At 47.5% G+C, this 468,689-nt stretch overlaps 1 protein-coding gene, 1 long non-coding RNA gene and 3 pseudogenes across 3 annotated transcripts; 2 read left to right on the forward strand and 3 right to left on the reverse strand.

Moving 5' to 3' along the window:
- Positions 1-34,591: 34,591 nt before the first annotated feature.
- LOC134944020 (5S ribosomal RNA) lies at positions 34,592-34,710 on the reverse strand (annotated as a pseudogene).
- Positions 34,711-37,175: 2,465 nt separating this feature from the next.
- Positions 37,176-37,294, forward strand: LOC134944028 (5S ribosomal RNA; annotated as a pseudogene).
- Positions 37,295-66,770: 29,476 nt separating this feature from the next.
- Positions 66,771-253,637, reverse strand: LARP1B (La ribonucleoprotein 1B). Of its 2 annotated transcripts, none has more exons than XM_063920328.1 (19): positions 252,847-253,637; positions 167,132-167,178; positions 137,212-137,262; positions 135,468-135,612; positions 135,027-135,167; positions 129,558-129,683; positions 128,954-129,095; positions 128,672-128,816; positions 127,813-127,987; positions 127,399-127,571; positions 104,203-104,562; positions 88,800-88,926; positions 88,131-88,261; positions 87,812-87,918; positions 85,309-85,466; positions 80,755-80,899; positions 79,543-79,652; positions 79,344-79,471; positions 66,771-68,540 (listed from the first exon to the last, which is right to left on the reverse strand). In XM_063920328.1, the coding sequence occupies exons 1-19, from the start codon at positions 253,127-253,129 to the stop codon at positions 68,367-68,369; spliced, it is 2,868 nt and encodes a 955-aa protein (XP_063776398.1). In that variant the 5' UTR covers positions 253,130-253,637; the 3' UTR covers positions 66,771-68,366. The 2 variants fall into 2 exon arrangements, with proteins under 2 accessions (XP_063776398.1, XP_063776397.1); XM_063920327.1 differs by having other exon boundaries at positions 85,309-85,469.
- A 46-nt stretch (positions 253,638-253,683) lies between these two features.
- LOC134917971 (uncharacterized) lies at positions 253,684-353,595 on the forward strand. The gene is made up of 4 exons (XR_010177435.1): positions 253,684-253,852; positions 278,046-278,170; positions 346,322-346,390; positions 353,273-353,595. It is a non-coding gene; the product is annotated as an uncharacterized LOC134917971 (long non-coding RNA).
- Positions 353,596-426,043: 72,448 nt separating this feature from the next.
- LOC134933160 (5S ribosomal RNA) lies at positions 426,044-426,162 on the reverse strand (annotated as a pseudogene).
- Positions 426,163-468,689: the final 42,527 nt, after the last annotated feature.

The raw sequence follows: 468,689 nt of genomic DNA on the forward strand, positions 1-468,689 counted from the left end.
TCTTAGATTTTTTTATTTTCAGTGAGTCCTGCTGGCAACAGGCTCACTGCAGCGAGGGACTAAGGGGAGAAGAAGCGAACTCGCCTGCTTGCAGCCGGATTGGGCTTCTTAGGCTACTGGACACCATTAGCTCCAGAGGGATCGACCGCAGGCCCAGCCTTGATGTTCGGTCCCGGAGCCGCGCCGCCGTCCCCCTTACAGAGCCAGAAGCAAGAAGATGGTCCGGAAAATCGGCGGCATGAAGACTCTGTCTTCACCAAGGTAGCGCACAGCACTGCAGCTGTGCGCCATTGCTCCTCTCACACACTTCACACTGCGGTCACTGAGGGTGCAGGGCGCTGGGGGGGGGCGCCCTGAGGCAGCAATAAAAACACCTTGGCTGGCTAAAATACCTCAATATATAGCCCCAGGGGCTATATATGAGGTAAATACCCCTGCCAGAATTCCATAAAAAGCGGGAGAATAGGCCGCAAAAAAAGGGGCGGAGCCTATCTCCTCAGCACACTGGCGCCATTTTTCCCTCACAGCTCCTGCTGGAAGGAAGCTCCCTGGCTCTTCCCTGCAATCTACAGTACCAGTAAGAGGGAAAAGAGAGGGGGGGCATTAAATTTGGCAGTATATATATTTTATTGAAAAGCAGCTATTAGGGACATAACTCAGTTAGTCCCTGTATATATATATAGCGCTCTGGTGTGTGCTGGCATACTCTTACTCTGTCCCCCCAAAGGGCTTTTTGTGGGTCCTGTCCTCTGTTTGAGCATTCCCTGTGTGTGGAGTGTGTCGGTACGGCTGTGTCGACATGTTTGAGGAGGATAATGATGTGGAGGGGGAGCAGATGCCTTTAGCAGGGATGTCACCCCCTGGGGGGCAGACACCTGAGTGGATGAGTTTATGGCAGGAAATGAGTGCACGTATAGACTCCTTACATAAAAAATTTGACGACATGCCGACTGTGGGACAGCCGAGTCTTCAGCTCGTGCCTGTCCAGGTGTCTCAAAAGTCATCAGGGGCTCTGAAACGCCCGCTATCTCAGATGGCACAAGTAGATGTCGACACGGATACTGACACCAGTGTCGACGACGATGAGTCAAATTTAATGCCCGTTAAGGCCATTCACTGCATGATTGAGGCAATGAAAGAGGTGTTAAATATTTCTGATTTACATCCAGGTACCACAAAAAAGGGTATTATGTTTGGGGAGAAAAAACTACCTGTAGTTTTTCCCCCGTCAGATGAATTAAATGAAGTGTGTGAAGAAGTGTGGGCTTCCCCTGATAAGAAATTGGTAATTCCTAAGAAGATACTAATGGCGTTCCCTTTCCCGCCAGAGGATAGGTTACGTTGGGAAACACCCCCTAGGGTGGATAAAGCGCTCACACGTTTGTCTAAAAAGGTGGCACTACCGTCCCAGGATACGGCCGCCCTTAAGGAACCTGCTGATAGAAAGCAGGAGGCGATCCTGAAGTCTGTATACACACACTCAGGCATTATACTTAGACCAGCTATTGCGTCAGCATGGATGTGCAGTGCTGCCGCTGCGTGGTCAGATAAACTGTCAGAAAATATTGACACATTAGACAGAGACACGATTCTGCTAACAATTGACCATATCAAAGACTCAGTCTTATACATGAGAGATGCACAGAGGGAAATCTGCCGGCTGGCATCTAAAGTAAGTGCATTATCCATTTCTGCTAGGAGATGCTTATGGACTCGCCAGTGGACTGGAGATGCAGATTCCAAAAGGCACATGGAAGTTTTGCCTTATAAAGGGGAGGAATTATTTGGGGATGGTCTCTCCGACCTAGTTTCCACAGCAACGTCTGGGAAGTCAGCATTTTTACCCCATGTCCCCTCACAGCCTAAGAAGGCGCCATTTTATCAGGTTCAGTCCTTTCGGACCCAGAAAAACAAGCGGGGAAAAGGAGGGTCTTTTCTGTCTAGAGGCAGAGGTAGGGGAAAAAGGCTGCAGCAAACAGCAGGTTCCCAGGAACAAAAGTCCTCCCCCGCTTCCTCTTCCAAGTCCGCCGCATGACAGTGGGGCTCCACAAGCGGAGCCAGGTACGGTGGGGGCCTGCCTCATGAATTTCAGCGATCAGTGGGCTCGCTCACAGGTGGATCCCTGGATCCTTCAAATAGTATCTCAGGGATACAAGCTGGAATTCGAGGCGGCTCCACCCCACCGGTTCCTAAAATCTGCCTTGCCGATTGCTCCCTCAGACAGGGAGGCGGTGCTAGCAGCGATTCACAAGCTGTATTCCCAGCAGGTGATAATCAGGGTACCCCTACTTCAACAAGGCCGGGGTTACTATTCCACACTATTTGTGGTGCCGAAACCGGACGGTTCGGTGAGACCCATTTTAAATTTGAAATCCTTGAACACATACATAAAAAAATTCAAGTTCAAGATGGAATCGCTCAGGGCGGTTATTGCATGCCTGGACGAGGGCGATTACATGGTATCCCTGGACATCAAGGATGCTTACCTGCATGTCCCCATTTACCATCCTCACCAGGAGTACCTCAGATTTGTGGTACAGGATTGCCATTACCAATTCCAGACGCTGCCGTTTGGACTCTCCACGGCACCGAGGGTATTTACCAAGGTTATGGCGGAAATGATGATACTCCTTCGAAAAAAGGGAGTTTTAATTATCCCATACTTGGACGATCTCCTAATAAAGGCACGATCCAAGGAACAGTTGTTAGTGGGAGTAGCACTATCTCAGGAAGTGCTGCGCCAGCACGGCTGGATTCTGAATATCCCAAAGTCACAGCTGGTCCCCACGACACGTCTAATGTTCCTGGGAATGATTCTGGACACAGTCCAGAAAAAAGTGTTTCTCCCGGAGGAGAAAGCCAGGGAGTTGTCTTCTCTAGTCAGAGACCTCCTAAAACCAAAACAGGTATCGGTGCATCACTGCACGCGGGTCCTGGGAAAGATGGTAGCTTCTTACGAAGCAATTCCATTCGGCAGGTTCCATGCCAGAATTTTTCAGTGGGACCTGTTGGACAAGTGGTCCGGATCGCATCTTCAGATGCATCGCTTGATAACCCTGTCCCCAAGAACCAGGGTGTCTCTTCTGTGGTGGCTGCAGAGTGCTCATCTTCTGGAGGGCCGCAGATTCGGCATACAGGACTGGGTCCTGGTGACCACGGATGCCAGCCTACGAGGATGGGGGGCAGTCACAAAGGGAAGAAACTTCCAAGGACTATGGTCAAGTCAGGAGACTGCCCTTCACATAAATATTCTGGAACTAAGGGCCACTTACAATGCCCTAAGTCAAGCAAAATCCCTGCTCCTACACCAGCCGGTGCTGATCCAGTCAGACAACATCACGGCAGTCGCCCATGTGAATCGACAGGGCGGCACAAGAAGCAGGATGGCAATGGCAGAAGCCACAAGAATTCTCCGATGGGCGGAGAATCATGTACTAGCACTGTCAACAGTGTTCATCCTGGGAGTGGACAACTGGGAAGCAGACTTTCTCAGCAGGCACGACCTCCACCCGGGAGAGTGGGGACTTCATCCAGATGTCTTCCAAATGATTGTAAATCAATGGGGTCGTCCACAGGTGGACATGATGGCGTCCCGCCTAAACAAAAAACTAGAGAGGTATTGCGCCAGGTCAAGAGACCCTCAGGCGATAGCTGTGGACGCTCTAGTGACACCGTGGGTGTACCAGTCAGTTTGTGTTCCCTCCTCTACCTCTCATACCAAAGGTATTGAGAATAATAAGAAAGCGAGGAGTAAACACAATTCTCGTGGTTCCGGATTGGCCAAGAAGAGCGTGGTACCCGGAACTTCAAGAGATGATCTCAGAGGACCCGTGGTCTCTGCCGCTCAGACAAGACCTGCTACAGCAGGGGCCCTGTCTGTTCCAAGACTTACCGCGGCTGCGTTTGACGGCATGGCGGTTGAACGCCGGATCCTGAAGGAAAAGGGCATTCCGGAGGAAGTCATTCCTACGCTTATTAAAGCCAGGAAAGAGGTCACAGCAACTCATTATCACCGCATATGGCGGAAGTATGTTGCATGGTGTGAGGCCGAAAAGGCCCCAACGGAGGAATTTCAACTAGGTCGATTTCTGCATTTCCTGCAAGCAGGAGTAAATATGGGCCTAAAACTGGGCTCCATTAAGGTACAGATCTCGGCTCTGTCGATTTTCTTTCAAAAAGAACTAGCTTCAGTACCTGAAGTTCAGACATTTGTTAAAGGAGTGCTGCATATTCAGCCCCCGTTTGTGCCCCCTGTGGCACCTTGGGATCTCAACGTGGTGTTGAGTTTCTTAAAATCACATTGGTTTGAACCACTAAAAACCGTGGATCTGAAATATCTCACGTGGAAGGTGGTTATGTTATTGGCCTTGGCTTCTGCCAGGCGAGTATCAGAATTGGCGGCTTTGTCCTGTAAAAGCCCTTATCTGATTTTCCATATGGATATGGCAGAATTGAGGACTCGTCCCCAGTTTCTCCCAAAGGTGGTGTCAGCGTTTCACCTGAACCAGCCTATTGTGGTGCCTGCGGCTACTAGGGACTTGGAGGACTCCAAGTTGCTAGACGTTGTCAGGGCACTGAAAATATGTTTCCAGAACGGCTAGAGTCAGAAAATCTGACTCGCTGTTTATCCTATATGCACCCAACAAGCTGGGTGCTCCTGCTTCTAAGCAGACTATTGCTCGTTGGATTTGTAATACAATTCAGCTTGCACATTCTGTGGCAGGCCTGCCACAGCCAAAATCTGTCAATGCCCATTCCACAAGGAAGGTGGACTCATCTTGGGCGGCTGCCCAAGGGGTCTCGGCTTTACAACTTTGCCGAGCTGCTACTTGGTCAGGGGCAAACACATTTGCAAAATTCTATAAATTTGATACCCTGGCTGAGGAGGACCTGGAGTTCTCTCATTCGGTGTTGCAGAGTCATCCGCACTCTCCCGCCCGTTTGGGAGCTTTGGTATAATCCCCATGGTCCTTACGGAGTTCCCAGCATCCACTAGGACGTCAGAGAAAATAAGAATTTACTCACCGGTAATTCTATTTCTCGTAGTCCGTAGTGGATGCTGGGCGCCCATCCCAAGTGCGGTTTATCTGCAATACTTGTACATAGTTACTGTTAACTAAATCGGGTTATTGTTGAGCCATCTGTTGAGAGGCTCTGTTGTTTCATACTGTTAACTGGGTTTCATATCACGAGTTGTACGGTGTGATTGGTGTGGCTGGTATGAGTCTTACCCGGGATTCAAAATCCTTCCTTATTGTGTACGCTCGTCCGGGCACAGTATCCTAACTGAGGCTTGGAGGAGGGTCATAGTGGGAGGAGCCAGTGCACACCAGGTAGTCTAAGATCTTTCTAGAGTGCCCAGCCTCCTTCGGAGCCCGCTATTCCCCATGGTCCTTACGGAGTTCCCAGCATCCACTACGGACTACGAGAAATAGAATTACCGGTGAGTAAATTCTTATTTTTTTTTGCGGGGAGTTTGAGACACAGCGTCGGGTTCCCCTTTGGAGGAAGAGGAGGCTGCCGGAGGGGATGGCTTAGTGTCAGCCAGGTTCTCTTCGCTCCACCACTGTATGTATGAATCCATGTCTGAGGGGCATGTATCATCGTGCCGTATATGTAATAAGCTTCGAGGTATTGCGAAGTATACATTAAATCCTTCTCATCCCGTATTAAGGGTCTGTAAATGGGCCAACAAACACTACCGAGCTCTTTTCGGCTTCTTGTTTCAACAAATGGGGTGCACATTTAGTTGATGATACATGGAGGGGGAACATACGTGAGTGCTAGTATATGTGGATATCACCTGTCGACTATGTGCCATTAACTGGAGGTTGAAGAGATGAAGATAAGACACATATATAAAAATACATTCACATAAACATTTTGGGTAGGGCTGACGTCTTTTCCAGTTGGATGTATCTGGGCAGAGGGGGAGACAAAGAAAAACGGGTGAAAGAAACAGGCCATGAAATTCATTTGCAATCCTTATCATAACGCTGTCTCTATGGATGGATCGTAGATTAACTCTGCTGCTATAACAGCGCCCTCGCTCCTTAGACTCATCAAATTTGTGCCGTGCTTGCGCCGCGTTAGAATTTGAACACACCTAAATATCGAACCAATAATTATGATGACTCCCAGGATACAAAAGGAGAAACTTCCCCACACTCATAATGACATTTTGAGCCCACTCTCCTAAACCTGAGAACCATTTGGTGGGTTCAACCATGAGACCCAGCTGGTCAGTTCATTACTCACAGTCGCTAAGGTACGGTTGTGCTTCCTCCTGAACTCCCACTTCAACTGCAAGATATCGTCCATCTTCTGATCGATGAACTCCGTTGGGTCGTCAGTGCTGTTTGTAATATATGTACAGCACTTCACACCATATTGAGTTGCCAGAGTAACACAGTACCCACCTGTCACGGCTGTGAAATAATTAAGGACCATCCTGTGCTGAATCAGTTCCTTTTTGTAGGCTTGTAACTTCCTTTCTGTGTACCTGAAGGTGTCATCATACATCTCAGTGATATCTATCAAGTTCGCTAGCGCATGGATGTACCTATAATTTATAGTTCCTCTGACAGTACGGGTAATGTCTAATGCGAGAAGGAACTGAATCCCGGTGGATTTGTGGATCAAATCAGAGGCTGCGTGCTCTGCCCTATCTATGAGGTGTCTCATGATGTGTTCATAGTGAGTATGAGTATAAGGAGCCTGAGCACTGCGGTGAACGTCTTTCATTTTATCATGGGTTATGGTCATGACCACTGGTAGTACTCTCCCAATATAACACAATCCCTCTGAGCTCGGGGCAAGCCACTTGTACGCCTTCCTCCCACATATGAAACAGGCATCATCTGGGAGAACATAGGGGACAAAATATAACATCACCATATTACAAATTTTCCAAGTAAAGAAACCAATCCCTAGTTCTCCCATCTGCTCAGTACAAGTATCGGACTGGATGATATGGGCACAATACCCTGACGATACTTTTCCAACCCACGTGGTCTTGCTTCCACGGGTATACCTATATCGAAAATACCTCCCACTGTTGGCTATTTGGCGTACAAGTTCAGCAGACAATATCCCTTCACAGTGCCTCCGAGCTCCATGACTACCAGAGAGCTTACAGATACCAGCTTTTACTCGAGTGATGTGCTGCTCCTGAGATCCTACAAATTTGTACTCGCCATCAGAACCCATTCCAATCCCTGCTCAACCTCTCTGGGACCCTCACCAAAACAAACTGTCCTGATCAAAAATAGAATTACTAGTAGAACCCGAAACGCAGTCTCTTGTGATACATCCATTTCGTTAGGGGAAAGAAGGAAAATAAGAAGGAAAAAAGAAAGGAAAATGCAGGGGGAGGTGAAAAAAGAAAATGGTGCGACAACCGTTCTAGATCTTGTTGCTCTCTGTGCTCAGATGCCCTTCAACAGTCCTGCCTCTCAACTTTCCCGGAACAAACACTCTAGTGTCTCTTTGCTTTGCTCTTTGAACACACAGTTCACTTTCAACTCACAGTTACCAAACTACTTTGTCACGAGTTCTCTCCGGGTCAGCGACCTTCTTGCAGTGGGATGAGTGGACCCAAGTTTCTCTTTTGGTGACCTTCAATGCTGTCATGCTGGTTAACAAGACTTGATATGGTCCTTCCCACCTGTCTGAGGCAACCTGAGCGTAAGAAATTTCAAATCATCACATAATCCCCAGGTTCAATGTCATGACAATTACTATTCGGTAGGTCAGGAATCACCAGCTTTAAATTTCTTTGTTGATTTCTCAGCTGCTGGCTCATCCCAACCAAATATTTCACAGTCACTTCATTATTACATTTCAAATCATCCTGGGGGTCTATCATTACATGAGGTTGTCGACCAAAAAGAATTTCAAAGGGTGATAAGTTAAGTGGAAACTTGGGAGTGGTTCTGATGCTGTACAACACTAGTGACAGAGCTTCTGGCCACAACAATCCAGTTTCAGCCATTACTCTACTCAGCTTGTTCCCATCAGTTTGCACATGACCTGAAAGACTTCACCTGTAAAATGGGTACCCCTATCACTTTCACTTACTCTAGGGATACCATATCTACACACAAATTCCTGCACAATTTTCTTTGCAGTGAACGTAGCAGTATTTGTGGTAACAGGGAACGCTTCTACCCAATTGGAAAATACATCAATACAAACTAACACATATTTCAAATTCCTACAGGGTGGTAACTGTATGAAGTCGATTTGTATTACATGAAAAGGTCCGTCTGTAGGAGGGATATGGAATGGCTCTGTTGGTATTGTCTTTCCAATATTCTTCCTCAAGCAAGTAAAACATGTCATTGCTCTCTTACCTGCATGAGAATAGAATCCTGGCGCACACCAGTAGGCTCTCATCAGCCTGCACATACCCTCTTTGCCTAGATGAGTCAGACCGTGTGCCACCTCAGCTAGACTTGGAAGGTATGCTCTGGGGGCTACTGGCTTACCGTGCCCACCTGTCTACAGTCCTGAGGACTCCTGGCCATACCCCTTTGTCCTCCAGACTGCCTTTTCCTGTAGAGAACACAAATTTTGCATTTTAATTTACTATCGTGTGTTATCAGTTGTGTGAAGTAAACCGTGTCTGGATGAGAGAAGAGAGAGGAAAAAATAGTAAATAAAAAAAAGAAAATGTCAGGTTTGGAAATGTCAGGTTTGGCATTCACCAGCAGGCTGTCACACCATCATGCATATCGGTGTCTGTACACAGTCTCCCTTCACCAGTATTCTCATTCTCCACCCTTTGTGCATGACCAGGCACACTGCATTAATACTGGTGTCCTTATGCTGGTGAGATATACTGCATTTGGGCAGAGCTCTGAAGGACCGATTAGGCATGTGGCGTTTGAACTGTGATCGGGTCCATGTATTGTACCCTCCTGTCGGTGAATGTAAGAAATGAGGAGGAAACTTTGAAGGAAAATCACACAGAGGTAAGTAAAAGATAAGTTTGTAGAGGCAAAGAGGACAACTGGATTGGGCACTATGGGGAAGTGATTCTCTACTGTCTATACCCCTAAAAAAAATTCTATGTGTCATATCTCTACTGGGACTATCCCAGCCATCAATCCAGTGTCCTGTCCATCCTAAATTCATAGGGAACCCGGTGTCTGTGAGATAATTTTCTTTTTCATCCACTAGGGGTCACTGGAGTACTCTAGGGATATGGACGGTTCCACAGGAACTAGGCACTGAATAAATTAAAATTTGAGAATACTTCCCCCCCTCCATATCCCAGAGTACCTCAGTGGTTTTTCGGTGCTCACCGAGCAACTAGGCCTGTGGCGTTTCTCCACAATTATTGGATTTAGTTTTGATTTTTCAATGTCCCACATCCCTTCCCCCCTTCCAGAAACGCGAGGGTCCTGGATAGTGGAAGCTGCTGAAGCAGCTGTGGGTGTCTGACCTCTCTGAAAGAGCTCCCTCACCACCACGTGCAGGACTAAAACCTGCAGTAAAGGCTGGATGGAACTTACAGAGAAGCCCCGTCATAGCCCTCACCACAGGGTCCAGGTATGTTGAACGGGGCGGGCAGCTCACGCTGCCGCCCCGCTGTGTGGGATACTGTGTGTGTGTGGCCGCCGGCCGCTGCCTTCAGCCGCCCGCCGCCGCTTCCAGCGCCGCTGTTTATGCTGTGTCCCCTGCCGCTCTGAGCCGCGCCGGCCACATTGATTTATGCATAGGCCGCTCCACGGCTCTATGCAGCGCGCTCCCCGGCCCTCGATGCCGCTTCCGGCTCCCTCTCCACCATAGCCCGGCTCCGTGTATAGAGAACGGTACACGGAGCACGGGGGGGGGCACACAAATGAGAGTTTTTGTAAAAGGCAGGCTCCATAGCCTAGCGAGTAACTTTGCTGCCACAGTGATGTTCCCTGCACACAGAAATGTCAGGGTCACTGGATAAAATCTCATGTTCAACTTTTGTTGATAAAAGAAGTATGTTTCTAGAATACAGCAGCGCTGCATATGTGTTACAATAGGCTATTAAGTCTTTGTTAAACAGGATACATGTTATGTGCAGGTTTGAATGCAACATAGTATGTTTATTAAATCTGCTTACGTAATTATAAGTCTGCACTTTGTGTTATACTGTGAGCATGAGGACATATTTAACCATGCTTCCTGTTGTTTTTCCTGTTGTATTTCCAGAATTTCATGTATTACATCTCCACTCCATTGAAGGCTCAGGGGTGTTAAGGGGAATTTGGGATCGGGCATATTGCTGGCGTGCACTGCACTTGGCCAGATATATATTTATAGAGACACCTTAGTGCTATTTACTGAGTCGCGCAAGTTGTATTTTGTATTGTCTGTCTGCATAATGAGTAAGACACCAGCAAAGACTAAAAAGCAGTTTCCCTACCATGTCTGTAACAGTGTATTACATGGATCTACACTCACTTCTCTTACTATTATTTTTATCATAACTGTTTATAATGATATTATTCCAAAGACTGCAAATCTGAATCATGGCTGTGGTCAGCCAAATACTGGCTTTGTTCACTGTTGTAAAGTAAGATGTGTTATACAATTGGTCAGCACATGGTGATTATAAAACAGTATCTGTGGAGCACTGCAAGCATTGTGAGTTCAGGCTCACCTGCAGCAGCTTTGCTTAATTCACTTAGCCACACCACAATTGGATACGCCCTATCTCATCTGATCTTGGAAGCTAAGCAGTGTTGGGCCTGGTTAGCCACCTGGGAATACAAGGTGCTGTAGGTATTTTTAAATCTACAGCCACGCCACACTGGATACGAGACCCATTAACTAAGCTGCGGTTAAGCAGCAGACTTCTCAGGTTTTTAAGCCTGTGAGTGGTCACATTTAGTTTCAGACTTCTAAGAATTATTATACCTCTGAATCAGGATATATCTGGATATATGTATATGGGTATATAATATATATGTGTATGTGTGTATGTATGCATATATGAAATATATATATATTTATAAGGTCTGAGTATGTGTGAATATACATTGTTGTATGTGTGTGTGTATGTGTATGTATATATATATATATATAATATGCTGACATTAAAAATCTATTTTGCAATAAGCAAGACTACAGTGGCGCAGTTGGTCAGCACACAGTGCTTATTAAACAGTATCTGTTGAGCACTGCAAACATTGTGAGTTCAGGCCTCACCTCCCCAGATCCCCAGTGGCCTAATGGATAGGACACTGCCCTCCTAAACCAGGGATTGTGGGTTCAGGTACCATCTGGATTGCAAGGCACTACAGCAACCATTTAATCACCAGAGTTGATGTTTAAACAGCAGCTTTGCTTATTATTTTTACAGGTGGCTCTGTAGCCAAGTGGTTAGGCTTCCCGCCCACAGTGAACATTGTGATTGCATGGACACTGGTTCAGATCCTGGTTTAACAGGTGTAATATATAAAAAATAAATAAAAAAAAAACATGGTAGGACACCATTTTTAACGTTACTTCCTGGGTCTTTGCTGGAGGTTGCTGCCCTACAACACTCAGCCTCTGGGGGAGCGGGGTGTTGTTAGGAATTTAATTTATTAATTGTTTTTGACAGCATGTCTCTACAGGAAGATTCACTATTGCTGGAAACCACATGCACGATAATGCAGGTTTATACACAGATTACTTCCGTGGTGTACTTACTGGTCGGGGTACATGATCACTAAGTCTAATGCATAATCAAACAAGCAGCTTCGCTGCAGAGTCGGTCACACAGTGTGTCTGACAAATTCGACTGCACAGACAGACCCTTACCGGTCCTCTTTGGGGGGAATGCGGGCGCATGTACTGCCTGAGAGGGAAAAATTTACTGTTTTAGCTAGATTGTTGCTGTCGATTCGCCGCCAGCCCTTATAGCACCAGGCCAGTACGTCAGGTTCTCAGCGAAGGCTGAACAATTTCCAATGAGAGACAATTGCAATTATTGGGGGTTTAACTACCTATCGGAGTGTACCCTACACAGCAGTAGGGCTGTTGCTTCGCCCTGCTTTGGTAAGGGTTTAAGGTAACAAGGCTGTAGTGGCAGGGTGCTCCAGTTCAGGTTTGCCCTAAATAAAGACCACCTTACACTTCTTGCTGCCTACAGCTTCTGTGAAGTTGGCAGTTGGTTCTTGTGTTTCAGCTTCGCTAGTGGCGCACAACGTCCACTTTGGCTACGTTCTAAACGAGAACAGATCGCAGACCAAGTGGGGGGGGGGAATCTGATTTCCTACCATTGTCTACGCGAATTCCTGAATGATTCCGTCTCAACGATTTCAATTCCTAGGTATGATTCTCGATACGGTAAATCAAAGAATTTACCTACCCGAACAGAAGTACAGGTCATTCGTCATCTGGTACAATTAGTGCTCAAGCCTCGCACAGTCTCGGTTCATTTGTACATTCGCCTATTAGACACAATGGTGGCGGCTTTCGAAGCGCTTCAGTACGGAAGACTTCACTCACGTCCTTTTTAACTGGATGTGCTCGCAATGGTTGGCTGTGGCCTAACGAGTACAGTGTCTGCCTGCAATGCATGCCAAAAACAATGGTCGGACTCGCTTCTGCAGATTCACCGCAGGGTGAGGTGATCTCCAAGGGCCAGGGTGTCTCTACTGTGGTGGCTCAAAGTACAGAATCTAACCGCAGGGAAACGGTTCGGCGCCTGGAATTGGATAATTCTCACGGCGGACGCGAGTCTCAGAGGTTGGGGAGCTGTAGTTCAAAATTTTCAGCTCCAGGGTCTCTGGGCGGATCACGAAAGAGTGCTGTCTATAAATGTCCTGGAACTAAACAAGGAGGAACGAAAAGCCGCATGGCAATGCGGGAAGTAGCTCGAGTCCTCAATTGGGTCGAGGTGATTTTGTTGGCAGTATTCATTCCGGGAGTGGACAACTGGGAGGCGGATTATCTCAGCTGCCGGGATTTTTATCCAGGATGTGCATTAAATACAGAAGTGTTTCACATGCTGGTCCAGAAGTAGGGTTACCCGCAAGTAGACCTGATGGCATCTCGCCACAATTATCAAACGCCCCAGTACGTGTCCAGAACGAGAGATCCAAAGGCAGTGGCGGTGGATGCTCTCACAATCACGTGGCCATACAGTCTCGTGTATCTGTTTCCACCGTTTTCCGCTGCTCCCTCTGTTGCTAAAATGGATCAAAAGAGAGTCCGTCACAGTCATACTAGTGGCGCCTCATTGGCCTCGGAGAGCTTGGTTTTCGGATCTCCGCGGTCTACTCGCGGACGTTCCTTGGCCGCTTCCACTGTGTCCGGACCTGTTACAACAGGGTCCGTTCTTTTTCTCTGATTTAGCGCGGCTGCGTTTGACGGAGTGGCTGTTGAGACAGCCCTCTTAAAAAGAGAGGGCATTCCAGAATAGGTTATACCAACCATGTTACGAGCTAGGAAGCCGGTTACGGCAGCTCATTATTACAGAATTTGGCGTGCCTATATAGGTTGGTGTGAAGTTCGGAAGTTTCCGACATCATCTTTCAAGTTATCCCGTCTTTTGTTATGTCTACAGATGGGGTTAGATGGAGGTCGGCATTTATCCACACTAAAGGTGCAGATATCTGCGTTGTCAATTTATTTTCAAAGAAGATTGGCTCTATTACCGTCGGTACACACCTTTATGCAGGGTGTCCTCAAAGTACAGCCTCCATTTCACTCCACTTACTGCGCCATGGGACTTGAATCTGGTTTTAGATTTCATATAGTCTTTTTGTTTCGAACCCTTACAACAAGTGGATATTAAGTTTCTCACTTGGGAAACAATTTCTCTCCTAGCCTTAGCTTTGGCAGGGCGGGTTTCAGTTTTTGGTGCCTTGTCATGCAAGCCACCGTATTTAGTGTTTCATAATGACAGAGCGGAACTTTAGACGAATCCCGCTTTCCTGCCAAAAGTAGGGTCCTCTTTTCACATCAATCATCCAATAGTAGTTCCTGTGTTAACAGGAGATTCTGGAATTTTGGTTGTGGTACGCGCATTACGCGTTTATGTATTCCGAACGTCTACAGTTCCTAAGACGGATACGTTGTTATTCTCTATGATGCGGCCAAGATGGGTTGGCCACCTTCTAAGCAGACCTTATCCAGATGGATAAAACTGACCATACGTCAGGCTTACCCTCATGTTAGGTTACAGCCGCCTACATCAGTAACAGCTCATTCCACACGTTCTCCGGGAATGTCATGGGCAGCTGGTCGTGGAGTTCTACGACACAGCTTTGCAGTGCGGCTACATGGTCTTCAATGCACATGTTTGTGCGCTTTTACAGGTTTGATACTTTTGCGGCATCAGCATCTAGCTTTGGCCGTCTAGTGTTACAGGTGCCAAACAGCTCTCCCGCCCAGGGGGGAAACTTTGGTACATCCCTAGAGTACTCCAGTGACCCCTAGTGGATGAAAAAGAAAATAGGATTTTGGTACTTACCAGGTAAATCCTTTTCTTTGAATCCATAGGGGGCACTGGACGCCCACCCAGAGCAGTTTTACCTGGCTTGTGGTAAGTTCAGGGGATCTTATGGTAACACACTCTCACCGACTGGTTCAAATTAGCAAGTTTATCGGGTTGGTGTCAACTGATAGTTGTCAGTAACGTTATGTGTCAACTTTATTGTTGTCCGTTTGTTATATGTAATTCTCCATTAACCTCTATAGCTCCTGTTCGGCTCAGTAAAAAAACACTGAGGTACTCTGGGATATGGAGGGGGGGGAAGTACTCTCAAATTTTAATTTATTTAGTGCCTAGTTCCTGTGGAACCGTCCATATCCCTAGAGTACTCCAGTGCCCCCTATGGATTCAAAGAAAAGGATTTACCTGGTAAGTACCAAAATCCTATTTTCTCTACCTGTGATGGACATGCATCTAGAACAGTAGAATGCGACATTAGCCTTTGAGGGGTGTCTAGTATATCTTGTACTTCTTGAGCATGGTTTACAGGTATATCCAAGAATACACCCTCAGGAGTACAATATATGACACACTGCATTTTACACAATAAATCTCTGCCGAGTAGATTAGTCGGAGCCGATGCAGCCAGCAGAAAAGAATGTTTGGTTTGCAAGGGCCCTATCGTAATCTCTGCAGGTCTACTCAAAGGGTATTGTTGCATCGTTCCTGTTACTCCCATTGCCCGAATCTGTGTTTTCTATATGGCTCGTGATTCCTTACTATATGTCCCTTGATCCCGTCTATGTGTTTAATAATGTGGCTTGTTTTCTCTGTCTAGGGGTCTATATTGACTATGTGTTCTACTACTCCTACAGTCTCTGGCAAAATGCCCTTTATTTCTACAAATGTAACATATTATTGGTCTTTTCTTACTACCCGGGTTTTGGCGTTTAGGCTGAGGCTTTGCTGCAAGAGCCTGTAAACTTATTGTCATCAGTTTATCCTCCTGTTGTTTCCTGTGCCTAGCAACATTCTCGTGGTGTTCCATTGCGCACTCTCTAAGACAAGCTACTGTGACCCCTCTCCAATTAGGCAAAGATGTTTGTACCCTGTCCCTTACTGCCTTATTGAGTCCGTCCATTAGCACAGAGACAGCCATCTCCCTGTAATTCGCATTGTTCCCTGTATCTGATATCCCAATGTATCTATCCATTATTTGCAGGGCCCGATGAAAATATTCAGATGCCATTTCATTTTCCCTCTGTTTTATGGAGAAAATTCTTCTCCACTTAACAGTAATGGGGAAATACAACTCTAGTTGCATGTTAATTTGTTCCACATTCTCCTGATTGTGTTTGTTAGTCATAGGACCATCCGACTCTAATCTACAATCAGTGATACATTTTTGGGTGTCAATATTAGGGGGTAGGCATGCTTTTAAAAATATCCGCCAATCTTTGTTAGCTGGTTCATGAGGACCGAAGCCATCTGGTCGGGTGATGGCTTTGGGGCGAGCCTGGTGTCCTATCACCGCTATATAGATGACATTTTTTCTGTCTGGCGTGGCGACGCAGTCTCCCTGAATGTTTTTTGTGAGGGCCTTAATTCCAATAATAGGAACATTACATTGTCTTTCACCATAGATCAACGACTGACTTCCTTGATATAACAGTTTACATAGATGATGGCAGGATCAATATCAAGACGTACTCGAAACCCACAGATTCGGGCACCTATATTCCAACTGATAGCTGTCACCATCAGAGTTGGCTCAAATCTATACCTGTGGGCCAACTAAAAAGGCTAAAGAGGAATTGCAGTGATAATGCCACCTTTAAAGAACAAGCCAGTGTCTTATCCCAAAAATTTGAAATCTGGTTATAAAAGTGCAAATTTAGCTAAGGTCATGGAAGATATTAGCTTAGTGGAACGTCAGGATCTCCTAAAGGTTAATAATACGGAAAGGGAGAAGGATAAGAAATATGAATGGGCGTTCATAACAGAGTACACCACACATCATAAATCTATAGAAAAAATCCTTAACAGACATTGGAACCTTGTGAGAAATGACCCTGTCATTGGTCCACTTGTTCCCGCTAAACCTGTGCAAATATATCGCAAGGCTCCAAATTTGAGGTCCAAGTTAGTTTCAAGTGCCCATCACACTAAAGCCTCCGCGGCTGGAATAGTCTCAAAAAGCTTCTTCAGGTGTGGGAGTTGCATGGGCTGCAGAAATATAAAAAGCGGGGGCAGTAGTAAAATTGAAAAAATCCTCATCAATGGGAAAACTGTAGAAATAAAGGATTTTATTACCTGCGATACAAAGAACATAGTGTATGCCATTACGTGCAAATGTAATTTAACATATATCGGACGCACATCAACACCTTTTAAAACGCGGCTAGGTGAGCATATTGGGAATATCAAAAAAGGGTTGGAGACCCACTCCCTTTCTGCTCATTTCAAATCAGAACATGGGTGCCGTACTTCAGATATCAGTAGTTTCTGTGGACTGAGACACATCAGAGGTACACAGCGTAATAACAATACGGCTGTCTGTCTGGCAAAAATGGAGATGAGCTGTATTTTTAACTATAATACTCTGCATCCTGCAGGCTTGAATAATGATTTCGAGCTAAAATGGTTTATGTAAATGTACAATGATGTGTACGATGGATATTAATACATCATTGTGAATTTGGATTATGAATTTGAGATGTTTTTAAGCTCTACTTTTTGCTGATTTTAGGGCATGTCAAATAATATGATTTCTATATTATATGCAATCCTTTCCCCGCTGGGGAGTCTACTAGTGCACTTTATATTCATCTTTGAGCCTTGTTTATGTTTATTTTTAGTGCATGCGAATCAATATGGTTTTTAAGTCATATGTAATCTCTATTCATTTGGGAGCTCACTAGTGCACTTTATATTTATTTTGTAGGCGCACTATATATCTTTTATTTATTAATTCCGGGACTCTTTACATCATAGTATGCTGCCTCTATTGGAAAACTACACATCCCATGGATCCTTTCACCGGGATTACATCACTTCCGGGTTTGACACTTTCCTGCCTGAATATAGGCAATCGGACTCCAGTGGACTACATTTCCCACATGCCCGGGACCGGATGTTGCATCGAGGATGTATGTCCATTTTATAGTACACAGAAACTCCAATTCCCAGAATGCCCGGGACCCGTAATTTCCGGCCGACGTGAATGTTTTTATTATAGTTTTGCTTATTCAGTGTCTCCACAGGATTGTAATAGATGTTTATAAGAATGTGAATGAGAGTAACACTGTGTTCTATTTGTTGTGAAAACGGCAAATAGGATAAATACCACATAATAATAACCAATTCTAACTAACTAAATTATGACGTCACTTCCTGTTGAATTTCTATTGGGCACATGCCCTTTAAATATCAAGCAACTGCCACACTCCATTATGTCTTGATAAAGGCCCAGGCCAGGGCTGAAACATGTTGACAACAGGAGTGTGAGTAGTTATTTACCTATTGGATGTTTCAAACAAAAACTTTTCTGCTGCTTTGGAACTTTTAACCCGTTTGCCGATTTTTGCTGCTATTTTTCTATTTTGTTTATTTTATGGATGGACTCCATTTTAAGTGTTCATGTTTGTGATTTTTATTTAATTTGTGTAACCCCCTGCTTCCACTTGAGGAGTGAGTTTCTTTGGGGAGCCAACATTAACACTTTATGAACACAGTCTGGGAAACGGAACTGAAAGATACCTTTATGGGAGTATCCTCACACCGAGCACTGTGAGTTGGGGTTCGCTTGAGTGGACCAATATTTCACTCCTTTCCATACTAAAGATACCTTGATGTGTTTAACACCCACCTTGTGAGTGTGAGTTCTTGGGTACGCTTCATTTATATATATATATATTTCCATCCTAAAACATCATGCCGGGCGTAGTTCAAGTGGGCGAGGCCATGGCATTGGGCAAAGAAACCTTGATGGGCCTATAGCTTCTTAATCAAAGTGTGAGTGGGGTACGCTCCTAAACCACCTCTTGATCATATAAAAAATACACTAACTGTGGATACATAAAAGGAATCTACTACACATTGGTCTTTATTTTTTTTTCCCTTACATGTTACTATACTCTGGAGAAATTCCATCAGAACATTCGCTTTGAGGACTCCATTAGAGGAACCTTCATTAAGGGACGTTATGGTGATTTTTATTTGTCTATAATTTTGTGTTAAAGTGCTGTGGTTATAAACACAGATCTCTGATTTTGTGGTGGTTCATGAGCATTACCCAGATCTCTGATAAACTTCTGACATCTGGCTAAATGCTTCCAGGGATCAGGGAATTCTAAAATGATTGACCGCAGCTCAGCTCTGGACCATGGGCAATACATTGCATTATCCCTGGTGAGGATTATTCCCTAACTATCGGTTCCCCCATTGGGAGTTACTATTTCCAAGACAGGATGTAATCCTACCATTCCGTTCCTAATCTGTTTGCTGTAAGGTGTTGTCTCTGTGCAATGACCCGTCTCACACTTACCGGTAGCTGTGACCTCACCAGTTCTTTCAGTGGGGAACACTGTTACTGCTCTAACTGGATGGACAGGCCCCACCTGAGTTTCCTGCAAGGCGACTGCCTGAATGAGAGCTGCGATTTGGCTGGATCCTTCATCTTCCTGTGACCTATAACCTTGAAAAGACTTCAAAACAGGATAGATCTTGCAAAAATTAGGGTTAATACATTCCTCTTGCATTATACGATCATTCATAGATATATCATTGACTGTAGCCATCTCTTCCCTCTCGACCTGTGTTGATAATGGTGTTTGTGTCCTCATTCCTGCTAGGTTTGGAACCTGCTTTGCGAGTTTGTTCCCTTTGCATTTCCCCCTCTTGTTGCCATAAATTTAAACAATCGTTATGTCTAATCCTTTGTTTTCTGGATTTAAGAAGACATATTTTACTGCTTTCATTCTACAGTACCTCTGGTTCAAAGCTGCCCACCCTAGGGAATGGTACCCTATCTTTGTCAGTCATACGTACCCATTCATTGCATAAAACTTCCGTGTGTGAACCATATTTTTCACACATGATAAACCTTGCTGACCCTTTCGGCCGCAATTCTGACTTTCTCGGTCCTAACTCTTCTGCCTGAACCCTGCACAAACGTCTCTCACTTGAGCAACTGGCTCCCATATTTGTGGGTCTTTTTAATAACTAAAAAAAATTCCCACAAACACCAAAATACTCAATGTAAGTAGACGGTGGAAGTATCTCCGAGCGCCTTCCAGTCGCCCACGTTGGGCGGTACTACCATACACTGTCGATAGCGAAGGCGATGTACCCAACTTAGGGCTCCTATCAGACCTTACAGCACCGTAATTTCTTTCGGTGGAAGTTCTGTTGGAATATTTTCCTGAGAGAGGCAGCGAAAAATTCCTTTTCGGTATCTTTCAACTGGAATTGTTTGTAGGGTGAAAAACAGAGAAATTAGATAACTATCCTTCACCCTTTCCAGTGGAAGCCCACCAGGGAGATTTCCAGACGTTATCAAAGAAAAACCCCTTTGTCTATACAATCACGTCTGCGTATGCTCTTCCACAGCGCATATGACACCATGGTATCACGTTGTGCTGTGCAGAACACACGGACATGCGATCCAATAGCACAGCCTATAGATACTAGTTATCTATATGCCCTACGATTGCTGTAGACCACTTAGCCTAGACCACTCCAGATCACTTAGTTGTATGGGACACCTAGACCACTTCAGATCACTTAGACCACTTCAGTTCCTAATCACGCAAGGTAGCGAACCCTACGCCACCGGGCCTCTACTAACCCAGTGTTACCACTCCAGCCACTTTGTTACTGGGTTCAGCTCCACTCACTCCTGCTTTCACTCATTCAAATATACTTTGTTTTTCTGTACAGAAAATTTTCACTCGTTCTGATTGGCAGCTTTACCCCCAGAGGCAATACAGTTTAAACAAAAGTTTTATACTAATCTGCTTTAGAAACCGGGTAGTTGTGTGCTATTGTAGCATGGCTACTGTCCCACCTTTTAACTAAACGACACTATTGTGTAATTTGCACTTAGCACCCGCACTCTTACGTACTTTGCGTAAACACGCGACCGTGCGTGTCTTTTACGCTGCGTGCGCAGTCCTGTACTTTGTCCGAGACACGTGTACAAAACCGTACGTCCGCAATTCAACAAACCACACAGTCTCTATAAATGTGAGCAATACTAACTATAATCGCTCACTTAACACAACACCCATTTTTTTTTCTGTATAAACCTTTAACGATCGGGCCAGACTTGCATGTTGTGCTTTATATTTACTTCCTTAAATCAGGATTTTGGTACTTACCGATAAATCCCTTTCTCCGATTCCACAGGGGCCACTGGAGCGTAGTTACAATGGGGAAATAGTAGGCAGTAATTGGGAGCTGGCACTTTAAAACTCTCACACCGTGGCTAGCTCCTCCCCTACTATCTCCCCTCCAAGCCAGTCTACGTAAAACTGTGCCCGAGGAGAGCTGGAATAAACAAACCTTAAGGTAGAGGAGGTTAATGACGCCCTGTAAACCAGGATAACACAAACTAAACCTGGAACAGAACCTAACAAACAACAGGCTAGCCTGATCTCAACAAGCAGTCATATGGTGATCTGCAAATCGTTAAGCAAAAAACAAGGAGTAACAGCGCTGGGCGGGCGTCCAGTGGCCCCTGTGGAATCGGAGAAAGGGATTTATCTGTAAGTACCAAAATCCTGATTTCTCCTTCATCCACTAGGGGCCACTGGAGCGTAGTTACAATGGGGACGTCCCAGAGCTCCCAAAACGGGTAGGAGAGCGCTGAGAGTCCTGTAAAACCGCTCGGCCAAACTGTGATGCAGAGGCCGCAACAGTATCAAACTTGTAGAATTTGACAAAACGAATGTCGGTCCGATCAAGTAACCGCCCGACAAAGTATTCATGGAGACCCCACGGGCAGCCGTCCACGAAGGTCCCACAACGTTTGTAAAGTGTGCTGAAATGGAAAACGGAGGCTTCCGAGCAACCGCCAAGAAGACTGTCTGATGGTATCCAACGGCCCAGCGTCTGCTGGGACCCCGGCTATTTATTACGGGAGCATCCTACAGAAGAAGGAAGAAAACATTTCGTCGAATAGCCTAAGATCTCTGTAGAGAGAGTCGGCGAGCCCAGACAACCCTCAAAGAGGGCTGAAAAGACTAGTGTCAGATATATAGGAAAAAACGGACATCCCCTCTGGAAGAAACGACCGCTGAGTCTGAAGCTCACCCGGGGGAGTTGCCAATAGAGTACTCCCTGAAAGAGAGCCCGAACTTATGGCCGGCAGGCTAATCTCTTTTGGAAGAAAACCGAAAGGGCAGAGACCTAAATTTCAGGTCAATGTATGTTGAAGCGCAGCCGAGCAAAACTTCCCAGCGAAACCAAAGATGACGGCTGAATGGTAACTGAAAGAAGGGGAAAACCCCTGTTATCCTCACTATGCCCCATAAAGTTTTCCAAAAGTGGCAAAAGCGAGAAGAGGTAACAGACTTCTGAAATCGGGGCCCAGTAGGCATTACCGAACTAGGGAACTCCTCCCTTCTGAGGTCTCGTGAATAGTCACAAGGTTAAACGAAACCAGTTTAAGATTGAACAAAGAAAAGGACCCTGTTGAAGTAGACAGACTAGTCGAGGTAGGAGCCAAGGTTCCTCTACTGACAACAGGTGCAGGCTGGAAATTTAAGTCATGCGTGGCCCCACCGGAGCCACCGAGAGGACTAGCGCGCACTCTCCCCTCCTGTGTTACCGAAAGTGAGGTATAAATAGAAAAGGAGGCAGGATAGACTAACCAGAAACTCCAAGGAGCCCTGAGGGCATCCTCGGCTACTGCCGCCAGAGCTCACGTCTTAAAGAGTCAGTCAGAACGCCCTGAGGACGATCCGAAATCTCCGCCAACAGCGGACCAGCTGACAAAACTCCGGGGAATGTCCCCTCACCCGGGAGTTGCAGGCGACCACTCATGGCGTCGCAACTTGACTGAAGAAAGAGAGTACCTGGTGCCGAGGAAGGAAAAATCCTCTGACGGACCGTGTTGAGAAACGTTTACGAGGAGCATAATTGGATCCGTGTCGAACCAGAAGCTCCTGGATCCTCAGGATATTCAGAAGCCACCTAATCTGCAGAGTGGGATACTAGTAGTAGATTGTCCAATTAGGGAACAAACGTCACTTCCTGCCCCTGAAAAAGAGTTATTCTGTGATCTTCCTGAACCCTGTGGGAGCGGAAGAGAGACCGAATGGAAAGTACTGGCAGTGAAAATGAGTATCCTGTAATGCGAATCTGAGAAAAGTCTGATGAGGAAGCCCAACGGAAATCCGTGAACAGGCATCGCTGAAGACAAGGGACGCGTAAAAACCTCCTTTCTTGTTCAAAAATAGCAATCACAGACTGAAAAGATTCTAAGGCCAGAATAGGCCTGGCCGAGCCATCTAGCTTCGGCCCGTGAAATGAAAACAAAGGCCTGAGAACTGTCCCGGTTGAAAACAGGGATCAACACCCTTTGCGGTTAGAAGCATATGGAGCGCCGCCTGCAGTATGACTGCTCTTGTCATTGTCGACCGGCCGACCCACGCCGAGGGACCCCGGAGACGGTTTTATTCCAAAATCTAGTCCGTAACCACCCAAGCCTTCTCAGTCCTCCCAGTAGGACCACCTGCATACGCCGACCCTGGGACCCTCCAGGTGGTAAGGAAGGTGTAACCTGTAGTGGGTGTGTTGGATGACCTAAAATCAGACTGGACCGAGGATGCTGAACCTCTGCTTCAGCCTGTTACCATGAGATCCCTTGGTGACGGAGATACCGCCCATGTGGAGTCAAAAACCTGAAACTGCACAGAAAGATCTAAAGGAAAGACCGGTAAAGGTCCGTCTTGGAGCTGGGGCAGCAGTAGGAGAAAGAAAAGTGGACTTACCTCCAATGGTTCAAGAAACCCTGCAGAAAGTTCCTTCCCCTGAACCAGGCATTCCCAACCGCGGTCCTCAAGGCACACCAACAGTGCAGGTTTTAGTGATATCCAAGCTTCAGCACAGATGGTTAAATCAAAATAACTGAGATACTAATTAAGTCACCTGTGCTAAAGCCTGGATATCACTAAAACCTGCACTGTTGGTGTGCCTTGAGGACCGTGGTTGGGAAACACTGCCCTGAACCCTCTGCCCCGTAGGATTTCATGTTCACCACTCACTGTCGCAGCCCCAGAGGTCTTTTGGTTAAGACATTCCAAGCGAAAATGCAGGTTCCGAGTCTGCAGTCGTGGAGACCTCAAAATAACCTAAAGCCGAATCGTGATTCTGATCTGTCCCAAAGTATCAGTTGATCCTGATGCGGATTATCCTGTAGCCTAGAGGAAAATTGTTCCACAACCTACCTGCTCAGGACATGGTAGAACCCCGCTGCCGAATATGTGTCTTCGATGGATCCCTGAGCAAGGTTGCCTCAGGGAAACGGCAGCTTGTTGGGCCGGCGATACATCGAGGGGTATACCCTGGAGAGGTTCTGATACCCTTTCCTGCCGTCTGCGGGGAAAGGATAGAAAAACAAACATTGTTTGATACCTGAAATTGTGTATTCGGGTGTCTGCAGGCCGCCTACCGGAGCCTGCCGAGTTCAACCGAAACTGGACCAGTCGCTGTCATTTCGTCCTCGGCGTCGAACCTGGCAGTTCCTTTACCTGCTGTATCAGACGAACTGCTGTATAATATACCTGGATATTCTGAGACACTGGTTCAGACTCCACCGAAAACAGACATCATCAGTATCCTGGACATCTCTCGCCTCCTTCCATAGAGGCCTATCCACTGCCAATCCGTGTACCATGGAAGGTTAGCAAGGTTCTTTTTGAAACCTGGAGAAGGGAAATGACTTACAAGGTCTCTGTTAACAGTGACATTACCTGCATAATCTGAGCTGTTCAAACAGATGCATCCTGCAGGTGCGTGGAGGGCTAAGCAGATGGCTTCACCTCGTACTTCACACCTAAGAGGGAATTCTTTGACTATCCCAGGTGAGACAAACGAAAAGCGAAAAGGTGGGTTAAATAGACACCGCCCTATGTAAGGTCTGCACTATAACGTGTAGTGACCGACACGATTCAAATAAACTTTCTGGAGCAGCGGAGACCTGAACCAGTGCTGTGGGACAGGAGTCTTAGCCATAGGCCATAGGAGCTTCCCTTAAAGTTTTTTTTATTTTTTTTTAATTGAGATTGAAACCCTGGTGTTCAGATACCCGCTACAAGCGTACTGAGCCGCAGCGCTATCTGTCTGATGCCACACACATTCCCCAAATTACAAATAGCATTAGTAACTAGTGACACCAAGGAATATTAAAGGTAAGGCAACCCCCTGTCCTAATTTAGGTGCACCAGATGTTTCTCGGAGGTTCCGCTGGCTTTTCAAAATGGTGGCCAGCCTGCGAGAAAAGATGGGGGAAAATGTTATGTGGCAAGGTGGGTTATTTTGTTATTATAAAACATTGCGGAAGTGGTTTGTTTTATTCCCTATGTCTGGTAATGCATATATATATATATATATATATATATACACACACACACACATATACACACATATATATATATGCACATATACACACATATATATATATATATACACACACACACACACACACACACACACACACACACAGTGAACCCAACAGAGTAGATAAATGCTGTCTATGTGTGAACCTTCCAAAAGGGTATATAAATAGCAGGGTAGATAAATACTTGTACCCTAGATTTTAATCATTAATGAGCTGAGCACCAGCTCCTGTAATAGAGCAGGTTCCTGATCTACAGCCTCTCTGAAATGACACCCCTGCAGGACGGAATGGCAGCCAGCATATGCAGAGGAAAAAACTTAAACCCCACTGAGACAGCAGAGAGACAATGAGTGCTGCGATCCGCCACCGGGGAGCCCGTTGAGTAAAGCGGGAATCAGCTTCATACCTTTTAAAAGTAAAATATGCTCCTTGAACAGCCAGGCAGAGGAAAGGAGCTTGCCGCGGTCTGGGGAGCAGAGGACTTGTGCTGCAGCGGTCCAGGGGCTTGTGCTGCAGCGGCCGGAGAGCGCAGAGCCGCCGTATGGAGCGGGAGTTAGCTCCGCCCCCCCGATTCGGCGCCAAGTTTGAAAACCCGCTGCAGTGTACAGTAAGCGGGAAGCGCCTTGTATCCCTCCCGGCCGCCTGTATGCTGCGGCCGGGGGGTTCAATCACAGTATATCCCCCCCCCGGCCACCTGTATGCTGCGGCCGGGGCGCTTTCAATTTCAAATGAAACCCGCAGAAGATGTAAAAATAAGCGGGAAGTGTATCACTCGGCTGCCTTATGCTGCGGCCGGGAGCGGAGAGTGCTGAGCCCGCTTACAGAGCGGGCTGTAGCTCCGTTCAAAATAATAATTGCGCCTCTGAAACCCGCCATCCTGTCTCTGACTGGGGAGTATAGGGGGGGGGTCCAACCACCACATTGCACAATTAAATCACTAAAACTGACAGTGTACAATCATACATCAGTCTGGAGGGGGGGAGATTGTACTCACCGCTGTCCAGATGTAGTCCCGACACGCGCCGCACTCAGCGGTGTTGATTTATACTCTGCTCGACAGAGCGACCCCGACACGCGCCGCACGCAGCGGTGTCCGGTCACTTTTGAGACTTACCGCTGCCGTGCTGCCGGAATCTTCTGCTGGATGGAGTGGTCCCGACACGCGCCGCACGCAGCGGTGTCCGCCAACTCAGGAGAGCTCAGTGTCTCCCTCAGCCGGGACCCATCCCGAGCCGCACGCAGCTGCGATGGGACCCCGCCGGCAGCTCCCGCGGTGCAGACTGGCAGTGGCAGAGCTGCCAGTCCGTGCGTGTGTGTGAAGAAAAATAAAATAATAAAGAAAAAAGAAAAAATTTCTTCAGCTAAACCCAAGTGAACCAGCTCACCTCGGGCACTAAACTAAGACTGGCTTGGAGGGGAGATAGTAGGGGAGGAGCTAGCCACGGTGTGAGAGTTTTAAAGTGCCAGCTCCCAATTACTGCCTACTATTTCCCCATTGTAACTACGCTCCAGTGGCCCCTAGTGGATGAAGGAGAAACACTGTTATTTCAGTTTTAACTATATAACAACAAATGTATGCGGTTTCACACAGATCTAAATGAATCTAGCAATCTGAATCTTGCGGCAACAATGTGAGAGGGTATGCAAAGTATGGGTGCCCTTTGTGTACGCCCAAAAAAAATCACAGATTTTTAAATAGCTTTTTTCCTGTGTTTTACGGGTTCTACCAGCACCTCTGCAGACCATACAGAGCAGACGCCATCTAATCAGCACACAAGTAGGGTTTTCAGTGTATCCATCGACCAAGAAAAGGTTATGTAGGATAACCTTCCGCCCTTTGCTGATAGATTAAGTCTGCTATGACCTGTTAGGCTGTGAGCATGTGGAAACTGGACGAAGCATCACAATTGTAAACGCTGGTTTACTTACAGGACTAAAAAGCATTTACCTTAAACACATTTGATACACTTTAATATTGAGCAGCTGCGGCCGCGGTAATTAACCTTTCACCTTTATGTTATTCACAAACCTTACGTACACAAAGTCGCACAGTGTACGCACTCTGCGTACGTACGCCTAAAGGGCGTAGTGACTACACAGTTTGCGTACACAGGCCTATACGCTGTTAGCACAATGCAGCAGCCCAAGTGGCTGAAAATACACTCTAATACCTTAGCAGGGAAAGGAAACACGACACCAGTTTGTATTTAAAATGCCGGGTTCCGACACCACAACATATTATTACTGAAGGGGTTACAATAACAAAGCAATACAATACAATAGAATAATGGCTACAGTCAATGGTACATACTTGTTTGTTTTTTTCGCCTGCGCTACCCAGTCTGGTCCTCAGTCATCTGGATAGATAACCTTTAGAGTCTGTGATAGTGACCTGGCATGCAGCTGGCTCTTTATACAGTAGATCAAAACATAATACAATAGACACTGTGTGCTCTTCTTCCATTGGTTCGGGGGTGGGACATATCCTGTGCACCGGGGATCATTGGTCAGCTCAAGAAGTGGGCGATGGCTAAGACTTGAGATGTGATTTCTGTTGTTTGCATCTGAGTTCCCGCCCCATGACCAGTTAAACCCATCACATTAATCATACATAAATCTGGTATTATTAATAACTTAATGTGGTAATATATGATAATATTCTTATTGCCACCAGATTAATGTTTACGTGACTGAACAATATGATCCCACACATGATATGATTATCTATTTCTCTGATGTCCTAGTGGATGCTGGGAACTCCGTAAGGACCATGGGGAATAGCGGCTCCGCAGGAGACAGGGCACATCTAAAGAAAGCTTTAGGATCACCTGGTGTGCACTGGCTCCTCCCCCTATGACCCTCCTCCAAGCCTCAGTTAGATTTTCTGTGCCCGACGAGAAGGGTGCACACTAGGGGCTCTCCTGAGCTCTTTGTGAAAGTTTTAGTTTAGGTTTATTATTTTCAGTGAGACCTGCTGGCAACAGGCTCACTGCATCGAGGGACTAAGGGGAGAAGAAGCGAACTCACCTGCGTGCAGAGTGGATTGGGCTTCTTAGGCTACTGGACATTAGCTCCAGAGGGACGATCACAGGTTCAGCCTGGATGGGTCACCGGAGCCGCGCCGCCGGCCCCCTTACAGAGCCAGAAGAGCGAAGAGGTCCGGAAAAATCGGCGGCAGAAGACTTTCCTGTCTTCAGATAAAGGTAGGCGCACAGCACCGCAGCTGTGCGCCATTGCTCTCAGCACACTTCACACTCCGGTCACTGAGGGTGCAGGGCGCTGGGGGGGCAGCGCCCTGAGACGCAATAAATCGATAGAAAACCTTTTATGGCTAAAATAAATGCATCACATATAACTCCTGGGCTATATGGATGCATTTAACCCCTGCCAAAACATACAAGAAAACGGATGATAAGGACGCCGAGAAAGGGGCGGAGCCTATCTCCTCAGCACACTGGCGCCATTTTCCCTCACAGCTCAGTTGGAGGGAAGCTCCCTGGCTCTCCCCTGCAGTCACTACACTACAGAAAGGGGTTAAAAAAGAGAGGGGGGCACAAATTAGGCGCAGTATAAACAATACAGCAGCTATAAAGGGAAAAACACTTATATAAGGTTATCCCTGTATATATATAGCGCTCTGGTGTGTGCTGGCAAACTCTCCCTCTGTCTCCCCAAAGGGCTAGTGGGGTCCTGTCCTCTATCAGAGCATTCCCTGTGTGTGTGCTGTGTGTCGGTACGTTTGTGTCGACATGTATGAGGAGAAAAATGATGAGGAGACGGAGTAGAGTGTCTGTAATAGTGTTGTCACCCCCTGGGGGGTCGACACCTAAGTGGATGTACTGTTGAAATTGCGTGACAGTGTCAGCTTTGTATAAAAGACAGTGGTTGACATGAGACAGCCGGCTACTCAGCTTGTGCATGTCCAGACGTCTCATACAGGGGCTCTAAAGCGCCCGTTACCTCAGATACAGACGCCGACACGGATACTGACTCCTGTGTCGACGGTGAAGAGACAACCGTGATTTCCAATAGGGCCACACATTGCATGATTGAAGCAATGGAAAAAGTTTACACTCTTCTGATAATATAAATACCACCAAAAAAAGGGGTATTATGTTTGGTGAGGAAAAACTTCCTGTAGTTTTCCTGAATCTGAGAAATAAAATGAGGTGTGTGATGATGCGTGGGTTTCCCCCCGATAACAATTGATAATTTCTAAAAAGTTATTGGCAGTATACCTTTTCCCGCCAGAGGTTAGGGTGCGTTGGGAAACACCCCCTAGGGGGGATAAGGCGCTCACACGCTTGTAAGAACAAGGGCTCTACCCTCTCTGGAGATGGCCGCCCTTAGGGATCCTGCTGATAGAAAGCAGGAGGGTATCCTAAAATGTATTTACACACATACTGGTGTTATACTGCGACCAGCAATCGCCTCAGCCTGGATGTGCAGTGCTGGGTTGGCGTGGTCGGATTCCCTGACTGGAAATTTGATATCCTAGATAAGGACAGTATATTATTGCCTATAGAGCAATTAAAAGATGCATTTCTATATATGCATGATGCACAGCGGAATATTTGCCGACTGGCATCAAGTATAAGTGCGTTGTCCAATTATACCAGTAAACTGGTCAGGTGATGCGGATTCCAAACGGCATTTGGAAGTATTGCCTTAACAAAAAAGGGGATGTACCCCAGGTCGCCTCTCAAAATAAGACGCCGTATTATCAGGCGCAGTCCTGGTTGGCAAGCGGACAAAAGGGTTCCTCTTTTCTGCTCGTGACAGAGGGAGAGGAAAATGGCTGCAGAGATCAGCCAGTTCCAAGGAACAGAAACTCTTTTCCGCCTCTGCCAAGCCCTCAGTATGACGCTAGGGCTTTACAAGTTCAGGCACGGTGGGGTCCCGTTCTCAATGAATTTCAGTGCGCAGTGGGCTCACTCGCAAGTAGACCCCTGGATCCTTCAGGTAATATTTCAGGGGTACAAATTGGAATTCGAGACGTATCCCCCTCGCCGTTTCCAAAGGTCTGTTTTACCGACGTCTCCCGCTGACAGGGAGGCAGTTTTGGAAACCATTCACAAGCTGTATTCCCAGCAGGTGATAATCAAGATACCCCTCCTGCAACAGGGAACGGGGTATTATTCCACACTATTGTGGTACCGAAGCCAGACGGCTCGGTGAGACCGATTTTAAAATCTAAAATCTTTGAACACTTGCATACAGAGGTTCAAATTCAAAATTGAGTCACTCAGAGCAGTGATTGCAAACCTGGAAGAAGGGGACTACATTATGTCTCAGGACATCAAGGATGCTTACCTTCATGTCAAAATTTACCCTTCTCACCAAGGGTATTTCAGGTTATGGTACAGAACTGTCACTATCAGTTCGGACGCTGCCGTAGGGATGGTCCACGGCACCCCGGGTCTTTACCAAGGTAATGGCCGAAATGATATCCCTTCGAAGGAAGGAAATTTTAGTTATCCCTTACTTGGACGATTCCCTGATAAGGGTAAGATCCAGGGAACACTTGGAAGTCGGTGTAGCACTATCTCAGGTAGTGTTGCGGCAGCACGATTGGATTCTCAATATTCCAAAATCGCAGCTGGTTCCGACGACTTGTCTTCTGTTCCTAGGGATGATCCTGGACACAGTCCAGAAAGAAGGTGTTTCTCCCGGAGGAGAAAGCCAGGGAGTTATCCGAGCTAGTCAGGAACCTCCTAAAACCGAACCAAGTCTCAGTGCATCAATGCACAAGGGTTCTGGGTAAAAATGGTGGCTTCCTACGAAGCAATCCCATTCGGCAGATTCCACGCAAGACTTTCCAGTGGAACCTACTGGACAAATGGTCCGGGTCGCATCTTCAGATGCTTCAGCGGATAACCCTGTCACCGGGGACAAGGGTATCCCTCCTGTGGTGGTTGCAGAGTGCTCATCTTCTAGAGGGCCGCAGATTCGGCATTCGGGACTGGGTCCTGGTGGCCACGGATGCCAGCCTGCGAGGCTGGGGAGCAGTCACACAGGGAAGGAATTTCCAGGGCTTATGGTCAAGCCTGGAGACATCTCTTCATATAAACATTCTGGAACTAAGGGCCATTTACAATGCCCTAAGTCAAGCAAAACCCCTGCTTCAGGGTCAGGCGGTATTGATCCAATCGGACAACATCACGTCAGTCGCCAACGTAAACAGACAGGGCGGCACGGGAAGCAGGGGGGCAATGGCAGAAGCTGCAAGGATTCTTCGCTGGGCGGAAGATCATGTGATAGCACTGTCAGCAGTGTTCATTCCGGGAGTGGACAACTGGGAAGCAGACTTCCTCAGCAGACACGATCTACACCCGGGAGAGTGGGGACTTCATCCAGAAGTCTTCCACATGATTGTGAACCGTTGGGAAAAACCAAAGGTGGATATGATGGCGTCCCGCCTCAACAAAAAACTGGACAGGTATTGCGCCAGGTCAAGAGACCCTCAGGCAATAGCTGTGGACGCTCTGGTAACACCGTGGGTGTTCCAGTCAGTGTATGTGTTCCCTCCTCTGCCTCTCATACCAAAAGTACTGAGAATTATACGGCAAAGGGGAGTAAGAACGATACTCGTGGCTCCGGATTGGCCAAGAAGAACTTGGTATCCGGAACTTCAAGAGATGCTCATGGACGAACCGTGGCCTCTACCTCTAAGAAAGGACCTGCTCCAGCAGGGGCCTTGTTTGTTCCAAGACTTACCGCGGCTGCGTTTGACGGCTTGGTGGTTGAACGCCGGATCCTGAAGGAAAAAGGCATTCCAGATGAAGTCATCCCTACCCTGGTCAAGGCCAGGAAGGACGTAACCGCAAAACATTATCACCGCATTTGGCGAAAATATGTTGCGTGGTGGGAGGCCACGAAGGCCCCTACAGAGAAATTTCAACTGGGTCGTTTCCTCCATTTCCTGCAAACAGGACTGTCTATGGGGCTAAAATTAGGGTCCATTAAGGTTCAATTTTCGGCCCTGTCGATTTTCTTCCAAAAGGAACTGGCTTCAGTGCCTGAAGTTCAGACATTTGTAAAAGGGGTACTGCATATACAGCCTCCTTTTGTGCCTCCAGTGGCACCTTGGGATCTCAATGTTGTGTTGAGTTTCCTAAAGTCACATTGGTTTGAACCACTCACCACTGTGGACTTAAAATATCTCACATGGAAGGTGACGATGCTGTTAGCCCTGGCTTCAGCCAGGCGTGTGTCAGAATTGGCGGCTTTATCATATAAAAGCCCTTATTTAATATTTCATTCTGACAGGGCAGAATTGAGGACTTGTACTCAATTTCTACCTAAGGTGGTTTCTGCATTTCACATGAAGCAACCTATTGTGGTACCTGCGGCTACTAAGGACTTGGAGGATTCCAAGTTGCTTGACGTGGTCAGGGCCCTGTAAATATATGTTTCCAGGACGGCTGGAGTCAGAAAATATGACTCGCTGTTTATCCTGTATGCACCCAACAAACTGGGTGCTCCTGCTTCTAAGCAGACGATTGCTCGTTGGATTTGTAGTACAATTCAGCTTGCACATTCTGTGGCAGGCCTGCCACAGCCAAAAATCTTAAAATGCCCACTCCACAAGGAAGGTGGGCTCATCTTGGGCAGCTGCCCGAGGGGTCTCGGCTTTACAACTTTGCCGAGCAGTTACTTGGTCAGGAGCAAATACGTTTGTAAAATTCTACAAATTTGATACCCTGGCTGAGGAGGACCTGGAGTTCTCTCATTCGGTGCTGCAGAGTCATCCGCACTCTCCCGCCCGTTTGGGAGCTTTGGTATAATCCCCATGGTCCTTACGGAGTTCCCAGCATCCACTAGGACGTCAGAGAAAATAAGAATTTACTTACCGATAATTCTATTTCTCGTAGTCCGTAGTGGATGCTGGGCGCCCATCCCAAGTGCGGATTGTCTGCAATACTGGTACATAATTATTGTTACCAAAAAATTCGGGTTATTGTTGTAGTGAGCCATCTTTTATAGAGGCTTCTCTATTATCATGCTGTTAACTGGGTTCAGATCACAAGTTGTACAGTGTGATTGGTGTGGCTGGTATGAGTCTTACCCGGGATTCAAAATCCTTCCTTATTGTGTACGCTCGTCCGGGCACAGTATCCTAACTGAGGCTTGGAGGAGGGTCATAGGGGGAGGAGCCAGTGCACACCAGGTGATCCTAAAGCTTTCTTTAGATGTGCCCTGTCTCCTGCGGAGCCGCTATTCCCCATGGTCCTTACGGAGTTCCCAGCATCCACTACGGACTACGAGAAATAGAATTATCGGTAAGTAAATTCTTATTTTCCATCCTCAAGCTATACATATATCCACATATACTCATATATATATATATATATATATATATGTATATATACACACACACACACACACACACACACACACACACACACCTGCTATTACAATTTGTTAGGAATTTTATATATATATATATATATATATATATACAAATATATACATCTCCAAGAGTTTAGACTGTGAATGTTAATACCTCAGATGTCTAAATGTCTGGTTTGTCTGGGTATTGTCTCTTTGTTTGTCTTGTCATCAGGTAAGACAATGACAATCCAGTACTTATTGCTTTCAATAGAAACTAGGCTACCCTAGGATAATAGGAGTGAACAAAGGTATTTGCCTTCTTCATAGAATTTCAAAGCTTTGTGTAAATAAGGCCATTGTATTTTAGTCTCTGGGAGTTTAATTTATGTGTGACCGATCTTCATGCTATTTAGAAGAGGAAGCAGACAGTGGGGGATTTATGCAATATATGGATTAGATTTATGATATGTCTTTGTGGCTTTTCCATGCGAGTACAAATTCCACTGTAATTACTCATACCACGCTCTAATGCGCAGGACCGACCATACGCAAATTGCGAACATGTGCACGCACAGCCGAATACGTAGGCACACGGAGGCCATCTGTGCAGTGTTTGTACGTAATGTGTGTGTTGTAATATTTTCTGACTTCGACACAGCAAAGCTCATCAAAAACACAGATACCTTTTTAAGTGTCATACATTGTTTTACCTGATATTTCATCTTCCTATCTATGACACTTAAAAGTTATCTATGTAAGTTTTTGATTAACTTAAAAGATGACTGCTGTGAATCTAATTACCAGTATTGAGATAACTGAATCAATAATAGCTGCACTGATTCTGTTGCCTCACTGTGCAGTACAGTGAACAGTGAGGTGAGAGGAGCAGAAATGGATAAATCCTGAGGGAAATCTATAGATAAGGAGAAAGAAAAAGAAAAAAAGAGACCTTTGTTGGGAGCACTCCCACTTGGAAACAATAATGATTTGAGTAATAAGCAATGATATGAAAAATAAAGTAATTAAAATGTAACCTTTAATTGTATTATATTAAAATATTGGTACACCAATTGTGTTAAATCACTCTTAAGTGGCTAATCAATGTGAGCCACCTGGTAAAGCTAAATTGTGAAAATATTGATGAAAGTACAAGGCATTTATTTGGCAGGCCCAGAATACTTGGATATATGGAGTAGGTACTATAACCAAATTAGTGCCGTCAAAAAAACCTACAACACCTGGTATTCCTTAGTGGTCCACCACCTAAGTACTGACCAGGCCCAACACCGTATTGCTTCCAAGATCAGACGAGATTGGGCATGCGCGGTGTGGTATGGTAGTAGATCAGCATTGATATGGCAATTTCTACCACTGATATATAGATGGTAGAGAGTTATTGGTAAGCACCTTGTTACCAAGTTAACCGAGTAATCTCTAAAGAGACAATATATGTTTAACCATCATTGCACCAGAATGTATCCCAAATCTGTAGGTATACGTAGGTTTAAATCATGTGGTCAATAATTTCTCGGCCCGCAGGAAATGCCTGTATGTTTCATTATGTGCTGTGCAGCACCTTTGAGGATGGGTTTATGCTACGGATAAGGCAGATATAGACCACTGTTATACTGATAACATGCCGCAATATTTGTGTATGATCCAAAGAGAAATCGTCTCTTTTGTTAATTGGATCACCCTATTGAAGGGAAAAAGAAGGTTATTGTGAAATTGTAAGCTCAAAGGTTTATAAATATAACTCCTATTATGCCATGATCGAAAATGCAGGACAAAGAATGATATAGAAATTGTTAGGAGAAAGAAAACAAACTTGGAAAGTATGCAAGATGTATAATAATCTCAATTATCCAATTAATGGCTAATTAGTACCATGGTGCCTAACAAAGTATAAGCGTTGTCTTTGAAACAGAAAAATTTGCCACAATAACTCATATAGCATGTATCCACAGTGTGTCTATAATGTATCTGTCTAACATGTCATAGACAGACAGAAATTGCCACAATAAACCCAAAGAGGGGACATATAAATGATCCCCCAAAAGAGCATATGCTAGGTGATTTTTACAATGTGTTTAGCTATGGTATGCACAATAGCTTTATAATCCAGTAAAAACCTGCATATGAATAGGTGCTGATGCGCTATATTGTGATAATTGGCATAACATTTGCCAAAGAGACCAATGCACACTGATTCTTAAATGTGTATGTGCAAGTAGGTTTGACGGGAGATAGTGTAGCAGATGGGACAAAGTAGTACTTATGTTTGCCCGCTCTCAGTGCACCGCTGGCCGCTGAGCTCCAGCGTCAATGTAGTTTGTCTAATCTCCTCTCCTACTAACAGGAGATCGATAGGCAAGTAGGGACAAAAAAAGATACTTAAGTGTTTATCTGCTCGTAGCGCGCCGCTGATCGCCGGGCTCTGGCGTCTGTGCTGCTTATCTGACCTCCTCTCCTGCCGGTCTCTGGTCATGTGAGCGCACTCATCATGACCATCCTGTTCACCTCCCAACGTACGTTTCACAGATTAGCTTGTTCACGGGTAGTGTGAACATGTGGTGTCAGGATCTGGCTGGACACCACATGTTCACACTACCCGTGAACAAGCTAATCTGTGAAACGTACGTTGGGAGGTGAACAGGATGGTCATGATGAGTGCGCTCACATGACCAGAGACCGGCAGGAGAGGAGGTCAGATAAGCAGCACAGACGCCAGAGCCCGGCGATCAGCGGCGCGCTACGAGCAGATAAACACTTAAGTATCTTTTTTTGTCCCTACTTGCCTATCGATCTCCTGTTAGTAGGAGAGGAGATTAGACAAACTACATTGACGCTGGAGCTCAGCGGCCAGCGGTGCACTGAGAGCGGGCAAACATAAGTACTACTTTGTCCCATCTGCTACACTATCTCCCGTCAAACCTACTTGCACATACACATTTAAGAATCAGTGTGCATTGGTCTCTTTGGCAAATGTTATGCCAATTATCACAATATAGCGCATCAGCACCTATTCATATGCAGGTTTTTACTGGATTATAAAGCTATTGTGCATACCATAGCTAAACACATTGTAAAAATCACCTAGCATATGCTCTTTTGGGGGATCATTTATATGTCCCCTCTTTGGGTTTATTGTGGCAATTTCTGTCTGTCTATGACATGTTAGACAGATACATTATAGACACACTGTGGATACATGCTATATGAGTTATTGTGGCAAATTTTTCTGTTTCAAAGACAACGCTTATACTTTGTTAGGCACCATGGTACTAATTAGCCATTAATTGGATAATTGAGATTGTTATACATCTTGCATACTTTCCAAGTTTGTTTTCTTTCTCCTAACAATTTTGTCCTGCATTTTCGATCATGGCATAATAGGAGTTATATTTATAAACCTTTGAGCTTACAATTTCACAATAACCTTCTTTTTCCCTTCAATAGGGTGATCCAATTAACAAAAGAGACGATTTCTCTTTGGATCATACACAAATATTGCGGCATGTTATCAGTATAACAGTGGTCTATATCTGCCTTATCCGTAGCATAAACCCATCCTCAAAGGTGCTGCACAGCACATAATGAAACATACAGGCATTTCCTGCGTGCCGAGAAATTATTGACCACATGATTTAAACCTACGTATACCTACAGATTTGGGATACATTCTGGTGCAATGATGGTTAAACATATATTGTCTCTTTAGAGATTACTCGGTTAACTTGGTAACAAGGTGCTTACCAATAACTCTCTACCATCTATATATCAGTGGTAGAAATTGCCATATCAATGCTGATCTACTACCATACCACACCGCGCATGCCCAATCTCGTCTGATCTTGGAAGCAATACGGTGTTGGGCCTGGTCAGTACTTAGGTGGTGGACCACTAAGGAATACCAGGTGTTGTAGGTTTTTTTGACGGCACTAATTTGGTTATAGTACCTACTCCATATATCCAAGTATTCTGGGCCTGCCAAATAAATGCCTTGTACTTTCATCAATATTTTCACAATTTAGCTTTACCAGGTGGCTCACATTGATTAGCCACTTAAGAGTGATTTAACACAATTGGTGTACCAATATTTTAATATAATACAATTAAAGGTTACATTTTAATTACTTTATTTTTCATATCATTGCTTATTACTCAAATCATTATTGTTTCCAAGTGGGAGTGCTCCCAACAAAGGTCTCTTTTTTTCTTTTTCTTTCTCCTTTACTACATATGCATTGGACCTATGGGAGCACCATCGACAATCACTGTTTATATCTACAAAAAATTATTTTACTGGTAGATGGTGATAAATTCCAGAATTCTTTTCTGACTGGTCGATTATCTTGGAAACCTCTTGCAATTATACTCTAAAATATAAACCACTCAGTCCTGTGCGGCATCCTTAAATCTAACTTCATACGGAAATCTATAGATTGAAACGATCATTGGGCTATTAGAGGATGCTGTACATTTTTTAATGTAGCTGCTGTTTTCAACTGTGCTATTTGATCGGTCCTATGAGACTCCATGGTAGGTGAAGTCTATACAATTTTTATGGCACTAGTGCCACATGATATGCACTTTTTGATGTGTCATGTCTCCTACCCACTAAAGTGTGTGTGTGTGTGTGTGTGTGTGTGTGTGTGTACGTATGTATTTGTGTGTATATACATATATGTGTGTATATATATATATATATATATATATAACCACACAGAGGCGGCACTTGGATATAAAGCAGAGCAACAGCAGGATTCAAACCTAATGTTCCGTTGCTCTGTTTTATATCAGAGTGCCGCCTCTGTGTGGACTTGTGTTGGGCCTCTGCCTGAGGTAACCTAGGAGGGCACCGGAGCCTGTTGTTGCTTTATTGGGAGTGCTGCTTCCCTGTTCTATGTATGTATATATGAGTTTTAGGTAGGCATGGAATAAATGCTGTAAGTAAGAATGCTGTCTGGACACGTATAACTTATTGCTGTCATGGGTAAGAGGATTGATTTTTCCGAGTTGCAAAAAGAAATGATTATTGGCTTTGGGGCCAAGGGTGGCAGTATTTTGGAAAAAGCGCATTTTGTGAACTGTTCGCGTACTGCTGTGCTGAAGGTGTATCGTGACTGGACAAATGGCACCATTGCAAATAACTGATGTGGAAACCATGGAGCACCACATGCCATTGATGTAAGAGGTGAACATTGGCTACGAAGGTGGGTGAGGGCCAACCGACACGCTACAGTGGAAGAGCTAACCGTTATACTGAACCTGAGGGCTACCAGACGTATGTCTAAAATGACAGTTCAGTGAACCCTCCTGCGGTTGAGTCACACATGGCGGTTACTATGGCTATTAGCTGGTAGTCATAATAATGTGACTTGACCATGTATGTGCCAAAGTGTGATCTGACCTGCATTGGCTGGAATCCCCTATGATGTTTGTATGGAGTAGGAATAGTCCTTGGGAACTGGAAGCAATTGGCAAGGCAGCCACATACAGGAACCGATGACGGGTTGGGCACATTTCTCACCAACAATGCAGGCGACGCTCGCCCCCAGGCCCATATGCAGTTATTCCTTATCCTTGCCATTCCCGTGACTATCAGATGCAGGATGAAATAGGGGGAGGTCCTGGGGTAGGAGGCTGCTGTCTGTGAGGAGAGCAGGGTCCATGGATGTTGTAGATTTCAGTGCGGAGCGGGTATGCAACACCTGCCGAGACGCAGAGCACACCAGACCCAGGCAGTCTCCCCTATTCAGTAAGTGGTGTCTGTGTCAGTAAGTTTATCGTTGTGGTGACTGTGCCAGTAAGGGGTATTGTCCGTAAGAGTGTCTGTGTCAGTAAGTGGTGTCTGTGTCATGTCTGTTAGTATATATGTATGTGTCAGTGGTATCTGTGTCAAGTGTGTCAGTAAGAGTTTCCATCAATAAGATGTGTCAGTAAGGGCGTCTGTATCAGTAAGTGGAATCTGTGTCAGTAAGTGGTATCAGTCAGTAAAGGGGGTGTGTGCGTGTCAGTAAGTGGTGTCTATCAATAAGTGTGTGTGTGTGTATTAGTAAGTGTTTGTGTCAGCAATTGTGTCTCTGTCAGTAAGGGGTGTCTGTCAGCGAGTATGTTTGTGCCAATAAGTGTGTGTGTGTCAGAATGATGTGTCAGTAAGGGGTTTGTTAGTAAGTGGTATCGGTCAGTAAATGTCTGTCAGTAAGAGGTGTGCGTTAGCACAGGCGTCACTCACCTCTTTTGTACCTGGTGGTGGGGGGGGTGGCTTCGTGGAAGGGGCATGGCTTCGTGGGGTGAACCGTGGGAGGGACGTGGCTTCATGGCCAAGCGCCCCGACCCGCATCTTCGTCACTCCGGGGGTCCGGGAGTTGCGGCCTGCCCCGGAAACTGGTGTGTCTGCAGTGCCACCTCCTACATGGTGACAGAAATCAGGTTGCTGGACGTAATGTTACAGTGCAGCACCTGGCTCCTGTCACTGAGCAGGAGCCTGCACTTTGGTGTCACCCTTCGGTGGATGACACCCTGGCCGCACCTACCTTGTGATGCCACTGTGCGTCAGTAAGTGTATCTTAGGAGGCCTCAGTTCCATCTGCTGTTTTACCCTAATCTCTGCTTTCTTTTTGTCCCTGCTATCCTTTCCCCATCTGCTCTGTATTCCCCCATCTTTTCTAACTTTCTGCTCTGTTTTGTCCCATCGTTGCTAATGAGATACACGTGTTACAAGCTTATTTATTTTCTGTCCTTGCACCTTTATAGCCTCCCTCCAGGGACCGTCACCCTTTCACCCTGTCCATGATTCCAGGTATCATCATCCGTACACTCTGTCCTTTCATCAAGAGACCCTCACCCCCTTTACCTTGTCCCTTCATCCAGAGACCTGCTCACACCCATAGCTGTATCCAGTCAAGCAATCTCCTAGACTGCTTATGCCTCAAACATCTGCTCCTGTCCTCTCACTCCCGTCTCCTCAGAGTCATCTGCTCTCAGTCCAACCCTGCACTGCTCTGTGTCCTATCCCACGGCTGTGATGTTATCTGTATTTTATGGTGCTCGTTGGGAGATCTCTGTATAACATGGCATTCATTGCAGTGTTATTTGTAGTGTATGGTGGTCATATGGATGAACTCTGTATTATAATTTGGTCACTGTAACGCTGGTCGTACACTTGTGCAATGCCCCGCGACGCGACATCGTGGGGCATCACACCGGCAGTTCAGGTGTGATCAAATCGCACCTGAACTGCCAAAGTGGTTACCATGCGATAGATCACATGGTAATTACGTGATGGGCACGTCACCGCCGAGTGGGAGCGGCCGCCGGCCGCTCCTGGCGGATGCCCATCACACATCGCAGTGCGATATATCTCATGTGGGTTTAAAACCACATGCGATTGCACTGCGATGCAAGAAATATTATGTGCAGCACATATCTTGAGACGCGATATTTCGACCGGCGTGCCCGCGCTGCACGGCGAAAGGTACCTTAAATGTGTATACAATCCTTCGATTTCTCTCACAGATGTGGTCGAAATCGAAGGATAGTACCGATAATCTCACAAGTGTATGGGCACCATAACTCTAGCTTAATGTGGCAGTCACTGTGATGCTCTCTGTATTATATAACGTTTACTGCAATGCTTTCTGGATAATATGGCAGTAACTGAAGCTCTGTATTATATGGTTGTCAAAGTCAGAAAAATATCACGATGCACACTGCCATATTTGCACCTCATATGTGTCCCTGCTGCGCATGCGTGCGCTCTCCCGTGCGTGCGCATACTCGCTGTTGCGGGCACCCGCAGGCGCACGGTATGCGCATTTACGGTAGAGATTGTATGCGTCTAGCGGGCGACTCTTTCGTTACATATTTCCACTATATAATGTATTTTGTAGATCATGGTCCCTTTGATAGATTCTGAAAGTTTGGTTAATGTAGCATGTTCATGAACAGAGAAATCCCTCTTTGTTTGATACGAAGGGTCAGACAGGAGTAATACTGTGGTGTTTAGTATCCATCGGAAGAGTATTTAATTAGCAATATTCCGGTGTTGGTTTGAAGCGGATTAATCGCTCGTGCGAATAGTTATGGACATAAGAAGTTTATGTCCATTTACTATTATTTGCACTTACTTATCCATGCGGCGGGAAACCTAGTTTCCCACCCACCTGAGCAGTTGGAAATCGTCACAGCCCACCTGTATGAATCAACCTATGACCTTTTGTTATAATGCGAGGAGGAATTCCTGTGTCCAATGAACAATGAGATTGTAGGGACCATTGAATTGTATTGTGTGTGGGGCATAAATAGACAAGCCGATCACATCCAGCTCACTCTTCAACGGTTCTCATTGCTGAAAATCGGGAGCTGGATGTCCAGAGGCGCATGCGATCGTTCCCCTTGTGCGTAAGTTTTCTCCGCAATCATATTGTCTTTCTTGTTATTATGGGCCATATCTCTCTCTCTCTCTCTTCTCTTTCTCTCGTATTCTCTTAAACGTAATAGTATTGTATTGTATTTCATGTGTAGTTACCTGGTTAGTTAGTCTATGTTATATTGTAGTGTGTGACTTGTAATTGTATTATTCTTTTTCAAGTATAACATTCATATTAGGCGTTAGACCCTAAGCACGGTATTTGTGTATTTCTTATAGTGTTAAGTATTCTCAGAGCGTCGGTGACGCTCGAACAGCTTTTAAGTTAATAAGGTTACACGGTGTTGCATCTACACTCAATCTCTGCACCAAGGTTTACTGCATAATACACTGTTTTATGGTATAGTTACAAAGGTTTAACATTGTGAGCGTCTGCGCCGCTGGTGATCTCCTCGTGGTCTCGAGCGTTCGCATCGCTATAGCAAATCATTACGTTAGTTGGCAGCCAATAGTGTGCCTGCCTGTGATCTCTTGGCCGTGAGCGAACGTGACGCTTGAGCGTCTCGACCTCGGCTAAGCAATTGCTACGCAACGTGCGTACCCTTACGGTACTCCATACGTCAATAGCGTACAGTGTTCTTAGGCCTCTTAAAGGGTTTTAAATAAGATAAATATTTAGCTTTATCAATTGGCGGCTCGTCCTGTCCTTCACATATCTCTGCTAGGTAATTTCAGCAGACATTATCCAGCAGCAAAGGGCGGGAGGTCATATTCCTCGTAGTGCTGTTTGGATAAGTGTCTGCTTCGCTTAGTAAAGGGTGCTGAAGGAATCCGGAACCGGAGGTAAGAACAAAACGCTAGTGTCTTTTAAAACTGTTTATTTCTATCTTGCGTACGCACGCACATATCTGCATTTCTTTTCATTCGTGTATTTTCATATATCACTCTCCTGTTTGCCATTTTATAATTGATAAAACGTGCTAAGAGAGATTTGTCGCTATTTCATAGTTAAAGTGTAAATGTAATATATAAAGGGATAAAGTGTAAAACCCACACGCAACTCTACCTAAGGTATAAGGAGAGATTGGTGTGTTGCGCGGTAGACGATCGAGGATCATCTACATTGATAAACGTGTTAGTTGTGTTACGGTGGATATTTGCTTTGCGTACACGTGTCTCTAACAAAGGGTGAGACTCGCGTACGCAACTCAAAGGCCGACGCACGCAGCGTAAATTACGCAACGGAGCCTCCGGGTACGCCCACGTAACTCAAAATCACACGATAGTGTTATTGCAACAGGCGGAAAGGTGGCAACGTGGTAAGTAGCGCAAGTCTATTTTAGTGTCCGAAATTTAGATTAACAGATCCTTCTCCAAATTCACAACACATCTGGTTTAAAGAAAATTTCTGCGCAGAAATAGAAATAGAAACAAAAAGTGTACATGTGATGAGTGAGTGTTTTTAAGTTTATACAATTTTTGAGGTTGAACCACAAGAAGTCGAGTTCTCGCAGGAGTACATACATGTAAGTGACGTGCATGGTGGCTAGGGAGGCATCTCTGGTTAAACATAAAATTTGAGCAGTAGAGTATAGTAGACCAGGAGGTCATACTACAGACCAGGAGGTCCAGGTACAGCAGACTAAGAAGTCTGCCATAAATAAGAGAAAAGGGCACAACCCAGGGGGTTGGTGCAAAACCCATATAGGCCAATAAAGCTCTGGCTGAAGGAATTCGCAGCCGAAATTTTCGATTCCACTGGTCGCTCAGCACATAAGATTAGTTGCTTATGTGCTGAACGATTGTACCGCACGTAATTGTGTACATTAGTTAATCTGACCAGTACCATTTGTGTACGAACCCGGTCATAAAACTATTTGTACACTCTGATGTGATTTGTGTAATTTTTTATTTTCTGAAGGGAAGTTCGCTGGTCACTCAGGAATTGTCCAACAACCAATAGTTACTGGAAAGAGTAAGTGTTCTGCGGATATCCCTCGCATGTTCCAGTAAATAGAGGTTCATAGGGGCCCTGGGTCGAGTATGCCAGCGCTAAGGCAGTGTGTGGGTCGTATTGGTCGGCGTGGGCGAGTGAGTGGGGTACTCGGTAAACCGCCACCGTCAGCCTATCGTGAACATTTTGGTTTTTGTAAGGGTTCGCTGAAGACCCTGATTGAAGGTCAGAGGTGGTGAAAGCAACGCCTGCAAGTTATGGGGGCCAATTGTTCAGGAAGGGGGCGATCAACCTCGGTTCGGGTTGATTCAGTAAACCGACCAGTCGGGTCGGCAAGGTACGTAATGTGTGAAAAATATGGTTCACATACAGAGGTTTTATGTGATGAATGGGAGAGAATGACAGTGCATGACGGGGAGAAATTCCCAAGAGTAGGTAGCTTTAGCCCAGAAGTGTTGCAAAATTTAAGGAGGAGGATATGTCTCATTAAATCAACAAAGAGACGAATCCAACATTATGATTATTTGCAGTTATGGCAACAGGAGGGTGAAATACAGAGAGGATTGGCTCTGGCGGCGGGATCTAATCCTATCAAGAAATTGATAGCGACGGCCCCGCCGCCACCATACATATCAGGAGAGAAATTGGTTGCGGAGAATGACGCATTAGGGTGTAACAAACAAACACTTAGCAACTGTGTAAATGTTAATAAGTTAACTAATGCAAGTATTAACCCGTGCAAGTTGTACCCTGTTTTGAACTTTCCCCAGGAGTGTGATCAAGAGGACGAATCGGCAACAATATCAGCGCTCTCTCTAGCAGCCACCATAGCAGAGACAACAGTAGGCACGGCTCCACCCTTGAGATTAGTAACAAAAGCCCCTAGCGGAGGGATAGGTGAGGTCGTATCTACAGGTAAGTACGGCACCATACACTACGCTGAAACCATTTCACCACAGGCTGTAGAACCTACACAGAGTGATGTTAGTAAACTTAATCCTGTTAGGGTAATAGCAGTGCCAAATGGGAAAACTGACACGACAGGAATCACACCTGTTAGGAACATTGCCATGTACAGCCCATTTTCCCGAATGGAATTAAGAACCATAGTGTCAGAATTCCCTGACCCTAGGAAAGACTTAGTTGCTAGCCAGAAATACATCAGAGACCTAGGGAACACTTTAGAGCCCAATAACAAAGACTGGCAGGTATTGCTGAGGGCATGTTTACCCTCCAATGTCGACGCAGCTCAATTTTTGGCTGACTGTGGATTAGATCAGGATGTACCTCTTACAGATGTGTACAACAAAGATAATGTAAAAATAATAAGTTTACAGTTAAAGGAGTATTTTCCAGCGGTAGTTAAGTGGAACAAGATTTTCTCCATTAGACAGAAAGAGTCAGAAACTGCTGCAGAATATTTTCACAGGGCATTACTAGAAATGGCAAAATACACAGGTATAGAGGACATTAAAACAAACATAAACCATCGAGAAGTAGCAGTATCTGTACTAATGGATGGTTTAAAAGAGACATTAAAGACAAAGGTACAGACCACGCAACCATGTTGGCGAGGTCTGTCGGTGGCTACTTTGAGAGAGGCTGCAATTGATCACGACCGGAATATCACCCGACACAGGGAGTCACAAGGTGATAAGTTAATGGCCGTAAGTATACAGGCCCTGACCACAAGGCAGCCTTTGTATAAATCACCAAACCCTGTGGGTAAGTCAAATGTGGTAACTTGTTTTTCATGTCATAGACAGGGACACATGGCATGAGACTGTAGAGTGAAAAATTCACAAAACTCATATCAACCCCCTAGACAACGACACGACACACGACATTGGGAGCAGGGTCCGCAGAAACGGAGTTATGAGCCACATGCATGGGAAACAAAAAGATACCCCCCGAACAGAGACTGGCAAACTCCTGGCAGTTCCCATTTAGCCCCTTCACAAGTAGTTGCTGCCAGCGGGATTCAGGGAGGTCACCATACCCAATAGGGGTGTGGCCATACCTGGAATCTGCAGCCAGTAAAATTGATTGCAAATCTTGGAAGTGAACCCGAAATTGCAATCAATGTGGCTGGTAAATCATTAAACTTTCTTGTAGACACAGGGGCGGCCAAATCAGTGATAAATTCGACAGTGGGCATGAGAACCACTGGTAAGACAATTCCAGCCATAGGGGTAACGGGAGTAGTCCAGCACTACCCTGTTAGCAAACCAGCCGAGATTACAGTAGGGCCTTTACATACCAAGCATTCCTTTTTGCTGGCTGCATCGGCACCGACTAATCTCCTGGGAAGAGACTTATTGTGTAAAATGGGGTGCATCATTTATTGTACTCCTGAAGGTGTATTCTTGGACATACCTGAGAATCACGCTCAGGAAGTGCAAGACATGTTAGACTCCCCATCAAAATTAATGTCACATACCATTATGACAAATAGGACTCCATCCCAAGTAGAAGAAATGACATCCCAGATACCAGAGTCACTTTGGACTAAAGACGGACAAGACACTGGATTGATGGCAAACGTAGCTCCAGTAGTTGTACAAGTAAAAGATGGTAGGATAGCTCCAAAAATCCCACAGTACCCTCTGAAGCCAGAGGTGGAGTTAGGAGTTTACCCAGTAATAGAGCGCTTGCTACAACAGGGCATCCTGGTAAGAACGTCCAGCACTGCCAATAGTCCCATCTTCCCTGTGAAAAAGAGTGGGGGGAGGGGTTACCGGCTAGTGCAGGATCTAAGGGGGATTAACAAAATAGTTGAGAGTCAGTTCCCCGTAGTGCCAAATCCAGCTGTCATCCTTATGCAAATCCCTCCCACTGCGAAATTTTTCACTGTTATTGACCTCTGCTCCGCTTTCTTTTCGGTACCCCTGCACCCTGACAGCCAATATTTGTTTGCATTCACATACAGAGGAGTCCAATACACATGGACTCGATTACCACAAGGTTTCATAGACAGTCCAAGTATATTTTCCCAGGCTTTGCATGATTGTTTACAGTCTTTCCAACCAGAGAGTGGATCAGTATTAATACAGTACGTGGATGATCTACTACTGTGTTCTGATTCATTGGAAGCATCCCTGAAGGATACAAAACAGCTCCTGTTTCATCTTTCAGACACAGGACACAAGGTTTCCAAAGACAAGTTGCAATTATGCCAAACTAAGGTAAAATATTTGGGACACTGTCTAACACAAGGACTGAGACACCTGACCGCTGATAGAATTCAAGCAATTAGAGACATGACTCTGCCACAAACCCAGCAACAAATCAGAACATTTTTAGGAATGTGTGGGTATTGCCGTAACTGGATCCCAGGATTTTCCATTCTAGCATTACCTTTGCAGGAGATGGTCTCCTCAAACAAACCTGATCGGATTTCGCATACAAACGAGTCCGAGATGGCATTTGAGAGACTTAAACAGTGCCTAACGCAGGCACCAGCATTAGGTATGCCAGACTATGGGAAACCCTTTGAGCTGTACGGAACAGAAAGTGCTGGTTGCGCGGCAGGCGTCTTAACCCAAAAGCACGGGGATGCCAGCAGGCCAGTAGCATACTACAGCGCTCAGCTAGACACGGTAGCGCGATCCCTCCCCACATGCTTGCGAAGCGTTGCTGCGATAGCATTGCTAGTAACGAAAAGCGAAGATGTAGTGCTAGGTCACAACCTCACAATTCATACACCACATGCAGTGTCAGCCTTGCTAAATTCTGCCCAAACCAGGCACGTCTCATCAGCGCGGTTTACAAGATGGGAATTGGCACTAATGGCCCCCGTAAACATCACCATAAGGAGATGCAGTGCATTAAATCCTGCAACATATCTCCCAGGTGTGCCTGGACAGGCACAAAGGGTGGAGGATGAGAGTGGTGGGGAAGGAGAATTTAATACAAAGGAGGACACACATGATTGTATGGAATATTTGACCCAAAATTTTACAGCAAGGCCTGACATCAGTGACAACCCACTGGAAGATGTAGATCTAACTTTCTACACGGACGGTAGTTGTCACAGACAGTCAGACTCGGGAGACTTGTGTACTGGATACGCAGTCGTAGATGACCAAGGCACCATAGAAGCGGAACCGCTAGGCCCACCTCACTCAGCCCAGGTTGCTGAACTGGTCGCCCTAACCAGAGCATGTGAATTGGCTAAGGGCAAATCAGCCAATATCTACACCGATTCTAGATACGCATTCGGGGTAGTCCATGATTTCGGAGCCCTATGGCGCCTCAGAAATTTCATGACGGCAGCTGGTACACCGGTAGCGCATGCAGCTCACATCAAAAGGCTTCTAACAGCGATACAGGAACCCGACAGAGTGGCTGTTATCAAGTGTAAAGCACACACATATAGTCAAGATCCAGTATCACTTGGTAACAGCCGAGCAGACGAAGCTGCTAAGTTAGCAGCCGGTACCCCCAGACAGACAGACACCACACAACTGATGGTATTTAATACCATCAACACACAGAAGTTGTGTGAGATGCAAAATTTGTGTTCCACACAGGAAAAGGCAGTCTGGAAGGCAAAGGGATATGGCCAGGAGTCCTCAGGACTCTGGACGGACGGACAAGGTAAACCGGTGGCCCCCAGAGCATATCTCCCATGTTTAGCTGAGGCAGCTCACGGGCTGACTCATCTGGGCAAGGAAGGGATGTGCAAGTTGGTAAGAGCATATTGGTGCGCCCCAGGATTTTCATCTCATGCAAGTAAGAGAGCAATGTCATGCCTTACATGCTTGAGAAAGAATATCGGAAAGGCAATACCAACAGAACCATCTCATATCCCACCTACAGGCGGTCCTTTTCAGGTAATACAGATTGACTTTATTCAATTACCCCCTTGTCGAAATTTGAAATATGTACTTGTTTGTATAGATGTATTCTCAAATTGGGTCGAAGCATTTCCTGCGGCCACAAATACCGCTATGTTTACTGCTAAGAAAATTGTGCAGGAATTTGTATGTAGATATGGTATCCCTAGAATAATTGAAAGTGACAGGGGTACCCATTTTACAGGTGATGTCTTTCAAGGAATGTGTAAGTTGATGGGAATTGATAGCAAGCTGCACACTCCATACCGTCCACAGGCGAGTGCGAAGGTGGAAAGAGTGAACAGCACTATTAAAAATAAACTGAGCAAAGTTATGGCAGAAACAGGATTGACATGGCCAGAAGCTCTACCCATTGTACTGTACAGCATCAGAACCACTCCCAGGTCCCCTCTTAATCTGTCTCCCTTTGAAATCTTGTTTGGTCGACAACCGCATGTTATGATTAACCCTCAGGATGATTTGAAGTGTAACAATGAAGTGACTGTAAAGTACTTGATTAACATGAGTAAACAGCTAAGGAATCAAAATGATAATTTGAAGTTGGTGATTCCTGATTTACCAGATAGTAATTGTCATGACATTGAACCTGGGGATTATGTAATGATACGGAATTTTCTACGCTCAGGTTGCCTTATTGACAGATGGGAAGGACCATACCAAGTCTTATTGACTAGCACTACAGCATTGAAAGTTGCAGAGAGAGAGACTTGGGTTCATTCGTCCCATTGTAAGAAGGTTGCTGATCCAGAGAGGTCCCGTGATAAGGAACAGACGGTAGAGGAAGTTGTATCACTGGAGTGTCTGTTCCAGGAGGGCACCTGAGCATCGAGAATCACAAGATCAAAAGCAGTTGTCGATTCCCTGTTCCCTTTTATTGTTTTTCTCCACTTCCCATCCCCCCTCCCTCAAATTATTTTTCCCCCTTCTCATTCTTCTTCGTTTCCTCCTATAAGATGGACTTGCCCCAAGAGACTGTGATCCGGATTTTCCTGTTGACCATGATGTTGACCAGAGCAGTCTGTTCCGGCGAGAGTACCATGGAGGTCGAGAGAGGTTCTGGAATGGGTTCTGATGACAGAGATGGAGGCGTAGTTTTCCGAGAACAACATAATCAACAAGCAAAGGCGAGTATCAGAAAACGATCCGATAGCATTGACCATAGAAGGAATTGTGAAGGATTGTTAGCTGAAGAAAACTGTATCTGTAGGCTCTGTGACAATGTAGTTGAGGATGGGTGCATCAAGAAATGCCAATCCAGTTTTAATATCCACATGGACCGGCATCCCTTGAGTGACTATCACTCCTTAGTGGGTAGTGTGTTAAATCAAACAGATTGTTGGGTATGCTCTCAAGTACCTCAAGGTCATAGCAAATCAGGACTAGTACCATTTCCTTTAACGATAGGGGAGGTACTTGAGCTAAGTGGTGGGAGGCCGGTGGACAGGAGGTTTAATATCTCCAGTCCTCCTAGTTTGAAGCTCCACCAATATCATGTGGATAGATCCCTCATATGTTTTAACATTTCCAATCCCCGAAAGCCGGGAAATTGGGAAGTGTCATGGAGTAACCAAACCATGACCTTTTCATATAGAGCAGATAGAATGCCGACAGATACAGAGCTTATACGCCACATAGCCAGTAGAGGAAAATCTTTCCGATATAGGTATACCCTAGGAAATAGGATTACGAGAGTTGGAGAGGTATCACCAGGATACTGTGCACATATCGTACAAGCTGATACGTGTACTAGACAGATGGGAGAATTAGGGTTAGGAGATTTCACATGGAAGATGTGTAATATGGTTATGTCCTACTCCGTCCCATATGTTCTCCCCGATGATGCATATTTCATATGCGGGAGGAAGGCGTATAAGTGGCTTGCCCCAAACTCTGAAGGATTGTGTTATATTGGAAAAGTACTGCCTGAAGTAATGACTGTATCACATGCCAAAATGAAAGATATACACCGTGTTGCCCAAGCTCCTTATACTCATACCCATTACGAGCACGTAGTTAAACGGCACCTGATAGAAAGAACAGAGCATCCGGCCTCTGACATGATCCATGAATCCACCGGGATTCAGTTTCTAATCGCGTTAGATATCACTCGCACCGCTAGAGGAGTGTTGAATTATAAATACATATCTGCGCTCGCAAATTTGTTAGACAATATCACAGAAATGTATGATGACACATTTAGGTATACTGGAAGAGAACTTCAAGCTTATAAAACAGAACTGGTTCAGCATAGAATGATTCTCAATTATCTCACGGCAGTAACAGGTGGATATTGTGTCACACTGGCAACGCAGTATGGCGTGAAATGTTGCACATATATTACAAATAGTACCGAGGACCCGGTCGAGGTCATAGACCAAAAGATGGACGATATTCTCCAATTGAAGTGGGAATTTCGCAGGAGACACAATCTCACCCTTGCTGCTGTGAGTAATGAGCTGACTGGTTGGGTGTCATGGTTGAACCCGCGAAATTGGTTCTCTGGTTTAGGAGAATGGGCTCAAGGAGTCATAATGGATGTTGGGAAGTTTCTCCTATGTATCTTAGGTGTTATCATAACGATTGGCTTGATATTTAGATGCGGTCAGGCTTTAACGAAGTGTAAACGAAGTACCAGGGTGAAGAGTTTAAGGAGTGAGGAAATTGTAATTCCAATGGATTTGATTTATGACCCAACTGTAGAAACAATGATGTGATGAAAATGCGATTTCTACGGTCCGTTTCTTTCACCTGTTCTTCCGTTTTCTCCAAGGTAAAAAGACCCACTTGGACGAGGAATTTGATGATCCTGTATACAGACAACTGATGGATTAAAGAAGAAGTTTTGACAACCTTATACACAGATATTTGATGAACTTTGCCATAGACCCCCAGTTTCCCTAGAAATTTTAAAATTACGCTAGCCCAACACTTTTGTAAGTCTATGGACATTGACAAAGCTTTTTGCCCACACGCCTTTTGGCAAAAGCACAAAGAAGACTGCATTCAACAGACACCGAACAAGACTTCAACCGACAAATGTTCATTTACCTGACATAGAATACCACTGCATTTACCGTAATTATGTCTTTTCTTCATCTCTACAACCTTCAGGTAATTACACACATAGTCGATAGGGAATACAGGCACAGATATCAGCAATCACATATTCCCCCATTCATGTATCATCAACTAAAATGTGCTCCCCATTTTGTTACAACCACAGCCGAAAAGAGCTCGGTAAAGTTTGACAGCCCATCCACAGACCCGTACCACGGGATAAGAAGGAATTCAAATGTATACTTCGCAATGCCTCGAAGCTTGATTTAAAACACGTACGGCACGATGATACATGACCCCCAAACACGGATTCATACACACATGCTTCTGCTATCTCACTAGGTCATACCCTTTTCCTACCTTCTCCTCTCCTCCCCTACCCAACCATGTAAATGTATTAACCCCTGACATATATTTTTCTCTTTTTGAAATGTTTTAGGAAGTGGCAGTTATTGCTGACTGCCAAAGGGTGGACTGTCAAAGTCAGAAAAATATCACGATGCACACTGCCATATTTGCACCTCATATGTGTCCCTGCTGCGCATGCGTGCGCTCTCCCGTGCGTGCGCATACTCGCTGTTGCGGGCACCCGCAGGCGCACGGTATGCGCATTTACGGTAGAGATTGTATGCGTCTAGCGGGCGACTCTTTCGTTACATATTTCCACTATATAATGTATTTTGTAGATCATGGTCCCTTTGATAGATTCTGAAAGTTTGGTTAATGTAGCATGTTCATGAACAGAGAAATCCCTCTTTGTTTGATACGAAGGGTCAGACAGGAGTAATACTGTGGTGTTTAGTATCCATCGGAAGAGTATTTAATTAGCAATATTCCGGTGTTGGTTTGAAGCGGATTAATCGCTCGTGCGAATAGTTATGGACATAAGAAGTTTATGTCCATTTACTATTATTTGCACTTACTTATCCATGCGGCGGGAAACCTAGTTTCCCACCCACCTGAGCAGTTGGAAATCGTCACAGCCCACCTGTATGAATCAACCTATGACCTTTTGTTATAATGCGAGGAGGAATTCCTGTGTCCAATGAACAATGAGATTGTAGGGACCATTGAATTGTATTGTGTGTGGGGCATAAATAGACAAGCCGATCACATCCAGCTCACTCTTCAACGGTTCTCATTGCTGAAAATCGGAAGCTGGATGTCCAGAGGCGCATGCGATCGTTCCCCTTGTGCGTAAGTTTTCTCCGCAATCATATTGTCTTTCTTGTTATTATGGGCCATATCTCTCTCTCTCTCTCTCTTCTCTTTCTCTCGTATTCTCTTAAACGTAATAGTATTGTATTGTATTTCATGTGTAGTTACCTGGTTAGTTAGTCTATGTTATATTGTAGTGTGTGACTTGTAATTGTATTATTCTTTTTCAAGTATAACATTCATATTAGGCGTTAGACCCTAAGCACGGTATTTGTGTATTTCTTATAGTGTTAAGTATTCTCAGAGCGTCGGTGACGCTCGAACAGCTTTTAAGTTAATAAGGTTACACGGTGTTGCATCTACACTCAATCTCTGCACCAAGGTTTACTGCATAATACACTGTTTTATGGTATAGTTACAAAGGTTTAACATTGTGAGCGTCTGCGCCGCTGGTGATCTCCTCGTGGTCTCGAGCGTTCGCATCGCTATAGCAAATCATTACGTTAGTCGGCAGCCAATAGTGTGCCTGCCTGTGATCTCTTGGCCGTGAGCGAACGTGACGCTTGAGCGTCTCGACCTCGGCTAAGCGATTGCTACGCAACGTGCGTACCCTTACGGTACTCCATACGTCAATAGCGTACAGTGTTCTTAGGCCTCTTAAAGGGTTTTAAATAAGATAAATATTTAGCTTTATCATGGTGGTCACAAACCTTTTTTTCTTGATATAGCTCCACTATTAAATGGTTGAAGGTAGGCACTAGCTCTGACCTCCATGGATATAGCCACCCCCATAACACAGGCCACACCCCTTATGTAGACCACAGCCACATCACACTATTCACGCCATCTGTCGAGGCACACAATAGGCCCAGCTCCATTATGTGGACTTTAATCTGCTATAACCAGCGCACGCTGCCTCAATCCTCCTTTCTGGCTCTCTTACCATAAGGAGGCGTAAGTGTAAATTGCACCTTAAACTACATTTGGATGGATGCCTAAAGAAAGAACAAAACAAAGAAGAACTCTGTTAAAGATCAGACATTGTACTTGGTGAAAGATGAATCCATAGTATATATTGGTAATTGCATCTTGTTAGCAGAGGGAGTGGAAGGGGCGTTCCACATTTAAGCAATTTCAGATGTAGTCACTATAACAATATGTCCTAAAACATATCAGTCATGTGAAGGGATGTGGTAGATGCCATGTCACAGAAAGGCATTAGATTACACCCCATAACTCTTAGTCAAAGTGCCTCTCACTTAACAGTGGTTTTATTTATTGCTAGCCTGTCATTGATGCCAAATGTCATCTAATTTAATCAGCTAGCGTAGTTGGTCTGTTCTAAGTGAATCGTATAATTCAGAGTCATACAGGGAATGAATAGAAGAACAATCAACCTGAAAACATGGCGTCAGGAGGACTACACTCAGCTCACTTCTGTGAGTTTGGTTACCCCCATCTCAAGCACCCGCTCCGTGCACTGTCTGGACACGTCTTTCTTGGATATTACCAAATTACTACTTTGATTTTGGAGTTTATTGACTACTCATTTCTGTCTCATATTGTGAGTATTTTACATTTCACTGCTTTCAAACCCCTTCCCCAACTCCCCCATTTTATATTCACCCATACTGGTAAGAATTACCAATCTATATTGCATCTACTTCCCACACTGCTCACTCAGGTTCCCCCTCCCTCACCAGTCTTATTGTACCGGGCCTACCCACCATACAGTGGTTGTAGATTCCCTCATACCCACTGTACATTTTAGTAGGTTTATGCTTCGGCACCTCAGTACCAAAAAGCCATCTTTTTTTATAGTACTTACTATTTATTAAATTAGTCTGCTTACGGTCATATCTACTCATGGTGACTATACTTTTCTCTCTCCTTCACATACACCCATTCCCAGATCCTACTCCCCTGACATCAAACCTCTCATTCACCAATGCTCTTCCGTCCCTCCCCTTGTCATGCTCCCTCTGGCTTACAGGTCAGTTTGCAACAAGCTGACCCCCATCCGTGACTTTATTTCCAACTCCCTAATCCTCCATGCTTTTATGCCTGTCCAGCTGCTTATCCTCCCTCATCCCCAAACCAGGCGGTTGTCATAGAGGAAGAGGTCCCCCAACCGCACCTGTCCAGACTAAGTTGTCTCCTTCTATGACCAGGCCTCCACTTCTCTGGTGCCTCAACTGTTACTATGAACCTTTCATGGACCACTTCCCAACCTTAGCACTCTTCTCTGGCGCTCTCTTGTCAACTTCCTTCCTTTCAGGTTTATTCTCTCATTCTAAAGCTCAATTCACTTGCTGAACAATCTTACTTCAAAACGACCATCTACTCCCACACCTCCTACCCTTTCTAACTTAAATTCAGACTCTACCAAAATAGATGCCATCTGCCATGACACCTTACAACTCCCTCCTACTATGACTGCCAACCTTGTTCTCCTTTAGTACGGTCTCTGAGGCAGAGATCCACGTTCTCTCCATATTCCCCCATTCCCTCTGATCTCCTTCAATCCCACCCACCTAAAGTATGCTCCCACACTGCCCACCGAGTCAACTTATCTCAATCTTCTGGCAAGTTTCCTTAATTTTTTAAGCTGTCCTTGGTCTGCCCAATTCTTCAGAAATGCTCTTTTGACCTCTCCTCCCTTGCCAACTACCATCCCATCTCTCTTATCCTCTTTGTACACCACAAGCTTGAGTATGGAGGAAGCCACTTCACCTCATTTCTCTCCTCACAGTCCTTCCTAGACCCTTTTGGTCTCTTCATTCCACTGAAACTGCCTTAAACACAGTCACCGATAATATAATCATGGCCAAATCCAAAGGCCAGTTCTCTATCCTTATATTCTCCTGGTTTCCCTCCTACTTGTTAAGCAGCTCCTTCAGTATCTACATTCACCTACATCTCCCCTCAGCTTTTCCTTCCCATTGAAGTCCCTCAGGTTCTGCCCTTAAACTCACCAAGGGAATATATGTAAAATGGTAATAGAAAGAGGCTCTCAGTTCCTTTAGACTTTGCTATCACCGTTATGCTGACAATACCTAAATGTACCACTTTTCTCAGGACCTCTCACCCTTTGTGTAACCCCCTGTATGTTACCCATCTCATTCTGGATGGCACAACACTTCCTGAAGTCAGATATTTCTAAAAGAAAAAAAAAAGGATTTTTTTTACTCACTGTAAACCTTTTCCTTAGAGTCCATCTGGGGGATGCGGTTTCATTACCTCTGGGTCAGATTGTGGGCTATGGAGTTTGGCACCAAAACTAACTTCTATCCCCAGCAGGAGGTTGGGGATAGAGGAGGTTGGGGGCTCAGACTACATTTAGCATAGCCGCATGGAGTAAAAACACAAGGAAAAATTCTATTTCCTCTTTCATCCATCTGGGGGATGCTGCTTCTTTTCCTCTGGGAATTCACAAAGCAAGCTAAGAAGGTAGGGGTGGAGATACGTCTGGCAGGGTCGCATGCAGAATTGTCCGGTAAGTGCGTCCTCCATACCAAACAAACAGGAAACTGTAGAATTTGGGAAAGATGTGCACAGACGACCATTCCCAAGGAAGCACCAATAGCATGAGTTGAATGAGCCCACAGTGGGGTTGGAACAGGCAAATTGGAAGACAAATAAGCCTGATGAATGGCATACTGATGTGTCCTCTTACATCTTTGCTCTACAAGTCGCGTTACACATAACGCGTGAGTGCCATACGACTCTAGCACCAAGTGTTTTTTTTTGCATTTTTCCCGCAAAAATGCATCTTCAACGTAAAGTAATATAATAAGACGCACAAACAGCTTCTGCTGATTAAACGGATATGCAGCATGCTTATATTCTGTGTGTTACTGCGACTGTATTTGCATAATAAATGCTATGCTACAGTGTTTTCATGGATGCAGATAGAGCCGCAATTACACACACACAATATAGGCATGCTACAAATCAGTTTAATCAGCAGTAGATGCTTGTACTTCATATCACATTAATTTGCGTCTAAGACGCATTTTCGTAGAAACAAATGCAAAAACTACGCTCTGCACTACAGAGTCCCGCCACGGCATGGCGTGACTTCAAGAGCTGTTTAGCGTGACTGCAGCAAAGATGTAAGAGGACACATCTGTAAATGACCCAACGAGCAATGGTGTTTTTAGAGACCGGAAAACCCAGTTTTGGAGAACCTATAAGAACCAAAAGATTTTCCGTACATCTAAGAGGAGCCGTAGAAGTCAGATAAATGTTTAAAGCATGGACAACATCTAATAAGGCCAGAGAAACGGAATCCGGAGAAGAGGAGGCTGGAGACAATGCTGGAAGAACAATGTCTTCATTGAGGTGGAACGGGGACACAGCCTTAGGGAGAAAGAAAGGTTTTGTCCGTAGAATCACCCTATCCGAATAAAAAATGACCTACGGAGGTTTGCAAGATAATGCCGCCAACTCAAGAGACCATCTGAGCGGATGAAATTACCAAGAGAAACACCACCTTTAAAGTATGGAACCACAGGACAATGCAATCAAGAGGATCAAAAGGAAGCTTCTGAAAAGCTGTCACGACCAAATTCAAGTGTCAAGGAGGGACATAGGGAGGCTGTATATGCAGATCTCCCTGAAGGAAACACTAAACAACGTAATGTTGGCTAACTTCCTATGGAAATGGATAGATACAGTGTAAATCTGTCTCTTAAGAGAAGAAAGGAGACCTTTTGTGAAACCGTTTTGGAGAAGGGACAACAGACGCAATTAATGAAAAACCTCAGCTGAAAGGTTCTTATGTTCGCACCAAGAAATGTACAATCTCCAAATTCAGTGATAAATTTTAGAAGTTACCGTTTTAGGAGACGGAGACAAACCTTTCGCCTTTAGGATGCTGGTTTTAAGTGCCATGCCATCTAAGCCAGTCGAGACAAATCATGGTGGCGACATGGACCTTAAAGTGGTAGAGCTGGTAGAGGAGGCCGTCGGTAAGGGGCCGTGGCCAACATGCTCTGAAGCAGGACATACCAGTGCCGACAAAGCCAATCTGAATCAAGTAGGATGACTGAAGAGCCTTGCGTCGAATGCATTGAAGCACACATAGCCAGAGGTGGAAACAAGCACCTGAGATGAAACTGGCAATGGGCTGCCAATCCACAAGAGCTGCATGAGGTTCCCTGGAGTGAGCGCCGTACCAAGGAAGCGTCTTTTTCAGATGAGACACTGTGAGATTGATGTCGAGCCTGCCCCACATGGAGGCCATAGTCAGAAACACCTCCTGCTTAAGTTCCATTCCCCGGGATGAACAGTGGGTTGACTGAGGAAATCCGCTTTCCAGTTATCCACCCCGAGTATGTATACGGCCAAAATGGCCAACGGAGTATGTGAGAGACCTCTCATGGCTCTCCAAGCTCAGAGTCTCACCCTGATTGTTGATAAAGGGCACCGCAGTTGCATTGTTAATTAGATGCGGACTGGATGACCCTGTAGTAAATGTAACATCTAGACTTTGGACCACAGTCCTTTAAAGTGTAGATGTTAAAACACAGCACCCCATCCCCTGTGACTGGCATCTGTGGTAACAATGTTCCAGGTCCCGCTGGTCAAATTCGGAATGTGAAGCCACCACTAAAGAGACAGATGGAACAGTCTGCCCATCCTCAAGTCGGTCTGGGACTTACACCACAGATTGTAGTGTCCGAGCATGGAACCTGGAAAATGGAACTGCCTCGAACGCCACCACCATTTTGCAGAGTAATTGCATGCAACAGAGGACTGACACCTTTGGTAGCTGCAGGAGAGTACGCATTCTAGACTGGATATTCTGAACGTTGCCATGGGGAAGGAAAGCCCGCTGACACGTGGTGTCTAACAGAAGGCAAAGAAACACCATCCTCTGCAAAGGAAGGAATCTGGATTTGGGGGAAGTTCACCAGCCACCCAAAGGACTAAAGGGTGTCTAAGGGTCAGCTGCAGTTGTTGACAAAAAAGGGTGTTAGACGGAGCTTTTATCAACAAATTGTCTAAATATGGAATTATGTTGACCATATCTCTTCTCATCAAATCAATCATGTGAGCCATTATTTTTGTGAACAACTTGGGGGGCCATGAACAGACCAAAGGGAAGGGCCTGAAATTGAAAATGCCAGGGTCCCACAGCAAAGCGCAGAAGGGGAGGATGTCCCTTCCAGATGGGAACATGGAGGTAGGCGTTTTTGATGTCTATGGAAGCCAAAAAAAATCACTGGTTTCCATGGCATTGATGACTGAGCAGATTGACTCCATTTTGAAACTTTCCAAGTAAAGGTAAGAATTCAACAAACTTAGGGGGTAATTCTGAGTTGATCGCAGCAGGAACTTTGTTAGCATTTGGGCAAAACCATGTGCACTGCAGGGGAGGCAGATATAACATGTGCAGAGAGAGATTTGGGTGTGGCGAGTTCAATCTGCAATCTAAATTGCAGTGTAAAAATAAAGCAGCCAGTATTTACCCTGCACAGAAACAAAATAACCCATCCAAATCTAACTCTCTCTGCAAATGTTATATCTGCTCCCCCTGCAGTGCACATGGTTTTGCCCAACTGATAAAATTTCCTGCTGCGATCAACTTGGAATTACGCCCTTAAGCTGAGGATTGGATGGAAGAAACCATCTGGTATGCCCACTAAAAAAAAAAAGACTGGTGTAAAAGCAGAGACCCTGTTGATGGGAAGGAATTGGGTCAATTACTCCTAAGTCAGAAAGGGAAGAGACTGCCTGAAAAAGAGCCTGGCTCCTGGAAGGATCCTGAGAAAGTGAAGTGACGAAGAACCTGTTTGGCATGTGTTCCTCGAGATTCAGAATATATCCCCAAGATGTGACTCAGCTCTCCCAACGATCCAGGCTTGAATGGAGCAAAATGTCCCAGAAGACTAAGTGGGCCCCCACTACTTGGGGACAGACCGCATGACTCTGAGTGTCATGCGCAAGGGTTATCAGTAGTCTTTGGTCCAAGAAGATGGGTTTCCTGGGCACCATGGCCACGGAAGGCTCCTCTATGGGGAAAACAGGAAGTACCCTGAAAAAAAGAGCCCCTATGATAGGTCTGAAAGGACTGGAGCCTGGCAGGTTTAGACTTAGGCACCGAGACTGGGAGGTAAGGATTTTTGCCTTCAATGGCGCTGATCCAAAAAGAAACTGCACTCCAAAGGGCAACCGCCTCCAAAGTATGTTTTCCCCGGAATCAGCTGCCACAGCCAAGGTAATGCATTATTGACATAGAACAGAGCTTCAGTAAGCTGTTTCGTCAAAGAGATAATCTAAGAAAGATCATCAGACTGAATACCAGACGCACTCCGTGTCATCCAATCGTCAATTGCGGATGACAATTGTGGATGTGGAGGCATAGCACAATCAGAGTGAACACTGATTTGAGAACCGCTTCACCTTTTCTATCTGCATAATCCTTCAAGGTAATGAACTGCACAGTAGGAATAACGATCGCCTTTGCTAACCGCGTGATGGGTGCATACACTTTTGGCGTGACCTCCTACCGTTTTGTATTATCAGCAAAAGGATAAAGACATTTCAGTTGTCCGGGATCCTGAACATTAGCACCAAGTTTGAGCCAAGCCTCATGTAACACTTCTCCAAAATGGGAGAAAGGTGGGGAAAAAGCAATATGCTTCTCTTATCGTTTGAAAAGAGAAGCTGAGCTTGATTCAGCCACTGTAGCATCTTTGAGTTGCAGTGTCTGGCGAACAGTATCAAATAAAAGCCCGACTCCAGAACCTGTAGAATCATCTTCTCATCCAGAAATATCCTCCCAGTAAGGATCGAAGTCACCATCATTCAGAGAAAAATCATTCACGTTTGGGTAATCACCATGAGATGCAAGAGAGGGAGGCACAGATCGATGCTTAGTGGCGGTAGACCCTAAAGATGCAACCATTCTATTTAAGGAAGTAAATAATAGGATTTTAATGACCTACCGGTAAATCCTTTTCTCATAGTCCATAAGGGATATTGGGGAATCTAGTAAGATGGGTATAGACGGGGTCCAAAGGAGCCAGTGCACTTTAAAATTCTTAAACTGGATGTGCTGGCTCCTCCCCTCTATGCACCCTTTCACAGGCAGTTATAGGTAAAAATGTGCCTGAAGGAGAAAGGACATATATGAGAGAAGGAAATATAATAACAGAGTGGTGAGATTTACATACCAGCACACCACTAACAATAACAAGGAGCAACGGCTGGTAACAACAACAACAACAACAACAACAACAGCAACAGCTGAACAGGTAACCACATAAGAACCTGCAGAAAAGTCAATGCACTGAGGCGGACACCCAATATCCCTTATGGATTACGGAAAAAGGATTTACCGGTAGGTAATTAAAATCCTATTTTCTCTAGCATCCATAAGGGTTATTGGGGAATAAAGTACAATGGGGACGTCCCAAAGCTTCCAGAACGGGCGGGAGCGTGTGGAGACTGCTGCAGCACCGCTTGCCCAAACTGGGTATTCTCTTTGGCCAGGGTATCAAACTTGTAAAACTTCACAAAAAAGTGTTCTTCCCCGACCAGGTAGCAGCTCAGCAAAGTTATAAGGCCAAGACTCCACGGACAGCTGCCCAGGTAGAGCCCACTGATCTCGTAGAGTGGGCCTTCGGAGACTTAGGAACAGGTAAGGCTGCCGACACATAGGCTTGTTGAATAGTAAACCGAATTCAACAAGCAATGGCCTGCTTTGAAGCAGAACAACCCTTTTTCTGTGCATCATATAGCACAAACAAAGAATCTGTCTTTCTGATCCGAGCCGTTCTCTTGACATAGATCTTCAAGGCTTGCACAGCATCCAATGCTTCCGGAGGATAAGCACCAGAACTGGACGGAATCACAATAGGCTGATTCAAGTGAAACGCAGAGACAACCTTCGGCAGGAACTACTGCCTAATCCGGAGCTCCGCTCTGTCCCCGTAAAAGACCAAGTATGGACTTTTACACGTCAAGTCCCCCAATTCTGAGACACGTCGAGCAGAAGCCAGGGCCAGTAACATCACCATTTTCCACGTGAGGTACTTGTCTTCCACAGTCATCAGAGGTACAAACCAGGAAGACTGTATAAAATATAACACTACATTCAGAATCCAGGGTGCCGTAGGATGCACAAAAGGAGGTTGGATGTGGAGTACCCCTTGCAAGAATGTCTGAACTTCTGGCAACACTGCCTATTTCTTCTGAAAGACTTTAATGGAACCCAGACGTAAGCCTTTATCCACACCAGCCTGCAGGAAACGTCCCAAGTGAAACTCAGCAGGCGGATACGTGCGCTCCTCGCACTAAGAGACATATCTTCTCAAGATATGATGATAGTGTTTTGATGTTACCACTTTTCTTGCCTGTACCATGGTAGCAATAACCTTTTTGGAAAGGCCCTTGTGAGCTAGGATGTTCCGCTCAACCGCCATGCTGTCAAACGAAGTCGGCGTAAGTCCGGGTAGACGAACGGTCCTTGTCGAAGAAGATCGCTTCGTAGTGGCAGAGGTCTTCGATGGACATGTGTTTTAAGAGGGTCACCATAGTGACCAAGGGCATATTCCCCAAGAGGCCCCCTGAATTTGAGTGACCCAGGAATGAATGGCATGGGTCATCCAGCAACCCGCAATAACCGGCCTTTGTGATACACCTGCTGCCATGTAAATAGATTTGAGTGTAGTCTCTATTTTTCTATCCCCAGGATCCTTCATGGTAAAGGAGCCCGGGGCAGGCAGCACCGCCTTTTTGGACAGGCGAGAGACTGACACATCAACTTCCTGGGGGTTCCTCCCAAAATTTCCTACCTTCAGGAGCAAATGGGAAAGTGTGCAAAAATGTTTTGGACACTAGGAATTTACTAAGATGGGAGTTCTATTTAAGATGGGATGTTGCCCATAGCAACAAGATTCCAGGTATTATCTTCTAGAAGGTGCTAGATAAATGAGAAGTAGACACTGATTGGTTGCTATGGGCAACATCCCATCTTAAATAGAACTCCCATTTTAGTAAATTTACCCCTTGGAATTTTTTGTCTGGATTTTTCCAGGCCAGCTTGAATATATTTAACTCTGCAGAATCATGGAAAGTGACATTAAGCTTGTTTTGTTTAAAGAAAAATGACTGCTGTGACGCCACGTCCTCTAGAGGGAGCTTTAACACGTCCCATATAGCCAGAATAGTGCTGCACTCCGGAGGAATAAGCAGACGCTGAGCTAGAAATTTGATCAAATTTCTGCCTCAGCATCTGCTTATTCCTCTGGAGTGCCACACTATTGTTTGTATACAAGCGTGCGGGGATCTTCAACACAGCCGTACATCTTGGTCAATGGAATAAAGGGTTCCGGTATGAATGGTCGACCATGTTATGGTCGACAGTCATTAGGTCGACCACTATTGGTCGATATTGGCATGGTCGACATGGACAAATGGGGGCGACACATGAAAGGTCGACACATGAAAAGGTCGACATGAGGGTTTTTTAAAACTTTTTTGGTGTCGTTTTCTGCGTAAAGTGACAGGGAACCCCAATTAGTGCACCGCGTCCCCTCGCATGGCTCGCCATGCTGCGCTCGGCACAGATTACCGTTCCCAATCATAGTCCACGTGGATCGTCAAGTATGGAAAAGTTCCCAAAAAGAAAAAAAAAACTTGAAAAACTCATGTCGACCTTTCATGTGCCGACCATGTCAATGTTGACTAATAGTGGTCGACCTAATGATTGTCAACCATAACATGGTCGACCATCCAAACGGATACCAAAATGAAGACACCCAACCGACTTTTCAAACATTTGAATCTAAAGGCCCATACACACTTGACGATGCACACGTCGTTAACGACCGTCGTTAACGACTTCCCTTGAACAGCTGAGCAAACGACATGAGCATACACAGTACCAACGACCAAAGACCATAGACCATTCATCGTTGAAGCACCCAAGCTGAACAGTTTATTAAAATAATGAGCTGGGAACAGGGCTGGTGAACAGTGGCTTGGTCGTTGGTCTTTCGTCGTTCACACCATACACATTCAACGACGTCTCTGGTCGGTAACGACCATAGTGGAAATTGAGCATACATGCTCCACAGATAAGCGAGGGTCGTTAACGTCCCACGGGGCCGCGCATCGGTGGTCGTCGGATGCATACACACTTGACGATATAATGAGCGACGTCGTTGATGAGGGCTGAAATGAACGACGTCGTTCATTTTATCGTCAAGTGTGTATGGGCCTTAACCCTTAGTATTTATTTATTTAGTACCAGTTATTTATATAGCGCACACATATTCTGCAGCGCTTAACAGAAAATATTTGGCCAGTCACATCAGTCCCTGCCCCAGTGGAGCTTACAATCTATAGTCCTTACCACATGTACATGCACATACATACACACTAGGGTTAATTTTTGTTGGGGACCAATTAACCTACTAGTATATTTTTGGATTGTGGAAGGAAACCTGAGTACCCGGAAGAAACTCACGCATGCACGGGGAGAATATACAAACTCCACACAGCCATGGTGGGAATCGAACCCATGACCGGAGTGCTGTGAGGCTGTAATGCTAACCATTACACCATCCGTACTGCCCTCTAGTTAAATAAAGTTACAAACACAGGCACACTTATGCTGGGTACACACTAGATGATACGCTCCAGGAGTGATATCGTCGATGTTTCACCTTGACATCCCTGGCAAACGTGGTAGTGCATACACAAGATACTTGGAACATTAGGGTACATTTTGTAAAGTGCCATTTGCATTATGGTTTTCCCAAAAATACTATATCTTCTTTCTTAAGGAATTGAACACAATCACAGTGCTGGTTGATAAATTATACTTTATTTTTTTATAAAATCGCCATTATATAATTTTTTTATTGATAGAGGGCCCCACAAACCTTAATCCGGCCCTGCGTAGTATGAATGAAAAAAGATGGCCACCGACAATCACCTGGTGTGTGTGTGTGTGTGTAAGTAGTGTCCACAGATAATATACACAATGCTATCAACAGAAGTATGTGAAAGCCAAAGTAGTGAATACTGAAACACAGGTAGGATGTTTTAAATCAGTGGTTCTCAACCTCGGTCCTGAAGTACCCCAACAGTTCATGTTTTTCAGGTCACCTAGCAGTTGTACAGGTGTATTCATTGCTCACCGACACATTATAAAAGACCCACAGGTGGAGCAAATTATTTCACTTGCAATCCTGTGAGGAGACCTGGAAAACATGAACTGTTGGGGGTACTGTAATGGTTAGCATTACTGCCTCACAGCACTAAGGTCATGGGTTAACTATGTTGGAGTTTGTATATTCTCCCCATACTAGCGTGGGTTTCCTCTGGGTACTCCCGTTTCCTCCCACAATCCAAAAATATACTGGTAGCTTAATTGGCTTCTGACAAAATGAACCCTAGTATGACTGTGTGCGCGTATAACTGTGCTAGGGAATATAGATTGTAAGCTCCACTGGGGCAGGGACTGAGGTGAATGGCCAAGTATTCTCTGTAAAGCGCTGCGGAATATGTGTGCGCCACATAAATAACTGGTAATAGATAAATATATATATATATATATAGTACCAGTCAAAAGTTTGGACACACTTTCTCATTCATTTGAATGAGAAAGTAAATATATATATATATATATATATATATATATATATATATATATATACACACACACACACACACACACACACACACACTGCGGAGGGCACCTGGTCAGTTCTCCTTTGGGACAGCTTTTGAGTGTCAGATCGGTTGGTGTGTGTGTGTATATATATATATATATATATATATATATGTGTGTGTATATATATATATATATATATATATATATATACACACATACACACACACATAATACATATATATCTCTATCTCCTTTGTGAAAAGACAAAGCTGGTGGACAAAGTACAGATGTCTGTAGTAGTCCCAATATACTTGCTATTCTGTAGCCACAGTGTGCAGAGGATGACAGGAAGCGGTCCCCCAGCATGCTGTGCTGATTGAGAGCTGTAAAATGACACCAGTACATACAGATCCCACCTACAGAGTTGTTTGGGGGTGAGACTAAGCGGCGCTGGTAGCTGGGAGCAAGATAATGGCACAAGAGGTGTAAGAAAATGCCGGCCCACGGAAAACCTGAGGGCGGTGCTTATGTGGTGCCTGGAGGCTGACATAATGGTGCCAGGATCAAAGCCAATGTGGGGGCAGAGCCAAGTGATGCCAGCAAGCGTAGATCAGTTACAGCGATCTCCCAAGGGTCCTGCTGCCGCTGTCAGCCAAGTCTGTAACCTGCTTCCCGCCTGCTGCAGACAGGAGCACCAAAGCAGCCAGCACAGCAGGGATCCGGGGAAGCCAGGCATAGTAGAGCCGCACGCATTACGGCAAAAGAGTGCACAAAGTGGAGCAAGCATAAGAAGGGTCACAGCCCAGAGCTACCTAGGTGACATTGGCTATTCCTACCTGGCCCAGCGCCTCCTCCGTTTCTGTGAGCCGGCGAGAGGGGGAGACCCAGAGACCTAAGCGGTGTAGTAACTCCCCAGAGGAGTCAGATATAGAGTTCACAGAAGCCCTCTAGCCTAACTACTCTCACTCTCCTTGTGTTTGTCGCCTGTAAACAGGGTCTAAACACAGAGTCCAAAAGCAGCAAATAAAGAAAATAAACCTAACTAAAAGGTGCAAAAGAATTGTGCCTTCACTCGACGGCACAAAAACTAGACTGAGGTGCTGCTGGTGGTGGAGGGAAATAGTAGCGGGGGTTGGGGAGAGATAATGATGCAACATCACACAGATGGATGAAAGAGGAACAATTATCTTTTCCCTGATACAGAGATAAGAATTTATGGTATTATATTAGCCAATCCTGTGCAATTGCTCTCCGATTCTTTCCAATGATAACTTTGGAGGTGGTGGAATAATCGAAACAGCTTGAAAACCTGATGCCTGTGTGTGTGCGTGTAGGCTCTTACACAACCAGGACAGAAAACACCAACAAGTTGCATAGAAATATATATTTTATTTCATATAAAAACCAAAAAAAGGTAAATGCTATAATATCACACATTTCCACAAATATAATTGTAAAGCAATAGCATATTAAATTGTATTCTACTTTATATACACCGGTATAATAGAAATAAATTACTTTTGCATTATTTTTGGGATACAGTTTAATTATACAGTTTAATGAGAAATAATCAGCAGATAACACTCTGAGAGCTCACAGTTTTTGTGTAACTTTAGCACTCCAAAAATACTAAATGTCCATCAATCCAATATCAAACCTGGAATATTACTGCTATTGGTTAAAAAAGGACTACTCATAATGACTTGGTGTTGGGTATGGGATGCTGGCGGGCAGGTTTCCCGGCCGCTAGAATGCCAGCAAGGGGGTGAGCACAACGCTGGAACGCTGAGGACTCAGTGGATCGCCACAGGTTCTATTTTCACGCTATGGGTGTAATGGACAATAGCCCCTGTTAGCCGGGATTCAGGCTGGCAGTATTGTCAGTGGTCAGGATTCTGGTGTCTGTATCCTGACCGCCAGAATCCAGACTACCGGCAATGTAACTACATCCCATGGCTGGTGCTTAATGCTTTATGTAGCACATTTTTAAACACTCCGGATTTTTGTAAAGACGATGGACATCATAAATGAAAGCAGTGGAGTTCAGGGGACAAAAATCTGTATAATGTAAAAAAAAATTAAAAAAATTATATTGACCACTGGTCAAGGTTGAAACAATGGATCACAATTTGCATGTGAAGGAAATACTTGTCTTCCTATTGGTAAAATCATTATTATAAAGACAAAATATACACATAATCGAGAAATCTGCTGCACATAAAATATCAGCTATAAATAACTTCTGTGAAAAGTAGAATCAACAACGCTTTATAGCCAAAATACATATCCGCAAATAATTCTAATGGCAAAGAGAGATCAACAAGCATAATATGAAATAAGGACAATTTATAAGACTATTAAAAAGAGTAATAAAATAGTTCTCAATGAAAGTGTTACTTTGAATAGCATCCCACATAAATCATTGTTTCATTAATTAAGTATGCAGATATCCAGCAACAGAAGAAAACACAACTCCTATTTCTACATGTATCTACATATTGAAATGTCAGGATGAGAGATCGCTGCCATTTCCCAAAGCCTTTGTTTAAAATAGTTAATGTCATATGCAAAAAAAAGTTTTCTTTTGTCATTTTTACAATTATACACACAAGCTGGTATTTAATGTAGATGAAAACGTACTTTTATGGCTAGTTTAAAAAGGTTTTAAAGCACCTGTTAGAGAGATAAAGCATCCACGCTGCCTGCACAGTCACAAGGAGTGCAACTTCTGAAACCCAGCTTCATATTAAAATCACTTTCTTGTATTTCAAACAAATCAATACATCATATCAGAACTGAAATACATATTTAAAACTTCATTGTGATAACAGAAATAATGCATTGCTGGTCTTTACCCAGTCATTCAGTCTTCACCCATGGTGCCATAATTTAAAACACTCCTGTATTACGTGTTATCCTGGGCAAATGTCAGAAGACCTGCCCATAATCAGTGTAGATGGCATTATTATCCAAGCTGCTGAGTGTTTACTTTAGTGCGGCCATGAGCATGGCTGGCAGCTGATTGTTTAGTTGTAAGACTGGTCTTGGAGGAGCCAGAGCGGTGTTTCCGATGGCCAGTATCTGCATCTGCGGAATTCGATGGATGTCTGCGCCGCCCGCATTCTTCAGCTATAGGAGGCTGTAATGCAGGCACATCAGATACATGAGGCATCACATGTAGATTACACAGCACATCAATTTAGAATGGAGGTGAATGTTCTATATAACACCGTAGAAAAACAATGTCAGAGCTGAAATGGCCTGAAAACAATACAGCAAAGGGCTACCCGACAAATTACTGGGATCCAATGCTTGTGTTATGGGCAGCGTAATCTATAAAGGATCACACTGTATAATGTAGTGCTACATACTCATCATATAATTCTGCTAAAGCTTCTTCGTAGGGCATTGTATCTCCTAGCATAATTACTCTGTTCTCCTGTTCTAGCATCCATGCTGAAAATAAGATGAGCAGTGTGATGATGTTATATAATAGGCAGGGACATGGCCCACTAAGGAACATTTGAGATAACTTTCCTAATAGCTTTTTTGTACAAGAAAATGGTGTAATGACCGTTATTATAAAGCATGGGTTCCCAACCACGGTACTCAACTAACGGCACACAAACACTCCATGTTTTAAGGCTTTTCCAACACTTTTATAATGCCGGAATGCTGATACAGGAATCCCGACAGTCGACATCCTGAACACAAGTATGCCAGGGACTCCTATTGTAGGTTTTGACCGTGGGGAAAAGGGGGGAGATTATAAGGTTAGGCTGCGGAGGGAGGGTTAGGCTTCAGGGAGGGTTGGAGGGATGCTAAGCATTGGGATGCCGGTGTTGGTCTTATGACTGAGACCTGGCCCCCTCTGCGTTGTCTGTGGGGAACTCACTGTGTGACAAACAGAACTGCAAGGGATTATCTCAGAGGAAGATAATCTGATGTTCCTCTCTCTATAGAACTGGAAATGTTGTGCATAGTGGGCGAAGTAGCAGAGCAGAGAAAGAAAAGGCAGGCCCCAAAGTTCTAGCTACACAATATCTCCAGTCCTGTGACCTAACTTTATAGCATTTTATTCTATTAACAAGTTTAACGGTGTTTAATAGAAGACTAGCTAAATACCCATGCTTTGCTATGGAATTTCAAGTATTTCCATGCGTATGACTTTCATTTTGAAGGACTTCCTGGTAAACTTAGACCACCCATCCCCCAGCAAGGTAGCATGCAGTAGCACCTGGAGGGAGCAGCCCAGAGACGGAGGGGACGCCCGCAGCTTGGAACCTCCCGGGATCACCCCCTCCCCAAGCCGGGCACAGCAGCCAGCGCAGGGTACACCGGCAGGGAGACATCTGCGTTACCAAGAAGTGGTGCCACCGTGCCCCCCGGTGTCAGTGGCCTGTACAGTGACAGTAGTAGTTATAACGGCGGTTGTGCGGGGGGTGGTCACAGGGAGCAGTGACCCTGATGCGATTTATCATCGCTGTCGCTATGTAGCCGGGGATGGAGCCGCATCACTCTGCTGCAGATCAGTTGGTGGAAAGCGAGTAGCAGAGCGCAAGGAGGATGTTAAACATGGAGAGCGTGGACCGGTTGGATCTGTGTGATAGTCTGTTGACGTGGCTAAGTGTGGAAGCAGTAGTAGCAAGGCTGCCCCACCCCCAGGCTCTGCACACACTGCCGACTGCTGTCATTGTGTTATCACTTGAGCCGGGTGTAGTCTATGCAGGAGCTGTTCCCCCAGGGGTCACTGTGTAATGGGCCTTGTCGGCATAATTTGATACTAATGTCGGTCATTTTGGACATTTTATTTTTCGCCCCTTCTCACCCCCCATGTTGATGGGGGCTGAACTTGGACTTAAATGGCATTGGAAGTGTCACTATTCATCTCCGCGACACCGAAAACTATGGATTTTTACATGTCACCCCCATCCCCTAGGGGAGCTAGGGGTGTCTTACCCCCACAGTATTTTTTCCCCCCCAGATTGTAAGGGATATGTGCACCAAGTTTGGTGTAAATTGCTCCAGGCATTCCAGAGTTATGCTGGAACATACACATATACATCCATCCATATATATATATATATATATATATATATATATATATATATAAATAATCATCTGTTTTGTTGATCTTATACATATTATCTATTTCCATCCACGTCTTTTTGTATAGTAAGGTTCACCCAAGTGTTGCTTTACCATTATCATTATTGGATAGTGCCACACACAGTATGATATCAGCACAATTAGTTGTCAAAGCAAAAGTGTATCTGGCCAGCTTTACTCTTAACCACTTAACTAACGATTTTTCTCCACAAAAAAACGGTCCAAAATTGTCGTTTTTTTTTTTTTTAATGAGTGAATTAGGTGAAGAACATGAATTTAACCTTATCCAAAATGATTTTAGTAAGAAAAAAAAGTTTATATATATGCACAAAATTAATTAGAGGGTGCTCCGTTCACTCCAACAATTAAACCAGCATGTCATACAGATAATCCATTAGCTTTGTAAAGATTTTTTTTTAATTAAAAATATATACACCTAGTTCACAGATAAAAAAGGCGAACCCTTTCCACATACATATAGATTTTAACATATATTCATGTCAAATTGGTTTTGGAGAGGTATCGCTCTTTACAACCCTGACGCGTTTCATCCTGAAAGGACTTCTTCAGAGGGGTAATCTGTACAGTTAATGGTGGACCTTTCCACAGTTCATTTTGGGATCAATACAACACAATTGTGTGTCCCAATATAATAACCTCCACTTTGAGTGAGCGTCCAATGTTCTCTAATGTAAGGTATTAGAGTCCTATGACGTGCAGTGTTCTCCTCCCAAACTGCAATATCTAAATATATATATATATTTTTTTTTATTTTTTTTCATGCTTCTTTTTAATTTCCCCCCTGCCTGAAACGTCGGTCAGGAAGATCTGTAACATCGCAACGTTACTTTTTACTCCCAAGACAGCTGCCAGCTACACAGGAGGGGTCTGGGGGTGGCTGTTTTACACTTTCACAGCGGCTGCCATTGTCTGCAGCCACTGGGTGGGGGTTCCTGCCGTGCTGACTGATCAGCAATAATCGGCAGCACAGCAACACTGAGGGGAGGGTGCAGGGAGGCAGAGGGACCTTCCGGTCCCTCAAAGAGCAGCAGCGGAGGGAAGTTTCCCTCTCTCTATCTGACTGGTCGCATCCTGTGCGACCTGGTCAGATAAAACACTTGCTGGTCTGGTCGAATCTGATGCGACCATGCCAGGCAAGTGGTTAATGCTTTTATATGCAGTTACAGGATTAGGGCCCAAATGTATTAAGTCTTAACAAGAGATAAAGTGGAGATGGATAATGAGAGATAAAGTACCAGCCTATTAGCTTCCTAACTGCCAGTTTGGGTTTGAAAAATAGGAATTTAATACCTACCAGTAATTACTTTTCTCCTAGTCCGTAGGGGATACTGGGATGGTTTTCGTACCATGGGGTATAGATGGGGTCCATTGGAGCCACGGCACTTTCAAAATTCTTCAGTGTGCTGGCTACTCCCCTCTATGCCCCTCCTGCAAACTCAGTCTAGGAAAACTGTGCCCGAGAGATGGACATACTTTTAGAGGAGGAAAATAGATAAGAAAAAGTGGTGAGTTAACGAACCAACACACAATCATGACAAGAGGATAGCCACGCTAACCACAACTTGAAACTAGGGACAGAAACAGCAGACCCAACCGAGAAACACAACAATGATGCTTGCAGGAAATTAAACGACGCACAGAGGCGGGCGCTCAGTATCCCCTACGGACTAGGAGAAAAGGAATTACCGGTCGGCATCAAATTCCTATTTTCTGTAACCTAGGGGATACTGGGATGTCCCAAAGCTCCCAGACCGGGTGAGAGAGTGCCGAGACCCCTGCAAAACCGAGCGACCAAACTGAAGGTCCTCAGTAGCCAAGGTATCGGACTTGTAAAACTTTAGAAATGTGTTCGAACCAGACCAAGTAGCCGCACGGCATAACTGCAAGCTGAGACACCACGGGCAGCCGCCCAGGAGGAACCCACCAATCTTGCGATCTTGTGGAGTGGGCCTGAACAGAATTCGGCAGCGGCAAGGATGCCGAAGAGTAAGCCTGTTGGATGATCAGCTGGATCCAACAAGCAGTAGACTGCTTTGAAGCAGGACATCCGATCTTTGTAGAGTAATAGAGAACAAAAAGGGAATCAGATTTCCGGTGACAAGCTGTTCTCCTGACAGGCTTGAACCACGTCCAAAGATTTTGAAGAAACCGATGTATCAGACAATACAGGAACCACAACTGGCTGGTTGATTTGAAATGCAGAAACGACCTCACACAGAAACTGCGGGCGAGTTCTGAGCTCCGCTCTATCCTCGTGAAACACCATTAAGGGCTCTTACAGGATAACGCCCCCAATTCAGAGAGACACCTCGCTGAGGCCACGGCCTTCCAAGTCAAATATTTCAGGTCCACCCGGTGCAAAGGTTCAAACCAATCTGATTGCAGAAAGGTCAGAACCAGATTGAGGTACAAAGGGAGGCTGAACACGAAGGACACCTTTCAGGAACGTCTGGACTTCCGGAATAACAGCCAGCTGCCTCTGGAAGAAAATAGACAGGGCAGAGATCTGAACCTTAATGGAGCCTAAACGAAGGCCCATATCCACACCTGCTTGCGGGAATAGCAGGAACCTGCCCAGATGAAACTCAGCAGTCGAGTACTGTTGACCTTCACACCAGGAGACGTGGTAATGCCTAGAATATGACCACCTTCCAAGCCTGGACCATAGTTGAGATAACCTTGGTGGGAAGCCCTTTTGGGCTAATATCTCCCTTTCAACCACCATGACGTCAAACATAGCCCCCGTAAGTCTGGATAGACGAATGACCCTTGCAGTAGAAGATTTTTCTGAAGTGGCAGAGGCCAGGGCCAGGAGGTCCGCATACCAGGCCCGGCAATGCCAATCTGGGGCAATCAGAATTGCCTGAATGCTTTCCCTTTTTAGTCTTTTTAGGACCGAGGGAACGAGAGGAATCGGACAGAACAGATAGACGAACTGGTAAACCAACGGTGTCGTCAAAGCGTCCACTGCTGCAGCCTGTGGATCCCTCATCTTTGAGTAGTAGCGACGCAGCTTCTTGTTGAGTCTCGAAGCCATCATGTCGATCAGAGGGCAGCCCCACCATTGAACCAACAGTTGGAACCCCACTTCCCCGGGTGCAGCTCGTGTCTGCTGAGGAAGTTTGCTTCCCAGTTGTCCACTCCTGGAATGAAGATGGCCGACATGGCCCTTGCGTTGCGTTCTGCCCAGATGACTATCCTGGACACCTCTCGTATTGCAGCCCTGCTTCTTGTTCCTCCCTGTTTGTTTAGGTACGCCACCGCCGTGGCATTGTCTGACTGGACCTGTATGGCCTGATGTTGGAGGAGAGAAGCAGCTTGTAGAAGGGCATTGTAAATTGCTCTGAGTTTCAGAATGTTTATTGGAAGAGAGGCCTCCTGAGGTGACCACCTTCCTTGAAACCGAGCCCCCTGGGTCACCGCACCACGACTGCAGAGGCTCGCATCCGTTATTAATAGAATCCAGGTCTGAATTCTGAAATGTCGACCCTCCATGAGGTGGGAGGTCTGCAACCACCATAACAGGGAAATCCATGCTCTTGGTGACAGGGATATCCTCTAGTGCATGTGCAGGTGAGACCCCGACCATTTATTCAGCATATTTAGCTGGAACGGACGTGCATGGAACCTTCCGTACTGAATTGCCTCGTATGAGGCTACCATCTTGCCCAGCAGGCGGATGCAAAGATGCACCAAGATTTTTGGAGGTTTCAGAACGGAGCGTACCCTTGACGGAATAGTCAAAGCCTTGTCCATAGGAAGGAACACCTTCTTAAACACCGTGCCCAGGATCATCTCCAAGAACTGAAGCCTCTGCGAAGGTTCCAGGTGTGAGTTCTGCAGATTGAGGATCCACCCATAATCCGTCAGTAGCCGTGTAGTCAGGGCGATGCTTTCCAACAACCGAGCCTCGGATACTGCTTTTATGAGAAGATCGTACAAGTATGGATCGATGTTCACACCCATCACGCGAAGATGTAGCATCATCTCCGCCATCACCTTTGTGAACACCCTTGATGCTGTGGAGAGACCAAAGGGCAAGGCCCAAAACTGGAAGTGAGTATCCTGCAGTGCATACCTGAGGTAAGCCTGAGGAGGTGGCCACATCGGGATGTGATGGTACGCATCCTTGATATCTAGGGATACCAGGAATTCCCCCTCACCTAGGCCGGAAATCACCACACTCAGGGATTCCATCTTGAACACCCTTCGGTAAGGGTTCAGGGATTTGAGGTTCAAGATTGGTTGGACCAAACCGTCGGTTTCAGTACCACGAACAGGCTGGAACTAAAACTCTTGTTTCTGAGTAGAGGGGAACTGGAACAATAACCTGCGTTTGTTACAGTCGGTGGCTGGCCTCCAGCAAAGCGACTCTGGACACCGGTGAAGCTGGTAAGCCTGACTTGAAGAATCTGTGAGGAGGGAGCTGTTTAAACTCCAACCAGTAACCTTTGGAAATTAGGTCTCTCACCCATGGATCCCGGCAGGAATCCGCCTTAATATGGCAGAAATACTTGAGGCGAGCACCCACCTGAAATTCTCCTTGAATCAGCGGCCGCTCGTCTGCGTGGCTTACCTTAATTTACCTGAGCTGCATCAGAGGCACCTCTGGGTCTGCCCCTAAATCTGGCCACACGAAAGGACTGGAGAGAGGGGCCGGGATACGCACGTCTAGCTGGAGGAACCGCAGACGGCAAAAAGGTGGACTTACCGGCAGTTGCTTGTGAAATCCACTTGTTTAGTTCCTCACCAAACAAAGCTTCCCCCAGAGAGGGGAGGGTAGCCACAGAGCCATGCGCACCGACACAGCCATAGAGCATTAGTTGAGTATGCCGATCTCCTTTATAGCCTCACTCATGAAGTTAGCCGAATCCTGAATATGTTGCAGGAGTATCAGAAGCTCATACTGAGGCATGGTGTCAAAACCCTCTATTACATTACCGGTCCATTTAATAAGGGCCCTTGTGATCCAACCACAAGCAATCGTGGGTCTCTGAGCGACACCCACTGCAGTGTAAATGGATTTGAGTGTAGTCTCGATCTTATGATCTGCAGGGTCTTTTAAGGAGATAACCCCAGGTACAGGCAGCCCAATTTTCCGTGACAGTCTGGACACTGAAGTATCCACCGCAGGAGGAGTCTCCCACACCTTCCTATCCTCAGGGAGAAAAGGGAAGGAAGGCAACAACCTTTTTGGGGGTTTGAAACTTTTTGTCAGGATTAACCCACGATTCTTTAAAAAGCGTGTTTAATTCCTTTGAGACAGGGAATGTAGCATGAGACTTAAGGCCAGTACTCACGGCCCGATGCTGGAGAGATGTGTGCTGAGCGAACCGCTCAGCACACATCGCTCCCGGCGCTCAGCACAGTGTGATCTGTGCTGAGCGTGCGGGGGGAGACGGGGGGGGCGCTCACTTCACCCAGCGGGTGAAGTGAGCGACCCTCTAGATTGGCTGCGCATCGCTATCGCTGTTAGGGCTACACACGGAGCGATCTTGCTGAAAATCTAAGCAATCTAGTCAGATTGCTTAGATTATCGCTCCGTGTGTACCCCCCTTTAGGTTTTACATTGAAAAACAATTCCTCATCAGGTTCTGTCTCCTTATCAGGGATATTCAGGACATCTCTAATAGAATAGATAAGAGCTTCCACTCCCTGACACAGAGCTCTGTCTCCCTTATCCCCCTCAACCTCCCCCTCTTCCAAATCTGGCTCGTCATTATCAGAGTCAGACTGGAGCTCATGGAGCAGCGTGGGTTTTTGGTACACTCACACAGGAACAGGTTAATAACACAGAAAACCAGACAGCACCTGCAAGGATGGAGACAGAGAGGGAGAAGCCAGCAAACATTGCCTCTAAGCTAAAGCAGTGCTTTGCTGGACAGTAGCTATAACCTTAGATTAAGGAAAATATCTGTATCACACATATATATATATATATATATATATATATATATATACACAAACCCAGCCAAATCTCATCCTAACCCTCTGTTCCACGCTCTCTATGTACCTCGTCTGTGTCACCCCTGTCTGTCTACCACTCACCTTTAGAATATAAGCTCTCACGAGTAGGGCCCTCTTCGCTCATGTGCTTATCCTTTCTCTTACTTCAATAATCTTCAACTGCAGCAGTCTTCTGCCACTTGATACTTATTTCAGTGTTATCTGCTGATGTAGCTATGTTTATTTACCCTGTACTTGTCCTATATTGTCTTCAACTGCAAGTTGCTGTTTTTCTGTTGTGAGTATTTATGTACTCTGTAATTGGGCGCTGCAGAACCCTTGTGGCGTCATATAAATAAAGGATAATAAAAAAAAAAATATATATATATATATATATATATATATTATATAAAAACACTGCTCAAAAAAATAAAGGGAACACTTAAATAACACATCCTAGATCTGAATGAATGAAATATTCTTATTAAATACTTTGTTCTTTACATAGTTGAATGTGCGGACAACAAAATCACACAAAAATTATCAATGGAAATCAAATTTGTTAACCCATGGAGGTCTGGATTTGGAGTCACCCTCAAAATTAAAGTGGAAAAACACACTACAGGCTGATCCAACTTTGATGTAATGTCCTTAAAACAAGTCAAAATGAGGCTCAGTAGTGTGTGTGGCCTCCACATGCCTGTATGACCTCCCTACAACGCCTGGGCATGCTCCTGATGAGGTGGCGGATGGTCTCCTGAGGGATCTCCTCCCAGACCTGGACTAAAGCATCCGCCAACTCCTGGACAGTCTGTGGTACAACGTGGCATTGGTGGATGGAGCGAGACATGATGTCCCAGATGTGCTCAATTGGATTCAGGTCTGGGGAACGGGCGGGCCAGTCCATAGCATCAATGCCTTCGTCTTGCAGGAACTGCTGACACACTCCAGCCACATGAGGTCTAGCATTGTCTTGCATTAGGAGGAACCCAGGGCCAACCGCACCAGCATATGGTCTCACAAGGGGTCTGAGGATCTCATCTCGGTACCTAATGGCAGTCAGGCTACCTCTGGCGAGCACATGGAGGGCTGTGCGGCCCCCCAAAGAAATGCCACCCCACACCATTACTGACCCACTGCCAAACCGGTCATGCTGGAGGATGTTGCAGGCAGCAGAACGTTCTCCTTGGCGTCTCCAGACTCTGTCACATGTGCTCAGTGAGAACCTGCTTTCATCTGTGAAGAGCACAGGGCGCCAGTGGCGAATTTGCCAATCTTGGTGTTCTCTGGCAAATGCCAAACGTCCTGCACGATGTTGGGCTGTAAGCACAACCCCCACCTGTGGGCGTCGGGCCATCATACCACCCTCATGGAGTCTGTTTCTGATCGTTTGAGTAGACACATGCACATTTGTGGCTTGCTGGAGGTCATTTTGCAGGGCTCTGGCAGTGCTCCTCCTGTTCCTCCTTGCACAAAGGCGGAGGTAGCGGTCCTGCTGCTGAGTTGTTGCCCTCCTACGGCCTCCTCCACGTCTCCTGATGTACTGGCCTGTCTCCTGGTAGCGCCTCCATGCTCTGGACACTACGCTGACAGACACAGCAAACCTTCTTGCCACAGCTCGCATTGATGTGCCATCCTGGATGAGCTGCACTACCTGAGCCACTTGTGTGGGTTGTAGGGAGGTCATATAGGCACGTGGAGGCCACACACACTACTGAGCCTCATTTTGACTTGTTTTAAGGACATTACATCAAAGTTGGATCAGCCTGTAGTGTGTTTTTCCACTTTAATTTTGAGGGTGACTCCAAATCCAGACCTCCATGGGTTAATAAAAATTATCAATGGAAATCAAATTTGTGTGATTTTTTTGTCAGCACATTCAACTATGTAAAGAACAAAGTATTTAATAAGAATATTTCATTCAGATCTAGGATGTAATATTTTAGTGTTCCCTTTATTTTTTTGAGCAGTTATAAATATATATATATAGCTCCCCCCCTTCTACAAACCCACTTGGTACCAATTGTAGGTGCAGTGGAGGGTCCTTGGAGGAGTAGCGCTTTCCGCATACAGCCAGCAGTGTGATGCAGCAGGAAATGGCGCCTAGAGCTGCTGGTCCCGCACTCCGGGAAGTCCCACCCCCTCAATGGCGCGCAGTGTTCCCTATAATGTTTATACTGGAAAATGTCACTAAAGTGTAGAAAACTGGGTTAAAACCCCTTTTCTATGATAGCGCCAGTGTGGGTACCTGCAGCGGGCAACGCAGCCCCCACAGCGCCGCGTGCCCACCGCTCCCTTATGCCGCCAGTTGAACCGGGGACCCGCTAACCGGGACCCCGGTTTAGTACTCACCACTCTAGCGTCTTCAGCTCTGTTAGGGGTGGCGGCATGCTTTTGGAGTGCGCGCACACCCGGGGGGTATGCAAAACACCACCTCAGGAGCTATGTCCTGTCAGTGGGGATCCGGACCATTAACCCTTCAAGTGGTTGGTCCGCTCCCCTCCCACGATGTAGGCAGACTAGTGCCAACCAGTGCTGCCTGAAAATAATAAACTAACAAAGATTGAAGATAACTCTCTGGAGCTCCAGAGAATGCACACGGCTCCTTGGGCACATTTTTCTAAACTGAGTCTGCAGGAGGGGCATAGAGGGGAGGAGCCGGCACACTGAAGAATTTTTAAAGTGCTATAGCTCCAATGGACCCCATCTATACACCATGGAACTAAGACCATCCCAGTATCCCCTAGGACGTTAGAGAAATTACAGTTAGGAGCTGGTTGGCTGGTACTTTATCACTCTTTATCATTCTATACTTTGTCTCGTTAAGGCTTAATACATTTGAACATATGTCACTTATCTTGCTTACATCAACTCTGAAGTCTTCCAGTCTCTTGAATTTGCTCAGGTGGTTCTGTAATGTAGGGTCTACAGCCAAACTTTTGACTTGTGAATATTTAAGATAGGCCCAAAATTTCTCCAGTCCATACAGCTGACCTATACAAGACAACAGGTTTAGAACATAACCTCAGATCGATAGATCAGTTTCATATGTAATAAATTATTACCAGTTTGATAATCTTTCAGAGTTTCTCCTTGAAAATCCTTGAAGACTTCTGGCCTGAATTTCTTTTCCAATCCATAGCTGTAAAACCTGAACAGGCACTCCAGACCGTATCTGTTGGATGGAAATAGGCGCAGGAGAAAATTATGCCAATATAAATGCAGGATATACAGATGTTCAGTAACAGTGCAGCACAAGGCTCCAGCTCCTCTATCTTACATAGCCACTAGCGTCATAATGCATTGGAAACTCATCTGAACCACGGAATAATTAGCACGTGCAAAACAATGTGAAAGATAAATCTTTGTACCAAATAAATGCATTTAAAATGAAATCTATACAACTTAACTTGAATTATCATTAACACTTCTGGCATTATGTGCACTACAAGTACAGTGAGAGAGGAGACACAAAGCTTACATATGCCTCTGTCTTGGACAAAATAACTTCCTGCTTTGTCATACTGTAGCTGCATGCTATAATCACATATACAGTAATACATACCAAATGCTTACATAAACACAAGTACGTGTTTCGAGCGCAAGAGAGTCCCTTGCGGGGTCACTGCACTCACCACGATGCGCTCGCCACGCTGTGGGGCACGGTGGCGCGCTACAATATATAGGAGATGGGGTGTCATGGACACCCCAAGAGGGAAAATAGTTGTCGGTACGCCGCCTGTAAGGATCCCGGCGCCGGTAGCTGATCGCCATGATCCAGACAGCCGGCATATCAAATGCCTCCCCTTCCTATATCACAAGTTACATAAAAGTCTGTCAACGCTAACAGTGTTTATCTGTAGGGTGTTCTTTTGCATTGTTATATACTTATGCTATTGAGCTAGTAGACATTTTTTATTGAAGAGATTTTTTTTAATTTAAAAATCACACAACTAAGTATGTTCTACTAAAGGAATCCTGAGGTCTCACCACTGGTAGCTATCATGCTGGAACCATTACTTTCATGGCCGAGAGCAGGAGGCTTGGACAGTGCTGAGAAATTGGACTGAAGGGATTTACTTTTTAAAATGGTTATTCTACAGTGAGATTATCCTTTAAAAGTCACTGCACTTGATTATATCCGGCCTGCACTGGACATGCCACAAAAGTGCGAGCAATCTTTGTAAATGGCACATGGTGGAGCTTGTGGACTATGTGGTTGGTCTGCATTTAGGCCATCTCCTATGTGAGGTGCTAATGATTACAGCATTGGGTACCTGTAGTTCTCTTTGGCCTCTTCTACAGCAAGCTGTTTAAACTCCTCATACATTTTCTTGTTGAAATGATCTCTGAGGAAAAAGGACCAGAAACGGAACAGTGTGTTCATCTCCGGAGACTGACCAATCCCCAATCGTTTTCTCTCTAACAAAAATAAGAAAAACAAAAGCCAGATATAATGCACAACCACAGTGCCACATTTCCTAAATGTAATTCCCATGTGTAGAAGTTACATATTGCTCTCACTGACAGATATGTTTATGCAGCTCATCTTGGAAAACTTTCCCCACAAGTAAGGTGACATGTAACACTTTTACCAACATTAATGTGATAAGCTACATACAGAGAGGCCACAGACAAAGTGAGTATCTCATCTACACTAAAGCTGGCCATACACCAGATTGTTCAATCTGGCTGGTTGGAACAAAAATCTGGTAATGCATGGGAGCAAATGACAACTGACATTCACTACAAAATGCCAGAAAACTGACAAAAATTATCCCACAAATAGGATTAAATTCATTTCATTTAATCCTATTGTCTAAACGAACGTTTTTATCAGTTTTCTGGCATTTCAGACCAAATGGTCAATTGCCATTTGCGACCATCCATTACCAGATTTTCGTTCCAACCAGCCAGATTAAACAATAAATCTTTCTGGACAGGGTACAAACTAATTTAGAGATGTTTGTCTGTCACCTCTTGGCCTTTCATATGTTTGGAACCAAAGCTGGATTAGTGGTGGGAGACCACATGGGGTGTGACTATGGGCGGAAAGTACTAAAGCTATATGTATCAAGCTCTGGAAAGCAGAGCTGCAAACATCCTGGAGCTTGTAACAGATCGGCAACGTCTTCTATAGATGGTGTTGCCCATAGAATCCTTTGGGCTTCTTTCTACATAAATCCCCCCTAGCGATACATTAGGACCCCTCCCAGTGTTCCCCGAGCTTGCGCAAGCGCAATAGGACTCAGGGTCATAAACCCAAAAGTCCTCCCATTGCAATGTACAGCTATTATAGGAAGAGCAGTCTGTTGTGTAAATAGTCACAACTATTTATGCATAAGGCATTAATAAACACCACTATGCATACAGTAAGTGGTGAGAGGCATCCCATACAAGATGCAATACTTGATACATCCCGCCCTATGTATGTATGAATGTGTGTACAGTGTGTGTGTATACCCCCTCAAGCACCCAGTTTTGGTGTGACTGTCCTGCATTTCAGGGGGACAGGGAGGGAACTCTAATCTGTGCGAGGCCAAGGAAGAGACTTACACACATTCAATGTGCGCACAAAAGGGTTATAAGAGAAGACCCTCATATCCCAAATCTGTTTATTAGACATGAATACGGATGCACAGAGGCACTCAGGTAGGAGATGGGGGGTAAGGAGAGAAATAAAATGAATATAGTGTTTCAGTTTTCACACGAATTACAGCCTTTAAGGTCTTTATGTCCTTTTAGAGAAAAGAAAAACATAAAAATATTTAGGGGCAGATTTAACGACTGATATACTTGTTACTAATCTTAAATGGTGTTCCAGCCAATCAGCTACAGTCATTTTTGAAACACACGACAAGAGCTGATTGGTTGATAATAAGAATATAATTTGTGGAATCTACCCCTAAAATTATTTCAGAAATAGTATCTTACAGCTATATTTACAGAGAAGACACGCTCTTAATTTGTATAACAAAGAAAAAATAACCACTTCTGTACTGCACTATTTCATTGGCTTTTTATTCTTGCATTGCACAATTAGAGAAAATTCAAGTAACAAGCCCATAAATCATTTGTATACAGCAATGCTGTATGAGCTAAACCTATAGCTAAAAATATAGGGGGTCAATCAATAGCGGCCCGCAATACAGTTTGGCGTTGGTGGCAAACTGCATGCGCAGCGGCCGCACAGTGGCTGCGCAGACATACACACTGTGGTCGCACCCCCCGAGGGTTTCAACTGCAATGTGATTGACAGTGGCAGGTGTTGTGGGGGTGGCGCCAGGAACACGGGGGCAGGTCAGCAGCTTTTTCAGGGCGGCTGCGTGCCCTGATGAAAAAAAAATGCCCGCTGACGGCCTGACAGCCAGGGGTCAACTTTACTTCTGATGCTAACTGCGGACGCATCGTGAGGAGCCCTTACATATGCTGGGAGGCCTTGCCCTGTGCTGGGCGGCCCCTAGCATATGCAGAGATGAACGCAGATCTAGCTGCGTATGAAGCGATCTGCGTTCATCTCTAATTAATCTACATAGTTTACATAAAGATGGAAAAGTCAATGGATGGATTAACAAGATGCAGCAGCTCCAGTAGCTAAACAGATGTACAGAGACCTCTTATATCCCATAGTGCAAAAGTTACATCATGCCATATCACTCATGCCTCATATTCAGTGCGCAGAGTTGTACTCATCTATACGCCTGCATCACAGCTACCCTGACACTTGCGTTTAAAACCGTCCTCAGTATCAGTGCGCACTTGTTTCTGACGCGTATCTGGTTAATAAGATCTGCCTTAAAACAGATGTACTGCTGCGTACACACAACTTTGCATAGCCCACAGTCACCAGTGCCCATGTGAGGACGCCCAGTTACTACCCAATCATTGCACAGACACAAGTGGAAGTCTGACTGAATTGCATAGGACTCAGATGCGTGTGAACCAGATCATGTGCTGTGCGAATAAAGAGACTTCCATTCAACTCTGCATCAGCCCCTATGTGTACAACAATAGGACATGAAGTAAAGAGAAAGGTGCCTCTGAATTCCAGTACACAACTCTAGGATGAAGATGTCTGTGTTAAACATAGATAAAAAAAAACAACAACTGTGCTTACACCATGGGGAATGGGCAGTACTTTACTATACTCACAACACAAGCCTGATATGCTCTGTTTGCCCAACTAGTTTCTCCTTATGGCTTAATCAAGGGCTTGATTTCTATTGCAGTGTAACACAAGTGACATGATTGATCAGATCCATAGGAATCTAATACTTCTAGTGCTTTATCATCAAAATAAACGGTCATTTATTGTGATTCATTCATATGATAAAGAATATAAAAAGGTTTACAGTGTTTATTTGTATACATAGAGAAGAAAAGAACAGTGAGATGCTGCGGTACACATTTGATTATAATGATAAAATAAAAACTCAAAAACAATGGCCAGTGAAATACAAAAAAAGAAATAAATAAGAAAAGTTAATATGAAAAAATAAATAAGAAAATAAAGAAGAAAAGTCCGGAACAAAAGGATTCGAAGAAATGTAGTGATCGGATGATGCTCCTTCAGGTTCTACTCTCTCTTGGCTCTTCTATCATTATTTTCATTCCTTTACTATGAATATTTTAGAAATGTGCATCCTCATATATTCTCAGGAGTGTCCTTGCTGCAAAGGCACTAATACGATAAAATCACACGCCCCCTTGGTAACAATTCTAGGAGTAAATCTGTTGTCTCCTAAATGTTGAGTTAATTCCATAGCCTCAGTTATCTTCAGGATTATTATTTAACTAGACTCTAAATAGAGCCTCTAGAAACAATCTGTAGTGTGTATGTCGAGGTTTGTTTGTTTTGTTTATCTGGGAAAAATTCCCATGATTAGTATAATTCTGTGAATTACAGTTTTATGGTATACAAGTATAATCTATCATTATATTTCTGTTCTTTTCCTCAGCCAGTTAATTTAGTTAGCCAGTGGTGATGCTATGTACAATTATTCTGTTACAACAAGAGTGACTGTTACAGAAAATCAAATTTAATAAGATTTTCCTCTACCCTAAGGCCTCCATATATCTGTAGCCTCAATTCCGACGGATCACAGATCATTGCTGGCAACTGGTCGGTGATCTGTTGGGGAAAATTAAACATGTTAAAAATTCCTGATTCCCGAGACGGATTGGGGAATTGTGATTTTTAAAGCATGTTTAATATTCACCAACTTGCAGCAATAATTGCTGATGTATGGGGGCCATTAGCTCCATTGAACTAGCGACCCGTGGACCAAATCTGACAGACACAATGTAAACAGAAAAACAGCTATATGTAAGAGCCCCTAGTGGGTACAGCTAGGGGCAAAGGCAACGTTAGTAAAATATTCCCATAGGTGGTAGTGCAACTTTAAAGGATTTAAACTTTTAACCTTGAATTAGGGAGAAATGTGGAATGTTCGTAATTCATAACAGCTCATATCATCATTAATACTCTCAGTCTACAGATATATTCATATACATCTATCATCTGTGCGCTATACATAATGTGTGAGGGCTGGGCATTTTTTTTATGCCACCTTTTCCATTAAAATGCGTCTTATTGCTAAGAGGATGCACAAGCAGATACAGCACACAGAATATAGCCATGCTGAATATCATTTTAATCAGCATTAGCTGATTGTGTGCCATATTAGCATCATTGTGCAATAAGACGGCATGGCACGACTAGAAGGGCTGTTTAACGCAAAAGGTGGTTAGATGTATGTGGACACATCTGCATATTGAAGAGACTACTTCAATAGGTCATCCTCAACCCAAGTAATATATTATGGACTTACCATTTAAGCACCTTCGCCTATATTTATGGTACACTTGCTGCGTAAATCCATTTTCTTTTAATAATTCATGAGAAGGATGATGAAATTTAGGTAGAGAATGAGGGGTACATCCGTAGCTCCCTACAAGTGGGGTGCTATCCGAAGGAGAAGCATTAGAACTGCTGAAATAGAAGCAACCGCATTAGATACTCCTACAATAGGTTAGTGTTTTTATGTTCTGCCCAAGAAATAACCTATGAAACCATGTGTAGTCTAAACCTAATTTTTCATTGTTTTGTGATTCTTATTATTCCGTTATACATTCAACGAGACATTATGATGGTTAATTAGTACCAATTTTATGGTAACTTTATTACAATGCAAAATGACCTGTAGAGCACAGAAGCAGAAACAAAAAACACACACTGTAAAAAGTAGAAACAGGTACACAAATTATGATTTTGGTACTAAGCGATAAATCAGTTTCTCTGATTCCACAAAGGGCACTGGCGATACATTACACTGGGGTATAGACTGTGGTCAGTGGGAGCTGGCACTTATTTAGAAGTATGAAGGCTGTATCATAATAAGATGCCAGTGCCAAACACTGCGCAGAGCTAATTGGGAGGTTCAAAATGATGTTCTCAAAATGAGTCCAAAGAGCAAAAATCACTTTGGAGCATATTAATATGTCCATTAGGTGTAATGAGGATACTACCGCAGTGTGGGAGACATTGCTTATACATCTTGGTGCTGAATAACAATAGGTCAGACATGACATTTGCAAGCAGACATCAACTCTGTATTACACCAGGTAAGCTGGAGACCAAGCATGTTGAGCTTACGTTAGTTCTGTGATCTACATAAGGAAGTAGAATGACTGCTAGTGATCTACACATATTGGGATCCTTATGAGAACTATATACAGTAGACCACAAAGAGATAGAAGTGTACAAAGACAAAAAGATAAGCTCCACATATGTAGTTCATTGGAGTACACAAGAAAGGATTAGTAACAAATGTCAGGAGCACTACATATGAATCCGACTTTTATAAGTAAGACCCATAGGGGGTCATTCCGAGTTGATCACTAGCTGCCGTTGTTCGCTGTGTAGCGATCAGTGAAAAAAAACGGCTAATCTGCGCATGCGTATGCACCACAATGCGCACACGCGTCGTACGGGTACGAAGTCCTTTGTGGTTTTGCACTGGTTCTAGCGACGATTCCAATCGCACAGCCGAACGCAAGGAGATTGACAGGAAGTAGGAATTTCTGGGTGGCAACTGACAGTTTTCTGGGAGTGTTTGGAAAAACGCAGGCATGGCCGGGCGTTTGCTGGGCGGGTATCGGACGTCATTACCGTGTCACTCGTCGCAGAAATCATCGCACAGAATAAGTAACAACAGCGCTGGTCTTGTTCTGCACAAAATGTGTTTCCTGCCGCGCGGCTGCACAGGCGTTCGCACTTCTGCAAAGCGAAAATACACTCCCCCGTGGGCGGCAACTATGCGTTTGCACGGCTGCTAAAAGTAGCTAGCAAGCGATCAACTCGGAATGAGGGCCATAGAGCCTGCACTACTAGCTGCGGGAGACTATGCACATTGTACTCTACTTTCACATCATCCCAATGAAGGAGTATATACTATAGTTCGCATGTTCCAAAAATATAAAATAATAGTAATAACAAGCTGAGGCACTCAATACCCCGCTTTCTACAACTCACTGATTGCCTTGCTACAGATGGAAGTTTTTGTATCCATCGCTCTAACAAGTTTGTTGTCATGACTTTTTAAGTATAATATAGCATCCTATTTTTTTTTTTATTAATATTATGCAAGTCTATTGTACACTAGTCAATCTCATTTGGCTATAACTAATGTTACATAAAGAAGTTATAACCATTTTTTTTTTTTTTCAAGAGTCTCTGGGTGGTATTCAATTTTTTTAACCCCCCTCCACACCCGTTCTGTTTCTGCTAATGGGCATGGTATAATAATTTCCGCTCACTACCCCAGGAGTAACGAGGGCGTCCAACCCTTTATGCAGCTAAACCCGATTACTATGCGCGATAATGGGGAACACTTTAGAAAGGAGATTGGGTGTAATATGTCATTTGAATACCGCCCCCTGTGTTTTTTAAAAGAATACATATGACCTATGAGGCGGTTATTAAATCTGCTTGGAGAGCTCACCGATCAGTAGACATGCATATCAGAGCCTTCTCATAAAAAGTTTACAATACAGTACCCTGAGATATGACATCACCGAGAGTAGACTAAAATGTAATCTACAGAACAGATTGATGGAATTACTGGGGTCCAAATGATGGTGCTGTGTATGCTACTCATCCACTGCAGCACATAGACTGAACAAATCTCGCTAATGATAAAGCCATACCATCTTACATTTACTCTTTAAGCAACCAGTCAAATAGTTCATGGGCTACATTCAATTAATATATTCAAATAGGTAATCTTCTACTTATCAGTCATTACGACACTGGGAATGGTAGTAACATTTTACCTAACGGATGATGTCCGTGGCCTGTGCTCCCTGGAATCCATTACCCAACCAACATGATATTCAAGAGGTGGATTTGAGCTGTGCCGAGTTTTTTTCTTTCTTGGGGTCTACAATATAATATATTACATAGTCAATTATGTGACACAATGTGCCAATTTAGGTAGACAGACCCTGATTTATATAAATCACACAAACTAGTCTAGAGTTGACCATCATCCTTTAAGTCATGAGGTACGGTAATAGTGCAATGAGCAATAAATTGTGTGTAAAAATTCTATTTTAATATGTAAGATTAAAAGAACAGTGCTCATACACTCACCTGAGCATCAATAGATTTGGCTTCTTTCACTACAGGATAAAACCTTGGTGTTTTGGTGGGATTTTGCAGGCGTGGTGTACGTGGAGTTTTGGGTATTTTAGAAGGACAGGAGACTGGCGACTCAAGAACATCTGTGAGTAGGGAGCTGCATTTAGATATTAGGTACTTCAAAAGTACACAAGCAAAACAAATAGGTTCATAATACATTGCTTGTAACCCAATCAAACAAGTGTTCTGCCACAGATTTGTGTTACTGTATTTTGGGGCCACAAACTCTACCAGCTCTTAGTGGGTATTGTTCAAAGTATTCAGTCGGTTAAGTCATATTAGTAAACAAGACATAAAAGGACAACAGAGTTTTGTCCATGTAGGACTGTAAAACAGACCATTAACCACTAAATATCAACCAACCAGTGTCCCAAATAACCATTTTATGTGTAGTTAAGTACTTACTGTACATACAGAAACAGGTAACACCATGCAATATGAGGTTTAGCTAGTATGTAATCACAACCCTAAATTCTCTTTTTAATGCCAGTTGTATTCAAAACAAAAATTTACCATCTGCAACGAAAGTGGCATATGGGAGAAAGCCCTTACATAAAAGCTGAAATGCACAAATAAGTGTACCAAGTAAGTATTCCTTTTACTGTATAAATGGTTAAATACCTTGAGGGAAAGTGGGTATATTTGGCGGGGACTGTCCAAGATTTGGTTCCATTGGTGCTTCTGGTGCAAGATTGTCATACTCTTCTTTACTAATGAAATTCAGTTTCTTGAAGTTTTCTATTTCTTGCTGAATTTGAGGGACAATAATAGTAAAATATTTGTATGTACAATCTGTACTCCACATATTGCTAATTCAAATGAGAGAGTTATTATTCATAGCCAGGGACATTAAACAAGTCTATAAAAGACCTGGATTATGAGAAGAGGTATAGGGAAACCTGCCAAGTCTTTGGGGTATATGCAATTCCGGGCGAATTGCGGCTTTTTTTCGCCCGTTTTTAAATTCAACACAATTCGATCGACGAATCCCGGACGGCGGGTGCCGGAATTCGACATATTCAATAAAAAACGGATTCGACAGTCCCGCTGTCGAAAAACGGACCAATTGACAGATAAGTGCGTCCTGGATTCGACTTTTCGGACAGCACATAAATGGTTAAAAAACCCTAAAAAAAATTGCGTGGTGTCCCCCCTCATAAGCATAACCAGCCTCTGGCTCTTTGAGCCGGTCCTGGTTGTAAAAATACGGGGGAAAAATTGACAGGGGATCCCCCGTATTTTTAGTACCAGCACCGGGCTCTGCGTCCAGTCCTGGTGCAAAAAATACGGGGGACAAAAAGCGTAGGGGTCCCCCCGTATTTTTAACACCAGCACCGGGTTCCACTAGCTGGAGAGATAATGCCACAGCCGGGGGACACTTTTATACCGGTCCCTGCGGCCGTGGCATTAAATCCCCAACTAGTCACCCCTGGCCGGGGTACCCTGGAGGAGTGGGGACCCTTTAAATCAAGGGGTCCCCCCCCTCCAGCCACCCAAGGGCCAGGGGTCAAGCCCGAGGCTGTCCCCCCCATCCAAGGGCTGCGGATGGGGGGCTGATAGCCTTGTGTAACATAAAAGAATATTGTTTTTTCAGCCGCTGACCGCGAGTGACCTCACCGCTGACCGCAAAGTTCCCACCATTGAAGATAATGGAGAGGCTGTGCGATGCGCTGTCTGACAGCTCAGACGCGCATAGGCAATCAGGAGAGTGCCACGACGTGGCGCTCCCTGATTGGCTGAAGGGACCCCTCTGTGACAGGAGTTACGGGGGGTCTCAGCATTCGGGGAAAGGGGTCCCATGTGTAAACATGGGACCCCTTTCAGTGCGTGGATTGGGTATGCGGTTTGTTTTTTTGCCAAGTACGCGGATTACAAAAAAAGAACAGGACACACTGGATGTAGGCGAGTATAATTTTATTTTCAGGTACACCAGGATTCTACTTGGAAAAGAGGACAGAGGTCGGCGTGTGAACATAGGTAAGTATGTGTGTGTCGGCATGTATGTAATAAAGTTTTACTTTCACGGTGTGCGTGTCCTGTTTTTATTTGGGTATTTTTTTTGCAGAAGAACTACAGGTACCAGCGGGCCCGTTTTACCCCCCGCATGCTGGTACTTGTGGTTCTCCAAGTACCAGCTTGCGGGGGAGGCTTGCTGGGACTTGTAGTTCTTCTGCAAAAAACAATATTCTTTGATTTTACACAAAGCTATCAGCCCCCCATCCGCAGCCCATGGATGGGGGGGGGACAGCCTCGGGCTTCACCCCTGGCCCTTGGGTGGCTGGAGGGGGGAGGATCCCTTGATTTAAGGGGTCCCCACTCCTCCGGGGTACCCCGGCCAGGGGTGACTAGTTGGGGATTTAATGCCACGGCCGCAGGGACCGGTATAAAAGTGTCCCCCGGCTGTGGCATTATCTCTCCAGCTAGTGCAGCCCGATGCTGGTGTTAAAAATACGGGGGACCCCTACATCTTTTGTCCCCTGTATTTTTTGCACCAGGACCGGACGCAGAGCCCGGTGCTGGTTCTAAAAATATGGGGGATCCCCTGTCAATTTCCCCCCCGTATTTTTACAACCAGGACCGGCTCAAAGAGCCCGAGGCTGGTTATGCTTAGGAGGGGGGACCCCACGTAATTTTTTTTTCTGGATTTTAACCCATTCCCACCCCTTCCCACTGAAAACCATGCTCTCTCTATTTTGGTCAGTTAAAAAATATATATTATTTAAAAAAATATATAAATAATAGTTGTGTCTCCTAATAGACAAACCAAGTACCTAATCTCTTCTAATATAAATAGATATGCTATTAGAAATAAAAAAACACACAAGAAAAAACATGTTTTAAAATTTTTGTGAGGCGGAATGAAATTGACGAAATTACTGTCGAAAAGCACTGTTGTCGAATCAACATTCTTCAATTGAATATACTTTTGTCGAAAAGCCGCATTTTTACCATTGCAGACATGTCGAATTTGACAACTGTCGAATTTTAAAAAGTAGAATCTGAAAAGTCAGTTTTTTTGTTGAAAAGTACTGTATTGCATTGTCGAATATTTTTTTTGTGTCGAAAATGCCCCGTTTTTCGACATTTGCGGCAATTCGACCGCAATTGCATATACCCCTGTGTGTTTTGGTCTATTCTTTGAAAAAAATAAAAAAAATTAAGCTGGGTCTCGATTGGGGGACACCACTTGCCCCATTCAATAAAATGAGTCTGCATTAAACTAAAAAGGTGTAAAGAACAATTATCTACTTACTATTTGCAGGAAAATGAAACAGTAGAAGTTAATGATAAAGACAATTCTGATGGTAGTCTTTTAAGAATAGACCAAGATAGGTGGCTTTTTGCATTTTACTTTGTTCAAGTGAAAGGTTTCATTCCAGTTCAAAGGTAAGTATGGCCATCAATGGCAAAGATCCAATGGTTCTCAGCCATCAATGGGGGGTAATTCTGAGTTGATTGCAGCAGGAATTTTGTTAGCAGTTGGGCAAAACCATGTGCACTGCAGGGGAGGCAGATATAACATGTGCAGAGAAAGTTAGATTTGGGTGGGTTATATTGTTTCTGTGCAGGGTAAATACTGGCTGCTTTATTTTTACACTGCAATTTAGATTGCAGATTGAACACACCACACCCAAATCTAACTCTCTCTGCACATGTTATATTTGCCTCCCCTGCAGTGCACATGGTTTTGCCCAACTGCTAACAAAGTTCCTGCTGTGATCAACTCAGAATTACCCCCAATGTCATCCTGTTAACTATGTGTTTTATTCCCCCGACGGAGGGGCACATGGCTTAGCTGCATACCCTAGCCTACCTTGCACATCTCAGTGCTAAGCCCTGCCATGCTCCCAGCAGGATCCCTAGTTTAAGGCTACAAAGCAAGCACCAATAAACAAGAATAAGCGCTGGAAAACTGGATAGGAAATTTCTCACAATTTTAATAATGTGATATGAAAAATTGATAATGTTAATTACTGTTGCAACAGATGATTAAAAAGAAATATGTATATTAAAATTAGGGCATAGCATAGCACTGCAAAGATTTAAAAAGTCCCATATACTTTATAGTATGTATATAGTTAGCCGGTACTCAAATGAGACAGTTAATCCTAAAGGTTTTTTGCCACAGTCCAGGAACAATAATAGCGAATGGAAAAGTGAAAACTGCAGTTGGAATGACCTTACGTAGCTAGGTTCAAGACGCTGCTTGGTCCAATTTGTAGCTCAGGTCCAATGGTGCAGATGTCCAAATCGCTGATGAGATAGGTTCCTATATCCGACTTCTAGGCGTTAGTATTGGGATGAAGAATCAGAGTCCAGCTAGTCCGACGCGTTTCGCTGTTTAGCACAGCTTTATCAAGGTGATTGTAATGCAGTGACTGGGTGCCCTTTATATAGCAGTGCTAACAGCCCATACAGAACAGGTGTGACAGATTAAGAACATTTAGATAATGTTAAAAATGAAATTCTATCCAGTTTCCATAAATAGTGACAGACACTAGGACTAAGATAACAATAATTCGTAAGGTTTTTATTAATATAAAACCTATTTTAAATGAATTCAATGATTGTGAAAAAAGGTTCCCGATCACGTGATCGCGGAACCATTTCCTGTATCTGGAACGCAAACTTGTTCCAGTTTCCTGTGTGTGGAACGCAAAAACACACCCATTGGTTGGCGTCCCGACACGTGACCGGAATCAGGCCAAGCCACCGGCAAGTACGGTGCCCTGTAACCAGGCGACGGACCGCACGAAGAGACCCGTTCCGGTCACGCTCACCAAGAGCGCCAAAGGTTTTACTTGATAATTCCATTTTTCCATATATACAAAGCAAGCACATTTGGTTACCTAAACAAATAAAAAACATATAGGCTAGTATTAATGGAGACTCCAAAATCATTTTTACAGCTGTAATATTACATAACAATGGTCCATATCTGCTCTAAACAAGTTATATAGTAAACTTAGAGAAGAAAAGGGAAAGATAGGTAGAAGGGGAGAGCCGTGTGTGTCACTTACACGGGTAGCACCGGAAACGGCAGGAGTAAGCAGAGGATCAATTAACAACTTGGGGAAATCCGTAAATACCTACGTGCTTTGTGATATTTGATGCGTTTCAGTTTTCCATAACCCTGGTAGGTGACCCAACTGTGGGGTAAATTTACTAAGGTGGGAGGTTTTTTTAGAACTAGTGATGTTGCCCATAGCTACCGATCAGATTCTACTTAACATTTATTGACGCTGTTTCTAGAAAAGAATAAGATAGAATCTGATTGGTTGCTATAGGCAACATCATCAGTTCTAAAAAAAAACTCCCACCTTAGTAAATTTACCCCTGTGCGTTAATTTTAACTTTTGTCTTCCTCCTGGTTGTAAAATGTTCTGGTTGAATCACTATAAGTGTAATTATTGTTTATTAAAATGCTTGTTTTTATGTTACAATGCTGCACTGGATTGTTTTTCCCATTTCACTTTGTATATGGTGGTCCACAGCGGAGCTTGTATGGGAACCATTTAAAACAGGATTTTAAGGCTGGTTTATATGGAAAGACGAAACCACCTTCGGAAGAAATTGTTGGCGAGTTCTCAACTCTGCCCTGTCTTCATGGAAGATCAGGTAAACGGCTCTTGTGAGACAAGGCCCCCAACTCAGACACCCGCCCTGCGGATGCCAAGGCCAATAGCATGACCACTTTCCAAGTGAGAAACTTCAATTCTATCTCCTGTAGAGGTTCAAACCAATCAGATTGAAGGAATTGCAACACCACATTAAAGGTCCCATGGTGCCACCGGAGGCACAAATGGAGGTTGGATGTGCAGCACCCCTTTCACAAACGTCTGAACTTCTGGAAGAGGCCAATTGATTTTGAAAGAAAACCGATAAAGCCGAAATCTGGACCGTGATTTAAGCCAATCTTAGGCCCGCATCCACACCCGCCTGCAGAAAATGGAGAAAACGTCCCAAGTGAAACTCTTCCGTAGGAGCCTTCTTGGATTCACACCAAGACACATATTTTCTCCAAATACGGTGGTAATGACTAGACGTTACTCCTTTCCTGGCCTGAATAAGAGTGGGGATGACTTCTTTGGGAATACCCTTACGGGCTAGGATCCGGCGCTCAACAGCCATGTCGTCAAACGTAGCCTCGGTAAGTCTTGATACACGCACGGCCCATACAGCAGCAGGTCCTCGCGAAGAGGAAGAGGATCTTCTACGAGCAACTCCTGAAGATCTGGATACCACGCCCTCCTTGGCCAGTCTGGGACAATGAGGATCGCTCGAACCCTTGTTCTTCTTATGAGCTTGAGAACTTTTGGTATCAGTGGAAGTGGAAGGAAGACATACACCGACCGAAACACCCACTGTGACACCAGTGCATCCACTGCTATTGCTTGAGGGTCTCTCGACCAGGAACAATATCTCTGAAGCTTCTTGTTGTGACGAGATGCCATCATGTCTACTTGAGGAACACCCCAAAGACGTGTCACCTCTGCGAAGACTTCTTTGTGGAGGCTCCACTCTCCTGGATGGACATAATGTCTGCTGAGGAAGTCTGCTTTCCAGTTGTCCACTCCCGGAATGAAAATTGCAGACAGAGCTCTTGCATGTCTTTCTGCCCAGAGGAGGATCTTTGTCACCTCTGCCATTGCCTCTCTGCCTTTCGGTCCGCCCTGACGGTTTATGTACGCGACTCCTGTTACATTGTCCGACGGGATCTGCACGGGTTAATCTTGAAGAAGATGCCCTGCTTGTAGAAGGCCGTTGTAAATGGCTCTCAATTCCAGAACATTTATGTGAAGACAGGATTCCTGACTTGACCGTTTTCCTTGGAAGCTTTTTCCCTGTGTGACTGCTCCCCAGCCTCGGAGACTTGCATCCGTGGTTACTAGGACCCAGTCCTGAATCCCGAACCTGCGTCCCTCTAATAGGCGAGAACTGTGCATCCACCACAGGAGCGAAATCCTGGCTTTGGAGGACAGGATTATCTTCTGGTGCATGTGTAGGTGGGATCCGGACCACTGGTCCAACAGGTCCCAGTGGAATACTCTGGCATGGAATCGGCCAAACTGTATGGCCTCGTAGGCCGCTAAAATCTTTCCCAACAACCAAATGCATTGATGGATCGACACTCTTGTTGGCTTCAAAATCTGTTTGACCATTCTCTGGATTTCCAGAGCCTTTTCTACCGGAAGAAATACCCTCTGTACTTCTGTGTCCAGTATCATCCCCAGAAAGGACAATCTTGTCGTCGGTTCCAACTGCGACTTCGGAAAATTCATGATCCAACCGTGTTGTTGGAGTACTGACAGGGAGAGTGCAATGTTCTGTACCAACCGTTCCCTGGATCTCGCTTTTATCAGGCGATCGTCCAGGTAAGGATTATATTGACTCCTTGTTGTTGAAGGAGGACCATCATCTCTGCCATCACCTTGGTGAATACCCTCGGTGACATGGAGAGTCCGAATGGCAACGTCTGGAACAGGTAATGGCAATCCTGTACTGCGAATCTCAGATAAGCTTGATGAGGAGGATAAATGGGAACATGCAAGTAAGCATCTTTTATGTCTACTGACACCATGAAGTCCCCTTCCTCCAGACTGGAAATCACTGCCCTCAGAGATTCCATTTTGAACTTGAATCTTTTCAGGTAAAGATTCTGAGATTTCAGGTTTAAAATTGGTCTGACCTAGCCGTCCGGCTTCGGAACTACGAAGAGGCTTGAATAAAAACCTTCTCCCTGTTGTGACAAGGGTACCAGGACAATGACCTGATCCTGACATAATTTTTGAATTGCAGCTGTTACTACTTCTCTGTCCAGAAGAGAAGCTGGCAAGGTTGATTTGAAAAATCGGCATGGGGGGACGTCTTGAAACTCCAGTTTGTATCCATGGGACACTATTTGCAAGACCCATGGGTCCAGGCCAGATTGAACCCAGAGCTGACTGAAAAGTTTCAGACGTGCTCCCACCCGAACGGACTGCCGCACGGGAGCCCCAGCGTCATGTTGCAGATTTGGCAGAAGCAGGGGTTGATTTCTGCTCATGCGTTCCTGGAGACGCTGTGGACTTTTTTCCTCTTCCCCTCCCTCTACCTGCAAAGAAAGGGGAACCTTTACCCTTTTTGTATTTGTTGGGCCGAAAGGACTGCATCTGAGAGTGATGTGTCTTTTTTGCCGGCGCAGGAGCATAAGGCAAGAATGTCGACTTACCTGCGGTAGCCGCAGAGACTAAAGCATCCAGCCCATCTCCAAACAAGGCCTCACCTTTATACGGGAGAGCCTCCATATTTCTTTTGGAATCTGCGTCAGCATTCCATTGGCGAATCCACAACACCCTCCGAGCTGAGACTGCCATAGTAGCGGCTTTTGAACCCAAGAGCCCAATATCTTTCATGGCTTCTAGCATGTATGCAGCAGCGTCTTTAATATGACCTAAGGTTAGGAGTATCTCGTCTCTATCGTGTCAATTTCAGATGACAAGTTGTCTGACCATTTTTCGATAGCACTACTCACCCACGCACAGCAATGGTGGGCCTGAGTAGCGTACCATTGGCAACATAAATAGATTTCAATGTAGTCTCCAACTTGCGGTCTGCCGGCTCCTTTAGTGAAGCCGTCCCAGGTGCAGGGAGAGTCACCTTTTTAGTTAAACGTGACAAGGCACTGTCTAGAACAGGGGGTGACTCCCATATTTTCCTGTCCTCTGCCGGGAAGGGATAAGCAAACTGAATTCTTTTGGGAATCTGAAATTTATTTTCAGGGTTTGCCCAAACTCCCTCAAAGAGAGTATTTAGCTCGTGAGAAGGAGGAAAAGTAACGTTAATTTTCTTAAAAATAAGCCTTCTCCTGAGGTAAAGGAGGGGTTTCCGTAACTTCTAAGACCTCCTTTATAGCAACAATCATATATTGAATGCTTTTTGCCAATTTAGGATCTATTCCCCTGGAATCACTAGTGTCGACACGGGAATCAGAGTCCGTGTCGGTATCAGTTTGTACTATTTGTACAAATGGCCTCTTATGTGACCCAGAGGGATCCCCTGTGGATGACAAGGCAGAACTATGAAAAATCACATCTTCCACTGATTTGCATGAGACTCAGACTTATCCAATCTCTTACTGATATGATTCACACTATCACGTAATTCTTTCACCCAGGCTCGTGGTGTGCCGGCAGCGCCACCACATTACAACTCTGTGTCCCTAAAATGGCTCCCTCAGGGGAAGAGCTCCCTGCCTCAGACATGTCACACACGTGCACAACCACACCACAGACACTCCGGGACTTATAGGGGACAGACCCACAGTAAAATATGTCAGAAGGACACAGAAAGGATTTGCCAGCTCACAACCCAGCGCTAGTGATAAAAACCCTGTGCAACACAAAACTGCCCACAGACCTGTAGCGCTTTTATAATGATAAATTCACAATACAGCACCAATTTATACTGTGCCCTCCCGTTTTGCACCCTGATACTTGTTCAGAAGTGGAGGAGGACCAGCATTCTTCTCTACAGCTCGCTTGAAGAGAAAATGGCGCTGAGCAGTGTGCTGGCTGACTGAGGAGGAAGCCCCGCCCCCGCAATGGCGTGTTTCTCCTCAGCAATTTCAATACTAATTTTTATACTGGCGGGGGGTAGGACTGTGCCTCAGCAACTTATGTCCCCTTATTAGCCAGTTTTTATTAGGTTTCATGCTGCCCAGGGCGCGCCCTCCCCCCCCCCGCTGTGCCTGTGTTGAAGGGTAGCATGACGCGCAGCGTTCCCGCCCGGTACCTTTTAGCCGTCATGATGACTGAAGATCCTCTTCTGTACACTCACCTGTCTTCTGACTTCTGGCTCTGTAAGGGGGGTGACGGCGTGCTGTGAGAGTGAGCGCATAGCCGCAGCTAGCGTTCAGTACCATTCAGGAGCTAATGGTGTCCTGTCAGCCAGAAGCAGTGCCATGAAACTATTCAGGAAGTTGGTTCCTACTTCTGCCCCCTAAGTCCACGAAACAGGGAGACTGTTGCCAGCAGTCCTCCCTGAAAATAAAAAACCTAACAAAGTCTTTCAGAGAAACTCAGTAGAGCTCCCCTGGAGTGCATCCAGTCTGCCTGGGCACATTTTCTAAACTGAGGTCGGAAGGAGGGGCATAGGGGGAGGAGCTAGTTCACACCCTTGAAAAGTCTTAAAGTGCTAAAGGCTCCTGCAGAACAGTCTATACCCCATGGTACTGAAGTGGACCCCAGCATCCTCTAGGACGTATGAGAAAGGAAGATAACAAAACCTATCAATGGGCCTTATGGTCTTTGACATAAAATAAGGGTATTTAATCCACACAGAATATATTGGTGTGGTGAACTGTGTCTGAATATCATCTTCAATTTGCACTTTTAGGAAGAAGAAATATTTTTTGCTATTTTAACACAAGGGTATAGTGTGTGGTATAGTAGATCAACATGCATTAGGTCTACAGTTAAAAGATCAACCCCCTTATGGTCGACAGGCTCAAGGTCGACATATGAAAGGTCAACACTGGAAAAGGTTGACATTTGCAAAAGCTCGACATGACAATGGTCGATACACGTTTTGTGTATTTTTTGGGGTTAGTGTGGATAGTTTTTCATCTGGGTCCATTATTTGTAGAAACGCGTCCCCTCGCAGGCTCACTTCGGCCACGGTGTCTTACTTTGATCACCACAAGGTAACTAAAGGGATTTGTGACATGGATAATCAAGGAAGGAAAGAGTCCAAAAACCATGAAAAAAAAAACCCAAAACATGTCGACCATATTAATTATTTATTAACAGTTTCTTATATAGCGCAGCATATTCCGTTGCGCTTTACAATTAGAACAACAGTAATAGAACAAAACTGGGTAAAAACAGACAGACAGACATAGAGGTAGGAAGGGACCATATGAACCTACCAACCTTTTCCAGTGTCGGATCCCGTATATTTGTGTGTTTTATTGGTAATACAATATCGTCTATTTTTATTGTACTATCGTCCAGTTATGAATTTCTGATCAAAGAGGATTGATTGTTCACAATGCTGAAAGAGTAGTGTATATATATATATATATATATATATATATATATATATATATATATATATATTTTTTTTTTTTTTTTTCTTACATATTAAAGTGAGGATAGGTAACTAGACAATCTAAAGCACAATTTGTTCGTGAAATGGATCACGAAATGGAGGTGTTCCATCTGGAAAGTGGATACACGCATATGTATATTCAAGGATTTGACTTTCAAAATTGGATGGAAGGATAAATTCAGTTTCTGAACCAGCAAGAGAGATTGGAAAAAAGTAGTATCCTTTCTGGGCCTTTGGGGCTATGATTCCTGACTATAGTAATGACCAAATGGATACCCCTTCAGGTCCATGCACCTGACCTCTTGGAAGAGGTGTGGTGAAGAAGCATTAAGTGGAGGTCCAGTGTGTTCTATAATATTGTCTCTTACACCCACTGATCCAAACTAGAAGCTATCCACAGAGTCCAAAACTACCAGAGAGAGGACCATTGTTTGGGACCAGATCAGATGATGTCGTTCATTCCACCTGGAATCAGATGTTGAAAGGGCCTGGAGTGGAATTGGGCATATTCTACCATGTCAAAGGTGAAGACTAGTGTGACCAATCCCGGGCCATTTTTTCAATCTCAAGAATCGGGATAATTTTTTTTTTTTTTTAATCACACCCAGGATTCCCGAGATACCAGAGATTGGTTTGCTGAGAGGAGGTGAGGTGCGAGGCAGTGGAGGCAGTGATGTCCGGCCGGTTGCGCAGTGTGACCTCTGACTTCACGTCATGCTGCACAGTGCGCACAGCCGGTGGCAGGGGGAGTTGAGCAGGGGGAGTAGGACAGCGTCTGAGCAACCTGAGACGCTCAGCGCTGCTCAGCATTAAAAAACAAAACAAAGGGGCTGGCTAATCCTGTAATCACTGGGTTTGGATTTTTCAATCCCGAGATTGAATCCCAGACAATTTTTGGGCAAAATCCTGGGTTCCCGCCGATCCCGATATCGGGATTGGACACCATAGTGGAGACCATGGACCCCAGAACCTGCATTGCTGTGTGAATGGATACTCTGCGACTGCGAAGCAACTTGCGCTTTCGTGTTTGCAGTGCAGAAATTCTGTATACTGGTAGGAAAATCCGTTGTACGTGAGAATCCAGGAGAGCTCCCAGATGCAACATCAGCCGAAAAGGAGTCAAGGAGGACTTTTTCCAGTTCAGTAGCCAGCCGTGTGTTTGCAGAAAGGCAATGGTTATCTGAAGATGACAGTGAAGGACCTCTGGAGAGTGTGCCAGAATCAGCAAGTCATCCAGGTATGGGAGTATTCTGACACCCTGATGATGAAGCTGGGACGCCATAACAGCAATGATTTTGGTAGAGACCCGAGGAGCACTAGAAAGATCAAAAGACAGTCCCTGAAAATGGAAATGTTGCTGAAGGACAGCAAACCGGAGAAACCATTGATTAGAGGGCGTAATAGGTACATGCAAGTAGGCATCCTGAACTTTCAGAAACACCATAAAGTCCCTGGGCTCCATTGCTAGGACAATGGAGTGGAGCATTTCCAAACAAAACCTGGGTACTCGGATAAACCTGTTCAGGGACTTGAGATTTAGAATAAGTTGATGGGACCCATTGGGTTTCTGAACCAAGAAAAGGGTACAAACACTTCCTTCGCTGTGCCAAAGGTACAGGGATTACAACCTCTGAGTGCAGCAGAGACTGCAAGGATTTCTGGAGGGCATTAACAAAGGAACTGCTGGGGGGGCACCTCAGAAAAGTGAGAGCGTACCAGTGAGAAACCACTTTTCGGTAGAGGGTTTGCTGTCAACTTTTTTGCTGGATGTCTGGTAGCCCAAGTCTGTTTAGCACATGGTTTAGAGGCCTTTGTGGAAGTAGACTGCCGAGGGAAGGACTGTCCTTTAGCTTTAGCTTGGGGTCGAAAGGACCGAAATGAAGACGTCCTAGGATTCAGGGTAGTAGCTGAGGGCAAGAAAGCAGATTTAGAAGCTATTAGAGTAGCCACTATTTCATCAAATTCTGCGTCAAACAGAATGTCCACAGCGAAGGGCAGGGATTCAAGAGACTTCTTGGAGTCAGCATCCGCCTTGCACGAGCGTAGCCAGATTACCCGGCGGATGACCACAGAGGTAGCGGATGACTTGGTAGCCAGACCAGTATCTAAAGCTGCTTCACCTAAGTAGGAGGCTGCTTCCCTGATATGGGAGATATGGGACAGCTGTTCCCTGGTAACATCAGAGGGGAGGATGTCTTCCATGGCCACCGCCCAGCCCTCAATAGACTTAGCCACCCAAGCCAAGGTTACAGCTCCTACAGTAAAAGAAGGGATTTTTGTTAAAAGTGTGCGCTGTTAAAAACAGGGTTTGCAGCAGAAAAATACAGAGGGGGTGTTCATCCAACACCCCAGGGAATACAAAGTAAAAATGTAGAACAATGTGTTTATTCCTGTGCTTCCCTGTTTAGACATGTAAAGAGTAATACACCATTGTGATAACTGAATTTCATATGGGTGCACACAACATGAACTACATACACAAATAGAAGAAAAAAATACAGAGCTTTTTAATTTATGGTTGAATAATCCAGCATCTCTTTCGGATGCCTCCTAGATGTAAATAAGAACATATGCCGTTCCTTTAGATGGAGACTCTGAAACAATATATGTGCTTCTCTCACATATGCATTTTTCAGCAATAGAGGGACAAGTACAAGAAATAGCAATAACAGTGTAGTAGTTTTCGCAAAACAAGTGGGTTTAATATAGGTTGCACTTACAAGACATACAGTTAAAATTCACATGTAAAAACATCCTCATTGGCAAACACAGGAACATTGCATCTATCTCACGGAGTCCCACAGAGGTTCAGAGTGGTAATCAGCATCTACACCTCCGGAATCTGCAGTCACTTCTCCAAGGTGATAATACAGGGCCAGCGGATGTCCAAAAAATGGGAAGTCACAAAGGCCACACTTGACGCGTTTCGGACCTCACCAGGTCCTTCATCAGAAGTGTAAGAAAGAATGCCACATCAAATATTTCTGTGGCATAGAACAAGTCCTATCAAAAACTAGGACTAGGGACTTAGAACAAAGATTGTCCAAAGCTGAGAGTTGGATTTATCAATTAAAGACCTTAATTCCTAAAGGCCTTAATAGTGGGTTGCTTCTTGACTTAATGTTCTTTTTTATTTAATCATTTTTAATACTTGTTATATTTTGTATTTAGTGTATTCTGAAAGGTTGCACATTATTTTATAATGTTGTATTTTTTTGTGTTGTGTGTGTATATATAATGTATCCTGTCACTTTAAGAGGCTCAGCTGTCTGTGTGAAATGGTGGTGGTATATTGTAATATGTAAGTATTAAGGGCCCCATACACTAGAACGATAATGCCCGATTTAATCCAATGTCGGGCATTTGGGCCGATATATCGAGTGAAATCGGGCATTTTGGATGTGTTTCTGATCTGATGCGTGTTCCCGTGAGGGTCGGAACGGCTACCTTAGATCGTTAGTGCTGCACTCGTGATATGTCTGTTCCCGCAGGCATGGCTGGGATCGCATAATATTATATTGCATGCAAAATGTACCAAATCGTATGGAATCGTATGGAACCAGTCCCGGGAAGCTCCCGGGAGAGCTCAAGGGAAATCGCCTCCGACTACAGCCTCAGACATATTGCTGTAGTGTATGGGGGCCTTTAGTCAAAACTTTTATCGACAATACAGTTTCTATGTGTTTTGCACGGTCCAATTGATTTAAATTATTCAATATTCAGCATAGGACTTAAAAACGGACTTAAGACCGGAACTTGTAAGGTGGAACGCACCCGTGGCGCGCAGGCCGGCGCCGGGATGCGCACCGACTTCCGTGTAACGTTACTTCCGTTTTGAATGTAGGAAGTGAAATGAACTCGTGGACCTCTATACACATGTATCTAGGGTTAGAAGAACAGAATGGATAGGTATAACAGACAGAAGAAAGTCAGACAGCAGAGCTAGCACAAGTCACATACAATGCATATAAAATATACAGTTGCAATGGGCACTTAAATCAACTGCTCGGACCTCAGTGGCTGGTCAGGATTAGTGCTGTATAACCTGGCCCTTGGGAGAGGTATATAGGGAGACTAGACCCAGCGTTCCCATAGACCTGCAGCTTCAGCACTGTTAATAAAATGGCTGCTGAGTGTCTCATCGTGGGAAGAGGGTGAAGGAGGAGCAGCCCAGAGGAGGGAGGCCGCTGTGGAATCGCACTCTGAGCTGGGGGAGGGGCCGACGGGGGAGAGCTGACCTCCCCTTGCTGATGTTAACCTCCGGGGTTACTGGCCTCTACAAAGTACCACAGCGTCAGTGTTTTATGCCCTGGTGGACTAGTGGGGACAGACAGGAGGTGCTCATGTGGGTGCCGGTCCGTCTGTCTCCGCAGCCAGAGAAAAGACTGCAATAAAAGTGGAGAACCGCCATACCTGTCTCTCCCTTCTCAGACTGCAGCCTATGGGTCTCAAGGGAGCATGCTAGCTGGGCTCTGTGGAGCTCGCTCACAGGTGTTGCGGCACTGGCGGAGGTTGGAGGTGGAGCAGCAGCGCTTGCGTCCTTAGAAGTGACTAGCGCTGCTTGTTCCAAGTATAAAGAAGGAAATAAAAGAAATCATAAAAGAAAAAAACATTTGGGGCTGCTTAAAAACAGCTCCACTGTTAAAAGGTGCATCCGGCTCCTGCCTGCACCAAAACAAAACTGCCTAGCCTTGGCTGGGGGTGGAGTATAGGGGAGGAGGGATCGGAGCATCCAGGGAACTCAAAAGCTTTAACTGTTTGGTGCCCAGTCCTCTCAAAACACCTACATCCCAAGATATTCCCTGTGGAGAATATGGACCCTTATGAAAAACACAGGTTTTTAAATTTTGGGCTATATAGCGTAATGTGAGATGTTCCCGCTACCCCAGTAGGTCATATGCATCTCTCTTTAAGGTAAACAGGTGTTCCATACCTTCGTTATGATATGATCCTGTTCACCTTCTTCCATCCAGAGGTCCTGCTCATAATAGTATAAGCCATCATTGATAACTTTGGCAAGTTCAGAAGTAATTTTGGCTCGAGACACATGATTTCCTGTGCGATCACCTCCAGGATGTTTTTTTGGATGAGGAGGGGTCTGCATTACAATAAGAATTTTGTTAAGATCTTGATCATCTATTTCATAATCCGAGTCATCCTCAGACCAGTCTGTGAAGTTGTTCTTGCGACCCTGCAAATGCTGAATCTCTTCATCAAACATAAAATCTAATTCTTCTTGCTCAACTTCTTGGGCTGCTTCAGATTTGGCTGTAATTTGAGAAAGTTCCACTTCCTGCAAGTGAAAGAAACAGAAAATATTATATCGTAGTTCCACTATTATTAACCTAAGTGCCATGGATTCTACAAGAACAACGGGCCAAATGTAACAGAGTGCGAGTTTGCAAAATGTACGAGTTTAGCGCTAAACTCAACTGATGTAATCAGGTGCGGAAACATGCAAACTTGCATGTTTCCTGCAGTCCCAAAACTCGCAATGGAAAAAATAAGAATTTACTTACCGATAATTCTATTTCTCGTAGTTCGTAGTGGATGCTGAGGACTCCGTAAGGACCATGGGGAATAGCGGCTCCGCAGGAGACTGGGCACAAAAGTAAAGCTTTAGAACTACCTGGTGTGCACTGGCTCCTCCCCCTATGACCCTCCTCCAAGCCTCAGTTAGGATACTGTGCCCGGACGAGCGTACACAATAAGGAAGGATTTTTAATCCCGGGTAAGACTCATACCAGCCACACCAATCACACCGTACAACTCGTGATCTAAACCCAGTTAACAGCATGATAACAGAGGAGTCTCTAAAAAAGATGGCTCACTACAGCAATAACCCGATTTTTTGGTAACAATAACTATGTACCAGTATTGCAGACAATCCGCACTTGGGATGGGCGCCCAGCATCCACTACGGACTACGAGAAATAGAATTATCGGTAACTAAATTCTTGTTTTCTCTAACGTCCTAATTGGATGCTGGGGACTCCGTAAGGACCATGGGGATTATACCAAAGCTCCCAAACGGGCGGGAGAGTGCGGATGACTCTGCAGCACCAAATGAGAGAACTCCAGGTCCTCCTCAGCCAGGGTATCAATTTTGTAGAATTTTACAAACGTATTTGCTCCTGACCAAGTAGCTGCTCGGCAAAGTTGTAAAGCCGAGACCCCTCGGGCAGCCGCCCAAGATGAGCCCATCTTCCTTGTGGAGTGGGCATTTACAGATTTTTGGTTGTGGCAGGCCTGCCACAGAATGTGCAAGCTGAATTGTACTACAAATCCAACGAGCAATAGTCTGCTTAGAAGCAGGAGCACCCAGCTTGTTGGGTGCATACAGGATAAACAGCGAGTCAGATTTTCTGACTCCAGCCGTCCTGAAAACATATATTTTCAGGGCCCTGATAACGTCTAGCAACTTGGAGTCCTCCAAGTCCCTAGTAGCCGCAGGCACCACAATAGGTTGGTTCAGGTGAAACGCTGAAACCACCTTAGGGAGAAACTGAGGACGAGTCCTCAATTCCGCCCTGTCCGAATGGAAAATCAGATAAGGGCTTTTACAGGATAAAGCCGCCAATTCTGACACGCGCCTGGCCCAGGCCAGGGCCAACAGCATGACCACTTTCCATGTGAGATATTTTAACTCCACAGATTTAAGTGGTTCAAACCAATGTGACTTTTGGAACCCAAAAACTACATTGAGATCTCAAGGTGCCACTGGAGGCACAAAAGGAGGCTGTATATGCAGTACCCCTTTTACAACGTCTGAACTTCAGGGACTGAAGCTAGTTCTTTTTGGAAGAAAATTGACAGGGCCGAAATTTGAACCTTAATGGACCCCAATTTCAGGCCCATAGACACTCCTGTTTGCAGGAAATGTAGGAATCGACCCAGTTGAATTTCCTCCGTCGGGCCTTACTGGCCTCGCACCACGCAACATATTTTCGCCAAATGCGGTGATAATGTTTTGCGGTTACATCCTTCCTGGCTTTGATCAGGATAGGGATGACTTCATCCGGAATGCCTTTTTTCCTTCAGGATCCGGCGTTCAACCGCCATGCCGTCAAACGCAGCCGCGGTAAGTCTTGGAACAGACAGGGTCCTTGCTGGAGCAGGTCCCTTCTTAGAGGTAGAGGCCACGGATCCTCCGTGAGCATCTCTTGAAGTTCCGGTTACCAAGTCCTTCTTGGCCAATCCGGAGCCACGAATATAGTGCTTACTCCTCTCCATCTTATCAATCTCAGTACCTTGGGTATGAGAGGCAGATGAGGGAACACATACACTGACTGGTACACCCACGGTGTTACCAGAGCGTCTACAGCTATTGCCTGAGGGTCCCTTGACCTGGCGCAATACCTGTCGGGTTTTTCCCAACGGTTTATAATCATGTGGAAGACTTCTGGGTGAAGTCCCCACTCTCCCGGGTGGAGGTCGTGTCTGCTGAGGAAGTCTGCTTCCCAGTTGTCCACTCCCGGAATTGCTGACAGTGCTATCACATGATTTTCCGCCCAGCGAAGAATCCTTGCAGCTTCTGCCATTGCCCTCCTGCTTCTTGTGCCACCCTGTCTGTTTACGTGGGTGACTGCCGTGATGTTGTCCGACTGGATCAACACCGGCTGACCTTGAAGCAGAGGTCTTGCTAAGCTCAGAGCATTGTAAATGGCCCTTAGCTTCAGGATATTTATGTGAAGTGATGTCTCCAGGCTTGACCATAAGCCCTGGAAATTCCTTCCCTGTGTGACTGCTCCCCAGCCTCGCAGGCTGGCATCCGTGGTCACCAGGACCCAGTCCTGAATGCCGAATCTGCGGCCCTCTAGAAGATGAGCACTCTGCAACCAACACAGGAGGGACACCCTTGTTCTTGGTGACAGGGTTATCCGCTGATGCATCTGAAGATGCGACCCGGACCATTTGTCCAGCAGGTCCCACTGGAAAGTTCTTGCGTGGAATCTGCCGAATGGGATTGCTTCGTAGGAAGCCACCATTTTACCCAGAACCCTTGTGCATTGATGCACTGAGACTTGGCTCGGTTTTAGGAGGTTCCTGACTAGCTCGGATAACTCCCTGGCTTTCTCCTCCGGGAGAAACCCCTTTTTCTGGACTGTGTCCAGGATCATCCCTAGGAACAGAAGACGAGTCGTCAGAACCAGCTGCGATTTTGGAATATTGAGAATCCAATCGTGCTGCCGCAACACTACCTGAGATAGTGCTACACCGACCTCCAACTGTTCCCTGGATCTTACCCTTATCAGGGAATCGTCCAAGTAAGGGATAACTAAAATTCCCTTCCTTCGAAGGAATATCATCATTTCGGCCATTACCTTGGTAAAGACCCGGGGTGCCGTGGACCATCCATACGGCAGCGTCTGAACTGATAGTGACCGTTCTGTACCATAAACCTGAGGTACCCTTGGTGAGAAGGGTAAATTTGGACATGAAGGTAAGCATCCTCGATGTCCCGAGACATCATGTAGTCCCCTTCTTCCAGGTTCGCAATCACTGCTCTGAGTGACTCAATCTTGAATTTGAACCTCTGTATGTAAGTGTTCAAAGATTTTAGATTTAGAATCGGTCTCACCGAACCGTCCGGCTTCGGTACCACAACAGTGTGGAGTAATACCCCGTTCCCTGTTGCAGGAGGGGTACCTTGATTATCACCTGCTGGGAATACAGCTTGTGAATGGCTTCCAAAACTGTCTCCCTGTCAGAAGGAGACATCGGTAAAGCCGACTTTAGGAAACGGCGAGGGGGAGACGTCTCAAATTCCAATTTGTACCCCTGAGATATCACCTGAAGGATCCAGGGGTCTACTTGCGAGTGAGCCCACTGCGCGCTGAAATTCATTGAGACGGGCCCCCCACCGTGCCTGATTCTGCTTGTAAAGCCCCAGCGTCATACTGAGGGCTTGGCAGAGGCGGGAAAGGGTTTCTGTTCCTGGGAACTGGCTGATTTCTGCAGCCTTTTTCCTCTCCCTCTGTCACGGGGCAGAAATGAGGAACCTTTTGCCCGCTTGTCCACGAAAAGACTGCGCCTGATAATACGGCGTCTTCTCATGTTGCTTCCAAATGCCGTTTGAAATCCGCATCACCTGACCACTGTCATGTCCATAACCCTCTACTGGTAGAAATGGACAACGCACTTAGACTTGATGCCAGTCGGCAAATATTCCGCTGTGCATCACGCATATATAGAAATGCATCTTTTAAATGCTCTATAGGCAAAAATATACTGTCCCTATCTAGGGTATCAATATTTTCAGTCAGGGAATCCGACCACGCCAACCCAGCACTGCACATCCAGGCTGAGGCGATTGCTGGTCGCAGTATAACACCAGTATGTGTGTAAATACATTTTAGGATACCCTCCTGCTTGCTATCAGCAGGATCCTTAAGGGCGGCCATCTCAGGAGAGGGTAGAGCCCTTACAAGCGTGTGAGCGCTTTATCCACCCTAGGGGGTGTTTCCCAACGCACCCTAACCTCTGGCGGGAAAGGATATAATGCCAATAACATTTTAGAAATTATCAGTTGTTATCGGGGGAAACCCACGCATCATCACACACCTCATTTAATTTCTCAGATTCAGGAAAACTACAGGTAGTTTTTCCTCACCGAACATAATACCCCTTTTTGGTGGTACTCGTATTATCAGAAATGTGTAAAACATTTTTCATTGCCTCCATCATGTAACGTGTGGCCCTACTGGAAGTCACATTTGTCTCTTCACCGTCGACACTGGAGTCAGTATCCGTGTCGGCGTCTATATCTGCCATCTGAGGTAACGGGCGCTTTAGAGCCCCTGACGGCCTATGAGACGTCTGGACAGGCACAAGCTGAGTAGCCGGCTGTCTCATGTCAACCACTGTCTTTTATACAGAGCTGACACTGTCACGTAATTCCTTCCAACAGTTCATCCACTCAGGTGTCGACCCCCTAGGGGGTGACATCACTATTACAGGCAATCTGCTCCGTCTCCACATCATTTTTCTCCTCATACATGTCGACACAAACGTACCGACATACAGCACACACACAGGGAATGCTCTGATAGAGGACAGGACCCCACTAGCCCTTTGGGGAGACAGAGGGAGAGTTTGCCAGCACACACCAGAGCGCTATATATATACAGGGATAACCTTATAGAAGTGTTTTTCCCCTTACAGCTGCTGTATTTTTAATACTGCGCCTAATTAGTGCCCCCCTCTCTTTTTTAACCCTTTCTGTAGTGTAGTGACTGCAGGGGAGAGCCAGAGAGCTTCCCTCCAACGGAGCTGTGAGGGAAAATGGCGCCAGTGTGCTGAGGAGATAGGCTCCGCCCCCTTATCGGCGGCCTTATCTCCCGTTTTTCTATGTATTCTGGCAGGGGTTAAATGCATCCATATAGCCCAGGAGCTATATGTGATGCATTTTTTGCCATCCAAGGTGTTTTTATTGAGTCTCAGGGCCCCCCCCCCCCAGCGCCCTGCACCCTCAGTGACCGGAGTGTGAAGTGTGCTGAGAGCAATGGCGCACAGCTGCAGTGCTGTGCGCTACCTTGTTGAAGACAGGACGTCTTCTGCCGCCGATTTTCCGGACCTCTTCTGTCTTCTGGCTCTGTAAGGGGGCCGGCGGCGCGGCTCTGGGACCCATCCATGGCTGGGCCTGTGATCGTCCCTCTGGAGCTAATGTCCAGTAGCCTAAGAAGCCCAATCCACTCTGCACGCAGGTGAGTTCGCTTCTTCTCCCCTTAGTCCCTCGATGCAGTGAGCCTGTTGCCAGCAGGTCTCACTGAAAATAAAAAAAAATAAAACTAAACTTTTCACTAAGCAGCTCAGGAGAGCCACCTAGTGTGCACCCTTCTCGTTCGGGCACAAAATCTTAACTGAGGCTTGGAGGAGGGTCATAGGGGGAGGAGCCAGTGCACACCAGGTAGTTCTAAAGCTTTACTTTTGTGCCCAGTCTCCTGCGGAGCCGCTATTCCCCATGGTCCTTACGGAGTCCCCAGCATCCACTTAGGACGTTAGAGAAACTTGCATCCAGATGTTTTGCAAACATACAACTTAGGCAATGTAATAGTATGCGAGTTTACAAAAAATTACCAAAATCTCACCAATAAATGTACTAGTTTCTGGCTGGTGAGATTGACAGGAGCAGGCACAGACCAGTGTGTAAAGTGTTAAAAAAAAGTAAAAAACAAAACAAAAAAAAGACGTACAGGCTGCCCCCAAAAGTATAACCAGCCCCAGGCTCTTGGACCGGTCCTGGTTCCAAAAATACAGGGGGAAAAAAGATGTACGGGTTTCCCCTGTATTTTTGGAACCAACACCACTAGCCAGGGAGGTAATGCCGCAGCCGGGGGAGACTTTTATACAGGTCCCTGCAGCATCAACCTGCCCCAACTAGTTCCCCAGGCGAGTGGGGACCCCTATAATAAAGGGGTCGCTCCCCTCCAGGCACCCAAGGGCCAGGGATGAAGCCTAGGGCTATGGAGAACCACAAGTACCAGCATGCGAGGCATTAAAGGGCCCGCTGGTGCCTGTAGTTCCACAACAAAATAAATAATAAGAATTTACTTACCGATAATTCTATTTCTCGGAGTCCGTAGTGGATGCTGGGGTTCCTGAAAGGACCATGGGGAATAGCGGCTCCGCAGGAGACAGGGCACAAAAGTAAAGCTTTCCGATCAGGTGGTGTGCACTGGCTCCTCCCCCTATGACCCTCCTCCAGACTCCAGTTAGATACTGTGCCCGGACGAGCGTACACAATAAGGGAGGAATTTTGAATCCCGGGTAAGACTCATACCAGCCACACCAATCACACTGTACAACCTGTGATCTGAACCCAGTTAACAGTATGATAACAGGGGAGCCTCTGAAAAGATGGCTCACAATAACAATAACCCGATTTAGTTAGCAATAACTATGTACAAGTATTGCAGATAATCCGCACTTGGGATGGGCGCCCAGCATCCACTACGGACTCCGAGAAATAGAATTATCGGTAAGTAAATTCTTATTTTCTCTATCGTCCTAGTGGATGCTGGGGTTCCTGAAAGGACCATGGGGATTATACCAAAGCTCCCAAACGGGCGGGAGAGTGCGGATGACTCTGCAGCACCGAATGAGAGAACTCCAGGTCCTCTTTTGCCAGGGTATCAAATTTGTAGAATTTTACAAACGTGTTCTCCCCCGACCACGTAGCTGCTCGGCAGAGTTGTAATGCCGAGACCCCTCGGGCAGCCGCCCAAGATGAGCCCACCGTCCTTGTGGAATGGGCTTTAACAGATTTAGGCTGTGGCAGGCCTGCCACAGAATGTGCAAGTTGAATTGTGCTACCAATCCAACGAGCAATCGACTGCTTAAAAGCAGGAGCACCCAGCTTGTTGGGTGCATACAGGATAAACAGCAAGTCAGATTTCCTGACTCCAGCCGACCTGGAAACTATATTTTCAGGGCCCTGACAACATCCAGCAACTTGGAGTCCTCCAAGTCCCTAGTAGCCGCAGGTACCACAATAAGCTGGTTCAGGTGAAACGCTGACACCACCTTAAGGAGAAACTGGGGACGAGTCCGCAGCTTTGCTCTGTCCGAATGGACAATCAGATATGGCTATGTGAGTCAAAGCCGTCAAATCTGACACTCGCCTGGCCGCGGCCAGGACCAACAGCATGGCCACTTTCCATGTGAGATATATCAAATCCACAGATTTGAGTTGTTTTAAACCAATGTGATTTTAGGAATCCCAAAACTACGTTGAGATCTCCCAGTGCCACTGGAGACATCAAAAGGGGGTTGTATATGCAGTACTCCCTTAACAAACTTCTGGACTTCAGGAACTGAAGCCAATTTCTTTTCTGGAAGAAAATCGACAAGTCGAAATTTGAACCTTAATGGACCCCAATTTGAGACCCATAGACACTCCTGTTTGCAGGAAATGTAGGAATTAACCTAGTTGAAATTCTTCCGTGGAGCCTTCCTGGCCTCACACCATGGAACATATTTTCACCTAAGCGGTGATAATGTTGTGCGGTCACCTCCTTCCTGGCTCTGACCAGGGTAGGGATGACCTCTTCCGGAATGCCTTTTTCCCTTAGGATCCGGCGTTCACCCGCCCTGGCGTCAACGCAGCTGCGGTAAATCTTGGAACAGACATGATTCTTGCTGAATCAAGACCCTTCTTAGTATCTCTTGAAGTTCCGGGTACCAAGTCCTTCTTGGCCAAACCGGAGCCACGAGTATAGTTCTTACTCCTCTCCTTCCTATCATTCTCAATACACTGGGTATGAAAGGCAGAGGATGGAACACATACACCGACTGGTACACCCACGGTGTTACCAGAGCGTCCCAGCTATTGCCTGAGTGTCTCTTGACCTGGCGCTTCATGTGGGACGCCATCATGACCACCTTTGGTCTTTCCCAACGGTTTACAATCATGTGGAAACTTCCAGATTAAGTTCCCACTTTTCCGGGTGGATTTCATACATGCTGAGGAAATCTTCCCAGTTGTCCACTCCCGGAATGAACACTGCTGACAGTGTTATCACATGATTTTTCGCCCAGCGAAAAATCCTTGCTATCATTGCCCTCCTGCTTCTTGTGTCGCCCCGTCTGTTAACGTGGGCGACTGGTATGATGATGTCCTACTGGATCAGCACCGGTTGACTTTGAAGCAGAGGTCTTCCTAGGCTCAGAGCATTGTAAATTGCCCTTAGCTCCAGTATATTCATGTGGAGAGAAGTCTCCAGACTTTACCACACTACCTTGGAAATTTCTTCCCTGTGTGACTGCTCCCCAGCCTCTCAGGCTGGCATCCGTGGTCACCAGAACACAGTCCTGAATGCTGAACGTGCTGCCCTCTAGAAGATGAGCACTCTGCAGCCCCCACAGAAGAGACACCCTTGTCCTTGGAGACAGGATTATCCGCTGATGCATCTGAAGATGCGATCCGGACCATTCTTCCCGCAAATCCCCCTAAAAAATTTTTTTGCGTGAGATCTGCCGAATGGAATCGCTTTGTAAGAAGCCACCATTTTTCCCAGGACTCCTGTGCATTGATGCACTGATACCTGGTCTGGTTTTAGGAGGTTTCTGACTAGTTCGGATAACTCCCTGGCTTTCTCCTCCAGGAGAAAACCTTTTTCTGGACTATGCCCAGAATTATTCCTAGGAACAGCAGACGTATCGTCGGAAAACGGCTGCGATATTTGGAATATTTAAAATCCACTCGTGCTGTCGTAGAACTACTTTAGATAGTGCTCTTCCGACGTCCAACTGTTCTCTTGAACTTGCCCTTTTCAGGATATCGTCCAAGTAAGGGATAATTAAGATGCCTTTTTTCTTTGAAGAATCATCTTTTCGGCCATTACCCTGGTAAAGGCCCGGGGTGCCGTGGATACTTCAACGGCAGCGCCTGAAACTGATATTGACAGTTCTGTACCACGAACCAGAGGTATCCTTGTTGAGAAGGACAAATTTGGACATGGAGGTAATCCTTGATGTCCAGGGACACCATATAGTCCCCTTTTTGGTTCGCTATCACTGCTCTGAGTGACTCCATCTTGATTTGAACCTTTTTATGTAAGTGTTCAAAGATTTCAGATTTAGACTACGTCTCACCAAGCCGTCTGGCTTCAGTACCACAATATAGTGTGGAAGACTAATACCCTTTTCCTTGTTGTAGGAGGGGTACTTTGATTATCACCTGCTGGAAATACAGCTTGTGAATCTTTTCCAATACTGCCTCCCTGTCGGAGGAAGCCGTTGGTAAAGCAGACTTCAGGAACCTGCGAGGAAAAGATGTCTCGACTCTCCAATCTGTACCCCTGGGATAATACTTGTACGATCTAGGGGTCAACTTGCGAGTGATCCCACTGCACGCTGAGACTCTTGAGACTACCCCCCCCACCTCACCTGAGTCCGCTTGCACGGCCCCAGCGTCATGCTGAGGACTTGGCAAACGTGGTGGAGGGCTTCCTTTCCTGGGAAGGGGCTGCCCGCTGCAGTCTACTTCCCTTACCTCTATGTCTGGGCAGATATGACTGGCCTTTTGCCCGTTTGCCTCATGGAAACGGAAGGATTGAGGCTGAAAAGACGGTGTCTTTTTCTGCTGAGATGTAACTTGGGGTAAAAAGGTTGGATTTCCCAGCTGTTGCCGTGGTCCCCAGGTCCGATGGACCGACCCCAACTAACTCCTTCCCTTTATACGGCAATACTTCCATGTGCCGTATGGGATCTGTATCACCTGACCACTGTCGTGTCCATGACATCTTCTGGGAGATATGGACAACGCACTTATCTTGATGCCAGAGTGCAAATATCCCTCTGTGCATCTCGCGTACATATATATAGAATGCATCCTATTAAATGCTCTATATCAATAATATATTTTCAGTCAGGGAATCTGACCAAGCCAACCCAGCACTGCATCTCCAGGCTGATGGCGATCGCTGGTCGCAGTATAACCACCGTATGTGTGTATATACTTTTTAGGATATTTTTCCAGCTTCCTATCAGCTGGCTCCTTGAGGGCGGCCGTATCTGGAGACGGTAACGCCACTTGATAAGCGTGTGAGCGTCTTATCCACCCTAAGGGGTGTTTCCCAACGCGCCCTAACTTCTGGCGGGAAAGGGTATAACGCCAATATTTGCTATCGGGGTAACCCCACGCTTCATCACACCCTTCATTTTATTTTATCTGATTTAGGAAAAACTACAGGTAGTTTTTTCACTCCCACATAATACCCTTTTTTGTGGTACTTGTAGTATCAGAAATATGTAACACCTCCTTCATTGCCCTTAACGTGTGGCCCTAATGAGAAATACGTTTGTTTATTCACCGTCGACACTGGATTCAGTGTCCGTGTCTGTGTCGACCGACTGAGGTAAATGGGCGTTTTTAAAGCCCCTGACGGTGTTTCTGAGACGCCTGGACCGGTACTAATTGTTTGTCGGCCGTCTCATGTCGTCAACCGACCTTGCAGCGTGTTGACCTTCTCACGTAATTCTCTCAATAAGCCACCCATTTCGGTGTCGACTCCCTAGAGAGTGACATCCCCATTACAGGCAATTGCTCCGCCTCCTCCAACATCGTCCTCATACATGTCGACACACACGTACCGACACACAGCACACACACCGGGAATGCTCTGACAGAGGACAGGACCCACTAGCCCTTTGGAGAGACAGAGGGAGAGTTTGCCAGCACACACCAAAAACGCTATAATATATATAGGGACAACCTTATATAAGTGTTTCTCCCTTATAGCATCTTTATATATATACTAATATCGCCAATTTATGCCCCCCCTCTCTGTTTTAACCCTGTTTCTGTAGTGCAGTGCAGGGGAGAGCCTGGGAGCCTTCTCTCCAGCCTTTCTGTGAGAGAAAATGGCGCTGTGTGCTGAGGAGATAGGCCCCGCCCCTTTTCCGGCGGGCTCGTCTCCCGCTCTTCAACGGATTATGGCAGGGGTTAAATATCTCCATATAGCCTCTGGGGGCTATATGTGAGGTATTTTTAGCCAATATATAGGTTTTCATTTGCCTCCCAGGGCGCCCCCCCCCAGCGCCCTGCACCCTCAGTGACTGCGTGTGAAGTGTGCTGAGAGGAAAATGGCGCACAGCTGCAGTGCTGTGCGCTACCTTTAGAAGACTGCAAGAGTCTTCTGCCGCCGATTCTGGACCTCTTCTTACTTCAGCATCTGCAAGGGGGCCGGCGGCGCGGCTCCGGTGACCATCCAGGCTGTACCTGTGATCGTCCCTCTGGAGCTGATGTCCAGTAGCCAAGAAGCCAATCCATCCTGCACGCAGGTGAGTTCACTTCTTCTCCCCTCAGTCCCTCGTTGCAGTGATCCTGTTGCCAGCAGGACTCACTGTAAAATAAAAAACCTAAGCTAAACTTTTTCTAAGCAGCTCTTTAGGAGAGCCACCTAGATTGCACCCTTCTCGGCCGGGCACAAAAATCTAACTGGAGTCTGGAGGAGGGTCATAGGGGGAGGAGCCAGTGCACACCACCTGATCGGAAAGCTTTACTTTTGTGCCCTGTCTCCTGCGGAGCCGCTATTCCCCATGGTCCTTTCAGGAACCCCAGCATCCACTAGGACGATAGAGAAATTCAAATAAAGACATTACACAGACAACGTGACAGTATAACTTTAATAAATCACTCTTGCACACTCACAATTATGCATACTTACCTACATCCCATACTGCCATTTAAGTCTACTTGTCCAGTAGAATCCATAGGGTACCTGTAAAAAAATAAATTAAAAAATCCTATACTCACCTACTCCGCTGTAGATCGGTCCTCTTCATTCCATGTAAGTATCCAGGGGTTAAAAAATACATTTAAAAAAAACACGTAAAAAACCCAGTCCACTCAACTTAAGGGGATCCATGTGTACACATAGATCCCCTTTCCCCGAATGCCGGGACCACTCTTGTGGGTGACCTCAATTAACCTTGCGGTCTACCGCAGACTGCAGGTTCCCACCATATACGATAATGGGGTTTCTTCCTTTATTATTGCCTATGCGCTCCGCTTGATTGGCTGTGCACTCCCAGCCTGCCATTCAGGAGAGCGCTATGACGTGGTGCTCCCTGATTGGCTGGCAGATCCCCAAGTGACAGGAGTCACAAGAGGTCCCAGCTTTCGGGGAAAGGGGATCCATGGTGTACACATGGATCCCCTTAAGTTATGTGTACCGGGTTTTTTGCATTTTTTTATTTTTTAACCCCTGGATGCTTACATGAAACAAAGCGGACCGATCTACACCGGAGTACTGTAGGTGAGTATAGGAGTTATTTATTTTTTACAGGTGCCTATGGACAAGGGTACATGAATGGCGGCGTGGGGTGTGTGTAAGTGTGTGTATATATGTGAGTGTGCAAGAGTGATTTATTAAAGTTATGCTGTCATGGTGTCTGTGTAATGTTTATTTTAATATTTCTTTTGTTGTGGAACTACAGGTACCAGCGGGCCCTTTAATGCCTTGCATGCTGGTACTTGTGGTTCTCCAAGTACCAGCATGCAGGGTAGGTTTGCTGGGACTTGTAGTCCACAGCAAGAGACTATTTCTTTCTTTCTTTTTTTTTACACAAAAAAGCTATTAAGTTGCCACCCACAGCCCATCCTTGGCCCTTGGGTGCCCTGAGGGGGGCAGACCCCTTTATTATAGGGATCCCCAATTCCCAGGGAACCACGGCCAGGGGTGACTAGTTGGGGGGAGTTTGATGCTGCAGATGCAGGGACCTGTATAAAAGTGTCCCCCGGTTGCGTCATTACCTCTTTGGTTATTGAAGCCCGAACCCGATTCCAAAAATACGGGGGTCCCCTACGGCTTTACCCCCCTTCTCCCCTCATTTTTAGAACCAGGATGGTCCAAGAGCCCGGTGCTGGTTGTTAACATACAGGGAACCCCTACACATTTTTTTTTCCTGTATATTAGAAGAGCCCGGGGATGGTTATGCCTTTGGAAGGGTACCTGCCTTTTTTTTTTTTTTTTTTTAACTTTTCTAACTATTTCTTTACTTTTCTTGACGGAAACATGCACGGATCTCAGTGATCTGTGCATGCTTCTGTCAAAATCGTACAATGTAATGAAACGGACATTACATTGTGCAAGTTTAACTATTAGTCTCCGGTCTGTTTTTCGCCAGACCTTGCATGCAGGTAGAGTTTTTTTTACTAAAACTCACACTGCATTACATTTGCGAGTTGTGGCATCAATTCGCACCTTGTCAAAGTGCGAGAAGGTGTGAGTTGGAATGTGCCTAAAAACCTCGCACCCATGTTTTCAGTAGTCACATACTCCAGGTTTTCCAAATAACATGTTACAAAACAAAAGAACAGCATCAATTTTCCATAAATTTCTCAGATAGTCCTGCCAGGAGAACAGAACACACACACATCAACAGGTCCTATCTGAGTCCTGAAGAAATTTATGCTGAAACAGTGGTTACCTAAAAACGAATTGGTTGTAAGTCATCATTAAACACACCCCTAAGGAAGTTGCTTGAGACAAAACGCGTTGCATGGATATTGCAAATGTGACATGGAGTGGGTTTTGACTTGGAGTCCAAGAGCTCAACCTCTGAAGGGGGAGGACAACAAGTTTAATTACATCTAACCCATTAAGGCCACTTTGCATATGTAAGGCTGTCTTATAGATTTTATCGATGTATTAAAACATTTATAAGTGAACTATACAGAAGCTGATCGTTTGTGTTCCTGGGTGAACACTGGTATGACGGCCTTGCTGCAGAACTAAGAAGATTCCATTCTCAAACCCAGTGGTCGGGATCCATGCTGTCGAAAATAGGATTTTGGCTACCTACCGGTAAATCCTTTTCTCGTAGTCCGTAGAGGATGCTGGGGTCCATATTAGTACCATGGGGTATAGACGGGTCCACCAGGAGCCATTGGCACTTTAAGAGTTTAATAGTGTGGGCTGGCTCCTCCCTCTATGCCCCTCCTACCAGACTCAGTCTAGAAACTGTGCCCGAGGAGATGACATACTTCGAGAGAAGGAATTACACAGATAGTGGCGAGATTCATACCAGCTCACACAACAGGCAAACCGGCTAATATGCCGGAACAACTCAGCAACAGCTGAAACAGTAAATAACGCAGAACTTACCTAGGAACCAGGCAGTACTGAACTATAAAACCAATACAGGAAAACGCAGTGCTGGGCGGGCACCCAGCATCCTCTATGGACTACGAGAAAAGGATTTACCGGTAGGTAACCAAAATCCTATTTTCTCTTACGTCCTAGAGGATGCTGGGGTCCATATTAGTACCATGGGGATGTACCAAAGCTCCCAGTACGGGAGGGAGAGCGCGGAGGCTCCTGCAATACTGCTTGACCAAACTTGAGGTCATCAGAGGCCAAAGTATTGAACTTGTAAAACTTGGCAAACGTATTCGACCCAGACCAAGTAGCTGCTCGGCAGAGTTGTACAGCCGAGACACCCCGGGCAGCCGCCCAGGAAGAGCCCACTTTACAAGTAGAGTGGGCCTTTACAGATCTTGGACATGGCAATCCTCCCGTGGAATAAGCATGCTGGATAGTGAACCTGATCCAGCTTGAAATCGACTGCTTAGAAGCAGGACACCCAATTTTCTTGGGATCATAGAGGACAAACAGAGTCACTTTTCCTATGACGAGCCATCCTCTTCACATAAATCTTCAAAGTCCTCACTACATCTAAGGCCTTTGAAGCAATTGAGGAGTCAGTAGCCACTGGCACCACAATAGGTTGGTTGATATGGAAAGCCGATACAACCTTAGGCAGGAACTGTGGACGAGTCCTAAGTTCCGCCCTGTTTTCATGGAAGATCAGATAGGGGCTTTTACAAGATAAAGCCCCCAATTCTGACACGCGTCGTGCAGAAGCCAAGCCCAACAGAGTGACCGCCTTCCACGTGAGAAACTTGAGATCAGCCTCCTGTAGAGGCTCAAACCAAGCAGATTGCAGGAACTGCAACACCACATCAAGATCCCAGGGTGCCGTTGGCGTCACAAATGGAGGCTGGATGTGCAGAACCCCTTTCAAATAGGTCTGAACCTCCGGGAGGACAGCCAATTGTTTTTGGAAGAAGATGGACAAAGCAGAGATCTGGACCTTGATGGAGCCCAATCTCAGTCCCATATCCACCGCTGCTTGCAGGAAAAGGAGAAAACGTCAAAGTTGAAACTCCACCGCAAGAAACTTCTTGGACTCACACCAAGAAACATATATATTTTTCCAAATGCGATGGTAATGTTTAGACGTTACCCCCTTCCTAACCTGTATCAGGGTAGGAATGACCTCACTCGGGATACCCTTCCGAGCTAAGATCTGGCGTTCAGCCGCCATGCCGTCAAACGTAGCCATGGTAAGTCTTGATAAACGAACGGTCCCTGCAGTAGCAGATCCTCCCAAAGAGGCAACGGCCTTGGATCTTCCAGCAAAAGATCCAGTAGATCTGTGTACCAAGCCCTCCTTGGCCAGTCCGGAGCAATGAGAATTGACAGAACCTTTGTTCTTCTTGCCAGTTGAAGAACCTTCGGTATTAGAGGAAGTGGAGGGAACACATACACTGACATGAACACCCATGGTGTTACCAGTGCGTCCGCCGCCACTGCCTGTGGGTCTCTCGACCTGGAACAGTACCTCCGCAGCTTCTTGTTGAGGTGGGAGAACATCATGTCTATGTGAGGAACCCCCCACCAACCGGTTACCTCCTCGAGCACCTACGGATGGAGGCCCCACTCTCCTGGATGGAGATCGTGTCTGCTGAGGAAGTCTGCTTCCCAGTTGTCTACACCCGGAATGAAGATTGCTGATATCACCACTGCGTGCCTTTCTGCCCAGAGGAGGACTTTTGACACCTCTGACATGGCAGCCCTGCTCTTCGTTCCGCCTTGTCGGTTTATGTAAGCCACTGTGGTCACTTTGTTCAACTGCACCTGAACAGCCCAATCCTGTAGAAGGTGTGCTTCTTGCAGAAGGCTGTAGTACACGGCTCTTAGCTCCAGAATGTTTATCGGAAGAAGGGATTCTTGATCCGACCACCATCCTTGGAAGCTTTCCCCCTGAGCGACTGCTCCCCAACCTCTTAGACTTGCATCTGTGGTTAGAAGGATCCAGTCCTGAACTGCGAACCTTCAGCCTTCCAGAAGGTGAGGCAGTTGTATCCACCAGAGGATCGAAATCCTGGCTTTCGGAGACAGACGGATCCTCTGGTGCATGTGTAGGTGATATCCCGACCACTGGTCCAAGAGATCCAGCTGAAAGGATCGAGCATGAAACCTTCCGTATTGTAGAGCCTCGTAGGAGGCAACCATCTTCCCCAGAAGGCGAATGCACTGATGAACAGAGACCCGGGTAGGCTTTAAGACATTCCGGACCATTGATTGAATCACCAATGCTTTCTCCACCGGCAGAAACACCCTCTGCACTTCCGTGTCTAGGATCATTCCCAGGAAAGACAGCCTCCTTGTCGGCTCCAGATGAGACTTTGGAAGGTTTAGGATCCAACTGTGCTCCTTGAGCAGATGTGTCGTGAGAGCAACGGATCGCAACAACTTCTCCCTGGACGACGCCTTGATCAGGAGATCGTCCAGATACGGAATTATGTTCACCCCCTGCTTGCGCAGGAGAACCATCATCTCCTCCATCACCTTGGTGAAGACCCTCGGTACTGTGGAGAGGCCAAACGGCAGTGCCTGAAACTGATAGTGATCGTCCAACAGTGCAAACCGAAGATATGCCTGATGCGGAGACCAGATGGGAATGTGGAGGTACGCATCCTTGATGTCCAGGGACACCAGGAACTTCCCCTCCGTCAGACCTGAGATGACAGCTCTCAGAGACTCCATTTTGAATTTGAACTCCCTGAGGTAGGGGTTCAAAGATTTTAAGTTCAGAATTGGCTGTACCGAACCATCCGGCTTCGGTACCACGAAAAGGTTCGAGTAGTAACCTTTGTTCCACTGGTGAGGTGGAACTGGAACAATGACCCTGGACACCACCAATTTTTGGATAGCTTCCAGAAGAATTGTTCTGTCTCCCAGCAGAGCTGGCAAGCCTGACTAGAAGAAACGGTGAGGCGGGAGATCTTGAAACTCCAGCCTGCACCCTCTGGACACTATATCCAGTACCCAGGGGTCCCGGCCCGACGACACCCAGACGTGGCTGAAATGCCGGAGTCTTGCCCGACCTGACCTTCCTCCAGGCCTAGCTGTCCACCGTCATGCGAAGGAATTTAGGGTATCAGAAGCAGGCTTCTGGTTCTGGGAGCCAGCGGAAGCAGGCTCCTTTCCTTTAGCACGACCACTTCTGAAGAAGGTGTTCGAAGGCTTGTTCTTTCTAGGCCTCGCGGGCCGAAAGGATTGTGACGTGGCTGGTGTAAAAGTCTTCTTCGTAGCCGGTGAAGCTGAGGGGAGAAAAGGAGACTTACCCGCTGTAGCCGTGGCAATCCACGCATCTAGCGCCTCTCCAAAGAGAGCCTGACCTGTATAAGGTAGACCCTCCACACTTTTTCTGAATTCCGCGTCCTCAGACCATTGACGCAGCCAGAGACCCCTGCGAGCCGAGACAGACATGGAGGAGATCCCCGCAGCCATGGAGCCCAGGTCCTTCATGGAATCTACCAGGAACTCTGCAGAATCCTGAATATTACGTACAAATAAATCAACGTCACCTTTATCCAGCGTAGTCGATTCCTCCTGCAGAGTGATTGACCACCTGGCAATTGCTTTTGCAATCCAAGCACAGGCTATAGTAGGCCGCAATAAAGCCCCTGAAACCGTGTAAATGGATATTAGCGTAGCATCCACCTTTCGATCTGCCGGGTCTTTCAATGCGGTGGATCCCGGGACTGGCAACACCACCTGTTTGGACAGCCTAGAGACAGAGGCATCGACTATCGGCGGGGACTCCCATTTTTTCCTATCTTCCTCTGGGAAGGGAAAAGCAACCAAGACCCTCTTAAGGATCTGGAATTTCTTTTCTGGATTTTCCCAGGCTTTTTTAAAGATAGCATTTAATTCTTTGGATGCCGGGAAGGTGAGGGGGGCCTCTACCTGCTCAGGAGCTGTGTCAGTTTTGTGTAACACATCCCTTACAGCTTCAATCATCAACTGCACCCCCTTAGCAAGTGATGCCGTCCCACTCAACACATCCCGTCACAGTCTGCAGTGTCAGAATCGGTGTCCGTGACATCCTGTATAAGTTTGGCAAGTGCACGTTTGTGAGAATGTACCGTAGGGGACCCCGAGGAAGCAGTATCAGACAGTACAACCATAGAGGATTGCAGAACTTGAGTGGCATGCTCAGTCCTAGCAACCCTATCAGAAATCTGAGAAATAGTCTCCCTCAGAGAAACTAACCATTCTGGCTCTCTAGCTGGGATCTGCGCTACAACAGCGCAATCCTGATTACATGGTATGGAGTCTTCCTGGGAAGATAAATCCTCTGCAGCATATGAAACAGTGTCCCTAGACATGTTGTCACATACACACCAAACACCCCACAAACACACAGGGTACTGGGTAGACAGAGTTTCCTCCCCAACAATGGCAGAGAGACACAGAGATTGGAGCCAACCCACACACAGCGCTATTATAGGTATAGGGAGACCCTAACTAGCGCTGACTGTGTCCCTTAATAAGTGACACAGCCTTTAAACAGCCTCCCCTCCCTTCTACAACCCCCTGGTACCGTACTGATAGCTGGAGGTGCTCTGGAGGGACCTGTTCATCCACTGGCAGTGTGCTGCAGGCAGGAAAATAGCGCTGAACGCTGCTGGGTCCGCTCTGAGAAGCTCTGCCCCCTTAATGGCTCTGTCTTCCCGCTACTGTGAGATTATACTAGCCTGAGGATTTGTTTGCTGGCTGAGATCCGCGGACCCCGACAGGCTGGAAATGGTCAGTGTCAGTGACGTGCGGTGAGGTCACTGGTTGGGGAGGCACTGGCAGCTAACAAGCCCTCCCCCCCCCCCCCCCCCCCACTGAAAAAAAAAAAAAAGTGTGGTCCTCCAACACATCAGTAAAACCAGCACTAGGCAGAACCAGCCAGGGGGAGTAATGCCATAGCAGGGGAGACACTCAGTGTGGTGTCCCCCTGCCATATCATTAATCTGCCCCCCCCAGCCAGTCAGCCCAGGGTTGGAATTCCTCGGAAAGTGGGAACCCCAAAAAATAAAAATGGGGTCCCCCCCTCCCGAGCAATAACCAGCACTGGGCTGATAGCCCAGTGCTATGCCCCGCACCCCTGGTGGCGGTGGGTGCGGGGTTCATTGTGTGTTAATATTGTTCTTTACAGGTGGCCTACAGGTCCCAGCAAGCCTGCCCCAGCATGCTGGCACTTGGAGAACCACAAGTGCCAGCATGCCCGGACATAAAGGGCCTGCTGGCACCTGTACTCCACCTGCAAAGAACAGTAATATTGTTCTTTACAGGTAGCCTACAGGTCCCAGCAAGCCTGCCCCAGCATGCTGGCACTTGGAGAACCACAAGTGCCAGCATGCCCGGACATAAAGGGCCCGCTGGCACCTGTAGTTCACCTGTAAAGAAAATATTAAAATAAAACACCACACAAAAATAAGCTTTATTAAACTGGGTCTTCACCTGGGGGCGGCGGCCTTTAAGCTCTTTTGCGTGGCCGCCGCCTTCCCAGGGCTTCCGGCGTCTTCACCTGGGGGGCGCCACCCCCCCCAGGGCTTCCAGCGTCTTCACCTGGTGGGCGGCGGCTGCTAAGCTCTTTTGCATAGCCGCCGCCCAGCCAGGACTTCCGGCGTCTTCTTTCTTCAGGAGCTCTTCACTGCTCCTCCTCCGCCGTTGGACTGACTCTCCTCCGCCTCGCGCTGACTTATATAAGTCAGCCAGAGGGGGCGGGGCGATGACGCGGCGAGCCGTGATTGGCTCGCGGCGGCCATCTTGAATTTCAAAAATGACGCTGAGGCGCCATTTTTAAAACTGGAACCGCTCCGCTGTCAAACTCTGCAGATAAAGGTACATTTCCGCCGCCGCAACCCGCCACCCGCACCACCGCCGCATCCCGCCGCCCGCACCATCGCCGCATCCAGCCGCCCGCACCTCCTCCGCCAGCGTCGCCGACACAGTGATTGACAGCGGATCCAGTGACGGATCCGCTGGCCAATCACTGTGGCCTCACTGACAGGGACGTGCTTTCATAGGTTGAAAGCACTCCCTGTAGGAAAGCGGCACCTCTAATGGTGCCGCTTTCCCATATATTTTCAATGGGCTTTTACAGCCCATGGCTAGTCCCCGCCCGTGCCCGCCCCCGCTCCCCATACTTTCCCCAGTGACAACGGGAGGCACCACGATCGGTGCCTCCCAAACACATACAGAGGGGAGCAATGTAAAGAATAATATTAAGAAGATACATATGACACAGAATATGTGTCATATGCATCTTCTTTGTATTAACTTAATCATTAATGACAGGGGAGGCACCGCCTCCCCTGACTGCACGTCCCTGGTCAGTGTAGGGTTATGTGCTGGCTCAGGGCGCCCCTTACAGCGCCGCACTGCAGTACCGCTGAGCCGTCCGGGAGCGCAGTTAATACCGCGCTCCTACCCATAAAGCCCTCCTCTTCACAATGACCCCCCGCTTGTAAGGGGGGACAGTGACTCGCTCACCACTTTCAGCTCTGCAAGGAGTGGCGGCTGGCTGCCGGGGTGAGCGTTCCCCTGTGGCGAGGCGCGATCTGTCCCCTCTGGAGCTCAATGTCCAGTCAGCGGAGTCAGTGGCTCAGACCCCGCAGGGCGGACACTGCTCCCCCCCTCAGTCCCTCGATGCAAGCAGGCTGTTGCCAGCAGCCTCCTGTAAAAAAACAAACTCTAAGATAAACTTTTACCAGGAAAGCTCTGTAGAGCTCCCCTAGCTGTGACCGGCTCCTCCGGGCACATTTTCTAAACTGAGTCTGGTAGGAGGGGCATAGAGGGAGGAGCCAGCCCACACTATTAAACTCTTAAAGTGCCAATGGCTCCTGGTGGACCCGTCTATACCCCATGGTACTAATATGGACCCCATCATCCTCTAGGTCAGGACGTAAGAGAAATACCGAAATCCCACCAGCCGGACTACAGACGCCAGAACACAGACACCCGGCATGTGTGTGTGGGTAAAAGGGGTTAGGCATAGCCCCCTCCTGGGGGTATAGGGGTAGGCGGTGTGTGGGGGGAGGTGGCTAGGGTTAGGCTGCGGAGAGGGGGGTGTTAGGTACCATCGGAGGACGTTAGGGTTAGGCACACAAAGGGGGAATGTTAGGTTTAGACTGCGGAAAGGGAGGGTTAGGAGGTAGGGTAAAGGGGATAGCATACTTACCTCGCCCCTGTCGGATTTTAAACAACGGGATACCAGCATTGGTATTGTGACTGTGAAATCGTTTGACTGTTTACATCACGGGTCTTCAACCTGTGGCCTTCCAGCTGCTGTGAAACTACACATCCCAGCATGCCCTGCCACAGTTTTGCTATTAAGGTATGCTAAAACTGAGGCAGGGCATGCTGAAATGTGTAGTGTCACAGCAGCTGGAGGGCCGCAGGTAGAAGACCGATGGTTTACATCCATACAGTATTAATAATATTATATAGTTTAGCGCTGAAGCTTTGTACTTGCTTTCATTTTGACAATTTAATAGTAGTTTACAAGTCTGCCAATTTGACTCTATTGACAATGAATCAGAAGTGGTTATAAACATGTGAAAATGTTTTAGTGTCCTCAGAAAGCTAATTCCTAGGTAATGTCAATGAGTTTGACAACATTAGTCAGTGGAGTATTTTAAAATTCATACCTACGTTGAGCAAGTTAAGAAAATAATCCTAATGACTTTCCCCAACACAGGACCTGGCAATAGCCTGAAATGTCTCAATTTCACATGGTGTTCCAGGAACTAGCACAATGCATGTAAATCACCAATTGCCTGCTGCCAGGAACTGATGCATTAGAGCAGTGCCAGGTAGGAACGCTGTACCTGTAATTAAATCAACTGCATGGAACCAGAAACTAGCACCTCTTTAAATGCAGGCAGTAGGCGATGTTCAATATAGTGACTGCTGCAAATACACGTTACTTGAGGACTCATCTAGAGTCCCTACAGATCCATAATTTAAATACAACTGTTTTGCCTTAATTATAGGTGTTCCTCTCCCAAGCTTGTGGAAAGCATATGATCAGCACTTCTCTACTTGCAATAATCCTATTGTTTAATCTAAAACCTTTGACACTCCCCAAGAGTTCAGTGGTCCTGCATTCTGCGGACATTTACAACTCCCTATTGTGATATCATTTGCCAGTATGGTCTTATCCAGTGACTATCTATATTACCATCTGTTAACATAAAATGATTTTTTTATAGAACAGGTCATGATAATATAAAATAATGTAGACTATGAACAACTTTAAATCCCTCCCTAAAGGTAGACTGTATTCTGGAGGCCACCCTACAGTACAAGAGATTATTTTATCATCTCCACATCTAGCCCTTTGGAGGCACTCTGTTCAGCCATCACTGGAGGCTGGAATCCTGGGATCTGTTTTTTTAAACTATAGTGAGTATGATTTTATTTCTGAATCCTAATTTAGTTGGTAATAATTAACAACCAAGGCAGATGATTCAATATTAATTAATGATATGTACCTTCGGTTTTACAGGGGATACTCTCTGCCTTCTTTTAACTTCAATCCATGGCTCAGAATCCAGCGCCGGTAAACTTGTGGACAAGCCTCTGGACATGGCTTGTAAATTGCTTGGTTCTTTACTTCCATCCTCAAATACAGAACTTCCTTTCCTTGGAGAATTAGGAGCAGATCCTAAGAATGTGGAGATTAGAAATTACAGAAATAATATGGAACTAAATGATATTTATGTTAGCACAATACCTATAAAATTGGCCTGTTTATTCCACGGTGAAAAGAAGCATAAGTTCTACAAATGATCTAAAACATAACAGTCATCTCCAGTTATTTCATGCGGACTGGATTCATGATAATAACAGGTTCAAATGTCCCAAGATGTATTAGTGCTGTAAAAAGCTAAATATAAATACAGTACCAGCATGATACACATTCAGTTTTCCAGGTATGAATTCCGGGCAGTTGATCAATCTAGTAAAGTCCGTGCGTTTCAGCTCCTGAGCTGGGGCAGGGGCTATGGGCCATATTTCTGGATCAATTTTTCTTCTTATTTTTTTATCTACTATTTCTACTTCTGCACTGTCCTTTAAAGCCTGAAAAACACATACCAATATAATTAGTGAAACATAAGTAATGTTAGACAAGAGAATAATAGTAAAAAAATCATATTTTTCTGGGTGCTAGATACATATTTCAGTGATCATATTCCTAAAGTCTTCTAGAGTTATTAAATGTTTAAATTCTCTCTCTCCTATGAATTATTTGCATGACCAATGTCTCCACATTTTTTTCTTTGCAATCTGTTTTCTGTCCTTTAAGAACTTACTTGAATTCACTTACGTCGGTTTGCAACTTTTTAATTACAGCTCAGAGAATCACTTCAGTGAGAACTTAGGGGTCTATTTACTAAGCCTTGGGCGGAGATAAAGTAGACGGAGATAAAGTCCCAGGCAATCAGCTGCTTATTTTTTGGGGGGGTCCTTGTCAGAAATGCAAAAGAAGCCAGATGCAACAGTGGGGCAGATGTATTAAGCCTGGAGAAGAGATAAAGAAGTGATAAAGCAGTGATAAGTGCAAGGTGATAATGCACCAGCCAATCAGCTCCTGTCATTTTTCAAATCCGTACTGACTGGCTGGTGTGATATCACCTTGCTCTTATCACTGGTTTATCACTTTTTTATCCCTTCTCCAGGATAATACATCTGCCCCTCTGTTTCTTAAAGAAAAAATACTGTAATATATCAATATGGTGTACATCAGTGACCAGTAGACGTTACCTCACAAATCAGACTGAGGTCGGTAGTCAGAGACTGCACTCGATGAAAGCTAGCAATCAGGGAAAGGGGTAAAAACCCATGCACATCCATTTTCCTTCTGAGAAAAAAATCTCTTTCCAGATTTTCCAAACTGAAGTAATATTCGCTAAAAGGGTGTAAAGAAATACAAAAGATTGCAAAGGTTGTACACTGTACATACTCTATAGTCGTAATTTGCTGCTATAGCATGGAGGCCACAGCTGTAGACTCCATAACATAGCTCACAGTAATAATTATGCTTACATCTGCCGTTTAAGGTATTTCTTCAGTAGCTTTTCTTCCACAGGATATACCTGCATCCCAGTGCCATTGTCATAACAATACATCATATTGGTACTACTTTCAGCAAGCTTAGTCTGGTAGGATTCATGAATACCATACTGATCTTTTATAAAAGAAAGAAAGAAATTACAGTTTTATGGGTGGGTGGAAGGGGAGGGACACCCCAAAACCAAAGATTTCATAGTTTCCCTGGGCAGAGCACGTGCACCAGCCTATTGGATGAACCCTATTATATCCTGGTACATTCTGCACTTAATAATAAGAGATCCACATGCACATGAGCCTAGTTTAGCAATTTGAAAGAGGAGATGCTCAAGTACATGAGCGGAAACAGTTACAGATGATGCATTGTCTTAATATTTACTATGTAAAAAAAATGGAAATAATTTTCTGAAAATGTAGAAAGAATCAGCTGTGACACTTTTAAGGGGCAAATTAAATGAATAATAACCACTCCCAACACAACCTATAATTGCTTCCAAGACTGGCAAGACTCAGAGGTAACAGAAGTGCTCTACAACAAGCTACTGGTGGAGTAACACACAGGGTAGTCAAATAATCATACTGTGAGAGTGTCCTCTTCCTCGGCCTCGTCCTCTGCCTCTGGAGTGGCCTCTAGAGAAACCTCGTATACCGCTGGACTCACTTCTTGTGCTTGAGACTTCCTCCCGATCACCGTCTCGTCTCCAACCTGTGCAAAACACGAGACACTAAAAGCTAGAAAAACATAAAAACTCTCTCATTGAAATTTTAAACCATACAACACTTTTAAACAGGCTCTCAAGGCCCACTTCTAAATCAAACCCAGCTGTCTCTCATCCTAAACCTATGTTCCATGCTCACTGTCTACCCCATCTCTGTCACTCCTTTCTCTCTGCCCCTCCCATCTAGAACGCAAGCTCTCAAGAGCTGGGGCTACGTAGACTATCATCTACTCCGTGCTTCCTACAATGCCACCTAACCCTTGCTGTTGACCACCCTGCTGCTTATTTCACTGTTATGACCGCTGAGGCAGGAATGTTTATATACCATGTGCTTGTCCTGCATTCCCTTGTACTGTAAGTCACGTTTTTCTTGTTAGGTTCATTTGTTAATGTACTTTGTTAGGGTATAGCTAGTCTTACTAGGAGGAAACAGCTCTTCCGTTTGGGCACTATCATCCATTTAGTGTTACCATCAGTCTAGTCATAAAAAAATAAAATTAAAAAAATATAATGCAAGAGTTAATGCAACTAATATAGCAATTGGTACTCAAACTACTGACGTGTTCGGATGTTGCGCCATAGGTGACTCACGTGCTGGGGGAACTAGGGGCACAGTGACAACTGAGATACATGCTGACATTTTAGGTCTAGGGTTGAACAAATTTTGATGAACATTATGTTAGTTTTACTGGTGCATTACTGAAGTTAGATGAAAAGGTAGTGAGCCACAAATTGCAATTATGATGAATCTATTAATCTCATTAAAAAAATAACAACAAATGACATTCATTAACATAGGATATAAATCTGCCTTTTCCAATATAAAGTGTCACAAGTATCTTTAAAGTGCTTTCAAGCAGCTTCTAACGAAAATGAATTTATTGTAAATCATTAGATTGTTGCACAACTAACTAATTCAACCTGGGATTCATTTAATTGTAATACATAAGTATCAGCTAGAAATATTAATGTAACATAGCAACAATGGTCATACAACATAAAAGAGAGAAACAAAACCCATCTTACCATCCAGACACATCCATAACAGAACAAGCCTGGACAAAGTAATATGACACGACTTATGAAACTACTGCCATACAGAACTAGTTGCCCACCCTAAATGTGAAACCTGTTGTGCCGCTGCTTGCTGCACCAAAATAAAAATATTAAATAACAAACTGGGATATTTTCACTATGGCTGCATGCAGCATTTATAAAATGTATTAGCGCTAGTGTAAGAGGAACCTGGAGCTTCCATTGCTTACAAGATGCAGGTAAACTATTCATGTACGTCCTGGATTCCCATGGGCAACACTGGTAATAAATGCCCTATGTGGAGGAAGTAAGAACACTGAATGGGTGACATCATGGCATTTGGTGCTTTAGGTACCCCCGAAACCATAGCACCCTAAGGTTACTGTCCAGGTTTGCCAGTAGTAGTGTGCAAGTTTGAGAGACAGGCATACCCCAAAATATTACATCATTTTTATATACTTTGTATAAACAATTATTCTACCCTTGCAATTAGAGGAAAGTTACATAGCTATCAATCTGGCACTGTTCTATGAGCTACAATATAATTTGCTCTCGTGCCCTCCAACTAGGCCTTACAGCCTATGCAAACAGGGTGACTTACTGACGGCGGCACTCAGGAGACTGAAATAATTGTGCAAATCTTGGTGCAGTCTAATACATTATATCAACGTTTCGGGGTACGGTGACCCAGTCATTAGGACACACAAACGTTTCGGGGTACGGTGACCCAGTCATTAGGACACACACGAGGTGTGTTTCCTTATGACGGGGTCACCATACCCCGTAACGTTGAGACTAGCATCCGCTGTTAGAAGGACCCAGTGTCTTGGATAAGGAAAGGTCGACCCTTGCCTACATGAGCATAATCGAGAGACAGACGTACCTCCCTGGCAGGAACATGTGGTGAGGCAAATGGCTGAGGAGGCACTGGCTAGTACCACAGCCTAATTTACACACAATATATGAGGCCATGTGGGTATTTTACACAGGTGCAGCAGTATGCAGTATATACACTGTTGGAAATTTTCCGAGTTTTGATCAGAGATGTTCGGAAAAGGTAGGCAGGGGAGTCACTGCCTCACCAATCAGACTTTTTACTCCAGAGTTTTGACTATAACAATGATTAAAATAATACAAAGATACTTAAAATATATTTTTTGTTTTTCAGATATTTTATATAGTCAAAACTTTTGTTTATACTTTAGAATGACAGGAAAGGCCCTGCTTTACATCACCCAACGTCACTGCTTCCTGGAGAGAATCATTGTCTGGGCTTTGAGTCCCAGAGAGGAGTGGTTCCACCTTCGAAGGAGTTCCAGCTGTAGTGGCCTGGAATGGAACTGCATGTATACAAACCATGTCCAAGCAGGAGGCCAGCTTGCCCAGCACCCGCATACAGACGTGTATCAAGACCCTGCGACATTTGATAAAGTCCCGTACAAAGGATTGAAGAGTTTAATTTGTCCCTGGGTAGGAAGGCCCTTTGCACACGGAAGACCAAGAGAGCCCCAAAATGAATCACTGACTGAGATAAGGTAAGACTGAGTTAAGACTGGACTTGCACAAATGAATGAGCCAGCCGTGAGACTTGAGCAAGACCAGTGTCATCGAAGAGCGTCCTGGGACTGTGCCATCAACAGGAGGTCATCCAGGCATGGTAAAATTCGGATTCCCTGTAGACGAAAGTAGGCAGTGATCACTGCCATCATATTGGTGAAAACTCGGGGCTGTCGAGAGACCGAATGGCAAGGCCCGAAATTGATAATGGTTGTGTTTGACTGCAAAACGAAGGAACCTCTGATGATCATCCTGAATGTGAACAAGCAGGTAGGCATCCTGAATGTCCAGTGAGGCCATGTAATCCCCAGTTCCAAGGTCTACATGATGGATTGGAGTGACTCCATCCGAAACCTGGGGACCTTGACTTACAGGTTTAGCTGCTTGAGGTTGAGGATGGGACAGAAGGAACAGTCTGGCTTTTGTACTAAAAATAGATTAGAGTAAAACCCCTGTACCTATTTGAGAAGGCGGAACCGTGATGATTACGTTTGCTGACAGAAGGAACCTGATGGAATTTTGAAGAGTGGCAGACTTGCGTGGACTGGAAAGCATGTGATGAACTGCACCAGAGAGCGATCCTGGAAGGTGGAGTACCCTCGGGACACAATGCCCCTGACCCACGAGTCTGTTGTCTCCAGCCACCGGTCGAGTAAGTGGATAAGATGCCCGCCCACGTGTTGAGATCCCAGGTGTGGAATGACCCAGTCATGCCGCAGATTTGTCTGTATGTTTAGGGGCCTGTTGGCGAACTGACCAGGACTGTTGGACTTTAACAGCTTTACCGGAAGAAGGGTGGACTCTGGCAGAAGGCTAACCTTTTGCCTTTCCTTATGGCTGAAAGGAAAAGTGTTTTGTCTTGTCTTAGGAGCTGCTGAGGTCAGGAATGCCGTTTTGGAAGTAACCATTGTAGCCAATATCTTGTCCAGCTCTGGACCGAAGAGGATATCCCCCAAAAAGGTAAGGACCTCTAGTGCCTTTTGGACTATCAGCATTCCAAGTGCGCAGGCGTGTCAGAAAAAAAACGCAGGCGTGGCTGGGCGGGTGTATGACGTCAAATCCGGACACGAATAGGCTGAAGTGATCGCAAGCGCTGAGTAGGTTCAGAGCTACTCAGAAACTGCACAAACTGTTTTTGCAGAGCTCGGCTACACAAGCATTCGCACTTCTGCTTAGCTAAAATACACTCCCCAGTGGGCGGCGGCATAGCGTTTGCACGGCTGCTAAAACTAGCTAGCGAGCGATCAACTCGGAATGACCCCCATGATCCCCCATGGAGAGGAGATCAAAACGACAGCCACCCGATCTGAGGCCCTCGTCCAAGGAGTCCGCCCAGCTGCCAATGGCCTTGGATACCCTTGCCGAGGCCAAGGCTGGACGCACAATCGCACCAGCATTAGGACGATAGCCTTTAGGTACTGTTTAATTTCCTGTCAGTGGGGTTCTTACGGGTAGCCATGTTAGTAAAGTGGTAGATTTAATCAACTGTGCAATGTGAACAACTACTGGAAGTGGGTTGTCACACTTCTTTCGGGGTCTCCCTGTGGAAGAGGGTAGAAAGAAGAGATATGCCTGGAGGCCAAAAACGTTTTATTAGGGTGAGACCCATCCTGTGCAAGGAGTTCTGCCATCAGTGTAGATGGTGGGAAGATGGATGGGTCCTTCTTTTTATGTTTAAAGAGGGGTGCTTCTGAAGCTACCACCTGATCCGCATCCTTAATCTTTAAGAAAGATCTCACCTTAACTAAAGTGTCAATTCTGTTCTGTGTCATGTGATCTTCCTGAATAGAGGAGGAGTCAACATCAGAAGCCTGAGATGCAATCTCCTCGTCAGGTAATTCCTCCGACTGTGAACTCTCAGAAGTAAGTATAGCGGTTCCCTGCCTGAACATAGTGCGTTTGGCTCTAGGACCCAGTAAGTGTTGTAAGAAACTGGAAACCTGGACCAAACCTTGCACTGAACTTGACAAACCCTGAACCCAGGCTAGCTGTCAGAGTCATTGCAGTAGAATGATGAGAGGTTTGCTGCAGTACCCCAGTAGAGGCTGCAAGGAATGGTGGAAGCTGGGAAGCTGCTTGCTGTGAGGCTAATTCCCACATATCCAGGGACAGTGAGACTACCGCAAAGCAACTTTCACATTTGGCAGGCAGTGTGACCCTGCACAGAGCAGGTGTGGCTGGTGTCAGTGGCTGGGTAGTCAGTGCACAAGCCGCCAGTGGAGTCTGTTGGATCAGCCGGCTGTAGTGCTAGCAAAGTTACCGCCAGCAGGCTCTGTTGAAAATGAAAGTAAAAGAAAATAAATCTAAGATCAAAGTTAACTGGGGCTGTAAACTGTGCCCTGTGCCTTGAAGCACAAAGGAAAAACTGGCTTCAGGGGGGTGTAGGCAGGGTATGGGGGAGGTAGAGCCTGAGCTGCACCCACACAAAGGTCAACTCCTTAGTGCCAGTCGCCTAAGCTCCACCCACTGTCCCAGGGTCCACCAGGGAATAAAAGAAAAACAGGAATTACTGTTTTTTCCTAATTTCACTGCATAAAAATTATCGATGGTAGGGGAGGAAGAAGGGGGTGGGAAATAAAATAAAATCAGGGTTTTTTTTTTTACTTCTGTACAGTCCTATTTCAATTTGGTATTCATCACTTAATAACGATAAGATTATTATAATTTAGTATTAGTTTTTTTAGATTTTTCCTATGTCCTCATCATGTGCTTGATACCCTTTGACATACTGTACTTACTATACATAGAACGTCCTCGTTTGCCGTTACTAGATCTATTAATTTCAGGTGGAGCCTGCAAGTCCATATGAGAGCTGGTATTTTCCTGTGTATCTGCTTTCTTGACCTCCAAATGTAGGGGAACCCATTTTTGTTTGGCAACTACAAAACAAAGAGTAAACCAGTTAGTCCCAAACACACACCAAAACATTCACAATATAAAACACCTTATAGATTAAGTTGCATACAATCGTATTATTTACCCACATTAAAGTTTAATATTTAATGGATTATGTTTGTGTATGGAGGCATCTCACAAATAGGAGTGACCTAGGATACACATCATACACTTTAGAGTGTAACCTCATTCTGAAAAACATCCAATTGACCAATAAATAAAGTACTAAACGTGCAGGAAGACATCCATGCTGAATTTCCACTTCTTAATGTGAGTACTCATACCTCTTTTCTTTGCAGCACCAGCAGTCTGCACGTCCAGCTCATGATTCTCTTTGCTTTCATGGTCATGCTTCCACACGGACTTGTCAAGGGGAAACTTAATAGCTGGCGTGGTTTTATTTGGAAGATTGGAGAAAATCTGTTGGCACTATAATAAGTAAGAATACAGACTTTAACAGTATAGCATTTACATTATAAAAATATATTTTGTAGTTTCCTCAATTGAGATCAAGAGTAGTCCCATATTACTAGCTGATGAGTCTTCTTTGAGTGCAGCATAACGTAACACTCAAATGTGTGATTTAATTCTGTGTATCAGTCATGTTGCACACTGTATTAGAATTATAATCAGATTATATTATTAGCATGGAAGGTAGGAACTGCTCATTAAACCAAGCTGTATGTAATTATGTAACAGCATGGGTAGTCATTCTAGTTCCAGATACACAAAGAATTACCATTCTTTCTGTATCTGGAACAAGAATTACTACCTAAACTTGGTGTTGTGGACAGGTATCAACGAGGTATGAAGTATTTAGTGACCTACAAGACCTATTTGGTTGGATTTAAGAATACTTGCCATAGATATGCCTTTGGCATACATTACATAGTTAATGTAATGCTAAAATGTCCTAATTTTCCACCTAAAATCTTTAGGGGTATATTCAATTAAAGTCGAAAGCTGCCGTCTGTCGAAAAGACTTTTTAAGGTCGAATCGTGATTCGATCTATTCAATATATCCCAAAATTTTTCAACAAGTCGATGAATTCGACTTGTCGAAAAGCACGTGGCTCGGCGGAATAGCTGTCGATCCACGTGCTTGTGTCGAAAACGGGGCCAAAACAGACAGGTTTTGGCCCCCTTTTCGACCATCTCAGTCCGACATAAAAAAATGTCGGACTGAGATGAGGGATTAGAGCAGGAGAGGGGGGAGAGCCACAGGGAGACGGAGGACAGCCGCGGGCACATAGGGGAGATCAGCGCTACAGTACAGCGCTGCAGCAGGATGTCACACAGCCGCGCCACTCACGGCAGCTTCCACCCGGCTCCAGCAAGTGAGGTCACGCATGCTGGAGTCGGGTGGACACTGCCGTGAGGTCAGGCGGCTGTGTGACATCCTCCTGCAGCGCTACTGTAGCGCTGATCTCCTCTGTCTGCCGGCGGCTGTCCCTTTGGTCTCCCTGCAGCTGCCCCCCTCTCCTCCTCTGGGTCCCTCATCTCAATTCGACTTGAAAAAGTCGAAATGAAATGAGATGAGATTTGAATAGGGGTTGTCGGATCCAGTCCGACAAATGCATGTCGGAATGGACCCGACGCTAATTGAATATACCCCTTAAACTCCCAATGATTCTTTTTTTCAGAATTTAAACTCGTGTTGAACTCCATTTTCAGGATAATTAAAGGTTCCTCTACACTCTACAGGGTTTATATTTTGGAGATAAAAGGAGTGTGCGGCGGATTTTACAAAAAGAACAAACTTGAAATCATTTGAGTAAACACCCCATTTAAAATTATGGGAATCCTATCTGTTCCAGCAGTAACAAGTAGAAAAAAAGCTGTCATAAAAATGTGGAACTTCTTTAGATTCATATTATAAAACGGATATGTAGATATCAGTTCATAATAAAGACGTTCTTGCTCAGTTTCTGGAAGCACAGAATAAAACAGGGTGTACTAACTGCAAACATTACACAGACTTAATTTATCAGACTTATGGTGGATCTCTCATTTTGATAGTAAACTTACAGCATGGTTGGCAGTTTCACTCGGTGTTGGCCAGTTTGTGAAGTCACTAGCCTAGGAAGAATACACAATACAAGTTTATGTTCATTCTATTTATCAGTCATTAAAATTGCATACAGAATTAACATTCCATACATAACCTACATACATAAGTATACTGGCACATGTGCAATTTCTGTTTGCTCTGTCCCCCTTGGTAGGAAAGGTGCCAGCACAGATGCTGAAGACTCTGGCACTGTGCTGGAGTCTTTTGTGAATGCTAAATATTTCCAGAGAAGTACAGCGGGTGACTGCAAGGTATGTATATTCAATGTGTATGGTGTGCAGTGTACACCCACCCTTGATATGGGCCCTGCACCAATTATAGATGCAGTACTGGGTAATGGACTTGGTATACCATTCCCATGGAACATCCCTCTCAATCGTCACCCAACTTGAAAGCCCTGACCATCCTTATCTCCGAGGTAGATGCAGACCAACCAACTGGTCAAGTTGCAACAGGAGATAATGGGAAAATGACTGGTCTGTCTCCAGTGTAGGAATAAAACTTACCCAACTAATGAATATGACCTGATTTAGCTGGACCAAGATCCTTGGTGGGATAGGTTACAAGCAGGATATACATTAATCCAAATAGCATGGCCTACATATGAAGTATATCTGAATTTTACCATACGGATACATCGGCCCCATCTAAACATTTACTAGATTAAAGTCTTTCCCTCACTCTAGCAATCTGATAATGTACTATTAGCTACACATAGGGGTATATGCAATTGCGGTCGAATTCCCGAAATTGTCGAATTTCGGGAATTTTTCGCCATAAAAAAAAAATCGTCAATGCAATTCAGTGCTTTCCGTCAAAAAAACGGACTTTCAAAATTCGACTTTTTGAAATTCGACTTTTGTCAAATTCGACTTTTCTGCAATGATACAAGTGCTGCAATTCGACCAAAGTGTATTCAATTCAAGTTTGGAAATTCGACAACAGTGCTTTTAGACAGTAAATTCGTCATTTTCAATCCGCCACACTTTGGAGGGTGAAACCAATAAAAAAAATTGAAAACATGTTTTTTTTTGTGTTTTTTTTTTTGGGTAATAGCATATCTATTTATATTAGAAGGGATTAGGTACTTGGTTTGTCTTTTTTGGAGGCACAAGTATTATTTATATATTTTTTAAAATATTTTTTTATTTTTTTTATAGCTGGAACGTAAAAAACAAAGAAAAAAATGGCGTGGGGTCCCCCCTCCAAAGCATAACCAGCCTCGGGCTCTTCGAGCTGGTCCTGGTTCTAAAAATGCGGGGAAAAATTTGACAGGGGATCCCCCGTATTTTTAAAACCAGCACCGTGCTCTGCGCCTGGTGCTGGTGCAAAAAATACGGGGGACAAAAAGAGTAGGGGTCCCCCGTATTTTTTACACCAGCATCGGGCTCCACTAGCTGGACAGATAATGCCACAGCCGGGGGTCACTTTTATACAGTGCCCTGCGGCCGTGGCATTAAATATCCAACTTGTCACCCCTGGCCGGGGTACCCTGGGGGAGTGGGGACCCCTTCAATCAAGGGGTCCCCCCCCCCCCCCCAGCCACCCAAGGGCCAGGGGTGAAGCCCGAGGCTGTCCCCCCCATCCAAGGGCTGCGGATGGGAGGCTGATAGCCTTGAGAAAAATGTCAGAATATTGTTTTTTTCCAGTAGTACTACAAGTCCCAGCAAGCCTCCCCCGCAAGCTGGTACTTGGAGAACCACAAGTACCAGCATGCGGGAGAAAAACGGGCCCGCTGGTACCTGTAGTACTACTGGGGAAAAAAATACCCAAATAAAAACAGGACACACACACCGTGACAAGTACAACTTTATTACATACTGCCGACACACACATACTTACCTATGTTGACACGCCGACTGCCACAGTCTCCGACGATCCGAGGGTACCTGTGAAAAAATTATACTCACCTTCCAGCGTCCAGAGATACATCCACGTCCAGAGTATAATCCAGGTACTTGGCAAAATAAAAAAACGCAAAAACCCGTGCCAGCGGACTGAAAGGGGTCCCATGTTGACACATGAGACCCCTTTCCCCGAATGCAGAGACCTCTCCGTGACAGCTGTCACTGAAAGGTCTCTTCAGCCAATCAGCGAGTGCAACGTCCTTGCACTCTGCTGATTGGCTCTGCGCGTCTGAGCTCAGACAGCGCATCGCAAAGCCTCTCCATTATATTCAATGGTGGGAACTTTGCGGCTAGCGGTGGGGTCACCCGCCGGTCAGCGGCTGACCGCGGGTAACCCCCCCGCTGACGGCAAAGTTCCCACCATTGCAAGTAATGGAGAGAGCTGTGCGATGCGCTGTCACAGCACAGACAGCGCACAGCCAATCAGGTGAGCGCCACGTAGTAGCGCTTCCTGATTGGCTGAAGGGACCTCAGTGACAGGAGTCACGTGGGGTCCCGGCACATTCGGGGAAAGGGGTCTCATGTGTCAATATGGGACCCCTTTCAGTCCGGCATGGTCGGGTATGCGGTTTTTTTTTTTTAACAAGTACGTGGATTATACTCTGGACGCAGTGGCGTAACTACTGCCCCCGCAGTCCTCGCGGTGGCTTGGGGGCGAGGGGCTGCGGGGGCGCCACTTGCTTAGAACAGACTGACATGCGTCCGCATGTCAATCTGCGGTCTCCTCTCCCTCCCTGCTGTGTTGGAGGGACACGGAGCGCACATCGCGCGTCTCTCCTGTGTCCCTCCCTGGCTCTCCCCCGGCCGGTCTAAGGAAGTGCCGTTCGTGAGCTCTGATTGGCTCACGAACCGGCACTTCCTTTATTAGACCAGCGGGGGAGAGCCAGGGAGGGACACAGGAGAGACGCGCGATGTGCGCTCCGTGTCCCTCCAACACATGGGATGGGGGGGGCGGGGGAGCAGGCACTGGGGGCATATACCTGGCACTGTGGGGGGCAGATCTGGCACTGGAGGCATATACCTGGCACTGTGGGGGGAAGATCTGGCACTGGGGGCATATACCTGGCACTGTGGGGGGCAGATCTGGCACTGGAGGTATATACCTGGCACTGTGGGGGGCAGATCTGGCACTGGGGGCATATACCTGGCACTGTGGGGGGAAGATCTGGCACTGGGGGCATATACCTGGCACTGTGGGGGGCAGATCTGGCACTGGGGGCATATACCTGGCACTGTGGGGGGAAGATCTGGCACTGGGGGCATATACCTGGCACTGTGGGGGGAAGATCTGGCACTGTGGGGGCAGATCTGGCACTGGGGGCATATACCTGGCACTGTGGGGGCAGATCTGGCACTGGGGGCATATACCTGGCACTGTGGGGGCAGATCTGGCACTGGGGGCATATACCTGGCACTGTGGGGGCAGATCTGGCACTGGGGGCATATACCTGGCACTGTGGGGGGCAGATCTGGCACTGGGGGTATATACCTGGCACTGTGGGGGGAAGATCTGGCACTGGGAGCATATACCTGGCACTGTGGGGGCAGATCTGGCACTGGGGGCATATACCTGGCACTGTGGGGGTAGATCTGGCACTGGGGGCATATACCTGGCACTGTGGGGGGCAGATCTGGCACTGGGGGGCATATACCTGGCACTGTGGGGGCAGATCTGGCACTGGGGGCATATACCTGGCACTGTGGGGGCAGATCTGGCACTGGGGGCATATACCTGGCACTGTGGGGGCAGATCTGGCACTGGGGGCATATACCTGGCACTGTGGGGGGAAGATCTGGCACTGGGAGCATATACCTGGCACTGTGGGGGCAGATCTGGCACTGGGGGCATATACCTGGCACTGTGGGGGTAGATCTGGCACTGGGGGCATATACCTGGCACTGTGGGGGGCAGATCTGGCACTGGGGGCATATACCTGGCACTGTGGGGGCAGATCTGGCACTGGGGGCATATACCTGGCACTGTGGGGGCAGATCTGGCACTGGGGGCATATACCTGGCACTGTGGGGGCAGATCTGGCACTGGGGGCATATACCTGGCACTGTGGGGGGAAGATCTGGCACTGGGAGCATATACCTGGCACTGTGGGGGCAGATCTGGCACTGGGGGCATATACCTGGCACTGTGGGGGTAGATCTGGCACTGGGGGCATATACCTGGCACTGTGGGGGGCAGATCTGGCACTGGGGGCATATACCTGGCACTGTGGGGGCAGATCTGGCACTGGGGGCATATACCTGGCACTGTGGGGGCAGATCTGGCACTGGGGGCATATACCTGGCACTGTGGGGGGAAGATCTGGCACTGGGGGCATATACCTGGCACTGTGGGGGCAGATCTGGCACTAGGGGCATATACCTGGCACTGTGGGGGCAGATCTGGCACTGGGGGCATATACCTGGCACTGTGGGGGGGAGATCTGGCACTGGAGGCATATACCTGGCACTGTGGGGGAATATCTGGCACTGGGGGCATATACCTGGCACTGTGGGGGAATATTTGGCACTGGGGGGAGCAGTCACTGAGGGGGCATATGTGGCACTGTGGGGGAATATTTGGCACTGGGGGGAGCAGGCACTGAGGGGGCATATGTGGCACTGGGGGGGGGGGTATATGTGGCACTGGGGGCATGTACCTGGCACTGTGGGGGAATATCTGGCACTAGGGGCATATACCTCGCACTGTGGGGGAATATCTGGCACTGGGGGCATATGTGGCACTGGGAGCATGGCCCTAGCAACAAGCACTACCCCCTAGCAACGAGCATGACACCCAGTGCATGAAACCCCTGGCAACGAGCATGACACCCTGAGCATGAAAACCCCTGGCACCGTGCATGGAACCAAGAGCATGAAACCCCTGGCAACGAGCAGGTAATTTAAAAGTAATTAGAAGCCTTACTGTAGAACTTAATGTGTAATGGGCATTACGGTGTGTGGCATAATGTATCACGGACATTGCGGTGTGTGTCATAATGTATCAGGCATTACGGTGTGTTGTATACTATATCACGGGCATTGTGGTATGTGGTATAATGTCTCAGGATCATTGTGGTGTGTGCCATACTGTGTCACAGATATTGTATGTGCTATAATGTATCAGGGGCATTGCAGTGTGTAGCATAATGTATAACGGGCATTGCGATTCCTGTCATAATGTGTCACAGGCATTACGGTGTGGGGCATTACAGTGTGTGCATATTGTGTCATGTGCATTATTGTGTGTGGAATAATGTCTAAGGGCCATTGCAGTATGTGGAATAATGTATACTGGGCATTACTATAAGGAGGAAAAATGACAAATAATGTAAGGGGCATGAATCAGGATTATTTTTCTTTCCTGTGGTGGCCAACGTCTGGGCGTGCAGGTTGCAAAACTGGGGTATAAGGTAGTCTTTTCCTGCAATGCCACGCCCTCCACGCAAAGCCACGCCCATTTTTTTTTTTTTTACAAAGCCACACCCCCTTTTTGCCGAAGCGCGCCTGTGGCGCGCGCATTTTTCTACCTTTGCTAGTGCCAATTACGGGGGGTATGGGGGGGGGGGGGGGCGCCGAAGGATTTTTTGGCTTGGGGGAGAAAAATTTCTAGTTACGCCACTGTCTGGACGTGGATGTATCTCTGGACGCTGGAAGGTGAGTATAATTTTTACAGGTACCCTCGGATCGTCGGAGACTGTGGCAGTCGGCGTGTCAACATAGGTAAGTATGTGTGTGTCGGCAGTATGTAATAAAGTTGTACTTGTCACGGTGTGTGTCCTGTTTTTATTTGGGTATTTTTTTCCCAGTAGTACTACAGGTACCAGCGGGCCCGTTTTTCTCCCGCATGCTGGTACTTGTGGTTCTCCAAGTACCAGCTTGCGGGGGAGGCTTGCTGGGACTTGTAGTACTACTGGAAAAACAATATTCTGACATTTTTCTCAAGGCTATCAGCCTCCCATCCGCAGCCTTTGGATGGGGGGGACAGCCTCGGGCTTCACCCCTGGCCCTTGGGTGGCTGGGGGGGGGGGGACCCCTTGATTGAAGGGTGACCCCCGGCTGTGGCATTATCTGTCCAGCTAGTGGAGCCCGATGCTGGTGTAAAAAATACGGGGGACCCCTACTCTTTTTGTCCCCCGTATTTTTTGCACCAGCACCTGGTGCAGAGCCCGGTGCTGGTTTTAAAAATACGGGGGATCCCCTGTCAATTTTCCCCCCGAATTTTTAGAACCAGGACCAGCTCGAAGAGCCCGAGGCTGGTTATGCTTTGGAGGGGGTACCCCACGCCATTTTTTCCCGGGTTTTTCCCGTTTTTTAAATTCGCGACAAAATCCGGCAAATCGGACGTTTTTCGCCCGCGGGAATGTCGAATCCGTTTTTCATTGAATATGGTGAATTCCGGCAGCCACCTGCCGGAATTCACCTGTCGAATTGTGTCGAATTAAAAAAACGGCGATAATTTGCAGCGATTCGCCCGCAATTGCATATACCCCATAATTATCATTAATATAATTAACAAATTCTTATCGCTACCACCTAAATTGCATTTTTTTATTTAAAAAGACTTGTAGATGATCATCTAGATAAGATTTGGGTCACTGACATCATCATCAACACACAGAGCCTTCCCTGGGCTCCAAATCAAAACCACCCAAGACCATTCAAACTTTGGCAAGACAAGAAACCAAGGGTAAAACATATCAAATTGTATTACCTTATCACTGGTGCAACTGCATTTTCAATCATTTGCATGTTTGTTTGTTTTTTAAATAGAGGCAAACTGCTGTTAAAGTTATTTGTTTTTGTTACAGTGCAAATACATTTACAATAGTCTTACTTTAGCACTTTCCAATGGCCGCTACAGCACAGCTGCTAACAAAACTAAACAGGGTGGTCTTATTCTGTTTTACAGCAGCGCTGAGCGCAGGGCCGGTGCAAGGTAATTTGGCAACCTAGGCAAAACTTATGTCGCCCCCCATCCCCGTCCCCCCACTCACACACCCTTAGGTGAAAAAGTGTGGAGGTGATAGATCTGTGTCAGGGTTCAGCTCCACCTCACTATACTGGCACTGCGCGGTGACCTGTGATTGTCCAGCCGGTTGGCTTGTTCCTGTGTATGGTCAGTGAATGTGGGGACGTGTGGGGGAGCGGTAGTGTATCTGCAGAGTGCAGTGTGCACAGTGGGCGCTGCTGCTGTCTCGGCTTCCAGGCGCATCGCAGGCGACCATGGTGGACAGTGTGTACCAGACCCGCTCCCTGGGGGTGGCGGTTGAGGGGCTCTCGGATCACTATGCAGATGTCCGAGCAGCTCTGGTCTGGCATTACTACATCGGTGAAACAAAGTCGCACCGATGAGTATTGCTTGTGGATCTTGTCCCTGCTGCAGAGGCATGGCTGCCAGACCATGCTGGATGTCGCCTGTGGCACAGGGTTAGCTCAGTGGGGAAGTGTGACTTGTATCCAGGGGAGAGGACGGCTTCCCCATCACTGCTACAGACTGGTAGTCCGGACCATCTGTGCAGTGTACACACTAGTGATAGCCCGATCCCATAACACACAGGGCTTTCGCTAATATCAATGATCGTCCAATCACACTGATAGCATGGTCCATCCTATAACACAGTGATTTTCAACCATTTTCAACTCGCGGCACACCGAACAGGATTTTTAAATTGCCAAGGCACACCATCAGTTTCCCACAACCACTACGGGGGGAAGGGTCAACACACATTGGCCTAAACAGGAACAAAACACATATTGGCCCCCTCAGCAATTTAAACACATTGGCCCCCACAGTAATTGCAGCACACATTGGCCCCCACAGTAGTTGCAGAAAATATTGGCCCCCATGGTAATTGCAGCACATAATGGCCCCCCACTGTAATTGCAGGACACATTGGCCCGCATGTTAAATGCAGAACATACTGGCCCCCACATTAGTTACACCACACATTGGCCACCACAGTAACAATAAATAAAAATTTACAGGAACCTACTGTACTTGAGTAGGTTAGTTCTGTAGCTGTGGAGGAGGCAGGAGCGAGGACACAGGAGCAGCGTTGCAGCCAACGGTGAGGAGCGAGGACACAGGAGCAGCACTTGGCCGGCAGGTGACGTGGAGGAGCACTTGGGCGGGCAGGTGACGTGGACGAGCACTTGGGCGGGCAGGTGACGTGGAGGAGCACGCTGAGTCACGCTGCTGCTCCATACAGGTCACGGGCCAGGCTGCGTCTGGGCTACCCGGAAGAGCCCAGCGCCGCCCGAGCCCGACATCGGACATTATGGTTTCAAGTGAGGCAGCGGCAGGGTTATGCAGCGGCAGCGGGCATCTCTGACGGCACATCTCAGAACCGCTCGTGCCGCGGCACAGCGGTTGAAAAACGCTGCTATAACATAATGAGTGGTCACACATTTCTCTTCACTGCCACTAGGTACAAAATGCTCTGTTTCTGGACTTCCCTCTTAATTTATGATTTCCATCTCCTGTGTTGAACTAGTTAAATGATAAGAAAGCTGTTTCTTCACAGGTGATGGCAATAATAAATTAAGAGGGAAGTCCAGAAACACAGCATTTTGTACCTAGTGGGGCGGGTCATGTTGGAGGGTATATATATATATATATATATATATATATATGGAGCATACATCGGTGGCACTCTCGGCGCATAAAGGAAGAAGGTAGACACAGCTGGTTGTGATCTTTTTTTTTTTGTTATCAACGTTTCAATGTCTATTATAACATTTCCATCAGGATAAGTGCTTACCGTTACAAACTCACCTAAATACCCCTGTCTCTGTAGTCCATGGCGCCAAAGTCCCGACACGTTCCGTTCAAACTTGACGTCATCACAGTGCGCCGGCTACGGCGTCATGGAGTACCCGGACTGGAGCACCTCTATTACAATAAAACAAACAGTATATAATAAACAAAGTGCAAAGTGATTGTGCAAGATCCGTGCTAATATTTGCATTACTACCCCACAACGTCATCAAATATAATACTATTGCACTAAAGGCAGAAAGAAGTAACAAACAAAACAAGCTCTATCGCAGAGCTACTTATGTCTACCTTCTTCCTTTATGCGCCGAGAGTGCCGCCGATGTATGCACCTTATCTAAGGAACCGGCTTTTCCCGTCTTCCTCGGAGGGCACCGGTCATCAAACCACTTAACCATACAGGACAACGGAGTGCCGTAAACAGCTTACTATATATATATATATATATATATATATATATATATATATATATATATATATATATATATATTATTATTTTTTTTGCCAAGTAACTTCATTAAAGCCAAATAAGGTTAGTAAGCAGCCCCAGTATATTACAATACCCCACCACACAAAATAATCTACACAACACTCCAGAAAAAAATACTACACCCCTCTACCCATCTCACCCCCCACATAATTTATTAGTATACAACCCTCTACAATACATTATTACACGCCCCCAATCTACCTCCCCTACCAGTTAATATAAATATACAACCACACAGATATATTACACCCCTCAACCTATTCCTCTCCCCAGATAATAGATCTATAAACCCGCTGATAAATTACTATACCCCCCAAACACCTCACCCCCCCAGATACATTACACCCCTCAACCCACCTCACCCCCCAAGCAATATAAAAGTGTACACCCTCCACTTCACCCACATAACATAAATAAGTACACAGCCCCCGTCAGGTACTTACCTCTGTTTGCAGCATTGCAGGAGGCTCTGTGTTCCCTCACACATCAGCTGCAGCAGCATCCAGACAAGGACCCAGGAAGTACAGGCCATGCAGTGCAGGAGGTGGCTGGGACTCCTTAATACAGGCTAGGAAATGGGACCTTCTGCCTGCAGGGGACACCATTCTGTGCACAGCAGGAGAGAGGGTAGGGGGGGAAGGAGGGGGGTAAACTTAGGACAAGCTGTGTGCAGAGTAGGAGAGAGGGAGGGCTAACTTGCTGATCAGAGCAGATGGGGGGGGGGGGGGACTCGAGGGGGGGGGGGACTCGAGTCGGGACATGCTGTGTGCAGAGCAGGAGAGAGGACTTGCGGTACAGACTGCAGAGCTGAAGCAAGGATTGAGGAAGGGGGCGGGGAGAGGGAACATCACTCATCGCCTGCAGGGGAGGACAGATCGTGCGCTGTGCAGAGGCAGAGCCTCTGTCAAATGTGGAGCAGTGCGGCGCCTGGCCAGTAGAAGCAGGGGAGGAGGAGATCTGAAGGGCTGATCACATACCCCTGCCGCCAGACCACTGTGTTTCTATTTTCACACAGGGGGACAACGCCACTATAAAGAGAAGCAGGGGAGGTAAGTGGAGTGATCGTGCTCCCTGTGCTCTTCTCCAGCCGGAACGCCTCCTTCTTTGGGGCCTGTTGTATATTGTAATCAATGAGCGTGACTCACAACTAATACTGCTGATGCCATTGGCGGCTACTGGCCGCCCCTTCAGGTCCTCCGCCCATAGGCAGCTGCCTAAAGCTGCCTAATGGTAGCGCCGGCCCTGGCTGAGCGACAATGTTCTGCAGTGAGCCACACAGTAAAAATATGGCTGGGAGATTAAAAAGCTTAGGGGCCTATTTGTCATTCAATATATTCATATCCTGGCAAATATTAAGTATCACCCTAATGTATGAAGGAGGGTCTGCAGCAGATATTGGAGATATCCCTCCATTTGAGAAAGCAGCATAGGTTTCTATGGGGTTTGAGAAGCTGTCAGATTTACCAAGCTCTAGAATGCAAAAGTCGCGTAAGCCGATCAAGCCTATTGGCTGTCTTCTGCAATAATCACCAGGAGAAGGTTCCCCAAGAACCCTTCCCAGCAATGGCCACTGCACGTGCAGGGTCAGCAGGCAACTCGGAGCCACTATTAATTTCTTAGTGCCGCAAGTAGAAATTACAATAATGTGATCTAATAAAGGATCACTAATACGTATGCCTGTTATCCACCTTTAGCATATAAAAATCTATGCAATGATTACATCAACAGTCACACATTTATGAAAACAGTCCAACATAGATATATGATAGCAATACTTTATTGATGAGCTGATAACTTATGTGTGTAATTGTGTCCCTTTTACAAAGGCTTAATTCAAATGCAACAAATGAGATTTAGACTAGACCATACTTTCCAATGTCCTTTTGAACAAGCCTTGTATCATCATCATTATATTTGGGGTGCAGTCAGGGGTGTAGAGAGGGTGGCTCCAGTGGAGCGCAAGCTCCGGGCACCGAAAAAGTTAGAAGGACACGTTGCCACCCCCATTCCCATGGGCCACTGTACTGGCAGCCAGAGAGCAGGAGACGGAGGAGAAGCAGAGGGGGCGCACACTGACTCGCAGACTAGGTAGAGAACAGGTAAGGCCAGAGACGACAGCCGGCACATGCCAGAGTTCTTCCCACCCTCTTTATAGTGCTGTGAGGCAGTAATGCTAACCATTACACCGTCCATACTGCCTTGCCCCTATATGTTGTTGCAAGCCTTCGGCCTGCACTGATCCTATATTAAAACATGGGGGACACCCAAAGGGAACTTTCGACCGGAGCTCCACATGGTTTAGAACTGGCCGTTTCACCAATTTAGGATTTTTAAATATTGTTTCTTTTCAAATGTAACATGCCACCACATGTTGGCTAGGCCCACAATTCAGTACAGGGGAGGGGGGTGCCAAAACATACCCTTTCTCCGGTCACCATGGCGCCTAGCTACACCTCTGGATGCAGTCAGCATACCAGCATTCAAAATACTGATGCCGGAATCCTGACACCAGTGAGAATACAGACACCAGGATCCCGACATCAATCACAATGCCAGCGCCGGAATCCTGACTGTCGGCATCCCGAACTTAAGTATGCCCAGGCTGGGAAGGGTTAGCCTGCGGAAGGTGCAGGTGGTGGTATGGGGGATTTAGGCACCACCCGGGGAGGTTGTTAGGGTTAGGCTGCAGGGGTTGGAAGCTTAGGGTTCGGCTGTGGAGAAGGAGGGATAGAGGGGTATGAGGGTTGGGTCAGCATAGTTACCTAGTAGGTGTCTGGATCCTGCGCGTCGGGATGACACTGTCGGTATTCTGACCGCTGGCATGCCAAGTGCTGGGATCCTGATACCAACCATATCTCTGTTTACATTTTTATTGTTTGACTACAGTTCTGCATACAGATAGATCTACAGCCTTTATCCTTTCTTCTTCCACCATCATCGTGTCACAGAATATGCTTTCCTGCTCAAGCAGCAAACATGCAGGGAAGATTGGGAGATAAACTTTGATGGGATCAGTATACGTACATTTCTTAACATATCAGGGATTAACAAATACGAAAGAGTGAACAATATTATAAAGGGAAGAGACTATACTATTCACAACTTAAAAACACACAGCCAACTACTCTTCTTCCAGTACATTTCCTTGAAGTGATACTCAGCCTATAATATTTTGCAATAGCCCAACATTTCTTCACAACAGCTGAGACTTAATCTGTTAGACCCTTTATTCTTAATATCTTGGGATGACTTTCCATATGAGTTTTTCTATTTGCCGCATTGGTTAAAGCTTGCAATTCAGTGACTTCAGTCACTTTTTCCCCATCAGTTGGCTTTCCCTTCTAAAAAAAGAGGACATATGGACATTTCCAGGATACTGGTTCAGCATACTGCTTTCACTTCTTGAGATGAGGCATACAGGCAGTTTACCCTTGTTGAATGCCTTACTTCTTGAGTGTGGACTATCATACATCGTGCCCAGTTCTTCATTGAACTCAGTCGTGTGTTTAGATTAGGTGGATTTTTTTTTTCCTTTACTGAAGTCTAGGGACGACTTTGAGAACTTTATTGGGTAGATTTAGTAAGGGGTGGTTTGTCAAATTTCCCTATTAGCAGCTTTGACCAACAGTTTTACAACTGCAGTAGGGGTAAATGCTGAACAAGCCTGATTGAACATTTACTCTTATTGCAGTTTCAAATCTATTGGTCAAAGCCAGTAATGAACAGAATTGCTGTTGTGGACAGTTCCCTTTTCAGATCCTGGGTCTAGGATTCTGTGTCCTTTGGAATGCACTCTGTAACCAACACCTCCACTGCTCTGTTTTGTAACTCTCTGCAATTTTCTTCAGGAATAAACAAATGTTTTGCATCCAAAACTGTTAATATGCTTTACACAGTCTGTTCGCATGCATCCGTTTAGTTCCTCCTTTCAGCTAGCCCATTATGCTCCGGTGGAATGGTCTTTTGATGATCCATGTCATGTTGTCTTAATAAATTCTTTCCTTTGCCATGAGAATAGATTTTGCTTCATTTCTCCAAAACTTAAATCTTTGTTCTTCATTACAGATTTTTATATGTAAAAGTCACTGTATAGGTTTCTTCCTGGTGCAATTTCATAGCACGCATCACTGTGTTTGACATCAAGTGGTCTACATTATGTCAGAATTGTTGAAGCACTTGCGACTTTTATGCAACAATCACGCCTCATAATTGCAGAGCAATCTAATAGTATACGTTGCCAGGTCCAGCTTTTACACAATCTGTATGCTTTTCAAACTCCTGTAAGCCACATATGAAAGCAATTATTGCATCTGTGTACAATTAGTCTCACCTGCTTTTTTGTGGTGTGGAGAAGATACAGTTGTTCATCTACTTTGGTTATGACCTCTCTTCTATTCAGGATAGTACACTTGTTAAATTGTAATTTGATAAACGAGTCCTTAAGCCACCATGTGCCCTACAGACAGGTGTCTACCTTCCAAGTTAGAGCAACAAAACACAACATGTTCCCAATTTTTTTTTTTTTTGCAAGTCAAGTTTTGTACAGTAGTTTCTGTCACTCGTCATGTGACTTGTTGCACGCACATCAATTCAACAGCAATGGGATATATACGACCTCCCATTGGTGTGTGAGTGCTATTTTAACTTTCTCGGTTATTCTGTTTTTAATGCTGAGCAATCTTCAATTGTCCTTGTTTCTTGTATTTAAAACATGCTCTCATTACCTTATTGTACAACATAATATATGCAGCTTTTATGGCCACTCCAGTGTAACTTTCCATGTTGTTAGGTAGGAGTTCATTTGTACCCTGATATTCTATATCTCTGGTTTTCACAAGGTCTTCAGCATTGTTCCCAGGGTGCTAATCTACCATATATGTGTCAGGTAGATTGCATCTCTTTACGCCCTTTGAAATACAGTGTTGATTTACTCACATACACTCTGCAGATTTCACTGGAAGATTCTTCTGTTGGGCCCATAACCTGTTGCAGAATATGCTTCTCTGTTCAACCATCAAACACGCAGGGAAATATTGTGGTATAAACTTTACTGTGACCAGTACATGTAAACTTCATAAAATAATAGCTTGAAACTTTTCAATGTGCTGTAAAAATAATAAATGTATGAATATTAAAAGTGCATAGTGTGATCTAATTCATAATCCAGAGAAAACAGTGAATAGATCAAAACAACATTTACAAGTTAGAGAAGACTCCTGTGCGGTCTCATGAAAAAACAACACAGCTGTACAGTACAGTACAGTACAGTACAGTACAGCAGTTCTAAAAAGAACAGAAAAAATAAGATCTGGTAAAACTTACCCTTGTTAACGCTTTCTTTGAGGTCCATAGGATCCACAGGGATGACATTGGGGTGTAGATAGTTGGAGGGACCAAGCACCAAACAGTTAAGATTTTGATATCCCAAGATGCTCTGGTCCTTCCCACCCAATACCCCGACCCCAGCCCAGGCTATCCAGTTTTGTGAACAAGCCCAAGTCAGGAGCAGGATAGGAGAGAAAGAGGACTGGTATACACAAGAAACACTCTCACACAATGAGAAGGGAACCAGTGACCAAGAGAAGTAACCCATAAAAGCCAGGTGCGTCAGGGTGGGCACCCTGTGGCTCCTATGGACCTCAAAGAAAAAAGTTAATAAGTGTAAGTTTTACCATAACTCTTATTTCCTTCTAGGGTCCATAGGCATCCACAGGGGTGACAGTTGATAAGGAAGGGGACGCTGCTAAGCAGCGAGGAAAATCTGGCATCCAAAGGAAGCATCCTAAGAGGCATAGGTATCAAAGGCATAGAACCTAAAAAAGCTGTGGACAGAAGACCACATGGTCACCTTGAACAGTTGTTCAGCAGAGTTGAGCATTGTTTTAATCACAGAGTGGGAGAAACCACTGGACTTTAGGACGGATGGATGACTCCAGAGCCACGCCGTCAAAAACAGGCGAGCTAGGTCCGGGTGCAAACAAGGACCTTGACACAACACATCCAGTCGCAGAGGAAGTGTAAAGGGAGCATTTATGGAGAGAATCTGTAGATTGGTGAACCAATGGCATCTGTGCCAGGGTGGCACTATTAACATCATTCTGCCTCCTTCCTGCTTGAACTTGTGAAGAATCCTGGGAAGGAGGAAGACTGGAGTGAAGAGATTCCCCAGATGGAACTTTCACTTCACTGCCAGGGTGTCCAGGAAGGCTGCTACGGGGTCTCTTGTCCTGGACCCGTACACTAAAACCTTGTGGTTGTGTCGTGAGGCCATGAGGTAGGCCCCATTTGTACACCAGGAGCTGGAAGCCCACTCTCCGCCTTGCACGGAGCCTGAACAAATGTACAATAGGGCCTCCAGCACAATATTTTAACATTTTCAATCATTTTAATATTTCGCCATCTTAAACTTTTTTGTGGGGGACTGATGTAATTTTAATTAATTCTGTAATAAATTATATTTTATTGTCTTATTGTAAAGGCAAATAAGGTGTTAGCATGCATTAAAAATAAGATTTTACTCACCGGTAAATCTATTTCTCGTAGTCCGTAGTGGATGCTGGGAACTCCGTAAGGACCATGGGGAATAGCGGCTCCGCAGGAGACTGGGCACAACTAAAGAAAGCTTTAGGACTACCTGGTGTGCACTGGCTCCTCCCACTATGACCCTCCTCCAGACCTCAGTTAGGATACTGTGCCCGGAAGAGCTGACACAATAAGGAAGGATTTTGAATCCCGGGTAAGACTCATACAAGCCACACCAATCACACTGTATAACTCGTGATGCTATACCCAGTTAACAGTATGAATAACAACTGAGCCTCACCAACAGATGGCTCATAACAATAACCCTTTAGTTAAGCAATAACTATATACAAGTTTTGCAGACAATCCGCACTTGGGATGGGCGCCCAGCATCCACTACGGACTACGAGAAATAGATTTACCGGTGAGTAAAATCTTATTTTCTCTGACGTCCTAGTGGATGCTGGGAACTCCGTAAGGACCATGGGGATTATACCAAAGCTCCCAAACGGGCGGGAGAGTGCGGATGACTCTGCAGCACCGAATGAGCAAACTCAAGGTCCTCCTTAGCCAGGGTATCAAACTTGTAGAATCTTGCAAAAGTGTTTGAACCCGACCAAGTAGCAGCTCGCCAAAGTTGTAAAGCCGAGACCCCTCGGGCAGCCGCCCAAGAGCAGCCCACTTTCCTCGTGGAATGGGCCTTTACAGATTTAGGATGCGGCAGTCCAGCCGCAGAATGTGCAAGTTGAATCGTGCTACAGATCCAGCGAGCAATAGTCTGCTTAGAAGCAGGAGCACCCAGCTTGTTGGGTGCATACAGGATAAATAGCGAGTCAGTTTTTCTGACTCCAGCCGTCCTGGAAACATATATTTTCAGGGCCCTGACTACGTCCAGCAACAACTTGGAGTCCTTCAAGTCCCGAGTAGCCGCAGGCACCACAATAGGTTGGTTCACATGAAAAGCTGATACCACCTTAGGAAGGAATTGGGAACGCGTCCTCAATTCCGCCCTATCCACATGAAAAATCAGATAAGGGCATTTGCATGACAAAGCCGCCAATTCTGATACACGCCTGGCCAAGGCCAACAGCATGACCACTTTCCACGTGAGGTATTTTAGCTCCACGGTTTTAAGTGGCTCAAACCAATGCGACTTCAGAAAATCCAACACCACGTTGAGATCCCACGGTGCCACTGGAGGCACAAACGGGGGCTGAATATGCAGCACTCCCTTAACAAAAGTATGAACTTCAGGCGGTGAAGCCAGTTCTTTTTGGAAGAAAATGGACAGAGCCGAAATCTGGACCTTAATGGAACCCAATTTTAGGCCCATAGACACTCCTGACTGTAGGAAGTGCAGAAAACGACCCAGTTGAAAATCCTCCGTTGGAGCCTGTCTGGCCTCACACCAAGCAACATATTTTCGCCAAATACGGTGATAATGTGTTACGGTCACATCTTTCCTCGTCTTAATCAGCGTAGGAATGACTTCCTCCGGAATGCCTTTTTCCTTTAGGATCCGGTGTTCAACCGCCATGCCGTCAAACGCAGCCGCGGTAAGTCTTGGAACAGACAGGGTCCCTGCTGCAGCAGGTCCTGTCTGAGCGGCAGAGGCCATGGGTCCTCTGAGATCATTTCTTGAAGTTCTGGGTACCAAGATCTTCTTGGCCAATCCGGAACTACGAGTATAGTTCGTACTCCTCTCTTTCTTATTATCTCAGTACCTTGGGTATGAGAGGCAGAGGAGGGAACACATACACCGACTGGTACACCCACGGTGTTACCAGAGCGTCCACAGCTATCGCCTGAGGGTCCCTTGACCTGGCGCAATATCTTTTTAGCTTTTTGTTGAGGCGGGACGCCATCATGTCCACCTGTGGCCTTTCCCACTGGTGTACAATCATTTGGAAGACTTCTGGATGAAGTCCCCACTCTCCCGGGTGGAGGTCGTGCCTGCTGAGGAAGTCTGCTTCCCAGTTGTCCACTCCCGGAATGAACACTGCTGACAGTGCTAACACGTGATTCTCCGCCCAACGGAGAATCCTTGTGGCTTCTGCCATCGCCATCCTGCTTCTTGTGCCGCCCTGTCGGTTTACATGGGCGACCGCCGTGATGTTGTCTGACTGAATCAGTACCGGCTGGTGTTGAAGCAGGGGCCTTGCCTGACTTAGGGCATTGTAAATGGCCCTTAGTTCCAGAATATTTATGTGTAGGGCAGTCTCCTGACTTGACCATAGTCCTTGGAAATTTCTTCCCTGAGTGACTGCCCCCCAGCCTCGAAGGCTGGCATCCGTGGTCACTAGGACCCAGTCCTGTATGCCGAATCTGCGGCCCTCTAGAAGATGAGCACTCTGCAGCCACCACAGTAGAGACACCCTGGCCCTTGGGGACAAGGTTATCAGCCGATGCATCTGAAGATGCGATCCGGACCACTTGTCCAGCAGATCCCACTGAAAGATCCTTGCATGGAACCTGCCGAATGGAATTGCTTCGTAAGAAGCTACCATCTTTCCCAGGACTCGCGTGCAGTGATGCACCGACACCTGTTTTGGTTTTAGGAGGTCTCTTACAAGAGATGACAACTCCCAGGCCTTCTCCTCCGGGAGAAACACTTTTTTCTGTTCTGTGTTTTTCGAAGGAGTATCATCATTTCTGCCATTACCTTGGTAAATACCCTCGGAGCCGTGGATAGACCAAACGGCAACGTCTGGAATTGGTAATGACAGTCCTGTACCACAAATCTGAGGTACTCCTGGTGAGGAGGGCAAATGGGGACATGCAGGTAAGCATCCTTGATGTCCAGTGATACCATGTAATCCCCCTCGTCCAAGCTTGCAATAACTGCTCTGAGCGATTCCATTTTGAACTTGAACCTTCTTATGTAAGTGTTCAGTGATTTTAGATTTAAAATGGGTCTCACCGAACAGTCCGCTTTCGGTACCACAAACAACGTGGAATAATAACCCCTTCCCTGTTGCAGGAGGGGTACCTTGATTATCGCCTGCTGAGAGTACAGCTTGTGAATTGCCTCCAGCACTGCCTCCCTGTCTAGGGGAGTTGTTGGCAAAGCTGATTTGAGGAAACGGCGAGGGGGGGGACGTCTCGAATTCCAGCTTGTAACCCTGAGATACCACTTGTAGAATCCAGGGATCTACCTGTGAGCGAGCCCACTGGTCGCTGAAGTTCCGGAGACGGGCCCCCACCGCACCTGGCTCCGCTTGTGGAGCCCCAGCGTCGTGCGGTGGACTTAGAGGAAACGGGAGAGTGCTTTTGCTCCTGGGAACTGGCTGTATGGTGCAGCTTTTCCCCCCTGCCTCTGGGCAGAAAGGACGCGCCTTTAACCCGCTTGCCTTTCTGTGGCCGAAAGGACTGTACCTGATAATACGGTGCTTTCTTTGGCTGTGAGGGAACATGGGGTAAAAATGTCGACTTTCCAGCAGTTGCTGTGGAGACAAGGTCCGAGAGACCCTCCCCAAACAATTCCTCACCTTTGTAAGGCAAAACCTCCATGTGCCATTTAGAATCTGCATCACCTGTCCATTGCCGGGTCCACAATACCCTCCTGGCAGATATGGACATTGCATTTACTCTAGATGCCAGCCGGCAAATATCCCTCTGGGCATCTCTCATATATAAGAGTGCATCCTTAATATGCTCTATGTTTAGCAATATAGTGTCCCTGTCCAGGGTATCAATGTTATCAGACAGGGAATCTGACCACGCGGCTGCAGCACTGCACATCCATGCTGAAGCAATAGCCGGTCGCAGTATAAAACCTGAGTGTGTATACACAGACTTCAGGATAACCTCCTGCTCTATCTGCAGGCTCCTTTAGGGCGGCCGTATCCGGAGACGGTAGTGCCACCTTTTTTGACAAGCGTGTGAGCGCTTTATCCACCCTAGGGGATGTCTCCCAACGTGACCTATCCTCTGGCGGGAAAGGGTACGCCATTAGTAATCTTTTAGAAATCACTAGTTTCTTATCGGGGGAAGCCCACGCTTCATCACACACTTCATTCAACTCATCAGATGGGGGAAAAACCACTGGTTGCTTTTTCTCCCCAAACATAATAACCTATTATCACATCACATTTATAGGCACCTGCTCCGCCTCCACATAAGCCTCCACATCAAACATGTCGACACAGCCGTACTGACACACTGCATACACACACAGGGAATGCTCTGACTGAGGACAGGACCCCACAAAGCCCTTTGGGGAGACAGAGAGAGAGTATGCCAGCACACACCAGAGCGCTATATAATGCCGGGATTTACACTACTCACAGTGATTTACCTTATAGCTGCTTATTACACAGAATTGCGCCTAAATTTAGTGCCCCCCCTCTCTTTTTTACCCTTATGTAGTCAAACTGCAGGGGAGAGCCTGGGAGCGATCCTTCCTGCGGAGCTGTGAGAGGAAATGGCGCCAGTGTGCTGAGGGAGATAGCCCCGCCCCTTTTTCGGCGGACTTCTCCTGCTTTTATTAAATTAATGTGGCAGGGGTATTTTACACATATATAGCCTAGTAAGCTACATTATGTGTGTTTGCCACCTGTAAGGTACTCAAATTGCTGCCCAGGGCGCCCCCCCCCAGCGCCCTGCACCCATAGTGACCGGAGTGTGTGGTGTGCACAGGGAGCAATGGCGCACAGCTGCAGTGCTGTGCGCTACCTTAATGAAGACAGGAGTCTTCAGCCGCTGATTTTGAGGAAGATCTTCTTGCTTCTGGCTCTGCAAGGACCGGACGATCATGGACGGGCCCAGTGTTCGATCCGTCTGGAGCTAATGGTGTCCAGTAGCCTAAGAAGCCCAAGCTAGCTGCAAGCAGGTAGGTTCGCTTCTCTCCCCTAAGTCCCTCGTAGCAGTGAGTCTGTTGCCAGCAGATCTCACTGAAAATAAAAAACCTAAAATATACTTTCTTTTTCTAGGTGCTCAGGAGAGCCCCTAGTGTGCATCCAGCTCAGCCGGGCACAAAATTCTAACTGAGGTCTGGAGGAGGGTCATAGTGGGAGGAGCCAGTGCACACCAGGTAGTCCTAAAGCTTTCTTTAGTTGTGCCCAGTCTCCTGCGGAGCCGCTATTCCCCATGGTCCTTACGGAGTTCCCAGCATCCACTAGGACGTCAGAGAAAGGGGAATTGAGACAAGGGATGAGAGTGTAATCCTGCCACTGTACAAATCATTGGTACAGTCGCATCTTGAGTATTGTGTACAGTTCTGGGCACCACACTATAAAAAAGACATATTAGAACTTGAAAAGGTTCAGAGGCGAGCTACCAAATTAATTAAGCGGTTGGAGACACTGGACTATGAGGAGAAGCTTTCTAGGTTAGATATGTTTAAATTAGAAATGAGACGACTAAGAGAAGATATGATTAATATTTACAAATATATAAAGGGGCAATGGGGGTCATTCTGACCCGCTCGCTGCTGTTTGTCGCAGCCAAGTGAACGAGTCTCTACTGCGCATGCGCCGTAATGCGCTGGCGCATGCCAGACGGCCGAAGGCCGTCGCAGGGCTGCGATCGCCTCTGCCTGATTGACAGGCAGAAGCAGTCGTTGGGCGGGAGGGGGCGGAACGGCGGCGTTTGGCCGCCGTTTCATGGGAGTGGTCCGGCCAACACAGGCGTGGCCGGACAGAATGGGGGATGAGCCGTAGCGGCTGTGTGACGCCACACGCAGCCACTGCAGGCCGGTGAGCGATGAGTAGCTCCTGGCCCGCACGCTAAAGCTGCGCTTGCTGGGAGCTACTCTTGAAGTGCAAAGGCATCACCGCTGTGCGATGCCTTTGCACTTCTGCAGGGGGGAGGAGGGGGGCCGGCACTGACATGCGGGGTGGACTAGCCCTGTGCTGGGCGTCCCCCCGCACGTCAGTGTGAATGATCGTAGCTGTGCTAAATTTAGCACAGCTACAATCAACTCGGAATGACCCCCAATATGCAGAGCTATAATGTGAGATGTTTACTAAGAGACTTGACGAGAGGAAATTTTGGACTCAGGAAGGGATTCTTCACTGTAAGGGCAATACGAATATGGAATACACTGCCAGAGAAGGTTGTAATGGCAGACTCAGTCAATACGTTTGAAAATGGGTTAGACAAATTCCTAACGGAAAAAGATATATGAGGATAAAGCCTTTTAACCTAAATAGAATAGGGAATGCAATATAATTCAGGTTGAACTTGATGGACTATTACTATTTTTTTCAACCTCACCAACTATGTTACTATGTATATTCAATGGTGCACTACAAAACTAACTGTTTCTTTTGTAAACTATTTAGTCTTTTGGTAGATGGTAGCACACCACCTATCTGAATACTATTTGTGTTACCATCTTTGATTGGTTGGTTGGTTGGTTTGTCGATACGAACCGGTGCGTTTTCTCTTAAATAGGAGAGCTGCTATAGCGATTTGAAAATATGCTGGTTGTGAGTTTTTGACAGATTTTTGAAAACTTCACATAGCCATAATTTGGAAATGGCATCAGATATTTAAATAAAATTTTGTATTTTTCTTAGACATATATATCTATCTATATATATATATATATATATATATATATATATCTCCTATATATTAGCCCAAGTCTGTGACTCTGTGCTGGCCGTAACGCTGGGTGGAGTCACAAACCTGGGTGGAGTCACCTGCATCTGGACGGAGATACAAAGCCAGCAGCACATTCAGGTACACTGACCTAGATCATGCCCAGTGGTAGCACCATACACTGTTCCGGCCACGATCATCAGGGAGAGGAACAGAGGCATGGGTACTTTAAAGCAGCAGCCGCACCTTCTCCACGGTAGCACACCCCACGCCAGGCAACGCACCCGCATGTATCACGTGGGGAGGGGGGGGGGGGGGATCGTGCTGGCAGCCAGGCGGCCCATAAGATGTTCAGTGTGGTGGCACACGGAACACCCACTCACCGATCCCCCTTGCTGTTCGGACGGAGCCCGCTCCGTCTGTCACACCATCCTCCTTTACAGTACACCACACCGCCGGGAACACGAGCGGGACACGAGCGCCAGACCCACAACACACTCCCCTATCGCTATCGCGGCCTGAACTGACACAGGACGGCTCACGGCACATTGCTGCAGAGCCGGAGCGCCCTCTCTCAGCAGCCAAATCATTACAACAGGTAGGCAGCTAGCGCACAAGTGCCCGCACATGCTACAGTCCCACCAACACATCTGACCCCCTCACCAACCACCCCACCCTCTTCTCCACAGCCAGAAACACTCCACCCAGCCCTCCACCAAGCCCACCACGCACACTCTACTACAGCACTGCTGCTGCAGCTCCAGCAGATTGTGTGTGTGTGTAGTGTCGTGTGTCCAGTGTGTGCATGGGGTATGTGTATAGTCTATCCTGTGTGAATGGTATGGTGTAAATACAGTGCCCCACCCCCGAGACCCCCGCACCTGCACCACCCGCAACACCCTTGGACCCCCTCACCCATCCGCCGCAACCCTGCACCTGCTCCTTCCCAAACCGCGGCCGCTTCGGACTCCCTACCCTGCCCGCGGAACACCCACCCCACCCCCCCATCCGCCCCTCCCCCACCCTCAACACCCCCTACCCCACCCGCCACTCCCCCAACCACAGCACCTACTAGGTGACTAATCATGCCCTGCGTGCGATGTTCACGCCATCGCAACGGCCTAAGGCCCCTTAACCATCACGCGCCCTTTGTCCGTGCAATTTTTAAGCAATCACAAAATTATAATTGCTGGTAATACTCCATATAATAAAAATGTTGCACACCCAAAGGGCGTGCAAGGGTTAAGGGGGCGTAGCCCCTTCCGACGGTGTGAAGAGCGCCCGTAGGGCGCGATGAGCCACCTAGTATATATATATATATATATATATACTCTCCATATACCAAATTTGAACAAAATCTAAGCTGTTGAGGAAAAATTTTACTAAAAAGTGTGTTGATTTGACACAGAATGACCCTACAGTGTCCTGAGGGGATAATCCCGCTGAACAGGACTTGCATGTGACCAGCATAGGAGCAACAGCCTCCTTGTTACCTTTGCCTTTGGTAGACATAGCAGTAGTAACAGTACAGCGCACTATAACACAATAATGAGTGTGTACCAATATAGCAACGTGACAGACTTCACAAACACTTGTAAATGTGAAGTAACGTGAACCGCTATACACCTGTATCCTAGGGTTACAGAAATAGAAGGCATAGGCATAAGCTCACAGCAAACTAGTCACATACAATGCAGATATAAATATACAACTGCAATGGGCACTGAAATCAACTACTCAGACCACAGTGGCTGGTAGGATTTAGTGCTGTATAACCTGGCTCTTGGGAGAGGTATACAGGCAGATTGAACCCAGCGCTCCCGGAGACCTGCATCATCAGCTCTGAATATGAAAATGGGCGCTGAGCATCTCTGAGCGGGGAATAGGGTGAAGGAGGAGCAGCTCAGAGGCGGCAAGCCACTGTGGAATCGCGCTCAGAGCTGGGGAAGGGGCTGCCGGGGGTGAGCTGACCACCCCTATGCTGACGTTAACCTCCAGGGGCCAGTGGCCTTCTAACAAGTGTTTATATTACCCTGGTGGACTAGTGGGGTCCGGACAGACTGGGGCTCACATAAGCACATAAGGACGTAAGCATCAAAGACGCAAGTCCCCACAAGCAGTGACCGCGCTAAGCAAAAAATGTGTGGTTCCCGGGTACCGCTCAATTAAAAAAATAGGGGTCCTACTCCATTATTTCTGGGTCCCATCACGTATTCTGGGGTGTGACGGAAGGCAAGCAGATGGTTAGCCGCAGCCAGTACTTGGGGGTTTGGAGGGGGTAAGGGTAGATAGAAGTTTGGGCAGTGCTGGGGCTAGGTAGGGGACAAACAGTTGGGGCCGTGCTGGGGGCAAATAGGGGGTTAGGGCAGGTGATAAGAACTCTACAGTGTCATTACACATGGTGTATATAACGAGTTTTATGGTAAGAACTTACCTTTGTTAAAACTCTTTCTGCGAGGTACACTGGGCTCCACAAGGATAGACATTGGGGTGTAGAGTAGGATCTTGATCCGAAGCACCAATAAACTCAAAAGCTTTGACCTTCTTCCCAAGATGCATAGCGCCGCCTCCTATATCACCCCGCCTCCGTGCACAGGTTGCAAGTTGCCACAAACACCACACTCTCCCGACAGGAGAAGTGTCAGCGGCTAATGCCATACCAACCCAAAGAAGCTAAGTGCGTCAGGGTGGGCGCCTTGTGGAGCCCAGTGTACCTCGCAGAAAGAGTTTTAACAAAGGAAAGTTCTTACCATAAACCTCCTTTTCTGCTGCGGGGTACACTGGGCTCCACAAGGACAGAAATTGGGGATGTCCTAAAGCAGTTCCTTATGGGAGGGGATGCACTGTAGCGGGCACAAGAACCCGGCGTCCAAAGGAAGCATCCTGGTAAGCGGCAGTATCGAAGGCATAGAACCTTATGAACGTGTTCACTGAGGACCACGTAGCCGCCTTGCACAATTGTTCAAGGGCCACACCACGGTGGGCCGCCCAAGAAGGTCCCACGGACCGAGTAGAATGGGCCATAATGTGAGCAGGAGCTGACAGACCAGCCTTCACATAAGCATGTGTAATCACCATTCTAATCCATCTGGCCATAGTTTGAATGACCGCCTCGGAAAACCCTCTAGCCCTCAAGACGGAAGCTTCAAGAGCCACGCCGTCAAAGACAGCCGGGCCAGGTCCTGGTAGACACAGGGGCCCTGAACGAGGAGGTCTGGGCGTTGTGGAAGTAGAATTGGACTCTCTGACGATAGGCCCTGCAGGTCTGAGAACCAGTGCCGTCTGGGCCACGCTGGAGCTATGAGAAGCAGAATTCCTCTTTCTTGCTTGAACTTCCGAATTACCCTGGGCAGGAGTGACACCGGAGGGAACACGTACGGCAGTCGAAATCTCCACGGCACCGCCAGCGCATCCACGAATGCTGCTTGAGGATCCCTCGTCCTTGCTCCGAACCTCGTGATTGTGTCGAGACGCCATCAGATCTACGTCTGGAAGGCCCCTTTTTTCCACTAGGAGTTGAAACACTTCTGGATGGAGGCGCCACACTCCGGCGTGTACGTCCTGACGACTTATAAAGTCCACTTCCCAATTCAGGACTCCCGGAATGAATATTGTCGATATGGCCGGTAGATGGCGTTCCGCCCAATGTAGAATCCGTGAGACTTCCTTCAATGCCAAACGGCTTCGAATGCCGCCTTGATGATTTATGTAAGCCACTGTGGTGGCGTTGTCCGACTGTACTTGAACAGGACGGTTCTGAATTAAATGCTGGGCCAGGTTCAACGCATTGAAGACCGCCCGCAATTCCAGAATGTTGATCGAGAGGAGAGATTCCTCCTTGGTCGACCGACCCTGAAGGGAGTGTTGCTCCAGCACCGCTCCCCAACCTCTGAGACTGGCATCTGTCGTCAAAAGGACCCAGTCGGATATCCAGAAGGGACGGCCCCTGCACAATCGCTGGTCCCGGAGCCACCAGTGCAGCGACAGACGGACCTCCGGAGTCAATGAGATCATGTGAGACCTGATCCGGTGAGGCAGGCCGTCCCACTTGGCTAGAATCAGCCTCTGGAGGGGGCAAGAATGGAATTGAGCATACTCCACCACGTCGAACGCTGAGACTATGAGACCCAGCACCTGCATTGCCGAATGTATCGACACTTGCGGATGAGAAAGGAAGCAAAACGAATCCTGTCCTGAAGCTTCAGGACTTTCTCCTGAGAAAAGAACAACCGCTGGTTGTGAGTGTCCAATAGCGCTCCCAGGTGCACCATGCTCTGAGCAGGGACCAGGGAGGATTTCTTCCAGTTGATGAGCCACCCGTGGGCTTGTAGAAACCCGACAGTCATATCCAGAGGACGTAGGAGAAGTTCTGGGGAATTTGCCAGGATTAACAAATCGTCCAGATACGGCAGGATCCTGACCACTTGACGGCGGAGTACCACCGTCATCACCGCCATAACTTTGGTGAAGACTCGTGGAGCCGTAGTTAAACCAAAAGGTAACGCCTAAAACTGGTAATGGAGGTTGCCAATCGCAAACCTCAGGTATTGCTGATGTGACACTGCTATAGGAATATGCAGGTAAGCATCCTGTATGTCCAGGGAGACCATGTAATTCCCAGGTTCCAAGGCCAGAACTATAGAGCGAAGGGTTTCCATACGGAACTTGGAAACTTTCACAAACCTGTTCAATGCCTTGAGATTGAGGACCCGTTCGGTTTCGGGACTAGAAACAGCAGAAAATAGTACCCCCGGCCCCTCTGAGCAAGAGGCACCTGTACTACGACTCCTGTATCCAGGAGGGTCTGTACCACCGAATGTAGAGTGTTTGCCTTTGTCTAATCCAATGGGACGTCTGTCAGGCAAAATCGATGAGGGGGATGGTTTTTGAAGGCTATGGCGTAACCTCGAGTGACGACTTCCCGTACCCAGGCATCTGAAGTGGTCTTCAACCATTCCTGGGTATACCCTAGAAGCCGGCCCCCCACCCTGGGATCCCCCAGGGGGAGGCCCTCCCCGTCATGCGGCAGGCTTATCCATCTTGGACGCTGGCTGACGGGCATCCCAGGCTCTTTTGGGCTTCGGCTTACCAGGTTTGGAAGTGCGGGCCTGCTTGTTGTACGCCTGAACTTTTGCTTTACCTGAAGGACGAAAGGATCGAAAGGAAGTACCTTTAGCCTTCGACACAGAAGGAGCGGTACTTGGCAGACAGGCAGTTTTGGAAGTAGCCAAGTCAGCCACTATCTTATTTAAGTCTTCCCCAAACAGAATATCTCCCTTGAAAGGGAGTACCTCCAGGGTTTTTCTAGAGTCCAGATCCACAGACCAGGATCTCAGCCACAATATCCGGCGAGCCAGGACTGATGTAGTAGAGGCCTTGGCTGCTAGAATACCGGCATCAGAAGCCGACCTCTTTAATATAGTGAGAAGCTGTGACAATATATGACAAGCATTGTCTAGCATGGTCAGAAGAGATTTCAGCTTCCAACTCTAGGGCCCATGCTTCAATAGTCCCTGCAGCCCATGTTGCTGCAATAGTGGGCCTTTGTGCAGCACACGTGAGGGTGTAAATCGCTTTCAGACAACCCTCCACACGTTTATCCGTAGGCTCTTTTAGAGACGTGACGGTAGTGACAGGTAGAGCTGAGGAAACCACCATCCTAGCCACATGTGAGTCTATTGGAGGAGGCGTTTCCCAATTTTTAGACAGCTCTGGTGCGAGGGGATAGCGAGCCAGCATCTTCTTTTGAGGCACAAACTTCTTTCCCGGGTTTCCCAGGGTTCCTGACGTATATACACTAGGTGGTCAGAGTGAAGTAAAACTTGTTTAACCACCTTCTGACGCTTGAACCTATCTGGTTTTTTAGGAGGGACGGATGGCTCGGGATCATCCATAATCTGTAAAATAAACTTAATAGCCTCCAAAAGATCAGGAACATCCACATGTGAACTACCCTCCCCATCAGCAGTATCTGTGTCAGAATCTGTGGGGTTAGTGTAAGCGCCATCTTCATCAGACGAGGTGTCAGTGACAGCAGTGGATTGTGAGGAGATAAGAGCTCGCTTAGAGGACCCCTTGGTCTTAAGCGAGCGAGGGTCAGTCTTTTTAGCAGTCAAGGACTGGTTCAACTTCTTCAATTGAGCAGACAAATTATCCGCCCACGGCGGGTTAGCTGCGGGGACCACATACGGTTGCACTGGCATGCTCCGGAAGGCGGCGCCCCGGGCAAAAGTCCTGCTTGCCTGTGGCAAGATCCGCTACTGAATAGATATATGGCTGCAGATTCAAAGAATAAATGGGATGCATAATAATTTAATAGTACACATATTACTATTGCATTAGTGCTTATCAGTTTCCATTTTTCATCTTTATAAGATATTCTGAGGTTTACATACCGCTTTTATATAACAACATTACTATTGCATTCAGAAAAAATATTCTCTTTAGATTATGCTTTCCATTATTATTATTATTTTTTTATCTGCCCACTTGTCCTTTACCCTTATGTTCTACATTATGCCCTCCCTGCACAGCCCACATCTTGTTCCCTTTCCCCATCCCACACTGAACTCCCTTTCCTCCATTGTGATCACCTTCCCCTTCACATTCTACATTATGCTGATGCCTCTATTCCCCCATCACCCCCTGTAGTTACTTACATTACAACGCCAGAAGAATTTCCAGGCTGCCATCTTTCTGCTCCTTTAGGTCTTACAGCCTGAGGCAGGGGGCAGGCTCCTCTTTGACTCCTCTGCTTTACTTTTCATGCAGGGAATGGTCACGGGACTCTGAGCGTGATGTCAGACGCCATGCACATCTGGACGTTCCACAGTGATGGCTGGCAACATCAGAGAAGGAGGGGCTAGATGGAAGGGGAACGTCTCCTCTCTGGCCTTACCGCCTCCATCCCTCGTCACTGTCAGGGATGCCCATACAGTAAATATTATAGACAAGCGGGCACCACCCTTTGAACTAGGTCACCATGGAAAAAAAAACTGCTAGGCCACCTATGCCTTGCACAGGGTTTTGCAGCCGACAGATTGTGGCTCCTTATTGCATCTCATGCTCACACATCCCTATGCTTTAAATTTTAGAGTAATAAGCAGAATTATTTGGGAGTGCAGTTTTAAAACGATAATCTCCGGTCTTTTATCATAGATTAAAATTACTAGCACACAATAACGTAAAAAGTGAAACTAATTTACTCAATGTTCACAAACTGACAGAACTGCTCAAAGGCTGCTCAACAGCATCCAAGTATCGTTGATCTCTATAACCAGACCACTTAAGAGATGTTCACCATGCATGCTGCAGACAAGTGCCATGTATACATACCCAAAATAACTACCCAAATGTTAGCATAAAAATAGCATGCAGTCCATAAAACGTGTTTACACAGCTGAAACCTGTCTCTGCTTATTTCAGTGTTAATATGGAGATTGTATTTGCAGTTATTTGTTTTTACATTTATAATCTGGATTTGATTTCCAGTTAATACAGCGTTCCGTATCAATACCATATGTCACTTTCACTCCACATCATTTATTTTTTGTTATAACATAACATAATTAATTATGTTCTATCAAATTATATTAATATATACAGTATATAAAAAAAAAAGTAAAAAAAAGATAAACTACCTTCTTAGGAGTAGGTTTTCCGGCTCGCACAATCTTTGCAGAGAAACCTGAAATCAACATATTAGATGTAAAAAACAAACAAACCCCAAAACATACGTATAAAACTTGTAGAGATTAACAATATATTTGTGGGCACAGTACATGTCATATTGCTCTTTTATGAACTAATCATTTAAAAAAAAAATAAAAAAAAATTCCCCCATGACGTGCACCCTCTCAAATTGTGAACATTTTAGAATTCTCTGATTTCCTGCACAAATGTGGCCTTAAAATACGTTCAGATCTTCATCTAAAACACGGATTTAAACAATGGAGATTTGAGGCCCTTCGAAAACAAAAAAAGGAGAGTTATGGTAGACTTACCATTGTTAACTCTCTTTATGCGAGGTACATTGGGTTCCACAGGGAAACATCGGGCATTTCCTAAAGCAGTTCCTCAAGAGGGACGATGCGCCTTAGCGGATGTGAGAATCCAGCCTCCAAAGGAAGGGTCCTGGGAGGCGAAGGTATCAAAGGCATAGAACCTAAGAAACTTGTTCACGGAGGACTACGTAGCTGCCTTGCACAATTGTTCTGCGGACGCGCCACGGCGGGCCGCCCAAGAAGGTCCAATAGACCGGATAGAATGGGCCTTAATTGCAGCAGGAGCTGGAAGTCCATCCTGCGCACAGGCATGTCCAATCACCATTCTAATCCATCTGGCCAAGGTTTGCTTATCGCAGGCCAGCCACGTTTGTGGAATCCAAACAGGACAAATAGGGCATCAGACCGTCTAATAGAGGCAGTCCTGTCCACATAGACACAGAGAGCTCTAACCACATCTAAAGACCGTTCTTTAGCCGACAAGCCCAAAGAGATAAAGGCCGACCCAACAATCTCTTGGATCAGATGACACCACCTTAAGCAAGTGATAAAGATGGAAGCCATATTTGTTCATAGGACTCCATTTTATAATTGACATCTTACAAACGGTTTCAAATTGATTTTCAGCTTAGAACTGTCAAAGTCAGAAAAATATCACTATGCACACTGCCATATTTGCACCTCATATGTGTCCCTGCTGCGCGTGCGTGCGCTCTCCCGTGCGTGCGCATACTCGCTGTTGCGGGCACCCGCAGGCGCACGGTATGCGCATTTACGGTAGAGATTGTATGCGTCTAGCGGGCGACTCTTTCGTTACATATTTTCACCATATAATGTATTTTGTAGATTATGGTCCCTTTGATAGAATCTGAAAGTATGGTTAATGTAGAATGTTCATGTACAGAGAAATCCCTCTTTGTTTGATACGAAGGGTCAGACAGGAGTAATACAATGGTGTTTAGTATCCATCGGAAAAGTATTTAATTAGCAATATTCCGGTGTTGGTTTGAAGCGAATTAATCGCTCGTGCGAATAGTTATGGACATAAGAAGTTTATGTCCATTTACTATTATTTGCACTAACTTATCCATGCGGCGGGAAACCTAGTTTCCCACCCACCTGAGCAGTTGGAAATTGTCACAGCCCACCTGTATGAATCAACCTATGACCTTTAGTTATAGTGCGAGGAGGAATTCCTGTGTCCAATGAACAATGAGATTGTAGGGACCATTGAATTGTATTGTGTGTGGGGCATAAATAGACAAGCCGATCACATCCAGCTCTCACTCTTCAACGGTTCTCATTGCTGATAATCGGGAGCTGGATGTCCAGAGGCGCATGCGATCGTTCCCCTTTGTGCGTAAGTTTTTCTCCGCAATCATATTGTCTTCCTTGTTATTCTGAGCCAGATCTCTCCATATCTCTCTCTCTCTCTCTCTCTCTTCTCCTCTATCTCTCTTATTTTCCCTTAAAACGTAATTGTATTGTATTGTATTTCCTGTGTAGTTATCTGGTTAGTTAGTCTATGTTATATTGTAGTGTGTGACTTGTATTGTATTATTCTTTTTGCAAGTAATAACATTCATATAAGGCGTTGGACCCTAAGGTCAGGTATCTGTGTATTTCTTATAGTGTTAAGCATTTTCAGAGCGTCGGTGACGCTCGAACAGCTTTTAAGATAATCAGGCTACACAAGGTTGCATCTACACTCTATCATTACACTAAGGGTTTGCTGCATAATACATTGTTTATGGTTTAGATATAAAGGTTTAACATTGTGAGCGTCAGCGCCGCTGGTGATCTCCTCGTGGTCCCGAGCGTCCGCTACGCTATAGCGAATCATTACGTTAGTCGGCAGCCAATAGCGTGCCTGCCTGTGATCTCTTGGCCGTGAGCGAACGTGACGCTTGAGCGTCTCGAACACGGCTAAGCGATTGTTACGCAACGTGCGTACCCTTACGGTACTCCATACGTAAATAGCGTACAGTGTTCTTAGACCTCATAAAGGGTTTTATATAAGATAAATATTTAGCTTTATCAGAACTGACGCAGGAAAGAGTGTAGACCTGTACTCTGTTTGAACTCATATTGTGAAGCTGTGACCTTTATCTAAGATAAACTCCTTGCACAAATATATTATCAGCAGCTAAATGTGAAGGCTGCAAAGGCATTTATCAGTTTGCGGTATAACAGGAACGGAAGCAGACCCAGACATATGTAGATTATGAGTTTAACAAAAGTCCACTGTTGTCACACGTAAAACCGCAAACTGGAATTATAGCGTTGCTAAGAAGATAGTTTATTAACCAATAGGATAAGAAAAGTATGTTAACCAATAGAATTAAAGAGATCATTAACCAATAGGATTATGTTTTGTGTAAGGAAGCTACGCCACTGTATGCAAATATGTACCTCTTTATAATGTAATGTTTTCAGGAAATAAAGCAGCTCTGCACTATTATTCCTCACTGAATACACGTGTGGCTAGTTATTACAAAGGTTATTTTGTTGACTGGTCACTGGCTGCAGCCGTGTATGAACCTGATGCTGACTGACTGAATGCGTGCTTGAACTTGGTTAAGCAAAGGGTGCCCTTTCCTGGGTTCACCTTTATCATATGGAGGTCCGAATCCGAGATCCCACATCACCTGTTGTACAGCGGACGACTGGGCGGACGGGTCCTGGACGGAGACTCAAAACCCATGCATGGTACGTAGAGATAATTCTCTGTAGACTCTCATTCCTTCTACCTGTCCACTCGGTTCCGCTGGGAGACAGAGATTCGGGATTGCGTGCGCAAACGTCACTCAGTAAACAGGATTTCCTCATTTTCATTCTATCTCTTGCTTATATGTGCTTATATATGTTACAAAGGCGTATGAATCAATGAATGTAAGTGTGAATTTATCCTGAGTATTTAGAGTGTGCATACATAATCAACTGACGGGTTATTAAACCGGATGGTGCTGCAGCCGCCTTCAGTGGTGGTAGTGGCTCCTGGGACCTGTGAACTTGATTTGTATACCTCAAATAACAGGCGATTGGAGTGGCGTAGTTAAAACGTCCAATGAGTCTGGTCAGGTGTTTTGGTGCGGTAGCGATCCTACACGCATACTCAGGTGACCCATGTGGCATCTGAGGGCTAGAACACTGTCTTGTTTGTCTTATAAAGAGAACTAAAACGTAGGTTAAGTTTGTGTTACTGCAGTCTATATGTGTAGAATATTGTAAAAAGACTCTAGAAATAAGTCAGAGTTATGAAACAAACATGTCCCCTTTGTAAGTGTGTAGTACTCTTAGTAAAGGCACACCACGATCAGAAATTTTATTTACATTATATTTGTAATCCAGGAGAATCTCCCCTATTTTCTGAATCTTGGGAAGAAGGATTTGACATTTTTGCACCAGTTTGTTGCCATTTCATTCCTACAGTAAGAGACATTGGAAGGAAGTGGTCTGATATACTGTCTGAATTAAAAGATTCAGAGCAGTATATTGTACACAATATAAGAGTCTAAATTGTACTCACAGTAGAATATCATTGCATCTGACTTGCATATATTGCTAGCACCTCAACAAAACACGTCCTGTCGTTTTAAAAATTATAGCGTACAGAGTTAAGAAAAAAAAAAATCAGGAACGGAAGCCGTTTAAAACTTTTTTTTCTCTCTCTTCCGTGAGCTGTAACCACAGACTGCTGCAAGCAGTGAATGCACGTTAAATGTCCTGTCAGGATTGTGTCTGCATAGCAATCATACATAAGTTAGGGGAGGGACATCCATTTGTTTTAAAAGCAGTAGTGTACTTTGCAGAAGAAGGGGTTTGGGAAAATAGAAATAAACCCAGATGATGTGTTCATATTAATGGGATGTCATTTCATTCCAAAAGATAGTGACATAGGTAAAAATTGGTTACAGATCACCTCTGTTCCGGGCAATTTTCCTCACAGTTATATCTCTGAGGATCCGTTAGATCCAGGCTACTGATATTTTCCGGATATTGAATACTTACTGGCCATAAGTATTGGGAAATACAAATACTTATCCTTCGGATGAAGCACCTCGGAGTGCCATGGACATTATGAAGAATGTACATGGTGAGCAATGCTTGAAGGGTATGAGACGATTGTTTCAATGGGCAAAAGTGACTACAAATGGCACTAGACCCGGTTAGGTTGAAACAAATTAGAGTAACCTATGGGAGATATGTGAAGGATAATAATCTGGAACAGAGTCTTGATTTGTGGATTAAAACAGGTAAATTACTTCGGCATAAGAAAAAGTTAGAAGAGTTAGGACAAACTCAAGAACAAATGGCTCTAATTAATATGGATGATTTTAAAGATGCAGACATATCTGGACAGGAAACAATGATACATAGAGGTCCCAAGAAAACCAAAGGGTATCCTTACTGGGCATGTCCAAATTGTAGACATTGTAACCCACCAGATGATACACTATGTCCAATTAGTCAAGCACCTTGGTCCTATAAATGTAAGCCCTGTAAAGAACCAAATGTTAGGAAATCTGTTAAATCTAAAAAGTTAATCAGTAAATGGTTGCCAGTGTTAAAACAATAAAAGACCTACTAATTATACCTGAAGATGTGCATGCCCCAGACGAATATATTGGTAAACTAAAAATTGTACAGCATGTAATGTCAAGAGACCAAAAATGTCTCCTAAATTTTTTTTATGTATGGTCTCAAGCTTGGCATCTGCACCTCCAGTGTATAATTTACTTAAGGATTTGGTCCCTGCAAACTATATCCGGTGTGCACATAAGATGCTGTCACACCTGGTGTAGCTGCTGACGGACCTAATCCAGCGCGCCAAAAGTTGCGCTGAACCACTGCATAATATAAAAAAAAAATTCAGAACTGTTAACATAACAGTTACAAAACTCCCTGATGTTAAACAACAATTTATGAAGTTCATTAGATATGTAAGAAAATTAAAAATAATTTAAACCTAAAAATAGAATCCAAAAAGGGTTATGAGTTTTCTGGATCCTGCTTAGTGATGGACAATTGGACTCAGGTGGCATGGAAATGCAAACATAAAACCAGCTGGTGGTAATCTATTCTTTACTCCTATTTGCCTTTCCATGTGGGCTGGTCTGGTCCGTCATTAGGTAAAACTGGGGTCCAAAAGTCTCAGTTTCAGGCTGCTTTTGTCAAAGTCTCAGTTTCAGGCTGCTTTTGTCTCTGAAACTGCATGCTTATCAAATTGTGTAAAGAGATTATTCATAAATTGTAGTCAGTGTGTTTGCCCATTTCTGTCATTTTGTGCCACAAAATAGAAAAATATATAGTCGGTAAAATACATTAATAAATATGTATTGAATCAGTGGCTACAAATGACTTGTAGACTTCAGAGGAAGTGTGTGATATAATGTATTATGTATGTATGTATTATGTAATAGTTTATCATTAAACTCCAGCTAACCCCTGTTCGGAGTTGGGAGAGTGCTGGCTCACTCTCAGTGTTTTATTTGTGTGTGTAAAATAGTATTCTCTTAATATAAAGTTTTGGATAAGTATAATGAAATGTGTTGTGGCCAAATGAATATTGCCCCAGCCAATAGCAAAAGGCTGTCATAAAACTAAAAATATAACATGTATTTGTATTAAAAAGATCTCCACAGTAAAATTAATATCTCTGTGTCTAAAACAGTAACAGTTCATAGGTAAATAATTAGGAACATGTTACAGATGTAAGAAAATATTTTCTTTAATGTACAGCTCGTTACTGTTCCAGTTACAGTGTGTAATGAAATGTCAGAGAATCAGGAAGTGTTTGGGTAATTATTACAAGGGGTGGGGCCAAGTGATGAGGTAAACTAGGTATAAGAAGTGGGCAGAACTGTAGTCATAGTCCATACCCCTAAGATAGAAGTCTGCCCTCATGATACAATTACATTTACATGGTATAAAATCAAGATTGTAACTGTAAACTGTAACAATGCATAAATGATACCTCTGAAAGATGTTAGGTGAACATACATTAACATTGCATCACTGTTGATGCTTGGCATATAACAGTAAAGGAGGGAGGTTTATTTTAGAAATATCTCTGACGCACCTTACAACAGCTTAAGTCATTTCTAGAATTAATCACCTATTGTACAAAATACATTCCAAGGGCATCACAGAAAACTAAGTTTTATATGATGCCATCAAAAGAACAACAAGTGTAAAGTATTTTTAAATAAAACCCAAATGTCAAGCCTTATTGCTATTCATATATTAAAAAAATGTAGGGTACATAGAAATAAGTTATAATATGCACAAAACAAAGTACACTGCATTTCTGCTTATAGTAAGTATATCACTACAAAAAGGAGAAAAATTATTTCAGAAGTTAAACCTCCTCAAACATTTAAACAACTCATATCCTTTTAGGACTAATCACTTATTGCAGAGAGTGAATTGTAGGCGCATCACAGAAACTACAAGTGTTATATGATGCCCTAAAGGGACAAAATGCACAAGGTGCATTACTCATGACACAAGAACAGCTAGATGCTTTTTGTCAGTTAAAAACAGACATAATATCAGCACCAGCATTAAGACTTCCTGATTATGCAAGGCCTTTCAATTTGTTTTGTTGTGAAATTTCAGGCCATGCGCAAGGAATATTAACTCCGGTACATTGTGACAAGCAGCGACCCCTAGCGTATTATTCAGTACAGTTAGACCCAGTCATATGGGCAGCACCAACATGTGTCAAGTCAGTAGCAGCAGCGTTATTGTTAGACAAAGCTGCTGATATTGTTCTGGGTCATCCCTTAACTGTACAGGTGCCTCACTCAGTGACTGAAATTCTGAACCAAGCGCAGACTAAACATTTATCTGCTGCTAGACTAACCAAATATGAAGTAGCATTGCTTACACCATCCAATGTCACTATCAAACGTTGTACTTCTTTGAACCCAGCTACATTATTGCCGCTGGTTTCAAAAGAGGGGAATGGTGCAAGTGATGATGAAATGACAGTGACAGGCACAGAAAACCAATCAAATTTTTCAATTTCTATACATGATCAAGAACATGATTGTATAGAGTTAATGAATCTTGAAACCGCAAGTACACCAGAAATACAGGAACATCCATGCAGATTTACATTTATTTGTGGATGGCTCCAGGTACTATGTGGATGGGGAACCGCATACAGGTTTTGCAGTTACCACAGAAACAGACATCTTAATACAGGAACCCTTGCCATCAGGTAGTTCAGCACAGGAGGCAGAACTTAGGGCACTGATGGCAGCCTGTATTTATGCTGAAGGTCAAACAGTTAACGTTTATACAGACTCAAGGTACTGCTTTGGTATTGCCCATGACTATGCAGTTATCTGGAAGAGCAGAGATTTTATAGGTTCTTCAGGAAAACCAATAAAACATGCAGACTGTATTAGGGCATTATTTGCTGCCTTTCAATTGCCAAAGAAATTAGCAGTTATAAAGGTCAAAGCACACACTAAAGAGGATACTGCAGAGGTCAGAGGAAACGCTCTAGCTGATCAGGCTGCAAAAGCTGCAGCAGTCCAGCCTCTGCCAGACACTCAGGTGATGTTAACTGTCACACCAGAGTCATTAGACTTACAGTTATTGTGCAAATTACAAGCACAGGCCTCAGACAAGGAGAAAAAGGATTGGGAAAAATTAGGTGGGCGAATACACGGTGACAGATGGATGGTGGAGAAAAGTATCTGTTTACCACGCTCACTTTACCCAGTCTTAGCACAAATATTGCATGGAAAAACTCACCAATCCAGAGATGCAATGGTGAGGATTCTAAACCAGCATTGGGTAGCACCAGGTTTCACACAAGCAGCACAGGCTTATTTTGCAGGGTGTGTAACTTGTGCTCTACACAACCCAGGAAAGGTTGTGAAGGTACCAGCAAAAAGTACCCCACAAACTTGCTACCCCTTTCAGAGATTACAAATAGACTTTATCCAGTTACCTAAATGTTCTGGGTATGAAAATGTACTTGTGTGCAAAGACCTATTCTCAAATTGGATTGAAGCTTGGCCTTGTAGAGCAGCAAACGCCAAAAACAGGTGCAAAGAAGCTAATGCAAAAAGTAATATGTAGATATGGAGTACCTTAAGTTATTAAAAGCAACAGAGGTACCCATTTCACAGGAAAAGTATTAGGCAAAATTCTGTCAAATTTAGGTGTTACGCAGGCCTTTTACACTCCCTATAGGCAAAGTAGTAAACATGTAGAAAAACTTGTTACTTTAAAACTAAAGCTATAAAAATAAGTTACAGAAACAGGCAAAACATGGCTAGAAGGTTTACCCATTGCTTTGTTCTCACAAATACTTAAAGTGAAAAACATGGGTTAATACCATATGAAATCTTATTTTGGTATTGTTGCTAGGACAGTATGCTATTTTCCACAGCAACTGCAACATAAACATGGTAACTTAACTTATTATGTAATGCATATACAACAGCAACTAACCAAATTGCATGGCAAAGTTTTTGATTCTATTCCCAGATTCCAATTGTTCCCAAGACTCACGTGAACTAAAGCAAGGTGATTGGGTGGTCAATAAGAAAAAGAAAGTCTCTTGAACCCAGATTCAAAGGACCATTTTAAGTTCTGTTGACTACCGCCACTTCAGTCACGTTGAGTGGAAGAGACTCATGAATAGACGCATCTCATTGCAAGAAAGTGACAAAGGAAGTATTATCCAATCACGATACACAATTAGAATGTACAGATATCATCTCATAAGCGCCAGACCAGACATGGGTCTGTGGGCATGTATAATGTGTTATTCAGTTCTTATTGTTGGCATGGTTATCCTTATATGGTCATTAATACTTGATCCATACTATTATGAGGAGTCACGTGACAGGGCCATAGATGGTAACCATACCAAGGGTAATGACACAAAGGGAAATATAAATGAATCAGGAATCCTCCCTATTTTATCAGAAATGTCTACTGTTATGCCTTCACCAAATACTCCAGTAAATGCATATAAACCTAGAAGACGCAGATCAGTAGATACAATAAGGAACAACTGTAAGAAAATGACAGCAGTAGAAGAGTGTATTTGTAGGTATTGCGGGCCTAATTCAGAGGCAACATGCGAAGAGTGGTGCAAGGGTGACCCCTCGCACACGGTACATACACACCCTCTCGATACCTACCATACATTACTGGGTAAAGGTGCAAACCTCACAGATTGTTGGATTTGCAGTCATGTCCCAAGAGGACAAGGAAATGTAGGATTTGTCCCAGTGCCAGTCACATATGACATGGTCAAAAATCGTGGTTGTGGAAAACACACTGCACCCCCTTATGATATGACCAAAGCTCCAGCTTTAATAGTAAAAAGTTATAATTTTACTACAGAACAACAGGTAGTGTATATAAATAAATCTGTAGGAGAAGAAACAGCCAAACGATGGGCAGGATGGGAACCTGATGAAGGGACTGATCTTACTGGAATAAAATTCTTGGGGGCCACCACAGGCTGTACACACATATTAGATATAGATAATCCAAAATACTTTTGGGCCATAATAGCAAAAATGGTAGGGGTAAATGTCTCTGAAGCATGGGACCGATTTCAGGAAAGGATAATAGGAGAGGAATATCCTTGTGACCTCTTGAACGAAGCAATAATATATGCATTGTGGGATGAGCCATACACTTTACCTAGTGGGATCTATTACATCTGTGGTAGACGGGCTTATAAATGGTTATCGTACAATGCTTTTGGAATATGTTTTATAGGTACACTCATTCCTGATGTAGTTACATTAGATCATGAGAATATGAAAGAACAATTTACATCCGAGGTAACACCCCCAGGCCAAAAGTTGACCAAACGTGAAGTCAAGACAATAAGCAAGAAATATAAGCATCTCTTTACCCTAAGTCAGGCATGTCCAAACTGCGGCCCTCCAGCTGTTGAGAAACTACACATCCCAGCATGCCCTGACACAACTTTAGCATTCTCTGACAGCAAAACGGTGTCAGGGCATGCTGGGATATGTAGTTTCACAACAGCTGGAGGGCCGCAGTTTGGACATGCCTGCCCTAAGTCAGTGGTTTCCAAACTTTTTTGAATCACGGCGCCCTAGAATATCAGAATTTTTTTCATGGCACCCCTAAGCCCAAAATTTCTTATTGAGAAATTTAGAAAGAAATATTACATTAAGTAGATCGCGTTTATATGTCATCCTTAGGGTCAGTTGTGTGGTGAATGACAAGATATGCTTCTGTTTGGCCACATATTTTATGACTGGCAGCCACCAGCACTGGTTTTGCCTATTATATTGACCATGAATAATTTGAATTGGTCCTGGACCACCAACCCTGGGCACCCCTGCAAGTGTCCCGAGGCACCCCAGGGAGCCACGGCACACAGTTTGGGAACCTCTGCCCTAAGTACAGATTACAAACTAGGATTGGATTTTGGAAACATAATTACATTTGGCACGTGGGGATCCACTGCAAATCAGAAAATGATCCAGGCCTTGGGGGATATAATTGATAATATCACTGAAATATTTGATAGTACCTTTAGGTATATTGGACATGAGCTCCAATCGGTCCGAACAGAACTTATTCAGCACCGCATGATTCTTGATTACCTTACAGCAGCTTCTGCAGGCTATTGTGTCACATTACAAACTGTATATGGAGTTAAGTGTTGTACTTATATAACTAATGATACTAACCCAGAAGATATTATTGATGAAAAGATGAATGAAGTAATACAGTTGAAAAATCAGTTCGCTATTGACTATAACTACACCAGTGTAATTCCAGACTCATACTTTTCTTGGCTTTCATGGTTAAATCCAAACAACTGGTTCCAGGGCATAGGAGGATGGATAGCAGGAATATTGTCCATTATTGCCAAAATGCTTGCTTTGCTATTAGTAATCTATATTTTTGTAAGGATTATTATGTGGATAATACAAAAGATACTTACACAAAGATCTTTTTCTGTCCGAGGTATTTCCGAAACTGAAAAATCACAACCGATTTATCTGGAACTTCTGGGAGACACCACCCTATACAACTCCACTTCATTCTACTGTGATACCTGCCACACCAGATACACAGAAGCTTCCAGCTGTCCCTATTGCTATGATGATGTGATCTAAAGGAACATTGCTGTCACAATATGAAGTTATAAACATTTTCAAGGACTATGAACATTATAATAATCTCATCTTGAGAAACCGCTTCTCTTTTGTGAACTTTCTCTTGTGGTTAGGAATAAGAGGATAGGGAACATTGGTTCTACCCGAGCATAGGGATGTTGAATGGACTAGCCCATGCCTGGAGTGCCCTTATGGTACACCAGTCGTGAAAGTAGGTGTCCCTATAGAATCAATGACCAGGTAAAGGAAGGGTAAAATAAAATTAGAATCAAAGAGGGGAAGTTGATAAAGATGGAAGCCATATTTGTTCATAGGACTCCATTTTATAATTGACATCTTACAAACTGTTTCAAATTGATTTTCAACTTAGAACTGACGCAGGAAAGAGTGTAGACCTGTACTCTGTTTGAACTCATATTGTGAAGCTGTGACCTTTATCTAAGATAAACTCCTTGCACAAATATATTATCAGCAGCTAAATGTGAAGGCTGCAAAGGCATTTATCAGTTTGCGGTATAACAGGAACGGAAGCAGACCCAGACATATGTAGATTATGAGTTTAACAAAAGTCCACTGTTGTCACGCGTAAAACCGCAAACTGGAATTATAGCGTTGCTAAGAAGATAGTTTATTAACCAATAGGATAAGAAAAGTATGTTAACCAATAGAATTAAAGAGATCATTAACCAATAGGATTATGTTTGTGTAAGGAAGCTATGCCACTGTATGCAAATATGTACCTCTTTATAATGTAATGTTTTCAGGAAATAAAGCAGCTCTGCACTACACTGAATACACGTGTGGCTAGTTATTACAAAGGTTATTTTGTTGACTGGTCACTGGCTGCAGCCGTGTATGAACCTGATGCTGACTGACTGAATGCGTGCTTGAACTTGGTTAAGCAAAGGGTGCCCTTTCCTGGGTTCACCTTTATCACAAGTAACCGGACCTTATTCGAAAAACCGCCCTGTCATGGTGGAAAATCAGAAAGGGCGGATGACAGGACAAATCGTCTAAGTCTGAGACCCTTCTTGCGGAGGCATGAGCCAGCAAAAACAGGACCTTGGCCGTGAGCCATTTGAGGTTCACCGATTTAAGAGGGAGACTCTTGAAGGGCTTTCAATACAATAGACAGGGCTCATGGAGCCACTGGAGGGACATAAGGAGGGGGAATACGTAGAACACCCTGAGTGAATGTATGAACATCAGGTACAGAGGCAATCTTGCGCTGAAACCACACCGACAAGGTAGAAATGTGAACATTGAGAGAGGCCAGACACAGACCTAAGTCTAAGCCTCTTTGTAGAAAATACAGAATTTTGGACGTTCTGAATCTATAATAATAATAATAATTCTTATCAGCAAACCAGGTGAAATAAGAATGCCAAACCCTGTAATAAATCCGGGCAGAGGCCGGTTTGCGGGCCTTCAGCATAGTCTGAATGACCACCTCAGTAAATCCTTTGGCCCTCAGGAGTGATGCTTCAAGAGCCACGCCATCAAAGCCAGTCTGGCCAGGTCCGGGTAGACACAAGGGCCCTGTACAAGGAGGTCTTGACGCTGAGGAAGTAGAAGGGGATGCTCTGTGAATAGACCCTGCAGGTCTGAAAATAAATGCCGTCTGGGCCATGATGGAGCAACTACAATTAGTATTCCTCCTTCTTGCTTGAATTTCCACAGTACTCTGGGCAGGAGTGACACCGGAGGGAATATGCAAGGCAGCTGAAAGTTCCACGGAACTGCCAGTGCATCCACGAACGCTGCCTGAGGATCCCTGGTCCTTGATCCAAAGACTGGAACCTTGTGATTGTGTCGTGTTGCCATGAGGTCAACGTTTGGCAGACCCCATCTGTCTACCAGGAGTTGGAAGACTTCGGGATGAAGTCTCCACTCTCCGGAGTGAACGTCCTGGCAACTGAGGAAATCCACTTCCCATTTCAGGACGCCTGGAATGAACACTGCCGTTATAGCTGGCAGATGGCGTTCCGCCCAACATAGGTTTTTGGACACCTCCAACATTGCCATGTGGCTTCGAGTGCCACCTTTATGGTTTATGTAAGCCACTGTGGTGGTGCTGTCTGATTGTACCTGAAAAGGCCTGTTCTATATCAGAAGTAGGGAGAGGGACAGTGCATTGAACACTGCCCTCAGCTCCAGAATATTGATCGGAAGTAGTGTTTCTTCCTTGGTCCAATGACCTTGAAATGAGTGGTGCTCCAACACCGCACCCCATCCCCGCAGACTGGCGTCCGTTGTCAGTAAGACCCAGTTTGGGATCCAGAAGGGACGGCCCCTGCTCAATTGCTGGACAGCGACAGACGAGGATCCGGAGTCAAAGAGACCATTTGGAATCTCATCCAATGACGTAAGCCATCCCACTCGGAGAGGATCAACCGTTGCAGAGGACGAGAGTGAAATTGAGCGTACTCCACCATGTCGAAGGACGACACCATCAGGCCAAGTACTTGCATTGCTGAGTGTATCGACACTCTGGGGCGATGAAGGAAGCGCCTTATCCTGTCCTGAAGTTTCAGGACTTTGTCTGGAGATAGGAACAGTCTCTGGCTGTGAGTATCCAAGAGTGCCCCTAGGTGCACCATGCTCTGTGCTAGGACCAGCAGGCACTTTTTCCAATTTATTAGCCACCTGTGAGCCTGCAGGAAAGTCACTGTCAGTTGTAGATAACTGAGGAGGACTTCATGTGAACTTGCCAGAATCATTAAGTCGTCCAAATACAGGAGGATTCTGATTCCCTGGTGATGGAGTTGGGCCATAATCACGGCCATGACCTTGGTGAAGATCTGAGGAGCCATAGCCAGTCCAAATGCCAGATCCTGGAAATGGTAGTGAAGGTTGCCAATAGTAAACCGCAGGAACTGCTGATGCGAGAGGGCAATAGGAATATGCAGATATGCATCCTGTATATCCAGGAACACCATATAGTCTATGGGTTCCATAGCCAGCACTATTGAGCGCAGTGTTTCCATATGAAACTTGGACACTCTCACAAACTTGTTCAAAGATTTGAGGCTGAGTATAGGTCGGTAGGACCCATTGGGTTTCGAGACCAGAAACAGGGTTGAGTAATAACCTCTGCCCCTCTCGGGGTGAGGAACCGGCACAACCACTCCCATGCTCAGGAGGGAACTTACAACCGTTTGTAGACCCTGCGCTTTCAACGGATCCGATGGGAGAGCAGTTGTGCAGAACTGGTGAGGGGGACGTCTCTTGAATGAGACAGCGTACCCATGAGAGAAAACTTACAGTACCCAAGCATCTGAAGTGGTCGTGAGCCAGACCTGGGTGGACTGTAAAGTCTCCCAGGGGGAGGTCTGCCAGTCATGCAGCACGCTTGTGATGTTTGGCAGCAGGCTGACAGGCTGCCCAAGACTGCTTTGCCTTGGGCTTGGAGGTTTTGGAAACAAGTCATTGTCTAGGGTATGTCTAACCTTTCGCTTTCCCTCGAGGCCTAAAGGAACGAGAAGTGGTACTTTTTGCCTTCTGAGGATTAGTAGTGGTTAGAAAAGCTGTCTTAGAAGCTGCCAGTTCAGACATAATTTTATTTAGGTCTTCCCCAAAGAAAATGTCCCCAGTGAAGGGGAGGACTTCCAAAGTCTTCTTGGAGTCCAAGTCCACTTTCCACGACCTCAACCACAGTATGCGGAGTGCCAGGACAGATGTAGCCGACTTGGCTGCCAATACTCCCGCCTCAGAAGACACTTCTTGAATGTAATAAGAAGCAGTGGTAATATGAGACAGGTATTGTCTGGCATTTTCAGAGATATCCTCGGGCAGCTCTTCCTCTAATGCCTGAACCCACGCTTCAATACCTTTTATAGCCCAGGAGGCAGCTATAGTGGGTCTATGAATAGCCCCTGCAAGCCAATATACAAATTTCAGGCATCCCTCAACACGCTTATCTATCGGCTCCCTCATTGAGGAAGAGTGAATGACATCACTAGGCGGGTGACATGAGTATCCACTGGTGGCAGAGTCTTCCATTTGTTAGACAACTTTGCAGAGAGAGGGTAGCGAGCCAAGGCCCAGTTGGGAATAGGGAATTTAGGGATTAGACCAGGGTTCCCGTGTGATGTCCACTAGATCACAGGTTCTCAAACTCGGTCCTCAGGACCCCACACAGTGCATGTTTTGCAGGTCTCCTCACAAAATCGCAAGTGAAATAATGCTCCCCCTCCTCTTCAGATGAGACATCAGAGAGGTTTGTAGACTGAGGAGGAAGCAGCCCACTTAGGGGAAGCAGGGGCATGGGAGTGATCATAGGTAGATTTCTGCCTAACTAGGGACTGGTTTAGTTGTTGCAGTTAGTTAGACAAAATTTCCGGCCAAGGCGGATTAACCATGGGCACAACTTGTGGGGGTAATGGCACAGGCGGCCCCATAGGGGGCACAAGGCGCTCCACTAGAGTACCCAGCAGGGTAGTGAATGCTGCCCATGGAGGCTCCTAAGTGCAGAGGCTGTGAACTGACTGGGAGGTGCATGGAAGAGTACAGAGACCCTTATGCAATAATTCCCCCCTCTGATAAATCCGCGGAGCATGCTCTGCATGATGCAGGAGCTTCCGCAGATTTGCTGTCCTTTTTTCCCAGACATTGCACAATGTAAACAATTGGACTTACACAGTACGATGAAATAGCCAGACAAATACAATAACCTGTGGAATACAATGACAGGGTATTATGTAACTGTAACACAGGAGTAATATACTTATATAGGTATATAGATAGACTCTGTGCACAACTATATTGTTTGACCCAAACGCACCTAGCCCAGGGTACAGAATATAGTGACAGTAATATCTGCAAAACACTGAAAGTGAAACCACACAGCAGATAGATAAAGGCACACAGTCACAAGCAATGCAGAAATAATATACAATAATGCTGCACTGGACTTATATACATATAAAATCACAGAGCGGTCTCAAACTGGGGGATATAGCAGCATACTCGTAGAATATACTCTGAAATGTACACCTTTTTCTCAACTAACGCTGTCTCTAAGACATGTAGGATACTTAAGTGAATATAAAGGCACAGCACTGTACACAGGCGGCTTTACATGGGAGACCTTGCCTAGCAATCCCGGAGACCTGCTGCTGCTATACTGTTAAGATGGTGCCCAGAGTCTCTGTGAGGGAGTGAGAGAGTGAGGCAGCTCCAGGGTGGGAAATCTGCAGGAGATGGCGCCGAGGGCTGGCGGAGGGGCAACAGGTCAAGCGCCGCCTTCGCTATGCTGGTCTTCCTCCCAAGGTACTATGGAGCCCTATTAAAATAGGATTTTGGTTACCTACCGGTAAATCCTTTCCTCGTAGTCCGTAGAGGATGCTGAGGTCCATATTAGTACCATGGGGTATAGACGGGTCCAGCAGGAGCCATTGGCACTTTAAGAGTTTAATAGTGTGGGCTGGCTCCTCCCTCTATGCCCCTCCTACCAGACTCAGTCTAGAAACTGTGCCCAAGGAGACAACATACTTCGAGAGGAGGAATTACACAGATAGTGCTCACACAAACATGCGAATCCGGCCAACATGCCTGAACAACTCAGCAACAGCTGAAACATAAATAACGCAGAACTTACCTAGGAACCAGGTAACACTGAACCATAAACCCAAGGCAGGAAAACGAAGCGCTGGGCAGGCGCCCAGCATCCTCTACAGACTACGAGAAAAGGATTTACCGGTAGGTAATTAAAATCCTATTCTCTCTTACATCCTAGAGGATGCTGGGGTCCATGTTAGTATCATGGGGATGTACCAAAGCTCCCAGGACGGGAGGGAGAGCGCGGAGGTTCCTGCAATACTGCCTGACCAAATTTGAAGTCATCAGAGGCCAGAGTATCGAACTTGTAAAACTTGGCAAACGTGTTTGAACCAGACCAAGTAGCAGCTCGGCACAGCTGTAAGGCCGAGACACCCGGGGCAGCCGCCCAGGAAGAACCCACTTTATGAGTAGAGTGGGCCTTAACCGATTTCGGACACGGCAATCCTGCCGTAGAATACGCATGCTGGATAGTGAACCTGATCCAGCGCGAAATCGACTGTTAGAAGTAGGACACCCAATTTTCTTGGGATCGCAGAGGACAAATAGAGAGTCAGATTTTCTATGATGAGCCGTCCTCTTCACATAGATCTTCAAAGCCCGTACAACATCCAAGGCCTTTGAAGCAATTGAGGAGTCAGTAGCCACTGGCACCACAATAGGTTGGTTGATATGGAAAGCCGATACAACCTTAGGCAGGAACTGTGGACGAGTCCTAAGTTCCGCCCTGTCTTCATGGAAGATCAGATAAGGACTTTTGCAAGATAAAGCCCCCAATTCCGACACGCGTCGAGCAGAAGCCAAGCCCAACAGAGTGACCACCTTCCACGTGAGAAACTTGATGTCAGCCTCCAGTAGAGGATCAAACCATGCTGACTGTAGGAACTGCAACACCACATATAGATCCTAGGGTGCCGTGGGCGCCACAAAGGGAAGCTGGATGTGCAGAACCCCTTTCATAAAGGTCTGAACCTCAGGGAGGACAGCCAATTGTTTTTGAAAGAAGATGGACAAAGCAGAGATTTGGACCTTGATGGATCCCAATCTCAGGCCCATATCCACACCTGCCTGCAGGAAAAAGAGAAAACGTCCAAGTTGAAACTCCACCGCAGGAAACTTCCTGGCTTCACACCAAGAAACATATTTCTTCCAAATACGGTGGTAATGTTTAGACGTCACCCCCTTCCTAGCCTGAATCAGGGTAGGAATGACCTCACTCGGAATACCTTTCCGAGCTAAGATCTGGCGTTCAACCGCCATGCCGTCAAACGTAGCCGTGGTAAGTCTTGATAGGCGAACAGCCCCTGCAGCAGCATATCCTCCCGAAGAGGTAAGGTAGTGTTCCTTCTAGGCTGTTTCAGCAGGGTGCTGCACCCTGCCCATTTTTGAAATGTGAAAAAGCACCCTGCCCTTTTTCAGTGCACCCTGCAGGACCATAAATTGCCCCCTTGTATACAGAATGCAACAGTCAGAGTGCATGTTACAATGTTGTTGTCTACTCTTTGCCCACCTCTGAAATTGGAACAGAATTTCTATCCTTTAGCCAACTGGATGGCAGAGGAGGCACTGTAAATGACACAGCATTCTGATAAAGAGGGAAAGAACAGTGTAAGCAGTGAGCATGTACTGCTTACAGTATTTCCCTAGTAGAAAAGACTTATTTTTTTCCCTATATATTTTAACCCATTGTTTAAAACTTTTCTGTTTTATAACACATAGAAGACTGGACATATACAGTATGTTTCTCAGTACAGATGTCAGGTTTCTTATATGTATGCATGGGTATATGATTTACTAAGGGCAAAATGTATGTACAAAAACTATAAAAATATGCGCTATGCTTTGTGCGCAAAGCGTCACATCAAAAATGTGCCCTTCAAAATAAAAATGTGCCCTCTTCAATGCTCAGCACTCTGCCCTAAAAAAATCCTAGAGTGAACACTAGTAAGGGCCTTGGATCTTCCAGCAGAAGATCCAGTAGATACGTATACCAAGCCCTCCTTGGCCAGTCCGGAGCAATGAGGATTGCCAGAACCTTTGTTCTTCTTACCAGCTGAAGGACCTTTGGAGGGAATACATACACTGACGGGTACACCCACGGTGTTACCAGTGCGTCCATCGCCACTGCCTGCGGGTCCCTCGACCTGGAACAGTACCTCCCCAGCTTCTTGTTGAGGCGGGAGGCCATCACGTCTATGTGAGGAACCCCCCACCAACCGTTTACCTCCTCGAACACCTCCGGATGGAGGCCCCACTCCCCTGAATGGAGATGGTGTCTGCTGAGGAAGTCTGCTTCCCAGTTGTCTACTCCCGGAATGAAGATTGCAGACTTTGCTACAGCGTGCCTTTCTGCCCAGAGGAGGATTCTTGACACCTCTGACATGGCAGCCCTGCTCTTCGTTCCGCCTTGTCGGTTTATGTAGGCCACTGTGGTCACGTTGCCCGACTGCACCTGAACAGCCCAATCCTGTAGAAGGTGTGCTGCTTGCAGAAGGGCGTTGTACACGGCCCTTAGCTCCAGGATGTTTACTGGGAGAAGAGATTCTTGATTCGACCACCTTCCTTGGAAGGTTTCCCCTAGAGCGACTGCTCCCCAGCCTCTTAGACTTGCATCCATGGTTAAAAGGATCCAGTCCTGAATACTGAACCTTCGGCCTTCAAAAAGGTGAGGAAGTTGCAGTCACCAGAGGAGTGAAATCCTGGCTTTCGGAGACAGGCGTATCCTCTTGTGCATGTGTAGGTGAGAGCCCGACCACTGGTCCAATAGGTCCAACTGAAAAGGACGAGCATGAAACCTGCCATACTGCAGAGCCTCGTAGGCGGCAGCCATCTTCCCAGAAGGCATATGCATTGATGAACCGATACCCGGGCAGGCCTTAGGACATCCCGGACCATTGCTTGAATCACCAACGCTTTCTCCACCGGGAGAAATACCCTCTGCACTTCCGTGTCGAGGATCATTCCCAGGAAAGACAGCCGCCTTGTCGGTTCCAGATGAGACTTTGGAAGGTTTAGGATCCAACCGTGCATCCTGAGCAGTTGTGTCGTGAGCGCGATGGACCGCAACAACCTCTCCCTGGATGACGCCTTGATCAGATCGTCCAGATATGGAATTATGTTCACCCCCTGTTTGCGGAGGAGAACCATCATCTCCGCCATCACCTTGGTGAAGATCCTCGGTGCTGTGGAGAGGCCAAACTGCAGCGCCTGGAACTGATAGTGATCGTCCATCAAAGCAAACCGGAGATATGCTTGATGCAGCGCCCAAATAGGAATGTGGAGGTAAGCATCCTTGATGTCCAGAGACACCAGGAACTCCCCCTCCATCAGTCCTGAGATGACAGCTCTCAGAGATTCCATCTTGAATTTGAACTCCTTGAGATAAGGGTTCAAAGACTAAGTTTAGAATAGGCCGTACCGAACCATCCGGTTTTGGTACCACAAAAAGGTTCGAATAATAACCCTTGTTCCACTGCTGAAGTGGGACTGGAACAATGACCTCTGACACCACCAATTTTCTGATGGCCTCCAGAAGAATTGTCCTGTCTGCTAGGGGAATCTTTAAACTCCAGTCTGTACCCCCTGGACACTATACCCAGTACCCAGGGGTCCAGACCCGACGACACCCCCGGGGTGTCGTCGGGTCTGGACCCCACCTGACTGGGGTCTTGCCCCCACCTGACCTTCCTCCAGGCCGAGCTGTCCACCGTCATGCGGAGGACTTAGGGGTATCAGAAGCGGGCTTCTGGGTCTGGGAACCTGCGGAAGCAGGTTTCTTTCCTTTGGCACGACCACCTCTGAAGAAGGTGTTTGAAGGCTTATTTTTTTCTAGGCCTTGTGGGCTGAAAGGACTGTGAAGTGGTAGAGGACAAAGGCTTCTTCCTAGCCGGTGCCGCTGAGGGGAGAAAAGGAGACTTACCCGCGGTAGCCGTGGCAATCCATGCATCCAGCGCCTCCCCAAAGAGAGCCTGACCTTTGTATGGCAGGCCCTCCACACACTTCCTGGATTCCGTGACCGCAGACTAGTTGCGCAGCCAGAGACCTCTGCGAGTCGAGACGGACATGGAGGAGATCCCCGCAGCCATGGAACCCAGGTCCTTCATGGAATCCACCAGGAACCCTGCAGAATCCTGAATATTACGTAAAACTAAATCAATGTCACCTTTGTCCAGCGTAGTCGATTCCTCCTGCAGAATGATTGACCACCTGACAATAGCTTTAGCAATCCAAGCACAGGCTATAGTAGGCCAAATATAGCCCCTGAAGCCGTGTAAATGGATTTCAGTGTAGCATCCACCTTTGCGTTCTGCAGGGTCCTTTAACGCGGTACATCCCAGGACTTGTAATACCACCTGTTTGGACAGCATGGAGACAGAGGTGTCGACTCTCGGCGGGGACTCCCATCTCTTCCTATCTTCCTCAGGGAAGGGAAAAGCCACCAAGACCCTCTTGGGAATCTGGAATTTCTTTTCCGGAGTTTCCCATGCCTTTTCATAGATAGCATTCAATTCTTTGGATGCCGGGAAGGTCAGGGGGGGCTTCTTATGATCTGTAAAGAAGGCCTCCTCCCCCGGAGCTGTGTCTGAAATGTGTAAAACATCCCTAACAGCCTCGATCATCAACTGCACCCCATTGGCAAGTGATGCCGTCCCCCACAACACATCCCCGTCACCGTCTGCAGCGTCAGAGTCGTGTCCATGTCATCCTGCATAATTGCAAGTGCGCGTTTTTGAGAATGTACCGCAGGGGACCCCGGGGAGGCAGGATCAGACCATACCACCATAGAGGACCTGAGTGGCATGCTCAGTCCTAGCAACTCTATCAGAAATCTGAGAAATAGTCCCCCTCAGAGAGACTAACCATTCTGGCTCTCTAGCTGGGATCTGCGCTAAAACAGTTCAATCCTGATTACATGAAATGGAATCTTCCTGGGAAGAAAAATCCTCTGCAGCATATGAAACAGTGTCCCTAGACATGTTGTCACACACACTCAAACACCCCACAAACACACAGGGTATTATGTAGACAGAGTTTCCACCCCCCACCCCCCAAGAATGGCAGAGACACACAGATTGAAGCCAACCCACACACAGCGCTATTAAAAGGTATAGGGAGTCCCCAACCAGCTTAATAGGTGACACAGCCTGTTTACAGCCTCCCCCCCCCCCCCTTCTACAACCCCCTTGGTACCGTACAGATAGCTGGAGATTGCTCTGGAGGGACCTGGATCCACTTGGTAGTGAGTGCAGGCAGGAAAAATGGCGCTGAACGCTGCTGGGTCCGCTCTGAGAAGCTCCGCCCCCTCAATGGCGCTGTCTTCCCGCTCACTGAAAGATTATACTGGCCGGAGGAGTTGTGCTGGCCTGGATTCGCAGACCCCGACAGACTTGCAGTGGACAGTGTAGGGTCCGGCGCTGGCCCAGGGCACCCTCCCGGCGCCGCACCGCAGTACCTCTGAGCCATCCAGGAGCGCGGTTAAGACCGCGCTCCTTACCCTCTGGCCGCCTTCTTCCCACTGTCCCCCTGCTTGCAAGGGGGGACAGTGACTCACTCGCCACATCTTCAGCTCCCTGAGGGGGTGGCGGCCGGCTGCCGGGGCGAGCGTTCCCCTGCAGCGGGGCGCGATCAGACCCCTCTGGAGCTTAACGTCCAGTCAGCGGGAGCAGTGGCTCAAGACCCCGCAGGGCGGACACTGCTCCCCCCCCCCCCCCTCAGTCCCTCGCTGCAGGGAGGCTGTCGCCAGCAGCCTCCCTGTAAAATAAAAAACTCTGAAAAGACAGAAAAAAACTTTTTTACTAAGAGAACTCTGTAGAGCTCCCCTAGCTGTGACCGGCTCCTCCGGGCACATTTTCTAAACTGAGTCTGGTAGGAGGGGCATAGAGGGAGGAGCCAGCCCACACTCTTAAAGTGCCAATGGCTCCTGGTGGACCCTTCTATATCCCATGGTACTATGGACCCCAGCATCCTCTAGGACATAAGAGAAAAAAATCCTGTTCCTCTAAAACCTTGGTGCCCCCTCAAATCCGGCACTCGGGGCGCACGCCTCCTTAGCGCCACCCCCCCTCCCCCCCCCCCCCAGTTGCAGCCCTGATAAAACTCATGGGCAACAAAGAAATACACATGCTCAGATTATACAAAATGATAAAAAAAACAGAAAGAAACATAGCAATAGTTACTGTGTTCAAATGGCCATGTCACTGAGAGACAAACAATAATACAAAGCATACACAATTTGTGCACCAAGTGAGCTATAACAATGAGCAAGTCATTATGAGATTCATGGGCAATAGAACAGAAGCACAATGGAGCTAATTCAATCGTTTTACCCCGTGGCTACCACCAGGGGCACAGAACAGAGCAATTAGATTGCTCCTGGATGATGAGCAATATCTGCAAGAAAAGGGCAGTGGTGAGAATTCGAACCAGCACAACCAGAACAAGAGGAAAGCCATGCTAACCGAACTTGCAAACAGGGACAGCAACAACTGAACCAAACAAGATTACTTAACCAAGTAACAGAGCAAGAAGAATGAAGCACCGGGTGGGCGCCTAGTATCCCCTACGGACTGCGAGAAATTAATTTACCGGTAGGTAATTAAAATCCTATTTTGTCTTACGTCCTAGGGGATACTGGGAATCCAATTAGTACCATGAGGAAGTACCAAAGCTCCCAAACCAGGTGGGAGAGTGCTGAGGTTCCTGCAGAACTGATCGACCAAACTGAAGGTCCTCAGAGGCCAAGGTATTGAACTTGTAAAACTTAGCAAATGTGTTTGAACCCAACCAAGTAGCTGCTCGGCAGAGCTGTAAAGCCGAGACACCCTGGGCAGCTGCCAAAGAAGAACCCACTGAACTAGTAGAGTGGGCTTGAATAGATTTCGGAATCGGCAAACCTGCCGTGGAATACGCATGCTGGATAGTGAGCCTGATCCAGAGTGCAATTGACTGCTTCGAAGCAGGATACCCAATCTTATTGGGATCATAAAGAACAAACAGCGAGTCCAATTTCCTATTATGAGCTGTTCTCTTCACATAGACCTTCAAAGCTCTTACAACATCCAGACTTTGAAGCAGCAGAGTAGTCTGTAACAACCGGAACCACAATAGGTTGGTTGATGTGAAACGCGGACACCACCTTAGGAAGAAATTGCTGACAAGTCCTGAGTACAGCTCTGTCCTCATGGAAATTTAAGTAGGGGCTCTTGTAAGACAACGCCCCCAACTCCGACACACGTCTTGCTGAAGCCAAGGCCAACAGTGTGACGGTCATCCACATAAGGTACTTTACGTCTACCTGCTGCAATGGTTCAAACCAGTCCGATTGAAGGAACTGCAGTACCAAATTGAGATCCCAAGGTGCCATAGGAGGCACAAAGGGAGGTTGTAAGTGCAGAACACCTTTCAAGAATGTCTGGACTTCAGGGGGAGAGGCCAATTGTGAAAGAAAATAGACAAAGCCGAAATCTGAACTTTAATGGAGCCTAGGCGTAGGCCCACATCTGCTCCCGACTGCAGAAAAAGCAGGAAACGTCCCAGATGAAATTCCACCACAGAATATTGGAGGTCAGTCCGAGTTGATCGCTAGATAAATATGTTTGCAGCGCAGCGATTAAGTGAAAAAACGGCACTTAGGGGGTAATTCCAAGTTGATCGCAGCAGGAAATTTTTTAGCACTTGGGAAAAACCATGTGCACTGCAGGGGGGGCAGATATAACATGTGCAGAGAGAGATAGATTTGGGTGTGGTGAGTTCATTCTGCAATCTAAATTGCAGTGTAAAAATAAAGCAGCCAGTATTTACCCTGCACAGAAACAAAATAACCCACCCAAATCTAACTCTCTCTGCAAATGTTATATCTGCCCCCCCCCCCTGCAGTGCACATGGTTTTGCCCAACTGCTAAAAAATTTCCTGCTACGATCAACTTGGAATTACCCCCTTAATGCGCACGCGCGACGTACTTTCACAACAGCTGATGTAGTTTTACACAAGATCTAGCAATGCTTTTCATTCGCAATGTCCGTCGCAGAGTGACTGACATGAACTGGGCGTTTCTGGGTGTCAACTGACCGGTTTCATGGAGTGTTTGGAAAACGTAGGCGTGCCAGGAAAAACGCAGGCGTGGCTGGGCGAATGCAGGGCGTGTTTGTGACGTCAAATCCGGAGCTGAACAGTCTGAAGTGATCGCAAGCGCTGAGTAGGTCTGGAGCTACTCTGAAACTGCACAATTTTTTTTTGTAGCCGCTCTGCGATCCTTTCGTTCGCACTTCTGCTAAGCTCAAATACACTCCGAGTGGGAGGCGGCACAGCGTTTGCACGGCTGCTAAAACCTGCTAGCGAGCGAACAACTCGGAATGACCCCCATTGTCTGCTCTCACACCAAGAGACATATTTTTTCCAGATACGATGGTAATGATTAGACGTTACCCCCTTTCTAGCTTAGATCGTAGTTAGGATGACCTTGTCAGGAATCCCTCTGCTGGCTAGAATCAACCGCAACTTCCATGCCGTTAAACATAGCCGTGGTAAGTCTTGATAGACGAACGGGGCCTGCTGCAGAAGATCCTCTCGAAGAGGCAGAGGCCACGGATCTTCAATCAGCATCTCGAGAAGATCCGCAGACCAGGCCCTTCATGGCCAGTCTGGAGCAATTAGGTGTAAATGTTGATTTACTTACAGGACTAAAAGCAATACTTTAAACACACTTAATACACTTTAAAATCGAGCCGCTGCGGCCGCTGTATTTAACCTTTTACCCAATTACTGGTTACACACCTTACGTACACATATTCGTACCTTGTACGCACTCTGCGTGCGTACGCCAAAAGGGTGTAGTGACTACACAGTTTGCGTACACAGGCCTACACGCTGTTAGCACAATGCAGCAGCCTGAGTGGCTGTAAATACACTTTAAACCTTAGCAAGGAAATGGGACACGACACCAATTGTAATTCAAAAACTATGTTGAGGTCCAACCCACAACGGTTATCTTTACTAGCAGGGGGTTACAACAATATTACAATACAATTAGAGAAAACGGCTACAGTCAATGGTACATACGTTTGGTTTCGCCTGCGTTTCCCGGCACGGTCCTCAGTCATTAAGGTAGATGACCTTCAGAGTCTGTGAGAGTGACCTGGCCTGCAGCTGGCTATTTATACATTTGTCAAAAACCTAACACAATGGAAACTGTAATCTCTTTGTCCATTGGACACAGGGATGGTCATTTACAGTACAGGAGAAGTCATAGGTCAGTTTGAATAGGTGGGCGATGTCTGTTCCAGGTGCAGTTGCAGATGTTCTCTTCTGGGTTCCCGCCGCATATCAAGTGTACAGTAAATACAGTTAATATTTATATTCTGTTCCTGCGCGTAACTATTCTAAGGAGCGTGTGATCTTCTTCAAACTAACACCGGAATATTGCTCTTAAAATACCCTACAGCTGGATACCAAACACCACCTTATAACCTAGTTCTGTCCCCTCCTATCCTGTAAAGGTGAATCCCTTTGTTCTTATACCATTTAAACAAGTGTAACTCGCTGGTGTGGTGCAGGGAGACTATGTGTACATTGTGCACTATTTGGATTAAATGTGTAATATGTTTTTATGGCTTTTCCATGCGATTACAAACACTACCGTAATTACTCATACCACGCACTAATACGCAGGACCGCGGGAGCGACCATACGCAAATTGTGAATATGCGCATGCACGGCAAAACAAGTACGCCCACGGAGGCCATCTGTGTGTAGTTCGTACGTGACGTGTGTACTGCAATATTTTTCGACTTCGATAGTGGATTGCTTGAACCTTTTCCCTTTTTATTCTTTTTAGAATTCTTGGGATCAGAGGAATGGGCTGAAACAAGTACACCAGCTGGTAAACACACGGATTTGTAATGGCGTCCCTCGACCTGGAACAATACAGCTTGAGCTTTTTGTTGAGACGAGAGGATATCATGTCGATTTGTGGATAACCCCACCGATGTGATAACCACCGGAACACCTCTGGGTGGAGGCCCCATTTCCCCGGGTGCAGGTCGTGTCTGCTGAGGAAGACGCTTCCCAGTTGTCTAATCCCAGAAAGAAGATCGCAGGCAACGCCACGGCATGTTTTTCCGCCCAGAGGAGAATTCTTGACACCTCTGACATTGCGGATCTACTTTTCGTTCCGCCCTGTGGTTTATGGGGGTAATTCCAAGTTGATCGCAGCAGGAAATTTGTTAGCAGTTGGGCAAAACCATGTGCACTGCAGGGGAGGCAGATATAACATGTGCAGAGAGAGTTAGATTTGGGTGGGTTATTTTGTTTCTGTTCAGGGTAAATACTGGCTGCTTTATTTTTACACTGCAAATTAGATTGCAGATTGAATACACCACACCTAAATCTAACTCTCTCTGCAAATGTTATATCTGCCTCCAACTGCAGTGCACATGGTTTTGCCCAGTTGCTAAAAAATGTCCTGCTGCGATCAACTTGGAATTACCCCCTATGTACGTTACCGCCGTCACTTTGTCCAACTGGATCTGAATAGCCAGATTCTGAAAAAAAGATGAGGCCTGCAGAAGGGCGTTGTAGATAGCCCTGAGTTCCAGGATGTCTATTGGAAGGACGACTTCCTGACTTGACCATCTTCCCTGAAACTGTACCCCCTGGGTGACTGCTCCCCAACCTCTGAGGCTTGCGTCTGTGGTTAGCAGAATCCAATTCTGAATCCTGAACCTCCGACCCTCGACTACGAGAGAAGTCTGTAGCAACCACAGGAGGGAGATACTGGCTTTTGGTGACAGACGAATCCTCTGTTCCATGTGTAGATGCGATCCGGTCCATTTGTACAACCGATCCAGCTGGAAGGGCCTTGCATGAAACCTTCCGTACTGAATTGCTTTGTAAGAAGCCACCATCTTCCGCAAAAGGCGTATGCAGAGATGCACTGAGATTCGGTTCGGCATCAAGGCGGCCCGAAGCATCGACTGGATTACCATTGCCTTTTCCAAGGGAAGGAACACTTTCTGAGACTCTGTGTCCAGTATCATTCCCAGGAAATGAAGCCTCTGCGTTGGTTCTAGGTGAGATTTTGGTAGGTTCAGAATCCACCCATAATCCAGGAGTAGTCTGGTTGAGAGGGCCACGTTCTCCAACAGCTGTTTCCTGGACGGTGCCTTTATCAAAAGATTGTCCAGGTACGGAACTATGTTCACTCCCTGTCTGCGGAGCAACATCATCATCTCTGCCATCCCTTTGGTGAACACCCTCGGTGCCGTGGAGAGACCAAATGGCAGGGCCTGTAACTGGTAGTGACAGTCCTGCAGTGCAAACCACAGATAAGCCTGATGAGGCGGCCAGATCGGAATGTGAAGGTACGCATCCTTGACATCCAGAGACGCCAGGAATTTCCCCTTCTCCAGACCTGAGATCACTGCTCTCAGCGACTCCATCTTGAATTTGAACACTCTTAAGTACGGGTTCAAGGACTTAAGGTTCAGAATCGGTCTTCTCGGTTTCGGTACTACAAACAAGCTGGAAGAGTAACCCTTGTTTTGTAGATGAGGTGAAACTGGAACAATGACCTAGGTCTGTAATAGTTTTTGAATGGTGCTGTGTAAGTTTACTCTTGCCTCTTATGAAACTGGTAAGCCTGATTTGAAGAATCTGTGAGGTGGGAGCTCCTGGAACTCCAGTCTGTAGCCCTGGGATATAAGGTCTATGACCCAGGGATCCTAGCACAATCCTGTCCAGATGTGACTGAAGAATTTTAGCCGGGTCACCACCCTCCTGTCTTCCAGGCATCGTGGTCCACTGTCATGCGGAAGGTTTTGAGGAAGCAGAGCCTGAGCCCTGTTCTTGTGAACCAGCAGTCGCTGGTTTGCGTGGATTACCTCTAGCACCTCTGGCAGCGGTAGAGGAACCACTGGCCTTGCCCCTAAACTTTGCAGTCCGAAAGGACTGTAGATTGGGTCCTGAGTAGGCCTTCCTAGCTGGCGGAGCTGCAGTAGCTCAGGCGGGTGTGGTATGGTATGCCCGCGGCCGGGCTCCCGGCGACCAGCATACCGGCGCCGGAAGCCCGACCGCCAGCTTACCGACAGCGTGGGGAGCGCAAATGAGCCCCTTGCGGGCTCGCTATGCGCGCCACGCTATCTATTCTCCCTCCAGGGGGGTCGTGGACCCCCACGAGGGAGAAAAACTGTTGGTATGCCGGCTTTTGGGATTCCGGCGCCAGTATACTGTGCGCCGGGATCCCGACAGTCGGCAACCTGAAGACCACCAGCTCAGGAGATCCATTTGTCGAGTTCATCACCAAATAAGGCCTCTCCTGTGAAAGGCAGGCCTTCCAACTCCTTTCCTGGAGTCCGCATCAGCGTAGCCATAGTCTTCTGCGTGCCGACACTGCCATAGCTGTAATGCGTGCATTAAGCAACCCTATTTCTTTTATGGCTTCCACCATAAAGTTCACAGAGTCTTGTATATGTTGCAGGAGCAAAACAATTTCCTCTTGAGGTAAGGTGTCTAAACCCTCAATTAAATTAAGTGACCATTTAGCAATGGCTCTTGTAATCCACCCACATGCTATAGTGGGTATCTAGGCCACCCCTGCAGCAATATACAAAGATTTGAGTGTAGTCTCAATCTTGCGATCAGCAGCATCTTTTAGGGAGGCATAAACTGACACACAATCTCAATAATGACAATATCACACTGATAGGTACTTATTTAAGCGAGGAAGTAGTCTGTGACCGATTAAAACATTTAAAGATTAATAAATCACCAGGGCCCGATGGTATTCATCCAAGGGTTCTAATGGAGCTTCACTCTGAACTGGCAAAACCGCTATCTTTGATCTTTGAGGATTCAGTTATATCAGGTATGGTTCCCAAAGACTGGCGTATAGCGGAAGTAGTGCCTATATTCAAAAGGGGAAGTAAAGCTGAACCAGGTAATTATAGACCAGTTAGTCTTACATCTATAGTGGGGAAAGTATTGGAAGGTATTCTAAGAGATAGTATTCAGAAGTTCCTTGAAACCAATAAGGTCATTAAAAGGAATCAACATGGGTTTATGAAGGACAGATCCTGTCAAACCAACTTACTTGGCCTTTATGAAACAGTAAGCGCAAACCTAGATCAGGGTAAAGACGTGGATGTAATCTTTTTAGACTTTGCCAAAGCGTTCGATACTGTACCACACGAGACTTATATACAAGCTACAAGAATCAGGGCTAGGAAGCACAATATGCACTTGGGTCAAAAACTGGTTAGATAATAGGAAGCAGCGTGTTGTGGTTAATGGATCTTTTTCAACTTGGACTGAAGTGCTAAGTGGTGTGCCGCAAGGCTCAGTATTAGGACCGCTATTGTTCAATATTTTCATTAACGACCTAACAGAAGGTCTAGAGAGAATGGTGTCAATTTTTGCATTTGATACCAAATTGTGTAAGGCTATAAATACAGAGGAGGATGCCGAGTCTCTTCAGAACGACTTAGTTAAATTAGAAGCATGGGCAGGCAAATGGAGAATGCGCTTCAACACAAACAAGTGTAAGGTAATGCACTGTGGTAACAAGAACAAAAATTACACCTACCTACTAAATGGGGTAAAATTAGGGGATTCTGTACTGGAAAAGGACTTAGGTGTCCTCATAGATAGCAAGCTAAGCAGTAGTACCCAAAGTAGGACTGCAGCAAAGAAGGCTAATAAGATATTAGCATGCATAAAATAAGAATTTACTCACCGGTAATTCTATTTCTCGTAGTCCGTAGTGGATGCTGGGAACTCCGTAAGGACCATGGGGAATAGCGGGCTCCGAAGGAGGCTGGGCACTCTAGAAAGATCTTAGACTACCTGGTGTGCACTGGCTCCTCCCACTATGACCCTCCTCCAAGCCTCAGTTAGGACACCGTGCCCGGACGAGCGTACACAATAAGGAAGGATTTTGAATCCCGGGTAAGACTCATACCAGCCACACCAATCACACCGTATAACTCGTGATATGAAACCCAGTTAACAGTATGAAACAACCGAGCCTCTCAACAGATGGCTCAACAATAACCCGATTTAGTTAACAATAACTACGTACAAGTATTGCAGATACACCGCACTTGGGACGGGCGCCCAGCATCCACTACGGACTACGAGAAATACAATTACCGGTGAGTAAATTCTTATTTTCTCTGACGTCCTAGTGGATGCTGGGAACTCCGTAAGGACCATGGGGATTATACCAAAGCTCCCAAACGGGCGGGAGAGTGCGGATGACTCTGCAACACCGAATGAGAGAACTCCAGGTCCTTCTCAGCCAGGGTATCAAATTTATAGAATTTTGCAAACGTGTTTGCCCCTGACCAAGTAGCAGCTCGGCAAAACTGTAAAGCCGAGACCCCTCGGGCAGCCGCCCAAGATGAGCCCACCTTCCTTGTGGAATGGGCATTGACAGATTTTGGCTGTGGCAGGCCTGCCACAGAATGTGCAAGCTGAATTGTACTACAAATCCAACGAGCAATAGTCTGCTTAGAAGCAGGAGCACCCAGCTTGTTGGGTGCATATAGGATAAACAGCGAGTCAGATTTTCTGACTCCAGCCGTCCTGGAAACATATATTTTCAGGGCCCTGACCACGTCTAACAACTTGGAGTCCTCCAAGTCCCTAGTAGCCGCAGGCACCACAATAGGCTGGTTCAGGTGAAACGCTGACACCACCTTAGGGAGAAACTGGGGACGAGTCCTCAATTCTGCCCTATCCATATGGAAAATCAGATAAGGGCTTTTACAGGACAAAGCCGCCAATTCTGATACTCGCCTGGCCGAAGCCAAGGCAAATAACATGACCACCTTCCACGTGAGATATTTCAGATCCACGGTTTTTAGTGGCTCACACCAATGTGATTTTAAGAAACTCAACACCACGTTGAGATCCCAAGGTGCCACAGGGGGCACAAACGGGGGCTGAATATGCAGCACTCCCTTTACAAAAGTCTGATCTTCAGGTACTGAAGCTAGTTCTTTTTGAAAGAAAATCGACAGAGCCGAGATCTGTACCTTAATGGAGCCCAGTTTTAGGCCCATATTCACTCCTGCTTGCAGGAAATGCAGAAATCGACCTAGTTGAAATTCCTCTGTTGGGGCCTTTTCGGCCTCACACCATGCAACATACTTCCGCCATATGCGGTGATAATGATTTGCTGTAATTCCTCCGGAATGCCCTTTTCCTTCAGGATCCGGCGTTCAACCGCCATGCCGTCAAACGCAGCCGCGGTAAGTTTTGGAACAGACAGGGCCCCTGCTGCCGCAGGTCCTGTCTGAGCCGCAGAGGCCATGGGTCCTCTGATATAATTTTTTGAAGTTCTGGGTACCAAGCTCTTCTTGGCCAATCCGGAACCACGAGTATCGTTCTTACGCCTCGCCTTCTTATTATTATTCTCAATACCTTTGGTATGAGGGGCAGAGGAGGGAACACATAAAACGACTGGTACACCCACGGTGTTACCAGAGCGTCCACAACTATCGCCTGAGGGTCCCTTGACCTGGCGCAATATCTTTTATAGCTTTTTGTTGAGGCGGGACGCCATCATGTCCACCTGTGGCCTTTCCCAAAGGTGTACAATCCTTTGGAAGACTTCTGGATGAAGTCCCCACTCTCCCGGGTGGAGGTCGTGTCTGCTGAGAAGATCAGCTTCCCAGTTGTCCACTCCGGGAATGAACACGGTTGACAGTGCTAACACATGATTTTCCGTCCATCGGAGAATCCTTGTGGCTTTTGCCATCGCCATCCTGCTTCTTGTGTCGCCCTGTTGGTTTACATGGGCGACCGCCGTGATGTTGTCTGATTGGATCAGTACCGGCTGGTTTTGAAGCAGAGGCCTTGCCTGTGTAGAGAAGTCACCTGACTTGACCAAAGTCCTTGGAATTTTCTTCCCTGTGTGACTGCCCCCAGCCTCAAAGGCTGGCCTCCATGGTCACTAGGACCTAGTCCAGTATGTCGAACCTGCGGCCCTCCTTAAGATGGGCACTCTGCAGCCACCATTTTAGAGATACCCTGGTCCTTGGAGACAGGGTTATCAGCCGATGCATTTGAAGATGCGATCCGGACCACTTGTCCAACAGGTCCCACTGAAAAGTTCTTGCATGGAACCTGCCGAATGGGATTGCTTCGTAGGAAGCTACCCTTTTTCCCAGGATTCGCGTGCAATGATGCACCGATACCTGTTTTGGCTTCAGGAGGTCTCTGACTAGAGATGATAGCTCCTTGGCTTTCTCCTCCCGGAGAAACACTTATTTCTGGTGTCCAGAACCATCCCCAGGAACAGTAGACGTGTCATAGGAACCAGCTGTGACTTTGGACTGTTTAGAATCCAACTCTGCTGTTGTAGCACTTTCCAAAATAGTGCTACCCCGACTAGCAATTGCTCCTTGGACCTCGCCCTTATAAGGAGATTGTCCAAGTACGGGATAATTAAAACTCCCTTTTTTCGAAGGAGTATCATCATTTCGGCCATTACCCCGGTAAACACCCTCGGTGCCTTGTACAGTCCTGTCTGGACTTGGTAATGGTAATCCTGTACCACAAATCTGAGGTACATCTGGCGAGGATGGTAAATGGGGACATGCAGGTAAGCATCCTTGATGTCCTGGGATACCATGTAATCCCCCTCGTCCAGGCTTGCAGTAACCGCCCCGAGCGATTCCATCTTGAACTTGAATTTTTTTATGTATGTGTTCAAGGATTTTAATATAAATGGGTCACACCGAACCATGCGGTTTCGGTACCCCAACCCGTGTAGAATAGTAACCCCGTCCTTGTTGAAGTAGGGGCACTTGAGTATTACCTGTTGGGAATACTGCTTATTAATTGCCTTTAGTACAGCCTCCCTGCCTGAGGGAGTTGTCGGCAAGCCATAATCTAGGAAACAGCTGGGGGGAGATATCTCGAATTCCAGCTTGTACCCCTGACATACTTCTTGAAAGAAACAGGGATCCACCTGTGAGCGAGCCCACTTATCGCTGAAATTTTTTAGACGGCCCCCCACCGTACCTGGCTACACCTGTGGAGCCCCCGCGTCATGCTGTGGGCTCAGAGGAAGCGAGAGAAGAATTTTGAATCTGGGAGCAGGCTGACTGGTGCAGCTTTTTCCCTCTTCCCTTGTCTCTGTACAGAAGGGAAGCGCCTTTGACCCGCTTGCTTTTCTGAAGCCGAAAGGACTGTACCTGATACAGTGCTTTCTTAGTCTGTGAGGAAACCTGAGGTAAAAATATTTCTTCCCAGCTGTGGCTGTGGATACGAGGTCCCAGAGACCATCCCCAAATAATTCCTCACCCTTATAAGGCAGAATCTTTTTAAAGTCAGCATCACCTGTCCCGTGACAGGTCTCTAATACCCTCCTGACAGAATGGACATTACATTCATTTTGGATGCCAGCCGGCAAAATATCCCTCTGTGCATCCCTCATATATAAGACGACGTCTTTAATATGTTCTCATGTTTGACAGGGTCACCGACCACGCTGCAGCAGCACGATCTGCAGGTCTCCGTCTAGTACCTGAGTGTGTAAATACAGACTTCAGGATATCCTCCTGTCTTTTATCAACAGGTACCTTCAAAGTGGCCGTTCCTAAAACGGCAGTGCCACCTTTTTTGACAACCGTGTGAGCGCCTTATCCACCCTAGGGGATATCTCCCAGCGTAACTTATCCTCCTGGCGGGAAAGGGTACGCCATCAGTAACTTTTTAGATATTACCATGTTCTAAACGGGGGAACCCACGCTTTTCACACACTTCATTTATTCATCTGATGGGGGTACAAAACACTGCCTGTTTTTTCTCCCCAAACCTAACAACCCATTTTTAGAGGTGCTTGGGTTAATGTCAGAAATGTGTAACACATTTTTTATTGCCGGGATCAAGTCACGGATGTTCCTAGTGGATTGTGTATATGTCTCAACCTTGTCGACACTGGAGTCAGACTCTGTGTCGACATCTGTGTCTGCCATCTGAGAGAGCGGGCGCTTTTTGAGCCCCTGATGGCCTTTGAGACGCCTGGGCAGGCGCGGGCTGAGAAGCCGGCTGTCCCACAGCTGTTACGTCATCCACCCTTTTATGTAAGGAGTTGACACTGTCGGTTAATACCTTTCACCTATCCATCCACTCTGGTGTCGGCCCCACAGGGGGCTACATCACATATATCGGCCTCTGCTCCGTCACCATATAAGCCTCCTCATTCAACATGTCGACACAGCCGTACCGACACACCGCAGACACACAGGGAATGCTCTAAACGAGGACAGGACCCACAAAAGCCCTTTGGGGAGACAGAGTGAGAGTATGCCAGCACACACCAGAGCGCTATATAATGCAGGGACTAACTGAGTTATGTCCCCTATAGCTGCTTTTTTTATATAATGTATACTGCGCCTAAATTAAATGCCCCCCCTCTCTTTTTTAACCCTTTTTGTTGTAAACTGCAGGGGAGAGCTAGGGAGCTTCCCTCCATCGGAGCTGTGAGGGAAAATGGCGCCAGTGTGCTTAGGGGAGATAGCTCCGCCCCTTTTCCGCGGCCAATTCTCCCGCTTTTTTATGGAATCTGGCAGGGGTATTTACCTCATATATAGCCCCTGGGGCTATATATTGAGGTATTTTTGCCAGCCAAGGTGTTTTTATTGCTGCCTCAGGGTGCCCCCCCCCCAGCGCCCTGCACCCTCAGTGACCGGAGTGTGAAGTGTGAGAGGAACAATGGCGCACAGCTGCAGTGCTGTGCGCTACCTTGGTGAAGACTGAGTCTTCATGCCGCCGATTTTCCGGACCATCTTCTTGCTTCTGGCTCTGTAAGGGGGACGGCGGCGCGGCTCCGGGACCGAACACCAAGGACTGGGCCTGCGGTCGATCCCTCTGGAGCTAATGGTGTCCAGTAGCCTAAGAAGCCCAATCCGGCTGCAAGCAGGCGAGTTCGCTTCTTCTCCCCTTAGTCCCTCGCTGCAGTGAGCCTGTTGCCAGCAGGTCTCACTGAAAAAAAAAAAAAACCTAAGTCTATTTCTTTCTAAGAGCTCAGGAGAGCCCCTAGTGTGCATCCAACCTCGGCCGGGCACGAAATCTAACTGAGGCTTGGAGGAGGGTCATAGTGGGAGGAGCCAGTGCACACCAGGTAGTCTAAGATCTTTCTAGAGTGCCCAGCCTCCTTCGGAGCCCGCTATTCCCCATGGTCCTTACGGAGTTCCCAGCATCCACTAGGACGTCAGAGAAAACGGGGTATTGATGCTAGGGACGAGAGTATTATACTCCCGTTATATAAATCACTAGTGAGGCCACACCTTGAATACTGTGTACAGTTCTGGGCACCGTACTACAAAAAGGATATCCTGGAGCTTGAAAAGGTACAGAGGAGGGCGACCAAACTAATTAAGGGCATGGAGACGATGGAATACAAGGAAAGGCTTGAAAGACTAGGCATGTTTACATTGGAAAAGCGGAGACTAAGAGGGGATATGATCAACATCTACAAATATATAAGGGGACAATACACAGAGCTTGCGCGGGACCTGTTTTTGGTTAGATCAACACAGAGGACTCGTGGACACTCGCTCAGGTTAGAGGAAAGGAGATTCCGCACAATACGGCGTAAAGGCTTTTTCACGGTAAGGACAATACGTGTTTGGAATTCCCTGCCCGAGGGAGTTGTAATGGCGGAATCTGTCAACACCTTTAAGAATGGGTTAGATAAATTCCTATTGGATAAGGATATCCAGGGGTATGGTGCATAGTCATGCATTATAGTTACTATAAATAGGGATAAAATGCAATGGCTGACAGCAGCATCAGTCAGAAATTTTAGTCAAATCATCATGCATAGGACACCACAAATAGGTTGAACTCGATGGACAATTGTCTTTTTTCAACCTCAGATACTATGTTACTATGTTACTATGTAAGCTCCCTTTAGAAACTTCACGCCAGCAGCAATGTGGCGATCATGCAAGCCATCAACCCTGATGGTTGAACTTCGGCAGGTCCCTGGGGCCACAATGCATGCTAATGTGATCCTCTCCTTTTGAGGAATGCAGGGGGATCACTATTGTAGTTCTAGCCCTCTGAAAAAAGAAGATGGTGGCAGATAATATTCAGGTCCCTGCTAAAACGCAGCCATGCTTGACGCGCCACCCACCATTAGTCACTATCTACCTATTTTACCGGGTTTAGTATGGTATGCTGGCGGTCCGCTCCCGGCGACCAGCACACTGGCGCCAGAATCCCGACCGTCGGCATACCGACAGCTAGGCCAGCGCAAATGAGCCCCTTGCGTGCTCGCCGGCGCGCTACGCGCACCACGCTATCTATTTTCCCTCCAGGGGGGGTCGTGGACCCCCAAGAGGGAGAAGAATTGTCGGCATGTCGGCGGACGGGATTCCGGCGCCAGTATGCTGGTCGTCGGGAGCCCGGCCGCCGGAAAAGTGAAGACCACCCTATTTTACCTAGAGGTAAGAAAAATGACTATGAAAAAGAAAGAGCTTCATTATATACCTTGCCAACAACTGTTTTAAAACTGCCTCGCCGAATTGAATAGCTCGGGGATCTCCTTCCCGGCGCTATTAACAGCGTGCTGAACTGAATCGACCCCATAATCAGAAGGTCAACATTCAGAGGGGTATATTCAATTGTTTGAAAAGTCAGTTGGGGGTCTGTTTTTCTAATAGACAGGAAAAATCGGACACCCACCCAACTTATCAAACATTTGAATTCCCCCTAGAATGTCAATACGGTTATAATGTTGACAATGAACATGTCGATATTCACAATGTTGACATGGACATATTGTCAACATTGTATAAATAGGATTTTGAATACCTACCAGTAAATCCTTTTCTCGTAGTCCATAAGGGATACTGGGGACAGAATTAGTACGATGGGGTATAGACGGGTCCAAAAGAGCCAGTGCACTTCAAATTTCTTCCACTGGGTGTGCTGACTCCTCCCCTCTATGCCCCATCAGTTACAGGTAAAACAGTGCCCGAAGGAGAATTACATACTTGAGAGAAGGAACATAACAATAACAACAACAACAACAGGTGTGGTGAGATTTACACACCAGCACACCAATACGTAACTTAGCCAGCAAAGTCTGGCAACAGTAACAGCAACAGCTGAATAGGTAACACATAACAGAGAACCTGCAGAAAGTCACTGCATAGAGGCGGGTGCCCAATATCCCTTATGGACTACGAGAAAAGGATTCACCGGTAGGTATTCAAAATCTTATTTTCTCTAGCATCCATAAGGGATACTGGGGACAGAATTAGTACGATGGGGATGTCCCAAAGCTTCCAGAACCGCCGGGAACGCGCGGAGACAACTGCAGCACCGCCTAACCAAACTGGGTATCCTCTTTGGCCAGGGTATCAAACTTGTAGAAGTTCACAAAGGTGTTCGTCCCCGACCAGGTAGCAGCTCAGCATAGTTGCAGGGCCGAGACTCCACGGGCAGACGCCCAGGAACAACCTACCGATCTAGTAGATTGGGCCTTCAGAGACTGTGGAACCGGTAAGGCTGCCGACACATAGGCTTGTTGTATAGTAAGCCTAATCCAACGAGCAATGGACTGCTTTGAAGCAGGGCAACCCTTTTTCTGCGCACCATACAGCACGAACAAGGAATCCATCTTTCTGATCCGAGCCGTCCTCTTGACATAGATTTTCAAGGCTCGCACTGTATCCAATGCCTCCGGAAGAGCAGAAGTGTCAGAACCGGATGGAATCACAATAGGTTGATTCAAGTGAAACGCAGAGACCACCTTCGGCAGGAACCGCTGTCTAGTCCTGAGCTCCACTCTGTCCTCGTAAAAGACCAAGTACGGACTTTTGCACGACAAGGCCTCCAATTCTGAGACACGCCTAGCAGAAGCCAGGGCCAGTAACATCACCGTTTTCCACGTGAGGTACTTATATTCTACCGTCGTCAGAGGTTCAAACCAGGAGAACTGTAGAAAGCGTAACACTACATCCAGATCCCAAGGTGCCATAGGCACAGAAGGAGGTTGTATGTGAAGCACCCCTTGCAAGAAGGTCTGAACTTCCGGCAAGAGAGCCACCTTCTTCTGAAAGAAGATGGAAAGAGCTGAAATCTGGACCTTAGTGGATCCCAGACGCAAGCCTTTATCCACTCCAGCCTGCAGAAAACGGAGGAACCTTCTCAAGTGGAATTCCGCAGAGGAATATTTGCATTCCTCGCACCACGAGACATATCTCCGCCAGATATGATGATAGTGTTTTGACGTTACAGGTTTTCTGGCTTGCACCATAGTGACAATGACCTTTTTGGAAAGCCCTTTGTGAGCTAGGATGTTCCACTCAACTTACATGCCGTCAAACGAAACCGCCGTAAGTCCGGGTAGACGAACGGTCCTTGTTGAAGAAGATCCCTTCTTAGTGGTAGAGGCCAAGGGTCCTTTACAGACAAGTCCAGGAGAGCCGTGTACCACGCTCTTCGGGGCCAATACAGGGCAATCAAGATTGCTTCCACTCTTTGATGTCTGATCCGCTTGAGCACCCTTGGGATCAGAGGAATCGGAGGAAACAGGTAGACCACCTGGTAAGGCCAAGGCGAAGTCAGCGCATCCACTGCGCTCGCCTAAGGGCCCCTGGTTCGTGAGCAATAGCAGCGAAGCTTCTTGGTGAGACGAAAGGTCATCAAGTCGATCGGTGGGCAACCCCACCTGTTGATGATCAGCTGGAACACCTGAGGGTGTAGTCCCCACTCCCCCGGGTGGAGGTCGTGGCGACTTAGGAAGTCCGCCTCCCAGTTGTCCACTCCCGGAATGAAGATTGCGGACAGCTCTCTTGCATTTCTTTCTGCCCAGAGGAGTATTCTTGACACTTCTCGCATGCAGGCCCTGCTTTTTGTCCCTCCTTGTCGATTGATGTACGCCACCGCCGTGGCGTTGTCTGACTGCACCTGGATCGCCCGATCCCGTAGTAGATGAGGCGACTGAAGCAGAGCATTGTGGATAGCCCGAAGTTCCAGAATGTTGATTAGAGGTAGGCCCTCTTGGGTAGACCATCTGCCTTGGAACTGCACCACTTGGGTGACAGCTCCCCATCCTCTTAGACTCGCATCAGTCGTGAGGAGGATCCAATCCTGAATCCCGAAGCTTCGGCCTTCCAGGAGGTTGGAAGACTAGCCACCACAGGAGTGAAATCCTGGCCTGGGGTGACAGTTGAATCATCCGGTGCATCTGGAGATGGGAACCGGAACACTTGTTCAGGATGTCTAATTGGAAGGGTCTGGAATGGAACCTTCCATACTGTATCGCCTCGTAGGAGGCCACCATCTTTCCCAATAATTTTATGCAAATATGAATGAAGACTCGAGCAGGTCTGAGTACCATGCAAACCATTTCCTGGAGTGTTCTCGCTTTTTGCACTAGGAGGAACAACACTCTCTGTGCTACAGTATCCAGTAGCATTCCCAGAAACAGGAGTCTCTGAGACGGTTCCAGGTGGGACTTCTGCAGATTGAGGATCCACCCGTGGTGAGACAGAAGTTGGATAGTGCGATCTATATGGAGCAACAGAAGCTCCCTGGAACTCGCTTTTATCAGGAGATCATCCAGGTATGGAATTACATTGACCCCCTGGACCCTGAGCTGAAACGTGATTTCTGCCATCACCTTCATGAACACCCTCGGAGCTGTAGACAGGCCGAAGGTTAATGCCTGAAACTGGTAGTGATCGTTCAGTAGGGCAAACCTCAGATAGGCCTGATGAGGAGGCCAAATTGGGATATGTAGGTAAGCGTCCTTGATATCCAGGGACACTAGGAATTCCTGTTGTTCCAGGCCTGAGATCACCGCTCTCAAAGATTCCATCTTGAATTTGAAAACCTTCAGGTAAGGATTCAAGGACTTCAGATTCAGAAGAGGTCTCACAGACCAGTCTGGTTTTGGTACGACCCTGTCCTTGTTGTAGTAGGGGTACTGGAACAATGACCTGGGACTGGACAAACCTGTTTATGGCCAGTAGTAGCGTACCATGCATACTTTCCAAAGCTGGTAAGCCTGATTTGAAAATAAGATTTTACTCACCGGTAAATCTATTTCTCGTAGTCCGTAGTGGATGCTGGGAACTCCGTAAGGACCATGGGGAATAGCGGCTCCGCAGGAGACTGGGCACAACTAAAGAAAGCTTTAGGTCACCTGGTGTGCACTGGCTCCTCCCACTATGACCCTCCTCCAAGCCTCAGTTAGGACACTGTGCCCGGACGAGCTGACATAATAAGGAAGGATTTTGAATCCCGGGTAAGACTCATACCAGCCACACCAATCACACCGTATAACTCGTGATACTATACCCAGTTAACAGTATGAATATAACTGAGCCTCTCAACAGATGGCTCAACAATAACCCTTTAGTTAGGCAATAACTATATACAAGTATTGCAGACAATCCGCACTTGGGATGGGCGCCCAGCATCCACTACGGACTACGAGAAATAGATTTACCGGTGAGGAAAATCTTATTTTCTCTGACGTGCTAGTGGATGCTGGGAACTCCGTAAGGACCATGGGGATTATACCAAAGCTCCCAAACGGGCGGGAGAGTGCGGATGACTCTGCAGCACCGAATGAGAGAACTCCAGGTCCTCCTCAACCAGGGTATCAATTTTGTAGAATTTAGCAAACGTGTTTGCCCCTGACCAAGTTGCAGCTCGGCAAAGTTGGAAAGCCGAGACCCCTCGGGCAGCTGCCCAAGATGAGCCCACCTTCCTTGTGGAATGGGCTTTTACAGATTTTGGCTGCGGTAGTCCAGCCGCAGAATGCGCCAGCTGAATTGTGCTACAAACCCAGCGAGCAATAGTCTGCTTAGAAGCAGGAGCACCCAGTTTGCTGGGTGCATACAGGATAAACAGCGAGTCAGTTCTCCTGACTCTAGCCGTCCTGGAAACATAATTTTTCAAGGCCCTGACTACGTCCAGTAACCTGGAATCCTCCAAGTCCCTAGTAGCCGCAGGCACTACAATAGGTTGGTTCAAGTGAAAAGCTGATACCACCTTAGGGAGAAACTGGGGACGAGTCCTCAATTCTGCCCTATCCATATGGAAAATCAGATAAGGACTTTTATATGACAAAGCCGCCAATTCTGATACACGCCTGGCCGAAGCCAAGGCCAATAACATGACCTCTTTCCGCGTGAGATATTTTAGATCCACGGTTTTTAGTGGCTCACACCAATGTGATTTTAAGAAACTCAACACCACGTTGAGAACCCAAGGTGCCACTGGAGGCACAACCGGGGGCTGAATATGCAGCACTCCTTTTACAATGTCTGAACTTCAGGTACTAAAGCTAGTTCTTTCTGGAAGAAAATCGACAGAGCCGAGATCTGTACCTTAATGGAGCCTAATTTTAGGCCCATAGACACTCCTGCTTGTAGGAAATGCAGAAATCGACCTAGTTGAAATTCCTCTGTTGGGGCCTTTTTTGGCCTCACACCAAGCAACATATTTTCGCCATATGCGGTGATAATGTTTTGCAGTTACATCTTTCCTGGCTTGAATCAGCGTAGGAATGACTTCCTCCGGAATGCCCTTTTCCTTTAGGATCCGGCGTTCAACCGCCATGCCGTCAAAACGTAGCCGCGGTAAGTCTTGGAACAGACAGGGCCCCTGCTGCCGCAGGTCCTGTCTGAGCGGCAGAGGCCATGGGTCCTCTGATATAATTTCTTGAAGTTCTGGGTACCAAGCTCTTCTTGGCCAATCCGTCACCACGAGTATCGTTCTTACTCCTCGCCTTCCTATTATTCTCAGTACCTTTTGTATGAGAGGCAGAGGGGGGAACACATAAAACGACTGGTACACCCACGGTGTTACCAGAGCGTCCACAGCTATCGCCTGATGGTCCCTTGACCTGGCGCAATATCTTTTATAGCTTTTTGTTGAGGCGGGACGCCATCATGTCCACCTGTGGCCTTTCCCAATGGTGTACAATCCTTTGGAAGACTTCTGGATGAAATCCCCACTCTCCCGGGTGGAGGTCGTGTCTGCTGAGAAGATCTTCTTCCCAGTCGTCCACTCCGGGAATGAACACTGCTGACAGTGTTAACACATGATTTTCCGCCCATCGGAGAATCCTTGTGGCTTCTGCCATCGCCATCCTGCTTCTTGTGCCGCCCCGTTGGTTTACATGGGCGACTGCCGTGATGTTGTCTGATTGGATCAGTACCGGCTGGTTTTGAAGCAGAGGCCTTGCCTGACTCAGGGCATTGTAAATGGCCCTCAGTTCCAGAATATTTATGTGTAGGGAAGTCACCTGACTTGACCAAAGTCCCTGGAAGTTTCTTCCCTGTGTGACTGCCCCCCAGCCTCAAAGGCTGGCATCCATGGTCACTAGGACCTAGTCCTGTATGCCGAACCTGCGGCCCTCTTGAAGATGGGCACTCTGCAGTCACCACAGTAGAGATACCCTGGTCCTTGAAGACAGGGTTATCAGCCGATGCATCTGAAGATGTGATCCGGACCACTTGTCCAACAGGTCCCACTGAAAAGTTCTTGCATGGAACCTACCGAATGGGATTGCTTCGTAGGAAGCTACCATTTTTCCCAGGACTCGCTTGCAATGATGCACCGATACCTGTTTTGGCTTCAGGAGGTCTCTGACTAGAGATGACAGCTCCTTGGCTTTCTCCTCCGAGAGAAACACTTATTTCTGTTCTGTGTCCAGAACCATCCCCAGGAACAGTAGACGTGTCGTAGGGACCAGCTGTGACTTTGGACTGTTTAGAATCCAACCGTGCTGTTGTAGCACTTTCCAAAATAGTGCTACCCCGACTAGCAACTGCTCCTTGGACCTTGCCCTTATAAGGAGATTGTCCAAGGACGGGATAATTAAAACTCCCTTTTTTCGAAGGAGTATCATCATTTTGGCCATTACCTTGGTAAACACCCTCGGTGCCATGTACAGTCCAAACGGCAGTGTCTGGACTTGGTAATGGTAATCCTGTACCACAAATCTGAGGTACTCCTGGCGAGGATGGTAAATGGGGACATGCAGGTAAGCATCCTTGATGTCCCGGTATCCCATGTAATCCCCCTCGTCCAGGCTTGCAATAACCGCCCTGAGCGATTCCATCTTGAACTTGAATTTTTTTATGTATGTGTTCAAGGATTTTAAATATAAAATGGGTCACACCGAACCATGCGGTTTCGGTACCCCAAACCGTGTGGAATAGTAACCCCATCCTTGTTGAAGTAGGGGCACCTTGAGTATTACCTGCTGGGAATACAGCTTATTAATTGCCTCTAGCGCAGCCTCCCTGCCTGAGGGAGTTGTCGGCAAGGCAGATTTGAGGAAACGGCGGGGGGGGAGACATCTCGAATTCCAGCTTGTACCCCTGACATACTTCTTGAAAGAAACAGGGATCCACCTGTGAGCGAGCCCACTGATCGCTGAAATTTTTGAGACGGCCCCCCATCGTACCTGGCTACACCTGTGGAGCCCCCGCGTCATGCTGTGGACTCAGAGGAAGCGAGAGAAGAATTTTGATTCTGGGAACAGGCTGACTGGTGCAGCTTTTTCCCTCTTCCCATGTCTCTGTACAGAAAGGAAGCGCCTTTGACCCGCTTGCTTTTCTGAAGCCGAAAGGACTGTACCTAATACAGTGCTTTCTTAGTCTGTGAGGAAACCTGAGGTAAAAATATTTCTTCCCAGCTGTTGCTGTGGATACGAGGTCCCAGAGACCATCCCCAAATAATTCCTCACCCTTATAAGGCAGAATCTCTATGCGCCTTTTAAAGTCAGCATCACCTGTCCAGTGACAGGTCTCTAATACCCTCCTGACAGAATGGACATTACATTCATTTTGGATGCCAGCCGGCAAAATATCCCTCTGTGCATCCCTCATAATAAGAATTTACTTACCGATAAATCTATTTCTCGTAGTCCGTAGTGGATGCTGGGACTCCGTCAGGACCATGGGGATTAGCGGCTCCGCAGGAGACTGGGCACAAAAGTAAAAGCTTTAAGACTACCTGGTGTGCACTGGCTCCTCCCCCTATGACCGTCCTCCAAGCCTCAGTTAGGATACTGTGCCCGGACGAGCGTACACAATAAGGAAGGATTTTTGAATCCCGGGTAAGACTCATACCAGCCACACCAATCACACCATATAACTTGTGATCTAAACCCAGTTAACAGCGTGATAACATGAGGAGCCTCCAGAACAGATGGCTCACTACAACAAAACCCGAATTTTTGGCAACAATAACTATGTACAAGTATTGCAGACAATCCGCACTTGGGATGGGCGCCCAGCATCCACTACGGACTACGAGAAATAGAATTATCGGTAAGTAAATTCTTATTTTCTCTGACGTCCTTGTGGATGCTGGGACTCCGTCAGGACCATGGGGATTATACCAAAGCTTCCAAACGGGCGGGAGAGTGCGGATGACTCTGCAGCACCGAATGAGAGAACTCCAGGTCCTCCTTAGCCAGTGTATCAAATTTGTAGAATTTTACAAACGTGTTTTCCCCTGACCACGTAGCTGCTCGGCAAAGTTGTAAAGCCGAGACCCCTCGGGCAGCCGCCCAAGATGAGCCCACCTTCCTGGTGGAATGGGCATTTACAGATTTTGGCTGTAGCAGGCCTGCCACAGAATGTGCAAGCTGAATTGTACTACAAATCCAACGAGCAATAGTCTGCTTAGAAGCAGGAGCACCCAGCTTGTTGGGTGCATACAAGATAAACAGCGAGTCAGATTTCCTGACTCCAGCCGTCCTGGAAACATATATTTTCAGGGCCCTGACTACATCCAGCAACTTGGAGTCCTCCAAGTCCCCAGTAGCCGCAGGCACCACAATAGGTTGGTTTAGGTGAAACGCTGAAACCACCTTAGGAAGAAATTGAGGACGAGTCCTCAATTCCGCCCTATCCGAATGAAATATCAGGTAAGGGCTTTTATAGGATAAAGCCGCCAATTCTGATACGCGCCTGGCTGAAGCCAGGGCACACAGCATGGCCACTTTCCATGTGAGATATTTTAAATCCACTGTGGCAAGTGGTTCGAACCAATGTGATTTTAGGAAACCCAAAACTACATTGAGATCCCAGGGTGCCACTGGAGGCACAAAGGGAGGCTGTATATGCAGTACCCCCTTGACAAAAGTCTGGACTTCAGGAACTGAAGCCAATTCTTTTTGGAAGAAAATCGACAAGGCCGAAATTTGAACCTTAATGGACCCTAATTTTAGGCCCATGGACAGTCCTGTTTGCAGGAAATGCAGGAAACGACCTAGTTGAAATTCCTCTGTCGCGGCCTTCCTAGCCTCGCACCACGCAACATATTTTCGCCAAATACGGTGATAATGTTGTGCGGTTACATCCTTCCTGGCTTTGATCAGGGTAGGGATGACTTCATCTGGAATGCCTTTTTCCTTCAGGATCCGGCGTTCAACCGCCATGCCGTCAAACGCAGCCGCGGTAAGTCTTGGAACAGACAGGGTCCTTGCTGGAGCAAGTCCCTTCTTAGAGGTAGAGGCCACGGGTCCTCCGTGAGCATCTCTTGAAGTTCCGGGTACCAAGTCCTTCTTGGCCAATCCGGAGCCACGAGTATAGTTCTTACTCCTCTCCATCTTATAATCCTCAGTACCTTGGGTATGAGAGGCAGAGGAGGGAACACATACACTGACTGGTACACCCACGGTGTTACCAGCGCGTCCACCGCTATTGCCTGAGGGTCCCTTGACCTGGCGCAATATCTGTCTAGTTTTTTGTTGAGGCGGGACGCCATCATGTCCACCTTTGGTTTTTCCCAACGGTTTACAATCAATTGGAAGACTTCTGGATGAAGTCCCCACTCTCCCGGGTGGAGATCGTGTCTGCTGAGAAAGTCTGCTTCCCAGTTGTCCACTCCGGGAATGAACACTGCTGACAGTGCTATCACATGATTTTCCGCCCAGCGAAGAATCCTTGCAGTTTCTGCCATCGCTCTCCTGCTTCTTGTGCCGCCCTGTCTGTTTACGTGGGCGACTGCCGTGATGTTGTCCGACTGGATCAACACCGGCTGACCCTGAAGCAGAGGCCTTGCTTGACTTAGGGCATTGTAAATGGCCCTTAGTTCCAGGATATTTATGTGCAATGACGTTTCCATGCTTGACCACAAGCCCTGGAAATTTCTTCCCTGTGTGACTGCTCCCCAGCCTCTCAGGCTGGCATCCGTGGTCACCAGGACCCAGTCCTGAATGCCGAATCTGCGGCCCTCTAGAAGATGAGCACTCTGTAACCACCACAGGAGAGACACCCTTGTCCTTGGAGACAGGGTTATCCGCTGATGCATCTGAAGATGCGATCCGGACCATTTGTCCAGCAGATCCCACTGAAAAGTTCTTGCGTGGAATCTGCCGAATGGAATCGCTTCGTAAGAAGCCACCATTTTGCCCAGGACCCTTGTGCATTGATGCACTGACACTTGGCCTGGTTTTAGGAGGTTCCTGACTAGCTCGGATAACTCCCTGGCTTTCTCCTCCGGGAGAAACACCTTTTTCTGAACTGTGTCCAGAATCATCCCTAGGAACAGCAGACGTGTCGTCGGAATCAGCTGCGATTTTGGGATATTTAGAATCCACCCGTGCTGTCGTAACACTACTTGAGATAGTGCTACTCCGACCACTAGCTGTTCCTTGGACCTTGCCCTTATCAGGAGATCGTCCAAGTAAGGGATAATTAAGACGCCTTTTCTTCGAAGAAGTATCATCATTTCGGCCATTACCTTGGTAAAGACCCGGGGTGCCGTGGACAATCCAAACGGCAGCGTCTGAAACTGATAATGACAGTTCTGAACCACAAACCTGAGGTACCCTTGGTAAGAAGGGCAAATTGGGACATGGAGGTAAGCATCCTTGATGTCCAGAGACACCATATAGTCCCCTTCTTCCAGGTTCGCTATCACTGCTCTGAGTGACTCCATCTTGAATTTGAACCTTTGTATGTAAGTGTTCAAGGATTTCAGATTTAAAATCGGTCTCACCGAGCCGTCCGGCTTCGGTACCACAAAGAGCGTGGAATAATACCCCTTTCCCTGTTGCAGGAGGGATACCTTGATTAACACCTGCTGGGAATACAGCTTGTGAATGGCTTCCAATACCGCCTCCCTGTCGGAGGGAGACGTTGGTAAAGCAGACTTCAGGAACCGGCGAGGGGGAGACGTCTCGAACTCCAATTTGTCCCCCTGTGATACTACCTGAAGGATCCAGGGGTCCACTTGCGAGTGAGCCCACTGCGCGCTGAAATTCTTGAGACGGCCCCCCACTGTGCCTGAGTCCGCTTGTAAGGCCCCAGCGTCATGCTGAGGACTTGGCAGAAGCGGGGGAGGGCTTCTGTTCCTGGGAAGAGGCTGCCTGATGCAGTCTTTTTCCCCTTCCTCTGCCCCGGGGCAGAAATGAGGAGCCTTTTGCCCGCTTGCCCTTATGGGGACGAAAGGACTGATCCTGAAAAGACGGCGTCTTTTTCTGCTGAGAGGCGACCTGGGGTAAAAAGGTGGATTTCCCAGCAGTTGCCGTGGCCACCAGGTCCGATAGACCGACCCCAAATAACTCCTCCCCTTTATAAGGCAATACTTCCATATGCCTTTTAGAATCCGCATCACCTGACCACTGTCGCGTCCATAACCCTCTTCTGGCAGAAATGGACAGCGCACTTACTCTTGATGCCAGAGTGCAAATATCCCTCTGTGCATCTCGCATATATAGAAATGCATCTTTTAAATGCTCTATAGTCAATAATATACTGTCCCTATACAGGGTATCAATATTTTCAGTCAGGGAATCCGACCAAGCCACCCCAGCGCTGCACATCCAGGCTGAGGCGATTGCTGGTCGCAGTATAACACCAGTATGTGTGTATATACTTTTTAGGATATTTTCCAGTTTCCTATCACCTGGTTCCTTGAGGGCGGCCGTATCCGGGGACGGTAGTGCTACCTGTTTAGACAAGCGTGTGAACGCTTTATCCACCCTAGGGGGTGTTTCCCACCGCGCCCTAACCTCTGGCGGGAAAGGGTATAATGCCAATAATTTTTTAGAAATTATCAGTTTTTTATCGGGGGAAACCCACGCTTCATCACACACCTCGTTTAATTCATCTGATTCAGGAAAAACTACGGGTAGTTTTTTCACACCCCACATAATACCCTTTTTTGTGGTACTTGTAGTATCAGAAATGTTCAAAACCTCCTTCATTGCCGTGATCATGTAACGTGTGGCCCTACTGGAAGTCACGTTTGTCTCCTCACCGTCGACACTGGAGTCAGTGTCCGTGTCTGGGTCCGTGTCGACCATCTGAGGTAACGGGCGCTTTAGAGCCCCTGACGGTGTCTGAGACGCCTGGACAGGCACTAGCTGATTTGCCGGCTGTCTCATGTCGTCAACAGTCTTTTGTAAAGTGCTGACGCTGTCACGTAATTCCTTCCATAAGACCATCCAGTCAGGTGTCGACTCCCTAGGGGGTGACATCACTATTACCGGCAATTGCTCTGCCTCCACACCATTTTCCTCCTCATACATGTCGACACAAACGTACCGACACACAGCACACACACACCGGGAATGCTCTGATAGAGGACAGGAGCCCACTAGCCCTTTGGGGAGACAGAGGGAGAGTTTGCCAGCACACACCAGAGCGCTATATATAATATATATATATAGGGACAACCTTATATAAGTGTTTCTCCCTTATATAGCTGCTGTATTGATTAATCTGCCAATTTAGTGCCCCCCCTCTCTTGTTTTACCCTGTTTCTGTAGTGCAGGACTGCAGGGGAGAGTCAGGGAGACGTCCTTCCAGCGGAGCTGTGAGGGAAAATGGCGCTCGTGTGCTGAGGAGATAGGCTCCGCCCCCTTCTCGGCGGCCTTTCTCCCGCTTTTTTAAGGAAAACTGGCAGGGGTTAAATTCATCCATATAGCCCAGGAGCTATATGTGATGCATTTTTCGCCATCCAAGGTGTTTTTATTGCGTCTCAGGGCGCCCCCCCCCAGCGCCCTGCACCCTCAGTGACCGGAGTGTGAAGTGTGCTGAGAGCAATGGCGCACAGCTGCAGTGCTGTGCGCTACCTTGTTGAAGACAGGACGTCTTCTGCCGCCGATTTTCCGGACCTCTTCTGTCTTCTGGCTCTGTAAGGGGGCCGGCGGCGCGGCTCTGGGACCTATCCATGGCTGGGCCTGTGATCGGTCCCTCTGGAGCTAATGTCCAGTAGCCTAAGAAGCCCAATCCACTCTGCACGCAGGTGAGTTCGCTTCTTCTCCCCTTAGTCCCTCGATGCAGTGAGCCTGTTGCCAGCAGGACTCACTGAAAATAAAAAACCTAAACTTAAACTTTTCACTAAGCAGCTCAGGAGAGCCACCTAGTGTGCACCCTTCTCGTTCGGGCACAAAAATCTAACTGAGGCTTGGAGGAGGGTCATAGGGTGAGGAGCCAGTGCACACCAGGTAGTCTTAAAGCTTTTACTTTTGTGCCCAGTCTCCTGCGGAGCCGCTAATCCCCATGGTCCTGACGGAGTCCCAGCATCCACAAGGACGTCAGAGAAATATAAGACGACGTCTTTAATATGTTCTTATGTTTGACAGGGTCACCGACCACGCTGCAGCAGCACGATCTGCAGGTCTCTGGGAGGTGTCTGTTGCTAGTTCCACTAGAAGTAGGAACATTTTAAATTCCCTTCAGGGAGCATCCCTCCACCAATTGGTGAGGGAGCCCACTCGGAAAGACGCAATATTAGACTTAATACTTACAAATGGAGACAGATTATCGGACTTAAAAGTGGGTGAAAACCTGGGATCCAGTGATCATCAAGCAGTATGGTTCAGCATTAAGACAGAGACTGACTTGTCCCATACAAAAACAAAGGTGTTGGATTTTAGGAAGGCTGATTTTGTAGGGATGGGAAAATGTGTAAGTGATTCTTTGGCAGAGTGGAGGAACTTGGAAACAGTGCAGGAGAGGTGGGAAACATTCAAATGTGCAATATTGAAGGCAACAGACCTTTGTATCAAAACTGTTAGGAAAAACACAAGGAAAAGGAAGCCAGTGTGGTTTGCAAAAGAAGTAGCAAATATTGTGAGAGCAAAAAAGATGGCTTTTAGGAAATATAAGCAGACACAAAATAATGAAGACAAAAAGATATATCTTGTTAGACAGAAGGAGACAAAGAAGGTAATCAGATGTGCAAAGGCACAAGCTGAGGAGAAAATGGCCCAGTCAGTGGGTAAAGGAGGCAAAACTTTTTTTAGGTATATAAGCGAAAAGAGAAAAACAAAAGGCGGAATTATAAAACTAAAGACGGACACTGGGAGTCTTGTTGAAGGAGACAATTTAATAGCAGATCATCTTAATGATTATTTTTGCTCAGTATTTACTACTGAAAGAGAGGGGAAGGGGCCACAGTTAAGTTGCAGGGATATTCAGGAAAATGAAACAAGTACATTTACAGAGGAGAAGGTCCTAACAGAACTCTCAAAGCTGAAAGTGGACAAATCTATGGGGCCAGATGGGATACATCCAAGGATACTAAAAGAACTTAAAGAGGTGCTGGTAGCACCATTGACAGAACTATTCAACCAGTCATTAGCTACAGGAGAAATTCCAGGGGACTGGAAAAGAGCAAACGTAGTCCCACTGCACAAAAGTGGAAGCAAGGAAGAGGCAAACAACTACAGACCAGTGAGTCTTACATCAGTAGTAGGGAAATTGATGGAAACACTCTTAAAAGAAAGAGTTGTAGATTATCTCAAATCCGGCAATTTACTGGATCCCAAACAGCATGGATTCACTGGGGGGAGATCATGTCAAACAAATCTTATTGACTTTTTTGATTGTGTGACTAAAGTGATGGATAAAGGTGGAGCCATGGATATAGCTTATCTAGACTTTAGTAAGGCTTTTGACACAGTTCCACATCGCAGACTGCTAAATAAACTTGAAAGTTTGGGATTGGATATTAGGATTATTGAATGGATAAGATCTTGGTTGAAGGATAGAAAACAGAGAGTTGTGGTAAATGGAGTGCATTCACAGGAGGGAAATGTTACCAGTGGAGTACCCCAGGGATCTGTACTTGGACCAGTGCTTTTTAATATCTTTATTGGTGACATTGCAAATGGCATTAAAGGGAAAGTATGCCTTTTTGCAGATGACACAAAGGTATGCAACAGGGTAGACACACCAGGTGGGGTAAAACAAATGATTGAGGATCTAGGTAGACTAGAGGAATGGTCAAGAGTCTGGCAATTACAGTTTAATGCCAAAAAATGCAAAATCATGCACTTGGGTCTCAAAAATCCTAAAGCTAAATACAGTATTAATGGCACTATACTGGAAACTACTGAGGAGGAAAGGGATCTAGGAGTCACTATTTCAGATGACTTAAAAGCAGGTAAGCAATGTAACAAGGCAATGAGGAAGGCTAGTCAGATGCTTGGCTGCATTGGGAGAGGAATCAGCAGCAGAAAGAAAGAAGTAATAATGCCACTGTATAGGTCATTGGTACGGCCTCATCTAGAATACTGTATTCAGTTCTGGAGGCCATATCTTCAAAAGGATATTAATACATTAGAAACTGTACAAAGGAGGGCAACTAAAATGGTGCATGGCCTACATCACAAAACATACCCAGAAAGACTAAGAAATCTCAATATGTATAGTTTGGAGCAGAGAAGGGAAAGGGGGGACATGATAGAAACTTTCAAATATATTAAGGGTTTTAACAAAGTCCAGGAGGGAAACATTCTCCAAATGAAGAGAAGCAATAGGACACGAGGACATGCACTGAGACTGGAGGGGGGGAGGTTCAGGGGAAATTTGCGGAAAAATTATTTCACAGAAAGGGTAGTGGACAAGTGGAATAGCCTCCCATCAGAGGTGGTAGAGGCTAAGACAGTAGAGCAATTTAAACATGCATGGGATAGACATAAGGATATCCTTACAAAGAAATAAGGATCAAATAAGGTTAGTGATAAAAAATAATATAAAAAAAAAAAAAGGGGCAGACTAGATGGGCCAAGTGGTTCTTATCTGCCGACAAATTCTATGTTTCTATGTTAGTACCTGAGTGTGTAAATACAGACTTCAGGATAGCCTCCTGCTTTTTATCAACAGGTACCTTCAAAGTGGCCGTTCCTAAAACGGCAGTGCCACCTTTTTTGACAACCGTGTGAGCGCCTTATCCACCCTAGGGGATATCTCCCAGCGTAACTTATCCTCTGGCGGGAAAGGGTACGCCATCAGTAACTTTTTAGAAATTACCAGTTTCTTATCGGGGGGAACCCACGCTTTTCACACACTTCATTCATTCATCTGATGGGGGAACAAAACACTGCCTGCTTTTTCTCCCCAACATAAAAACCCATTTTTAGAGGGTTAATGTCAGAAATGTATAACACTTTTTTTTTTATTGCCGGGATCAAGTCACGGATGTTCCTAGTGTATTGTGTATATGTCTCAACCTTGTCGACACTGGAGTCAGACTCCGTGTCGACATCTGTGTCTGCCATCTGAGTGAGCGGGCGTTTTTGAGCCCCTGATGGCCTTTGAGACGCCTGGGCAGGCGCGGACTGAGAAGCCGGCTGTCCCACAGCTGTTACGTCATCCACCCTTTTATGTAAGGAGTTGACACTGTCGGTTTATACCTTTCACCTAACCATCCACTCTGGTGTCGGCCCCACAGGGGGCGAGATCACATTTATCGGCATCTGCTCCGTCATCATATAAGCCTCCTCATTAAACATGTCGACACAGCCGTACCGACACACCGCACACACACAGGGAATGCTCTGACTGAGGACAGGACCCCACAAAGCCCTTTGGGGAGACAGAGAGAGAGTATGCCAGCACACACCAGAGCGCTATATAATGTGGGGATTAACACTATAACTGAGTGAAATTTCCCCAATAGCTGCTTGTATATATAATATTGCGCCTAAATTTAGTGCCCCCCCTCTCTTTTTAACCCTTTGAGCCTGAAAACTACAGGGGAGAGCCTGGGGAGCTTTCTTCCAGCTGCACTGTGAAGAGAAAATGGCGCCAGTGTGTCTGAGGGAGATAGCTCCGCCCCTTTTTCGCTGACTTTTCTCCCGCTTTTTTCTGGATTCTGGCAGGGGTATTTACCACATATATAGCCTCTGGGGCTATATATTGTGGTATTTTTGCCAGCCAAGGTGTTTTTATTGCTGCTCAGGGCGCCCCCCCCCCCCCCATGCGCCCTGCACCCTCAGTGACCGGAGTGTGAAGTGTGTATGAGGAGCAATGGCGCACAGCTGCAGTGCTGTGCGCTACCTTGGTGAAGACTGATGTCTTCTGCCGCCGATTTTCCGGACCTCTTCTTGCTTCTGGCTCTGTAAGGGGGACGGCGGCGCGGCTCCGGGACCGAACACCAAGGCTGGGCCTGCGGTCGATCCCTCTGGAGCTAATGGTGTCCAGTAGCCTAAGAAGCCCAAGCTGGCTGCAAGCAAGCAGGTTCGCTTCTTCTCCCCTTAGTCCCTCGCTGCAGTGAGCCTGTTGCCAGCAGGTCTCACTGAAAATAAAAAACCTAATTCTATACTTTCTTTCTAGAAGCTCAGGAGAGCCCCTAGTGTGCATCCAACCTCGGCCGGGCACAAAATCTAACTGAGGCTTGGAGGAGGGTCATAGTGGGAGGAGCCAGTGCACACCAGGTGACCTAAAGCTTTCTTTAGTTGTGCCCAGTCTCCTGCGGAGCCGCTATTCCCCATGGTCCTTACGGAGTTCCCAGCATCCACTAGGACGTCAGAGAAAAACCGTTTGGGAGGAGTACCGTCGAACTCCAGCTTGTAACCCTGAGAGGTAAGGTCCCTCACCCAAGCATCTTGGCAGGAACCGTCCCAGATGTGGCTGCAGTGACTTAACCGAGCTCCCACCACGAGATCTCCTCAGGGTGGGCGGGCACCGTCATGCTGACGTCTTTGCAGGAGCAGAAATGGTGTTCTGGTCCTGAGATCCAGCAACGGCTGGTTTCTTAGGTTTTCCTCTGGAGCCTCTAGCTGCATTGGAGGCCCCTCTGGCCCTAGATCAAAATCTGGAGGACCGAAAGGACCGAGTAGACGTCCCGGATAGGTACGTCTAGCAGGTGGAGCCCCCGAAGGGAGAAACGTGGATTTTCCAGCAGTAGCTTTGGAAATCCATGCGTCCAATTCACCTCCAAAGAGCCATTCACCTGTGAAGGGAAGACATTCCACATTACGTTTGAAGTCAGCATCAGCAATCCACTGACGTAACCATATGGCTCTGCGTGCAGACACAGCCATAGCCGTGGTCCTGGCATTAATATTGCCAATCTCTTTAAGGGAGTCACAGAGGTCTCTTGCTGTGTCCTGAATGTGAGTCAGGTGAGTAACAGTATTAACTAAGGTCATACCACCCGAGAGACCTTCCTTAATTTGATTAGCCCAGGAATGAATTGCACGTGTCATCCAGCAACCTGCAATGACTGGCCTTTGAGCAACACCTGCAGCAATGTAAATAGATTTTAGAGTGGTCTTAATTTTCCTATCTGCCGGGTCCTTTACTGTAAAGGAGCCCAGAGCAGGGAGTACTGCCTGTTTAGAAAGGTGAGAGACTGAGAAGTCTAGTGCAGGAGATTCTTCCCAGAATTTTTTGCCATCAGGGGCAAAGGGGAATGTACGCAAAAACTGTTTGGACACCTGAAACTTTTTATCTGGATTCTTCCAGGTAATTTTAAATAAGTTATCTAATTCCTTGGAATCAGGAAATGTGACTGCCATTTTATCTTGTGGGAGGAAAAAGGACTGCTGATTAGTAGCATCCCCCAGGGGGAGCTTTAACAAATCCCTAATAAACAATACGAGGGGCTCAATAACCTGGGTGAGGCTGGGATCACCCCCATCATCCTGTATATCATCATCAGTATCTAAAAGTAGTGCAGGTAAAGCACGTTTATGTGCACCCTTAGTAGACAAGGGGGTGGGGGATGTTTAGCAGTGAGACTTGCCACTGCTTGTTGCAGTTACTGAGTCTTATTGGCATTTGCAGTGAGTTGAGATGACAGATCAGATATCATAGTTTTCATAGCCCCCAACCAGGAGGGCTCTGGACTCTCCCCCACATTATCAGCATTTAGAGATGGCTGACTACACTGCTCACGTGATATGGAGTCAGATGAACTAGGAGAGAATCTAGCATTACATACACTGCGTGACTTCTGTTTTACCATTGTGAATCAGAAAAAAACAGTACAATATACATACAACACAGCTTAACAGTAGAAAAGCATTGTGACACTATGGCCATATCGACATTCTGGATGTCAACATACAGACCACGCCAATATTGTGTACACCTTTTTAAGTGAGCAAAGGTGGCTAAGGTTTTGACAGTCAGGGGAGACAAAACATATATGCTTAAAAACAGGGGGGGGGGGGTTATTCATTGTAGGGGGAATTCAATCATCTTTTCAGGGATGTAGCTCCTGGGTTAAGTGTCCAGAACTATTAATTTGGCTGTGCTGTAAACTTGTGATTACCATCCTCAGGTGAGAGAACAAATTATTATTTAGTAACAGCAATAGAACAAAACTGTGTAATAACAGATGGACATACAGAAAGGATGGCCCTGCTTTCAAAACATCCACACTATCTAGTGCCGTGTGCGGTAACAACACTGCATCTGGCGCTTAAGCCGGAAAAATAAGAATTTACTTACCGATAATTCTATTTCTCGTAGTCCGTAGTGGATGCTGGGGACTCCGTAAGGACCATGGGGAATAGCGGCTCCGCAGGAGACAGGGCACAAAAGTAAAAGCTTTAGGATCAGGTGGTGTGCACTGGCTCCTCCCCCTATGACCCTCCTCCAAGCCTCAGTTAGGATACTGTGCCCGGACGAGCGTACACAATAAGGAAGGATTTTGAATCCCGGGTAAGACTCATACCAGCCACACCAATCACACCGTACAACCTGTGATCTGAACCCAGTTAACAGCATGATAACAGCGGAGCCTCTGAAAAGATGGCTCACAACAATAATAACCCGATTTTTGTAACAATAACTATGTACAAGTATTGCAGACAATCCGCACTTGGGATGGGCGCCCAGCATCCACTACGGACTACGAGAAATAGAATTATCGGTAAGTAAATTCTTATTTTCTCTGACGTCCTAAGTGGATGCTGGGGACTCCGTAAGGACCATGGGGATTATACCAAAGCTCCCAAACGGGCGGGAGAGTGCGGATGACTCTGCAGCACCGAATGAGAGAACTCCAGGTCCTCCTCAGCCAGGGTATCAAATTTGTAAAATTTTGCAAACGTGTTTGCCCCTGACCAAGTAGCAGCTCGGCAAAGTTGTAAAGCCGAGACCCCTCGGGCAGCCGCCCAAGATGAGCCCACCTTCCTTGTGGAATGGGCATTTACATATTTTGGCTGTGGCAGGCCTGCCACAGAATGTGCAAGCTGAATTGTACTACACATCCAACTAGCAATCGTCTGCTTAGAAGCAAGAGCACCCAGTTTGTTGAGTGCATACAGGATAACAGCAAGTCAGTTTTCCTGACTCCAGCCGTCCTGGAAATATATATTTTCAGGGCCCTGACAACATCTAGCAACTTGGAGTCCTCCAAGTCCCTAGTAGCCGCAGGTACCACAATAAGCTGGTTCAGGTGAAACGCTGACACCACCTTAGGGAGAAACTGGGGACGAGTCCGCAGCTCTGCCCTGTCCGAAAGGACAATCAGATATGGGCTTTTGTGAGACAAAGCCGCCAATTCTGACACTCGCCTGGCCGAGGCCAGGGCCAACAGCATGGTCACTTTCCATGTGAGATATTTCAAATCCACAGATTTGAGCGGTTTAAACCAATGTGATTTGAGGAATCCCAGAACTACGTTGAGATCCCACAGTGCCACTGGAGGCACAAAAGGGGTTGTATATGCAGTACTCCCCTGACAAACTTCTGGACTTCAGGAACTGAAGCCAATTCTTTCTGGAAGAAAATCGACAGGGCCGAAATTTGAACCTTAATGGACCCAAATTTGAGGCCCATAGACACTCCTGTTTGCAGGAAATGCAGGAATCGACCGAGTTGAAATTCCTCCGTGGGGGCCTTCCTGGCCTCACACCATGCAACATATTTTCTCCAAATGCGGTGATAATGTTGTGGGGTCACCTCCTTCCTGGCTCTGACCAGGGTAGGGATGACCTCTTCTGGAATGCCTTTTTCCCCTTAGGATCCGGCGTTCAACCGCCATGCCGTCAAACGCAGCCGCGGTAAGTCTTGGAACAGACATGATCCTTGCTGAAGCAAGTCCCTTCTTAGTATCCCTTGAAGTTCCAGGTACCAAGTCCTTCTTGGCCAATCCGGAGCCACGAGTATAGTTCTTACTCCTCTCCGTCTTATAATTCTCAGTACCTTGGGTATGAGAGGCAGAGGAGGGAACACATACACCGATTGGTACACCCACGGTGTTACCAGAGCGTCCCAGCTATTGCCTGAGGGTCTCTTGACCTGGCGCAATACCTGTCCAGTTTTTTTGTTCAGACGGGACGCCATCATGTCCACCTTTGGTCTTTCCCAACGGTTCACAATCATGTGGAAGACTTCCAGATGAAGTCCCCACTCTCCCGGGTGGAGGTCGTGCCTGCTGAGGAAGTCTGCTTCCCAGTTGTCCACTCCCGGAATGAACACCGCTGACAGAGTTATCACATGATTTTTCGCCCAGCGAAGAATCCTTGCTGCCATTGCCCTCCTGCTTCTTGTGCCGCCCTGTCTGTTTACGTGGGCGACTGCCGTGATGTTGTCCGACTGGATCAGCACCGGTTGACTTTGAAGCAGAGGTCTTCCTAGGCTCAGAGCATTGTAAATTGCCCTTAGCTCCAGTATATTTATGTGGAGAGAAGTCTCCAGACTTGACCACACTCCTTGGAAATTTCTTCCCTGTGTGACTGCTCCCCAGCCTCTCAGGCTGGCATCCGTGGTCACCAGGACCCAGTCCTGAATGCCGAAACTGCTGCCCTCTAGTAGATGAGCACTCTGCAGCCACCACAGAAGAGACACCCTTGTCCTTGGAGACAGGATTATCCGCTGATGCATCTGAAGATGCGATCCGGACAATTCGTCCAGCAGATCCCACTGAAAAATTCTTGCGTGAAATCTGCCGAATGGAATCGCTTCGTAAGAAGCCACCATTTTTCCCAGGACTCTTGTGCATTGATGCACTGACACTTGGCCTGGTTCTAGGAGGTTCCTAACTAGCTCGGATAACTCCCTGGCTTTCTCCTCCGGGAGAAACACCTTTTTCTGGACTGTGTCCAGAATCATCCCTAGGAACAGCAGACGTGTCGTTGGAATCAGCTGCGATTTTGGAATATTTAGAATCCACCCGTGCTGTCGTAGAACTACTTGAGATAGTGCTACTCCGACCTCCAACTGTTCTCTGGACCTTGCCCTTATCAGGAGATCGTCCAAGTAAGGGATAATTAAGACGCCTTTTCTTTGAAGAAGAATCATCATTTCGGCCATTACCTTGGTAAAGACCCGGGGTGCCGTGGACAATCCAAACGGCAGCGTCTGAAACTGATAGTGACAGTTCTGTACCACGAACCTGAGGTACCCTTGGTGAGAAGGGCAAATTGGGACATGGAGGTAAGCATCCTTGATGTCCAGGAACACCATATAGTCCCCTTCTTCCAGGTTCGCTATCACTGCTCTGAGTGACTCCATCTTGATTTGAACCTTTTTATGTAAGTGTTCAAAGATTTCAGATTTAGAATAGGTCTCACCGAGCCGTCTGGCTTCAGTACCACAAATAGTGTGGAATAATACCCCTTTCCTTGTTGTAGGAGGGGTACTTTGATTATCACCTGCTGGGAATACAGCTTGTGAATTGTTTCCAATACTGCCTCCCTGTCGGAGGGAGATGTTGGTAAAGCAGATTTCAGGAACCTGCGAGGGGGAGACGTCTCGAATTTCCAATCTGTACCCCTGGGATACTACATTGTAGGATCCAGGGGTCCACTTGCGAGAGTGAGCCCACTGCGCGCTGAAACTCTTGAGACGACCCCCCCCACCGCACCTGAGTCCGCTTGTACGGCCCCAGCGTCATGCTGAGGACTTGGCAGAAGCGGTGGAGGGCTTCTGTTCCTGGGAAGGGGCTGCCTGCTGCAGTCTTCTTCCCTTTCCTCTACCCCTGGGCAGATATGACTGGCCTTTTGCCCGCTTGCCCTTATGGGGACGAAAGGACTGAGGCTGAAAAGACGGTGTCTTTTTCTGCTGAGATGTGACTTGGGGTAAAAAAGGTGGATTTTCCAGCTGTTGCCGTGGCCACCAGGTCCGATGGACCGACCCCAAATAACTCCTCCCCTTTATACGGCAATACTTCCATGTGCCGTTTGGAATCCGCATCACCTGACCACTGTCGTGTCCATAAACATCTTCTGGCAGACATGGACATCGCACTTACTCTTGATACCAGAGTGCAAATATCCCTCTGTGCATCTCGCATATATAGAAATGCATCCTTTAAATGCTCTATAGTCAATAAAATACTGTCCCTGTCAAGGGTATCAATATTTTCAGTCAGGGAATCCGACCAAGCCACCCCAGCGCTGCACATCCAGGCTGAGGCGATCGCTGGTCGCAGTATAACACCAGTATGTGTGTATATACTTTTTAGGATATTTTCCAGCCTCCTATCAGCTGGCTCCTTGAGGGCGGCCGTATCTGGAGACGGTAACGCCACTTGTTTTGATAAGCGTGTGAGCGCCTTATCCACCCTAGGGGGTGTTTCCCAACGCGCCCTAACTTCTGGCGGGAAAGGGTATAACGCCAATAATTTTCTATCGGGGAAACCCCACGCATCATCACACACTTCATTTAATTTATCTGATTCAGGAAAAACTACAGGTAGTTTTTTCACACCCCACATAATACCCTTTTTTGTGGTACTTGTAGTATCAGAAATATGTAACACCTCCTTCATTGCCCTTAACATGTAACGTGTGGCCCTAATGGAAAATACGTTTGTTTTTTTTTCACCGTCGACACTGGAGTCAGTGTCTGTGTCTGTGTCGACCGACTGAGGTAATGGGCGTTTTAAAGCCCCTGACGGTGTTTGAGACGCCTGGACAGGTACTAATTGGTTTGCCGGCCGTCTCATGTCGTCAACCGACCTTGCAGCGTGTTGACATTATCACGTAATTCCCTAAATAAGCCATTCATTCCGGTGTCGACTCCCTAGAGAGTGACATCACCATTACAGGCAATTGCTCCGCCTCCTCACCAACATCGTCCTCATACATGTCGACACACACGTACCGACACACAGCACACACACAGGGAATGCTCTGATAGAGGACAGGACCCCACTAGCCCTTTGGGGAGGCAGAGGGAGAGTTTGCCAGCACACACCAAAACGCTATAATTTTACAGGGACAACCTTATATAAGTGTTTTTCCTTATAGCATCTTAATATGTAATAATATCGCCACAAAAATGCCCCCCCTCTCTGTTTTAACCCTGTTTCTGTAGTGCAGTGCAGGGGAGAGCCTGGGAGCCTTCCCACCAGCAGTTCTGTGAGGGAAAATGGCGCTGTGTGCTGAGGAGAATAGGCCCCGCCCCCTTTTCGGCGGGCTTCTTCTCCCGTTTTTCTGACAACCTGGCAGGGGTTAAATACATCCATATAGCCCCAGAGGCTATATGTGATGTATATTTAGCCAGCATAGGTACTTTCATTGCTGCCCAGGGCGCCCCCCCCAGCGCCCTGCACCCTCAGTGACCGTTGGTGTGAAGTGTGCTGAGAGCAATGGCGCACAGCTGCAGTGCTGTGCGCTACCTTAAGAAGGGAAGTCTTCAGCCGCCGATTTCTGGACCTCTTCTCTCTTCAGCATCTGCAAGGGGGTCGGCGGCGCGGCTCCGGTGACCCATCCAGGCTGTACCTGTGATCGTCCCTCTGGAGCTAGTGTCCAGTAGCCCAAGAAGCCAATCCATCCTGCACGCAGGTGAGTTCACTTCTTCTCCCCTAAGTCCCTCGTTGCAGTGAGCCTGTTGCCAGCAGGACTCACTGAAAATAAAAAACCTAATAAAACTTTTACTCTAAGCAGCTCTTTAGGAGAGCCACCTAGATTGCACCCTTCTCGGCCGGGCACAAAAACCTAACTGAGGCTTGGAGGAGGGTCATAGGGGGAGGAGCCAGTGCACACCACCTGATCCTAAAGCTTTTACTTTTGTGCCCTGTCTCCTGCGGAGCCGCTATTCCCCATGGTCCTTACGGAGTCCCCAGCATCCACTTAGGACGTCAGAGAAATGCAGTTTACCACAACTAAGCCACGGGCATCAGATGCAGTAAACAGCATCTCCCGACTTAAGTGCTGAGCACGATGCAGACAACTGAATAGCTCCAGGAACTTAACTCAGGAGCAACATCCCCGCAAAGAGAATTTAATCCCCTATTATGTATATATTTTTTCTTAAGAACGAACAAAAGAAGCCACTAATATACTGAATTATAAGGGTAATAACCAGCAGAAAAATAGCTTTCCAATATTTTAAAGTATTGTCTTGTTAGAAAATGGCCGACTTCAAAAGTATTACAAAATAAAGAAGTGTCTGGTCAGAGTTGTAAGAACAGACTTCTAGGTAGACCTTATGTTGCTTCACGTGATGGATTCAGCTGTCTGTTAAAGTTCTGTAAATACACTCAGAGCTACAGAACTAGTCATCTAGGTAAAATGCATTCATTTCAATAGGAGAGCATATTTAAAATGTAAAAAAACAACCCACCACATTATTATATCTGGTAAGATGACAACTATGGAAGCTTCCTTCTCCTGCATACAAGCACAAACTTGCAACATGTGAAAGACATACTTAGAAATTGAGTGTACAGTAGGTGGAAAAAAACCAATGCATCTTATTTTTTGCATTAACATCCCACAAAAATGAAGAAAATCACAAGTTCCAATTTACTAAATAGAACACAATTATTAGAATCTGAGCAAGTTTAAGGTTTTCTAGTGTGATTTTAGCGACATTTTTAGATCAACATTGTGAAACCATGTTGGTGACACTAATACATTGGGTGGTCTTCTGTTTGCCGGCGGTCGGGCTCCCGGCGCTCAGTATACCGGCGCCGGGAGCCCGACAGCCGGCATACCGACACTTATTTTCCCTCGTGGGGGTCCACGACCCCCATAGAGGGAGAATAAAATAGTGTGGCGCGCGTAGCGCGCCACCGTGCCCGTAGCGTGGCGAGCGCAGCGAGCCCGCAAGGGGCTCATTTGCGCTCGCCAAGCTGTCGGTAAGCCGGCGGTCGGGCTCCCGGCGCCGGGATGCTGGTCGCCGGGAGCCCGACCGCCGGCCAGCCGTAGTGAACCCTAATACATTAACTACTTTCCTGGCATGGTCAGATGCGACCATGCCAAGCTGGGTTTTCCCCAACATGGTTTGCGCCAGATGCAACAGTGTCAGGTAGCCCACTGGTGACTGCTGGAAGATAATCTACCGGCAGCTGACAAGTTAAGTACATCCGTCTGGCCCCTATTATCACTCAGGTCCTCCCCCCAGTCTCCTCTTCCTCACTGGGTACACCATAGAAGGGCAATCTTTCAGTAGCCTGAGCTCAGAACTGCTGGGGCTGCCCACCATTCATTCCCACACCGACTCAAAACTGTAATAGGTGTACCTAATACCCCTTTTCCACTAGCTCTTAGAAACACGAGTAAATGCGCGGGGGAGCGCATTTACCCGTGTTTTTCCCTAGTGGAAAAGGGTCCCCCGGCAAATTCCCGGATCAAGTGATCCGGGAATCCTACCCTGGTAGCTAGCCGGGTTGAACACGTGTTCAACCCGGCTAGCTGTCAAGTGTGAACGGGAGCCGTGTCGCGTTCACAGTGTATGGGAGGGTGACGCTGGGAGATCATGTGATCTCCCAGCACCGCCCCTGCCGCGTCACTAGCCGTGTAACCAACCCGGCAATTGCCGGGTTGGTGAGCGCTGTCTTTAGGGGGCTGTAGCACGGGTCGCCACCATGTCAGGCGACACGGCTGTGACCTGTGCTACAGTAGTGGAAAAGGGGTAATAACTGAAGCCACTTCTCCCCCTCTCCAAGGCAGCAGTGATGGGTGATCCCACGGCCTACTGCTGGCTGTTCTTCTTGCAGGACTGTGAAGTCCTGCAAAATGTGTAAAAGGTTAGCAGTTTTCATGTTTATAGTGTTTAAAAAAAAAAAAAAAATAAGAATTTACTTACCGATAATTCTATTTCTCATAGTCCGTAGTGGATGCTGGGGACTCCGTCAGGACCATGGGGAATAGCGGGCTCCGCAGGAGACAGGGCACATCTAAAAAAGCTTTTAGGTCACATGGTGCGTACTGGCTCCTCCCCCTATGACCCTCCTCCAAGCCTCAGTTAGGTACTGTGCCCGGACGAGCGTACACAATAAGGAAGGATCTTGAATCCCGGGTAAGACTCATACCAGCCACACCAATCACACCATACAACTTGTGATCTGAACCCAGTTAACAGTATGATAACAAAACGAAGTAGCCTCTAAAAAGATGGCTCACAACAATAATAACCCGATTTTTGTAACAATAACTATGTACAAGTATTGCAGACAATCCGCACTTGGGATGGGCGCCCAGCATCCACTACGGACTATGAGAAATAGAATTATCGGTAAGTAAATTCTTATTTTCTCTAACGTCCTAGTGGATGCTGGGGACTCCGTCAGGACCATGGGGATTATACCAAAGCTCCCAAACGGGCGGGAGAGTGCGGATGACTCTGCAGCACCGAATGAGAAAACTCCAGGTCCTCTGTAGCCAGAGTATCAAATTTGTAAAATTTTACAAACGTGTTCTCCCCTGACCACGTAGCTGCTCGGCAAAGTTGTAATGCCGAGACTCCTCGGGCAGCCGCCCAAGATGAGCCCACCTTCCTTGTGGAGTGGGCCTTTACAGATTTAGGCTGTGGCACGCCTGCCACAGAATGTGCAAGTTGGATTGTGCTACAGATCCAACGTGCAATCGTCTGTTTAGACGCAGGAGCACCCATCTTGTTGGGTGCATACAATGTAAACAACGAGTCAGTTTTTCTGACTCCAGCTGTCCTTGAAATATATATTTTTAATGCTCTGACAACGTCCAGTAACTTGGAGTCCTCCAAGTCGCTAGTAGCCGCAGGCACCACAATAGGCTGGTTTAAGTGAAATGCCGAAACCACCTTAGGGAGAAATTGAGGACGCGTCCTCAATTCTGCCCTGTCCGAATGGAATATCAGATATGGGCTCTTGTATGACAAAGCTGCCAACTCTGAAACTCTCCTGGCAGAAGCCAGGGCCAACAGCATGGTTACCTTCCATGTAAGGTATTTTAATTCTACCGATTTTAACGGCTCAAACCAATGAGATTTGAGAAAATTTAGAACCACGTTCAAATCCCACGGTGCCACTGGAGGCACTATTGGGGGTTGTATATGTAGTACACCTTTGACAAAAGTTTGTACTTCAGGCACTGACGCCAATTCCTTCTGGAAGAAAATTGATAAGGCCGAAATTTGAACTTTAATAGACCCCAATTTTAGGCCCATAGACAATCCTGCTTGCAGGAAATGTAAGAATCGACCCAATTGAAATTCTTCCGTTGGAGCCTTCTTGGCCTCACACCACGCAACATATTTTCGCCAAATGCGGTGATAATGTTGTACAGTCACTTCCTTCCTAGCCTTAATCAAGGTAGGAATAACTTCCTCTGGAATGCCCTTTTCTTTTAGAATCCGGCGTTCAACCGCCATGCCGTCAAACGCAGACGCGGTAAGTCTTGGAACATACAAGGTCCCTGCTGAAGCAGATCCCTTCTCAGAGGTAGAGGCCACGGATCCTCCGTGAGCATCTCTTGAAGTTCCGGATACCAAGTTCTCCTTGGCCAGTCCGGAGCCACCAGTATCGTTCTTACTCCTCTTTTCCGTATAATTCTCAGCACCTTTGGTATGAGAGGCAGAGGAGGGAACACATACACTGATTGGTACACCCACGGTGTTACCAGAGCGTCCACAGCTATTGCCTGAGGGTCTCTTGACCTGGCGCAATACCTGTCCAATTTTTTGTTGAGACGAGACGCCATCATGTCTACCTTTGGTTTTTCCCAACGGTTCACAATCATGTGGAAAACTTCTGGATGAAGTCCCCACTCTCCCGGGTGAAGGTCGTGTCTGCTGAGGAAATCTGCTTCCCAGTTGTCCACTCCCGGGATGAACACTGCTGACAGTGCTATGACATGATTCTCCGCCCAGCGCAGAATCCTTGCCGCTTCTGCCATTGCACTCCTGCTTCTCGTGCCGCCTTGTCGGTTTACGTGGGCGACTGCCGTGATGTTGTCGGACTGGATCAACACCGGCTGACCCTGAAGCAGCGGTTTTGCCAGACTTAGAGCATTGTAGATCGCTCTTAGCTCCAGTATATTTATGTGAAGAGACGTCTCCAGGCTTGACCACACGCCCTGGAAGTTTCTTCCCTTTGTGACTGCTCCCCAACCTCGTAGGCTGGCATCCGTAGTCACCAGGACCCAGTCCTGTATGCCGAATCTGCGGCCCACTAGCAGATGGGCAGTTTGCAGCCACCACAGGAGAGACAACCTTGTTCTTGGTGACAGTGCTATTCGCTGATGCATGTGCAGATGCGATCCGGACCATTTGTCCAGCAGATCCCACTGAAATGTCCGTGCATGGAATCTGCCGAATGGAATCGCTTCGTACGAAGCCACCATCTTTCCCAGGACTCTTGTGCATTGATGTACTGACACCGTTCCTGGTTTTAGGAGGTTCCTGACAAGTTCGGATAACTCCCTTGCTTTTTCCTCCGGGAGAAACACCTTTTTCTGAACCGTGTCCAGAATCATTCCCAGGAACAGCAGACGAGTTGTCGGGGTCAATTGAGATTTTGGAAGATTCAGAATCCACCCGTGTTGCTGGAGCACTACCTGGGTTAGTGCTACACCGACTTCCAGCTGTTCTCTGGACTTTGCCCTTATCAGGAGATCGTCCAAGTAAGGGATAATTAATACGCCTTTTCTTCGTAGAAGAACCATCATTTCGGTCATTACCTTGGTAAAGACCCGAGGGGCCGTAGACAAACCAAACGGCATCGTTTGAAACTGATAATGACAGTCTTGTATCACGAACCTGAGATACCCTTGGTGTGAGGGGTAAATTGGGACATGCAGATAAGCATCCTTTATGTCCAGGGACACCAAGAAGTCCCCGTCTTCCAGATTCGCTATCACTGCTCTGAGTGACTCCATTTTGAACTTGAATTTCTGTATGTACAGGTTCAAGGATTTCAGATTTAGAATAGGTCTTACCGAACCGTCCGGCTTCGGTACCACAAATAGTGTGGAATAATACCCCTTTCCCTGTTGTAGGAGGGGTACCTTGACTATCACCTGCTGAGAATACAGCTTGTGAATGGCTTCCAAAACCGACGTCCTTTCTGAGGGAGACGTTGGTAAAGCAGACTTTAGGAACCGGCGAGGTGGAAACCTTTCGAACTCCAGCATGTAACCCTGAGATATTATCTGCAGGACCCACGGGTCCACTTGTGAGTGAGCCCATTGATTGCTGAAAATCTTGAGTCGACCCCCCACCGTTCCTGGGTCCGCTTGTAAAGCCCCAGCGTCATGCTGATGGCTTTGTAGAAGCCGGGGCGGGCTTCTGTTCCTGGGCAGGGGCTGCGTGCTGCCCTTTCTTACCCTTTCCTCTGCCTCTCGGCAGATAAGACTGTCCTTTTGGTCGCTTTTTATAGGAGCGAAAGGACTGCGGCTGAAAAGACGGTGTCTTTTTCTGTTGTGAAGGGGTCTGAGGTAAAAATAAGAATTTACTTACCGATAATTCTATTTCTCGGAGTCCGTAGTGGATGCTGGGGTTCCTGAAAGGACCATGGGGAATAGCGGCTCCGCAGGAGACAGGGCACAAAAAAGTAAAGCTTTACTAGGTCAGGTGGTGTGCACTGGCTCCTCCCCCTATGACCCTCCTCCAGACTCCAGTTAGGTACTGTGCCCGGACGAGCATACAAAATAAGGGAGGCATTTTGAATCCCGGGTAAGACTCATACCAGCCACACCAATCACACCGTACAACTTGTGATCTAAACCCAGTTAACAGTATGATAACAGAAAGGGCCTCTTAAAGATGGCTCCTTAACAATAACCCGAATTAGTTAACAATAACTATGTACAAGTATTGCAGATAATCCGCACTTGGGATGGGCGCCCAGCATCCACTACGGACTCCGAGAAATAGAATTATCGGTAAGTAAATTCTTATTTTCTCTATCGTCCTAAGTGGATGCTGGGGTTCCTGAAAGGACCATGGGGATTATACCAAAGCTCCCAAACGGGCGGGAGAGTGCGGATGACTCTGCAGCACCGAATGAGAGAACTCCAGGTCCTCCTTTGCCAGGGTATCAAATTTGTAAAATTTTACAAACGTGTTCTCCCCCGACCACGTAGCTGCTCGGCAGAGTTGTAATGCCGAGACCCCTCGGGCAGCCGCCCAAGATGAGCCCACCTTCCTTGTGGAGTGGGCTTTTACAGTTTTAGGCTGTGGCAGGCCTGCCACAGAATGTGCAAGTTGAATTGTGTTACAAATCCAACGAGCAATCGACTGCTTAGAAGCAGGTGCGCCCAACTTGTTGGGTGCATACAATATAAACAGCGAGTCAGATTTTCTGACTCCAGCCGTCCTTGAAATGTATATTTTTAAGGCTCTGACAACGTCCAACAACTTGGAGTCCTCCAAGTCGCTAGTGGCCGCAGGCACCACAATAGGTTGGTTCAGATGAAATGCTGATACCACTTTAGGGAGAAAATGCGGACGAGTCCGCAGTTCTGCCCTATCCGAATGGAAGATTAGATAAGGACTTTTATAAGATAAAGCCGCCAATTCAGATACTCTCCTGGCAGAGGCCAGGGCTAGTAACATAGTCACTTTCAATGTGAGATATTTCAAATCCACCTTTTTCAATGGTTCAAACCAATGGGATTTGAGGAAATCTAAAACTACATTTAGATCCCACGGTGCCACCGGAGGCACCACAGGAGGCTGTATATGCAGTACTCCCTTGACAAAAGTCTGGACCTCAGGGACAGAGGCCAATTCTTTTTGGAAGAATATTGACAGGGCCGAAATTTGAACCTTAATGGATCCCAATTTGAGACCCATAGATAATCCTGATTGCAGGAAATGTAGGAAACGACCCAGTTGGAATTCCTCCGTCGGAACACTCCGATCCTCGCACCACGCTACATATTTTCGCCAAATGCGGTGATAATGTTTCACGGTGACTTCCTTCCGTGCCTTAATCAAGGTAGGAATGACTTCTTCTGGAATGCCTTTCCCTTTTAGGATCTGGCGTTCAACCGCCATGCCGTCAAACGCAGCCGCGGTAAGTCTTGAAAAAGACAGGGACCCTGCTGTAGCAGGTCCCTTCTCAGAGGTAGAGGCCACGGTTCGTCCGTGAGCATCTCTTGAAGTTCCGGATACCAAGTCCTTCTCGGCCAATCCGGAACCACTAGTATTGTTCTTACTCTTCTTTGCCGTATGATCTTCAATACCTTTGGTATGAGCGGCAGAGGAGGAAACACATACACTGACTGGTACACCCAAAGAGTTACCAGTGCGTCCACAGCTATTGCCTGTGGATCTCTTGACCTGGCGCAATATTTGTCCAGTTTCTTGTTGAGGCGAGACGCCATCATGTCTACAATTGGTCTTTCCCAACGGTCTATTAACATGTTGAAGACTTCTGGATGTAGACCCCACTCTCCCGGATGAAGATCGTGTCTGCTGAGGAAGTCTGCTTCCCAGTTGTCCACGCCCGGGATGAACACTGCTGACAGTGCTATCACGTGATTCTCCGCCCAGCGAAGAATCTTGGCAGCTTCTGCCATTGCACTCCTGCTTCTTGTGCCGCCCTGCCTGTTTACATGGGCGACCGCCGTGATGTTGTCCGACTGAATCAACACCGGCTTTCCTTTCAGGAGAAGTTCCGCCTGGCTTAGAGCATTGTAGATTGCTCTTAGTTCCAGAATGTTTATGTGAAGAGACTTTTCCAGACTCGTCCATACTCCCTGGAATTTTCTTCCTTGTGTGACTGCTCCCCAGCCTCTCAGGCTGGCGTCCGTGGTCACCAGGATCCAATCCTGAATGCCGAATCTGCGGCCTTCTAATAGGTGAGCCTTCTGCAACCACCACAGAAGTGACACCCTTGTCTTTGGTGACAGGGTTATTCGCAGGTGCATCTGCAGATGCGACCCTGACCATTTGTCCAACAGATCCCTTTGGAATATTCTTGCATGGAATCTGCCGAATGGAATTGCTTCGTAAGAAGCCACCATTTTTCCCAGGACTCTTGTGCATTGATGTACTGACACCTTTCCTGGTTTTAGGAGGTTCCTGACCAGATCGGATAACTCCTTGGCTTTTTCCTCTGGAAGGAAAACCTTTTTCTGAACCGTGTCCAGAATCATTCCTAGGAACAGCAGACGAGTTGTCGGGATTAAATGGGATTTTGGAATATTCAGAATCCACCCGTGTTGTCTTAGCACCTCTTGAGATAGTGCTAAAGCTGTCTCCAGCTGTTCTCTGGACCTTGCCCTTATTAGGAGATCGTCCAAGTATGGGATAACTAATACGCCTTTTCTTCGAAGAAGAATCATCATCTCGGCCATTACCTTGGTAAAGACCCGAGGCGCCGTGGACAATCCGAACGGCAGCGTCTGAAACTGATAGTGACAGTTTTGAACAATGAACCTGAGGTACCCCTGGTGTGCGGGGTAAATCGGAACGTGTAGATACGCATCCTTGATGTCCAAGGATACCATAAAGTCCCCTTCTTCCAGGTTCGCTATCACTGCTCTGAGTGACTCCATCTTGAACTTGAACTTTTTTATGTAGAGGTTCAAGGACTTCAGATTTAGAATAGGCCTTACCGAGCCATCCGGCTTCGGTACCACAAATAGAGTGGAATAATACCCCTTTCCTTGTTGTAATAGGGGTACTTTGACTATCACCTGCTGAGCGTACAGCTTGTGAATGGCTTCCAACACCCTCTCCCTTTCGGAAGAGACGGTTGGTAAAGCAGACTTCAGGAAACGATGAGGAGGATCCGTCTCTAATTCCAACCTGTACCCCTGAGATATTATCTGCAGGATCCAGGGGTCTACCTGCGAGTGAGCCCACTGCGCGCTGTAATTTTTGAGACGGCCGCCCACTGTCCCCGAGTCCGCTTGAGAGGCCCCAGCGTCATGCTGAGGTTTTTGCAGGAGCCGGGGAGGGCTTCTGTTCCTGGGAAGGAGCTGCCTGTTGGTGTCTCTTCCCTCTTCCTCTGCCTCGTGGCAGGTACGACAAACCCTTTGCTCTCTTATTTTTGTAGGAGCGAAAAGGCTGCGGTTGAAAGGTCGGTGCCTTTCTCTGTTGGGGAGTGACTTTTCTGGCTGAAATGGACATAGCACTCACCCGAGATGCCAGTGTGCAAATATCCCTCTGTGCATCACGCATATAGATAAATGCATCCTTTATTTGTTCTAACGACAGTAAAACATTGTCCCTATCTAGGGTATCAATATTTTCAATCAGGGATTCTGACCAAACTACTCCAGCACTGCACATCCAGGCAGTTGCTATAGCTGGTCGTAGTATAACACCTGCATGTGTGTATATATTCTTTTGAATAACTTCCATCTTTCTATCTGATGGATCCTTAAGTGCGGCCGTCTCAGGAGAGGGTAACGCCACTTGTTTAGATAAGCGTGTGAGCGCCTTGTCCACCTTAGGGGGTGTTTCCCAGCGCGCCCTAACCTCTGGCGGGAAAGGGTATAATGCCAATAACTTTTTTGAAATTATCAACTTTTTATCAGGAGCAACCCACGCTTCATCACACACGTCATTTAATTCTTCTGATTCAGGAAAAACTGTTTGTAGTTTTTTCACACCATACATAATACCCTGTTTTACGGTATCTGTAGTATCAGCTAAATGTAACGTCTCCTTCATTGCCAAAATCATATAACGTGTGGCCCTACTGGAAAATACGTTTGAATTTCTACCGTCGTCACTGGAGTCAGTGCCTGTGTCTGGGTCTGTGTCGACCGACTGAGGCAAAGGGCGTTTTACAGCCCCTGACGGTGTTTGAGGCGCCTGGACAGGCATTAATTGATTGTCCGGCCGCCTCATGTCCTCAACTGACTGTTTAAGGGAAGATAAACCATCACGTAATTCCACAAATAAAGGCATCCATTCTGGTGTCGACCCCCTGGGGGGTGACATCTGCATATTTGGCAATTGCTCCGCCTCCACACCAATATCGTCCTCATACATGTCGACACCCCGTACCGACACACACCGCAAACTCACAGGGAATGCTCTAATGAAGACAGGACCCACTAGCCCTTTTGGGGAGACAGAGGGAGAGTCTGCCAGCACACACCACAAAGCGCTATATATACAAGGGATATCCTTATATTAAGTGCTCCCTTATAGCTGCTTTAATATATAATATATATATATATAGCCATTAATGTGCCCCCCCTCTCTGTTTTACCCTGTTTCTGTAGTGCAGTGCAGGGGAGAGACCTGGGAGCCGTCCTGACCAGCGGAGCTGTGACAGAAAATGGCGCCGTGTGCTGAGGAGATAGGCCCCGCCCCTTTTTCGGCGGGTTCTTCTCCCGCTATTTTTCCAGTCAGGCAGGGGTTAAATATCTCCATATAGCCCCTATGGGCTATATGTGAGGTATTTTTAGCCTTGTATAAGGTTTATATTTGCCTCTCAGAGCGCCCCCCCCCAGCGCTCTGCACCCTCAGTGACTGCCCAGTGAAGTGTGCTGAGAGGAAAATGGCGCACAGCTGCAGTGCTGTGCGCTACCTTATGAAGACTGAGGAGTCTTCAGCCGCCGGTTTCCGGACCTCTTCACGCTTCAGCATCTGCAAGGGGGTCGGCGGCGCGGCTCCGGGACCGGACTCCACGGCTGGGCCTGTGTTCGATCCCTCTGGAGCTAATGGTGTCCAGTAGCCAAGCAGCAAATCCACTCTGCATGCAGGTGAGTTTACTACTTTCCCCCTAAGTCCCACGTTGCAGTGATCCTGTTGCCAGCAGGACTCACTGTAAAGAAGAAAAAAAAAAAAAAAACCTAAACTAAACTTTCTCTAAGCAGCTCTTTAGGAGAGCCACCTAGATTGCACCCTTCTCGTTCGGGCACAAAATCTAACTGGAGTCTGGAGGAGGGTCATAGGGGGAGGAGCCAGTGCACACCACCTGACCTAGTAAAGCTTTACTTTTTTGTGCCCTGTCTCCTGCGGAGCCGCTATTCCCCATGGTCCTTTCAGGAACCCCAGCATCCACTTAGGACGATAGAGAAAAGGTGGATTTGCCGGCAGTTGCCGTGGTCACCAGGTCCGAAAGACCGACCCCAAACAATTCCTCTCCTTTATATGGCAATACTTCCATATGCCTCTTGGAATCCGCATCACCTGACCACTGTCGCGTCCATAAACTTCTTCTAGCAGATATGGACATCGCGCTTACTCTTGATGCTAGAGTACAAACATCCCTCTGAGCATCTCGCATATAAAGAAAAGCATCCTTTAATTGCTCTAGAGTCAATAAAATACTGTCCCTATCCAGGGTCTCAATATTTTCAGTCAGAGAATCCAACCACACTACCCCAGCACTGCACATCCAGGCTGAGGCTATTGCCGGTCGCAGTATAACACCCGTATGTGTGTATATACTCTTCAGTGTAGTTTCCAGCCTCCTATCTGCTGGATCCTTGAGGGCGGCCGTATCAGGAGACGGCAACGCCACTTGCTTTGATAAACGTGTGAGCGCCTTATCCACCTTAGGGGGTGATTCCCAGCGCGCCCTAACCTCTGGTGGGAAAGGGTATAATGCCAACAACTTCTTTGAAATTAGCATTTTTCTATCGGGGGTAACCCACGCTTCATCACACACATCATTCAATTCCTCTGATTCTGGGAAAAATACAGGTAGTTTTTTTACCCCCCACATAATACCCCTTTTTGAGGTACCAGTAGTATCAGAGAGCTGCAAAGCCTCCTTCATTGCCGTGATCATATAACGTGTGGCCCTACTGGAAAATACGTTTACTTCCTCACCGTCGACACTAGATTCATCTGTGTCGGTACCGGTGTCGACTGACTGAGGTAAGGGACGTTTTACAGCCCCTGACGGTGTCTGAGATGCCTGAACCGGTACTAACTGGTTTGCCGGGCGTCTCATTTCGTCAACTGACTTTTGTAATGTGCTGACATTATCACGTAATTCCATAACCAAAGCCATCCATTCCGGTGTCGACTCCCTAGGGGGTGACATTACCATCATCGGCAATTGCTCTGCCTCCACACCAACTTCGTCCTCATACATGTCGACACACACGTACCGACACACACAGCAGCCACACAGTGAATGCTCTATTGAAGACAGGACCCTCCTAGCCCTTTGGGGAGACAGAGGGAGAGTTTGCCAGCACACACCAAAAGCGCTATACAGTATATAACAACCCTAGAAGGTGTTGTTTTTATATATGCGCTCTCAATATATATTTATATCGCCAATTTATGCCCCCCCTCTCTTTGTTACCCTGTTTCTGTAGTGCAGTGCAGGGGAGAGTCGTGGGAGCCTTCCTCACCAGCGGAGCCGTGCAGGAAAATGGCGCCGAGTGCTGAGGAGAATAAGCTCCGCCCCTTTTCCGGCGGGCTTTTCTCCCGGTTTTTCTAATAAACTGGCCTGGGTTAAATACATACATATAGCCTTAATGGCTATATGTGATGTATTTATTTGCCTCTAAGGTACTCTATATTGTTGCCCAGGGCGCCCCCAGCAGCGCCCTGCACCCTCCGTGACCGAGATCCGTGAGCTGTGTAGCAACAATGGCGCACAGCTGCAGTGCTGTGCGCTACCTCTATGAAGACTGAAGTCTTCTGCCGCCTGTTTCCGGACCTCCGTTCTGCCGTTCTTCAGCGTCTGTAAGGGGGATCGGCGGCGCGGCTCCGGGACGAACCCCAGGCTGACCTGTGTTCCGACTCCCTCTGGAGCTCAGTGTCCAGTAGCCTAAGACTTCAATCCTCCTGCAGGCAGGTGAGTTGCAAGTCTCTCCCCTAAGTCCCTCGTTGCAGTGCTCCTGTCGCCAGCAGGAGACACTGATTAGAAACCTAAAAAAAACTTTTCTAACTAGCTCTTTAAGAGAGCCACCTAGATTGCACCCTCTCGGACGGGCACAAAAACCTAACTGAGGCTTGGAGGAGGGTCATAGGGGGAGGAGCCAGTACGCACCATGTGACCTAAAAGCTTTTTTAGATGTGCCCTGTCTCCTGCGGAGCCCGCTATTCCCCATGGTCCTGACGGAGTCCCCAGCATCCACTAGGACGTTAGAGAAAACACTTTAGTGTGTATGGCTTTTACAAAGGCCCAAAACATGAGGAAAACATTAGGGGCCTAATTCAGAGTTGATCGCAGCAGCAAATTTGTTAGCAGTTTGGCAAAACCATGTGCACTGCAGGGGGGGCAGATATAACATTTGCAGAGAGAGTTAGATTTGGGTGGGGGGTGTTCAAACTGAAATCTAAATTGCAGTGTAAAAATAAAGCGGCCAGTATTTACCCTGCACAGAAACAAAATAACCCACCCAAATCTAACTCTCTCTGCAAATGTTATATCTGCCCCCCCTGCAGTACACATGGTTTTGCCCAACTGCTAACAAATTTTCTACTGCAATCAACTCTGAATTACCCCCTAAATTCTTTACAGTTCAGCATTAGTCAGTACATGTCCTTGAGCCTTTATACAAGTGCCAAAATGCTGAAGAAGCGTGTAATATTGTATGTTACTGTAGAACAGGGGTGGGGAACCTCAGGCCCGCGGGCCGTATAAGGCCCTCAGAGCCACTTGATCCGGCCCGCCCAGGCTCACCTAACTGTGGAGATGCTGGGCGCCCGCTGAGATTTTGTTATTAGCGGGCGCCCGGCTTCTTCCCCTCAACAGCAGCCGAAGGCAGGAGCTCTCTCCTGAGCTCCGGCTCTGGCAGTGTGCGTCTGCACAGTGCTATGGGAGAGAGGTCATGACGTCTCTCCCATAGTTCTGAGGAGCGGGCAGCCAAGCGGAGAGCAACGGTCTGGAAGCAGGAGCGGGGCTGGTGAGTATTGTGGGGGTTTTTCTTTTAATGTGTGCGTGTGTGTAAGCGGCGCTACTAGAGGGCATATCTAATGGAGCATATTTAATGGGGCATAACAACTGACTGGGTGGTGCATATCTAATGGGGCATAACTGACTGGGGGCATATCTAATGGGGCATCACAAGTGACTGGGGGCATATGTACTGAGGGCATAACAACTGACAGGGGGTATATCTATGGGGGGCATAACTACTGACCGGGGCATACATACTGACTTGGGGCATAACTACTGGGGGCATAACTACGGGGGCAGGCTATTTTTTAAGTTGATAATTTTTGTACGGCCCCCGAAGGATTTTATAAATATCCAAATGGCCCTTGGTAAAAAAAAAGGTTCCCCACCCCTGCTGTAGAACATAGATTGTTAGAATACAGATGTTTTCATTTGAAAAAAAAAAAAGGAAGGCATAGCAGGGATTTCTGAAATCTTGCGGTGTTGTGCAATCTATATTGCTAAATTTTGTGCAGTAAACCAAATGAAGACTTTTTTGTGCCCTTTAGTATTCTATATTTATCACATTTACGCCAAGAAAACAAAAAAGTCAATAATTAACTTATCTGCTGCCAACAGTTGAGGACTAATTACATGACTCCCTACTGACAGGGCAAATCAAATTACATTCCAATAATTAGTTCTAATGTACATTAGGTTATTTCAGATTCCACATAGAAAGTAATGGTGTGTACACACGGTGAGATATTTTCTTACGATTTTAACTATATAGTCAAAATTGTAAGAAAACTTAGTGCAGATCGCAAGGTGAAAGTCACCTTGCGATGTCGATGCGCGGTCCCGCGCGGTCGGCAGCGCAAGCCTCGATAGACTGTGCAGGCAAGTCAATTTTGACTATCTCGTAGAAAAGATAGTCAAAATTGACACTTAGCGAAAATCGCACATAGGTGGTCATTCCGAGTTGATCACTAGCTGCCGCCGTTCGCAGCGCAGCGATCAGGCTAAAAAAATCGGCTTTTCTGCATATACACCGCAATGCGCACGCGCGACGTACGTGTACAAAGCCATTTGTTGTTTTGCACAGGTTCTAGCGAAGTTTTCAGTCGCACTGACGGCCGCAAGAAGATTGACAGTAAGGGTGCATTTCTGGGTGTCAACTGACCGTTTTCAGGGAGTGTTTGCAAAAACGCGGGCATGGCTGAAAAAAAAACAGGCGTGGCTGGGCGGTCGCTGGGCGGGTGTATGACGTCAAATCTGGACACGAATAGGCTGAAGTGATCGCAAGCGCTGAGTAGGTTCAGAGCTACTCTGAAACTGCACAAACTGTTTTTGCAGAGCTCGGCTGCACATGCGTTCGCACTTCTGCTAAGCTAAAATGCACTCCCCAGTGGGCGGCGGCATAGTGTTTGCACGGCTGCTAAAACTAGCTAGCGAGCGATCAACTCGGCATGACCCCCATAGTCAGTATAGCAAGCACAGTCATTATGTGCTTGCGATGCCGACCTAGCCCCGTCGCATAATGAGAATCAGGGTTAGCTCGAATGTCACTGTGTGTATGCACCTTTACGTATAGCATTAAGGGGTCAATCCTATCATGTGCAAGCTTCCCCGCACTGCAACTCAGTGCAGCAACAGCCCGAACTCGCACAAAAGTGCTGGCAGCCCCATAGGATGCCAGTACTTTTGAGTGAAGTTAAGCCGCGAGAAGTGTGCGCACTAGGGTGCCATTTCTGGCAGTGAAACACCAACAGCAACTCACACCCTTCATTTAATTGGATTGTCCCCTATAGCTGCATTAACATGTAGCAAGGTTTATGATGAATTAATCAAAACTATGGGGGTAATTCTGAGTTGATCGCAGCAGCAAGTTTGTTAGCAATTGGGCAAAACCATGTGCACTGCAGGTGGGGCAGATGTAACGTGCAGAGAGAGTTAGATTTGGGTGGGTTATTTTGTTTCTGTACAGGGTAAATACTGGCTGCTTTATTTTTACACTGCAATTTAGATTTCAGTTTGAATACACCCCACCCAAATCTAACTCTCTCTGCACGTTACATCTGCTCCCCCTGCAGTGCACATGGTTTTTCCCAACTGCTAACAAATTTGCTGCTGCGATCAACTCAGAATTAGGCCCTATGGGCGGTATCCTATTAGCCACTGTAAAAGATTGAATGTTTTTTATGAGTTTTCTTGCTGTTTCACCAATTTTTCTTTACAGGCTATCCTATTTGATTGCCCGTAAAAAAAAAAAAAAAAAACAGCATCGCTTAAAAACGGGGCTGTTTCCGGGGGCCACCAGCTTATCAGAGCTAATAGGATAGCCCCAGACAAGACTTTTAGCCACAGTAAAGGGGGGTACTCACAGAGCGATCGCTGCTTAAAATCTAAGCAATCTGACTAGATTGCTTAGATTTTAAGCAGTGATCACTCCGTGTGTACCCCTCACAGCGATAGCGATGCGCAGCCCCACGCATCGCTATCGTTGGTGCTAGATTGGCCTCCATGCAGGCTCAATCAAGCAGGTCGCTCAATTCACCCGCTGAGTGAAATGATCGGCCACCCCGTCTCCCCCCCGCACGCTCAGCACACATCGTGCTGTGCTGAGCGGGGGGAGAGATGTGTGCTGAGCGGTTTGCTCAGCACACATCTCTCCATAGAGCTGCCCGTGAACACGGGCCTTAACTTACCGCGGCTAACAGGATTAGCTCACTGACGTCCCTGGTGTCCGAATATAACCAACAGCTAACTGGGGGTTATCGCAATCCAGTAGAGAACAGGTTATACAGCTGCAATACTGAGTGTTAAATGCAAATCATAAAACAATATATAATTCAACACTAGATGAGAAGATAAGCCATTCTGTACTTATGTTGGACATTGACAGACTCAGCGGCCACACCAATTGTTTAGCCAACACTAAAATAAGAATTTACTCACCGGTAATTCTGTTTCTCATAGTCCGTAGTGGATGCTGGGGACTCCGTAAGGACCATGGGGATTAGCGGCTCCGCAGGAGACTGGGCACAACTATAAAGAAAGCTTTTAGACTACTGGTGTGCACTGGCTCCTCCCTCTATGACCCTCCTCCAGACCTCAGTTAGGATACTGTGCCCGGAAGAGCTGACACAATTAGGAAGGATTTTGAATCCCGGGTAAGACTCATACCAGCCACACCAATCACACCGTATAACTCGTGATACTATACCCAGTTAACAGTATGAAATATAACTGAGCCTCTCAACAGATGGCTCAACAATAACCCTTTAGTTAGGCAATAACTATAAACAAGTATTGCAGACAATCCGCACTTGGGACGGGCGCCCAGCATCCACTACGGACTACGAGAAATAGATTTACCGGTGAGTAAAATCTTATTTTCTCTGACGTCCTAGTGGATGCTGGGAACTCCGTAAGGACCATGGGGATTATACCAAAGCTCCCAAACGGGCGGGAGAGTGCGGATGACTCTGCAGCACCGAATGAGAGAACTCAAGGTCCTCCTCAGCCAGGGTATCAAATTTGTAGAATTTTGCAAACGTGTTTGCCCCTGACCAAGTTGCAGCTCGGCAAAGTTGAAGAGCCGAGACCCCTCGGGCAGCCGCCCAAGAAGAGCCCACTTTCCTCGTGGAATGGGCTTTCACTGATTTAGGATGCGGCAGTCCAGCCGCAGAATGTGCAAGCTGAATCGTACTACAGATCCAGCGAGCAATAGTCTGCTTAGAAGCAGGTGCACCCAACTTGTTGGGCGCATACAGGATAAAGAGCGAGTCAGTCTTCCTGACTCCAGCTGTCCTGGAAACATAAATTTTTAGGGCCCTGACTACATCCAACAACTTGGAAACCTCCAAGTCATTTGTAGCCGCAGGCACCACGATAGGTTGGTTCAGATGAAAAGCGGATACCACTTTGGGGAGAAACTGGGGACGAGTCCTCAATTCTGCCCTATCCATATGGAAAATCAGATAAGGGCTTTTACATGACAAAGCCGCCAATTCTGAAACACGCCTGGCCGAAGCCAAGGCCAACAACATGACCACTTTCCACGTGAGATATTTCAAATCCACGGTTTTCAGTGGCTCAAACCAATGTGACTCTAGGAAATCCAACACCACGTTGAGATCCCAAGGTGCCACTGGAGGCACAAAAGGGGGCTGAATATGCAGCACTCCCTTAACAAAAGTCTGAACTTCAGGTAGTGAAGCCAATTCTCTCTGGAAGAAAATCGATAGAGCCGAAATCTGGACCTTAATGGAACCCAATTTAAGGCCCATAGTCACCCCTGACTGTAGGAAGTGCAGGAACCGGCCCAGCTAAAATTCTTCCATTGGGGCCTTCCTGGCCTCACACCACGCAACTTATTTTCGCCATATGCGGTGATAATGGTTTGCGGTTACTTCTTTCCTAGCTTTTATCAGCGTAGGAATGACTTCCTCCGGAATGCCCTTTTCCTTCAGGATCCGGTGTTCAACCGCCATGCCGTCAAACGCAGCCGCGGTAAGTCTTGGAACAGACAGGGCCCCTGCTGCAGCAGGTCCTGTCTGAGCGGTAGAGGCCATGGGTCCTCTGACATCATTTCTTGAAGTTCCGGATACCACGCTCTTCTTGGCCAATCCGGAACAATGAGTATAGTTCTTACTCCTCTTCTCCTTATTATCCTCAGTACCTTTGGTATGAGAGGAAGAGGAGGGAACACATAAACGGATCGGTACACCCACGGTGTTACCAGAGCGTCCACAGCTATCGCCTGCGGGTCTCTCGACCTGGCGCAATATTTTCCTAGCTTTTTGTTTAGGCGGGACGCCATCATGTCCACCTGTGGTTTTTCCCACTGGTTTACAATCATTTGAAAGACTTCTGGATGAAGTCCCCACTCTCCGGGGTGGAGGTCGTGCCTGCTGAGGAAGTCTGCTTCCCAGTTGTCCACTCCCGGAATGAACACTGCTGACAGTGCTAACACGTGATTTTCCGCCCATCGGAGAATCCTTGTGGCTTCTGCCATCGCCGTCCTGCTTCTCGTGCCGCCCTGTCGATTTACATGGGCGACCGCCGTGATGTTGTCTGACTGGATCAGTACCGGCTGGTTTTGAAGCAGGGTTTTGCCTGACTTAGGGCATTGTAAATGGCCCTTAGTTCCAGAATATTTATGTGCCTGGAAGTCTCCTGACTTGACCATAGTCCTTGGAAGTTTCTTCCCTGTGTGACTGCTCCCCAGCCTCGAAGGCTGGCATCCGTGGTCACCAGGACCCAGTCCTGTATGCCGAATCTGCGGCCCTCTTGAAGATGAGCACTCTGCAGCCACCACAGCAGAGACACCCTTGTCCTCGGAGACAGGGTTATCAGACGATGCATCTGAAGATGCGATCCGGACCACTTGTCCAACAAGTCCCACTGAAAGGTTCTTGCATGAAACCTGCCGAATGGAATCGCTTCGTAGGAAGCTACCATTTTTCCCAGGATCCGCGTGCAATGATGCACCGACACCTGTTTTGGTTTTAAGAGGCCTTTGACTAGAGATGACAGCTCTTTGGCCTTTTTCTCCGGGAGGAACACTTTTCTCTGTTCTGTATCCAGAACCATCCCTAGGAACAGCAGGCGTGTCGTAGGGACAAGCTGTGACTTTGGAATGTTTAGAATCCAGCCGTGCTGTTGTAGCACTTCCCGAGATAGTGCTACCCCTACCAACAACTGCTCTCTGGATCTCGCCTTTATCAGGAGATCGTCCAAGTACGGGATAATTAAAACTCCCTTCCTTCGAAGGAGTATCATCATTTCCACCATTACCTTGGTAAAGACCCTCGGAGCAGTGGAGAGACCGAACGGCAACGTCTGGAATTGGTAATGACAATCTTGTACCACAAACCTGAGGTACTCCTGGTGAGGATGGTAAATGGGGACATGTAGGTAAGCATCCTTGATGTCCAGCGATACCATGTAATCTCCCTCGTCCAGGCTTACAATAACCGCCCTGAGCGATTCCATCTTGAACTTGAATTTTTTTATATATGTGTTCAAGGATTTCAAATTTAAAATGGGTCTCACCGAACAGTCCGGTTTCGGTACCACAAACATTGTGGAATAGTAACCCCTTCCTTGTTGAAGTAGGGGCACCTTTACTATCACTTGTTGTGAATACAGCTTTTGAATTGCCTGTAACACTGCCTCCCTGCCTGAGGGAGTGGTTGGCAAGGCAGATTTGAGGAAACGGCGGGGGGGAGACGTCTCGAATTCCAGTTTGTACCCCTGAGATACTACTTGAAGGATCCAGGGATCCACCCGTGAGCGAGCCCACTGATTGCTGAAATTTTTGAGACGGGCCCCCACCGTACCTGGCTCCGCCTGTGGAGCCCCAGCGTCATGCTGTGGACTTAGAGGAAGCGGGGGAGGACTTTTGCTCCTGGGAACTGGCTGTATGCTGCAGCTTTTTCCCTCTACCTCTGCCTCTGGGCAGAAAGGACGCGCCTTTAACCCGCTTGCCCCTATTGGGCCGAAAGGACTGTACCTGATAATACGGTGCTTTCTTTGGTTGTGAGGGAACATGGGGTAAAAATGTAGACTTCCCAGCTGTTGCTGTGGAAACGAGGTCCGAGAGACCATCCCCGAACAATTCCTCACCCTTATAAGGCAGAACTTCCATGTGTCGTTTGGAATCTGCATCACCTGTCCACTGCCGAGTCCATAACCCTCTCCTGGCAGAAATGGACATTGCACTAATTTTGGATGCCAGCCGGCAAATATCCCTCTGTGCATCCCTCATGTATAAAAGTGCGTCTTTTATATGCTCTACGTTTAGCAAAATAGTGTCCCTGTCTAGGGTATCTATATTTTCTGACAGGGAATCTGACCACGCAGCAGCAGCGCTGCACATCCAGGCTGAAGCTATAGCCGGTCTCAGTATCACACCTGTGTGTGTATATATAGATTTCAGGATAGCCTCCTGCTTTCTATCAGCAGATTCCTTCAGGGCGGCCGTATCCGGAGACGGTAGTGCCACCTTCTTTGACAAGCGTGTGAGCGCTTTATCCACCCTAGGGGATGTTTCCCAGCGTGACCTATCTACTGGCGGGAAAGGGTACGCCATTAGTAACCTCTTAGAAATTACCATCTTTTTATCAGGGGAACCCCACGCTTCTTCACACACTTCATTTAACTCTTCAGATGGAGGAAAAGCTACTGGTAGTTTTTTCTCTCCAAACATTATACCCTTTTTTGTGGTACCGGGGGTAACATCAGAAATGTGCAACACATTTTTCATTGTCTCAATCATGTAACGTGTGGCCCTACTGGAAGTTACATTAGTCTCTTCGTCGTCGACACTGGAGTCAGTATCCGTGTCGACATCTGTGTCAACCATCTGAGGTAGCGGGCGTTTTAGAGCCCCTGATGGTTTTTGAGACGCCTGGGCAGGCACAGGCTGAGAAGCCGGCTGTCCCACATTAGGTATGTCGTCAAACCTTTTATGTAAGGAGTCGACACTATCACGTAATTCCTTCCACAGCACCATCCACTCAGGTGTCGACCCCGCAGGGGGTGACATCACATTTACAGGCAACTGCTCCGCCTCCACATAAGCCTCCTCATCAAACATGTCGACACAGCCGTACCGACACACCGCAAACACGCAGGGAATGCTCTGACAGAGGACAGGACCCCACAAAGCCCTTTGGGGAGACAGAGAGAGAGTATGCCAGCACACACCAGAGCGCTATATAACACTGGGATCCCACTATCAATGAGTGTTTTCCCTATAGCTGCTTTTTTATATATATTACATATATATATATATATATATATATATATATATATATATATATATATATATCTATACTGCGCCTAAATTTAGTGCCCCCCCTCTCTTTTTTACCCTTCTGTAGTATTCTTAGACAGCAGGGGAGAGCCAGGGAGCTTCCTTCCAGCGGAACTGTGAGGGAAAAATGGCGCCAGTGTGCTGAGGGAGAAGCCCCGCCCCTTTTCGGCGGACTTTCTCCCGCTTTTTCTGTAATACTGGCAGGGGTAATTTTACATCTATATAGCCTCTGGGACTATATATGATGTATATTTTGCCAGCCAAGGTGTTATTTATTGCCCTCAGGGCGCACCCCCCCAGCGCCCTGCACCCATCAGTGACCGAAGTGTGAGGTGTACATGAGGAGCAATGGCGCACAGCTGCAGTGCTGTGCGCTACCTTGGTGAAGACCGAAGTCTTCTGCCGCCGATTTTCCGGACCTTCTTCGTGCTTCTGGCTCTGTAAGCGGGACGGCGGCGCGGCTCCGGGAACGAACACCAAGGTCGGGTCCTGCGGTCGATCCCTCTGGAGCTAATGGTGTCCAGTAGCCTAAGAAGCCCAAACTACCACCTGTTAGGTAGGTTCGCTTCTTCTCCCCTTAGTCCCTCGCTGCAGTGAGTCTGTTGCCAGCAGATCTCACTGAAAATAAAAAACCTAAATATACTTTCCTTCTAGGTACTCAGGAGAGCCCGTAGTGTGCATCCAGCTCAGCCGGGCACAAGAATCTAACTGAGGTCTGGAGGAGGGTCTTAGTGGGAGGAGCCAGTGCACACCAGTAGTCTAAAAGCTTTCTTTATAGTTGTGCCCAGTCTCCTGCGGAGCCGCTAATCCCCATGGTCCTTACGGAGTCCCCAGCATCCACTTAGGACGTTAGAGAAACATGGTTTACATTAAAAACCACCAAGAACATAAACGATACAGAAATGTGTGTACGTTTTTGGTGACATACAGAGACAGAGAAGTCATTTTCTTCCTATTTCCTGCATGGAGCAAGTTAGCGTGGTCATGTATTATTGGTCAGTGTGTAGACAATACAGCTGCTGTACACCATTAACGTGCGGCCTCACATGTCATACTCCGGAGTTTTGCTAGAAAACGATTAGAATATAAAGATGTTTATAATTTATAAATATCATCTAATCTATATAAAACAATCATCTTTGTATTATTCTAATCATTTTATACTCATACTTGTATTATTGTAATCCTTTCTATGTGGCTGTGATACTAGCCAGTGCCTCTCTGCCATTGACCTCACCTCACTGCTGTACAAGTTTTATGGAGTTTCTGTTTGCCAAACCACAAGCTATACCTGTAGGATATCCACAGGGCTGCCAAGAGAAATTCTGGCCCCCGGTACAACAACTTCCTGGGCCCCCACTGGAGGGGGTGTGACCACAGCATGCTGAGGGCATGGCCACTCCTCTTTGGGGGGGGTGTCTAGCAAATCAGAAACACCCACTCACAGGAGCATGGCATGCCTCCCAGCCAGGGTAGTAGAGAGCCTGGCTTTGCCCAGGTACTTTTCAGGGGTCATGGCCTAATCAAATAAGGCCCCTCTATCAGACCTGGGCCCAGATAATTTGTACCCTCTCCCCCCTCTCTTAATGCCACTGAATACCCACTGCACAATTTCAAGCATTACATTTGCCACAGACTACCTTAAATTAAAACAACAATAGACATTTCTTACCCGCATGGTCATGGCCAACAAATGGGTGGGTACGGTTTCCTGAGGCCATATTGGTTTTCTTGGTCCAAGGGTTCATGCTTGGAACTGGGGCTTCAATAGGGTTACTTTGGTCATGGATGCACCAGGCTGAAGGTGGAGCAGGTCTCTGTTGGGCATCCTCCTGGTTACAGCCCTGCTCCATTGGTACCTGCGCAGTGGGCACTACCATGGCATCAGCACCCCTCTCTTCCAGCTGCTTACAGGCAGGAGGTACTGGGAGCGGCTTATACGCCTTTGAGGACATGTCTAGGACCACTGTATGGTGTATATACTGGACAGTAATGTGCGCCTAGCTTCCTATGGCTATGATACATGCAGTAGTGGGTGACCCCTTTTGTAAGAGGAGCCAAAGTGTTACCCGACCACCAGGGAAGGTGCTGCTGAAATACCAAGAGAAGTAAATAGAGAGTTGCAATGAGTTTGGTCTGGCAGAGGAGTCACACTGTTACAGGCCAGCTGTGTGCATACATACAGGGCTGCCAGGGGTGACTGCTGTACACAATGCTAGCTAGGGGGTGATATGCCGTGTACAGGGCGAGCTCAGCAGCTGTTCGGATGTCAGGAGCACAGGCAGGTGAGAGGTGACTCGTAGCACACACACTCACAGAGTACAGCCGCTGAGCCACAAGCGACAGATAACAGGAGGGTATAATATGTTGGCGAATCTCCCTCGTTACCCCCTAAATATTCGTAGCACGCTCACCACAACAGCGTCTATTTACTTACAGCCTGGCAGCCCGTGCACGCCCCCGGGCCCCGCCCACTCCCGTGAGCGCGCTCTGCGGCTGAGGCGGTTGCTGGTTGGGAAAGAGCGCCCTTCTCTATCGTCTCTCCTCTACCGTCGGCGGGCGGCGCCGCCCATGTGTTTTGCTGCTGCCGGCTCCTGGGGAGCTGCTGGTTGGGGTTGTGTGAGCGGAGTACATGCCGGGAGCCTGGCGCTGTGATCCGAGTTGCAGACTTCCTGAAGGTAATGTAGGCGGCGGCAGGAGCTGAAGCTGCACATACTCAAATGTGGCCGCTGCTGCTACGGTGTATGTAGCGTCAGGCAGCAGTGCAGGGCGCCCTAGGGAGGCAGTGGCTGCAGTCTCATGCCGCATTTACACAGGGGCAAACGCAGGATTTAGTAAGGGGGGTTTCCGTGTGTATGTGTGTGCATATAAAAAAAAAAACCTGCTGCGGGGTACACTGGGCTACACAGGGAATGAAATTGGGGTGTAGAGTAGGATCTTGATCTGAAGCACCAACAGCGTAAAAGCTTTGACTGTTCCCAGAATGCATAGCGCTGCCTCCTCTATAACCCCGCCTCCGTGCACAGGAGCTCATTTTTTGTTAACCAGTCCAATGCAGTAGCAGGTAAAAGACGACAACTGTTAGTAGCCACAGACACGACACTCTCACGACAGGAGAAAGTGTCAGCGGCTAATGCCATATCAACCCAAAGAAGCTAAGTGCGTCAGGGAGGCCGCCCTGTGGAGCCCAGTGTACCTCGCAGAAAGAGATTTTACCATGGTAAGTTCTTATCATAAATTTTGTTTTCTGCTGCGGGGTACACTGGGCTCCACAGGGAATGACATTGGGGATGTCCTAAAGCAGTTCCTCATGGGAGGGGATGCACTGTAGCGGGCACAAGAACCTGGCGTCCAAAGGAAGCATCCTTGGAGGCGTAAGTATCGAAGGCATAGAACCTTCTGAACGTGTTCACTGAGGACCACGTAGCCGCCTTGCACAATTGTTCAAGGGTCGCACCACAGCGGGCTGCCCAAGAAGGTCCAACACACTGAGTAGAATGGGCATTGACGGTATCAGGAGCTGGAAGGCCAGCCTGTACATAAGTATGTGCAATCACCATTCTATTCCATCTGCCCAGTGTCTGCTTGTGAGCAGGCCAGCCACGTTTGTGAAAACCAAACAGTACAAAGAGAGAATCAGTCTTCTGAAGGGAAGCAGTTCTCTTCACATAGATACGGAGAGCCTGTACCACATCCAAAGACCGCTCTTTGTAAGACAAGTCAGGAGAGGCAAAGGCCCAAACCACAATCTCCTGATTAAGGTGGAACCTGGGACGTGTTCTAAGAACCGCCCAGTCACTGTGAAAAATCAGATATGGGGACCTACAAGGCAAGGCACCCAGATCCGACACGGAGGCAATAGCCAGCAGAAACAATACCTTAAGAGAGAGTTACTTAAGGTCTGCAGATTTAAGAGGCTCAAATGGAGATCCTTGCAACGCCACCAAGTCCCAAGGAGCCACAGGCAAGACATAAGGAGGTTGAATCCGCAACATACCCTGAGTGAATGTATGAACATCAGGTAAAGTCGCAATTTTTCTCTGAAACCAAACTGACAGGGCAGAAATATGAACCTTGATGGAGGCCAGACGAAGGCCCAAGTCCGGGCCTTGTTGTAGAAAGGCCAAAAGTTTGGCCGTACTAAACCTGTAAGCGTCATGATTATTAGTGGCGCACCAAGCAAAATAAGAATTCCAGACCCTATGATAAATCCGAGCATGTTTACGTGCCTTTAACATGGTTTGAATAACCGCCTCAGAAAATCCCTTGGCCCTCAAGACGGAAGCTTCAAGAGCCACGCCGCCACAGCCAACCGGGCTAAATCCTGATATACACAGGGGCCCCGATCGAGGAGATCTGGGCGCTGCGGAAGTAGAAGGGGACGCTCTATCAAGAGACCCTGAAGGTCTGAGAACTAATGCCGTCTGGGCCACGAGGGAGCGATCAGAAGTAGGATTCCTCCTTCTTGCTCGAACTTCCTTATTACTCTGGGCAGGAGTGACACCGGAGGGAACACACATGGCAGCCGAAAGTTCCATGGAATTGCCAGTGCGTCCACAAATGCTGCTTGAGGATCCCTTGCTCCGAAAACCGGAACCTTGTGATTGTGTCGCGACGCCATCGGGTCCTCATCTGGAAGGCCCCACTTGTCCACGAGGAGTTGACACTTCTGGATAGAGGCTCCACTCTCCGGCGTGTACGTCCTGACGACTGAGAGTCCGCTTCGCAGTTTAGGACCCCCGTCGCGAATAAAGCCGATATGGCTGGCAGACGGCGTTCCGTCCACTGAAGAATCCTGGATACTTCCCTCATTGCCATGCGGCTTCGAGTGCCGCCTTGATTGATGTACGCCACCGTGGTGGCATTTTTCCGAGTGTACTTGAACAGGTCTGCTGGGCCAAGTTCAGCAAGTTGAACACCGCCCGCAATCCCAGAATGTTTATTGGGAGGAGAGACTCCTGCCTGGTCCGCCGACCCTGAAGGGAGTGTTGCTCCAACACCGTGCCCCAACCTCTCAGACTGGCATCTGTTGTCAGAAGGACCCAGTTGGAGATCCAGAAGGGACGGCCCCTGCTCAATCGATTGGTCCTGTAGCCACCAGTGTAGTGACAGGCGGACCTCCGGAGACAAGGAGATCACTTGCAACCTGATCCGGTAAGGCAGGCCGTCCCACTTGGCAAGAATCAGTTTCTGCAGAGGGCTGGAATGGAATTTAGCGTACTCTACCATGTCGAAAGGCGACACCATGAGACCTAGCACTTGCATTGCCGAATGTATCGACACTTGCGGGCGAGATAGGAATCATCGAATCCTGTCCTGAAGCTTCAGGACTTTCTCCTGAGACAAGAACAACCGCTGGCTGTGAGTGTCCAACGCCCCCAGGTGCACCATGCTCTGAGCAGGGACCAGGGAAGATTTCTTCCAGTTGATGAGCCACCTGTGGGCATGCAGAAACCGGATAGTCAGATCCAGATGGCGTAGGAGAATTTCTGGGGAATTTGCCAGGATCAACAAGTCGTCCAGATACGGTAGGATCCTGACCCCTTGACGGCGGAGTACAGCCTTCATTACCGCCATGATCTTGGTGAAGACTCGCGGAGTCGTGGTCAAACCAAAAGGTAATGTCCGAAATTGGTAATGGAGGTTGCCAACCGCAAACCTCAGGTACTGCTGATGCGACATTGCAATGGGAATATGCAGGTAAGCATCCTGTATATCCAGGGAGACCATATAATCCCCAGGTTCCAAGGCCAGAACAATAGAGTGAGGAGTTTCCATCCAAAACTTGGAGACCCTCACAAATTTGTTGAGTTTGAGAATGGGCAGAGAGGACCCATTCGGTTTCGGGACTAGGAACAGCGGTGAATAGTACCCCCTACCCCTCTGAGCCAAAGGCACCTATACTAGTACTCCTGTGTCCAGGAGGGACTGTACCACAGAATGAAGAGTTTTTGCCCTCACCTGATCCGAAGGGACTTCTGTCAGGCAAAATCGATGAGGGGGACGATTTTTTGAAGGATACGGCGTACCCTCGAGTGACGACTTCCCGTACCCAGGCATCGGAAGTGGTCTTCAACCATTCCTGGGTAAACCCTACAAGTCGGCCCCCCACCCTGGGACCCCCCAGAGGGAGGCCCGCCCCGTCATGCAGAAGGCTTGTCAGTTTTGAAAGCAGGCTGAGGGGCAGCCCAGGCCCGTTTAGGTTTGGACTTATTGGGTTTGGAAGTGCAAGCCTGTTTCGGGTACGCCTGACCCTTTGCTTTCCCTGAAGGACGAAAAGAGCGAAAGGAAGTACTCTTAGCCTTCGGTACCGGTAGACATGCTGTTTTAGCAGAAGCTAAGTCAGCCACTATCTTGTAGAGGTCTTCTCCGAAAAGAATGTCTCCCTTAAAAGGGAGCACCTCCATAGAGTCCAGATCCACAGACCAGGACCGCAACCAGAGAATCCGGCGAGCCAAAATGAACGTAGTAGAAGCCTTGGCCACCAGAATACCGGCATCAGAAGCCGCCTCTTTAATGTAATGAGATGCTGTGACAATGTACGGCAGTGTCTAGCATTATCAGAAACGTTGGAAAGCAGCTCAGCTTCCAACTCCTGAGCCCACGCTTCAATAGCCTCTGCAGCCCAAGTCGCTGCAATGGCACAGCACCAGCTAAGGTGTAAATCGCCTTTAAACAACCCTCCACATGCTTATCCGTCAGTTCTTTCGGAGACGTGACTGTAGTTACAGGCAGAGCTGAGGATACCACCAGCCGCACCACCTGCGAATCCACTGGCGGGGGTGTCTCCCAATTTTTACTTGGCTCTGCCGCGAGGGGATAGCGAGCCAGCATCTTCTTGTGAGGCGTGAATTTCTTTCCTGAATTTTCCCAGGATTCCTGACGTATGTCAACCAAATGGTCAGAGTGAGGTAAACCTTGTTTAACCTCTTTCTGACGTTTAAATCTGTCCAGTTTCTTAGGGACAGTATCAGGCTCTGGGTCATCAGTAATTTGAAGAATTAACCTGATAGCCTCCAACAAGTCAGGAACATCCACCTGTGAAACAGATTCCCCATCAGAAGCATCAGAATCAGTGTCTGCAGGGTCAGTATATACGCCATCCTCATCAGACGAGGTGTAAGTAATGGCCCGCTTAGAGAACCCCTTGGTCTTAGGCGGGCGAGGGTTAGACTTCTGTTTAGTCAGTGATTGGTTCAATTTCTGTAACTGAGTGGACAGTTAATCTGCCCACGGCGGATTAACCGCAGGGACCATAAGCGGTTGTACCGGTACTGGAGGTCCTGTAGGGGGCATAAGTCTAGTTACCAGCGTATTCAATAACGTGGAGAAAGTAGCCCAGGGTTGGTCATTTTGAACCCCCTTTTCTACGGTCCCACTGGGGGGGTAAGGAACCCCCATAACCTGAACCCTCAGCTGCTATATTCTCAAACGTGTCTGCGGCGTCACCACCACGCACTGTGGGATCAGCCCCAGCTCCGTTGCCCCTTGTAGCTGACATATTTGAAAGCTCAAAGAAAGGCAACCCAGTACAGTATCGGCAGCACAACACCTGACAAGAACCCCCTGAGTAGTGTATCAGCACAAACAGAGAGTTCCAGAGGTATATGCTGACTAAAAATCACAGAGAAAAATACACGATGGGTATATCTTGTGAAACACCTATATTAATAATAACCCTGACGCACTTATCCCCCTCAGGTTACGGAATATAGGGATAGCAATCTGAGTGAGATACACGAAATGGAGGTCACACAGCAGCTATATGTACACACACATATACCCCTTTTCCACTAGCTCTAAAAACATGGTTAAATGCGCGGAGGCGCGCATTTACCCGTGTTTTTTCTAGTGAAAATGCCCCCCCTGCAAATTCCCGGATCAAGTGATCCGGGAATCCTACCCGGGTAGCTTGCCGGGTTGAACACGTGTAGGGTAAACAGAAGCCGTGTCGATGCGACACTGCTCCTGTTCACACTGTATGGAAGGGCGGCGCTGGAAGATCATGTGATCTCCCAGCGCTGCGTCACTAGCAGCATCACCAACCCGGCAATATGCCGGATTGGTGAGCGCAGTGGGAAAGGGGGCTGAGCACGGGCCGCAGCCGGGTAGCACCCGTGTCAGGCTTCCGGCTGCGACCCGTACTCAGTAGGTGGAAAAGGGGTAATAGTCACATTGTACAATGCAGAACTTATGACATGCAATAAAACTGCACTGGATAGTAATACTAAGTATAGCTATACACTTAATAGACTATATAGATAGATATATCAATGCACAGTAAAGACTGGATGTATATCACAGGGTACTTGTACTAAATAACCCTGACTAAATGCACTGTTTCTTAACTAACACTGTCAGCAGACATGTAGAATACTTAAGTGTCCTGTAAAATGCACAGCGCTGACACGCAGGCGGCTTTATAGAGGAGGATTTGCCCAAACAGTCCCAGGATCAGCTCAGCTTGTCCTAATGGCGCCCAAACGCTGACATGGAGTGAGGGAGAGAGAGAGATGCAGCTCCAGGGCGGGAACATTTACTCTAAATGGCGCCCTGGGAGGGGGGGGGGGCTTCAGGTCAAAGCCTTATCTCCTTGCTGGTCTTCACCACCGGGTACTGCGGGCTTTATAGCAAACGGTTTTTAGTAATACCGACCTGTGCCCTTGCCCTGGTGGTCTAGTGGGGTCCCTGTACTGCCACAGTGTCCACGCCAGCGTGCGTGGCCCGCCTCCCACCGGCCGCGGCGGATCGCGATTTCCTCCCTGAGTGCGGGCGCGCGATCCTGGAGAGCTGCGGTGGGGTGTGTGACTGACAGATGAAAACCGGAGCCTCTGCTGTAAGTACTCGGCAACCAGGGTGTGGGAGTATACAGCGCCGCTGGGGGAGGTGATGGAGCTGCAGCAGGAGATGTCTGACTGACATCTAACACTCACAGTGTCTCTGCTGCAGCCTTTGAAGTCTTCATTTTTCACTTTAAAAAGCTCTTATCAGGGCTGCTGGAGCAGCCCCCTGTTATATGCCTGCACTGCATGGCACCAACTACAAAACTGAGCTCCTGTACACAGAGGCGGGGTTATAGAGGAGGCGGCGCTATGCATTCTGGGAACATTCAAAGCTTTTAGCCTGTTGGTGCCTCGGATCAAGATCCTACTCTACCCCCCGATGTTATTCCCTGTGGAGCCCAGTGTACCCTGCAGCAGAAAATAAGATTTTACTCACCGGTAAATCTATTTCTCGTAGTCCGTAGTGGATGCTGGGAACTCCGTAAGGACCATGGGGAATAGCGGCTCCGCAGGAGACTGGGCACAACTAAAGAAAGCTTTTGGACTACCTGGTGTGCACTGGCTCCTCCCTCTATGACCCTCCTCCAGACCTCAGTTAGGATACTGTGCCCGGAAGAGCTGACACAATAAGGAAAGGATTTGGAATCCCGGGTAAGACTCATACCAGCCACACCAATCACACCGTATAACTCGTGATACTATACCCAGTTAACAGTATGAAATATAACTGAGCCTCTGAACAGATGGCTCAACAATAACCCTTTAGTTAACCAATAACTATATACAAGTATTGCAGACAATCCGCACTTGGGACGGGCGCCCAGCATCCACTACGGACTACGAGAAATAGATTTACCGGTGAGTAAAATCTTATTTTCTCTAACGTCCTAAGTGGATGCTGGGAACTCCGTAAGGACCATGGGGATTATACCAAAGCTCCCAAACGGGCGGGAGAGTGCGGATGACTCTGCAGCACCGAATGAGCGAACTCTAGGTCCTCCTCAGCCAGGGTATCAAACTTGTAGAATTTAGCAAATGTGTTTGACCCCGACCAAGTAGCTGCTCGGCAAAGTTGTAAAGCCGAGACCCCTCGGGCAGCCGCCCAAGAAGAGCCCACCTTCCTTGTGGAATGGGCTTTTACAGATTTAGGATGCGGCAGTCCAGCTGCAGAATGTGCAAGTTGAATCGTGCTACAGATCCAGCGAGCAATAGTCTGCTTTGAAGCAGGCGCACCCAACTTGTTGGGTGCATGCAGGATAAATAGCGAGTCAGTCTTTCTGACTCCAACTGTCCTGGAAACATAGATTTTTAGGGCCCGGACTACGTCCAGCAACTTGGAATCCTCCATGTCACGAGTAGCCGCAGGCACCACAATAGGCTGGTTCAAATGAAAAGCTGAAACCACCTTTGGGAGAAATTGGGGACGAGTCCTCAATTCCGCCCTATCCATATGGAAAATCAGATAAGGGCTTTTACATGATAAAGCCGCCAATTCTGACACACGCCTGGCCAAGGCCAACAGCATGACCGCTTTCCACGTGAGATATTTTAAATCCACGGTTTTAAGTGGTTCAAACCAATGTGACTTTAGGAAATTCAACACCATGTTGAGATCCTAAGGTGCCACTGGGGGCACAAAAGGGGGCTGAATATGCAGCACTCCCTTAACAAATGTCTGAACTTCAGGTAGTGAAGCCAGTTCGTTCTGGAAGAAAATCAATAGAGCCGAAATCTGGACCTTAATGGAACCCAATTTTAGGCCCATAGTCACCCCTGACTGTAGGAAGTGCAGAAAACGGCCCAGCTGAAATTCCTCCGTTGGGGCCTTCCTGGCCTCACACCACGCAACATATTTTCGCCATATGCGGTGATAATGGTTTGCGGTCACTTTCCTAGCTTTAATCCGCGTAGGGATGACTTCCTCCGGAATGCCCTTTTTCCTTCAGGATCCGGCGTTCAACCGCCATGCCGTCAAACGCAGCCGCGGTAAGTCTTGGAACAGACAGGGCCCCTGCTGCAACAGGTCCTGTCTGAGCGGCAGAGGCCATGGGTCCTCTGAGAACACCTCTTGAAGTTCTGGGTACTAAGCTCTTCTTGGCCAATCCAGAACAATGAGTATAGTTCTTACTCCTCTTCGTCTTATTATCCTCAGTACCTTGGGTATGAGAGGAAGAGGAGGGAACACATAAACCGACTGGTACACCCACGGTGTCACTAGAGCGTCCATAGCTATTGCCTGAGGGTCTCTCGACCTGGCGCAATATCTTTCTAGCTTTTTGTTGAGGCGGGACGCCATCATGTCCACCTGTGGCCGTTCCCAGCGATTTACAATCAGCTGAAAGACTTCTGGATGAAGTCCCCACTCTCCCGGGTGGATGTCGTGCCTGCTGAGGAAGTCTGCTTCCCAGTTGTCCACTCCCGGAATGAACACTGCTGACAGTGCTAACACGTGATTTTCCGCCCATCGGAGAATCCTTGTGGCTTCTGCCATTGCCGCCCTGCTTCTCGTGCCGCCCTGTCGGTTTACATGGGCGACCGCCGTGATGTTGTCTGACTGGATCAGTACCGGCTGGTTTTGAAGCAGGGGTCTTGCCTGACTTAGGGCATTGTAGATGGCCCTTAGTTCCAGAATATTTATGTGTAGGGAAATCTCCTGGCTTGACCATAGCCCTTGGAAGTTTCTTCCCTGTGTGACTGCCCCCCAGCCTCGAAGGCTGGCATCCGTGGTCACCAGGACCCAGTCCTGTATGCCGAATCTGCGGCCCTCTAGAAGATGAGCACTCTGCAGCCACCACAGCAGAGACACCCTGGTCCTTGGAGACAGGGTTATCAGCCGATGCATCTGAAGATGGGATCCGGACCACTTGTCCAACAGATCCCACTGAAAGATTCTTGCATGGAACCTGCCGAATGGAATTGCTTCGTAGGAAGCTACCATTTTTCCCAGGACCCGCGTGCAGTGATGCACCGAGACCTGTTTTGGTTTCAGGAGATCTCTCACTAGAGACGACAACTCCTTGGCTTTCTCCTCCGGGAGAAACACCCTTTTCTGGTCTGTGTCCAGAACCATCCCCAGAAACAGTAGACGTGTCGTAGGAACCAGCTGTGACTTTGGAATTTTCAGAATCCAACCATGCTGTTGTAGCACCTCCCGAGATAGTGCTACCCCGACCAACAACTGCTCCCTGGACCTCGCCTTTATAAGGAGATCGTCCAAGTATGGGATAATTAAAACTCCCTTTTTTCGAAGGAGTATCATCATTACCTTGGTAAATACCCTCGGTGCCGTGGACAGACCAAACGGCAACGTCTGGAATTGGTAATGACAGTCCTGTACCACAAATCTGAGGTACTCCTTGTGAGGAAGGTAAATGGGGACATGTAGGTAAGCATCCTTGATGTCCAGTGATACCATGTAATCCCCTTCCTCCAGGCTTGAAATAACCGCCCTGAGCGATTCCATCTTGAACTTGAACCTTTTTATGTAGGTGTTCAAGGATTTCAAATTTAAAATGGGTCTCACCGAACCGTCCGGTTTCGGTACCACAAACATTGTGGAATAGTAACCCCTTCCTTGTTGAAGGAGGGGTACCTTGACTATCACCTGCTGCGAATACAGCTTGTGAATTGCCTCCAGCACTGCCTCCCTGTCCGGGGGAGCTGTTGGCAAGGCAGATTTGAGGAAACGGCGAGGGGGAGACGTCTCGAATTCCAGCTTGTACCACTGAGATACTACTTGTAGAATCCAGGGATCCACCCGTGAGCGAGCCCACTGGTCGCTGAAGTTCTTGAGACGGGCCCCCACCGTACCTGGCTCCGCCTGTGGAGCCCCAGCGTCATGCGGTGGACTTAGAGGAAGCGGGGGAGGGCTTTTGTTCCTGGGAACTGGCTGTATGCTGCAGCTTTTTTCCTCTACCTCTGCCTCTGGGCAGAAAGGACGCGCCTTTAACCCGCTTGCCTTTCTGGGGCCGAAAGGACTGTACCTGATAATACGGTGCTTTCTTTGGCTGTGAGGGAACATGGGGTAAAAATGCTGACTTCCCAGCTGTCGCTGTGGAAACGAGGTCCGAGAGACCATCCCCAAACAACTCCTCACCCTTGTAAAGCAAAACTTCCATGTGCCTTTTAGAATCTGCATCCCCTGTCCACTGCCGAGTCCATAAACCCCTCCTGGCAGAAATGGACATTGCACATATTTTAGATGCCAGCCGGCAAATATCCCTCTGTGCATCTCTCATGTATAAGACTGCGTCTTTAATATGCTCTATGGTTAGCAATATAGTGTCCCTGTCTAAGGTATCAATATTTTCTGACAGGGAATCTGACCATGCAGCTGCAGCACTGCACATCCATGCTGAAGCAATAGCTGGTCTCAGTATAATACCTGAGTGTGTATAAACAGACTTCAGGATAGCCTCCTGCTTCTTATCAGCAGGCTCCTTTAGGGCGGCCGTGTCCGGAGACGGTAGTGCCACCTTCTTTGACAGGCGTGTGAGCGCTTTATCTACCCTTGGGGATGTCTCCCAACGTGACCTATCCTCTGGCGGGAAAGGGTACGCCATTAGTAACTTTTTAGAAATTACTAGTTTCTTATCGGGGGAAGCCCACGCTTCTTCACACACTTCATTTAATTCATCAGAAGGGGAAAAAACCACTGGTAGTTTTTTCTCCCCAAACATAATACCCTTTTTTGTGGTACCTGGGGTAATATCAGAAATGTGCAACACATTTTTCATTGCCGTAATCATGTAACGTGTGGCTCTATTGGAATGTACACTAGTCTCATCATCGTCGACACTGGAGTCAGTATCTGTGTCGACATCTGTGTCTGCCATCTGAGGTAGCGGGCGTTTTAGAGCCCCTGATGGCTTTTGAGACGTCTGGGCAGGCACGGGCTGAGAAGCCGGCTGTCCAACATCTGATATGTCGTCAAACCTTTTATGTAAGGAGTTGACACTGTCGCGTAATTCCTTCCACATATCCATCCACTCAGGTGTCGACCCCGCAGGGGGTGACATCACATTTATCGGCACCTGCTCCGCCTCCACATAAGCCTCCTCATCAAACATGTCGACACAGCCGTACCGACACACCGCACACACACAGGGAATGCTCTGACTGAGGACAGGACCCCACAAACCCCTTTGGGGAGACAGAGAGAGAGTATGCCAGCACACACCAGAGCGCTATATAAAACAGGGATACACACTACACAGTGATTTTACCCCTTATAGCTGCTTATATATCACAGATTGCGCCTAAATTTAGTGCCCCCCCTCTCTTTTTTACCCCATGTAGTCTGGAACTGCAGGGGAGAGCCTGGGGAGCGATCCTTCCAGCGAAGCTGTGAGGGAAAATGGCGCCAGTGTGCTGATGGAGATAGCCCCCGCCCCTTTTCCGGCGGGCTTCTCCCGCTTTTTTTATACAGTTATGGCAGGGGATTTTACACATATATAGTCTTAAAGGCTATATTATGTGTTAATTTGCCAAGTAAGGTACTTATATTGCAGCCCCCAGCGCCCTGCACCCATCAGTGACCGGAGTATGTGGTGTGCCTGGGGAGCAATGGCGCACAGCTGCAGTGCTGTGCGCTACCTTAATGAAGACCGAAGTCTTCTGCCGCCGATTTCCAGGAACGTCTTCTTGCTTCTGGCTCTGCTAGGGGGACGGCGGCGCGGCTCCGGGACCGGACGACCAAGGCTGGGCCTGTGTTCGATCCCTCTGGAGCTAATGGTGTCCAGTAGCCTAGAAGCCCAAGCTAGCTGCAAGCAGGTAGGTTTGCTTCTCTCCCCTAGGTCCCTCGTAGCAGTGAGTCTGTTGCCAGCAGATCTCACTGAAAATAAAAAACCTAAACATTACTTTCTTTCTAAGAGCTCAGGAGAGCCCCTAGTGTGCATCCAGCTTGGCCGGGCACAAAATTCTAACTGAGGTCTGGAGGAGGGTCATAGAGGGAGGAGCCAGTGCACACCAGGTAGTCCTAAAGCTTTCTTTAGTTGTGCCCAGTCTCCTGCGGAGCCGCTATTCCCCATGGTCCTTACGGAGTTCCCAGCATCCACTTAGGACGTTAGAGAAATAATGGTTACTGTTGTACGTAACCGTTATTTCTGCTGTGGGGTACACTGGGCTCAACAGTCTACATGGCACAACAATACAACATTCACTGTATAGCTCTCTGTAACGGACGGCTACTCCTTCTCCAGGATCTGGTAAAATCGGTGATTTGAATTCGGATACGACACACTTACCTGACTGCAGCCGGTTTGTTAGGATTGCGTGATTCCATCAGCCACCGATATCCAGCTTTCTTGTGATGTAGAAGGAGTAAATTGTTTTATGTACATATTTTTTATTAAAAAAACTTTGTTTGGATACCCGTCTATCGGACCTGTGTTGGTGGTATCTCTCACCTAAGATCGAGACGAGGGGAAGAAAGATACCTTTACGGGGAATACGGGACAGAAATATTCTGTAAGTGTCCTGTTTAAAAGAGATAAAGCAGGGACCCTTTGAGACTACGTGGGACTGTCCTGTTTTCTCTCCACTATATATTATTATTTCTCTAACGTCCTAGTGGATGCTGGGGACTCCGTCAGGACCATGGGGAATAGCGGCTCCGCAGGAGACAGGGCACAAAAGCAAGCTTTTAGGATCACATGGTGTGTACTGGCTCCTCCCCCTATGACCCTCCTCCAAGCCTCAGTTAGGTTTTTGTGCCCGTCCGAGCAGGGTGCAATCTAGGTGGCTCTCCTAAAGAGCTGCTTAGAAAAAGTTTTTAGGTTTATTATTTTCAGTGAGTCCTGCTGGCAACAGGCTCACTGCATCGAGGGACTTAGGGGAGAGATTTTCAACTCACCTGCGTGCAGGATGGATTGGAGTCTTAGGCTACTGGACATAGCTTCAGAGGGAGTCGGAACACAGGTCACCCTGGGGTTCGTCCCGGAGCCGCGCCGCCGATCCCCCTTACAGATGCTGAAGATCGAGGGTCCAGAAACAGGCGGCAGAAGGCTCTTCAGCCTTCATGAAGGTAGCGCACAGCACTGCAGCTGTGCGCCATTGTTGCTACACACTTCACACTGAACGGTCACGGAGGGTGCAGGGCGCTGCTGGGGGCGCCCTGGGCAGCAATATTTAATACCTTTGATGGCAAAGAATACATCACATATAGCCATTGAGGCTATATGTATGTATTTAACCCAGGCCAGATATCTCAAAACCCGGGAGAAAAGCCCGCCGGATAGGGGGCGGGGCTTATTCTCCTCAGCACACAGCGCCATTTTCCTGCTCAGCTCCGCTGTGAGGAAGGCTCCCAGGACTCTCCCCTGCACTGCACTACAGAAACAGGGTAACAAAGAGAAGGGGGGCATATTTTGGCGATATTTATATATTTCTCTATCGTCCTAAGTGGATGCTGGGGTTCCTGAAAGGACCATGGGGAATAGCGGCTCCGCAGGAGACAGGGCACAAAAGTAAAGCTTTTACAGGTCAGGTGGTGTGTACTGGCTCCTCCCCCTATGACCCTCCTCCAGACTCCAGTTAGATTTTTGTGCCCGGCCGAGAAGGGTGCAATTCTAGGTGGCTCTCATAAAGAGCTGCTTAGAGAGTTTAGCTTAGGTTTTTTTTTATTTTACAGTGATTCCTGCTGGCAACAGGATCACTGCAACGAGGGACAGAGGGGAGAAGAAGTGAACTCACCTGCGTGCAGGATGGATTGGCTTCTTGGCTACTGGACATGAAGCTCCAGAGGGACGATCACAGGTACAGCCTGGATGGTCACCGGAGCCACGCCGCCGGCCCCCTCACAGATGCTGAAGCAAGAAGAGGTCCAGAATCGGCGGCTGAAGACTCCTGCAGTCTTCTTAAGGTAGCGCACAGCACTGCAGCTGTGCGCCATTTTCCTCTCAGCACACTTCACACGGCAGTCACTGAGGGTGCAGGGCGCTGGGGGGGGGGCGCCCTGGGAGGCAAATGAAAACCTTTAAAAAGGCTAAAAATACCTCACATATAGCCCCAGAGGCTATATGGAGATATTTACCCCTGCCTAAATGTACTAAATAGCGGGAGACGAGCCCGCCGGAAAAGGGGCGGGGCCTATCTCCTCGGCACACGGCGCCATTTTCTGTCACAGCTCCGCTGGTCAGGAAGGCTCCCAGGTCTCTCCCCTGCACTGCACTACAGAAACAGGGTATAACAGAGAGGGGGGGCAAAATAAATGGCAATATATTAATATAAAAGCAGCTATAAGGGAGCACTTAATCATAAGGCTATCCCTGTCATATATAGCGCTTTTTGGTGTGTGCTGGCAGACTCTCCCTCTGTCTCCCCAAAGGGCTAGTGGGTCCTGTCTTCGTATAGAGCATTCCCTGTGTGTCTGCTGTGTGTCGGTACGTGTGTGTCGACATGTATGAGGACGTTATTGGTGTGGAGGCGGAGCAATTGCCAAATATGAGGATGTCACCTCCTAGGGGGTCGACACCAGAATGGATGCCTTTATTTGTGGAATTACGGGATAGCGTCAACTCGCTTAAGCAGTCGTTTGCCGACATGAGGCGGCCGGACACTCAATTAGTGCCTGTCCAGGCGCCTCAAACACCGTCAGGGGCTGTAAAACGCCCCTTGCCTCAGTCGGTCGACACAGACCCAGACGCAGGCACTGATTCCGGTGGTGAAGGTGACGAATCAACCGTATTTTCCAGTAGGGCCACACGTTATATGATTTTGGCAATAAAGGAGATGTTACATTTAGCTGATACTACAGGTACCACTAAACAGGGTATTATGTGGGGTGTGAAAAAACTACCAGTAGTTTTTACCGAATCGGAAGAATTAAATGACGTGTATGATGAAGCGTGGGGTGCCCCGATAAAAAACTGCTAATTTCAAAGAAGTTATTGGCTTTATACCCTTTCCCGCCAGAGGTTAGGGAGCGCTGGGAAACACCTCCTAGGGTGGACAAAGCGCTAACACGCTTATCAAAACAAGTGGCGTTACCCTCTCCTGAGACGGCCGCACTTAAAGATCCATCAGATAGGAGGATGGAAAATATCCAAAAAGGTATATACACACATGCAGGTGTTATACTACGACCAGCTATTGCGACTGCCTGGATGTGCAGTGCTGGGGTAGTTTGGTCTGAGTCCCTGATCGAAAATATTGATACCCTGGACAGGGACAATATTTTACTGTCGTTAGAACAAATAAAGGATGCATTTCTTTATATGCGTGATGCACAGAGAGATATCTGCACACTGGCATCACGGGTAAGTGCTATGTCCATTTCGGCCAGAAGAGCTTTATGGACACGACAGTGGACAGGCGATGCGTAGAGGAGTTATTTGGGGTCGGTCTATCGGATTTGGTGGCCACGGCTACGGCCGGGAAATCCACCTTTCTACCTCAAGTCACTCCCCAACAGAAAAAGGCACCGACCTTTCAACCGCAGCCCTTTCGTTCCTTTAAAAATAAGAGAGCAAAGGGCTATTCATATCTGCCACGAGGCAGAGGACGAGGGAAGAGACAGCAACAGGCAGCTCCTTCCCAGGAACAGAAGCCCTCCCCGGCTTCTACAAAAGCCTCAGCATGACGCTGGGGCTTCGCAAGCGGACTCGGGGGCGGTAGGCGGTCGTCTCAAGAATTACAGCGCGCAGTGGGCTCACTCGCAGGTAAATCCCTGGATCCTGCAGATAATATCTCAGGGGTACAGGTTGAAATTAGAGACAGAGCCACCTCGCCGTTTCCTGAAGTCTGCTTTACCAACGTCCCCCTCAGAAAGGGAGACGGTTTTGGAAGCCATTCACAAGCTGTATTCTCAGCAGGTGATAGTCAAGGTACCTCTTCTACAACAAGGGAAGGGGTATTATTCCACTCTTTTTGTGGTACCGAAGCCGGATGGCTCGGTAAGGCCTATTCTAAATCTGAAGTCCTTGAACCTGTACATAAAGAAGTTCAAGTTCGAGATGGAGTCACTCAGAGCAGTGATAGCGAACCTGGAAGAAGGGGACTTTATGGTATCCTTGGACATCAAGGATGCGTATCTCCACGTTCCAATTACCCCTCACACCAGGGGTACCTCAGGTTCGTTGTACAAAACTGTCACTATCAGTTTCAGACGCTGCCGTTTGGTTTGTCCACGGCACCTCGGGTCTTTACAAAGGTAATGGCCGAGATAATATTTCTTCTTCGAAGAAAAGGCGTATTAATTATCCCATACTTGGACGATCTCCTAATAAGGGCAAGGTCCAGAGAACAGCTAGAGATGGGTTTAGCACTATCTCAAGAGGTGCTAAAGCAGCACGGATGGATTCTGAATATTCCAAAATCCCAATTAATGCCGACAACTCGTCTGCTGTTCCTGGGGATGATTCTGGACACAGTTCAGAAAAAGGTTTTTCTTCCCGAAGAAAAAGCCAAGGAGTTATCTGACCTGGTCAGGAACCTCCTAAAACCAGGAAAGGTGTCTGTACATCAATGCACAAGAGTCCTGGGAAAAAATGGTAGCTTCTTACGAAGCAATCCCTTTCGGCAGATTCCATGCAAAGGGATCTGTTGGACAAATGGTCAGGGTCGCATCTTCAGATGCACCTGCGGATAACCCTGTCGCCGAGGACAAGGGTATCCCTTCTGTGGTGGTTGCAGGAGGCTCATCTATTGGAGGGCCGCAGATTCGGCATGCAGGATTGGATCCTGGTGACCACGGATGCCAGCCTGAGAGGCTGGGGAGCAGTCACACAGGGAAGAAATTTCCAGGGAGTGTGGTCGAGCCTGAAAAAGTCTCTTCACATAAGCATTCTGGAACTAAGAGCAATCTACAATGCTCTAAGCCAGGCGGAACCTCTGCTTCAAGGAAGACCGGTGTTGATCCAGTCGGACAACATCACGGCAGTCGCCCATGTAAACAGACAGGGCGGCACAAGAAGCAGGAGGGCAATGGCAGAAGCTGCCAGGATCCTTCGCTGGGCGGAGAATCACGTGATAGCACTGTCAGCAGTATTCATCCCGGGCGTGGACAACTGGGAAGCAGACTTCCTCAGCAGACACGACCTTCACCCGGGAGAGTGGGGACTTCATCCAGAAGTTTTCCACATGCTATTAAACCGTTGGGTAAAACCAATGGTGGACATGATGGCGTCTCGCCTCAACAAAACACTGGACAGGTATTGCGCCAGGTCAAGAGATCCGCAGGCAATAGCTGTGGACGCGCTGGTAACACCTTGGGTGTACCAGTCGGTATATGTGTTTCCTCCTCTGCCTCTCATACCAAAGGTATTGAGGATTATACGGCAAAGAGGAGTAAGACTAGTGGCTCCGGATTGGCCAAGAAGGACTTGGTACCCGGAACTTCAAGAGATGGTCACGGACGATCCGTGGCCTCTACTTCTGAGAAGGGACCTGCTTCAGCAGGGTCCTTGTCTTTTTCAAGACTTACCGCGGCTGCGTTTGACGGCATGGCGTTTGAATGCCAGATCCTAAAAGGAAAAGGCATTCCAGAAGAAGTCATTCCTACCTTGATAAAGGCAAGGAAGGAAGTCACCGCGAAGCATTATCGCCGTATTTGGCGAAAATATGTTGCGTGGTGCGAGCAGCGGAGTGCTCCGATGGAGGAATTTCAACTGGGTCGTTTTCCTACATTTCCTGCAATCAGGATTGTCTATGGGTCTCAAATTGGGATCTATTAAGGTTCAAATTTCGGCCCTATCAATATTCTTCCAAAAAGAATTGGCCTCAGTCCCTGAGGTCCAGATTTTTATCAAAGGAGTACTGCATATACAGCCTCCTGTGGTGCCTAAGGTGGCACCGTGGGATCTAAATGTAGTTTTAGATTTCCTCAAATCCAATTGGTTTGAACCACTAAAGAATGTGGATTTGAAATATCTCACATGGAAAGTGACTATGTTACTGGCCCTGGCTTCGGACGGGAGAGTATCTGAACTGGCGGCTTTGTTTTATAAAAGCCCTTATTTAATTTTCCATTCGACATAGGGCAGAGCTGCGGACGCGTCCGCATTTTCTCCCTAAGGTGGTATCAGCGTTTCACCTGAACCAGCCTATTGTAGTGCCTGCGGCTACAGACGACTTGAAGGACTCCAAGTTGTTGGACGTTGTCAGAGCCTTAAAAATATACATTTAAAGGACGGCTGGAGTCAGAAAATCTGACTCGCTGTTTATACTGTATGCACCCAACAAGTTGGGTGCACCTGCTTCTAAGCTGTCGATTGCTCGTTGGATTTGTAACAAAATTCAACTTGTACATTCTGTGGCAGGCCTGCCACAGCCTAAATCTGTTAAGGCCCATTCCGCAAGGAAGGTGGGCTCATCTTGGGCGGCTGCCCGAGGGGTCTCGGCATTACAACTCTGCCGAGCAGCTACGTGGTCAGGGGAGAACACGTTTGTAAAATTTTTACAAATTTGATACCCTGGCAAAGGAGGACCTGGAGTTCTCTCATTCGGTGCTGCAGAGTCATCCGCACTCTCCCGCCCGTTTGGGAGCTTTGGTATAATCCCCATGGTCCTTTCAGGAACCCCAGCATCCACTTAGGACGATAGAGAAAATAAGAATTTACTTACCGATAATTCTATTTCTCGGAGTCCGTAGTGGATGCTGGGCGCCCATCCCAAGTGCGGATTATCTGCAATACTTGTACATAGTTATTGTTAACTAATTCGGGTTATTGTTTAGGAAGCCATCTTTCAGAGGCTCCTCTGTTATCATACTGTTAACTGGGTTTAGATCACAAGTTGTACGGTGTGATTGGTGTGGCTGGTATGAGTCTTACCCGGGATTCAAAATCCTCCCTTATTGTGTACGCTCGTCCGGGCACAGTACCTAACTGGAGTCTGGAGGAGGGTCATAGGGGGAGGAGCCAGTACACACCACCTGACCTGTAAAAGCTTTACTTTTGTGCCCTGTCTCCTGCGGAGCCGCTATTCCCCATGGTCCTTTCAGGAACCCCAGCATCCACTACGGACTCCGAGAAATAGAATTATCGGTAAGTAAATTCTTATTTTAAAGCGCATATAACAAAAACAACACCTTTTAGGGTTGTTTATATACATTTTATAGCGCTTTTGGTGTGTGCTGGCAAACTCTCCCTCTGTCTCCCCAAAGGGCTAGTGGGGTCCTGTCTTCGATAAGAGCATTCCCTGTGTGTGTGCTGTGTGTCGGTACGTGTGTGTCGACATGTATGAGGACGATGTTGGTGTGGAGGCGGAGCAATTGCCGGTAATGGTGATGTCACCCCCTAGGGAGTCGACACCGGAATGGATGGCTTTAATTATGGAATTACGTGATAATGTTAGTACATTACAAAAGTCAGTTGACGAAATGAGACGGCCGGAAAACCAGTTGGTACCTGCTCAGGCGTCTCAGACACCGTCAGGGGCTGTAAAACGTCCCTTACCTCAGTCAGTCGACACAGGTACCGACACAGATGAATCTAGTGTCGACGGTGAAGAAACAAACGTATTTTCCAATAGGGCCACACGTTATATGATCACGGCAATGAAGGAGGCTTTGCAGATCTCTGATACTGCAGGTACCTCAAAAAGGGGTATTATGTGGGGGGTGAAAAAACTACCTGTAGCTTTTCCAGAATCAGAGGAATTGAATGACGTGTGTGATGAAGCGTGGGTTAACCCAGATAGAAAACTGCTAATTTCTAAGAAGTTATTGGCATTATACCCTTTCCCACCAGAGGTTAGGGCGCGCTGGGAAACACCCCCTAGGGTGGATAAAGCGCTCACACGTTTATCAAAACAAGTGGCGTTGCCGTCTCCAGATACGGCCGCCCTCAAGGATCCAGCAGATAGGAGGCTGGAAACTACCCTGAAGAGTATATACACGCATACTGGTGTTATACTCCGACCAGCAATAGCCTCAGCCTGGATGTGCAGTGCTGGGGTAGTGTGGTTGGATTCCCTGACTGAAAATATTGATACCCTGGATAGGGACAGTATTTTATTGACTCTAGAGCAATTAAAGGATGCGTTTCTTTATATGCGAGATGCTCAGAGGGATGTTTGCACTCTGGCATCGAGAGTAAGTGCGATGTCCATATCTGCCAGAAGAAGTTTATGGACGCGACAGTGGTCAGGTGATGCGGATTCCAAAAGGCATATGGAAGTATTGCCATATAAAGGAGAGGAATTATTTGGGGTTTGTCTATCGGATCTGGTGGCCACGGCAACTGCCGGCAAATCCACTTTTTTACCTCAGACCCCCTCCCAACAGAAAAAGACACCGTCTTTTCAGCCGCAGTCCTTTCGCTCCTATAAAAACAAGCGGGCAAAAGGACAGTCTTATCTGCCACGAGGCAGAGGAAAGGGTAAGAGAGGGCAGCAAGCAGCCCCTGCCCAGGACCAGAAGCCCGCCCCGGGTTCTACAAAGCCATCAGCATGACGCTGGGGCTTTACAAGCGGACTCAGGAGCGGTGGGGGGTCGACTAAAGATTTTCAGCAATCAGTGGGCTCACTCACAGGTGGACCCGTGGATCCTGCAGATAGTATCTCAGGGTTACATGTTGGAATTCGAAAGATCTCCCCCTCGCCGTTTCCTAAAGTCTGCTTTACCAACGTCTCCCTCAGAAAGGGCGACGGTATTGGAAGCCATTCACAAGCTGTATTCTCAGCAGGTGATAGTCAAGGTACCCCTCCTACAACAGGGAAAGGGGTATTATTCCACACTATTTGTGGTACCGAAGCCGGACGGTTCGGTAAGACCTATTCTAAATCTGAAATCCTTGAACCTGTACATACAGAAATTCAAGTTCAAGATGGAGTCACTAAGAGCAGTGATAGCGAATCTGGAAGAAGGGGACTTCATGGTGTCCCTGGACATAAAAGATGCTTATCTGCATGTCCCAATTTACCCCTCACACCAAGGGTATCTCAGGTTCGTGATACAAGACTGTCATTATCAGTTTCAAACGCTGCCGTTTGGTTTGTCCACGGCACCTCGGGTCTTTACCAAGGTAATGACCGAAATGATGGTTCTTCTACGAAGAAAAGGCGTATTAATTATCCCTTACTTGGACGATCTCCTGATAAGGGCAAAGTCCAGAGAACAGCTGGAAGCCGGTGTAGCACTAACCCAAGTAGTGCTTCAACAACACGGGTGGATTCTGAATCTTCCAAAATCTCAATTGTCCCCGACAACACGTATGCTGTTCCTGGGAATGATTCTGGACACGGTTCAGAAAAAGGTGTTTCTCCCGGAGGAGAAAGCAAGGGAGTTATCCGAACTTGTCAGGAACCTCCTAAAACCAGGAAATGTGTCAGTACATCAATGCACAAGAGTCCTGGGAAGGATGGTGGCTTCTTACGAAGCAATTCCATTCGGCAGATTCCATGCACGAATATTTCAGTGGGATCTGCTGGACAAATGGTCCGGATCGCATCTGCACATGCATCAGCGGATAACACTGTCACCAAGGACAAGGTTGTCTCTCCTGTGGTGGTTGCAGAGTGCCCATCTGTTAGAGGGCCGCAGATTCGGCATACAGGACTGGGTCCTGGTGACTACGGATGCCAGCTTACGGGGCTGGGGAGCAGTCACACAGGGAAGAAACTTCCAGGGTGTATGGTCAAACCTGGAGACGTCTCTTCACATAAATATACTAGAGCTAAGAGCGATCTACAATGCTCTAAGCTTGGCGAAACCGCTGCTTCAGGGTCAGCCGGTGTTGATCCAGTCGGACAACATCACGGCAGTCGCCCACGTAAACAGACAAGGCGGCACGAGAAGCAGAAGAGCAATGACAGAAGCTGCAAGGATTCTTCGCTGGGCGGAAAATCATGTCATAGCACTGTCAGCAGTGTTCATCCCGGGAGTGGACAACTGGGAAGCAGACTTCCTCAGCAGACACGACCTTCACCCGGGAGAGTGGGGACTTCATCCGGAAGTTTTCCACATGATTGTGAACCATTGGGAAAAACCAAAGGTGGACATGATGGCGTCTCGCCTCAACAAAAAACTGGACAGATATTGCGCCAGGTCAAGAGACCCTCAGGCAATAGCTGTGGACGCTCTGGTAATACCGTGGGTGTACCAGTCAGTGTATGTGTTTCCTCCTCTGCCTCTCATACCAAAGGTACTGAGAATTATACGGAAAAGGGGAGTAAGAACAATACTAGTGGCTCCGGATTGGCCAAGAAGAACTTGGTATCCGGAACTTCAAGAGATGCTCACGGAAGATCCGTGGCCTCTACCTCTAAGAAGGGATCTGCTTCAGCAGGGACCTTGTATGTTCCAAGACTTACCGCGACTGCGTTTGACGGCATGGCGGTTGAACGCCGGATTCTAAAAGAAAAGGGCATTCCAGAGGAAGTTATTCCTACCTTGATTAAAGCTAGGAAGGAAGTGACCGCACAACATTATCACCGCATTTGGAGAAAATATGTTGCGTGGTGTGAGGCCAAGAAGGCCCCAACGGAAGAATTTCAATTGGGTCGATTCCTACATTTCCTGCAGGCAGGATTGTCTATGGGCCTCAAATTGGGGTCTATTAAAGTTCAAATTTCGGCCTTATCGATCTTCTTCCAGAAAGAATTGGCTTCAGTACCTGAAGTACAAACTTTTGTCAAGGGTGTACTACATATACAACCCCCAATTGTGCCTCCAGTGGCACCGTGGGATCTAAACGTAGTTTTGGAATTTCTCAAATCTCATTGGTTTGAGCCTCTCAAATCGGTAGATTTGAAGTATCTTACATGGAAAGTAACCATGCTATTGGCCCTGGCTTCAGCCAGGAGAGTTTCAGAGTTGGCGGCTTTATCGTACAAAAGCCCATATCTGATTTTCCATTCGGACAGGGCAGAACTGCGGACACGTCCTCATTTTCTCCCTAAGGTGGTTTCGGCTTTTCACTTGAACCAGCCTATTGTGGTGCCTGCGGCTACTAGCGACTTGGAGGACTCCAAGTTACTGGACGTTGTCAGAGCATTGAAAATATATATTTCAAGGACAGCTGGAGTCAGAAAATCTGACTCGTTGTTTATCTTGTATGCACCCAACAAGATGGGTGCTCCTGCGTCTAAGCAGACGATTGCTCGTTGGATCTGTAGCACAATTCAACTTGCACAGTCTGTGGCAGGCCTGCCACAGCCTAAAACGGTAAAAGCCCACTCCACAAGGAAGGTGGGCTCATCTTGGGCGGCTGCCCGAGGGGTCTCGGCATTACAACTTTGCCGAGCAGCTACGTGGTCAGGGGAGAACACGTTTGTAAAATTTTACAAATTTGATACTCTGGCTAAAGAGGACTTGGAGTTCTCTCATTCGGTGCTGCAGAGTCATCCGCACTCTCCCGCCCGTTTGGGAGCTTTGGTATAATCCCCATGGTCCTGACGGAGTCCCCAGCATCCACTAGGACGTTAGAGAAAATAAGAATTTACTTACCGATAATTCTATTTCTCGTAGTCCGTAGTGGATGCTGGGCGCCCATCCCAAGTGCGGATTGTCTGCATTACTTGTACATAGTTATTGTTACAAAAATCGGGTTATTATTGTTGTGAGCCATCTTTTTTAAGAGGCTACTTCTTTGTTATCATACTGTTAACTGGGTTCAGATCACAAGTTGTACGGTGTGATTGGTGTGGCTGGTATGAGTCTTACCCGGGATTCAAGATCCTTCCTTATTGTGTACGCTCGTCCGGGCACAGTACCTAACTGAGGCTTGGAGGAGGGTCATAGGGGGAGGAGCCAGTACACACCATGTGATCCTAAAAGCTTGCTTTTGTGCCCTGTCTCCTGCGGAGCCGCTATTCCCCATGGTCCTGACGGAGTCCCCAGCATCCACTACGGACTACGAGAAATAGAATTATCGGTAAGTAAATTCTTATTTTATATAGCGCTGGTTCCTAGTAATTGTTTTGTATTTGAATCTTCTTGTAGAGTTTATAATGCTATATTCTGTTCCTTTGCTGTTCTGCATGTCACTTATGTTCCACATCCAGTGATTAAACATTCTCTGCTGTTCACATCATGACTGCTGTGATTATACCTTTTTTTTTTACTTATGAGGATGTGAAAATCTGATTAGTGAAAAGCTTGATAAATGAGTCACTGTATGTAATACATTTTTATTGTGTTCTATTTCAGATGTCTGTCTGCTTCACAAAGTTCATTTTCTTATCTAAGAAAGACCAGTGTAAATTGCACAAACCTCCATGAAGAATTTGAGCTGAAATGCTGGTTGTATATTATCTGGACAGCATAGTGAAGAGGTCAGTGGTGACCTTCATATATTGTAAGATGGAGGAACTGTTACATTTTCTGTTATTAACCAAATTTGGTTTTGCTAGAGAGAATAAACAACTTGTTTTCTCTTACGTCCTAGAGGATGCTGGGGTCCACATTAGTACCATGGAGTATAGATGGGTCCACTAAGAGCCACTGGCACTTTAAGAGTATGAGAGTGTGGGCTGGCTCCTCCCTCTATGCCCCTCCTACCAGCCTCGGTTTAGAACAGGGGTGGGGAACCTTTTTTCTACCAAGGGCCATTTGGATATTTATAAAATCCTTCGGGGGCCATACAAATATTATCAACTTAAAAATTAGCCTGCCCCCAGTAGATATGCCCCCATTAGATATGACCCCTAGTAGCGCCGCTTACACACACACATTAAAAGAAAGAAAAAAACAATACTCACCAGCTCCTGCTTCCGAACCCTTGCCCTCTGCCTGGCTGCCCGCTCCCCAGAACTATGGGAGAGACGTCATGACATCTCTCCCATAGCACCGCACAGGCACACATGCACACTGCCAGAGCCGGAAGCCGGAGCTCAGGAGTGAGCTCCTACCTCCGGCTGCTGCTGAGGGGAAGAAGACGGGCACCCACTGCAAAATCTCAGCTGGCGCCCGGCATCTCCCTTGGTTAGGTGAACCTGGGAGGGCCGGATCAAGTGGCTTTGCGGGCCTTATACGGCCCGCGGGCCTGAGGTTCCCCACCCCTGGTTTAGAAAATGTGCCTGGAGGAGCCGGTCACAGCTAGGGGAGCTCCTAGAGCTTCTTTAGTTTTTTTTTTTTTCTAAGAGTAAGTTTAGGCACAGGGAGGCTGCTGGCAACAGCCTCCCTGCTTCGTGGGACTAAGGGGGGAGTAGTTTCCACCCTGAGGGGTCTGAGCCACTATCTCCGCTGACAGGACACTGAGCTCCTGAGGGTACTGATAGCCGCTACAGGCGACCACTCACTCCCACCCCCTTACAGAGCCAGAAGACTTCGGTGGCGAGTGAGTCACCCATCCCCCCCCCCCTCCCCTGCCTTCTCCCCCCCGCCACCCCAGCAAGCGGGGACTCTGTGTGAAGATGGCGGCAACAGGGTAGGGAGCGCAGTACTAACTGGTTCAGTCAGACCAATTTTGAACTTGAAATCAATGAACCCGTAACGGAAGGTGTTCAAATTCACAATGGAGTCTCTCAGAGCAGTGATTTCAGGTCTGGAGGAGAGAGAGTTTCTGGTATCCCTGGATATCAAGGATGCGTACCTCCACATTCCGATTTGACAGTCTTTATCAATTTCAGGCACTGCCATTCGGCCTATCCACAGCAAGCCGTGGCGGTGGACGCCCTAGTGACTCCATGGGTGTTCCAATCGATGTATGTGTTTCCTCCACTTCCACTCATTCCAAGAGGTCTAAAATTCAAAAGGAGAACAAGAGTTCAGGCAATCCTCATTGCTCCAGACTGGTCAAGAAGGGCTTGGTACGTGGGTCTTATGGATCTACTGCTGGAAGAGCCGAGGCCTCTTCCTCTTCGGGAGGACCTGCTGCAGCAGGGTCTGTTCGCTTATCAAGACTTATCGCGGCTACGTTTGACGGCATGGAGGTTGAATGCCAGATATTGGCTCAGAAGGGCATTCCGAACAAGGTTATTCCTATCCTGATACAGGCTAGGAAAGGAGTAACGCCTAAACATTACCATCGTATTTGGAAAAAATATGTATCTTGGAGTGAGTCCAAGAAGTTTCCTACGGTGGAGTTTCAACTGGGACGGTTTCTCCTCTTCCTGCAAGCAGGTGTGGATATGGGCCTGAGGTAAAGATCCAGATTTCGTCCCTATACATTTTCTTCCAGAAACAATTGACTTCCCTCCCTAAGGTTCAGACTTTCCTGAAAGGGGTTCTGCACATCCAGCCTCCTTTTGTGCCACCTATGGCGCCCTGGGATCTTAACGTGGTGTTACAGTTCCTCCAATCGGATTGGTTCGAACATCTGCCGGAGGTTGAGGTCAAGTTTCTCACGTGGAAGGCTGTCACTTTGTTGGCCTTAGCTTCTGCTAGACATGTGTCGGAGTTGGGAGCTTTGTCTTGTAAGAGCCCCTACTTAATCTTCCATGAAGATAGGGCTGAGCTTCGTACACGTCAGCAGTTCCTTCCGAAGGTTGTGTCGGCATTTCATATCAACCAACCTATTGTGGTGCCAGTTGCTACTGACTCCTCAATTTCATCAAAGTCCTTGTATGTTGTAAGGGCTTTGAAAATCTATGTGAAGAGGACTGCTCATCACAGAAAATCGGACTCTGTTTGTACAAGAAAATTGGGTGTCCTGATTCAAAGCAGACGATTTCTCGCTGGATCAGGTTCACTATCCAGCATGCATATTCTACGGCAGGATTGCCGTGTCCGAAATCGGTTAAGGTCCACTCTACTCGTAAGGTGGGGTCTTACTGGGTGGCTGCCCGGGGTGTCTCAGCTTTGCCGAGCAGCTACGTGGTCAGGGTCGAACACGTTTGCTAAGTCCTACAAGTTCGATACTTTGGCTTCTGAGGCAGGGGCGTTTTAAGAGAGGAGGAGGCCCGTGTTCAGCCTCCTCCGTTCGGGCCCCCTCCTCTCTGCCCGGAGCGCTGTAGAGTCTGAGCACTAGAGGGCTCAGACTCTACTACGCATGCACAGATCTCCGGGAAATTGGCGTGGCGGCCATTTTCCCAGAGATTTCTCTACTGCGCATGCGCAAACTCTGTGAAAATGGCCGCTGAGCCATTTTCACTGTGTTCTAACAGCGCTGTGGATGCCGGCGCTGGACTTCGGAGGGGTGTGTATTTTAAAAATGGGTGCAGTGTGTGCGGTGGGGGCCCCCTCTGGACTCAGGGGCCTGTGTGCACTGCACCCATTATAGAAACGCAAGTGCTCTGAGGACTTAATTTGGTCAATCAGTTCTGCAGGAGCCTCCGCGCTCTCCCTCCCATTCTGGGAGCTTTGGTACATCCCCATGGTACTAATGCGGACCCCAGAATCCTCTAGAACGTAAGAAAATAGAATTTTAATTACCTACTGGTAAATCTTTTTCTCAAAGTCCGTAGAGGATGCTGAGTGGCAGCCCAGCGCTTCGTTATCATGCAATGGTTATCTGGTTCAGTACGACTTTGTTCTTAGTTGCGTACTGCCTTGTTACTTGGTTAAGTATTGTTTCAGCTGTTGCTGAGTTTCAAGCTAGATAGCTTGGTTTGCCTTATATGTGTGAGCTGGTATGAATCTCGCCACTATCTGTGTGTAATCCTTCTCTTGAAAATGTTAGTCTCCTCGGGCACAGTTTCTAGACTGAGTCTGGTAGGAGGGGCATAGAGGGAGGAGCCAGCCCACACTCTCAAACTCTTAAAGTGCCAATGGCTCCTGGTGGACCAGTATACCCCATGGTACTAATGTGGACACCAGCATCCTCTAAGGACTGCGAAAAAAGGATTTACCGGTAGGTAATTAAAATCCTAGTATCGCCAATATCATGCAATTTATTTAAGAATGCTGTTGTATCCAACAGAAATCTATCGTTTGTAACCATAAAAGGCTGTAGAATAGGATCAAGGTATGTTGACACTCTGAAAGAGCCCATCACGGGCCGCAATAATAGGACGCCCCAGAGGGCAATTCAATGGTTTATGTACCTTGGGCAACAAGTACAATACTTGTACAATGGGAGATTCAATTATATATACATACATACATGGGCGTAGCTAGAATTCTATGGGCCCCATAGCAAAATTTTGAAAGGGCCCCCACCCAATGTTGACAGAAACAGTAAGAAGATTGTATTCCGAAGGATATTTTTAATGAAAGTATCCCCACTATGTACACAGTGACCTGTTTTATACCCTCATCATAGATCACTGTACAGTCCCCGTTCCCCTATATAATAATACAACATATCAGTGTGTGCCGGGGTGTATAATATACTCTCCTCATACATTACTGTACAGTCCCTTCTCCCCTGTATAATAATACCGTATATCAGTGTGTGCCGGGAGCTGTGTCATTCTCCCTCATATTTCACTGTATGGTCCCATCTCCCCTATATGATGATAATACCATATATCAGCGTGTGCCAAGAGCTGTACTATACCCTCCTCATATATCACTGTACAGTCCCCTCTCCTGAAACAATACAACATATCGGTGTGTGCTGGGAGGTGATTAAAATCTTACAGTGCATCCGGCAAGTATTCAGAGTGCTTCACTTTTTCCACATTTTGTTATGTTCCAGCCCTATTCCAAAATGGAATAAATGAATTTCTCTAACTTCCTAGTGGATGCTGGGGACTCCGTAAGGACCATGGGGAATAGACGGGCTCCGCAGGAGACAGGGCACTTTTAAGAAAGAATTAGGATACTGGTGTGCACTGGCTCCTCCCTCTATGTCCCTCCTCCAGACCTCAGTTTGAATATGTGCCCGGACGAGTTGGGTGCACCTTAGTGAGCTCTCCTGAGCTTGCTAATAAGAAAGTATTTTGTTAGGATTTTTTATTTTCAGAGAGATCTGCTGGCAACAGACTCTCTGCTACGTGGGACTGAGGGGAGAGAAGCAGCCCTACTCACTAGAAGATAGGTCCTGCTTCTTAGGCTACTGGACACCATTAGCTCCAGAGGGATCGTACACAGGAACGCACCCTTGGTCGTCCGATCCCGGAGCCGCGCCGCCGTCCCCCTCGCAGAGCCAGAAGACAGAAGCCGGCGTGAGAAGTAAGTAGACTTTGAAATCGGCGGCAGAAGACTCCAGTCTTCATCTGAGGTAGCGCACAGCACTGCAGCTGTGCGCCATTGCTCCCACACTAAACCCACACACTCCGGTCACTGTAGGGTGCAGGGCGCAGGGGGGGGCGCCCTGGGCAGCAATTGGGTACCTCATGGCAAAAAGCAGCATATATACAGTTGGGCACTGTATATATGCATGAGCCCCCGCCATTATTTTACACACACAACGCGGGACAGAAGCCCGCCGCTGAGGGGGCGGGGCTTCTTCCTCAGCACTCACCAGCGCCATTTTCTCTCCACCGCTCCGCTGAGAGGAAGCTCCCCAGGCTTTCCCCTGCAGAAACCCGGTAGAAAGAGGGTGAAAAGAGAGGGGGGGCACATAAATTTGGCGCAAAAAACTGATATACAGCAGCTACTGGGTTAACACTAAGTTACTGTGTGATTCCTGGGTCATTTAGCGCTGGGGTGTGTGCTGGCATAATCTCTCTCTGTCTCTCCAAAAGGCCTTGTGGGGGAACTGTCTTCAAATAGAGCATCCCCTGTGTGTGTGGTGTGTCGGTACGCTTGTGTCGGCATGTTTGACGAGGAAGGCTATGTGGAAACAGAGCGGGTACAAATGAATGTGGGGTCGCCGCCGACACCTGATTGGATGGATATGTGGAAGGTTTTAAATGATAATGTAAATTCCTTGCATAAAAGGTTGGATAAAGCTGAAGCCTTGGGACAGTCAGGGTCTCAACCCATGCCTGATCCTACAGCGCAGAGGCCGTCAGGGTCTCAGAAGCACCCACTATCCCAAATTGTTGACACAGATATCGACACGGATTCTGACTCCAGTGTCGATGGCGATGATGCAAAGTTACAGCCTAAAATGGCTAAAGCCATCCGCTACATGATTATAGCAATGAAAGATGTGTTACACATCACAGAGGAAACCCCAGTCCCTGACAAGAGGGTTTATATGTATGGGGAGAAAAGGCAAGAGGTGACCTTTCCCCCTTCACATGAATTAAATGAGTTATGTGAAAAGGCTTGGGAGTCTCCAGATAGGAAACTGCAGATTTCCAAACGGATGCTTATGGCGTATCCTTTCCCGCCAACGGACAGGTTACGCTGGGAATCCTCCCCTAGGGTGGACAAAGCTTTAACACGCTTATCCAAGAGGGTAGCCCTGCCGTCACAGGATACGGCCACCCTAAAAGATGCTGCAGATAGAAAACAGGAGGGTATCCTGAAATCCATTCATGCACATTCAGGTACCCTGCTAAGGCCGGCAATTGCGTCGGCCTGGATGTGTAGTGCTGTAGCAGCATGGACTGATACCTTATCTGAGGAACTTGATACCTTGGACAAGGATACTATAATACTGACCCTGGGGCATATAAAAGATGCTGTCCTATATATGAGAGATACCCAAAGAGACATTAGCCTACTGGGCTCTAGAATAAATGCTATGTCAATTTCTGCCAGAAGGGTCCTGTGGACTCGGCAATGGACAGGCGATGCCGACTCAAAAAGGCACATGGAGGTTTTACCGTATAAGGGTGAGGAATTGTTTGGGGACGGTCTCTCGGACCTGGTCTCCACAGCTACGGCTGGAAAGTCAAATTTTTTGCCATATATTCCCTCACAACCTAAGAAAGCACCGTATTACCAAATGCAGTCCTTTCGATAACAAAGAGGCAAGAAAGTCCGAGGTGCGTCCTTTCTTGCCAGAGGCAGGGGTAGAGGAAAGAAGTTGCACAGTACAGCTAGTTCCCAGGAACAGAAGTCCTCCCCGGCTTCCACTAAATCCACCGCATGACGCTGGGGCTCCACAGGCGGAGCCAGGCCCGGTGGGGGCGCGTCACCGAAATTTCAGCCACACGTGGGTTCACTCTCAGGTGGATCCCTGGGCTATAGAGATTGTGTCTCAGGGATACAAGCTGGAATTCGAAGTGATGCCCCCTCACCGTTACCTCAAATCGGCCCTGCCAGCTTCCCCCATAGAGAGGGAAATAGTGTTAACTGCAATTCACAAATTGTATCTCCAGCAGGTGGTGGTAAAGGTTCCCCCCCCCTTCAACAGGGAAGGGGTTACTATTCGACAATGTTTGTGGTACCGAAACCGGACGGTTCGGTCAGACCCATATTGAATTTAAAATCCCTGAACATATACTTGAAAAGGTTCAAGTTCAAGATGGAATCACTCAGGGCGGTCATCGCAAGCCTGGAGGAAGGGGATTTTATGGTGTCTCTGGACATAAAGGATGCTTACCTTCATGTCCCCATTTATCCACCTCATCAGGAGTACCTCAGATTTGTGGTACAGGATTGTCATTACCAATTCCAGACGTTGCCGTTTGGTCTGTCCACGGCACCGAGAATATTTACCAAGGTAATGGCAGAAATGATGGTGCTCCTGCGAAAGCAAGGAGTCACAATTATCCCATACTCGGACGATCTCCTCATAAAGGCGAGGTCCAGAGAGCAGTTGCTGATCAGTGTGGCACGCTCTCGGGAAGTGTTACAACAGCACGGCTGGATTCTGAATATTCCAAAGTCGCAGCTGATTCCTACGACGCGTCTGCCCTTCCTGGGCATGATTCTGGACACAGACCAGAAGAAGGTTTTTCTCCCGACGGAGAAGGCGCAGGAACTTATGACACTGGTCAGAGACCTCTTAAAACCAAAACAGGTGTCGGTGCATCACTGCACAAGAGTCCTGGGAAAGATGGTGGCATCATACGAGGCCATTCCCTTCGGCAGGTTCCATGCGAGGACCTTTCAGTGGGATCTGTTGGACAAGTGGTCCGGATCGCATCTACAGATGCATCGGTTGATCACCCTATCCCCTAGGGCCAGGGTGTCTCTTCTGTGGTGGCTGCAGAGCGCTCACCTTCTCGAGGGCTGCAGATTCGGCATTCAGGACTGGGTCCTGGTGACCACGGATGCAAGCCTCCGAGGGTGGGGGGCAGTCACACAGGGAAGAAATTTCCAAGGTCTGTGGTCAAGTCAGGAGACTTGCCTTCACATCAATATCCTGGAACTAAGGGCCATATACAACGCCCTAAGTCAAGCGGAGACCCTGCTTCGCGACCAATCTGTGCTGATTCAATCAGACAACATCACTGCAGTGGCTCATGTAAACCGCCAAGGCGGCACAAGGAGCAGGGTGGCGATGGCAGAAGCCACCAGAATTCTTCGCTGGGCGGAGAATCAGGTACGAGCACTGTCAGCAGTGTTCATTCCGGGAGTGGACAACTGGGAAGCAGACTTCCTCAGCAGGCACGACCTCCACCCGGGAGAGTGGGGACTTCATCAGGAAGTCTTCACGCAGATTGCAAGGAGGTGGGAACTGCCACAGGTGGACATGATGGCATCCCGCCTCAACAAAAAGCTACAGAGATATTGCGCCAGGTCAAGAGACCCTCAGACGATAGCTGTAGACGCACTGGTGACACCGTGGGTGTTACGGTCGGTTTATGTGTTTCCTCCTCTTCCTCTCATACCCAAGGTGCTGAGAATCATAAGAAAAAGAGGAGTGAGAGCAATACTCATTGTTCCGGATTGGCCAAGAAGGACTTCGTATCCAGAACTGCAAGAAATGCTCACAGAGGACCCATGGCCTCTGCCTCTGAGGCAGGATCTGTTGCAGCAGGGGCCCTGTCTGTTCCAAGACTTACCGCGGCTGCGTTTGACGGCATGGCGGTTGAATGCCGGATCCTAGCAGAAAAAGGGATTCCGGATGAGGTTATTCCTACGCTAATAAAGGCTAGGAAGGACGTGACAGCTAAACATCACCGTATATGGCGAAAATATGTTGCTTGGTGTGAGGCCAGGAATGCCCCTACAGAGGAATTCCAGCTAGGCCGTTTCCTTCACTTCCTACAGTCGGGAGTGACTATGGGCCTAAAATTGGGGTCCATTAAGGTCCAGATTTCGGCCCTATCCATTTTCTTTCAAAAAGAACTGGCTTCTATTCCTGAAGTTCAGACGTTTGTAAAGGGAGTGCTGCATATTCAGCCCCCGTTTGTGCCTCCAGTGGCACCTTGGGATCTTAACGTGGTGGTGAGTTTCCTGAAATCACACTGGTTTGAGCCACTTAAAATCGTGGAGTTAAAATATCTCACGTGGAAGGTGGTCATGCTATTAGCCTTGGCTTCGGCTAGGCGTGTGTCAGAATTGGCGGCTTTGTCACATAAAAGCCCCTATCTGGTTTTCCATATGGACAGAGCAGAATTGCGGACTCGTCCACAATTTCTGCCAAAAGTGGTGTCATCTTTTCATATGAACCAACCTACTGTGGTGCCTGTGGCTACTCGTGACTTGGAGGATTCCGAGTTACTAGATGTAGTCAGGGCTTTGAAAGTTTATGTAGCCAGAACGGCTAGAGTCAGGAAAACTGAGTCGCTGTTTATCCTGTATGCATCCAACAAGCTGGGTGCTCCTGCTTCAAAGCAAACTATTGCTCGCTGGATCTGTAACACGATTCAGCAGGCTCATTCTGCAGCTGGTTTGCCGCTTCCAAAATCAGTAAAGGCCCACTCCACAAGGAAGGTGGGCTCTTCTTGGGCGGATGCCCGAGGGGTCTCTGCATTACAGCTTTGCCGAGCGGCTACTTGGTCAGGTTCAAACACTTTTGCAAAGTTCTACAAGTTTGATACCCTGGCTGAGGAGGACCTTGTGTTTGCTCATTCGGTGCTGCAGAGTCATCCGCACTCTCCCGCCCGTTTGGGAGCTTTGGTATAATCCCCATGGTCCTTATGGAGTCCCCAGCATCCACTAGGACGTTAGAGAAAATAAGATTTTACTTACCGGTAAATCTATTTCTCGTAGTCCGTAGTGGATGCTGGGCGCCCGTCCCAAGTGCGGACTTCTGCAATACAGGTTGAGTATCCCTTATCCAAATATTCCGAAATACGGAATATTCCGAAATACGGACTTTTTTGAGTGAGAGTGACATAGTGAAACCTTTGTTTTTTGATGGCTCAATGTACACAAACTTTGTTTAATACACAAAGTTATTAAAAATATTGTATTAAATGACCTTCAGGCTGTGTGTATAAGGTGTATATGAAACATATCTGAATTGTGTGAATGTACACACACTTTGTTTAATGCACAAAGTTATAAAAAATATTGGCTAAAATTACCTTCAGGCTGTGTGTATCAGGTGTATATGTAACATAAATGCATCCTGTGCTTAGACTTGGGTCCCATCGCCATGATATCTCATTATGGTATGCAATTATTCCAAAATACGGAAAAATCCCATATCCAAAATACCTCTGGTCCCAAGCATTTTGGATAAGGGATACTCAACCTGCTACTTGTATATAGTTATTGCTTACATAAGGGTTATGTTATGGTTGCATCAGGGTTATCTGATGCTCTGTGGTTGTTCATGCTGTTAACTGGGTTAGTTTATCACGAGTTATACGGTGTGATTGGTGTGGCTGGTATGAGTCTTACCCTGGATTCCAAAATCCTTTCCTTGTACTGTCAGCTCTTCCGGGCACAGTTTCCTTAACTGAGGTCTGGAGGAGGGACATAGAGAGAGGAGCCAGTGCACACCAGTATCCTAATTCTTTCTTAGAGTGCCCTGTCTCCTGCGGAGCCAGTCTATTCCCCATGGTCCTTACGGAGTCCCCAGCATCCACTTCGGACTACGAGAAATAGATTTACCGGTAAGTAATATCTTATTTTTTCCCCTTAAAATTCTACACACAATACCCCATAATGACAATGTGAAAAAGTTTTTTGTGATTTTTTTTCAAATTTATTAAAAATAAAAAACTAAGAAATCACATGTACAGAAGTATTCACAGCCTTTGCTCAATACTTTGGTTATGCACCTTTGACAGCAATTACAGCCTCAAGTCTTTTTGAATATGATGCCACCTACCTTTGAGCAGTTTCGCCCATTCCTCTTTGCAACACCTCTCAAGCTCCATCAGGTTGGATGGGAAGCTTCGGTGCACAGACATTTTCAGATCTCTCCAGAGATGTTCAATCGGATTCAAGTCTGGGCTCTGGCTGGGCCACTCAAGGACATTCACAGTGTTGTCCTGAAGTTAGTACAAGGAGGGACGACGGGGCCCAGGACAGGGGGGACAGGGCCATGACGGAACAGAGGGCATGGCAGATATTGGTATTAGGGACAGTGACAGATAGATGTCCTACTTGAGTCACTGCTGCTGGCTGCTGCTGTCCCACTTCAACCTGGGGGGGAACAGATGCTGCTGGAGACGGGGCTGGGCTGCCTGTCTCTGGCTGGAGTCCTGCTTCCTCCCCACGCTCCTTCACTCAGTTAAACACCGTGGCCCCTCGTGGCTACAGGGTACTACCCCCATAGTGAGCTGGGAGACTAGAGAAGAGACGCTGTGGCCGGAGACGTGGGAGGGGGCGGAGCATGTCGGCGGACTTCTGCAGCGCTGCCCGCCAGCTAGATGAATGGTGCGAGAACGGGCGGCAGCGCTGCAGCTGGCGGTGGGGGCGGGGATACCAGGGCTGGAGCATGAAAGACCTGCACGGCACTGTGACTGGGTGCAGGGGGAAGGCGGGCCCCAGAGGTAGTCGGGGCCCCGTAGCAACTGTGCTCCCTGCACCCACGGTAGCTACGCCCTAGTGTGTGTATGGCTGGGTCCACAGGATAACATTTGGATATGCCGGAGCGACAGCGGAAATGGCACCAAACGATCACGAGCTTTCTTGCCTCCTAGGATGCATCGGGGCTTCTCCATGTAATACCGCCCACTGACTCAGTTAAATCAGTTTTTTGTTTGGTGCGGCAGGAGCCAGACCATGGTCACAGGGCTGCAGTTAATAGCAGCCTGAAGCTTTTATTATTTTATTTTTATAGTCTTACTATGTGTTTTTTTTCTTTTTCTTGAGTGACTTTTCTTAATAGCGTCTTAAACGCATACTAGAAAGAGTCGCTCCAACAACTCTCCACCGGGTCGCAACAACGCTTACTTTCGCGGTATAGTGCTGTCTTGACGGGCGTCTGTGTCAGATGATTCTAGCAGGTCCAGCAGACGTAACCAGGCTGTGGCCGGAGCATGGGGAGAAGGTAAGGCATCGGTTTCCTCTTACTGGGGGTTCCGGACACAGCTACACTGTATTGGAGGAGACTACAAACAGTGTGTTGATGCGCCGCCACTCTTAAGTGCAACAGCGCTATGCTTTAGGGATCATAGGCCTAGGTTGAGGCTGCGATCCGTAGAGTTTAAGTCAACAGGGGGAATTAGACGCTCTCCTGGTCGCCCCTCCCCCAAGTTCATGACCATTGTCCATGTGTCTCCCGAGGGTACTCGGTCGCAGCTTAAACGCTGCGGTTGTGTACACTAGAGTTGCCGCCTAGACCGAGTCGCAGGCCGTAGCGTCTGCATACACGTAGCATTCACTGAGCGTCTGTGTCCGTTAGTGAGCGTCCGTGTCTCTCATCAGTTATCGGTGCGGCAGTGTACACCAGTAGTGTCTGAATCCACTCAACGTCTTGCGAGCGTATTGATGGATATGGAAGTGTGGTGAGTCTCCCTGTATCCCACTCTATGGAGAAATTAGTTATACAGTACTAAAAATTCTCTCTACTTGTTAGTATGAATTGTTATTTTTTGGTACATATTGCATATGAGGCCTGTATATTACTGTTGTTTTCTGCATGATATGTCTGAAAAACTGGTTAAAAACAGAAATACAATTTTCCCACTTATTGTAAGTTATTATGATGGTGATTGTATTCTCATATGACAATGTCTAATATTTTAACATGTGACTGACTCTCTGTGTGCTGACTTTTATATGTTGTAAGTTCTGTTCTGAACCTCAGTTCAGGTGCACGGTTGTGGTCAGATTGATCTCACGTCTATATATTTATATATAGGTGATTTTCAGTCACAAATTGTGTAGTCCTAAAAACAGATTATTACCATGTCTGTGAGCGGCAAAAGTGACGAGGAGAATATCAGGTACTCCTACATCCTTAACATGTTTATCTTGTAAAACAGGGTTAATTGGAATAGGCCAGTTGGTCACTTATGAGGGGTTATGTGGAAACTGTTTTGCTTTTCAGCAAAGTAAAAAGCAGGCATTGGTTCAACAACCAGTAGAGCCACCATGGAGTATGTTTGCGCAGACTTTGTCTTCAATAGCAGACAGATTAACTCCTGCAGCTTCACCCCAGTGAATAGGTTACACTATTAACCCATACATGCAGCTCCCTCCCTATGGTTTGGTTCCAGTAGCCTCTACAAGTAACCAGGCTATTAACCAGGGTACAGGTAAGACTAAAGTAGATACGTCTATGTTACAAACTACACATGATGATACAACAGATGATGATACAGTATATTCAAATACTCCGTATGATGATCAGTCGCAGAGTTTTCAGCTCACAGGATGTAGCTGAACTTATTGATGCAATGAAGGCTATTCTCCTCTCCTTGGAGGAATCTGCCAAAACAGTGTCAAAATCTAAAGCACCTGTGTTTAAACTAACAAAAACAGTTAAAACTGAATTCCCAGCGTCAGAGGATCTGACGGAAATGATGGAAGAATCCTGGGTGACGCCCAGTAAAAAATATAAGATTCCGAAAAAAATGGGATTCTTATTATCCATTTCCAGCTGCGGATTGTTCAAAAAGAGAAGTTCCTCCTAAAGTAAATGCACATGTACTGCGACTTGTGCATAAATCTGCTTTACCATTGTCATCTACCTCACTAAATGATGTCACTGACAGAAGGGTAGATAGCTCCTTGAAAAATATATTTTCTCTCTCAGGAGCAGTGGTAAGGCCTGCTATGGCTGCAGCCTGGATGGCAAGGGCATTGGTAGAATGGATGGAGGAGCTAGAGAATGGCCTCTCCCCTCCTAATAGGGAGCAGGAGTATCATCTGGGCCGTTTAAGACAAGCTGCCCAACATTTGGAAGTAGCAGCAATTGATATGGGTACGATTGCTTCTAAAGCATCAGCCTTGACAGTAGCCGCTCGTAGAGCAGTTTGGCTACGTACTTGGAAAGCAGATGCAGAATCCAAGAAAGCTCTGGAAGCATTGCCTTTCATTGGTACTATATTGTTTGGGAAACAATTGACAGATATTCTAGAATCGGAAGCTGAATCTAAAAAAGTCAGATTTCCGGCTAGTTATAACCCTAAGACTAGGGGTTCAAAATTTCGGCCATTTCGATGGCAAAGCAAAAGCTAAAGAGGAGTCTAAGCAACCCCAGTTCAATAGATCAGCCAGGGGTAGGAAGCAATGGGCTAGTAGAAAGCCAGCTTCCAAGCCTGAACAGAAACCATCAGCCTGAAGAGACGGGCCTCCGCCTGGAGGATGCCAGGGTTGGGGGCCGACTCCTTCATTTTGCACACATATGGCAACAGTCGACGACAGATGCTTGGGTGCAAAAGGTGGTATCTCTCGGTTATGGGTTCCTATTCAGGAGGCATCCTCCTCAAAGGTTTTTTTGCACCAGCCTGTCTCGTCTAGAGTCGAAGGCCAGTGCCCTGCAAGAAGCAGTTCAGAAATTGCTTCAGTCGGGTGTGATTATCCTGGTACCCCCATCACAAAGGGGACAGGGCTTTTACTCCAATCTATTTTTGATTCACAAGCCAAATGGCTCATTCCGACCAATTCTCAATCTCAAAATGTTAAACAAATACATTTCTCTATCGTCCTAGTGGATGCTGGGGTTCCTGAAAGGACCATGGGGAATAGCGGCTCCGCAGGAGACAGGGCACAAAAAGTAAAGCTTTAGGATCAGGTGGTGTGCACTGGCTCCTCCCCCTATGACCCTCCTCCAAGCCAGTTAGATTTTTGTGCCCGGCCGAGAAGGGTGCAATCTAGGTGGCTCTCCTAAAGAGCTGCTTAGGAAAGTTTAGCTTAGGTTTTTTATTTTACAGTGAGTCCTGCTGGCAACAGGATCACTGCAACGAGGGACTTAGGGGAGAAGAAGTGAACTCACCTGCGTGCAGGATGGATTGGCTTCTTGGCTACTGGACATCCGCTCCAGAGGGACGATCACAGGTACAGCCTGGATGGTCACCGGAGCCTTGCCGCCGGCCCCCTTGCAGATGCTGAAGTAAGAAGAGGTCCAGAATCGGCGGCAGAAGACTCCTCAGTCTTCTAAAGGTAGCGCACAGCACTGCAGCTGTGCGCCATTTTCCTCTCAGCACACTTCACACGGCAGTCACTGAGGGTGCAGGGCGCTGGGAGGGGGGCGCCCTGGGAGGCAAATGAATACCTATTTTGGCTAAAAATACCTCACATATAGCCTCCGGAGGCTATATGGAGATATTTAACCCCTGCCAGAATCCGTTAAGAGCGGGAGACGAGGCCGCCGAAAAAGGGGCGGGGCCTATCTCCTCAGCACACAGCGCCATTTTCCCTCACAGAAAGGCTGGAGGGAAGGCTCCCAGGCTCTCCCCTGCACTGCACTACAGAAACAGGGTTAAAACAGAGAGGGGGGGCACTAATTTGGCGATATGCTTATATATATATTAAGATGCTATAAGGGAAAACACTTATATAAGGTTGTCCCTATATAATTATAGCGTTTTTGGTGTGTGCTGGCAAACTCTCCCTCTGTCTCTCCAAAGGGCTAGTGGGTCCTGTCCTCTATCAGAGCATTCCCTGTGTGTGTGCTGTGTGTCGGTACGTGTGTGTCGACAGGTAGGAGGACGATGTTGGTGAGGAGGCGGAGCAATTGCCTGTAATGGTGATGTCACTCTCTAGGGAGTCGACACCGGAATGGATGGCTTATTTAGGAAATTACGTGATAATGTCAACACGCTGCAAGGTCGGTTGACGACATGAGACGGCCGACAAACAATTAGTACGGTCCAGACGTCTCAAAAACACCGTCAAGGGTTTTAAAACGCCCGTTTACTTTAGTCGGTCGACACAGACAGACAGGGACACTGAATCCAGTGTCGACGGTGAATAAACAAACGTATTCCTTATTAGGGCCACACGTTAAAGGCAATGAAGGAGGTGTTACGTATTTCTGATACTACAAGTACCACAAAAGAGGGTATTATGTGGGATGTGAAAAAACTACCATAGTTTTTCCTGAATCAGATAAATTAAATAAAGTGTGTGATGATGCGTGGGTTCCCCCCGATAGAAAATTAGGGGCGGTATACCCTTTCCCGCCAGAAGTTAGGGCGCGTTGGGAAACACCCTTTAAGGTGGATAAGGCGCTCACACGCTTATCAAAACAAGTGGCGGTACCGTCTATAGATAGGGCCGTCCTCAAGGACCAGCTGACAAGGCTGGAAAATATAATAAAAAGTATATACACACATACTGGTGTTATACTGCGGCCAGCGATCGCCTCAGCCTGGATGTGCAGAGCTAGGGTGGCTTGGTCGGATTCCCTGACTAAAAATATTGATACCCTTGACAGGGACAGTATTTTATTGACTATAGAGCATTTCTATATATGCGAGATGCACAGAGGGATATTTGCACTCTGGCATCATGAATAAACGCGATGTCCATAACTGCCAGAAGATGTTATGGACACGACAGTGGTCAGGTGATGCAGATTCCAAACGGCACAGTATGGCCGTATACAGGAAGAGGACTTGTTTGGGGTCGGTCCATCGGACCTGGTGGTCACGGCAACTGCTGGAAAATCCACCGTTTTTTACCCTAAGTCACATCTCTGCAGAAAAAGACACCGTCTTTTCAGCCTCAGTCCTCTCGTCCCTATAAGATCATATCTGCCCAGGGATAGAGGAAAGGGAAGAAGACTGCAGCAGGCAGCCCATTCCCAGGAACAGAAGCGTTCCACCGCGTCTGACAAGTTCTCAGCATGGCGCTGAGACCGTACAGGACCCCTGGATCCTACAAGTAGTATCCCGGGGGTACAGATGGGAATGTCGAGACGTTTCCCCTTCGCAGGCTCCTGAAGTCTGCTTTACCAAGTCTCCCTCCGACAAGGAGGTAGTATGGAAAAAAATTCACAAGCTGTATTCCCAGCAGGTGATAATTAAATTACCCCTCCTACTACAGAAAAGGGGTATTATTCCACACTATATTGTGGTACTGAAGCCAGAAGGCTAGGTGAGACTTATTCTAAAAAAAAAAAAAAAAAAAAATTTTTTTGAACACTTACAAAGGTTCAAATTAAGATGAAGTCACTCAGAGCAGTGATAACGAACCAGGAATAAGGGGACTATATAGTGTCCCGGGACATCAGGGATGCTTACCTCTATGTCCCAAATTTGCCCTTCTCACTAAGGGTACCTCAGGTTCGTGGTGCAGAACTGTCACTATCAGTTTCAGACGCTGCCGTTTGGATTGTCCACGGCACCCTGGGGTCTTTCCCAAGGTAATGGCCGAATTGATGATTCTTCTTCGAAGAAAAGGCGTCTTAATTATCCCTTACTTGGACGATCTCCTGATAGGGGCATAGTCCAGGGAACAGTTGGAGGTCGGAGTAGCACTATCTCGGATACTGCTACAATCAGCACGGGTGGATTCTAAATATTCCAAAATCGCAGCTGATCCCGACGACACGTCTGCTGTGCCTAGGGATGATTCTGGACACAGTCCAGAAAAAGGTGTTTCTCCCGGAAGAGAAAGCCAGGGAGTTATCCGAGCAAGTCAGGAACCTCCTAAAAACAGTGCATCATTGCACAAGGGTCCTGGTAAAAATGGTGGCTTCCTACGAAGCAATTCCATTCGGCAGATTTCACGTAAGAACTTTTCAGTGGGATCTGCTGGACAAATGGTCCGGATCGCATCTTCAGATGCATCAGCGGATAACCCAATATCCAAGGACAAGGGTGTCTCTCCTGTGGTGGTTATAGAGTGCTCATCTTCTAGAGGGCAGCAGATTCGGCATTCAGGATTGGATGCTGGTAACCACGGAGCCCAGCCTGAGAGGCTGGGGAGCAGTCACACAAGGAAAAAATTTCCAGGGAGTGTGATCAAGTATGGAGACTTTTCTCCACATAAATATACTGGAGCTAAGGGTAAATTTATAATGCTCTAAGCTTAGCAAGACCTCTGCTTCAAGGTCAGCCGGTATTGATCCAGTGGGAAAAACATCACGGCAGTCGCCCACGTAAACAGACAGGGCGACACAAGAAGCAGGAGGGCAATGGCAGAAACTGCAAGGACTTTTCGCTGGGCGGAAAATCATGTGATAACACTGTCAGCAGTTTTTCATCCCGGGAATGGAAACTGGGAAGCAGACTTCCTCAGCACGACCTCCACCCGGGAGAGTGGAAACTTCATGGAGAAGTTTTTTCCACATGATTGTAAACCGTTGGGAAATACCAAAGGTGGACATGATGGCGTCCCGTCTGAACAAAAAACGGGACAGGTATTGCGCCAGGTCAAGAGACCCTCAGGCAATAGATGTGGACGTTCTGGTAACACCGTGGGTGTACCAGTCGGTGTATGTGTTCCCTCCTCTGCTTCTCATACCTAAGGTGCTGAGAATTATAAGACGTAGAGGAGTAAGAACTATACTCATGGCTCCGGATTGGCCAAGAAGGACTTGGTACCCGGAACTTCAAGAGATGCTTACAGAGGTCTTATGGCCTCTGCCGCTAAGAAGGGACTTGCTTCAGCAAGTACCATGTCTGTTCCAAGACTTACCGCAGCTGCGTTTGTCGGCATGGCGATGGAAAGCCGGATCCTAAGGGAAAAAAGGCATTCCGGAAGAGGTCATTCCTACCCTGGTCAAAGCCAGAAAGGAGGTGACCGCACAACATTATCACCACGTGTGGCGAAAATATGTTGCGTGGTGTGAGGCCAGGAAGGCCCCACAAAGAAATTTCAACTCGGTCGTTTCCTGCATTTCCTGCAAACAGGAGTGTCTATGGGCCTCAAATTGGGGTCCATTAAGGTTCAAATTCGGCCCTGTAAATTTTCTTCCAGAAAGAATTGGCTTCAGTTCCTGAAGTCCAGAAGTTTGTCAAGGGAGTATTGCATATACAAACCCCTTTTTTGTGCCTCCAGTGGCACTGTGGGATCTCAACGTAGTTCTGGGATTCCTCAAATCACATTGGTTTAAAACCAGTCAAATATGTGGATTTGAAGCATCTCACATAAAAAGTGACCATGCTCTTGGCCCTGGCCTGGACCAGGCGAGTGTCAAATTGGTGGTTTTTTCTCAAAAAAGCCCATATCTGTTTGTCCATTCGGACAGGGCAGAGCTGCGGACTCGTCCCCAGTTCTCTCCCTAAGGTGGTGTCAGTGTTTCACCTGAACCAGCTTATTGTGGTGCCTTGCACCTACTAGGGACTTGGAGGACTCCAAGTTGCTAGGAGTTGTCAGGGCCCTGAAAATATGTTCCAGGACAGCTGGAGTCAGAAAATCTGACTCGCTGTTTATACTGTATGCACCCAACAAGTTGGGTGCGCCTGCTTCTAAGCAGGCGATTGCTCGTTGGATTTGTAACACAATTCAACTTGCACATTCTGAGGCAGGCCTGCCACAGTCTAAATCGGTTAAGGCCCATTCCACAAGGAAGGTGGGCTCATCTTGGGCGGCTGCCCGAGAGGTCTCGGCATTACAACTCTGCCGAGCAGCTACGTGGTCAGGGGAGAACACGTTTGTAAAATTCTACAAATTTGATATCCTGGCAAAAGAGGACCTGGAGTTCTCTCATTCGGTGCTGCAGAGTCATCCGCACTCTCCCGCCCGTTTGGGAGCTTTGGTATAATCCCCATGGTCCTTTCAGGAACCCCAGCATCCACTAGGACGATAGAGAAAATAAGAATTTACTTACCGATAATTCTATTTCTCGGAGTCCGTAGTGGATGCTGGGCGCCCATCCCAAGTGCGGATTATCTGCAATACTTGTACATAGTTACAAAAATCGGGTTATTATTGTTGTGAGCCATCTTTTCAGAGGCTCCGCTGTTATCATACTGTTAACTGGGTTTAGATCACAAGTTGTACGGTGTGATTGGTGTGGCTGGTATGAGTCTTACCCGGGATTCAAAATTCCTCCCTTATTGTGTACGCTCGTCCGGGCACAGTACCTAACTGGCTTGGAGGAGGGTCATAGGGGGAGGAGCCAGTGCACACCACCTGATCCTAAAGCTTTACTTTTTGTGCCCTGTCTCCTGCGGAGCCGCTATTCCCCATGGTCCTTTCAGGAACCCCAGCATCCACTACGGACTCCGAGAAATAGAATTATCGGTAAGTAAATTCTTATTTTTGATTCCAAGGTTCCACATGGAGACGTTGCGTTCTATAGTGTTGGCTATGGAGGCGGGAGATTACATGGTATCTCTGGATATACAGGATGCTTACCTACATGTGCCTATAGCACGGTCTCATCAATGCTACCTCAGGTTTGCCATCCTCCAGCAACATTTTCAGTTCCAAGCCTTGCCCTTCGGGCTAGCAACAGCACCCAGGGTGTTTACCAAAATGATGGTGGTTATGGCAGCTTATTTCCGTAAGCAGGGGATAAGAATATTTCCATACCTCGACGACCTTTTAATCCTAGCACATTCGCAGGAATTACTTTTGAGCCATCTTCGACAGTAGTTTGTCTACAAAGACACGGGTGGCTCATAAATTGGGAAAAGTCATCTCTGAATCCGTCACAGCGGATGGTTCATTTGGGGGCCATATTGGATTCAGGTCTACAAAGAATTTTCTTACCAGAGAAAAAGATAGCCAAGGTGCAGGTCATGACTCAAGAGACGTTGCACACTCAGACAAGGTCAGTCCATGCAGCAATGCGACTGTTGGGTCTGATGGTGTCAACCTTCGATATGGTGGAATATGCACAGTTCCACTCCAGACCATTACAGCACGTTATTCTGACCAAATGGAACGGAAATTATCTGACAATAAAAAAACAGATGATAAAGTTTCCGGTAAATGTAAAAAGGTCTCTAGCTTGGTCGCTACAGAGGGACCATTTAAACAAGGGGAGACCCTTTTGGATAAAAGAATGGCAAGTCCTGACAACAGATGCCAGTCTTTAAGGCTGGGGAGCGGTGCTCGAAAGCCTTTGGTTCCAGGGAAAATGGACCATAAGGGAAAGTCGCCTGCTAATAAATCTGTTGGAAATAAGGGCCATTTATATGGCTTTAGTTCAGGCAAAGGACAGTCTGCAAGGAAGACCAGTCCAGATTCGCTCAGACAATGTAACAGCAGTAGCGTACCTCAATCATCAGGGAGGAACTCTCAGCAAAAGATTGATGGAGGAAGTAACTCCCATACTAAGGTGGGCAGAGCTCCATCTTCCAGCATTGTCAGCAGTGTTTGTTCCAGGTGTACTTAACTGGGAAGCGAATTTTCTGAGTCGACACCATTCAGGAAACCGAATGGGCATTACACCCAGAAGTGTTTCAGACTATAGTGAACAGATGGGGTCTACCAGAAATAGATCTCATGGCGTCTCGTCTAAACAACAAAGTTCCGAGGTACGGATCAAGAACAAAGGATCCCGGAGCGGTCCTTGTAGACTCACTGTCAGTAAAATGGAAATTTCATCTGGCATATCTGTTCCCTCCAATCTCTCTGTTACCCAGAGTAATTAGGAAAATAAAGCAAGCAAAGGGAGTCATAATTCTAATAGCTCCAGCTTGGCCAAGAAGGCATTGGTACACAGATCTACTAAGGATGTCTGTGGAAGCACCAATACTGCTCCCTCAACGTCCAGATCTGCTAATACAGGGTCCTTGTTGTCACAGCCATCTGGATCGTCTGTCTTTGACGGCGTGGCTGTTGAAACCTCTATCTTAGAAGCTAGAGGATTTTCAAAACAAGTAATTCAGACTATGCTTAGAGCAAGAAAACCTTCTTCAGCTCGTATTTATCAAAGAATATGGCAAGCCTATATTCATTGGTGTAGTGAAAAAAGTTTGAATCCAAGATCTTTTAAAGTATCCAGGATTTTGGATTTTCTTCAAACAGGATTGGATAAGGGATTGAAAGTAGCTTCCTTGAGAGTACAAGTATCAGCATTAACTGTATGGTTTCAGAGAAAGATTGCTGACTTACAGGATGTGCGTACTTTCTTTCAGGGAGTTGTACACATTCAACCTCCATTTGTTCCTCCTGCAGCTCCCTGAATCTAGTTCAGGGACCTCTGTTTGAACCACTTAAGAGAGCAGATCTTAAATGGTTAACGGCTAAAGTGCTCTTTATACTGGCAATGGCGTTAGCTAGAAGAGTATCAGATTTAGGAGCACTGTCGTGTAAGTCTCCTTTCCTAAGTTTTTTCCCCCAGATAACCAGATCTAGTTCTAAGAACTACCTTATCTTCCAAAGGTGGTTTAAAAGTTTCACCTTAACAAAGAGATTGTAGTCCCAGCTTTTCAGGTATCGGGACTTTCTGCGGGAGAAGCGTCGCTGGACGTGGTCCGGGCGTTAAGAATCTACGTAGATCGTACTAGTGCCATCAGAAAAACAGATTCTCTCTTCATCCTCTACAGATTTCATAGAAGAGGATGGCCTGCTAGTAAACAGACGCTGGCAAGATTGCTCCGAATGGTAATTTCAGAAGCTTATTCTCGTGCTGATCTCCCTACTCCGGCTAATGTCTCTGCTCACTCTACACGTAAGGTAGGTCCTTCATGGGCAGCACAACAGGGTGCTTCAGCAGAACAGATTAAGGCAGCCACATGGTCTTCCATTAACACATTCATCAGACATTATGCCTTGGATACTTTTGCCTCTCATGACGCTGAATTCGGGCGAAAGGTTATCCTGTCTAATCAGGAGCGGCCCCACCACTAAAACTGGCTTTGGGAATCCCAATGTTATTCTGTGGATAACCTGTGGACCCAACCAGAGAAATATACGTTATGGTAATAACTTACCGTTGATAACGTGATTTCTCTTATGTCCACAGGTATCCACAGGGGTCCCACCCTGACGCACCTGATTTGAGGATCTTTACAATCACTAAACCTCTTCCCTCTTGCATGGAAGGGTGTGCATGTGTGTTCTTATCGCCTGAATAGGTTTCTACCTGATGCTCCTGCCTAATTGCTGTGGAAAGAACTGATTTGACTGAGTCAGTGGGCGTGATTACATGGAGAAGCCCTGATGCATCCTGGGAGGCCAGAAAGCTTGTGACCGTTTGGTGCCATTTCCGCTGTCGCTCCGGCATATCCCAATGTTATCCTGTGGATACCTGTGGACATAAGAGAAATCACGTCATCAATGGTAAGTTCTTACCATAACGTCTATCTATCTATATATATATATATATATATATCTATATATATATATCTATAGATATATATAGTGTGCATATATTTATTTTTCTGTGACGTCCTAGTGGATGCTGGGGACTCCGTAAGGACCATGGGGAATAGACGGGCTCCGCAGGAGACTGGGCACTCTATAGAAAGATTTAGGACTATCTGGTGTGCACTGGCTCCTCCCCCTATGACCCTCCTCCAAGCCTCAGTTAGATTTCTGTGCCCGGCTGAGCTGGATGCACACTAGGGGCTCTCCTGAGCTCCTAGAAGAAAGTATAGTTTAGGTTTTTTATTTTCAGTGAGACCTGCTGGCAACAGGCTCACTGCAACGAGGGACTAAGGGGAGAAGAAGCGAACCTACCTAAGTGGTGGTAGCTTGGGCTTCTTAGGCTACTGGACACCATTAGCTCCAGAGGGATCGAACACAGGACCCGACCTCGTCGTCCGTTCCCGGAGCCGCGCCGCCGTCCCCCTTACAGAGCCAGAAACAAGAAGGTGGTCCGGAAAATCGGCGGCTGAAGACTTCTGTCTTCTCCAAGGTAGCCATTGCTCCTCATGCACACCACACACTGCGGTCACTGATGGGTGCAGGGCACTGGGGGGGGCGCCCTGAGCAGCAATAGTAACACCTTGGCTGGCAAAACTAACACCATATATAGCCCCAGAGGCTATATAGGTGTATATTAACCCCTGCCAGAAACGATAAAATAGCGGGAGAAAGCCCGCCGAAAAAGGGGCGGAGCCAACTCCCTCAGCACACTGGCGCCATTTTTCCCTCACAGCTCCGCTGGAAGGAAGCTCCCTGGCTCTCCCCTGCAGTCCTGCACTACAGAAAGGGTAAAAAAGAGAGGGGGGGCACAATTTAGGCGCAGTATATATATATTATAGGCAGCTATAGGGGAAAACACTCTGTATAGTGATATCCCTGTGTTATATAGCGCCCTGGTGTGTGCTGGCATACTCTCCCTCTGTCTCCCCAAAGGGCTTTGTGGGGTCCTGTCCTCTGTAAGAGCATTTCCTGTGTGTCTGCTGTGTGTCGGTACTGCTGTGTTGACATGTATGATGAGGATAATGATGTGGAGGCGGAGCAAATGCCTGTGAATGTGATGTCACCCCCTGCGGGGTCGACACCAGTGTGGATGGACTTATGGAAGGAATTACGTGACAGTGTCAGCTCCTTACATAAAAGGTTTGACGACATAGGACAGCCGGCTACTCAGCTTGTGCCTGTCCAAGCGTGTCAAATGTCATCAGGGGCTATAAAACGCCCGCTACCTCAGATGACAGATACAGATGTCGACACGGATACCGACTCCAGTGTCGACGATGATGAGACGAGTGTACCCTCCAATAGATCCACCCGTTATATGATTGAGGCTATGAAAAATGTATTACACATTTCTGATGATACCCCAGGTACCACAAAAAATAAGAATTTACTTACCGATAATTCTATTTCTCATAGTCCGTAGTGGATGCTGGGAACTCCGTAAGGACCATGGGGAATAGCGGCTCCGCAGGAGACTGGGCACAAAAGTAAAAGCTTTAGGACTACCTGATGTGCACTGGCTCCTCCCCCTATGACCCTCCTCCAAGCCTCAGTTAGGATACTGTGCCCGGACGAGCGTACACAATAAGGAAGGATTTTGAATCCCGGGTAAGACTCATACCAGTCACACCAATCACACCGTACAACCTGTGATCTGAACCCAGTTAACAGCATGATAACAGAGGAGCCTCTGAAAGATGGCTCACAACAATAATAACCCGATTTTTGTAACAATAACTATGTACAAGTATTGCAGACAATCCGCACTTGGGATGGGCGCCCAGCATCCACTACGGACTATGAGAAATAGAATTATCGGTAAGTAAATTCTTATTTTCTCTGACGTCCTAGTGGATGCTGGGAACTCCGTAAGGACCATGGGGATTATACCAAAGCTCCCAAACGGGCGGGAGAGTGCGGATGACTCTGCAGCACCGAATGAGAGAACTCCAGGTCCTCCTCAGCCAGGGTATCAAATTTGTAGAATTTAGCAAACGTGTTTGCCCCTGACCAAGTAGCTGCTCGGCAAAGTTGTAAAGCCGAGACCCCTCGGGCAGCCGCCCAAGATGAGCCCACCTTCCTTGTGGAATGGGCTTTTACAGATTTAGGCTGTGGCAGGCCTGCCACAGAATGTGCAAGCTGAATTGTACTACAAATCCAACGAGCAATAGTCTGCTTAGAAGCAGGAGCACCCAGCTTATTGGGTGCATACAGGATAAACAGCGAGTCAGATTTCCTGACTCCAGCCGTCCTGGAAACATATATTTTCAGGGCCCTGACTACGTCCAGCAACTTGGAGTCCTCCAAGTCCCTAGTAGCCGCAGGCATCACAATAGGCTGGTTCAAGTGAAATGCTGAAACCACCTTAGGGAGAAATTGAGGACGAGTCCTCAATTCTGCCCTGTCCGTATGAAAAATTAGGTAAGGGCTTTTATAGGATAAAGCCGCCAATTCTGAGACACGCCTGGCTGAAGCCAGGGCTAACAACATTACCACTTTCCAAGTGAGATATTTTAAGTCCACAGTGGAGAGTGGTTCAAACCAATGTGATTTTAGGAACCCCAAAACTACATTGAGATCCCAAGGTGCCACTGGAGGCACAAAAGGAGGCTGTATATGCAGTACCCCCTTGACAAACGTCTGAACTTCAGGAACTGAAGCCAGTTCTTTCTGGAAGAAAATCGACAGGGCCGAAATTTGAACCTTAATGGACCCTAATTTTAGGCCCATAGACAGTCCTGTTTGCAGGAAATGTAGGAAACGACCCAGTTGAAATTCCTCTGTAGGGGCCTTCCTGGCCTCGCACCACGCAACATATTTACGCCAAATCCGGTGATAATGTTGCACGGTTACATCCTTCCTGGCTTTAATCAGGGTAGGGATGACTTCATCCGGAATGCCTTTTTCCTTCAGGATCCGGCGTTCAACCGCCATGCCGTCAAACGCAGCCGCGGTAAGTCTTGGAACAGACAGGGTCCCTGCTGAAGCAGGTCCTTTCTTAAAAGGTAGAGGCCACGGGTCCTCTGTGAGCATCTCTTGAAGTTCCGGGTGTGAGGAAACCACGCTTCACTGGGATGGTGGTTACCCTCTATGGGATTCAATTCACTCGGGCAGATCAGAATATATAAAAAATAAGTCTTTATTATGACAGCACAACACCATAAAATAGTCACATGTTACAGGGTAATTGGTAGCACATATCCTCCAGCAGCCTCTTGCAGTCAGCATCCATAAGTAGCAATAGAAGTAATCTGTATCCTTACCACTACCTCTTGCTAGACAGTCCTGTGTCCCCCAGCCTGGGGTACTGGCTCACACTGACCCTGTCTTGGTAGGGTTTCCTCTGGTGGCACAACGATGCCCAGCTCAGAGTGTTTCCTGCTGATGTCTGATTCACAGGATCCACCACAATTGGTGGCAAGCAGTGGGGTCACTCAGTCCCAGTTTACCCTGGGTAAGGCTGCGAGAGGTGTCAGCGGAGTACACCTAAGAGCCTTGTAAACAGTTTGGCACACAGTAGCCAGGTATCTTGCTGAAAAGTTGTTAGTACGTTTGGAAAGTCAGCAGTATGGAGGCAGAAACAGAGGTGTACAAAAACCTCAACAAGAGATTCCTGCATATGGTCTGTCGAGCACGAGGTATTAAGGTGACCGCAACAGATGTAAAGGAATCATTAATTGCGAAATTGCTGAAATGGGATCAAGAACACCCTTGTGATGAGGAGGAGGACTCTGAGGAGTCAGATGAGGAGGAACAAGTGACGGAGTGGTTGAGACCTACAGCCGGGACATTCGATGCCAGTAACCGCAGGGAGAGCGGAGGATCGGAGGTGAGATCCCGAGGGTTAGTACAACCCCGTCTGAAAGCCCTTAGAGAGGGGAAGGTTGGAGAAATGTTTGAAAAGACACCGGAGGTATTACAGGCCCGTCTAGAAGCACTGGGAGACGGCGCAACACCCGAGGATCGGATGCGGGTAATAAAGGAGGTGCTGGAATTACCAGACAACAGTCCTACAGTGCGGACTCTTGCACCAGCAGCCACCGTTCTACAGACTGCCCTGTCCCATCAAGATGAGCCCCAGGGCAGGTGCCAGCGACGCAACATGGCGTCTGACGTTTCATACAGAGGAGATTCGCAGAGCCAGCGACTGGGTCAGAGGATGGATAGCTCGAGCAGTCGGCTGATGGAATCCACACTGAGATGGCGTGAACAGACCAGGGAGCAGGTCGTGCTGGACTACCCCAGGAGACAGTGGTGTCTGGGTCATACGGAGCAGGTAAGTGCAGTGAATGCTACCCTGCACTACCCTATACCAGGAATTTCAGAGGAAATTATGAGTTTTGTATTTGCTGGGCTTTTAGCTGTCCCATGTGCTATACTGGGGGAGGGTACTGAAAATGAGAAGGAAGTGGGGTCTGTCATTCAGATACCCCATGAGGAGATGCACTATGCCTTCCCATTTCTCTATCGTCCTAGTGGATGCTGGGGTTCCTGAAAGGACCATGGGGAATAGCGGCTCCGCAGGAGACAGGGCACAAAAAGTAAAGCTTTTCCAGATCAGGTGGTGTGCACTGGCTCCTCACCCTATGACCCTCCTCCAGACTCCAGTTAGATTTTTGTGCCCGGCCGAGAAGGGTGCAATCTAGGTGGCTCTCCTAAAGAGCTGCTTAGAAAAAGTTTAGCTAGGTTTTTTATTTTACAGTGATTCCTGCTGGCAACAGGATCACTGCAGCGAGGGACTGAGGGGAGAAGGAGTCAACTCACCTGCGTGCAGGATGGATTGGCTTCTTGGCTACTGGACATCAAGCTCCAGAGGGACGATCACAGGTACAGCCTGGATGGTCACCGGAGCCGCGCCGCCGGCCCCCTTGCAGATGCTGAAGTCAGAAGAGGTCCAGAATCGGCGGCTGAAGACTCCTGCAGTCTTCTTAAGGTAGCGCACAGCACTGCAGCTGTGCGCCATTTTCCTCTCAGCACACTTCACACGCGGTCACTGAGGGTGCAGGGCGCTGGGGGGGGGCGCCCTGGGAGGCAAATGTAACCTATATAAAGGCTAAAAATACCTCACATATAGCCCCCAGAGGCTATATGGAGATATTTAACCCCTGCCTGATTTCTCTAAATAGCGGGAGACGAGCCCGCCAGAAAAGGGGCGGGGCCTATCTCCTCAGCACACGGCGCCATTTCCTCTCACAGCTCCGCTGGTCAGGACGGCTCCCAAGTCTCTCCCCTGCACTGCACTACAGAAACAGGGTAAAACAGAGAGGGGGGGCAAATTTATGGCGATATTTTGATATAACAAAGCAGCTATAAGGGAGCACTTATTATAAGGCTATCCCTGATATATATATATATAGCGCTTTTGGTGTGTGCTGGCAAACTCTCCCTCTGTCTCCCCAAAGGGCTAGTGGGTCCTGTCTTCGTTAGGAGCATTCCCTGTGTGTCTGCTGTGTGTCGGTACGTGTGTGTCGACATGTATGAGGACGATATTGGCGTGGAGGCGGAGCAATTGCCAAATATGAGGATGTCACCCCCTAGGGAGTCGACACCAGAATGGATGCCTTTATTTATGGAACTACGGGATAGTGTCAACACGCTAAAGCAGTCGTTTGACGACATGAGACGGCCGGACAATCAATTAGTGCCTGTCCAGGCGACTCAAACACCGTCAGGGGCTGTGAAACGCCCTTTGCCTCAGTCGGTCGACACAGACCCAGACACAGGCGATGACTCCAGTGGTGACGGTGACGAATCAACCGTATTTTCCAGTAGGGCCACACGTTATATGATTTTGGCAATGAAGGAGGCGTTACATTTAGCTGATACTACAGGTACCACTAAACAGGGTATTATGTGGGGTGTGAAAAAACTACCTATAGTTTTTCCTGAATCAGAAGAATTAAATGACGTGTGTAATGAAGCGTGGGTTGCCCCTGATAAAAAGCTGATAATTTCAAAGAAATTATTGGCATTATACCCTTTCCCGCCAGAGGTTAGGGAGCGCTGGGAAACACCTCCTAGGGTGGACAAGGCGCTAACACGCTTATCTAAACAAGTGGCGTTACCCTCTCCTGAGACGGCCGCACTTAAAGATCCATCAGATAGGAGGATGGAAAATATCCAAAAAAGTATATACACACATGCAGGTGTTATACTACGACCAGCTATAGCGACTGCCTGGATGTGCAGTGCTGGGGTAGTTTGGTCAGAGTCCCTGATTGAAAATATTGATACCCTGGACAGGGACAATATTTTACTGTCGTTAGAACAAATAAAGGATGCATTTCTTTATATGCGTGATGCACAGAGGGATATCTGCACACTGGCATCACGGGTAAGTGCTATGTCCATTTCGGCCAGAAGAACTTTATGGACGCGACAGTGGACAGGCGATGCGGATTCAAAACGGCATATGGAAGTTTTGCAGTATAAAGGGGAGGAGTTATTTGGAGTCGGTCTATCAGATTTGGTGGCCACGGCTACAGCCGGGAAATCCACCTTTCTACCTCAAGTCACTCCCCAACAGAAAAAGGCACCGACCTTTCAACCGCAGCCCTTTCGTTCCTTTAAAAATAAGAGAGCAAAGGGCTATTCATATCTGCCACGAGGCAGAGGTCGAGGGAAGAGACAGCATCAGGCAGCTCCTTCCCAGGAACAGAAGCCCTCCCCGGCTTCTACAAAAGCCTCAGCATGACGCTGGGGCTTCTCAAGCGGACTCGGGGACGGTGGGGGGTCGTCTCAAAAATTACAGCGCGCAGTGGGCTCACTCGCAAGTAGATCCCTGGATCCTGCAGATAATATCTCAGGGGTACAGGTTGGAATTAGAGACAGATCCACCTCGCCGTTTCCTGAAGTCTGCTTTACCAACGTCCCCCTCCGAAAGGGAGACTGTTTTGGAAGCCATTCACAAGCTGTACTCTCAGCAGGTGATAGTCAAGGTACCTCTTCTACAACAAGGGAAGGGGTATTATTCCACTCTTTTTATGGTACCGAAGCCGGATGGCTCGGTAAGGCCTATTCTAAATCTGAAGTCCTTGAACCTGTACATAAAGAAGTTCAAGATGGAGTCACTCAGAGCAGTGATAGCGAACCTGGAAGAGGGGGACTTTATGGTATCCTTGGACATCAAGGATGCGTATCTCCACGTTCCAATTTACCCCTCACACCAGGGGTACCTCAGGTTCGTTGTACAAAACTGTCACTATCAGTTTCAGACGCTGCCGTTCGGATTGTCCACGGCACCTCGGGTCTTTACAAAGGTAATGGCCGAGATGATGATTCTTCTTCGAAGAAAAGGCGTATTAATTATCCCATACTTGGACGATCTCCTAATAAGGGCAAGGTCCAGAGAACAGCTAGAGATGGGATTAGCACTGTCTCAAGAAGTGCTAAAACAGCATGGGTGGATTCTGAATATTCCAAAATCCCAGTTAATGCCGACAACTCGTCTGCTGTTTCTAGGGATGATTCTGGACACGGTTCAGAAAAAGGTTTTTCTCCCGGAGGAAAAAGCCAAGGAGTTATCCGAGCTTGTCAGGAACCTCCTAAAACCAGGAAAGGTGTCTGTACATCAATGCACAAGAGTCCTGGGAAAAATGGTGGCTTCTTACGAAGCAATTCCATTCGGCAGATTCCACGCAAGAATTTTCCAAAGGGATCTGTTGGACAAATGGTCAGGGTCGCATCTTCAGATGCACCTACGGATAACCCTGTCTCCAAGGACAAGGGTGTCTCTTCTGTGGTGGTTGCAGAGTCCTCATCTATTGGAGGGCCGCAGATTCGGCATACAGGATTGGATCCTGGTGACCACGGACGCCAGCCTGAGAGGCTGGGGAGCAGTCACACAAGGAAGAAACTTCCAGGGAGTATGGACGAGCCTGGAAACGTCTCTTCACATAAACATTCTGGAACTAAGAGCAATATACAATGCTCTAAGCCAGGCAGAACCTCTGCTTCAAGGAAAACCGGTGTTGATCCAGTCGGACAACATCACGGCAGTCGCCCATGTGAACAGACAGGGCGGCACAAGAAGCAGGAGTGCAATGGCAGAAGCTGCAAGGATTCTTCGCTGGGCAGAGAATCATGTGATAGCACTGTCAGCAGTGTTCATCCCGGGAGTGGACAACTGGGAAGCAGACTTCCTCAGCAGACACGATCTTCACCCGGGAGAGTGGGGACTTCATCCAGAAGTCTTCCACATGCTGGTAACCCGTTGGGAAAGACCAATGGTGGACATGATGGCGTCTCGCCTCAACAAAAAACTGGACAGGTATTGCGCCAGGTCAAGAGATCCGCAGGCAATAGCTGTGGACGCGCTGGTAACGCCTTGGGTGTACCAGTCGGTGTATGTGTTTCCTCCTCTGCCTCTCATACCAAAAGTATTGAGAATTATACGGCAAAGAGGCGTGAGAACGATACTAGTGGTTCCGGATTGGCCAAGAAGGACTTGGTACCCGGAACTTCAAGAGATGATCACGGAAGATCCGTGGCCTCTACCTCTAAGGAGGGACTTGCTTCAGCAGGGTCCCTGTCTGTTTCAAGACTTACCGCGGCTGCGTTTGACGGCATGGCGGTTGAACGCCGGATCCTAAAGGAAAAAGGCATGCCGGAAGAAGTCATTCCTACTTTGATTAAAGCAAGGAAGGAAGTAACCGTGCAACATTATCACCGAATTTGGCGAAAATATGTTGCGTGGTGCGAAGATCGGAGTGCTCCGACGGAGGAATTTCAACTGGGTCGATTCCTACATTTCCTGCAATCAGGATTGTCTATGGGTCTCAAATTGGGATCTATTAAGGTTCAAATTTCGGCCCTGTCGATTTTCTTTCAAAAAGAATTGGCTTCAGTCCCTGAAGTCCAGACCTTTGTTAAGGGAGTGCTGCATATACAGCCTCCTGTGGTGCCTCCAGTGGCACCGTGGGATCTCAATGTGGTTTTGGACTTTCTAAAATCTCATTGGTTTGAACCACTAAAAAAGGTGGATTTGAAATATCTCACATGGAAAGTGACCATGCTTCTAGCCCTGGCTTCGGCCAGGAGAGTATCAGAACTGGCAGCTTTATCTTACAAAAGCCCATATCTGATTTTCCATTCGGACAGGGCAGAACTGCGGACTCGTCCGCATTTTCTCCCTAAGGTGGTGTCAGCATTTCATCTGAACCAGCCTATTGTAGTGCCTGCGGCTACAAGTGACTTGGAGGACTCCAAGTTACTGGACGTTGTCAGAGCATTAAAAATATATATTGCAAGGACAGCTGGAGTCAGAAAATCTGACTCGTTGTTTATATTGTATGCACCCAACAAGATAGGTGCTCCTGCGTCTAAGCAGACGATTGCTCGTTGGATCTGTAGCACAATCCAACTTGCACATTCTGTGGCAGGCCTGCCACAGCCTAAATCTGTAAAGGCCCACTCCACAAGGAAGGTGGGCTCATCTTGGGCGGCTGCCCGAGGGGTCTCGGCATTACAACTTTGCCGAGCAGCTACGTGGTCAGGGGAGAACACGTTTGTAAAATTTTACAAATTTGATACTCTGGCTAAGGAGGACCTGGAGTTCTCTCATTCGGTGCTGCAGAGTCATCCGCACTCTCCCGCCCGTTTGGGAGCTTTGGTATAATCCCCATGGTCCTTTCAGGAACCCCAGCATCCACTAGGACGATAGAGAAAATAAGATTTTACTTACCGATAAATCTATTTCTCGGAGTCCGTAGTGGATGCTGGGCGCCCATCCCAAGTGCGAATTATCTGCAATAATTGTACATAGTTATTGTTAACTAATTCGGGTTATTGTTGAAGGAAGCCATCTTTCAGAGGCTCCGCTGTTATCATACTGTTAACTGGGTTTAGATCACAAGTTGTATGGTGTGATTGGTGTGGCTGGTATGAGTCTTACCCGGGATTCAAAATCCTCCCTTATTGTGTACGCTCGTCCGGGCACAGTACCTAACTGGAGTCTGGAGGAGGGTCATAGGGGGAGGAGCCAGTGCACACCACCTGATCTGGAAAAGCTTTACTTTTTGTGCCCTGTCTCCTGCGGAGCCGCTATTCCCCATGGTCCTTTCAGGAACCCCAGCATCCACTACGGACTCCGAGAAATAGATTTATCGGTAAGTAAAATCTTATTTTTCAGAGGTGGAAAATGAAGAAATGGTGGATGAATGCCAGTTCCAAGAAGATGTTGGTGTCAAGGGTACCAAGGAGCTGATAAGGGCAGAGGACTCACCGCTGCAGGTGAGGTCTAGTCTGTCAGTGGCACCTGAACCAGCTGTCCAGTTTGCTATGCTAGGGGAGGCCCAGAAATTATCAATTGAGGGCGTAGAAGACATTTCAGACCCAAGGGAGGGGGTAGAGGCTTTTGAGGGGGGAGCACGTGGAGAAGAATTACAGATACTCACTGCTCCCCTGCAGCCAAATTCATCCCAGTGGTTAAGTGCAGAAGAAGGGCCCCAGCCACTGACTATCCCTGCCAGGTTTCCTGATGCAAGGCTGGTGATGCAGATTGTGCTACCCTGTGATACCTCAGAAGTAGAGGGAGTAACGTCACTCAAAATGGGGGAGGGGGAGGCAAACCACTGTCCAGATGCACCAGAGGTGATGGAGGTGGAGTTCCCAGGGAATATAGTGTTGGGGAGGGAGAGTGAGGACCCCAGAGACCAGATTTTGTTGATGCAGCTCACTCTCCTCTCTGATGCACCAAAGATAAAGGGAGTGTTGTCACCCAAAAAGGAGGGTGGTGAGGGACACACCTCTGATGATAGGGGTTACCCACCACCAATCAGGCTGTTTAAACACAGTGCCTGGGATACTGGAGGGGGTCTTATAAACTGTGAACTGCTGAGCCCAGACCCTCCACCGCCAGATGGAAATGTAAGCCCACACTTGTTTGACCCAGGCGGTCCAGATGTGATGTCTGCCCATCCCAAATGGGTTACTCTTGTCACTGAATCGTAGCGGCTGGAAAAAGTAGGGGGAGGTCTGTAACGGACGCAGCCCAGCTGGCTCATGAGGAGTACTTTTTGCCAGCCTGTTTCTGGATTCAGTGCGTTAGGGTAAAGAGACAAGACAGAACTTGGTTATCACTTATTCTGCATGCTGCCTGGATTCCCAATAGAAATGGACATCACATATTATTGTGAAACATCATCCCTCTGTTATATGTGTTTGTGTTTATCAGGGAATATTATCTCTAGCCTGATGTTTTGTACAGAATGCATATGAAGATGTATATATATATATGATTGTATTGTGTTGTGTTATTATATTGTACAGTTATATTTTATATGTTATATTTGGACTATGCGGTTTATTTGGTTATACTGTGTTCAATGTGTGTAGTTGTTTATAGGAATAGTTATCTGCCAGAGGATTTCACAGACATATAGCAGCTGGAATACCTTGTCTGCTATAAAGGGGATCAATCTGGTGGTGAATGGACACTATCTGATACTTGGAGGAGGGATAACCTAATTAGCATCCATTGTTCTTTTAGTAGGCATGTATAGACATGTTACAGGACAACAGGAGGTGTTACCCTGCGATGAACCTGGCCTTTTCCCAGCCATATCCACCCCTTACTCTGCAGCTCCAATAAGCAGAGAGCACCACGTCTTGGACAGCCCTGGAAGGCAGGTCTACACCTAGAGGAATTGGTGGGATTTTTAAAAGAGAGAGTGGAGTTCTTGACCTGAGAGGAGTAAGGTGTATGGCTTCTGAAAGCTACTGGTAGGATAGCACTTCTAGTGTGCTGAGGCCTAGAAGTATTGTTGTTATCCTCTCGTTTCAAAAAGGCTACTGGACGTGCACTGAGGACGAGGCTGCCAGTGTGCTGAGTGAGGATTGTGTCTGAATGCATTGTGGACACTGGATGACAAGCTTTTCCTGGGAGTGCAGACTTGTTGGCTCTGCTATACAGATACTCCCTCACACATCTGTAATCCTATACTATTGTGGGAACCTAGTAGGTAAGATACCATCCTGGCATGTAATAGTTACTGTTTTGTGTACTGTGTGTGTATTTTTACAATAAAAGGCATTTGCCACTTTACTAAACTGTTTACCTGAGTGATCTGAGAATCCGTATCCTCACACCGGGTACCAAGTCCTTCTTGGCCAATCCGGAGCCACGAGTATAGTCCTTACTCCTCTCCTTCTTATGATCCTCAGTACCTTGGGTATGAGAGGCAGAGGAGGGAACACATACACTGACTGGTACACCCACGGTGTTACCAGAGCGTCCACAGCTATTGCCTGAGGGTCCCTTGACCTGGCGCAATACCTGTCCAGTTTTTTGTTGAGGTGGGACGCCATCATGTCCACCTTTTTGGTTTTTCCCAACGGTTTACAATCATGTGGAAGACTTCTGGGTGAAGTCCCCACTCCCCCGGATGGAGGTCGTGTCTGCTGAGGAAGTCTGCTTTCCAGTTGTCCACTCCCGGAATGAACACTGCTGACAGTGCTATCACATGATTTTCCGCCCAGCGAAGAATCCTTGCAACTTCTGTCATTGCCCTCCTGCTTCTTGTGCCGCCCTGTCTGTTTACGTGGGCGACTGCCGTGATGTTGTCTGACTGGATCAGCACCGGCTGACCTTGAAGCAGAGGTCTTGCTAGGCTTAGAGCATTGTAGATGGCCCTTAGCTCCAGGATATTTATGTGAAGTGATGTCTCCAGGCTTGACCACAAGCCCTGGAAATTTCGTCCCTGTGTGACTGCTCCCCAGCCTCTCAGGCTGGCATCCGTGGTCACCAGGACCCAGTCCTGAATGCCGAATCTGCGGCCCTCTAGAAGATGAGCACTCTGCAACCACCACAGGAGAGACACCCTTGTCCTTGGTGACAAGATTATCCGCTGATGCATCTGAAGATGCGACCCGGACCATTTGTCTAGCAGATCCCACTGGAAGGTTCTTGCGTGGGATCTGCCGAATGGGATTGCTTCGTAAGAAGCCACCATCTTTCCCAGGACCCTTGTGCATTGATGCACTGAGACTTGGCCTGGTTTTAGGAGATTTCTGACTAGTTCGGATAACTCCCTGGCTTTCTCCTCCGGGAGAAACACCTTTTTCTGGACTGTGTCCAGGATCATCCCTAGGAATAGGAGTCGGGTAGTCGGGATCAGCCGAGATTTTGGAATATTGAGAATCCAACCGTGCTGGCGCAGCACTATCTGAGATAGTGCTACCCCGACTTCCAACTGTTACCTGGATCTTGCCCTTATCAGGAGATCGTCCAAGTAAGGGATAACTAAAACTCCCTTCCTTCGAAGGAGTATCATCATTTCGGCCATTACCTTGGTAAAGACCCGGGGTGCCGTGGACAATCCAAACGGCAGCGTCTGAAACTGATAGTGACAGTTCTGTACCACAAACCTGAGGTACCCTTGGTGAGAAGGGCAAATTGGGACATGTAGGTAAGCATCTTTGATGTCCAGAGACACCATATAGTCCCCGTCTTCCAGGTTTGCAATCACTGCTCTGAGTGACTCCATCTTGAATTTGAACCTTTGTATGTAAGTGTTCAAGGATTTTAGGTTTAAAATTGGTCTCACCGAGCCGTCCGGCTTCGGTACCACAAATAGTGTGGAATAGTACCCCTTTCCCTGTTGTAGGAGGGGTACCTTGATTATCACCTGCTGGGAATACAGCTTGTGAATGGCATCCAATACTGCCTCCCTGTCTGAGGGAGACGTCGGTAAAGCAGACTTTAGAAAACGGCGAGGGGGAGACGTCTCGAATTTGTCTGCTTGTAAAGCCCCAGCGTCATGCTGCGGACTTTGCGGAGGCGGGAGAGGGCTTTTGTTCCTGGGAACTGGCTGTTTGTTGCAGCCTTTTTCCTCTCCCTCTGCCACGGGGCATAAATGAGGCGCCTTTTGCCCGCTTGCCCTTATGGGGCCGAAAGGACTGCACCTGATAATACGGCGTCTTCTTAGGTTGAGAAGCTACCTGGGGTAAAAATGTGGATTTCCCAGCAGTTGCCGTGGCTACCAGGTCTGATAGACCTACCCCAAATAACTCCTCCCCCTTATAAGGCAATACTTCCATGTGCCTTTTAGAATCCGCATCACCTGACCACTGCCGCGTCCATAAACCTCTTCTAGCAGAAATGGACAGCGCGCTAACTCTTGATGCCAGTCGGCAAATATCCCTCTGTGCATCACGCATATATAGAAATGCATCCTTCAAATGCTCTATAGTCAGTAATATACTGTCCCTATCTAGGGTATCAATATTTTCAGTCAGGGAATCCGACCACGCCAGGCCCGCACTGCACATCCAGGCTGAGGCGATTGCTGGTCGCAGTATAACACCCGTGTGAGAGTATATACATTTTAGGATATTCTCCAGCTTTCTATCGGCAGGTTCCTTTAGGGCGGCCGTATCAGGAGAGGGTAGTGCTACCTGTTTTGACAAACGTGTGAGCGCTTTATCCACCCTAGGGGGTGTTTCCCAACGTGCCCTATCCTCTGGCGGGAAAGGGTACGATGCCAATAACCTTTTAGGAATTATCAGTTTTTTATCGGGGGAAACCCACGCCTCATCACACACTTCATTTAATTCCTCGGATACAGGAAAAACTACAGGCAGTTTTTGCTCACCAAACATAATACCCTTTTTAGTGGTACTTGTATTATCAGAGATATGCAATACATTTTTAATTGCTTCAATCATGTAACGTGTGGCCCTAGTGGAAGTCACGTTTGTCTCATCATCGTCGACACTGGAGTCCGTATCCGTGTCTGTGTCTGCCATTTGAGGTAACGGGCGTTTTAAAGCCCCTGATGGTGTTTGAGACCCTTGGACAGGCACAAGCTGAGTAGCCGGCTGTCTCATGTCGTCAACTGTCTGTCGTAACGAGCTGACACTGTCACGCAATTCCTTCCATAAGCTCATCCACTCAGGTGTCGATTCCCCAGGGGGTGACAACTGTATAATAGGCAATTGCTCCGCCTCCATCTCATTTTCCTCCTCAAACATGTCGACACAATCGTACCGACACACCGCACACACACAGGGAATGCTCTGATAGAGGACAGGACCCCACTAGCCCTTTGGGGAGACAGAGGGAGAGTATGCCAGTACACACCAGAGCGCTATATATAAACAGGAATACCACTATAAAATGTGCTTTTCCCTTTATAGCTGCTGTTAGTATCAAAACTGCGCCAAATTAGTGCCCCCCCTCTCTTTTTTACCCTTTTCTGTAGTGCAGGACTGCAGGGGAGATCAGGGAGACGTCCTTCCAGCGGAGCTGTGATGGAAAATGGCGCCTGTGTGCTGAGGAGATAGGCTCCGCCCCCTTCTTGGCGGCCTTTTCTCCCGCTTTTTTTGTAAGTTCTGGCAGGGGTTAAAATACATCCATATAGCCCTGGGGGTTATATGTGGTGTATTTATGCCAGCCAAGGTGTTTTACATTGCTGCTCAGGGCGCCCCCCCCCCCCCCCCCCTAGCGCCCTGCACCCTCAGTGACCGGAGTGTGAAGTGTGCCTGAGTAACAATGGCGCACAGCTGCAGTGCTGTGCGCTACCTTGTTGAAGACTGATGTCTTCTGCCGCCGATTTTTCCGGACCTCTTCTTGCTTCTGGCTCTGTAAGGGGGCCGGCGGCGCGGCTCTGGGACCGAGCTCCGAGGCTGGGCCTGTGTTCGGTCCCTCTGGAGCTAATGGTGTCCAGTAGCCTAAGAAGCCCAATCCACTCTGCACTTCAGGTGAGTTCGCTTCTTCTCCCCTTAGTCCCTCGATGCAGTGAGCCTGTTGCCAGCAGGTCTCACTGAAAATAACAAACCTAAAACTAAAACTTTCACTAAGAAGCTCAGGAGAGCCCCTAGTGTGCACCCTTCTCGGCCGGGCACAAAAATCTAACTGAGGCTTGGAGGAGGGTCATAGGGGGAGGAGCCAGTGCACATCAGGTAGTCCTAAAGCTTTTACTTTTGTGCCCAGTCTCCTGCGGAGCCGCTATTCCCCATGGTCCTTACGGAGTTCCCAGCATCCACTAGGACGTCAGAGAAAAGGGTATTATGTTTGGTGAGAAAAAAACTACCAGTAGTTTTTCCTGCATCTGACTAATTAAATGAGGTGTGAGAGGAAGCGTGGACTTCCCCAGATAAGAAATTGATCATTTCTAAACTGTTAATGGCTGCTTACCCTTTCCCGCCAGAGGATAGGTCACGCTGGGAAACACCCCCTAGGGTAGATAAAGCGCTGACACGCTTATCAAAGAAGGTGGCACTACCGTCTCCGGATATGGCCGCCCTAAAAGAACCTGCTGATAGAAAGCAGGAAAGTACCCTAAAAGCTATATACACACATACTGGCATTATATTGAGACCCGCTATTGCATCAGCTTGGATGTGCAGTGCTGCTGCTGCGTGGTCAGACTCCCTGTCGGAAAACATTGATACCATGGATAGGGACAATATTTTGCTAACGATTGACCATATAAAAGACGCGGTCTTATACATGCGTGATGCACAGAGGGATATTTGCCGGCTGGCATCAAAAATAAGCGCTATGTCCATTGCCGCCAGACGGGGGTTATGGACTAGGCAATGGTCAGGTGATGCCGACTCCAAACGGCACATGGAAGTTTTACCCTATAAAGGGGTGGAACTTTTTGGGGAAGGTCTTTCAGACCTCGTTTCCACAGCTACTGCTGGGAAATCTACTTTTTTGCCACAGGCTACCCTACAGCAAAAGAAAGCACTGTATTATCAGGTACAGTCCTTTCGGCCCCAGAAAACCAAGCGGGCTAGAGGCTCATCCTTTCTGCCGAGGGGCAGAGGAAGGGGGAAAAAGCTGCAGCACACAGCTAGTTCCCAGGAGCAGAAGTCCTCCCCTGCGTCCGGTAAGTCCACAGCATGACGCTGGGGCTGCTCAGGCGGAATCGGGAACGGTGGGGGCACGTCTCAGGTTTTTCAGCACACAGTGGGCTCTCTCACAAGTGGATCCCTGGGTCCTTCAAGTAGTATCTCGGGTACAGGCTGGAATTCGAGACGTCTCCCCCCCCCCCCCCCGCCGTTTCCTAAAATCTGCCTTGCCGGCAACTCCCTCTGCCAGGGAGGCAGTGTTGGTGGCTATTCAAAAACTGTATTCACAGAAAGTGATTGTCAAGGTACCCCTCCTTCAGCAAGGAAAGGGTTACTACTCCACAATGTTTGTGGTACCGAAACCGGACGGTTCGGTGAGACCCATCTTAAATTTAAAAGCCTTGAACACTTATATCAAAAGGTTCAAGTTCAAGATGGAATCGCTCAGGGCGGTTATTGCGAGCCTGGAGGAGGGGGATTACATGGTATCCCTGGACATCAAGGATGCGTACCTGCATGTCCCCATTTACCCTCCGCACCAGGAGTACCTCAGATTTGTGGTACAGGACTGTCACTATCAGTTCCAGACGCTGCCGTTTGGGTTATCCACGGCACCGAGGGTCTTTACCAAGGTAATGGCCGAAATGATGATACTCCTTCGCAAGAAGGGAGTTTTAATTAACCCGTACTTGGACGATCTCCTGATAAAGGCGAGGTCCAAAGAACAGTTGATAGTGGGGGTGGCACTTTCTCAGGAAGTGCTACAACAGCTGGTCCCGACGACACGTCCAAAGTCACAGCTGGTCCCGACGACACGTCTTCTGTTCCTGGGAATGATTCTGGACACAGACCAAAAAAGAGTGTTTCTTCCACTGGAAAAAGCCGAGGAATTGTCATCTCTGGTCAGAGACATCCTAAAACCAGGAAAAGTGTCGGTACATCAATGCACACGAGTCCTGGGAAAAATGGTAGCTTCGTACGAAGCAATTCCATTCGGAAGGTTCCACGCAAGGACGTTTCAGTGGGACCTGTTGGACAAATGGTCCGGGTCCCATCTCCAGATGCAACAGCGGATAACCCTGTCGGCAAGAACCAGGGTGTCGCTGCTGTGGTGGCTGCAGAGGGCTCATCTACTAGAGGACCGCAGATTCGGAATACAGGACTGGGTCCTGGTGACCACGGATGCCAGCCTTCGGGGCTGGGGGGCAGTCACAAAGGGAAGAAATTTCCAAGGACTGTGGTCAAATCAGGAGATTTCTCTTCACATAAATATCCTGGAGCTAAGGGCCATTTACAATGCCCTAAGCCAGGCAAGACCCCTGCTTCAAAACCAGCCGGTACTGATCCAGTCAGACAACATCATGGCGGTCGCCCATGTAAACAGATAGGGCACGAGAAGCAGGATGGCGATGGCAGAAGCCACAAGGATTCTCAGATGGGCAGAGAATCATGTGTTAGCACTGACGGCAGTGTTCATTCCGGGAGTGGACAACTGGGAAGCAGACTTCCTCAGCAGGCACGATCTCCACCCGGGAGAATGGGGACTTCATCCAGAAGTCTTCCAAATGCTGGTCAACCGGTGGGAAAAACCACAGGTAGACATGATGGCGTCCCGCCTCAACAAGAAGTTGAAAAGATATTGCGCCCGGTCAAAAGACCCTCAGGCGATAGCGGTGGACGCTCTAGTGACACCATGGGTGTACCAGTCGGTTTATGTGTTTCCTCCTCTACCTCTCATACCCAAGGTACTAAGAATAATAAGAAGGCGAGGAGTGAAAACCATACTCCTGGTTCCGGATTGGCCAAGAAGAGCTTGGTACCCGGAACTTAAAGAGATGCTTACAGAGGACCCTTGGCCTCTGCCGCTCAGACAAGACCTGCTGCAGCAGGGACCCTGTCTGTTCCAAGACTTACCGCGGCTGCGTTTGACGGCATGGCGGTTGAACACCGGATCCTGAAGGAAAAGGGTATTCCGGAGGAAGTCATCCCTACCCTGATCAAAGCCAAGAAGGATGTCACCGCAAGACATTATCACCGCATTTGGCGAAAATATGTTGCTTGGTGTGAGGCCATGAAGGCCCCGACGGAGGAATTTCAACTGGGTCGATTCCTGCACTTCCTGCAAGCAGGGGTGACGTTGGGCCTCAAATTGGGGTCCATAAAGGTCCAGATTTCGGCTCTGTCGATTTTCTTCCAAAAAGAACTGGCTTCACTGCCTGAAGTTCAGACTTTTGTCAAAGGAGTACTGCATATTCAGCCTCCTTTTGTGGCACCTTGGGATCTCAATGTGGTTTTGGCATTCCTAAAATCACATTGATTCGAACCACTTAAGACTCTGGATTTAAAATATCTCACGTGGAAAGTGGTCATGCTGTTGGCCCTGGCGTCGGCCAGGCGGGTTTCAGAATTGGCGGCTTTGTCTTGTAAAAGCCCTTATCTGATTTTCCATATGGATAGGGCAGAATTGAGGACTCGTCCTCAGTTTCTCCCAAAGGTGGTCTCAGCTTTTCACTTGAACCAACCTATTGTGGTGCCTGCGGCTACTAGGGACTTGGAGGATTCCAAGTTGCTGGACGTAGTCAGGGCCCTAAAAATTTATATTTCCAGGACGGCTGGAGTCAGAAAGACTGACTCGCTGTTTATCCTGTATGCACCCACCAAGCTGGGTGCTCCTGCTTCTAAGCAGTCAATTGCGCGCTGGATTTGTAGCACTATTCAGCTGGCGCATTCTGCGGTAGGCTTACCGCAGCCTAAATCTGTAAAAGCCCATTCCACACGGAAGGTGGGCTCATCTTGGGCGGCTGCCCGAGGGGTCTCGGCTTTACAACTTTGCCGAGCAGCTACTTGGTCGGGGGCAAACACGTTTGCAAAATTCTACAAGTTTGATACCCTGGCTGAGGAGGACCTGGAATTCTCTCATTCGGTGCTGCAGAGTCATCCGCACTCTCCCGCCCGTTTGGGAGCTTTGGTATAATCCCCATGGTCCTTACGGAGTCCCCAGCATCCACTAGGACGTCAGAGAAAATAAGAATTTACTCACCGGTAATTCTATTTCTCGTAGTCCGTAGTGGATGCTGGGCGCCCATCCCAAGTGCGGATTGTCTGCAATACCTGTACATAGTTATTGTTACAAATATCGGGTTTTGTTGTGAGCCATCTCTTCAGAGGCTCCATTTTGTTATCATACTGTTAACCGGGGTTCCTATCACGTGTTACATGGTGTGATTGGTGTGGCTGGTATGAGTCTTACCTGGGATTCAAAAATCCTTCCTTATTGTGTCAGCTCTTCCGGGCACAGTTCCTAACTGAGGCTTGGAGGAGGGTCATAGGGGGAGGAGCCAGTGCACACCAGATAGTCCTAAATCTTTCTATAGAGTGCCCAGTCTCCTGCGGAGCCCGTCTATTCCCCATGGTCCTTACGGAGTCCCCAGCATCCACTACGGACTACGAGAAATAGAATTACCGGTGATTAAATTCTTATTTTTATTTATGAGTATCTATTTCTGCAGCAGGTTACATTGGTTTGCACTGGTAAAGTATCAGGGTGTAGAGTGGATCTTGATCCAGAGGCACCAACAGGCTAAAGCTTTGCTTTCCCAGGATGCATTGGGGCCTCCTCTATATCCCCGCCTCCAGGCAATGAGAGCTCCGTTTTGAGTTTTTGCCTGCAGCAGCAGGTCACCTAACAGGAGGGCTGCACTGGGCAGCCCTGAAAAAGCTTTTCTAAGAAGATCTCTTCTTTGGGTTGTCAGCGCTGTAAGTCATAGTGACATTTCAGCGCTGCAGCTCCATCACCTCCCAAGCGGCGTTGCATGTTCCCGTGGCCTGGTTCCCGGGTCTTGCGGCGAGACGTCCCGACTTAGGCACAGTCACAGACCGCTCTCCTGGATCACGTGGCTGCTACGAGGAGGAGGTAAGACTGTCCCCCAGGCGAGACCCGCCATTTAATCGCATTCCATCCGTGACCTAGGGAAACGGGTTGCACCGCTTGCGTGGACACCGTCACCGGGTAGGAACCCCACTAGACATCAGGGGCGTCCTAGTACAGGAATTACAGAATATATTGTACAAGTGTGCTGATACAGCCTCCAGTCTTAGTCTTGGACCGCGCTGTGAGGAATATATATATATATATATATATATATATATATATATATATATATATATATATATATATATACACATATATACATATACATACAGTGGGGATTGAAAGTTTGGGCACCCCAGGCAAAAATTAATTTTAATGTGCAAAAAGAAGCCAAGGAAAGATGGTAAAATCTCCAAAAGGCATCAAATTACAGATTAGACATTCTTATAACATGTCAAAAAAAGTTTGATATTATTTCCATCATTTACACTTTCAAAAGAACAGAAAACAAAAAAATGGCATCTGCAAAAGTTTGGGCACCCTGCAGAGTTAATACCTTGTACTGCCCCCTTTGGTAAGTATCACAGCTTGTAAACGCTTTTTGTAGCCAGCCAAGAGTCTTTCAATTCTTGATTGAGGTATCTTCGCCCATTCTTCCTTACAAATGTCTTCCAGTTCTTTGAGATTCCTGGGCTGTCTGTGACGCACTGCTCTTTTAAGGTCTATCCATAGATTTTCAATTATGTTGAGGTCAGGAGATTGTGAAGGCCATGGCAAAATCTTCAGTTTACGCTTCTTGATGTAATCCACCCTGGATTTTGGTGTGTGTTTAGGATCATTATCCATTTGTAGAAGCCAGCCTCTCTTTAACTTCAGCTTTTTCACAGATGGCATCAAGTTAGCGTCCAAAATTTGCTGGAATCTTATTGAATCCATTTTTCCTTCTACTTGTGAAATGTTCCCTGTGCCACTGGCTGCAATACAACCCCAAAGCATGATTGATCCACCCCCATGCTTAACAGTTGGACAGAGGTTCTTTTCATTAAATTCTGTGCCCTTCCTTCTCCAAACGTACCTTTGCTCATTCCGGCCAAAAAATTTGATTTTAACCTCATCGGTCCACAGAACTTTATTCCAAAATGCATCAGGCTTGTCTATATGTTCATTTGCAAACTTCAAACGCTGATTTTTGTGGTGAGGACGTAGAAGAGGTTTTCTTCTGATGACTCTTCCATGAAGACCATATTTGTACAAGTATCTCTTTATAGTGGAATATTTTTGTGGTGAGGACGTAGAAGAGGTTTTCTTCTGATGACTCTTCCATGAAGACCATATTTGTACAAGTATCTCTTTATAGTGGAATAGTGTACCACAACTCCAGTGTCTGCCAGATCTTCCTGGAGGGATCGTGCAGTCAAACGTGGATTTTGACTTGCTTTTCTCACAATCCTGCGAGCTGTTCTGTCTGATATTTTTCTTGGTCTTCCAGATCTTGCTTTAACTTCCACTGTTCCTGATGACTGCCATTTCTTAATTACATTCCGAACAGAGGATATGGGCATCTGATAATGCTTTGCTATCTTCTTATAGCCTTCTCCTGCTTTGTGAGCGTCAGCTATTCTCAGTTTCAGTGTTCTACACAACTGCTTAGAGGAACCCATGGTGCTTATTGTTGGAGCAAGGCCAGACGAGTCTGGGCTTTTAAAACCTTTGAGATTGACATCACTTGGTCTTTCCAGACGATGATTGAGAACAATCCATGACACTGCCAGGTCTCAGCTGTCCAAAGGGGGCAGTACAAGGTATTAACTCTGCAGGGTGCCCAAACTTTTGCAGTCGCCATTTTTTGTTTTCTGTTCTTTTGAAAATGTAAATGATGGAAATAAAATCAAACTTTTTTTGACATGTTATAAGAATGTCTAATCTGTAATTTGATGCCTTTTGGAGATTTTTCCATCTTTCCTTGGCTTCTTTTTGCACATTAAAATAATTTTTTGCCTGGGGTGCCCAAACTTTCAATCCCCACTGTATATGTGTGTGTGTGTGTGTGTGTGTGTGTATATATATATATATATATATATATATTATTTATATCCTCAAATTGGTCGGCACTCCGTAATAGAAAAATCAACTGCCCCGGTGCCCTCCTATACAAATTATACAGTCACTGTGGTCCCTAGGGAGGATTAGCACACTCCCAAGCAATGGAATAACCAGGTGGCACTTTGGGGGCTTGATGCAAAAATATCAAAGTTTAGTGAAACATCAAATATCAAAAAGGCATAGCTTTGCCAACGTTTCAGCGCCGCGCAGGGCGCTTTTGTCAAGGCTGTATGTTGTGAAAGAAAAAGAACAAACCCACACAGTGTCACACACCTTACCTTTATGTGTCCAAACACCATTATGACCACAGCATCGGACAGCGGGAGCTGGCGTGGGGCCGGGCTTCCGGTAAGTTTCTGTTTGCGGTTACCAGGAAATGACATCATCCGGTAGCCACAGTAACCTTGAGCGTCCCGGCCGCCCCTGGTAACCCGCTGGAGCTGCGGAAAAGCAGTGAAAGCAAGTGATAATGAAGTGACATATACCAAAGCGTACCTAGCCATAAAAATCATAATTGCCACGTGTAGCATATGCACACTGATCATGATAATGTTAATACCGTGAGTGATCCCACCCAGGTGTATATTATTAAACACCCCTTATACGTGATGTGCCTGAAATGATATGGCCAGAGCACCTATGTTAAAGTGAAGTGAAAAACTGAAAGACATTAAAAGAAGGTTAAAAAGTATATACGGTTGTAAACCATCATGAAGACAAGACAGGATAAATAAGGAAATGAGAAGGGCACTATATTATAAACAAAATGCATGCCCATAATAATGGATGGACCATCGATGAAGAGTGACACAATGGACTGACCCTAACCTGACGAAGTGTGGCCCGTGCACGTGGTGTCTACTAAAGAAGGGAGCTGTTACATGATATTAGAGACCACGTGACCCTACCAGAAAGCAAGGAATAAAGCAACAAATAATGATGATGTTATAGGAACACACTCCAAGCAATATGTTCATTGAGTCCATCAGGTGCTAATGCTGATAAACGATGGATCCATTCGATCTCTCTTTGTGATAGCATCCTGGACCGGTCACCTCCTCGGTTTTGTGGGGGAATGTGGTCGACAATCATATACCGTAACTGTTGTAACCGATGCTGTGCATTCTTGAAATGTCGGGCGACCGGTTGGTCGTTCGATTTCCCTTCCAATGCGGCCTTGATGGCTGATCGATGAAGGGCCATCCTTTCACGGAAGGTCCGGATGGTTTGTCCCACGTAGACCAAGCCACACGGGCACGTAATCACATATATAATGAACTGAGATGTACATGTAACGTGATGTTTAATTCTAAAGGATTGTTTCGTTTTTGGATGTTGAAAGATTGAGCCCGTGTCCATGAATTTGCATGTTGTGCAAGAAAGGCAGCGATGGCATCCCAGCTTCAGCATGGGTTTCTTAATCTGTGTGACATCGTTTTTTACTAGAATGTCCCGTAAGCTGCGTCCCCTCTTGTAACACGGCATGATTGCCATGTGTTTAAAGCAAGGCAATGAAGGGTCACTGTTAACTATGGGCCACAAAGCGCGTGTGGCCCTAGTTACTACTGAACTAGCTGTAGTGTACTCAGTAATGAAAGGGACTTTTTTCTTGTTGTTTCTAGTCACAGGCTCCAAAAGTGTTTTACGTGGAATAAGCATGATTTCCTGTTTTGTGGATTCCAATTGTCGCTTATCATACCCCCTTTGTGTGAATTGTGCAATCACATGGTTCAATGCTGGTTCCAGTTGTTGGCTATCACTCGTAATTCTGGCAACTCTAAGCATCTGGGACCTGGGTAGGCCCTTCTTGAGTGCGGGGGGATCAAAGCTGTTGTGAATCAGTAAAGTATTGCGGTCCGTTGGCTTGTAATATACGGACGTGTGTATACAGTTGTCGATGATGTCGATTTGTACATTCAAGAAATGTATTGACGTCGGGCTAGATTCAATACTAAGTTTGATCGGTGAGTCCCTGTTATTGATGATGTCACACATGCTGGCCAATGCGGAGGCCACACCTGTCCAGAAAAGTAGGAGATCGTCGATGTAGCGTTTATATATTAAGATGTTGGCCTGTATGGTGTCTGTGCCGAAGAATTGGCGTTCTTGAGCAAACATGTATACATTTGCGTAACTTGGCGCTACGTTCGATCCCATGGCGCAGCCTGTGAGCTGAACATAGAACTCGCCATTATGCAAAAAATAGTTGTGCGTAAGTGTATACTCCAAGAGTTGTAAAAATAACGGGATATGAAAATTTTCAGACTGTAGAAATTGTTGCATTGCCAGTAGTCCCTCAGCGTGTGGGATGACAGTGTACAGGCTCTGCACGTCCATGGTGCACATGATGGTGTTCTGTGGAACCACTGCTAATTCCTGAAGCAGACAAAGTAAGTGTGACGTATCCTTTAAATAATATAGTGCCCTTCTCATTTCCTTATTTATCCTAGCTGTCTTGTCTGCATGATGGTTTACAACCGTATATACTTTTTAATCTTCTTTTAATGTTTTTCAGTTTTTCACTTCACTTTAACATAGGTGCTCTGGCCATATCATTTCAGGCACATCACGTATAAGGGGTGTTTAATAATATACACCTGGGTGGGATCACTCACGGTATTAACATTATCATGATCAGTGTGCATATGCTACACGTGGCAATTATGATTTTTATGGCTAGGTACGCTTTGGTATATGTCACTTCATTATCACTTGCTTTCACTGCTTTTCCGCAGCTCCAGCGGGTTACCAGGGGCGGCCGGGACGCTCGAGGTTACTGTGGCTACCGGATGATGTCATTTTCTGGTAACCGCAAACAGGAACTTACCGGAAGCCCGCCCCACGCCAGCTCCCGCTGTCCGATGCTGCGGTCGTAATGGTGTTTGGACACATAAAGGGTAAGGTGTGTGACACTGTGTGGGTTTGTTCTTTTTCTTTCACAGCATACAGCCTTGACAAAAGCGCCCTGCGCGGCGCTGAAACGTTGGCAAAGCTATGCCTTTTTGATATTTGATGTTTCACTAAACTTTGATATTTTTGCATCAAGCCCCCAGAGTGCCGCCTGGTTCTTCCATTGCTTGGGAGTGTGCTAATCCTCCCTAGGGACCATCTATCTATCTATCTCTATATATATATATATATATATATATATATATATATATATAATCTCAGCAGCAATATATCCATCAGCGGCACTCAGAGACTAAAACAGCTTGGAATTAGTGGAACATGCTAAGTGCTTTAATCCATCACATCAGTTTGTAATCCAACGTTTCGGGGCGCGAACGGCCCTTTGTCAAGGGTGAGCATAACAAAGAGTGAATAGTGACAAACGTGAATTACCTTTATGGTGAAGAGGACACGCCGGCAGGGAGAACAGTAGTGGCCGGGGGAGCTGCTTGCTTCCGTCCCGGTGTGTGTGACGTGTGTGCGCCGCGGTCACATGGATACGCTGCGCGTCGTTGGATCCAGACGTCACCCTGGCAATCTCACAAGCTGGTGGTGTTATGGCAATCAAGGGCTTCCGTGGTGTCCCGATCGCGGAGGTCATGAGACCGGGCTGTGAAAAAATAAGATTTTAAACCTACCGGTAAATATTTTTCTCCTAGTCCGTAGAGGATGCTGGGGACTCCGTAAGGACCATGGGGTATAGACGGGCTCCGCAGGAGACATAGGCACTCTAAAGACTTTATTATTTATTATTTTATTATTTATTACCAGTTATTTATATAGCGCACACATATTCCGCAGCGCTTTACAGAGAATATTTGCTCATTCACATCAGTCCCTGCCCCAGTAGAGCTTACAATCTATACTCACTATCACATGTACACACATTCACACTAGGGTTAATTTTGTTGGGAGCCAATTAACCTACCTGTATATTTTTGGATTGTGGGAGGAAACCGGAGTACCCGGAGGAAACCCACGCAAGTACGGGGAGAATATACAAACTCCACACAGTTAGGGCCATGGTGGGAATCGAACCCATGACCTCAGTGCTGTGAGGCAGTAATGCTAACCATTACACCATCCGTACTACCCACTTTAGAATGGGTGTGCACTGGCTCCTCCCTCTATGCCCCTCCTCCAGACCTCAGTTAGAGAAACTGCGCCCAGAGGAGACGGACAGTACGAGGAAAGGATTTTTGTTAATCTAAGGGTAAGATTCATACCAGCCCACACCATCCACACCGTATAACATGGAATATACGAACCAGTTAACAGTATGAAACAAAACAGCATCAGCCCGAGACTGATCAAAACTGTAACATAACCCTTATGTAGGCAATAACTATATGCAGAATTTTGTCCTCACTGGGATGGGCATCCTCTACGGACTAGGAGAAAAAGATTTACCGGTAGGTTTAAAATCTTATTTTCTCTTACGTCCTAGAGGATGCTGGGGACTCCGTAAGGACCATGGGGATTATACCAAAGCTCCAGACCGGGCGGGAGAATGCGGATGACTCTGCAGCACCGATTGAGCAAACATGAGGTCCTCCTCAGCCAAGGTATCAAACTTGTAGAATTTAGCAAAAGTGTTTGAACCCGACCAAGTAGCCGCTCGGCAAAGTTGCAATGCCGAGGCAACTCGGGCAGCCGACCAAGAAGAGCACACCTTCCTAGTGGAATGGGCCTTTACCGAATTTGGTACCGGCAATCCAGCCGTAGAATGAGCCTGCTGAATCGTGTTACAGATCCAGCAGGCAATAGTCTGCTTAGAAGCAGGGGCGCCAACCTTGTTGGCTGCATACAGGACAAACAATGCCTCTGTTTCTCTGACGTCCTAGTGGATGCTGGGAACTCCGTAAGGACCATGGGGAATAGCGGCTCCGCAGGAGACTGGGCACAAAAAGAAAGCTTTAGGACTACCTGGTGTGCACTGGCTCCTCCCCCTATGACCCTCCTCCAAGCCTCAGTTAGATTTTTGTGCCCGACCGAGCGGGGTGCAATCTAGGGGGCTCTCCTGAGCTTCTTAGAAAAAAGTTAGTTTTAGGTTTTTTATTTTCAGTGAGACCTGCTGGCAACAGGCTCTCTGCATCGAGGGACTAAGGGGAGAAGAAGCGAACCTGCCTGCTTGCAGCCAGCTTGGGCTTCTTAGGCTACTGGACACCATTAGCTCCAGAGGGATCGAACACAGGCCCAGCCTCGGAGTCCAGTCCCAGAGCCGCGCCGCCGGCTCCCTTACAGAGCCAGAAGCAAGAAGAGGTCCGGAAAATCGGCGGCAGAAGACATCAGTCTTCATCAAGGTAGCGCACAGCACTGCAGCTGTGCGCCATTGCTCCTCATGCACACCTCACACTGCGGTCACTGATGGGTGCAGGGCGCTGGGGGGGGGCGCCCTGAGCAGCAATATTAACACCTTGGCTGGCAAAAATACATCACATATAACCCCCAGGGCTATATGGATGTACATTAACCCCTGCCAGAATCCATAAAAATGCGGGAGAAAAGTTCGCGAAAAAGGGGCGGAGCCTATCTCCTCAGCACACTGGCGCCATTTTTCCCTCACAGCTCCGTTGGAGGGAAGCTCCCTGGCTCTCCCCTGCAGTTAATACACTACAGAAAGGGTTAAAAAGAGAGGGGGGGCACAATTTAGGCGCAGTATACATATATATATGCAGCTATAAGGGAAAACACTTTTTATAGGTGCTATCCCTGTGATATATAGCGCCCTGGTGTGTGCTGGCATACTCTCCCTCTGTCTCCCCAAAGGGCTTTGTGGGGTCCTGTCCTCTATCAGAGCATTCCCTGTGTGTGTGCTGTGTGTCGGTACGGCTGTGTCGACAGGTATGTGGAGGATAATGAGGTGGAGGCGGAGCGAATGCCTGTAAATATGTTGTCACCCCCTGCGGGGTCGACACCGGTGTGGTTGAACTTATGGAAGGATTACGTGAAAGTGTCAACTCCTTACATAAAAGGTCGACGACACAGAACAGCCGGCTACTCAGCTTGTGCCTGTTCCAGCGTCTCAAATGTCATGGGGGGCTCTAAAATCGCCCGCTACCTCAGATAACAGACACAGATGTCGACACGGATACTGACTCCAGTGTCGACGTCGATGAGACTGGTGTACCCTCCAAATAGGTCCACCCGTTACAGGATTGAGGCAATGAAAAATGTATTACACATTTATGATTATACCCCAGGTACCACATAAAAGGGTATTGTGTTTGGTGAGAGAAAACTATTAGTAGTTTTTCCTGCATCTGAGAAATTAAATGAGGTGTGTGAGGAAGAGTGGTCTTCCCCCGGTAAGAAATTGATAATTTCTAAAACGGTTATTGGCAGCGTACCCTTTCCCGCCAGAGGATAGGTCACGCGGGGAAACACCCCATAGGGTAGATACAGCGCTTACACGCTTATCAGAAAAGGTGGCACTACCGTCTCCGGATACGGCCGCCCTGAAGGGACCTGCTGATAGAAAGCAGGAGGTTACCCTATAAGATATAGTCACACACTAGGGCATTATATTGCGACCAGCCGTTGCTTCGGCATGGATGTGCAGTGCTCCCGCTGCGTGGTCAGATTCCCTGACGGAAAATAACTATGGATAGGGACAATATTTTGCTGAAAATAGAGCATATAAAAGACGTGGTCTTATACATGCGTGATGCACAGAGGGATATTTGCCGGCTGGCATCAAAAATAAGCGCTAGGTCCATTGCCGCCAGACGGGGGTTATGGACTTGGCAATGGTCAGGCGATGCCGACTCGAATCGGCACATGGAAGTTGCCCTATAAGGGGGTAAAACTGTTTGGGGATGGTTTTTCAGACCTCGTTTCCACAGCTACTGTTGGGAAATCGATTTTTTTGCCACAGGCTACCCCACAACAAAAGAAAGCACCGTATCATCAAGTACAGTCCTTTCGGCCCCAGAAAAGCAAGAGGGCTAGAGGCTCATCCTTTCTGCCAAGAGGCAAAGGTAGAGGAAAAAGCTGCAACACACAGCTAGTTCCCAAGAGCAGAAGTCCTCCCTGCGTCCGGTAGGTCCACAGCATGGTGCGGGGGCTGCTCAGGCGGACCCGGGTACGGTGGGGGCCCGTCTCAGAAATTTCAGCGGACAGTGGGCTCTCTCACATGGATCCCTGGGTCCTTCAAGTAGTATCTCAGGGGTACAGGCTGGAGTTCGAGACGTTCTTCCCCCCGCCGTTTCCTAAAATCTGCCTTACCGGCACCTCCCTCTGCCAGGGAGACGGTGTTGGTGGATATTCAACACTATAATCACAACAAGTGATTGTCAAGGTGCCCCTCCTTCAGCAAGGAAGGGGTTACTATTCCACAGTGGTTGTGGTACCGAAACGTTTCGGTGAGACCCATCTTGAAATTAAAATACTTGAACTTTTATATCAGAAGATTCAAGTTCAAGATGGAATCGCTCAGGGCGGATATTACGAGCCTGGACGAGGGGGATTACAGGGTCTCCCTGGACATCAAGGATGCGTACCTGCATGTCCCCATTTACCCTCCTCACCAGGAGTACCTCAGATATGTGGTACAGGACTGTCACTATCCGTTCCAGACGCGGCCGGTGGAATTGTCCACGGCACCTAAGGACTTTACCTAGGTAATGGCAGAAGTGATGATACTCCTTCGCAAGAAGGAAGTTTTTATTATCCCGTACTTGGACGATCTCCGGATAAAGGCGAGGTCCAAAGAACAGTTGGTAGTGGGGGTAGCACTCTCTCGGGAAGTGCTACAACAGCACGACTGGATTCTCAATATTCCAAAGTCACAGCTGGTCCCGACGACACGTCTTCTGTTCCTGGGAATGTTTCTGAACGCAAGGACGTTCCAGTGGGACCTGTGGGACTAATGGTCCGGGTCCCATCTACAGATACAACAGCGGATAACCCTGTCAGCAAGAAACAGGGTGTCGCTGCTGTGGTGGCTGCAGAGGGCTCATCTACTAGAGGGCCGCAGATTCGGAATACAGGACTGGGTCCTGGTGACCACGGATGCCAGCCTTCGGGGCTGGGGTGCAGTCACACAGGGAAGAAATTTCCAAGGAGATTTCGCTTCACATAAATATTCTGCAGCGAAGGGCCATTTACAATGCCCTAAGCCAAGCAAGGCCCCTGCTTCAGAACCAGCCGGTACTGATCCAATCAGACGACATCACGGCGGTCGCCCATGTAAACAGACAGGGCGGCACAAGAAACAGGATGGCGATGGCAGAAGCCACAAGGATTCTCCGATGGGCGACCTACACCCAGGAGAATGGGGACTTCATTCAGAAGTTTTCCAAATGCGGGTAAACCGGTGGGAATGACCACGGGTGGACATGATGGCGTCCCGCCTCAACAAGAAGTTGAAAAGATATTGCGCCAGGTCAAGGGACCCTCAGGCGATCGCTGGGGACGCTCTAGTGACACCGTGGGTGTACCAGTCGGTTTATGTGTCTCCTCCTCTACCTCTCATACCCAAGGTACTGAGAATAATAAGAAGGCGAGGAGTGAAAACCATACTCGGGGTTCCGGATTGGCCATGAAGAGCTTGGTACCCGGAACTTCAAGAGATGCTGTCAGAGGACCCTTGGCCTCTGCCGCTTAGACCAGACCTGCTGCAGCAGGGACTCTGTCTGTTCCAAGACTTACTGCGGCTGCGTTTGACGGCATGGCGGTAGAACACCGGATCCTAAAGGAAAAGGGTATTCCGAAGGAAGTCATCCCTACCCTGATCATAGCCAGGAAGGATGTCACCGCAAGACATTATCGCCGCGTTTGGCGAAAATTTGTTGCTTGGTGGGAGGCCATGAAGGCCCCGACGGAGGAATTTCAACTATGTCGATTCCTGCACTTCCTGCAAGCAGGGGTGACGTTTGGGCCTCAAATTGGGGTCCATCAAGGTCCAGATTTCGGCTCTGTCGATTTTCTTCCAGAAAGAACTGGCTTCACTGCCTGAAGTTCAGACTTTGGTTAAAGGAGTACTACATATTCAGCCTCCTTTTGTGCCTCCTGTGGCACTTTTTGGATCTCAACGTGGTGTTGGATTTTCTAAAGTCGCATTGGTTGAGCCACTTAAAACCATGGAGCTAAAGTATCTCGCGTGGACAGTGGTCATGCTGTTGGCCTTGGCCTTGGCCAGGCGTGTGTCAGAATTGGCGGCTTTGTCATGTAAAAGCCCTTATCTGATTTTCTATATGGATAGGGCAGAGTTGAGGACTCGTCCTCAGTTTCTCCCAAAGGTGGTCTCAGGTTTTCACTTGAACCAACCTATTGTGGTGCCTGCGGCTACTAGGGACTTGGAGGATTCCAAGTTGCTGGACGTAGTCAGGGCCCTGAAAATTTTATTTTTCCAGGACGGCTGGAGTCAGGAAAACTGACTCGCTGTTTATCCTGATGGCACCCAACAAGCTGGGTGCTCCTGCTTCTAAGCAGTCTATTGCGCGCTGGATTTGTAGCACTATTCAGCTGGCGCATTCTGCGGTAGGATGACCACAGCCTAAATCAATAAAAGCCCATTCCACAAGGAAGGTGGGCTCATCTTGGGCGGCTGCCCGAGGGGTCTCGGCTTTACAACTTTGCCGAGCTGCTACTTGGTCAGGGGCAAACACGTTTGCAAAATTCTATGAATTTGATACCCTGGCTGAGGAGGACCTGGAGTTCTCTCATTCGGTGCTGCAGAGTCATCCGCACTCTCCCGCCCGTTTGGGAGCTTTGGTATAATCCCCATGGTCCTTACGGAGTTCCCAGCATCCACTAGGACGTCAGAGAAAATAAGAATTTACTTACCGATAATTCTATTTCTCGTAGTCCGTAGTGGATGCTGGGCGCCCATCCCAAGTGCGGATTGTCTGCAATACTTGTACATAGTTATTGTTAACTAATCGGGTTCTTGTTGTGAGCCATCTATTCAGAGGCTCCTCTGTTATCATGCTGTTAACTGGTTTTCATATCACAAGTTGTACGGTGTGGCTGGTATGAGTCTTACCCGGGATTCAAAATCCTTCCTTATTGTGTACGCTCGTCCGGGCACAGTATCCTAACTAAGGCTTGGAGGAGGGTCATAGGGGGAGGAGCCAGTGCACACCAGGTAGTCCTAAAGCTTTCTTTTTGTGCCCAGTCTCCTGCGGAGCCGCTATTCCCCATGGTCCTTACGGAGTTCCCAGCATCCACTACGGACTACGAGAAATAGAATTATCGGTAAGTAAATTCTTATTTTTCCTAACTCGAGCCGTCCTGACTACATAAACTTTTAAGGCCCTGGCTACATCAAGAGACTTGGAATCCTCCAAGTCCCCCGTAGCCACAGGCACCACAATAGGTTGGTTCATATGAAACGATGAAACCACCTTAGGCAGAAATTGAGGACGAGTCCTCAGCTCTGCTCTTATCCACATGGAAAATCAGATAGGGGCTTTTGTGAGACAAAGCCGCCAATTCGGACACCCGCCTCGCAGATGCCAAGGCCAACAACATGACCACTTTCCAAGTGAGAAATTTCAATTCAACCGTTTGAAGAGGTTCAAACCAGTGTGACTTAAGGAACTGTAACACCACGTTAAGGTCCCATGGTGCCACTGGGGGTACAAAAGGAGGCTGGATGTGCAGCACTCCCTTTACAAAAGTCTGGACTTCTGGGAGAGAAGCCAATTCCTTCTGAAAGAACATAGGGCCGAAATCTGTACCTTAATGGAGCCTAACTTCAGGCCCATATCCACTCCTGTCTATAGGAAGTGGAGAAAACGGCCCAGGTGGAAATCTTCCGTAGGAGCATTCTTGGCTTCACACCAAGAAACATACTTCCTCCAGATACGGTGATAATGTTTCGCCGTCACCTCCTTCCTAGCCCTTATCAGAGTAGGGATGACTTCCTCCGGAATACCTTTCCCAGCTAGGATTCTGTGTTCAACCGCCATGCCGTCAAACGTAACCGCGGTAAGTCTTGGAACACGCAGGGCCCCTGCTGCAACAAGTCCTCCCTGAGAGGAAGAGGTCATGGATCTTCTGTGAGCATCTCCTGAAGATCTGAATACCAGGCCCTTCGAGGCCAATCTGGAACAACGAGTATTGTATGATTCTCAATATTTTGGAGATGAGAGGAAGAGGAGGGAATACATAGACCGACCAAAACACCCATGGTGTCACCAGGGCGTCTACCGCTACTGCCTGAGGGTCCCTTGACCTGGCACAATACCTCCGAAGCTTCTTGTTGAGGCGTGACGCCATCATGTCTATTTGAGGAAGTCCCCAAAGACTTGTTATCTCTGCAAAAACTTCTTGATGAAGTCCCCACTCTCCTGGATAGAGATCATGTCTGCTTCCCAGTTGTCCACTCCCGGACTGAAGACTGCTGACAGAGCGCTTACGTGATTTTCCACCCAGCGCAGAATCCTTGTGGCTTCCGCCATTGCCACTCTGCTCCTTGTCCCGCCTTGGCGGTTTACATGAGCCATGGCTGTGACGTTGTCTGATTAAACCGGAAGGTCGCGAAGAAGATTCTCAGCTTGTCGTAGGCCGTTTTATATGGCCCTTAATTCCAGTATGTTGATGTGTAGACAAGCCTCCTGGCTTGACCATGTTCCCTGAAAATGTCTTCCTTGTGTGACTGCTCTCCATCCTCGGAGGCTCGCGTCCGTGGTCACCAGAAGCCAGTCTTGAATGCCGAACTTGCAACCCTCTAGAAGGTGAGCACTCTGCAGCCACCACAGGAGAGACACCCTGGCACTGGGGGACAGACTTATTTTCTGATGAATTTGAAGATGGGACCCGGACCACTTGTCCAGAAGGTCCAACTGAAATGTCCTCGCATTAAACCTGCCGAAGGGAATGGCCTCGTAGGTCGCCACCATTTTTCCCAGTACACGAGTGCATTGATGGACTGACACCCTTTTCGGTTTTAACAGGTCTCTGACCATGTTCTGGAGTTCCTGGGCTTTTTCCATCGGGAGAAAAACCCTCTTTTGTTCTGTGTCCAGAATCATGCCTAAGAAAGATAGCCGAGTCTAACTGTGACTTTGGTAGTTTTAAAATCCAGCCATGTTGCTGCAGCACTCTCAGGGAGAGCGACACGCTTTTCAGCAACTGATCTCTAGATCTCTCTTTTATCAGGAGATCGTCCAAGTACGGGATAATTGTGACTCCCTGCCTGCACAGGAGCACCATCATTTCCGCCATTACCTTGGTGAAAATCCTCGGGGCCGTGGAAAGCCCAAACGGCAACGTCTGAAACTGGTAATGACAGTCCTGTACAGCGAATCTCAGGTACGCCTGATGAGGGGGATATATGTGGACATGAAGGTATGCATCCTTTATGTCTAGTGACACCATAAAATCCCCCCTTCCAGGCTGGAGATAACCGCCCAGAGCGATTCCATCTTGAATTTGAACTTTTTCAAGTACAGGTTTAGGGATTTTAGATTTAGAATGGGCCTGACTGAGCCATCCGGTTTCGGAACCACAAACAGGGTTGAATAGTACCCCTTTCCCTGTTGAACTAGGGGAACATTGGCAATCACGTGCTGTTGATACAGCTTTTGAATTGCAGCTAAAACTATCTCCCTCTCTGGGGGAGACGCCGGTAAAGCCGATTTGAAAAATCGGCGCGGAGGCACCTCTTCGAATTCCAGCTTGTATCCTTGGGATACAATTTCCATCGCCCAAGGATCAACGTCTGATTGAACCCAGACGTGGCTGAAGAATCGAGGACGTTACAACTTTATAATGTTTATCGTGTTTGGTTTCTCCCAGTCACAAGTGATTCTGGTAACTTAGCAACCATACCAAACATTGGTATTGGACCAGTGTTGATGTTGATGTTCCTGTAGGCCACATGATCGGGAGTTCACCCGGTCACCTGATCTAGTTATGCTTAACCACACAATTGTGGATTTCTATTTATTCTCTCTGTGAATTCAATAAGTATTACCTATAGAACACTATGGGTCAGACTCGGCCACGTGACCGGGATTCCACCCGGTCACGTGATCTAGTTATTTTCCCAAATAGTTATTTATTTTCTTCCCTTGTTTTATTTTATTCATTATATTATTAATTTACAATATCAAGTACTCTTTATGCAATATAAGCCTTATATATAAGGTAAACAAAAGCACTATGCCGCTGATTAATGTGTTTTATCTTATTATTATTATTATTTTATATTTTGCATATTTTTTTATTTCATTATATGAATTGTACAACACCTATGAGGTGGCCCGGACCTTCGGTTCTGGGGGGAATCATACCATTTGTTATAGAATGTTAGCACAAGAATACGGGTTGCCTAGCAACCGCACTAAACTCTTTACACCTAACTATTAAGCAACATGATTGGTGAACATTAACATGTGACTGCAGTCACGTGATCGTTAACCTGTCCGATCACGTGTCCCGACGTCACACACAACAGCTCTGAGTGAAATACCTCTCAGGTCATCAAAGTTCTACTTCCTGATGAGAGGATCACATGATTTTATTCACATGACACACGGGATCTTCCCTATTGGTTCTTTCCTTGACATGAGACTTATCCAAGGATCACATGATCGGAAATACTGTAGGAATCGCAAACAAAAACATTGAGATTTTGCTCTCGTCTCCAGCTTCGTTTCTATTCAATATCTAACTAGATAGTTCCCTATTGTGAATACTAAGGGTTTTGTTCTATTTTAGAACTGTTTTTGAAGAAAAATGTTTATTGCATTAATTATCAGCTGTCTCCACTTATGAGATCACTTCCCCTATAAAAAGGGTACCAGTCTCATTACTACACCACCTTTGATAAAGCTGCCTGGTGCAGCGAAACGCGTCAGGTTCAGACCTTGGGTGGATCTTTGTTGACCAGCACCACCACTGCACAAACGTTTACAGTCTGGACCCTGCAGCTTACCTCCTCCGTGGACCAGGACTCCACTGTCTGCATTGCCACCGCCTACCACTCACTTTTGGAGATCCTTCACATCGGAACACGGAACATTTACCTACTGTGAACCAGGACTCTACCATTTGTTGCCATTGCTATACGAACTTGCATCCATGAGAGCCTCTTAAATTGGAACACAGACTTTGTAATCGCATCCATTCGGATGAATCACTCTTCATTTGGTCCTTATTTATGACTGTCTATATGCTTTGCATGCCTGTGCTAATTGGTGCCAGTACCCAAAGGGTCTCAAAGTCCACCAAAGATTTAATTGTGAGACATAGATTTTATGCCTACATTTTATGTCTAAATTTTTTATTTTAATTATTGATATGTTTTTATATGTATAAGTTCTTCACACAAACATTAAATGTACCTAATGTATATTACTCTGTGTCAATTAGCGCTGTATAAGTTTCTCTTTTTTTTACGCCCGGAAGGAAGACTGCTGACAGAGCGCTCACGTGCTGTTCCGCCCAGCGGAGAACTCTTGTGGCCTCCGCCATTGCCGCCCTGCTCCTTGTTCCGCCTTGGCGGTTTAAGTACGCCACCGCTGTTATGTTGTCCGACTGGATCAACAGGGAGACCCTGAAGAAGGTTCTTCGCCTGCAGGAGGCCGTTGTAAATGGCTCTTAACTCAAGAACATTTATGTGGACAAGATTCCTGGCTTGACCATTTTCCCTGGAAACTTCTTCCTTGTGTGACTGCACCCCAGCCTCTGAGACTTGCATCTGTGGTCAGCAGGACACAGTCCTGGATTCCGAAACGGCGTCCCTCTAGAAGGTGAGAACCGTGCAGCCACCACAGGAGAGAAATCCTGGTCCTGGAAGATACTTATCTTCCGGTGCATGTGTAGGTGAGACCCGGACCATTTGTTCAGCAGATCCAGGGCCGGATTAACAATGGGGCGGATGGAGCTGCAGCTCCAGGCCCCCCATTGAAAATAGGCCCACAGGATCCCCTGCAATGCAGCCAGTGTTAACAGGAAAAAAACACTGGCTGCATTACTTTGTCCCCACAGTGGCCTGTACTCGCCCCTCCAGTGGGCCGGCTGCCAGGATCGGCAGCATTTGATAACGGCACCCTGTGCAGCCAGTATCGGAGATTCTGCAGGCTGCTGGTGCTCAGTGGCTGGGCTGTGAAGCACTTCCTCATACTGCAAGCCCCGCCCTCTGCATGACATCGTGCAGGGGGCGGGGCCAGCACTCGGCACTGCAGCTATCATGACACCCTATACTGAGGCATGAAAAAGGTAGGAGAGAAGAAGGTACATGGGTGGGAAAGTAAAGATGGAATATAGGTAAGGAATGAGATTAAGGTATGTTAGAAAAGAAGTAAGTAAAGAAAGATATACTCTATGTGAGAGAGTAGAAAGAATGGCAAGCATGACGTGAGAGATTAAGTAATTGCAAAATACGCGCTACAGGCATTTTGTGACCCCATTTTTAAAAATGAGGGGTCCTGCAGGACGGGGCTGTGCAGCCTGTAACAATTCTCAGAGTCTCTCACTGCCAGCAGCGGTCTCATCCAATCGCCACCTTAGACCTATGTCCTCCCCTCTCTACCCACCATCGCACACTGCGCCTCTCTCCAATTTAAATCAGGTGTGACTATGTGCACATCAGGGGAGAGGTTGTTGGTGTGGCTGCAGCGGCGGCAGGGGGAGAGCTTGTCGGTGTGATTTGGGCAGCAGCGGCGGCAGGGGGAGAACTTGTCGGTGTGACTTCGGCGGCAGGGGGAGAGCTTGTTGGTGTGATTTGGGCTGCAGCGGCGGCAGGGGGAGAGCTTGTCGGTGTGATTTGGGCGGCGGCAGGGGGAGAGCTTGTCAGTGTGATTTGGGCGGCGGCAGGGGGAGAGCTTATTGATGTGATTTGGGCTGCAGCATAGGCAGGGGGAGAGGTTGCTGGTGTGACTTCGGCAGCGGCGGCAGGGGAAGAGCTTGTTGGTGTGACTTGGGCTGCAACGTTGGGAGGGGGGAGAGCTTGTTGGTGTGACCCGAACTGCAGCGTCAGCAGAGCTGTGCTGGTGCTGACGAGGACCATGAAGCTGAGCCGGCAGATCACGGTGCTCAGCAGCGCTTTCTGTGTGGTAATATTCTTCCTCTACCTGATGCGGGACCGGGCCAGTTTGATCACCTAAGAATCCCCACAGGGAGGTGAACTTCCCCATTTCTCTGTGCTGCACATTACATAGTTAATTATCTGACAGGTGATGTCTTATAGGCCCTACACACTGGCCGATAATCCTCAAATATATGAACGATCTCGTTGAACGAGATACCGTTCATACCTTTGAGTGTGGAGTCACCAGCGATGAACGATGCGCGGCCCCGCGCAAGTCTGCGTACGCCATGCTAAAAGTTTTGCAAATGCCGGCCTGCAGCAAATCTGTTCGCAATTCACTCACCATCTAATGTTTTTTTCTAGTCTGTGTAGTCTGTGCGTAGCCCAGGAGTTACTCCTACAGTGCCAAAGAAATAGGCTGATTGAGCCGGAGCTGACGTCACACACCCTCCCTGAAAACGCTTGGGATCTGTAATGTGGGGAGGTACTGTAGTGTAGTAATATACCACCACACCACCCTGGCCACTCAGGGAGAACTTCTCTGCGGCGCTGATCACATGCCCTGTGGCGGCACACAATAGACCCTTCATAAATTTCAGCTCCAGGCCTATGTGGACCTTAATCTGGCACTGAGCAGATCGCACTGAAACACCCGGGCATGAAACCTGCCAAACGGAATGGATTCGTAAGCCGCAACCATCTTCCCTAGCACTCGAGTGCATTGATGAATCGACACTCTTGCCGGTCTCAGAAGTTCCTTGACCATGGTCTGGATTTCCAGAGCTTTGTCTGCCAGAAGAAACACTCTGTAGTTCCGTGTTTAGGATCATGCCCAAGAAGAGCAGCCGATTTGTTGGGATCAACTGAGACTTCGGCAAATTTGGAATCCAACCGTGATGTCGCTGAACCGACAGGGAGAGTTCCACATTTCTTAGCAACATTTCCTTTGATCTTGCCTTTATTAGGAGATCGTCCAAGTACGGGATAATTGTGACCCCCTGCTTGGGAAGGAATTCCATCATTTCCGCCATTACCTTGGTAAAAATCCTCGGGCCGTGGAAAGCCCAAACGGCAGCGTCCGAAATTGGTAATGACAATCCTGCACCGCAAATCTTAGGAAGGCCTGATGAGGAGGATATATCGGGACGTGAAAGTAGGTATCCTTTATATCGACTGACGCCATAGAATCCCCCCCTTCTAGGCTGGAGATCACAGCTTGAAGAGATTCCATCTTGAACTTGAAAGTCTTCAAGTATGGATTGAGGGATTTTAGGTTCAGAATCTGTCTGACCGAGCCGTCCGGCTTCGGCACGACAAAGAGGCTCGAATAGAACCCTCCCCCCCCCCCCGTTGGGACGGGGGAACCGGAACAATGACCCTCTGTTGACACAGCTTTTGTATTGCAGCATTTACTACTTCCCTTTCTGGAAGAGAAACTGGCAAGGCCGACTTGAAAAAGCGGCAGGGGGGTATCTCCTGAAACTCCAGTTTGTACTCTTGGGAGACTGTCTAAGACCCAAGGATCCAGGGCCGATTGAACCCAGACCTGACTGAAGAATCGGAGACGGCCCCCCACCGGCACGGACTCCCGCAGGGGAGCCCCAGCGTCATGTGGTGGACTTGGTAGAGGCGGGGGAGGACTTTTGGTCCGGGGTGCCAGGCACGGCAGGTGACCTTTTTCCCCCTCCTCTACCCTTTGAAGCGAGGAAGGACGAGCCCTTTCCTTTTTTGTATTTATTAGGCCGAAAGGACTGCATCTGATAATAGGGCGCCTTTTTCTGTTGTGTGGGAACATAAGGAAGAAAAGATGACTTACCCGCAGTAGCGGTAGACACCAGGTCAGCAAGGCCATCACCAAACAAGACACTACCTTTAAAAGGAAGAGCTTCCATAGCTTTCTTGGAGTCTGCATCAGCATTCCATTGATGAATCCACAGCGCCCTCCTGGCCGAGACCGCCATGGCATTGGCTCTTGATCCCAAGAGGCCAATATCCCTCGCCGCATCCTCTAGGTAATCCGCAGCGTCCTTGATATAACCAACTATAAGGATAAGGAGGAGACTGTTGTGAATCACCTACAATTGTATTCAACGCTAAGAGTCATACTGCTTAAAGTGTGGAATAACACATCTCCTGTATCAATATTGATTTTGAAGTTATGTCTTTTAATAAATTAAAACATGTTATTACTTTGTTTTAAACATCGTTAACCATTCAAGAGTTAAAAAATTGGGTGTTGATACGACCCCCTGGCGCCGATTCTCCTACTGTTGTATGTATGTGTGTATGTATGTGTGTGTGTATGTATGTATGTGTGTATGTATATATATATATATATAAACAAACAAACAGAATTTGACGGCAGATAAGAACCACTTGGCCCATCTAGTCTGCCCCTTTTTTTTTTTTATCCTTTAGGCAATCTCAACCCTTTTTGAACCATAATTCTTTGTAAGGATATTCATATGCCTATCCCAAGCATGTTTAAATTGCTCTACAGTCTTTGCTTCTACCACATCTGATGGGAGACTATTCCACTTATCCACTACCCTTTGTGTGAAGTAATTTTTCCTTAAATTTCCCTTGAACCTCCCCCCTCCAGTCTCGGTGTATATCCTCGAGTTCTAAGATTTCTCTTCCTTTGAAGAATGTTTCCCTCCTGAACTTTAAGACCCTTGATATATTTGAAAGTTTCTATCATGTCCCCCCTTTCCCTTCTCTCCTCCAAGCTATACATGTTAAGATCTTTTAGCCTTTCCGGGAACGTTTTGTGATGTAGGCCATACACCATTTTAGTTGCCCTTCTTTGTACACTCTCTAATGTATTTATATCCTTCTGGAGATATGATCTCCAGAACTGGACACAGTATTCCAGATGGGGCCGCACCAATGACCTATACAGTGGCATTATCACTTCTTTTTTCCTACTACTGATTCCTCTCCCTATGCAACCAAGCATCTGACTTGCCTTTCTCATTGCTTTGTTGCATTGCTTTCCTGCCTTCAAGTCACTTGAAATCGTGACTCCTAAATCCCTTTCCGCCTCAGTGGTTTCCATTATAGTACCCTTGATACTATACTTATAGGCCCTACACATTGGCCGATCCGCCGCCGAGCTGCCCAAAGGCATGTGTGTAGGGCCCTTTAGCCTTTGGGTTTTTGAGACCCAAGTGCATGTATGTATGTGTGTGTATGTATGTATGTGTGTGTGTATGTATGTATGTATGTATATATATATATATATATATATATATATATTATACACACAGAATGTTCAGCACTCACCTTAGCAAGCTCACCTATCCTCACAACATCAATAAACAAATGATGGGGGTTTAGTTAGTGAATTGGCCAATGCACGTAAGCCTGCAACCTGCTCGCCAAGGTACCCCACCTTCTTGCAGGTCCTACACTATCACAGAGTCTTAAAAATTAAACCCTGCAACTGTATATGTGTGTATATAAAAAACTGACCCCCTGTGGTGGTCAATGTCTGAGCATGCATGTTGCACAAAAAGGTATAGTCTTTTCCTGCAAGACCATGCTCCTTACAGCGATGCTACGTCCCCTTTTTTTGGGGATGCGTGCAAATTCTTGCCCAAAAAAATCTTTCTCACAAAGGTGCCTGCCCCTGTAGCTCCTCCTACATTACCCACAGCTCCGCCCACTGCTGCTCACACCTGGGAGTTCCTGAGCCTATTTTTCTACAACAATATCACTGATTAAAACCCATTTATACGTTGTTTAATTTAGTATTCTACACAATGAGGTAGCAAGATATTTATTAATACATCAATAACTACTTGAAGTTTTGGAGGGTAGATGAATGATTGTGTGTGAGGGCATTAGATAATGCATACTATTCTGTTTCCTATTCTTTAGGGTACAATAGTAATAGGGAAGACATCCCATAAAGTGTAATTGCAGAGATTAATCAGTTGAACTTTTACTTAGCCCCATCATATGATGGACAACCCATCATCCACATGCCTATCACTTTAAAATAAACATGCCAAAGCAGATGTATTAAAGATGTAAGAGCAAGGCAGAAATCTTGCTCCTGGAAGCTGCAGAGGACCCTTATTACATTGGTGCTACTACAATGTTATCTTTAATTGCTAGGGGTTAAGTGCCAATACAACTTACATCTAAAACAATGTCCTACCAAAAGATTATTTTGTTTGAAACGTGATAAAACTAAACTCTCATAAACCTCCCAATAATCTCTACTTGTCCAGGATACGTAGGCCAAGCAGTTGTCCGAGTATGGGATCCTCTCCTGTTTGTTTGATTTTTTGTTTTGTTTTAATTTTTATAATAAAGATGTGGAGTGCTGTCTAATTAACTGCCACCAGTTGCTATATTATAGATATATTTACATGTGGCAAAGTACCTCTCCTACCACAAAAAAATAATAAAAAAAAAAAATATATATATATATATATATATATATATATATATATATATATATACAATCCTGATTCATGCCTCTTACATCTTTTGCCATTTTTCTTCCTTATAGTAATGCCCGTTACACAATATGCTACACACAGTTATGCCTAGGTTGGCCAATCTCTGGATCGGCGGGATTCTGGGATTTAGGCCAAAAATCGTCCGGTATTCAATCCCGGGATTGTAAACTCCAATCCTGGGGATTTCGGGATCAGGTTTCCTTTGGGTTTTTTTAATGCCGGGCAGCGTTGAGCGTCCTCGGGAGACTCAGCCAGTTCCTGGCTGAAGTCAGAGGTCACGCAGCGCCGCCAGCCATCCGCCGCACTGACCTCACCAGCTCCCCTTGCGCAGCGTGACGTAAAGTCAGAGGTCGAACTGCGCAGCTACCCGCCGCATGGACCTCACCAAACTAGAGGAATTGACCTACCCACCCTCCTAGGTACTGTGGTGGTCAGTTATATATGCGAGGTGGGTACTGGAAACAAACCAATCCCGGGAGTCCCAGCATTGACCATTTTTCAATCCCGATACCCGGGATTGAAAAAATGGCCTGGGATTGGCCTCCCTAGTTATGCCCCACAATGAAATTTCTAATTACATTTAAATTACCTGCTCGTTGTCAGCGGTTTCATGCTCATTGCCATGGGTTTTATGCTTTTTGGTTGTGATGTCATGCTTGTTGTCAGGGGTTTCATAGGAGAAGATATATTTCTGCATCTTCTGGTGGCGCCAGCATTCCCAGCACTTCTGCGTCACTGATACGCTAGAGGTCCAGTATGACCTAGCATCTGACTCCTGCTACGCCACGTTCCTTCTTGCACCCAACTGCTCAAAAGGAAAAAATTGCTGGCCCTGGCTGAAGGGTCCAGAACGCCATTCCTGATGTCAGCATTTTCCAAAAGAGCTTCAGAAACAGCGCTTCGGACCGTTCCGTACACAAAACTAGTCTTGGTTCTAACTGTACAGTATAGCCATGCAGTTTATGCCACATAACTTTGGGGTAACTAGAGTATTTGAGACTTGTAATTTCCAATCAGGAATTCTCACTATCTTTGCTGCTTTAGCTGCTTGAGGAGGGTACTGATCTTTCTTTTGTAGTTTGACATATCCATATCCTTATTGCTGCTATAAGCACGTCTGTTGTAGGAAGGAAAGGTTACTTGAAAATCTTGTAGAAGGACACTTGTTTTAGATTGGGTACTTATGACCATACCTGGGTAGTCCCGAATAATAGAACTAATCTACCGTGGAGCAACAATTCTGGATGCGTTCAGCATTCCAGCTTGATGGGATGTTGTCGGTCATGTGACCAAAGTCGAAATCCTGACACCACCACTGCCGGATCACCAATAGCCTGGGATGCTGAAGGTGAGTATCAGGATTAGGGCCTGGGGAGGGGGGGGGGGGGGGGTTTAGGGTTAGGCACAGGGGGAAGGGGGGGGGGGGGGGTGCGGGAGTTAGGGACTAGGCTAGCCACCACTCCTGGAGGGTTAGCCATAGCAGCAACCACCTGTGGGTTAGGTTAGGGGGGGACGGGTAGGAATACTTTCCACCTACGATGCTGGGATTGTCGCATTCAGGATGCCGCTGTCAGCCATGTGACTGCCGTCATCCTGACTGCCATGATTTAGTATGTGTTCCCACAATTCCTTCAGCAGCATTTTAATGCAACCAGTGAGTAAGGAAAATTACTCTTATCACCTTACCAATTTTTTTTGGGCTCTGGGTGGTCAATAGGCGTCCTCCAGTTACTTTTGAATTACACATCCCAACCCTGCAACAATTTTAGCAGGTGCCAAATAGCAAACTGTGGAAGGGCATGCTGGGATGTGTAGTATTACAGCAGCTGGAGGGCCGCTTATTGCTCACCACTGTATTAGCTCATGTTTCTGGCAAATCTAAAACTGCATTGATAGTGTATAGCAAAAATTTTGCAATGTCTTTAAGACATACCAATTCAGAAGTTAATGAATATATCATATATATGGTAATGAGATTACTTATGTTCTAAACTTGTTCATTCCTCTCTTTCAGATGCTGTGTGTGCTGGTGAAACTGCCCATTTCGTCACACAAAAATGGCTGAAGAGGATTCTTCCTGGGGGTAAGTCTACCAACTTAAGCATTTATAGATTCACATAAAGGGCCTAATTCAGAGTTGATCGCAGCAGCAAACTTGTTAGCAGTTGGGCAAAACCATGTGCACTGCAGGGGGGGGGGGCAGATATAACATGTGCAGAGAGTTAGATTTGGGTGGGGTATGTTCATACTGAAATCTGAATTGCAGTGTAAAAATAAAGCAGCCAGTATTTACCCTGCACAGAAACAAAATAACCCACCCAAATCTAACTCTCTGCAAATGTTATATCTGCACCTGCAGTCGACATGGTTTTGCCCAACTGCTAACAAATGTGCTGCTGCGATCAGCTCTGAATTACCCCCATAGAACAAAACTTCAATGTTATCGTATGCCTGGCTTTAAAATATTGAAATAGATTAGAAACCGTATGGGTTGAGTTACACTATCAGGCTTTTAGCCTGGTACACACTAGACGATGTGTTTTCCCGGCCTGGTTTCCGACATCAGCAAGTGCATACACACTTTCTGATGTCGACAGAGCGGAGGTGGGGGAGGAGCGGGCCATGCTGTATTCGGTAGCATGGCTCTCGCTGGCAATGTCGGCCATGCATGCAGGTTCGACGGACGATGTCGCTGACAACGCACGGGAGCGTTCATAGTCAGCGACAGTGCATACACACTAGACGATATCGTGAACGATGCACATGGTCCACAATATCGTTCTAGACTCTGGTTTGTATTCGGCATTAGCTGTATGTTAGCTGACGTTCCTTATTGACTTGTCTATTCAGTGCAAATTGCTTCTTTGTGTGATTTGCTCTTGAAATGTAATGTGGAAGCAATATGGTAAACATTTAGCTATGTCCAATGATTAAAACCTTTTACTGCTGTTCACATCATGATATTCTGTGATTAGCAAATTATTTGGATGAGGACATGAGCTTTTTTCTAGATCTAATAAGTGCCATTTGTTTTTCTCTGACGTCCTAGTGGATGCTGGGAACTCCGTAAGGACTATGGGGAATAGACGGGCTCCGCAGGAGACTGGGCACTCTAAGAAAAGAATTAGGACTACTGGTGTGCACTGGCTCCTCCCTCTATGCCCCTCCTCCAGACCTCAGTTAGAATCTGTGCCCGGCTCGAGCTGGTTGCACACTAGGGGCTCTCCTGAGCTCCTAGTAAAGAAAGTATTTATTAGGTTTTTTATTTTCAGTGAGATCTGCTGGCAACAGACTCACTGCTACGAGGGACTTAGGGGAGAGAAGCGAACCTACCTGCTTGCAGCTAGCTTGGGCTTCTAGGCTACTGGACACCATTAGCTCCAGAGGGATCGAACACAGGCCCAGCCTCGGTCGTCCGGTCCCGGAGCCGCGCCGCCGCCCCCCTTGCAAAGACGGAAGATCCGAGGAGAAAATCGGCGGCTGAAGACTCCGGTCTTCATTAAGGTAGCGCACAGCACTGCAGCTGTGCGCCATTGCTCCCCATGCACACCTCATACTCCGGTCACTGATGGGTGCAGGGCACTGGGGGGGGGGGGCGCCCTGGGCTGCAATTAGATTACCTTAAAAATGGCTAAAATACACATAATATAGTCTAATACACTATATATGTGTAAAATCCCCTGCCATAATATTAATATAAAGAGCGGGAGAAGCCCGCCGAAAAAGGGGCGGGGCTATCTCCCTCAGCACACTGGCGCCATTTTCTCTTCACAGCTCCGCTGGAAGACAGCTCCCCAGGCTCTCCCCTGCAGTTTCCAGGCTCAATAGGGTAAAAAAGAGAGGGGGGGCACTAAATTTAGGCGCAATACTGTGTATTATAGCTGCTATATGGAAAAATCACTTTGTGTAGTGTAATATCCCTGTGTTATATAGCGCTGTGGTGTGTGCTGGCATACTCTCTCTCTGTCTCCCCAAAGGACTTAGTGGGGTCCTGTCCTCAGTCAGAGCATTCCCTGTGTGTGTGCGGTGTGTCGGTACGGCTGTGTCGACATGTTTGATGAGGAGGCTTATGTGGAGGCGGAGCAGGTGCCGATAAATGTGATGTCACCCCCTGCGGGGTCGACACCAGAGTGGATGGATATGTGGAAGGTATTAACCGACAGTGTCAACTCCTTACATAAAAGGCTGGATGACGTAACAGCCGTGGGACAGCCGGCTTCTCAGCCAGTGCCTGCCCAAGCGTCTCAAAAGCCATCAGGGGCTCAAAAACGCCCGCTACCTCAGATGGCAGACACAGATGTCGACACGGAGTCTGACTCCAGTGTCGACGAGGATGAGACATATACACAATCCACAAGGGGCATCCGTTGCATGATTACGGCAATAAAAAATGTGTTGCACATTTCTGACATTAACCCAGGTACCACTAAAAAGGGTATTATGTTTGGGGAGAAAAAGCAACCAGTGGTTTTTTTCCCCCATCAGATGAGTTGAATGAAGTGTGTGAAGAAGTGTGGGCTTCCCCCGATAAGAAACTAGTGATTTCTAAAAAGTTACTGATGGCGTACCCCTTCCCGCCAGAGGACAGGTTACGCTGGGAGACTTCCCCGAGGGTGGAGAAGGCGCTCACACACTTGTCAAAAAAGGTGGCACTGCCGTCTCAGGATACGGCCGACTTAAAGGAGCCTTCGGATAGAAAGCAGGAGGCTATCCTGAAGTCTGTATATACACACTCAGGTACTATACTGAGACCTGCTATTGCTTCAGCATGGATGTGCAGTGCTGCAGCAGCGTGGTCTGATTCCCTGTCTGATAACATTGATTCCCTTGACAGGGACGCTATATTGCTAACCATAGAGCATATTAAAGACGTAGTCTTATTTATGAGAGATGCACAGAGGGATATTTGCCGGCTGGCATCTAGAATAAATGCAATGTCCATCTCTGCCAGGAGAGTATTATGGACTCGACAGTGGACAGGTGATGCGGATTCTAAAAGGCACATGGAGGTTTTGCCTTACAAGGGTAAGGAATTGTTTGGGGATGGTCTCTCGGACCTCGTTTCCACAGCAACAGCTGGGAAGTCGACATTTTTACCTCAGGTTCCCTCACAGCCTAAGAAAGCACCGTATTATCAGGTACAGTCCTTTCGGCCCCAGAAAGGCAAGCGGGTTAGAGGCGCGTCCTTTCTGCCCAGAGGCAGGGGTAGAGGGAAAAAGCTGCACCATACAGCCAGTTCCCAAGAACAAAAATCCTCCCCTGCTTCCACTAAATCCTCCGCATGACGCTGGGGCTCCACTGGTGGAGCCAGGTGCGGTGGGGGCCCGTCTCCGGAACTTCAGCGACCAGTGGGTTCGCTCACAGGTAGATCCCTGGATTCTACAAGTGGTATCTCAGGGATACAAGCTGGAATTCGAGACGTCTCCCCCTCGCCGTTACCTCAAATCGGCCTTGCCAGCCACTCCCCAGGACAGGGAGGTAGTACTGGCGGCAATTCACAAGCTGTACCTCCAGCAGGTGATAATAAAAGTTCCCCTCCTTCAACAGGGAAGGGGTTACTATTCCACAATGTTTGTAGTACCGAAACCAGACGGTTCGGTGAGACCCATTCTAAATTTGAAATCCTTGAACACTTATATAAGGAAGTTCAAGTTCAAAATGGAATCGCTCAGGGCAGTAATTGCAAGCCTGGAAGATGGGGATTACATGGTATCACTGGACATCAAGGATGCTTACCTGCATGTCCCCATTTACCCACCTCACCAGGTGTACCTCCGTTTTGTGGTACAAGACTGCCATTACCAATTCCAGACGTTGCCGTTTGGTCTGTCCACGGCACCGAGGGTATTTACCAAAGTGATGGCCGAAATGATGATACTCCTTCGAAAGAAGGGAGTTGTAATTATCCCATACTTGGACGATCTCCTTATAAAGGCGAGGTCCAGGGAGTAGTTGTTGGTCGGAGTAGCACTATCTCAGGAAGTGCTACAACAGCACGGCTGGATTCTGAATATTCCGAAGTCGCAGCTGGTTCCTACGACGCGTCTGCTGTTCCTGGGTATGATTCTGGACACAGAACAGAAAAAGGTGTTTCTCCCGGAGGAGAAGGCCAAGGAGTTGTCATCTCTGGTCAGAGACCTCCGAAAACCAAAACAGGTGTCGGTGCATCACTGCACGCGAGTCCTGGGAAAGATGGTAGCTTCTTACGAGGCAATTCCATTCGGCAGATTCCATGCAAGGATCTTTCAGTGGGATCTGTTAGACAAGTGGTCCGGATCGCATCTTCAGATGCATCGGCTGATCACCCTGTCCCGGAGGGCCAGGGTGTCTCTGCTGTGGTGGCTGCAGAGTGCTCATCTTCTCGAGGGCCGCAGATTCGGCATACAGGACTGGGTCCTGGTGACCACGGATGCCAGCCTCCGAGGTTGGGGGGCAGTCACACAGGGAAGAAACTTCCAAGGACAATGGTCGAGTCAGGAGGCTTCCCTACACATAAATATTCTGGAACTAAGGGCCATTTACAATGCCCTAAGTCAGGCAAGACCCCTGCTTCAAAACCAGCCGGTGCTGATTCAGTCAGACAACATCACGGCGGTCGCCCATGTAAACCGACAGGGCGGCACAAGAAGCAGGATGGCGATGGCAGAAGCCACAAGGATTCTCCGATGGGCGGAAAATCACGTGATAGCACTGTCAGCAGTGTTTATTCCGGGAGTCGACAACGGGGAAGCAGACTTCCTCAACAGGCACGACCTCCGCCCGGGAGAGTGGGGACTTCATCCAGAAGTCTTCCAACTGATTGTAAACCGTTGGGAAAGGCCACAGGTGGACATGATGGCGTCCCGCCTAAACAAAAAGCTAAAAAGATATTGCGCCAGGTCAAGGGACCCTCAGGCGATAGCTGTGGACACTCTAGTGACATTGTGGGTGTACCAGTCGGTTTATGTGTTCCCTCCTCTTCCTCTCATACCAAAGGTGCTGAGGATAATAAGAAAGAGAGGAGTAAGAACTATACTCATCGTTCCGGATTGGCCAAGACAGACTTGGTACCCGGAACTGCAAGAAATGATCTCAGAGGACCCTTGGCCTCTGCCTCTCAGACACCCTGTCTGTTCCAAGACTTACCGCGGCTGCGTTTGACGGCATGTCGGTTGAACGCCGGATCCTGATGGAAAAGGGCATTCCGGTTGAAGTCATTCCTACGCTGATAAAAGCTAGGAAAGATGTGACCGCAAAGCATTATCACCGCATATGGCGAAAATATGTTGCTTGGTGTGAGGCTATGAAGGCCCCCACAGAAGAATTTCAGCTGGGTCGATTTCTGCACTTCCTACAGTCAGGACTGACTATGGGCCTAAAATTGGGTTCCATTAAAGTCCAGATTTCGGCCCCGTCTATTTTCTTTCAAAAAGAACTGGCTTCACTGCCGGAAGTTCAGACGTTTGTTAAGGGAGTGCTGCACATTCAGCCCCCTTTTGTGCCCCCGGTGGCACCTTGGTATCTCAATGTTGTGTTGGATTTCCTGAAATCACATTGGTTTGAGCCACTTCAGACCGTGGAATTAAAATATCTCACGTGGAAAGTGGTCATGCTTTTGGCCTTGGCTTCGGCTAGGTGGGTGTCAGAATTGGCGGCTTTGTCCTGTAAAAGCCCCTATCTGATATTCCATATGGACAGAGCAGAATTGAGGACGCGTCCCCAATTCCTCCCTAAGGTGGTATCAGCGTTTCATTTGAACCAACCTATTGTGGTGCCTGCGGCTACTGGGGACTTGGAGGTCTCCAAGTTGCTGGATTTAGTCCGGGCCCTGAAAATCTATGTTTCCAGGACGGCTAGAGTCAGAAAGACTGACTCGCTGTTTATCCTGCATGCACCCAACAAGCTGGGTGCTCCTGCTTCTAAGCAGACTATTGCTCGCTGGATCTGCTCCACGATTCAACTTGCACATTCTGCAGCTGGACTGCCGCATCCTAAATCAGTCAAAGCCCATTCCGCGAGGAAGGTGGGCTCTTCTTGGGCGGCTGCCCGAGGGGTCTCGGCTTTACAACTTTGCCGAGCTGCTACCTGGTCGGGATCAAACACGTTTGCAAAATTCTACAAGTTTAATACCCTGGCTGAGGAGGACCTTGAGTTTGCTCATTCGGTGCTGCAGAGTCATCCGCACTCTCCCGCCCGTTTGGGAGCTTTGGTATAATCCCCATGGTCCTTACGGAGTTCCCAGCATCCACTAGGACGTCAGAGAAAATAAGAATTTACTCACCGGTAATTCTATTTCTCGTAGTCCGTAGTGGATGCTGGGCGCCCATCCCAAGTGCGGATTGTCTGCAATACTTGTACATAGTTATTGCCTAACTAAAGGGTTATTGTTCTGAGCCATCTGTTAGTGAGGCTCAGTTGTTCTTCATACTGTTAACTGGGTATAGTTATCACGAGTTGTACGGTGTGATTGGTGTGGCTGGTATGAGTCTTACCCGGGATTCCAAATCCTTTCCTTATTGTGTCAGCTCTTCCGGGCACAGTTTCCCTAACTGAGGTCTGGAGGAGGGGCATAGAGGGAGGAGCCAGTGCACACCAGTAGTCCTAATTCTTTTCTTTAGAGTGCCCAGTCTCCTGCGGAGCCCGTCTATTCCCCATGGTCCTTACGGAGTTCCCAGCATCCACTACGGACTACAAAAAAATAGAATTACCGGTGAGTAAATTCTTATTTTTCCCATGGAATTACATGGTATATCCAAAATCATTAGCTGTGTTATCGCTGGTGTTGCCTGGGTATTCTCCTTTTCTTCTGCCTCCGCTTCTTACTTTCCCCTCTTTCAGTAAATTTGCCTACCTACTGTATGCTACTGAACTGTAGTCTTATATCCAGACAGGAAGAGCATACAAACTCCACACAGTGCCATAGACAGCATGTAGCACATAGCTTTGTATTACTAGAAACCTGGGACTGACCATACTGTTTCCACAGGTGAGCAGTAACTGACTGCAGATGAAGAATTGCTGATCTGGATACTAGAGTATTAAAGAATGAAGATGTACGCTGGATGCCAAACATGGATTTTATGTTCAGCTATGTTTATCTGTTGTCCTGCATTTATTTTCAGTTACCATAATGAATTTAACAATGAATCAACTTTAAAACAATATACCAATAGTGTTTTTTTGTTTGTTTTCATTGCCCATGATGGCTGCCGGTATATATGTACCTGAGCTTGTCATAGCTGTTGCCAGCCTTTGTGTTTTTGGTAAGAGTCCTTGTACATGTGAATATTTAATAAAAAAGTAAACCAATTAAGTAGCACTTTCAGTTTTGCGCCTAGCACACTTGCATATTGTTATTGCTAGTAATGTGTTCCATCTAATCTAAAAAAGATGCTGAACAATACAGCATGCTGCACTCATTCACTGAAGCAATATTTAAGTGCTGTAATTTCTGAATGCAGCTGCAATGGACTGGTATACGTAACATTAAATATACACTAATGGTAGCATGTTTGTTGTGCCTACACATTAGCAGATTATTGTTTCAACTAGCTGGCTGGTTGGAACGATCATCTTTTAGTGTTTCGCCATCAAAGAACTTGCTCCACAAATTTGTCCTGGCCACAGAAAAGAGGATGATCCAAAGTATTCCTCCTCCACCACTGTTGAAAGAACCACTTCAAGTAAAGCTAATCTTGTTTGCAGTGTCTTACAATACTCATCTCGGTCATCTACCTCCCTCCTACAGGAGGGTACACACTGGGAGATGTGTGCTGAGCGATCTAGCACAGACCGCTCAGCACACATCTCTCCCCCCTCTCAGCATAACGCGATGTGTGCTGAGCGTGGGGTGCTCATTTCACCGGTGATAGCGAAGTAGCATATGTCGCTACATGTGTACCCCCCCTAACCGTAACCTGCCTGATGCTTCCTGGCTAGTATCCACTCTTACAAATCGAGATGGATATTGCTCTAGCTGCCTCTTTAGTTTTCGCTTTCTCAAGGCATCATTGGCATATGCCTCCTTTTAATCTTACATCTAGACAACACTTACCCATGTACGTCTATGCAAAGGCCCTAGAAGTTTGAGGACTTAAAGCAAGATCTGATTTTCTTTTTACCAATTTACCTTTTGTTTTTTAACATGGAACAATGGTAAAAAACAAGTGTTCAGTATAAGCCTATTAGTTACAGAATCTTACGTGAACTTCAGTGGGTTACAGCAGCAGAAGAAAACGGCAGACTCCGCTCTTGTTACCTAAGTGCAGGAACCTGATGCTACAGTGGGCACAGACTCTGTGAGACCCAGACAGTTGAAGTTTAGAAAAATGTCTGATCAGACAAATCTTGATTCTACAGTATATACAGATTGTTGGGCCTGCCTTGTATCAACAGGTAAGGCTGGTGGTGGTGTAATGGTGCAGGGAATGTTTTCTTGGAACATTAGGACCCGAAGTACCAATTGAGCATCATGTACATTCCTCAACCTATGTGAGTTTGTTGTTGTCCACATGCATCTGTTTATAGCCACAATCTTTCCATCTTTGAAAGTTGCTTCTAGCAGGAATCCACACACTTATATCTTCACCGAAATGTATATTGTCATTGAGTCCTTCTCATATCAAAGTACTCATATCAAAGATCCATTTACTCTCTAATTTCAGAAGGGCATTAGTTAAATCTACTCCTCTTATACAATACCAACAAGGAAGAAAGACCCTAAAGCGTTGTGCTATAGTTCTAAATATCATACACAGTAAAGGTAGGAAGACTTTAAATCAGTGTGACTTTTAATACAGGTGCATATGAGAGTGAGAAAAAATAGGATTTTAATTACCTACCGGTAAATCCTTTTCTCGTATTGTCCGTAGAGGATGCCGGGGTCCACATTAGTACCATGGGGATATAGACGGGTCCACTAGGAGCCACTGGCACTTCAAGAGTTTGAGAGTGTGGGCTGGCTCCTCCCTCCACGCCCGTCCTACCAGAGCCAGTCCAGAAAGTGTGCCCGAGGAGACCACTTCGAGAGAGGGATTTTACACAGATAGTGGCGAGATTCTCACCAGCTCACACACATAAGGCAAACCAAGCTAACTAGTTTGAAACATCAGCAACGGCTGAACAATGGCCCTCATTCCAAGTTGTTAGCTCGCTAGCTGCTTTTAGCAGCATTGCACACGCTAGGCTGCCGCCCTCTGGGAGTGTATCTTAGCTTAGCAGAATTGTGAATAAATAATTCTTAGCAGTTTCTGAGTAGCTCGAGACTTACTCCTACACTGCGATCAGCTCAGACCGTTTTGTTCCTCGTTTGACGTCACAACCTGATCAAGCAAGAGATCGTCTGCTTAGAAGCAGGACACCGAAGTTTCTTGGGATCATACAGGACAGAGTCCGATTTTCTTTGACGTGTTGTCCTCTTCACATAGATTTTCAGAGCCCTTATAACATCCAAGGACTTTGATGAAATTGAGGAGTAAGTCGCAACTGGCACCACAATAGGTTGGTTGATATGAAATGCCGACACAACCTTCGAAAGGAACTGCTGACGTGTCCAGAGCTCAGCTCTGTCTTCATGGAAGATCAAGTAGGGGCTCTTACAAGACAAAGTCCCCACCCCGATACACGTCTAGCAGAAGCTAAGGCCAACAAAGTGACAGCCTTCCATGTGAGAAACTTGACCTCAACCTCCTGTAGAGGCTTGAACCAATCCGATTGGAGAAACTGCAGCACCACGTTAAGGTCCCATGGTGCCGTAGGTGGCACAAAGGGAGGCTGGATGTGCAGAACCCCTTTCAAAAAGGTCTGAACCTCCGGGAGGGAAGCCAACTGTTTCTGGAAGAAAATGGATAGGGCCGAAATCTGGACCTTTACGGATCTCAACCTCAGGCCCATATCCACATCTGCTTGCAGGAAGAGGAGAAACCATCCCAGTTGAAACTCCACCGTAGGAAACTTCTTGGACTCACACCAAGATACATATTTCTCTATCGTCCTAGTGGATGCTGGGGTTCCTGAAAGGACCATGGGGAATAGCGGCTCCGCAGGAGACAGGGCACAAAAGTAAAGCTTTCCGATCAGGTGGTGTGCACTGGCTCCTCCCCCTATGACCCTCCTCCAAGCCAGTTAGATTTTTGTGCCCGGCCGAGAAGGGTGCAATCTAGGTGGCTCTCCTAAAGAGCTGCTTAGAAAAGTTTAGCTTAGGTTTTTTATTTTACAGTGAGTCCTGTTGGCAACAGGATCACTGCAACGAGGGACTTAGGGGAGAAGAAGTGAACTCACCTGCGTGCAGGATGGATTGGCTTCTTGGCTACTGGACATCAGCTCCAGAGGGACGATCACAGGTACAGCCTGGATGGTCACCGGAGCCTTGCCGCCGGCCCCCTTGCAGATGCTGAAGTAAGAAGAGGTCCAGAATCGGCGGCAGAAGACTCCTCAGTCTTCTAAAGGTAGCGCACAGCACTGCAGCTGTGCGCCATTTTCCTCTCAGCACACTTCACACGGCAGTCACTGAGGGTGCAGGGCGCTGGGAGGGGGGCGCCCTGGGAGGCAAATGAATACCTATTTTGGCTAAAAATACCTCACATATAGCCTCCGGAGGCTATATGGAGATATTTAACCCCTGCCAGAATCCGTTAAGAGCGGGAGACGAGGCCGCCGAAAAAGGGGCGGGGCCTATCTCCTCAGCACACAGCGCCATTTTCCCTCACAGAAAGGCTGGAGGGAAGGCTCCCAGGCTCTCCCCTGCACTGCACTACAGAAACAGGGTTAAAACAGAGAGGGGGGGCACTAATTTGGCGTTAGAAATAATAAAAAAGATGCTATAAGGGAAAACACTTATATAAGGTTGTCCCTATATAATTATAGCGTTTTTGGTGTGTGCTGGTAAACTCTCCCTCTGTCTCTCCAAAGGGCTAGTGGGTCCTGTCCTCTATCAGAGCATTCCCTGTGTGTGTGCTGTGTGTCGGTACGTGTGTGTCGACATGTATGAGGACGATGTTGGTGAGGAGGCGGAGCAATTGCCTGTAATGGTGATGTCACTCTCTAGGGAGTCGACACCGGAATGGATGGCTTATTTAGGGAATTACGTGATAATGTCAACACGCTGCAAGGTCGGTTGACGACATGAGACGGCCGACAAACAATTAGTACCGGTCCAGACGTCTCAAAAACACCGTCAGGGGTTTTAAAACGCCCGTTTACTTTAGTCGGTCGACACAGACAGGGACACTGAATCCAGTGTCGACGGTGAATAAACAAACGTATTCCTTATTAGGGCCACACGTTAAAGGCAATGAAGGAGGTGTTACATATTTCTGATACTACAAGTACCACAAAAGAGGGTATTATGTGGGATGTGAAAAAACTACCGTAGTTTTTCCTGAATCAGATAAATTAAATAAAGTGTGTGATCATGCGTGGGTTCCCCCCGATAGAAAATTATGGGCGGTATACCCTTTCCCGCCAGAAGTTAGGGCGCGTTGGGAAACACCCCTTAGGGTGGATAAGGCGCTCACACGCTTATCAAAACAAGTGGCGGTACCGTCTATAAATAGGGCCGTCCTCAAGGACCAGCTGACAGGAGGCTGGAAAATATCATAAACAGTATATACACACATACTGGTGTTATACTGCGACCAGCGATCGCCTCAGCCTGGATGTGCAGAGCTGGGGTGGCTTGGTCGGATTCCCTGACTAAAAATATTGATACCCTTGACAGGGACAGTATTTTATTGACTATAGAGCATTTAAAGGATGCATTTCTATATATGCGAGATGCACAGAGGGATATTTGCACTCTGGCATCAAGAGTAAATGCGATGTCCATATCTGCCAGAAGATGTTATGGACACGACAGTGGTCAGGTGATGCAGATTCCAAACGGCACAAAGGTGTATTGCCGTATAAAGGAAGAGGAGTTATTTGGGGTCGGTCCATCGGACCTGGTGGCCACGGCAACTGCTGGAAAATCCGCCGTTTTTACCCTAAGTCACATCTCTGCAGAAAAAGACACCGTCTTTTCAGCCTCAGTCCTTTCGTCCCTATAAGATCATATCTGCCCAGGGATAGAGGAAAGGGAAGAAGACTGCAGCAGGCAGCCCATTCCCAGGAACAGAAGCGTTCCACCGCTTCTGACAAGTTCTCAGCATGGCGCTGAGACCGTACAGGACCCCTGGATCCTACAAGTAGTATCCCAGGGGTACAGATTGGAATGTCGAGACGTTTCCCCTTCGCAGGCTCCTGAAGTCTGCTTTACCAAGGTCTCCCTCCGACAAGGAGGCAGTATGGGAAAAAATTCACAAGCTGTATTCCCAGCAGGTGATAATTAAATTACCCCTCCTACTACAAGAAAAGGGGTATTATTCCACACTATATTGTGGTACTGAAGCCAGAAGGCTAGGTGAGACTTATTCTAAAAAATTTTTTGAACACTTACAAAGGTTCAAATCAAGATGGAGTCACTCAGAGCAGTGATAACGAACCAGGAAGAAGGGGACTATATAGTGTCCCGGGACATCAGGGATGCTTACCTCTATGTCCCAAATTTGCCCTTCTCACTAAGGGTACCTCAGGTTCGTGGTGCAGAACTGTCACTATCAGTTTCAGACGCTGCCGTTTGGATTGTCCACGGCACCCCGGGTCTTTACCAAGGTAATGGCCGAAATGATGATTCTTCTTCGAAGAAAAGGCGTCTTAATTATCCCTTACTTGGACGATCTCCTGATAAGGGCATAGTCCAGGGAACAGTTGGAGGTCGGAGTAGCACTATCTCGGATACTGCTACAACAGCACGGGTGGATTCTAAATATTCCAAAATCGCAGCTGATCCCGACGACACGTCTGCTGTGCCTAGGGATGATTCTGGACACAGTCCAGAAAAAGGTGTTTCTCCCGGAAGAGAAAGCCAGGGAGTTATCCGAGCTAGTCAGGAACCTCCTAAAAACAGTGCATCATTGCACAAGGGTCCTGGTAAAAATGGTGGCTTCCTACGAAGCAATTCCATTCGGCAGATTTCACGCAAGAATTTTTCAGTGGGATCTGCTGGACAAATGGTCCGGATCGCATCTTCAGATGCATCAGCGGATAACCCTATATCCAAGGACAAGGGTGTCTCTCCTGTGGTGGTTACAGAGTGCTCATCTTCTAGAGGGCCGCAGATTCGGCATTCAGGATTGGATGCTGGTGACCACGGAGCCCAGCCCGAGAGGCTGGGGAGCAGTCACACAAGGAAAAAATTTCCAGGGAGTGTGATCAAGTCTGGAGACTTTTCTCCACATAAATATACTGGAGCTAAGGGTAAATTTATAATGCTCTAAGCTTAGCAAGACCTCTGCTTCAAGGTCAGCCGGTATTGATCCAGTGGGAAAAACATCACGGCAGTCGCCCACGTAAACAGACAGGGCGACACAAGAAGCAGGAGGGCAATGGCAAAAACTGCAAGGACTTTTCGCTGGGCGGAAAATCATGTGATAGCACTGTCAGCAGTGTTTCATCCCGGGAATGGAAACTGGGAAGCAGACTTCCTCAGCAGGCACGACCTCCACCCGGGAGAGTGGAAACTTCATCGGGAAGTTTTTTCCACATGATTGTAAACCGTTGGGAAATACCAAAGGTGGACATGATGGCGTCCCGTCTGAACAAAAAACGGGACAGGTATTGCGCCAGGTCAAGAGACCCTCAGGCAATAGCTGTGGACGTTCTGGTAACACCGTGGGTGTACCAGTCGGTGTATGTGTTCCCTCCTCTGCTTCTCATACCTAAGGTGCTGAGAATTATAAGACGTAGAGGAGTAAGAACTATACTCATGGCTCCGGATTGGCCAAGAAGGACTTGGTACCCGGAACTTCAAGAGATGCTTACAGAGGTCTTATGGCCTCTGCCGCTAAGAAGGGACTTGCTTCAGCAAGTACCATGTCTGTTCCAAGACTTACCGCAGCTGCGTTTGTCGGCATGGCGGTGGAAAGCCGGATCCTAAGGGAAAAAGGCATTCCGGAAGAGGTCATTCCTACCCTGGTCAAAGCCAGAAAGGAGGTGACCGCACAACATTATCACCACATGTGGCGAAAATATGTTGCGTGGTGTGAGGCCAGGAAGGCCCCACAAAGAAATTTCAACTCGGTCGTTTCCTGCATTTCCTGCAGACAGGAGTGTCTATGGGCCTCAAATTGGGGTCCATTAAGGTTCAAATTTCGGCCCTGTCGATTTTCTTCCAGAAAGAATTGGCTTCAGTTCCTGAAGTCCAGAAGTTTGTCAAGGGAGTATTGCATATACAACCCCCGTTTGTGCCTCCAGTGGCACTGTGGGATCTCAACGTAGTTCTGGGATTCCTCAAATCACATTGGTTTAAAACCAGTCAAATCTGTGGATTTGAAGCATCTCACATGAAAAGTGACCATGCTCTTGGCCCTGGCCTGGACCAGGCGAGTGTCAAATTGGTGGTTTTTTCTCAAAAAAGCCCATATCTGTTTGTCCATTCGGACAGGGCAGAGCTGCGGACTCGTCCCCAGTTCTCTCCCTAAGGTGGTGTCAGTGTTTCACCTGAACCAGCTTGTTGTGGTGCCTTGCACCTACTAGGGATCTTGGAGGATTCCAAGTTGCTAGATGTTGTCAGGGCCCTAAAAATATGTTCCAGGACGGCTGGAGTCAGGAAAACTGACTTGCTGTTATCCTGTATGCACCCAACAAACTGGGTGCTCTTGCTTCTAAGCAGACTATTGCTAGTTGGATGTGTAATACAATTCAGCTTGCACATTCTGTGGCAGGCCTGCCACAGCCAAAATATGTAAATGCCCATTCCACAAGGAAGGTGGGCTCATCTTGGGCGGCTGCCCGAGGGGTCTCGGCTTTACAACTTTGCCGAGCAGCTACTTGGTCAGGGGCAAACACGTTTGCTAAATTCTACAAATTTGATACCCTGGCTAAGGAGGACCTGGAGTTCTCTCATTCGGTGCTGCAGAGTCATCCGCACTCTCCCGCCCGTTTGGGAGCTTTGGTATAATCCCCATGGTCCTTTCAGGAACCCCAGCATCCACTAGGACGATAGAGAAAATAAGAATTTACTTACCGATAATTCTATTTCTCGGAGTCCGTAGTGGATGCTGGGCGCCCATCCCAAGTGCGGATTATCTGCAATACTTGTACATAGTTACAAAAATCGGGTTATTATTGTTGTGAGCCATCTTTTCAGAGGCTCCGCTGTTATCATACTGTTAACTGGGTTTAGATCACAAGTTGTACGGTGTGATTGGTGTGGCTGGTATGAGTCTTACCCGGGATTCAAAATTCCTCCCTTATTGTGTACGCTCGTCCGGGCACAGTACCTAACTGGCTTGGAGGAGGGTCATAGGGGGAGGAGCCAGTGCACACCACCTGATCGGAAAGCTTTACTTTTGTGCCCTGTCTCCTGCGGAGCCGCTATTCCCCATGGTCCTTTCAGGAACCCCAGCATCCACTACGGACTCCGAGAAATAGAATTATCGGTAAGTAAATTCTTATTTTTTTCCAAATACGATGGTAATATTTAGATGTTACTCCTTTCCTAACCTGTTTCAGGGTAGGAATAACTTTGTTTGGAATGCCCTCCCGAGCGAATATCTGGCGTTCAACCTCCATGCCGTCAAACGTAGCGGTGGTAAGTCTTGATAAGCGAACGGCCCCTGCTGCAGCAGCAGATCCTCTCGAAGAGGAAGAGGCCTCGGCTCTTCTAGCAGTAGATCCGCGTACCAAGCCCTTCTTGACCAGTCCGGAGCAATGAGGAATGCCTGAACTCTTGTTCTCCTCACGAGTTTTAGAACTCTTGGAGTGAGTGGGAGTGGAGGAAACGCGTACACCGTCTGGAACACCCACGGAGTCACTAGGGCGTCCACCGCCATGGCTTGCGGGTCCCTCGACCTGGAAGAATACCGCCAAAACTTCTTGTTGAGACGAGAGGCCATCAAGTCTATTTGAGGTACACCCCAAAGATCTGTTACCTCTGTCAACACCTCCGGATGGAGTCCCCATTCTCCTGGATGGAGATCGTGTCTGCTGAGGAAGTCCGCTTCCCAGTTGTCTACTCCCGGAATGAAGATTGCTGACAGCGCCAATGCGTGTATTTCTCTTACGTCCTAGAGGATGCTGGGGTCCACATTAGTACCATGGGGGTATAGACGGGTCCACTAGGAGCTATTGGCACTTTAAGAGTTTGAGTGTGTGCTGGCTCCTCCCTCTATGCCCCTCCTATCAGACTCAGTTTAGAAAATGTGCCCAGAGGAGCCGGTCACAGCTAGGGGAGCTCTACAGAGCTTCTCTGGTAAAAGTTTTTTTTTTGAGTTTATTATTTCTCATACGTCTTAGAGGATGCTGGGGATGCTTCAAGAACCGTGGGGTATAGACTGGATCCGCATGAGACATGGGCACACTATAAGACTTTGAATGGGTGTGAACTGGCTCCTCCCTCTATGCCCCTCCTCCAGACCACAGTTAGATTCTGTGCCCAGTGAGACTGGATGCACACTGAGGAGCTCTGCAGAGTTTCTCAGAAAAATACTTTTATTAGGTTTATTATTTTCAGGGAGACCTGCTGGCAACAGGCTCCCTGCATAGTGGGACTGAGGGGAGAGAAGCAGACCTACTTCTCTGAGTTCAAGTGCTCTGCTTCTTAGGTTTCTGGACACCATTAGCTCCAGAGGGTTCGATCACTTGGTGCGCCTAGCTGCTAGTTCCCTGAGCGGCGCCGTCACCACCCTCACAGAGCCATAAGCCGGGTGACGGGTGAGTATGAGAAGATCAGAAGACTTCAGTGACGGCAGAAGACGGCGGTTGAGGTACCGTGCCATGCTCCCACACATAACACGGCACTGCAGGGCGCAAGGGGGGCGCCCTGGGCAGCATGAACACCTCAATCAGCACTGGCATAAGTGATAACAGTGCCTAGGCACTAGTTAAGGGACCCCCGCCAGTATAAATACACTGCTCAAAAAAATAAAGGGAACACTAAAATAACACATCCTAGATCAGAATGAATGAAATATTCTTATTAAATACTTTGTTCTTTACCTAGTTGAATGTGCTGACAACAAAATCACACAAAAATTATCAATGGAAATCAAATTTATGAACCCATGGAGGTCTGGATTTGGAGTCACCCTCAAAATTAAAGTGGAAAAACACACTACAGGCTGATCCAACTTTGATGTAATGTCCTTAAAACAAGTCAAAATGAGGCTCAGTAGTGTGTGTGGCCTCCACGTGCCTGTATGACCTCCCTACAATGCCTGGGCATGCTCCTAATGAGGTGGCAGATGGTCTCCTGAGGGATCTCCTCCCAGACCTGAACTAAAGCATCCGCCAACTCCTGGACAGTCTGTGGTGCAACGTGGATGGAGCGAGACATGTTGTCCCAGATGTACTCAATTGGATTCAGGTCTGGGGAACGGGCGGGCCAGTCCATAGCATCAATGCCTTCGTCTTGCAGGAAATGCTGACACACTCCAGCCACATGAGGTCTAGCATTGTCTTGCATTAGGAGGAACCCAGGGCCAACCGCACCAGCATATGGTCTCACAAGGGGTCTGAGCATCTCATCTCGGTACCTAATGGCAGTCAGGCTACCTCTGGTGAGCACATGGAGGGCTGTGCGGCCCCCCAAAGAAATGCCACCCCACACCATTACTGACCCACTGCCAAACCGGTCATGCTGGAGGATGTTGCAGGCAGCAGAACGTTCTCCTTGGCATCTCCAGACTCTGTCATGTCTGTCACATGTGCTCAGTGAGAACCTGCTTTCATCTGTGAAGAGCACAGGGTGCCAGTGGCGAATTTGCCAATCTTGGTGTTCTCTGGCAAATGTCCTGCACGGTGTTGGGCTGTAAGCACAACCCCCACCCGTGGACGTCGGGCCCTCATACCACCCTCATGGAGTCTGTTTCTGATCGTTTGAGTACACACATGCACATGTGGCTTGCTGGAGGTCATTTTGCAGGGCTCTGGCAGTGCTCCTCCTGTTCCTCCTTGCACAAAGGCGGAGGTAGTGGTCCTGCTGCTGGGTTGTTGCCCTCCTACGGCCTCCTCCACGTCTCCTGATGTACTGGCCTGTCTCCTGGTAGCGCCTCCATGCTCTGGACACTACGCTGACAGACACAGCAAACCTTCTTGCCACAGCTCGCATTGATGTGCCATTCTGGATGAGCTGTACTACCTGAGCCACTTGTGTGGGTTGTAGACTCCGTCTCATGCTACCACTAGAGTGAAAGCACCGCCAGCTTTCAAAAGTGACCAAAACATCAGCCAGAAAGCATAGGAGCTGAGAAGTGGTCTGCGGTCACCACCTGCAGAACAACTCCTTTATTGGGGGTGTCTTGCTAATTGCCTATAATTCCCACCTGTTGTCTATTCCATTTGCACAACAGCATGTGAAATTGATTGTCAATCAGTGTTGCTTCCTAAGTGGACAGTTTGATTTCACAGAAGTGTGATTGACTTTGAGTTACATTGTGTTGTTTAAATGTTCCCTTTATTTTTTTGAGCAGTATATTAATTTAAGCGGGACTGAAGCGCGCCATGTAATGGGCGGGGCTTAGCCCACACAGCTCTGACCAGCGCCATTTTTCTCTTCACAGAAGCTGCAGAGACGCTGGCCCTGACCTCCACACTGCTGTACAAGTAACAGGGCGCAAAACGGGGGTGAGGGGGTGGAGGCACAAGTGATTTGGTGCTAATTTATATATATATATATATATATATATATAGAAAGCGCTAACCGATCTGGGCAGTCTTTTTACTTGCTTCAGTACCGGGATAGGCGCTGGGTTGTGAGCTGGCAGAACTCCCTCTGCGTCTCTTACAGGCTTTGTTGTGGGTCTGTCTCCTATAGCCCCAGTGTGGTTGTGGGTGTCGGTACGTGTGTGTGTCGACATGTCTGAGGCTGAGTGCTCTTCGCAGGAGGAAGCTGGAGTGGGGACAGACAATACTGTGAGAGTGGCTGTGTCTGCACCGACGACGGATGATTGGGTAAATATGTTGAGTGTTTTAAACGCAAATGTGACTGTTGACTAAGAGATTTCATAAATCTGATTCTAAGAACCAGACATGGAGGATGTCCATGGAGGATGCTTTGTCACAAGCACAGACCCCTTCGGGGTCACAGAAACGTACATTTATCCAGATAGATGATACAGATACCGACACGGACTCTGATTCCAGTGTCGACTATAGTGAAGCCAGATTAAATTCAAAACTGGCTAAGAGTATTCAGTACATGATTGTGGCGATCAAATAAGTGTTGCATATAACAGAGGACCCTGCTGTTCCTGATACTAGGGTCTGTATGTTTAAAGGAAAGAAGCCTGAGGTAACGTTTCCTCCCTCTCATGAACTGAACGTGCTTTTTGAACAGGCTTGGGAAAATCCTGACAAGAAGATACAGGTTCCCAAAAGAATTCCAGTGGCATATCCATTCCCCTCTGGGGACAGGGAAAGGTGGGAGTCAATCCCCACGGTAGACAAAGCTTTATCGCGTCTATCCAAAAAGGTGGCGCTTCCGTCTCTTGACACGGCAGCCCTAAAATATCCTGCGGATCGTAAGCAGGAAAATACACTAAAATCCATTTATGTCACTACAGGGTCGCTACTCAGGCCTGCCGTTGCTTCGGCATGGGTAGTAGCGCTATTGAAAGGTGGGCAGATAACTTGTCATCTGAGGTAGATACCCTGGACAGGGATAGCGTGCTTTTGATTCTGGGTCACATCAGGGACGCTGCAGCATATTTAAAAGAAGCTGTAAGGGATATTGGCCTTTTGGGATCAAGGGCCAATGCCATGGCAGTCTCAGCGAGGAGAGCATTGTGGATTCATCAATGGAATGCTGACGCTGACTCTAAGAAGGCGATGGAGTCTCTACCGTTTAACGGTAGAGTCTTGTTTGGTGACGGCCTCACTGACCTGGTGTCTACGGCTACGGCGGGTAAGTCTTCATTTTTACCTTATGTTCCTGCACAGCAGTAGAAATCGCCTCACTATCAGATGCAGTCCTTTCGGCCCAATAAATTTAAAAAAAGGATGTGGGTCCTCCTTCCTTGCTGCGAGGGGAAGAGGAAGGGGAAAAAGGTCACAGGCTGTGGCAAGTTCCCAAGAGTAGAAGTCCTCTCCGGCTTCTACCAAATCCACTGCATGATGCTGGGACTCCTAGGCGGGAGTCCGCACCGGTGGGGCACGTCTCCGACTCTTCAGTCAGGTCTGAGTGCACTCGGACCTGGATCCTTGGATAATAGAAATAGTAACCCAAGGATACAGGTTAGAGTTTCAAGACGTGCCCCCTCACCGATTTTTCAAATCGGCCTTGCCATCTGCTCTTCTAGAAAGGGAGGTAGTATGCGCTGCGATACTAAAGTTGTGTCAAAATCAAGTAATTGTCACAGTGCCCCCGTCACAACAAGGGGAAGGTTTTTATTCGAGCCTGTTCGTGGTCCCGAAGCCGGATGGCCCAGTCAGACCGATTCTGAACCTAAGATCCCTCAATTTCTTTCTAAAAAATTCAAATTCAAGATGGAATCTCTCCGTGCAGTGATCTCCACTCTGGAGGAGGGGGATTTTATGGTGTCGGTCGACATAAAGGATGCCTACTTGCATGTCCCCATATATCCTCCACATCAGGCTTACCTGAGGATTGCTGTTCAGGATTGTCATTACCAATTTCAGATGTTGCCGTTTGGTCTGTCATTTTCACCAAAGTGATGCCGGAAATGATGGTTATCCTGCGCAAGCAGGGAATCACAATTTTCCCGTACTTGGACGATCTCCTCATAAAGGCGAGATCCAAGGAGCAGTTGCTGAAAAATGTTGCCTTTTCACTGACAATTCTGCAAAAACATGGTTGGCTCCTAAATTTGCCAAAATCACAGTTGGATCCGACGACACGCCTGTCGTTCCTGGGTATGATTCTGGATACAGAATTACAGAGAGTTTTTCTTCCAGTGGAAAAAGCTCTGGAAATACAGAACATGGGAAAACAGATTCTGAAACCAGCAAAGGTGTCAGTTCTTCAATGCACTCAGTTGCTGGGGAAGATGGTGGTGGCCTACGAGGCCATTCCGTATGGCAGGTTCCATGCCAGGGTGTTTCAGTGGAACCTGTTGGACCAGTGGTCCAGGTCTCACCTGGACATGCACCAGAAAATAATTCTATTTCCCAGGACCAGAATCTCCCTTCTGTGGTGGCTGCACAGTTCTCACCTTCTGGAGGGACGCAGGTTCGGGATACAGGATTGGATCCTGGTGACCACAGATGCAAGCCTCCGAGGCTAGGGAGAAGTCATACAGGGAAGAAACTTTCAGGGAAAGTGGTCAAGCCAGGAAGCTTGTCTACACATAAACATTCTGGAATTAAGGGCCATTTACAACGGCATCCTGCAAGCAGAACATCATCTTCGAGGTCTGCCTGTCTTGATTCAGTCAGACAACGTGACAGCAGTGGTGTACATAAACCGCCAGGGCGGAACAAGGAGCAGAGCGGCGATGGCCGAGGCCGCGAAGATTCTTCGCTGGGCGGAAAGACATGCCAGCGCTCTGTCAGCAGTTTTCATTCCAGGAGTGGACAACTGGGAAGCAGACTTCCTCAGCAGACACGATCTCCATCCAGGAGAGTGGGGTCTTCATCAAGAGGACTCTGCAGATGTGACAAGTCGTTGGGGAGTTCCTCAAGTAGACATGATGGTGTCCCGCCTCAACAAGAAACTCCAGAGATATTGTTCCAGGTCAAGGGACCCTCAAGCGATAGCGGTGGATGCCCTAGTGTCACCGTGGGTGTTTCCGTCTGTATATGTGTTCCCTCCACTTCCACTCATTCCAAAGGTGATAAAAATTATAAGAAGAACAAGGTTTCAGGCGATACTCATTGTTCCGGATTGGCCAAGAAGGGCCTGGTATCCGGATCATCAGGAGTTGCTCATAGAAGATCTCTGGCCTCTTCCTCTTCCGGAGCCGTGCGTGTATCAGGACTTACCGCGGCTGCGTTTGACGGCGTGGCGGTTGAACGCCAAATCCTAGCCGAAAGGGTATTCCCTGTGAAGTCATTCCCACACTTTTTCAGGCTAGGAAAGAAGTAACGGAAAAGTATTACCACCGTATTTCGAGAAAATATGTGTCTTAGTGTGAAACCAAGAAGGCTCCTACGGAAGAATTTCACCTGGGGCGTTTGCTCCATTTTTTACAAGCAGGTGTGGATGCGGGCCTAAAGTTAGGCTCCATTTAAGTACAGATTTTGGCATTGTCGATCTTTTTTCAGAAAGAATTGGCCTCCCTTCCAGAAGTTCAGACCTTCGTGAAAGGCGTGCTACACATCCAACCTCCATTTGTGCCTCCTGTAGCACCGTGGGATCTTAATGTGGTGTTGCAGTTCCTGCAATCGCATTGGTTTGAACCTTTGCGCAAGGTTGAGTTTAAATTCCTTACTTGGAAAGTAGTCATGTTGTTGGCCTTGGCGTCCGCAAGGCGAGTGTCTGAGTTGGTGGCTTTGTCTCACAAAAGCCCCTATTTAATTTTCCATGCTGATAGAGCGGAGTTGAGAACTCGTCAGCAATTTCTACCGAAAGTGGTTTCATCATTTCACGTGAACCAGCCTATTGTGGTGCCAGTGGCTACTGATGCCTTGGCGGATTCAAAGTCTCTCGATGTGGTCAGAGCTTTGAAGGTCTATGTCGCCAGAACGGCTCAGATTAGGAAAAGAGAGGCTCTGTTTGTCCTGTGGGCTCCCAACAAGATTGGGGCTCCTGCTTCTAAGCCTATACCCCATGGTTCTTGAAGCATCCCCTACGGACTAAGAGAAAAGGATTTACCGGTAGATATTAAAATCCTATTTTTACAGGGAGGCTGCTTGCAACAGCCTCCCTTTTTCGTGGGACTAAGGGGGGAGTAGTGTCCGCCCTGCGGGGTCTGAGCCAACCTATCACCACTGACAGGACCCTGAGCTCCTGAGGGGATCGAACGTTCTCCGCGACAGGGGATCGCTCACCCCAGCAGCATGCCGCCACCCCCTTACAGAGCCAGAAGATCTGTGACGAGTTAGTCACCGGCCCTCCGCTTGCTAGGTGTGAAGATGGCAGCAACAGGGAATGGATCGCAGTACTAAGGGGGTAATTCCAAGTTGATCGCAGCAGGATTTTTGATAGCAATTGGGCAAAACCATGTGCACTGCAGGGGAGGCAGATATAACATGTGCAGAGAGAGTTAGATTTGGGTGGGTTATTTTATTTCTGTGCAGGGTAAATACTGGCTGCTTTATTTTTACACTGCAAATTAGATTGCAGATTGAACACACCCCACCCAAATCTAACTCTCTCTGCACATGTTATATCTGCCTCCCCTGCAGTGCACATGGTTTTGCCCAATTGCTAACAAAAATCCTGCTGCGATCAACTTGGAATTACCCCCTAACTGCGCTCCAGGGCTCAGCGGTACATAGTGCGGCGCTGTGAGGGGTGCCCTGAGCCAGCGCCTACACCCTACACTGACCTCCAAGCCTGTCGGGGTCCCAGGATCGCTGCCACCACAATTCCTCGGGCCAGTATAATCTCCAGAAGAGCGGGAAGACAGCGCCATGAAGGGGCGGAGCTTCTCAGAGCAGACCCAGCAGCGTTCAGCTCCATTTTCCTGCCTGCAGAAGCGCTGTCAGTGAGAGCTGTCTCTCCAATTCAACTCCAGCTATCTCTTACAGTACCAGGGGGCTGTAGAAGTGGAGGGGAGGCTTTATAAAGACTGTGTAACCTATTAAGGTGCACAGTCAGTGCTGGTTGAGGGTTTCCCTATACCTTAAAAGCGCTGTGTGTGAGTTGGCTCCAATCTGTGTGTCTCTTGCCATTCTTGGGGGTGAAACTCTGTCCTCCCCTGTGTATGTGTGGAGTGTCTGTGGTCTCCATTAAGCTATGTCCAGGGACTCTGTGTCATATGCTGCAGAGGATATGTCCTCTCAGGATGATCCCATTCCATGTAATCAGGATTGCACTGTCTTAGCGCAGATACCAGCAAGGGAGCTGGAATGGTTATCCTCTATTAAAACTATGATTTCTCAGATTTCTACTAGGGTTGCACAGAATGAATCTGCAACTCAGGTTTTACAGAACTCTATGGCAGTTTGGCACTGTTCTGTTACAATAAAAAAGCCTTGCTAACCTTCCCTGCGTCTAAGGAATTAAATGCTATATTTGAGAAAGCATGGGAAAACCCGGAGAAAAAATTCCAGATTCCTAGAAGGGTTCTGGTTGCTTTCCCCTTCCCTGAGGAGGATAGGAAAAAATGGGAAAACCCACCCATGGTTGACGCGTCTGTATCCAGACTCTCGAAAAAGGTGGTTTTACCTGTTCCAGGATCTACCGCCTTAAAAGAGTCGGCTGATCGCAAAATTTATACTACGCTCAAATCCATATACACGACTTCAAGGGCGATACTACGTCCTACTATTGCCTGTGCATGGATTTCCAAAGCTATATTAAAGTGGTCAGGCACGTTACTTGAGGATTTAGATACAATGGATAAAAGTGATGTTAAATTGTTTTTACGTAACATTCAGGATTTTGCAGGATTTATGGTGGAAAATCATGAAAGACCTGGACCTGGGTTCCATGGTTGCAGGGATATCTTCCATGTCTGTTTCAGCTCGTAGGGGACTTTGGCTGTGCCAATGGTCTGCCAACACGGAATCCAGGAGAGGTGTGGAGACCCTACCCAGGTCAGGCTCTCTTTGGGGAAGCGTTGGATGCGTGGATTTCCACGGCTACAGCAGTAAGTCTCCTTTTCTTCCCTCAGCTGCACCTGCTACGAAGAAATCCTTCTCTTCAGCTGCATCTCAGTCCTTTCGGACTGCCAAAGCAAGAAAGGCCAAGCCGTCTAACACCTTCTTTAGAGGAGGTCGGCCAAAATCCAAGAAACCTGCTGCGGCGGGTTCCAAGGAACAGAAACCTCCTTCGGGTACACCAAAGTCCTCAGCATGACGGTGGACCGTGCGGCCTGGAGCTGGGACCGGTGGGGGCGAGACTCAGGCATTTCAGTCACATTTGGGTGTCGTCCGGCCTGGATCCCTGGGTGCAAGATATTGTGTCCCAGGGGTACAGGCTGGAATTTCAAGATCTCCATCCTCACCGGTTCTTTAAATCAGGCTTGCCAGCTTTGCTGGCAGACAGGACTGTCCTGCAGGAAGCCATCCAGAAGTTGGTGGAGGCAAGGTTATTGTACCAGTTCCTCCCCATATGCAGAACAAAGGTTACTACTCGAACCTTTTCGTGGTACCGAAACCGGCTGGTTCAGTCAGGTCCATTCTGAACTTAAAATCGCTAAACCCCTTCCTGATTGAATTCAAGTTCAAAATGGAGTCTCTAAGGGCGGTGATCTCAGGTCTGGAGGAGGGGGAATTCCTGGTATCCCTGAATATCAAGGATGCGTACCTCCACATTCCGATTTGGCCGCAGCATCAACTTATCTCCTATTCGCACTGTTGGACTGTCATTTTCAATTCCAGGCCCTGCCATTCGGCCTCTCCACAGCACCGAGGGTATTCACCAAGGTGATGGCGGAAATGATGGTTCTCCTCCGCAGACAGGGGGTGAACATAATTCCATATCTGGACGATCTGCTGATAAAGGCATCGTCCAAGGAGAAGCTGTTATAGTCCATAGTTCTCACGACCCATCTGCTCAGGGAACACGGTTGGATCCTGAATCTTCCAAAATCACATTTGGAACCAACCAGGAGGTTGTCTTTTCTGGGAATGATCCTCGACATGGAAGTGCAGAGGGTGTTTCTTCCAGAGGAAAAAGCGTTGGTGAAACAAAAAATGGTCCGGGATGTCCTGAAGCCAGCCGGGTGTCGGTTCATCAGTGCATTCGCCTTCTGGGGAAGATGGTGGCCTCTTACGAGGCTCTGCAGTACCGGAGGTTTCATGCTCGGTCCTTCCAACTGGATCTTCTGGAAAAGTGGTCGGGATCTCATCTGCACATGCACCAGAGAATACGTCTGTCGCCAAGGGCCAGGATTTCACTCCTCTGGTGGCTACAACTGCCTCACCTTCTGGAGGGCCGCAGGTTCGGGATTCAGGACTGGATCCTTCAAACCACGGATGCAAGTCTCCGGGGCTGGGGTGCAGTCACTCAAGGGGAAACCTTCCAAGGAAGGTGGTCATGTCTGGAAGCCGGCCTGCCGATAAACATTCTGGAATTAAGAAACGTCTACAACGGTCTTCTCCAAGCGGCCCATCTTCTGAGAAAGCAGGCCATTCAAGTGCAGTCGGACCATGTAACGACAGTGGCTTACATAAACCGACAGGGCGGAACGAAGAGCAGAGCTGCAATGTCAGAGGTAACAAGAATCATCCTCTGGGAAGAAAAACACGCATTGGCGCTTACGGCAATCTTCATTCTGGGAGTAGACAACTGGGAAGCACACTTCCTCAGCAGATACGATCTCCATCCAGGGCAGTGGGGTCTCCATCCGGAGGTGTTCAAGGAGGTAACAGATATTTGGGGTGTACCCCAAATAGACATGATGGCCTCTCGTCTCAACAAGAAGCTTTGGTGATATTGTTCCATGTTAAGGGACCCGCAGCAGTGGCGGTGGACGCCCTAGTGACTCCGTGGGTATTCCAGTCGGTGTACGTGTTTCCACCACTCCCACTCATTCTAATAGTGCTAAAGTTCATAAGGAGAACAAGGGTTCAAGCAATCCTCATTGTTCCAGACTGGTCAAGAAGGGCTTGGTACGCGGATCTTCTGGATCTACTGCTAGAAGAGCCGAGGCCTCTTCCTCTTCGGTAGGACCTGCTGCAGCAGGGGCCGTTCGCCTATGAAGACTTACCACGGCTACGTTTGACGGCATGCAGGTTGAACGCCAGATATTGGCTCGGAAGGGCATTCTGAACAAAGTTATTCCTACCCTGATACAGGCTAGGAAAGGAGTAATGTCTAAACATTACCATCGTATTTGGAAAAACTATGTATCTTGGTGTGAGTCCATGAGGTTTCCTATGGTGGAGTTTCAACTGGGACGTTTACTCCTCTTCCTGCAAGCAGGTGTGGATATGGGCCTGAGGTTGGGATCCGTAAACGTCCAACTTTCGGCCCTATCCATTTTTTTCCAGATACAGTTGGCTGCCCTCCCTGAGGTTCAGACTTTTTTGAAGTGAGTTCTGCACATCCAACCTCCCTTTGTACCACCTACGGTGCCCTGGGATCTTGTCACTTTGTTGGCCTTAGCTTCTGCTAGATGTGTGTCGGAGTTGGGGGCTTTGTCATGTTAAAGCCCATACTTGATCTTCCATGAAGATAGAGCTGAGCTTCGGACACGTCAGCAGTTTCTTCCGAATGTTGTGTCGGCATTTCATATCAACCAACCTATTGTGGTGCCAGTTGCGACTGACTCCTCAATTTCTTCAAAGTCCTTAGATATTGCAAGGGCTCTAAAAATCTATGTGAGGAGGACTGCTCATCACAGAAAATCGGACTCTGTGTTTGTCCTGTATGATCCCAAGACAATTGGGTATCCTGCTTCTAAGCAGACGATCTCTCACTGGATCAGGTTCACTATCCAGCATGCGTATTCTATGGCAGGCTTGCCGTGTCCTACGTCTGTTAAGGCCCACTCTACTCGTAAGGTGGGGTTCTTCCTGGGCGGCTTCCCGGGGTGTCTCGGCTTTACAGCTCTGCCGAGCAGCTACTCAGTCGGGGTCGAACACGTTCGCAAAGTTCTACAAGTTCTATACTTTGGCCTCTGAGGACCTTAAGTTTGGTCAATCAGTTCTGCAGGAGCCTCCGCGCTCTCCCTCCCATTCTAGGAGCTTTGGTACATCCTCATGGTACTAATGTGGACCCCAGCATCCTCTAGGACGTAAGAGAAAATAGGATTTTAATTACCTACCGGTAAATCCTTTTCTCGTAGTCCGTAGAGGATGCTGGGCACCCGCACAGGGCTTAGTTTTCCTGCAGTGGTTTTCTGGTTTTCAGGCAGAAATTTGCATTTCACTAGAACCTATACAAATTCCCTTAAACATAGTCCAATTTTGTAAAATTCTTAATAGAGGGTCCAAGGATAAGTTGAAGAGCAGAGGAGACCAGGGGCACCCTGTCTTGTTTCTCTATGTAGTGTCAGTTTATGACCACATAATCCATTTTTCTCTAACGTCCTAGAGGATGCTGGGGACTCCGTAAGGACCATGGGGAATAGACGGGCTCCGCAGGAGATAGGGCACTTTAAGAAAGCTTTGGATTCTGGATGTGCACTGGCTCCTCCCTCTATGTCCCTCCTCCAGACCTCAGTTTTACACTGTGCCCAGAGCGAGATGGGTGCACTGCAGGGAGCTCCCCGGAGTTCTCTGCCTAGGAAGCATTTTTGTTTGGATTTTTTCTACATTTTTACAGGGAGCACTGCTGGCAACAGGCTCCCTGCATCGAGGGACTGAGGAGAGAGGGGCAGACCTTCTTAATTGATAGGCTCTGCTTCCTCGGCTACTGGACACCATTAGCTCCAGAGGGGGTGAACACAGGTTCTTACTGGGCGTCCACCCCCAGAGCCGCGCCGCCGTTCTCCTCACAGAGCCAGAAGAAACGAAGTCCGAAGACGTCTCAGGCGGCAGAAGCCTTCAGAGCTTCACTGAGGTAACGCACAGCACTGCAGCTGTGCGTCATTGCTCCCATACACCTCACATACTCCAGTCACTGTAAGGGTGCAGGGCGCAGGGGGGGCGCCCTGGGCAGCAATATAACACCTCTCTTATGGCAAAAGTCAATATACATGTACAGGTGGGCACTGTACATTTATATAAAAGATCCCCCACCATTGTTTAATAACTTTGAGCGGGACTGAAGCCCGCCGCCGAGGGGGCGGGGCTTCTCCCTCAGCACTCACCAGCGCCATTTTCACTCCACAGAACCGCTGAGAGGAAGCTCCCCGGACGCTCCCCTGCTTGCACACGGTGAAGGGGTGTTTAAAAGAGAAGGGGGGGCACATAATTGGCGGATAACTTATATTACAGTGCGGCGGGGGAAAAACATTTTGTGTTGGTCTCCAGGGTCATTGCGCTGGGGTGTGTGCTGGCATACTCTCTCTCTCTCTCTCTCCAAAGGGCCTTAAAGGGGATACTGTCTTCAGAAAAGAGTTTCCGTGTGTGTGTGTGTGCGTGTGTGTGTGTGTGTGTGTGTGTGTGTGTGTGTGTGTGTGTGTGTGTGTGTGTGTGTGTGTGTGTGTGTGTGTGAAGTGTGTCGGTACGCTTGTGTCGACATGTTTGACGAGGAAGGCTCGCTTAATGTGGAGGGGGAGTGCTTGAATGTCATATCGCCGTCGGCAGCGCCGACACAGGAATGGATGGATATGCTGAATGTCTTAAATGCAAATGTCAATCTATTGCATAAAAGGTTAGACAAGGCTGAAGCTAGGGATCAGTCAGGTAGCCAGACCATGCCTGTCCCTGTGGCCATGGCCGGATTAACAATGGGGCGGATGGAGCTGCAGCTCCAGGCCCCCCATTGAAAATAGGCCCACAGGAGTGACAGCAGTGACAGGAAAAATCTCTTTCCTGTCACAGACTGCCAGCGGCCATCCTCACTCCCGTGCATCTCCTTCCCCGGCTCCAGCACTCACCTGAGATCCGTGCAGGCAGTGTGGTAGCAGCCCCTCCCCTCCAGTCTCTCCTTCACTCAGGGCCCGAGTCTGTCACTCACAGGCCCAAGCTCCGCCCCCAGGCTGTACGGGGAGCTGCTGCTGATGCAGGAAGCCTGGTACGTTTAATGGCTTCTTGTTTAGTGGAATCAATAGTGTGTGTGTGTACTGTATGTATGGTGTGGTGTGTGTATACTGTATGTGTGTGTGTGTGTGTGTGTGTACTGTGTGTGTATACTGTATGTGTGGTGTGTGTATACTGTGTGTGTGTGTGTGTGTGTGTGTGTGTGTGTGTGTGTGTGTACTGTGTGTGTATACTGTATGTGTGGTGTGGTGTGTGTGTGTGTGTGTGTACTGTGTGTATACTGTATGTTTGGTGTGTATACTGTGTGTGTACTGTACAGTATGTGTATACTGTATGTGTGTGTACTGTGTATGTATACAGTATGTGTGTGTACTGTATGTGTGCTGAATGTGTGTATACTATATGTGTGTGTATATATATATATATATATATATATTTATTTCTCTGACGTCCTAGTGGATGCTGGGAACTCCGTAAGGACCATGGGGAATAGTGGCTCCGCAGGAGTCTGGGCACAACTAAAAGAAAGCTTTTAGACTACCTGGTGTGCACTGGCTCCTCCCACTATGACCCTCCTCCAAGCCTCAGTTAGATTTTTGTGCCCGGCCGAGCTGGATGCACACTAGGGGCTCTCCTGAGCTCTTAGAAAGAAAGTATAATTTAGGTTTTTTATTTTACAGAGACCTGCTGGCAACAGGCTCACTGCAACGAGGGACTAAGGGGAGAAGAAGCGAACCTACCTGCTTGCAGCTAGCATGGGCTTCTTAGGCTACTGGACACCATTAGCTCCAGAGGGATCGACCGCATGGAACTGGCCTTGGTGTTCGGTCCCGGAGCCGCGCCGCCGTCCCCCTTACAGAGTCAGAAGCAAGAAGAAGTCCGGAAAATCGGCGGCATGAAGACTTCTGTCTTCACCAAGGTAGCGCACAGCACTGCAGCTGTGCGCCATTGCTCCTCATACACACTTCACACTCCGGTCACTGAGGGTGCAGGGCGCTGGGGGGGGCGCCCTGAGCAGCAATAAAAACACCTTGGCTGGCAAAACAATCACAATATATAGCCCCAGAGGCTATATATGTGATAATTACCCCTGCCAGAATCCTTAAAAAAGCGGGAGAAAGTCCGCGAAAAAGGGGCGGAGCTATCTCCCTCAACGCACTGGCGCCATTTCTCCCTCACAGTTCCGCTGGAAGGAAGCTCCCTGGCTCTCCCCTGCAGTCTACACTACAGAAAAGGGTAAAAAAGAGAGGGGGGGCACTAAATTTAGGCGCAGTAAATATTATAGCAGCTATAGGGGACATAATTCAGTTAGTCCCTGCATTATAGCGCTCTGGTGTGTGCTGGCATACTCTCTCTCTGTCTCCCCAAAGGGCTTCTGTGGGGTCCTGTCCTCTGTTAGAGCATTCCCGGTGTGTGTGCGGTGTGTCGGTACGGCTGTGTCGACATGTTTGATGAGGAAAATTATGTGGAGGCGGAGCAGATGCCTATAGAAGTGATGTCACCCCCTGCGGGGCAGACACCTGAGTGGATGGTTTTATGGAAGGAATTACGTGCAAGTGTCGACTCCTTACACAAAAAATTTGACGACATGCCAAATGCGGGACAGCCGGCTTCTCAGCTCGTGCCTGCCCAGGTGTCTCAAAGGCCATCAGGGGCTCTAAAACGCCCGCTACCTCAGATGGCAGACGCAGATGTCGACACGGATACTGATACCAGTGTCGACGACGATGAGTCAAATCTAATGTCTACTAGGGCCATTCGTTGCATGATTGAGGCAATGAAGGAGGTATTACACATTTCGGATATAAACCCAGGTACCACTAAAAAGGGTATTATGTTTGGGGAGAAAAAACTACCCGTAGTTTTTCCCCCATCTGAAGAATTAAATGAAGTGTGTGAGGAAGCGTGGGCTTTCCCCGATAAAAGATTGGTAATCCCTAAAAAATTACTAATGGCGTTCCCTTTCCCGCCAGAGGATAGGGCACGTTGGGAAACACCTCCTAGGGTGGATAAAGCACTCACACGTTTGTCTAAAAAGGTGGCACTTCCGTCTCCGGATACGGCCGCCCTAAAGGAGCCTGTGGATAGAAAGCAGGAGGCGATCCTGAAGTCTGTATATACACACTCAGGCATTATACTTAGACCAGCTATTGCGTCAGCATGGATGTGCAGTGCTGCCGCTGCATGGTCAGATTCCCTGTCAGAAAATATTGACACCCTAGACAGGGACACTATTCTCCTAACCATAGAGCATATAAAAGACTCAGTCTTATACATGAGAGATGCACAGAGGGAGATCTGCCGGCTGGCATCTAAAATAAGTGCATTGTCCATTTCTGCTAGGAGAGGCTTATGGACTCGGCAGTGGACAGGGGATGCAGATTCCAAAAGGCACATGGAAGTTTTGCCTTATAAGGGTGAGGAGTTATTCGGGGATGGTCTCTCGGACCTAGTTTCCACAGCGACAGCTGGAAAGTCAGCATTTTTACCCCAGGTTCCCTCACAGCCTAAAAAAGCGCCGTTTTATCAAGTACAGTCCTTTCGGACCCAGAGAAACAGGCGAGGAAAAGGCGGGTCCTTTCTGTCCAGAGGCAGAGGTAGGGGAAAAAGGCTGCAACAAACAGCAGGTTCCCAGGAGCAAAAGTCCTCCCCCGCTTCTTCCAAGTCCGCCGCATGACAGTGGGGCTCCACAGGCGGAGCCAGGTACGGTGGGGGGCCGCCTCAAAAATTTCAGCGATCAGTGGGCTCGCTCACAGGTGGATCCCTGGATCTTGCAAGTAGTATCTCAGGGGTACAGACTGGAATTCAAGGCATCTCCCCCCCGCCGTTTCCTCAAATCTGCCTTGCCAACAACTCCCTCAGGCAGGGAGGCTGTGCTAGAGGCAATTCACAAGCTGTATTCCCAGCAGGTGATAGTCAAGGTGCCCCTACTTCTACAAGAACGGGGTTACTATTCCACACTGTTTGTGGTACCGAAACCGGACGGTTCGGTGAGACCCATTTTAAATTTGAAATCCTTGAACGCATACATAAAAAAGTTCAAGTTCAAGATGGAATCGCTCAGGGCGGTTATTGCAAGCCTGGACGAGGGGGATTACATGGTATCCCTGGACATCAAGGATGCTTACCTGCATGTCCCCATTTATCATCCTCACCAGGAGTACCTCAGATTTGCGGTACAAAATTGCCATTACCAATTCCAGACGCTGCCGTTTGGACTGTCCACGGCACCGAGGGTGTTTACCAAGGTAATGGCGGAAATGATGATACTCCTTCGAAAAAAGGGAGTTTTAATTATCCCGTACTTGGACGATCTCCTAATAAAGGCGAGATCCAGGGAGCAGTTGTTGGTAGGAGTAGCACTATCTCAGGAGGTGCTACACCAGCACGGTTGGATTCTGAATATTCCAAAGTCACAGCTGGTTCCGACGACACGTCTACTGTTCCTGGGAATGATTTTGGACACAGTCCAGAAAAAAGTGTTTCTCCCGGAGGAGAAAGCCAAGGAGCTGTCATCTCTAGTCAGAGACCTCCTGAAACCAAAACAGGTGTCGGTGCATCACTGCACGCGAGTCCTGGGAAAGATGGTGGCTTCTTACGAAGCAATTCCTTTCGGCAGGTTCCATGCCAGAATCTTTCAGTGGGACCTGTTGGACCAATGGTCCGGATCGCATCTTCAGATGCATCGGCTAATAACCCTGTCTCCAAGAACCAGGGTGTCTCTGCTGTGGTGGCTGCAGAGTGCTCATCTCCTAGAGGGCCGCAGATTCGGCATACAGGACTGGGTCCTGGTGACCACGGATGCCAGCCTTCGAGGCTGGGGGACAGTCACACAGGGAAGAAACTTCCAAGGACTATGGTCGAGTCAGGAGACTTCCTTACACATAAATATTCTAGAACTAAGGGCCATTTACAATGCCCTAAGTCAGGCAAAACCCCTGTTTCTACACCAGCCGGTACTGATCCAGTCAGACAACATCACGGCGGTCGCCCATGTAAACCGACAGGGCGGCACAAGAAGCAGGACGGCAATGGCAGAAGCCACAAGGATTCTCCGATGGGCGGAAAATCACGTGCTAGCACTGTCAGCAGTGTTCATTCCGGGAGTGGACAACTGGGAAGCAGACTTCCTCAGCAGGCACGACCTCCACCCGGGAGAGTGGGGACTTCATCCAGAAGTCTTCACACTGATTGTAAATCGTTGGGAATGGCCACAGGTGGACATGATGGCGTCCCGCCTAAACAAAAAACTGGAGAGATATTGCGCCAGGTCAAGGGACCCTCAGGCGATAGCGGTGGACGCTCTAGTGACACCGTGGGTGTACCAGTCAGTTTATGTGTTCCCTCCTCTGCCTCTCATACCAAGGGTATTGAGAATAATAAGAAAATGAGGAGTAAGGACAATACTCGTGGTTCCGGATTGGCCAAGAAGAGCTTGGTACCCGGAACTTCAAGAGATGATCTCAGAGGACCCATGGCCTCTGCCGCTCAGACAGGACCTGCTGCAGCAGGGGCCCTGTCTGTTCCAAGACTTACCGCGGCTGCGTTTGACGGCATGGCGGTTGAACGCCGGATCCTGATGGAAAAGGGCATTCCGGTGGATGTCATTCCTACGCTGATTAAAGCCAGGAAAGATGTAACGGTAAAACATTATCACCGCATATGGCGGAAATATGTTGCTTGGTGTGAGGCCAATAAGGCCCCAACAGAGGAATTTCAGCTGGATCGATTTCTGCACTTCCTACAGGCAGGAGTGACTATGGGCCTAAAAATAGGCTCCATTAAGGTACAGATATCGGCTCTGTCGATTTTCTTCCAAAAAGAACTAGCTTCACTACCTGAAGTTCAGACATTTGTAAAAGGAGTGCTGCATGTTCAGCCCCCCTTTGTGCCTCCAGTGGCACCCTGGGATCTCAACGTGGTGTTGAATTTCCTAAAATCACATTGGTTTGAGCCACTAAAGACCGTGGATCTAAAATATCTCACGTGGTAAGTGGTCATGTTATTGGCCTTGGCTTCGGCCAGGCGTGTATCAGAATTGGCGGCTTTGTCATTTAAAAGTCCTTATCTGATTTTCCATATGGATAGGGCAGAATTGAGGACTCGTCCCCAGTTTCTCCCTAAGGTGGTATCTGCTTTTCACTTGAACCAACCTATTGTAGTGCCTGCGGCTACTAGCGACTTGGAGGATTCCAAGTTACTGGACGTAGTCAGGGCCTTGAAAATTTATGTTTCCAGGACGGCTGGAGTCAGGAAAACTGACTCGCTATTTATCCTGTATGCACCCAACAAACTGGGTGCTCCTGCTTCTAAGCAGACTATTGCTCGCTGGATTTGTAGCACAATTCAGCTGGCGCATTCTGCGGCTGGACTGCCGCATCCTAAATCAGTAAAAGCCCATTCTACAAGGAAGGTGGGCTCATCTTGGGCGGCTGCCCGAGGGGTCTCGGCTTTACAACTTTGCCGAGCTGCTACTTGGTCAGGGGCAAACACGTTTGCAAAATTCTACAAATTTGATACCCTGGCTAAGGAGGACCTTGAGTTCTCTCATTCGGTGCTGCAGAGTCATCCGCACTCTCCCGCCCGTTTGGGAGCTTTGGTATAATCCCCATGGTCCTTACGGAGTTCCCAGCATCCACTAGGACGTCAGAGAAAATAAGATTTACTCACCGGTAATTCTATTTCTCGTAGTCCGTAGTGGATGCTGGGCGCCCGTCCCAAGTGCGGATTGTCTGCAATACTTGTACATAGTTGTTGTTCACAAAAGGGTTATTGTTATGAGCCATCTGTTGAGAGGCTCAGTTAAATTTCATACTGTTAACTGGATATGGTATCACGAGTTATACGGTGTGACTGGTGTGGCTGGTATGAGTCTTACCCGGGATTCAAAATCCTTCCTTATTGTGTCAGCTCTTCCGGGCACAGTATCCTAACTGAGGCTTGGAGGAGGGTCATAGTGGGAGGAGCCAGTGCACACCAGGTAGTCTAAAAGCTTTCTTTTAGTTGTGCCCAGACTCCTGCGGAGCCGCTATTCCCCATGGTCCTTACGGAGTTCCCAGCATCCACTTCGGACTACGAGAAATAGAATTACCGGTGAGTAAATTCTTATTATATATATATATATGTGTGTGTACTTTGTGGGGGTGTACTGTGTGTGTGTGTGTATAGTGTGTACTGTGTGTTTGTATATGTGGGGGTGGTGGGTGGGTGTACTTTGTGTGTGTAGTGTGCACTTGTGAGTGTACTATATGTGGTGGTGTGTGTGTGTGTGTGTATATATATATATATATATATACACACACACACACACACACACTGTTCTCCCGTTGCTAGGGGAAACAAACAGCGGCACGCCAGAGTTTTGATGAAAAAATTAAAAACTGTATTTAAATAATTTGCAAAAAATGCACCACCGACGTTTCAGGGCTCACACGCCCCTTCTTCAAGGTGACACACAACAAGACTATAGTGAGAAGCTTACCTTAAGTAGGCAGGAATTACCGGCACCAGTGCACGGTGAGTCAAGCGCCGCGTCTCCGTCCGCCGGCTATGACATGATCACCCCCGCACCATCCGTTGTCTAGCTACAGGGTACAGCCGGGGACGCCGCGGTCTGACTAATCTCCCATAGAGTGCTTGAAACCCAGAAAGTGTGTATTTACTTTTTATACCACAGTGGGAGTCTCAACACTGGCCTAATACACACTTTCTGGGTTTCAAGCACTCTATGGGAGACGGAGTAGTCAGACCGTCCCCGGCTGTACCTCGTTGCTAGGCATACGGACGGCGTGGAGGTGATCACGTCATAGCCGGCGGACGGAGACGCGGCGCTCAACTCACCGTGCACTGGTGGCGGGAATTCCTGCCTACTTAAGGTAAGCTTCTCAATATAGTCTTGAGGTGTGTCACCTTAAAGAAGGGGCGTGTTATCCCTGAAACGTCGGTGGTGCATTTTTTGCAAATGATTTAAGTACATTTTTAACTTTTTTTCATTAAGCCTCTGGAGTGCCGCTGTTTGTTTCCCCTAGCAACGGGGGAACAGTGTTTGTGTATACCATTCATACTGAGGGCACCGGAGCAGATATTTGCTGAAATCCTTATACGCAGGGTGCCATCAGTGATCAGTTAATGTGTAATGTGTTGAATAAACTGCGGCACTCCTAGTGAAAAAGTAGCATTACATCTGAGTCATGTGGCTTATGTTTCGGTGCCACTCAAGCACCTTTCTCAAAGCAGACAAAAGATGTCTGCTCTGGAGTGAGTCTGTCGCTTCCCTCCTCACGATGTATAAGAACCAGGCGGCACTCAGTGGACTTGGTGAAAAAATAGTGCTTTAGTCTGACAAAAATGCAATTAGGGCATAGCTTGCCAACGTTTCAGCGCCCGCGCAGGGCGCTTTTTTCAAGGCTCTATGCTATAGAACAAACATCATAGAGCCTTGAAAAAAGCACCCTGCATGGACCCCGCATGCTCCAGTCCGGCGTGGAGTGTTGTCTTGACAACACGCGCACTGGGGGGAGGGACGTCATCGGCCGGGAACTCAGGAAGCGGTCCCGGAACTCTCCTGGAGCAGATGCCACAGGGAGGATGCCTTTTCACTGGCGGGCTTCTCACCTTTATAGGTAGGCACCTTTTTCTTAATTTTGTTCACATCACGCCCATTTACGCAGACCACTCCCCCACACCACTGGTCATGCCCCCACATCATTAGTCACACCCCCAGCAGCAGCGCATAATAGGCCCTTTTGAAATTTCAGCTCCAGGCCCATTTGGACCTTAATCTGCCACTGCCTGTGGCGCCAGGACCTTCGGGGCCTCAGAAGCGCACCATATCCCAGATCGATGATACAGATACCGACACGGATACTGACTCTAGTGTCGACTATGAAGATGCAAAATTACAGCCGAAGGTGGCAAAAGGTATTCGATACATGATTATGGCCATTAAAGAGGTTTTGCATATTACTGAGGAACCCCCTGTCCCTGACACGAGGGTACACATGTATAAAGGGAAAAAGCCTGAGGTCACCTTTCTGTCCTCATTTTAGCTGAGCGAATTGTGCGAAAAGGCTTGGGAATCTCCAGATAGGAGACCACAAGTTCCCAAAAGGATTCTTATGTCGTATCCTTTTCCACAAACGGATACGATACGATGGGAATCTTCGCCTAAAGTAGACAAGGCGCTGACACGCTTATCCAAAAAGGTGGCACTGCCTTCGCAGGATACGGCTTCCCTCAAGGATCCTGCTGATCGCAGACAGGAAATTACCATGAAGCACATTTACACTCATTCCGGTACTATTGTTAGACCGGCTATGGCGTCGGCCTGGGTTTGTAGTGCTGTCGTGGCATGGGCAGATTCCTTATCTACGGAGCTTGACACCTTGATAGGATGCCATTTTAATGACCATAGAGCATATCAGGGAGGCTGCCTTGTATATGAGAGATGCTCAAAGAGACATTTGTTTACTAAGCTCCAGAATAAACGCTATGTCTATTTCTGCTAGGCGGCTCTTGTGGACCCGACAGTGGACGGGAGACGCCGATTCAAAGCGGCATATGGAGTCCTTGCCTTACAAGGGGGAGGAGTTGTTTGGAGACGGCCTCTCGGACCTTGTCTCTACTGCTACGGCTGGTAAGTCAAATTTCTTACCTTATGTCCCCCCGCAGCATACAAAAAAGGCTCCTCATTATCAAATGCAGTCCTTTCGTTCCAATAAGAGCAAGAAGGTACGAGGATCGTCCTTTGTTGCCAGAGGAAAAGGCAAGGGAAAAAGGCTGCACACAGCTAGTTCCCAGGAGCAGAAGTCCTCCCCTGCATCTGCAAAGTCCACCGCATGACGCTGGGGCTTCCCGGGGGGAGGCAGATCTAGTGGGGGCTCGTCTTCGGTGTTTCAGCCACGTCTGGGTTCGCTCGCAGGTGGATCCCTGGGCATTAGAAATTGTTTCTCAGGGATACAGACTGGAATTCGAAGACTTGCCTCCTCGCCGGTTTTTCAAATCGGCTCTGCCGGCTTCCCCGTCAGAGAGGGAGCTAGTGTTGGCAGCAATCCAAAAATTGTATATTCAACAGGTGATTATCAGAGTTCCTCATCTCCAGCAAGGAGAGGGATATTACTCAACCCTGTTTGTGGTCCCGAAACCAGACGGTTCGGTCAGACCCATTTTAAATCTAAAATCCCTGAACCTGTACTTGAAGAGGTTCAAGTTCAAAATGGAATCACTCAGGGCGGTCATCACCAGCCTGGTGGGGGGGGGATTGGATGGTGTCCCTGGACATAAAGGATGCTTACCTTCATGTTCCGATATTCCCCACTCACCAGGCGTTCCTGAGATTTGCAGTGCAGGACTATCATTACCAATTTCAGACGTTGCCGTTTGGGCCTTCCACAGCCCCGAGAATTTTCACCAAGGTAATGGTAGAAATGATGGTGCTCCTGCGCAGGCAGGGTGTCACAATTATCCCATACTTGGACGATCTCATAAAGGCGAGATCTCGGGAGAAGTTGCTGGACAGCGTGTCTCTGTCCATAAAGACGTTGCAGTTACACGGCTGGATTCTCAATATACCGAAGTCCCAGCTAGTCCCTACAAGGCGTCTGACCTTTTTGGGCCTGATTCTGGACACGGACCAGAAAAAGGTTTTTCTTCCGATCGAAAAGGTTCAGGAGCGCATAGCCCTGGTCAGGAAACTATTAAAGCCAAAAAAGGTTTCAGTGCATCATTGCACACGGGTTCTGGGGAAGATGGTAGCTTCATACGAGGCCATCCCCTTCGGCAGTTTCCATGCGAGGACTTTTCAATGGGACCTCTTGGACAAGCGGTCAGGGTCCCATTTACAAATGCATCAAAGGATCACCCTGTCTCCCAGGACCAGGGTATCTCTCCTGTGGTGGCTGCACAGTGCTCACCTACTAGAGGGTCGCAGATTCGGCATTCAGGACTGGGTCCTGGTGACCACGGAAGCAAGCCTCCGAGGCTGGGGAGCAGTCACACTGGGAAGAAATTTCCAAGGTCTCTGGTCAAATCTAGAGACTTGTCTCCACATCAACGTCCTGGAGTTGAGAGCCATATACAACGCCCTGCGTCAAGCGGAGCAATTGCTTCGGGAAAAACCGGTTCTGATTCAGTCAGACAATGTCACGGCAGTGGCTCATGTAAACCGCCAAAGAGGAAAGCGAAGCAGAGTGGCCATGGCAGAAGCGACCAGGATTCTACGCTGGGCGGAAGGCCATGTAAGCGCACTATCAGCAGTGTTCATCCCGGGGGTGGACAACTGGGAGGCGGATTTCCTCAGCAGGCACGACCTGCATCCGGGAGAGTGGGGACTTCAAGAAGTCTTCGCACAGATCACGGGTCGGTGGGGGCTGCCTCAAATAGACATGATGGCGTCCCGTCTCAACAAAAAGCTAAAGCGATATTGCGCCAGGTCAAGGGACCCTCAGGCGGTAGCGGTAGACGCTCTGGTGACACCTTGGGTGTTCATATCGGTCTATGTGTTTCCTCCTCTTCCTCTCATACCCAAGGTGTTGAGAATAATAAGAATAAGCAGGGTCAGAACAATCCTCATTGTTCCAGATTGGCCACGGAGGACTTGGTATCCGGAGCTGCAAGAGTTGCTCACAGAAGATCCGTGGCCTCTTCCTCTAAGGCAGGACCTGCTGCAGCAGGGGCCCTGTCTGTTCCAAGACTTACCGCGGCTGCGTTTGACGGCATGGCGGTTAAACGCCGGATCCTAGCGGAAAAAGGGATTCCGGAGGAGGTCATTCCTACCCTGATCAAGGCTAGAAAAGACGTGACGTCGAAACATTATCACCGTATATGGCGAAAATATGTTTCTTGGTGTGAGGCCAGAGCTGCTCCTACGGAGGAGTTCCAATTGGGCCGTCTGCTTCACTTCCTTCAAACGGTTCAAATTTCGGCCTTATCCATTTTCTTTCAAAGAGAATTGGCTTCTCTTCCTGAAGTACAGACTTTTGTGAAGGGCGTGCTGCATATTCAGCCTCCCTTTGTACCTCCGGTGGCGCCTTGGGACCTTAACGTGGTATTAAGTTTCCTTAAGTCACCTTGGTTTGAACCACTCAAAACAGTGGAGTTGAAATACCCCACTTGGAAAGTGGTCATGTTGTTGGCCTTAGCTTCTGCAAGGCGGGTTTCGGAATTGGCGGCTTTATCATTTAAAAGCCAATACCTGATTTTTCACGTGGACAGGGCAGAGTTGAGGACTCGTCCTCAATTTCTGCCCAAGGTGGTCGCTGGATCTGTAACACGATTCAGCAGGCACATTCTTCGGCAGGATTGCCATTGCCTAAATCGGTTAAGGCCCATTACACTAGGAAGGTGGGCTCCTCTTGGGCGGCTACCCGAGGGGTCTCGGCACTACAACTGTGCCGAGCTGCTACTTGGTCGGGGTCAAACACCTTTGCAAAGTTCTATAAGTTTGATACCGTGGCTGAGGAGGACCTCCTGTTTGCTCAATCGGTGCTGCAGAGTCATCCGCACTCTCCCGCCCGTTTGGGAGCTTTGGTATAATCCCCATGGTCCTTACGGAGTCCCCAGCATCCTCTAGAACGTTAGAGAAAATAAGATTTTACTTACCGGTAAACCTATTTCTCGTAGTCCGTAGAGGATGCTGGGCGCCCGCCCAAGTGCGCACTTCTTCTGCAAGACTTGTATATAGTTATTGCTTACATAAGGGTTATGTTATAGTTGATCGGGTTTGAACCGAGGCTATGTTATTGTTCATACTGTTAACTGGGTAGTTTATCACAAGTTATACGGTGTGATTGGTGTGGCTGGTATGAATCTTGCCCTTAGATTTACAAAAATCCTTTCCTCGTACTGTTCATCTCCTCTGGGCACAGTTTCTCTAACTGAGGTCTGGAGGAGGGACATAGAGGGAGGAGCCAGTGCACACCCAGAATCCAAAGCTTTCTTAAAGTGCCCTATCTCCTGCGGAGCCCGTCTATTCCCCATGGTCCTTACGGAGTCCCCAGCATCCTCTACGTACTACGAGAAATAGATTTACCGGTAAGTAAAATCTTATTATTAGAAGTGAAGAGGTCGGTGATTGATATAAGAAAGAGAGTAGCCTAATAAAAGCAGAGTCAAATGCTCTATGGCCCTCATTCCGAGTTGTTCGCTCGCAAGCTGCTTTTAGCAGCATTGCACACGCTAAGCCGCCGCCTACTGGGAGTGAATCTTAGCTTAGCAAAATTGCGAACGAAAGATTCTCAAAATTGCGATTAGAAATTTCTAAGCAGTTTCTGAGTACCTCGACACTTACTCTGCCACTGCGATCAGTTCAGTCAGTTTCGTTCCTGGTTTGACGTCACAAACACACCCAGCGTTCGCCCAGGCACTCCCCCGTTTCTCCAGCCACTCCCGTGTTTTTCCCAGAAACGGCAGCATTTTTCACACACTCCCATAAAACGGCCAGTTTCCGCCCAGAAACACCCACTTCCTGTCAATCACATTACGATCACCAGAACGAAGAAAAAACCTTGTAATGCCGTGAGTAAAATACCAAACTTCTTAGCAAATTTACTTGGCGCAGTCGCAGTGCGAACATTGCACATGCGCAATTAGCGGAAAATCGCTGCGATGCGAAGAAAATTACAGAGCGAACAACTCGGAATGAGGGCCTATGTTCTAAAATAGAGAAAAGATGGGGCCAAAGCACCATATCAAATACCTTGTGCATGTCCAGGCTCAATAAAATATTATTCTAAAGAGGATGGTTCATTGAAGAAACCGTAGCGGCTATTCCTGAACAAATAGCACGTACTGAGTGTCTTCCATTAACAAAGCCCACTTGATGATCTGTAAGCTGACTTGGTAATATAGATTGCAATCTATTAGCCATGATTTTAGATACAATTTTTAAGTCCACATTTAACAAAGTGATTTGCCTATATGAGGTGAAATAACAATTGAGGATCTTTACCCGGTTTTGGCAATGATATGTGATTCATTAAATGTAGGAAAATGAGGGGAGTCCCTGTAAATTTTCTGATAAAGCTCTTGCAATGCTGGGAAAATACTATCTACATAAATTTTGTAATAATCCCCAGATAATCCGTCAGGACCTGGGGCTTTTCGTGGGTGTAGACTCGTAATTACCCTTGAAATTTCTTCTGTAGTAATATCTCCGCTGAGTTTGTCACGTTGGTCTTGCAATAATTGCGGAAGTTGAGCTTCCTGTAAGAGATGATTTTGAAGCTCCTTGTCTATTGACTTATCAGCATATAGAGTTTCAAAATAGTCTTGGAATAAATTTAGTATATGTTTAGAGTCAGTGATAGGAGTTTAATAGCTGTAATGTGATTCCTCGACCTCCAAGGGCGTGACATAGTTGCTAATAGTCTGCCGGCCTTGTTTCCCCATCTGTAATGTTTATGTTTTGAGATTTCTAAACATTTCTTAGCCTCCGAGAAGAGAAAACTTTCTAAAAGTTATCTAGCCTGCTTATAAGCCGCTAAAGTGTCACTCCCAGGAGCCGAGAAATATGTCATAAATTTAGAAGTACCATCTGCCCTAAGAGAATTATATATAGTTTTAGATTCCTTTTGCTTTTTAGCTACATATCCAATTATGTGACCCTCTCATGACTGCCTTTGAGGACTCCCAAAAGAGAAGGGGATTATCTCAATGCTCAATATTGTCGTCTACAAATTCTGACCATTTCGCATTTAAAAAAAGCTTAAAATATTCACAAGATATTAGATGTATTGGGAATCTCCAAATGCGAGTCGCTAACGGGGAACACGTCAAGTTCAGCGCAATGGAAATAGGAGCATGAGCCGAAATTAAGATATATTGCATATTTGTCTGTGAAAGATTATTAACCAATGTGTCTGAAATCAGTAAATAGTAAATTCTTGAGAAAGAACGTTGTACCTCTGAGTGAAAAGTAAAGGATTTGTCTGAAGGGTTTAGCAATCGCCACAGGTCAGATAAGTGTAAAGCCATTGTAAAAGATGAGATAATATTCCATTGCGGTGAGCGGGGGTTGTTAGTTGAGGGAAAAGTTTGGAGCAAGACAACAGGATTTTCTCTAACGTCCTTGAGGATGCTGGGACTCCGTAAGGACCATGGGGAATAGACGGGCTCCGCAGGAGATAGGGCACTTTAAGAAAGCTTTGGATTCTGGGTGTGCACTGGCTCCTCCCTCTATGCCCCTCCTCCAGACCTCAGTTTTACATTGTGCCCAGAGCGAGATGGGTGCACTGCAGGGAGCTCCCTGAGTTCTCTGCCTAGAAAGCATTTTTGTTTGGATTTTTTTCTACATTTTTACAGGGAGCACTGCTGGCAACAGGCTCCCTGCATCAAGGGACTGAGGAGAGAGGGGCAGACCTTCTTGTCTAAGATAGGCTCTGCTTCCTCGGCTACTGGACACCATTAGCTCCAGAGGGGGTGAACACAGGTTCTTACTGGGCGTCCACCCCCAGAGCCGCGCCGCCGTTCTCCTCACAGAGCCAGAAGAAACGAAGTCAGAAGACGTCTCAGGCGGCAGAAGCCTTCAGAGCTTCACTGAGGTAACGCACAGCACTGCAGCTGCGCGTCATTGCTCCCATACACCTCACATACTCCAGTCACTGTAAGGGTGCAGGGCGCAGGGGGGGCGCCCTGGGCAGCGATACAACACCTCTCTTATGGCAAAAAGTATATATACATGTACAGGTGGGCACTGTACATGTATATAAAAGAGCCCCCGCCATATTTTAGTAAGTTTGAGCGGGACAGAAGCCCGCCGCCGAGGGGGCGGGGCTTCTCCCTCAGCACTCACCAGCGCCATTTTCTCTCCACAGCACCGCTGAGAGGAAGCTCCCCGGACTCTCCCCTGCTTGACACACGGTGAAGAGGGTTTTAAAGTAGAGGGGGGACACATATTTGGCGATTATACATTACAGCAGCGCTACTGGGTAAACATTCTGTGTTTTTTCCTGGGTCATATAGCGCTGGGGTGTGTGCTGGCATTCTCTCTCTCTGTCTCTCCAAAGGGCCTAGGGGGGAACCTGTCTTCAGATAATAGATTCCCTGTGTGTGTGGAGTGTGTCGGTACATGTGTGTCAACATGTCTGCGGTAAAAGGCTCTCCTAAGGAAGAGATAGAGCAAATCTGTGTGGGTGCGTGGTCTCTCCGTCGACAACGCCGACACCTGATTGGATATGTGAAATTAAGTGCTAAGATGAACTTATTACAAAAGATTAGAGAACAGACAGGGAATCTACCCATGTCTGCCCCTATGTCACAGAGACCTTCAGAGTCTCACAACGCTCACTATCCAAAATAATAGACACTGTTATCGACATGGAGTCTGACTCCAGTGTCGACTACGATAATGCAAAGTACAGCCAAGACTGGCAGAAAAGTATTCAATATATGATTATTGTAATAAAAGATGTTTTGCATATCACTGATGACTCATCTGTCCCTGACACAAGGGTACACATGTTTAAGGGGAAGAAAGCTGAGGTAAATTTCCCTCCTCTCATGAAGGAAAAGAGCGGGAATCTCTAGACAAGAAGCTGCAGCTTCCCAAAAAGAATTCTCAGGGAATATCCTTTCCCTAATGGGGCCAGGATAAGATGGGAATCTTTCCCTAGGGTGTACAAGGCATCGACACGTTTACCCAAAAAGGTAGCGCTGACTTAACAGCTATCCTCAGGGATCCTGCAGATAGCATGCAGTAAAAGTACTTTGAAGTCCATTTACACACATTCTGGTACACTACTCAGACCGGCGATTGTGTCGGCATGGGTTTATAGCGCTGTAGCAGCGTAGTCAGATACCTTATCAGCGGTGGTTTAACCCATAGATAAGGATGCCATGTTATTGTCCCCAGTATATATATATATATATATATATATATATATTTATATGTAAAAGATGTTGTCTTATGTATATATATATATATATATATATAAAAGACATGCCCAAAGAGACGTTAGTCTACTGGGTTCTAGAGTCAACGCTATGTCGATTTCTGCTAGACTTGTCCTGTGGAACATGCAATGGACATGTGATGCCGACTAAAAGAGGCATATGGAGGGTTTACCTCACAAGGCTGAGGAATTGTGTGGAGAAGGGCTCTCGCACCTGGTCTCCACAGCTATAGCTGGTAATTCTGATCTTTTGCCTTATATTCCCTCACAGACTAAGAAGGCACGACATTATCAAATGCAGTCCTTTCGGTCGCAGAATAACAAGAAAGTATGAGGAGCGTCCTTTCTTACCAGAGGTAAAGGCACGGGGCACAGCTAGTTCCCAGGAACAGAAGTCCTCCCCGGCCTCTACTACATCCACAGCAGGATGCGGGAGCTCCGCTAAGGGAGTCCGTCCCAGGGGGAGCACGTTTTTGACTCTTCAGCCACATCTGAGTTCACTCACAGGTGGATCCCGGGGCAATAAAAATTGTTCTCAGGGTTACAAAGGAATTCGAAAGGTGATTCCTCGCCGGTTTTCCTTATCGGACCTACCGGCTTCTCCCCCAGAAGGGGAGTTATATTAAATACAATTCACACATTGTATCTCCAACAGGTGGTGCTCAAGGTTCTCCTCCTGCAACAAGGAAGGGGCTATTACTCAACCTTGGCTGTAGTCCCGAATACGTACGGTTCGGTCAGACCTATTTAAAATTAAAACCTCTGAACCTATACTGGAAAAGGTTCAAATTTAAAGTGGAATCTCTCAGAGCGATCATGGCCAGCCTGGAAAGGGGGGATTTGATGGTGTATCTAGACATAAAGGCTGCATACCTTCATGTTCCCATTTATCCACCCCATCAGGCGTACCTGAGAATTGCGGTACAGTGTTGTCATTACCAATTTCAGGGTAATTGGCGGAAATGATGGTGCTCCTACGCAAGGAAGGAGTCACAGTTATCCCATACTTGGACGATCTCCTATAAGGCGAGATCAAAAGAGCAGTTGTTGAACAGCGTGTCACTTTCGCTGAAGGTGTCAGAGCAACACGGCTAGTTTCTTAATATCCCGAAGTCACAGTTGGTTCCTATGACTAGTCTGCCCTTCTTGGGTATGATTCTGGATACGGACCAGAAAGGGGTTTACCTTCAGATAGAGAAGGCCCAGGAACTCATGACTCTGGTCAGGAACTTATTGAAACCAAGACAGGTGTCGGCATCACTGCACCCGAGTCCGGGGAAAGTAATTCCCTTCGGCAGGTTCCATGCGAGGTCTTTCAAATGGGACCTACTGGACAAGTGGTCCGGGACACATCTACAGATTCATCAGTTGATCACCCTCTCCCCCAGGGCCAGGGTATCTCTCCTGTGGTGGCTGCAGGGTGCTCACCTTCTATAGGGCCGCAGGTCGGCATTCAGGACTGGATCCTGGTGACCACGGACGCGAGCCTCCGAGGTTGGGGAGCAGTCACACAGGGAAAAATAAGATTTTAAACCTACCGGTAAATCTATTTCTCCTAGTTCGTAGAGGATGCTGGGGACTCCGTAAGGACCATGGGGTATAGACGGGCTCCGCAGGAGATAGGGCACCTAAAAAGAACTTTTACTATGGGTGTGCACTGGCTCCTCCCTCTATGCCCCTCCTCCAGACCTCAGTTAGAGAACTGTGCCCAGAGGAGATGGACAATACAAGGCAGGATTTAGCAATCCAAGGGCAAGATTCATACCAGCCCACACCAATCATACCATGTAACCTGGAACATAGATAACCAGTTAACAGTATGAACAAAACAACAGTAACGGTCCAAGACCTATTCCAACTGTAACATAACCCTTATGTAAGCAACAACTATATACAAGTCTTGCAGAGTTTCCGCACTGGGACGGGCGCCCAGCATCCTCTACGGACTAGGAGAAATAGATTTACCGGTAGGTTTAAAATCTTATTTTCTCTTACGTCCTAGAGGATGCTGGGGACTCCGTAAGGACCATGGGGTTTATACCAAAGCATCCAATCGGGCGGGAGAGTGCGTATGACTCTGCAGCACCGACTGAGCAAACGCTAGGTCCTCATCAGCCAGGGTATCAAACTTGTAGAATTTAGCAAAAGTGTTTGACCCCGACCAAGTCGCCGCCCGGCAAAGCTGTAATGCCGAGACGCCTCGGGCAGCCGCCCAAGAAGAGCCCACCTTCCTAGTGGAATGGGCTTTAACCGAATTTGGTATCGGCAATCCAGCCGTAGAATGAGCCTGCTGAATCGTATTACAGATCCAGCGAGCAATAGTCTGCTTCGAAGCAGGTGCGCCAATCTTATTAGCCGCATACAGGACAAACAGAGCCTCTGATTTCCTAATTTTAGCCGTTCTGGCTACATAAATTTTTAAGGCCCTGACTACATCCAGGGATCTGGAATCCTCCAGGTCACTTGTAGCCACAGGCACCACAATAGGTTGATTCATATGGAATGAAGAAAACACTTTAGGCAAAAATTGCGGACGTGTCCTCAATTCAGCTCGATCCACATGAAAAATCAAATAGGGGCTCTTGTGTGACAAAGCCGCCAATTCAGACACTCGCCTTGCTGATGCCAAGGCCAACAGCATGACCACCTTCCAGGTAAGAAATTTCAACTCAACCTTGTTAAGCGGTTCAAACCAGTGTGATTTTAGGAACTGCAACACCACGTTCAGGTCCCATGGAGCACTCCCTTTACAAACGTCTGGACTTCTGGAAGAGAAGCCAATTCCTTCTGAAAGAAAATCGAGAGGGCCGAAATCTGTACCTTAACAGAGCCTAATTTCAGGCCCATATCCACTCCTGTCTGTAGGAAGCGGAGAAAACGACCCAGATGAAAATCTTGCGTAGGTGCATTCTTGGTCTCACACCAAGACACATACTTTCGCCAGATACGGTGATAATGCTTAACCATCACCTCCTTCCTAGCCTTTATTAAAGTAGGGATGACCTCTTCCGGAATCCCCTTTTTCGCTAGGATTCGGCGTTCAACCGCCGTGCCGTCAAACGTAACCGCGGTAAGTCTTGAAATACACAGGGCCCCTGTTGCAACAGGTCTTCCCTCAGAGGAAGAGGCCAGGGATCTCCTGTGAGCATCTCTTGTAGATCTGAGTACCAGGTCCTTCGAAGCCAGTCTGGGACAATGAGTATTGTCTGTACTTTTCTTTGCCTTATGATCCTCAACACTTTTGTGATGAGAGGAAGAGGGGGAAACACATAGACCGATTTGAACAGCCACGGTGTTATCAGAGCATCTACTGCCACTGCCTGAGGGTCCCGAGACCTGGCACAATACCTCCGAAGCTTTTTGTTGAGGCGTGACGCCATCATGTCTATTTGAGGAGTTCCCCAAAGACGTGTTATGTCTGCAAAGATTTCTTGATGAAGTCCCCACTCTCCTGGATGGAGATCGTGTCTGCTGAGGAAGTCTGCTTCCCAGTTGTCCACTCCCGGAATGAAGACAGCCGACAGAGCGCTTACATGATTTTCCGCCCAGCGAAGAATCCTTGTGGCTTCCGCCATCGCGACTCTGCTTCTTGTCCCGCCTTGGCGGTTCACATGAGCCACTGCTGTGACATTGTCTGATTGAATCAGAACCGGTAGGTTTCGAAGAAGACTCTCCACTTGTCGAAGGCCGTTGTAAATGGCGCTGAGTTTTAACACATTGATGTGTAGACAGGACTCCTGGTCTGACCAAAGACCCTGAAAAAATGTTTCCCTGTGTGACCGCTCCCCATCCTCTGAGGCTTGCGTCCGTGGTAACTAGGATCCAATCCTGAATTCCGAACCTGCGACCCTCCAGCAGGTGAGCACTTTGCAAACACCACAGGAGAGACACTCTGGCCCCTGGGGACAGAGTTATTTTCCGATGTAAGTGCAGATGGGACCCGGACCACTTGTCCAGAAGGTCCCATTGAAAAGTACTTGCATGGAACCTTTCCGAAGGGAATGGCCTCGTAGGCCGCCACTATTTTTCCCAGAACTCGAGTGCATTGGTGAACTGACACCCTTTTCGGTTTTAGCAGGTCTCTGACCATGTTCTGGATGTCCTGGGCTTTCTCTATTGGGAGGAAGACCTTCATTTGTTCCGTATCCAGAATCATACCTAGGTACGGTAGTCGAGTTGTCGGAATCAACTGTGACTTCGGTAGATTTAGAATCCAACCGTGTTGCTGGAGCACTCTCAGAGAGAGCGCCACACTGCTCAGCAATTTGTCCCTTGATCTCGATTTTATCAGGAGATCGTCCAAGTATGGGATAATTGTGACTCCATGCTTGCGCAGGACCACCATAATTTCCGCCATTATCTTGGTGAAAATCCTCAGGTCCGTGGAAAGTCCAAACGGCAACGTCTGAAATTGGTAATGACAATCCTGTACAGCGAATCTCAGGTATTCCTGATGGGGGGCATATATGGGGACATGAAGGTACGCATCCTTTATGTCCAGAGATACCATAAACTCCCCCTCCTCCATGTTGGCTATTATCGCTCTGAGTGATTCCATTTTGAATTTAAATCTTTTTATATACAGGTTTAGGGATTTCAGATTCAAAATAGGTCTGACCGAACCGTCCGGTTTCGGGACCACAAATAAGGTTGAGTAGTAACCTCTTCCCTGCTGGTGCAGGGGAACCTTGATTATCACTTGCTGTATACACAGCGTTTGAATTGCAGCTAACACTATATCCCTTTCCGATGTGAAAGCTGGTAGGGCCGATTTGAAAAATCGGCGCGGGGGCACCTCCTCGAATTCCAATTTGTAACCCTGGGAAACTATTTCCAACACCCAGGGATTCAGGTCTGAACTGACCCAGGCCTGACTGAAAAGTCGAAGACGTGCCCCCACAGGTGCGGACTCCCTCAGGGGAGCCCCAGCGTCATGCTGTGAGTTTTGTAGCAGCCGGGGAGGACTTTTGTTCCTGGGCACCTGCCGAAGCAGGTGCTCTTTTGACTCTGCCCTTACCTCTGGCGAGGAAAGAGGATCTCCGACCTCTTCTGGACTTGTGCGACCGAAAGGACTGCATCTGATAGGGTGTTACTTTCTTTTGCTGTTGGGGAACATATGGTAAAAACTTTGATTTACCTGCTGTAGCTGTGGAAACCAGGTCCGTCAGCCCATCCCCAAACAATACATCCCTTATAGGGTAGTACTTCCATATGTTTTTTGGAATCCGCATCACCTGTCCATTGGCGAGTCCATAAGGATCTTCTCGCTGAGATAGACATGGCATTGGCCCTAGAAGCTAGCAATCCGTCCCTCTGAGCATCCCTCATAAATTAAGACTGCGTCTTTTATATGGGCTAGAGTTAAGAATATAGTATCCTTATCCATATTATCAAATTGATCTGTCAGCTCATCTGTCCAAGCTGCAATTGCGCTACACACCCATGCCGACGCAATTGTCGGTCTTAGCACAGCACCCGTATGAGAATAAATACACTTTAAGGTAGTTTCTTGCCTGCGATCTGCAGGGTCCTTAAGGGCCGCTGTGTCAGGAGACGGTAGCGCCACTTTCTTGGACAAGCGCGTTAGGGCCTTGTCTACAGTGGGGGATGATTCCCAAATCTCCCTGTCCTGCTTAGGGAAGGGGTATGCCATATAAATTCTTTTGGGGATCTGCGGTCTCTTTTCCGGAGTCTCCCAAGCTTTTCCAAAGAAATCATTTAATTCATGGGATGCGGGAAAATTAATAATCTGTTTCTTTCCCTTAAACATGTGTACCCTTGTGTCGGGGACCGAGGGTTCATCCTCAATATGCAACACATCCCTTATTGCCACAATCATACACTGAATGGTTTTAGTCACCCTAGGGTGCAATTTTACTTCGTCGTAGTCGACACTGGAGTCAGAATCCGTGTCGGTAGTAGTGTCTTGTGTTAAGGGACACTTTTGAGACCCCGACAGGCCCTGTGAGGCGGTCCAATCCGAGGATTGACCCCCTGATGTCCCCCCTAAGTCAGCCTTATCAAGCCTTTTATGTAAAGATGCCACACTTGCATTCAACATATGCCACATGTCCATCCAATCCGGAGTCGGCACAACCGACGGGGACACACCACTCATTTGCTCCACCTCCTCCTTGGAGAAGCCTTCCACCTCAGACATGTCGACACACACGTACCGACACCCCACACACACAGGGATTAACCTACAAGGGGACAAAACCCCAACCAGGCCCTTAGGAGAGACAGAGATAGAGTATGCCAGCACACACCAGCGCTTAAAAACACTGGAAAAAAAATGACCAGATAGCGCTTTTTTATATATAATATACCAATTCCCACTCACTGCGTCGCTAATGTGCCCCACTCCTCTTTTTCCAGCCTGTGAAGTTCAGCAGGGGAGAGACCAGGGAGCCAGCGTTCATGCATGCAGCTTCTGTGGAGAAAATGGCGCTGGTTAGTGCTGAGGATCGAGCCCCGCCCACCCGACGGCGGGCTTCGGTCCCAGTGACTTTTCTATTAAAATGGCGGGGGATCTTAGATTTACTGCCTCCGCAGCCTAATCTATCTGAATTTGCCCAAAAGTGAGGAATATTGCTGCCCAGGGCGCCCCCCCTGTGCCCTGCACCCTTCAGTGCTGCTCTGTGTGTGTGACTGGGAGCAATGGCGCGCAGCTTACCGCTGCGCGCCTTACCTCATGAAGATGTCTTCTGCCTTCTCATACTCACCCGGCTTCTATCTTCGGCATCTGTGAGGAGGACGGCGGCGCGGCTCCGGGACGAACCCCAGATGAGACCTGTGTTCCGACACCCTCTGGAGCTAATGGTGTCCAATAGCCTTAGAAGCAGTGCCCAACTTGACAAGCCAGCTCTGCTTCTCTCTCCTCAGTCCCACGATGCAGGGAGCCTGTTGCCAACAGGACTCCCTGAAAATAAAAAACCTAACAAAATTATTTTTCAACAGAAAACTCTAGAGAGCTCTCTGCAGTGCACCCATTCTCCTCTGGGCAAAAGATCTAACTGAGGTCTGGAGGAGGGGCATAGAGGGAGGAGCCAGTGCACACCCATAGTAAAAGTTATTTTTAGGTGCCCTATCTCCTGCTGAGCCGTCTATACCCCATGGTCCTTACGGACTCCCCAGCATCCTCTAGGACGTAAGAGAAATAAAATGTCCAAGGTCTTTGGTCAAGTCAAGAGACTTGTCTTCACTTCTTGGAACTAAGGGCCATATACAACGCCCTACGTCAGGCGGAGACCCTACTTCGCGACCAACCGGTTCTGATCCAGTCAGACAACGTCACTGCAGTAGCTCATGTAAACCGCCAAGGCGGCACAAGGAGCAGAGTGGCGATGGCTGAAGCCACCAGAATTCTTCGCTGGGCGGAGAATCATGTAAGCGCACTGTCAGCAGTGTTCATTCCGGGAGTGGACGACTGGGAAGCAGACTTCCTCAGCGGATACGACCTACGTCCTGGAGAGTGGGGACTTCATCAGGAAGTCTTAGCACAGATTGCAATTCGGTGGAGACTGCCACTGATAGACATGATGGCGTCCCGCCTCAACACAAAGCCGCAGAGTTATTGCGCCAGGTCAGGAGACCCTCAGGCAGTAAGCTGTGGACGCCCTAGTGACACCGTGGGTGTTCCGGTCGGTCTCTGTGTTTACTCCTCTTCCTCTCATACCCATGGTGTTGAGGATAATAAGAAAAAGAGGAGTGAGACCAATTCTCATTGTTCCAGATTGGACACGGAGGACCTGGTATCCAGATCTGCAGGAAATGCTCACAGAGAATCCGTGGCCTCTTCCTCTAAGACAGGACCTGCTGCAGCAGGGGCCCTGTCTGTTCCAAGACTTACCGCGGCTGCGTTTGACGGCATGGCGGTTCAACGCAGGATCCTAGCGGTAATGGGTATTCCGGAGGAGTTCATTCCTACCCTAATTAAGGCTAGGAAGGAAGTTACGTTGAAACATTATCACCGAATATGGCGAAAATATGTTTCCTGATGTGAGGCCAGGAATGCTCCTACGGAGGAATTCCTTTTGGGCCGTCTGCTTCACTTCCTTCAAACTGGAGTGAACTTGGGCCTGAAATTAGGATCGATAAAGGTTCAAATTTCGGCCTTATCCATTTTCTTCCAAAAAGAATTGGCTTCTCTTCTTGAAGTACAAACGTTTGTGTAGGGAGTACTGCATTTTTAGCCTCCTTTTGTACCGCCGGTGGCGCCTTGGGACCTTAACATGGTGTTACAGTTCCTTAAGTCACATTGGTTTGAACCACTTAAGTCAGTGGTGTTGAAATATTTCACCTGGAAGGTGGTCATGTTGTTAGCCTTGGCTTCGGCTAGGCGAGTTTCGGATTTGGGGGCTTTTCTCACTAAAAGCCCTATCTGATTGTCCATATGGATAGAGCGAAATTGCGGACCCGTCCTCAATTCCTACCAAAGGTGGTCTCATCCTTTCATATGAACCAAACTATTGTCGTGCCTGTGGCTACGCCTGACTTGGAGGATTCTGAGTCCCTTGATGTGGTCAGGGCTTTGAAAATTTACGTGGCCAGAACGGCTAGGATCTGCAAAACAGAAGCACTGTTTGTCCTGTATGCAGCCAACAAGGTTGGCGGCCCTGCTTCAAAGCAGACTATTGCTCGCTGGATCTGTAACATGATTCAGCTGGCGCATTCTACGGCAGGATTGCCGTTACCTAAATCGGTTTAGGTCCATTCCACTAGGAAGGTGGGCTCTTCTTGGGCGGCTGCCCGAGGGGTCTCGGCACTACAGCTGTGCCGAGATGCTACTTGGTCGGGGTCAAATACCTTTGCAAAGTTCTGTAAGTTTGATACCCTGGCTGAGGAGGACCTCCTGTGTGCTCAATTCGGTGCTGCAGAGTCATCCGCACTCTCCCGCCCGTTTGGGAGCTTTGGTATAATCCCCATGGTCCTTACGGAGTCCCAGCATCCTTAAGGACGTTAGAGAAAATAAGATTTTACTTACCGGTAAATCTATTTCTCGTAGTCCGTAGAGGATGCTGGGCGCCCGTCCCAAGTGCGGACTTCTTCTGCAAGACTTGTATATAGTTATTGCTTACATAAGGGTTATGTTATAGTTTATCGGTTGAACTGAGGCTATGTTGTTGTTCATACTGTTAACTGGGTAGTTTATCACAAGTTATACGGTGTGATTGGTGTGGCTGGTATGGATCTCGCCCTTAGATTTACAAAAATCCTTCCTCGTACTGTCCATCTTCTCTGGGCACAATTTCCCTAACTGAGGTCTGGAGGAGGGGCATAGAGGGAGGAACCAGTGCACACCCAGAATCCAAAGCTTTCTTAAAGTGCCCTATCTCCTGCGGAGCCCGTCTATTCCCCATGGTCCTTACGGAGTCCCAGCATCCTCTACGGACTACGAGAAATAGATTTACCGGTAAGTAAAATCTTATTTTAATACCTACCGGTAAATCCTTTTCTCCTAGTCCGTAGAGGATGCTGGGGACTCCAAAAGGACCATGGGGTATAGACGGGATCCGCAGGAGACATGGGCACACTATAAGACTTTTACTGGGTGTGAACTGGCTCCTCCTTCTATGCCCCTCCTCCAGACCTCAGTTATAGGAACTGTGCCCAGGGGAGACGGACATTTAGAGGAAAAGGATTTTTGTTAAACTAAGGGTGAGAGACATACCAGCTCACACCACAATCACACCGTATAACTGGAGTAGCAGGAATACCATATAGCAGTATGAACGAAACAACAGCAACAAGCTGAACATAACCGATACACAACCGTCGTGTAACCGAAAACAACAACCAACAATACAACTGCAAGTAACAGTACGCACTGGGATGGGCGCCCAGCATCCTCTACGGACTAGGAGAAAAGGATTTACCTGTAGGTATTAAATTCCTATTTTCTCTTACGTCCTAGAGGATGCTGGGGACTCCAAAAGGACCATGGGGTCTATACCAAAGCTCCAGACCGGGCGGGAGAGTGCGGACGACTCTGCAGCACCGATTGAGCAAACATGAGGTCCTCATCAGCCAGGGTATCAAACTTGTAGAACTTAGCAAAAGTGTTTGAACCCGACCACGTAGCTGCTCGGCAAAGTTGAAGCGCCGAGACCCCTCGGGCAGCCGCCCAAGATGAGCCCACCTTCCTGGTAGAATGGGCCTTTACTGACTTCGGCAACGGCAACCCAGCCGAAGAATGAGCGTGCTGAATCGTATTACAAATCCAGAGTGCAATAGTCTGCTTGGAAGCAGGATTTCCAATCTTGTTGGAAGCATACAGGACAAACAGAGCCTCCGTTTTCCTAACAAGAGCCGTTCTGGCGACATAAATTTTTAAAGCTCTTACGACATCAAGAGATTTTGGCACCGCCACAGCATCCGTAGCCACAGGTACCACAATAGGTTGATTTATGTGAAACGAAGAAACCACCTTCGGCAGAAATTGTTGACGAGTCCTCAATTCCGCTCTATCCACATGAAAAATCAAATATGGGCTCTTGTGAGACAAAGCCGCCAGTTCTGACACTCGTCTGGCAGACGCCAAGGCCAAAAGCATGACCACTTTCCAAGTGAGAAACGTTAACTCAACCTTTCGCAAAGGTTCAAACCAGTGAGACATAAGAAATTGTAACACCACTTCAAGATCCCACGGTGCCACGGGTGGCACAAACGGAGGATGGATATGCAGCACTCCCTTCACGAAAGTCTGAACTTTGGGAAGGGGGGCCAATTCTTTTTGAAAGAAAATAGATAGAGCCGAAATCTGCACTTTGATGGAACCCAATTTCAGGCCTGCATCCACGCCTGCCTTCAAAAAATGGAGGAAACGACCCAAGTGAAACTCCTCTGCAGGAGCTGTTTTTGCTTCACACCACGACACATATTTTCTCCAAATACGGTGATAATGCTTCGCCGTGACCTCCTTTCTAGCCTTAAGGAGAGTGGGGATGAGTGGGGATGACCTCCCCGGGAATACCTTTACGAGCTAGGATATGGCGTTCAACCTTCACGCCATCAAACGCAGCCGCGGTAAGTCCGGAAATACGCATGGCCCCTGCAGTAACAGGTCCTCTCTGAGAGGAGGCGGCCAAGGATCTTCTATGAGCAATTCCTGAAGATCCGGATACCAGGCCCTCCGTGGCCAATCTGGAACGACGAGTATTGCCTGAACCCTTCTTCGTCTTATGTTCCTCAACACTCTTGGAATGAGAGGAAGTGGAGGGAACACATACGCCGACTGAAACACCCATGGAGTTACCAGGGCGTCCACTGCACTGGCTTGGCGGTCCCTTGACCTGGAACAATACCTCGGAAGCTACTTGTTGAGGTGAGACGCCATCATGTCTATTTGAGGAATTCCCCAACGCCTTGACACTTCTGCAAATACCTCTTGATGAAGGGACCACTCTCCTGGATGGAGTTCGTGTCTGCTGAGGAAGTCTGCTTCCCAGTTGTCCACGCCCGGAAGGAAGACTGCTGACAGAGCGCTCACGTGCTGTTCCGCCCAGCGGAGAAGTCTTGTGGCCTCCGCCATTGCCGCTCTGCTCTTTGTTCCGCCCTGGTGGTTTAAGTACGCCATCGCTGTTATGTTGTCCGACTGAATCAGGACAGGTAGACCTTGAAGAAGGTTTTTCGCTTGCAGAAGGCCGTTGTAAATGGCTCTTAACTCCAGAACATTTATGTGGAGACAAGATTCCTGGCTTGACCATTTTCCCTGGAAACTTCTTCCTTGTGTGACTGCACCCCAGCCTCGGAGACTTGCATCTGTGGTCAGCAGGACCCAATCCTGGATTCCGAACCTGCGTCCCTCTAGAAGGTGAGAACTTTGCAGCCACCACAGGAGAGAAATTCTGGTCCTGGAAGATAGACTTATTTTCCGGTGCATGTGCAGGTGAGGCCCGGACCATTTGTTCAGCAGGTCCCACTGAAACACCCGGGCATGAAACCTGCCAAACGGAATGGCTTCGTAAGCCGTAACCATCTTCCCTAGCACTCGAGTGCATTGATGAATCGACACTCTTGCCGGTTTCAGAATCTCCTTGACCATGGTCTGGATTTCCAGAGCTTTTTCCTCCGGAAGAAACACTCTCTGTAGTTCCGTGTCTAGGATCATGCCCAAGAAGGGCAGCCGAGTTGTTGGGATCAACTGAGACTTTGGCAAATTTAGAATCCAACCATGATGTTGCAGAACCGTCAGGGAAAGTTCCACATTTCTTAGCAACTGCTCTCTTGATCTCGCCTTTATCAGGAGATCGTCCAAGTACGGGATAATTGTGACACCTTGCTTGCGTAGGAGTACCATCATATCCGCCATCACTTTGGTGAAGACCCTCGGGGCCGTGGAAAGCCCAAACGGCAACGTCTGAAATTGGTAATGACAATCCTGCACCGCAAATCTCAGGAAGGCCTGATGAGGAGGATATATCGGGACGTGTAAGTAGGCATCTTTTATGTCGACTGACGCCATAAAATCCCCCCCTTCTAGGCTGGAGATCACAGCTCGAAGAGATTCCATCTTGAACTTGAAAGTTTTCAAGTACGGATTGAGGGATTTTAGGTTCAGGATCGGTCTGACCGAGCCGTCCGGCTTTGGCACGACAAAGAGGCTCGAATAGAACCCTTCCGCCGGTTGGGACGGGGGAACCGGGACAATGACCCAGCTTTTGTATCGTAGCATTTACTACTTCCCTTTCTGGAATAGAAACTGGCATGGCTGATTTGAAAAATCGGCGGGGGGGGGGGGGGGGGGGGGCATCTCCTGAAACTCCAGTTTGTACCCCTGGGACACTATGTCTAAGACCCAAGGATCTAGGCCTGATTGAAACCAGACCTGACTGAAGATTCGGAGACGGGCCCCCACCGGCACGGACTCTTGTAGGGGAGCCCCAGCGTCATGCGGTGGACTTGGCAGGCGGAGGACTTTTGGTCCTGGGCGCCAGACACAGCAGGCGACCTTTTTCCCCTTCCTCTACCTTTTGAAGCGAGGAAGGACGAGCCCCTTCCTTTTTTGTATTTATTAGGCCGAAAGGACTGCATCTGATAATGGGGCGCCTTTTTCTGTTGTGCGGGAATATAAGGAAGAAAAGATGACTTACCCGCAGTAGCGGTAGACACCAGGTCAGCAAGGCTGTCACCAAACAAGACACTACCTTTAAAAGGGAGAGCTCCCATAGTTTTCTTGGAATCGGCATCAGCATTCCATTGATGAATCCACAGCGCCCTCCTGGCCGAGACCGCCATGGCATTGGCCCTTGATCCCAAGATATAACCAAGAGTCAAAAGAATGATATCCTTATCAAGGGTATCCATGTCAGATGCCAAATTATCAGCCCACTTAGCAATAGCACTACTCACCCACGCCGACGCCACGGCAGGCCTGAGGAGTGCACCCGTAGTGACATAAATGGCCTTTAATGTCGTTTCCTGCTTGTGATCCGCAGGATCCTTGAGGGCAGCCGTGTCAGGAGACGGAAGCGCCACTTTTTTGGACAGTCGGGACAGAGCCTTGTCCACATTGGGAGACGACTGCCATTTCTCCCTGTCGTCAGAGGGGAAAGGATATGCCATAACAATTCTCTTGGGAATCTGCCACCTTTTGTCAAGCGACTCCTAAGCCTTTTGACAAAGAGTGTTCAGTTCATGAGAGGGGGGAACTTCACCTCAGGCTTTTTCCCTTTAAATAAACAAACCCTTGTATCTGGAACAGGAGGTTCCTCAGAGATATGTAAAACATCTTTAATAGCCACAATCATGTACTGAATACTCTTTACCAATTTTGGATGTAAAGTGGCTTCACTAAAGTCGACACTGGAATCAGATTCCGTGTCGGTATCCGTATCTGCCATCTGGGTAAAGGAACGTTTCTGTGACCCTGAAGGGGCCTGTACCTGAGACAAGGCGTCCTCCATGGATTTTCTCCACGTTTGTTTCTGAGAATCAGATTTATCCAGCCTCTTAGATAATAACGCCATATTTGCATACAGTGTACTCAACATATTCACCCAATCAGCAGTCGGCTGTGCCGACAGAGGCACTCCCAAATCCTTCTCTGCGCCCCCAGTATCTTCCTCCGGGGAGGAGCACTCTGCTTCAGACATGTCGACAAACGATACAAACACCCACCCACACTCACACTGGCAAAAGGGGACAGACCCACAGGGAAGCCTGTAGAGAACACAGAGGGAGTATGCCAGCTCACACCCCAGCGCCCATATACTACTAAAAACAATAATATATGATAATTTGCGCTGTATTATATAGCACCAATTGACTGTGCCCCACCCCCCCGTTTTGCTCCCAGTACTTGTAAGGAGAGTGGAGGTCCGGGCCAGCGTCTCTGCATGCACTGTGAAGAGATAAAATGGCGCTGGTAAGCTATGCGGCTAAGCCCCGCCCCTTCCCGGCTCGCTGTAGTCCCGCTTAAATTTTAATTATTATACTGGCGGGGGTCTCATACATAGTGCCCAGGCACCTAATATGTGTTTTGCCAGTTAAACAACCTCAGTAACTTGCTGCCCAAGGTGCTCCCCCCCAGCGCCCTGCACCCTGTGAGTGCCGTTGGTGTGTGTGTGGGAGCATGGAGCGCAGCGCGACCGCTGCGCTGTACCTCCGTTACTGAAGTCTTCTGCCGTCACTGAAGTCTTCTGCCTTCTGTATACTCACCCGGCTTCTTTCTTCTGGCTTCTGTGAGGGGGTTGACGGCGCGGCTCCGGGAACAAGCAGCTAGGCGCACCAAGTAATCGAACCCTCTGGAGCTAATGGTGTCCAGTAGCCTAAGAAGCAGAGCCCTTAACTCAGCAGAAGTAGGTCTGACTTCTCTCCCCTCAGTCCCACAAAGCAGAGAGCCTGTAGCCAGCAGGTCTCTCTGAAAATAAAAAAAACTAACATAAAGGGGTAAATTTACTAAGATGGGAGTTCTATTTAAGATGGGATGTTGCCCAAGGATGTTGCCCAAGGTGCGGTTGGCCCTGGGTTCCTCCTAATGCAAGACAATGCTAGACCTCATGTGGCTGGAGTGTGTCAGCATTTCCTGCAAGACGAAGGCATTGATGCTATGGACTGGCCCGCCCGTTCCCCAGACCTGAATCCAATTGAGTACATCTGGGACAACATGTCTCGCTCCATCCACCAACACCACGTTGCACCACAGACTGTCCAGGAGTTGGCGGATGCTTTAGTTCAGGTCTGGTAGGAGATCCCTCAGGAGACCATCTGCCACCTCATTAGGAGCATGCCCAGGCATTGTAGGGAGGTCATACAGGCACGTGGAGGCCACACACACTACTGAGCCTCATTTTGACTTGTTTTAAGGACATTACATCAAAGTTGGATCAGCCTGTAGTGTGTTTTTCCACTTTAATTTTGAGGGTGACTCCAAATCCAGACCTCCATGGGTTCATAAATTTGATTTCCATTGATAATTTTTGTGTGATTTTGTTGTCAGCACATTCAACTCTGTAAAGAACAAAGTATTTAATAAGGATATTTCATTCATTCAGATCTAGGATGTGTTATTTTAGTGTTCCCTTTATTTTTTTGAGCAGTGTATATATTTTGACATACATTAATATATATCTCCCCTCCAGATCAATAATCTGATTTAATATAGTGACCGGTAGATTTCTGCAGAATAGAATTGTGACGCCTCTGAACTTGGTGCGAAACGGTGCAGACACACATTGGGCAATCCAAGGAGCTCTAAGGGAAGAATCATGTCCCAATCTCCAATGAGTCTCCTGGACAAACATTGGGGGAATTCAAATGTTTGAAAAGTCAGTTGGGTGTCTAGTAGACAGGAAAAAGACAGACACCCAACCTACTTTTCAAACATTTGAATTCCCCCCATTATGTCCGGGTTTAATTTGTGGAGAAGTGACACTATGCGTTTTCATGTGACAGGACTATTCGCCCCTCTCACATTCCAGGAAACTACTGTAGATGTAAATTTGTTGGGGTAGTACTAGTAAGACTAGTACTAGGTACCATAGGTAACCCATACCCTTTCGGGGAGACGTGAGAGCCGCAGATAGTAAACATATTAGGGGATGCTGGGTAGAGACCATCCACCAGGAGGACGAGTGATAATGTGAACCACCAAGAAATGAATAGCTTCCAAAACACCGGCACTGTGACACCAATATTCATCAAAAACAATATGATTAAAAATCCATGCTTCATCCTTCAACCATTTTCTAATGTTCCTAACCATAGCCAAAAAATACTGAGCCCTGAAGCATTCCTGCTGTCTTGGGCAATTCAGCAAACATTAACATGTAGAGAAATGTAATTAGAGGGAAGGGAAATGGGGAATGAAAATGAAGTTAAAGAGAAGTAGGTAGGGAGGGGACAACATAGAAACCCGGCTACCCTACCTGACACTTCAAAGAAATACATAACCATGAACAGTAATTCAGTAGTTGTAAGAACTGCATGCTGAGTCAGTGCCCAAATACACTGTAAAGCTTATGACAGGGCAATCATACATAAGAAAATTAAAGAAATAAAAACTAAAAAATGTGTACCACCTTACTGTGTGTGTTATGTATAGTATGAGCGGATACTCTAATAAGTCCCTTATATTTACAGACCTATTTAAGGTGATTTAGGTGAGCGAGATGGAGATCTGGGTGTCATGAGGCTGCGTTTAGCCTAAGCTGGATCGTCAAAGAATACTGGTTGACCATCAATCATTACCCTTAATTTAGCTGGGTAGAGTAGAGCAAAATGTCTTTCATGGTTATGAAGATATCTACAAATATCTAAGAAAGCTTTACGTTTCTGGACTACATTAGCCGAGAAATCTTGGAACATTAAAATTCTGCTATCTCTTAGAGAGATTGACCGTGATCTACGATATTGAGAAGAATTTTCTCTTTAACTCTGTAGTTTAAGAATTTAGCCACCACCAGTCGGGATCTCCCTTGTGCATTTCTCTGGATAGGGCCTACTCTATGCACTCTTTCGATTTGAGTAGGGAATGTCTCATCCAGGCTTACTGCCCAAGGAAGTTCAGTGCTGAGAAATTCTATCAATTGAGAATCAGGAACAGATTCGGGAATGCTTATGAAACAGAGGTTATTCCATTATTTCTATTCTCCAGATCATCAATTTTTTCCTGCATGGCCTGGATAACATTTGAGCATGACTGTCCTTGCTTCTGTACCACTTGTATGGAATCTTCCACATCTCTAGTGCGCTGTTCTAGTGTATCTAAGTGTGTGGAATGTGAATCAATTTTGGCTAATGCAGCATCAAGTTTAGTATTTAAATCTTCTACGGGTTTATTTAGCAGTGGCATAATAATTTTAGAAATGTCTCTCGCCATATCAGCTACAGGCAAAGATTCAACCGGTATAATTTGTAGTGTTGGGGATGTGGCTGGACCTGGGATGCCTACCGAATGAGAAGCAGGTGAGGAAGTAATTGTTTTATCCCCCTTATTCTTACTCTTCACCATATCAGAAGTGGATGAAGCTTGTCTTGACCTTGGAAACGTATCCACAAATTTATCCATGCCCTGTATAGGGCCAGACTCCAGAACTTAACCCAAAGTGACGTTGTATTACCGAAATGGGTACTTAAACCAAGATTTAACTACTCCAATAGCTCTGATCAATGATAAGCACGCACACATTTTTTTTCCCCTCCCCCAAACCCCCCTATCACTGCATGCAGTTTCACATTTTCTCAAATGATGGTGAAAAGTATTAAATATAAAAAAAAAGGGGAGGAAAAAGCGCAAATCAAATGACTTTATACTCAGGGTTAGCAAATATCAAACCTAAGCATTATACCATATACCAAGTAGTTATGAAAGAGACTGTAAGGAAATTATATTACACAGGTTAGTTTAACAAGGGTAATAGGTTATCGTTAATAGCAATATACCCTAATAAAAAAAAAGAAATAAAAAAAAGGCATTGCAAATGCTTCACAGAATTTCTGTGACCGTCAGAAACTAATTAATACCTTTTAAAAAAGTATAAATGAAGTACAGGTATAATGATGGAAATAGTTATAATACAGCAATCTTGTGCTACTTGTTTTGTAAGAATTGTACTTTACGCCAAGGTGCCACAAGATGGCAGCAAACCTTTAACAATAGTAGTGTTTATAATAAGGGATGTAAGATGTATCACCCTAAGCCAGAGGTTCCCAAACGCAGTCCTCAAGGCACCCCAACAGTCCAGGATTTAGGTAAATCCATGGCTCAACACAAATGGTTAAATCAAATTGACTGAGGTGCTAATTAAGTCACCTGTGGCCAAGCATGGATACATTTAAAACCAGGAACGTAGGGGCGTGGCCTGGCTGGCATCGAGGAAGGTCGGGTCTCTGCTGAGCTCCGGCTGGCAATACATTAAAATACACCCCTGAGCTGGATTTGGAGGCCCACCTGCAAGGGAATTGTCCCCTAAGCCTTGCCACATCACCCTGCACCCGGAGGAAGAGGCTGCGGAATCGGGGGGACCCTGCGTTGCCCCCTGCGGATTGCGGCCTACCTCCGCCCCAGAAGCCGGGGCCTCGATTTTGGAGCGGCGCCGACGATCCTGCGGACTCCCTCCCCCACCTGAAAGGCACTCCCTAACACCAGAGGACTCACCCATCGGGCGCTGGCCCTCACGGGAGACCGGTGACCGGACGATCTGCGGGAGGTGAGGGCCGAGATGTGTGTGGCTGGCGGCCGGCGGCCATCTTGTGGTTGGCGCCGCCCGGCCTTTGGACTCTACCTAGCCGATCCCCGGCCTCTCCGGGCGCCTGCCCTTCAACCCCCGTCTCACACATCATTGCTGGCAAGATCTCTCCCCCCGCTGGCGGGGATCAACGACCGGGGGACCTCCGGAGGGCCTGTATCTCGCTGATAAGCGGCGGCCATCTTGGGACTGGCACAGCACTCATCTCACTCCCTGACTGGGGCTGGCTGTAACTAGGGCTCCCTCTTGTGGCGAATACTGGAATAGTCAGCTCACAGCCACTATACCTATGTTTCTATAACCCTGCCTGTTCTCAGATCTCCTGTTTGGCAGCCGGGAAGGAGTCATTATATTATACCTTAAAACAACAGGTGTGATACTTTAACGGCCCTGCCGCCATCTGCTGTGCCCGGAAGCTGCGGACTCGTCGCTGTGGATGCCCGGCTCCCACTGCCCCACCCTGAGCCTTTTGACATATACGACACGCTGCTGTGACGTTCAGGAGTATCACACTGTGACACCTTTAACACGTTGTTTCTGGCAAATCCGATCCGCTACGTCCTGATATGCCTGCTATCTTCATAGCAATGTAACTTTCCAATACCCTCCCGACGCTGATGTGACCTTCATTAAACTGCTCACTGCGCCCTACATGGCTTCTACTCTACGTATCTATTTCTAGCGACTTCATATGGAGAAATTCCTGGTGTCCACCCCAATGTCCTCGACTGGTCCTATTTCAAGCGCACGCGAGGACACATCCCACAGAAATTCCTCGGACTCCGACTGCTCCACCACCCGATCTCGGTCCCAAAGAAAACGTACTAACGCTACAACTACTAAACCGCCTAAAATGAAACCCACTGACATTGCTGCAGTTCTTGGACCTCTCTTAGACGAAAAACTGGCGGGCCTTAAAGAAGCTATTGATTCCACCTTGGCCCAGCTGACTCAACACAGTAGCCGTTTGGATGATGTCGAGCAGAGGGTCTCCACATTGGAGGATGATCTACAAGCCGCACAGTCTACTATAAAGACCCAGACCACGGAAATCAAAGGCCTCACGGAAAAACTCGACGACTTGGAAAATCGGAGCCGCCGGAACAACCTGAGGGTGGTGGGCATCCCGGAGTCGGTGAGGGGCCACGCGCTGCTGGTCCTTCTATCCAACTGGCTACCCGACAAATTAGGTATGGACCGTCAGGGTTCACCTCTGGCCATTGAAAGGGCACACAGAATTGGCCCTGAACGCAGAGAATCCGCGGGACGCCCTAGACCTGTTATCCTACGGATTCTAAACTACGCGGATAAAGCCAGGCTCTTAGACCATTACCGAAAGTCAGAGAACCTCCTCCACTCATGTCGCCAACAAGCGCAGAGAGTTCGCCCCGATTTGCAAGCGACTGTTTGAAGACAACGTCAAGTTCTCACTGTTATACCCTGCTCGTCTTCGGGTCTTTGTCAATGGAAAACCATGCTTCTTTGACGATCCGATAGCGGCAAAGACCCATTTTGCACACCCTGACACTTGACTGTCCACCCTTACTTAAAGCTTGCATATCTTTATAACCGCTTTAATCAATAGGTCACACAATGTTCGGGATATGATTTAGGCATGCTATTTGCGAATGCTGGAGGCTATGCCTCCCATTGTTCTATGTCTGTTAGTTTGATATTTTTATCTGTTTGTTTGTTTGCTCGTTCTGCCTGCTGGGATAATGTGTCTCGATCCTCCATAGGTTGGCCCCTCCTTGCTCATTGGGACAGGGGGGGGGCACCATTTCACCTATACGATTTTGATATTCTGCTTTCCATCTACGGGGGTAGGATAGCATAGCTACCCATGCTGCCACTCAGACCTCAACTCCGGTGACAGCCCCACTTTTAGATTTTAATATAGTTTCGTGGAATGTAGAGGGTCTCAACAGCCCCATTAAACGCAAGAAGGTGACTGCACACCTCTCTCGCCTGTCCCCCCAAGTCGTGTTCCTACAAGAAACACACTGGGTGCATGATTCCCCTGTATCACTAAAAGCCCCCTGGATTGGGGAATGTATATCTGCTCCTTACACCAATAAAACCAGAGGGGTTGCTATACTCTTTCATAGAAATCTTCAATTCTCCATCCTTAAAAAATATATCGACCCAGAGGGCAGATTTATCCTCCTAGATGTCTCCATCGACAATGTGATATATACCTTTTTGAATCTGTATGCACCCACTGGCTCTAACAATCTCTTCTTTGCAGATATCCCTCAGAGAGTCCTGTCCTGGGGCGGCAAAAATTTAATTTTAGGGGGAGATTTCAACACGGTCGTTGATCCATCCATGGACAGGTCGGGGGTGAGTACCAAAAAACCTGGATCCTCTTCTACTCTGCTTTCCTCTCTTTGCTCTCAACTTACCTTACTAGACCCTTGGCGTACACACCATCCCCTTCAACGGGATTATTCTTTTTATTCACACCCGCACTCCACCCACTCTCGCATTGACTATCTATTTCTATCTAAACACCTTTTCTTTAAAGTCACCCACACCTCAATCAAGGACATCATTATTTCAGACCACGCCCCCATCACCCTGTCCCTACATTTATCTCTACCCCAGAACATTTCTAAATGTTGGAGATTCCCAGCATATCTCATACACTCAGAGGATTTCTTATTACATCTCAAACATTCCTGGCATAATTATACTACTGGTAACTTGGATCAAATTTCTAACACTCCACTCTTTTGGGGGGCCTCTAAGGCAGTCCTTCGAGGCCATATTATTTCCTATGTTAATTCTAAGCGTAAGAAATTCAACACCAAATTGCAGGAACTTAGCGCGGCTCTCACACTCGCATATCGCACCTACAAACAATGCGACAATCCTACCCATGGAGAAACGTACCTCATGGCAAAACAAATCTATGATACCTTTCTCACCGAACAGGCCCAGATCAGCTATGATTACGGCAGAAACAGGTTCCATAGGTGGGGGAACAAGTCTGGCAGACTCTTGGCCAACTTGGTTAGGGGGCCCCGAAACAAAACATGGGTTAACTCGTTGCACAGCTCTGGAGGTGTTCTCTCTGATCCCACTGACATTTGCTCGGCTTTCATGAGGTTCTATAAATCCTTATATACTGCCGACACTGATAACGCAACTGATGGTCAACTATTCCTGGTTGAGGCGCAGTTACCAAGGCTGGAGGTGGAGGAAAGGGACTCGCTGGATGCTCCCATAACTGACGATGAGGTACGGGCCACCATTAAGTCCTTACCCAATGGAAAGAGCCCTGGCCCTGACGGCTTCAGTGCCGAATTTTATAAGATGCTGGATGCCGATATACTCCCTACATTAACACGATTATATAACCACATCCTAACAACAGGGGAGACTCCCCTTCGTTTTAACGAAGCCAAGCTTATAGTACTCGCAAAACCGGGTAAAGATCCTGCCCAAGTAGGGTCATACCGCCCCATTTCACTCCTCAATCAGGACTTTAAAATATTGACCAAAATCATAGCTAATAGGTTGCAAGCATACCTACCCCGCCTTATCTCACCCACGCAGATGGGGTTTGTCAAGGGTAGACAATCCACTCGAGGAGTGCGAGCGGCCCTGACTGCGATATCTCACACCCGCTTCAATCAGGCCAAAAACAACATCATTGTGAATTTGGACGCAGAGAAGGCGTTTGACAAAATTGCCTGGCCTCACCTATCCCGAGTACTCGCCCACCAGGGATTCGGCGCAGCGTTTTGCAACTTGGTTCAGACCTTGTACAATAACCCAGTGGCACAGGTCTTAGTCAACAATGTGACATCTCCACCCTTCACGTTGGAAAGAGGCACTAGACAAGGATGCCCCTTATCTCCCCTCCTTTTTGACCTAGCATTAGAACCTCTTATACGCCATATTCTGCTACACCAAAACTATAGAGGCATCGAGGTGGGTACACAGGAATTACGGGTGGTGGCATTTGCAGATGACCTCCTCCTTTTTATGTCAGACCCTCACTGTACGATCCCACAGCTGATTGCTGTGATTGATCGTTTCTCCTCTTTTGCAGGGTTTTCCATTAATTACAGTAAGTCGGAGGCACTAGCCATATATGGACAGGCGAGATTAGGTTGGGGGACCACTTTTCCCTTTAAATGGGCGAATACACAAAAAAATATATATACAGCGCCACTTGTGGGATAGATTCCAAAGCTATGTCAAACTATTTTAAAAGAGAAAAAATCTTTAAAAAACACACATACTTATTATAGGTGTCTGCCACCCCCTAAGAATGCAACGCTGGTGGAGCAATGCTAAAAATTGTGGAAGAAGTGGGGGATAGGGGTACCGGCGACCTGTGTTGTTTAAAAAGTATATACTAAAAAATCTTTAAATTTATGAGCCAAAAAATATATATATAAAAATATTCAAATTTAATAAGATATAAAAGTTAATAAATAAAAGTACAAATTTTCAACAGATAAAATTATATAAATATAAGGTAGGAGATAAGACTTAGCTTAAAAAATAGGCAGGGGGTCAGTGCAGGGAACCCAACGCGTTTCGTCACATATGACTTCTTCAAAGGGTGAGGTACACAGGAATTACGGGTGGTGGCATTTGCAGATGACCTCCTCCTTTTTATGTCAGACCCTCACTGTACGATCCCACAGCTGATTGCTGTGATTGATCGTTTCTCCTCTTTTGCAGGGTTTTCCATTAATTACAGTAAGTCGGAGGCACTAGCCATATATGGACAGGCGAGATTAGGTTGGGGGACCACTTTTCCCTTTAAATGGGCGAATACACATATTACCTATCTAGGCGTTGCACTCCCTACTCACCCCTGCCACCTGTATAGGCTTAATATCACCCCGGTGCTCCATAAGATTAGAACCGAACTTGGTCTCTGGCAATCCCTCCCCCTTAACATGCTAGGGAGATGTAACCTATTTAAGATGGCCAGCTTCCCAAAACTCCTCTATGTTCTACAGATGACCCCCCTTCTATTATCCAAGTCGGATATATCTTCTCTGAATACCTCTATCTCCAGATACATCTGGGCTGGTAAACATCCAAGGATTAGCATGAAAAAATTGTCCCAGACGGTACCTAGAGGAGGAATCAATTTACCTGATGTTAAACAATATAATCTTGCATGCCTCCTCCGCATTGCTATGGACTGGCTTGGAGACAATAATTACTACACAGACTCCAGCCTAGACTCTCAACTTTGCGCCCCCTTATCCCTCAGTTATCTTCTCCATGCCAAACCCTCCAAGTTGGCGCTACATATCACCACTAACTCATTACTACTCCCCATAATACAGGCGTGGCAAATGGCGAGGAAATCTCTCAATCTTCAACACCTATACTCACTCTCGATGCCCCTTATAGGCAACCTGGAGTTTCAGGAAGGAGAGGCTCTGCAACCCTTCATTGCCTGGCACTCTCTTGGCATCCGCAATCTGCGCAACTTGCTTAATTCCTCTCGCGTCCCGCTGTCTTTCGCAGAGGCACGAGGAAAATATGGCCTGCCCCCTCACCACAAGTTTGCCTACTTCCAGGCAATACATTATCTTAAAAATGTACTTTCTAAATTGACGGGGAATGACTTTCTTAACTCTCTAGATACATTACTCCAATCAACATGCTACTCTATATCAACCATCTATACACGTATCCGTCATGAACTCATTCCTGACACGGACCTTCCAGAGCTGTCCCAATGGTCCTCCCACATCTCAACGGTAACCCCTGAATCCCTCCTAAATCACTTTCAACTCACCCTAAAACTTATCCCTGCAAGCTCCTATCAAGAGATGGCCTATAAAATGCTCCATAGGGCATACATCTCACCTAAACGCCGATCTTTGATGGGCATCTCAGAAGACAGCAAATGCACTAAATGCTCAACGGAGGGGGCTGACCTCTTCCATTGCTTCTGGGACTGTGCTCTGGTGTCACAGTTTTGGCATGAGGTACATCATTATGGAACCACCTCCTTAGGCATATCCTTTAGTTGCACTGTTTCTTGGCCATTGTTTGGGTGTTTGACTGACCAGCCAGACATCCCCAGGTCTAACAAAAAATTACTTATGATACTATCTGCGGCTGGCAGGAAGGCAATCCTACAACAATGGATCCACAACATACCTCCTAATCTTTCGATGGTGACCTCTAGATTATTTTTTCTATTCACCATGGACTGGCTGGAGGCCTCTATCCATAAGGAGAGGCTCACCCCTGCCCTGTTCCAATGTTGGGACACATACATTCTGACACTACCCTTACACACTAAACAAGCCATTGACAAATGCTTTCAATCTACCTCATGGTACCTCCTCCACACCTTAGCCCAACCTAACCCCTTGAACATCTGATTTACCCTCTCTCCTTTCCTTTTTACGGATTCCTCCTCTGCTCCGTTTTACTCTCAATCGTCTACCGGGTTGACTAGAAATATGGACCCTCGATATGGGAAGATTGCTCTGTGGATGGATCGACGGCCCGTGTCCCATAGCAGGCATTACATGTTAGTTTATTTTCTTATGTTTTAGATATTATGTATATGTTGAGGGAATTCGAAATACTCTGTCCATATTGGCGGAGAACCGAGGTTTAAACCACCCCTTTTCATCTTTAGTCTGCTCCGCTTGGAGAACTAAAACATATCCTCAATTCCCTGATATCCTTAGTTATACATGAGTTACCTTCCTTGGAAGGGTATAAAGGTTTTATGTAGAGAAAAGTTTGAAAATATGTTTTGATCTCTACCAGGTTTTATATGAGACTGAATACTTTATAACTTCCTGTCTTTTGTCCAGAGGCTTATATATAGTGCATATTATGTTGTACAATGCTAACTATATATTCCACTCGATGTCTCGAAATACTGTATATCTATTCTGTATGGTGTGAGATTATAATAAAAATAATTTGAAAAAAAAACCAAACAAACAAACCAGGAACGTTGGGGTGCCTTGAGGACCACGTTTGGGAACCTCTGCCCTAAGCAGTAAAAGTATAATATACTACCAGGTTACAGCTAATGGTCTCTATAAAGTCTCCTGTTTTGCAGAGAACAATTATGTGTTAGAATGTCAGTGGGAGATAGACAAGGATGTATGTCTCGTGTCATAGTGTCCTTAGGCAGCAGTAAAACATCAGTCAAATCAAATATAATAAGAACAGTATAATGTTGTGCACATACTGTATAACGTGCAGGGTATATAGATATCAGGGATAGCAATTTAACTTATAACAAGCACTAAAATAAGCACCAGTTCACATGTAGAAAGAACAGTTCTCTTTGCAGTTCACAACAGCTCTTTGAATGACCTCTGGTATCACTAACAAGGGAATGAGATATGAATATCCTCTCCGATTAAAGCAGACCGATCATCCTAACCACAGCTAATTATAACTAGAGATGAGTGGATTCGGTTCTCAGAGAACCGAACCCTACCGAACTTCACTACCCGAGCCCGAATCCGAGCCTGGCTCGGGTTTTCACACCTGACTCGGAAACCAGAACGAGGCAAAACGTCATTATCCCGCTGTTGGATTCTCGTGGGGTTTGGATTCCATATATGAAGCCGAGCGTCGCTGCCATTTTCACTCAAGTCCTGGAGAGTGTAGTGAGAGAATGTGTCTCCGTCCTCAGTGTCTGTGCAGGTGGGAAAGTGGGGTGGCGATTATAGTGCTGTCTTGTGCTGCTCAGACCAGTGTAGTGTCTTAGCTGCATCAGTCAGTCCAGTGACCAGTCACAGTGGTGGTGTCCTCTGCTCCCATATGTCCAGTGCTGCTGTATAATAAGTCCCTTACAGTGTTGCTGTGTTGTCCTGCATTAGACCAGTGGTAGTGTCCTGTGCATCAGTCAGTCCAGTGACCAGTCACAGTGGTGGTGTCCTCTGCTGCCATATGCCCAGTGCTGCTGTATAATAAGTCCCTTACAGTGTTGCTGTGTTGTCCTGCATCAGACCAGTGGTAGTATCCTGTGCATCAGTCAGTCCAGTGACCAGTCACAGTGGTGGTGTCCTCTGCTGCCATATGCCCAGTGCTGCTGTATAATAAGTCCCTTACAGTGTTGCTGTGTTGTCCTGCATCAGACCAGTGGTAGTGTCCTGTGCATCAGTCAGTTCAGTGACCAGTCACAGTTGAGGTGTCCTCTGCTGCCATATGTCCAGTGCTGCTGTATAATAAGTCCCTTACAGTGTTGCTGTGTTGTCCTGCATTAGACCAGTGGTAGTGTCCTGTGCATCAGTCAGTCCAGTGACCAGTCACAGTGGTGGTGTCCTCTGCTGCCATATGTCCAGTGCTGCTGTATAAGTCCCTTACAGTGTTGCTGTCTTGTCCTGCATCAGACCAGTGGTAGTATCCTGTGGCTAATAGGGTCTAATTTTGCATAATTGCAGAGCTTGCCACAGGATTTAAAGTAGCATTTTTTTAAAGGCAAAATCTATCTGGAGATGCCTTTAATAACAATTTGTCACTTTATATTCTGTGGCTGAATCACAGAAAAAGTGGTACATTCCAAAAATCAGATTATTACATTCAACCCTAGTGAATGAGTATACAGTAGATAGGCTTTGTGCCCTAGCACCTGGTCTGCATCTGCATGTGTCAAACAAACCGCAGCTATGTGATGTCACAGTACAGTTCCGAAGAGGCGTGGCCTGGGCCAGGTTGTCTGAGCTCCTTCAGCACTTGGCTTTGGACATCTAACCCTGATATATGACACTGTATTGAGAGAAACATAGGGATGCTTTGCTGGTAAAGGTAGGAGCCACACAAGTAGGACCCTAAGATGTGCTGATTACCCACCCCCAAGGTCTTCCTTACCTCAAGGTGTATGTGTGCTCTTGTCTGTTTTAGAAAATCACACTGTGAGACTATGAAGAGTCATTATCAAAGGGGGAAATAATAATATTATATATATATATATATATATATATATATATATCAGACCCTAATCCCCATTAATAATAATGGGGACTACACATTTTCCCCACTATTTTATTATTGCCTAGATTGTAATTCTTTACATTTGATCACACAAAGTAGGTGTGTGTAAATGATTTTATGTGAATCTTCCATTTGAAGATTTTTTATAAAAACTGTTCGAAATAAAGTATTGCTTTTTAGGGAGTTTAAAAAAAACAAAAAACAAGTGTTTAGTGTAAATGAAACTCTAGCCTGCCTCTTTAATACAAACGTATTCTATAAATCTAGATTTAAATTTTGGTATTTTCTAGGAGTGAGGAAGGACTATAAAAGGGCCTAATTTTGCATAATTGCAGAGCTTGCCACAGGATTTAATGTAGCGCTTTTTTTTAGGCAAAATCTTTAATATAAATTTGTCACTTTATACTCTGCTGCCGAATCACAGAAAAATTGGTACATTCCAAAAATCAGATTATTACATTCAACCCTAGTTCTTTACGTTTCTCCCTGCTTTGTTATTCCAGTCTGAGGGAAAATTTGGCAGTGAATGAGTATACAGTAGTAGGCTTTGTGACCTAGCACAAGGTCTGCATCTGCATGTGTCAAACAAACCGCAGCAATGTGATGTCACAGTACAGTTCCGAAGAGGTGCCAGTTTGTCATCTGGCTCGACAGATTCAAAAGGTCGACATCAGGTTTTGTTTTTGGTGTCGTTTTCTCCGTATAGTGACCGGGAACCCCAATTAATGCACCGTGTTTCCTCGCATGGCTCACTATTCCCAATCGTAGTCTACGTGGTTCCTTAAGTATGAAAAAGTTAAAAAAAGGTCCTGTAGGTTTATGCCATCACATGGCGCACACTGCTTCATGCCCATGGAGGCTATATTGCAGGAGAGGGATCTTATCGTCCCCTGGTGACGCCTCTGGTCAGCTCTGGAATATGACCCTTTACGTGCCATAGTCTCAGGAGGAGTCTGTCACACATGGGGAAGTGGGGGTGTAACTCGCAGGGACATGTAATACATAGCTGGGGCATTTTTGTTACCACCCAGCTACCCTAGCCAAAAGCTCATCTATTGAGACTAATCCCCCCCCCCCATTAGTCCCAAACCAAGATGCCATTCCCAGAGGCGTAACTAGGGTTTTTGGAGCGCGCCATAAAAATGGCCGTGGTCACATACCAGAAGGGGCGTGGTCACCGAAAATGGGGCGTGACAACATGACACTCCACCTGTTTCACGTCCCACTGGGAACATTCTTTTCAGTTCAACATGCACCTTACCTGTATGATGAATATGGAAACTCTGAAGAACTGTGTCCTCTGAGGCAGATGGCGTCTTCAGTCAGTATTCACTATTCATGTAGGATATCCCATCGTCTAGAAGATGCCTGTTTGTGCAGGAATATTAATAAGGTCAGCATTATACAACAGCGGTTCAACAAGACTCACATTCTGCCCCCTGTGTCACATCCTGCCCGCTGTGTCAACATCCTGCGTCTCTCAGCCACACCATCATCTTCCTCTCGTGTCATCTCTCAGTCACACCATCACCACCTCCTGCATCATCTCAGTCACACCATCACCACCTCCTGCATCATCTCAGTCACACCATCACCACCTCCTGCATCATCTCAGTCACACCATCACCACCTCCTGCATCATCTCAGTCACACCATCACCACCTCCTGCATCATCTCAGTCACACCATCACCACCTCCTGCATCATCTCAGTCACACCATCGCCACCTCCTGCATCATCTCTCAGCCACACCATCACCTCCTCCTGCGACGTCTCTCAGCACCCCATCACCTCCTCCTGCATCATCATTCAGCACACCATCACCTCCCCCTGCGACGTATCTCAGCACACCATCACCTCCCCTGCGCCGTCATTCAGCACACCATCACCTCCCCCTGCGACGTATCTCAGCACACCATCACCTCCCCTGCGCCGTCATTCAGCACACCATCACCTCCCCGTGTCGTCACTTAGCACACCATTGCCTCCCCTGCGTCTTCACTCAGCACACCATCACCTTCCCCTGCGTCGTCACTCAGCATATCATCACCTCCCCCTGCGTCGTCACTCAGCACACCATCACCTCCCCCTGCGTTGTAATTCAGCACGTCATCGCACTCTGTGTCTCTGTGTGTGTCCCATGTGCTGGGAGCCGATGCTGCTGCTGTTAGGGAGACTGCAGCGCACCCGAGCGCCCTATGCTGGCATTCTGACAGAGAGGGCGGGATGTATTAAAATACATTGCGCCCCCTCGCCGCTACCGCAGCGATGCAAATCACATATGTACTAACATATGCGATTAACATCGCAATGCGGTAGATGAGCCCCCTGCGATGTTGGCAGTGAGGTCGACGGGGGTCTCCGTCACCTCCCAGATCCGGGAGGTGACGTTTGCAGGGCTCCTCCTCCTCCCTGCAGACTGGGGTTAGGGATTATTCAAGTAAAGCAGGCCTGGGGGTAGTGGGGGGGTTATTCAAGTACAGCAGACCTTGTGGAAGGGGGGGGGAGTATTCAATTGCAGCAGGCCAATTTTATTAAAATTAAGCAGGCTGAGGACGGGGGATATTTAACTAAAGTGTGCCAGTTTTTTTATTAAACATGTACAGTCCTAGCCATTTTTTGTTATTATTCAAGAAAGCATGTTTTTTTTTTTTTTTTTTTTTAATAATTCCAACAGCTACTGAATGGAAAGCTTGTATTTACTTACAGGAAGGAACAGCTCCGTTCAGCTGCTCTCCGTTCTAGCCTTCCTTTCAGCCAGTAGGCAGTGGTAATGGCAGTCTGGCAGGCACTTCTTTACTGTAAATAGAGTGCAGCCAGTGAGTCCACTACGATGAAATTGGCGGCGGGCGGCTCCTCAGCAATGTGGACCGCCGGTCACGTCAGACCCCAATTCGGGCGCGCAAGTCACACCACCGGCCCAGAAAGTGACTCGCTGGCGCCAGCTCCGCCCACTATGCTGTAAGCTATAGGAAGCCTATGCTGGCGTTCCAACACCCAGCCCACCCAATGCTGCCTTGGAGCCGGAGGAAACACCGCCCAATCCTGATGCTATTGGCCGGGCAGCGTTTCCTCCGGCTTCCCCTACGCCGCCCACCCAGTCGCCTGTACAGTTCGGGAAGCAGGGAGCCTGTCGTGCGCCAGTACTGCACACTGACTGAGTCTGCAGAACACTCATTGCAGTGCAGCCAGTAACTATTAAGGTTATAAAAATAAAACAATGCCGCCGGCGCCGGGTAGTACTGCGCAACACTACCTGGACTGAAGTGCCCCCCCCTCCCCTCTCTGTCAGGCCACCACAGCGCCCAGGGCACTTGCCCTACTCGCCCTGCCTTAGTTACGCCTCTGGCCATTCCCAACCTAGAGCACTTTCAGTCTATCATGACAGTCCACCAAAAACAGGATTTTGATACCTACCGGTAAATCCTTTTCTCCTAGTCCGTAGAGGATGCTGGGGTCCACTTCATGACCATGGGGTATTGATGGTTCCGCAGGAGCCATGGGCACTCTTAAGACTTTTCAATGGGTGTGAACTGGCTCCTCCCTCTATGCCCCTCCTCCAGACCTCAGTTATAGGAACTGTGCCCAGGGAGACGGACATTTTGAGGAAAGGATTTACTTTAAACTAGTGGTGAGATACATACCAGCTCACACCTCAACCATGCCGCACAACATGGCATTTAACAGAACACATGCCAACAGGCATGAACCAATTACAGCAACATGCTGAAACTAATATAACACAACTTGTGTATTAACTCTAATAACAAAACTGCAGGTAAAGTACGCACTGGGACGGGCGCCCAGCATCCTCTACGGACTAGGAGAAAAGGATTTACCGGTAGGTATCAAAATCCTGTTTTCTCATACGTCCTAGAGGATGCTGGGGTCCACTTCATGACTATGGGGTTTATACCAAAGCTCCAGTACGGGGGGGAGAGTGCGGATGACCTTGCAGCACCGATTGACCGAACTTGAGGTCTTCATCGGCCAAGGTGTCAAACTTGTAGAATTTAGCAAATGTGTTTGACCCCGACCAAGTAGCTGCTCGGCAAAGTTGCAATGCCAAGACCCCCCGGGCAGCCGCCCAGGATGAGCCCACCTACCTAGTGGAATGGGCCTTCACCGACGTCGGTAACGGCAATCCAGCCGTAGTGTGAGTGTGCTGAATCGTACTTCTGAGCCAATAGTCTGCTTGGAAGCAGGACACCCAATCTTGTTGGGAGCATACAGGACAAACAAAGACTCTGTTTTCCGTATTCGAGCTGTTCTAGCGACATAATTCTTCAAAGCCCTAACCACATCTAGAGACTTTAACTCAGTGAACATGTCAGTAACTACTGGCACCACAATAGGTTGGTTTATGTGGAAAGATGAAACTACCTTCGGAAGAAAATGTTGACGAGTCCTCAACTCTGCCCTATCTTCATGGAAGATCAAGTAAGGGCTCTTGTGAGACAAGGCCCCCAATTCAGACACCCGCCGCGCGGATGCCAATGCCAAAAGCATCACCACTTTGCAAGTGAGAAACTTCAACTCTATCTCTTGTAGAGGCTCAAACCAATCTGATTGAAGGAACTGCAACACCACGTTAAGGTCCCATGGTGCCACTGGAGGCACAAATGGAGGCTGGATGTGCAGAACCCCTTTCACGAAGGTCTGAACCTCTGGAAGAGAGGCCAATTGTTTTTGGAAGAACACTGACAAGGCTAAAATCTGGACCTTTATTGATCCCAATTGTAGGCCCGCCTCCACACCAGCCTGCAGAAAATGGAGAAAACGTCCCAACTCAAACTCTTCCGTAGGAGCCTTCTTGGATTCACACCAAGACACATATTTTCTCCAAATACGGTGGTAATGTTTCGACGTTACTCCTTTCCTGGCCTGAATAAGGGTGGGGATGACTTCCTTGGGAACACCCTTTCGGGCTAGGATCCGGCGCTCAAGAGCCATGCCGTCAAACGTAGCCGCGGTAAGTCTTGATACACGCATGGCCCCTACTGCAGCAGGTCCTCGCGAAGAGGACGAGGATTTTCTATGAGCAACTCCTGAAGATCTGGGTACCAAGCCCTCCTTGGCCAGTCTGGGGCAATGAAGATTGCTCGAACTCTTGTTCTTCTTATGATCCTGAGCACTTTTGGGATCAGCGGAAGTGGAGGGAAGACATACACTGACCGGAACACCCACTGGGCCACCAGCGCATCCACTGCTATTGCTTGAGGGTCTCTCGACCTGGAACAATGGCCCTCATTCCGAGTTATTAGCTCGCTAGCAGATTTTAGCAGCATTGCACACGCTAGGCCGCCGCCCTCAGGGAGTGTATCTTATCTTAGCAGAATTGCGAATTAAAGATTAGCAGAATTGCGAATAGAAAATTCTTAGCAGTTTCTGAGTAGCTCGAGACTTACTCCTACACTGCGATCAGCTCAGCCCGTTTCGTCCTGGTTTGACGTCACAAACACGTCCTGCGTTTAGCCAGCCACTCCCCCGTTTCTCCAGACACTCCCGCGTTTTATCCTGGCACGCCTGCGTTTTTCCGCACACTCCCAGAAAACGGTCAGTTTCCGCTCAGAAACACCCACTTCCTGTCAATCACACTCCGATCACTTCAACGATGAAAATTCTTCGTTCGGACGTGAGTAAATCTACTAAGTTTTGTGCTAAAATACTTAGCGCATGCGCACTGTGTTCCATGCGCATGCACATTTTTGCCTTAATCGCTCCGTTGCGAAAATCGGCAACAAGAGAACAACTTGGAATGACCCCCAATATTTCTGAAGCTTCTTGTTGAGACGAGATGCCATTAGGACTACTTGAGGAACTCTAGTGGGTGAGGGTTTTTGGAATCTGCACTGGACCAGATTGTACAATAAATGTCATACAATTTTTATATACCATACGCGGCAAGAATAGTAACCAACATGAAGCTACCGACTTCGCCTATAAGGCTTTTAAGGTAGAACAAGGTTGGCGGTGTCCCGGACATTAGTTCAGAACAAACTATTAGAGGGTTGTTTTGCAGAGAAGCAAAAGAAAGACTGTTTATTATGTCTCTCTGGGGCACACTTTATTTTAATTGATTGGTGAAGTTGTGAAACTTATACAATGTATATGCAAGAATAAAACTTAACTTTTAATATTCTAGACAGACGAAAAGATAATATGAAAAATATTGCTGTATAAATCAGCAAAATTAGTTAAAACAAGTATTAAATAACATGTATTAAATAACGATAAGGTGATATGTCACTCACTTGATGTGAAGTGGGTGGCAGAAAGTTTGTCTGTACACCCACTGGATTTTGAGCGAGTATTAATGTTTGACGTTTGTCAAAAGCGAAAATATGAAATTCTTGTTATCTCTATCAACTTATGATTTGATATACACCTGTACATTCATAAGAGAGATTCAAGAAAAAACGGCTTTTACGAATCCGGACTCCTATTAGACTAGTCAGCTGAGGTAAATACAATGCATTATTTACTTGCGGTGGAATTTGCTGATCGGCGGAGGGTATGTTCCTTAATTCTACAGTACCCAGTATTCCTAGAGGGTCACCCTTTCTGGTACTGACCAGGCCCAATGCTGCTTGGCTTCCAAGATCAGACGAGATCGGGCATGTCCAGCATGGTATGACTGTAGAGAGTCAAGTAGATACCTATCAGCATGGGGGATAGCTACTACTTGAGCAAGTTGAGACAAGACGGTCCAAAGAAAAACGTTGTCAATGGCCAATTATTTGGCCAAAAAGCTGCTTTAAGGGGAACCAAGATATAGATGGGTAAAAGAGAAAAGTCTCAAAGGGACGGAGAGATTGTTTTCTCTCCCGTGGGAGATCCCCCACACAGGAGTTGTAGTAAGAGCACATACAAAATTCACCACAAAAGAATTGTGGTGAAACAATAAAGAAAATGGTATGTCCTAATTACTGAGATAGATCATGTATTGATTAAACGGTAAAAATGTAACCTTTACGTCGATTTCTGAAGACACATTAAATATGTAAAAAAATGATTTATAAACATTGAGTATATCAACACAATAATATAACCTGAGTAGGTGATATGGAAATAACAAAATTGAAAATTAGTTCTAGAAATATAGCAGAAATGTTGCAGGAACTCCCCAAAGACTTGTCACCTCTGTGAAGACTTCTTGGTGTAGGCCCCACTCTCCTGGATGGAGATCGTGTCTGCTGAGGAAGTCTGCTTCCCAGTTGTCTACTCCCGGAATGAAAATTGCCGACAGAGCCTTTACATGTCTTTCTGCCCAGAGGAGGATCTTCGTCACCTCTGCCATTGCCGCTCTGCTTTTCGTTCCGCCCTGCCTGTTTATGTATGCGACTGCTGTTACATTGTCCGGCTGGATCTGCACGGGATGATCTTGAAGAAGATGTACCGCTTGTTGAAGGCCGTTGTAAATGGCTCTCAATTCCAGCATGTTTATGTGAAGGCAGGCTTCCTGACTTGACCATTTTCCCTGGAAGTTTTCTCCCTGAGTGACAGCTCCCCAGCCTCGGAGACTTGCATCCGTGGTTACGAGGAGCCAGTTCTGAATCCCGAACCTGCGTCCCTCTAGTAGGTGAGAACTGTGTAGCCACCACAGGAGCGAAATCTTGGTTTTTGACGACAGGATTATCTTCCGGTGCATGTGTAGGTGGGATACCAACCACTTGTCCAACAGGTCCCACTGGAATACCCTGGATGGGAACCTGCCAAACTGTATGGCCTTGTAGGCCGCCACCATCTTCCCCAACAACCGAATGCACTGATGGATCGACACACTCGATGGTTTCAATATCTGTTTTACCATTTTCTGGATTTCCAGATCCTTTTCCACCGGAAGAAATACTCTCTGAACTTCTGTGTCCAGAATCATCCCGACAAAAAACAATCTTGTCGTCGGTTCCAACTGTGACTTTGGATAATTTATGATCCAACCGTGTTGTTGGAGTATTGACATCGAGAGTGTGATGTTTTGTAACAACTGCTCCCTGGATCTCGCCTTTATCAGGAGATCGTCTAGATAAGGAATTATATTGACTCCTTTTTGAAGCAGGAGAACCATCATCTCCGCCATCACCTTGGTGAATACCCTCGGCGCCGTGGAGAGACCGAAAGGTAACGTCTGGAATTGGTAATGGCAATCCTGAACCGCGAATCTCAGATAAGCCTGGTGAGGAGGATAATAAGATTTTAATTACCAGTAAATCTATTTCTCGTAGTCCGTAGTGGATGATGGGGACTCCGTAAGGACCATGGGGAATAGACGGGCTCCGCAGGAGACAGGGCACTCTAAGAAAGAATTAGGACTACTGGTGTGCACTGGCTCCTCCCTCTATGCCCCTCTTCCAGACCTCAGTTAAGGAAACTGTGCCCGGAAGAGCTGACATTACAAGGAAAGGATTTTGGAATCCAGGGTAAGACTCATACCAGCCACACCAATCACACCGTATAACTTGTGATAACATACCCAGTCAACAGTATGAACAACAACAGAGCATCAGACAAACCTGATGCAACCATAACATAACCCTTATTTAAGCAATAACTATATACAAGTATTGCAGAAGAAGTCCGCACTTGGGACGGGCGCCCAGCATCCACTACGGACTACGAGAAATAGATTTACCGGTAAGTAAAATCTTATTTTCTCTAACGTCCTAGTGGATGCTGGGGACTCCGTAAGGACCATGGGGATTATACCAAAGCTCCCAAACGGGCGGGAGAGTGCGGGGACTCTGCAGCACCGAATGAGCACACAAGGTCCTCCTCAGCCAGGGTATCAAACTTGTAGAATTTACTACATTTAGCAAAAGTGTTTGACACCGACCAGGTAGCCGCTCGGCAAAGCTGTAATGCCGAGACCCCTCGGGCAGCCGCCCAAGAAGAGCCCACCTTCCTTGTGAAGTGGGCCTTTACTGATTTTGGAAGCGGCAATCCAGCCGCAGAATGAGCCTGCTGGATCGAGTTACAGATCCAGCAAGCAATAGTTTGCTTTGAAGCAGGAGCACCCAGCTTGTTGGATGCATACAGGATAAACAGCGACTCAGTTTTCCTGACTCTAGCCATTCTGGCTACATAAACCTTCAAAGCCCTGACTACATCCAGTAACTCGGAATCCTCCAAGTCACGAGTAGCCACAGGCACCACAATAGGTTGGTTCATATGAAAGATGACACCACATTTGGCAGAAATTGCGGACAAGTCTGCAATTCTGCCCTGTCCATATGGAAACCAAATAGGGGCTTTTATGTGACAAAGCCACCAATTCTGACACACGCCTAGCCGATGCCAAGGCTAATAGCATGACCACCTTCCACGTGAGATATTTTAACTCCACGGTTTTAAGCGGCTCAAACCAGTGTGATTTCAGAAAACTCAACACCACGTAAAAATCCCAAGGTGCCACTGGAGGCACAAACGGGGGCTGAATATGCAGCACTACCTTTACAGACGTCTGAACTTCAGGTAGAGAAGCTAGTTCTTTTTGAAAGAAAATGGATAGGGCCGAAATCTGGACCTTAATGGACCCCAATTTTAGGCCCAAAGTCACTCCCGACTGTAGGAAGTGAAGGAAACGGCCCAGCTGGAATTCCTCTGTAGAGGCATTCCTGGCCTCACACCAAGCAACATATTTTAGCTGTATACGGTGAAAATGTTTAGCCGTCACGTCCTTCCTAGCCTTTATCAGCGTAGGAATAACCTCATCCGGAATCCCTTTTTTCTACTAGGATCCGGAGTTCAACCGCCATGCCGTCAAACGCAGCTGCGGTAAGTCTTGGAACAGACAAGGTCCCTGCTGCAACAGATCCTGCCCTAGAGGCAGAGGCCATGGGTCCTCTGTGAGCATTTCTTGCAGCTCTGGATACCAAGTCCTTCTTGGCCAATCCGGAACAATGAGTATTGTTCTCACTCCTCTTTTCCTTATGATTCTCAGCACCTTGGGTATGAGAGGAAGAGGAGGAAACACATAAACCGACTGGAACATCCACGGTGTCACCAGTGCGTCTACAGCTATCGCCTGAGGGTCTCTTGACCTGGTGCAATACCTCTGTAGCTTTTTGTTGAGGCGGGATGCCAGACATGTCCATCTGTGGCAGTTCCCACCGACCTACAATCTGCGCGAAGACTTCTTGATGAAGTCCCCACTCTCCCGGGTGGAGGTCGTGCCTGCTGAGGAAGTCTGCTTCCCAGTTGTCCACTCCCGGAATGAACACTGCTGACAGTGCTCGTACGTGATTCTCCGCCCCTCGAAGAATTCTGGTGGCTTCCGCTATCGCCACCCTGCTCCTTGTGCCACCATGGCGGTTTACATGAGCCACTGCGGTGATGTTGTCTGATTGAATCAGAACCGACTGGTTGCGAAGCAGGGTCTCCGTTTGACTTAGGGCGTTGTATATGGCCCTTAGTTCCAGGATATTGATGTGAAGGCAAGTCTCCTGACTTAACCACAGCCCTTGGAAACTTCTTCCCTGAGTGACTGACCCCCACCCTCGGAGGCTTGCATCCGTGGTCACCAGGACCCAGTCCTGAATGCCGAACCTGCGGCCCTCGAGAAGGTGAGTACTCTGCAGCCACCACAGAAGAGACACCCTGGCCCTGGGGAATAGGGTGATCAGCCGATGCATCTGTAGATGCGATCCGGACCACTTGTCCAACAGATCCCATTGAAAAGGTCCTCGCATTGAACCTGCCGCAGGGAATGGCCTCGTATGACGCCACCATCTTTCCCAGGACTCTCGTGCAGTGATGCACCGACACCTGTCTTGGTTTTAAGAGGTCTCTGACCAGTGTCATGAGTTCCTGAGCCTTCTCCGTCGGGAGAAGAACCTTCTTCTGGTCTGTGTCCAGAATCATGCCCAGGAAGGGCAGACTCGTCGTAGGAATCAGCTGCGACTTTGGAATATTCAGAATCCAGCCGTGCTGTTGTAACACTTCCCGAGAGCGTGCCACACTAATCAGCAACTGCTCTCTGGACCTCGCCTTTATGAGGAGATCGTCCAAGTATGGGATAATTGTGACTCCTTGCTTTCGCAGGAGCACCATCATTACTGCCATTACCTTGGTAAATATTCTCTGTGCCGTGGACAGACCAAACGGCAACGTCTGGAATTGGTAATGACAATCCTGTACCACAAATCGGAGGTACTCCTGATGAGGTGGATAAACGGGGACATGAAGGTAAGCATCCTTTATGTCCAGAGACACCATAAAATCCCCCTCCCTTGCGATGACCGCTCTGAGCGATTCCATCTTGAACTTGAACTTTTCAAGTATATGTTCAGGGACTTTAAATTCAATATGGGTCTGACCAAACCATCTGGTTTCGGGACTACAACATGGTCGAATAATAACCCCCTCCTTGTTGAAGGAGGGGAACCTTGACCACCACCAGTTGAAGATACAATTTGTGAATTGCAATTAACCCTGTTTCCCTCTCGTGGGGGGAAGCCGGCAGGGCCGTCAGTGAGGAGGCATCTTTTTTTTTTTCAAAGTCCAGCTTGTATCCCTGAGACACAATATCTATTGCCCAGGGATCTAACAGGGAGTGAACCCCCTTGTGGCTGAACTTACGAAAGCGTGCCCCCACCGGGTCTAGCTCCGCCTGTGGAGCCCCAGCGACATGCGGTGGATTTTTGTAGAGGCCGGGGAGAACTTCTGTTCCTGGGAACTAGCTGTGTTGTGCAGCTTGCTTCCTCTGCCCCCGCCTCTGGCAAGAAAGGATGCACCTCGGACTTTCTTGTTTCTTTGTTCGAAAGGCTGCATTTGATAATGACGTGCTGTCCTAGGCTGTGCAGGAATACAAGGCAAAATATCAGAATTACCAGCTATAGCTGTGGAGACCAGGTCAGAGAACCCTTCTCCACACAATCCTCAGCCTTCCATATGCCACTTAAGTTGGCATCATCTATCCATTGCATATTCTACAGGACACGTCAAGCAGAAATCGACATGGCTTTCCCTCTAGGACCCAGTATACTCATGTCTCTTTGGGCATGTTTTATGATATATATCTCTTAAGACAGCATCTTTAATCTATATATATCTATATATCTATCTATATATATATATCTATCTATATATATATATATATATATATATATATATATACTAGGGTCTCAATTTCTGCTGATAAGGTACCTGTCCACGCCGCCACAGCGCTATAAACCCATGCCGACACAATCGCCGGTCTGAGTAGTGTATCAAAATGTGCACGCTATCTGCAGGATCCCTGAGAATAGCTAGGGCTACCCTTTGGGCAAACGTGACACCCTAGGGGAAGATTCCCATCACATCCTGGCCCTAGTGGGGAAAGGATACTGCCTGAGAATTCTTTGTGGGAAGCTGCAGTCTCTTGTCTGGAGATTCCCGCTCTTTTTCCTCATGAGAGGAGGGACATTTACCTCAGCTTTCTTCCCCTTAAAATGTGTACCCTTGTGTCAGGGACAGATGAGTCATCAGTGATATGCAAATCATCTTTATTACAATAATCATATATTGAATACTTTTCTGCCTTGCATTATCGTAGTCGACACAGGAGTCAAACTCCGTGTCGATATCAGTGTCTATTATTTTGGATAGTGAGCATTGTGAGACTCTGAAGGTCTCTGCGCCATAGGGACAGACATGTGTAGATTTCCTGTCTGTTCTCTATCTTTTGTGCAATAAATTCACCTTAGCACTTACACATATCCAAACAGGTGTCGACGGAGACACCCTCTAACACACATATTAGCTCCATCTCCTCCTTAGGGGAGCCTTTTACCTCAGACATGTCGACACACACATACCGACACACCACACACACAGGGGATGCTCTATTTGAAGACAGTTCCCCCACAAGGCCCTTTGGAGAGACAGAGAGAGAGAGTATGCCAGCACACACACCAGCGCTATATTACCCAGGAATCACACAGTAACGTAGTGTTAACCCAGTAGCTGCTGTATACATTGCTTTTACGCCAAATTTATGTGCCCCCCCTCTTTTTTTCACCCTCTTCTATCGTGCTTCTGCAGGGGAGAGCCTGGGGAGCTTCCTCTCAGCGGAGCTGTGGAGAGAAAATGGCGCTGGTGAGTGCTGAGGAAGAAGCCCCGCCCCCTCAGCGGCGGGCTTCTGTCCTGCGATTTTGTGTAAAATAATGGCAGGGGCTCATGCATATATACAGTGCCCAGCTGTATATATGCTCTATTTTGCCAGGAGGTACTCAATTGCTGCCCAGGGCGCCCCCCCCCCCCTGCGCCCTACAGTGACCGGAGTGTGTGGGTTAGTGTGGGAGCAATGGCGCACAGCTGCAGTGCTGTGCGCTACCTCATATGAAGACAGGAGTCTTCTGCCGCCGATTTTGATGTCTTCTTGCTTCACTCGCCGGCTTCTGTCTTCTGGCTATGCGAGGGGGACGGCGGCGCTGCTCCGGGAACGGACGACCAAGGGTGAGTTCCTGTGTTCGATCCCTCTGGAGCTAATGGTGTCCAGTAGCCTAAGAAGCGCAACCTATCCGCAGTTAGTAGGTTTGCTTCTCTCTCCTCAGTCCCACGTAGCAGAGAGTCTGTTGCCAGCAGATCTCTCTGAAAATAAAAATCCTAACAAAATACTTTCTTATTAGCAAACTCAGGAGAGCTCACTAAAATGCACACAGCTCCGTCCGGGCACAGATTCTAACTGAGGTCTGGAGGAGGGGCATAGAGGGAGGAGCCAGTGCACACCAGTAGTCCTAATTCTTTCTTAGAGTGCCCTGTCTCCTGCGGAGCCCATCTATTCCCCATGTTCCTTACGGAGTCCCCAGCATCCACTAGGACGTTAGAGAAAAATAGGAACATGCAGGTAAGCATCTTTTATGTCTACAGACACCATGTAGTCCCCCTCCTCCAGACTGGAGATCACTGCCCTCAGTGATTCTATTTTGAACTTGAATCGTTTCAAGTAGAGATTCAGATTCTTTAGGTTTAGGCTCGGTCTGACCGAGCCGTCCGGCTTCGGAACTACAAAAAGGCTTGAATAAAACCCCTCCCCTTGTTGTGACAAAGGTACCAGGACTATGACCTGATCCTGACATAATTGTTGGATTGCCGCTGTTACTGCTTCCCTTTCTGGAAGAGAAGCTGGCAAGGACGATTTGAAAAATCGACATGGGGGAATGTCTTGAAACTCCAGCTTGTATCCCTGGGACACTATTTGCAACACCCAGGGATCCAGGCCAGACAGAATCCAACCTTGGCTGAATAGTTTGAGACATGCCCCCACCCGAGCGGCCTCCCGCAAAGGTGCCCCAGCGTCATGCTGAAGATTTGGTAGAAGTAGGGGTAGACTTCTGCTCCTGGGAACCTGAAGCTGCTGTGGACTTCTTTCCCTTTCCCCTACCCGCAAAGAAGGGGGAACCTCTTGCTTTTTTGTATTTATTGGGCCGAAAGGACTGCATGTGCGGGTGATATGTCTTTTTTGCCGGTGCAGGCGCAGAGGGCAAAAATGTCGACTTACCTGCAGTAGCCGCCGAGACTAACGCATCCAGTCCATCGCCAAATAAGGCCTCACCTTTATACGGGAGAGCCTCCATATTTATTTTGGAATCTCCATCCGCGTTCCACTGGCGAATCCACAACGCCCACCGAGCCGATACTGCCATGGTAGCGGCTTGTGAACTCAAGAGTCCAATATCTTTAATCGCTTCTAGCATGTATGCGGCAGCGTCTTTGATATTCCCTAACTTAAGGAGTATCTCATCTTTATCAATCGTGTCAATTTCTGATGACACGCTTTCTGACCATTTTTCAATAGCGCAACTCACCCACGCGCAAGCAATTGTGGGCCTGAGCAGCGTACCATTGGCAACATAAATGGATTTCAATGTAGTTTCCATCTTTCGGTCTGCCGGCTCTTTTAGTGAAGCCGTGCCAGGTGCAGGGATAATTACCTTCTTTGTCAACCTGGACAGTGCACTGTCTAACACAGGGGGTGACTCCCATTTTTTCCTGTACTCCACCGGGAAAGGATAAGCTATCTGAATTCTCTTGGGAATACGAAATTTCTTTTCGGGATTCACCCACATCCCTTCAAAGAGTGTATTAAGCTCGTGGGAAGGAGGAAAAGTGACCTTAGATTTCTCTTCTTGAAAGAAATAAGCCTTCTCCTGAGGTACAGGAGTGGCTTCCGTGACTTCCAGAACTTCCCTTATAGCCACAATCATATATTGTATATTTTTTGCCAATTTATGATATATTTCCCTGGAGTCACTATCGTCGACACAAAAATCAGTGTCCGTTTCGGTATCAGTATTCACAATATTCGCAAATGGTCTCTTATGTGACCCAGAGGGGTCGCCTGCGGATGGAAGAACAGAGACCTGAAAAATCACATCCTCCACAGATTTTCTCCAGCACTCAGCATGAGATTCAGATTTATCTAATCTCCTATTGATATGATGAATACTATCACGTATTTCTTTCACCCATGCAGGCTCTTGGTGTGCTGGCAGCGCCACCACATTACACTTCTGTGTCCCTAAAATGGTTTCCTCCGGGGAGGAACTCCCTGCCTCTGACATGTCTTACACACGTGTACAACACACACACACTGGGACTTATAGGGGACAGACCCACAGTAAAATCTGTCAGAGGGACACAGTTTAGGAGCAGCCAGTTCACAACCCCAGCGCCAGTATCTAATGCCTGTGAACACAGAATGCCCACTGACATGCAGCGCTTTTTACACAGTAAAACACACTTGTAGAGCACCAAATTCACTTGTGCCTCCCCCGTTTTGCACCCTGATACATGTAGTCAGAAGTGAAGGAGGACCAGCGATGTCTCTGCAGCCTGAGAGAGAACATGGCACTGAGCAGTGTGCTGGCTGCCTGAGGAAGAAGCTCCACCCTTTTTACCTCAGAAACTTTTCATAATATTTATACTTATGCCCCCTTTTTGCCAGTGTATAGAGATGTTTTTGCTGCCCAGGCGCCCCCCCCCCCCTGCAGTGCCTGTGTGTGTGGGCAGCAGTGGTGCGCTGCGCTCCCACCAGCTGCGCTGTACCTCAGCCGTCACTTTTCTTAATAGAAGATCAGTCTTCTTCTACTCACCTGACTTCTGGCTCTGTGAGGGGGGTGACGGCGTGCTGTGGGAGTGAGCATCTAGACACGGCTAGCGTTCAGTTCACTTCAGGAGCTAATGGTGTCCTGTCAGCCAGAAGCAGAGCCATGAAACTCTTCAGGAAGTTGGTTTCTACTTCTGCCCCCTCAGTCCCACGAAGCAGGGAGTCTGTTGCCAGCAGTTCTCCCTGAAAATAAAAAACCTAACATAAGTCTTTTCAGAGAAACTCTGTAGAGCTCCTCAGAGTGCATCCAGTCTGCCTGGGACGGCCTCGTCTGCCTGGGCACATTTCTAAAACTGAGGTCTGGAGGAGGGGCATAGAGGGAGGAGCCAATTCACACCCATTGAAAAGTCTAAAGAGTGCCCATGGCTCCTGCGGAACCGTCTATACCCCATGGTCATGAAGTGGACCCCAGCATCTTCTAGGACGTATGAGAAAGGAGGATTCTGGAACATGGCTGGGTCAGCCTGCAGCCAACACCAAGGGGCAAATGTAGTAATTTTCGCGATGTGTAAAAGCACAATCAGTGGGATGCTGCAGGTGACAGGCAGCGGAACACTATTGCAATAAACACTGCATGCACAAAGAGAAATCCTGGAGTTACTGAGAAGAATCGGGTTTGCTGAGACTGATCACAAGTTTTGGGTTCCCTGCGGTCACTGATTGGGCCCGCTGTACGTTCCAGTGACCATTCCCATCCCTTTTGTGGCGGGCGGCAGGCGCGCTCCTCGTGCCGTGTGACGCGGCTACCACGCACGGCACAGGGTCCGCGAGGAGACATCACGTGCCTCGCGCGACCCCGAGATGATAACGGCCGTTGCGTGTGGCCAACATCTTCTGTCTCTGGCCGCGCTGTGACATCTCCCAACCGCACCGAGACCTCAGCCCGCATCATCACCGGAGAGACCCCGAGCCAAGCTCAGCATGCTGCACGTGCATCTGGGGCTACTCATCGGCGCGGAGCAGGAGAGCTACACGGACGTGTCCAGCGTGGCGGTGCGGTGCGTGGCCCTGGGCATCTGCAGTCAGCGTCTAGGTACCCGGTGGTTTGGGGTTGGTGGTGTGCAGCATAATATTGTTACCGTGTCACCCACTTTGTTGCATGCATGTATACTTATAAAAACCCATCAGATCACCGCCCATGTCATGTCAGGGGGTAATTCAGAGTTGATCGCAGATGTGCTAAATTTAGCACATCTACGATCCGCATTTACTCTGACATGTGGACGCCCAGCACGGGGCTAGTCCACCCCTCATGTCAGGCCCTACAACCCCCCCCCCCCCGACCCCCCCCCCGCACAAGTACAAAAGTATCGCACAACAGCGATGCTTTTGTACTTGACAAGTAGCTCCCTACCTGCACAGCTCCTGCGCTCTGTCAGGGAGCTACTTGTCGCATCCTGAGTCGCTGCGTCTGCATGTGTCCCGGGTCGCTGCCGCAGCCCATTCCCCCCCACGGTCCGGGCACGCCTGCGTTGGCGAGGCTGCGCCCCCAAAATGGCCCGCCCAGCGATCGCTGGGCTGAGATACAGATAGCATCTCTGGCATGCACATGCGCACTGCGATGCATGTGCAGTTCAGACCTGATCACCGGCTGTGCGAAAACGCACAGCAGCGATCAGGTCTGAATTAATCCCTTAGTGCAGCACAAGTGGGTAACACCCTGATTTGGGAAATTGTCTACGTGCAATAATATCACTTTAATCTGGGATAAACATGATTTACGAAGGTGAATGCTGGATGAAATGTAGTCAGCCCCAGAACGTATGTGATACCCCTTTCAGACTGACACAGCCGGGTGGCACCTGGGAATTTGTACATGGGTGCTGCCCAGGTGCGACCCGGCTTGAGACCCCTTTCAGACATGCAGCCCGATCCGGCATATTGCTGGGTTGGTGACGTCACCACTGACGCTACAGGAGATGATCATCTCCATGCGCCTCCTCCTCCTATGCAGAGAATGGGTGCCAGGTTGCCTTGACCCGGCTTACCCATTCACACTGCACGCATCCCAGGTTGAATCTGGCTTCAACCCATGTCGTGATCTTTGATGAATTGCTGGGACGCTCGAGCTTGGATATTCCTTTAGGACCCTTTCAGACTAGGCAAAATTCCGGGTTGATGCGCGTTCACGTGCAATAACCCGGGAAATTTTTGCTAGTGTGAAATTGGTATACATCATAGGTGTCCCGGATTACACTGATATTGTGGCAAGTTTATATTAATGAAAGTGGAGCTGTGGATTTTGGGTTTTTCTTTTGGACAGAAGTGCCCAATGAAAGCATGATGTACCCCGGATGCCAGGTTGCCAGTATGCTTATTTTTGGTGTATATGGAGACACGTGTGCCATGGTGGCTCCTTTTAAAAAAAAAAATTTTTTTGTGTAATTTGAAGGTCTCCCAAGGGCAGATGTACTAAGCCTTGTGATAATGTGGAGAGAGATAAAGCACCAGAAGATCAGCTCCTAATTGTCATGTCACAGGCTGTGTTTGAAAAATGACAGGAGCTGGCTGGCTGGTACTTTATCTCTCTCAACATTATCACTTTCCAAGGCTTAGTACATCTAGCCCTTGTACTTTTATTTAATACTTTTTAATGTAGTTATTTTTCCTTTGGAATGAGTTGCCCTGTAATCTTTGCTGTGTAGTGTTTTGTTACCTTTCCAGCAAGGGGATGGATTACCGTAGATCTGAATAAGATGCTGGTAACTTGAGTCATCTCTGTAAATTTACATCTTCAATGAGTCATATTAATTTTGAATGCCTGATTTTGTAGGTAGGGAGGGATACTTGTTCTAGAACTTTTACCTGACATAAGATTTCAGTAGGTTCGATTCAGTTCAGTGAGATGCCCGACTAGAGGATTTCTTCTTGCACCCCTCCTGGGGTGCAAGCTGAAATCCAACAAAACTACCTGCGCAATGCTGTGTTCTGCCTTTACCACTGTGGAAACAACATTTGCGCCAGGCACTTCAGTCGGAGAATGGCTGTTTTTGTGAGTTTACATGTTTAAGGTGCGAGTACTGGCATTCTCCGACATCACAGCGTGCTGAATTGAGTAGCTCCGGGAGCTCCTTCCAAGTGCTAGTCTGAATTGAAGCGAGCCCACTGGCTGACAATCATAGTTCATGGTTCTAAACCATTTTATAAATCAAGCTGAAAACTTTTATTGTCAACAAGTCATCAGTTGTTTTCAGTTTGCGAGGAAAATAAGGCATCCCTCTCTTTTGGACAGAAGGAGAAGATATGCACCCTTAACACTAAAATTTGTTCAGAATATATTTCTCCTTCATCCACTAGGGGACACTGGAGCGCAGTTACAATGGGGAAATAGTAGGCAGTAACTGGGAGCTGGCACTTTAAAACTCAAACACTGTGGTTAGCTCCTCCCCTACTATGTCCCCCCTCCAAGCCAGTCTTTGTTTTGTGCCCAGAGGTAGCTGGTCACTCTTTGGGTTTCTCTGAAGATTTTTTTATTTTTTATTTTTCTCTTCTTTTTCTCACAGACTGGCAGCTTTGCCACTGCCAGTCTGCACCGCGGGAGGCTGCCGGCGGGGTCCCAGCGCAGCTGCGTGCGACTCGGGATGGGCCCCGGCTGAAGGAGACACTGAGCACGCGTGCGGCGCGTGTCGGGGCCGCTCCGTCGGCAGAAGATTCCGGCAGCGGTGAGTATGTGCGGCCGGACACCGCTGCGTGCGGCACGTGTCGGGGCTGCTTCACCAAGGGGTGAGTAAAAGCAGTGTTGTGGTTGCAGACTTTTATTTATACTGTATAATTTTCTTTGATTTATTTATTTATTTATTTTAGTGCTCCGGTCTCCTACCGCACCTAGGGCTGGTCCCGGCGCCGCAGCTCCTACCCGCTCCCACACGCCGATCCCCGCCCCTCTTAGGGCTGGTCCCGGCCGCGGCTCACTCCCCCTGCTGTACGCGGGTCACGACTCGCTCCCCCCTCTCCTTCAGCCGGATCCTCGCTAAGCGAGGCTCACAGCCGTCACGAGGATCGTGCTGGAGGCGCGAAGCAAGTTTAAATTTGGCGCTTTTGCAGAGGGGCGGAGCTTAGCCACGCTCTACTCCGCTGGACTCAGCGCGCGCTGACGGCCATTTCCCGAGGCTGCAGCGTGGGAACCAACGGGACACGCAGTGAACTGGTTACAGTGGGGACAAAAAGGGGGCACTGGGGGCACCTGTATTTTTTTTGTTAGGGCTGCTTACACTGCACAGTACAGTGCAGGATACTTTGGGCTGCTGTGGCTGTGCTGCTCCCTGCTCTCCCCCCTCCCTCCCCTTCTGCCTATTGCTGTGTGTGTGTGGGGGAGGGTGACAGCTTGGTGCTGCCATGGCAGGCAAAGGTTCCAAGGCACCTCAAAAACAGAGTCTTCGTTTATGTGAGGAGGGGGGAAGGGGGGGGTCAGAATCTACCCAGTCCTCATCAGAACCCCAGAGCACCCCTGCATGGACATCACAGCTCACGGAGGTTATGTCTCTGCTGACTAGGGAACTGAAGGCATCTAGGGAAGACAGAGAGGCGGCCCGGGTCCGGCAGCCGGTCCCGGTGCCGGAGCCAGAACCAGCATGGGTTACTTCCCTTGTGAAATCAGTTGAAGGGCTCTCTAGGGCAGTAATCCCTTCTCAAGCCCCGTCCTTTAATCCTCCCACACAGGCTTCTAAAAAAAAGATTGCTAGCCTCTGTGTTGCAGGATTCTGACGATGATATGCCTCAGTTAGATGAGGCGGTGGTAGATGTACAGGATACTGATGACAAGGAAGCAGCAGTGATAGCAAACTCCAACCACCTCTTACTTACCCACGAGAAGGGTTAGGCTGCGGTGGGAGGTTAGGGCTAGGCCGCGGAGAGGGGGGAGGCGGGCGGCGGGGTTTAGGTTTCGGCAGCGCCGCGGGGAGGTCACGGTTAGGCACTATAGGTTTAGGTAGAATAGATAAATATTTTTATAAGCTAGAATAGATAAATAAATAAGATAGAAATAAAGAAGATAAATACATATATTTTTATAAGGTAGGTAGATAGATAGATAGATAGTAGACCTATAGGAAGATATAGAGTTATAGGTAGCTAAGATAGAAAGGACCCCATATCGTTCGCATCGTTTAGCGTCGCAGGCACCGACGGTGAGTGATGCGCGTCCCCGCCGTCGTTCGGTTTTCCCATGCGTTAGTTTGGACCATCAGATAGGTAGATACACAGTAGGTTGCTATAGATGGCAATCTCTATTCTACCTATCTACTTATCTTTACATACAACATAGGGCATGTGGTTGGAGCTGCGCCCCCGTCCTTGCAAAGTACCGATTTATTTTCGGTACTTAACGCATGAGCAGGACCCCTTCTGCACGTGCGCGACCGGGTCCCGCGGAACAAACAGACTGTCAGTGTTTGACAGTCTGCTGGCCTCTGGAGGCAGGGAAGGGGTGGGGACGACCTCCGTTTGTCAAAACAGAGGCGCGTCACCGCCGGTGGTGGGAAGAGGACAGGGATCTCCGTCGTAAGACGGAGTTTTCCTGTCCTCTGCGGGGGGGGGGGGGGGCGGCTTCAGCGGCACCATGGGTGCCCTAAGCCCCCCGATGGTGACAGCAGGGTCTCCTGCTGCATCACCATGCGGAGCTATCCCTGCTGCTTCCAAGGAAGCAGCAGTGATAGCAAACTCCAACCACCTCTTACTTACCCACGAGAAGGGTTAGGCTGCGGTGGGAGGTTAGGGCTAGGCCGCGGAGAGGGGGGAGGCGGGCGGCGGGGTTTAGGTTTCGGCAGCGCCGCGGGGAGGTCACGGTTAGGCACTGTAGGTTTAGGTAGAATAGATAAATATTTTTATAAGCTAGAATAGATAAATAAATAAATAAGATAGAAATAAAGAAGATAAATACATATATTTTTATAAGGTAGGTAGGTAGATAGATAGTAGACATATAGGAAGATATAGAGTTATAGGTAGCTAAGATAGAAAGGACCCCATATCGTTCGCATCGTTTAGCGTCGCAGGCACCGACGGTGAGTGATGCGCGTTCCCGCCGTCGTTCGGTTTCCCCATGCGTTAGTTTGGACCATCAGATAGGTAGATACACAGTAGGTTGCTATAGATGGCAATCTCTATTCTACCTATCTACTTATCTTTACATACAACATAGGGCATGTGGTTGGAGCTGCGCCCCCGTCCTTGCAAAGTACCGATTTATTTTCGGTACTTAACGCATGAGCAGGACCCCTTCTGCACGTGCGCGACTGGGTCCCGCGGAACAAACAGACTGTCAGTGTTTGACAGTCTGCTGGCCTCTGGAGGCAGGGAAGGGGTGGGGACGACCTCCGTTTGTCAAAACAGAGGCGCGTCACCGCCGGTGGTGGGAAGAGGACAGGGATCTCCGTCGTAAGACGGAGTTTTCCTGTCCTCTGCGGGGGGGGGGGGGGGGCGGCTTTAGCGGCACCATGGGTGCCCTAAGCCCCCCGATGGTGACAGCATGGTCTCCTGCTGCATCACCATGCGGAGCTATCCCTGCTGCTTCCAAGGAAGCAGCAGTGATAGCAAACTCCAACCACCTCTTACTTACCCACGAGAAGGGTTAGGCTGCGGTGGGAGCTTAGGGCTAAGCCGCGGAGAGGGGGGAGGCGTGCGGCGGGGTTTAGGTTTCGGCAGCGCCGCGGGGAGGTCACGGTTAGGCACTGTAGGTTTAGGTAGAATAGATAAATATTTTTATAAGCTAGAATAGATAAATAAATAAGATAGAAATAAAGAAGATAAATACATATATTTTTATAAGGTAGGTAGGTAGATAGATAAGATAGATAGTAGACATATAGGAAGATATAGAGTATGGGCAATGTGTGGACCGGCACTCCTCCTTCAATATACAGTTGCTCCGGTGCCTCCAGGAAACATGTTATGTATAACCAAGCAAAGAAGGCTGCGGCACTCAGAGGCTTGATGCAAAATTCTTATTGTATTAAAACAAACATCTGAAATCCAACGTTTCGGGGTTGGCACACCCCTTTGTCAAGGAGAAACAGCAAATGCATCAAGCAAATGCATCAAGCAAATGATGCATCTTGATGCATCAAGCAAATGCATCAAGCCTCTGAGTGCCGCAGCCTTCTTTGCCTGGTAGATATAGAGTTATAGGTAGCTAAGATAGAAAGGACCCCATATCGTTCGCATCGTTTAGCGTCGCAGGCACCGACGGTGAGTGATGTGCGTCCCCGCCGTCGTTCGGTTTTCCCATGCGTTAGTTTGGACCATCAGATAGGTAGATACACAGTAGGTTGCTATAGATGGCAATCTCTATTCTACCTATCTACTTATCTTTACATACAACATAGGGCATGTGGTTGGAGCTGCGCCCCCGTCCTTGCAAAGTACCGATTTATTTTCATTACTTAACGCATGAGCAGGACCCCTTCTGCATGTGCGCGACCGGGTCCCGCGGAACAAACAGACTGTCAGTGTTTGACAGTCTGCTGGCCTCTGAAGGCAGGGAAGGGGTGGGGACGACCGGTATAAAAGTGTCCCCCGGCTGTGGCATTATCTCCCCAGCTAGTGGAGCCCGGTGCTGGTTCAAAAAATACGGGGGACCCCTACGCTTTTTGTCCCCCGTATTTCTCTGACGTCCTAGTGGATGCTGGGAACTCCGTAAGGACCATGGGGAATAGCGGGCTCCGAAGGAGGCTGGGCACTCTAGAAAGAATTATGACTACCTGGTGTGCACTGGCTCCTCCCACTATGACCCTCCTCCAAGCCTCAGTTAGATTTTGTGCCCGGCCGAGGTTGGATGCACACTAGGGGCTCTCCTGAGCCTTTAGAAAGAAAGTATAGAAATTAGGTTTTTTATTTTCAGTGAGACCTGCTGGCAACAGGCTCACTGCAGCGAGGGACTAAGGGGAGAAGAAGCGAAACTGCCTGCTTGCAGCCAGCTTGGGCTTCTTAGGCTACTGGACACCATTAGCTCCAGAGGGATCGACCGCAGGCCCAGCCTTGGTGTTCGGTCCCGGAGCCGCGCCGCCGTCCCCCTTACAGAGCCAGAAGCAAGAAGAGGTCCGGAATATCGGCGGCAGAAGACATCAGTCTTCACCAAGGTAGCGCACAGCACTGCAGCTGTGCGCCATTGCTCCTCACACACACTTCACACTCCGGTCACTGAGGGTGCAGGGCGCTGGGGGGGGGCGCCCTGAGAAGCAATAATAACACCTTGGCTGATGAGCGCCTGAAATTTTTCGGGTTTTGTGTTTTGGTTTTGGGTTTGGTTCCGCGGCCGTGTTTTGGGTTCGACCGCGTTTTGGCAAAACCTCACCGAATTTTTTTTTGTCGGATTCGGGTGTGTTTTGGATTCGGGTGTTTTTTTAAAAAAACACTAAAAAACAGCTTAAATCATAGAATTTGGGGGTCATTTTGATCCCATATTATTATTAACCTCAAAAACCATAATTTCCACTCATTTCCAGTCTATTCTGAATACCTCACACCTCACAATATTATTTTTAGTCCTAAAATTTGCACCAAGGTCGCTGGATGACTAAGCTAAGCGACACTAGTGGCCGACACAAACACCTGGCCCATCTAGGAGTGGCACTGCTGTGTCACGCAGGATGTCCCTTCCAAAAAACCCTCCCCAATCAGCACATGACGCAAAGAAAAAAAGAGGAGCAATGAGGTAGCTGACTGTGTGAGTAAGATAAGCGACCCTAGTGGCCGACACAAACACCGGGCCCATTTAGGAGTGGCACTGCAGTGTCACGCAGGATGTCCCTTCCAAAAAACCCTCCCCAATCAGCACATGACGCAAAGAAAAAAAGAGGCGCAATGAGGTAGCTGACTGTGTGAGTAAGATTAGCGACCCTAGTGGCCGACACAAACACCGGGCCCATTTAGGAGTGGCACTGCAGTGTCACGCAGGATGTCCCTTCCAAAAAACCCTCCCCAATCAGCACATGACGCAAAGAAAAAAAGAGGCGCAATGAGGTAGCTGACTGTGTGAGTAAGATTAGCGACCCTAGTGGCCGACACAAACACCGGGCCCATTTAGGAGTGGCACTGCAGTGTCACGCAGGATGTCCCTTCCAAAAAACCCTCCCCAATCAGCACATGACGCAAAGAAAAAAAGAGGCGCAATGAGGTAGCTGACTGTGTGAGTAAGATTAGCGACCCTAGTGGCCGACACAAACACCGGGCCCATTTAGGAGTGGCACTGCAGTGTCACGCAGGATGTCCCTTCCAAAAAACCCTCCCCAATCAGCACATGACGCAAAGAAAAAAAGAGGCGCAATGAGGTAGCTGACTGTGTGAGTAAGATTAGCGACCCTAGTGGCCGACACAAACACCGGGCCCATTTAGGAGTGGCACTGCAGTGTCACGCAGGATGTCCCTTCCAAAAAACCCTCCCCAATCAGCACATGACGCAAAGAAAAAAAGAGGCGCAATGAGGTAGCTGACTGTGTGAGTAAGATTAGCGACCCTAGTGGCCGACACAAACACCGGGCCCATTTAGGAGTGGCACTGCAGTGTCACGCAGGATGTCCCTTCCAAAAAACCCTCCCCAATCAGCACATGACGCAAAGAAAAAAAGAGGCGCAATGAGGTAGCTGACTGTGTGAGTAAGATTAGCGACCCTAGTGGCCGACACAAACACCGGGCCCATTTAGGAGTGGCACTGCAGTGTCACGCAGGATGTCCCTTCCAAAAAACCCTCCCCAAACAGCACATGACGCAAAGAAAAATAAAAGAAAAAAGAGGTGCAAGATGGAATTGTCCTTGGGCCCTCCCACCCACCCTTATGTTGTATAAACAAAACAGGACATGCACACTTTAACCAACCCATCATTTCAGTGACAGGGTCTGCCACACGACTGTGACTGATATGACGGGTTGGTTTGGACCCCCCCCAAAAAAGAAGCAATTAATCTCTCCTTGCACAAACTGGCTCTACAGAGGCAAGATGTCCACCTCATCATCACCCTCCGATATATCACCGTGTACATCCCCCTCCTCACAGATTATCAATTCGTCCCCACTGGAATCCACCATCTCAGCTCCCTCTGTACTTTGTGGAGGCAATTGCTGCTGGTCAATGTCTCCGCGGAGGAATTGATTATAATTCATTTTAATGAACATCATCTTCTCCACATTTTCTGGATGTAACCTTGTACGCCGATTGCTGACAAGGTGAGCGGCGGCACTAAACACTCTTTCGGAGTACACACTTGTGGGAGGGCAACTTAGGTAGAATAAAGCCAGTTTGTGCAATGGCCTCCAAATTGCCTCTTTTTCCTGCCAGTATAAGTACGGACTGTGTGACGTGCCTACTTGGATGCGGTCACTCATATAATCCTCCACCATTCTTTCAATGGTGAGAGAATCATATGCAGTGACAGTAGACGACATGTCCGTAATCGTTGTCAGGTCCTTCAGTCCGGACCAGATGTCAGCATCAGCAGTCGCTCCAGACTGCCCTGCATCACCGCCAGCGGGTGGGCTCGGAATTCTGAGCCTTTTCCTCGCACCCCCAGTTGCGGGAGAATGTGAAGGAGGAGATGTTGACAGGTCGCGTTCCGCTTGACTTGACAATTTTCTCACCAGCAGGTCTTTCAACCCCAGCAGACTTGTGTCTGCCAGAAAGAGAGATCCAAGGTAGGCTTTAAATCTAGGATCGAGCACGGTGGCCAAAATGTAGTGCTCTGATTTCAACAGATTGACCACCCGTGAATCCTTGTTAAGCGAATTAAGGGCTCCATCCACAAGTCCCACATGCCTAGCGGAATCGCTCCGTGTTAGCTCCTCCTTCAATGTCTCCAGCTTCTTCTGCAAAAGCCTGATGAGGGGAATGACCTGACTCAGGCTGGCAGTGTCTGAACTGACTTCACGTGTGGCAAGTTCAAAGGGCATCAGAACCTTGCACAACGTTGAAATCATTCTCCACTGCACTTGAGACAGGTGCATTCCACCTCCTATATCGTGCTCAATTGTATAGGCTTGAATGGCCTTTTGCTGCTCCTCCAACCTCTGAAGCATATAGAGGGTTGAATTCCACCTCGTTACCACTTCTTGCTTCAGATGATGGCAGGGCAGGTTCAGTAGTTTTTGGTGGTGCTCCAGTCTTCTGTACGTGGTGCCTGTACGCCGAAAGTGTCCCGCAATTTTTCTGGCCACCGACAGCATCTCTTGCACGCCCCTGTCGTTTTTTAAATAATTCTGCACCACCAAATTCAAGGTATGTGCAAAACATGGGACGTGCTGGAATTTGCCCATATTTAATGCACACACAATATTGCTGGCGTTGTCCGATGCCACAAATCCACAGGAGAGTCCAATTGGGGTAAGCCATTCCGCGATGATCTTCCTCAGTTGCCGTAAGAGGTTTTCAGCTGTGTGCGTATTCTGGAAAGCGGTGATACAAAGCGTAGCCTGCCTAGGAAAGAGTTGGCGTTTGCGAGATGCTGCTACTGGTGCCGCCGCTGCTGTTCTTGCGGCGGGAGTCCATACATCTACCCAGTGGGCTATCACAGTCATATAGTCCTGACCCTGCCCTGCTCCACTTGTCCACATGTCCGTGGTTAAGTGGACATTGGGTACAACTGCATTTTTTAGGAGACTGGTGAGTCTTTTTCTGACGTCCGTGTACATTCTCGGTATCGCCTGCCTAGAGAAGTGGAACCTAGATGGTATTTGGTAACGGGGGCACACTGCCTCAATAAATTGTCTAGTTCCCTGTGAACTAACGGCGGATACCGGACGCACGTCTAACACCAACATAGTTGTCAAGGCCTCAGTTATCCGCTTTGCAGCAGGATGACTGCTGTGATATTTCATCTTCCTCGCAAAGGACTGTTGAACAGTCAATTGCTTACTGGAAGTAGTACAAGTGGGCTTACGACTTCCCCTCTGGGATGACCATCGACTCCCAGCAGCAACAACAGCAGCGCCAGCAGCAGTAGGCGTTACACGCAAGGATGCATCGGAGGAATCCCAGGCAGGAGAGGACTCGTCAGAATTGCCAGTGACATTGCCTGCAGGACTATTGGCATTCCTGGGGAAGGAGGAAATTGACACTGAGGGAGTTGGTGGGGTGGTTTGCGTGAGCTTGGTTACAAGAGGAAGGGATTTACTGGTCAGTGGACTGCTTCCGCTGTCACCCAAAGTTTTTGAACTTGTCACTGACTTATTATGAATGCGCTGCAGGTGACGTATAAGGGAGGATGTTCCGAGGTGGTTAACGTCCTTACCCCTACTTATTACAGCTTGACAAAGGGAACACACGGCTTGACACCTGTTGTCCGCATTTCTGTTGAAATAGTTCCACACCGAAGAGCTGATTTTTTTGGTATTTTCACCAGGCATGTCAACGGCCATATTCCTCCCACGGACAACAGGTGTCTCCCCGGGTGCCTGACTTAAACAAACCACCTCACCATCAGAATCCTCCTGGTCAATTTCCTCCCCAGCGCCAGCAACACCCATATCCTCCTCATCCTGGTGTACTTCAACACTGACATCTTCAATCTGACTATCAGGAACTGGACTGCGGGTGCTCCTTCCAGCACTTGCAGGGGGCGTGCAAATGGTGGAAGGCGCATGCTCTTCACGTCCAGTGTTGGGAAGGTCAGGCATCGCAACCGACACAATTGGACTCTCCTTGTGGATTTGGGATTTCGAAGAACGCACAGTACTTTGCGGTGCTACTGCTTTTGCCAGCTTGAGTCTTTTCATTTTTCTAGCGAGAGGCTGAGTGCCTCCATCCTCATGTGAAGCTGAACCACTAGCCATGAACATAGGCCAGGGCCTCAGCCGTTCCTTGCCACTCCGTGTGGTAAATGGCATATTGGCAAGTTTACGCCTCTCCTCCGACAATTTTATTTTAGGTTTTGGAGTCCTTTTTTTACTGATATTTGGTGTTTTGGATTTGACATGCTCTGTACTATGACATTGGGCATCGGCCTTGGCAGACGACGTTGCTGGCATTTCATCGTCTCGGCCATGACTAGTGGCAGCAGCTTCAGCACGAGGTGGAAGTGGATCTTGATCTTTCCCTAATTTTGGAACCTCAACATTTTTGTTCTCCATATTTTAATAGGCACAACTAAAAGGCACCTCAGGTAAACAATGGAGATGGATGGATACTAGTATACAATTATGGACGGACTGCCGAGTGCCGACACAGAGGTAGCTACAGCCGTGAACTACCGTACTGTGTCTGCTGCTAATATAGACTGGTTGATAAAGAGATGTCGTAGTATGTATGTATGTATGAAGAAGAAAGAAAAAAAAACCACGGTTAGGTGGTATACAATTATGGACGGACTGCCGAGTGCCGACACAGAGGTAGCCACAGCCGTGAACTACCGTACTGTACTGTGTCTGCTGCTAATATAGACTGGTTGGTAAAGAGATGTCGTAGTATGTATGTATGAAGAAGAAAGAAAAAAAAACCACGGGTAGGTGGTATACAATTATGGACGGACTGCCGAGTGCCGACACAGAGGTAGCCACAGCCGTGAACTACCGTACTGTACTGTGTCTGCTGCTAATAAAGACTGGTTGATAAAGAGATGTAGTAGTATGTATGTATAAAGAAGAAAGGAAAAAAAAACCACGGGTAGGTGGTATACAATTATGGACGGACTGCCGAGTGCCGACACAGAGGTAGCCACAGCCGTGAACTACCGTACTGTACTGTGTCTGCTGCTAATATAGACTGGTTGATAAAGAGATGTCGTAGTATGTATGTATGAAGAAGAAAGAAAAAAAAACCACGGTTAGGTGGTATACAATTATGGACGGACTGCCGAGTGCCGACACAGAGGTAGCCACAGCCGTGAACTACCGTACTGTACTGTGTCTGCTGCTAATATAGACTGGTTGATAAAGAGATGTCGTAGTATGTATGTATAAAGAAGAAAGAAAAAAAAACCACGGTTAGGTGGTATACAATTATGGACGGACTGCCGAGTGCCGACACAGAGGTAGCCACAGCCGTGAACTACCGTACTGTACTGTGTCTGCTGCTAATATAGACTGGTTGATAAAGAGATGTCGTAGTATGTATGTATGAAGAAGAAAGAAAAAAAAACCACGGTTAGGTGGTATACAATTATGGACGGACTGCCGAGTGCCGACATAGAGGTAGCCACAGCCGTGAACTACCGTACTGTACTGTGTCTGCTGCTAATATAGACTGGTTGATAAAGAGATGTCGTAGTATGTATGTATAAAGGAGAAAGAAAAAAAAACCACGGTTAGGTGGTATTCAATTATGGACGGACTGCCGAGTGCCGACACAGATGTAGCCACAGCCGTGAACTACCGTACTGTACTGTGTCTGCTGCTAATATAGACTGGTTGATAAAGAGATGTAGTAGTATGTATGTATAAAGAAGAAAGAAAAAAAAACCACGGGTAGGTGGTATACAATTATGGATGGACTGCCGAGTGCCGACACAGAGGTAGCTACAGCCGTGAACTACCGTACTGTGTCTGCTGCGACTGGATGATAAATAATGATATAAAAAATATATATATATCACTACTGCAGCCGGACAGGTATATATATTATATAATGACGGACCTGCTGGACACTGTCTGTCAGCAGAATGAGTTTTTTATAGAATAAAAAAAAAAACACCACACAAGTGAAGTCACACGACGAGTGTTTAACTTTTTCAGGCAATCACAATATAGTATACTACTAACTATATTGGTGGTCAGTGTGGTCAGGTCACTGGTCAGTCACACTGGCAGTGGCACTCCTGCAGCAAAAGTGTGCACTGTTTAATTTTAATATAATATGTACTCCTGGCTCCTGCTATAACCTATAACTGGCACTGCAGTGCTCCCCAGTCTCCCCCACAATTATAAGCTGTGTGAGCTGAGCACAGTCAGATATATAATATATACATAGATGATGCAGCACACTGGGCTGAGCAGTGCACACAGATATGGTATGTGACTGTCTTGTACTCCTGGCTCCTGCTATAACCTATAACTGGCACTGCAGTGCTCCCCAGTCTCCCCCACAATTATAAGCTGTGTGAGCTGAGCACAGTCAGATATATAATATATACATAGATGATGCAGGCATGCAGCACACTGGGCTGAGCAGTGCACACAGATATGGTATGTGACTGAGTCACTGTGTGTACCGTTTTTTTCAGGCAGAGAACGGATATATTAAATAAAACAACTGCACTGCTGGTGGTCACTGTGGTCAGTCACTAAACTCTGCACTCTCTTCTACAGTATCAGCCTCAGGTCAATCTCTCTCTCTCTCTCCTAATCTAAATGGAGAGGACGCCAGCCACTTCCTCTCCCTATCAATCTCAATGCACGTGTGAAAATGGCGGCGACGCGCGGCTCCTTATATAGAATCCGAGTCTCGCGAGAATCCGACAGCGTCATGATGACGTTCGGGCGCGCTCGGGTTAACCGAGCAAGGCGGGAAGATCCGAGTCGCTCGGACCCGTGAAAAAAAACATGAAGTTCGTGCGGGTTCGGATTCAGAGAAACCGAACCCGCTCATCTCTAGCAAAAATACCACAATATATAGCCCCAGAGGCTATATATGTGGAAAATACCCCTGCCAGAATATAGGAAAAAGCGGGAGAATAGTCCGCGGAAAAGGGGCGGAGCTATCTCCTGCAGCACACTGGCGCCATTTTTCCCTCACAGCTCCGCTGGAAGGAAGCTCCCTGGCTCTCCCCTGCAGTCTACACTACAGAAAAGGGTAAAAAAGAGAGGGGGGGGGCACTAAATTTAGGCGCAGTATACATTTATATAGAAAAAGCAGCTATAGGGGACATAACTCAGTTAGTCCCTGCATTATATAGCGCTCTGGTGTGTGCTGGCATACTCTCACTCTGTCCCCCCAAAGGGCTTTTGTGGGTCCTGTCCTCTGTTGGAGCATTCCCTGTGTGTGTGCGGTGTGTCGATACGGCTGTGTCGACATGTTTGATGAGGATAATGATGTGGAGACGGAGCAGATGCCTTTAGAAGGGATGTCACCCCCTGCGGGGCAGACACCTGAGTGGATGAGCTTATGGAAAGAAATTAGTGCACGTATAGACTCCTTACATAAGAAATTTGACGACATGCCAAATGTGGGACAGCCGACTTCTCAGCTCGTGCCTGTCCAGGCGTCTCAAAGGTCATCAGGGGCTCTGAAACGCCCGCTACCTCAGACCGCAGACCCAGATGTCGACACTGATACTGACACCAGTGTCGACGACGATGAGTCTAACCTGATGCCCACTAAGGCCATTCACTGCATGATTGAGGCAATGAAGGAGGTGTTACACATTTCTGATATAACTACAGGTACCACTAAAAAGGGTATTATGTTTGGGGAGAAAAAACTACCCGTAGTTTCTCTAACGTCCTAAGTGGATGCTGGGGACTCCGTAAGGACCATGGGGAATAGCGGCTCCGCAGGAGACTGGGCACATCTAAAGAAAGCTTAAGGACTAACTGGTGTGCACTGGCTCCTCCCCCTATGACCCTCCTCCAAGCCTCAGTTAGATTTCTGTGCCCGACGAGAAGGGTGCACACTAGGGGCTCTCCTGAGCTTCTTAGTGAAAGTTTTAGTTTAGGTTTGTTATTTTCAGTGAGACCTGCTGGCAACAGGCTCACTGCATCGAGGGACTAAGGGGAGAAGAAGCGAACTCACCTGCGTGCAGAGTGGATTGGGCTTCTTAGGCTACTGGACATTAGCTCCAGAGGGACGATCACAGGTTCAGCCTGGATGGGTCCCGGAGCCGCGCCGCCGGCCCCCTTACAGAGCCAGAAGAGCGAAGAGGTCCGGAAAAATCGGCGGCAGAAGACGTTCCTGTCTTCAATAAGGTAGCGCACAGCACTGCAGCTGTGCGCCATTGCTCTCAGCACACTTCATACTCCGGTCACTGAGGGTGCAGGGCGCTGGGGGGGGCGCCCTGAGACGCAATAAAACACGATAAAAATACCTTACATGGCAAAAAATGCATCACATATAGCTCCTGGGCTATATGGATGCATTTAACCCCTGCCAGAATATACAAAAAAACGGGTGATAAGGCCGCCGAAAAGGGGGCGGAGCCTATCTCCTCAGCACACTGGCGCCATTTTCCCTCACAGCTCAGTTGGAGGGAAGCTCCCTGGCTCTTCCCTGCACTACAGAAAGGGTTAAAAAAAGAGAGGGGGGCACTAATTAGGCGCAGTATTAAAACATACAGCAGCTATAAGGGGAAAAACACTTATATAAGGTTATCCCTGTATATATATATAGCGCTCTGGTGTGTGCTGGCATACTCTCCCTCTGTCTCCCCAAAGGGCTAGTGGGGTCCTGTCCTCTATCAGAGCATTCCCTGTGTGTGTGCTGTGTGTCGGTATGTTTGTGTCGACATGTATGAGGAGAAAAATGATGTGGAGACGGAGCAGAGTGTCTGTAACAGTGAAGTCACCACCTAGGGGGTCGACACCTGAGTGGATGTACTGTTGAAAATTACGTGACAGTGTCAGCTCTGTATAAAAAAACAGTGGTTGACATGAGACAGCCGGCTACTCAGCTTGTGCCTGTCCAGACGTCTCAAAGCGCCGTTACCTCAGATGGCAGATACAGACGCCGACACGGATACTGACTCCTGTGTCGACGGTGAAGAGACAACCGTGATTTCCAGTAGGGCCACAGGTTACATGATTGAGACAATGGAAAATGTTTTATACATTTCTGATAATACGAGTACCACCAAAAAGGGGTATTATGTTCGGTGAGGGAAAAACTACCTGTAGTTTTCCTGAATCTGACAAATAAAATGAGGTGTGTGATGATACGTGGGTTTCCCCCCGATAACAATTGATAATTTCTTAAAAAGTATTGGCTGTATACCCTTTCCCGCCAGAGGTTAGGGTGCGTTGGGAAACACCCCCTAGGGGGGATAAGGCGCTCACACGCTTGTAAGAACAAGGGCTCTACCCTCTCATGAGATGGCCGCCCTTAAGGATCCTGCTGATAGAAAGCAGGAGGGTAATCAAAAATGTATTCACACACATACTGGTGTTATACTGCGACCAGCAATCGCCTCAGCCTGGAGGTGCAGTGCTGGGTTGGCATGGTCGGATTCCCTGACTGGAAATATTGATATCCTAGATAAAGATAGTATATTATTGCCTATAGAGCATTTAAAAGATGCATTTCTATATATGCATGATGCACAGCGGAATATTTGCCGACTGGCATCAAGTATAAGGGCGTTGTCCAATTCTACCAGTAAAATGGTCAGGTGATGCGGATTCCAAACGGCATTTGGAAGTATTGCCTTTAAAAGGGGACATTTGGGGTCGGTCTTTTAGACCTGGTGGCCACGGCAACAACTGGGAAATCCACGTTTGTACCCCAGGTCGCCTCTCAAAATAAGACGCCGTATTATCAGGCGCAGTCCTTTGTTGGCAAGCGGACAAAAGGTTCCTCTTTTCTGCTCGTGACAGAGGGAGAGGAAAAAGGCTGAAGAGATTACCCAGTTCCCAGGAACAGAAATCCTTTCCCGCCTCTGCAAAGCCCTCAGTATGACGCTAGGGCCTTACAAACTCAGGCACGGTGGGGGCCCGTTCTCAATGAATTTCAGTGCGCAGTGGGCTCACTCGCAAGTAGACCCCTGGATCCTTCAGGTAATATCTCAAGGGTACATATTGAAATTCGAGACGTCTTCCCCTCGCCGTTTCCAAAAGTCGGCTTTACCGACGTCTCCCTCTGACAGGGAGGCAGTTTTGGAAGCCATTCACCCAGCAGGTGATAATCAAGGTACCCCTCCTGCAACAGGGAACGGGGTATTATTCCACACTATTGTGGTACCGAAGCCAGACGGCCTGGTGAAACCGATTCTAAATCTAAAATCTTTGAACACTTACATACAGAGGTTCAAATTCAAGATTGAGTCACTCAGAGCAGTGATTGCGAACCTGGAAGAAGGGGACTACATGATGTCTTGGGACATCAAGGATGCTTACCTTCATGTCAAAGTTTACCTTTCTCACCAAGGGTACCTCAGGTTATGGTACAGAACTGTCACTATCAGTTCAGAAGACGCTGCCGTAGGGATGGTCCACGGCACCCCGGGTCTTTACCAAGGTAATGGCCGAAATGATATCCCTTCGAAGGAAGGAAATTTTAGTTATCCCTTACTTGGACGATTCCCTGATAACGGTAAGATCCAGGGAACAGTTGGAAGTCGGTGTAGCACTATCTCAGGTAGTGTTGCGGCAGCACGATTGGATTCTCAATATTCCAAAATCGCAGCTGGTTCCGACGACTTGTCTTCTTTTTCCTAGGGATGTTCCTTGACACAGTCCAGAAAAAAGGTGTTTCTCCCGGAAGAGAAAACCAGGGAGTTATCCGAGCTAGTCAGGAACCTCCTAAAACCGAACCAAGTCTCAGTGCATCAATGCACAAGGGTTCTGGGTAAAAATGGTGGCTTCCTACGAAGCAATCCCATTCGTTAGATTCCACGCAAGAACTTTCCAGTGGAACCTACTGGACAAATGGTCCGGGTCGCATTTTCAGATGCATCAGCGGATAACCCTGTCACCAAGGACAAGGGTATCCATCATGTGGTGGTTGCAGAGTGCTCATCTTCTAGAGGGCTGCAGATTCGTCATTCAGGACTGGGTCCTGGTGACCACGGATGCCAGCCTGCGAGGCTGGGGAGCAGTCACACAGGGAAGGAATATCCAGGGCTTAGGGTCAAGCCTGGATACATCACTTCACATAAATATCCTGAAGCTAAGGGCCATTTACAATGCTCTAAGCTTAGCAAGACCTCTGCTTCAAGGTCAGCCGGTGTTGATCCAGTCGGACAACATCATGGCAGTCACCCACGTAAACAGACAGGGTGGCACAAGAAGCAGGAGGGCAATGGCAGAAGCTGCAGGGATTCTTCGCTGGGCGGAAAATCATGTGATAGCACTGTCAACAGTATTCATTCCGGGAGTGGACAACTGGGAAGCAGACTTCCTCAGCACGACCTCCTCCCGGGAGAGTGGGGACTTCACCCAGAAGTCGTCCACATGATTAAAAAACTCGACAGGTATTGCGCCAGGTCAAGAGACCCTCAGGCAATAGTTGTAGACGCTCTGGTAACACCGTGGGTGTACCAGTCAGTGTATGTGTTCCCTCCTCTGCCTCTCATACCCAAGGTACTGAGATTGATAAGATGGAGAGGAGAAAGCACTATATTCGTGGCTCCGGATTGGCCAAGAAGGACTTGGTAACCGGAACTTCAAGAGATGCTCACGGAGGATCCGTGGCCTCTACCTCTAAGAAGGGACCTGCTCCAGCAAGGACCCTGTCTGTTCCAAGACTTACCGCGGCTGCGTTTGACGGCATGGCGGTTGAACGCCGGATCCTGAAGAAAAAAAAGGCTTTCCGGATGAAGTCATCCCTATCCTGATCAAAGCCAGGAAGGATGTAACCGCAAAAACATTATCACCGCAAATGGCGAAAATATGTTGCGTGGTGCGAGGCCAGTAAGGCCCGACGGAGGAAATTCAACTGGGTCGATTCCTACATTTCCTGCAAACAGGAGTGTCTATTGGCCTGAAATTGGGGTCCATTAAGGTTCAAATTTGCGGCCCTGTCAATTTTCTTCCAAAAAGAACTAGCTTCAGTCCCTGAAGTTCAGACGTTTGTAAAAGGGGTACTGCATATACAGCCTCCTTTTGTGCCTCCAGGGGCACTTTGGGATCTCAATGTAGTTTTGGGTTCCAAGAGTCACATTGGTTTGAACCACTTAAATCTGTGGAGTTAAAATATCTCACATGGAAAGTGGTCATGCTGTTGGCCCTGGCCTGGGCCAGGCGCGTGTCAGAATTGACGGCTTTATCATGAAAAAGCCCTTATCTGATTTTCCATTCGGACAGGGCGGAATTGAGGACTCGTCCTCAGTTTCTCCCCAAGGTGGTTTCAGCGTCTCACCTGAACCAACCTATTGGTGGTGCCTGCGGCTACTAGGGACTTGGAGGCCTCCAAGTTGCTAGACGTTGTCAGTGCCCTGAAAATATATGTTTCCAGGACGGCTGGAGTCAGGAAATCTGACTCGCTGTTTATCCTGTGTGCACCCAACAAGCTGGGTGCTCCTGCTTCTAAGCAGACTATTGCTCGTTGGATTTGTAGTACAATTCAGCTTGCACATTCTGTGGCAGGCCTGCCACAACCAAAAATCTGTAAATGCCCACTCCACAAGGAAGGTGGGCTCATCTTGGGCGGCTGCCCGAGGGGTCTCGGCTTTACAACTTTGCCGAGCAGCTACTTGGTCAGGAGCAAATACGTTTGTAAAATTCTACAAAATTAATATCCTGGCTGAGGAGGACCTGGAGTTCTCTCATTTGGTGCTGCAGAGTCATCCGCACTCTCCCGCCCGTTTGGGAGCTTTGGTATAATCCCTATGGTCCTTACGGAGTCCCCAGCATCCACTTAGACGTCCTAATTTACTTACCGATAATTCTATTTCTCATAGTCCGTAGTGGATGCTGGGCGCCCATCCCAAGTGCGGATTGTCTGCAATACTTGTACATAGTTATTGTTACAAAAATCGGGTTATTATTGTTGTGAGCCATCTTTCAGAGGCTCCTCTGTTATCATACTGTTAACTGGGTTCAGATCACAGGTTATACGGTGTGATTGGTGTGGCTGGTATGAGTCTTACCCGGGATTCAAAATCCTTCCTTATTGTGTACGCTCGTCCGGGCACAGTATCCTAACTGAGGCTTGGAGGAGGGTCATAGGGGGAGGAGCCAGTGCACACCAGTTAGTCCTAAAGCTTTCTTTAGATGTGCCCAGTCTCCTGCGGAGCCGCTATTCCCCATGGTCCTTACGGAGTCCCCAGCATCCACTACGGACTATGAGAAATAGAATTATCGGTAAGTAAATTCTTATTTTTTCCCCCATCAGATGAATTAAATGAAGTGTGTGAAGAAGCGTGGGCTTTCCCTGATAAAAAATTGGTAATTCCTAAGAAGGTACTAATGGCGTTCCCTTTCCCGCCAGAGGATAGGTCACGTTGGGAAACACCTCCTAAGGGTGGATAAAGCGCTCACACATTTGTCTAAAAAGGTGGCACTACCATCTCCGGATACGGCCGCCCTCAAGGAACCTGCTGATAGAAAGCAGGAGGCGATCCTGAAGTCTGTATATACACACTCAGGCATTATACTTAGACCAGCTATTGCGTCAGCATGGATGTGCAGTGCTGCCGCCGCGTGGTCAGATAAACTGTCAGAAAATATTGACACACTAGACAGAGACACGATCCTGCTAACCATAGACCATATCAAAGACTCAGTCTTATATATGAGAGATGCACAGAGGGAAATCTGCCGGCTGGCATCTAAAGTAAGTGCATTGTCCATTTCTGCTAGGAGAGGCTTATGGACTCGCCAGTGGACAGGAGATGCAGATTCTAAAAGGCACATGGAAGTTTTGCCTTATAAGGGTGAGGAATTATTTGGGGATGGTCTCTCGGACCTAGTTTCCACAGCAACGTCTGGGAAGTCAGCATTTTTACCCCATGTCCCCTCACAGCCTAAGAAGGCGCCGTTTTATCAGGTTCAGTCCTTTCGGACCCAGAAAAACAAGCGTGGAAAAGGCGGGTCTTTTCTGTCCAGAGGCAGAGGTAAGGGAAAAAGGCTGCAACAAACAGCAGGTTCCCAGGAGCAAAAGTCCTCCCCCGCTTCTTCTTCCAAGTCCGCCGCATGATGGTGGGGCTCCACAGGCGGAGCCAGGTACGGTGGGGGGCCGCCTCAAGAATTTCAACGATCAGTGGGCTCGCTCACAGGTGGATCCCTGGATCCTTCAAATAGTATCTCAGGGGTACAAACTGGAATTCGAGGCGTCTCCACCCCACCGGTTCCTAAAATCTGCCTTGCCGATTGCTCCCTCAGACAGGGAGGCGGTGCTAGCGGCAATTCACAAGCTGTATTCCCAGCAGGTGATAATCAAGGTACCCCTACTTCAACAAGGCCGGGGTTACTATTCCACACTATTTGTGGTGCCGAAACCGGACGGTTCGGTGAGACCCATTTTAAATTTGAAATCCTTGAACACATACATAAAAAAATTCAAGTTCAAGATGGAATCGCTCAGGGCGGTTATTGTAAGCCTGGACGAGGGGGATTACATGGTATCCCTGGACATCAAGGATGCTTACTTGCATGTCCCCATTTACCATCCTCACCAGGAGTACCTCAGATTTGTGGTACAGGATTGCCATTACCAATTCCAGACGCTGCCGTTTGGACTGTCCACGGCACCGAGGGTATTTACCAAGGTTATGGCGGAAATGATGATACTCCTTCGAAAAAAGGGAGTTTTAATTATCCCGTACTTGGACGATCTCCTAATAAAGGCGAGATCCAAGGAACAGTTGTTGGTGGGAGTAGCACTATCTCAGGAAGTGCTGCACCAGCACGGCTGGATTCTGAATATCCCAAAGTCACAGCTGGTTCCGACGACACGGCTACTGTTCCTGGGTATGATCCTGGATACAGTCCAGAAAAAAGTGTTTCTCCCGGAGGAGAAAGCCAGGGAGTTGTCATCTCTAGTCAGAGACCTCCTGAAACCAAAACAGGTATTGGTGCATCACTGCACGCGGGTCCTGGGAAAGATGGTAGCTTCTTACGAAGCAATTCCCTTCGGCAGGTTCCATGCCAGAATCTTTCAGTGGGACCTATTGGACAAATGGTCCGGATCGCATCTTCAGATGCATCGCTTAATAACCCTGTCTCCAAGAACCAGGGTGTCTCTACTGTGGTGGCTGCGGAGTGCCCATCTTCTGGAGGGCCGCAGGTTCGGCATACAGGACTGGGTCCTGGTGACCACGGATGCCAGCCTTCGAGGCTGGGGGGCAGTCACACGGGGAAGAAACTTCCAAGGACTATGGTCGAGCCAGGAGACTTCCCTTCACATAAATATTCTGGAACTAAGGGCCATTTACAATGCCCTAAGTCAAGCAAAATCCCTGCTCCTACACCAGCCGGTGCTGATCCAGTCAGACAACATCACGGCAGTCGCCCATGTAAATCGACAGGGAGGCACAAGAAGCAGGATGGCAATGGCAGAAGCCACAAGAATTCTCCGATGGGCGGAGAATCATGTACTAGCACTGTCAGTAGTGTTCATTCCGGGAGTGGACAACTGGGAAGCAGACTTCCTCAGCAGACACGACCTCCACCCGGGAGAGTGGGGACTTCATCCAGAAGTCTTCCAGATGCTGGTAAACCGTTGGGAAAAACCACAGGTGGACATGATGGCGTCCCGCCTCAACAAAAAGTTAAAAAGATATTGCGCCAGGTCAAGGGACCCTCAGGCGATAGCTGTGGACGCTCTAGTGACACCGTGGGTGTACCAGTCGGTTTATGTGTTCCCTCCTCTGCCTCTCATACCAAAGGTATTGAGAATAATAAGAAAGCGAGGAGTAAACACAATTCTCGTGGTTCCGGATTGGCCAAGACGAGCGTGGTACCCGGAACTTCAAAAGATGATCTCAGAGGACCCGTGGCCTCTGCCGCTCAGACAGGACCTGCTACAGTAGGGGCCCTGTCTGTTCCAAGACTTACCGCGGCTGCGTTTGACGGCATGGCGGTTGAACGCCGGATCCTGAAGGAAAAGGGTATTCCGGAAGAAGTCATTCCTACGCTTATTAAAGCCAGGAAAGATGTTACGGCAAAGCATTATCACCGCATATGGCGGAAATATGTTGCATGGTGCGAGGCCAAAAAGGCCCCAACAAAGGAATTTCAACTAGGTCGATTTCTGCATTTCCTGCAAGCAGGAGTGAATATGGGCCTAAAACTAGGCTCCATTAAAGTACAGATCTCGGCTCTGTCGATTTTCTTTCAAAAAGAACTAGCTTCAGTACCTGAAGTTCAGACATTTGTGAAAGGAGTGCTGCATATTCAGCCCCCGTTTGTGCCTCCTGTGGCACCTTGGGATCTCAACGTGGTGTTGAGTTTCTTAAAATCACATTGGTTTGAGCCACTAAAAACCAAAAACCGTGGATCTAAAATATCTCACGTGGAAAGTGGTCATGTTATTGGCCTTGGCTTCAGCCAGGCGAGTGTCAGAATTGGCGGCTTTATCATGTAAAAGCCCTTATCTGATTTTCCATATGGATAGGGCAGAATTGAGGACTCGTCCCCAGTTTCTCCCTAAGGTGGTGTCAGCGTTTCACCTGAACCAGCCTATTGTGGTGCCTGCGGCTACTAGGGATTTGGAGGACTCCAAGTTGCTAGACGTTGTCAGGGCCCTGAAAATATATGTTTCCAGGACGGCTGGAGTCAGAAAATCTGACTCGCTGTTTATCCTGTATGCACCCAACAAGCTGGGTGCTCCTGCTTCTAAGCAGACTATTGCTCGCTGGATTTGTAGTACAATTCAGCTTGCACATTCTGTGGCAGGCCTGCCACAGCCAAAAATCTGTAAATGCCCATTCCACAAGGAAGATGGGCTCATCTTGGGCGGCTGCCCGAGGGGTCTCGGCTGTACAACTTTGCCGAGCAGCTACTTGGTCAGGGGCAAACACGTTTGCTAAATTCTACAAATTTGATACCCTGGCTGAGGAGGACCTGGAGTTCTCTCATTCGGTGCTGCAGAGTCATCCGCACTCTCCCGCCCGTTTGGGAGCTTTGGTATAATCCCCATGGTCCTTACGGAGTTCCCAGCATCCACTAGGACGTCAGAGAAAATAAGAATTTACTCACCGGTAATTCTATTTCTCGTAGTCCGTAGTGGATGCTGGGCGACCCATCCCAAGTGCGGATTGTCTGCAATACTTGTAAATAGTTATTGCTAACTAAAGGGTTATTGTTGAGCCATCTGTTGAGAGGCTCAGTTGTTTTCATAGTGTCAAACTGGATATAGTATCACGAGTTGTACGGTGTGATTGGTGTGGCTGGTATGAGTCTTACCCGGGATTCAAAATCCTTCCTTATTATGTCAGCTCGTCCGGGCACAGTGTCCTAACTGAGGCTTGGAGGAGGGTCATAGTGGGAGGAGCCAGTGCACACCAGGTAGTCATAAATCTTTCTAGAGTGCCCAGCCTCCTTTGGAGCCCGCTATTCCCCATGGTCCTTACGGAGTTCCCAGCATCCACTACGGACTACGAGAAATAGAATTACCGGTGAGTAAATTCTTATTTTCTCCTTCATCCACTAGGGGCCACTGGAGCGTAGTTACAATAGGGAAATAGTAGGTAGTAATTGGGAGCTGGCACTTTAAAACTCTCACACTGTGGCTAGCTCCTCCCCTACTATCTTCCCTCCAAGCCAGTCTTAGTTTAGTGCCCAGGGGAGCTGGTTCACTTGGGTTTAGCTGAAGAAATTTTTCTTTTTTCTTTATTATTTTATTTTTCTTTCTTCCACACACAGACTGGCAGCTCTGCCACTGCCAGTCTGCACCGCGGGAGCTGCCGGCGGGGTCCCATCGCAGCTGCGTGCGGCTCGGGATGGGCCCTGGCTGAGGGAGACACTGAGCTCTCCTGAGTTGGCCGGACACCGCTGCGTGCGGCGCGTGTCGGGGCCGCTCCACCAGCAGAAGATTCCGGCAGCATGGCAGCGGTGAGTATAAGAGAGGACACCGCTGCGTGTGACGCGTGTCGGAGCCGCTCCACCAGAGCGGTAAATCTAAAAAGGGGCCGGACACCACTGCGTGCGGCGCGTGTCGGGGCCGTTCTGTCGAGCAGTGAATACGACGCCTGACGGAACTACAGGACAGCGGTGAGTACAATCTCCCCCCTTCTCCAAACTGATTTATATTTTATACTGTCAGTTTTAATGTGGTGGTTGGACGGCTCCCCTATACTCCCCAGTCATAGACAGGCTGGGGGGGTATCAAAGGCGCACTTTGTATTTTACACAGTAAGAAAGGCTATGTGTGCATGTGCCACATTGTTCTTATGTATTTTGTAGATCTCACAAAAGAGCCGCTGTGGCTCAACACACTAAATGCTGATATTAATCAACCAGAAAAGGGGAGGGGGCGGAGCTAACTCCCGCTCCGTACGGCGGGCTTGGCGCTCTCCGCTCCCCGGCCGCAGCATACAGGCGGCCGGGGAGATACAGGGCGCTTCCCGCTTACTCTGTACAACAGCGGGTTTTCATTTTAAATTTGGCGCCGAAGCGGGGGGGCGGAGCTAACTCCCGCTCTGTACAGCGGGCTCAGCGCTCTCCGCCCCCCCGGCCGCTACAGCACCTCCGCTCCCCGGCTGCTGCAGCAGCGTGTACACGGCCGCTACAGCACCTCCGCCTCCGCTCTCCGGAGCACCTCCGCTCTCCGGAGCACCTCCGCTCTCCGGACCCCGGGCCGCTACAGCACCGATTACAGGTCCTCGGCTCCCTGGGCCGCTGTAAGGAGGTAACGGTGGGGGTGAAGCTTACAGCGGGCTCCCGGCGGCGGTTCCCAGCGCTCAGGGTCAGGCAGCAGAGCCTGTCTTAGGGGGATGTTAGTTTTCTCTGTGCAGGGAGATGCGGACATATTTATTTTACCTCACTTTGGCTACATCCCTCCCTGCAGGGGAGTCCTCAGCCAGGCATTTCATAGAGGCTGTAGTTCAAACAGGAGCTGGGGCTCAGCTTATTAATGATTAAAATCTGGTATGCAATATTTATTTACCCTACAGTATTTCACATAGACAGTATTTATCTACCCTGTTGGGTTCACTGTGTGTGTGATACATATATGTATGTATGTATGTATGTATGTATGTATGTATGTGTGTGTGTATGTATATGCATACAATACCATATATATAGGGGGTAAAACCACTTCCACAATGTTTTATAATAATAAAATACCGAAAGCATCTGGGGGTTGCCTTCCCTTTATTATTCCTTGGTGTCACTGGGTACTAATGATATTGGTAATTTGGGGAATGTGTATATATGAGACAGTGTGGCTCAGCACACTAATCCCCTAAACACCCAACCACAGAGGCCTGGGTTCAAGTACCACAACAGATACTTTAAGGCATCAGACAAATAGCGCTGCGGCTCAGTACGCTAGTAGCGGGTATCTGAACAGGGGGACCAGGGTTTGAATCCCCAAAAAAAAAAAAAAAACTTTAAAGGGAGCTCTTATAGCCTAGTGGCTAGGACTCCTGTCTCACAGCGCAGCGCTTCTGGTTCAGGTCTCCGCTGCTCCAGAAAGTTTATTTAAATCGCGTCGGTCACTACACGTTATAGTGCAGACCTTACATAGGGCTCGGTTTATTTAACCCACCTTTTCTCCTTTCGTTTGTCTCACCTGGGATAGTCAAAAAGAATTCCCTCTTAGGTGTGAAGTATGCGGTGGAGCCATCTGCTTAGCCCTCCACGCACCTGCAGGACACTCCTGTTTGAACAGCTCAGATTATACAGGTAATGTCACTGTTAACCAGAGACCTTGTACGTCATTTCCCCTCTCCAGGTTTCTAAATGAACCTTGATAGCCTTCCATGTTACACGACTCAGCGGTGGAAAGGCCTCTCTGGGAGGAGGCGAGAGATGTCCAGGATACGGAGGATGTCTGGTTTCGGTGCAGTCTGAACCTGTGTCTCAGAATATCCAGGTGCATTATACAGCAGTTCGTCTTGATACTGCAGGTAAGGGAGGCGGACACGTCAAGTCCATCCGGGTTCGACGCCAATGACGAAATGGTCCAGTTTCGGATGGGCTAGGCAGGCTCCGGTAGGCGGCCTGCAGACACCCGAATACAAAGTTTCAGATATCAAACAATGTTGGTTTTCTTATCCTTTCCCCGCAGACGGAAGGAAATGGCATCAGAACCTCTCCAGGTATACCCCTCAATGTATTACCGGTCCAACAAGCTGCCATTTTCCTGAGGCAACATTGCTCAGGTATCCATTGAAGCATATACGGCAGCGGGGGTTCTACCTTGTCCGGAGCAGGTAGGTTGTGGAACAATTGTCCTCTAGGTTACAGGATATTTCGCATCAGGATCAATTGATACTTTGGGACAGATCAGAATCAGGATTCTGATTTTATGTTCTTTTGAGGTCTGCAGACTCGGAACCTGCATTTTCGCTTGGGCTGTCTTAACCCAAAGACCGCTGGGGCTGCAACAGTGACAGGTGAACATGAGATCCTACAGGGCAGATGGTTCAGGGGAAGAAACTTTCTGCAGGATTTCTTGAACCATTGGAGGTAAGTCCACTTTTCTTTCTCCTACTACTAGCCTCAGCTCCAAGACGGACCTTTACCAGTCTTTCCTTTTGTTCTTTCCGTGCCCTTTCAGGCTTCCACTCCACACGGGCGATATCTCCGTCGCCAGGGGATCTCAGGGTAACAGGCTGAAGCAGAGGCTCAGCATCATCGGTCCAGTCTGATTTTAGGTCCTCCTATACACCCACTACAGGTTAGACCTTCCTACCACCTGGAGGGTCCCAGGGTAGGCGCAGGTCGGTGGTCCTACGGGGAGAACTGAGAAGGCTTGGGCGGTTACAGATTAGATTTTGGAGTACAGCCGTCTCAGGAGTCCTTCGGCATGGGTCGGCCGATTTACAAGGACAAGAGAGTCATAATACAGGCGGCGCTCCATATGTTTCTAACCGCAAAGGGTGTTGATCCCTGTTTTTCACATATCATTTGAATCGGGACAGTTCTCAGGCCTTTGTTTTCTTTTCACGTTCCGAAGCCAGATGGCTCGGCCACGCCTATTCTGTCCTTAGAATCCTTTCAGTCTGTGATTGCTAGTTTTAAACAGACAAAAAGGGGGTTTTACGCGTCCCTGGTCTTCAGGGATGCCTGTTTACTGATTTCCGTTGGGTTTCCTCATCGGGCTTTTCTCAGATTCGCATTACAGGATTCTCATTTTCACTGTCGGTCCTTTCCTTTCAGTCTCTCTTCCGCTCCCACAGGGTTCAGGAAGATCACAGAATAACTCTTTTTCAATGGCAGGAAGTGAGGTTTGTTCCCTAATGGGACAATCTACTGCTACAATCCAACTCTGTACATTAGGTGGCTTCTGAATTTCCAGAGGATCCAGGAGCTTCTGGTTCGACACGGATCCACTTTATGCTCCTCGTAGACTTTTCTCAACACGGTCCGTCAGAGGATTTTTCCTTCCTTGCCACCAGGTACTCTATTTCTTAAGTCAGGTTGCGACGCAATCAGTGGTCGCCTACACTCCCCTCTGAGCGAAGGACAACAATCTTCTTTCCAGGTCAAGCCGCCAGGTCAGACTCCCGGGTGAGGGATCATTTCCCGGAGTTTTCTCAGCTGGTCCGCTGTTGGCGGAGATTTCGGATCGACCTCAGGGCGTACGGTCTGACTCTTTATCCCTTTACTGCTCTCGGACGTGAGCTCTAGCGGTAGTAGCCGAGGATACCCTCAGGGCTCCTTGGAGTTTCGGGTTTTTCTATCCTGCCTCCTTTGTTTATTCCTACCTCACTTCGGTAACACAGGATGGGAATATGCGCGCTAGTCCTCTCGGTGGCTCCGGTTGGGCCGCGCATGACTTGGAGATACAGCTACACCTGTTGTCAGTACAGGAGCCTTGGCTCCTACCTCGACTAGACTGTCTACTTCAACAGGGTCCTTTTCTTTGGTCATCTTAAACTGGTTTCGTTTAACCGTGTGGCTGTTCACCAGACCTCAGAAGGGAGGGGTTCCCTAGTTCGGTTAGGCCTACTGGGCCCCGATTTCAGAAGTCTGTTACCTCTTCTCGCTTTTGGAAAACTTTATGGGGCATAGGAGGATAACAGGGGTTTTCTCCTTCTTTCAGTTACCATTCAGCCGTCATCTTTGGTTTCTCTGGGAAGTTTTGCTCGGCTGCGCTTCAAAATACATTGACCTGAAATCTAGGTCTCTGCCCTTTCGGTTTTCTTCCAAAAGAGATCAGCCTGCCGGCCGTAAGTTCGGGCTCTCTTTCAGGGAATACTCTATTGGCAACTCCCCCGGCTGAGCTTCAGACTCAGCGGTCGTTTCTTCCAGAGGGGATGTCCGTTTTTCCTATAAATCTGACCCCAGTGTTTTCGGCCCTCTTTGAAGGTTGTCAGGGCTCGCCGACTCTCTACAGAGATCTTAGGCTATTCGACGAAGTTTTTCTTCCCTCTTCTGTATGAGGCTCCAGTACTAAATAGCCGGGGTCCCAGCATACCCTGGGCCGTTGGATACATCTAACCATCAGACAGTCTTCTTGGCGGTTGCTCGGGAGCCTCCGTTTTCCATTTCAGCGCACTCTACGCGCGTTGTGGAACCTTCGTGGGCGGCTGCCCGTGGGGTCTCCATGAATACTTTGTCGGGCGGCTACTTGGTCGGACCGACATTTGTTTTGTCAAATTCTATAAGTTTGACACTTTTGCGGCCTCTGCATCACAGTTTGGCCAAGCGGTTTTACAGGACTCTCAGCGCTCTCCCACCCATTTTGGGAGCTCTGGGACGTCCCCATTGTAACTACGCTCCAGTGGCCCCTAGTGGATGAAGGAGAAATCAGGATTTTGGTACTTACCGATAAATCCCTTTCTCCGATTCCACAGGGGCCACTGGACGCCCGCCCAGCGCTGTTCCTCCTTGTTTTTTGTTTGCTTAACGGTTTGCAGATCACCATATGACTGCTTGTTGAGTTGGGGCTAGCCTGTTGTTTGTTAGGTTCTGTTCCAGGTTTGGATTGTGTTATCCTGGTTTACAGGGCGTCATTAACCTCCTCTACCTTAAGGTTTTGTTTATTCCAGCTCTCCTCGGGCACAGTTTTACTTAGACTGGCTTGGAGGGAAGATAGTAGGGGAGGAGCTAGCCACAGTGTGAGAGTTTTAAAGTGCCAGCTCCCAATTACTACCTACTATTTCCCCATTGTAACTACGCTCCAGTGGCCCCTGTGGAATCGGAGAAAGGGATTTATCGGTAAGTACCAAAATCCTGATTTTTTTGCACCAGGACCGGACGCAGAGCCCGGTGCTGGTTCTAAAAATACGGGGGATCCCCTGTTCATTTTCCCCCCGTATTTTTACAACCAGGACCGGCTCAAAGAGCCCGATGCTGGTTATGCTTAGGAGGGGGGACCCCACGCATTTTTTCCCCAGAATTTTAACCCATTCCCACTGAAAACCATGCTCTCTCAATTTTAGTCAGTTAAAAAAAAAATATATATATATATAAATAATAGTGGAAAATACTAATAGACAAACCAAGTACCTAATCCCTTCTAATATAAATAGATAAGCTATTATCAATAAAAAACACACAAAAAAAACATGTTTTAATTTTTTTTTATTAGATTCCGCCAGCAAAGTGAGGTGGAATGAAATTGACGAATTTACTGTCGAAAAGCACTGTTGTCGAATCGACATTTTTCAATTGAATATACTTTTGTCGAAAAGCAGCATTTTTACTATTGCAGACATGTCGAATTTGTGAACTGTCGAATTTCAAAAAGTCGAATCTGAAAAGTCAGTTTTTTTGTCGAAAAGTACTGTACTGCATTGTCGAATTTTTTTTTTTGGTCGAAAATGCCCCGTTTTTCGGCAATTCGACCGCAATTGCATATACCCATTGGGCCAAATTCTGAGTTGATCGCAGCATCAAATGTGTTAGCAGTTGGGCAATACCATGTGCACTGCAGGAAGGGCAGATATAACATGTGCAGAGAAAGTTAGATTTGGGTGGGGCGTGTTCAAACTGAAATCTAAATTGCAGTGTAAAAATAAAGCAGCCAGTATTTACCCTGCACAGAAACAAAATAACCCACTCAAATCTAACTCTCTCTGCAAATGTTATATCTGCCCCCCCTGCAGTGCACATGGTTTTGCCCAATTGCTAAAAAATTTCCTGCTGCAATCAACTTGGAATTAGGCCCATTGTCTTTAAGCTGTGCAACTGATTCTTGTTAAAAGCATGTATCAGCATTAATAAGAAGGCATACCTGCCAAATACGGTCTGAATAATAAAAATGTGCGGTCTGAATAATAAAAATGCCAGCCTGAAGATTCCACATTTGTTTTTTTTTCACTTGATTTAAAGGGGGGTACTCACGTAGCGATCGCTGCTTAAAATCTAAGCAATCTGACTAGCAATCTAGCAGGTCGCTCATTGCACCCGCTGGGTGAAATGAGCGGCCCCCCGCACGCTCAGCACACACCTCTCCCCAAAT

This window comes from Pseudophryne corroboree, chromosome 1 (genome assembly GCF_028390025.1).
Source record: "Pseudophryne corroboree isolate aPseCor3 chromosome 1, aPseCor3.hap2, whole genome shotgun sequence".
Taxonomy (NCBI): Eukaryota; Metazoa; Chordata; class Amphibia; order Anura; family Myobatrachidae; genus Pseudophryne; species Pseudophryne corroboree.

Excerpts from the sequence above, each read along its gene's own strand:
- LARP1B (XM_063920327.1), bottom strand. The coding sequence starts at position 253,129 with ATGTCCTCAAAGGCGTATAAGCCGCTCCCAGTACCTCCTGCCTGTAAG. Across the intron at positions 88,927-104,202 it reads AGGATCATATCATAACGAAG|CAAGAAATAGAAAACTTCAA; the intron begins GTATGGAACACC and ends CCTCAAATTCAG. Across the intron at positions 88,262-88,799 it reads TATACCCACTTTCCCTCAAG|ATGTTCTTGAGTCGCCAGTC; the intron begins GTATTTAACCAT and ends CCCTACTCACAG.